Below are 491,127 nucleotides of genomic sequence, written 5' to 3'. Positions count from 1 at the left end.
GTGTTGAATAGCCGCCTTCATCAATAATTTTTTCGAACACTTCACAAAATTTCTCTGCAGCTACAGAACCGGCACTGGCGACTTCACCGCATACTTTAATGTTTCGGAAATCAGCGCGATGCTTGAACCTATTAAACAACCCGTTGCTTGCCATGAATTGGGTCGGGGTTCGCCGTACTTATCCTTAATATCTTTATAAATACTTGTTGCTTTTGCTTGATTGATCATTAGACTCAGGAACACTCGCTTTTGAATCAGATTTTCCATCCATATTATTAACAGCTGTTCCACCTTCGATATAGCACATGAACGCTGTTTTGTGCTCACTATTGATTTTAAGTGCGTTGATCCTTTGACATCTTTTATACGTGCACTGTCCTTTAAAATAGTATTCACTGTTGAAGCAGCGAGACCTAATTCAGTGCAATAGATGACAAACTTTGTCCTGCTTCGTACTTCTTAACCATTTCCATCTTCATTTCTAAATTAATATTGTTTCGTTTCCTAGCACTACCACAACTTGCATTTTTTGTTGGTTGCTTTCCCTTTATCATTGTAATACGTAAATAGGAATGAAGATAAGTTTCTGAAGATTTGTTTTTTATATGATTGAAGATTTCGGTGAAGGAGAACACATTTCACCATAATACTGTGTCGTAAAAACCCACAGAATTCCAGTTATCGGTATTATCACGAATGCAATAAGATCGAGTTTCCTACCCGTTTATAATTAGATGCACTAACAGAAAAGTCTAGACCAGAAAGAGCAAATGTTTTTGTTTTATGGTCGTGACCTCCAGAAATGTCCTTTAGAAAAATATCACGAATGCAATACGATCGAGTATACTACCCGTTGGTAATTGGATGCACTAACAAAAAAGTCTAATAAACCAGAAAGTGCACAATGTTTTTATTGTTTTATGGTCGTGACTTCCAGAAATGTGCTTTAGAAAAATATTATTATTATTATCATTAGCCATATGGTGCAAGGAAGCCTGAAGCTTATGCTGCACCAGCCAAAAAAATTCCCGCATTACCCTGAGAGAGAGAGAGAGAGAGAGAGAGAGAGAGAGAGAGAGAATCAGAAGTAGGGAATCATCAAGAAAGCAATAAAGAGAAGAATGATGATATCCAGCTCAGGACCCTGGGTCACAAAGGCGTTCAAAATTGATTCGTTTTAACGAGAACATACGATAACGATGAAAATGTAGTGCAATTTCCATTATAAAAATGACCTTTTAGAGAGATAAATAGCTTAGCTATATAGCGAAATTTTCAACTTCCAAGGACTTGGAACGAATTACAAAGAAAACACAGTATTTTTGGGTTCACATTACGATATTTCACGATTTGTTCATTTATTCCTACGGGATGCAAAATAGGTTTTCACGATTTTTTTAAGTTTGCACAGGCCGGCTAAAATTTACCTAAAATCGATTTTCCGTAAATTGAGTATTACGTAAGTCGGGGAGTTCCTGTATATTAAAACAATGTTAATATCAGTGCTTCAACCTTATATCCCAAATCAATCCTAAATTTGGTAGATCTGTTGTTCCTTCTATGCTAACCTTCCAACGCCACCAGTCTTGATCTGACCAAGTATTGTATGGGGGACATTGTTGCCAATGGGGACCAACAAGACAGCAGTGCCAAGTTCACCATTTAGCTTCTGACAACCTGATTTTACCCATCAGCTGTTCATAATGTTGTACATGTTAATCCTCAAATGGTGCTTTGCTCACCATTTTAGCATATTACTACCAATAGCAGTGTGATGCAATGAAGTAATCTTATACAGCATTAGTGGTTTGTGTGGTAGCACAGTAGCATTGTAAGTCTTTCCCACACCAGGTGGAAAAGGCCGGAGTTCGAATCCCGTCAATGATTCAAAGAACTTTATGGGCTTTTTTTCACTCTGTGGCTGAGTTAGTCTGACTCAGGTGTAGATGGAAAAGTTTTTTCCGTGGGGAAGACCTTTCTATCTACACCTGAGACCAACTTGTACCTTTTTGCCTGTTTCATCTAGCAAAACAGACAAATGGACCAGAGGTAGATGACTTTCATCAACCGGTGAAATACCACCACTTTGCTTATTGGAGGCTTGAAGTGGTGAAACCCATGTTCAGTCTCTAGAGCAAAGTTTCCGGCACCCCCCCTCCCCCCATACTTCTCCTTCAACCCATGCATGGTACTAAGTACTATAGGTTTTGATACCTTTCGTGTTTGGGATTTTCATAAAAAAAAAAAAAAAGAAAAGACTAATGCAATTCACAAACATAATACACATGGGTACTTGAATTAATATTCTGGGTGATCTTAGTGTAAAATTTTTTATACAGCATTAGTAATAAAAAAAAAAAAAAAAAAAAAAAAAGGAATACCCACCCCATCTGTTCATACCATCTAATTTCCCTAATACTTCCTTCCATTTATTACCCTTATAATGTCAGATGGACGTTTTTTCTCTGGATTAAAGCAAATTTTCACACATCTATCCTGCAGGCATCTTGTTTCAATTTAATTAATTTGTCCCCTTATTTGTTTGTTCAAAAAAATTTAGTAAGGATACCACCACTGTTTAGTTCATTCAATATCCATTCAAGTCAAATACTTCAATCAAGTCTCCTCGCATGTGCATAATTTTTGAGCATTGCAATTTGAAGAAAGGAACTCTTTCGTGGTAAGAGTAACCTTTTGTGTGCTTCTCTAATTTTGCTGTTTTTCTTTGCATGTTCCAACAGATCCACACCCTTTTTAAAAAAGCTTCCCGACTTGTATGAAGTAATCAAGATGTGCCCTGATCATTGCCTCATACAACTGAATAATGATTTCCTTGACCCTGCTTTAAAATTCCGTGTATCTTTTACAGAGGCCCATATGCTATCCTAGCAGCCTCTGTTCCTCTCGATCTTTGTCGGACTGTACAATTACACCTATGTTTTTTGTGCTCTCCAACAGAAAACTGGGATGACTGCTGCCCAAAATTGTTAGCTTGAAGTTAATAATGTTAAACATCAACTACCAATACTGACTCTATCTGCCTAATTTTTCTAGGCTTGTTTCATTAATACACCTTGATTCCCATCATTAGCCACCTTGTGAACTTTTGTATCATCTGTAAAACAATAAACTTGATATCCCCTCATCATCACAGTTAATAAATATGAAAAACATTATGGGCCCAACACTGAATTCTTACCTTATGGATGCTGTTGTCTAGTGGTAAAGCACGACGGTCTATAAGTAAATGCACTTGAGTGACTACCAAAGGCGGCAGGGTTCTCTTATTTTATCTTATGAACTGCTCTGATCTCATGTAATCGTCATGGAGTATAAAAAGTGCAGCACCTATTTACAACCTAATTGCCTTCTGCTTCCCAACCATCATTTTAACCGTAGCAACAATTTTCCACCAATGCCACACTGCTCCAATTTGCAAAGCAGTGTTTAATGTGTCAAAATCTTTAAAGAAATCGAAATATGTGATATCAAAATTATTTTTTGAACTGCACATTATTTTTTGTCAAATATATTTTGTTTCTTAAAGTTAAGTTCAGCTATTAATTTGAACATCAACCTGTTTTCTTACATTTCCATAGTCTTTCTATAAACAGAACTCATTAACTGGTAGAAATCTTTCTAAAATGCATTATTAGCTTTAGTTTTTTTTCTGTATAAAAACTCATGTATGATTTTAACCAGTTATATTGCATGAATTCTGATACTATATGTATTTTTAGTTTTAGCCAAATTCTAAATACTTCAAGTTTCTGTAATGTAATACATACTTTTATTTATTGTATAACTCATTACTTTTGGATATTTTTTATCAATACAGGTACTTCCCGACTTTATGAGTTAATTCGTTTGTACTGCACGTTCGTAAAGAGGGAATTTATTTCCCATAGACATAATGTTAAAAATAGGGATTACGTTCTCAACAATGAAATTAGTTTATGTTTAAATAATGATTGATTTATCCAAAGAAATGAAAATAGCCTGTAAAATCAAAGCATATTATAATAATAAAGAAATTATTTAAGACTTACAAATGTTAAAGAATGTTTATTCTTCATCATAATCAACTAAATACACACTCGTTGATCACTCATTATTGGCTCGACACTTGTTGGTTTGTTGTACAAGGAGTCGTCTTTATAAATTTCAATAGCATGTATAAGCATGTTTTAACGGCACGCACAAATTGCTACTAACACGATTTGTATGGAGTAACAAGTTTACGAAGCTTAAAAAAAAAGGAATGAAGAGAAGATTCTGAAAATTTATGTATGTTTTTTATATGACTGAAGATTTCAGTGAAGGAGAAACACATTTCAACATAATAATGTAAAACTCACACAATTCCAGTTATTGGGATTACCGCAAATGCGATAAGATCGAGTATACTACCTGTTTATAATAGATTGTGCTAACAGAAAAGCCCAATAAACCAGAAAGTTCAAATTGTTTTTATTTTGTTTTATAATGAGTATAATGAGGCAGGAAACTCGTCGTGAAGGAATTCACAATATAAGCTTTTATGTAATGATGCCACTGTACAACTTCAGTTGGTTTACTGTCTACAGAAATGCTGCCAAATGCACTAACTTATATGACAGTAAACGATTCCTACAGTCTGAGGCTTTTTAGCCCTAAATCCTAGATGCAAATTTATCCGTTAACTTAATTTGATATTTAAAAAATTAACTCATTAAATTAAATTAACTCATTAATATCATTCATGGATATTAATGAGTTATATCTATTACTGGTTGAGACTTTCCAAATGATATAAATTTGTAGATGCATAACTGTAATATCAGACTAAACTTTTATTCTTTTAATGTATAATACTGCTTTAGAGAAGATTATAATAAAGTACTAAGTACTTAAAACAATTTACAATTACCAATTTAATTTAATTTAAAAAGAAAAAAAAAAAGAATTGGTAGTGTTGTGTAAATTTTAAACCTGGTCACAATCTGCCACCTAAACAGACAACTTTTTAGCATCAACAGTTGAGAAAGGGAGGGAGGGAGATAATATTCTGGTTTAACAAACAAGCTATAACAGAGGTTGCAACATTTTTTGTTCTCTTGTTTTCCACTTTTTATCAAAATTTCAATTTGGACCCTTTGCATTTAAAAAATAAACAAATATTTGCTTAAAACATTTTTATTGCATAATTACTAATAATTACAATAATTGTTATTATGTTGTACTAAAAATAAAAAAGACATATTTCATCTGACATAAACCACTCTTATTAATGGCATTTAAACATAAATTACATAAATTCAAAAATATTAACTGTTTTTACAGTTTCAAGGAAGGATAAGAGTGATATGGAATGGTTATACACGTTCTTCATCACCTGCTAATAAAGCAAAACAGCTCATTGTCAGGGCAACACTCATTATATCTTTCATATCTGAGGTAGGCTAGAGTCGATTCACCGAAAATCTCTCTCTCTCTCTCATTTTTTTTGTGTAGTCACGCCCCCCCCCATGATGGTGGTGGGGGGTTGAATTTTCTTTTAATAATTTAAAGCAAAATATAAAAAAAAAATATAACATTATTTTGCAAGATTTTTGTTGCGATTAATAAAAACAGACTGAAAATCATGACAAATATAAAACTGGTCACTGTAAACCTGAAGTTTTACTGTATGATTTTGCAATTTTAAAAATTTTGTCCCAATCAAAATTTTCCAATTTAATAAGTGATCACTGGAATTTTTATAGAAAATCAATTTGGTTGATTTTCAATCACACTGCCTTACAGAGAAAAAAAATTTCAGACATTAGCAGGTAGCTAAGAGAACATGTAGAATAACAATGTTAATAATTTTTGGGAGCAAAGTATTTGCAAAGAATCTGTTATATACAGAAGATAAACATAAAAGGGACATAATCATAAGCACACAATGATCATAAATTTATAAATGAATCATAATTACATTTCATCTACAGGGTGATTCACTACCAGTGCGACAAACTTGCAGGAGGTGTATGGGGCACAAAGACGAATCGGAATCACATAGCATTGCAGGGTCTGAAATGCCTTCATCGTGCGGTAGAGGACATTGAACAGGAGGTTGGGTGAACAGCGATCCCGCTGGAAGTCAGCATTTGCGAACCGTTTCTGTTGAAGAAACCAAGTAGCAAATGTCCTCCGTAGTGGATAATCCGCAGGCTCCAATGATTGGACGCATTGCAGATGGTATGAACTCATTTGGTTTGTTGACAGTATCCTCCATACAGTGGATTGGGAAATACCCAATTGTTGGCCTATCGCTCGAGTACTCATACTCGGATTGTCTTCTGCAAGACGTAGGACATTCTCCTCATTGTCTGGCGTCCTCGTCATTTGCTCTCGATTCATGGTACCTCTCGTGAAACAACCAGTCTCACGTAACCTTCTGTGCACACGTGTGAAAATCGTATGATGAGGAGCACGCCTGTGCGGGAAACATTCCTGGTACAAGCGCAGAGCGGCGCGCCCGTTACAGTCCACAGCTCCATACGCGAGATGCATGTCGGCCAGTTCAACATTTGAATACCCGTCCATCCTACTGCCTCGGGAACCGGTTCACAAATGCTGACTTCCAGCGGGATCGCTGTTCACGCGACCTCCTGTTCAACGTCCTCTACTGCATGACGAAGGCATTTCGGACCCTGCAATGCTATGTGATTCCGATTCGTCTTTGTGCCCCCTACAGCTTCTGCAAGTTTGTCGCTGGTAGTGAATCACCCTGTATAAAACAACTAAAAAATCCAACTTGATATGCAGGCACTTTTATTCCCTGAAATAGGGTCATGAATTAAAGAGAGCATGTGGCTGGCCAAATGAATAACACATTTTAGTTATTTCTTTTTATAGCTATGTTGTGGTACTGGATTACTGAAATACAATTATAATATTCAGAAATAAACAAAATAATATTGAGAAATAATTAATATTTAATAGATATTAATAACATAATTAAAACCTTATGTTAATCATTCTCTTGATCTGTTTCAGTTTTGCTATTACTTTCATTTATACTACACTAAAGACTCAGTAAATTCTTCAATAATGCAATAATTTTCCAAATACAGTAGAGTCTAAAATCCAAATGTGAATAATTCGAAACGTCAAAAATCCGAATGAGCCAGCATTTATTTATTTATTTTTTATGCTGGTGCCATAAAATAATTACAGTAAATGATGGTTATTGTGATAAAGTTTCCGAATTGAATTTTGATTCTATTAAACGATAATTCTAATAAGCAAAATTCGGAAGAATATTATCCACAGGCTATAAAAATAAGGATATAAAATACAAATTTACATCTTTTTTCCCCTTAATAATTGACAAAATTAAATGATACTTGAAAATTGAAAGAATATTATCCACTGGTTAGCAAAATAAAAATAAATTTACATTTACGTACATAGCTTAATTAATAATTAATAATACATTTGTAATTTGTTATTCAACACATTTTGTAATCTGATATTTCTGTTCACTTCACTGACTTTTTTTTTTTTTTTTTTTTTTTTTTTGGTTTGTAAAATCTAAAGCAGTAAAAAAAAAATAAAAAATAAGCATCAATCAATCAATAACAAAGAACACAGTATGCAGAAATTGCAACTAACATGATACACATGAGTGCAATACATAGTAAAAAGATCCTGAACAGAGTTTTTAGCTTAATTTTACTTTACTATCATTTTCTTTGTCTTTTATAAAAGGAAGCAGAAATTTTTAATAAGTGAACTGAAGATTGAGATTTTAAACAGGCTTTCAAAGGGAGAAAGTGGGTCAGCAAAATTTTTCAAAAACAAGGAAAAAATTTTAAAGTTCACATCAAAACTTGATTCAGGTGGTGCGGAAAAAAAAAAAAAAAAAGAAAAAAGAAAAAGAAAAATGATAAAAACAGCTAATGACCCATATCCCTCAAAGATGCCATTTATTTGTGGTTCACCATTTATTTGTGGTTCACACAGGGATGATTTGATTTTGGTTTACTTACCACACAAAGATGAACTTTAGAAACCATATCTGGACCTGTGTGTGAAAAGGCACTGGATTTTAAAAAAATTAGGCAGTCTCTCAGATTTAAAGCCAGCGTTTTTATTTCTAAACTTATTAAACTTTTATTATTATTATTTTTTTTTTATGGTTCCAAAACAGTATTTTTGATAAGTCGAAAGTCCAAACAAATCGGGAAGTCTGAACTACCCCGGTCCCAATAGTTCAGATTATCGAAGCTCTACTGTACTTCCATTCTATCTTGCAAACATGGTTATAGCAATTTTTCCATCTTTCTTTGAGTTATGGTAGCTATCCCTTGTTTTGTGTAATTTCATTAGATATGTCATATTCAAGATCTTGAATATTTTTATTTCAAATAAATTTTTCAGTTGGGCCCATATTAATTCAATATAGTTTAAATTGCAATGGTACAGCAGCAATCTCAAAGCAATATGCCATAGTGTCATGTTCATGGAGTATTTCTATACACTATGTAATGTTTTTTGGAATGTTTAAATGGCTAATAATTTCTAATTTTTTAAGCTCAGAGGCTTGTTTTGTTGAATGCTATGACACAGTGCATTATCAAAAACAGAAACTGCCTGAATATTTGCCAGTAGTTGCTGCTTTAGCCAAATTTCAAAATTATTTTGATTCATTTGACCATGTAGTCACCAGAGTTATATTTTCAGCTTTATATATAAGCATAGAGTTTGGAATAAAGCCATTTATATTTCCTGCACTTAATGTATAATTTCTTAACAGCGTGTCCATGACTCCAGATAATTCATCGATCCTGCCAACACTTCCAAAAAGTTAAATACTGTCCATTAGGTTTCATCTAAAAAACTAGGTTCTTCCCAGAATCACTGTAATACGTAATTGCTCATAAATATTTTGTTCTCCATTGAATAATATCATTTTTCCGTTAAGACTTTCTGTCTGGCTTCTGTTTTCTTCTATTTAAGCCCCAGTTGTTTCAAAATTGCATGCAGTGTTTTGCCAAATAGGAAATAAAATTTCTGCCTTATAACTGACAAAATTTTATTTAAAGTGGGTACCTTTCTATTGACACTCCATAAAATTCTTGAACAGTGTGATGAATACTGCATCTATCAAAATCATCTACATGATCAACTGTTTTCTCCACTCATTGATTTTTCCTTCTTATGTGGAGATTTTAATTTATCTTATGGGTGTGGCAACAACAAATGTTCTTTTCCAATCCGTTTAATTATTATTTCTGATAAACCTGTAGCTAGAGCAGCTCTTCTTTTAAGTTGACTTTTGGGTACAATTAAACTAGTACATCTTGCTTCATCTTCAAAAAACTTAAGCACATTATTAACTATATTTCTCCCTTCACTGTGAAGAATATTTTGACCCTGGTGTACAGACATTTTTGTCACTTATGCAGGTGTCCTCTTACCTACCCTTTTGAAAAATGGTTTGGTCCAGTTGCCAAGGAAAAGAAGCATCTTCCACTTGCTAACAGACAGTAAGCATATAATCCGCCAAATAGCCATGTGTGTGTGTGTGGGGGGAGAAATGGAAGAAATCATTACAAAATTATTACTTAAATGAATGAAATTATGCACAAATGATAAATTGAGAGGTGAGTCATGCCAATGAGCAGACATCTTTTCTGATATCTGCTCAGTGTAAAACTCAACTTACTACCTACTGGCATAGCATGTTTGGTTTTCTAATAATAATAAAGACTATCTGATGCAACAATAAATAACTTTTTATACACAAAAAACTGAGTATATCATTATGATGGCAGTTATCACTGAATATTCAATCTATCATCATAAGACAGTTTATTCAGCTCCATAATACTGACTTTAGTGCAGCTAAGTAAATTCTACTGAAAAGGAGTAGCTTAAAGGCATTTTCAGAAAGATTCTTTAAACTACTACTTCTCAGTAAATTTGTTGAGCAAGAGGCTACTTTCTCAGTAAATTTTGTTGAGCAAGAGGTAATTTCATTATCACAAGCTTCAAAAATCATCATTATAGCAGAGTCTAATTAAAACTAGTTAATGTATGCATATATTACGTTTTAGGTGAATCCAACTTTTTTTAAAAATTAAATGAATTTTTTTTCTTTTTTGTGATTAACAGAAGTCAAAAGTAAATATAGTTATCTGCTCATCAATTAATTTTAAGATTACAACTTTAAAGAATGCTTAATAAAACTCTCTAAATTTAGCCGCTTAGTTTAATTACAATTGCATAATATTTATTATACTCCTCCTGTATTATATATATATATTTTTTAAAACGACTTTCTCTCTATGACACAGTACAGGTAACCCTCATATAACACGGTAGTTAGGTTCCTATAAAATCTCGTGTAGTGTGAAACGAGGTGTATAAGGCCTTGAATGGTTGAGCACGCTGAATTCTGATGGGATCCTTCCTCTTGTTCAGATTACGAACCTAAGGGGGCATAAATTCAAATTAAGAAAAGTCAGATGTAGATTAGATGTGCGGAAATTTGCCTTTAGCCAGCGGGTGGTTAATTGCTGGAACAAACTTCCATCTGTCATTGTGGAAGTTGATAGGTTGAATAAATTTAAGGAGGAACTGGACAGGCATTTGGAGGGAATGGTGTGATTTTTTTTTTGGCTGATGCTGCATAAGCTCATACACTTGCTTTCTTGCATCAAATGCCACTGCTACTACTACTACTACCATGTTATACAGGACTAAGAACCAGTACAAAAAGGGGGTTACGTTCTAAGAGCTAACAAAAATACACCATTTCGTTAACAAAATCTTAACAAATCTGACAAAAATACACCATTTTATATTTCGGTGTATCTTCTGCTCTCTTTAAAAAATCATTAATTTGGGTTTGTTTGCTTTTGCTTGATAGATCTTTGTAATTTCATTGTATGGAACTATGCATTTTTGAAACTCCCTTTTGAACTTTGGGCTCCTTTCAGTTGAAGAATCTGAATTAAAAAAATAAGATTCTAATTGCTTGGCTAACTTTATGCCTTTCCGTATACTTTTTAGTGTAAAATTTGGAAGTTCAAAATTTTCATCTGTGCTATCGTCCTCTGAATTGATTTGATTTGCCTCCAATGCCATTTCACCAAATCCGCTTGGCCAGCCTCTTTTTCTACCAGTAATTCTTGAACGTCTTCAGTAACCATATTTTATTTATTTATTATTATTTTTTTTATTAAGGAGCATCAGCGACTAAGGCTATATTGCTCTGTGTGTTCAAATTGTATGTGTTCTGAGGTCGATTTTCTATTTTGCTGGACAAAAAACCCAACTTTCTGGAGAGAAAAACCATGCTACCCTCACCTGAGACCGACTAACTCAGCCACATTGTACAAAGTACCCATAAAAACTCCTCTTGTCATTGACGGGATTCGAAATTTGGTCTTTTCCACCTGGGTGGGGTGGGGTGATGGCGATTTTACCAACTGTGCTACCTACGAGGGCTTCAGTAGTCATATCATCAAACCTTCCCTCCTACCGATTTAGCAAGTTCTATTACTGCATGGATTCCGTTTTCTGTCGGTTCGACCATATTTCCTGAATGAACTGACTCTGGTCATACATTTTTTCCAACAAGCATTTAATGTTGACAGTTTTACTTCTTTGAGCGATAAACTATGATTCCGATACAATCCACAATTGAAAAATCTTTCCATGCCTCCATCATTTCAGTTTTCCAACAATTCAATTCGAAATCAATGTTTTTCAAAATTCATTGTAACGATTTTCTGATGTAATGAAAATCTAATTAAAGAAGTTGTACTAGGTGGTAGGAACTTTACTTCAACATTTGGATGATTTAAATATTTTGGATGGCCTAGCATGTTATCCAATAGTAATAACACTTTGAAATCTAGATTTTTCCACAAGTTCAATAGCACAGAACCTAACATGGGAATTTCCCAATAATTTTTTTTTTTTTTTTTTGCATAGCGATTAGCGAGCCAAAAGCAGGGATTCACAAAAAAGGGAATGAAAATGTTGAAAATTTACATCCAACATAATAACAGAGTTCCCCTCCCCCCCGCACAAAAGCTCAAAAATAGCGTGTTATATGAGGATTTCCGCATTTTATCAATCGTGTTAGAGCAAAACCGTGTTGTAGAAGTACTGTGTTATACGGAGGTTGCCTGTACATGCATCTCTTCACAAGTGATACCAACTCATAAATCTTACATAACTTCTCTCTCTCTCTCTCTCTCTCTCTCTCTCTCTCTCTCTCTCTCTCTCTCTCTCTCTCTCTCTCTCTCTCTCTCTCTCTCTCAGGGTAACTTGGAATTTTTTTTTTTTTGTGCTGGTGCAGCATAAGCCTTAGGCTTCCTTGCACCATATGGCTAATAATAATAATAATAATAATATAATAATAATATATTCAAAGCACTGATTGTTATTGCACAATATTGCACAGACTGTCTATAGCTAACATTATCATACTACATTAAAAGTGCATTTTATCTATGAATTCTGTTTTTATATAAAAATTGTCAGAAAAAAGAAATAATGCCAGATATTTACTTGTTTGATTTTGATGAAATTTGGAATGGCTTAGCAAATATTTTTAAAAGGGGCAAATAAAATTTCATGAAGTTTGTCCACTGGGGAGTCAAGTTGTTACCTGAAGAAGGATGAACATGGCAAAGACAACAGGTCCATATGTACACACACACACACACACACACACACACACACACACACACACACACACACACACACACACACACACACACACACACACACACACACACACACACACACACACACACACATGCAAATACACCTAAAAACACATGGGCATATTTGAAAATAAATAATATACTGCAATTAGGAAATTAAAGGAAGTGAGAGCTATTTAAATTATTTCAGGAGTTTTATCATTCATTTGTTTTCCCTCAATACCTCAAAGAATGAGAACCCCAGTATTGTAGTTATAACTCCACTGCCATTGCATATAGGATGGAACAAAGGGTTTTTTTTACCAAGAAAGACTTAAGTTCTGTAAATTGAGCACCTGGAGACTAGGCACCTGCAAGGTGATCTAATTGAACTGTAATGGTTTGAGCAAGCTCAATGCCGATGGATTCTTCCTCTTGCTCAGATTATTCACCTGAGGGACATAAATTCAAATTGAGGAAAAATTGTGGACTAGATGTGCAGAAATTTGCCTTTAGCCAGCAGGTGGTTGGCAGTTGGAACAGGCTCCCATCTGTCGTAGTAGAGGTTGAAAACATAAATAAGTTCAAGGCAGAACTAGACAAGCATTTGGAATCAATGGATGGGTGAAATGGGAAAGTTTTTTTTTCTTTGGCTGACGCTATATAAGCTTGCTTTCTTGCATCATATGGCTCTACTAATGCTAATGCTAAGATGACTAGTCCCCAGATGTTGCAATTTGCAAAACTGAAGCCTTTCTTGGTAAAAGCACCCCTTTTGTTCTATTCACCAATCCCACTGCTCTTCTCTGTACCCATTCCAGCAGCTCTACGTCCTTCTAAAATTAGGTTTCCAGTACTGTATGCAGTACTCAAGGTGTGCTCACCACTGCCTTATACAATAAGACAATTACCTCCTTATCCCTGCTAGAAAAATTCCTGTATATTATTTACATAACCCCATGAGCTATCCTGACAGCCTGTCTGCACGGCTCAGAGAACTTCATACCTGACTGCGCAATTACCTCAGGTCTTTTTCATTTTCACTACCCTGATTATAGCCACAGCTGGTATGTTATTCCAGGATTACTGCTATCCACATGCAGTACCTTACATTTATTAATTTAAAACTTCAATTCCCATTTGTCAGCCCATCTGACTAAATTTTTTAGATCTTGTTATAGCAGCACACCTTCACTACTGTCATTAACCACCCTGCCAATCTTTCAATAAGCCTGATATACCTTCAACAATGACAAAAATAAATACAGAAAACACAATGGGCCCAGCACTGAACCCTGTGACACTAATAACACTAATCCACAAAGAGCAGTATCCATTGATAACCACTCTCTGTCTTCTCCCACTCAACCATGCTTTCATCCATATCAGTAGCTTGACTTTAGTGCCACAATGCTCCAATTTGTACAGCAGTCTCAGATAACGTGCAACAGTATCAAAAGCTTTTCTGACATCCAAGTATATGATTTCAAAATTATTTTTTTGCATCCACTTCCTTTGTTACTGCATCATAGTATCCAATCATACTGGTTAGATAAGATCTCCCCTTAACGAACCCATGCTTCACAGCATGGGTTCGTTAAGTATTGTGAAGTCTAACTGCACTTCTGTCTAGATGGTACTCTATTAATTCTTTAACTAGTAACTCCATTATTTTTTGTGGAACAGAAGTTAAGCTAACGGTCTGTAATAACTCATGTCAATCTTTGATCCCCCTTTGTGAATTGGGGGTGCATTCATACATCTCCAGACCACAGGGCCCTGCCCTGAAAAAGATGCCCTCATAATAATGGCTAAAGCTTTGTTTGCTGACTTTGCTGCTTCCGTTAATATAATTGGATAGATCCCATCCGCCCCAGGTGCCTTTTTTATGTTTAATTTCAATAATTTCTCTTCTACTTTCGTCTCTTAAAAAAAAAAATAAAAATCATACTGGTCTACTTGATATCGATGATTCAACTATTGATGATCCTGCTCAGGTTGCTAAGAAGCTGAATAAGTATTTTGCATCTACCTTCACGCATGAGGAACCCTTTAGGGAGTGAATACCATAAGTTTATCACACTCTACCAGGAAGCTAAATGATTATCTAATAACTGAGCGAAAGTGGAAGAGAAATGCTGAAGCTCCTGGGGTGAATGGGATCTATCCAATTATATTAAGAAAGGCAGAAGGTAAAGAAGGTAAGCAAACCTTTAGTCATAATTATGAGAGCATCCTTGAATTCAGGGGAAGTTTCTATGGATTGAGATGTGTGAATGTATCCCCAATTCACAAAGGGGATCAAAGAGTGATATGAGTAACTACTGACCTAATAGCTTAACTTCTGTTCCATGGAAAATAATGGAGGCACTGGTTAAAGAAGTAATGCCAGATCTGGATAGGAGTGCAGTTATAATTTAGTCACAGCATGGTTTGTCAGGGGGCAATCTTGTCTGACAAACCTAATTGGATACTACGATGCAGTAACAAAGGAACTGGATGCAAACAATAATTTTGATACTATATACTTGGGTTTCAGGAAAGCTTTTGATACTGTTGCACATAATAGACTGCTGTACCAATTGGAGCACTGTGGCAATAAGGGCCAATTACAGCTATGGATAAAGGGATGGTTGAGTGGGAGAAGATAGAGAGTTGTTATCAATAAACACTCCTCTTCATGACTACTGTTATCAGTATAGTCTCCGGGTTTTGATGCTTGGCTCTGCTGTTTTCTGTATTTATTAATGATACTGATGAAAGTATATCAGGCTTAATGTTTAAGTTTGCAGATAATATCCTTGTAACATCTAACAAACTCATCAGGGTGGGACAGGTTAATGACAGTATGCTACTGCAACTAGATCTAGAAAAATTAGGCAGTTGGGCTGAGAATGGGAATTGAGGTTTAACACTGACAAATGCAAACTACTGCATATGGGTAGCAGTAATCCCAGATTAATGTACCAACTGTGTGGTACTCAGGGTAGCCGAAAATAAAAAGACCTGGGTAACTGTGCAGTCAATTCTGTTAGCAGGGATAAGGATGTTATTATTCCATTGTATAAGGCAATGGTCAGGCCACATATTCAGTTCTGCATACACATACAGGTCTGGAGGCCTCATTTTAGTAAGGTTGTAGAGTTGCTAGAATGAGTACAGAGAATGGCAGCAAGATTGGTGAGAGGAACAATGGGGTGCTCGTGGAGTGGATACAGAGAAAGGTAAAAAGTGAGGGAAACAAAGAGGTGCTCTTACCAAGAAGGCTTCATTTCTATAAATTGCTGTGTTTGGGGACTAGACACCTGCAAGGAGATCTGATTTAGGTATTTAATGCTTTGAATGGATTGAGCAAGCAAAATGGATGATGGAATTCTTAATCTTGCTCAGACTATGCACACGAAGCATAAATTCAAATTGAGGAAGGATGGTTGCAGAATAGATGTTCAGAAGTTTGCCATTAGTCAATGGGTGGTTGATTACTGAAACAAACTTCCATCTGAAGTTGTGGAAGTGGATATCTTGATTAAATTCAAGGAAGAACTAAACAAATTGTTGGAGGGGAATAGATAAGTGAAATGAGAAGGTTTTTTTTTCCAGGTTGATACTGCATAAGCTTGCTTTCTTTCATTATTTGCCACTATTACTACTAATACTATTAGGTGATTATACTGCATGCCTGTCTTGATAGTCACAGCATGGATTTATTAAGGGGCAGTCTTGTCTGACAAATTTGATTGGATACTATGATGCAATAAGAAAGGAACTGAATACAAAAAATAATTTTGATATTATTTATTTGGATTTCAGGATAGCTTTGGATTCTGTTGTACATAAAAGAATGCTATACAAATTGGAGCAATATGACATTAAGGGCAATTTACTGCTATGGACAGAGGAATGGTTGAGTGGGACAAGACAGAGTGGTTATTAATGGACACTTCATGAATTAATTTTCAAATCTGCAGATGACAGAAAGGTTGGCAGGGTGGTTAACAACAGTAAACAAGTTAAGCTACTGACTGCTGTTAAGTTAACTACTACTGTTAAGTTAAGTTAAGTTACATCAAGATTTATAAAACTTAGGCAGATGGGCTGAAAAATAGCAGTTGAAGTTTAACACTGACAAATGCAAGTTACTGTGCATGGGTAGCAATGATCTCAAGTTAACATACCAACTCTGTGGTACTACACTCAAGGTACTGGAAAGTGAAAGAGACCTGGTAATTGTGCAGTCAGATATGAAGTCCTCTGAGCAGTGCAGACAGGATGCCAGGACAGCTCATGGAGTTTTGTCTATGGTATGCAGGAACTTTGTTAGTAGAGATAAAGAGGTTTGATTGATTTGATTTGATTTGATTTGGTAGTTGTTGGCGCATCGGCTTCTGTGGCCATATTGCACCTCCCAAGGTTTTTGCAGTACTTTGATCCAAGCCCGAGGCGGGAATCGAACCCGCGACCTTTGGGTTGCCGGGCAGGTACTTTACCCACTCGGCTAGCCCGGTCGGCGGATAAAGAGGTGATTATTGCATTGTACAAGTCAGTGGCTACGCTGCATGCTGAGTACTGCATACAGGTCTGGAGGCCTCATTTTAGGAAGGAGGTAGAGCTGTTGTAATGGGTTCAGAGAACGACACAGAGATTGGTGAAGGAAACAAAGGGCGATTTTACCAAGAAAGCTTCAGTTGTGCAAACTGCAGGGTCTGGAGACTAGACACTTGTTAAGTGATCTGATTAAGATGTTTAAGGCTTTGGGCATGGATTAAGCATGCCCAATGCTGATGGCATTCTTCCTTCTGCTCAGCCTACACACATTAGCAGAGAAATTAAAATTGAAGAAGGATAGATGTGTGGAAGTTTGCTTTCAACCAGTGGGTGGTTGATTGTTGAAACAAACTTCTATCTATTGTTGTGGATTTGGGTAGTTAGAATAAAATTCAAATTATTGGAGAGGATGCTTAATGGAGAGGTTGCAGGTAACATAGATATTTTTTTTTTTTTTTTTGGCTGATGCTTTATAGATTTGCTTTTCTGCCTCATTTCCTAATACTAATACTAAATTAACTAAATTCTAAAGATGTATTATTTATTCTTGACATAAAAATGTTGCAGTGCAATTTGATCATTTTGACTAATAATGATATTCTATCTGTACTTTTGTCAACTAAAAATATACACTTTTGTGAATTTCAATTATTAACATTTCATATCACATTTCTTACTTTGTTACCAAAAACAAATCGCATGTTCTTATTTTCTAAGTCTGGAAAGGTTTTATCTTATCATACCAATTTGCTGTTTTCCTATTTTGTACAAAGATAAACAAAATCATCTTCATTCTAACTTTTAAGAATCCTTGTTTATTAACATTAACTGACTTTTTTTTTTTATAAAGCTTAAAATATCTACATTTTATAAATGGCACACATGTACCAAAACATCTATAAATAACAGATATATTAGGAGAGCTTGTTTCACATAATAAATACTTGTAAGTAACTAAATAATATTTTATTTTATCAAGTGCAGGAACAGACAAAGCATTTTCTTTTAGTCTGAGTAGATTTGCAAAACAAAAATATCTAATAGTTTCTTCAGATGTTAATTTATCAAGAAACATGGAATCAGAAACTATACCCATCCCTTTACTTCCTAATGATAAAACTGAGTGAAGTTGCTGGTCACTAGCATGAAACACATCTACTGTAGAGTCATTATTCTCCTTTTTTTCATTTAGTAATAGTTTTGAGGTTGATTTTTCTTTCTCTGTTTGCAAGGTTTCTAGATGTTTTACCTAATTAAAAAAAAACAAAAAAAAAACAACAGTTTTTTTTTTTTTTAAATCAGGAAATTACCTTCATATATGTGGGTAATATTTGTTTAACTACCGATAATTAAATTTATTATATGTATTGTACAAGGTGGTTACAAATGATGCTCCTGATTTTAAAATTTTATTATGGAAAAAACACAGATAATTTTAATAAATAATGAACATAGAGGGGGAAAAAAACCAAGTTTTTCTTTATACTAATAAAAATAAAATGTTTCTTTTTAATTACTGAAAATTAATCTTCATTTTTTTTTAATTACTGACAATTAATGTAACTTCAGCCCTTTTGTAAGAAAGAGCTTACAGTTTTCAAAATGGCACTTAATCATCCACTATCAGAACAACTTCTGTGCATTTTCTTTTAAATGCTCCATTCAATGTAAGCAAATTTTGATAATCATAGATTTTACTGTGTTGTGATAGTACAAAAACATACAGCTCATTTTCTTTTGCTGTCATTGTTAGTTTTTTAATAAAAGTTAAAATTAGGAATATCATGTCTAATTACCCATTATGTACTAGTATTAAATGCTATTCAACTATTTGTGGTTATGATAATTTGTCTCTGCTTCTACACATCTGCTAACATGACAGTTGGTATTTATGATTATGCCCTCCACTTTCCCAGTACAACTCAATAATCTTCTTACCTGTTCTGGTAAAACATCTGTTCATTTAAGCATATGTTTTATTGTAATGATAGATACTCACGAATTAGTATTTTTACAGAAAAAAAAAAAAAAAATGGCCAAGAAAATCCCTTAAATAAGAAAATTCCTTTTGTATACTTCTCTCTATTGAGCAGTTCTTAACAAAATGGTTTTCAATGGATAACATGACACGTTAATTAACATCTACTTGCAAGTAAAGGAGGCATTTTCAAGGCCAGTTTGGTATTTCTTTACTAAACAGTTTAGGAATTATTTATGTTCAATCTATTTTTATTAATTAATATGCACAAAAATTTACCTTTCTATCTATAGAACGAAACTGCCATACCCACTTAGCATTATACAAGAACTGTCTATGGTCAAAACGATTATCATCAGGGCTGTAGCATTCTGCATGATAAGCTGGGGTTATGACAGTCATCTTATGCCTATTAATTGCATAGTGTCGAAAGAAATGTCTTACTTTTTCTGCTACCTAAACATGGAGAGGGATAACAACATCTATAAAGAAAGGTTTATGATTTGAGGATAAACATTTGTAATATTTGAAATTTTTAACTACAAATAAACAAACAATTTAACAGAGAATGTCCCATGCTCAGTAAATACTTGTTGACTGAGGAAAACACTGAGCCACAAATTATTCAGATTTTATTAATGATGCATAAAACATGAGTTATCTCTTGTCTCTGATAACCCTCTGGAAGGAGTCATTGCCAGGAGTGATCCATAACAAGCACTGTTTTCAGCAAATTCAGCTGCAACATGTATTTGAATATGAAAAAAGGGAAAAAGAGAGGTGATAGGAAGAAGAAAGCTGACCTGTCTGTAGGGGTCAATTAAGTATAGCAGTAATAACATAGCAACCACAGCCATGTGGCTAAAATTTTGTACAGGGCAGGCTGATATAACTGATGAAGTTATATATACTAAATATAACATTATGACAAGGTTTGTTGGTTTTTCAATTACAGCATATTAAATGCAGCTGGTCAGAGATGATTCAGAAATAATCATCATTAATTTCAACAAGATGCTTATTATGATAACCACATCAGCAATGCGGCCAGAATAAAAGACTCACAAATATCTATCTTTCTGGTGGACAACTTATGCAGAGTATACATAAATGAAAGTGTTTTGAATGTTCAAGCATCACTCATGAAAGAAAAGTCAGATCAACACTATAATGTTTCTATATACATAGAAAGTCTGCTCAAAAATATCTAGATTATACTCACTATTGAACAATAGTGCACTGTGACAATGCATTTAGGCATGTTTCATCTTCAATTGGATGCAGTTAAGTTGTTTGCTGACTTATGGCGATCAATTATTGTCAGCCAATAAAGAAGATGTGTTTTCACATCTCGTTTTCTCAAAATGTTGGAGTCAACTGAAAAATGTGTGTGTGTGTGTGTGGGGGTTAAATCTTGCTTTAAAACTGGAAAAACAACAAGTGAACCTGATCTTAAACCAGCATGTGGGAACTCTGCAATGGGTCATACATGAGTTTTCAACTGGCAAGTCATTTTAGGGAGGGCAGGGAGTCTGCTGAAGTGACCCATGATTTGGATGGCTTTCAACTTCAACAAATGATGAAATCATGTTTCAAAAGTGAAATTTGGTACTAAAGGACCACAGATTAACTGTGATGCCAAAGAAACTTGCATCTCTGTTAACAACATGAACACTGCAAGTCACTTCCCATTTGACATCAATGATTGATGTCAAATGCAATGTATGGGGGGTAATGTCACCACAGGGGCTGTGGTGACATGCCCCCTCATACTTCAAAAGCTGCAGCAATTCAAGCTCAATTTATTCACAATTTTTAATCTAGAATGAAAGAGAAAAGGAATTAGCATTGAACTCAGTAGCATAAATTCTCTATGAAATGCACAATTAATGATTGCTCTGCCTTACAAACCAATTAAGTAATACAAGTTTAAAAGTAGGATATGAATTAACTATGACAAATATAATAAAAAATAACTATGACAAATATAATAAAAAATAACTATGACAAAACACTATATGTGTTATGTTATAGTTAATTTTTTATTTAGATGGGTATTTGGAAAGCTACTGTTTAATATTTGGACAGCCTTTGTCATCGATATTCTGGCGGGAACTTTCTAACTTTTGTTGGGTAGGTTAAAAATTTAATTTCACTAGTGGTTAAAAGTTTTGTCAGCAGTATAATTCCTATAATACTTTGTTAATTTAAATTCTGTGGTATATTGTAAGTTTAAATTTTTAAAGTATTTGGAAAGATACAGCTTAATATTCAGATAGCTTTTGTTATTGATACTTCATACCGTGGGAACTTCGTGACTTTCGTTCAGTAGCTCAAATTTCACTTCTTTAGTGGTTAAAGTTTTGACAACAGTTTAATTTATGCAATATTTTGTTAACATAAATTCTGTAATATACTGTAAATTTAAATTTCATAATCTTTCTAAAGTTCAAATTTTACTTAAGTAATGGTTGCTACAAGATCCACTCACAATACAAAGTCCAAGAATATCATGGCTCAAATGGAAATTGCTGCGGGCATTTCCAGTGGGAGCCATAACTGTAGTTTGTATAGCCTGTGGCATGTATCTAAGGCTGGTCTAGTAGACAGACCTAGCTCAATTGACTATTCTTTTTCTTTGCAACCAATGTTAAGGAGTGTAACAATCTCAAATTAGAACTTGGTGCATTACGAGAAGAATTTGAGTCACTGAAGAAACGAGTGCTTTCCCTAGACACAAATGTAACTGGGAGCATGTCAGAGACTTAAGTATTTTGTGACTTGCCAAGTGATGCACCCCTGATTCGGATCCCAGAAAAAAAACAGTCAAGTGCAGACTACTCTGGTGGAAGGTGATCTGGTTTTATTGGGAGACTTTATTGTCAGGGAAATGGGCAACATTTTTTGTAATAAAGATAGGTGGTCCAGAAAAAAAAGTGTGTTTGCCAGGAGCAACAATTGATGATGTTACCAACAGATTGTCAGATTTTAAGGAAGGTAGAGCAGTATTATTTACATGGGAAGTAACGATATTAAATGTACACGACCTGATCTACTGTTGGATAAATATAGGAGTATGCGGGAAAAAATTCCGTGAGTCAGGTCAGAATGTGTGTCTGCAATTCTTCCCAAACACGATACAAGGGAATTATATGCTGAAAGCCTTGTGAATTAACTCAAGATTTGAGGGAATCTGCAAGGCTATAGGGGAAGAATTTTTATCAGCATGGCCCATTTTGTAGGTAGAAGGACTCTATTTTGTAGAGACGGTATTCATTTGGACAATGGTGGTGCAAGGACTTTTGCCAGTGTTATTGAGGATACCCTAACGGTTTCATGGAAACGGCTAGTTAGGGGGAGAGGGTGAAGGGTAATTTATATCTGCATTTATCTGATGATATTATCATTATTATTGCTATTATATTATTTCTCCCTGATTGGGGATTCCACCTCGTGACGGGTATTGCTACCAAGTACACAGGGTGGTTGTTATGTCTGGTGTTACTGTTGGTCGAGGAACTCTCTGACTATCCTACAGGTGTTCAGGATTGCGACTTTCTGGAGTTCCTTGTAGGTGTTCGCTGGGAGACCTATTGCTGCTAGGCTGTTATGTAGGGTCTTTGGCACCATACCTGTGGTTGACACGATGATTGGGATGGTCATTACTTGTTGCATATGCCACATCTCTTTGATCTCCTGTCTTAGGTGCGTGTATTTCCTGATTTTTTCCCCATGGGTTTTCTGCAGGTTGCCAGTGTTGAGTACCGCTATGGCAATCAGATAAGTAGCCTTTTCCTTCTTGTCCACAAGGGTTATGTCCGGTCTGTTGTGCGGGATTGTCCTATCTGTTATTATGGCGCAGTCCCGGTATACAGCTTGTGGGTTGGGGTCTCTAGTACTGCCTGGGGTTCGTACTTGTAGTACAGTACACTTTCTTCGATCAACTGGTATTTCCGTGCTAGCTTCTGATATATTATCCTGGCTACCTGGTCGTGTCTATGAGTGTACTCAGTCTGGGTGATCACTTTGCATCCCGCAGTGATGTGTTGGATCGTTTTTGAGGCCAGGTGGCATCGTCGACATCGTTGAACACTCCGGGCTCCTTGGTGATGTATTTTCTATAGTTCCAGGTGTTGATTACCCGGTCTTAGATGGCAAGCATGAATCCTCAGTCTCGGGGAAGAGAGTCCCGCTTGTGAGCCATGCATTGGAAGCAATTTTATCTGTGATCTTGATGGAGATCATTGTAGTGTCTGCCATGGAGTGTCTTCTCTGCCCATCTTTCTAGCTTCGTTTGTACTTCCTGGCTGGGCGAGGACTCCTCGCTTAAGTTGAGTGGGATATACCGCTTGTCTATCTTCCTTTTGGCCTGGTGGAGTGCTGCTGTGTGTTTCTGGAAGTAACCCTTCAGGTTAATTATCACTGTCTTCTGTTGCTCAATGAGGTCTATCAGGCCCCTTCCTCCTTCTTCCCGGGCAATTGTCAGTCTCTCCACGGCAGATTTCGGGTGGTGTTGGTGGCTCTTGGTCATCATTGTCCTTGTCTTTCTCATGATATCCTCCAGCTCGGTGTTAGTCCAATCTATGACCCCGAAGGAGTATGTTAGCACTGGGACTGCATAGGTGTTTATGGCTTTAACTGTGTTCCCTCTGTTCAGCTTTGCTTTCAGCAGGCTTCTGAGTCTCTGATGGTATTTTTCGTTCAGGCAAGCCTTAATTTTCCTTGTGCTGTAACTGCTAAGCCTGCATCATCCCCAAGTATTTGTAGGCCTCTCCCTCTGCCATGCCTTCGATCTCTTTACCACACTGCAGCTGGTAGTTTCGGTTGACTAATTTTCCCTGGTGCAATCCGTGGGTCTTGCATTTGTCTAGACCAAATTCCATCCTAATATCATTGTTGAATTCTTCGGTGATCTGGAGTAGTTGCTGGAGGTGCTTCTCCAGAACTACTCCAGGTTCCTGCATAGAGCTTGATGTCATCCATGTACATCAGGTGGGTGAGGGGGTACAGGTTCTTCCTTCCTTCTTTGAGGTTATATCCGTACTTGCTAAGGTTGAGTATGGTGGATAGCGGGTTAAGTGATAGACAGAACCACAATGGGCTCAGGGCATCTCCCTGAAAGATTCCTCTCCTGATCGGGATTGGCCTGGTTGTGATGTTTTCGACCTTAATGGTGGTACTCCATTTCGCCATCGTTTCTCCTAGGAAATTTGTCACTATTGGATTGACTTTGTAGATGTTCAGCACCTCTATTAGCCAGCTATGAGGCACAGAGTCGAAGGCCTTGCGGTAATCGAGGTAGGCTGTGTACACGTTGTGGTGCTTCTTGTAGGCTTGCTCCATAACCACGGCATCTATAGTTAATTGCACCTTGCATCCTTTCTGTTGTTCAGCCATTATGTTCTGGCTCTCCAAGTGGTCCAATATCTTCTTGGTTATGCAGCCGGTCAGTATCGTGTACATTGTTTGCAGGCAGGTGATTGGCCTATATTTTGCCAGGTTTCTTGTATCTTAGTCTTTAGGCTTCAGATATGTGATTCCTTGAGTGAGGAACTTTGGGATTGTCTCCGGGTGCCTTATAATTTGTGTGAACTGCTCTGCCAGGTGCTGATGTGTGCAAGTGAGCTTCTTATACCAGTAGTTGTGGCCGTTATCTATTTCTGGAGTTCACCAGTTGTGAGAGTTCTTGATCATCTGTTTTACTTCTTCTTTCTTGTACGTCCTTGGTTCTCTTGCGTTCTAGTTCTATCCAGGTGACTCGGCTGTTATGTCTTACTTCTCTGCTCCATATGTTTCCCCAGAACTCCTCAATCGTCTTCTCCTCGGGTGGTTCGTTCCCTTCTTTCCCATCTTCTCTGAGATTCCTGTAGAAGCCTCTTTAGTCATTGAAGATTCGGTTATTTTCCTCTGGGAGCTCTCTTTGTATCGGCATAGTCTCTTGCTTAGTGCAAGGAGGTTCTGCTTCAATGTGTCCAAGTACTCTCCTATTCTCTGATTTTTTGTCTCATATCTGCTGTGGACTCTGTCTCTCTTGAGGATGCTTTTCATTTTTCCAACTAATTTCTTACTCCTATTGCCCCGTCGGTACTGGGTCAATTGGCCTATCTTGACTCTTAATTCTTCTATCTTTTGCTGAAGTCTTCTTTCCCAAGCTGGTGGTTCCTTCTGTTTCTGGTTCTTCTGCTGCTGGACTCTCGCTTCTCTTCCATTAATCCTTGCAGCAAAATACACGGCTGTGTGGATGGCCTCCAGTGTTGCACCACTGCTGTCGAGGTAATGCGGTATTATGTGCCGATTCAGGTGGTCTGTGACTCTCCACAAGGTTCTATTCGGCCCCTGCTTCGGTATCACGTGAGTCTTTGTGGGGTCCATTCCTTCTTTCACTCGTCCTCTATTCTGGATATCACGACCTCGTCTCTTTCCACTTCAGCTACTGTGGGTTGTATTTCTTCTTGCTCTTCTTCCTCTGGTTCGATGGTGATATGTTCTTCCTCCTCTGGTTCCGTATTCTTTATCCTTTGTAGTTGATTGTTCACGTCCTGCTTGATTTTTTTCCAAGATTGCAGAAGCTATCAGGTTGTTCGTGACGACGGTCCTTCTCTGATCCACTATTCGCTGACCTGAATATCCGGGAATCGTTCCAGTCACTTGGTATGTAGTCTCGCCCTGTAAGTTGTCATATCGGTCTCCAGCTTCGTTATTTCGTAGTATGCTTGCATGATGTATGTATTCATTTCGATGCTCCACTTCATGCGTTGGTGTTTTCTCCCTTCCTGGGTGGTCAGTAGCGCAGTTGCACAGGAAGCACTTCCAGTTGGTGGGGCTGGATGGTCTTGCCTTTCTCTTGTGGTAGTCATACGGGGGGGGGACAGCACCACTCGCTCCACTGTCTTCCTTGGGAGACCGTCTCTGATTTTTTGAACTGACTCCTCTGCCTAAGGCCCGAATGTGAGTGACTTTATCCTGTGCCACACTTGATGCAGTACGATTAATATTTCTTTGCGACATCATCCATCTATGGAGGTGGACCTGTTTAGCTTCGGCTTATGTCCAGTGGTAGTTCTCTGGAGTGATGTCAGATGGCGCCACGATCTGTCTTAGCAGCTACTCTGACCTTGGGGTAGGTAGGTCCCTTGGGGCAACTTTCCCGATGTTTATTTATTTATTAATTTTTTATTACTATTAATTTATTTATTATTATTATTCTAATTTATTACTATTATTATACCGATCTCCCAGCGTGATGGAGCCGCGTTCCCTTCTGCCAAGGCGATACTCGAACCCGGGTCCATCAGGCTGGTAGTCCAGTGTCATAACCACTGGGCCATGATGCCCCCATTATTATTATTTAGTCATATGGTTCAAGGAAGCCTAAAGCTTATGCTGCACCAGCCAAAAAAAAAAAATTTCTGAATTACCCTGTTAGAGAGAGAACAAGAGTCAGAAGTAGAACGGAATCACCAAGAAAGAGAAGAATGATGATATCCAACTCAGAACCCTGGGTGTGCCAAACCCATACTCACCAAATGTGAGTCCCTCATGGGTCAAAGCATTGCTTGCACTCACTTCAAGAATTCATGTTAGTTGCCACAACAGCCAATGTTGATAATAACTACTAAATAACTTCAACGGGTGAGTTAGGGTAATAAATTATAGAAATTATTTAGTCTTAACTGTGCTTACAGTAATGTTAAGAGTGCTGATTAATAAAATGGCTGAATTTAAACTCCTGGTTAGGACAAATAATCCCCTTTTCAATAGTTGGTTAGTGTTGATCTTCACTATAGATGACTTGACCAATTTCTTTCATTCTTTCTTGCAATCAATTCTGATTTTTGCTCTCAGTAACCAATGGTTGCTTCCAACATTAAAATGGTTCAAGACTGAGCAGTCAGTGAATATCATTTTCCTGTTTGTCGGTATGAAGTCAATTCATCATTATTTAAATATTTGATGAATGTATTTAATCTAATGTTTGTTTGGAAACAATCTCATTTCTTTGATAAGAAGATATTAATAATAACATAGGTATAGAAGAAATAATAACTTATATAGTTATTATTTCTTTTTTGATATGTATCAAAAAAAATTTGCTGGATTTTTCTAACTAGGCATTCAGTCTAGTTTTAATGATATTTAGAAAGGCTTATTAACAAATCCTTTCTAAATATCATGATAGATATAAGCTGGTCTGTAGCCAAATCACAAAGGAGATTAGGCAGGCAAAGGCAGATTATGAGAAATCCTTGGCAAAGGATGCAAAGAAAAACAGAAAAGAGTTCTTTACCTATGTAAACTCTAGAAAGAGAGGGATGAATCAGATTGGTCCACTGGATATTGATGGTTCAACAGTTGAGGATCCTGCTCAGGTGGCTAACAAACTAAATGAGTATTTTGCATCTACATTCACACATGAGGAGTTATTCAGGAAGGGGAATGCCAGAGGTGAAGTAAACTGTACCAGTGAGCTAGCCGATTTTGTAATAACTGAAAGGAAAGTGGAGGAGAAATTGTTGGAGGATAAACATAAAAAAGGTACCTGGGGTGGATGGGATCTATCCAGTTATATTAAAGGAGGCAACAAAGGAAGTAAGCAAACCCATAATTATGAGAGCTTCTTTGGACTCAGAGGAGGTACAAAGATGGGTAACTCGCCTGGTGAGATCGGCAAAAGGGTGTCCTTATGAAGAAAGACTTCGAATATGTGGGGTTGCAGAGTTTGGAAACTAGACACCTTAGAGGAGATTTGATTGAGGTGTTTAAGGCTCTGAGAGGCATCAGTAAAATGAATGAGGACGAAATTTTCAAGATTATAAATGATGCTAGAACTAGGCGACATAAATTCAAGTTACGGGGGGAAATGTTTAGATTAGCATTAGTAGAGGCATTTGATGCAAGAAAGCAAGCTTATGCAGCATCAGCCAAAAAAAAAAAAAAAAAAAAAAAAAAAGAAACCACTTCACCTCTCTGTTCGTTCAAAATATCTGTCCAGCTGAGCCTTAAACTTATTTAGGCTATCAACTTCCACAACAAGGGATGGAAGTCTGTTCCACCAACCAACCACACACTGGCTAAAGGCAAATTTCCGCACGTCTATCCTACATCTGTCTTTCCTCAATTTGAATTTATGCCCTCTCAGGTGATTATTCTGAGCGAGAGGAAGAATCCCATCAGCATTGAGCATGCTCAAACCATTCAAGGCTTTATACACCTCTATCAGATCACCTCGCTGGTGCCTAGTCTCCAGACACTGTAATTTGCAAAACTTAAGCCTTTCTTCGTAAGAGCACCCCTTTGTTCCATTCACTAATCTTGTTGCCCTTCTCTGTACTCGTTCCAGCAGCTCTACATCCTTCTTGAAATGAGGCCTCCAGACCTGTATACAGTACTCTAGGTGTGGCCTGACCATTGTCTTATACAAGGGAATAATCACCTCCTTATCCCTGCTAGAAAAATTCCTATATATAATTGACAATACACCATGAGCTACTCTTGCAGCCCGTCTGCACTGCTCAGAGAACTTCATATCTGCCTGCACAACCACCCCCAGGTCCCTTTCATTCTCTACCACTGTCAGTGTAGTACCAAAGAGTTGATACATTGCTCTGGGGTTGCTGTTTCCCATGTGTAGTCTTTACATTTGTCAATGTTAAACTTCATTTGCCACCTCTTGGCCCATCTGCTCAACCTTTCCAGATCCTGTTGCAGCAGCATAGTGTCAGTAGTGTCCTTGACAACCCTGCCTACCTTTGTATCGTCTGCAAACTTGGACATTAAGCGTGATATACCATCATCAATATCATTTATGAATACAGAAAACAATAATGGACCCAACACTGAGCCCTGAGGGACTCCACTAATAACATTAGTCCACGACGAGCAGTGTCCATTGATTACCACTCTCTGTCTTCTCCCCCTCAGCCACCTCTTTATCCACAGCAGCAATTTGCCTCCAATGTCACACTGCTCCAATTTGTGCAGCAGTCTTCCATGTGCAACAGTATCAAAAGCCTTTCTAAGATCCAAGTATATAATATCAAAGTTATTCCTTGCATCCAGTTCCTTGTGACTGCATCATAGTATCCAATCAAATTGGTCAGGCAAGACTTCCCCTTAACAAAACCATGCTGTGTCCGAGCTATAACTGAAGTCTTGTCTAAATGATCCTGCAGTGCTTCTTTAACTAGTGCCTCCATTAATTTTCCTGGAACAGAAGTTAAACTCACAGGTCTATAATTACTTGTGTCTGCCTTTGATCCTCCTTTGTGAATTGGGGTCACATTTGCACATCTCCAGTCTGTGGATACCTCCCCTGAGTCCAAGGAAGCTCTCATAATTATGGCTAAGGGTTTGCTTACTTCCTCTGCTGCCTCCTTTAATATAACTGGATAGATCCCAACTACCCCGGGTGCCTTTCTTGTGTTTATCTTCAACAATTTCTCCTCCACTTTACTCTCAGTTATTACAAGATTCTCTAGCTTACTGCTAGAGTTGAATATACCTCTGGCTTTCCCCTCGCTAAATAACTCCTCATGTGTGAATGTCGATGCAAAATATTCATTTAGTTTGTTAGCTACCTGAGCAGGATCATCAACAGTTGACCCATCGATATCAAGTGGTCCAATCTGATTCATCCCGTTCCTTCTAGAGTTTACATAAGTAAAGAACTCTTTGCTGTTTTTCTTTGCATCCCTTGCCAAAGATTTCTCGTAATCTGCCTTCACCTGCCTAACCTCCTTTGTAACTTGGTTACAGATCAACTTGTATCTATCATAGGCTTCTGTGTCATGTGTTAATTTGTATGTATGTATCCCATGCATGTTTCTTCTCTGCCATATGCCTCATCAGTTCATCTGACATCCATTTGGGCCTAAACTTTGAACAATATTTCTTGGTTGGTATGTAAAGCCTAGTAGCTTCCAAGATAAGTTATTTGAATGCTTCCCATTTTGCATTTGCTGTTGGTAACATCATCAGTTGGTCCCACTGTATAGAATTTAAATACTGTCTCAGTCCATCGTAGTCGCCTTTACGAAAGCAATAACCCTTCCCTTTACCCCTAATGGTAGTTACCTCTTTGAGTAAATCCCACTTCAGCACACTGTGATCACTGCCACCTAGTGGTTCATTTATCTGCAGATTCTTAATGCACGATAAAATAAAACTTCCATGCAGATTGGACTGCAGGAAGTTTTATTTTAGCCAGCGAGTTATAAATTACTGGAATAAGTTGTCTACATGGGTGGTAGAGGCTGACAGTTTGAGGAAATTGAAAGGTCATCTGGATAGTACCTTCGGGTCAAGGAAGCGCATAGGATGATAGGTTTAATTTCCTTTTCTTTTATTAATTATTATTATTTATTTATTTTTGTTATCATTGTTTTATTCGGTTTTTTTTTGGCTGGTGCAGCATAAGCCATAAGCTTTCTTGCACCATGCAGCCATTACTAATATTAATACTAAATGTGACCCCAATTCACAAAGGAGGATCAAAGGCTGACACAAGTAATTATAGACAAGTGAGTTTAACTTCTGTTCCAGGAAAATTAATGGAGGCACTGGTTAAAGAAGCACTGCAGGATCATCTAGACAAGACTTCAGTTATAGCTCGGACACAGCATGGTTTTGTTAAGGGAAAGTCTTGCCTGACCAATTTGATTGGATACTATGATGCAGTCACAAAAGAACTGGATGCAGGGAATAACTTTGATATTATATACTTGGATTTTAGAAAGGCTTTTGATACTGTTGCACATGGAAGACTGCTGCACAAATTGGAGCAGTATGGCATTGGAGGCAAATTGCTGCTATGGATAAAGGGGTGGTTGAGGGGGAGAAGACAGAGAGTGGTAATCAATGGCTGCTCATCATGGACTAATATTATTAGTGGAGTCCCTCGGGGTTCAGTATTGGGTCCATTATTGTTTTCTGTATTTATAAATGATATTGATGATGGCATATCAAGCTTAATGTCCAAGTTTGCAGATGATACAAAGGTTGGCAGGGTTGTTAAGGACACTACTGACGCTATGCTGCTGCAACAGGATCTGGAAAGGTTGAGCAGATGGGCTGAGAGATGGCAAATGAAGTTTAACATTGACAAATGTAAAGTACTACATATGGGAAACAACCCCAGAGCAACGTATCAACTCTGTGGTACTACACTGACAGTGGTAGAGAATGAAAAGGACCTGGGGTAATTGTGCAGGTAGATATGAAGTTCTCTGAGCAGTGCAGACGGTCTGCAAGAGTAGCTCATGGTGTCTTGTCAATGATATACAGGAATTTTTCTAGCAGGGATAAGGAGGTGATTATTCCCTTGTATAAGGCAATGGTTAGGCCACACCTTGAGTACTGTATACAGGTCTGGAGGCCTCATTTCAAGAAGGATGTAGAGCTGCTGGAACGAGTACAGAGAAGGACAACAAGATTAGTGAATGGAACAAATGGTTGCTCTTACGAAGAAAGGCTTAAGTTTTGAAAATTACAGTGTCTGGAGACTAGGCACCGGCGAGGTGATCTGATAGGGTGTATAAAGCCTTGAATGGTTTGGGCATGCTGAATGCCAATGGGATTCTTCCTCTTGCTCAGAATAATCACCTGAGAGGGCATACATTCAAAATGAGGAAAGACAGATGTAGGATAGATATGCAGAAATTTGCCTTTAGCCAGCGGGTAGTTGGTTGGTGGAACACACTTCCAACCCTTGTTGTGGAAGTTGATAGCAAAACAATGTTGAGATACTGTGTTTAGAGGATATGATATTAATTCAGATCATTTTTTAGTGGCTTCAAAAATAGAGTTATGGGCTAAATGGAAGAAGAGAAAAGCTATTAAAGCTTTTCTCTTCAGAAAAAGGAGGAGTTAGGTTACAAAGTATATCTACTTCAAGAAGAAAGTATACAAAATTTATATGAAAAAAAGGCTTAAAGACGAAATAAATAAAACATCGGAGAGAGAGAGAGTAAATAGAAGAAGAATGGAATAATATATTAAATATAATTCAAAAGATAGCAAAAGAGAGACTAGGACAATTCAGGAAAAACTATAAGAAGAGGGGGGTAGAGATATGGAATGAAGAAATAGCTAAAGCAGTACAAGACAAACAAGATAAATATCTTAAATATATACAAAACAGGACAAGTGAGAATGAAGAAATATATAAACAAGAACGTAATAAAACTAAAGATATAATAAGGAAGGCTAAAGCAGAGTCATGGGATAGATTTATAAGAACAATATAACATGATGTTCATGGAAGACAAAATTTGGTATATAAAATGATGAAACACTTGAATAGCACAGAGAAAGACACTTCAAGAATAAATATAATAAAGGAAGAACAATGGAAAAAACATTATGAAGAATTGTGGAAAGATCCAACATATCAAACAGAAGAGATACAGTGAGACCCAGTTATTGACATAGATCCGATAATGAAGGAAAAACTGGAAAAGGCATTAAAAGCTACAAAAAATAGGAAAGCAGTGGGAATGGATGGTATAAATGCAGAACTGATCAAGTATGGAGGAAGTTTTTTAAAAGACAGGATACTAAATTTATTTAATAAATGTTGGGAACAATATAAAATACCAGAGAAATGGAAGATAGCAAAAATTATTTCAATATTTAAAAAAAGGAAATAGAAATTGTACAAAGAATTATAGAGGGATTAGCATATTAAATACAGTATCTAAAAGTATAGAAAAATAATTAATAATAGAATTAAAATTATCTCTGATGAAATATTAATAGAAGAACAGGCAGGATTCGGAAAAGGAAGATCATGTACAGATAATATACAGTAAACCCCCGCTATTCGCGGTATCTGTATTCGCAGTCGCTGATTTAATATAAAATGAAACCTAAAAAAATGTGAATTTTAAAGCACCGTGAACATTTTCCGCCATAAAAAAACATGGGCGTGGCTAAAATTATCTTCATCGGTCAAAACAGCTTCTCGGTGGGTGGGGGGGAGAGGGGTCACAAAATCGCGAGCGTGGATGTTTCTCGCTAATCCTTGTTCAATATGTGTTATGCTCTTGTCATGGAAGGTTTCGTCATTTGCTTTTAATTTATATGCTTATAAAATTGAATAAATTTATCAATTTATATGCTACAAAAGTGATAAATCTACCGTTTTGCAATGTAAAACAGACTTTTTCGAGTGTGTTAATGGCAGAAAGTGACTTTATTGTGGACAAGTTCTTTCTAACCCATACAAAAATATGGCTACGAATAACAAGGGAAATGTGAAAAGATCAAAGAAGGTGATGACATTAGCGAATAAAATTGAGTTATTAGATAAAATTCTAATGGTGAAAGTGTCTCCTCAGTGGCAAAACAAAACATTATAAAATCAATGAGTCAACGATACGATCAATCAAGAAATCGGAAGAAAAAATCCGACATAGTGTCCATGAAAACGCGCTAAATGCTTCAAAAATTTGCTCTGTAACTCGTGATGTTAAATTAGAAAAAATGGAAAAAGCTTTAAATCTGTGGATAGAAGACTGAACTCAAAATAAAATTCTGTTCACTCATCATTCGTGAAAAGGCAAAACTCCTTTATCAACATTTTAGTGAAACTGGTGATAGCACTGGCGGGATAAGTTTTTTAGCTAGCAAAGGCACTGGTTTGAAAGATTTGAAATTTCTAATAAATATTACATTTAATATTAAATTGTTTCTTATTTTCATTTCGATGCCATATGCTTGCATTTCACTATGTACTGTCTATGTACATAGTCATATTATGAAGGTACATATAATACATACATAGACAAAATTTTAGACTAGTTTTTCTTATATATTTCATACTTTGGAACGGAACCCCTTTATTACTATGGGAGCCATAACTCAGTATTCGCAGCATTTCTCAGGAACATAACCCCCGCGAATAGCAGGAGTTTACTGTATTTATATTAAAACAAATATAGAAAAATGAAAAGAATTTAATTTAGAAACGCATTTAGCATTTATAGATTACGAAAAAGCATTTGATTGAGTAAACAGACGAAAACTATGGGACATATTGAGTAATAAAGGATACTCAAAGCATCTTACGAAAATAATACAGAGTTTATATCAAGGAACAAAAATAGTAACAGATACAGGTAAAAAATTAACAGAAGAAAGTATAATAAATCAAGGAGTTAGACAGGGATGCAGCTTGTCACCAACATTGTTTAACCTATATATCGAGGATATGATATGTAAATGGAAAGAGGAAATTAATACAGGAATATATTTAAATATAAAGAATAGGATTAATACACTGTTATTTGCAGATGATCAAGTAATTATTCAAGAGAGTGAAGATAATTTACAAAGAGCAGTATTTAAATTAAACCAAATAACAGAAGAATATAAAGTTAAAATATCAACAATGAAAACTAGAACAATGGCTTTTAAAGGAAAAAATACGGTGAGAACAAAAATAGTTATAGACAGTGAAATATTAGAATAAGTAAAACATTTTAAATACCTAGGATGTTTAAATACCTAACATATGATGTCGAAGAAGATATGAACCAGAAATTGGCAAAATTTCAAAATATATGTGGAACAATAAAAAGAACTGTGGCTAAGAAAACAAGGAAAGAAACACAACTGAAATTTTACAAAGTAATGGCAATACCAACACTTTACGATTCTGAAACATGGATACCGAAACAAAGAGACATTAATAGAATACAAGCTGCAGAAATAAAATTTTTAAGATATGTTAAAGGATGTATAAAATTAGATAAAATACCAAACGTAAATATTAGAAAGGAATTAAAGATTTACTCAATTAATTAAAAAATTATAGAATATAGACAAAGATGGAAAGAACATGTAGAAAGAATGGAAGATAATAGATTCCCTAAATTAGCTTACACATATAGAGCAAAAGGAAAAAGAGACAGAGGAAGACCGAAGAAAAGATGGGCAGACCTTTTTGAGATCAGAACAGGCGGATTGCCTAATCCATGAAGGAAGACAAGCAAAGCAAAATATAAAATTTTATGACAGACATGAAGACAATAAGGTGCTTTATATGTATACTAATGTGCCTTAAAAAACAAAAAATTTATATTTAATTTGTATGAAAAAACTATCTTACCTCAAATGGTGTGCAATGGTCTTGCCATAAAGATACTAATTTACAAAACATAGAAAATGGTCCACATCCACCAGGCTTACGCAGCTTGCCATAGGTACTTAATTCATCATATGTCATTCCCATGTCATCCTTAATGAAGAGAGAGAAAAAAAAAAAATTAAAGAACTCAAATATCCTAACCTTCACAGAAATAAACTGGTAGCTTCCCCCCCCCCCCATTAATTTTAAGAAAATGCAAATAGACATGTGAGAAATAACCACTCATATAATGTTGTTAACTTTTTCAGGAATCAGCATTCTGCTAGCCTTGTGGAGTGAGTTCTTTCATGGAATTTGAAAAAAAACTTTGAAAAAATGTTTTTAAATATTTATTTATGCATCACCTGATTCAATTTTGCCAACTTACAGATCTGAATTCTAGAGAATTTCAGCTTTTGTAAGTCAAATCAGACAAAATTAACCCCAGGGGGTCATATCTGGTCAGTATGGACTTGACACACCCAGGGTTCTGAGCTGGATATCATCATTCTTCTCTTTCTTGGTGATTCCTTTCTACTTCTGATTCTCTCTCTCTCTCTCAGGGTAACTCTGGAATTTTTTTTTTTTTGACTAGTGCAGCATAAGCCTCAGGCTTCCTTGCACCATATGGCTAATAATAATAATAATAATACTCTCTTGCCATGTGGACTGCAACCCAACACCCTCTTTTCTAGATTGCTTTCTTCACCCATTCTTTCTACATGCGTTTTTGCTTCATTTCATATGCTCTAATATGATCAAGCAGAGGGAATTTTTTCATTTATATCCTGATTTCATTATATCCTGATTTATTTTTTCTTTACCCAGAAGAGTAGATTCCGCAGTCCTTTCCACATCTCATTTTTTTATAGTCCATGTCTCACTTTCATATGATAATATAGGTCTTGCTAAAGTATTATATACTATTATTTGTAAAAAAATAAGAGAAGTTTACCTCAATATGATACTCTCCAGAAATTAAAACAAAAACAATTAAAAAATTGAAAAGCTTACATTACAGTAAGAAATAATTAAAAATTAATTGAACACATTTAAAAATCAATTTAATGCAATTAAAAATTAAGTAAAAAATTAACTTAACAAAAAAAATTGCAAAACAATTTTCCTTCCTTCCTGAAGCATAAAAGACCACGAATCGGAGATTATATATGGCCGGCAAACATTAACAGAATTCTCATGTAATTTAATTTTGACGGTTTTTGCAATGAATAGTCTTGTATAATTATGTTGGACACTAAGTATTTTGGCCTCGTTAAATAAAAAAGTGTTTTTCATTAATGGCATGAAAGGCTAATTCTGACGCTGATGAACGAGAAGCCCGAAATGAGGCCACATGTTGATTAACACGAAATTTCAGAGTAAACAGCGTAGAACCTTGGTAAGACGAGTCACAATCACTGCAAGAAATGTTGTATACTAGGTCATTTATTTGTGTTGTGAATGAGGAAAGGACTGAGCGATTGTTCAGTATAGTGTGTAATTTCCGTATTGGCTTGGCTACAATTGTAAATTCAGTATCTTTAATGAATCTTAAGTTGTTTGTGCCACCATTCAACATATGGGACAGAAATAAAGTATTTTTTGATATTTGATATTAATTCGGTTTATTGTAGCAAGGGGGTTACCCTTGTTTAAGAATCAGTTGGTTAATATTTGAATTTCTGAGCCCAAAGCAGATTCTATCGTTGAATATTTATAAGCATTGAGAAATTGATCTTTTGTAGGTGAACGGGTGATAGCTGTTATAATGCAGAAGCATAACGGTGTTTGTAGGTTTACGATAGATGTTAAATTGGATTCTATTCGAGTCTCGAGTAAGTGTGAAATTTAGAAAATTTAATGACTTAGTATTCGTATTCTCCCTTTCCAATGTAAAGAATGTCTAGAATGAAAATTATTAAATGAATGTAAAATGTCTTGGATAATGCTACTATCAGTAAAAACTAGAACATCGTCTAAATACCTCCCATAGTACGTGATATGGGGTAGAAAAGGCGTCAAATGTATATGTTCAATCGTTGAGAGATACAAAGGGTACTAGGAAAGTTTTGCAATATGACGCAACAATGAATCACAGGAAGCTGTTTGTTGCTGCATGTTGAGACATGTTCATACGTGCATAGTAGCCGCCGCGCCAAGTCGATGGGCTCAGTTATTCATTAGTAGTGAGAGTGTAAAGTGCTTGCGATGGCATCGTGGTCACGAAATGAGATAAGGACAGTTTTGCGGTATAATTTCGTGCGTGGTTTAACCATAGACCAGTGCTTAGAAGAAATGACTCTTGCACTAGATGATGATTGTTCACATTGTACAACGATATTCAGGTGGTATAGAGAATTCCAAAGGGGAAATTTCACTCTGGAGGATTCTGAGAGGCCGGGAAGGCCACGAACGTCAGTTACGGAGGAAAACGTTACTGCTGTGAGGAAAATGCTTGATGAAAACAGGCGAGTGACCTACCAACAGATAGAGGATACTTTGGGCCTAAATGCACCAGCAATTCGTTCGATTCTGCAAGATCATTTGCACGTGAAGAAACTTTGTTCTCTCTGGGTGCCACATCAACTGACTGAAGAGCAGATGACACGACGTGTGACTTGGTGCCGGGAGATGTTAAAAAAGTTTGATAAGGGACAATCTCGGTATGTGAACAACATCGTGACAGGTGACGAGACTTGGCTGTACTATTACGATCTGTCGACCAAGGCTCAAAACAAAGTTTGGGTCTTTGATGATGACGACACACCCGTAATTGTCAGAAAATCCCGATCTGTAAAGAAGAAAATGATAGCTGTATTTTTCAAATCGAGTGGAATTGTGGAACGTGTCGTTTTGGACACGCAGAAGACAGTCACAGCTAAGTGGTATACTGAACAATGCCTGCCTAAAGTCATTGGATCTATGAAGAACCTGCGGCCAAAGTCAAGAATGGACACCTGGTACCTCCATCACGAAAATGCTCCAGCTCACCGCGCCAAAGCCTGCACCGAATATTTGACCACGACAGGACTGAAACTTCTCGAGCACCCTCCCTACAGGCCAGACCTTGCTCCCTGCGACTTTGCACTGTTCCCGCATGTGAAAATGAAGCTAAAAGGGAGGCGGTTTTCCAGTGATGAGGACCTTCTACGGGCTTGGGACAACGAGTGTGCTTTACTCCCTAGTGAAACTTGGCAGAACTGGTTTAAAGATTGGTTTCGGAGGATGGAGAGGTGTATTGAATGTAGAGGAAATTACTTTGAAAAAATTAAATAAACAAAGCTGTATTGCAAAACTTTCCTAGTACCCTTTGTAGATCTCTGATATTAAGCCACTCAGGCTTAATCCCATTGAAAAACCAAAAATATTGCCCTTAAAGCAACATAATTCCAAAGTTTGCCAGGGTCAATGTAAATCATAAAATTTTGGGTGTTAACACGTTTACTGCCGACTACGAGGTAATTTGTATTTGGCGATCTGCCCAGGATGCCACATAAGAATTAACTCAGACTGGTATGACTTGCCTTTCAGGCACAGCGACGAGTATATTCGTAGTAAATACGTGCAATTGATGGATAGTGGGCTTCTGGGATAAGAATAAAAAATCAACCACGCCGTCAGAAAACAGAATTTATTCACAAAAAAAAAAAAAAAAAAACAGGTAACAAAGTACTAAATACAATGTACATGACAAAGTCTGTGTCACTGCAGCGGATTTACGCACAGCACTAACTGATATACAGAGAATTCTGCAAGTTACAACCCGTCTGATTTAATCGAGTTAACTCGTAGCTGGCTGCCACAAAGAATTTTCTATTGAATACGCCAGAGATAATTCGTGAGACTTTTTTTTTTACAACAATAAGCTCTTTTTTAAGAGTCTTGGTGATGAATATATATTATAATTTGGGTTTTGAATAATTTAACATGCCTAATTCAAATTGCTGTTGGAGACCAGTTTACACAAATAAGCATTGGCAGTCAACGTGTTAAGAAACTAGCACTTGACACATCACGTAATATAGTTAAACTTGCCTTAAGATCTTGGTATTCTAATAAATAAAAATAGCATTCTCAAGTTCGCGACGAATTAAAAAATTATCTGCATCCTAACGATTGGTCTGTATTGAAGGCCTCCATAGATTTGCGCATTATAGCCTTAGTTGCTAATGCGCCAATAAAAACCCATAGATTTACGACGTGAAGCACAGGCCTCAGAAATAAAAAACAGACACGTTAACAAATTGAATCAGGAGTGTCAAGACATGTTCATACGAGTTCAAACACATTGTCGCAAGCTTTAAACCAAATGCATACGAGTTGGGTGAAGACCCCCCCCTCGCATACATACAACACGCTACGGCAGAATACTTCAGCTAGTTCGTGAACACCCCCTCACCCAACATTCAATGAACCGACATATCAATAGGTTACAAATCTTTCCTCGTATATGTTATCGCAGGACCAGATTTCACTTTTATCCAAAGGATTAAATTATAATTTATCACCTTGAAAAAACTACCTAAAAAAACAGTGCGTAATTGATATTGAATTTGGACTTTGTAATGTTCCAAAAAAAGATTTATTTATTCAACAAGTTAACCAAGGGGTAAATAACATAAAAGAAATGCGACTTCCTAAATTGAATACACATGACAGTTCAGCCTTATGTGAACTTCGGGAAAATAAAGACATTATTATTCAGAGAGCTGATAAATGAGATGCAGTGGTAATACTCGATAAAGTCAGTTGTATCAGATACCTCCACTTATCTTGAAGTAGACCCGGAACTATTTATCAATTTGGTTTAATCAATACAATAAAACGTTAACCACGTATCGAAAAAAAAATTTACTACATTACTATGGCTCAGTTAAAGGAATTGAAGGCCAGAATATCCTGCACTTTTCAGTCAGGTAAAATTACTTAAGACAGGGTTTCCTATTCGGCCTATTGTTTCCTACAGCAACTCGGCATTTTCATTCTTGGCCACACATATATAACATTATAAAACCGTTTAGGCGATACAATTTGGGATTAAGAACTACAATACATTATTTAAAGACAGTAGACCTGGCGATAATGATAATTTATTCTCACTAGATGTTACCTCGTTATATACAAATGTAAACGTTGAATACACATTAGATATTCTTTGGGATATGTTGAATAATAACTTGATACCGATTAATTATACGACGCTTCCTAGTAAGGAAATTTTTCACTCAATTAAACTCTTAGTTGAAGCCAACTATATCACGTTTCAAGACAAAGTATACAAACAAATTTTTGGTTTGCCAATGGGATTAAGCCTGAGTGGCTTAATATCCGAGATCTATCTCTCAACAATTGAGCGTATACATTTGACGCCTTTTCTACCCCATATCGCATACTATGGAAGGTATTTAGACGATGTTCTAGTTATTATTGATAGTAGCACTATCCAAGACATTTTACATTCGTTTAATAATATTCATTCTAGACTGAAATTTACATTGGAAAGGAAGAATAGAGATACTAAATCATTAAATTTTCAAAATTTCACACTTACTCGAGACTCGAATAGAATCCAATTTAACATCTATCGTAAACCTACAAACACTGGTATGCTTCTGCATTATAACAGCTATCACCTGTTCACCTACAAACTATCGATTATTTTTAATCAATTTCTCAATGCTTATAAATATTCAATGATGGAATTTGCTTTGGGCTCAGAAATACAAATATTAACCAACAGATTTTTAAACAAGGGTTTTCCCTTGCTACAATAAACCAAATTAGGGCACAAGCTAAGGATAGGATACAAAAAACCACATGAACCAGCAATTGTAATATCAAAAAATACTTTATTTCTGTCCCATATGTTGAACAGTGGCACAAACAACTTAACAGATGCTTTAAAGATAAATGGCTATAAAATCGTAGCCAGGCCAATACGGAAATTACACACTATACTGAACAATCGCTCATTCCTTTCCTCATTCGCAACACAAATAAATGACCTGGACAACATTTCTTGCGGTGATTGCAACTTGTCTTACCAAGGTTCTACGCGGTTTCCTCTGAATTTTCGTGTTAATCAACACGTGGCCTCAGTTTGGGCTTCTCGTTCAGCAGCATCAGAATTAGCCTTTCATGCCATTAATGAAACACATACTTTTTTATTTAATGAGGCCAAAATACTTAAGTGTTCAACGTAATTATACGAGACTATTAATTGCAGAAACTGTGTTGATCAGGAGAATTCTGTTGATGTTCGCTGGACATATTTAATCTCTGATCCTTGGTCTTTTATGCGCATACTCAAAGATGAATAATCCCCATTTAAGTTTCATGCTCACCCCTATTCGGTAATTTTCATTCCTGTGATCACGACATAAGGTCAAAAAGTGTTGTCAGCTTCAGGATGGAAAATCATTTTGCAATTTTTTTCGTTAAATTAATTTTTAATTGCATTAAATTGATTTTTAATTATTTTTTACTGTAATAATTAAAAATCATCAGCCAAAAAAAAAAAAAAAACCACCCTTCCCATTTCACTCATCCAGTCACTCCAAATGTTTGTCTAGTTCAGCCTAAATTTATTTAACTTGTCAACTTCCACAACAGCAGACTGAACTCTGTTCCAGCAATCAACTACCCGCTGGCTAAAGGCAAACTTCCCCAAATATATTCTACAACCGTCTTTCCTCAATTTGAATCTATGCCTCCTCAGGTTCTTAATCTGAGCAAGCAGAAGAATCCCATCAGCATTGAGCCTGCTCAAACCATTCAAGGCCTTATACACCTCAATCAAATCACCTCGCAGGGCCTAGTCTCCAAACGCTGCATTTTGCAGAACTTAAGCCTTTCTTCATAAGGTCACCCCCCCTTTGTTCCTCCCACCAATCTTGTTGCTCTTTTCTGTACTTGTTCTAAAATGAGGCCTCCAGACCTGTATTCAGTACTCAAGGTGTGGCCCGACAATTGCCTTATACAAGGGGATAATCACCTCCTTATCCCTGCTAGCAAAATTCCTAAATATCATTGACAAGACTCCATGACTTGCTCTGGGAGCCCGTCTGTACTGCTCAGAGAACTTCATATCTGACTGCACGATTACTCCCAGGTCTTTTTCATTCTCCACCTCCTTGAGTGTAGTGCCACACAGTTGGTACGTTTCTCTTGGGTTACTGCTACTCATATGGAGTACTTTGCATTTGTCAATGTTAAACTTCAGTTGCCACTTCTCAGTCCATCTGCCTAACTTTTCTAGATCCTGTTGCAGTAGATACTGTCATTAACAACCCTGCCAACCTTTGTATCATCATCTGTAAACTTGGACATTAAGCCTGATATACCTTCATCGATATCACTGATAAATACACAAAACAATAATGGGCCCAGCACCAAACCCTGGGGGACTCCGCTAATAACACTAGTCCACAATTAAAGAGCAGTGTCCATTTATTACCACTCTCTGATATCTCCCACTCAACCATCCCTTTATCCATTGTAGCAATTTGCCCTTAATGCCATACAGCTCCAATTTGTACAGCAGTCTTCCATGTGAAACAGTCTCAAAAGCTTTCCTGAAATCCAAGTATATGATATCAAAATTATTTTTTGCATCCAGTTCCTTTGTGAACCACATCGTAGTATCCAATCAAATTGGTCAGACAAGACTTCCCTTTAACAACCCCATGCTGTGTCTGAACTATTACTGCAGTCTTGTCTAGATGATCCTGCAATGCTTCTTTAACCAGTGACTCCATTATTTTCCCTTGAATAGAAGTTAAACTAACAGGTCTATAATTATTTGTGTCACCCTTTGAACCCCCTTTGTGAATTGGGGATAGAAATTGCACATCTCCAGTCCACGAGGACCTCCCTAGAATCTACGGATGCTTTCATAATTAGGGCTAAAGGTTTGCTTACTTTCCTCACTGCCTCCTTCAAAATAACTAGATAGATTCCATCCACCCCAGGTGTCTTTTTTATGTTTAACATCAACAATTTCTCCTCCACTTGCTCTCCATTATTACAAAATCATTTAGCTCCCTGTTAAAGTTTAGTATACTTCTGTCCTCCCCATCTTTACAGAATTCCTCTTGTGTGAATTTAGTTGCAAAATACTCATTCAGTTCGTCAGCTATCTGAGCAGGATAATCAACAGTCAAACCATTAATATCAAGTGGACCAATCAGATTCATCAATCTGATTAATCCCCTTCCTTCTAGAGTTTACATAAGTAAAGGAATCTTTGTTGTCTTTGCATCCTTTGCCAAAGATCAGCCTTTGCTTGCCTAACCTCCTTTGTGACTTGGTTACAGACCAGCTTATATTTATCACAGGCTTCTCTGTCACCTGATAATTTATATGCTTCCCATGCATTTTTCTTCTCTGCCACAAGCCTCATTAGTTCATCTGACATCCATTTAGGTCTAAATCTTGAACAGTATTTCTTAGTTGGTATGAAAAGTCTGGTAGTTTCCAAGATTAATTTCTTGAAGGCTTTAACATCATCAGTTGATCCCACTGTATTGAATTTAAAAACTGACAGAGACTTAGTCACCTTTATGAAAGCAAAAACCCTTTACCTTTGATGGTAGTTAGATCTTTAAGTAAATCCCACATCAGCACACTTTGATCACTGTCACGTAGTGGTTCCATTATTGGCAAATTCTTAATGCATGAATAATCACTGCTGATAATCAGATCAAGAGGATTACTCCCTCTGGTTGCCCTCAAACATGTGCTGTAGAAAACAATTCTCCAATAAATCGACAAAAGTCTTGCTAGCATGCAAGTGACCAACTCACAAGTTCCAGTCAATATTTGAAAAGTTAAAATCCCTCATTACAAGACATTCTGATGTACTGGCCCACTATTTCTCTGCACAACTGTTCATTGTACTCATCAGAGTCATTAGGCCTATAACAAACTACTACTCTCATTTTTGCTTTCTCATTGCTTATGTCACACCAAACAGACTCAACATTGCACTGTCCACCCATGTCAACTGGATGCACTTCCTTAGATTTTATGTTTCTTAACCAACATCATAACCATTCCTCCCTTCCTACCCTATCTATCATTTATGTACACATAGTACTCCTCAAATTTCATTTCTGCACTGTTTATATCTGTGTGACACCATTTCTCTGATATCCCTATAATATCTGCCTTTGATGTCTTGACCAGAATTTCAAATTCATCAATTTTATTTACTATACTTCTAGCATTGGTGTACATACAAGTATACATGCAAGTGTTCCCATCACACACATTACTGATGTATGTGATATGAGCATCCCATTTTGTAAAATTGTCTATTTCAACCACTGAATTATGGAGAACACGAACTATTGCCAGTAACAAAGTAATAATGTGCAACAACCATTAGTAATTTTTGATATTCTAAATGTGATTTCATAGTCTAGAAAAAGAATGTCATGTGCTGTTTAAAACATTTACTCTCAAACTGTACAGCAATTGATATATTTAATGCTGTTTCCCCTTTGAGAAGTAACTTGTGTGAATTTTCAAACTTTTCTTCATTTGTAATTTAGGTTCCAGTGATATATTTTTTATTGCATCTTTAGTTGAGGTGAGGAAAATTGAGATAGGGAGAAATTTAAATTCCATGGTAATTAGTCTCAGATAATTCCTAAAAAAAGTTAACCTATAAGCTAAATAAAATGCAGAATGGAAGTGGTGTCCCCTTAGCTTAGTTTCATTGTGCTGTCTCCCTCCTAACTTTTAGTAAATGAATATAACATAAACATTCCCTTCCCCGAGGGTCTCTCCATGCTTTTCAATTACACTGTTGTAGAGTTCCCATTTGAAAGGTGTTGTATAAATGTTTACTTATGCAAGTTTCTGTAATGAAATTTGTTTTGTTATAAACTGTATTTTTTTTTTGTCTTGAGGGAACAAGTATACCTATAGAGTATAATTTGATGAAATACATGGGTTGCGACGTATGTCCATTTTCTTAAAATAGACACAGAGAAATTGAGGCATTAGTGTCACTGTTATGACATACTGTAGAATAGATATTCTACTATTCACGGTATAGTATTAAATGTCTGTGTTTGTTGATCAAACACCAAATACAGATAGCATATTTTCTATGTGTACAGATGTCTTCTTAATCACTTAGAGAAAAGTTTGGCATATCTGTAATTGGTATCACAGAATTACTTATAAAAATTTCTTAATATTGTTTAAACCAAAATTTAATTAATTTTATTAATTTTCATTACTCTAACTTTATTACCTCATCAGTCTGTACAAGTTTTCCTTCACTCAATGGTTCTAACTCAGCAGTGGGGGGAGCTTGTAAAATACTACAGATTATAAAGTATAAAGTACAGAGGGAAACAATATAAGTATATAAAATATAAATTTATGTCAACTTTAAAAAGATATATAAAAGTCAATTAAATGAATACTGAATAGCAATGAAAACGATTTGCTATGCAAATCGTTTTCATTGCTATCAGTTTTCATTGTTATCATGCCCTTCATATATTAATTGATATATGAAGGGCATGATACCTGTTACACAACAAATAACAAACAAGAGAAAGAACAATACTGCAAAAATTCACTAGAAAATATTTCACTGGAGAATGTAAAGGTTATAATACAGGCAGTCCTTGGACTTATGAAAGGTTATGTTCTGGGAATAGTGCCCTAAGTCTGAAACAAAATTTCAGGTCAGGAACATAATTAGGAATGGCATCTATAAAGGCATTTTTGGACTAAGGATCACTTGATTGAGAGTCACTTGATGCTTCTTTTTTTTTTTTTTTTTTCAAGAATGTATCCAGAGGCGTTCATTTGGCTTTTTTTCATTATAAGTTATTCTGAAACAAATGTAGGTACTGATTATCTTACTACATTCGGAAACTTAGGATTCACTTCTTTGAAAATTGTCACAGCAGCTTCTAAATGTTTAAAGGCATCTCCTGATCCATCTTCATGCTGATTTCACTGTCACAAAAAGACTCAAAGCCTTAGCCTGAATGGTGGCAAGGTTTAAAAGCACACAGTGTTTTGTTTGGTCTGGAATCCAAAAATAAAAAGTGTTTCCATCTTAGTACAAGTCCTATGTGTTAACTTATAATTTTTAAACTTAATGGTGGGGAGGGGGGAAGGTGTTTCTAATTTCAGCACTGATTCTGACCATTTCTTTAAGCATTGTTTGCATAGTTATGAGGGCAGGGTCACTTGTCTTCCAATTGATAACAAAAGTGATAACATTTAGTGAGAGTGGACTGATGAATTCAGTCCACTATGGCTAAATGTTATCACTTTTGTCTTTACTTCTAATATTATGGTCTTTCTTTTTATCCACATTTTTAATGATGAAATATTATATGAAAAAAAAAAAGGAAAAAAAAAGAATCCATCAGCACCAGAGATCACCGAGAACCAGAATAACTAAATAGCATATAATATTACAGATACATCAATAAGTTATGTATTGGCAAATAATGTTCTCACAGGAACAAATTTTCCAGTAAGAAATTTGCACTTTCTCATGTATTACAGTAAAAAATGAAAACAATTTGCTATGCAGTATTTCAAATACAGCTAATGTCACTAATTTTATTTATCCAATTGCCCTTTCAAGGGATAATTTGTAATTTTAAACTATAGTATATAGATAAAAGAGAATAAAATTGCACTTTGCATTTGGGGTTTTTCAACTGATAATTCTCAATGAGAAGGTCCAGAATTCTGAATCATTGAAACAGGACAATTATTAAAAAAAATATGCACATCGAACTGCTTTTGAATGTGAGTCAGATTGCTTTAAGTAATAACATAGGTGGTGATTTGCTAGTGATGTAAGTTTAGATTGTAAAGGTCAAGGGCTGCTGTAAATAAATAAACATTTTTAGTTCTAGGGTACATGTTAAAGAACAATGCTTAATGCATACCCTACATCAGTTACTGCCAGGGCTTAAATATTAATTTAAATATTAATTAAACATAAGAATATAATCTGCACATACACCAAAGATTATGAATACAGTACTCCTTTTTACAGCATAATGGCAATTATATATTGTAACAAAAAAATAATTATATACTGGTAAACTCATATATCAGTAAGAAAAATATATATAATAATTTGAGTTTTATATTTTTAATCAGGAAAAACATATTATACTAATATTGTTTCTTTTTTAACCAGCAGCAAAAAGAAGAGGAAAAAACCTGCCAAATATGAAGATTCCATTATTATGAGGATGGGGGGGAAAGCACAATGAATCAAGTATTGTTGAATCATCCACAAAAGTAAAAACTTGGCTATATCAGCTATATCTGTGAATAAAAAATCTTCGAAATCACACTACATAATCTGTAGTGAATTATGACAACACGTTCAATAACTCATCTATACAGTAAACATCATATAAAAAAGATTATGGGAATCCTATTGTCTCAAAACTTGATACTACAACATGTTAGAGAGACAACTTGTGTAGTTGAGACCCGCTAATATTTGTAAAATTGGATTAATGCTAACTTATTGTGATTTTCTCTTGTAGATGATCTGTGTTCTCATTTTGAATTTAATTTTTAAATCAATGATTTGATTTTAAATCAAATAAAAATAAAATATTAAATATAATATATAGGATATTAAGAAATATTATAGATATTTTAGAAATTTTAAGTCAGGAATTCTCTTACCTGGGATTTTTAGGAAATAACTGCATCCAGGTAAGGTATAATTAGAATAGATGGAGATAGTATTGAAAGCCCTGCCTAAAGATAGATAAAACTTGTAACAGGACAGAGGAATGAAAGCAAGCTATGACCCTAAATCCATGCATGGTGAATAATTGGAAGTATAAAGGGAGATAAATACCCGAAGCTTGATGGCGACTTTTCGCTTATACCATCTTCAAAGGGACTTTAATGATTCCTCAAGGATGGCATTTGTTTCTAAAGATGGAACTTAGAAACTGTGGAATACGAATATTGAATATCAGAAAGGCCAAGAACCATACTTGATGATGACTGGAACTTAAAACAAACAAAGACCTAATTTCAAGCTCCTTTCTGGTGTTTCCGTGCATAAGTATTACCATATCATCTGCACAGCTTACTAGCTCTATCACCAAATGGCGAAAAGTCCCCTTCAAGCTTCGGGTATTTATCTGCCTTTATACTTCCAATTATTTGCCATGCATGGATTTAGGATCAAAGCTTGCTTTCATTCCTCTGTCCTGTTACAAGGTTCATCTATCTTTAGGCAAGTCCTTCAATACTATTTCCATCTATTCTAATTATACCTTACCTGGATGAAGTTATTCCCAAAAAATTCCCAGGTGAGAGAATTCCTGACTTAAAATATCTATATTTCTTAATGTCCTATATATTCTATTCAATATTTTATTTTTATTTGATTTAAAATCAAACCATTGATTTAAAAATTAAATTTAAAATGAGGACACAGATTCTCTACAAGAGAAAATCACAATAAGTGATTTTCTCTTGTAGAGAATCACTCTACAAGTGATTAAAATCAAACCATTGATTTAAAAATTAAATTTAAAATGAGGACACAGATTCTCTACAAGAGAAAATCACAATAAGTTGGCATTTGTCCGATTTTATGAATATTAGCAGATCTCGATTACACAAGTTATCTGTCCAATGTGTCACTATACAGCAAAAATGAGGCAATCTGAATCAGCACATACTGAATAGCTGTTTTATGTGTTTTGTATTTAAAATGAGTGATTTTACTGAGCAGCAAATTTACAGCAAATTTTGTTTAAAATTAGAGAAAAGTGCAACAGAAAATCCATAAAATGTTAAAAACAGACCTTGATCACTGCAAAAAATTGTAGGGCAAGCTGCTTATGAGACTGGTATCAGAAGAGCTAATGTGCATTACATTCTTAAAACAGCTGATATTGCTAAATGATATGAATTGCTCCGGGATATGCAGTGGTCATTCCCTGACCTTTCCGCATCCTCTGTATTTGGTGGTGACGGGCTCGAACCCGGGTCTAATCAAGAAGCGTGTGCTACGCACTGCTGCTCCTTCCCACCTGGCTATGGATGCGCTTGAAGATGGACAAAGATGCAAGAATTTTTGAGAATTATTTTCTTGAAGAACAATGTTTAATGCATACCCTAGATCATTTAATGCATAGTTGGATGGGCAATGTTCAAGCTCAAAGGTACATTCCCGCCCCCCCCCCATTTATTGAGTAAAGCGGCCCTTAGCCAAAAAAAATCTGGCAAATCCACCATACATACAGAAATAGTATAGTACAGTATACAATTATTAACAACACAAATTTCACATTCACATTACAAATCAACTGTACTGTGCAATGGTCATCCCCTCAGCTACAGCACAACAACCTAGAAAGTAGGCTACAGTAGAAACCGATGAAGAGACACTGTCCACAGATGAGCACAAGCATCACATCCTAGAGACTGATCATCACAATGAGCTGGACAAGTAGGCTACAAGAGAAACCGATGAAGAGACACTTTCACAGTGAGCCGATATTCTCCAAAAGACAAAGAGTTCAATGAACAGCCATCTACCAGCAGCCAAAGAGCTCAACAAAAGTTACTCATATTAACCAGCAAAACCAAGCTGGAAGAAGGTGTTATTGCAGGATAAAATCCAAGAAAAACAACTAAGGCTTCTTGCCAACTGTGTTGGCAGGAGCAGAAGTGGACACCCACCCATTAAGGAAACAGAATACCAACATCCTGTCCACCTCTGCAAAGAATTTTCTCTGTTCCTATATAAAAATAATATACTGTTCCATGTAAAGAAGAGGGTACAGTCCACCAATTCATCCATTATTCAACCTTAACTCTTCCAATTGCAAAAGTATATTCCTTCTCATGAAAACTGAATTTGCAAAATTTTGAAAGGCAATACAATTTTCCCTTGTTTTAATAATGGCTCAATGCCATCCACCAGATGAGTTACATTATCAAAATTATTCAGTAAATCCAAACACAAATCAGCATATTCCAAACAATTAAACACAACATGTTTCCATGTTTCCAGATCACCACACGTACAATTGCATCTTGCTATGATTCCAAGACTATTCAGTTTAGCAAAAAATGATCCGTAACCTGTTAGTAAGAATGTACAATGTAGATTAGGTACTAACCAGATTGGTTTAATATAATTCACACCATTAACATATGGGAAAAATTTGAATGTTATTCTACCTTTTTCCGAACAATTCCATCTGTTTTGCCATTTTTGTAAATGGCATAACCATTTAAAGTGTTAATTTCGATGTACAGCAACTCGGATTTTATACCTCTTCTCAAATAAAAGGATGGGCTTCTAAACACTAACTACAAATAAAGTGGGATTTTGCCAGCTAACACTTGCAAAGCTTCTGTGGAAACCTTTTTTTTTTTTTTTTTGTTAGTACATCAGCTTCTGTGGCCGTAATGCACCTCCCAAAGTTTTTGCATTTTACTCTGATCCAAGCCCGAGGTGGGATTCAAACCCACAACCTTTGGGTTGCCTGGCAGGCACTTTGCCCACCTGGCTAGCCGGTCGGCCTGTGGAAACCGTTCTGCAGGCCATAACCATTTTGAGTAACATAACTCGATGTATAGAATAGAGCTTTCTGGTGTTGCTCACTTTGATTGCATGGCTAACCCAGATTGATGCACCATACGTAACAATCGGCAGAAAAATGCAATCATAAAGCAAATGGAGTGCTTTCCCCTTTATCCCCCATTCCACCCACGTTATTCTTGAGATCATTGCAATAAATTTCTTCACTTTCTCTGATATATAATTAATATGTGGGATAAAGTTCAAGCCACATATTCCCAAGTATTTAATCATTAACACCTGCTGTAAGGAAATACCATTCAACCTTATGAGTGGAGGTCTACTAAGAGCCAATTTACCCTTCAACATCATGATTTTAGTTTGGGATATAGAGATTGTCAACCTATGTAAATTATGCTATTTGCATGATTCTTTCAATATGCAATCAGATCTCATTTCAAACTCCTTTCTGGTGTTTCCGTGCATAAGCATTACCATATCATCTGCATAAGCTATTGTGTGGTGTGTGTGTGAGTGGTCAAATTCTCTCTTGAGCCAATCTTCCAAAACCAAGTTCCACATTAAAGGACCAAAGACAGTTCCCTGCGGACAGCCTCGAGTCACATGATGCGTAATTGATCCAAAATTCGACTTAACTGTTACTGTGTGATCCCTAAAGTAATCTTTAATTATAGAGAAAATATTAAAAGAACATTTAGCCATGTGCAATCTCATCAGTACACTGTCCCAGCTAATGGAATCAAAGGCACCAGCAAAGTCTACAAAAATTCCAAAGGTATATTTATAATTCAATTCCCGAACATTGCGAACTAAAGAGTGAAGCGCATCCTCAGTACCTAAACCAGGAGTAAAACTATATTGTTTGTTAGAAACGTCAATATTACTTCTTTGGTAGATAGCAATCCGCATGGCTAAAAATTTCTCATAAACTTTACCAAGACCAGAAAGCAATGCAATAGGTCTATATGAAGCAGGTGAACTGGTTGGAGATTTTAGGATAATCTTGAGCAGTGCATCCTTCCAAGGAGACAGGAATACACCATCTCTTAGATAGTTATTAAAAACTTGTAATTCGTTCAAATAAAGATTAGAGAACTTTTTGATTACCTCTCCCTCCAGTAGGTCCATACCTGGACATTTGTTATTTTTAATGGACTTAACGGTGAGAAGTTCATCATGGGTATTCATTCAAGATACCGTTAAGACACCCACCACCCAAGCTGAAGCTTATATGTGGTTTAGAACTTAACTTGTTTAAACTCATGCCATATAATAAAACTCAATAATTAATTAATTAATTTAACACAACTCAAAATAACACAAGTAACTAAGATTGAGAGCTCATTATGCTGCTTGGCCCAAGTGAGATAAACTTTGGACATTCATCGTAAGTCCCGCCTATATCAGTGGACTTGGTTTCCATCTCTGCCACTGGGAGGTGGGCTCTACTATCTTACTTTTATTTGCTGTCTCTCTCCTTTTAAATACAGCATAAACAAAATCATTAAAATAAGCAAACTTATATTTTTCACACAAACAAAGTCCATAAGGATCTTTGCTCAAGCCTTCCCATCAATATCCCCAATCTACTTCTTATATCGACATAACAGCTGCAATAGAACATTATATGTTCAGATGTTTTCTCATGGTCTCCACATGGGCAATTCTGATCTTGTGCCAACCCTAACTCATAGAGTCGTTTAGTAAGACCATGCCCGGTAATAAAGAAGGCTGCATTCACATCAAACTGCTGCCAGACTTTCTTCCTTACATCAACAATATTAACTTTTTTTTGGCAAGAACATGTAGGTAACCCTACCTTTATCTGAGGTGTCCCACCTCCTTTGCCATTCTAACATTAACTCTGACAGTATCCTTCTTTTCTCAGATTGTACATCTTGTCTTGTATACAGCCTTCCATCATCCAGGCACGAACTCACATTTAATATGGTCTTTCTTATATTCCTCCTTGTGCAATATATCAAAGCGGACAGAATAATCAACAAATCCACTGGCAGCCTACCTGAAACAACTTGAAGAGCATCTGTTGAAACAGTTCGACATACTCTAGTGATCGACAAAAGAGCGAACCTTTGAGCCTGCAATATACACTTTTTAATTAATGAATTTGCCATTCTATGAAGCCAAGCTGCTGAGGCATAAGTTATTATTGGGACGAAGAGGCAGTCATACAATAGATTAAGTGCTCTGCCCTTTATGCCCTAGTCCACCCTTATAACTCTCTTTAGCTTGGCGTATAATGTTCTTATCTTCTTTTTCAAATACTTAGCATATGGGACAAAACTGATCTGCTCTCCTATCAACACACCCAAGTACTTAACTGTTGTGACATATTGAACAGGCACTCCATATGCATGAACCAAAGGTCGCCTATTCTTGCTCAATTGTCCTTTTAACAATAGTTTCAGTTTCAGAAATTTGTAAGCCATACAATGTGGACCATTCCATTAAATCTCCCAAAACTCTTACAGTTCTTCTATATGAGTTCGAGCATTACCATACACCAAAAAGAGAAGTCATCGGCAAAAGCTATCGCATCAACACCCACATAATTTCGTTTCAGAAATTCATCTATTACCATGCACTAGGTCTGAGGACAACCTCTCATTACATCTTTTACAATTTCTGTGTAAGCTGTTCTTATGACAACTTTCCTATCTTCAAAATATTGTTGAAACATAGAAAACAATTTTTCAGAACATTTTGTTGCTCTTAACCTAGTTAAGATCCTTTCCCACCACAGCCTATCAAACGCACCATGAAAATCCACAAAAACACCAAGTACATACTGCCCCTCAATACTCCTGTGTATAATTCACCATCTGACCCTCAGCATCTTCTGTTGATCTTCCCTTCCTATAACCAAACTGATTACAAGAGGACAACAGGTTTTGTTCGTATCATAATGATTATTAATCATAATTCTACTAATACATAGTCATTCATATGTAAATAATAAGTCATTCATAGTAAAGCAATCGGGCGGTATGCACCAGGCTATCTTATCTGGACTTTTTATAATTAACCTTAATAGTGCAGTTCTCCAGGTAGGGGGAAAGGAACCTTTATCTAAACATTTATTATACATATCCACAAAGACAACAGGTCTCGAATGGAATGCTCTTTTCATTACTTTTGCCTCTATCAAATCAAGGTCTGGCGATCGGTCGTCCTTAGCCTGTGCAATAGCCTCTGAAACGTCATCTTGAGACAACACTTCATCCTTATCAGATTGATATGAAACATTACCTCTGATCAGAGGTAATGTTTCATATCAATTTTGGTCTGTTTGTTCTATTTCTAATGCCGGAAACAAATGATCCAAGATTATGTTTGTGGAATCGTACCAATCAATAGCACTAAAATTTCCACTATTAACTGCATAACTCATTTCATTAAAACATACTTTTACAGTTACAATCTTAAAAACTGATCCCCATGGGTCTCTCGATCCTTTCTCATTCGCAAACTTCATCCAAGAAGTTTCTTTTACAACCTTTATACTCCTAACATATTCTTTCCTTAACCTCCTATATTCTAATTTATATATATCAGCCATATTAACGTCGCCAACACGACGATAAAATTTAAATTGTTTTCTAACAGTCCTTAACTCCTTTCTCTGTAAATCCAATAATCCACTCCAACAATTTACAGGATGCCTTCTAAATTTCTTTTTACGCATACACTTTGATGATACATATAAAGCCTTTTGTAACTCTTGTACAAGCTCAATATCGGACAATTCATTCCATTTGACATTATTTATTTGAGTACAGAAAGCCAGGTCGAATTTGGTCCAATTTACAGTATGCATCGCAGATCTTGCTAACTCCTCCTCTTCTCTGGCAACTACAACACTACTTATTTCAAAGAGAATTGCATTATGGTCACTAGTCGAAAAGTCTTCAAGGACCAGCCAATTTTTTATCTTACTATAAACAGAAATTGTACTCACGGTTAAATCTATTGTGTTACCAAGAAGATTTCACAGAATTTATATGCCATCCATAGGGCATATAATCTTTTATGCTTTCCAATAACTTTCCAGACCTTCGGCCTGACCTCCAGCACCCAATTAACCTTATCACTATTCCTAGATTTATTTACAGAAACAAGCTCAACATTCTCATTGAATGCCTTCTTGGACACTCCGTAGACTTTACAGTTCCTTAGCCACAACTGATCCAGGAGCTCTTCTTGGTCTACATCCTTACCTATGTCAAAAATCACAATCCTTGGATGAATTGTCCTTGGTACACTCAGTCTTAAACCCACTTCCTGTATCTTGGAACAGCCTTTGATTTTGCATATATCATCATCAGAGGCGGATTTAACGGCGGGCACACCGGGCGCGCACCCTGGGCCCCGACTTCTGAAGGGCCCACGCAAAATCCCAACTTTATACGCAAAACCCCAACAAATTAGTTGAACTAATATGTTCAACTATTAGTTCAAAACTTTGTGATTATTATTATGCTATTATTAATTATATTACACATATATTATATTCAAATTTTATTGGAAATAAAACATTAATAGTACATAATATTTTATATTTATTTTAAAAAAAATGGTTAACATGTATTTTTATTTTCCCTGTCTCTCTCTTTTTTTTAAGGGGCCCAATATTTTCTTCTGCGCCCGGGGCCTCAACCGACCTTAATCCGCTACTGATCATCATCTCCCTCGGCCTCCACTAGCAACATCACAATCTCGTACTATTCTAATGTTTTTTACTTTCACATTTTTCAATAAGGGTTTTACTTCTTTTAATAATTTCGTTTTCACCTCTTCATTGGTTTTGAATCTTCCATTATCACCTTTTATCAACAATACTTTGGGACTGTCTTTTCTTTTGGACTTTCTTATATTACTCCAGCATAAGTTTAGCATTAGCATTAGTAGAGGCATTTGATGCAAGAAAGCAAGCTTATGCAGCATCAGCCAAAAAAAAAAATAAATAAATAAAAAATAACCACTTCCACTTCACCCCTCTGTTCGTTCGAAATACCTGTCCAGCTGAGCCTTAAACTTATTTAGGCTATCAACTTCCACGACAAGGGATGGAAGTCTGTTCCACCAACCAACTACCCGCTGGCTAAAGGCAAATTTCCTCACGTCTATCCTACATCTGTCTTTCCTCAATTTGAATTTATGCCCTCTCAGGTGATTATTCTGAGCAAGAGGAAGAATCCCATTAGCATTGAGCATGTTCAAACCATTCAAGGGTTTATACACCTCTATCAGATCACCTCGCTGGTGCCTAGTCTCCAGACACTGTAATTTGCAAAACTTAAGCCTTTCTTCGTAAGAGCACCCCTTTGTTCCATTCACTAATCTTGTTGCCCTTCTCTGTACTCGTTCCAGCATCTCTACATCCTTCTTGAAATGAGGCCTCCAGACCTGTATACAGTACTCTAGGTGTGGCCTGACCATTGCCTTATACAAGGGAATAATCACCTCCTTATCCCTGCTAGAAAAATTCCTATATATCATTGACAATACACCATGAGCTACTCTTGCAGCCCATCTGCACTGCTCAGAGAACATATCTGCCTGCACAACCACCCCCAGGTCCCTTTCATTCTCTACCACTGTCAGTGTAGTACCACAGATTTGATACATTGCTCTGGGGTTGCTGTTTCCCATATGTAGTACTTTACATTTGTCAATGTTAAACTTCATTTGCCACCTCTCAGCCCATCTGCTCAACCTTTCCAGATCCTGTTGCAGTAGCATAGTGTCAGTATTGTCCTTGACAACCCTGCCAACCTTCGTATCGTCTGCAAACTTGGACATTAAGCTTGATATACCATCATCAATATCATTTATAAATACAGAAAACAATAATGGACCTAATACTGAACCATGAGGGACTCCACTAATAATATTAGTCCACGATGAGCAGTGTCCATTGATTACCACTTCTCCACTCTGTCTTCTCCCCCTCAACCACCCCTTTATCCATAGCAGCAATTTGCCTCCAATGCCACACTGCTCCAATTTGTGCAGCAGTCTTCTATGTGCAACAGTATCAAAAGCCTTTCTAAGATCCAAGTATATAATATCAAAGTTATTCCATGCATCCAGTTCTTTTGTGACTGCATCATAGTATCCAATCAAATTGGTCAGGCAAGACTTCCCCTTAACAAAACCATGCTGTGTCCGAGCTATAATTGAAGTCTTGTCTAGATGATCCTGCAGTGCTTCTTTAACCAGTGCCTCCATTAATTTTCTGGGAACAGAAGTTAAACTAACAGGTCTATAATTACTTGTGTCGCTCTTTGATCCTCCTTTGTGAATTGGGGTCACATTTTCACATCTCCAGTCCATGGGTACTTCCCCTGAGTCCAAGGAAGCTCTCATAATTATGGCTAAGGGTTTGCTTACTTCCTTTGCTGCCTCCTTTAATATAACTGGATAGATCCCATCCACCCCAGGTGCCTTTCTTGTGTTTATCTTCAACAATTTCTCCTCCACTTTACTCTCAGTTATTACAAGATTCTCTAGCTTACTGCCAGAGTTGAATACACCTCTGGCATTCCCCTCACTGAATAGCTCAAGAAGTTTTCACTTCTTGAGCTTTTTTATCTAATCATTCCCTCAATAGCAAGTTCTCCATATATACATCCATTGCCTTTGTTTCCAACACATCCCACATCTCCAAGATTATTCTCATGGCCGCTGTAGGAACTTGACTATATTTATTGAACAAATAGACTTTCAATCTTCCTCTTATTTCTTTAACATGTTCAAACTCTTTAAATTAAATCTTTCCTTACTATGATCATCTCGCTTTCTTTTATATATCCCTCCTATATCTATATTTTGAGACTGTTCCTTCTTGGCACTGTTGCTTGTCTTTGATTTTAACGCACTATCACTTTTAGATTGTGAGGTCTGAGGCAGGCCTGAGAAAGATAATGAAGCAGAACCCTTAGGCGGCGGAGTTCTTGGAATAGTTTTTCCAGAGAATATCTTAATTTCTGCTAAGTCCTGTACTTGTGATGGAATCTCCTTATCTATCTCTTCTCTTTCATTGTCGGTGACTGCTGATGTTACTTCTAACAATTCCTCTTCACTAATCATTTCTGTAGGCTATCAGAATCTTCTTCCATAATTATATATTATAAAATTTAAATATATTTACAATAAAAGCTGAATCCCAAAAATGGGAAACAGGCAACTATTTAAAAAATATACAAACTCACAATACCGGATCGAGAGCCCAATATGGTGTACCCTGAATGACTAAAATGCTCATAAAAATCTATTCACAAGCAAAATAAAAGCCACCCCACTCGAGTTCAATGAGTAAGGGTATCAGGGAAAAATCCTTTAATTTGTGAAGGCTTATTTTACCTCAGGAGAGGTAAAATAAGTACGCTCCTGAGTTTTGAAATTTCGAAAAGTTTAAACATCAAAACAAAACTCCTTGCCTCTACTATACCAACTGCTCAATTCAGCCAAGCAAGGGGTTACCCCCAAGTCTGCTCACCCCAGACCACATGGAGGTATGAGCAGTGGTGCAAAGCTCACCAGCCTCTAGGCAAAAGGAAGAACAAACAATCCTGTGATTCACATAAGAAATATATAGAGCGCTCTCACAAACAGCGAGAAAAAGCCTTCCGATTGCCACAGAATTGCCCCCGGGCGTTCATCATGGGTAAAGAGTAATTCTTCAATGTTGTTACCATACCACTCATTCAACGCCTGCATATGACGATGTTCTAGATTATCACATGGGTTATCAGCCATATTATCATTACTTATAAGGTGATCCAAGATTGCACTCATGGAATCTTCCCAATTACATGTTTCAGTGGTGCCCTTGCCAATAGAATATATAACATTAGCAGCTGCTCTGAATTTGCCAGTACAAATTTTATAAACCAATCTCCAAGGGTCATTATTTCCTGCTGTTTTCATCAACGTTTTCCAGTAGTCATATTTCTGTTTAGTGATAGCATGGACATATTTATTACGAAGACTTTGATAGTCTTTCTTTAAATTGTGACATGCACAATGAATGTACTTTGCATTTGATTGGATCCTTTTAATGCGTGACTGCACACCATTATAAACCCACTCATGGCATTAGCCCCATCATATCTCTGACCATAACATTTTTTAATGGGAATATTTAGTTTGTGTAATATTTTCATTATATTATCTATCATCATTTCTGCCGAATGATCATTCATGTCATAGAATCCTAATAAATGTTTCACAAATTTCAAAATCTCTGGATTTTTCATTTTCGTCGTGAATTAAGTGAACATGTTGTACAATAACACTTAATTGATCTTTTTTTTTGTGAGATCTTGAGTAGTATCTATTGATGAATAGAATGGTGCTGAATCTCGTGCACCCCACTTTGGAGATTACTGGTCTGATACAATGGGATAATCACCTCCTTATCCCTTGCTAGCAGAATTTCTGTATATTACTAACAAAACCCCAAGCTGTTCTGGTAGCCTGTCTACACTGCTCAGAGAACTTCATATCTGACTGCACAATTATCCCAGATTCTTTTCATTTTCCACTACCCTGAGTGTAGTACCACACAGTTGGTACGTTACTCTGGGATTACTACTACCCATATGCAGTACCTATAATTTGTCAATGTTAAACTGCTACTGCCATTTCTCAGCACATCTGCTTAATTTTTCTAAATCTTGTTGCAGAAGCATACCTTCATTACTGTGATTAACCACCCTGCCAACCTTTGTATCAACCTTCACACAGTCATTAAGTTTGATATAACTTCAATATCATTAATAATACAGAAAACAACAATTGGCCCAGCAATGAACCCTGTGGAACTCCACTAATAACATTATCCACGAAGAACAGTGTCCATTGATAACCACTCTCTTTCTTGTCCCACCAAACCATCCCTTTATCCATAGCAGTAGCTTGCCTTTAATGTCACACTGTTCCAATTTTTACAGCAGTATTTTAAGTGCAACTGTATCAAAAGCTTTCATGAAATCCAAGTATATGATATCAAAATTATTTTCTGTATCCATTTCCTTTCTCACTGCATCATATTATCCAATCAAATTGGTTGTTTGTTTGTTTGTTATTTGGTTTTTAGGAGCATCAGCAACTAAGGCCATATTGCTCCGGGAATATGCGGTGGTCATTCCCTGACCTTTCCGCATCCTCTGTATTTGGTGGTGACGGGCTCGAACCCTGGTCTAATCAAGAAGCATGTGCTACGCACTGCTGCTCCTTCCCACCTGGCTACGGAGGTGCCAATCATCAAATTGGTTACACACGACCTCCCCTTAGCAAACCCATGCTGTATCTGAATCATTACTGCATTTCCTGTCTAGTGGCTACATCACTTCTTTAACCAGGATTCCTTATTTAACCTGGAATAGAAGTTGAGCTAACAGATCTGTAATTACTCATGTCATCCTTAGATCTATCTTTGTGAATTGGGGATACATTTGTATATCTCCACTTCACAGGGGCCTCCCATGAATCCAAAGATGCTTTCATAAATATATAAATATTGCTAAGGGTTAGTTTACCTCCTTTGCTGCTTCCCTTAATATAATTGCATAGATCCCATCCATCCCAGGTGTCTTTTTTTTATGTTTTAACTTCAACAATTATTACAAAATCATTTGTTCCCTGTTAGATTCTGATAACCTTCTGGCATCCATTTCCCTAAAAAAATTGTCATGTGTGAATATAAATGCAAAATACCTATTCAGTTTGTCAGCAACCTGAGTAAGGTCATCAACAGTTAAATCATCAAAATAAAGTAGACCAATGTGATTCATCCCATTCCTTCTAGTGTTTACATAAGTAAAGAAGCGTTTGTTGTTTCTCTTTGAGTACTTGCTAAAGATTTCTCATAATCTGCCTTGGCTTTCCTAACCTTTTTAGTGACTTGATTTCCTACTAGTTCAAGAAATCCCATGCATATATCTCACCTAATAATTTATATGCATCCCATGCATTCTTCTTCTCTTCCATGTGTCTCATTAGATCATCTGACATCCATTTAGGTCTAACCCTTGAACAGTATTTCTTAGTTGGTATGAAAAACCTAGTAGCTTCCAAAATTACTTCCTTGAATGCTTCCCATTTAGAATTTGTTGTTGGTGACATCCTTAGTTGGTACCACTGTATAAAATTTAAACACTGTCTGAGACACCACTGCAGTCTTATTTGTGAAAGCAAAAACCTTTTCCTTTACCCTTAAGGATAGTTATATGTTTAAGTAAATCCCACATCAATACATTGTTATCACTGCCACCCAGTGGTTCTTTTATCTACTAATTTTTAATACATGAAGAATCACTGTGGATAATCAGATCAAGAGTACAGCTGTCTACCTTGCTGCCTCTCTAACATGCTGCTGTAGAAAACAGTCATCCAATAAATCCTCAAAAAAACTTGCTAGTGTTTGAGTGACTAACACACAAGTTTCAGTCAATATATGGAAAGTTAAAATTCCCCATTATAAACATTATATGATCATAAATTGATTGGTACTCAGAGACTTGCAAACTGGATGACCAAAAATGGTTCTACCTGAGCAGATCAACTTAATATGGTCTGCATGTAAGATGGGATATAAAGTGGGGATGGATTAAAAAAAAAAAACAAAAAAAAAAAAAAAACAACCACAGAATTAATGTTTTTTTTTTTTCAAAACCACCTGCCAATCTTTTACTTTCAAATAGCTCAAGATCAGGCATCTGTAATGTAGGAGGGAAAACAGGAGATTCATGAGCCAAAACTGGCTAAAAACATGAGAATAGGAGATTTTTCAGAAAAAGCAAACTTTTTAAGGTTCAGACTACACAAAAAAAATTAAATTTTATGGCAAAATACACATTTCATTTTAAAATACAGCCACAGGATTCTTTACCAGTGCAGCATGTTTTTAATGTCTTTACAAGTTTTTAATATTAGTCCTCCTAACATTTTCTGTGGATTTCTGTTTAGATATTCTATCAGACACTGACTGATTTTGACTTTAGATATATTGCAGACTTTACCCTCTTCAAAAAGTTTAAGTTTTGTTCACAACAATGGCCCTGCTCTCTAGGTGTTGCTATTAGGAGCATTTTCAAAAGCATCACGAGAAAGAGAAGATCTGAACTCAATTTTCCTTTTTTTAACATGGCTGAATTTTCTCTCATACACAGCACTGCTATGAGGAATTGTTTAAATATATTTTGTTACATTTATAGCTTCCTAGTGCATTTCTTAGTTCCCCAACCAAGGACAACTGTACATCAATTCTTTCAAAATTGCATCTGGTAGGTTCTCACACTGAAACTGACAGAACCGCTGCTCAAAATATTTACTGCTTCATCTATTTTTTTATCTTTACTGACACACACAAGAAGTACTGGAAACTTGACCACAAAAAATTTCAAATTTCAAACCGATGAACTGCCAACTGATGAAATGTTGTGCTACCTCAGTATTTATAAGAATACAATTTTTTAATGGGAACTTATACATCATGTATTCACATGTAGCAATAAAGTATTTCTTCATTGAAGAAGTACATTGTACTTCATTGCTCTTGTTATCTTTACTACATCATGTTCTCTTGTTTTTGATTCTCCACAACCTTTTGCAGAAGAAATGCATATGACTAAGTCAGTCTCATCCTTCTGGTTTAGTCTACTATGTAATCAACTTCAAAATGGAAGCGGAAAATTTAAAATTTGTCAGTATAATAAAACTCAGTATATGGTAGTGAGATATACTGGATTGAAGAGCCATGTTTAGATTTTCAAATGTTGCCATAACATTTAAAAGAAACAAGTAAAATTGCTTTGTTCAAGGCAGCAAAGATAAACTACATGAGTAGGATAACATGCCTAGAATTATCAGCTTGCTGGGCCTGTTCAGGATTTGCTTTTACCAGATGTTTGCAATTCAGAAGCTCTTTTTCTCAAGTTTTGAATTTGTTGTCTTTCAAAGCTTTTTGATCATGAACTGGATATGAATATGATTCAGTGCCATGGCACTTGGCGCCTCCATAGCCAGGTTGGCAGGAGCAGCAGTGCGTAGCACACGCTTCTTGATTAGACCGGGGTTCAAGACTGTGACCACCAAATACGGAGGATGTGAGAGGTCAAGAAGTGACCACCACATATCCCCAGAGCAATATGGCCTTAGTTGTTAGTGCTGCTAAAAACCAAATAACAACAACAACCATGCCACTTGATCTCATTGCATTTTTTTTTTTAATTTGTAATGCTTTTCTCACCACTTCTAGCCTCTTATTTAAATAAAGTTGGCAAAGGTTGGCACTTTTCTACCAGTCTAGTTACACATTTAACCAAAGACAGCCAACTTGTACTCACATGTTTCAAAATCTTTTTTTACTTCAGTGGCATGCATGAATTGAATTTTTTTAAAATCTATCTTTTCTTTTACCACTTCTCTCCAGATAGTAATAAATGCTAAGTATTCATTCACTTTCACAAGAGGGCATGCAGTCCCCTTTTTCAAGGCACAATTTAATAACATGACAAGTATAGCTTATACTCACAAAGTGCTCAATCTCCTCTTTTAATAATCTTGCTACTCCAGTTTTTAAGTCTACTAAATCAGAAGCATTATCAACACTAATTGTCAGTTTTTTAAAGGAATTCCACATGCTTTTAGGAAAATAAAAAGTGTTTTCAGAAAAAGATGTCCAATGTTTTATTCTGTGGAGTTATCTTCCAATGCTGGCACTGCAAGCTGCTTTCGATTTGATATATATATATTTTTTATACAAAAAGTCGCCACAGTGGCACCACATATATCCTGCAATCACTTTGATTACTGTCATCCATAGAAAATGAAGATGGCCTGTTTTTCAGAGCCATCGCCACTGCTTCTTTTTCATTCTGGGCAATTTAACTATTGTCTGCGGTTTTCCTTCTTCCACAATCATATTCAAATCATATTCTTCTGCTATCATGATAAACATTTCTGAACACAACAATGCACCTACACAATAGGCACAAATTCAGAGGAAGACTATGTTCTCTGACAAAAGATGCAAATAACCATTTGGTGCGTATGACATCATTATTATGATGAAATGTTACATATATTTCTGCATTTCTTTCTATGTTGTTATGCTTATTTGTTAGCAAATGCTTGATTACATCAGTTTCCTGCTGCTTGCAATTGAAAATTCATGTCTATATACAGTACACAAGGAAAATGTCTCTTTTTTTTTCCAGATTTTACAATACATACAGAAAATTTTGAATACATATCTTTTGAAATTTTATGTTGTATTCTTTTCGCATATTACTGAAAGATATTGTTAATTAGTTTAGCACCACAAAAGTTTGATGAAATATCACACAGGAAACAACAGACTTGGAACAAACATTATGATGGCCAATTAATTCATTAATGAAAATAAGGAGAAATTCACAAAATTAAAATCCAATTTTAACATAGTTTTATTTTATTTATTTTTTGTGAAAATAAAATAAAAAACTGAGTTTTTTTCAATAAGACAGGGACAATCTTCATCACCAATTATATATTGTGATAGTGAGAAAGAGAAAGGGTCAAATTGAGTAAAAAAGATGGATTCATAAATCCAGAGAATTGACAACTATATCTGTTGTTTGGGATTTGAGAATTTGCTGTCATACGCATAGTCTGTTTTAATAAAAATCTGAAAGTGTTTACTTCTTTTTGAATCATCCTGTATTTATGACAACAGATTATATTATATGATTGGACCTGAAAATATTATAAAAACAATTTTTAATACCCACAGAGTGTGTATTACAAATTGTTTTTGAACAGTTTTTAATTGTTCACAATCTGTGGGTGCAGATAGCAATACTAATTGTCCAAAATGAGGGGTCTTTTCACTTACTGAGAAAAGATACCATATTTGTATAAGCTTTTATAATTATCATATCTAAAATCTAGGGTCTCTGAGGTTTAAGATGATAAGAGCTTACTATACTTCTGTTATCATCTTTGATACATGTATAACGAATCTTTAAACAGATTCCTAATTTTACTTTGAAAATGTAGTGAGTACATTCTGATGCTTGTTTGTTTGTTTTGTTATTTGGTTTTTAGGAGCATTAGCAACTAAGACCATATTGCTCCGGGGATATGCGGTGGTCATTCCCTGACCTTTCCACATCCTCCGTATTTGGTGGTCACAGGCTTGAACCCCGGTCTGATCAAGAAGTGTGTGCTACGCACTGCTGCTCATTCCCCTGGCTACGGAGGCACCACATTCTGATGCACTTACATTAATAATCAACAGGAATAAGGTGGTTCCATTTGTTGGGGTAATAAATGTGACTTTTCTGTAAATCCATAAGTTTCACAATAGAGTGTTTAAAAAGTTCTGTAAACTCTCTCAAATAAATGTTATTTACATTATTTTACTTATTTCAATAAATTAACATTTAATAAAATCAGACAAATCAGCACACTTAAATATTAGTTCTCAATAGCTGGTAAGAAGCAACATTTAAGTGTGCTGATATTAATTTTATTAGGATAATTTTGAAATACTCACTTATCAAGAACTGGCAAATTAAATTTTTTCTTAGCATAATGCAAGAACTGTTTCAAATCTGTCTTGCTGATGCCACCAATTGGATTAACATCTGCACTCGAACAGTCATATTTCGTTAAATAACCTCGGAGTCTATATTAAAAAAAAAAAAAAAAAAAACACTGTTGAAACAGATTTTTGAAATTACACATATCTGTATAATTTACATTTAGGAAGCATCTTATTGGCAATAAAGTATAACTATAAACAGTTCAATTAAGATGACATAATCCCTTAGCAGCAAAAAAGATAAGCAAATTATATATAAATTGAGAATCAACTCAATTCATGTATAACAAGCAACAAAAATTAATGAAATATGAAAGTAAAATAAATAAATAAATAAATTTTCTGTTTATACTCCGGGATGACCAAACGGTCAGAGGAGTTCGCATGATAGATTGAATACAAGAAACAGCACCGTATTCAGTAGTCACGGGCTTGAACCCCTGTCACTCAAGGCACGTGTACTTAGGCACTTATAAATGCCAATTAAATTTTAAAAATGTTTGTTATACTATGTTAACTACATAGTATTCATATACAAAATGGGATATATATATATATATATATATATATATATATATATATATTGTTCAATAAATATACATTGTAAATATTATATTTTAAATAAATATATTTATAAATAATTATGCAATGAATTTTTAAAAATAATAACTATGGCTACTTACATAATTTTATTAACTGCATAAATAAAAAGACTAAAAAAAAAAAAAAAAAACAGCACAGACATCAGATGGAGCAATTAAAGATTAATTACAGATAAATTACTATAATTATTCATCACAAATTAAAGACAAACACAGCTGAAAAACTGAATATATTTATAAGTTTACTGAAGAAGGAAGCATGCAATAATTACAGATTACTGTGTGACACTGCTATATGTGTGAACTGCAAGGTCACTCTAAAAGGTATTCTACTTCAGTTCAATATGTGACCTCCATTTTGAGAGAAAAGAGGAAATATCTGGAAATTTATCAATTGAAAATCAATATCTATGCAGATGTTTCTTCAGATTTCCAAAGAAGAAATAATCACTAGGGGCTAGGTCTGGATTGTAGGACAGGTGGCTTAACTCCTGAAATTCAAAATTTCTCTGAGATTGTATATTTCAGGAGCAGAAATTGCATTAAGGAACTTGTGTACAAGAGCATTGTCATGAAGAAAGAGGGCACCTTGTGTGAATTTCTTTTTCTGTTCCTTTATAGCTTTGTTCACATTTTTAAAATAACAGCAGCATAGGCACCTACAAATAAATGTTTTCTTAAGTGATACATAACATATCAAAAGAATTCCTTCCATATCACAAAAAATTATGGTCGTGATCTTCCCAGTGGAGAGCTATGACCTGAATTAATTGAGTGGTGGTAATCTGTGGTGTTTCTATTGCATAGACTCCTGTTCTGTTTCCAGATCTGTGTGACAAAACCATGTTTCATATCAGTGGCATAATTAGAGCAAAATTGGCCCCAATGCAAACACAGATTATGAGCCCTGCTCCTATTAGCAGTACCCTGTTAACCCAACCCCAAAAAGTGAAGAGAGAAAAAAAAAAAAAGAAAAGAAAAAAAAAAAAAGCTCAACTACCAACAACTGTCTAATTAATTTTTATTTTATTATTATTATTATCATCGTTTTTTATTAATGGGTATTAATGAAGTGAGAATAAAATATTGAAATTGGTATATTTATAATAATTATATATTTAGCATTAGTAGAGGCATATGATCCAAGAAAGCAAGCTTATATAGCATCAGCCAAACAAACAAAAAAAAAAAAAAACACTTCCCATTTCACCCATCCATCACTCCAAATGTCTGTCTAGTTAGTTGCTGATCTCCACGACAACAGATGGAAGTTTGTTCCAACTATCAACCACCTGTTGGCTAAAGGCGAATTTCCACACATCTATTCTACAATTGTTTTTCCTTAATTTGAATTTATGTCCACTCAGGTGAGTAATCTGAGCAAGAGGTAGAATCCCGTTAGCATTGAGCTTGCTCAATCCACTCAAGGCCTTATACACCTCAATTAGATCACCTCGCAGGTGCCTAGTCTCCAGAAGCTGCAATTTGCAGAACTTAAAGCTTTCTTGGTAACACCAACCCTTTGTTCCACTCACAAATCTCGTTGCCCTTCTCTGTACTCGTTCCAGCAGCTCTACATCTTTCCTAAAATGAAGCCTCCAGACCTGTATACAGTACTCAAGGTGTGGCTTGACTATTGCCTTATAAAAGGGGACAATCATCCCCTTATCCCTGCTAGCAAAATTGCTGTATATCATTGACAAGACACCATGAGCTACTCTTGCAGCCTTTTTGCACTGCTCAGGAAACTTCATATCTGACTGCACAATTACCCCCAGGTCCTTTTCATTCTCTGTTACCCTGAGTGCAGTACCACATAGTTAATATGTTAATCTGGGGTTACTGCTACTCATATGCAGTACTTTATATTTGTCAATTTTAAACTTCAGTTGCCACCTCTCAGCCCATCTGCCCAACTTTTCCAGATCCTGTTGTAGTAGCATACTATCATTATTGTCATTAACAATCCTACCAACCTTGGTATCATCTGCAAACTTAGACATTAACCCTGATATACTTTCATCAATATCATTGATAAATATGTAAACAACAATGGGCCCAACACCGAACCCCGGGGGGGATTCCACTAATAACATTAGTCCATTGTTGTTGTTGTTATTTGGTTTTCAGGAGCATTAGCAACTAAGGCCATATTGCTCCGGGAATATGCGGTGATCATTCCCTGACCCTTCCACATCCTCCGTATTTGGTGGTGATGGACTCGAACCCCAGTCTAATCAAGAAGTGTGTGCTATGCACTGCTGCTCCTTCCCACCTGGCTACGGAGGCGCCCATTAGTCCATGAAGAGCAGTGTCCATTGATAACAAATCTGTCTTCTTCCACTCAACCATGCTTTTATCCATTGTAGCAACTTGCCCTTAATGTCATACTACTCCAATCTGTACAGTAGTCTTCCATGTGCCACAGTATCAAAAGCTTTCCTAAAATCCAAGTATATGATATCAAAATTATTCTTTGCATCCAGTTTCTTTGTAACTACATCATAGTATAAAATCAAATTTGTCAGACAAGACTTCTCCCTAACAAACCCATGCTGTGTCTGAAATATACGTGAAGTATTGTCTAGATGATCCTGCATCGCTTCCTTAAACAGTGACTCCATTATTTTCCCTGGAACAGAAGTTAGATTCAGGATTGTAATTAATCGTGTTATCCTTTGTTCCCCCTTTGTGAATTGGGGACACATTTGCACATCTCCAGTCCATGAGGGCCTCCTGAGTCAAAGGAAGCTGTTATAATTATGGCTAAGGGTTTGCTTACTTCCTTTGCTGACTCCTTTACTATAACTGGATAAATCCCATCCACCTCAGGTGCCTTCCTTATATTTAACTTCAACAATTTTTCCTTCGCTTTGCTCTCAGTTATTACAAAATACTTTAGTTCCGTTATAGTTTGATAAACTTCTGGCATTTTCCTCTCTTAACTCCTCATGTGTGAATGCAGATGCAAAATACTCATTCAGTTTATCAGCTACTTCAGCATGATCATCAATAGACAAACCATCGATGTTAATTGGACCAATCTGATTCATCCTTTTCCTTCTAGAGTTTACATAAGTAAAGAACTCTTTGCTGTTTTTCTTTACATCCTTTGCTAAAGTTTTCTCGTATATCTGCCTTTGCCTAACCTCCTTTGTGACTTGATTACAGACTAGCTTATATCTGCCATGGGCTTCTGTGTCACCTGATAATTTATATGCATCCCATTCATTTTTCTTCTCTGCCATGAGCCTCATAAATTCATCTGACATCCATTTAGGCCTAAACCTTGAACAGTATTTTTTAGTAATGAAAAGTCTAGTACCCTCCAAGATTAAGTCCCCGAAGGCTTTAGAATTTACTGTTGGTAACATCATCAGTTGCTACCACTGTCTAGAATTTAAAAACTCTCCGAGACCAGTTTAGTCACCTTTATGAAAGCAAAAAACCCTTCCCCTTACCCATGATGGCAGTTACATCTTTAGCCGACCGGGCTAGCCGAGTGGGTAAAGTACCTGCCCGGCAACCCAAAGGTCGCGGGTTCGATTCCCGCCTCGGGCTTGGATCAAAGTACTGCAAAAACCTTGGGAGGTGCAATATGGCCACAGAAGCCGATGCGCCAACAACTACCAAATCAAAAAAAAAAAAAAAAAAAAAAAAGTTACATCTTTAAGTAAATCCCACATCAGTACACTGTGATCACTGCCACCTAGTGGTTCCTTTATCTGCAGATTCTTAATGCATGAAGAATCACTACTGATAATCAGATCAAGAGTATTACTCCCTCTGGTTGCATCACGAACATGGAACATTTTGCTGTAGAAAACAGTCATCCAATAAATCCATAAAAGTCTTGCTAGTGTGCAAGTGACCAACCCACAAGTTCCAGTCAATATTTAGAAATTTAAAATCTCCCATTATAAGACATTCTGATTTACTGGCCCACTATTTCTTTCCATAATTGCTCATTATACTCATCAGATTCATTAGGCCTATAACACACCTACTCTGATTTTCCCTTTCCCAGTGCTTATGTCACACCACACTGACTCAACATTGCATTGTCCACCGATGTCAATTGAATGCACATAAAACACATAAAACTTCCTTAGTTTTATGTGTTTCTTAACTAACAGCATAACCCTTTCTCCCTTCCTGTCCTCTACCTCCTTTCTGTACACATTGTACTGCCCAAATTAGAATTCTGCACTGCTTATATCCATGTTGCACCATGTCTTTGATATCTCAACAATATCTGCATTTGATGTCTTGACCAGCACTTCAAATTCATCAAATTTATTTACTATACTCCTAGCATTGGTGTACATGCAAGTATACATACACCTATTCTTACTCTTAGTTACCCTAACACAACATATGTAGTTTCTTGTTCCATGATGACTCCCAGCAGCTCTTGAAATCCCCAGTATCTCGCTTTCCAGGCTGCTGCTCATTCCAATAGAAGCAGTGCAAAAATCACTTTCACCTCTGCCTTCCGTTCTATTAGTCTGTGAATCCCCCCGACCTAGCAGTTTTCCGACCCAAGTAACATTGCCTCGATAGCATCAACAAATATTCCTGCACCCTTTCTATTTAAGTGAATTCCATCCCTGTAGAAACAATCTCTCCTGTTAACAAGAGATTAAAAATTTAATAACAATCACAAGATTAATACAATACACTAAGTGCTTCTAAATGAATTGGTATGTATTTGCAAATATATCGCATATATTTTGACATATAAGTTGAATTCTATTTTTTGCTCTTTGAAAATTTGAGTTTAGAACTTCTTTTGACAAGCTTTCATATTAGTCGATTCTTCAATTAGCCGAGACACATCCATATTTTCTGCTTCTTTGTTTAAAAGGGCTAAGCCAGACAGTCGTTCTTGACTCATAATATTTCTTAAATAATTTTTGATATGAAAACATCTATGGCAGCACTTGAGTAAAATCGATTGGTAAAAAAATTTTCTTGTAATGGAAATGACGCAATTGATGTAACAGAAATGACACACTTGATGTAACGAAAATGACGCAATTGATTGTTAACGAAATTTTTTATGTGAAAACATCTATGACAGCACTAGAGTAAAGTCGATTGGTAATGATTTTACTCTAGTTATTTACTCTAACGTTGATTTGGGAGAGTAAGCAGCTGGCAGTAATATTATGCAAGAATAAAAGCAGAATATTATTAAAGAAAGCAGGTAGTAATATTATGGAACAATAAAAGCAGAATATTATGCAAGAAAGAGGGTAGTAATATTATGCGAGAATAAAATGCAGACTTTAATAAAATCTGCTTCTCAAGATTTTGATCAACGTCAACTTTCTAAGTAGCATAAAGTGAGTGAGTAAGTAAGTTTCAATCAAAATGTTCAATAATTTGAACTGTTTTACAATTGCAATTAGATTTCGAGATAATATTAGGCAAGAATAAAAGCAGAATATTAAAGACAAGAAAGCGGGTAGTAATATTATGCAAGAATAAAATGCAAGATTTTTATCAACATCAACCTTCTAATTACCATAAGTAAATAAGTAAGTTTCAATCAAATTGTTAATAATTTAAACGGTTTTAATCTAGTGCTGCCGAATCCCAGAAAAAATATCTCCGGTAAAAATATCCCCAGAAAAAAGATCCAATTTTCTTGTTATTATTATAATAAGATTATTTAAGTAGGTAAAACTCCAGATCTTGGGTACAAGTCATATTTTGACTAATGGTTACTTAAAATATTAAAATATTTTAAGTAACCATTAGTCAAAATATCACTAAGTATTAAAATATTATCACTATGTAATATTTTAAGTATCACTATTAAAATATTAAATAGTGAAAAAATCGCAAAATTTGATACTGTGATGTGGAAATCAATAAAAACTATTGTTTCCCTACAATAGCTGTTGGTACTTATGGAAGCGATGGTGATTCGAACATTTTTAAAAATTCAAATGTTGGAAGACACTGTCCTCCCAGTAACCTAATGCTTACTTCTAATGTTAAATAGTGAAAAATCGCAAAATTTGATACTGCTTTCCCCGCCCACTGTCCACCTAGGTTGATATGCCTAGGGTGTTTATCCGCCCACTTGATGCTGTTTTTAAACCACGAACTCATTTACTGATTTTAAAACAGGGTGATAGGGGGAAAACACCCTATCTCAGCTAAGCACCCCCTCCTCAACACAAAACAACCAGAAAGAAAACACCTTCGCAATAATCACCCAATCACAGAATTCGCCCGTGCAATCATCCGTTCTACGATAACGCACACTATAGAGACAAGTGTTAACCAAATAATGGATTTAGCCTTTAAGTATTATTATTAAGATTGCTGCTTTCCCCACCCACTGTCCCTCTTAGGTTGATATGCCTAGGGTGTTTATCAGCCCATTTGATGCTGTTTTTAAACCGCAAACTCATTTACCGATTTTAAAACAGTGTGATAGGGGGAAAAACACCCTATCTCAGCTAAACACCCCCCCCCCCCTCTTCAACACAAAACAATCAGAAAGAAAACACCTTCACAATAATCACGCAATCACAGAATTCACCTGTACAATCATCCATTCTATGATAATGCACACTGTACAGAGACAAGTGTTAACCAAATAATGGATTCAGCCTTTAAGTATTATTATTTAAGTATATTAGGTTAATTATAATACTTAAACATTTGATTATAATTTGTATGATTTTTTGCAAATTTTAATCTGTGATTTTGATATAATTAAACTGTGATTATTGTCAATAATGTGTGTTAAGTATTATAATAATAATTACAAAATGGCATATTTTTACCGGGGATATTTATACCTGTTACGATTGCCACTATAGATGTTTTCACATAAAATAAAACATTTTTCATGCATACAGGGTACACACGCTGCTTTTTTTTTTTTTTTTTAACTTCAGCTTTGAAAATGATTGTTCCATTGTTGCTGTGAATTGTCAAAAAATGAATTAGTAATGAACACCCTTCAGTGTAACTCATGCTCATATCATAATACTGCACCAACACCAGTTCAGCAAATTCTTTTATTGTGTTAATTTTCTCTATTTTCTTTCGGAGAGTTTTAACGAAAAGTAATAACTCAGGAGATAATCGGATAAATCATTGGAATACTGATTCTGTATGCAAGATGTGTTTTTCATGATTTCTTTGTCTGTCGTATTCAGTAATATTTTCGGTGTTAAAAATTAAAATAAGTCAGCATCATCATCCTTTCAAGGATTTAGGCCAGATGGCCCGTTCCAGTCTCAGTCCATCTTTTTTAAGGCATCCTGGATCTCTTCTTCCAATTGGCTTATATTTCACATAATCTTCTTTGGCAATCTTGCTGGATGCATCCTATCCAAATGATTAATCCATTTTCCTCCATATTTGTAGATTCTATCTATTATTGGATCAATACCTAATTCTTCATGAATCTCAGATGTCCAATAATCTATAGCCACTGGTTCGACGAATAAATTTCATTTCAGCACTTTCAATCCTTTTCTCATCTTTTGATTTAATTGTCCAAGTTTCACTTCCATAAAGTAAAGTAGATCTTGCTATCACCTTATAAGCTTTTATCCATGTATGCTTTTTTATTCGGTTGTAGGATATTGTCAATTAAACCTATAACTTTTAGAAAATTGGAAAGTTTAATTCTATATCTTTTTCTTCGACATAAGAAAGATAACATCCAAGATACCTGAATGAATTTACTTGTTCCAGGATGGTATTTTCTATGACTATTTTACTTCTGATTGGATAATTACCTTTAAATGCCACAACTTTAGTCTTTTCATTTGAAATTTCCATTCCAAATGTTTTAGCAATATTGTTTAAGGTAAAAATATATTTTTGAAGTTCATCTTCATTCTGAGCTATTATTATTTGATTGTCTGCAAATAATAAAATATTTAATTTAGTTACTCGATCAATTTTAAAACCACAATCGATAATATTCTTCCATTCTTTGACTATTTCATTTAAAAAATATTAAATAGAGATGGACATTTAGCATCCTTGACGAACTCCTTGATTGATTGATTTCCATTCAGTTATACCAGAGTTAGACTTTATTGCAATTCTGTTATTATGATAGACGTCCATTATAGCATTAAGTAATTGATTAGGGATATTTAATTGTTTTTAAAATTTCTCATAGTCTTCCTCTAGAAACCATATTGAAAGCTTTCAGGAAATCAATAAATGCGAAATGTGTTTCAATATTATATTCTCTGTTTTTCTGTATTAAAATTTTTAATGAAAAAGCTGGGTCAATACAGGATCTTTCTAAATCCATTTTGCTCTTCATATAAAGCAGGATCAATATATATCCATAATTTTGCTGACATGATTGTGCATATAATTTATATCCAATGTTTAGAAGATTTATTCCTGTGTAATTCTCACAAGATTTGCCACCTTTTTTAAATATAGGGATGACAAGGGCATTTTTCCAGCTTGATGGACTTGTTCCTTGGTTCAAACTAAATTATAGAATCTTAACAACAGACATCTAAGGAAATTATTACCAGCATATCTTATTAATTCCATGTTTATATTGTCTCCACCTGAAGACTTGACAGATTTACTGTCATTTAAAGCATCTTTAAATTTAAAGCGTCTTTAAATTGGTGATATATTATACAAGTTAGTATCAATTTCTGTCCATAGATTTTCGTAGTACTCTAACCAAGTTTCTTTTTTAATTATTTGGAGTTCGGTATTTTCTTTAATGTCCTTATTCATATTTTTTATGATTTTACAAAAAGTGGTCCACATTTCTCTATTTTTTTTTCTACATCCCTTTCTAGCTATTGCTCTTTTTCTTTTATATTCAATTTCTGCTCCTATTGTTTTGCTGTTTAACCATTTTTTATAGGCTTCTTTCTTTTCCTGTATAATGGTTTTAATATCATTATCCCAGTTCCTGATTCCTTTTTTCTTTTCCATTTGCCTTTAGTTCCCAAACATTGTAATGAGAATATTTTAAAAATTATCCCATTCTATTTCTGTATCATCACTTTCTTTGATATTTTCTGACATTTGTTCTATTCTCTGTTTATAAAGGGTTCGAATACTTTCTGAAACTCTGAAAGTTCTAGTAAAATTTGATTCATTTTTCTGATTTGATTTTTTCCGTCTTGGTGGCAACCTTAGCTTTCCTATTAGCAGATAATGATCCGATTCAATTTCATAGCTTCTATATAACCTGGCATCAGTAATCATATTTGTTATTTTCCCATTGCCAATAATATAATCTATTACACTTATAAGATTTCTAGCTTCCCATGTAAACTTGTGATATTCTTTATGTTTAAAAATTGTATTTATAATTTTTAATTCATTACTAATAACAAAATTTCTTAATCTATTCCATTTTTATTACAAAGTGATTCTCCATTTTCTCTGTATTAGCTCCATATGGCATATTACCCACTCAGGCATTCATATCACCCTTTATAAGAAGATAGTCAATTAGGATTAACTTTATCTTTTATCCTTTGTATCCATAAATAAAACTTATAATTTTCTTCTTCTCTGCCTTCCTCAGGGCCATAGCAGCTAATAATTGTGAGATAGCCTCTACTTATTTTCAGCCTTACTTCTAGGATTCTGTCATTCCAATATTTATAGTAAGAAATATTACTTTGAAGTGATTTATAGATAAATATCATGATTCCTGACTTTGCATGTTCTTCTTTATTCACTCCACTGTAAATATATGTATAATGCTCAGTGTCATCTATGCCCTTCTGTTTCTTCTCAGTTTCTGTTATTACAACTATTTTGATATTTCTTTCATGTAAAATGGAGTCTAATTCCTGGTATTTATGATGTATACTTCTCACATTCCAAGTGGCTATATTACAATAATTAAATTTTAATTGCATTTTCCATCTTGATTCCTTTTCCAGGTCAAATCATAATCCATGTAAAGATCTGGTTTCTTTTTTCTTGAGACTTTTGAGTAATTATTTCAGCTGGGTTGGTTACAAACCATCCACAGCCTAGACCAGCGGTTCCCAAAGTGTGTTCTGCAGAACCCCAGGGTTCCATGATAAAATTCAGGGGTTCTGCAAGACAAGGTGCCCTTTATATCTTTCTTGTTTCATAAAAATGGGTAGGTATTTTAAAAAAATGAAAGAATTTAAGTTATGTAAAAAGTTACTCAAGAAAAATACAAAAAAATTACGTTATTCATTATTTAAATGCATGAAATACATTTCGTTATGGAATCTGAAATATGTACTGCAAAATAAGTAAGATCAATTTTAATCAATTGAGAGGTAATGGAGAAAAATTTGACAAGGCAGCTGAGGAAATGTGCGTAAATACATTAAAAATTATTGTAGGCAGCCCATCGTCTACTGACTGTGACGTCACTGTACCAGTAGCACGGCCTGTATATTATAGTGTGGCCTTGGCCTCACACGATCCAGCCAATCAGGACGTATTATCTTATCATCAGAATATCCTAAAAAACCTAAAACAAAACATCACCTCATTACTTGTTATGATTTCGTTAGAACTAGAACAAATCATTCACTATTGCACTGTGGATTGCCGAATCAGTTTATTATTTATGATTATTGTATTTTATGTTCATTTTCTACTCATTAAGATTGCAATTTGTGACTTTATAAATCAAGTAAAACTCTATCACTAACTTTTTATAATCTTTTCTTTAAAAAAAAAATTTGGATATAGGGATTCCAATTTAACAATGGATCGATGGTTAAAATATGGATCATTCAAAGAAACGGGAGATACCATTATCAATAAAACAGTAGAAACCATGGAATCTGCAGATGTAGAGATTTCAAAACTCGCCCAACCATCAACTTCCAGTTCCGTTAAACTACAAGAAAAGGTTTTACCATCTAATTTTGTGAAAACATCAGTGAAAAAACGCAAATTTGATAAAAGTTATTTGTCATTAGGATTTGCTAGTGCTGGTGACGAAGCTCCAGATGCTGTGTGTTTATTTTGCAATAAATTATTAGCAAACAGTTCATTAGTACCAGCAAAACTAAGAAGACATTTTGAAACAAATCGTCCGAACTATAAAGACAAGGACATTTCTTTTTTTAAAAGAAATTGGAAAGTCATGATAACTCCAAAAGTTTTATGCTAAAAAAATTTAAAACAGACAATGGGAATGCAACATTAGCATCATATAAAGTATGTTATCGCATGGTCTTGCCGGTGAGGCACATGTAATAGGTGAGTCACTTATTAAAGGTTGTGTAAAAGATATTGTTTTGTGTATGTTCGATGAAGAGTTTGCTAGAATGGTTGATGTTGTGTCTCTTTCTAATAATACTGTATCAAGGTGTATTAAGCATATCGCTAATCATATTGAAAATGAACTTACATCATGATTGAAGGTTTGTGACGTTTATGCTTTACAATTAGATGAATCCATAGACATTGCAGGGGTTGGCAATTTTACTTGTGTTTGTTTGGTACGACTTTAAGAAAAAAATTGAAGATTTGCTGTTGTGTGAAAGTCTGGAACTAAACACCACAGGGGAGAATATATTTAACCACATTGATAATTTTATGAAAACACATGAAATAAGCTGGGAAAAATGTATTGCCGTGTGCAGTGACAGAGCTAAATCAATGGTAGGAACAATAGCTAGTGCTGTTACACGAATTAAGAATGTTGCAATAAATTGTATCTCTAATCACTGCATTCTTCACAGATATACATTAGTTACAAAACAAATTCCAGCCATATTGAAATCAGTTTTAGAAGAAGCAGTTCAAATTATTAATTTTATAAAAAGTCGGGTGTTGCAATCACGGATTTTTAAAGCTTTGTGTGAAGATATGGGTAGTCTTCACACCAGTTTACTTCTACATACGGAAGTAAGGTGGTTATCACGATGTAGAATTCTTGGCAGATTTTTTGAATTGCGGAAAGAACTCTTAATGTACTTCACTGACGATAAACTTAAATTTAAGTTATCTGACAGATTATCAAACACATCATGGTTATTAAGATCTGCTTATTTAGCTGATATATTTGCAAAATTGAATGGTTCATGTGCGACTTTACAAGAAAAAGAAATTAATACTTTTCAAGTCAAAGATAGGTTGTTGTCGTTGTCACGTAAATTAGAATATTGGATATCAGCTGTGAAACAAAATATTCGACTGTTTACCAACTTTAAGTGAATTTCTCCAAGAATCTGAACTAGGCATAGATAACGAAATCCATAATGACATTAGAAGTCATCTTCACAGCTTACTTGAATCCCTAATTAAATATTTTCCAGATATTAAGAATGAAGATACGAATAATTGTTGGATACAAAACCCATTCAGAGTAAAAGAAAAACCAGAAGGATTTCTGCCAGAATAATATGAAAGTTTAATTGAAATTAGCTCAGATTCTAAATTAAAAGCTAAATTTGAAGCAGTTCCGATAACAACTTTCTGGTCTGATATATATGACGAATATACTTATTTATCAAAAAGGGCTATTTGGTTTTTGTTACCATTTACAACTACGTACATGTGTGAATCTGCCTTTTCGAAATTGATACAAAAACTAAATACCGCAGCAAACTAAATGCTGCACCAGATATGCAAATTTTATTATCCAATATTGAACTAAATTTTGAAAGGATATTAGAATCCAAAAAGCAAAAGCATACTTCTCATTAAACCTAGCTAAAGTTTTATCAAAGATTCTCACATTATGTGAAAAATATAAATATGAAACAAAGACAATTCATAAAAGGTAGTTTACTTATTACAGGAATTTTTTTTTTTTAATTTTTACTACATGTTAATGTTTTCTAGTTTTTAGGAATGAAATAAAATTGAATGTTAACTTTTAAAACTCTTACTTTTCAGTCACATTTATATAAATAAAAGTTTGTGAAAATGTATTGCATTTATTTCAGTTTTTTTTGTATTAAAACTTGTATCAAACGTGTTTTCAATAAATGCCACTGCCATAATTTTGTAAAACATTTTTATCCAAATATATATTTTTTAATATAATAACTATATATATAGTTAGGGTTCCATAATTTTTGAAACAGCGCATAGGGGCACCACGACAAAAAAAGTTTGGGAACCGCTGGCCTAGACTGATGATGGGACTACCATCTTAAGGCCTTCAGTCCTGCCTTGGCCTTGGACACACTTTGTCTGATCTCTCTGCATTGACCTGTCTGGCTAGGGAGGCCCTGCCAGTAGCTTAGCTGCTGCAGGTATAGCTTGCAGCTTCATTGAGGGTACTCAATCCCTTCCACCATGAAAAGGTGATCTGCTTGCTAAAGGCAAATTTACGCATACCTATTCTACAATTGTCTTTCCTCAATTTGAATTTATTCCCCACAGGTGAGTAATCTGAGCAAGAAGTATCCCATTAGCATTCAGTCTGCTCAATCTATTCAAGGCCTTATACACCTCAATTAGATCACCTCGCAGGTGCCTAGTCTCCAGAAGCTGCAATCTGCAGAACTTAAGGCTTTCTAATCCTTTGTTTCACTCACCAATTTTGGTGCCCTTCTTTGTATTCATTTCAGCAGCTCTACATCTTTCCTAAAATGAGGCGTCCAGACATGTATACAGTACTCAAGGTGTGGCTTAACCATTACCACTGTAGGGTCACCGTAGTCACCTTTATGAAAGCAAAAACCCTTCCTCTGACGGTTGTTACATCTTTAAGTAAATCCCACATCAGTACACTGTGATCACTGCCACCTAGTGGTTCCTTTAACTGCAGATTCTTAATGCGAATCACTGCTGATAATCAGATCAAGAGTATTACTCCCTCTGGTTGCCTCTCGAACGTGGAACATGTTGCTGTAGAAAACAGTCATCCAATAAATCCACAAAAGTCTAGCTAGTGTGTGAGTGATCAACCCAATATGTTATTATTATTTTTTTTTTTTTTTAGGAGCATTAGCAACTAAGGCCATATTGCTCCGGGGATATGCAGTGGTCATTCTCTGACCTTTCCGCATCCTCCGTATTTGGTGGTCACGGGCTTGAACCCCGGTCTAATCAAGAAGCGTGTGCTATGCACTGCTTCTGCTGCCCACCTGGCTACGGAGGCGCCTCCAGTCAATATCTGCGAAGTTAAAATCCCCCATTATAAGACATTCTGATTTACTGGCCCATTATTTTTCTGCACAATTGCTCATTATACTCATCAGATCCATTAGGCCAATAACACACACCTGCTCTTATTTTCCCTTCCCTAGTTCTAGTGATAGTAACAGTTTTAGATTTTTTTTGAAGTCACAAAGAACTTTGTCGGAAGCATATTTCATTTTAATCATAAAACATTGTTTATGTAAGATTATCAAGGAAAATTATCCTAATAAAAAAAAAAAAAAAAAAAGAGAAAGGGAATTAAAGTGGTCAAATAACTGCACATATAGGGTTGTTTCTTTAGAAAGATAAATAAGGTAAAAAGTTTAACAAACAGAACATAAACTTGGCACAAGCATTAACAGAGTGTAAAGTTGATTTTTCTCTTTTAAGTTTGTTCTGCTAAGTAAAATAAAATTTTTAAAAAGCTAGTACCTTTATTAACAATTCACTGCTGCTAAAAACCATAAACCTTAGTAAGTTTTAAAAGATTGCCTGTCTTACTGAAGAATTTTCAAAAAAGCTTAGAGTAACCCTTGCATTTTGAAAAATTGATATATTATCTTGTGTACAAAAGTCAAGTGAAAGCAAAGAGTAGTGTTGACTCTGAAAGCCAGATTAATCTTTTTATATTGCTTATTTCATATCTTGGTTAATTCCTTTAACAAACTGATAAAATAGAGGCCTATCCATAAATTGTCTGTGTAATTCATCTATAATAGGCTAGTTAACATGGACCAGTTTTGATATAGATTTTTGAGACAACTGAGCTGCATTGTGAAAAAAGCTAAAAATCCTTGTTTCACTGATGGGATTCAAACTTGGGCCTTTTCAATTGATGTGAGGGTCAACAGTAATCATATCCATTGTGCTACTCATGAGGGGAAATTACTCCAATTACTGATAATAATCACATGGGTGAACCCTGTGAACTGTTTAGTGCAATCTTCAAATGATTATAACTTGGGAGAATTCCAGATCCCAAACTTTTTATGCAACAAGTTTTATTTATATTTCACATTAGTAACTTAATGACTTGCCTGAAGGCTAGTATTAACAGCATCCTCTTTTTAAATACTGGGACACAAAGATCATTAGTTTCAAGTCAGCTGTTATGAGAGATGTACTCTGATTATAAAAGTATCTCATCTAAATTGCCCATGCCAATCAAGGTTAAATTCAATGTGGACTGCAATAAATCACCCATAAAGTTTCATTGGTTTTATAACCAGAATTTAGTTTTGGAATATCTTATTTTGCAGCGAACTTTGTTGTGGAAGAATCTCTTGACATCAATACTCATCTAATTCTTAGACAAGACTCTTGAAAGTGGTGCTAAGTTTAATTTCAAGAGAAAGACAATTAATTGTCTTGCATGAAATTCCACGTGGAAAAAAGATGAAGCAATTCAACAATTTGATTTGACTTGCTGAACTGCTTCAGGTTGATCTTGTGGATCTCAAGATGACTGACTTATCCTGTGCCATTTAAACTACTAAAGAAAATTCAAAGCTTGTTGTTACTGAACATTTTAAAGTTGTTGTTGAGATCACCACAAAAAATATGAATCCATGGCTTGATAAGCATGAAATAATGGATTTCCCATATCAGACATAACAAACTATGCTAGAAATCTTCTCAGAAAAGATCCTGGCTTTAAAGAAAGCAACTGGTGTAGAATGTTCTATATATATATTGTGAACTAACAAGCCAGTTCACAATGTGGATATTATTTAATGTCTAATACATTAGAAATACTCTTGTTTATTCAAAATGTCTACTAGAAGTTTTTAAAAGACTAGCAGAGACAAATGGCAGATTTAAATGCTCAAAATGTAATTTATTACTCCCTCAAGTCACTTGGCTTGGTCATCTAATTTTTGACTTGGCACCTCCTAAGAACATTAAGTAGATACGATGCTCCTCAGGCATGATTACTGTATATACTTGTGCATATAGTGTGAGTTTTTATGACCAAACTTTTATGCAAAAAGTAAGAGACTACACTATACATGCATAATATTTTTGAGAGTTTGTGCATTTTCATGGAACATTTTCGGTGAACGCAAACTATACCACATGCATGCATGCTCATGGTAGGCTAACCTTAACAGTAAGGTCCTTTATCATCATTTTTGTTGCTATATGAAAAGCAGAGCATAACATTTTTCATAAATACCAATTTAAATTCACAAATAATTGATACAAATGAAGATCACCAAGTTCCGACTTCCGACCCACCAGTACTGTTTAGTGTTTACATAATTCATGTGTTGCTTTTCCGATGGCTTTTTTGTTTTCTATAATTTCATATTCTTCATCTGCGTTCCTTTATTCTGTTTCTGTAAACCCATATTTTCTATCAAATGGATTCAAGAAGAAACAAATATACAGCCAGGCCTCGCATAATGCGAGGCCTGGTTCGATTAACGTGTTTTTCAGTTACCGCTATTTGAAAAAATTATACCACTTTTCACTTTACACGATGCAAATTTCCAGTTAACGCGATCTTTTTTTTTTTTTTTTATGCGCTAGTTGAAAAAGATTTGAATTGCGTGTTAAGCTTACCGCGCGTAGGACGGACAATAAACAAATGTTTGTCTGCTGCCTGCCTCAGTGTGTTCCATCAACCATTGGAAGAAGACGTGTTACTTGTTTGTCTCCCGCTAATAAAGTCAATGCAGACTTGCATTTAAAAATTTAAATTTTTAAATGAGCCAGATGAAAATGTTACTGTGAAGGAGATAACAGTAAAAGAACTAGATGAAATCTTTCGTATCGCAGAGAACCTCAAACAAAAGGTTTGAGGTTCTCTGCGATGTTTATTTCGCCAGGGCCCAAAGAAGATTGTTGTCAGCTATCGGAAATTGATTGATGAAAAGAGAAAGTCAACACTGTTCAAATATTTCCACAATAGTCATTTCTTCATTGTGTATTTTATGTCAGAGGTTACCAAACTTTCTCAGTTCATGGCGCCCTTAGTGTCTCAGTAATTTTTTCATGGCGCACCTAGACCAAAAGAAATACCTAACAGTTCCATTTATTAAGTAGTTAGGTCCAAACAACTTAATAAGAAATGCTGAAACTGTGAACTACCTCGAGCTAATAGTTCACGTGGTGTGTCCGACAGATGTCGAGTATCGCTCTGTTTCCCTCGAAAATTTAAAATATTCTGTGGCGCAGTTTGGGAACCGCTGTTTTATGCAATAAACATTTAATTCCATAATTATTTTCATTATCTTTTACGTTGTATACAGTTAAAAAGTTATTTAAAAGGTATTTTTAAAATTCTTTATAGACATTTCAGAAGGTCAAGGACCAACTATAATTTTTCCTATTGATTATTATATTTGATTAACGTGTTTCTGTTTTGCGCGATGCGCTCGTGGTACGAATTAATCGTGTTAATCGAGGCCAGCCTGTACTGCTAAGTTCGAGTTTAAAGTGATTGAGTATGCAGAAAAGATAAAACAATTGTGCAGCTGCAAGACAATTTAATACCACGAGGCATAATGTTAAGAACTAGAGGAAGCTGTCTACACAGCTTAGGCAAATGCCTAAGAACAAATGTGCAATTAGATGTAAAACTAATAGGTAGTCATAGTTGAAGATGAAGTAAATAAATTTGTCACTGAAGCTCAGCAGAATGGAAACAGTGTTTCTCATAGACAAATTTGGATCTTTGTCCTAAAAGTCTTTTTGTAGTCTGCAAAGAAAAAAGTATTTGTAGTCTAAAAGTCTTTTTGTAGTCAGCAAATGAACATTGCTGGTGTTCATTTTGAAGGCCAGTGTTGGTTGGTGATTTATGAAAGGATATGATCCTAGATTTATGAAAAGATGTGATCATAGATTTATAAAAAGATATGATCTCATCCTGTGATAGAAGACTAAGATTTCACAGTACCTCCACACAGAATTAGATGATAAAATAATTTCATTTCAGAAATTTATAATCCACAAGAAAGAAGAACTACTGACTGACATGTATTGGAAACGTGGATGAAACTCCAATGAATTTTTACATTCCAGTTGGCAAAACAGTGGACAAAATGGAAGGGGGGGGGAAGAATCAGCATTAGTGAGAACTGATCAAGAAAAATTAACTGATGAAGAATGGTAATTTTCTGGAGAAAGACATTACCAAAACAGAAATTCCCTAAAGGAGTAACCGTGCGTGCTCATGAGAAAGGTTGGATGGATGAACAACGCTTGAAAATGTGGCTGAAACAAGTGTGGTGTTCCTAACCAGGGGCACTGAGGAAAGAAAAAAAATCTGCTGGTTTGGGATATGTTTAAATGGCATCTGATGAATGGCATTGTTGCTCAAGTTAGATCCCAGAACACAGATATAGCAGTGATTTCTGGAGGTCTAACCAGCATTACGCAACCATTTAAACAAATCATCCAGTTGTTCCGATTTCCCATAGCAACCTTTTAAGGTTGCTATGGGAAATCGAAACAACTGGATGATTAAAAGTGAAGCGACATTTACAAAGAGGGGAAGCATTTGGGCTCTGACTCTAGTTTGTGAATGGGCTTTTGGACGTGGAGAAATATCAGACCAGAAACTGCAGCGTGTTCATTTTAAGAAATGTCGTATCTCCAATGCACTTGATGGGATAGAGGATGATTTCTTGTGGAATAATAATGACAGCGATGAAGTTGCTGATGATCCTATAACTAAAAATGCTCATGACCTGTATGATGATCAAGTTCAAGCAGAAAATTGGGACATGTTATTTGGTAATGAAGACAATGATGATCAAGTTTTTGTGAGAGGAATAAGACAGACTGTGTGTGTGTGTGTGTGTGTGTGTGTGTGTGTGTGTGTGTGTGCGCGCGTGTGTGTGTGCGTGCGTGCATGTGTTTTAAGTGTTTTTCTTACTATCAGATATTTTGGAGTGGCTTTGTAAAAAATCAGAAAATCTCTTACAACCTTTTATGCATTTGTTACAAAATATGTCCATGACCATACCCAATACTGAAATTTCCCACTACAGTAGGTTTATCAGTACTGCTCAAAAGCTGGTGTCAACATTATACATCAGCTATATGAATAAATCAGGATATATTTTTTTTTTTTTACCAAAAAATCAGGGGTTGCACTATATATGGAGTTGGCTTATACATGAATACATAAGATTTTTTTTATCACCATTTCATTCCCAATTGTTTTAAGATAATGCTTCACATAGATCTAAAAAAGGTGTAGAGTTTGTTTGGGAGCATCACATTCATTCTACTACTCAAACAAAAGTGCACAACTGCTCCTGTCCTAACTCATCCCCAGCTAGATAAACACCTTTTTTTTCCTTTCCTCCTATTTTAACTGATGCTTCTGGAAATGCAAAAACTGACATAATCCATAAAAATTTGGATGAGTAATTAAAACCAATAGCATCTATCAGCAAAAGATTGAATTCTGCTGAACAGAACTATTGGACACCAGCCCATACTGTAATATTTCCTTTAAGGAAAATAAAATATATATTTGTAAGTCAGCCCATCTATATCTGTTCTAATTCTAATTCTCAACCCATATCTACCCTGAACCAAATGAAGGATAAAAACCTTTTTTTTCCTTTCCTCCTATTTTAACTGATGCTTCTGGAAATGCAAAAACTGACATAATCCATAAAAATTTGGATGAGTAATTAAAACCAATAGCATCTATCAGCAAAAGATTGAATTCTGCTGAACAGAACTATTGGACACCAGCCCATACTGTAATATTTCCTTTAAGGAAAATAAAATATATATTTGTAAGTCAGCCCATCTATATCTGTTCTAATTCTCAACCCATATCTACCCTGAACCAAATGAAGGATAAAAACCAAAAGATGCTTAAGTGGACATTGAAATTCAGGAATAGAACAACATTCATTTTATGTTCCTGGTAAACAAAATATTGTGGCAGACTATTTATCAAGAAGTGACACAAAACTGGTAAATCAAGACATTCAGTTTATTGAATCTGTAAATAGTTTACCAGTTGAACAAACACATGTGCTACTAAATAGCAGGAGAATAGTTCAAAAACAGAGAACCACATTATATGATATGAGAGAAACTGATAATTCTACTCTAACACAAGCTGAAATTCAGTCTAATTCAATTTATTTAAGTCCCATAATCTGACAAATCTAAGTAGTATTATGTTTTATTTTGTTATTAATATATTTTATTAATAGACCCAAATGTATCTGTTGCAATAACTAAAATACATAAAGTATTTGTATTTTGTATATAGTGATATGGCAGATAAGTCAAGGTATATAAAAAAAAAATATTGAAGATGAAATTATGTATTTTTTTTTTTTTAAAAGGAGGGAGATCTGTAGAATGTCAATGCTTGAAGCATATAATTTTAAAATTCATTCCTTAAACTTTATTTCAGAGTTTGGATGAACTCTTATACTAGAGCATTAATGTTTAGAATTTTTGTCTAATCTGTACTTGGTACTTATATAACAATATATCTAATAAGTTTTAATAATGTGATGTTTATCACTTACATTCAATTTATAGCCAAAGCTTTACTCATGCTGCAGTTTGGTTAACACTAGGTAGAGGTACTCTAGACCATATGAAGAGAAGAGGAAAAACAGAAATGTAACATATGAAAAAGAAATAAATGGCAAATTTTAACAATTTTGTTAAGTGTCCAATAAAATAGCGAATGATCAAAGAGCATTGTATTTTGTCAGTGTTGAAGCTAAGAAGCCAAAATTGAGATACTGGTGAATTTTCAAAGTCAGTCTCTTTCAGCAGTTTTTGTAGGGCTGCTGATGAGGCTACAATAAAGAAACAGAGCACAATATAATAGCGAGTTTATCCAAAAGAAGACTGGGGCACCTGCCATGGCACACAAGTTACAGGTTTTCCCTGTCTCACAGATACACTCTGGAGTAGTGAAATTTTTTTAATCTGTTAAATCGACTCTGTAAAATCAAGCATTTACTTTACTTTAGCTTTTTTTTTTTTTTTTTTTTTTTTTAAAGCAGAGTTCTGCACTTATTTTATAAGGTAAAAGTAATAATAAGACAAAAGCAGAAAAGTCATTTAAAGGAAATACCATAATGGTTAAAAAAAATATAATTAGTAAAGAAATTCTTTTATTTAAAATAAAATTAAAAGGGATGCAGGGAAAATTATCCTAACTAAAAAAAAAATTAAAAGTTTTAATGTGATTGCAGACAATATTTTTTTAGAAAAATAAAGGTAAAGGAAAAAGGATAATCTGCATGACAATAACATTTGATAACTTACATTAGAGGTACTCATAAATAGCTTACTTCAGAAATAGCAACTGGAGTAAGCTATTTATGAATCTTAATGGAAGAAAAATAGCATTTCTAAGGATAGACTTTAGCCATGACACAAATGTAGAGGGCCAAAAACTGGATGTAAGTTACCATCACTGGACTTGTGTTAACAGCTACTTGCCATTTTTTATGGCATTATGAATAAAACAGATATCAATTCAAATGCTATTTTGAGATACAATGGAAGACTGGAAAAAGTAACATGCCTTTCTCAGGATTTCAATTTTTGTACATTGGTGATACGGCTTTCACGTGTTCACGGCAAAAGCTTCAAGCTAAGAAAGCTATAAACAGTCATTGTACATGGTTGGTATAGTCTCTTTCTGTATGTAGCTGGAAACATGATTGTAATTTTTGGAAAAATATAATTAAAAAGAAAAAAAATCTCTAAAATTTGTAATGACTACAAAATTCAGAAGATTAATACTGTCTTGCTCTTTTTCTTAAAAACAAAATTTGAAAGAAATGCAAAGAACTGCTCATATTTTAACCAAAAAATTACATACCCTTCATCCACATTTGCTGATCCCAAGACTAATAACCCACTAGAACGGCCCCGGACCCAAAGCATTAACTGGGCAAATAAATAAGCAATTACCATTCGAACTCGAGCCTGTAAAAACATGAAATATATTTGCATTATGTGAGAATAAATAATCACATATTTTATACAGAAACAAAGAAATTACCATATCATAAGTCAGAAAAAGATTTCTCACTCTTTTCTGTATATTTGTCTTTTTTTCTTTTTTTTTTTTGAAGCCAATCCTTTTGCTTCAATCTTTCAGGGTAACTAAAGCTGATGGGATGGCATGAAAGATGAAGGCGCATATGTGTAATGTCTGTGTGTTTTCACTGTGAAGAACATAAGAAGATTCGGTGAAAATTCAGTGTTCTGCTGGCAGATGAGAGCTTGAAGAACACTGGATGCACTTGAACAAATTAAAAACAAGAGGCCATCAATCATTCAGCTAACAACCAAATGCTAAGGCCTACATTGATGCATTAGACATCACAGCGCCCAAAGGCAGAAAACATCCCTGATATTTTTCTCATGCAGAAACAGCAATTATCAATGTGATTATGCCGTTCTTGCCAAACAATAGGAATAGAAACAGAAACAGCATAGTTTAAATTTTTGCAGTTAAATCCATATCCTCAGATTTGTGGTGCAGGTAATGCAGCACATATGTGGGGTTGAAGTTTTGTCCTGATCATCACTCTTACAACCACAGTATAAAGAACATGCACATTTAGAAATACTGTACATTTTCTTTCTCTGAGTTTTTGTTGTGAATCACACACACACGGCAGAAATTGTTATGGTGGCTCAGACACTTCCTTTGCTTCTGTTTAAACATTTCAACAATACAATGCAAAGCAAAACACATAGGAAACAAACATTATGCAACAGATATGCAGATAAACTGTACATATACTGTACAAAACTGCCTTTATGTTACCAAGAGAGAGAGAGAGAGAGAGAGAGAGAGAGAGAGAGAGAGAGAGAGAGAGAGAGAGAGAGAGGTGGGGGGAATGACAGAGAGGGTTGAAGAATATTTTAATCCTCTCAACATTACTGCCATCTATGAGCACAAACAAACAATATTATCTGTGAGTAATAACAACATATGTCATATGTACTTCCTTAAATTGTAGTAAGGTATACATACATATTATGGGTAAACCTAAAACTTGTATGTAAAAATTGAGATGTGATTTAAAATTTTAAGTTATTTTCTAAATATATGCATAAAAATTGATGCAAACAACTGATATATCAGATACTATGATGCAGTGACAAAGGAACTGGAATGCAAAAAATGATTTTGATATCATATACAGGTAGCCCTCGTTTTATTATTATTATTATTAGCCATATGGTGCAAGGAAGCCTGAGGCTTATGCTGCACCAGCCAAAAAAAAACATTTCCCTATTATCCTGAGAGAGAGAGAGAGAGAGAGAGAGAAAAGTAGAAAGGAATCACCAAGAAAGAGAAGACTGATGATATCCAGCTCAGGACCCTGGGTGTGCCAAGCCCATACTCACCAGATGTGAGCCCTTTTGCGCTGGTCCGATTTGTGCCGATTCACAATAGCGTAGATCACTAACCACAATGCCATTTTTATTTTTATTTATTTATTTTTGCAATTTTTTATAAATTGAAAGTTTCAAATTATAAGACAAATTTTATCAGCATCATACTGTGCTATGTATCGTGCATTGTTCATGTGATTTAGGACAATCTGAGCCAATCAGCAATTAGTGCATTCGTATCAGAGACTAGAAAGATTCCCGCCCTCAAAGTAACCACTTGTGGATGCGGGTAGTAAAGGTCCATGCAGTGAAGCATTCAGTTGGTTGCTGTTTACATTATTTACACGTGTTGGAAATTTATTACGCTAACATTTTTTTATTAATTGTGCTATTAATAAATTAAATAATAATAATAGTGATAGCCATGTGCAGTTTTTCCAATCATGTCATAAAGTTTTTAATTTAATAGAATAAAGACACGCCATGTCTGGTAAAAGTAGTTAACTGAATCCTAAAGCTCCTAATCCTAAATCCTACACTCAGGAAATAGAAAATGAAAAGGACCTGGGGTTGTGCACTCTGATATGAAGTTTTTTTAGCATGTCTCTGCATGTTTCTTCTGATTTCAAATACTTATTGAGTAAAATTTGTGAATGCCTTAAATAGAATTTCATCTATAATAAATTGATGTTCCTGTTCCCTTGGAAGGGGGCCAATTTCGGCTATTAACTCTGTTCTCTGGATTTCGTAGATTGTACAATTATAAAGAATGTGTGCCCAGTCTTCATTCTCACCACAGGTACAATCTGGGTCATCAGTCAACCATAAGGAAGTTAGTTTTGCCTTTAGGGAGCTGTGACCTGTCAACATGAAGGCTGAAAGAAAAAAAATTCTTTCAGCCTGCTGTTATTGGCTGTGTCAAGGGCTATCCCCAGAAATTCTGTGGATTTTCCCTTCCTGAGTCTATAATATAAGCCTCTTTTGGCTATTTCCAAATAAAGTGGGAGAATGCCAGCACCTGCAGTGCCGGTGTGCTCACAGTGAAACCTGCCCTGGTGATAGAAGTATCGTTCTCTGAATTGTCTCTAATTTGTTCCTGTTTCTGACTATGGCCGTGCAGGTAAGCCATGCGCTGGCACCATAGGTGATGACAGGCAAGAACACCACTCAGTATATTGATTGCCAGGGTCTTTCTTTTGAGTCCCTGGTCAGCCCTACTGATCCTGGCAATCATGCCTGCATAGTTTCTCACTTTTTTGCTAAGTAAGCCAAATGGGGATAAAAAGTTAATTTTAAGTCAAAAACAACCCCTAGGTATTTTAGTTCTGATACCATTTTTATGTTTATTCCATTAATTTTAATTTCAGGGAGTCTCCTTAGGTTTCCTTTCAAAAGTACAGATTTAGTTTTTTTCAGTGATATCCTGAGCATCTGCATTTGTGCCCACTTCTGCAGTTGCATGAGGGTGGCATTTGTTCTTTGCTCTACAATCACTCTTCTCTACAGAGAACGGCAGTGTATAGTGTTAATTGTAATATGGCTCCGGGGCCAACTTCACATCAAGCAATGTGATGAATACAAAACATTGCAAAGGCCAGATTTTGTGTAGTGAGTGTTTGTGTAGTGTTAGTGTTAGTGTAGGGTTGTGTTGTTCATCCAGCCTCTTAGTCTAACGATCTGTGTTTTCACACAAAACCTCTGGTTTACCATCCAGTGCCATGAGGATGGTGGGCCGGGCAGTAGGGAGTGTAAAGCACTGGCGGGGCGAACCCTGTGGTAGCTAAGGATACAGACAGGAAGAGCCTAGTAAAAAAACAGAAAAGGGGGAAGTGGAAGTTTGAAGTGGGGGACAGGAAGTGGAGAGAGTTTGTTATTTGGTTTTTAGGAGCATCAGCAACTAAGGCCATATTGCTCCGGAGATATGCGGTGGTCATTCCCTGACCTTTCCGCATCCTCCGTATTTGGTGGTCACGGGCTCGAACCCCGGTCTAATCAAGAAGCATGTGCTACGCACTGCTGCTCCTGCCCACCTGGCTATGGAGGTGCCTGGGAAAGTTAAAGTTTTAGAGAGCAAGAGGGGCAGTAGTGAAGGCACCCACCTGTTTGAAAGAACACAGGGTAAGAATTCCTATGTAGGAGCCTGCATTGGTACTATATGCCACACTGGCTGGGGGGGGGGGGTAGGCCATGCTGGCCAGTGTCAGTGTCTTACACCACACTGGCTAAGTATCCAAGGCATGGTGTGTACTGGGATGAGCAGGGGGGGGCTGGACATTTGCTCATCATCTTATCTGTGGGGGATAGACACATTTACTTCACTCATAATCCACTTTCACACTCTAGTTTCTTTCTATTTTGTGCTTTTTTCTTACATGTTCTGTTTAGTTGTATATGTTTTTTTTTTTTTTTTCACTCATTCATCCTCTTTCTCACACACTGAGGGAGGGGATGCAATGGTGTGTAATGTAAATTAATATACTAGTACATAATAATCAGGGTTAGATAAGTAAGAAATAAGGTTGTTAGAAGTTTAAAACTAGGGTTAGCGTGTACTAAACTGTAATATTTTATGGTCTGTGTTCTTTCTCTCACACATTTATACTCTTATTCATTCTTCTGGTTTTCATTTTATTTATTCAACTCTTTCTTTCTGTACTGCACTCACTAGGCATCTCAACTTACTGTTATTATTCAGTTGAGGTGCAAGCCCAGTTGCAGGGGAGAATGCAATGAGTGTGTTTAAGTTGTTAGTATTAGAATAATTTTTTTCGTTACTATATATAAACTAATGCATTCATTCCCTTTTACCATAATGTCTTTTTCACTCTGTCATTCAGTGCCGAGCCCTTTCACTCAGCCTTTCATACTCTTTCATTCTACACTGCATTCCCTTGCAACTAGCTTACTACTATCTTTTGACTTAGCTGCTTCCCTGGCTCTGCCCCCTCCCCATTACATTTTTGGTTTGGGAACACAAGGTCCCCTACACATGGCAGAGTAGTGCTGTGCTACCCCTGGTCAATTTGATTTAGTCTTATCAGGTTACTGTCAGGGTGCTGAATACAGGTATCATGACAGTTTTTTAAATTTTTGGCTAATGATTACTGTTTAACTTCTGGGGGATGAATTGCCCTTCTTTGGCTAGATCTATGCATTTTGAATACTTTCTGCTTGAAGGTTGTGAATTCTTTGTAATTTTCTTTTCCATTATGAATAGATGTTCTTCTCCTCTGGGAAGAGGGCCAATCTGTGCTATTAACTGGGTTCTGGGGATGGCATAAATTATACATTAATATAGAATGTGTGCCCAGTCGTTACTCTTGCCACAGGTACAGTTTGGGTCATCAGTCAGCCCTGTGGAGGTTTATTTTGCCTTTAGGGAGCCATGTCCTGTCAATATAAAGGTAGTAAAGAGTCCAGGGACACACCACTTTGGTGGCCTAGGGCTAATCATTGCCACCTGTGGTAGAAACCTTTTGGTAACCAGACTTCTGGTTTCCTGTTCCCAATTTGTTTGCCATAGCTCATGGAGCTTTATGGCTATTCTTTTCCTTTCAACCTTGATGGTTTTGGCTGCATTAAGGGCAATCCCAGAAATTCTATGGGTATGCCTTTTTAATGCAATATAAGCTACTTTTTAGCTATTTCCAAGTAAAGTGGGAGAGCACTAGCCAGCACCTGCAGTGCCAGTGTGCTCACAGCGCAACATGCTCTGGTGATAGTGAGAAGTATTATTCTCTGAATTGTCTCTAATTTGCTTCTGTTTCTCACTATGGCCATGTGGGTAAACCACACACTGGCTCCATAGGTGATGACAGGCATGAACACTGTTCAGTATATGATTGCCAGGGTCCTTCTGTTGAGCCTTCTTTTTTTTTTTTTTTTGCCAAATATACCAAATGGGGATAAAAAGTTAATTTTGAGTCAAAAACGATCTCTAGGTATTTTAGTTCTGATACCATTTTTATGGTTTTTTCATTAATTTTAATTTGAGGACATCTCATTAAGTTTCCTTTCAAAAATATGGATTTAGTGTTTTCAGATGATATTCCGAGCATGTGTATTTGTGCCCACTCCCGCAGTTGCATAAGGGCAGCACATGATTTTTGCTCTACAACCACTCTCATTTCCTTTTACAAGGAGAATCAAATTGTCTGTAAAGGCTAGGCTTTCCACAGGGCCCAGATCCAACGCCAGAAATTCATGTAGAACAATTATCCAGAAGAAATGGCCAAGTATTGAGCCCGAAAGCAACTTTTGTTCAGAGGGTGTGTCAATTCCAGGAACCTTGTGTGAACTGAGACACTTCTGTAGCTGTTTATTACCTCATACAGGTTTTGTGGGACATTTGTCTGGAGGAATCTCCCGAGGACACTATGCCACCAGAGTGAATCAAATGCCCAGCAAAGTCTACAGAAATTGGCAACATGTACTTTTCCTCTGTATTTTTTATTGTTGTCAGTAGGTGGTGCATGGCATTCTCCGTAGAGTTGCCCTGCTTAAAACTATACTGATTATTTGAGTAAAAGCCTGCTTCTGTATAGTTTTTTTTTTTTTTTTGAAAACCCCAAACACGAGAGGTATTAGAACCTATAGTACTTAGTACCGTGCTTGGGTTGGAGGCTGAGAAGACGAAAGAAGATATTTGTTGACATTAGACTTGAACTTCTGTAGACTGTAATTTTCAGAAAATATGTATGAAGGAAGGTTGTTCCAGAAAACGGCAGCTGAATAAATAAAAGAGGAAGATGAAAAGTTGGTTCTGTGAGTTTGAAGTTGGACGGTAAATGAATGTTGGTAGCACGTGTTCGGACTGTTTTGAAAGAGAGAGTGCAAATTATAGAAGCCAATTCAGAACAGTGCCAGCTGAAGTATCTGTAGAAAAAGCATGCAACAGAAACAGTAGGTCTATGAGACAGCAAGTGGAGAAACTCTGTTAGAGAGGAGTCATTAATTAACCTAACTGCCCTCTTCTGAATGGAATCTAGAAGCTTGAGAGAGAGAGAGAGGTTTTGGGGACACCTCCCCAGATGTGGGAACAATATTCCATGATAGGGCGGATTTGCAATTTGTACAAAGTCAGCAGCTGTTTGGAAGAAAAGTAACACCGAGAGCAAAAGAGAAAACCAAGTTTTTTAGATGCAGAAGAAGCAATATTTGTAATGTGCTTGTGCCAAGAGAGAGAGATTAGAAGTCAGGGTAATCCCCAAAAGAGATATATCATTTTGCCTAGAAATTGGAGTGTCACTAAAGATAAGCATAGGAGCAGAATAATCATTTTTGTGAGACATCAGACAAGACTGAGTTTTAGAACGACTGAAATCAAATAAGTTGTCTTTGCCCCAATGGAGAATTACCTAGAGATCAGCATTTAAGGAATTGGTAGCGGATGTTTGAGAAGTTGAAGTTGATTGAGCAAGGCAAGGTTTCTCAAAACGGAAAGTGGAATTCAACATGCTATCATCAGCAAAACTATGGATAGGATTTCCAGTCAATGGGAGAAGGTCATTAATATACAAGAGGAAAAGAGTGGGGGAAAGAACTGAACCTTGGGGGACACCGGCATTAGTGGAGAAGTTAGAAGACAGAGAGCCATCTACCATCACCCTCAGTGAGCAATCAGAGAGAAAACTGGATAACCAATTACAAAAAACAGTTCGCAAACCATAAGATTGGAGCTTGTTTAGGAGACCTTTATGCCAAACACGTTCGAAAGCCACTGAGATGTCAAGAGCAACTTCTTGTGTTTCACCATATTTTTCCATTGAATTAGTCCATAAATGGGTAACATAAGCCAGAATATCACCAGTGGATCGACACTGACGGAATCCATACTGGCGATCGTTGATCACACTGAAGGTTTCTAGGTAGTTTAAGAGTTGGCGGTTAATTGATTTCTCCATTACTTTAGAAAGAGTAGAAGTAATTGCAATGGGACAATAATTGGATGGGAGGGATTTGTCACCCTTTTTAGGAACTGGCTGGATATGAGCAAATTTCCAAGCAGAAGGAAAAACATTTGGAATAAGAAAGTAAAAAAAGGTGGCGAAGAATAGGAGTAAGTTCAGGAGCACAGGTTTCGAGAACAAGTGGAGAAATACCATCAGGACCTGGAGCTTTCTTAGCATCAAGATTCGTCAAAATCCTTCTGACATCCTTTTGACAGAAGACCGCAGGAGGCATTGAATCGAGTGTGTTGGGAATGGTGGGAGGGGTTTTACTAAGATCACTGATACAGGAGTTGGAAGAAAAACGGGATGCTAGCAGGTCAACTTTACCATTGGCTGAAGTGAAAACAGAACCATCTGGTTTTGACAGAGGTGGGAGCAGAGATGGAAAAAGTTGCGGTCAATAGCTTTGGCAAGAGACCAGAATGCTCGGCTACCATTAGGGCAAGAAGCAAGTTTTCTACTCTTAGCCTGTTCAAAATCTAGTTTGGACTGATTAATAACTGCTTTACAATTGTTGCGAACTTTGGTGTAGCAGAAAATGAAACTGAAGAATTGGAAACAAGTCAATTATGATATGCAATGTTCTTCTCTTGAACAGCCTTACCACATTTATTGGAAAAACCAAGGTTTAGATAAAGGACGAGATTTTTAAGTGGAGTGTAGAATAAAGGATTCCATTCCTACAAGAATAATTTCACTGACACGATCTGAGCAAACGTTGACATCAGAAGTTTTGAAACAGTAATCCGACCAGGGAAAAGAAGAAAATAAATCTCGCAGGTCATCCCATTTTGCATTCTTATAATGTCAAAAAACATGAGGTTGGGAATAGCCATGAGATAAAGGTTCCATTGGAGAAGAGACGATCACCAAGTTGTGATCTGAGGTGCCTAAAGGACTACTCACTTGGACCGTGTACTTAGAAGGGTTGTTTGTGAGAAAAAGATCAAGCGTGTTGGCTGTATAGTTAGGATTGTCTGGTATTCTTGTAGGCAAATGAACAATCTGCGCAAGGTCATTAGTAATTGCAAAAGCCTCAGAATCTCAACCAGCTGGGTTGGTGTGACTAGAAAACAGAAGCCGATGGAGTTGTGAACATTAAAATCACCAAGGAAAATTACCTCACTATTAGGAAAGTTGGATTAGAGAAAGACAAGTTGCAAGGAGAAGAAGTCAAAGAGCTCCAAGTGATTAGTGGAGTTGGGAGAATGGTAGAGACAACAGATGAATTTGGCACAATGAGGTGGAGAGATTTTAAGCCAGAGAACATCGAAGAGAGGAGATTCCAAATTACCAAGTCTCTGACAGGGAATATTAGAACGGGCATATGCACAAGTACCACCTTTGAGGCGAAAGGAATCATACAGCGAATAATTTGGGCAACTGAGATGAACAGTAGTTGAATCGACCAAAAAATGAGATTCTGTCAGAAAAAGTAGGTAGGGTTTGGCAGACTGCAAGTGGAAATGGACATTGTTGGATTAGAATTGAGACCACGTATATTTCTGAAATGAACTAGGAAGTGTATGGGAGGTTTAGATTTTTTGCACATAAGCTTAATCTATTAGTTTGAAAATTCATGGTGTATTCAATAGTAAAAAAAGTGTGGGGGGGATATGCTGTATGAAGTAATGAAATTTTTGGATATGGTAAGAATATACCCAGATCCTTGACATAATGTGGCCTTGACAATGGCCCCCCACATATACAGTCACTATCTGGCAGAATAGAGGTAGCAAGATTATACGCTAGCTGATCTGGAAGCCTCCTAAAGAGTTACCAATAGGTTCGGTTTACTAACTAGCGGCTGGCCTTGTGAACACCGTTTTAGAGTTGCACCCTCGAAATGTAAGGAAGATTGGATCTCGCCATGATGTTCATCATAACCTCAAAAGTCATCAGTCATACTGCATGATGGAAGAGATGGGGAAGGGTTGACCGGAACTTAGTTCTGGAGACTAAACATGGATTCCACCAGTTCAAGCCTCCAATAAGCAAAGTGGTGGTATTGCACCGGTTGATGAGAGATGCTTGTGCACGGGTTATACGCAGGATTACTAACAGTCCCACCATCGTGAAGGTGCATGCAGAGGATTTGGCTGTCACAAACCATCCGGACTTCGCCGAAATTGGGTCTACTTGACTTGAATGTCACCCAAATATCAGTTCCATCAGTGTTTTAGACTCCCAGGTAGCAAGTACAGCTTGTCTGGCTTATCTGAGAGAATGTCTGTGACAACCTCAAGGATATTATATATGTATACGTTAGCAAAATAGCTGACCTGGTCTCATGTAACAGTGCTTATACAAATTGGAACATACTGGGATTATGTGCACAATTTGGAGTTCCACGGTTATAAGTGGAGTGTCTCAAGGTTAATTTCTGGGGACACACTTGTCTTGATTTCTTGAATGGTATAAATGATGGAATAAATGAGGAAACTTTGCAGAAGATATTTAAATTGAGAGCGAGAGAGAGAGAGTGATGATTCATATCATACTGAGCACTTTCAGAATGATCTGGATGGGCTTGATACATGATAGAGATAGATAGAAATAGTACAGCCACTCCCCGACTTAGGTAAGGGTTGCGTTTCGCAGAACTCTATGTAAGTTGGAATTTCCCTAAATGCTTATACAGCACTCGCAACTATGCATGCTGAATTTGATTGAAGCAAAAAAGAAATATTCGATGAACATGTAAATAGAAAATCGATGAACATGTAAAAAAAATAGAATTATTTATTCAATTTTTTTATCTCATGAGTAAGAAAAATTACAAAAGTGTACAAAATTACAAAAATTACAAAAAGGGAGAAGAGAAAGGCATAACGTCAACAAGTTTTGCCTTTCGAGCATTGTTGCAAGAATTAACTCTCCAGCTGATAAGTAAGCCACTGCGGAAGTTGAGATTTAGAAGGGGTTGTTTCCAACACATCACGAATTTCTCTGCAGTTGCAAATCGACACTGGCGACTTCACCACATACTTTAATGTTTTGGAAACCAGTACGATGCTTGAACCTATTAAACCACAAACCATTGCTTAGCACAAACTTGGCTTGGGGTTCGCCATACTTATCCTTAACCTCTTCATAAATACATCTTGCTTTTGCTTGAATGGCCATTAGACTTGCTTCTGAATCTGATTTTCCATCCATTTTATTAATAGCTTTTCCATCTTCGATATAGCATCTGAACACTATTGATCTTAAATGCATTGATACTTTAACACGTTCTTTTATATGCGCACTGTCCTTTAAGATAGTATTCACTATTGAAGCAGCAAGACCTAATTCCTGTGCAATAGATGACAAACTTTGTCCTGCTTCGTATTTCTTAATCATCTTCATTTCTAAATGAATTTTGTTTTGTTTCCTAGCCATGCCACCACTTGCCCTTTTCGTTGGTTGCTTCCCCTTTACCATTGTACAGTAATAAGTAAATAGGAATGAAGAGAAGATTCTGAAAATTTATTTATGTTTTTTATATGATTGAAGATTTCAGTGAAGGGGAACTCATTTCACCATAATACCGTAATGTAAAAGCCCACAGAATTCCAGTTATCAGTATTATGGCAAATGCAATAAGATCAAGTTTACTACCCATTTATAATAGATTGTGCTAACAGAAAAGCATAATAAACCCGAAAGTGCAAATTGTTTTATGACCTCCAGTAATCCTGTTTTAGAAAAATATCACAAAGGCATTCAAAATTGATTCTTATAACAGAACATATGACAACGATGAAAGTGTAGTGCAATTTCCCTTAAAAAATGACCTTTTAGAGAGATAAATAGCTTAGTTGTATTGAAAATTTCAACTTCCGAGATCTTGGAACGAATTACCAAAAAAAAAAAACACCAAAGTGTTATTAGGTTCACATTACAATATTTTCACAATACCTCCATTTATTTCTATGGGATGCAAAATACGTTTCCGTGATTTTTTAAAATTTGCACTGGCCAGCAAAAACTTATGTAAAGCCGAATTTCCGTAAGTCGAGTATTAAGTAAGCTGGGGAGTGCCTGTAGTTACATTTAACACTCTCAAATATAAGTTTATATATTTGAGGAGGAGGGATACAAGGAGGGATAGAACTAAATGACAGTGTTCTAAACTTAATATGGTAAGTAATACTTTAATTTTTTGCTTTCCATTCACAATATCTCCAAGCCAATCCTCAATTCAGTTGCACAAGAAGATCTTAAATATTTGGCAAAGTAGAAAAATAGATTAATTAATTAACTAACATAGAATTTCTATGCAGCTAATGCACTGAATTGTTTGTCCACTGAAATACCTTGATTCCAAACTATGGCCACAATCAGGCTTCTTGAAAAGATTGTATGTTCAATAGTTTGTGTCTATAAGTGTAAGTGTGTATGTGTGTTCTTAAATATCAAATGTAAAGGGGCACTAAAGACTGCCTTATCATATATATTACATAAACTGTATTAAAAATAACACAAATAATAATGGAAGCTTATGGAAAGACACCCAACTACTCAACTTTTAGGAGTGAAAGACAGGTTTCTTTCAGTCCCCGAAGCAGCAGTCACATTCCAATGTATTTGACTTGAACACAATTGCCAAAAGGGTATTGAAATGTTGCCATAAGCAGGTAGAGAGTCAGGTAGCTGGGTGTCTTGTCATAAATTGACATTATTTATTATTCTTGGCATAATTTATGTAATATATGATTAAACCTAATAAACACTCACACAATTTTTCTCAAATTCATATGGTGCTTGAGTGTAGGATCTTTTATGCTTATTAAGAATTAATTTATGCCACGTTTTTTCACAATTATATATATATATATATAGTTATTATGGTAAAAGTATAATATATACTATATAGTTACTGAATATGTATATAAACATAACAGTATACAGTGGGCGGTAAGGCCAAAATAACTTATAAAGACTAAGATAGCCTGTGTAGGTCTACATAGCCATACCCTGGGAATAAACATATAATCAGTAATAATATATAATATAGAATACAATAATGATTATGTAGCCAATTATTGATCTGTAGATACATTGAAAGGAACTTTTTCAAGGGCTAACCCCTTTCAATATATCCCACCAATAATTAGAAGAGCTATCTGTTTCTGATTGCCATCTGCCTGTTTAACTAGGTACAATTAATAATCATAAACATAATGGCTGTTTGGTTAAGATTTAAATTTAACAGCAAACTATCAACTGCAACTATCAACTAGTAAATCTTAGATCCAATATCACTTTCACTTTGTTCACATCCTTTTAAAAGAAGACAATAAAAGCAAGAGAAGGAGGCAAGATAACAGATAACTACGAAATGAATATATAGAATATTATATAGAAAATAGAAGGCCAACATAATTTTCAATTTCAGTTGTGGTAATATTATTTGATTTATATTTATGTAAAAGAAAGCTACTGCTGAAATAAGGATAAAGGAAGTAGGGATAAGTATAGTAATAATATATATATATATATATATATATATAGAAAATTATTTTAATGTTATGTGCAAATCTTTAATTTAACTTATGCTAATAATGAAAATACCGTGTACCCTGGGAGCGATGTATGTTGAATAAAGGGGGGGAAGAACGGAAAAGAGTAACGTTATAAACAAAGTGCGAATTTTGAAAAATGTAAAATTTGAAAAGAACGAAAATAGAAATAGCAGATTATTGAAAAGAACGACCAAAGTAGAAATAGCATTGCAGTATCTTTCATAATTTCTGTGTCATCTTCAGAGGTCATCCACCTAAATTATGAAAAAGAACAGCAATACTCTTACTTCTGTTTCTGACATGTTCTGTATGTCAAAAAAAAAAAAAAAAAAACACGTGTACGCGGACACGTTGTAAAAAATAATTTAGAATATAAATTTTGAAAAAATAAAATTAAAATTTTATTTTAATTTTATTTTTTTTTTATTTTTTTTTTTTTTTAATTTTTAATTTTATTTTTTAAAAAATAAAAAATAAAATTTTATTTTTTCAAAATTTATATTCTAAATTATTTTTTACAACGTGTCCGCGTACACGTGTTTTTTTTTTTTTTTTTTTTTTTTGACATACAGAACATGTCAGAAACAGAAGTAAGAGTATTGCTGTTCTTTTTCATAATTTAGGTGGATGACCTCTGAAGATGACACAGAAATTATGAAAGATACTGCAATGCTATTTCTACTTTGGTCGTTCTTTTCAATAATCTGCTATTTCTATTTTCGTTCTTTTCAAATTTTACATTTTTCAAAATTCGCACTTTGTTTATAACGTTACTCTTTTCCGTTCTTCCCCCCCTTTATTCAACATACATCGCTCCCAGGGTACACGGTATTTTCATTATTAGCATAAGTTAAATTAAAGATTTGCACATAACATTAAAATAATTTTCTATATATACATTATGGTTGTAGGGTACCTTTGCTCTTGCAGTGTCCCTGATCCATAATTCATATTATTGATATTCCATTTTATCTCTATTCAAATTCAAATCCATTTTCTTTCTTTACTTAATTTTAATTTTTATTCATAATTATATATATATATATATTTTTTTTAAATATTTTTATATCTAAATTCTTAATTACTGTATTTCCTTTACTTAGAGAACCATAATTTTACAAAAACGATGACAAAAGAACACAAAGAGCAGCACCTGACCTGTCCTCAGATCATTTTAAGTGAATTCTGGGGAAACAATAATGTGCCACTTTGAAAATTCTCAAGTATGATTCTGCCATGAACCCTGAAGCAATGACGAACATATAATAAATAGGTATTTCACTGAGAGGGGACTGTCAGACCAGGTGCCAATTTACACAAAGCTGAAAACAAAAATTGTAACACATGAAAAAAATATGGTATCACTTAATTTCCAAAATTACTCAGGTAAGACTATACATATATTAAAGAATATAAACAGAGTAATAACCAGTAATCTTGATCCAGTGATTAACATGCAATAAACATTTCTGAGGCATCTGTCAGACAAAGTGCCAGTAATGCTAGGATAACAAACGATTGTCATAAGTTATTTCACAGTTTTTCAATTGTTCTACTAGAAAGAACACAAAATAATCCTGTAAAGTAATCTTTTCTGGAATTGTTCAAAGGAATCCTCATCTGTCCAAAACAAAGGATCAGGATAGGCATTAGTGTGAAGTAACATAGTGCAATTCTTTTTGTTATACAATATTATGCAATTCTGACCCATTAGTATGTTAATTTAGTAGTCTATTATTTCTACAGCTAATGAAATTAGGCTTGTAATTTATAGCTCTATAAATAATTGTTAATTTTTCCCAACTTCTAATATTTCATTAGCCCAGATCACAGTGCTACATTTATATACTTCATAAGCCCATCTTCCTTTAACAAAACAGTACAATGATGGACAGTTAATTCCAACAGATGCACCACATTTCAGGCTGGCATAAATAAGAAAAACTGTGTTACATTCTCCATGTAATATTCTTATGCAAGGTATTATACTGAAAGTTGTGTTAATGCATGGGCATCCAATCTTTTTTTAGCTAGAGGTAAAAATAGATAAAATGCTGAAAGTTTTGGGTCACAAGTTTTTGCAGGAAGCAGAACAAGGACTACATGGACAGTTCCTTACCACTGTTTTTTTGTTTATTTGGTTTTTTAGGAGCATTAGCAACTAAGGCCATACTGCTCCGGGGTATGTGGTGGTCGTTCCCTGACCTTTCCGCATCCTCCGTATTTGGTGGTGATGGGCTCGAACCCCAGTCTAATCAAGAAGCGTGTGCTATGCACTGCTGCTCCTTCCCACCTGGCTACGGAGGCTCCCTCCTTACCACTAATTATATGCATTTTTCAAAATAGAATTGTTATCAATACATGTATATTTACAATTTAATTTTCTATATTTAATAATTAAATACAAAAATCCAACGATTATTATATAACACTACAATATTTTTATTATATGGCTATGATAACATCAATAAATACTGAGGAAGATACACAAAAAATAATGAGAAGGCAAAATGGAAAATAAAAAACAGCGTTACTAAAAATGAATATTTTCAAGAGTTAATGGTGTCACTGATTATTATACACAATTATTATACACAAATATGAGGAATAATAAAATATAAAAGTTAACTCAAAACAAAGCTAACCTGCACATTCTGTAATGCTAAACTCTCTCTTGGACTTCCACCATGAACTTTGAATTTGGGTACAAATCCAGTAACTAAAATAAATACTGCTATTATTGCTTCAACTGCTTTGTCAATAGTGATATTCAGATGATAACTAGAAAATAATGAAAGTCTGTCAATCAACTTTGAACAAATAAACAACTGTGTTTTGTAGAAAACCAAGTTTATAACCTTTAGTATTACATTATAAATATGAAAAAACTGCAACTATCAACTAGTAAATCTTAGATCCAATATCACTTTCACTTTGTTCACATCCTTTTAAAAGAAGCCAATAAAAGCAAGAGAAGGAGGAACATTGTGTGAGCTAGCACTAACAAGTATTGTGTCTAATATCAATGTGAACTCTCATAAGTATGCTCATATTCTTTATTTTCTCGCAACTTACTCTTAAATCATAACTGAGAAGAAAATACATACATTAGATGGAATCCATTGGTTTATTTCCCATTATTCAGGTTCTGATGTATGCAAATAAATATGCTTCTAAGAGACTATTTACCAAAAATAAATAACAATTTATTTATTCTAAGATAAAAGAATTTTTACAAATGATTTTAATGTTCCTCCAGGTTTTGTCTATCTACAAAAATACTGTTAGAGTGGCAACACTACAAAGACTCCACACATATGGTAAACCAGCACAACAATGTGCATCAAACATATGCTCAAGGAAGTAGGCTCGCAACAAGGATTAATTTTGCAAGCAAAGGAATTTTCATCAGTTATTAACAAGAAGAATGATTTTCCACAAATTGATCTTAACCAAACTCAGCTCCTTTTTCTTACTTATTATTAGCAACAACTTTGCTGAACTGTCTTACAGGTTGAATTCTTCTGTAGAACAGCCGAATACTAGTGAAGTAAAGTTTACATTCATTACTTAGTCTACATTAATCAATGTAATTACAATATGCAAATAAATATGCTTCTGAAAGACTACTGTATTTACCAAATATAAATAACAATTTATTTATTCTAAGATAAAAGAATTTTTACACGATTTTAATGTTCTTCTAGGTTTGTCTATCCAGTGGCGGCTCATGACTCTGATATATGGGGATGCTGCTTCTTAAAGTTACATTAAATTGCCTTGGTTATAAGACACAATTATTATACACAAATATGAGGAATAATAAAATATAAAAGTTAACTCAAAACAAGACATAGATGGTAATAATAACTCAATGTTAACTCAAGACATAGATGGTAATAATAATAAGCAAGTTAAAAATAGTACAAAACATTAACTGAACACTTACCATTAACAGACATGGGTAATCTCAAAATTTTATTTAAAAATAAAATCCATTCTTCAGTTTTTATTTGTTGAAAATAGATTAATAACTTTTTCATTCAAGTTTGGTGCACCGTTCAAATTGGCATTGCTCACTCCACAGTTCCTTTGACAAAACTGTCACCACAGTTGCCAAAATGCGTATTGGCAACCTGCCAACTAGGCATTGACTCAACCACTGGGGCCAAAATGTGAAACTGTCTAATCTAGATCTTATCATGGTATGGTAGATGTGCAGCAGTGAATAACGGAGTGTGTGTTCCATGTCATGGCATATATTGCTCTGAGAGTACTTGATCTCTTTAAGCAGAGAGTATGTAGACATTTTACATGCTCACAGAAATTTAGCTTATTATTTTATTATCCAAATTCTTAATTTGGATAATACATTTTGGTGGGATTGGTTGATTACTTGTAATTCAGGATAAGGATGCAACTTTTGTTTTCTGCATTAGTGTATTACTGCTACTGTTTCTTTATCAAGATTTGATGTCACTTACAGATGGTCCATAACTCTATGTTATTTATAGCGCTTCTCTGTTGTGTGTATATCCTATGAGTGATATAAAATGGTATGGTTACTTGCTTGTTTAAGTAGTTCCAGATTATATTGCATAATAAGATTAATTTTGATTACAGAGCACCAAAGACTGCCCTTTGGGAATCATACTTTAGAGATACAATATGATTATAATAGAATCAGAAAGTTCTTTTACATGAGAAGTTACGGGTTACTTTTGGTAAATGGTCTCACATTCCTGGGTTAACTCATGCAGATACCACATTTCCAGGTTGGATCAAAAGTCTCATAAAGTTGAGGCATATTATGACCAGGTGTTTATTTCTCAGAAAGGCATTGTGTTGTTTGTTTGCTTCTTCTTTTGTTATGAGACTATATTTCCGAAAACCATATTAGCTTGGACTGAGAAGATTATATATCTTAAGAAACCATGTGAATCAATTATTCAGCATTCTCTCTAATATTTTAAAAAGATGCTAGCAAGGACTATAGGTTGACAGAGATTAGAGGTTGTGCAGTTTGTGTGTGATCCTTTCAAGGTTTCAGGAAACTAGTACAATCAAGTGTCTGTATAGCTGTCCTCTATGTAGATTCTATTATATAGAAATAAAAGAATACGTAAGGAATTTGCACCGGATCATTTGATAATAGATTTCATTTGGATCAGCAGCCCCTTGTTTCAGCTTAGGCTACATGCAACTCTGTAAAAATGAAAGGTTGATTGTATGGCTTCTGTTGGGTTGTGTGAAAATTAAGTTTGCATCTTTCATTTAAAAATTTATGTTTAAAAGACTGTGTCATATGGAGGGGACATTGCTGACAATTTTGCAATGGTGTCCATTAATGCAATTGCAGCTTCTTCTGGCTTTGTTATATCTTTCACTTTCCAACTGGTTAGGTATAGGTGTTGTTGGAGATTTATCTGATTTTATTCCAGACAACTGCAATCTGTGTTCCCAGTTTCCAACATCCTTTCTAGCTTTTCTGCCTATAAAAGGCCTTGGCTCATTTTATTGTATATTATGAGATTGTCAGTGGGGGAAGACCCTTCAGAAATGATTCCAAGGCTTATTCTTTTCCTTTTTTCCATGTTGTTCAACCAATGTTCATAATGCTTATGATGTTTACTGGATGACTGTGAAATTAAAAACTCCGTTGCAGATATCATTCAATTTGTATGACTGTATTTTCAATATCAGAGGTGGCATGACTTCATGATCTAAAGTACCAAGAATAGTATCATGTCCAGTTCATTTTAGGGAAATTCCATTTTCTTCCCTGTGTGGAGTAGTGTCACTCATCAGTATTTTGAAAATTACAGGCTAGTGATCACTCTTATGCAAGTCATTTGAAATAATTAAAAAGTGGAAACAGGGTTGGTGAGGAGATGGTGGGATCAACTGCCAAGCTTACTCCCATTGGTAGCTGCAAATGTGTATGAACACCTATGCTCACTGCTAGCAACTTTTGACTTTCAAAAAATGAGAGATCAGACCATTGTAAGGAGAAAAAAAAACAGGTTTTCGGACCAAAAAAAAAAAAAAAAAATGTGAAAAACTGGAAATTTTGCAAAAAGCAGGCAAGAATAATAATAAAAATAGGAAAGAACAATAAAAATATAAATGTAAAAATCTCTTATAATTTACAATTATATAGAGAGTTAAGGCTAATCCTGTTTGGGTCAAGTTTTAATGCTCCAAAAATGTGCACTTATTGCAAAAAGGAAATAAGCTCTCACTGCAGTGAAAGTTCACTGTGGAACTATTTTCTGGTTCTCTTAAGTAAGGGAGAGAGAGAACATGTGATTGTCACTAGAACAGTGTAGTTTGTGTGCTAAAAAAAAAAAAAGTAAAGAAAAAAGAATACGAGGTAAAGCAACTCTATGGGTTTCGTAGCAAAGTGTAAATAAAAAAGTAGTACAGTACAGAAAATACCTGTAGGTGTGGTGAATTGTTTGTTGAAGTTCAATTTGCAATTTATGATAACACACACACACACACACGCACGCACTATTGCTTTGTACTTAAGGAAACAAGGGAAGAAGAAAAGGTATGCAAGCTTTTATTAGTTATGTCTCGCTTATCTATAGAATTTGGTGAGAGGCAGTTAAGCAATGCAAGGCTTACATTTGATTGAAGTTGTTTTCTTATGGGGGAAACCTATATTCATTTTGAACTTGAGATGCATGTTGCCAATAGTTGTTTGCAATTCCTTTCTTTGTAGAAAATTCTCTGATGATATTGAGTTCTTTATTATTTATTAAAAAAAAAGATCACTTGAGTAAAGAAAACAATAGTTAATAAAAATTTGTTTTCAGATATAATAGTCTGTCTGTCTATTTGAATTGTCTCTAAGTGCCTCAATCTGGCTAATTCAAGAATCTGAATAATAGGGAATGAACCAATGGGTTTTTTAGTGTTTTTTTTTTTTTTTTATGTGAACCCCAAACACGAGAGGTATTAGAACCTATAGTACTTAGTACCGTGCTTGGGTTGGAGGTTGAGAAGACGAAAGAAGATATTTGTTGACATTGGACTTGAACTTCTGTAGATTGTCATTTTCAGGAAATACGTATGAAGGAAGGTTGTTCCAGAAAATGGCAGTTGAATGAATAAATGAGGAAGATGAAAAGTTGGTTCTGTCAGTTTGAAGTTGGACAGTAAATGGATGTTGGCTGGTGGCGGCATGTGTTCGGACTGTTTTGAAAGAGAGAGCGCAAATTATAGAAGCCAATTCAGAAGAACAGTGCCCATGGAAGAATCTGTAGAAGAGGCATGCAGCAGAAACAGAACGTCTATGAGACAGTGAGTGGAGAGACTTTGTTAGAGATGAATCATTAATTAACTTAACTGCCCTTTTCTGAACGGAATCAAGAAGCCCGAGAGGGAGGATTTGGGGGCACCACCCAAGATGTGGGAACAATATTCCATGGTAGGGCGGATTTGCAATTTATAGAGTGAGTGGCTGTTTGAAAGAAAAGTAACGCCGAGAGCGAAAGACAAAACCAAGTTTTTTAGATGCAGAAGAAGCAATATTTGTAATGTGCTTGTGCCAAGATAGATTAGAAGTCAGAGTAATCCCCAAAAGAGATATATCATTTTGCCTAGAAATTGGAATGTCACCAAAGAAAAGCATAGGAGCAGAAGAATCCCTTTTGCAAGATATAAGACAAGACTGAGTTTTAGAAGGATGGAAATCAACTAAGTTGTCTTTGCCACACTGGAGAATTACCTGGAGATCGGCATTTAAGGAATCGGTAGCAGATTTTCGAGAAGTTGAAGCTGATTGAGCAGGACAAGGTTTCTCAAAATGGGAAGTGGAATGCAATGTGCTATCATCGGCAAAGCTATGGATAGGATTTCCAGTCAATGGAAGAAGGTCATTAATATACAAGAGGAAAAGAGTGGGGGAAAGAACTGAACCTTGGGGGAGACCAGCATTAGTGGAGAAGTTAAAAGACTAGAGAGCCATCTACCATCACCCTCAGGGAGCAAACAGAGAGAAAACTGGATAACCAATTACAAAAAACAGTTCGCAAACCATAAGATTGGAGCTTGTTTAGGAGACCTTTATGCTAAACACGTTCGAAAGCCATTGAGATGTCGAGCAACTTCTTGTGTTTCACCATATTTTTCCACTGAATTAGTCCATAAATGGGTAACATAAGCCAGAATATCACCAGTGGATTGACACTGACGGAATCCATACTGGCAATCGTTGATCACACTGAAGGTTTCTAGGTAGTTTAAGAGTTGGCGGTTAATTGATTTCTCCATTACTTTAGAAAGAGTAGAAGTAATTGCAATGGGACAATAATTGGATGGGAGGGATTTGTCACCCTTTTTAGGAACTGGCTGGATATGAGCAAATTTCAAGCAGAAGGAAAAACATTTGGAATAAGAAAGTGAAAAAAGGTGGCGAAGAATAGGAGTAAGTTCAGGAGCACAGGTTTCGAGAGCAAGTGGAGAAATACCATCAGGACCTGGAGCTTTCTTAGCATCAAGATTCGTCAAAATCCTTCTGACATCCTTTTGACAGAAGACCGCAGGAGGCATTGAATGGAGTGTGTTGGGAATGGTGGAAGGTGTTTTTCCAAGATCATTAATACATGAGCTGGAAGAAAAATGGGATGCTAGCAGGTCAGCTTTATCCTTGGCTGAAGTGACAACAGAACCATCTGGTTTGAACAGAGGTGGGAGCAGAGATGGGCAAAAGTTGCGGCCAATAGCTTTGGCAGGAGACCAGAATTCTCGGCTACCATTAGGGCAAGAAGCAAGTTTTCTACTCTTAGCCTGTTCAAACTCTAGTTTGGACTGATTAATAACTGCTTTACAATTGTTGCGAGCTTTAGTGTAGGCAGAAAATGAAATTGAAGAATTAGAAACAAGCCAATTATGATATGCAACATTCTTCTCTTGAACAGCCTTAGCATAGTTATTGGAAAACCAAGGTTTAGATAAAGGACGGTTTAGATAAAGATAAATTAATGGAATCCTTTATTTGAGATAAAGGATTCCATTCCTGCAAGAATAATTTCACTGACACGATCTGAGCAAACGTTGACATCAGAAGTTTTGAAACTGTAATCCGACCAAGGAAAAGAAGAAAAGAAGTCTCGTAGGTCATCCCATTTTGCATTCTTGTAATGCCAAACAACACGAGGTTGGGAATAGCCATCATGAGATAAAGGTTCCATTGGAGAAGAAGAGACAATCACTAAGTTGTGATCTGAAGTGCCTAAAGGACCTCTCACTTCAACCGTGTACTTAGAAGGGTTGTTTGTGAGAAAAAGATCAAGCGTATTGGCTGTATGATTAGGATTGTCCGGTATTCTTGTAGGTAAATGAACAATCTGTGCTAGGTCATTAGTAATTGCAAAAGCCTCAGCATCTCGACCTGCTGGGTCCGTGTGACTAGAAAACAAAAGACAGCTGGAGTTGTGAACATTAAAATCACCAAGGAAAATTACCTCACTGTTAGGAAAGTTGGACTGGAGAAAGTCAAGTTGCAAAGAGAGGAAGTCAAAGAGCTCCAAGTGATTAGTGGAGTTGGGAGAACGGTAGAGACAACAGATGAATTTGACACAATGAGGTAGAGAGATTTTAAGCCAGAGAAGATCAAAGAGAGGAGATTCCAAATTGCCAAGTCTCTGACAGGTAATATCAGAACGGACATATGCACAAGTACCACCTTTGAGGCGAAAGGAATCATACAGCGAATAATTTGGGCATCTGAGATGAGCAGTAGTTGAATCAACCGATAACTGAGATTCTGTCAGAAAAAGTACATGGAGTTTGGCAGACTGAAAGTGGACATCGTTGAGATTAGAATTGAGACCACGTATATTTGTGAAATGAATTAGGAAGTGCTTGTGAGGTTTAGATCTTTTTGCAGATAAACTTGCTCTATTAGTTTGACAATTCATGGTGTATTCAATAGTAAGAAAAAGTAGATGGGACATACTGTATGAAGTAATGAAATTTTTGGGTATGGCGTACACGTGGTAAGAATATACCCAGATCCTTGACATACCATGGCCTCGACAATGCTCCCTGCATACACACTACTCGGACTCCCTCCAGTCACTATCTGGCAGAGTAGAGGTAGCAAGATTATACACTAGCTGATCCAGAAGCCTCCTAGAGAGTTACCAATAGGTTCGGTCCGGTGTACTAACTAGCGGCCGGCCTGCGAACACCGTTTTAGAGCTGTACCCTCAAAATGTAAGGAATATTGGATCTCAACACGACGTTCATCATAACCTCAAAAGTCATCAATCATACTGCATGATAGAAGAGACAGGGAAGGGTTGACCGGAACTTAGCTCTAGAGACTAAACATGGGTTCCACCATTTCAAGCCTCCAATAAGCAAAGTGGTGGTATTTCATCGGTTGATGAGAGTCATCTACCACCTAGTACTGCCTGGTAACATAGAGGGGCGGCGTTCCTCCATGTGGTGTGGGCACCACACCTCGACCCCTGCTTAAGTTGGTTCACACCTGGCTGGTCACCCACCATGTACTTGTGCATGGAGGTTATACCCAGGATTACTAACAGTGCCACCATCGTGAAGATGCAAGCAGAGGATTTGGCTGTCACAGACCGTCCGGACTTTGCTGAAATTGGGTCCACTTGACTTGAGTGTCACCCGAATATTAGTTCCATCAGCGTTTCAGATTCCCAGGTAGCAAGTACAGCTTGTCTGGCATATCTGAGAGAATGTCTGTGACAACCTCAAGGACCATGTTCTCAGTGTGTGCATGTTCTCAATTTGTCACAGTGGTTTAACATTAAACAGAAACTAGACCATGTACATTTCACTGGCAAATTGTCTACATTAAAATTCCACTTTAAACCACATATTTTTTATTTTTATTATTATATTTATCCCAAACATGCAAATACAGCATCAAGGGAGAAAAAAAAAGAAAAAGAATAAAATTTACATATACAAAATCTGAACTTCATAACAGTCTACTGGTTAACATATATACATACATTGACCACAAAAAGTTATGTCTCTACACTTTTGTGGTCAATTCTGGTAAATCAAAAAAAATGTCAAATGACTTTTTCTTGGTCAAAGCTGGCGCAAGGGTTTCATGTGCCCTAGGCGAGACTTAAAATATGCGCCCCAGTTGTATTCTGTACCATCCATCCGCCCATCACCCTGCCTACCAACAAGCTTACTACCCATTCATCTATAATATTTATCTGCTTGCTGTATATTATTATGATTTATTGTATGATCTGATAACAATACAGTGCACGAATACAACATGGAACATTATCACAAAATAAACTTTATCGCCCTCCTTTCTTCCCCTTCCGCCCTCTTTTCCCCTGGTCATCAAATTCATGGCATAAATCTCGATAATGTTATAGTTGAGTTTTCGGCGTTGGACTTTTGGCGTGGAGGTTTGTACTTTTGCACTGTGTTGTAGTGGCTGCGTGAAAAACGGAGAGGCATCTGACTTAAAATATTATCTCTTCTTCCCTACTTTTTCTATTAATATTTTCGGAAGCTTTTAATTAAATATCAAAGTGATGCACCGACAAAGCGACTCTGAATGTCATAAAATCATAAAGAGGATTATGTTGTAAATCAAATCTTTTTTTTAGAATATATTCTTATTTGATAAAATATTTAGATAATGTTATTTCTTTATTTAGAAATAATTATTACCTTATTTAATTTAAATAATTCTTTTTTTAACCACTAAAAAAAATTACATTTTGTTGGAATGAGCCCCTAGGACTTTTGCGTCCAGGGCATCCGCCTAGGTTTTTTTCACGTCCATCACAGGCAAACAGACCGGGGCTGCACACAATTTATGGACATTATACCCATGGGTGGATGACGTTGTTGGATAACTCTGATATCAAAATTCCCCCCCCCCCCCCTCCAAAACCGGAATAATGAATGGGAGAACCCTACCCCCTTCTTCTGAGATCAAGACTGCAATTTAAACTGTACGGGATTCAAAAGCAATAATTGCTTTGTCCTTTTGTTTTACGAGACTGACCTCAACACGTACAGCAATACTCCGCATAGCACTGATAATTGGTACCGAAACTGTTCCGTGTTATGTGAAACCGTACTGATTGAGGTATAATTATTATTTTTTTTTTTTGTCCTTGCTTTTTCCCATTATATATGGGGTCAGCAGTTTTTTTTTTTTTTTTTTAGGTATAATTATAATGGGTTTTAATTGAATGCATGCCAGAGAAACAGTCTATAAACAAATTATAATAAATCTAAACAATTTGCACTTGATAGCCAAGGATTTGAGATAAAAAATATTGCAAAAATTTTATGAATGAAAAGGTAACATGAGAGATGAGAAAAAAAGCTTTGTTTATTTAGGTATTTCAATAATAAAGTCTGGTGAAGTAGTCTCTTCTTTTTCTTGGCGTACAAGTCTTTGTGGCTTCGAATTCCATCTTGTAAAATTTGCCGTATTTTGATGCTGCATTCATCATCCGGATCTCCATTCATAATCAGCCCAGGGGCTCACATCTGGTGAGTACGGGCTCAGGGTAACTCGGGAATTTTTTTGGCTAGTGTAGCATAAGCCTCAGGCTTCCTTGCACCATATAGCTAAATAATAATAATAATAACAGTCTACTGGTGAACCACTCTATCTATGCTAAACATCTGATTTTAAAGAATCTTTGCTTATTCACATCCTGATATGAATAAGCAAAGCATTTGCTATTCATTTTTTATTCACATCCTTAAGAATGGCTAATAGAGGGAATTTAGCAAATCAATTTTGTTGCTGTTGTAAAGAAATAAAGCAGAAAGGCCATTACTTGCACACTTTCTCCTAACAGGATTTAAACTAGCTTCAAATCCTGTTGTAATCCAAGCACCCCCAAAATCCAAAGGAATTAATCAACCATTTGACCAATGGGTGTCATGTATACATCATACTATGTATTCACCTTGTTTATCAATGTAGTTTTTTAATTATTCTATGCAATTCATATATGCACTATGATAAAAGTACGGTCCCTGCTATTGAAGACTCCTGAGAAAGACTCCAAGGTTGTGGGTTATGTGGCAATATTCTTTTCTAGAGTATTTGCATCATTATTTATTGTTTTTTATATATGCTTTTGTATTTATAATTTTTTAAAAATTTTACTTTGATTTATTTTATTTCTTTACCCCTTTATTCCTTTTCTATTTCTCTTTTCTCCCATTATCTTTATCTTTAAACTAATATTCATCATGGTCACTGGGATTTTCTCTGATCAGTTGCCCTAATCCATGAATCTTTTCCTTATTTTCTTATTCCTTTCCTTTATATATATACACTGGTGTTCAAAGAAAGTGCATCACCCAGGAATTTCACATTTCTAACCCTTTTTCGTGATGGTATGTTACATTAATGACTAGCATCACAAATAGAAATATAAACAAAAGATATTTATTAATAGTTAAGGCAAAGCTAAGTAATATTTGACAGGTGCTCTCAAAATATTCCAAAATGAGCATTTGCAACCTTTATACAACATCTGGCAAACATGACAATTATGGCTAAAATGTTATCAGAAGCCCTCAATTTGCTTCAGTTTATCATTTTAAATGGAAAACAAAATGAAAAGTTCACAAGTGCAAACTAATATTTAGTTGAACTGCCTTTAGTTGAAGTGCCCTGATGACAGCAGCACATCATCGAAGCATTGACAAGATCAATTTCTGAATATAATCAACAGATAGTTTGTGGTTCCAAACACAAATTATGGCTTTCTGAAGTTCACGAAGGGTAGTAGTAGTAGTGGCATGTGATGCAAGAAAGCATGTGTATGAGCTTATGCAGCATCAGCCAAAAAAAAAAAAAAAAAAAAAAAATCACACCATTCCCTCCAAATGCCTGTCCAGTTCCTCCTTAAATTTATTCAACCTATCAACTTCCACAACGACAGATGGAAGTTTGTTCCAGCAATTAACCACCCACTGGCTAAAGGAAAATTTCCGCACATCTATTCTACATCTGTCTTTTCTTAATTTGAATTTATGCCCCCTTAGGTTCGTAATCTGAACAAGTGGAAGGATCCCATCAGAATTCAGCGTGCTCAACCCATTCAAGGCCTTATACACCTCAATCAGATCACCGTGCAGGTGCCTAGTCTCCAGTCACTGCAATTTGCAGAACTTAAGCCTCTCTTAGTAAGAGGATCCCTTCATTCCCCTCACCAATCTTGTTGCCCTTCTCTGTATACGCTCAAGTAAATCTACATCCTTCCGAAAGTGAGGACTCCAGACCTGTATGCAGTACTCAAGGCGTGGCCTGACCATAGCCTTATACAGAGGGATAATCACCTCCTTTTCCCTGCTGGCAAAATTCCTATATATCATTGATAAAACCCCATGACCTACCCTGGCAGCCTGTCTGCATTGCTCAGAAAACTTCATATCTGCTTGCACAATTACTCCCAGGTCTTTTTCATTTTATACCACCTTAAGTGTAGTACCACACAGTTGGTACGTTTCTCTGGGGTTACTTCTACCCATATGCAGTACTTTGAATTTGTCAAGGTTAACCTTCAGTTGCCACTTCTTAGCCCATCTGCCCAAATTATCTAGATCCTGTTGCAGTAGCACACTGCCATTACTGTCATTAACAACCCTGCCAACCTTTGTATCATCTGCAAACTTCGACATTAAGCCTGATATACCTTCATCAATATCATTGATAAATATACAAAACAACAGTGGACCCAACACCGAACCCTGTGGGAATCCACTAATAACATTAGTCCACGAAGAGTAGCACCCATTGATTACCACCCTTTGTCTTCTCCCACTTAACCATCCTTTTATCCATTGTAGCAACTTACCCTTAATACCATTCTGCTCCAATTTGTACAATAGTCTTCCATGCGCAACAGTGTCAAAAGCTTTCCTGAAATCCAAATATATGATATCAAAATTATTTTTTGCATCCAGTTCCTTTGTAACCACATCATAATATCCTATCAAATTTGTCAGACAGGACTTTCCCTTAACAAACCCATGCTGTGTCTGAATTATTGCTGCGGCCTTGTCTAGATGATCTTGCAATGCATCTTTAACCAGTGACTCCATTATTTTACCAGGAACAGAAGTTAAACTAACTGGTCTGTAATTACCACCCTTTGTCTTCTCCCACTTAACCATCCTTTTATCCATTGTAGCAACTTACCCTTAATACTTTTCGCTTTGTGAGTTGGGGATACATTTGCACATCTCCAGTCTGTGGGAACCTCCCCTGAGTCCAAGGATGCTCTCATAATTATGGCTAAGGGTTTGCTTATTTGCTTTGCCGCCTCCTTTAAAATAACTGGATTGATCCCATCCACCTCAGGTGCTTTTCTTATGTTTAACTTCAACAATTTCTCCTCCACTTTGCTCTCAGTTATTACAAAATCATTAAGCACCCTGCTACAATTTGATAACCTTCTGCCATTTTCAAACCTTAATAATTCCTCCTGTGTGAATGTAGATGCAAAATACTCATTCAGTTTGTTTGCTATCTGAGCAGAATCATCAACAGTCGAACCATCGATGTCAAGTGGACCAATCAGATTCATCCCCTTCCTTTTAGAGTTTATATAAGTAAAGAAATCCTTTCTGTTTTTCTTAGCATCTTTTGCCAAGGATTTCTCGTAATCAGCCTTCGCCTGCCTAACCTCCTTTGTGACCTGATTACAGACTAGCTTATATCTGCCATAGGCTTCTGAGTAGCTTGATAATTTATATGCATTCCATACATTTTAATTAGTTCATTAGATAAATGGTTATCTAATGAACTAATGAACTCATTAGTTCATTAGATAACCATTTAGGCCTAAACGTTGAACAATATTTCTTAATAGGTATGAAACTTTTAGTAGCATCCACGATTAATTCCTTGAATGCTTCCCACTTAGAATTTTCTATTGGTAACATCGTCAGTTTATCCCACTGTACTCTCCTTTACGGAAGCAAAAACCCTTTCCTTTACCCCTGATGGTAATTATATCTTTAAGTAAATCCCACATCAGATCACTGTGATCTGATGTGTGATCACTTCCACCTAGTGGTTCCTTTATCTGCAAATTCTTAATACACGAATGATCACTGCTGATAACCAGATCAAGAGTATTACTCTCTCTCTGGTTGCCTCTCGAACATGCTGCTGCAGAAAACAATCATCCAATAAATCCACAAAAGTCTGACTAGTGTGTGAGTGACCAACCCACAAGTTCCAGTCAATATCTGGGAAGTTAAAATCCCCCATTATAAGACATTCTGATTTACTGGCCCACTCTATTTCTCTTAACAATTGTTCATTGTACTCATTTGAGTCATTAGGCCTATAACGCACTCCTACTTTTATTTTTGCTTTCGCAGTGCTTATGTCACACCAAACTGACTCAACAGTGCACTGTTCATCTATATCAACTGGGTGCACTTCTTTTCATTTTATGTTTTTCTTAATTAACAGCATAACAGCTCCTCCCTTTCTATCCTGTCTATCGGGTCTTCGGTTTCTTTCTGGCAACTGCAGATTCCACACAATGCCAACAGTTTTCTATAGGATTCAGGTCTGGGCTGTTTCCTGGCCAGCTAACAGTTGTAATGGACCATTCTTCCAACCATCTTTTTACGCTGAAAAAATGCAGTTACTTGGCAGGTTGAAATGGTCTCTAATGGTTGGCAGCAATTTGCCTTCGAATATAGCCAGGTATCCATTGGCATTTACAGAACCTTTTATAAAATGCAAGTGACCTACTCCACGATGCGAAATGTCCCATATCACCTGGCTGGTAGGGAATTTCACTGTAGACACCATTATAGTCTGGATGGTATTCTTCACCATGTCTACAGTGAATCGTTTGTCTCCCATCAGAGCCATGCAGGTTTAATTTCTTCTCAAACAAGAAAATAACTGACTTCCATTGCATGTGGGTCCATTTGACATGCTCCTTACACTAAATTAATCGGGCCCTTTTCATTTTTTGTGTGAATAGGGGCTTCTTCTTCGGACGATGGATTACAAGTCTATTTTTGAAGAGGCATCTACTGACTATTACTGCACTTGCTATCATCCTGTATATTCTTCCCATTCTCTTTTCAGCTCAAACAAAGAAGCTTTAAGGTTTTTAAGGCATAAGCACTTCAAAACACGGTCCTATTTTGGTATAGAGACTCGTTTTCATCGAGTTACAATGGATAAAAGGATGGTTGAGTGGGAAAAGACAGAGGGTGGTAATTAATGGGTGCTGCTCTTCGTGGACTAATGTTATTAGTGGAGTCCACAGGGTTCGATGTTGGGTCCTCTGTCGTTTTGTATATTTATCAATGATATTGATGAAGGTATATCAGGCTTAGTGTCGAAGTTTGCAGATGATACAAAGGTTGGCAGGGTTGTTAATGACAGTAATGGCCTGTTACTGCAACAGGATCTAGATAATTTGGGCAGATGGGCTAAGAAGTGGCAACTGAAGTTTAACCTTGACAAATGCAAAGTACTGCATATGGGTAGAGGTAACCCCAGAGAAACGTACCAACTGTGTGGTACTACACTTAAGGTGGTAGAAAATGAAAAAGACCTGGGAATAATTGTGCAGGCAGATATGAAGTTTTCTGAGCAATGCAGACAGGCTGCCAGGGCAGGTCATGGGGTTTTGTCAATGATATATAGGAATTTTGCTAGTAGGGAAAAGGAGGTGATTGTCCCTCTGTATAAGGCAATGGTCAGGCCACGCCTTGAGTACTGCGTACAGGTCTGGAGGCCTCATTTTAGGAAGGATGTAGATTTGCTTGAGCGTGTACAGAGAAGGGCAACAAGATTGGTGAGGGGAATGAAGGGATCCTCTTACCAAGAGAGGCTTAAGTTCTGCAAATTGCAGCGGCTGGAGACTAGGCACCTGCGCGGTGATCTGATTGAGGTGTATAAAGCCTTGAATGGGTTAAGCATGCTGAATTCTGATGGGATCCTTCCACTTGTTCAGATTACGAACCTAAGGGGGCATAAATTCAAATTAAGAAAAGACAGATGTAGAATAGATGTGCGGAAATTTGCCTTTAGCCAGCGGGTGGTTAATTTCAGGAACAAACTTCCATCTGTTGTGGAAGTTGATAACTTAAATTTAAGGAGGAACTGGACAGGCATTTGGAGGGAATGGTGTGATTTTTTTTTTTTTTTTTTTTTTGGCTGATGCTGCATAAGCTCATGCGCTTGCATCACATGCCACTACTACTACTACTACCACTAGTTCCTTTTGCATCAGCAGAACCAGTATTCTTGAGTTTTGAAAGAAATTTACTCACTGTTGATTGATTACAAGACACTCTGTAAGCAATATGACAGGAAGAGAACATCCTTCCCCACGTAAAGCAACAATAGCTATCCTGACACAAGCAAGGAATGACTGCAACTCTTGCAGAGTGCACTTATATAGCTGAAAGTAACAGCTGATGCAATATTACGTCATCACCTACGAGTGTTAATCTTATCTGATGCAATCTGTAAGAAATATTGTCACATAGTTACGTTATTTGGACGACAATTACAATTTTAAGGGGTGATGCACTTTCTTTGAACATCAGTGTATATTCCCCTCCTCCCACCTGTGGACAACGATAGGGTTGTAAGTTTTATGGCAATGTCTCTTCTTGATTAAATGTATTATTTGGCTATATTTTTCCTTATTTAAATTTATATGTATTATATTAAATCTACTTTTTTTCCTTCTTCCATCTGCTAGCTCTTTATACTCTTTTTTATTGTTCTTTTCTCTCCCTTTATTATTTCTGTAATATATAATTTTATTTTCCTTGCACTGCTGAGGTTTAAGTTTTGCTTCCTTAGATTGCATTTGCCTACTTTCACCCCACTTTTGTTGTGAAAACATCTTTGTGGCACTTACTACTACATTTTTAGACTGAAGCAAAACCAATTGGTAATGAAATTTTCTTACAGAAATGACGTTACTTTCTAAATGACGCTAACAATGCTAACTCAGTCATTAACGTTGATTCAGTAGAGTAAGTAGTGGGTGTGAGAATAAAATGTTACATTGTTCATACTAAGAGACGGAAATGATGCCAACTCGATCACTAATGTTGATTCTAAGTTGAGTAAGTAGTGGGTAGTAATATTATTCAAGAATAAAAGCTTCAAAGCCACCAAAGAAGCCTCCTATGTCGATAAAAGAATGAGTTCAAAGACATAGAGGACGAAAAAAATGCAGAGTATAATAAAATCTGCTTCTCAAGATTTAGATCTACATCAACCTTCTACATTGTCTTCTCATCAAGAAGCTGGACTGTCAATGTCACAATATTACATTCAAGAGCCTCCTGAAGATTTCGATCAAATGAGTTCAAATGAATTACCTGAGGATTTTCAATTAATTTCTGAACCGGCAAGACAAGGTATACTGCAACATCCAGCTTCGAATGCTCATCCAAAAAGAAACAAAATCATATTTCAGCTCAACTGCCTGTTGTAGACCCCCACACATTTCAACAGTAGTCGAGTATAAAATAATTTACAAGAACATCGAACATGACAGTAACTCCTATAAAAAATTTGAACCACAATTTCTAAAAAAATACATTTGGAGCTGTTTGCAATATCTGTGATCATTTATGTTATGAAAATGATGTAAAATTGTGCACTCCAGAAAGTTATCTGTTACTTCTCTTAGGTAGCTCTAATGTAAAATTATATAGCGTAATACGCATCACTGCATTTAGGATTCTATTAGATAGTGTATTAGTAAATTAGTGAGAGGAGTCTACCTCAATATAGTACGTGGAACACTTCCGTATGATACCCTCCAGAAATTAAAACGGAAAAAACGAAAAAAATCGACAACTTACCGGTACATTAAAGTAAAATATAAATAATAAATAATTAAAGTAAGATATAAATAATTAAATATGGCATTATTTAATTAAATAAATAATTAAATGAGGCAGGAATATTTTCGTTAGATTCTTTTAATTGCGTTAATTTGAATTTTAATTGTTTTGAATTGATTTTGAATTGTGTTAAATTGATTATTTAATTATTTATATCTTACTTTAATTATTTATTATTTATATTTTACTTTAATGTACCGGTAAGTTGTCGATTTTTTCGTTTTTTCCGTTTTAATTTCTGGAGGGTATCATACGGAAGTGTTCCACGTACTATATTGAAGTAGACTCCTCTCACTAATTTACTAATATTATTATCAACGTAGAACATATTGAGTATTACAGCTCTGATTCATACTATCTAATTAGATAGTGTAGTATTGACAATTAATTAATTAAATTTATTGATCTTATTAATTTAAAATATTATGCCCCAGACTAGAGCAGCAAAGCAATGGGCACAAAGTGGCAGGAGTGTTGTGACTCGGGGGAGAACTAAGGAGGTCAATTCTCGAAACGCATTACAGCCTAAAAAAATGCGCAACTTGTGAAATATTTGCCGAACTCTCTGGAACAGAACATGATCTAGCCAAGAAGGATATCTTTGTGTGTGCCAGGTGCAGAGAGTGTCTAGAAATTAGGTGCCAACTCAGTGTTCTAATGGGCATCTATGAGAGCTTGAGGTGTAGGGTAGATGTCATAGAAGAAATTAATATGAGGGGTCCATCGAGCTCTCAGCTGCCCAACTCAATGCCAGAGCTCACTCCTGGGCATCAGGCAACACAGCGGCAACCTCCAAGGTAGAATGCGTTGATCCCACAGGAGTTAGTTATTGTTGGTGACTCTATTGTCAGGGAGACGGGGAATATATTGTGTAAAAAGGATGGATGGAATAGGATCAGGGTACGTCTGCCAGGGGCAAAAGTTGATGACGTTGTGAAGCATATATCTTTTAAGGGCACAAAAGGTGATATTGTTGTACATGTTGGCACCAATGACATTAAGAGTAGGAGATCAGCAGATTTCTTAACAAGTACAGGTCACTGTTGAAAAAAAGCTGTGAATTAGGGTTAAATTTGAAAGTGTCTGCAATTCTGCCCAGACTGGTTGATTATTTGGTTTTTTTTTTTTTTAGGAGCATTAGCAACTAAGGCCATATTGCTCCGGGATATGGGGTGGTCATTCCCTGACCTTTCCACATCCTCCGTATTTGGTGGTGAAGGGCACAAACCCCGGTCTAATCAAGAAGCGTGTGCTACGCACTGCTGCTCCTTCCCACATGACTACGGAGGCGCCGTTCTGCAAAGACACGATAGGAGGGAGTATATGATGAGAGCCTTGTCGATCAATTCGGCCCTGGAAAGATTGAGCAAGGCTCAAGGGGGAGAATTTTTTTTGGCCTGGTCTGTACTTGTTAACAGGAGAGACTGCTTCTACAGGGATGGGACACACTTAAATAGAAAGGGTGCAAGAATATTTGCTGATGCTATCAAGGCAGTGTTAGGTGGGTTGGAAAACTGCTAGCTTGGGGGGGTGGATTCACAGATTAGAAGATTAAAAGTAGCTGCAGGCAGAGGTGAAGGTGATTCTTGCACTACTTCTATTAGAATAAGCAGTGGCCTGGAGCGAGGGGTGCTAGAGGTTTCAGGAACTGATGGCAGCCATCGTGAAACAGGTGGGTATATGGGATGTGTTAGGGTAACTAAGAATAAGAATAGGTGCATGTATACCAATGCTAGAAGTATAGTAAATAAATTTGATGAATTTATTGTTGGGATATCAGAGATGTAGTGTCACACAGATATTAGGAATTCAGAATTGGAATTTAGGGAGTACAATGTGTACAGAAAGGAAGGGAGGAGGCGTTATGCTGGTAATTAAGAAAAACATAAAATCAAACGAAGTGCATCCAGTTGATATAGATGAACAGTGCACTGTTGAGTGAGTTTGATGTGACATAAGCACTGCGAAATCAAATATAAGAGTAGGAGTGTGTTATAGGCCTAATGACTCGAATGAGTACAATGAACAATTGTTAAGAGAAATAGAGTCTAATAGTAAATCAGAATGTCTTATAATGGGGGATTTTAACTTCCCAGATATTGACTGGAACTTGTGCGTTGGTCAATCGCACACTAGCAAGACTTTTGTGGATTTATTGGATGATTGTTTTCTGCAGCAGCATGTTCGAGAGGCAACCAGAGAGGGTAATACTCTTGATCTGGTTATCAACAGTGATCATTTGTGTATTAAGAATTTGCAGATAAAGGAACCACTAGGTGGCAGTGATCACAGTGTACTGATGTGGGATTTACTTAAAGATATAATTACCATCAGGGGTAAAGGAAAGGTTTTTGCTTCTGTAAAGGTGAGTACAGTGGTCTCAGACAGTTTTTAAATTCTGTACAGTGGGATCAACTGATGATGTTACCAACAGCAAATTCTAAGTGAGAAGCATTCAAGGAATTAATAGTGGAAGCTACTAAAAGTTTCATACCTATTAAGAAATATTGTTCAAGGTTTAGGCCTTGGAACCACTGGGTGGCACTGATCACAGTGTACTGATGTGGGATTTACTTAAAGATATAATTGCCATCAGGGGTGCAAAGGAAAGGGTTTTTGCTTCCGTAAAGGTGAGTAGAGTTGGTCATCAAATGAACAAATGAGACTCGTGACAGAGAAGAAAAATGCATGGGATGCATATAAATTATCAGGCAACACAGAAGCCTATGGCAGATATAAGCTAGTCTGTAATCAAGTCACAAAGGAGGTTAGGCAGGCGAAAGCAGATTACGAGAAATCTTTGGCAAAGGACGTTAAGAAAAACAGCAAGCATTTCTTTACTTATATAAACCCTAAAAGGAAGGGGATGAATCCGATTGGTCCACTTGATATCGATGGTTCGACTGTTGGTGATCCTGCTCAGAGAGCAAACAAACTGAATGAGTATTTTGGAACTACATTCACACATGAGGAGTTATTAAGGATTGAAAATGCCAGAAGGTTATGAAATTGTAGCAGTGTGCTTAATGATTTTGTAATAACTGAGAGCAAAGTGGAGGAGAAATTTTGAAGTTATACATAAGCAAGGCACTTGGAGTGGATGGGATCTATCCAGTTATATTAAAGAAGGCAGCAAAGGAAGTAAGCAAACCCTTAGTCAAAATAATGAGAGCATCCTTGGACTCAGGGGAGGTCCTCACAGACTGGAGATGTGCAAATGTATCCCCAACTCACAAAGCGGGATCAAAGGGTGACACGAGTAATTACAGACCAGTTAGTTTAACTTCTGTTCCGGGTAAAACAATGGAGTCACTGGTTAACGATGCATTGCAGGATCATCTAGACAAGACTGCAGACAATAATTCAGACACAGCATGGGTTTTTTAAGGGAAAGTCTTGTCTGATAAATATGATTGGATATTATGATGTGGTTACAAAGGAACTGGATGCAAAAAATAATTTTGATATAGTAGTAGTAGTGGAATGTGATGCAAGAAAGCAAGTGTATGAGCTTATGCAGCATCAGCCAAAAAAAAAAAAAAAAAAAAACACACCATTCCCTCCAAATGCCTGTCTAGTTCCTCCTTAAATTTATTAACCTATCAACTTCCACAATGACAGATGGAAGTTTGTTCCAGCAATTAACCACCCGCTGGCTAAAAGCAAATTTCTGCACATATATTCTAGATCTTTCTTTTCTTAATTTGAATTTATGCCCCCTTAGGTACGTAATCTGAATAAGTGGAAGGATCCCATCAGAATTCAGCATGCTCAACCCATTCAAGGCGATACACCTCAATCAGATCACCGCACAGGTGCCTAATCTTCAGCCACTGCAATTTGCAGAACTTAAGCCTCTCTCTCTTGGTAAGAGGATCCCTTCGTTCTCCTCACCAATCTTGTTGCCCTTCTCTGTACACGCTCAAGCAAATCTACATCCTTCCTAAAATGAGGCTTCCACACCTGTACGCAGTACTTAAGGCACGGCCTGACCATTGCCTTATACAGAGTGATAATCACCTCCTTCCCCCTGCTTGCAAAATTCCTATATATCATTGACAAAACCCCATGACCTGCCGTGGCAGCCTGTCTGCATTGCTCAGAAAATTTCATATCTGACTGCATAATTACTCCCAGGTCTTTTTCATTTTCTACCATCTTAAGTGTAGTGCCACACAGTTGGTACATTTCTTTGGGGTTACTTCTATCCATATGCAGTACAAGTATACAATATACTTGGATTCAGGAAAGCTTTTGACACTGTTGCACATGGAAGACTAAGGTACAAATTGGAGCAGAATGGTATTAAGGGTAAGCTGCTACAATGGATAAAAGGATGGTTGAGTGGGAGAAGACAGAGGCTGGTAATCAATGGGCACTGTTCTTTGTGGACTAATGTTATTAGTGGAGTCCCACAGGGTTCGGTGTTGGGTCCACTGTTGTTTTGTATATTTATCAATGATATTGATAACGGTATATCAGGCTTAGTGTCGAAGTTTGCAGATGATACAAAGGATGGCAGGGTTGTTAATGACAGTAATGGTAGTGTTATACTGTAACAGGATCTAGAAAATTTGGGAAGATGGGCTGAGAAGTGGCAACTAAAGTTTAACATTGACAAAAGCAAAGTACTGCATATGGGTAGAAGTAACTCCAGAGGAATGTACCAACTGTGTGCTACTACACTTATGGTGGTAGAAAATGAAAAAAACCTGGGAGTAATTGTGCAGTCGGATATGAAGTTTTCTGAGCAATGCAGACAGGCTGCCAGAGCAGGCTATGGGGTTTTGTCAAAGATATACAGGAATTTTACTAACAGGGAAAAGGATTGTTATTTGTTATTTTTGGTTTTTCCGAGCATTAGCAACTAAGACCATATTGCTCCGGGGATATGCGGTGGTCATTTCCTGACCTTTCCGCAACCTCTGTATTTGGTGGTCATGGGCTTGAACCCCGGTCTAATCAAGAAGCGTGTCTATGCACTGCTGCTCCTGCCCACCTGGTTACAGTGGCGCACAAGGAAAAGGAAGTGATTGTCCCTCTGTATAAGGCAATCGTCAGACCACGCCTTGAGTATTGTGTACAGGTCTGGAGGCCTCATTTTAGGAAGGATGTAGATTTACTTGAGCGTGTACAGAGAAGGGCAACATGATTGGTGAGGGGAATGAAGGAATCTCTTACCAAGAGAGGCTTAATATCTGCAAATTGCAGCAGCTGGAGGCTAGGCGAGGTGATCTGATTGAGGAGTACATGGCCTTGAATGGGGATGAGAATCCTGAATTCTGATGGGATTTTTCCACTTGTTTAGATTATGAACTTAAGGCGGCATAAATTCAAATTGAGGAAAGACAGCTGTAGAATAGATGTGCGGTAATTTGCCTTTAGCCAGCGGGTGGTTAATTGCTGGAACAAACTTCCATCTGTCATTGTGGAAGTTGATAGGTTAAATAAATATTTTAGGAGGAACTGGACAAACAATTAGAGGAAATGGTTGTGTGAATTTTTTTTTTTTTTTGGCTGATGCTGCATAAGCTCATGCGCTTGCTTTCTTGCATCACATGCCAAGATTACTATTCCTTGCTCTCATGATCTTTAGCAACACGGCGTGCACAGGCAGAGGACCCCCGACAAGCTGTTTGAGAGTGACCATACTTTTGGCATTTAAAACACTTCAGTGTTCAGGATGTGTAGATTGTAACTGGGCAGTTTAAGCAGCCTGCCTTTATGGAAGTTGGAGGCCATAGGGTGCTGAACGTTAGTATGAGAACTTGAGAACAGACAAGATGATTTCCATTCGTTTAGCATCGATATTCTCTTCACAGCTGTGACTCCTTGGTCTCTCAATTCAGAGACATGAAGAAGATCCCACTCTGATTTGACACCATGTGAAGAGTTCAGAGTTTTATGGGGGTAACGACGATGGATATTTTCCATAACGATGTGGCTTTCAGAAGTTGCTGTGCATGTTTTAGGTTTGCAGCCTCAACTAAAATGTCTCCAGAATGCAGCCTTTTGATAGATTTTGGAGACCCTGCCAGCTGTTCTAATCCTTTCTAGATGAAGAAGGATGACTTTTTCCCAAGTGACTTTCTCCAGTGGAATGGAGAATGAGGAAAAGCAGTGTTGGTCTATCCTCAGTTCTGGGTCTTTTTTGAGTTGGTATTATCGGTGTCATCAAATCGGTTAAGTAGGGGGCCTTATTGGGGCCCCAGAAGAAAAAGAGAGATTTAAATTACTCATGAGGATAAGATAAAAATTTCAGATGCCCTAAGTACTTCACCCACCACAACGGTGCCCTACGAGGGGACGCCCATTTGGGAACTAACAGGTACTGCATACACAGATGGGATGCCAAGTTTGCTTAGGAGCATCATACCCACATTTCCAATAAGTCTTGATTCTCATGCCAGGACAAAAGGGAGGGAGACTTATTGGCATGCAATTGACCCTAGCAGTAAGAACCACCTGCCGATTGAGCTCAGTCAGGCTGTCTTGTTGAAGGATGGGCCAAAGTGGTGTAATAGGGCTGGGCCTCTCAACCACCAGATCCCCCTTTCTGAGTTTCCATGGGTTGCAGTGCATAGCTGCACACGCCAGATTCCAATGACGTTATCCTGGAACCAAACTTTGGGAGTTAGATCCCAGTAATGATAATCTGGAAGGCCAGCAGTATCACTGGTAAGCCCCCTCACCATGTAGAAAGTGCCCATGTCGAGGGGGTGATGAAAGAGGCCAATGACACTGACAACTTGTGGAGGGTAAATGAAAGGCTAGAGTCTATCAAATAACAAGCCAATACAACAGTGGTAACCAAAGAGGCATTTCAGAACCCACAATTCAATGAATTTTGTCACTGATGATGCATCGCAGCTGATGGCTGAACTGGTCCCACAGAAAAAATGGAGGACTGGAAAAAAACATCACCTGGTCTGACAAATCCCAGTTCTTGCGCTTCACACTGGTGGAAGGACCAGAATATGGCAAAAACAGTGCTAGTCCACAGACCCATCTGCTAGATGGGTGGTGTAATGGTATACTTTTAGTGCACACTGGATCCCTTAATAAAAGGCACAAGTTTTATATGGAAATTGTTTCCAATCAGGCACATCCTTTCAGGGCTGTAGTTTACCCATTTGCAATAAAACTAGCATTGTACAGTATTGGGTTACAGAACTGGTTACATGAAGTCACATCTGTGGGGTGAAGCGGAATGAACTTTTTGGAGCAGAGATATGTAACCAACACAGGCCAGAATTCCCGTGACATGGGGGGGGGAGAGAATCTTTATTGCAAATTATTATTATTATTATTATTATTATTATTATTAGCCATATGGTGCAAGGAAGCCTGAGGCTTATACTGCACCAGCGAAAAAAAAAATTCCCAAGTTACCCTGAGAGAGAGAGAGAGAGAGAGAGAGAGAGAGAGAGAGAGAGAGAGAGAGAGAGAGAGAGAGAGAGAGAGAGAGAGAGAAGTAGAAAGGAATCACCAAGAAAGAGAAGAATGATGATATCCAGCTCAGGACCCTGGGTGTGCCAAGCCCATACTCACCAGATGTGAGTCCCCGGGGGTAAATATAGATGTGTATTAATGCAAGTGAAGTTGCAAATGTCCCATCATGGCCAAACGCTCACATCAGTATTATATAATTAGTGACTTCTCAGTGTATACTGTTAAGATATTTGTATTTCCCATATGAGTGGTCAATTGCAGGGAAAAAAATGATTGAAAATTAATTTAAAATTTTATGTAATTAAAACAAACCTGCCAATCTGATTAGCTAATTCGCTAGCATTTCTTTGTGTCACATCTGAAGAATTTTTAGTACCCATATAGCAAGTAATAAAAATTTGATTACAGAACTCCTGGGGATCTGTAGGAATGTATGCACTGTTGCCAATGATTCTCCTAGAATCCTCTAATGCAGTTGTATCTGTAAATTAAAACATTTAATTTATGTATTTCTGATATTCAGTGACAAATCAAACTACAAAAAATATAATAAAATTAAAATAATATAATACAGGTCGACCATCACTAATCCGGCAGCATTAGGACCTGTGGGGTGCCAGATTTTTGTGAGTTTGCCGGATCACCGGTGGTTATTTTAGAACATACATTTTACCCAACAGCTAACCACCTGCTTCTACCTTTAACACATTGACTGCCAAGCTAGTAGAAAAAAAATTCTCCAGGGGCCAAAAAATATTTAGCAAATAATTTGATTAGTAATTCTAAAATAAATATTGTAATGTCAGTGTTGTCGTTTTTTTCACTTAAAATATAAAAAAAAAAAAAAAAAAAGAGTTTTTTATGTCACATATATGTGGCCACATATGTTGGTTACTTTATTTATTGAGAAGCCATGTCGGCCACATGTGTGATGCTATTATGCATACATATAAAGGTCGTTTGTGATTAGTTTATTGCACGCATGGCGAGCACTGCAATAAAACTAATTACGATAAAATAAACTCTCAAACATCCCAATAAGTTTGTCCGTATTGTTAAGAGATTTTGTGAAAACAAGTTCGTTAGCATGCTGTATTATCCATCATATTGTGTTGTTTTTTTCTGCAAGTTTGTATAAGTGTGTTGTAAAAAAAAAAAAATCTGAAAAGGAATGGCTAAAAGAAAATTATGAAGATAAGCAGAACTGAGAGAAATTGCTGGAATTTGCAATTAAGCAGAGTTAAACGTCTCACAGATACACCGCTGCCGAGTTTTTCAGAAGTTCAACTTTATCTGTTATGGATAATGTACGGTGTTTACACTTTACACCACGAGAGGCACTTCCTTTATGTAATGGAACCATGGCTGGGGCTAAATGTGAGCAGGTTATAATAATAAATGCAGAAAAACAAGTGGGAATGGCTTGCCAGTGTTTACGAGTTCGTGCCAACAGCTGATGCTGCAACCAATGCCACCAAAACAGTAGCGGCAGGTCGGTGTGCTGACCCGGGAAATTTGAAATTACGTTTGCGGAAATTATGTCCGAATTAGCGGTGGAACCAGATTACCGGTGGCCGGATTAGTGATGGTCGACCTGTATAATAAAATTAAAATATCAGTTTCTCTCAGTCACTTCATAAATCGATTTTATTAATCACTCAAAATTGATCTTAGCCACAAAAATATGTAATGATGATTCCAGTGCAATGAATTAATGGTAATGAAAAAACCATGCAAAAACCCTGAAATGCTGATTCATTCAGCCCCTATCATAAAGCTTCAACATGTGGAGACATTATAAGAGTACAATTGGTTGAGACACAAGGTGTTTCAGCTAATTATACTCTATAACAAAAGGTCTGGAAACATTTGGTCATGTTTTTAAAGAAACATTTGGTTATTTTATGCAGTTATCTATCTCTCTGTATAAAATGAACAGATGCTGGCAAACAGTGACATCCACATTTACTGCATTAAGGAAGAATTTCTCAAATTTTGGTATGTGCTACAAATAGGTTAAGCAATTAGTAAAAAAAAAAAAATCCTTGTACAGTCTCCCTTTTGCTGATCTCACCATGTGATCTTCTTTAGACCCTTCAGTATTCCAAAAAAAAAATCTTACTGATTGCCTTGTACAGTGGAACTATGATCTCTCTCTCTCTCTCTCTCTCTACAGGATATTGTTCGATAAATCATCAACAGGACACCAGGGTCTTTCCCAGCTGCCTGTTTACACTGCTCAGAAAACTACGTACCTACCCATATGGTAACTCCCAGCAACCTTTCCTCCTCGTCTACAGTTTTTATTTCAAACCCACTAAGGGTATAATTTATTTGGGGGGGAAGGGTTGCTTTTCCCCAAGTGTAAGACCTTGCATTTAGCAGTATTAAAACATCTCTGCCATTTCTCTGACCATATCTGAAGTCTGTTCATATCATCTGGAAGGAGCACTGCTTGGCAATGATCACTAACACCTCTCCTAACCTTTACATTGTCTGCACATTTTGACATAACACCCTTTATCCCTTCAATAATGTTATTAATGAAAATCAGGAACAGCAGTCCAAGAACTGATCCTTGTGGTAACCCACTTCTGACATTACACCAATCTGAAGAATATCCATTAATCACAATCCCTTGCCTTCTGCCCTGTGGCCACTGCGCAATCCATCTTAGAATCTTTCCAGTAATCCCAACATGTTCCAGCTTAAACAGTATCATCTCATGAGGGACTGAGTCAAATGCCTTCCTAAAATACAAATAAACTATATGGAAATTGTTCCCTATGTCAAGCTCATGAGTGATTGTGTCAAAATAGCTTACCAGGTTAGTAAAACATAATTTTCACTTAATAAAACCATGTTGTGTGTCCACCAGTTGTTGTTATTTGGTTTTTTTTAGGAGCATTAGCAACTAAGGCCATATTGCTCCGGGTATATGCGGTGGTCATTCCCTGACCTTTCCGCATCCGCCGTATTTGGTGGCTCACGGGCTCGAACCCGGTCTAATCCAGAAGCGTGTGCTACATACTGCTGCTCCTGCCCACCTGGCTATGGAGGCACCTGTGTCCACCAGAATGCTATTTCTATCTATATGTCCCTGAATTGCACTCTTGATCATTGAGTCTAAGATTTTCCCTATCGCTGAAGTCAAACTAACCAGTCTATAGTTACTGACTTCACTCTTGACACACCTTTACATACTGGCAATATGATGGCTTCTCCAATCAAAGGAATCTCCCCCCCGAGTCTAAAGATGCCCTCATAATTAACCTCAATGGTTCTATACATTTTCTGGATGTCTCCCTCAAAACTATCAGGCATATGCCATCAACTCCGGGAGCCTTACTTGTCTTTAGGCTTGAAAGTTTTTCTAATAAACAGTCATCTTAAATTCGAAATCTCTAATTTCAGATGGCTCAGCCTCATTTGCACAGCCTCTCCTCAGCATAAAGAGTCTCATCAGTAAAGACTGATGCAAAGTACCTTTATACAGGAGGTAATCATTTAATTTGGGGATTGATGCAAGATTTTATCTTTACCACACGAGCTTTCCATAACAAATGGTACAAGCGCTCTCCCTGATCGCTACTGAGCAGACTCTTTGTGTGCATGCCAGTACTTGTCGAGCTAGTGTTACATGAAGAGAGTTTTTTTTGCCCACATGATACTGACGATTGTTTTGAAGCAAGTATCATATCGGACATACAGATCGAACAGCAATATGTGATTCGTTATCGTGTCGGGCTTAAATGCATCAAAACAGTTAAAGAGATGAATGAAGTGTATGGTAATGAGTGTCTTGGTAGGGCGGCCACATTACAGTGTGACCAAACTTTCCGGTGTGAAGTGGTTTCTCCATCGAGACAATGCCAGGCCCCATACAGCTAATATTGTGCAGGCAGTGATCACTGCCACAGGTACCAAGGTTCTACCCCATTCCCCCTTATTCCTGAACTTAGCCCAGTGTGATTTATTCCTGTTTCCACAACTGAAGAAAGCTTTGAAAGGCAAGCATTTCATATCCAACACAATGATACTCTCGGGGCCACAATGGAATCAATTTGCAGTCTTTCAAAAAATAGCTTGCAAGAAGTATTTAATGGGTGGGTAACGATGGCAAAAGTGTGTAAAGTTCAAGGAAGAGTATTCCGAGAAGGAGAAATCCACAGATGATGACAATTAAGATAAGATCTTGCAACAGTCCACAAATTAAATGTCACTCCTAGTACCTGTTTAATTCAAAATTAAATCGGTAAATTTATATTTACCTTTCTAAATATGCTCTTGAATACAATATTCAAGATTACAATAACACAGTTAATCTAATTCAAGGCCAGAAAAATTGTAATACTTGTTATACTGGCAAATCAGTAAAACACAGATTCACCACAATATGAAATACCAGAGCTTTGCATCACCAAGTTAGATTTTGCATAAATTATTGCAGCACTGAACTCACTCAGAATGCACATTTATTTCTCCATAAAACCTCCAGTGACAAAGTGAGGATCGTAATAAAACTTCATTCGAATTACAAATTACCTACATAAAAAGTCTTTGCTACTGAATTGTTTTGTCAGAATTCACAATTTAATATACTAATTTTCAAGCTGCCTGTCAATTTTTCCCAAATACAGTGGACTCTCGATTTTCCGGGATAGATGGTAAAAAAATATTCCTGGATAATCGACTTCCCGGTTAATCCAAAAGTACAGTAAGTCACCGACATACGTAAGAGATACGTTCCAGGACTTCTTACGCAATTCGAGATTTGCGAAACTCGGAATAACTAATAAAATATTGCTACTCTATCCCTGATATGCCTAAATTACAAAAACCACATAATATCCTCAGGAGAATGAAGAAAAATAGTTATATATTTTTAATAAGTTCAATTAAAAACTTTATCTGGGCACAGGGGTTAAGTAGCCGGAGTGCCACATAAGAAAAGAAAACATAAAAGGAAGAAAAAACGCATGTACAGTACTGTAAAAACTGGTATGTATTTCGTAGCCTTGGTTATTGTTATAGTTTACCTTCGTTGGTGCTGACTGCTTCCCATATTCTGTCTTTCTCCTTTATTGTGTTTGCCATTGTTACTGGCAAATCTGAATTCCGTGCGATACTTGTTAATGTTTGGCCATTTTCATACATCCTTATTATTTTAATTTTCTGATCCAAATCGATCACTTTCCTTTTCTTGATAGACTTACTAGTACCACTGTCACTTATTCTCTTAGTCGGCAATGATAATGCTCGAAACGAAATTTTCTGAAAAGAACTTCACAGGGTTAAGGCTCACTATTATCACTCCACGCGAGTTCACATTTTACTAAAGCACATTTCTGGAGGTCACTGCCATAAAACAATAAAAACAATTTGCACTTTCTGGGTTACTGAGTTTTTCTGTTAGTGCAATTAATTATAAACGGGTAGTAAACTCGATCTTATTGTATTTACATTAATACCAATAGTTGGAATTCTGTGAGTTGTTACATTATGGCGAAATATGTGTCCCCTTCACTTGAAATCTTCAGTCATATAAAAAAATTATAAATAACGTAATGTAAGTCCGAAGCTACGTAAGTTGGGGACTTGCTGTATTGAAAAATGTTCAGCAACCTATGTAAAAAGTATGGCGATAGATAAAGAACTTACCATGCACTACTCGCATGTCCAATATGATGCTTCCCTTTATTTTTTACAATGTGCGTATGGTTTGGTCACCAACATTATAATGGTTCTTTAAAGATTTAATGGATGCACCATTTTCAAACTTTTGAATAATTTCAAGTTTTTGTTTAAATGAAAGCACAACTCTTGCATTTGCATTTCATTTTCGCGATTTCTAAGCAAAAAAAAAAAGTTACTATAAAAAAAAAAATTTCCGACATCCCTGACATGCATAACGAAACAAAATTTGTCCTTTTGTGGTGCGATAGAACATAACAATCGACACGACACGCTAAAACAAACTAAACACTGGTCTCTCTTTTTTTTTGAGTGGTGGGATGAAGACAGCGGGGGTTGCAAGATAATAACACTAATCTCCTAATGATGACTTATAATGCCGCTTCTTGACGACTTGCAAAACATCTGTTTATACCTATTCTATTTATTACTTGAATTTTATGATTGTCTCAGTTAATCTGATCCCAGTAAATCGAAAGTCTGCTGTATATGAATAATATTAAATTTCTGACTCATGGACCTCATTTGCATTATGTGAACTAGATTCACTTTTATAACACACACACACACACACACACACACACACACACACACACACACACACACACACACACACACACACACACACACACATATATTCAAACCATATGGAAATCACTAGCATTAATTAATTTACAGTTGGGAGGTAAGTTTTAGAAAATAAGCTATGCTAATTCATATAATTGTCATAAAATCCTGAAACTAAAAGTTAATGCTATAAATTAGTTCTTACAGATCTAAATTAAATCTTAACTTAATTCATTTTTGGACCAGTTGTAGTGAATATTCATTACTGAAACAGAGGACCTGCATATTGTTGCTTTTCCATTCAGTCTTAATGGTTGGCCCCATGAAAAAGTCATTTGGGCTGTAGGTAAATAACATTATTTTTTATTTATTTATTTATTTATTTTTGTTAGTTGTTAGCGCATCGGCTTCTGTGGCCATAATGCACCTCCCAAGGTTTTTGCACTACTCTGATCCAAGCCCGAGACCTTTGGGTTGCCAGGCAGGCACTTTACCCACCCGGCTAGCCCGGTGAGCAAAAACAACATTATATCTCCAAGTCATGGTTCAAGAAGCAATAAAGGAGTAACAACAAACTAAAGAAAATGAAAACTGCCTGAACCAATAAAGAAAACAACAAAATGCATGTCCACTGGGGTTCCTACTAAACATATACAAGTTCCAGGTTTCTAATTTCTTCTGCTATTATGCTGTCAATATTAAAAAAGCAGCAATTGAAATCATTAGAAAAAAAAAAAAAAAAGACACCACAAAACTGTCAGAGTTACTTTATATATTATCTTTAAAATTAAATAAATGAGTTGCTTGCCTTCAAAACAGATTTTTTTTTTTTCGAACAATAATTACATTCATTGCATTTCAACTTTAAACTTTAACATGGTGTAATATCACATAGCTTGGTTGGGGGGTTAGCAATTGTCACTTTTTATACCTTCTGAATAGTGTCTTGAGTGTTATATGTGTTGCTTTTTTTTTGTCCATTTTATATTATTGTTCACTTTGTGTAAGCTGAGTGGGCCTGCAAGGCAATGTGATATCACTTACCTTACTTTGAATTTTTTTGGTAAAAAAACAATAAGGTTATAGTGCGCCATGAAAAAGTCAAAATTAAAGATAGATGAGATTGGTAACCTTTAAAAAGGTTACCTCGTTAAAAGTGCAAATATATATAGATACCTGTCAATAAACAAAAATCAGTATAAGAGTAAAAATAAATAGCATATTTCATATGAGTGTATACATATTAATTGATTTTACAAATTTAAAAACGGCTGACACATTGTCATTGTCCTTTAAAATCTGACCGAGTGTATATGACTCAGTCAGCTGAGCAAAGTGGTAAAATGAGCATTTTTAAAAGTGCTACAATTAGGTAAAATATATTGAACGGATAAAATAGTGTTGCATTGCTCACACAGAGAAGGGTCATTAGCCCTCAGCAAAAAGGAGTGTGTCAGATGACAGTGACCTATGCAGAGCCGAGCAAGAACAACTTCCTCTTTACGATCCCTGTGTAGACTCGACTGCCAAAGATGGATCACGGGCTTAATCCGATATAGTTTGTTTGTAACCAGGCAATGCCACAATTCTTGCCACTGAGAATGTAAGTTACTACGGATTACTTGCCTGTAGTCTGTAGGGGGTACTAACAGGTCAAGATTATTCGTCAGGGCTGCCGATTTGGCTGCAATGTCAGCCAAATCGTTTCCTCTAATCCCAGTGTGACTGGGGATCCAGCAGAAACAGATATCGAGTTCATCTGCATAGAGGGTGTATATTATCTGCTGAATTCGAGATAGTGTGTGACAATCGCTAAATGTGCCATATATAATACACCACTGGTATCGGTGATTTCTTATGTGATCTAAAGCTAACTCTATAGCATGCAGTTCTGCAGTATATATGCTACATTCAAGGAGTATCTGCTCTGATATAGTATTAGCTGGCAAAACAGCAGCAGATCTCATATATAATTCTGACTTCAAACTGTCTGTGTCAACTGGCAAGAAGTCAGAATGTTCTGCACGGTGTTGTGAATAGAGCTGAAGGTAGACAGAAGGACGGAGTATTAGACTTCATCACACCCTTGAGTGAGAAGTCACATGATGGTATCTGAGCATACCAGGGCGGAAGGGACTGCCTTGGTGATTGAGCAACTTTGTCTACCGTGATGCTAAGCTCATTGAGTAGCTCTTGAACATGAATGCCAAATGGACGATTGGCAGTCTGACGTGTGTTATAAAGATTTTCCCATCGTGGCTCAAAAACTGATGTCCATGTGGGATGATCTGCCAGGGATTTCAACTTGAAGGCATATTGTATAGAAAACTGCATTTGTCGAAGTGACAAGGATGGTTCATTTGCTTTGATATATAGACTTTGGACAGGTGATGTTCTAAATGAACCAATAGCAATATGAATAGCCAGACGGTGGATGGGGTCAATCCACAATGAAGTGCACTATTTCTGGCGGACACATATACCTGAGACCCATAATCTAATTTTGAGCATACTAGTACATGGTACAGACAGATTACAGTGCATCTGTCTGCACCCCAAGATGTAGAAGAGAAAGAGAGCGAAGCTGAGTGCGTAGCTGACGAATGTCAGCTTTTTTGTCAAATATGAGTCCTAAGAATTTCGTCTCTGCTACTATTGGAATGGTGCTTTGTCCAAGTTACAATTCAGGCTCAGTTTTTACAACTCAGTTTTTTTAACTGTTATGAGATCCTGGCTAACACTATATATATATATATTGATCTATATATATATTCATCCAGTCTGAAAACCAGTCTGATATAAGTAATGTCTGTCTTGTTGAAAATAGTTTACAAACAAAGCAATATATGCAACCTTGGAATAGGCTAGCCAGGATCTCATAACAGTTTGACCATTTTTTAATTTTTATTCAAAATATCTGTTTCAGAAGCTTTTCTTTTGTCCATTGCATGTTCCGTTTGATTCTCTGTAAAGATTACTGGGATCAAGATTTTTAAAAAACAAACTTTCTTTCATTAAACAGTGCTGAATATTGCTCATCATAAACTGGCTATAATGAATGATCATGGTACTTATTCAAGTTAACGAATTCATCAAAGTGAAGCTGCTGCTGATCTTCATGCATGCTCTGTTGACAGCACAAATTGTGTTTTTCTTTACTATTACTTTCATCTTCCTTCTGCTTTTTTGATTTCTGTTTGGGAGTGTCCTGATTCCCATACTCTTCTTTATCTCTTCTGTTGTCATTCTCATTATTTATATTTTCTTGGCTATCACAGTTTTTTTCTTATCTTCATGATTTTGACCATCAGAGTTTTTAGTTTTCATTGTGATATAATAAGAGAGTTTTTGATATTTTGAAGCTTTCAGTTTATGTAAAGGCTTCCACTAGAATACTTCCTTCCCATCTTATTTGAATTTTGGTATGATCAATAATTCAGAAAAAAATATAAAAAATTAATCTGAAATTAAGGCATACACAGGGGCAATTCAAATGCATTTTAAAATTGCCACTACATTGTATTAAGCTACATAATTGTGTAATCAAATTACTCTTATACTACATACATTAAATTGTTGATGAATATGTGTAGGAATTTTATCACTGGAACAAGTTTCTTCAAGCTGTTTCGCTGAGTCGGTGGAAATTTTGAGTGCCATTTCATCTGGAACTGCCAGATGAAATGGCACTCAAACTCAACTGTCAGGACAAGATGCGTCAGATATGCTAATATGCAATCTGATGCATAAAACATGCGGCTTCATACACAGACATACCTGCAGTTTGTAGTAATGCTACAGGTTTATGCCCTATAAACACAGGAATTCTGTTAAATTCTATTTCATATGATTCCCATCAAAAAAGAAAATTAAAATGTATGGTCCATTTATAATTGTATACTCTGCATTATCAAGTATATTTCGGACAGGAGAGAAATTCCATTTTGACTAGGTATCGATGAGAACCGAATCTTCCACTTAACAATTTTACACATCTGATGACTGGAAGAATTTTCCACAGACTAGCTTCCGGCTCCATGCATTTCAAACCTTGTTTCTCCTCCACTATTCACAAACTTCCAGTGCTGAGCACAATAGGATAGGTTCATATTGTGATATGACCACTAGCCTGCACTTTCGTATCACAACGCCAAGTGAGTTGCCATAGTGGGTTGTTGTTATTATTTTTGGCGCAAGGGCTGCTTAGACCATATTGCGCATATCAGTGATATGAAAGTTATCAATGGTGACTGTTATGGAAACAGTCAGAGACGATTATATAATAATTTTATTCGTTTAAGAAAACAGAATAACTCTAAGGGATTAGCATCGTTGCCTATGATATGAGAGAGTTTTAGAGGTTCTTTTAGATTTGGAAGGAAGCTGAATGAGCATTGCCAAGCATGTTTGTACAGAGTGCATTCAACAAGAATGTGCTTCATTGTGAGCTGACAGCTGCTTTGATTTGATTTGATTTTGATTTTTGTGGCGCAAAAACAGCAAGGTTATAGTGCGCCATGGAAAGATTAAAATTCAAAAAAAGATTAGACTGGTTTCTTTTAAAAAGGTTACTTCGTCTAAAGTTGCATATATATATATATACAGACATATCAATACATAAAATCAGTACAATGATAAAAGCAAATTGTATATTTCATATGAGTATATACATATTGATCGATTTTAAAAATTTAAAAACTGCTGACACATTGTCGTTGTCATTTAAAATCTGACTGAGTGTATATGGCTCAGTCAGATGGGTAAAAGCAGTAAAACGAGAATTTATAAAACTGGTACAATCACATAAAATGTGTTGGACGGATAAAACGGTGTCGCATTGCTCGCACATAGGAGGGTCATCAGCCCTCAGCAAAAAGGAGTGTGTCAAATGACAGTGTCCTATGCGGAGCCGAGTAAGAACAACTTCCTCTTTGCGATCCCTGCGTAAGCCGGACCGCCAAGGATGGATCACAGGCTTAATTCGACATAGTTTGTTTGTAGTAATCAGTCGATGCCACGAATCTTGCCACTGAGATTGTAGGTTACTACGGATCACTTGCCTGTAGTCTGTATAGGGGACTAACAGGTCAAGATTATCCGTCAGGGCTGCCGATTTGGCTGCAATGTCAGCCAAATCATTTCCTCTAATCCCGATGTGACTGGGGATCCAGCAGAAGCGGATATCGAATCCACTTGTATATTATCTGCTGAATTCGGGACAGGGTTGGATGATTAGTGTGTGACATCGCTGATAAAGCCTGTAGTGCACTCACTGAATCGGCATATATAATACACCGTTGGTAACGATGTTTTCTTATGTGATCTAGAGCTAACTCTATAGCATGCAGCTCTGCAGTGTAAATGCTGCAGTCAAGGGGCCAAATAATACCATATCTGCCATAGCAGCCAAATAATACCATATCTGCTCTGATATGGTATTATTTGGAAAGACAGCAGCAGATCCCACATACGATTCTGACTTCGAGCCGTCTGTGTAAACTGGCAAGAAGTCAGAATGTTCTGCACGGTGTTGTGAATAGAGCTGAAGGTAGACAGAAGACGGAGTATTAGACTTCGTCGCAGCCTTGAGCGAGAAGTCACATGCTGGTGTGTGTGCATTCCACCCTGGCATGCACACACACATGCTGGTGTGTGTGCATGCCAGGGTGGAAGGGGCTCCTTTGGTGATCGAGCAACCTTGTCTACTGAGATGTTAAGCTCATTGAGTAGCTCTTGAACACGAATGCCGAAAGGGCGATTGGCGGTCCGTCGTGTGTTATAGAGATTTTCCCATCGTGGCTCGAAGACGGATGTCCACGTGGGATGGTCCGGCAGGGACTTCAGCTTGAAAGCATATTGTAGAGACAACTGCATTCGTCGAAGCGACAAGGATGGTTCATTTGCTTCGACATACAGACTTTGGACAGGTGATGTTCTGAATACACCAGTAGCAATACGAATGGCTTGATGATGGATGGGGTCAAGCCAACGAACAGCGCTATTTCTGGCAGATGCATATACCTGAGACCCATAATCTAATTTTGAGCATACAAGTGCACGGCATAGACGAAGGAGAGTGCATCGGTCTGCATCCCAAGAGGTAGAAGAGAGAGAGCGGAGAATGTTAAGCCCTCTCGTGCACTTTGTGCGTAGCTGACGAATGTGTTGGACAAATGTCAGCTTTTTGTCAAAAATGAGTCCCAGGAATTTCGCCTCTGATACAACTGGAATGGTGCTTTGTCCAAGTCGTAATTCAGGCTCAAGGTGGAGGTTACGTTTGCGACAAAAATGTACACAAACGGTCTTCTCCGGTGAGAACTTGAAACCATTGGCCGTGGCCCAGGAGTTAAGACGGTCAATAGCTTGTTGCAGTTGTCTCTCAATAACCCTCATATTGCACGATTGAGAGAATATGCTGAAGTCATCGACGTAGAGTGCACTGTTTATAGTTGGAGGAAGTTGTTCAGAAATAGAATTTATTTTAATGGCAAAAAGCGTGACACTTAAGACAGATCCTTGTGGTACCCCCTCCTCTTGGCAAAAGGGCCGCAAAAGGGAGGATCCTACACGAACTTGGAAATAACGGCAGGATAAAAAATTTTTAATAAAAATGGGAAGGTGGCCTCTTAGACCGAGGTTGTAAAGGTCTTTTAAAATACCAAATCTCCAAGTTGTGTCGTACGCTTTTTCCATGTCAAAGAAGATGGACACCAAATGTTCTCTTTTTAGGAAAGCATCTCGGATAGATGTTTCCAGTCTAATTAAGTGGTCCAGTGTGGACCTGTTTCTTTGGAAGCCGCACTGAAAGCGGGAGAGAAGGTCGTTCGATTCTAAATACCATAAGAGACGAGCATTGACCATTCTCTCCAATATTTTGCACAGACAGCTGGTCAGAGCAATGGGACGATAGTTTTTTGGACATATAGGATCCTTTCCTGGCTTAGCAAAAGCAAGAATAGTTGCCTTGCGGCAGGTATCCGAAAAATGCTCTTCAAGGAAGATTCTGTTGTACAGGAAGAGCACACGGTCCATGGATTCTGGTGAAAGATGTTTGATCATTTCATAATGGATGTTGTCTGGTCCAGCAGCTGTAGCCTTTGTACGGGCGAGTGCTGTTTTCAGCTCATTGATATTAAATGGCCCATTGTATGGGTGGGAACCCTTCGATGTGAATTTAAGGGCCTGTTTTTCAATGTTGCGCTTTAAGACCAGAAACTCTGGGGAGTAAGATGATGTTGAAGAGATGTTAGAAAATGTTTCCCCAAGAGCATTGGCTATTGCAGTAGAGTCTGCAATAGTACATCCATTATATTCAAGGACCGATGAGGCGTGTGCTGTGTATTTTCCCTTCATTTTCCGGATTTTTTCCCAGACCACCTTAGTGCTGGTCGTCTGGGTAATGGATGATGTGAAACGGATCCACGATTCCATTTGACTCTGACGGCAGATGTGGCGTGCTTTGGCTCGTGCACGTTTAAAGGCTAATAGGTTGACTGTGGTAGGATATCGTCGAAATATCCCCCCAAGCTTTGTTTTGAGCCTTTTTAGCTGCTGTACATTCTGGATTCCACCATGGTTTTGGAAAGGGAGGAAACCGTGTGGATGTTTTTGGAATCGCAGTTGCAGCTGCATGGACAATATTTTCTGCTATGTACGTAACTGCATCATTGATCGGCTTCTGACTGACTACAGAGTTGTCAAATTTTGCCAGGTGTTGAAAGGCACTCCAGTCGGCTTGATCAAACTTCCACCACGGTAACCTGACAGGAAGACAAGGTCTCCCAGTAATTAATGGTTATCACGGGGAAGTGATCACTTCCATACAGGTTCCCTTCTACCTCCCAGGTAAGTGACGAGAGAAGAGAAGGCGAGCTGATAGAAAGATCAATGGCAGAAAACGTATGGGTAGGCATGTGGAAAAAGGTGTTTGTTCCCACATTAAGAAGGCAGAGGTCATTGTCAATGAGCATACGGTCTATGACTCGTCCCCTTCTATTAATGCTAGCACTACCCCACAGGGTGTTATGTCCATTAAAGTCCACAAGAAGTAAGAAAGGGGGAGGCAACTGCATTACGAGATCATCAAGGTCTTTCTGGCAGATGTCAGTACCAGGTGGCAAATATATAGAGCAAACGGTTAGTAAAAACCCCACTGTTATTCGAATTGCTACTGCCTCTATGCTGGCGACTCCTCCATGAGCGGGGCCATCCCCAGTTCTATCCTTGCAAATGACAGTAACGTTGTGCATCCTGGGGTCATCATTTGCCCTTAGGTAAGTCTCCTGTATGCAAAAGCAAGATGGTTTGTGCTTTTGCAGGAGTGCCTTGATGTCTTCTGCATTTTGCCGGAATCCACGACAATTCCATTGTAGGAATTTAGCCATTATTTTGGCTTGGTGGTTCCTTCAGGCGGCTTCCGAGGTGCTGAGGGCTTATTTTTGTCAGTCTTAGATTTATCCTTCCTGGGGAAGTATGGACGCTGCCCCGTGTCCATATCCTCCTCAGTAAAGAGTTCCAAGACTGCTTCTTCTTGTACCTCCTTCTCCTCAACATCCATTTTTTCCTGAGAACTAGGATGTATGTCTGATTTTTTATTCTTTTGTTCAGAAACTGATTTTCTAACTGGTGGGGCTCTAGGAGGTACAGATATTGGAGTGGCAGCTGATTGGTCCTTTTGTGAGGGTTTTATTGAACTTAACAGGTAGCGAGCAATAGGAGTGAATGACTCTCTTGGTGGTATGGTCATTTCGGTCTGAGTTCCGATGGAACATCTCCCTGCTACCTTCTGAGTGTAGGTTGGTTTATTTATATTTATAGGTTTCACCGTTTTCCTTGCCTCTTGATAAGATATGTTCAGCTCTGCCTTAAGTCGCTGAATTTCTTTTTCTTGTTTCCACCTCTGGCATGCCCTTGAGTAGGCCGGGTGTTCTTCTTGGCAGTTAATGCAGGTTGGTTTTGCAGCTGAACATGATGTTGTTTCGTGGTCCTTTGCGCCACACCGAGCGCATACAAGGGTTCCACGACAAGCCATCTGTGAGTGTCCGTATTTCTGGCACTTGAAGCACCGTAACGTATTTGGGACATACAGACGCACTGGGCAGTTAATATAGCCAGCTTTGATTTCATGAGGAAAAGTTGGTGAATTGAATGTTAATATGATATTTCTAGTGGGAACTAATTTTCCATCCCTACGCATGGATATACGTTTAACAGCTGTCACTCCCTGTGGTTTTAACTCTGAACAGATTTCCTCTTCAGTTACATCCGTCAGATCCCATTCCGCGATGACACCACGGGATGAGTTCAGTGTCTTGTGGGGGGTTATAGTGACAGGCATTCCCCCGATATATGTAGCACGGAGGAGCTGTTCTGAGTGTATATCACTTCTGGTTTCTACAAGTATGTCACCCGAACGAAGCCGTTTGATAGACTTAGGAGAGCCTGCCAACCCTTCCAAACCCTTCTGGATAAAGAAGGGTGACATTTTTCCTATAGGCTTCTCACTAGTTGAGTGAATTATCAGGACCCGAGGTGTAGGACCTGATATAACCTCCTTTTTCTGTCTTTTTGCAGAAGTGAAGCTTGGTCTACGGTAAAATTTTCAGTTAGGGATCGGGTTGGGGCCCCAGAAGAAATTAATTTATCAGGATTCATGCAGTTTTTTAAGTGGTTCAGTGCCCGGGCTCCCCACCCACCATGGAGCCCAAAGGGACGCCCACTACCCGGCATGCAATAAATGCGCTCGGGAGTGGAACGCCAGGGCTACCCAGACACCATACCTGCACCGCCGCCAGCCTGAATCCTGTCCCTCGGACCATGAGGGTAGGGGCATGGCATTGACACGGTTGACCCTCGCAGGCGAGCCTACTAGCCGATTGATCCTAGCCGGGCCTTCCAGGACCTCCCGTCTTGTCGAAGCAGGGGCCAAAGTAGTGTATTGAAGCTGGGCTCCTCAACCACCAGGATCCCCCTTTCCGAATTTACACGGGTCGCAGCGCACGGCAAACACGCCGGATTCCATTGATGTTAGCCTGGAACCTAGGCTGTGGGCGTTAGATCCCAGTGATGCTAGTCTGGAAGTCCAGTAGCGTCACTGGGAGGTCCCCTCACCACGTACAGGTGCCCACGTCGAGGGGCTGACAGCTGCATTGAAAACACTGTGCAGGATCATTTCCTGTGAGGAGAAATAGGTGAGTAAACTGGCTGTGGCCGATTCGTGCTCTGGTTAAGATTACTTCTTCCTTTCTGTTAGTACGAAAACTAGAGGTCCAGGTTTTATTTGCAATAACTTATTATCTGTTTGAGCTTGCCATAGAAGTGTCCATTGTTCCTTACATATCCTTCATATCATATGTCTGTAATCAACATATGGAACGCAAAAGCCTGAAGATGATGAGTTAGATGGATGTTTTGCGGCATAGTCTGCGCATTCGTTTCCTGGGATCCCAGTGTGGCCTGGGATCCAGCAGAAGATGACTGCTTGCTGGCGTTCCTGAATAAGAATCATCTTACTTCTTATGGTTTTTATTAAAGGACTGGTTGGTGAGGAAGTGTTTTGTAGGGCTACTAGTGAACTCTGTGAGTCCATATATATTATAATTTTTTTAATGGAGCGATGGACAATATTTTCTAGGGCAAGCTTGATGGCGAATAACTCAGCTGTAGTGGGTGACAGGGGTATTCCTGTAATCCATTCCTACACCAGGAGGGTAGCAATCACTTAACTATACATACAGAAGTGACAGCGAACTAGCATTAGTAGAGGCATTTCATGCAAGAAAGCAAGCTTAGGCAGTATCAGCCAAAAAAAAAAAAAAAAAAACCACTCCCATTTCACCCCTCTGTTCATTCGAAATACCTGTCCAGTTGAGCCTTAAATTTATTTAGGCTATTAACTTCCACAACAAGGGATGGAAGTCTGTTCCACCAACCAACTACCTGCTGGCTAAAGGCAAATTTCCGCAGATCTATCCTACATCCGTCTTTCCTCAATTTGAATTTATGCCCTCTCAGGTGATTATTCTGAGCAAGAGGGAGAATCCCATCAGCATTGAGCATGCTCAAACCATTCAAGGTTTTATACACCTCTATCAGATCACCTCGCCAATGCCTAGTCTCCAGACACTGTAATTTGCAAAACTTAAGCCTTTCTTCATAAGACCAACCCTTTGTTCCATTCACTAATCTTGTTTCCCTTCTCTGTAGCGTTCCAGCAGCTCTACATCCTTTTTGAAATGAGAACACCAGACCTGTATACAGTACTCAAGGTGTTGCTTGACCATTGCCTTATACAAGGGAATAATCACCCTCCTTATCCCTGCTAGAAAAATTCCTGTATATCATTGACAAGACACCATGAGGTACTCTTGCAGCCCGTCTGCACTGCTCAGAAAACTTCATATCTGCCTGCACAATTATCCCCAGGTCCTTTTCATTCTCTACCACTGTCAGTGTAGTACCACAGAGTTGATACGTTACTCTGAGGTTACTGTTTCCCATATGTAGTACTTTACATTTGTCAATGTTAAACTTCATTTGCCACCTCTCAGCCCATCTGCTCAACCTTTCCAGATCTTGTTGCAGCAGCATAGTGTCAGTAGTGTCCTTAACAACCTTGCCAACCTTTGTATCGTCTGCAAACTTGGACATTAAGCTTGATATACCATCTTCAATATCATTTATAAATACAGAAAACAACAATGGACCAACACTGAACCCTGAGGGATTCCACTAATAACATTAGTCCACGATGAGCAGTGTCCATTGATTACCACTCTCTGTCTTCTCCTATTCAACCATCCCTTTATCCATAGCAGCAATTTGCCTCCAATGACACACTGCTCCAATTTGTGCAGCAGTCTTCCATGTGCAACAGTATCAAAAGCCTTTCTAAGATCCAAATATATATATCAAAGTTATTTCCTGCATCCAGTTCTTTTGTGACTGCATCATAGTATCCAATCAAATTGGTCAGGCAAGACTTTCCCTTAACAAAACCATGCTGTGTCCGAGCTATAACTGAAGTCTTGTCTAGATGATCCTGCAGTGCTTCTTTAACCAGTGCCTCCATTATTTTCCTTGAACAGAAGTTAAACTAACAGGTCTATAATTACTTTTGTCAGTCTTTGATTCTCCTTTGTGAATTGGGGTTACATTTGCACATCTCCAGTCTATGGGTACCTCCCCTGAGTCCAAAGAAGCTCTCATAATTATGGCTAAGGGTTTGCTTATTTCCTTTGCTGCCTCCTTTAATATAACTGGATAGATCCCATCTACCCCAGGTGCCTTTTTTATGTTTATCCTCAACAATTTCTCCTCCACTTTCCTCTAGTTATTACAAAATCATCTAGCTCACTGCCAGAGTTTACTTCACCTCTGGCATTCTCCTTCCTGAATAACTCCTCATTTGTGAATGTAGATAAAAAATATTCATAAATATATCCCACTAAACCCAAACTAAATGTATCTCCAACTTTCTCTTAGATGGATCCCAAAATTGCCCACAGCCACTCTAAAGCCACCCGACACAGGGGGAAGTGTGATGGAGAGGAAATTGGAGTGCAAAGAGACAGCGGTCTTAACCGATTGTGGTTAAAATATCTTACTTTTGCAAATTTTACAAAAACATATGACCAAGTCAACACATTGGTAGGGCCCCTCCCAAGGCCTTGGAAGAAGCCTATACAAGTTAGGGGCCCTCTTAAGCTTCATTAGCTTCACAATAAATCTGCATCTGAACATAAGTAATATTTATATAGTCATTACAAGTAAGTGTATCTTCGGCAGTAATCAGGTACAGTTCATATTTTGGAAAAGTCCTCTAATAAAAAAAAAAGAAAGCTAGTTTTTGCATTAGTACATGGATTAACAAATGAAGTTGAATGTGTTCTTCATTCTACATAATAACATTTTATCAAAAAATCTAAAAATAATCACATATTACTCATATCCCATCTATCTTGTACTTTCCTTAGCTTAATAATGTACAAGTGTTTATAGCTGATGAAACAAAACTAACAATCTTTGAAGATTAAAAAAAGTAGCCACTTAATTTTTTAAAATATATTTTTAAATTTTAATTATATTGTATGAAGATTTAGTTGATCAAATTTCTTTCAGTGCAAGGATTTTATAATGACATGTGAAAAAGTATAGTCATTCAAAAGTTATTTTAAATGACTGTACTTTAAAAAAATATTCACTAGACTTATACATTAAACTTAAACGTTGATGAAAACGATCCTTTTTTTTTTTTTTGTTTCTTATTCTACAATGCATTGCTACCTTTATATCAATAAACATAATATACTTTCCTCCACTGCGTACTGCTTCACAAACCAGGTTGCACATAGAGTACACAATTGTAGCTGTGCTAGAACTGTCCACACCTCCACTGAGTGGAAGAAAGTAGCCGCCTTGATTACTTCTTCTTAAGTAATCCCATAGCCAACAAGCTGGTCCTAAACTAAAGAGAGTATTAATTTTGTGCATAAGTTTATATCAAGGCTTATTTTTTGTTAATAAATTATCTAATCAAAGCAGTTCTTTAAAAATGCATTAATATTAGCATTACTACAAGCCAAAAGATGCAAGAAAGCTAGAGGCTTCTGCTATATTAAAAAATAAATATATACAATAAAATAAGTTAAAAAACAAACTTTTGCTTATTTATTTCTTTAGATTCATGGTGATGTAAAGGCAAACCTTATTCACCAGAACAATTTCCAATATACAAATATACATATATAACTATTTGCAGTATGAAGCACATGAAGGAAAATTAAGCAATTATATCATATTGATAAACATGCAATGTGCAAGAATATTTGCTAATGCTATTGAGGCAGCGTTAGGTGGGTCGGACACCTGTTAGAATTGAGGGATTAACAGACTAAAAGATTAATGGTAGCCGCAGGCAGAGGTGAAAGTGATTCTTGCACTGCTTCTATTGTAATGAGCAGTAGCCTAGAGAGCAAGTTGCTGGGAGTCATCACGGAACAAGTAAATACATGGGCTGTGTTAGGGTAACTAAGAATAAGAACCAGTGCATGTATACTTGCATGTACACTAATTCTAGAAGTATAGTAAATAAAATGGATGAATTTGAAGTGCTGATTAAGGCATCAAAGGCAGATATTGTTGGGATATCAGAGATATAGTGTCACACAGATATAAGCAGTGCAGAATTGGAATTTGGGGAGTACAATGTGTACAGAAAGGACAGACAGGGTAGGAAGCAGGGCTTACAATACCGGTCAAAATCTAAATACCGGTATTTCGGTATTTTTAATTTATGAAACCGGGATGCCAGTATTCCAAAAACAAACGTTTTTCTCAATAAATTTTGATAACAATTAGGCGCAATAAAGTAAAGAAAAAAACAAGTACTGTAATTACTTGAATTCATGTTTTAAATAAACTTTTATTGCAATAATAAATATTCTGAAAAAAATCATTAAAATACAGTTATTCTAAAAACAAAAAAATACATATTGTTACTGCAAAGTTTAGTTATGTTTAAGCATCCACACTGCCTGTCTGAATAAAGTGAGCTCTTAAGAAACATAAGCAATCAATAGTATGATTGTTTAAAATGGATCTAATTTTGGTAGATACAGTATTTGATTAGTGGCAGAAAACGCCCTTTCGGATTCCATTCTGGTACTATTGTACCTGAGATAATTGTGGACGATCTCAGCCCATATTTTCTAGGCTTTGAACTTTTTTAGCAAAAATAGTTAAAAGTATTTCATTAATTCTGACTAAAGTTCATCTTTTAAAATCTCATTGGATTCAGGCAATTTCTTATTTTGGAAAGAATTTGTGGAACCCTGAAGTTCTGTTCCACGTTCATCTTCCCTGGTTGAATTATTTTCATCATTTTCTGAAAGAGAAATACGTTTTATTCAGCGAAGTATAATTTTCACTATAGTATCTTTACTGAGTCTGAGAGAGAGAGAAAAAAGTGGATTAGCAGAGGGTAATGGACGAGCCGCTCAATGAATTTATGGAGAATGCTTCCCAGACAGACATGTACCGGACCACAGTTTTTTTGCCCGTGTGCATCAAAATTTGTGCGATTATGGGTCATTTAGAGGTAACAGGAGTAGTGTGGGCAGACCACAATCGATGAGAACTCCCGCCAGGGAAGAAAGTGTGTTGAATGCCGTCCAGAATAATCCTACGACCAGCACACGTGCCATTGCCTCTGCCTTAGGAGTCTCGTTGCAGTGTACAGCGTGTCTGGCACAACGATTCCGTACACCCCTTTCATCTTCAAAGGGTTCAGTTACTGCTCCTCCAAGATCATCCTGCACGTGTGGCTTTTGCGCAGTGGTTTCTTCAAGAAAGGGTTCAAGACTTGAATTTTCCAGCCTATGTTTTGTTCACGGATGAGGCTTATTTCACTCGGGAAGGCTTAATCAATCAGCACAGTGCTCATGTGTGGGCTCACGACAACCCACACGGTATGCGCCCCCATGCGGCACAACATCGCTTCGCAATAAATGTGTGGGTAGATATGGTCGGTGACTGCTTAGTCGGCCCATACCTGTTACCATCCCGCATGAACTCCGCTAAATATCGGATCTTTCTTGAACAAGTTCTACCAGGGTTACTTGACGATGTTAGAGCAAATGTGAGACGCAACATTTGGTTTCAACATGACGGGGTGCCTGCACATTATGGAAGGTGTGTTCGTGCCCATTTGAACAGGCGTTTTGGGCGTTGATGGATTGGCTGTGGTGGATCCGTTGCCTGGCCCGATGCTCACCTGATTTATCGAGCCTTGATTTCTTTCTATGGGGGCCCCTCAAATCTAGCATTAGCATTAGTAGAGGCATATGATGCAAGGAAGCAAGCTTATGCACCATCAGCCAAAAAAAAAAAAAACACTTCCATTTCACCCCTCCATTTGTTCGAAATACCTGTCCAGCTGAGCCTTAAATTTATTTAGGCTATCAACTTCCACAAAAAGGGACGGAAGTCTGTTCCACCAACCAACCAACTACCCACTGGCTAAAGGAAAATTTCCGCACATCTATCCTACATCTGTCTTTCCTCAATCTGAATTTATGCCCTCTCAGGTGATTATTCTGAGCAAGAGGGAGAATCCCATCGGAATTGAGCATGCTCAAACCATTCAAGGCTTTATACACCTCTATCAGATCACCTCGCCAGTGCCTAGTCTCCAGACACTATAATTTGCAAAACTTAAGCCTTTCTTCGTAAGAGCAACCCTTTGTTCCATTCACTAATCTTGTTGTCCTTCTCTGTACTCGTTCCAGCAGCCCTACATCCTTCTTGAAATGAGGCCTCCAGACCTGTATACAGTACTCAAGGTGTGGCCTGACCATTGCCTTATACAAGGCAATGGTCAGGAATAATCACCTCCTTATCCCTGCTAGAAAAATTCCTGTATATCATTCACAAGACACCATGAGGTACTCTTGCAGCCCGTCTGCACTGCTCAGAAAACTTCATATCTGCCTGCACAATTATCCCCAGGTCCTTTTCATTCTCTACCACTGTCAGTGTAGTACCACAGAGGTGATACGTTGCTCTGGGGTTGCTGTTTCCCATATGTAGTACTTTACATTTGTCAATGTTAAACTTCATTTGCCACCTCTCAGCCCATCTGCTCAACCTTTCCAGATCCTGTTGCAGCAGCATAGCGTCAGTAGTGTCCTTAACAACCCTGCCAACTTTTGTATCGTCTGCAAACTTGGACATTAAGCTTGATATACCATCATCAGTATCATTTATAAATACAGAAAACAACAATGGACCAACACTAAACCCTGAGGGACTTCACTAATAACATTAGTCCACGATGAGCAGTGTCCATTGATTACCACTCTCTGTCTTCTCCCCCTCCACCACCCCTTTATCCATAGCAGCAATTTGCCGCCAATGCCACACTGCTCCAATTTGTTCATCAGTTTTCAAACAGAATCAAAAGCCTTTCTAAGATCCAAGTATATAATATCAAAATTATTGCCTGCATCCAGCTCTTTTGTGCATCATAGTATCCAATCAAATTGGTCAGGCAAGACTTCCCCTTAACAAAACCACGCTGTGTCCGAGCTATAACTGAAGTCTTGTCTAGATGATCTTGCAGTGCTTCTTTAACCAGTGCCTCCATTAATTTTCCTGGAACAGAAGTTAAACTCACAGGTCTATAATTACTTGTGTCAGCCTTTGACCCTCCTTTGTGAATTGGGGTCACATTTGCACATCTCCAGTCTATGGGTACCTCCCCTGAGTCCAAGGAAGCTCTCATAATTATGGCTAAGGGTTTGCTTACTTCCTTTGCTGCCTCCTTTAATATAACTGGATGGATCCCATCCACCCCAGGTGCCTTTCTTGTGTTTATCTTCAACAATTTCTCCTCCACTATACTCGCAGTTATTACAAGATTATCTAGCTTACTGCCAGAGTTGAATACACCTCTGGCATTCCCCTTGCTGAATAACTCCTCATGTGTGAACGTCGATGCAAAATATTCATTTAGTTTGTTAGCCACCTGAGCAGGATCATCAACAGTTGAACCATCGATATCAAGTGGACCAATCTGATTCATCCCCTTCCTTTTAGAGTTTACATAACTAAAGAACTCTTTGCTGTTTTTCTTTGCATCATTTGCCAAAGATTTCTCATAATCTGCCTTTGCCTGCCTAACCTCCTTTGTGACTTGGTTACAGACCAGCTTATATCTATCATAGACTTCTGTGTCACGTGTTAATTTATATGTATCCCATGCATTTTTCTTCTCTGCCATGTGTCTCATTAGTTCATCTGACATCCATTTAGGCCAAACCTTCAACAATATTTCTTAGTTGGTATGTTTTTTTTTTTTTTTTTTTTTATGTGAACCCCAAACACGAGAGGTATTAGAACCTATAGTACTTAGTACCGTGCTTGGGTTTGAGGTTAAGAAGACGAAAGAAGATATTTGTTGACATTGGACTTGAACTTCTGTAGATTGTAATTTTCAGGAAATACGTATGAAGGAAGGTTGTTCCAGAAAACGGCAGCTGAATGAATAAATGAGGAAGATGAAAAGTTGGTTCTGTGGGTTTGAAGTTGGACAGTAAATGGATATTGGCTGGTGGCGGCACGTGTTCGGACTGTTTTGAAAGAGAGAGCAGGAATTATAGAAGCCAATTCAGAAGAACAGTGCCCATGGAAGTATCTGTAGAAGAGGCATGCAGCAGAAACAGTGCGTCTATGAGAAAGCGAGTGGAGAGACTCTGTTAGAGATGAATCATTAATTAACCTAACTGCCCTCTTCTGAATGGAATCAAGAAGACGGAGAGAGGTTTTGGGGGCACCACCCCAGATATGGGAACAATATTCCATGGCAGGGCGAATTTGCGATTTATACAGAGTGAGCAGCTTTTTTGGAAGAAAAGTAACGCCGAGAGTGAAAGAGAAAACCAAGTTTTTTAGATGCAGAGGAAGCAAGCAATATTTGTAATGTGCTTGTGCCAAGAGAGATTAGAAGTCAGGGTAATCCCCAAAAGAGATATCATTTTGCCTAGAAATCAGAGTGTCACCAAAGATAAGCATAGGAGCAGAAGAATCCTTTTTGCAAGATATAAGACAAGACTGAGTTTTTAGAAGGATTAAAATCAACTAAGTTGTCTTTGCCCCACTGGAGAATTACCTGTAGATCTGCATTTAAGGAATTGATAGCAGATTTTCGAGAAGTTGAAGCTGATTGAGCAGGACAAGGTTTCTCAAAATGGAAAGTGGAATGCAATGTGCTATCATCGGCAAAACTATGGATAGGATTTCCAGTTAATGGAAGAAGGTCATTAATGTACAAGAGGAAAAGAGTGGGGGAAAGAACTGAACCTTGGGGGACACCGGCATTAGTGGAGAAGTTAAAAGACTAGAGAGCCATCTACCATCACCCTCAGGGAGCAAACAGAGAGAAAACTGGATAACCAATTACTAAAAACAGTTGGCAGACCATAAGATGGAAGCTTGTTTAGAAGACCTTTATGCCAAACACGATCAAAAGCCTTTGAGATGTCAAGAGCAACTACTTGTGTTTCACCGAACCTTTCCATTGAATTAGTCCATAAATGAGTAACATAAGCCAGAATATCACCAGTGGATCGACACTGATGGAATCCATACTGGCGATCGTTGATCAGACGGAAGGTTTCTAGGTAGTTTAACAGTTGGCGGTTAATTGATTTCTCCATTACTTTAGAAAGAGTAGAAGTAATTGCAATGGGACGATAATTGGATGGGCCGGATTTGTCACCCTTTTTAGGAACTGGCTGGATATGAGCAAATTTCCAAGCAGAAGAAAAAACACCTTTGGAATAAGAAAGTGAAAAAAGGCGGCAAAGAATAGGAGTAAGTTCAGGAGCACAGGTTTTGAGAACAAGTGGAGAAATACCATCAGGACCTGGAGCTTTCTTAGCATCAAGATTCATCAAAATCCTTCGGACATCCTTTTGACGGAAGACCACAGGAGGCATTGAATGGAGCGTGTTGGGAATGGTGGGAGGTGTTTTACCAAGATCATTAATACATGAGCTGGAAGAAAAATGGGATGCTAGCAGGTCAGCTTTATCCTTGGCTGAAGTGGCAACAGAACCATCTGGTTTGGACAGAGGTGGGAGCAAAGATGGGCAAAAGTTGCGGCCAATAGCTTTGGCAAGAGACCAGAATGCTCGGCTACCATTAGGGCAAGAAGCAAGTTTTCTACTCTTAGCCTGTTCAAACTCTAGTTTGGACTGGTTAATAACTGCTTTACAACTGTTGCGAGCTTTGGTGTAGGCAGAAAGTGAAACTGAAGAATTAGAAACAAGCCAATTACGATATGCAACATTCTTCTCTTGGACAGCCTTAGCACATTTATTGGAAAACCAAGGTTTAGATAAAGGACGAGATTTTAAAGTGGAGTGGGGGATAAAGGATTCCATTCCTGCAAGAATAATTTCACTGACACGATCTGAACAAACGTTGACATCAGAAGTTTTGAAACAGTAATCCGACCAAGGAAAAGAAGTCTCACAGGTCATCCCATTTTGCATTCTTGTAATGCCAAACAACACGAGGTTGGGAATAGCCATGAGATAAAGGTTCCTTTGTAGAAGAGACAATCACCAAGTTGTGATCTGAAGTGCCTAAAGGACCTCTCACTTCAACTGTGTACTTATAAGGGTTGTTTGTGAGAAAAAGATCAAGCGTATTGGCTGTATGATTAGGATTGTCCGGAATTCTTGTAGGTAAATGAACAATCTGTGCTAGGTCATTAGTAATTGCAAAAGCCTCAGCATCTCGACCTGCTGGGTCGGTGTGACTAGAAAATGGAAGCCAGCTGGAGTTGTGAACATTAAAATCCCCAAGGAAAATTACCTCACTGTTAGGAAAGTTGGACTGGAGAAAGTCAAGTTGCAAAGAGAGGAAGTCAAAGAGCTCCAAGTGATTAGTGGAATTGGGAGAACGGTAGAGACAACAGATGAATTTGACACAATGAGGTAGAGAGATTTTAAGCCAGAGAAGATCAAAGAGAGGAGATTCCAAATTGCCAAGTCTCTGACAGGTAATATCAGAACGGACATATGCACAAGTACCACCTTTGAGGCGAAAGGAATCATACAGCGAATAATATGGGCATCTGAGATGAGCAGTAGTTGAATCAACGGATAACTGAGATTCTGTCAGAAAAAGTACATGGGGTTTGGCAGACTGCAAGTGGAAATGGACATCGTTGAGATCAGAATTGAGACCACGTATATTTGTGAAATGAATTAGGAAGTCCTTGGGAGGTTTAGATCTTTTCGCAGATAAGCTTGCTCTATTATTTTGACAATTCATGGTGTATTCAATAGTAAGAAAAAGCAGGTGGGACATGCTGTATGAAGTAATGAAATTTTTGGATATGGCGTACATGTGGTAAGAATATACCCAGATCCTAGACATAACGTGGCCTCGACAATGCTCCCCGCATACACACTACTCGGACTCCCTCCAGTCACTATCTGGCAGAGTAGAGGTAGCAAGATTATACACTAGCTGATCCGGAAGCCTCCTAGAGAGTTACCAATAGGTTCGGTCCAGTGTACTAACTAGCGGCCGGCCTGCGAACACCGTTTTAGAGCTGTACCCTCGAAATGTAAGAATATTGGATCTCGCCACGACGTTCATCATAACCTCAAAAGTCATCAATCATACTGCATGATGGAAGAGATAGGGAAGGGTTGACCGGAACTTAGCTCTAGAGACTAAACATGGGTTCCACCACTTCAAGCCTCCAATAAGCAAAGTGGTGGAATTTCACCGGTCGATGAGAGTCATCTACCACCTAGTACTGCCTGGTAACATAGAGGGGCGGCGTTCCTCCATGTGGTGTGAGCGCCACACCTCGACCCCTGCTTACGTTGGTTCACACCTGGGTGGTCACCCACCATGTACTTGTGCATGGAGGTTATACCCAGGATTACTAACAGTCCCACCATCGTGAAGGTGCAAGCAGAGGATTTGGCTGTCACAGACCGTCCGGACTTCGCCGAAATTGGGTCCACTTGACTTGAGTGCCACCCGAATATCAGTTCCATCAGCGTTTTAGACTCCCAGGTAGCAAGTACAGCTTGTCTGGCATATCTGAGAGAATGTCTGTGACAACCTCAAGGACCTAAGTAGTTGAAGTAGCTCAAGGACCTAAGTAGTTGAAGTTAACCTCGTACTTAATTTGTAATTTACCAGACAAAACCTGAATTGCCAAAGTGGATATTGTCTGCCATGTTCTAGACGTAGCTATAAGAAAGAAACTTTGTGCCTGTGTTAAGTACCTATTTACCAAAGGTTATGCTGGGGGAGCCCCATGCACCCACAGCATAACATATTATAGGAACAAAAATACTCTTATAATATTGTTTAAGCATGGAACTTTATACCCTATAGAACTTCTTCCTATGTATTTTTATTTTAAAGGTTACTATATTTTTGGCTATCTTTCTTTTTTGGCCTGTGGCTTTCCAGGCATTGCATACTACCATCATCTTTATTTTTATAATATTCATATATTTACATCCATTGCTGCTGCTGCTTTGCACGCTTCGGTGCATTTGCCGTATCCTATCCTTTTTATTTAACCTTCAAATGTCTTATCTGTTTTTACTCTTTAATACAATCTCTTAAATATTATATATATATATATATATATATATATATATAATATTAAAAAATATAAGTTATATGATAGTTATTATAATAATATAATTATAAACAAAATTACAATTCATAATACAAATTATATACTGTATACTTATATAATAATTTTATTCTTTATATAGAGGTTTTACTCTTTATATAATAATCATCAATTATAGATCACTACAAGGTTAAAAAGATATGGTACAATGGATACCATACACCTTTTTATAATGAAATAACTATATAAATTTCAAAAAAAAAAAATAAGTTTAAGTAACTTAAACAAAAATTACACGGCACCCCTGGAATATTGTTGCAGCACTCTAGTATGTCGCGGCACCCCGGTTGAAAACCACTGCCTTAGACATTTTGTGCTTGGATTTCATGCACTGGATGCTTCTTACGACAACTGCAGAGGCAGCAGAATTGCTATATATAGACAAGTTTTCCATCGTACACTCTGTCTCAAGCAGCTCTTAAGACATTGAGGCCTTAATGGTAATTCTAAAACATAACGGTACCACTATACACATTGCATCCCTGTACCTACCTCCAACACCATCTATGAAAAAACCACTCACTAATTAATTAATAATCTACATCCAATGGCTGCTCACATCATATTGGAGATTTCAATGTTCCACTGCCTATCCAAACACCTCATCTAAATCTTCTAAATTAACTACCAGCAAAAGAGAGACAAAACCTGCTAGACATGGTCCACTCTTTGGTAACATGTCAACTCAAAGAAATCACAGGTAACATATTTCTTTCAATCAGACAACCAACCAATCATACAGTTCTCCTACACATAGAATACTTCAATATTCCCAACACCAAATTGCAAACGGTCACTGTCCCACAATTTATGAATCTAGTGCACTGCACTGAAGCTGCATCTACTATCCCATGGACCATCATAGATGGATGCAAACTGGACTAATGACCAAATGGAACAGCACTGCCACTCTTCACACTGCTATGGACTCTCCATCTCAACCAAAGTTTCCTCTCCAAACAATCACTGCATGCCAAACAGAAAGCTTCTGGCAACGTGCAAGACCCATTGCATTTGCCAGAACTAAGGCCAAATTCAACAGAAACAAATTGGCAGCAATTAAAGGTGCACCTCAAAAGAACCTTAAAAGAGGGTAACTATTCTACAAAACAAGGGCTATTCTTCCTGAAACACTGCCTGGATGAGTGGCTCAATTATGTTGCCAGATTTTCTAAGCAGCCCCTCCACCCCTACCTAGCCTGCCAGTCTCCAGCCACTCTCATCCCACTGATGGTCTCACTACAATCCATATTTCCAAGTGACAACTGATATGGACATTAATGCTCTCCTTCTCACAGCAACCACTGGTGATGATGGCAACCCCCAATTCATCATCAAATGCTTAAATGTCTTTATCATTGATCCACTCCTCAACCTATATAACAGATGTCTTAGAAATCATTATTTTCCACCACGGTGGAACAAGTACTTTGTCTGCTGCCTTCCTAAGCACCAACAATCAACTCTCCCAAGGCAACACAGCCCATCATTTGCACCATTGATAAATATACAAAACAACAGTGGACCTAACACAGAACCCTATTAGTGGAGTCCCACAGGGTTCGGTGTTAGGTCCACTGTTGTTTTGTATATTTATCAATGATATTGATTTAGGTATATCAGGCCTAATGTCGAAGTTTGCAGATGATACAAAGGTTGGCAGGGTTGTTAATGACAGTAATGGCAGTGTGCTACTGCAACAGGATCTAGATAATTTGGCCAGATGGGCTAAGAAGTGGCAACTGAAGTTTAACCTTGACAAATGAAAAGTACTGTATATGGGTAGAAGTAACCCCAGAGAAACGTACCAACTGTGTGGTACTACACTTAAGGTGGTAGAAAATGAAAAAGACCTGGGAGTAATTGTGCAGGCAGATATGAAGTTTTCTGAGCAATGCAGACAGGCTGCCAGGGCAGGTCATGGGGTTTTGTCAATGATATATAGGAATTTTGCTAGCAGGGAGAAGGAGGTGATTGTCCCTCTGTATAAGGCAATGGTCAGGCCACACCTTGAGTACTGCGTACAGGTCTGGAGGCCTCATTTTATGAAGGATGTAGATTTACTTGAGCGTGTACAGAGAAGGGCAACAAGATTGGTGAGGGGAATGAAGGGATCATCTTACCAAGAGAGGCTTAAGTTCTGCAAATTGCAGTGGCTGGAGACTAGGCACCTGAGCGGTGATCTGATTGAGGTATATAAGGCCTTGAATGGGTTAGCATTAGCATTAGCATTAGTAGAGGCATTTGATGCAAGAAAGCAAGCTTATGCAGCATCAGCCAAAAAAAAAAAAAAAAAACCCCACTTCCACTTCACCCCTCTGTTCGTTCAAAATACCTGTCCAGCTGAGCCTTAAACTTATTTAGGCTATCAACCTCCACCACAAGGGATGGCAGTCTGTTCCACCAACCAACCACCCGCTGGCTAAAGGCAAATTTCCGCACGTCTATCCTACATCTGTCTTTCCTCAATTTGAATTTATGCCCTCTCAGGTGATTTGTCTGAGCTAGAGGAAGAATCCCATCACCATTGAGCATGCTTAAACCATTCAAGGCTTTATACACCTCTATCAGATCACCTCGCTGGTGCCTAGTCTCCAGACACTGTAATTTGCAAAACTTAAGCCTTTCTTCGTAAGAGCACCCCTTTGTTCCATTCACTAATCTTGTTGCCCTTCTCTGTACTCGTTCCAGCAGCTCTACATCCTTCTTGAAATGAGGCCTCCAGACCTGTATACAGTACTCTAGGTGTGGCCTGACCATTGCCTTATACAATGGAATAATCACCTCCTTATCCCTGCTGGAAAAATTCCTGTATATCATTGACAATACTCCATGAGCTACTCTTGCAGCCCGTCTGCACTGCTCAGAGAACTTCATATCTGCCTGCACAATCCCCCCAAGTCCCTTTCATTCTCTACCACTGTCAGTGTAGTACCACAGATTTGATACGTTGCTCTGGGGTTGCTGTTTCCCATGTGTAGTACTTTACATTTGTCAATGTTAAACTTCATTTGCCACCTCTCAGCCCATCTGCTCAACCTTTCCAGATCCTGTTGCAGCAGCATAGTGTCAGTAGTGTCCTTGACAACCCTGCCAACCTTTGTATCATCTGCAAACTTGGACATTAAGCTTGATATACCATCATCAATATCATTTATAAATACAGAAAACAATAATGGACCCAACACTGAGCCCTGAGGGACTCCACTAATAACATTAGTCCACGATGAGCAGTGTCCATTGATTACCACTCTCTGTCTTCTCCCCCTCAACCACCCCTTTATCCATAGCAGCAATTTGCCTCCAATGTCACACTGCTCCAATTTGTGTAGCAGTCTTCCATGTGCAACAGTATCAAAAGCCTTTCTAAGATCCAAGTATATAATATCAAAGTTATTCCCTGCATCCAGTTCTTTTGTGACTGCATCATAGTATCCAATCAAGTTGGTCAGGCAAGACTTCCCCTTAACAAAACCATGCTGTGTCTGAGCTATAGCTGAAGTCTTGTCTAAATGATCCTGCAGCGCTTCTTTAACCAGTGCCTCCATTAATTTTCCTGGAACAGAAGTTAAGCTCACAGGTCTATAATTACTTGTGTCAGCCTTTGATCCTCCTTTGTGAATTGGGGTCACATTTGCACATTTCCAGTCTATGGGTACCTCCCCTGAGTCCAAGGAAGCTCTCATAATTATGGCTAAGGGTTTGCTTACTTCCTTTGCTGCCTCCTTTAATATAACTGGATAGATCCCATCCACCCCGGGTGCCTTTCTTGTGTTTATCTTCAACAGTTTCTCCTCCACTTTACTCCCAGTTATTTCAAGATTCTGTAGCTTACTGCTAGAGTTGAATACACCTCTGGCATTCCCCTTGCTGAGTAACTCCTCATGTGTGAATGTCGATGCAAAATATTCATTTAGTTTGTTAGCTACCTGGGCAGGATCATCAACAGTTGACCCATCAATATCAAGTGGACCAATCTGATTCATCCCCTTCCTTCTAGAGTTTACATAAGTAAAGAACTCTGCTGTTTTTCTTTGCATCCCTTGCCAAGGATTTCTCGTAAACTGCCTTCGCCTGCCTAACCTCCTTTGTAACTTGGTTGCATATCAACTTGTATCTATCATAGGCGTCTGTGTCATGTGTTAATTTGTAATTTGGAAAATTAAATGCACTAGGCATAATCCTTATGGGTTTTGATAATTAACTATATAATATCGGTGTAAATACACCATAGTTAACCCATATATTTGAGCTACGATTGTAGCGTAGAAGGCATCGTTTTAAATGTATCTCATAATGTGGTTGCCTTCACAACAAGATAGCTACTATTGAATTACTTCAAATAAATAACGCTTCTCTAGTAGAGAAGGCTACTGTTATTTATTTTCAGCGGTACCACCACCCAGACGATCGTTTCGAAGCTTTTTGGCTTCGTCATCAGTGAGCGGGTAGGTACCCAGGTAATAGAACAAGCCATCTCAGTTGCGAAGTTATATCCACATTATGAGAGATGCCAGAAGGGTGTGGTGGTAATGTATTTGGAAAATTAAATGCACTAGGCATAATCCTTATGGGTTTTGATAATTAACTATATAATATCGGTGTAAATACACCATAGTTAACCCATATATTTGAGCTACGATTGTAGCGTAGAAGGCATCGTTTTAAATGTATCTCATAATGTGGTTGCCTTCACAACAAGATAGCTACTATTGAATTACTTCAAATAAATAACGCTTCTCTAGTAGAGAAGGCTACTGTTATTTATTTTCAGCGGTACCACCACCCAGACGATCGTTTCGAAGCTTTTTGGCTTCGTCATCAGTGAGCGGGTAGGTACCCAGGTAATACAACAAGCCATCTCAGTTGCGAAGTTATATCCACATTATGAGAGATGCCAGAAGGGTGTGGTGGTAATGTATTTGGAAAATTAAATGCACTAGGCATAATCCTTATGGGTTTTGATAATTAACTATATAATATCGGTGTAAATACACCATAGTTAACCCATATATTTGAGCTACGATTGTAGCGTAGAAGGCATCGTTTTAAATGTATCTCATAATGTGGTTGCCTTCACAACACTGTTGTATTACCTGGGTACCTACCCGCTCACTGATGACGAAGCCAAAAAGCTTCGAAACGATCGTCTGGGTGGTGGTACCGCTGAAAATAAATAACAGTAGCCTTCTCTACTAGAGAAGCGTTATTTATTTGAAGTAATTCAATAGTAGCTATCTTGTTGTGAAGGCAACCACATTATGAGATACATTTAAAACGATGCCTTCTACGCTACAATCGTAGCTCAAATATATGGGTTAACTATGGTGTATTTACACCGATATTATATAGTTAATTTGTAAGTATCCCATGCATTTTTCTTCTCTGCCATATGCCTCATTAGTTCATCTGACATCCATTTTGGCCTAAACCTTGAACAATATTTCTTAGTTGGTATGTAAAGCCTAGTAGCTTCCAAGATAAGTTCTTTGAATGCTTCCCATTTTGAATTTGCTGTTGGTAACATCATCAGTTGGTCCCACTGTATAGAATTTAAATACTGTCTCAGTCCATCGTAGTCGCCTTTACGAAAGCAATAACCCTTCCTTTTACCCCTAATGGTAGTTACCTCTTTCAGTAACTCCCACTTCAGCACACTGTGATCACTGCCACCTAGCGGTTCATTTATCTGCAGATTCTTAATGCATGAAGAATCACTGCTGATAATCAAATCAAGAGTATTACTCCCTCTAGTTGCCTCCCGAACATGCTGATGTAGAAAACAATCATCCAATAAATCCACAAAAGCCCTGCTAGTGTGTGAGTAACCAGCCCCCAAATTCCAGTCAATATCTGGGAAATTAAAATCTCCCATTATAAGACTCTCTGATTTACTGGCCCACTCTATTTCCCTGTACAGTTCCTTATTATACTCATCAGAGTCATTAGGCCTATAGCACACTCCTACTCTCAATTTTGATCCCCCAATGCTTATGTCACACCAAACTGACTCAACACTGCACTGTCCAGCGATGTCGACTGGCTTCACTTCATGGGTTTTTATGTGCTTCTTAACTAATAGCATAACCCCTCCCCCCTTCCTATCCTGTCTATCCTTTCTGTAGACGTTGTACTCCCCAAATTGCAGTTCTGCATCCCTTATATCTGTGTGACACCACGTCTCTGATATCCCAACAATATCTGCCTTTGATGTTTTGAGCAATACCTCAAATTCATCAAATTTATTTACTAAACTCCTAGCATTGGTGTACACGCAAGTATACCTGCACCTGTTTCTATTCTTAGCTACCCTAACACAACCCATGTGTTTACTTGTACCGCAATGGCTCCCAGCAGTCTCTGAAATACCATGCATCTTGTTTTTCAGGCTTCTGCTCATTCTAATAGAAGCAGTGCAAGAATCTCTTTCACCTCTGCCAGTGGCTACTGTCAATCTATTGGTCTTTGTCTCCCCCCAAGCTAAGGGTTGAGCACGCTGAATTCTGATGGGATCCTTCCACTTTTTCAGATTATGAATCTAAGGGAGCATAAATTCAAATTAAGAAAAGACAGATGTAGAATAGATGTGCGGAAATTTGCCTTTAGCCAGCGGGTGGTTAATTCCTGGAACAAACTTCCATCTGTCGTTGTGGAAGTTGACAGGTTAAATAAATTTAAGGAGGAACTGGACAGGCATTTGGGGGGAATGGTGTGATTTTTTTTTTTTTTTTGGCTGATGCTGCATAAACTCATACACTTGCTTTCTTGTATCACATGCCACTACTTCTACTACTACCTCTGTATTGCTAAACATTTTGGAGAAAGAACTGTATATCATCCATCACCCACCAAATTTTCTGTGACAGTCCTCGGAAAATAAACTATGGAATCTCAGGAAGTGTCAACAATAAATAATCTTGCAACAATGACACTGCACATCTTAGGAGCCTTAGGACAGAGACAAGAGTTGTCAGTTATATATCTTGACATCCACTCTGCATTTGATGCCCATCTATATATCCCAACTCCTACACCTATTAGAAAGCTACTTCAATTTCCACAGTGATGGTGTCTGGTACCTAGAATTTATCCTATCTTCCGACCTTTAGGATCCTTGTGCTAAAGGTGGAAGCAAAGACCTTCATGCTGCCCTTACAGAATTGAAGCAAGATTCATCCATCGTCATCCTTCCAGCAGACAAAGGGCATCGAACAGTTGTATTGAATTGTACAGATGAGACGAAAGCCCTGTTGCTCCTACAGGACACTTCTGTCTACCAACCCTTAACTGTTCCTCCCATCAAAGCCTTGGAACGATGGGAGTCGAAAGTAGACATCCTCATCAATAATTGGTTTAAGCAAGAGAAAATAACAGAATCCACATGTACTTGCCTCTGTGCCTCTGGCTGCCAGATTTTGCAATTCTACGGGCTACCAAATGTCCACAAAAAAGGTGTACCATTAAGACCCATTATTTCCTGTTGTGGCTCACCGAGTTTGTCTCGGGACTTCTTTCTCCCCTAGTAGGAAAAACCGCCAACACTGTTTCCAACAGTGGTGAATTTATAGAACGGATCCGAGCCCTAACCATCTCAGAAGATCAAATCATGGCATCATTTGATGTAGTGTCCCTTTTTACTTCCATCCCAGTCAAGCTTGCCATCACATGTGCCAAGAAATTCTTGGATAATGACCAGACCCTTGACAACATGACCAAACTAACATTGGATGATATTTCCACCGCCCTCAGACTGTGCTTAACTGGTGGCACAAATACGTTCAACGACTCCATTTACCAACAGGTGCACGGCACAGCCATGGGTTCCCCAGTTAGTTCAATCATGGCAAACATCGCGATGGAAGAATTGGATGGTCATGCATTTATGAGTATGCCAGATCCCATTAGCTTTTGGTGTCACTACGTGGATGATGTGTTTGTAGTTATCCCCAGAGATTTGGGCAACCAACTCTCTGTCGCCTTTCATAAAATTCACCACTGAACTAGAGTCAGATAATACCCTACCATACTTAGACACCCTTGTCCGACGTGAGGGCATACGCTTGAAGACAATAGTCTATTGCAAGCCAATATGTGCTGGCCAATTTATCAACTACCGGTCAGCTCACGCATGCAGCCATCTTCTTGGCAATGTGCTGACCTTGTTAACTCACGCCTGGACCCACTCTAGTTCTACAGATGACAGGTGCACTGAGATTGCTAGGTGTAGCTATCCCACCAGTACCCTAGATAGGTGCGTGACCGCATAGCAACCAACAGGAACATTCAAGGTAATGACTCCGCTGCGAGTGCCTTTATCCCATACTACCTGAACCTATCACAGCTGGTTTCTAGGGTACTGAAATCTCATGGGATAAAGTGCATACAGCTCCTGGGCAGGAAATTGCAATCCCACATCTCTAGAGTGAAAATACCAGTTCCCACCTTACTACAAAGTGGACTAGTCTACCGCATTTCTTGCCATGACTGCACTGGTTGCTATGTCGGAAAAACTGGCAGAAGCCTTGGCAAATGTATCTCAGAACACGAAAGAGCCATCCACTTAGTGGACCAAGAACACTTGGCCATTGCCGAGTAGTTATGGTCAACCCGACATGATATTGACCCACGCCACGATGTCATGGTTGTCGTTCGGTCCCTCCATTACCGACGCAGCACCTGGTTGGACTCATTGAACATCATGTGCTCTAATACTTCAGTCAACAGAAGCAGTGGATGTCGTGTCCACCCTAATATTGAGGCAACTATTCTCGAGACTGACAAACATTGGCAACGTTCACATATGTCACAACCACAGGCTTCAACTTTAAACAGTTAGTTGTTACATCACACAGTTTACTGTGCATGACTGTCACTACATGCTCTTAAGTTCTACGTTCCTAAACTTTCAGTTCAACTGATGAAGGTTACCATAATAACCGAAAGCTTTTTGTACTGTATGTATTTAACATATTCTGTTTTACTATTTTACATTAAACCTATCATTTATTTTATTTTACTTTCTGTTTCGCTCTGTGCTACATAACAGATTATACAGAATGAATCCAGAGTGCACAGGCCTCTTTACCTATGTAAACCTTCTGTTTAACATTACATCTATGAGAAATAAATTCCCGCTTTACGAGTGCATGCTAGGAATGAATTAACTCGTAAAGTCAGGGCCTACCTGTATTTAAAAAGAATCAAATATATAAAATTCTAGTCTGGGACTCAACCTCCATCCTTCACAATATTCATGGAGAAATTACATTCTCTTATCTCATTTTATCTTTGCAGCACTATTTGAACAAGTAATGCATTTCAGAAATGTTTCTCTTTGTTCACTTTTTAAATATTTCTTCCTATACTCTGTTTTACAACAGGAACCTTTAACCTTTTGCAATGTTTTACAACAGGAACCTTTTGGAATGATTCTTATATAATTATAAACAATAAAGAAATACTGCAGAGTATTTTTATAATATAAAAAATAATGATTTGAAAAAAGAAATAAAAAGTTAATTCCAGATAATTAAAAAATATATCAAATTTATACCTAATTTCTTCTTGTGGACTGTGATAATTCAAACTATATACATCTGCTGTTGGCAAAAATATATCATCATGTGAAAGAGTAATATCAGCTTTTATCTGGGGATAGCAGTCTGATGTGGCAGCCTAAAAAGAGACAAATCAATTTGAAAAATTAGAAAAAAAAATACTACTAAAACTAAATTTTAAGGCTTTAAATGGGTTGAGTAAACTAAATTGATGAAGGCATCCTTACTCTTTCTTGGATATAACACACAAGAAGACACAAATTTTGACTAGAAAAGTATAGTTGCAGGTTAATGTATGGTTATTTACTTTCAGGTTGCTGGATGTACCTAAAATAAACTTTCACCTGATGGTTGCAGAAGGGATGGGCAAATGATGTTGGCAGTTTTCTTTCTTTCTTATTTTATTTTTAAGCTTTCTAGAATCATTTTTTCTACTACTAATACTGCACTCATCCCTTACTTTGTCTATTCTGCTTCAACCTATTACTATACAGTTTATGGTTAACTTTTTTCCTCTGTTATGTTCACATCCTTCAATTTTCTTTCATCCATTTCATCATCATTTCTACCATAATCCATCTTTCTATTATAGTTCTAGTGCCTTTGTTATACTTGATGGTCTTTCTTGAGTGTACTGTCCTATGACAACACTTACCATCTCAGAAATCACCAAAGTCACACCAATATCTCTTTTCACACTCTGCTGTTGTTGTTATTTGGCTTTTAGGAGCATTAGCAACTAAGGCCATATTGCTCAGGGGATATGCGGTTGTCATTCCCTGACCTTTCCGCATCCTCCGTATTTGGTGGCTCACGGGCTCGAACCCCGGTCTAATCAAGAAGCGTGTGCTATGCACTGCTGCTCCTGCCCACCTCACACTCTGCATTGCTTTCCAATTTAAGCTAAGCAAGAAATATACAAATTCTTGGGAAGCAGGGCAATATGTCTGCAGTAATCAGCTTTAAAAAAAAAACAGGTTCAAAGCAGTTGACTACCTTTACTTGCACAAATAATATTTAAAATCATTTGTGTAGGATGTACCTAACTGTTGTGATTTCTTTGGGTGTCACAAGCATATACAGGCCTAAGACTCAATGACTGTGACTTTGTGATCTCTTGGATTAGATTTCAGACAACACTGCACAGGCCACGGTAGGAAGTGTAACGTTGAGCCAGTCTGGTGTAACATAAGCACTAGGAAAACAAAAACGACAGTAGGAATGTGCTAAGGATAAAGGGATGGTTCAGTGGAAAAAGACAGAGGGTGGTTATTATTGGACACTGCTCTTCACAGATTTGTGTTATTAGTGGAGTCTCTCAGGGTTTGGTGCTGGGCCCATTGTTATTTTCTATATTTATTAATGATACCGTCGAAGGTAATCAGGCTTAAATTCCAATCTGCGGATTATACAATGGTTGGTAGGGTGGTTAATGACATTAATCAAGGTATGCCACTGCAACAAGATCTAGAAAAATTAAGCAGAGAAAAATTTGGGCTGAGGAATGGCAATTGGAGTTTAACATTGACAAATGCAAGGTACTGTATATGGACTGCAGTAATCCCAGATTAATGTATCAACTGTGTGGTGCTACAATTAAGGTAGTGGAATATGAAAAAGACCTGGGGGGGACACTTGTGCAGTCAATTATGATGTTCTCTGAGGAGGTGGTTTTGTCAGTAATATACAGGAATTGGCTAGAAGGAATAAGGAAGTGATTATCCCATTGTACATGGAAATGGGAATAAAAGGGGTGCAATTACAAAGATAAGCATCAGTTCTGAAAATTACAGAATCTTTAGATAGATATGGCATTCTGAATAACAAAACATGGTTTTGTTAAGCGAAAATCATGTTGAACTAACTTATTAGGCTTGTTTTACATAGTTACTTATGAGTTGGAAGTAGGGAACAATTTCAACATAATTTATTTGGATTTTAGCAAGGCACTTGACTCAATCCCTCATGAGAGGTTACTGTATAAGCTGGAACATGTTGGGATTACTGGAAAAATTCTAAGATGGATTTCTGGGTGGCTGCAGGGCAGAAGACAAGGGTTGTGATTAATTAATATTCTTCAGATTAGCGTAATGTCAGAAGCAGGGTCCCAAAAGGATCGGTTCTTGGACCACTGCTGTTTCTGATTTTCATAAACAACATCAACGATGGGATAGAAGGCTTGATGTTAAAATTTGCTGATGATATAAAGATTGATAGAGTAGTTAATAATCAGTACCAAGCATCACTCCTTCAGGATGACTTCAACAGGTTGCAAGAATGGTCAGAAAAGTGGCAGCTATGTTTTAATGCAGCAAATGTAAGGTCTTACACTTGGGAAATAGCAACCTCAAAATAAATTATACACTTGGTGGGATTGAATTAAAAACATTAGAGGAAGAAAGGGATCTGGGAGATATGAAGTTTTCTGAACAGTGTAAACAGTCAGCCAGGAAAGCCCATGGAGTCCTATTGATGATTATCCTGTAGAGATTTTATTTCCACCACATCAGATTTCCTCAAAAATCACGAAATAAAATTTGATTTTTCACAAATTTTTATTAATTTTTTCAGTGACAGGATTTGTGCACTGAAATTAATAAAAAAAGATACTCTTACCAGACTTTTATATTTAAATACACGCTAAAAACATTATTAAAAAGGGCACTAAACACTCACCTCTCATTTTAAAAACTGATCAACTATGGGTCAAATTTTCATTCCACTGATTTTCTTGCAGATCCTTCTACTTTACACAGTCACCTCTTCAGCATCCAGCAATAGTCAGAAATCACGTTGACATTTCACCACCCCTGGTACCTCATTTCTATGTCTTTAATATCCTGGTGAAATGCTGTTCTTACCCTGTTCTTCACTAACACTTCCTAGATTTTTCTGGGAAGTAGTCGATGTGGGAGGGTAAAAAATGTACCTCGACACTCATGTTGCAGCCCAGCTTCTTGAAGTTTGCCGAGATATTTCAACTATATTCTTGTAGAATGTAGCCTTGTTTTTGTCTGAGAATTTCTAAATAACAGACATGAAGCTAATCCATGCCTGTTTTTCTCTTACATTCATAGTTCCCTCAAAATCTCGTTTCCTCACCAGTTTGAGAATTTGAGGTCCAACAAAAATACCTAATGTTTTGATTTAGTTTTAGTTACCCTTGGGTGATTATGGGAATTTTAGTACAAAGGTAGTCAAAGCAGGGACCTTTCTAGGGTAAACCTTTGATAACCATTTCATCAAACCCAGTTTGATGTGCAAGGGTGGAAGGAGGACAGTTTTGGGGTCTACCAGTGGCTTATGAACTATATTCTTTGACCAAGAAAAAAAAAATTGCCCCTCTTTGGATTATATCCTTCTACATTAACTAAGCAAAAGTAACAGTCATCACAGTGGTTTGCAGGGTCCAGCCAAATCATGGGAATTGAAAATAGCAAAGTGTACTTTTTACCATTTTTCTGCAATCTCAATGCTTCAACACAAGGTTGGAAAACTTTATGTGGAGCCCATTGTTTATCTTGGTCACCGAGTTTCACTCCAAAATAAGGACAATACACATTTTTTACAAATTTTGTAATATCTTGTCTTTGCTTGAGGACTGCATAACTTCCACAAATATAACAAAATAAGTTTGTATTGTTCAAACACTTGAGTGAAGACATTTTATTCACTTTTTAGCACAAGTCTGACATGATAACCTCAAAAAAAAATTAAGCTCACATTGATAAACAGTGCTGCATGGAGCTCTTAAGGTCAAAAAACAAATGACTGAAAGCAGCATTGCCAACATGTGAAGATTTAGCATACAAATTCCCAGCTTTTACTCCTAACTTAAAAAATTCAATAATACAACTCATTACATCAACTTAAGTGATTTGTGAAAATATGGTATGTGACAGAAAAAAAATTAATAATATCTCTGAAATCAATGTAAAAAAACTGAGTTAAAAACAGCTATTAGTTTACAAACATCAAAAACCATGCAGAGTAATGTTATCTATCCAACTTATTCCTTCTCTCTTGTCTATATTCTCCATATATCTAACAGACATACATATCAGTGGAGCAGTTGCAAAATCTTCACTCATTTAGCACCTAGATACAGTAGCTCAAGGATAACTCAAGCCTAGTTGCAAATGTGATGAAAAGCATATTATTTTCAGATGAAAGATCAATACAAGATAAACAACAGTGTTAACCAATCATAACACAAATATGCTTAAAAATACCTAGAATATTTGTGAGGCAAGTAACCCAAACACTGTCTTCACTTTCTATTAATGATTGGAGAGCTCATTAGTTCAGCATGTAATAATAATAATAATAACAAAATGAGAATTGTAACAGTTCAAAGTGTATTTCAATAATATGACTTTAGACTAATTAACAACTCACTTAATAATACAGAATAAGGAAATGGCTATTTTGTCAACAGAGTAAATATTTAGAATGTAATATTCTACACTATTACTTTCTTGGTGAACTCAATAACCCTATTCCATATTCCAATTCAGTTCTGTTTTGATTTCTTTGCATTCAAACATAGCTAATACCTCTTTTCCAATCGATGACATTGTTATTTTATTTTTATTTTTTTGCTCTTTCAAATAGCTTAAACTTTACTCTTACATCCATAATCACTACATTTGTGATCACCATTAATATCAAATTCCAAATATGCATGCAAATTTCTTAACACAATTCCTGTATTCATTGTTTTACCTATGTAATCTATTATTTATCTTTTATTATTTCTTTTGAAATTATGTAATCTTTTACCATTTGGTTATGTTTGTTTATTATTTGGTTTTTAGGAGCATCAGCAACTAAGGCCATATTGCTCCGGGGATATGGCGGTGGTCATTCCATGACCTCTCCGCATCCTCCGTATTTGGTGGTCATGGGCTCGAACCTGGTCTAATCAAGAAGCGTGTGCTACGCACTGCTGCTCCTGCCCACCTGGCTACGGAGGCGCCTTTACCATTTGGCATCATCCCACGCTCCCTGGCATTTTCCAAGAATAACAACTCTCTCTTATGACTTCAACTTAAACCATGCACCGATAATCTCTCCTCCCAAATTCAACCAGTTTCTCCCTCCTAATCCAATCTCTAATTCACAATCTCTAATCCACATACGCCAAGTTCAAACATGATATCCTTTTTATTCCAACACAGAATTTTTGCAAAACAATGCACTATTTCTTTATATTTTTGAATAAGAATTCAAAAATGAAATTGCATTTTTTTAAAATTATTATTATAAGGATTCAAAAGTGATAAAAATGCATAGCTCAAGATGTCATTAATATATAAGTAGACAGTGGGACTACTATGAAATATTTTCCCTACTATTTTAGTTTGTACAGAACAATCATACATTTTGTTTCATTTGTAGTGGCTTTGATTAGAGTAATTTCTAAAGTCTGGTCGTAATAAGATGAAACTGTAGTTAGATGTCTAGTGAGGTTTCTCTGTGAGTTATTCTGGGTATTTTAGCCTGCACATCATGCAAACTGGCCCACAAATACATTCTTCTACAGACAAATATACAAAATGGATATGGGCAACAAGCTCCACAGTGTTCTTAAAATAATAATTTAAATTTATTCAAATTCATATTATTATTTTAATGACAACAATAGAATATACTGTGTTCACACTCAATAAGCTAACCCCCCCCCCCTCTCTTACTTAGATCAATTCATACTGTCTGGGGATATCAACTTTTTTTTTTAGTATTCTTGGTACAGGCACCATGAGGAGTCTGTTCTACACTTTTCTTTGGAAGATTCCCATATCTACTACATAAATATTTCTAAATTAAACTGCCTTGGAAGTTCAAACATAAACCAAGTGAAGTGGAATGTTAACAATTTTCCTTACAAAATTAGACTAAAAGGAATTCTCCACATACTTTTATTCCAAATGAACATCAGGATGGATGTTAATGGCACAGCAGCATCATCTAAAGACACAGTGCACCCAGCCCATGTTCTCATATACATAGCTGCCAACTTTTGAAGTTAAAAATATGTACTTCACTATAAATAATTCTAAATATTGTAGTCTACCATTATTGCAATTCAAATAAAATAAATAATTCACTTTGCTGTATTTTTTTATTAGACAGTGTAATCTTCCCCATCATTACTACAGATAAGGATTTTACTAAATATAGCTAAAGACTGTGTAATATGACCACAACTGATTTTTGGTTTTAAATGGATTATGATATGCAAAAAATGTCCTGCCTATTTATTAAAGGTGGGTGGTTGGTTGGTTGGCGACAAACCAAAGGTTTCCAACCCACTCTTCATATTACATAATTGCCTTTATGCAAAGCACACACCATTTGATTGGCACATAACTGTACTAGAGACAATTGCTATATGATTAAAGATAAGTAACTTCTAGAAACAGTCTATCATAACAGGCTCTCATATTTCAACCTGAGCAGCTTCTGTTATGACTACCATTGCAGGAAGTTGAAGTCTGCAAATCATTAATCAAAAGAGTCACTGCGATAGGTCTTGTGCTTAACATATAACATTAGTTATATGTTTTTTAAATGGTTGTTATATGTTGTTATATTTTTAAATTATTGTTATATGTTGTTATATTTTTAAATTATTGTTATATGTTTTAAATGATTGTTGTTGTTTTTTTTTTTTTTTTTTTGGTAGTTGTTGACACATCGGCTTCTGTGGCCATAATGCACGTTTTTGCAGTACTTTGATCCAAGCCCGAGGCGGGATTCGAACCCGCGAAAATGATTGTTATATGTTGTTATATGTTTTAAATGATAATTATGTTTTTTAAGATGTTGTTTGCTTGAAAGGAGTTTTTATTTATTTATTTTTTGCCTTTGTCCACTTCTTCATAAAACATTTTCTCGATCAGTTGTCTAAGAATGCAATTCCAATTTATAACACTGTATGAAAAAATCCATTTCAGGTAATCAGCATTTACCAGAACACATCCATGATGTTAGGTGAAACTGATCAGCAATTACAGGTCTGATCTTTACAAGTAACACTATTCTTTATGAGAGAATTTGAAAAATTAATCAAAAATGAAATATTTTAATAGTAGAATTTCATGTTTGTAACTAGTACAGTATCTGCGCGCGTCACAGAAATAGAACACAAAATGGGTAAATCGAGCTTTCATTTTCAAATTTTGACTTTATTTATTTGTTTGAAATTAGCTGTGACAATTTAAAGTTTAATATAAAAAAAAAAAAAAACACCACACACACTACAAAGTATTTTATTTTTTTATTTATTTTTTTTGCATTTAAAAATTTACAGCAAAAAATATTGAAATTATTAAAAATTAAAAACAAGTACACTGATTTTTCATCAAAATATCCTCTATGAGATTTTATCACTGCCTTACACAGATGTGGGATTCTGGCAATTAATTTTATAATAATATATTGACTAACATTATTCCAAGCAATCTGCAAGGTTCCCCATAAATTTTGCAAAAATGGGCTGACCATGGATTTGGCAGTCTAGATTAGCCTTTCTCAACCTATTTACCCTGGAGGAACCTGTGAAATAATTTTTAGGTCTCAGTGAACCCCTGCATAAAAATTATTATATCTACAGCTCACGGTACGTTAGTGTGATCAGTAAGTTGTAGATATAATAATCCAATAATAATTGCAAATGCTCTTTTGAGTAGAGAATGATATTTTTCTGTGGATCTGTTTATGTTGGCCAACTTATTAGCCTACTCTTTTTATGGTTCCTCCTCCCTACAAAAGATATCAACTCTAATGCAAGTCAGTAGTGCAGGTAGAGGAAACTTCAGTTTTTGCCTTTTTTTAATTTTCTAATTGAAAAGCTCCAAAACCATAAGCCAAAGCAATATGAATAAAAATACAGCCTATGACATAATTTTATACGAGACTTTGAAAAAACACATTTTCTTCTGAGTGACATGATCAGGCTCAAATATGGGCCTAGCAGTTACAAAATTATTATACACATGTGTTGGTTTCTTGATCTCTTTTATAGGCATATTTTATAATAACACTATATATGCCTAAAGTGTTATTTTTGAAACTAAAAATAAAGAACGAAAATTACCTCTTTAATGTGAAATCTGTGCTTGTTTTTGCTGCACAAATACTCAATTCGGGTTGAACTTGAGATAAGCACGCACTAATTTCATCTTAAACTGAAATGAGATGATTTCTGACCTTGCTCTTGATGCTTGTTAAACATGAAAAAAAACTTGCTCCCACAGCAAGAAGTTGAAAACTGCAGAAAAATGTTCATTGCTTTCCTATGAATGGCAGGATACACTTTTTTCAAAGAAATCCAGAACTTGTCTAGGGGAAGATCAGTAAATCTCATCTTGAGTGTATGATCAGACTACAGCTCACAAAGTTCTTCCTCTTCTCGCAAATTCAACTTCTCAGGCTGAGCAGAAGATTCAGAGAAAGGGTCGCTCACCCTGTCACACTTGTGTTGAAAGGGAAAATATTGTTCAATTTTGTTCTGCAGTTCTTCCAGGTGGTTTTTGATAAGGCTTGAGACTTGCTGATATCCTTCCTCACTCTAAAGCAGCGGAGAAATTTCAAGATTTCCTTTTGCAACATAATTCTATGTTCACACAGATATAAGGAATGCAGAACTGGAATTTTGGGAGTACAATGTGTACAGGAAGGATAGACAGGATAGGAAGGGTGGAGGGGTTATGCTATTAGTTAAAAAACACATAAAATACTATGATTTTTAGTGTTTCTCACCAACCATTGAAGTAAAAAAAAAAAAGAAAAAAACTGTTGAGGAAAAAGGCAGAAGCCTTTGAAAGCTTCAGTTATTTTAGCGCTTTTAAAAAAAAAAAACTGTTGAGGAAGAAGGCAGAAGCCTTTGAAAGCTTCAGTTATTTTAGTGCTTTTAATCTAGTATATTTTATTGCATTTTAATTCAGTATATTTTATTGCATTTTAATTCAGTATTTTATTATCATTTTATTTGTACATTCTATCTTAATTCAGTATTTTATTATCATTTTATTTGTACATTCTATCTTAATTCAGTATTTTATTATCATTTTATTTGTACATTCCATCTTAATTCAGTATTTTATTATCATTTTATTTGTACATTCCATCTTAATTCAGTATTTTATTATCATTTTATTTGTACATTCTATCTTAATTCAGTATTTTATTATCATTTTATTTGTACATTCTATCTTAATTCAGTATTTTATTATCATTTTATTTGTACATTCTATCTTAATTCAGTATTTTATTATCATTTTATTTGTACATTCTATCTTAATTCAGTATTTTATTATCATTTTATTTGTACATTCTATCTGAATTCAGTATTTTATTATCATTTTATTTGTACATTCTATCTTAATTCAGTATTTTATTATCAGTAATATTTTATTTGTATAATCACATTTATTTTGTTTGATCTACTGTAAATTTAAATATAAAGCTTTTTAAGATTTTGGTTTTCGTTTTTACTTCAATGGTTGGTGAGAAACGCTAAAAATCATAGTATGAATATACCCAACCCCAGAGGCCTATTTGAAGAACACATAAAATCCAAGGAAGTGAAGCCAGTCGACATCACTGGACAGTGCAGTGTCGAGTCAGTTTGGTGTGACATAAGCATTGGGGAGATCAAAATTGAGAGTAGGAGTGTGTTATAGACTTAATGACTCTGATGAGTATAATAAGAAACTGTACAGGGAAATAGAGTGGGCCAGTAAATCAGAGAGTCTTATAATGGGGGACTTTAATTTCCCAGATATTGACTGGAATTTGTGGGTTGGTCACTCACACACTAGCAAGGCTTTTGTGGATTTATTGGATGATTGTTTTCTACATGAGCATGTTCTGGAGGCAACTAGAGGGAGTAATACTCTTGATCTGATTATCAGCAGTGATTCTTCATGCATTAAGAATTTGCAGATAAAGGAACCACTAGGTGGCGGTGATCGCAGTGTGCTGAAGTGGGATTTACTCAAAGGGGTAACTACCATCAAGGGTAAAGGGAAGGGTTTTTGCTTTCGTAAAGGCGACTATGGTGGTCTGAGATAGTATTTAAATTCTATACGGTGGGACCAACTGATGATGTTACCAACAGAAAATTCAAAATGGGAAGCATTCAAAGAATTTATCTTGGAAGTTACTAGGCTTTACACACCAACTAAGAAATATTGTTCAAGGTTCAGGCCTAAATGGATGTCAGATGAACTAAAGAGACATGTGGCAGAGAAGAAAAATGCATGGGGTACATATAAATTAATGGGTGACATGGAAGTCTATGATAGATATAAGCTGGTCTGTAACCAAGTCACAAAGGAGATTAGGCAGGCAAAGGCAGATTATGAGAAATCTTGGCAAAGGATGCAAAGAAAAATAACAAAGAGTTCTTTACCTATGTAAACTCTAGAAGGAGAGGGATGAATCAGATTGGTCCATTGGATATTGATGGTTCAATTGTTGATGATCCTGCTCAGGTGGCTAACAAACAATGAGTATTTTGCATCTACATTCACCCATGAGGAGTTATTCAGGGAGGGGAATGCCAGAGGTGAGTTAAACTCTGGCAGTGAGCTATATGATTTTGTTGTAGTAGTAGTAGTAGTAGTAGTAGTGGCATGTGATGCAAGAAAGCAAGTGTATGAACTTATGCAGCATCAGCCAAAAAAAAAAAAAAAAAAAAAAAATCACACATTCCCTCCAAATGCCTGTCCAGTTCCTCCTTAAATTTATTCAACCTATCAACTTCCACAACGACAGATGGAAGTTTGTTCCAGCAATTAACCACCCGCTGGCTAAAGGAAAATTTCCGCACATCTATTCTACATCTGTCTTTTCTTAATTTGAATTTATGCCCCCTTAGGTTCGTAATCTGAAAAAGTGGAAGAATCCCATCAGAATTCAGCGTGCTCAACCCATTCATTGCTTTATACACCTCAATCAGATCACCGCACAGGTGCCTAGTCTCCAGCCACTGCAATTTGCAGAACTTAAGCCTCTCTTGGTAAGAGGATCCCTTCATTCCCCTTACCAATCTTGTTGCCCTTCTCTGTACACGCTCAAGTAAATCTACATCCTTCCTAAAATGAGGCATCCAGACCTGTACGCAGTACTCAAGGCGTGGCCTGACCATTGCCTTATACAGAGGGACAATCACTTCCTTCTCCCTGCTAGCAAAATTCCTATATATCATTGACAAAACCCCATGACCTGCCCTGGCAGCCTATCTGCATTGCTCAGAAAACTTCATATCTGACTGCACAATTACTCCCAGGTCTTTTTCATTTTCTACCACCTTAAGTGTAGTACCACACAGTTGGTACGTTTCTCTGGGGTTACTTCTACCCATATGCAGTACTTTTCATTTGTCAAGGTTAAACTTCAGTTGCCACTTCTTAGCCCATCTGCCCAAATTATCTGGATCCTGTTGCAGTAGCACACTGCCATTACTGTCATTAACAACCCTGCCAACCTTTGTATCATCTGCAAACTTCGACATTAAGCCTGATATACCTTCATCAATATCATTGATAAATATACAAAACAACAGTGGACCTAACACCGAACCCTGTGGGCCTCCACTAATAACATTAGTCCAAGAAGAGCAGCACCCATTGATTACCACCCTCTGTCTTCACCCACTTAACCATCCTTTTATCCATTGTAGCAACTTACCCTTAATACCATTCTGCTCCAATTTGTACAATAGTCTTCCATGCGCAACAGTGTCAAAAGCTTTCCTGAAATCCAAATATATGATATCAAAATTATTTTTTGCATCCTGTTCCTTTGTAACCACATCATAATATCCTATCAAATATTTCAGACAAGACTTTGCCTTAACAAACCCATGCTGTGTCTGAATTATTGCTGCAGTCTTGTCTAGATGATCCTGCAATAACTGAGAGGAAAGCAGAGGAGAAATTGTTGAAGATAATTACAAGAAAGGCACCTGGGGTGGATGGGATCTATCCAGTTATATTAAAGGAGGCAGCAAAGGAAGTAAGCAAACCCTTAGCCATAATTATGAGAACTTCCTTGGACTCAGGGGAGGTACCTATAGACTGGAGATGTGCAAATGTGACCCCAATTCACAAAGGAGGATCAAAGACTGACACAAGTAATTATAGACCTGTGAGTTTAACTTCTGTTCCAAGAAAATTAATGGATGCACTGGTTAAAGAAGCACTGCAGGATCATCTAGACAAGACTTCAGTTATAGCTCGGACACAGCATGGTTTTGTTAAGGTAAAGTCTTGCCTTACCAATTTCATTGGATACTATGATGTGGTCACACAGGAACTGGATGCAGGGAATAACTTTAATATCACATATTTGAATCTTAGAAAGGCTTTTGATACTGTTGCACATGGAAAACTGATGAACAAATTGGAGCAGTGTGGCACTGGAGGCAAATTGCTGCTATGGATAAAGGTTATCCATAGCAGCAATTTGTGGGAGAAGACAGAGAGTGGTAATCAATGGACACTGCTCATCGTGGACTAATGTTATTAGTGGAGTCCCTCAGGGTTCAGTGTTGGGTCCATTGTTGTTTTCTGTATTTATAAATGATATTGATGATGATATATCAAGCTTAATGTCCTAGTTTGAAGACGATACGTACAAAGGTTGGAAGGGTTGTTAAAGACACTAATGACAGTACACTGCTGCAACAGAATCTAGAAAAGTTGAGCAGATGGGCTGAGAGGTGGCAAATGAAGTTTAACATTGACAAATGTAAAGTACTACATATGAGAAGCAGTAACCCCAGAGTGACGTATCAACTCTGTGGTACTACACTGACAGTGTTAGAGAACGAAAAAGACCTGGAGGTAATTGTGCAGGCAGATATGAAGTTTTCTGAGCAGTGTAGATGGTCTGCAAGAGTAGCTCATAGTGTCTTGTCAATGATCAGGAATTTTTCTAGCAGGGATAAGGAGGTGGTTATCCCCTTCTATAAGGCAATGGTCAAGCCACACTCTGAGTACTGTATACAGGTCTGGAGGCCTCATTTTAAGAAGGATGTAGAGCTGTTGGAACGAGTACAGAGAAGGGCAACAAGATTAGTGGATGGAACAAAGGGTTGCTCTTACGAAGAAAGGCTTAAATATTGCAAATTACAGTGTCTGGAGACTAGGCACCTGCGAGGTGATCTGATTGAGGTGTATAAAGCCTTGAATGGTTTGAGCATGCTCAATGCTGATTTGATTCTTTCTCTTGCTCAGAATAATCACCTGAGAGGGCATAAATTCAAATTGAGGAAAGACAGATGTAGGATAGATGTGCAGAAGTTTGCCTTTAGCCAGCAGGTAGTTGGTTGGTGGAACAGACTTCCATCCTTTGTTGTGGAAGTTGATAACTTAAATAAATTTAAGGCTGAGCTGGACAGATATTTGGAACAAACAGAGGGGTGAAATGGGAGCAGTTTTTTTTTTTTTTTGGCTGATGCTGCATAAGCTTGCTTTCTTGCATCATATGTCTGTACTAATGCTAATTTTTTCAAAGATTCAGTTTTATTTTAAATACAAGAATTTTATCGCTTGAAGTCAAAACATTTTCACCAGGGCCTTGCAGAGACTTGTTCAAATGGTCCATGTGATGAAAATGTCTGCTAATTAGGCTAGTTTCTGTAGCCATTCTTCATCTTCAAAGCACTCGGCAAAATCTGGCCTACTATTTTCTTGAAAGTACTCCTGGTACGCCTGAAATTCACCTTTCATCTCAAACACCCTGTTGAGAACTCTTCGTCTGCTAAGCCACCGGATTTCTGTATGTAGCAGGACATTTATGTGTGCTTTGTCCAGGTTGTCACAGTTTTTTAAACATTCTCGAGTGAACTGGTCTTTGTTTAATAAAGTTAACCATTTTTGTAGCATTGCCAGAACTTTTTTCATTTCATCTGCAAGAGTTTTTGACACCAGCAACCTCTCTGTGAAGAAAGCAGTGTGTTGTGACAAAGTCAGGATTTTCATTTTTACAAGAGAAGCGAAACCTCTCATGGAGTCAACCATTGATGGGGCATCATCAGTACAGATGCCAACAGTTTCTCCAAGACAGAGCTTTTATTTCCAGCTATGAAGACAAAACATTAAATATATCTTGGCCTTTGCTTTTTTTGGTCAGCTCTTTGCAGCAGAAAAGTTTTCTTGAATTTCACCATCATTTACAAATCTTACAAATGCTACAGCATGACATTTATTGGTGAAATCTGTTGACTCATCAACCTGGATAGAGAAGCTGTTGTTTTTCAATTTATCACACAACACCTCTTCACCATCATGTGGTATGTCATCAATACGTCAACTTATCATACTGTTTGAGAGTGGAACCTTTTCAATTTTTCATACTGCATCTTATCCTAGCATTTTACTAACTATAATTTTACATGTTGGCATTATTAGGTTCTCACCAACTGTGTGACTTTTTCTTTTCTCGTGCGGCAATAATTTCTGCTACTAAATAACTTGCTTCCTGAGCCTTTTCACTGAATGTGACTTTTTTAACAAAGGCTTTACTCTGTTTTGCAATTCCAATAGCTGTTTAAAATAATCAGAACCTTTACGTGTCAAATGGCTGTGAGTTGTAGTTAAGCATCTTTTCAATTTTGTTGGAACCATTGCTGCATTTGTACGTTGTTTGCCACAATGGATGATGCACAATGGAATAGGGCAACTGTGTCATTGTTGCACAAGTGCAGTGAAATGACTCAGAAGATTGCAATTCTTCATCACTGACCTTATCAGAATTGTCTGTAGGCCTAGGGCTAGAATACTCCTCTTCCATCTCACACCTTGTCTTCAAAATTCGCCACATTGGACCATCAGACATGTTTGTAAAACGCAAACACTAATAAAATATAAAACGGAAGAGCAGAATAAATAACTAAAAAAAAAAAAAAAAAAAAAATTGCAAAAATATGAAAACGTCACATTACAATTCCTTTCTAACACAATCCACGTTATGCAATGTTTATAACAACAGCAGTTGGGGAGGTAATTCGGGAGTGAGAGGCTGATATCATCAGCCTACTGTTTTCCCCTCTGTACAATACAGTGCTCGTCAATTATCGATGGCCTCCCCTATCTCGTGTCAAAAACTTAGAATGGACTCAACCAAATGAAGTCTTACTGCACACTGCTATACGGGGTAATGAAGAACCCTCCTAGCAAAGCCAGACTCGAACAAGATGCTCCATAACAGCGAGTTATACCCACTTGACCACGACACCCACCAGTGGTAATAGAACTATATGTAGAACGATTCCTGACCATCTCTAGGCAGATCTGCTGAAACCGACAACCACCAATTCAGACATTACCAATTGGATTGACAATACCTGATTGGAATCTATCAGTAGAATACTGCAGCCAAGAGTTCTTGGCGAACTTGCACTAGGCTCCCTTGCCGAATGCCTTTAATCACCCTACCCTTACCCCTTTTTTGCCTGGTGGAATTCAATTTCACCTTGGGGATTCCTTCACCTAATTCCCCATATTTCTGTCCCCCCTTTTTCTTCTCTAAACTCCACACTACTTTTTTTTATGGTCTCTGTCAGGATGCTCAGGTGACCCTGCAGAGACCAGCCAGAGAATATGGGACTGCCTGGCTTACCTCCCAGTGGTAGTGGCAGGCAATGTGGGGTCCCACTAGGGGGCTCTGCTGCAGAAAGCCAGATGAACAACACAACCCAACACTACACTTACACAAACAACACAACTCACACCTCATTTTTACAGAGTTCTGTCTACCAAGAGAAACAATGCAGCAGTTGTGGGAAACCACAACTGCTGCATTGTTTCTCTAGTGCCCCAACCCAAACTCTATGCCATATGGGGTTGTTTGATCCCTGTCCTTTACTGCGAGCACTAGCATCATGCAAAGTTCAATAAATGATGTTTATTTATTTATTTTTTTCAATCACGATCTCTCGCGAAACCCCCTAGCGACATCTTGCAGAACCCCAGTTGAGTCTAGATTAGCCCATAAAAACTCCAGTAGGTTTAAGTCAAGTGACAGATGTTTGTACCATAATTTGCAATATCCCCTCATGTTGTTTAGTTGCTAGAAAGTCCCTGCACGTATTAGAGCTGTGCTTTGGATCATTGTCTTGTTGTAATAAAAAATTTGTTCCACAAAGTCAAAGTCCAGACGATATGGACTCTGACTTTGCTTTTATAGTCTTTATTTCTTAAAAATACCTTCAATTCTGATGATGTCACCCACTCTAGAAAAACAGATGCAACCCCAGATTATGATGGAATGACCACCGTGTTTCATAATAGGCACTAAACAATGTGGCACCATTTTTTCTTGCAAAACACTCTAGAATCAACTACAATGTTCTATATTATTGAAACAATACTCCCACTTTCTAGAATATTCTAGGATTATCTACAACATTCAACAACATTCAGGTATCTTCTAGAAATTTCTTGAATATTATTTCAGTTTTTTGATTTTTATACATAATAGAAAATATTTTAATAAAAAAATTTGAAAATTAAGAAAAATTAAACATGATACCAAACTTTTAGGCAGGCATGATATATACACTGAGTGATCATTGAATTATGACCACCTACCTAATACTTCGTAGGTCCTCCTTTTGCCCTCAGTACAGCAGCTATCCAACGTGGAATTGATTCAAAAATATGTCAGAAGCGTTCGGGAGGTATGGCCAACCAAGCTGTGTGTAATGCGGTCAACAATGCAGGTATGGAGGTGATTGGTGTATCCAGATGCCTGATATGTCTTTCCATAGTGTTCCACAAGTGCTCTATGGTATTGATATCGGGGGAAGTTCGGAGGCCAATCGATATACTGGAAGTCAGAACTGTGTTCCTGCACAACAAGTGCCCGATGGCTCAGCACATTGTCATCTTGGAAGACACCATCACCATTGGGGAAAAAGTGTAATATAGTGGGGTGTACACAGTCAGTAAGCAGTTCACGATAGCGGAGACCACTGATACGTTGTTCCACATGCACCAGGAGTCCAAGTTCCTGTCAGTGAAACATGTTCTACACCATACAACCATCTCCACCAGCCTGCACTTTTGATACCATGCATGATTGGTCGAGAGCCTCATGTTGTTGATGCCAAATCCGTACACGACTATCCATGGTGTGGAGTAAATAATGTAACTCATCCGACCAGCACACCTTCTTCCAGTCTTCTAAAGTCCAACTTGCATGCTCTTTGCACCAGGCAAGCCTTTTACGCCGATGAACCTTGGTTGGGAGAGGATGCTGTAGGGGTTATCTGCTGGTATAGCCCATATGTGTGAGAGTGCGACGCATGGTCATGCCTTTTCGCCTGTATGAGTCGTCGGACCCAGCACTCACCTCTAACATCAACTTTTCGCTGACCTTTGCCGTTTTGTCAATGGGTCGTTGTTTGACCATTTTGATGGCAGTCCTAGTACACTTTAACTATGGCGGCTCTCGAACACCCCACCAGTTCAGCTGTTTGGGGAATCGAGGCACCAGCTCGTCGAGCACCCACAATCAGTCTTTTATGAAAGTCTGACAAATCCTTCCTCTTACCCATCACGCTGGGAATTTTACTACCTATTGAACCACTGACACCTTATCTATGCTACTTAGGTCGACTAACTCCGCACTCTCGTACCTCACGTGGTCAACGGGTCACATTCAGTTTTCATAGGGGCGGCCAAAATTCAGTGATCACTCAGTGTATATATGGGGAAGAGAGAGAGAGAGAGAATATAGTACGTTTGTTTGTTATTTGGTTTTTAGGAGCATTAGCAACTAAGACCATATTGCTCCGAGGATATGCAGTGGTCATTCCCTGACCTTTCCACATCCTCCGTATTTGGTGGTCACGGGCTCGAACCCCAGTCTAATCAAGAAGCATGTGCTACGCACTGCTGCTCCTGCCCACCTAGCTGTGGAAAAACTATCAAGCTTTTTCTTCTTACTATCTGCATGTTTCTCTATGCGTTAATTTAATTATTTATTTTTACCGTATCCATCACATAGGGGGCACCACATATTATTTTGACGACTATTACATTATGTCCTAGATACGGTCAATATGTAGTATGTATTATATATTTAATCTTATTTTAATCATTAAATTACGTTCTCTGTTGGGTCAACGATGATTAATATATGCTTACATTTATATTTTACTTATATTTCTTACCTTTGATTCTAATATTTCTAAATTTTCTTAACTTTTATTATCATCTTTCGATTTATTTATATTCGATTTACATTCGGCCTATACTGGTTTATATTTGGTTTAGATTTAAATTACTTAGCATATATTGATCATCACAGAAACAGAGAACCTCTTGTCGTTTTTTGCCTTCATTCTGGGTGGTTGGCCCCAGTTGAAGTCATCTAGATTGTCGGTAAAAAGCGATAATAATTTTTTTTTTCTTTTTTTTTTTTTTTTGCGTTTTCTTAGGTCCTTGATGGTATTATTATTGGATTGATTTGCTTATTCTAATGGTTCTTTATATCATCCTTAATATTCTATAGACATTATGGGTGTATTGCATGATTGCTTGCAACTGCATTGACTCATAAATATTATTTACATATTAGTTACAGTTATTGTCGTTTTAACTTTCTTTACTTTTTTATCAATAATTATAAATATATATATAAATATATATATATATATAAATTTTTTTATAAAATTTATTTACTTATTTTAAATTTGATGAAGAATCTATATATAAATAAAGAATTTATTAAATATATATAATAAATATAAAGAATTTATTAAATATATGTAATAAATATAAAGAATTTATATAAATAAATATTTTTATAAAATTTATATATAAAAATATATATATATATATAGGTTTCGTTAATAAAAAGCTCTGAACTGGAAGCCATGAAGAGACTGTAGCATCTGTTGAGGTAGCTCTTCAGCAAAGCACACAAAAATCACTAAGATGGGCATCTGGAAGTTTAGCTGAAACAGTAGTTGAAAGACTTCATTTTTTCAAAATATCTATATTACTTGAAAAAAAACTTGTGGCATACATAGTATCTGGACACTTACTATCCAAAGTTAGTCTCATATTTCAAATAAACATATAGATTGCACTTTTGTAACTGCTTTTATGACAATGAATGGCACAAAATTCCAAACTAATAAAATTAAGAAAATTTATTATAGTTGCACACAGAGCGTATAAATAAAAGAAGAATTATATAAGCTTTCGGCTATATGGTGCGTTTACACACGCACCAGATCACATCGCCTTTTGGTGTCGCTATGTTGACGATGTGTTCGTGGTCATCCCTAGAGACTCAGGTCAGCGACTTCTATCCTACCTCAACTCACTATCGCCCTTCATAAAATTCACGATTGAGCTGGAGTCGAACAACTCTATACCATACCTGGATACACTTGTCCGACGTGAAGGCACATACCTGAGGACGACAGTTTATCGAAAGCCCATGTGTGCTGGCCAGTTTACCAACTTCCGATCAGCACACGCGCGAGGCCACCTCCTCTCCACTGCCCGAACCTTGCTTACTCGCGCCTGGACACACTCCAGCTCCGCAGATGAAAGACGTAAAGAGATCACCAGGGTCAAAGTGGACCTTACGAGGTGTGGCTACCCCATTGACGTCCTCAATAGGTGTGATCTACAGACACGTGACTACGTGACGACGAGCTGCAACTCCAACAGTGACGAGCCATCCACGAGGGCATTTATCCCATTCTACCCCAACCTGTCACAACAGATCGGTAGAATACTAAGAACACACGGGATAAAGTGCATCCAACTCCCTGGCAAGAAACTGCGTACTTTCATTTCCAACGTGAAAACACCTGTCCCCACCCTTCTGCAGAGCGGTTTGGTCTACCGTATTTCTTGCCGTGACTGCACTAGCTGCTACTTTGGAGAGACTGGACGTCGACTCGAGAAACGTCTCTCGGAGCACAAAAGAGCGATCCGTTTAGCGGATGTGGAACACTCAGCTATCGCCGAGCATGTCTGGACAACCCACCACGACATCGACCCACACCGCGATGTCGTGGTGGTAGACAGATCCCACCATTACCTAAAGCGTACCTGGTTGGAATCGTTAAATATAAAATCTTCGGATAAATCCTTGAACAGGAACAGTGGTTGCCAAGTCAACCCGATCACAGAGTCAGTAGTTCTATCATTGGACAAACGCTGGCCACGTCATCATGCGTCACAGCCACAAACGTCAACAAACAATTAAATCTCGCGTCTCACGCACCTGGCAGTGTACATCTCTATTCCAACTGCCATTCATGTATTTTTAATTCTGAGGAAGGCTACCATATAGCCGAAAGCTTATATAATTCTTCTTTTATTTATACGCTCTGTGTGCAACTATAATAAATTTTCTTAATGAATCCAGAGCGCGCAGGCCTGTTTCATTATAAACTAATAAAATATTGAACATATGAAATAAATCTAAGTAATTATATTCTACAACAATTATGTCCAAGTGACAAGATAAAAAGAATCATTATAAAGTTAGGATCCATGTGAGTTTATAAAAATTTTAAGACAAATATAATTCAGTAATTGAAATCATTATGTTAGAGCTATATCTTACCATTAAATTCCGACTTCGAATGCGATTACGATATACTCGAACATCATCAAGTTCTAAAACTGATGTAATTACTTCCTAAAAAAATAAATTCAATAATAACGTTATCTACTAATATATTATTTTTTTATTATTATGTTTTAGGAGGGGAAGAAGCTAAATTTTAAGAAAGACTAATTAATCTACTTTAAATTCAATGGAACCTTTGCTTCCATAGAGAAAAAATGATAAATGAACTTTAAAATTCATTATAACTTACGATAAATGATTACAACAATTAAAAAAATGATAAATTCACAAATAACAACAAACACTTTTAGGTGGCTACAGCAAATTGCCACTCTCCCATGTCTAACAGTAATTTCAGTAAATTATACAGTTATAGCCAAGCGTAACAATTTTAAAATCACTTCAGATTAATGGTGTACAGGATTAGATTTTTTGGATTATGGCCGGCAGATGTAGAGCCAACAACGGAAGCATGCAAATCATGTAAGGGATACCACAACCTGTAATAATACCTTTAGGTTTATTACTTCATTATCTTCCTGCAGTTGCAAAATTATATCACCTGTAGCTATCCATTATTTTGTCATCTAATATTGTGTTGGAATACCATTGTGTTGCTAAGTGCTTTTATTGGTAGACTACAAAATAGATTAATGTTTTTGCATCATCCTATATGTGTAGAGGATCTTTTGTCAAGAGTCATCCTTTTCTATTCAGCAGCAATATGGCATAACTACAATTAATTCTGTGGAAGAAAAGTGTCATTATTCTATTTTTTTTTAATGTAAACCCCAACAAGAGAGGTATTAGGACCTATAGTAGCAATAGTAGTAGAGGCGTGTGATGCAAGAAAGCAAGCATATGAGCTTATGTAGCATCAGCCAAAAAACAATTTCACACATCCATTCCCTCTAAAAGTTTGTCCAGTTCCTCCTTGAATTTATTTATTTATTTAAGCTCCAACTTCCACAATGACAGACGGAACTTTGTTCAGCAATCAACTACCCACTGGCTAAAGGCAAATTTCTGCACATCTATTCTAGAACTGTCTTTCCTCAATTTGAATTTATGCCTCCTCTGGTTTGTAATCTGTGTAAGAGGAAGAATCCCATCAGAATCGAGCCTGCTCAATTCATTCAAGGCCTTATACACCTCAATCAGATCACCTCGCAGATGCCTAGTCAACAGATGCTGCAATTTGCAGAACTTAAGCCTTTCTTGGTAAGAGGACCCCTCAACAATCTTGTTGCTCTTCTCTGTACTCGGTTAAGCAATTTCCTAAAGCAATCCTTCCTAAAATAAGGCACCCATACCTGAAATAGGCATCCGTACCATAGTACTTAGTACCATGCATGGGTTGAAGTTTGAGAATATATAAGAAGACACTTGACATTAGACTTGAATGTCTGTAGATTGTAATTTTCAAGAAATACGTATGAAAGAAGGCTATTCCAGAAAACAGAAGAATAAATGAGGAAGAAGAAAAGTTGGTTCTGTGAGTTTGAAGTTTAACAGTAAAAGGATGTTGACTGGTTACGACACAAGTTCAGACTGGTTTTGAAGAGAGAGAAGAAATTATAAAAGCCAATTAAGAAGAACAGTGCCCATGGAAGTATTTACAGAAAAGACATGCAGCAAAAACAGAACATCCAGGAGGAAGGGAGGGAGAAAGAGAGAGAGAGAGAGAGAGAGAGAGAGAGAGACTTTGATGAAGAATATGAGTCATTAATTAACCTAACTGTCCCTTCTGAATGGAATCTAGAAGCCTGATGAAAGAGATTTTGGAGGCACTGTCCCAGATGTAGGAACAACATTCCACAGTAGGGTGGATTTGTGATTCGTACAGAGTGAAGAGCTGTTTGGAAGAAAAGTAATTCCAAGAGTGAAAGAGAAAACCCAGTTTTTTAGATGCAGAGGGAGCAATATTTGTAATGTGCTTATGCCAAAAGAGAGATACGAAGTCAGGGTAATCCCCAATAGATATATACGATCTTGCCTTGAAGTCTTGAAGTTTGAATGGCTTCCTTGTTGTTTATAAAAAAAAAAAAAATTCTAGTAGTTTTGTGGCCAGTGGGGTTTAAACTGCCTAATAAATGATGTGGCTTAATGCTCACAATAGAATGAACTTTGTGTAACCATGAGCTGGCTTGGTATTGCAGCTCTTAAAAAATAATAATATTTGCAAAAGACTAATTTGTAATTTTACTTAAAAGATGAGATGCTAAAATAATAGCCTATTTCAAAATGTATGTCCTCCTTCAGATAGCAATTAGTCTTTAGTAATGAACTTAGAACTTAACCTTAAACTGTAAAACAGTTAATGTTATTAGGTCTTTTCAAATGTAGGAAAAGTATTGCTTCCACATTCTGTCTAGTATTTGTGGGTAGCAATGTTTAAGTTGCCTAGTAAATGTATGATCTTAATTCTCATAGCAGAATTAATTCTCAATTAGTAACATAAAGGTGCATTCTGCTGTGAGAATTAAGATTATTGCAATAAGTAGTATATTTAAATCCTGGCAGGTATTAAAATGTAAGATAGGAGGAAGCCACTTTTATTTCAAGTGGTGGAGAATAAAAAAAAAAAAAATAAATAAATAAAACAATATGATATATGGTGATCTAGACAGTGCAACAACTGTAGATATTTACTAGTATTATCTTAAATTGTTTTATATACTTATAATTGTGGTTTAATAACATCAGCAGTGAAATTTTATATAGCAATAGTGCATCGAGCACAAATAACAAGCAGTAAGGAAAATATATTATCTTAATGTAACATATTATTGCTAGTAGATAAAACAACCTTACTATTTCTTCAATGCCAAACTGTTTGCCTCTTGCTACAAGTTCTCCATTTATTGATATCTGAGAGCATCCATTATAATACAGACGTTCACCATCACAGCCTCTTAGATTGGAAAATAAATAAATTCCACCATTCTAAAATTCACAAGAAATAAAGCAATTTTGAAAAATATTTTGAAAGATATTGTGAATCTTTATATTAAAAAAACAAACAAAACATATATAAAAAAGGTTGCTGAGTGCCTGATTGCATTCCACTTCTATTCTGAATAAATTAGTTCATTATAAAATTCTTGACCATTTGAGTTACTACTTAAGTAAAGTTAGTAGAAGTATTTGCAAATGTTTTTATAATGACAGACAATAACTTATAAATATTTTTGGATAACCTTAAGTTACGAAAGTAAACTGACATGAAGAAATTGGATTACCTTATATAAAGGAACTTACCTCCTTACTGCTTTTATATGATTAAGGTGAATTAAAAGAATATAAGCATTAAAAAAGTTATTAAAATGAAATCCCATACAGCAAAGTGCACCTTTCTGTAATGTCTGTTATGGAAAATTGCTCCATGTTTAAATTAACTTGCAAAACCAAGAGTTTGAATAGCAAATTTTCAAATAAACATCATCACATCATCAGTTGGTTCATGAATGATAAGAAGGAGTGTTATGAATATATAAGTTAGTTCCTGTGGTGCAACTTGACATGCACGGTGAGAGTTTTATATTATATTAGTTCCATATTGATGAAGAGGTTTTATATAGTTTAGTGCTCAGGACTGAAAACTGTGCATTATATATGAACTGATCTATTGCTAATGCTTCACAGGTGGTTAATTTATAACTAGAAGATAATTTAACTAATATTATATTATATTATATTAGTTAAATATAACTAATAAAATATTTTATTTTATATTAACTAATATAATAATAATTTAACTAAAAATTATATTTATTTCAGTCATACCAGAGGGATGGAAGAAAAACAAAGTTTGAGTAAAAAATCCTTTAATACTAGCTAAAGGCAAGTTAAGCAAACAAAACAAAATAAATCTACCAAAAGCTTTTGGACTTGCGTAGTCCTTCTTCAGTTGGAGAATGAGCGTTATTATAAAATAAAGAATACCAGGTGCCCAGCCAGGTTGGTCATGCGAGGTGGAACATGTGACACGGGTGCAGGCAACAATCAGTTGTTGGGAGTAGAGGCTTGTGACTGTAACTTTAGTGTCTGAGTATTAAGCATGCGCCAACGTTTATCATTCTGGAGGATAACTGCTTCAATGATGGGGTGGATCCTTTATTTTGGTTAAAGGCACCTCGACAACAGGAAATGTGGAGTGATTCCAACCAGATGCCATGATGGTAGTGTCTTGATTGGCCAATAATTTCAACGTCGCGGCACGAGGTTGTGCTGGCAAGACCAGAAGTGTTCCGCGATCGCCAAGTGATCTGAATCTGCAGAATGGATTGCTCTTTCACACAGACAGATTCTTGGCACCGCATGAGCTCTACCAACTTGTGCCTGGACTCATTCCAGTTCATTGGATGAAAGGCACGATGAGATTGTTAAAATAAAAGCAGATCTGGCTAGATGTGGCTACCCTGTCAGTGCCCTAGATAAGTATGACCTGCAGACCCGTGACCGCGATGACACCACCTTGACTGCCTTTATCCCATACTACACGGGTGTCACAACAGCTCTCTAAAATCTTACGAGCCCATGGGATAAAGTGCTTGCAGCTACCAGGCAGGAAGTTGTAGTTCCTCCACTCGAGGGTAAAATGCCGATTGGTGTACCGCATTTCCTGCCATGACTGCACTGGCTGCTATGTCGGGGAGTCTGCAGGAGGCTCCAAGATCAAATCTCCAAACATGAGAAAGTAATCCGTTCTGCAGATTCATATCACTCGGTGATCACAGAGCACTTCTGGACTTGCCAGCACAACCTTGATCTGTGCCAAGATGTTGAAATTATCAGCCAATACCGACACTGCCGTCATTGCATCTGGCTGGAATCGCTCCACATTTCATGTTGTTGAGGTGCCTTTAACCGAAATAAAGAAAGACGCATCCATCCCATCACTGAAGCAGTTATCCTCCAAAATGAGCAACAATGGCACATGTTTAATACTCAAACACTACAGTTACAGTCACAAGCCTCTACACCCAACAACTGATTGTTGCCTGCACCCATGTCACGCATTTCACCTTGCATGATCACCATGGCTGGGCATCTGGTATTCTTTATTTTATAATAATGATCATTCTCCAACTGAAAAGGACTATGCAAGTCCGAAAGCTTTTGGTAGATTTATTTTGTTTCATTTGCTTAACTTGTCTTTAACTAGTATTAAAGGATTTTTTACTCAAACCTTGTTTTTGTATCCATCTCCCTCAGTACGACTAAAGTTTTTTTTTTTTTTTTTTATGAAAACCCCAAACACGAGAGGTATTAGAACCTATAGTACTTAGTACCATGTTGGGTTGGAGGTTGAGAGGATGAAACAAAATATTTGTTGACATTAGACTTGAACTTCTGTAAAGTGTAATTTTCAGGAAATACGTATGAAGGAAGGTTGTTCTAGAAAACGGCTGTTGAATGAATAAATAAGGAAGATGAAAAGCAGGTTCTGTGAGTTTGAAGTTGAACAGTAAATGGATGTTGACATGTGGCTGCACTTGTTTGGACTGTTTTGAAAGAGAGAGAGCAGGAATTATAGTAGCCAATTCAGAAGAACAGTACCCACGGAAGCATCTGTAGAAAAGGCATGAGAGAGACTCAGTGGAGAGCCTCTGTTCGAGATGAGTCATTAATTAACCTAACTGCCCTCTTCTGAATGGAATCTAGAAGCCTGAGAGTGGTTTGGGGGCACCGCTCCAGATGTAGGAACAATATTCCATGGTAGGGCAGATTTGCAATGTGTATAGAGTGAACAGCTGTTTGGAAGAAAAGTAATGCCAAGAGCAAAAGAGAAAACCAGGTTTTTTAGATGCAGAGGAAGCAATATTTGTAATGTGCTTGTGCCAAGAGAGAGATTAGAAGTCGGGGTAATTCCCAAAATCTCTTTTGAGATATATCATCTTGCCTAGGAGTGTCACCAAAGATAAGCATAGGAGTAGAAGAATCCTTTTTTTGCGAGATATAAGACAAGACTGAGTTTTAGAAGGATTGAAATCAACTAAGTTGTCTTTGCCCCACTGGACAATTACCTGGAGATCGACACTTAAGGAATTGATAGCGGATATTCGAGAAGTTGAAGCTGATTGAGCGGGGCAAGGTTTCTCAAAAAGGAAAGTGGAATGCAATCTTATCCATAGCAAAACTATGGATAAGATTTCTGGTCAATGGCAGAAGGTCATTAATATACAAGAGGAAAAGAGTGGGGGAAAGAACTGAATTTTGGGGGGACATCAGCATTAGTGGAGAAGTTAGAAGACAGAGAGCCATCTACCATTACGCTCAGTGAGCGTAATGGTAGATGGCTCTCTGTCTACCATTACACTCAGTGAGCGATCAGAGAGAAAACTTGATAACCAATTACAAAAAACAGTTTGCAAACCATAAGATGGAAGCTTGTTTAGAAGACCTTTATGCCAAACACGATCGAAAGCCTTTAAGATGTCAAGTGTAACTGCTTGTGTTTCACTGAACTTTTCCATTGAATTTATCCATAAATGGGTAACATAAGCCAGAATATGACCAGTGGATCGACACTAACAGAATCCGTACTGGTGTTCGTTGATCAGACAGTTTCTAGGTAGATTAAGAGTTGGTGGTTAATTGATTTCTCCATTACTTTAGAAAGAGTAGAAGTAATTGCAATGGGACGCCAATTGGATGGAAGGGATTTGTCACCCTTTTTAGGAACTGGCTGGATATGAGCAAATTTTTAAGCAGAAGGAAAAACACGTTTGGAATAAGAAAGTGAAAAAATGTGGCAAAGAACAGGAGTAAGTTCAGGAGCACAGATTTTGAGAACAAGTGCAGAAATACCATCAGGATCTGGAGCTTTCTTTGCATCTAGATTCATCAAAATCCTTCTGACATCATTTTGATGGAGGGCCACAGGAGGCATTGAATGGAGCATGTTGGGAATGGAGGGAGGTGTTTTACCAAGATTATTGATACATGAGTTGGAAGAAAAATGGGATGCTAGCAGGTCAGCTTTATCCTTGGCTGAAGTGACAACAGAACCATCTGGTTTTGACAGGTGGGAGCAGAGATGGGCAAAAGTGGCCAATAGCTTTGGCAAGAGAACAGAATGCTAGGCTACCATTACGGAAAGAAGCAAGTTTTCTACTCTTAGCCTGTTCAAAATCTAGTTTGGACTGATTAATAACTGCTTTACAATTGTTCCAAGCTTTGGTGTAGGCAGAAAATGAAACTGAAGAATTGAAAACAGTGATCTGAGGCGCCTAAAGGACCACTCACTTCGAACGTGTTCTTAGAAGGGTTGTTTGTGAGAAAAAGATCAAATGTGTTGGCTGTATCGTTAGGATTGTCTGGTATTCTGGTAGGTAAATGAACAATCTGTGCAACGTCATTAGTAATTGCAAAAACCTCAGAATCTCAACCACTGGGTCGGCGTGTTTTGTTTGTTTGTTTGTTTGGATTTTTTTGGCGCATTAGCAACTACGGCTATAATGCGCCAAGACTAGTGGGTCGGTGTGACTAGAAAACAGAAGCCAGATGGAGTTGTGAACATTAAAATCACCAAGGAAAATTACCTCACTGTTAGGAAAGTTGGAGTGGAGAAAGTCAAGTTGCAAAGAGAGGAAGTCAAAGAGCTCCTAGTGATTAGTGGAGTTGGGAGAATCGTAGAGACAACAGTTGAATTTGACACAAAAGTCAAGTCACAGGTAGGTTTTGTATCCTAGTGTCTCAAAAACCTGTTGGGTGAAGAGAGAGAGAAAAAGCCATATATTTGTGCTCCTGAGAAATGAGGAGGTTCTCACCACCACATAGAAGTGGTCTATTTTTGTCCTAAGTATGCTTCTGTGGCTGTAGTAATTGGGTTAATCATAAAGAATCAAAAGAATATGTGCACAATCCTCAGCAGCACCACAGGTGCATCTGGGATCTTATGTGAGTCCTAACTGGCATTAAAGGAGCCATGCCCTACACACTCACATACAGTCCTCCAATTATGACAACAGTCATAACTGGAGGACTCTTAAGCAGTTAAGAATTTATTGCTCAAGCCATGAAAAGTTTTTATCAAAAGTGTCCATGTAGCTTGCTTGCATGTGTGTCGACCACATATGGCTGGCTGTTGATGCAGCTGCATCCAGGCATCTCAACATGGCTGGATGCTGCATATAAATTATTAAAAAATAAATAAATATGCACAACATCAATGTTTCAAAACTTGTTGTAAGTAAAATGTGGTATGATCCAAAATTTTAAATTCTACTGCTTCGTACACAGTACAGTAATTTAGAGAGAAAGAGAAGTGTAACAAGAATAAATATCTCTAAAAAGCATCATCAGTTAAATTAGAAAGAGACTATTTCTTTTTTAAGGTTAACTAATTATAACCCCATTTGGTGAAAACATCTGATGTTTTCTCCTTTCTTTGCCTTCCAAATATAACTGCAAATGATATTTATCATTATTGTAACTGATATTCATGCATATTCAGCATGTTAATAAAGGGAACTATTAAAAATTATTAAAATATATTACGAATAACTAGTACATAATGAAGGCATTCCCAGCAGTCACTCTGTAAAAAACAGACAACATTCTGTAGTAACTAATAGTTTAATAAAGTACAAATATAACTTTAATTGTGTGTGTGTGTGCATGAGTGCGGACATACAAAGGGTACTAGGAAAGTTTTGCAATACAGCTTTGTTTATTTAATTTTTTCAAAGTAATTTCCTCTACATTCAATACACCTCTCCATCCTCCGAAACCAATCTTTAAACCAGTTCTGCCAAGTTTCACTAGGGAGTAAAGCACACTCGTTGTCCCAAGCCCGTAGAAGGTCCTCATCACTGGAAAACCGCCTCCCTTTTAGCTTCATTTTCACATGCGGGAACAGTGCAAAGTCGCAGAGAGCAAGGTCTGGACTGTAGGGAGGGTGCTCGAGAAGTTTCAGTCCTGTCGTGGTCAAATATTCGGTGCAGGCTTTGGCGCGGTGAGCTGGAGCATTTTCGTGATGGAGGTACCAGGTGTCCATTCTTGACTTTGGCCGCAGGTTCTTCATAGATCCAATGACTTTAGGCAGGCATTGTTCAATATACCACTTAGCTGTGACTGTCTTCTGCGTGTCCAAAACGACACGTTCCACAATTCCACTCGATTTGAAAAATACTACAGCTATCATTTTCTTCTTTACAGATCGGGATTTTCTGACAATTACGGGTGTGTCGTCATCATCAAAGACCCAAACTTTGTTTTGAGCCTTGGTCGGCAGATCGTAATAGTACAGCCAAGTCTCGTCACCTGTCACGATGTTGTTCACATACCGAGATTGTCCCTTATCAAACTTTTTTAACATCTCCCGGCACCAAGTCACACGTCGTGTCATCTGCTCTTCAGTCAGTTGATGCGGCACCCAGAGAGAACAAAGTTTCTTCACGTGCAAATGATCTTGCAGAATCGAACGAATTGCTGGTGCATTTAGGCCCAAAGTATCCTCTATCTGTTGGTAGGTCACTCGCCTGTTTTCGTCAAGCATTTTCCTCACAGCAGTAACGTTTTCCTCCGTAACTGACGTTTGTGGCCTTCCCGGCCTCTCAGAATCCTCCAGAGTGAAATTTCCCGTTTGGAATTCTCTATACCACCTGAATATCGTTGTACGATGTGGACAATCATCATCCAGTGCAAGAGTCATTTCTTCTAAGCACTGGTCTATGGTTAAACCACGCACGAAATTATACCGCAAAACTGTCCTTATCTCATTTCGTGACCACGATGCCATCGCAAGCACTTTACACTCTCACTACTAATGAATAACTGAGCCCATCGACTTGGCGCGGCGGCTACTATGCACGTATGAACATGTCTCAACATGCAGCAACAAGCAGCTTCCTGTGATTCATTGTTGCGTCATATTGCAAAACTTTCCTAGTACCCTTTGTACTTTTGGGATCAATTCAAACTCAACAACAATAAAGAAAATTCATGTTAAATGGCTGATTCTCAGTGGTCACAGAGTTATGGTTTTTTTTTAAATTTTAAACAATCACAACAGCGTGTTCAATAGCGAAAAATAATAAATAAGAATATATAGATATGTACCTATTAGTATTTTTTCATACTAGATACATGTTTGCTTATATTTTACTGTTTTTATTTTTTACCATTGAATTATCCAGTATTACTAGTCATCATAACTATGACAATTACTGGCATATTTATGATGACTAGAAGTACTAGAGATAGTAGTAGTAGTAGTAGAGGCATATGATGCAGGAAAGCAAGCTTATGTAGCATTAGCCAAAAAAAAAAAAAAAACCATTTCACCCATCCATTCCCAGTTTGTCCAGTTCCTCCTTGAATTTATTTAAGCTGCCAACTTCACAACGACAGATGGAAGTTTGTTGCAGCAATCAACTACGTGCTGGCTAAAGGCAAATTTCCACACATCTATTCTACAATTGTCTTTCCTCAATTTGAATTTATGCCCCTCAGGTTTGTAATCTGAGAAAGCGGAAGAATCCCATCAGAATTCAGCTTATTCCTTATACACCTCAATCAGATCACCTCGCATGTGCCTAGTCTCCAGCCGATGCAATTTGTAGGAATTAAGCCTTTCCTGGTAAGAGAATCCCTTCATTCCCCTCACAAATCTTATTGCCCTTCTCTGTACATGCTCAAACAACTCTATACCCTTCCTAAAATGAGGCCTCCAGACCTGTAAGCGTACTTAAAAATGTGGCCTGACCATTGTCTTATACAAAGGGATAATCACCTCCTTTTCCCTACTAGCAAAATTCCTGTCTATCATTGACAATACCCCATTACCTGCTTTGAGAGAGGTGCCTCCGCAGCCAGGTGGGCAGGAGCAGCAGTGAGAAGCACACACTTCTTGATTAGACCGGGGTTCGAGTCCGTGACCACCAAATATGGAGGATGTGGAAAAGTCAGGGAATGACCACCGCATATCCCTGGAGCAATATGGCCTTAGTTGCTAATGCTCCTAAAAACCAAATAACAAACAACAACAGCTTTGGCAGCCTGCCTGCACTGTTCAGAAAACTTCATATCTGACTGCACAATTACTCCCAGGTCTTTTTCATTTTCTACCACCCTAAGTGTAGTACCACACAGTTGGTACATTTCTCTGGAGTTACTTCTATCCATATGGATTATTTGCATTTGTCAATGTTAAACTTCAGATGCCATTTCTCAGCCCATCTGCCCAAATTTTCTAGATCCTGTTGCAGTAGCAGTGCCATTACTGTCATTAACAACCCTACCAACCTTTGTATCATCTGCAAACTTCGACATTAAGCCTGATATACCTTCATCAATATCATTGATAAACATACAAACCAACACCAGGCCCTACACTGAACCCTGGGGGACACCACTAATAACATTAGTCTACGAATAGCAGCGTCCACTGGTTACCACTCTCTGTCCTCTCCAACTCAACCAACCTTTTATCCATTGTAGCAAATTGCCCTTAATGCTCCAATTTATACCGTAGGCTTCCAGGTGTAACAGTATCAAAAGCTTTCCTGAAATCCAAGTACATGATATCAAAATTATTTTTTTGCATCCAGTTCCTTTGTATCCACATCATAGTATCCAATCAAATTTGTCAGAGAAGGCTTTCCCTTAACAAACTCTGCTGTGTCTGAATTATTACTGCAGTCTTGTCTAAATGATCCTGCAATGCTTCTTTAACCAGTGACTCCATTATTTTCCCTGGAATAGAAGTTAAACTAACAGGTCTGTAATTACTTGTGTCACCATTTGATCTCCCTTTGTGGATTGGGGATACATTTGCACATCTCCAGTCTGTGGGACTTCCCCTGACTTCCCCAAGGATGCTCTCATGATTATGGCTAAGGGATTGCTTACTTCCTATGCTGCCTCCTTTAATATAACTGGAAAGATCTCATCCTCCCCAGGTGCCTTTTTTATGTTTAAATTCAACAATTTCTCCTCCACTTTGCTCTCTCGGTTATTACAAAATCATTAAGCTCCCTGAGTTTAATAAGATTCTTTCCTTCACTTCCCTACAGAATTCCTCATGTATGAATGTAGTTGCAAAATACTCATTCAGTTTGTCAGCTATCTGTGCAGGATCATCAACAGTCAAACCATTGATATCAGGTGAACCAACCTGATTCATCCCATTCCTTCTAGAGTTTATATAAGTAAAGAAATCCTTGCTGTTTTTCTTAGCATCCTTTGCCAAAGATTTCTTGTAATCTGCCTTTGCTTCCTTAACTTCCTTCTTGACTTGATTACAGACTAGCTTATATCTACCATAGGCTTCTGCGTCGTCTGATAATTTATATACATCCCATGCAGTTCTCTTCTCTGCCACAAGTCTCATTAGTTCATCTGACATCCAGTTAGGCCTAAACCTTGAACAGTATTTCTTAATCGGATTGAAAAATCTAGTAACTTCCAAGATTAATTCCTTCAATGCTTCTCATTTAGAATTTGCTGTTGGTAACATCATCATGAATTGGCCCATTGTATAGAATTTAAAAACTGTCTGAGATCACTGTAGTCACCTTTACGAAAGCAAAAATCCTTCCCTTTACCCCTGATATTAGTTACATCTTTCAGTAAATCTCGCTTCGATACACTGCGATCAATGCTATCTATGCTATCTAGTGCTTTCTTTATCTGCAAATTCTGAATGCACAAATATGTGCATTAAGAATTTACTGCAGTCTTGTCTTAATTTAATAATCTTGTCTTAAATTAACCAGATCAAGAGTATTACTCTCTGTGGTTGCCTCTCAAACATGTTTTATAATGATGCTGAATGATGCATGCAATTTTACTAAAAGAATTCAATTAAACTACAAATGTATATGTATTTTTAAATAGCTCAGCAATCGTAATCACATTCACTCTTACAAGCATATGTATGTATATACAATAAATACAATAAAATATACAATAAATCTGTATAATTTGTATTACATTCTTTTTACGTGTTTATTTTCTTTATGCAGAATGTATATTTTTTCGTGAAAAAGAATTTAAATTCTAAAATTTAAATTCAAGAATTATTCTGAAATTTCTTTCTTAAGAATGATTTCACAAATTTTGTAAAAGTGCAATAATTCAAAAGGAAAAATGAAATGCAAATGAAAACAGTGAGACATTTTTTTGTTTGCATCATATCTTTTGATGATTCTGATAACCTTCACCTCTTCCATCATACAGTATGATTAATTTCTTTTGAGATTATGACGGGCATCGTGATAAGTTCAAATTTCACTTACCTGGAGGGTATAGATCTATTAACAGTTTTTGAAACCCAGTTGCTGGATTAGTAATTCTCTAGGAGGCATTCAGATCAGCCAGTGTAAAATCTCAGTTCCTTTACTCTGCTATATAATAAACTGGTGGTAATCCGAGTAGTGCGTATGCAGGGGCATTTCCGAGGCCACATTATGTCAAGGAGCTGCGTATATTCTTACTGCGTGAACATCATATCCAAAATGGTGTTCACACAGTAAGTGGATATGTGTATGAATTTCATTAATTTATACACATATCCATGACAATTTCATTTTGACTAATGAAAGAATCATGAGTGGCCAAACTAACAGAACAAACTTACCTGCAAGGTATTACTCCTTACATAGAAATAATAGCACTAGAAAGGTGAACCTTCACAGGAATTTTAATCCTTTTCTATGTACTCTCCATGTATAGTAACCCATTTCTTCTATCTATGGATCAGTTATTTAATGCCTTGATCATAGAAGTCCACCATTTTTGCCTGAAACCACGATTTCACTTCATTAATGGTGTTCTGTGGAGGTGTGCTTCCACTGCTTTGACATGTCTTTAGTCTCCTGATCATATTGGTACATCCAGCAATTGTCACCAACTGATCAAAAGAGTTATTAACATCCACATTACACAAATCCAACAGTTGGCGAAAACATTGCATTCAACATTGCTTCTGCAAACGCATCACCAATCTTGGAACCCATCGTGCAGAGATCTTAGACATGTGCAGATGGTCATGTAAAATGCTGTGGGCAGACCCATAACTAATTCCCACTGCATATGTGAAGAAATGAATTGTCACACATCTGTCACTCAGCACCAGCTGCTCAACCTTTGCAACCATTTCACTGTCTGTGGATGTTGATGAGCTCTTGGCTCATGAAAGACACTTGTACGATCGCACTGGAACTCCCATTTCCACTTTTTTAGTGTCATAGGATGGATAATTCTGCCCATACACAGCTTTCATTTCTTCGTCAATTTCCTGAGCTATCTTGCCCTGCAAATTCAGGAACTTGATCACTGCTTGATACTCCACTTTGTCAACCATAGCACCCTTCCTCAGATTCCGGGCTCCACCTCTGGTGTACAATCACCTACAGAAATGAAATTTCACATGTTAGTTATTGAATATGTAGGCAACATATTAAAAATGGCAACTTCCTAATGTTGTTTTATCTAGGTCATGGTACAAACCTTTTGATACCCCCTCAATCATGGTGTCTGAGTTCTAATTTCAAAATTGTCTATTTCCATCTACAATCTATCAACCTCAATCTGTCAAAGTTACATTTTCTGACAGAGTATCCAGTTACACTACTTTGCATGGTTTTTGACGTTTGTAAACTAGTAGCTGTTTTCAACTCAGTTTTCTATGCTGATTTCATGTTATTCATTTTTTTTTTATCATACTGTTTTTTCACAAATTACTTATATCATGAAATGCATTATTAAATGTATTAAATTATGAGTAAATGCTTGGAATTTGTAAATTAAATCTTCACATGTCGGCAGTCATTTGTTTCTTGACTTTGAGAGCTCCATATATGAGCTCAGTTTATTTTTGAGGTGATTGTGTCAAACGTGCTGAAAAGAGTAAAATGTGTTCACACAAGTGTTTGAACAATCCTAACTTATTTTGCTATATTTGTGGAAGTTATGAAATTTTTAAGCGAAGGCAAGATATTACAAAATTTGTAAAAAATGTGTATTATGCTTATATTGGAAATTAAAAATAATTTTGGAATATTCTTTGAAAAAAATGTGTATTATTTTGGAGTGAAACTTGGCGACCGAGATAAACAATGGCTCCACATAAAGTTTGCCGAACCTGTGTTGAAGCATTGAGATTGTGGAAAAGTCATACAAAGAAAGCTATGCCATTTGCAATTCCCATCATTTGGCAGGAATCTACAAACTGTCAACGAAAAGAAAAGCCTATGTCTGCTTCTATTAGAATGAAATGAGCAGCAGCCTAGAAAGGAAGGTGCTGGGGATTTCAAGGACTGGTGAGAGTCATCATGGAACAAGTAAATACATGGGATGTGTTAGGGTAACTAAGAGTAAGAAAAGGTGCATGTACCCCAATGCTAGAAGTATAGTAAATAAATTTGATGAATTTGAAGTGCTGATCAAGGCATCAAAGACAGATATTGCTGGGATATCAGAGACATGGTGTCATACAGATATAAGAAGTGCAGAATTGGAATTTGATGATTACAATGTGTACAGAAAAGATAGACAGAATAGGAAGACAGGAGGGGTTATGCTGTTAGTTAAGAAGCACTTAAAATCTAGGGAAGTGTATTCAGTTGACATAGATGGACAGTGCAATGTTGAGTCAGTTTGGTGTGACATAAGCACCGGAAAAGCAAAAATGAGGGTAGGAGTGTGTTGTAGGCCTAATGATTCTGAGTACAAGGAACAATTGTATAGAGAAACAGAGTTGGCCAATAAATCAAAATGTCTTATAATGGGGGATTTTAACTTCCCAGGTATCAACTGGAACGTGCACACTTGCAAGAATTTTCTGGATGATTATTTTCTGCAGTAGCATGTTCAAGAGGCAACCATTGGGAGTAATACCCTTGATCTGATTATCAGCAGTGATTATTCGTGCAGTAAGAATTTGCAGATAAAGGAGTCACTAGGTGGCAGTGTTCAGTATATTGATGTGGGATTTATTTAAAGATATCACTTCTTCTTTGTCCTTGCCTTCTTCCCACGTTCATATGGGGTCGGCATGCTCTTTCCATTCATCGTCCCAATGTTCCTATTCTAACACTTTTCAACTTCTTTTTCATCTCTAGCTGAACTAACTTCTTTAACCGGACCCGTCCTTTGTTCGGTAGCACTGACATATCTACTTTCCATCAATCACCTTTTGTTTTGGCATAGTTTTTACGACCGGATGACCTTCTTGACGTCAACCCTCACCATTTATCCGGGCTAGGGATTTAAGCTGCCGATCTGCCAAGCCTTACGCAGCTATATAGAAGTGGTAGCTCTTATACGATGGTGATGTCGCAATTTAATAATTTTACGCAATTTATGCCAAATTTCTAATCCCACTGAACAAGCAGGTGGCACTGCTGTAGTTATTTTATCTCATGAAAATGGCTGACTCAGTAGAATGACTGTTACCTTGAAAATAACAGTAATAAATAACTCAGCAACACGTGAGTATTTTTACATACAATTTGGTATCTTGAAAACTTCTACTGTAAAGCTATCAGATAGCACAACTATTCCGCTAATAATTCCCAGTGACTGATTATAGTTCCTTAAAAATTTAATGACCTTGAAATTTCCTATGTTTTCCTATATCCAAGAATAGTAATGATAGCCATTTTAAAAAAAGTTCACAGTCGGAAAATGAAACCACCTTTAGGTCCCAGATCTTAGCCTATCACTCACCAACACTTATTTTTTCTAAAATATAACTTCTTTTTGAGCAACACTTCCTAAAACCTTCTTTATTTCAATTCCTACTATTAGTTCACACTCTCCCTATATATATTTATATATCTTGTTCAAATTTTCAATCGTTAATAAAATACTTTTTATTCATCCACTCAAGTTCAAATAAATTTTTTTAAACTTGTAGTGGATGACACTTGATGTTAATAGTTTTTTCAAATATTAATTCATTAATTAAATTTAATTAATTAATTTTAGTTTTATATGGGAGAAAAAAATTTCTCTTATATAAGATATTTAGCAGGATATAAATTTAGGAATAAAATTGAAATCAACAGGCAGTAGCTCAATCGGTAAAATGCAAGGATTTCAGTATTTTTCACGTGAAGGTGAAGAATGCGAGTTCAATTCTTGCGAAAATCAATAATTTTTTGATAAATTTTTGTTATTCATCCACTCAAGTTCAAATACATTTTTTTAAACTTGTAGTGGATGACACTTGATGTTAATACAGTTTTTTCAAATATTAATTCATTAATTAATTTTAGTTTTATATGGGAGAAAAAAATTTCTCTTATATAAGATATTTAGCAGGATATAAATTTAGGAATAAATACCGTCAGTGGCGAAGCGTATAGATCGCTGGAAAAAAATTTCTTTTTCAGATTCTTTTTTCATTCTGGGTTCTAGTCTGAGTCAAGGAGGGAACAAAATGGAAAATGAAACATGTGAATAAAAATAATAGTCCAACACCATATATAGAAAGGAAAATGGAAAATTGCAAGGAAATTCGCTTTCTATTTTGCCACTTAATATTGTGATTCTGTCATATGTATATACATATTTATATTAATTGTAATTATTTAATAAAAAGTAACTAAAATAAAATTTTTCTTTGTTGCCCTAAGTAGGAATTTACTTTAAAAATTTTTTTTTTATATTACTTGTTAACTAATTTTAATAGCGCACTAATTTAGAAAGCATACAGCTGGTGCCACCAGCGCCACCAGATACCTAAAGATATCACTATCATCAGTTAAAGGGAAGGGTTTTTGCTTTCGTAAAGATGACTACAGTGGTCTCAAACAGTTTTTAAATTCTATACACTGGGACCAACTGTTGATGTTACCAACAGCAAATTCTAAATGGGAAGCATTCAATGAATTAATCTTGGAATTTTCTCGTAATCTGCTTTTCATACCAATTAAGAAATACTGTTCAAGGATTAGGCCTAATTGCATGTCGGATGAAATGATGAGTCGTGTGGCAGAGAAGAATGCATGGGACACATGGGTGCTGGCAGGATATTTTGCATGGTGGTGCATGTGGGAATAAATTTTTGTTCACCAATTCTAATTATTTAATTAACATTTTACTTTTTTTTTGTAGAATTTGTATTGTTTTATGTTTCAATAAATTAATGAATATATTAAAAATTGTGTATTAATTCGAAATCCAAAGGTGGAGCACTTGCACCACCTGGAGTTCGTGGCTTGGGATGCATAAAAATTATCAGTTGACACAGAAGCCTATGGTAGATATATAAGCTAGTCTGTAAGCGAGTCACAAAGGAGGTTAGGAAGCCGAAGGCAGATTACGAGAAATCTTTGGCAAAGGACGCCAAGAAAAACAGCAAAGACTTTTTTACTTATATAAACTCTAGAAGGAAGGGGATGAATCAGGTTGGTCCACTTGATATCGATGGTTCGATTACTGATGATCCTGCTCAGATAGCTGACAAACAATGGGTATTTTGCATCTACATTCACGCATGAGCAATTCTATAGGGAAGTGGAAGACAGAAGCATATTATACTCTATTCAGAAAGGGGAAAATGCCAGAGGTGAAGTAAACTCTGGCAGTGAGCTAGAGGATTTTGTAATAACTGAAAGGAAAGTGGAGGTTTAATTTCCCAGATACTGACTGGAATTTTTGGGTTGGTCACTCACACACTAGCAAGGCTTTTGTGGATTTATTGGAGGATTGTTTTCTACATCAGCATGTTCGAGAGGCAACTAGAGAGTAATACTCTTGGTCTGATTATCAGCAGTGATTCTTCATGCATTAAGAATCTGCAGATAAAGTAACCACTAGGTGGCAGTGATCACAGTGTGCTGAAGTGGGATTTACTCAAGGAGGTAACTACCATCAAGGGTAAAGGGAAGGGTTTTTGCTTTCGTAAAGGCGACTATGATGGTCTGAAACAGTATTTAAATTCTATACAGTGAGACCAACTGATGATGTTACCAACAGCAAATTCAAAATGGGAAGCATTCAAAGAACTTATCTTGGAAGCTACTAGGCTTTACATACCAACTAAAAAATACTGTTCAAGGTTTAGGCCTAAATGGATGTCAGATGAACTAATGAGACATTTCATTCTTTTTTTTTTTTTTTTTTGGTAGTTGTTGGCGCATAGGCTTCTGTGGCCATAATGCACCTCCCAAGGTTTTTGCAGTACTTTGATCCAAGCCCGAGGCGGGAATCGAACCCGCGACCTTTGGGTTGCCAGGCAGGCACTTTACCCACCTGGCTAGCCCGGTCGGCCAATGAGACATACGGCAGAAAAGAAAAATGCATGGGATACATATAAATTAATGGGTGACATGGAAGCCTATGATAGATACAAGCTGGTCTGTAACCAAGTCACAAAGGAGATTAGGCAGGCAAGGGCAGATTATGATAAATCTTTGGCAAAGGATGAAAAGAAAAACAGAAAAGAGTTCTTTACCTATGTAAACTCAAACTCTAGAAGGAAAGGGAAGAATCAGATTGGTCCACTGGATATTGATGGTTCAACAGTTGATGATCCTGCTCAGGTGGCTAACAAACTAAATCAGTATTTTGCATCTACATTCACCCATGAGGAGCTATTCAGGAAGGGAATGCCAGAGGTGAAGTAAACTCTGGCAGTGAGCTAGATTTTGTAATAACTGATTTTGTAATAACTGAGATGAAAGTGGAGGAGAAATTTTTGAGGATGAACATAAAAAAGGCACCCGGGTGGATGGATCTATCCAGTTATATTAAAGGGGGCAGCAAAGGAAGTAAGCAAACCCTTAGCCATAATTATGAGAGCTTCTTGGACTCAGGGAAGGTACACATAGACTGGAGATGTGCAAATGTGACCCGAATTCACTAAGGAGCATCAAGGCTGCCACAAGTAATTATAGACCTGTGAGTTTAACTTCTGTTCCAGGAAAATTAATGGAGGCACTGGTTAAAGAAGCACTGCAGGATCATCTAGACAACACTTCCATTATAGCTCGGACACAGCATGGTTTTGTTAAGGTAAGTCTTGCCTGACCAATTTGATTGGATACTATGATGCAGTCACAAAAGAACTGGATGTAGGGAATAACTTTGATATTATATATTTGGATCTTAGAAAGGCTTTTGATACTGTTGCACATGGAAGACTGCTGCACAAATTGGAGCAGTGTGGCATTGGAGGCAAATTGCTGCGATGGATAAAGGGGTGGTTGAGGGGGAGAAGACAGAGAGTGGTAATCAATGGACACTGCTCATCGTGGACTAATGTTATTAGTGGAGTCCCTCAGGGTTCAGTATTGGGTCCATTATTGTTTTCTGTATTTATAAATGATATTGATGATGCTATATCAAGCTTAATGTCCAAGTTTGCAGACGATACAAAGGTTGGCAGAGTTGTTAAGGACACTACTGATGCTATGCTGCTGCAACAGGATCTGGAAAGGTTGAGCAGATGGGCTGAGAGGTGGCAAATGAAGTTTAACATTGACAAATGTAAAGTACTACATATGGGAAACAGCAACCCCAGAGCAACATATCAACTCTGTGGTACTACACTGACAGTGGTAGAGAATGAAAGGGACCTGGTGGTGGTTGTGCAGGCAGATATGCAGTTCTCTGAGCAGTGCAGATGGGCTGCAAGAGTAGCTCATGGTGTATTGTCAATGATATATAGGATTTTTCTAGCAGGGATAAGGAGGTGATGGTCAGGCCACACCTAGAGTACTGTATACAGGCCTGGAGGCCTCATTTCAAGGATGTAGAGCTACTGGGACGAGTACAAAGAAGGGCAACAAGATTAGTGAATGGAACAAAGGGTTGCTCTTACGAAGAAAGACTTAAGTTTTGCAAATTACAGTGTCTGGAGACTAGGCACCTGCGAGGTGATCTGACTGAGGTGTATAAAGCCTTGAATGGTTTGAGCATGCCCAATGCTGATGGAATTCTTCCTCTTGTTCAGAATAATCATTTGAGAAGGCATAAATTCAAATTGAGGAAAGACAGATGAAGGATAGATATGCGGAAGTTTGCCTTTAGCCAGCGGTGGTTGGTTGGTGGAACAGACTTCCATCCTTTGTTGCGGAAGTTGATAGCCTAAATAAATTTAAGGTTCAGCTGGACAGGTATTTTGAACGAACAGAGGGGTGAAGTGGAAGTTTTTTTTTTTTTTTTTTTGGCTGATGCTGCATAAGCTTGCTTTCTTGCATCATATGCCTCTACTAATGCTAATGCTATCCATTAGCAGTTTTTACTATGATAAGTAAGTGTAACTTCTAGTTGAAGAAATGGCTATGAGTAGAAAACTTGCTTCTTGCTTAATGGTAGCTGAGCATTCTGGTTTCTTGCCAAAGCTATTTGCCGCAACTTTTACCCATCGCTGCTTCCACCTCTGTCAAAACCAGATGGTTCTGTTGTCACTTCAGCCAAGGATAAAGCTGACCTGCTAGCAACCCATTTTTCTTCCAGCTCATGTATTAATGATCTTGGTAAAACACCTCCCACCATTCCCAACACGCTCCATTCAATGCCTTCAATCAAAAAGATGTTAAAAGGATTTTGACAAATCTTGATGCTAAGAAAGCTCCAGATCCTGATGGTATTTCTGCACTTATTCTCAAAACCTGTGCTCCTGAACTTACTCCTTTTCTTTGCTGCCTTTTTTCACTTTCTTATTCCAAACGTGTTTTTCCTTCTGCTTGAAAATTTGCTCATATCCAGCCAGTTCCTAAAAAGTGTGACAAATCTCTCCCATCCAATTATCATCCCACTGCAATTACTTCTACTCTTTCTAAAGTAATAGAGAAATCAATTAACTAAAACTACCTAGAAACGTTCCATCTGATCAACGATCACATCCATCAGTGGATTCCATCAGTGTCAATGCACTGGTGATCTGCTGGCCTATGTTACCCATTTATGGACATATTCAATGGAAAAGTTTGGTGAAACACAAGCAGTTGCTCTTGACATCTCAAAGGCTTTCGATCATGTTTGGCATAAAGGTCTTCTAAACAAGCTTCCATCTTATGGTTTACCAACTGTTTTTTGTAATTGGTTATCGAGTTTTCTCTTTGATCACTCACTGAGGGTGATGGTAGATGGCTCTCTGTCTTCTAACTTCTCAACTAATGCTGGTGCCCCCCAAGGTTCAGTGCTTTCCTCCCTCACTATTTTCCTCTTGTATATTAATGACCTTCTTCCGCTGAATGGAAATCCTATCCATAGTTTTGCCGATGATAGCACATTGCATTCCACTTTCCATTTTGAGAAACCTTGCCCTGCACAATCACCTTCAACTTCTCGAATATCCACTACCAATTCCTTAAAAGCCGATCTCCAGGTAATCCTCAGTGGGGCAAAGACAACTTAATTGATTTCAATCCTCCTAAAACTCAGTCTTATCTTATATCTCGCAAAAAGGATTCTCTTGCTCCTTTGCTTATCTTTGGCAACACTCCGATTTCTAGGCAAAATGATATATCTCTTTTGGGGATTACCCTGACTTTTAATATCTCTTGGCACAAGCACATTACAAATATTGCTTCCTCTGCATCTAAAAAAACTTGGTCTTCTCTTTCTCTCTTGGCATTACTTTTCTTCCAAACAGCTGTTCACTCTGTACAAATCGCAAATCCGCCCTCATGCAATATTGTTCCCACATCTGGGGCGGTGCCCCCAAAACCTCTCTCAGGCTTCTAGATTCCATTCAGAAGAGGGCAGTTAGTTAATTAATGACTCCTCTCTAACAGAATCTCTCCACTTGCTGTCTCATAGATGTACTGTTTCTGCTGCATGTCTTTTCTACAGATACTTCCATGGGCACTGTTCTTCTGAATTGGCTTCTATAATGCCCGCTCTCTCTTTCAGAACAGTCCGAACACGTGCCACCACCAGCCAACATCCATTTACTGTCAACTTCAAACTCACAGAACCAACTTTTCATCTTCCTCGTTTATTCATTCAATAGCCGTTTTCTGGAACAACCTTCCTTCGTATGTATTTCCTGAAAATTACAGTCTACAGAAGTTGAAGTCTAATGTCAACAAATATCTTCTTTCATCTTCTCAACCTCCAACTCACGCACAGTACTAAGTACTATAGGTTCTAATAACTTTCGTGATTGGGGTTTTCATAAAAAAAAAAAAAAATTCCTGAAAATTACAATCCATAGAAATTCAATTCTAATGTCAACAATATCTTCTTTCACCTTCTCAATCTTGAACCCCTAGTACTAAATACACCCCAGGGGTTCACATCTGGTGAGTATGGGCTTGACACGCCCAGGGTCCTGAGCTGGATATCATCATTCTTCTCTTTCTTGGTGATTCCCTTCTCTCTCTCTCTCTCTCTCTCTCTCTCTCTCTCTCTCTCTCTCTCTCAAGGTAACTCAGGAATTTTTTTTGGCTGGTGCAGCATAAGCCTCAGGCTTCCTTGCACCATATGGCTAATAATAATGCTATAAGTTCTAAAACCTCTCATGCTGAGGAATTTCAAGTTTTCTAGTGATATAAGTGTAGTTTGGAGAAAGATATACAGAACAATTAACGCAATTTTCAGTATAATGCAACTGTTTCCAGGATCATTTAAATTGCTATCTTTCCTGGATGAAAATCTTATATGCGCCAGAGTTGCAACACCTCCACATGCAGAGGAGGACGTATTTCTATCTGTTCAATACAAAATATAGCTCTTGATTTTAGGAATCATCTGAGGAGTCATTAATTTCGTGTACGAAAATTGCTGTGAGATCATATTTGGAGATCAGATCGTAGATGCCATCAGTACTGCTGCATAATCCTCTGCAATTCTATAATACAATTTTTTGCTTTATTTTGTTTTTCAAGAAGGAAGATGAGTCAATCTGTTTATTATGAGTAATTTGCTTGTGGAAATAAGGTTTCTTTTCTCTTTTTTTTTTGTAAAATGAAGGCTTCCAGATTCCTTTTCTAAATCTTGATTAAATCTAGAGAATATTAAGTTTCCATTTCACTCTCTGCATGCAAGATCAAACAGTTTCATCTTGGTTGCTATTGTCTGTGTTCATACTGGTTTGGTGTACCTCAGCAGTACCTGGATTATGTGATGTTTCTGATTTGTGTTGGTACTGTGTTTGGAGTATAATTGCTTTGTGCTACTAGACATGGTGTGGAGAAGAAATAATGGGTCAAAAGCGCTGATTCTGCAACTGATATTTCTAGGGGAACTGTCACCTCTGTCGGAATTCTACTGACTTGTAGTTTTGGGTAGTTTGTCAGATTGCCTTGCCTTCCTTGCTTTCTTGCTTTTTGGTATGTCACTTTATTTTGATTTTATATTGGACAGACAGTGTGATGATGCAATGTTTGGATATGTGTTTTTGATCCACATGCCCAAACTGTGCATCACCTTGGCATATAGTTTGAGAGTGGCCAAATTTGACAATTGTAATATCTTATGGGCATTTGAATGCAAGGTCACATATGACAATTTACATAACTTGCTTTTACTGTTGGCAAATCTGGTGTACTGAAAGTTAATACAACATTACACACTGGTATTAGATTACAGTCTTTTCAAATCACAATTCTTCTGGCTTGTGTAACTTTTTGCTTGTACAATTCTTGGAATATCTCTTCTTCTTCTGCAATATTTAACAGGTCTTGTTCACTTATAACTCCTTTGGAGGAGTTAAGAAGGCATGTGATGTGACTGTGATTAGGATTCCACTTATGGAGTTCAGCTTTAATAACTGCTTGGAATGTTTAGGTTGTGTAGTTTATTATTAGATCTCCTGATTGCAATCATTTGGCCATTTTGGTTGATCCTGCTACGTTTTCAAGAGCACCTTTGAAAATAAATGGAGAGCTTGCTCACAGGCTCAGATGACAAGTGCAGGATCAAGAAGGCTGGCAATTCTTGATCGTTGTCTTTTTTTTTAAAATCTCTTCGGGTGAGAGAGGTCATGGACAATTTGGTGTACATTTGGTGAACAAAATGGTTTATATCACTTTGTTGAGAGCTCGATGACTCTAATGCTAGATAGTCTATTGTATGTCTTTTGGTCCTGGGGTTAGCTTTGCCAGGCTGATTTGTAGCCCCGGCATGTGGAAGCAGGAGCAGTTCCACTAGAGTGACCAAGTAGTATAAAGTTAATCAGTTAATAATAAAAGAAAAGGTTGCTCTCCTTTCTGAAATTAGCTTATAATTCTTAAGACTAAGTGTACCTTAATTAGGGTAAATGGAAGAATAAAGTTTTGGGAGAGACTATGAACTGTAGTTTTGAGAAATCACTTTTCAAATTTCACAGAGTTTCTTGATCACTATAACACTTGGCATCCAGGGTCATCATCAACAGTCATATATTTTTCATATACAGGGTGTCCGTAAATGATGTTTCTGATTTTGATATTTTTTTTATTCAGAATTACTTTAAGCTACAATCATGAAACATGTACCAGCTGAAAGATCAATTCAATAAGTTTTATGAAGGTACATAAAGTCATTGGTAAAGTTTAACGTGGGAACCATGAGTAACTCGAGCGATATCACAGCGATATTCAATCTCCTGCCACACACTGTGCTTCATTTCTTGATCAATTTTACCAAAGGCCTCTGTGATTCATGCCTTCTGCTCCTGCAGTGTCAATGGTGGAGTGATGTACACATTATACATCCCTCCACTACCTTAACTCCAAAAAAAGAAATTCATTGGCATCTGATCAGGAGACTTTGAAGGCCTGTGGCCTCCAGGCCCAATCCAATGCAGAGGAAGATGTTCATTCAGGTATGAATTCACTTTGTTATGAAAATGCAGAGGGGCACTGTCTTGTTGATAAATCACATCTGCAATATCCTTCTGCAGCTGTGGCATTAACTCACCACGTCCAGTACATAAAAAAAATATCAAAATCGGAATCATCATTTACAGACACCCTGTATATGAAAAATATGATTGTTGATGATAACTCTGTATGCAAAGTGTTATAGCGATCAAGAGATTCTGTAAAATGTAAAAGTGATTTCTCAAATTCTCAAGTTCATCATTTCTCAAATTCTCAAGTTCATCATTTCTCAAAATCACGGTTCATAGTTTTCTCAAATTCATCATTTCTCAAAACTATATACACCGGTGTTCAAAGAAAGTGCATCACCTAGGAATTTCACATTTCTAACCCTTTTTCGCAGTGGTATGTTACATTAATGACTAGCATCATAAATAGATATATAAACAAAAGATATTTATTAATAGTTAAGACAAAGCTAAGTAATATTTGATATAGTTAAGACAAAGCTAAGTAATATTTGACATAGTTAAGACAAAGCTAAGTAATATTTGACATAGTTAAGCCAAAGCTAAGTAATATCTGGCAAGGTGCTCTCAAATTATTCCAAAAAGAGCATTTGCAACCTTTATACAATGGTTTTGGTAAACACGACAATTATGGCTAAAATGTTATCAGAAGCCCTCAATTTGCTTCAGTTTATCATTTTAAATGGAAAACAAAATTAAAAGTTCACCAGGTGCAAACTAATATTTAGTTGAACCGCCTCTGGCCCTGATGACAGCAGCACACTGTCGATGCATTGACAAGATCAATTTCTGAAGATAAGCAACTGATAGTTCGTGGTTCCAAACATTAATTATGGCTTCCTGAAGTTCACGAAGGGTCTTTGGTTTCTTTCTGACAACTGCAGATTCCACACAATGCCAACAGTTCTCTATAGGATTCAGGTCCGGGCTGTTTCCTGGCCAGCTAAGAGTTGTAATGGACCAACCATTTTTTCACCTGTAACAAATGTAAACGCATTACTGTCGAACCTCTAATGCAGAAATGAAGCTAAAGTAACTACAGAAGTGCCTACTTATACTTTTCGCCTGATGACAAGGAGCAGAGTCATCCTGAAAGATGCAGTTACTTGGCAGGTTGAAATGGTCTCTAATGGTTGGCAGCAATTGTCCTTCCAATACAGCCAGGTATCCATTGGCATTTACAGAACCTTTTATAAACTGCAGGTGATCTACTCCGCAATATGAAATGCACCCCCATATCATTTGACTGGTAGGGAATTTCACTGTAGACACCATACAGTTTGGATGGTATTCTTCACCACGTCTACTGTGAATTGTTTGTCTCCCATCAGAGTCATACAGGTTGAATTTCTTCTCATCCGAGAAAATAACTGACTTCCACTGCTCGGGGGGGGGGGGGGTCCATTTGACATGCTCCTTACACCAAATTAATTGGGCCTTTTCCATTTTTTGTTTGAGGAGGGGCTTCTTCTTAGGACAACAGGCTACAAGTCCATTTCTGAAGAAGTGTCGTCTGGCTGTTACTACACTTGCTACCACTCCTGTATGTTCTTCCCATTCTCTTTTCAGCTCAGATGAAGAAGCGTTACCGTGTTTAAGGCATAAGAGCTTCAAAACGCGGTCCTGTTTTGGCATAGACTCATTTGCATATGGTTCCTTTTTTCCTATCAGCAGAACCAGTATTCTTGAGTTTGGAAAGAAATCTATTCGCTGTCGACTGATTATAAGACACTCTATAAGCAATATGGTGGGAAGAACATGCTTCCATGCTTCCTCATGTAAAGCAACAATAGCACTCTTTCTTCATGGCGTCAACTGCATGTAACTCGCCATCCTGACTCAAGCAAGGAATGACTGCAACTCTTGCAGAGCATGCTTATAGAGCTGAACATAACAGCTGATGCAATATTACGTCATCACCTACGCATGTCAATCTTATCTGATGCAATCTGTAAGAAATATTGCCATATACTTACGTTATTCGGATGACAATTACAATTTTAAGGGGTGATGTACTTTCTTTGACCACCAGTGTATATATATATATACAGGAAACCCTTGATTAGTGCGGTTAATGAATCCTTGAAATATACCGCACATATTAAAACCGCACTAATCAAACTTAAGAAACAATGGGAATAATTATAATGAATCCTTGAAAATTATGAAATTGTAAAAACATTTTTTCTTACTCAATACGTACCTATAATGCACTGCATAGTTCTTAAATTATTAAGGAATAAATTTAAAAAAAGATAGTATGATTTAAATTTTATTTTTTGCAAAAAAACTTATCTAACTTCAATTGAACAGTGGTAGCTTTCTTCCTTTCCTCTATGATTTTGCGATAACAATCAATTTGCTTATCTAACCCTCGACGAACGTTCATGCTTCTCTCTGCATCTGGATCAATCTCTAGTACGAGTTCTTTTGCTCTTTAAAGTGTATTAAATAGTTCAAATTTTTTGAATGAAATTTCTTTGGGAGCAAATTGCTTTTCTTCTGCTTCATTTTCGTCTTCTTCCTCGTATGCATGTTGATGCTCAATTTCAAGAAGATCGTCGTTACTTAAGTCTTTTGAATGCAATTCCAATAATTCTCCAACGTTTTCTGAATCTACTTCCTCAAAGCTGAGGTCTTTTCCAATTGTAGTAATTTCATCAATAACTTTGTAGACAGGATTAATGAAACCACAAAAATCATTTGCGCATTCAGGCAAAAGATTCTGCCAGACTGCTCTCATGCAGCTGTTCGTCATTTCTTCCCACGATTTGTCTATGTTCTCAACTGCTTCTTTAATATCATAATATTAAAGAAGTTTAATATTAATAATAAAAGAATAAAAGAATATGAGTTACCAGAGCAAATTTCAATTTCAGAGTGGTATGGGGTACTGCTGTCAAGCATTTCGGAGTCGATTCCCATGCATTTAAGTTAGAAGACCCTGGTGAGTGCGTGTCACGTATTTGCCGCTTCAAGCGCCGTTGTGAGTTGCCAAGCACCGCAAGAAAAAAACAGCGCACTAATCAAATTTGATAACGCATATATTAAGGGGATAGTATCAAAAAAATTTTGCGCACTAATTAAAATCGCATTGTTCAAAACCGCATTAATCAAGGGCTTCCTGTATATAAATTTTTTTTTTTTGCCATAAAAAAATATTACATAAATTATGTATAATCTAGACAAAATTCCAGTAGGGAGGATGGAAATAACAGTCTAACAGTCTACACACACACACGCACACACACACACACACACACACACACACACTCTACCACCTCACTGAAGATACTGCTTCAGTGAGATGGTAACATGTATAATTTGTCATATTTATACATATACTTTGTTATATTTTGAGTAAATTATTAAGTGAGTTTTTTATATATTGAGAATTTTTTTTTTTAACTTTTATTCACTTATAACCAGGCTCATCATATTTTGATCATCTTGTAAAAAATATTTAAATTTCAAACCTTCTTCAAATTTACATAACATAATGATATTAAATGGTTTTATATCCAGATAGTTTTGTTAATCAGATCGTTGAACATTTATTTCTGAAGACATTGTTTTACCTTTTCCATTACCTGCTGGAACAAATTTGTTTTACAACAGGGAACAAATTTTTCTTCAAAAATAATTTCAGTATTCAATCATCTTATTGCACGTAATTTATGACCTCTATTATGCAACTTTTCAAAAAAAAAATTTAATTTTTGCTATTGCTTACTGAATATGCCAAGCACACTCTGCATAATATGGAAGTAGGCTTCAATTAATAGTGATTCAAAAAAAATATACTTTAAAGTTGGGTAGTTTTCTTTTGCAAGAAAAACTTACTTCAGAAGAAAATTGGTCAATATTACAAAGTTTGATGAACTAGGAACGAAAATAACAGTGGATCACAAAAGCTAGATCAATGGAAACTGCAATGCAGATTGTCGCACTGCACAATGCAGGTTTTCCACTGTATTAAAGATTGTAAAACTAAAATTTTACCTGGATTCCAAATTATTTCTACAAATGCATGGCCAAGTAGTCAGCATAAGAGTGTTCTAATATTTGGGTTGACCATGGCTTGAGCTCATGTGACTGCTAAATTATGGTAATTGTCATATTCATTGCCAAAATAATTAGCTGTACATTTTTCTGACACGTGGTCATGCTACAGTATAAACAAAATTTTCAGGTGCACAGAATTACGTTTTTAGCCAACAGAGGACATTCTACAGGCTGGCACAGCAGGCACTCAAAATGTGCACCAATACAGATTACAGAGAGAAGAGAAGGAAAGGAGATATATAAACTAGTGTCATCCGTTGTTTTCTTAGAATTGGCTTTTAGTGAAGATGAGCTTTCCAGTCCTTGCAAGAACAATTAACATCTCCTGCTTCATCCTTGATTGAAGGAAACATATTGAGGCTCATACAAAAATGATCAGGCTATCCATGAAAAGTATTTTCTTCAAAATACTTTTTTATATACTCAGAATGCAGGAGTCATTCTAGCAACAGGTTCAATTCCCAAACAAAATTTTCCTTCTGTTTTCTTTTTATTCCACAATTTTTATTTAAATGCCAATTCCTGATCTCTGCTTACATTTTAAAATTATACAAGTTGAATTTTTCCATATCTGAGAATTTCTGCCAATATTTGTTCAAATATTCCTTTCTCACTTTCATTCATTTCATTCACTTGATCTTTGAAATAAGACAATTCTCTTCTTGCTGCATGACACTGTCTCAACTGACTTCACACAGTACTTGCTTAAAAGGAGTAAACATGCTTCTGATCATTGGTTGATAGGAGGGAGATATGAAATGTACTAACTTTATGTGTCTTAAGAATGGTTCCCAAAAAAACTGAATAGGGGGGGGGGAGTTACTGAATACAGTTTTAAAATGATATTTTTATTAGAATAGTACAAGTTTTTCAGTTAATCATGTTTGAACAATCTCTTTGAGGCAAATAAAAAGATTACCTTCGCAGTTGCAGATTTTATAAGGTCATCTAAAATATAAGCTTTTCGAAGTTCATGATAGCTACCACTTCCATTGACAAATACTTCAACACCATCCAAACCCATACCAATATGGGTGCTGATAAAATAAAGAAAACAAAAATCAAACTAAAATCAACGTATGTTTTAAGGAAACTAAATATAAATTCTGTAAGATAACCTTAAAACCAAATAAATTCTTTAATTATTTCTTTAAATATAGTCAGAAAATAGATATTAAAATGAATAATAACTCTACATTAAGAATAAAGGATACACTTTACCCAATGGAGCACATTTTGGACAGAATGTACTGGTGTAATTCACCAGTACGAAGTCTACTATCAGTTTATGTCACCTGATGAAATCTACTTAGGAATTAACTTGAATCCTTCTGCATTGCTTTAGTAGTAAAGGAAAGATATTCTTGGAAATTATCAAAAGGTGTTGCTACCACCACCAAGTAACCACACCTTTTGAATTAACACCATGAACTTCTTGTAAAACAGTTATTATTTTACAGGAAGAAGTATTATCAATTACCAAGTGCAAACTGTTCTGGTTCTAAAAGATTTAGTTTTACTGTAGAATGCTACTGCCAGGGAAGCAGATGACATTTTTTATAATATACACCGGTGTTCAAAGAAAGTGCATCACCTAGGAATTTCACATTTCTAACTCCCTTTTTCGCAATGGTATGTTACATTAATGACTAGCATCACAAATAGAAATATAAACAAAAGATATTTATTAATAGTTAAGGCAAAGATAAGTAATATTTGACAGGTGCTCTCAAAATATTCCAAAATGAGCATTTGCAACCTTTATACAACAGTTTTGGTAAACATGACAATTATGGCTGAAATGTTATCAGAAGCCCTCACAATTTGCTTCAGTTTATCATTTTAAATGGAAAACAAAATGAAAAGTTCACCAGGTGCAAACTAATATTTAGTTGAACAGCCTCTGGCCCTGATGACATCAGCACACCGTCAAGGCATTGACAAGATCAATTTCTGAAGATAATCAACAGATAGTTTGTGGTTCAAACACAAATTATGGCTTCCTGAAGTTCACGACGGGTCTTTGGTTTCTTTCTGGCAACTGCAGATTCCACACGATGCCAACAGTTCTCTATAGGATTCAGGTCCGGGCTGTTTCCTGGCCAGCTAAGAGTTGTAATGGACCATTCTTCCAATCATTTTTTCACCTGTAACAAATGTAAACACGTTACTCTCGAACCTCTAATGCAGAAATGAAGCTAAAGTAACTACAAAAGTGCCTACTTACACTTTTCGTCCGATGACAAGGAGCAGAGTCGTCCTGAAAGATGCAGTTACTTGGCAGGTTGAAATGGTTTCTAATGGTTAGCAGCAATTTGCCTTCCAATATAGCCATGTATCCATTGGCATTTACGGAACCTTTTATAAACTGCAGGTGACCTACTCCACGATATGAAATGTACCCCCATATCATTTTGCTAGTAGGGAATTTCACTGTAGACAACATCTTCGCAGTAGACGTTTTTCCAAACGTCTACTGCGAGTCATTTGGAATGGTTCTTTCGAAACCTGTACTGATTGCTATTTAGCAAGTTGTTAGTTTCCAGGAACCACGTTAGCCGCCTGTGAACCATTTTTTCCAGGACTTTGCCTAAACAGCTGGTCAGTAAATTTGGCATGTAGTTATGCGGAAAGCTGTGATCCTTTCCTGGCTTTGGAAAGGCTAGTATAATTGAGTGATGCCAGGAGTTTGGATAAGTATTTTCTAGAAATATTCGATTGTAATATTTTAACAATGTTCTTTAGATGGCTTATCATGACATAGTAGATCCCATCTGGACCAGCAGCACTACTGGATGTTTTATTGAGCATCCCTAAAAGTTCTGTTAATGTGAATGGCTGGTTGTATGGGTGTGAAACTCTAGTAGAGAAACTGGTCTTATGCTGCTCTGAAGATTCTTTAATTTGCTGAAAGATTGGGTTAGCATTAGCATTAGCATTAGTAGAGGCATTTGATGCAAGAAAGCAAGCTTATGCAGCATCAGCCAAAAAAAAAAAAAAAAAAACCCACTTCCACTTCACCCCTCAGTTCGTTCAAAATACCTGTCCAGCTGAGCCTTAAACTTATTTAGGCTATCAACCTCCACCACAAGGGATGGAAGTCTGTTCCACCAACCAACCACCCGCTGGCTAAAGGCAAATTTCCGCACGTCTATCCTACATCTGTCTTTCCTCAATTTGAATTTATGCCCTCGCAGGTGATTTTTCTGAGCTAGAGGAAGAATCCCATCAGCATTGAGCATGCTTAAACCATTCAAGGCTTTATACACCTCTATCAGATCACCTCGCTGGTGCCTAGTCTCCAGACACTGTAATTTGCAAAACTTAAGCCTTTCTTCGTAAGAGCACCCCTTTGTTCCATTCACTAATCTTGTTGCCCTTCTCTGTACTCGTTCCAGCAGCTCTACATCCTTCTTGAAATGAGGCCTCCAGACCTGTATACAGTACTCTAGGTGTGGCCTGACCATTGCCTTATACAATGGAACAATCACCTCCCTATCCCTGCTGGAAAAATTCCTGTATATCATTGACAATACTCCATGAGCTACTCTTGCAGCCCGTCTGCACTGCTCAGAGAACTTCATATCTGCCTGCACAACCACCCCCAAGTCCCTTTCATTCTCTACCACTGTCAGTGTAGTACCACAGAGTTGATACGTTGCTCTGGGGTTGCTGTTTCCCATGTGTAGTACTTTACATTTGTCAATGTTAAACTTCATTTGCCACCTCTCAGCCCATCTGCTCAACCTTTCCAGATCCTGTTGCAGCAGCATAGTGTCAGTAGTGTCCTTGACAACCCTGCCAACCTTTGTATCATCTGCAAACTTGGACATTAAGCTTGATATACCATCATCAATATCATTTATAAATACAGAAAACAATAATGGACCCAACACTGAGCCCTGAGGTACTCCACTAATAACATTAGTCCACGATGAGCAGTGTCCATTGATTACCACTCTCTGTCTCCTCCCCCTCAACCACCCCTTTATCCATAGCAGCAATTTGCCTCCAATGTCACACTGCTCCAATTTGTGTAGCAGTCTTCCATGGGCAACAGTATCAAAAGCCTTTCTAAGATCCAAGTATATAATATCAAAGTTATTCCCTGCATCCAGTTCTTTTGTGACTGCATCATAGTATCCAATCAAGTTGGTCAGGCAAGACTTCCCCTTAACAAAACCATGCTGTGTCTGAGCTATAACTGAAGTCTTGTCTAAATGATCCTGCAGTGCTTCTTTAACCAGTGCCTCCATTAATTTTCCTGGAACAGAAGTTAAGCTCACAGGTCTATAATTACTTGTGTCAGCCTTTGATCCTCCTTTGTGAATTGGGGTCACATTTGCACATTTCCAGTCTATGGGTACCTCCCCTGAGTCCAAGGAAGCTCTCATAATTATGGCTAAGGGTTTGCTTACTTCCTTTGCTGCCTCCTTTAATATAACTGGATAGATCCCATCCACCCCGGGTGCCTTTCTTGTGTTTATCTTCAACAATTTCTCCTCCACTTTACTCTCAGTTATTTCAAGATTCTGTAGCTTACTGCTAGAGTTGAATACACCTCTGGCATTACCCTCGCTGAATAACTCCTCATGTGTGAATGTCGATGCAAAATATTCATTTAGTTTGTTAGCTACCTGAGCAGGATCATCAACAGTTGACCCATCAATATCAAGTGGACCAATCTGATTCATCCCCTTCCTTCTAGAGTTTACATAAGTAAAGAATTCTTTGCTGTTTTTCTTTGCATCCCTTGCCAAGGATTTCTCGTAATCTGCCTTCGCCTGCCTAACCTCCTTTGTAACTTGGTTGCATATCAACTTGTATCTATCATAGGCTTCTGTGTCAAGTGTTAATTTGTAAGTATCCCATGCATTTTTCTTCTCTGCCATATGCCTCATTAGTTCATCTGACATCCATTTTGGCCTAAACCTTGAACAGTATTTCTTTGTTGGTATGTAAAGCCTAGTAGCTTCCAAGATAAGTTCTTTGAATGCTTCCCATTTTGAATTTGCTGTTGGTAACATCATCAGTTGGTCCCACTGTATAGAATTTAAATACTGTCTCAGTCCATCGTAGTCGCCTTTACAGAAGCAATAACCCTTCCCTTTACCCCTAATGGTAGTTACCTCTTTGAGTAAATCCCACTTCAGCACACTGTGATCACTGCCACCTAGTGGTTCATTTATCTGCAGATTCTTAATGCATGAAGAATCACTGCTGATAATCAAATCAAGAGTATTACTCCCTCTAGTTGCCTCCCGAACATGCTGATGTAGAAAACAATCATCCAATAAATCCACAAAAGCCCTGCTAGTGCGTGAGTAACCAGCCCCCAAATTCCAGTCAATATCTGGAAAATTAAAATCTCCCATTATAAGACTGTCTGATTTACTGGCCCACTCTATTTCCCTGTACAGTTCCTTATTATACTCATCAGAGTCATTAGGCCTATAGCACACTCCTACTCTCAATTTTGATCTCCCAATGCTTATGTCACACCAAACTGACTCAACACTGCACTGTCCGGCGATGTCGACTGGCTTCACTTCCTTGGTTTTTATGTGTTTCTTAACTAATAGCATAACCCCTCCCCCCTTCCTGTCCTGTCTATCCTTTCTGTAGACGTTGTACTCCCCGAATTGCAGTTCTGCATCCCTTATATCTGTGTGACACCACGTCTCTGATATCCCAACAATATCTGCCTTTGATGTTTTGAGCAATACCTCAAATTCATCAAATTTATTTACTAAACTCCTAGCATTGGTGTACACGCAAGTATACCTGCAGGGTTGCAGGTGGATATGCCCAATGTACTGGCAAATGATTCGGCTAAGGCATTTGCAATTTCTGCCGGAGAGGACAACTCCTTTCATTTCCAGTTTAATATTGAAGCCGGGGACTGCACATATTTGCCAGTAAGTGTTTGTATTTTCTTACAGATGAGTCTGATATCTGTGTCCTTGTTTATACTAGAGGGAAAACGAATCCATGCATCTTTTTTCGCTTTCCTTCTTATTTGGCAGAACTTGGCTTTCATTATTTTAAAACTAATTAGGTTACTGGTTGTGGGGAATTTGCAAAACAAATTCCAAGCCCTATTTTTTTCCTGTTTAGTGTATGTACAATCCGGATTCCACCAGTAATTACTGTGTTTGCATTTCCCAGCCAAGGATTTTGGTATTGTAGAGTTGGCAGTTTGTATTATTTGATTAGTTATATGTTGTATGACATAATCTATGGGCTGGAGTTGGATTATTTCATCATTTAACTGAACATTTGAAGAGTATTCATTTCAGTGTACACTACAAAATTTCCAATTGGAGCGACCGGGCAAAGGAGAGTTTACTTGTGTTTGCAGCTTGCAGAGAATTGGTAGATGATCACTATTTTGTGGATTTTCAAGAACAGACCACTCTGTATTGGTACATATGGAGGGAGAGCAGATTGAAAGGTCTATTGCACTCATGGATCCTGTAGAAAAATGAATATAGGTAGGCTCACCAGTGTTCAAAAGGGTAAGTTGACAAACATCAAGAAGAGTTTCTATTAGTTTAGCTCTTTTGTTGATTGTTGGAGATCCCCACAGCGAATGATGAGCATTGAAGTCTCCGAACAGATGGAAAGGAGGTGGTAGCTGGTCTATTAGATTTTCTAGATTATCTGATGAGAATGAGGAATTTGGAGGAATATATATATAGATGCTATTGTAATAGTCATGCCAATTTCTGCATGCACTGCCACTACCTCAAAAGCAGTCTCAAGAGCAACATGTTTTAATGGAGTATTATTTCTAACAAGAACCGCCATGCCTCCACAGGCTGGTGAGTCGATACTCCTATCTCTTCTGAAGATGGTATAATTTTTAATGATAGGACACACATGGATTTAAATAGGTTTCTTGTAGGGATATACCTGCTGGTTCATAGAGGCTGATGAGATCATGCAAGTCATCTTTTGCATTACAAAGGCCTCTACAACTGCACTGAAGGATTCTTTCCATTATGCGTTCTTGTTAGTTGTTTTTGTTTCTGACTGCTTTTTGGTTGTAGCTTGTTTATACCTCTCTGTTTTTCCTTTGTCATTCTTAGGGATGTGTCTAGTCCATCTCATCGGTTGCGTGAAGTTCTAAAATTCCATCATCCGAATTATTCTGCTGATCAATATCCATTTTGGGTGAAATCCGTGGTTGCACCAATTGGGTTTCTGTAACTTTTGGTTTCACTGTTGAAGGTGCATCGGCTGGAATGGAAATTGGAGTATTGCTGGCTTGTTCAGTTTTTTGTTGTGAAGGACACTGTTTGGGAGAAGTGAGCATGGATCATGCCCAATTGGCGATAGATGTATTAGGAGGAACTGTAATGCCTGTTTGAATACTTACTGACTGGACCTGTTTAGCAGCTGTGGCATATGTACGCTTTGGCTCCATTTTGATTACTTCTCTTCTCAACTCCGAATAAGTGACTTTGTTCTCCACTTTATATTTCTGAATTTTTTTCCCTTGCTTCCATAGTTCGCATATTTTGGAGAAAGCTGGGTGATTACCTTTACAATTTGGGAAATGAGGAGTGGTAGCATTGCAATCGGATTGGTTGTGCTCCTTTGAACTGCAATTAGGACATATTGCCTCACCTCTACATGCAGTCTGGGAGTGTCCATATTTTTGGCACTTATAGCACCTGATTGGGTTTGGGATGTAAGGTCAGACACGGCAATGGAGATAGCCTGCTTTGACAGATGTTGGTAAGATGGGAGAGCTAAAAGTAAGGATTATGCTCCTTGTTGAAACAAGAATACCATCTTTATGAGTTGTGATTCTCCTGGCTTGGATGACTCTTTGTTCTCATAGCTCTTTGACTATTTCTTCCTCTGATACAGTTAATGTCCCATTCTGCAATTACTCCCTTAGAGGAATTTAAGGTGGCATGGGGAGAGACTTTTATTGGATGTCTGCCGAAAGCAGTCAGATTTAATAACTTTGCAGAATGCTGGGATTTCATGGTCTCTACCAGAAGATGCCCCTGACTGGAGTCGCCTTACTGATTTTGGTGAACCTGCAGCAGCCTCTAAGCATTTCTGCACAAGGAATGGAGACAGTTTACTCAGAGGTTGGTCTGATGTAGAGTGCAGTATAAGGAATGCTAGTATCTCCTCTTGAGGATCTGTTTTCAACCTCTTGAGAAGAGAAAAGTCATCATCAGTGTGATTTGTTGGTAGTTTTGAGCTCAAGGGCTCTAAAGGTGGAAACATATTGTTATCCATTTTTGCTCCTTCAGCCCTAGGAGAGTGGATTTCTTTTCCCAGGTTACCGGCCCCGCCACGGGGAGGCTTTTTGATTTTTTTTTTTTGATTTGGTAGTTGTTGGCGCAGCGGCTTCTGTGGCCATATTGCACCTCCCAAGGTTTTTGCAGTACTTTGATCCAAGCCCGAGGCGGGAATCGAACCCGCGACCTTTGGGTTGCCGGGCAGGTACTTTACCCACTCGGCTAGCCCGGTCGGCCACGGGGAGGCAGGAGCAGTGCCGCTAGAGTGACCAAGCGGTGTAAAAGTTAGTATATTAGTTAAATGGAAAAAAGAAAGGTGATTTGCCTTTCTGAAACTTAGTTACAGTTCATAACACTAAGTTTACTATTACTTAATGAGAATGTAAGAAAAACTTTTTTAAATTACCGAAACTGTAGCTTCGAGAGAAACGCTCTAGAAATCACTGAGAATCGCTCGATCACTATAACGCTTGGCACCTGGGGTCAATCCTAGAGGCCCTGTGTACCTTATTTGATGCCCATACAACTTAACCTACATTAGAGAAATGTACAGAAGACTCGACAAAAGGATAAGAGAACATAAGAAAGTCACTCACAACACGGCAGAATCAAAAAGTCCAAAACAGCTGCAGATGCCCTTTTCTGAAGAGGCACGTAGAATTTCTCCAGCACCATAGTTCTAACAGCAGAATCACTGTACTCAATTCGAAGCCTATTTCATAAATTGTTTCAGAAGCTCTGCAATCAACAAGCAAGTAACTTGCAGGACACTTATTACAACATATTCCACACAGATATCCTGAAGAGGTTCTCAGCAAAAAAAAGATCTCAAACCTCTTAATAGGCAAAAGTAAATCCAAGGAGTCCCAGTCAAAATTAAAATTATAAATTTAATTTTTAAAGCCTTGACTTAAATTTAATAAGTAATTAATCAACAAAATAACAAAATAATTATCATTATCGTTAATGTAATAATCATAAAAATTTGTCAACTGTATGGCAATTTTATAGGGACATTGTATTTAATTTTATTTAATACTACAACAACACAATCAATAATTAAATACTTCATATGTCGAACTAACAAGCTGAAACAGACTAAAAAGTTCAGAAATATCCATAGTTATACTCTCAAGGGCAGGTCAGTCCCCCCCAACCTTGGAATCATCCTAATTTACCTGCATAATATATCCCTGTACCCAAAATCCCCCAGGTTTCCCATGCAACAACCTCCCATTGGCTACACCAAATCAACTCCAACCTATATAAACAGTTGGTCCACTCATGGATCACATTAATAGGTAGGCCCTCCCAACTAATTTAGAGAGTAACTCAGGGATTTTTCATATACTGTCTTAATTAATTAATCGATAAGTTGATTAAATTTATAAGAAAAAGTGTAATGATCATATGGCAATTGCACATGTAAAGGAGTATAGTAATAATCAGAATTACATTGTATTGTAAATAATCAAATATTATTATCAAATTGAAAACTTGTAGTACCACTCCTCAAACAATGTTCTATCCACCATAGGCAGCAGAAACATCGAGTTCCCAAAATGTAGCCATAAATAGTTTGAGTATTTGGCACTGAGGTAGTTCAATTCCTTTAAATTATATCATTTCAATAATAACTTAGTTATATAATTGTATAGCTAGATCTTAAAGTACAATGAGTGGACAGAAATCATAGGATACCTAGCTAGTAACGAGTAGGCCCACCTTTCGCCCAGATAATTACAGTGACATGGTGAGGCATTGAGTCCACCAGTTCACGAAGGTGTTCCACAGGTACTTCCATCCATGCTTGTTGCACCACTGTTCATAATTCTGTCGCATTCCTGAGTGGAGGATCCAAAGCTCGAATGGACCTTTCCACAGCATCCCAAAGATGCTCCACAGGGTTCATGTCCGATGAACGGGAGGTCATTCCATGGTGGTAAAATCTGTGGAATGCACTTTGAACCATGTTCTAGTCACCACAGCTCTGTGGGGAGGTGCATTTTCCTGCTAGAAGAGTTCATTGCCCTGTGGGTGCATGATGACCATGAAGGGATGCAGATGATCTGAAAGGATGGACACGTAACCTGGATCATTCAGAGATACATCTAGACTACAGTTTCCCAAACTGTGTTCTGTGGACCACTAGTGTTCCATGAAAAATTATAATTAATAATTAAAAAAATAAATAAAATAAATAAATTTTGCATATTTGTAGCATACACTACTTTTTTATCATTATAATTTTTAACATTCTTTTTTTTTCAGGTATTAATATACTGGCATAGACTAATAACCAAATAGACTGTGGAACACTATTTTTGTGGGCTTTCGCATAGAGAAGTATGCATAGAGGTAATGACATCTACAAAAAAAGTAGCAATGTAGGATCTATTATGCCATTCATATGCGATTTAGCCTGGAGTACACGGGTTGAAGGAGAGGAGGAAGAGAACTGATATCATAACTAAACTCACTTCCTTGCATAATTTTTTTTTGATAATTATCAGTATTTCAAAATATTATTATTAAAATAAATGACCATGGATTTGTGGTTGAAAAAAGGAACTTTAAAACGAGAAGCAAATACTTCTGGTATTGCAACTGTGGTTGATGAAAACGAACACAATATTGTCACACTTCAAAGTGAGAATGAACAATCGCAGCCTTTTGTTCCCCAAAAAATCAGAAGTGAAAAAACAGGAACCAACTAATAAAAAACCAAAACGAAAGTATGAAGACAGTTATTTGAATTTTGGCCTTACATGTGTTAGAAATAAAGATGCTCCTGATGCACAGTGCATTGTATGTAATAAAATATTAACAAACAGTTCTTTGGCTTCCACTAAACTTGTGTTCCGTAAATATATTGTGAGATGAAAAGTGTTCTGTGACTTTTATTGCTTTATATATATAAAGCAATAAAAGGTTTGGGAAATGCTGGTCTAGATCGGGGATTCTCAAAGGGGGGCAAAAATTCATGAGTATTACAATGGTTTGTGGCCTTTAAGTTCATCCCTACCCAACGATATCTTATTCCTTAATATTTAATTTCACTCATTGGGTTTTATTTTCCCCTGAGACAACTGCTTTTTAACATACAGGTATATTATATTAGGAGAGAGTGAGAAATTTTGATAAAAGGAAGGTAGTCACCACAGGTTCCACAGGTACTTCCATCCATGCTTGTTGCACCACTGTTCATAATTCTGTTCTTGCCTATGAATTCAACCACCTTTGGTTGAATTCATAGGCAATAAATACCTAAGTGCTTTCAGAGGTAATGTCTCTGAAATCCTTGCCATTTGCACCTTTCTGACAGCTGTGACCTTGGCAGCGGCATGGTGGGCGTGGTTTATTTATTTATTCTTGTTTTTCATTGGTCAATATATGAGGCATGAATGGGATGGGGAAATGCTTCAATCTATTGTTTCTAATTTCTAAGTGACAATTAGTGTTGATTTATTGTTTCCTTGTGGAAGTTGTTTATTTTTGATCCAGTGCTTTTGTGAGTGACATCAGCTATGAGAGTTAAATAAAAATAGTTTATATTTTATAATTTAATTCTTTGTAGTTATTTGACCCATCATCAATCATGTCAAGTGCAGGAAAGAAAAAGTGTCAACAGTATCTGGATAAATATCTAGCTTATGGTTTTACTGAAAGCCCATTTGACTCAAGACAGCCTATGCATCTTATGTGTAATAGTTCTTTTTCAAATGAGGCTATGAAACCATCAAGACTTTTAGATCACTTAAAAAGGAAACATCCTGATAAAGTTGGTAAACATACAGAATATTTTAAAAAATTAAAACAGAATTTTGAGTAATGTAACACTGTTACGTCCTTATTTAAGAAGAACACACAAATAAATGATGATGGAATGACTGCATCATATAAAATTGCAGAAATCACTTCAAAAACTGGTAGTGCTCATAAAGTTGCTGAGACCATTATACGACCCACTGTAGAGACTGTAATTTCAACAGTGATGCATCAAAATCCTTCCAGTATTTTAAAAACACTGCCACCGAGCAACGATCCAATTTGAAAACAAATCGACGATATGTCAGTTAACATTGAAGAGCAGCTAATTGACGAACTAAAAACAATAAAACTTTTCTATTCAGATTGATGAATTTGCAGTTACTGACAATAAGGCCCTTCTAATGGCATATGTTTGTTATTTTGATGATGATTGTAAATTGCAAGAAGATATGTTGTTTGTAAAATCTATAGAAACTGACTATACTGGAGCATCCATTTTTGCTGCTGTAAAAACATGGTTTAATGAAAAACAACTACCATTGAAAAATGTGGTATCCTGTTCCACTGATGGTGCTACTTCCATGGTTGGAAGACAAAGGTCATAAAACCTTTGTCTAAAGGTTACCCACCTAAAGGAAGTACCATATTTTCTGACTTATAAGACGCGGTTTTTTTCATGAAGAAATACTTGGAAAATCACCCTGCGTCTTATATGGTCAATGTCATATTAGGCCTAAAGACTACCGGCAATGCATTTTCGATGACACAGTGCCGGTAAACTGAGTTCTGAAAACTTCCCTTTGAAATTCACACCAATTTTACTTAAGATTTATCTGTTGAAATATATTTTTAACAATTATCAGTGGTTACAATCTATGGCAACAATACATACCAGTAATCTTTTTTTCGTGGAAAATTTGTTGAAATCTGCATGATATGAATCTCACAATCAGACGTAAGTAAAACTTGTTTAATTTTCCCATGTGTTTGCTTCCTCTATGATATGATCTCGCACTTTTATGGTATTATAACCTGGACGATGGTGACATTGAATATCTTGAATATTATGATGATTTCATTAAGAACAAATAAATATTTTTAAAAATTTCTTGTGTTTTATGAATTGAATAAAAACTCCATGTTGTAAGTCCATTTAATAAAAAAATTTAAAAAAATAAATGTAACTCCATTTAATTTATTTTTAATACCTACCCCCTGATTACGTCCCGTATCACGCCATGTCGCCATATTTGTTTAAATCAGTTGGTAAAAGATCGCTTCTTAGTTTCACTATAAACAGTATCAAAGAATAATAGAAGGGTTATTATTTTTTCTAAAATACGTGGCCAAAACTAGGGTGTGTCTTGTATGCCCATGTGTCTTATAAGCCGGAAAATACGGTATGTCCCCAAGTGAAGTCCTTGAAATACACTGCATTGTGCACTGATATCATCTGGTTGTAAAAAATATTAGTCCAGTTCTTTATCAATCTCTCAGTATATTTATTAAAACCATCAATAAAATAAAGTCACATAGGAAATATGATTGCCTTTTCTGAAAATTTTGTTTTGATAATGAAGAACAGTATGTGAGGCTTCTTTTATCTTTCATGGAGAAGTCAGGTGGCTTTCTAAAGGAAATTGTCTAAAAAGATTTGTAAACCTGTTTGATACGATAATTAATTTTTTAGAAAGCGAAGGAGACAGATTTAGCAAAGGAGATCAGCAAACACAAAAACAACATATCTATATGACTTGCATTTTTCAAAAACCTAATGAAGTATCACTTCAACTTCAAGGGAAATTAATTACGGTGATAGACCACAAATGTGTATTAAAAGCTTTCACTGAAAAACTGGAATTATTTGAAAGCAATTTAATGAGAAAACCATTTCATGGTATGCAAGATTTCATGGTTAGCTGAAATCAATGAATCTCTCACTGAGAATGATCTTAAGAATTATTCAGATCATGTGTTCTTTAAAAGGTGAAATGAAAAATAGATTTTCAGATTTATTTTCTTTTGAAGTGAAGCCATGGATGTTAGATCCAATTGGATGTGATTTTGGGTTTGCTAGTGAAGAAATTCAAAAACTCATTGAATTAAAATATAACAAAGAATGCAAATATAAATTCAAAAAAGGTGGAATGGCTGAGTTGTGGTGATCAAAAACAACTGAACTGCTTTACCCAACAATGTGGTCTGAAATGGCCAAAGTACTTTGTTTTCCAACATCTTATATGGTTGAAAGTGGTTTTAGTTCAGTAAATAAAATATTAACAAAGGAAAGAAACAGAATTAATATATGTTCAAGAGGAGACATTAAAATTAAACTTACTAACATCACAACAAACATTGAACTTTTAGCTAAGAAGCATCAGGCTCAAGTATCCCATTGAATAAAAGGAGTAAGTATAAAGTAAAAAAAAAAAAAGTTTAAAAAAGCCATTTAGGGGACGATAATTAAAAAAAGGTTGAGAAACACTGGTCTAGATGTACTAGAGGTCCCAACGTGTGCCAGCTGAACACAGCCCAGACCATTATCGACTGTCCACCTGCCTGAACAGTTTGATGTTAACATGATGAGTGCATAGCTTCCGCCAGATACACTCCCCCCTCCTGGCACTCAAAAGAACTGGAAACAGGACTCATCCAGACCAGGAGACCAGTCTCCAATCATCCAAGGTCCAGTGCTGATGTTCTTTTGCCCAGTTAAGGCATAGAATCCTGTGTCGTGGTGTTAGTAATGGGACTCTGCTGGGTCGGTGGCTCCCATAACCTATTGTGGCTAATGATCTCCTGATGGTCTTGGTGGAGATGTTTCTGGCACCTCCCTCGTTGAAGTCTGCAGTGATTTGTGGTTGGCTGAAACAATGCAAGGCAGAGGTTGATGGCAACGTTCATCCACTGCCTTTCTCTTCCCACAGTGCTGTCCATGATGAGATGTTATTCTGGAAATGGTGTATTCCCGATACACTCTTGATACTGTCAAACAGAGATAGTGCAATTTCTGTACAACCTCCACAACAGAGTGACCCATGCATCGAGCACCCACTATCATCACTCTTTCAAAGTCAGTTAACTCATGATGTTTATCCATACTGACATTGAATTACCATCTACATGAATGTAGTGCTGCAGTGTACCTATATACCTGAAGAGCGGTGGGTTCGTCCACTAGCGAGAGGTGTGACAGCGTCATGTTGCCCAGGAACCATATATCCCACGAATTCTGTCCTTTCAGTGTACTGTCAATTTACTCATTCATTTTTTTTTTTAGCAAAGGCTTATTTACCAGTACTCACTTCTGAGGTGAGTACTGGTAAATAAGTCTTTGCTAAAAAAATTTTAATGAATAACAACTTAATTTATCTTATTTACTTAGTAATAATTTAATTAGGCTATCAATTCATTAACATAATAATGAACAATGGAGTAGACCCCCCCCCCCCCCGTTACAAGTAATCAATTACTTTCATTGTTTCACCATGGAGTTGAGGTGCACCTGAACTGTTATCTTTCTGGAAATTTCAGATTCAGCAGCATTCAATTTGAGTATTTTTATGATCAAAACCTTCATCAAATGACCTAGTGGACACTTGAAATTTACTCAGGGTGTGAGTTCTCTGTATTTTTCCTAGCCGGTATTTTCAAAAATCTATTTGGATTTGGAATTTGAAATAATGGTAAATCAACATTCATTTGACAAACTATTGGACGATGGCTTTACATAATAAGTTTTCAAGAACAGATGAGTTAAGCAGACCTTTCCTTATCTTCACTATTTTTATACCAGTGAAGATAAGGAAAGCTCAGATACTCATTTTTACACCGGTAAATAAGTGGATATAGGTGGGTGAACCAGAATTTAGAAGTATAGTAGACTCTCGATTTTCTGGAATAGATGGTAAAAAAAATTTCCCAGTTAATCCAAAAATACGGTAAGTCACCAACATACGTAAGACACACGTTCCATGACTTCCTACGTAAATCGAGTTTTTTACATAACTCGGGAATGAATAATAAAATATTGCTACTATATCCCTGATGTGCCAAAATCACAAAAACCGCATAATATCCTCAGAAGAAAAATAGTTATATATTTTTAATTAGTTCAATTAAAAACTTTATCTGGGGACAGCGGTGAAGTAGCCAGAGTGGCAGATAAGAAAAGAAAACATAAAAGGAAGAAAAAACGCATGTTATTTTACTGTAAAATCTATAAAAACTTGGTTATTATAGTTGGCTTCATTGGTGCTGATCGCTTCACTGCTTCTGGTATTCTGTCTTTCTCCTTTATGATGGTGTTCATCGTTGCCACTGACAAATCTGAATTCCGCACGATACTTGTTAATGTTTGACCATTTTCATACATCCTTATTATTTTAATTTTCTGATCCAACTCGTTCACTTTCCTTTTCTTGATAGATTTACTAGTACCACTGTAACTTATTTTCTTAGTTGCACTATGATAACAGTCAAAATTAAATTTTCTGAAAAGAACTTCACAGGGTTAAGGCGAAAACTCACTATTATCACCCCACGTGAGCTCACATTTTACTAAAGCACATTTCTGGAGGTTACTACCAATAAAACAATTTGCACGTTCCAGGTTATTGGGCTTTTCTGTTAGTGCAATTCATTATAAATGGGTAGTAAACTCGATCCTATTGCATTTGCCATAATACCGATAGCTGGAATTCTGGTTGTTTTTATGTTATTATGGTGAAATGTGTGTACCCTTCACTGAAATCTTCAGTGATATAAAAAATATATTAATAAAGTAACCAGGGCCGCTGCAAGTAGGTAGGCATGGTAAGCGTTGCTTATGAGTGGCAGTTCAAGAGGGGGCGGAAATTTTTTCAATGTTGTTTTCTGATTGGTTAATGCTTATCAGTATTCAACATTTAGGGTGGCAATTTTTTTTTTTTTTGCTTACTGGCGGCACATAGGAACACAGCGTAAGTCGGGGACTTACTGTATTGAAAATTGTTCAGGAACAAAAGTAAAAAATATGGCAATAGATAAAAAACGAACAAACTTACCACGCACTACTCATGTGTCCAATACGATGCTTCCCTTTATTTTTTACGATGTTGATTTTAAATTTAATAGCTTTCCTTTATTTTTTACAATGTCGCATATGGTTTGGTCACCAACATTATAATGGTTCCTTAGAGATTTAACAGATGACCAGTTTTCAAACTTCTGAATAATTTCAAGTTTTTATTTAATTGAAAGCACAACTCTTACATTTGCCCATCATTTTCGCAATTTCTAAACAAAAAAAAAAAAAAAGAAAGAAAAAAAAGTTACTATAAAAAAAAAAATTCCGACATCCCCCACATAAATTAACAAAACAAAATTTGTCCTTTTGCAGTACAATGGAACACAACAATCGATGCAACGCACTAAAACAAACTAAACATTTGTCTCTCTTTTTTTCTTTTCTTTTTTTTGAGTGATGGTGTGAAGACAACGGAGGGGGTTGCAAGATAATAGGTACACTAATCTCCCAATAACTACTTATAACGCTGCTTCTTGCTTATTTATGACTTGCAAAACATCTGTTTATACCTATTCTAGTCATTACTTGAATTTTATGATTTCTGGTTTATTTTTTATTATTTTTTTATTTTTTTAATCTGGAGTCTTGAAGTGTCCTGGTTAATCTGATCCCGGTAAATCAAGAGTCTGCTGTATTAGATTTAGTTTGTCAAAAAACTTTTCTAAGCATTGTTTCTCGTCTCTCTTAGGTCTGATATCTGCATAAAGGATGATGGGAATTAAGGTCTTCCGTTTTTTAGATAGAATGAGATAATTAAGAGACTAGGTACTCAAGATAGGTACTCTAGTTATTCAAGATAGGAACTCTAGGTACTCTATTGGAATGAGCAGAAGCCTGGAAAATAAGATGCAGGATATTTCAGAGACTGCTGAGAGTCATTGCAGTACAAGTAAACACATGGGTTGTGTTAGGGTAGCTAAGAATAGGAACAGGTGCCTGTATACTTGCATGTACACCAATGCTAGGAGTTTGGTAAATAAATTTGATGAATGAGAGACATTGCTCAAAGCATCAAAGACGGATATTGTTGGGATATCAGAGACGTGGTGTCACACAGATATAAGAAATGCAGAACTGGAATTTGGGGAGTACAACGTCTACAGAAAGGATAGACAGGATAGGAAGGGAGGAGGGGTTATGCTATTAGTTAAGAAACACATAAAATTCAAGGAAGTGAAGCCAGTCGACATTGCTGGACAGTGCAGTGTAGAGTCAGTTTGGTGTGACATAAGCATTGGGAGATCAAAATTGAGGTAGGAGTGTGCTATAGGCCTAATGACTCTGATGAGTATAATAAGAAATTGTACAGGGAAATAGAGTGGGCCAGTAAATCAGAGAGAGTCTTATAATGGGAGATTTTAATTTCCCACATATTGACTGGAATTTGTGGGTTGGTCACTCACACACTAGCAAGGCTTTTGTGGATTTACTGGATGATTGTTTTCCACATCAGCATGTTCAGGAGGCAACTAGAGAGAGTAATACTCTTGATTTGATTATCAGTAGTGATTCATCATGCATTAAGAATCTGCAGATAAAGGAATTCTTCATGCATTAAGAATCTGCAGTGATCACGGTGTGCTAAAGTGGGATTTACTTAAAGAGGTAACTACCATCACGGGTAAAGGGAAGGGTTATTGCTTTCGTAAAGGCGACTACGATGGTCTGAAACAGTATTTAAATTCTATACAGTGGGACCAACTGATGATGTTACCAACAGCAAATTCAAAATGGGAAGCATTCAAAGAACTTATCTTGGAAGCTACTAGGCTTTACATACCAACTAAGAAATATTGTTCAAGATTTAGGCCTAAATGGATGTCAGATGATCTAATGAGACACATGGCAAAGAAGAAAAATGCATGGGATACATATAAATTAACACGTGACACAGAAGCCTATGACAGATATAAGTTGATCTGTAACCAAGTTACAAAGGAGGTTATGCAGGCAAAGGCAGATTATGAGAAATCTTTGGCAAGGAATGCAAAGAAAAACAGCAAAAGAGTTCTTTACTTATGTAAACTCTAGAAGGAAGGGGATGAATCAGATTGGTCCACTTGATATCAATGGTTCAATTGTTGATGATCCTGCTCAGGTAGCTAACAAACTAAATGAATATTTTTCATCGACGTTCACACATGAAGAGTTATTCAGCAAGGGGAATGCCAGAGGTGTAATCAACTCTGGCAGTAAGCTAGATAATCTTGTAATAACTTAGAGTAAAGTGGAGGAGAAATTGTTGAAGATAAACATAAAAAAGGCACCCCGGGTGGATGGGATCTATCCAGTTATATTAAAGGAGGCAGCAAAGGAAGTAAGCAAACCCTTAGCCATAATTATGAGAACTTCCTTGGACTCAGGTGAGGTACCTATAGACTGGAGATGTGCAAATGTGACCCCAATTCACAAAGGAGGATCAAAGGCTGACACAAGTAATTACAGACCTGTGAGTTTAACTTCTGTTCCAAGAAAATTAATGGATGCACTGGTTAAAGAAGCACTGCAGGATCATCTAGACAAGACTTCAGTTATAGCTCGGACACAACATGGTTTTGTTAAGGGGAAGTCTTGCCTGACCAATTTGATTGGATATTATGATGCAGTCACAAAAGAACTGGATGCAGGGAATAACTTTGATATTATATACTTGGATCTTAACAAAACCATGCTGTGTCCGAGGCAAATTGCCACGGATACAGCATTGGAGACAAATTGCTGCTTGAATAAAGGGGTGGTTGAGGGGGAGAAGACAGAGAGTGGTAATCAATGGACACTGCTCATCGTGGACTAATGTTATTAGTGGATTCCTTCAGGGTTCAGTGTTGGGTCCATTATTGTTTTCTGTATTTATAAATAATACTGATGATGGTATATTAAGCTTAATGTCCAAGTTTGCAGACGATACAAAGGTTGGCAGGGTTGTTAAGGACACTATTGACGCTATGCTGTTGCAACAGGATCTGGAAAGGTTGAGCAGATGGGCTGAGAGGTGGCAAATGAAGTTTAACATTGACAAATGTAAAGTACTACACATGGGAAACAGCAACCCCAGAGCAACGTATCAACTCTGTGGTACTACACTGACAGTGGTAGAGAATGAAAGGGACCTGGGGGTGGTTGTGCAGGCAGATATGAAGTTCTCTGAGCAGTACAGACGGGCTGCAAGAGTAGCTCATGGTGTCTTGTCAATGATATAGGAATTTTTCTAGCAGGGATAAGGAGGTGATTATTCCCTTATATAAGGCAATGGTCAGGCCACACCTTGAGTACTGTATACAGGTCTGGAGGCCTCATTTCAAGAAGGATGTAGAGCTGCTGGAACGAGTACAGAGAAGGGCAACAAGGTTAGTGAATGGAACAAAGGGTTGCTCTTACGAAGAAAGGCTTAAGTTTTGCAAATTACAGTGTCTGGAGACTAGGCACCGGCGAGGTGATCTGATAGGGTGTATAAAGCCTTGAATGGTTTGAGCATGCTGAATGCCAATGGGATTCTTCCTCATGCTCAGAATAATCACCTGAGAGGGCATACATTCAAAATGAGGAAAGACAGATGTAGGATAGATATGCGGAAATTTGCCTTTAGCCAGCGGGTAGTTGGTTGGTGGAACAGACTTCCATCCCTTGTTGTGGAAGTTGATAGCCTAAATAAATTTAAAGCTCAACTGGACAGGTATTTCGAATCAACGGAGGGGTGAAATGGAAGTTTTTTTTTTTTTTTTTTTGGCTGATGCTGTCTAAGCTTGCTTTCTTGCATCATATGCCTCTACTAATGCTAATGCTAAAGATCTACATAGGGCAAATTTCTTGATTGGGAAGTAAATACAGGGGAACCATTGTGAGAGTAATTCATGGATATGTGAGCAGCTACAGCTTCTAATATTGTCTAAAAATATACTGATGTGTAGGCAATGCAAAAATTTATCAATATGGTAACTCCTCCATTTGTACTTTGAAAAATCATCTTTCTTACAGATTACATGGTGTCTAGGTGATGGAGGAACAAGTGTCGTCAAGTTCATTTCCTGTAAACAAAGGGTAGCAGGATTATGCTGAAAAAGGAGATCGTGACTATCATCAAAATTGCTCTGATATCCTCTACACTTTCACTAAAGGGGGGGGGGGGTTATGCATTATTTAATTTTGGTATGGCCCTTAGATGGTGTTTGAAGGGATGAAATTTCCTGTCAGTTCTGCTGAAATTTTCATTTTGGGAAACATGGTTTTTCTGTGAACATCTCTTCTATAAAAATTTCAGTTACTGGACCTTCTTGTAAAGATACACTTTACAAGAAGGTCCAGTAATTCAGTGTGCTCTATTTCTAAGAGAGTTGTTTTATTAGGAGTCTGTGGTCAAGTGGTAATGGTAGGACTATAATTATTTTTATTATTATTAGCTATATGGTGCAAGGAAGGCTGAGGCTTATGCTGCACCATCCAAAAAAAAAAATCCCGAGTTACCCTGAGAGAGAGAGAGAGAGAGAGTCAAAAGTAGAAGGGAATCACCAAGAAAGAGAAGGATGATATCCAGCTCAGGACCCTGGATGTGCCAAGCCCATACTCACCAGATGTGAGCTCCTGGGGTTTGTTACTGTTTATGCTTTATCTGGTCTATGGTATAGTGCAGTGGTAAGCAACATTTTTGTAATGAGAGTCAATTCAGGAGAGAAAAATGTGTGCAGACCATATTATAAATCATACACACATATATATATATACAGGTCGACCATCACTAATCCGGTTCCATCACTAATTTGGACATAATTTCCACGAATGTAATTTCAAATTTCCCCAATCGGAGCACCGACCTGCCGCTACTGTTTTGGTGGCGTTGGTTCCATCAGCTGTTGGCGTAAACTCGTAAACACTGGCAAGCCATTCCCACTTGTTTTTCTGCATTCATTATTATAACCTGCTCACATTTAGCCTCAGCCACAGAGTAGTAACATATTTCTCTGTGGCCCCAGCCATGGTTCCAACGCATAAAGGAAGTGCCTCTCATGGTGTAAAGCACAAACACCGTACATTGTCCATAACAGATAAAGTTGAACTTCTGAAAAAACTCGACAGCGGGGTGTCTGTGAGAAGTTTAACTCTGCTTAATTGTAAATTCCAGCAATTTCTCTCAGTTCCTCTTATTTTAGTAATTTTTGGTTGAGATTCAGAAACGGGTACCCCTTCCAGACTGCTAGCGATACAGCCATGATTGACGGGTGCTGACTCTGCCCAGTGTCACGGGATCTCCTTAACAGACGGAAACAGCTGGCATAGGTTACACGCACTGTGTGCCAGCTGTGTCACCCGTGCCATGTTTATTTTATTTTTTTTTTTTTTTGGTAGTTGTTGGCGCATCGGCTTCTGTGGCCATAATGCACCTCTCAAGGTTTTTGCAGTACTTTTGATCCAAGCCAGAGGCGGGATTCGAACCCGCGACCTTTGGGTTGCCAGGCAGGCACTTTACCCACCCGGCTAGCCTGGTTGGCCATGTGCCATGTACCTACAGGCACTGGAAAGACGAAGCACGCTGAGGTTTTTCTGGGTTATGAAACCGAAAAATTAAAAAAAAAAAAAAAAAAAACTTGTGTTTATTGGTATTGTTTTCAGCTGAATAAATCTGGGGGTATGGGGAATGGAGCCCCCACAGAGATGGGGGTCTTAAAAAAATAATAAAAATTAAAATTTTAAAAAAAATAAAGTAACTTAGCTCTGTGATTGGCAGATTACGATATAGCGTGGATATATATTTATCCGCACTATATCGTAATTTACAATATTTATTTTAGAATTACTAACCAAATTATTTGCTAAATAGTTTTTGGCCCCTGGGGAATTTTTTTCTTAAACTAGCTTGGCAGTCAATGTGTTAAGAGTAGGATGAGGTGGTTAGCTGTTGGGTAAACTATATGTGCTAAAATAACCACTGGTGATCCGTCAAACTCACTAATCCGGCACCCCACAGGCCGTGGGGTGCCGGATTAGTGATGGTCGACCTGTATATATATATATATATAAAGCAATAAAAATAAATTAAGGAAAGTGAGGGAGATAGAGAGTGAAGATAGATAAATAATAAAATATGCATAATAAGAAATAAATAATTACAAAATTGTAAGGATTGTAAAGGCCAGGATTGTAAGCAAAATGTCTATTTTGCTTACAATTTGCTTTATTTACAATTTACATTTTGCTTTATTTCTAATGAAAACCATAAGCAAGGGCAAAAAGTAAACATAAATAAAAAATGAATTACATTAGAACAGTTACTTAAACCTGTCTTGGATATTTTACCTAAAAACAAAATTATTCTTAATAATTTACCTGTCTTATAAACATTAAAATCCAATAAAATACATGATATTCAAACTTTTGATTTCCATATTCTCCTTACTAGTATAGATCTAATTTGAAAACCATTCTTATAGAAATTTAACATAAATATAAACATGTTATTAACTGTAACATCACTTTTTGGAACAATCTGATTAATCTTTGTCTTTGATAATTATGTTTTTGATGGTTATCAGGTCTATCAACAGAACAAGGGTACTCCAATGAGGTAGAATTGCTTCTTATATTCTTGCAAACATATCTTTGTGGTCCAAAATTTCTCTTCCTCAAAATATACCTGTTTTGTTTTTGTTTTGTTTTTTTTTGTTAGTTTTTGGTGCATCGGCTTCTGTGGCCATATTGCACCTCCCAAGGTTTTTGCATTTTCTACTCTGATCCAAGCCCAAGGCGGGATTCGAACCCCTCGCGACCTTTGGGTTGCTAGGCAGGCACTTTACTCACCCAGCTAGCCCAGTCGGCATACCTGTAATTTAGGTATATTGATGACTTTTGTGTAATCAATTATCCAAATTTTATTAAGGGTTTGGGCCATTCGTATCCTTGTGTACTTACTTTAGAAAAAACTAATTCTTGTAATGACACTGATAATTATTTGGACCTAAACACACTAGTATTGTTAATGATCATCATTTAGTTGATTTTTATAATAAACAAGATTCTTTCAACTTTGAAGTTGTTAATTATCCCATTGGTTTTCCAATATTTCTAATAGTGTCCACTCTAATGCCATTCCTTCCCAGTGTGTTAGAATTTCTATCATATGTAATAACTACAATATTGCTATTTCCAACCTTAATTTTTTATTAAGCTTATTGCTATTGTTTTATCTTATTTAAATTATCATTTTCACACAGCTCTTAAAATAATCAACCAATAAATTTTTTTTTCGAAACCATTAACATACTACATATTTCTCTTCTTTTTTTTTTTTTGTGGTTGGCATTATATCTCATTGTGATATTTCACACATTTTTGGCCTCAGGATTACTGCCAGGCACTGGTTGAAATTACCCACTTTCTGGCTCAATCTGTTACTTCATTACAAAAAAAATTTCAGATACATAATACAGGTAGACCATCACTAATCCGGCAGCATTGCGACCTGTGGGGTGCTGGATTAGTGAGCTTGCCGGATCACCGGTGGTTATTTTAGCACATACAGTTTACCCAAGAGCTAACCACCTCATCCTACTCTTAACACATTGACTGCCACGCTAGTTTAAGAAAAAAATTCCTCAGGGGCCAAAAAATATTTAGCAAATAATTTGATTAGTAATTCTAAAATAAATATTGTAATGTCAGTGTTGTAGTTTTTTTGCTTAAAATATCAAAAAAAAAAGAAAAAAAAAGTGTTTTTTTTTTAATGTCGCATATATGTGGCCAACGTGGCCCAGTAGGTTAAATCTCGAGAAGCCATGTTGGCCACATACATGAGATACTATTACGGCATGCATATGAAGGTCGTTTGTGAATTAGTTTATTGCGATAAAATAAACTCTCAAATGTCGCAATACGTTTGTCAGTATTATTAGAGATTTTGTGAAAACAAGTTCGTCAGCACGCTATATCGTAATCAGCCAATAACAGAGCTAAGTTACTTTATTTTTTAAAAAAATTTTAATTTTTATTATTTTTTAAGACCCCTGTCTCTGTGGGGGCTCCAGCCCCCACACCCCCAGAATTATTCAGCTGAGAACAATATCAATAAACACAAGTTCTTTTTTAAAAATTTTTTGGTTTCGTATTGGGTTTCATAACCCAGAAAAACCTCAGCGTGCCTCATGTTTCCAGTGCTGTAGGTACATGGCATGGATGACACGGCTGGCACACAGTGCGGGTCACCTATGCCAGCTGTTTCCATCTGTTAAGGAGATCGCGTGACACTGGGCGGAGTCAGCACCCGTCAATCACGGCTGTATCGCTAGCAGTCTGGAAGGGGTGTGGGTGTTATTAATGAAAGTTGAAGAGAAAAGAAGAGAAATTGGGAAGACAAAAGGGAAAGATGAGACAAGCAAAAGGAAGAAACTTTCAGACAGAAAAAAACTTTCACACACATACACGTTAAATAGAATAACAAGAAAAATGGGGAAGTAGTGTAGTGCAATCAAAAACAGCAAATGCTAAACCTAAGCAGAGCATGGATATAATGCAATAAAATAAAAATTAAGGAAAGAAAGTGAGGAAGATAGAGAGTAAAGATAACTATTAAATAATAAAATATGCATAATAAAAAATAAATAATTACAAAATTGATAAAAGATATAGAAAAAGTAAAACGTATAGTTACTGAAAAAGGAAAAAAGCATAAAAAATACATTTTATGTACAAGATAAAAACATATAAATAGATATAAAAACATATTGTTGCATATTGCACAACCCTGGTATCTCCTCAAGCGTCATCCACCAGAATTGCACGAAAAGTTAATTAAGTTAAAAAAGTTAATTTTCATTGATATTTGGCTAATTTTATAATGGTAGTTACGAGATCTGCCTTAAACATGTCACAGGGTATCGTGACTCACACAGAAATAGCCGATGGTGATTTACGGGTGAGTCATGATTTAATCCGTTGTGGAACCTGTGGAATGTTTTCCAAGGTTGACCTGGTGACTAATCATAGCTCACCTGGGGATTCTTTTCTTTGTGATCGATGTAAGGAGTGCACCAATCTTAAATTACAATTTGGTGCACTGATGGAACAATTTGAGTCCCTGAAAAACGGGTACAGTCAGTATTCGTATAACACGTGTTTACACTACACGAATTCGATCATACACGATTTATAAATAGGGGAACGATATCTTATATAACACGAACCGAATTCGCTTATGCACGATTTGCCTTTGTGTTTACAAGAAATGGCAGTCGAACGCAGAATCACCCCCAACCGAACGCAACACGATAGGAATGAAGAGAAGATTCTGAAAATGTATTTATGTTTCTTATATCAGTGAAGGGGAAACACATTTCACCATAATAACGTAAAAACCAACACAATTCCAGCTATCGGTATAATTGCAAATGCAATTAGATCGAGTTTACTACCAGTTTATAACAGATTCCACTAGCAGAAACACAACTGGAAATTATTTTTATTGTTTTATGGTAGTAACTCCTAGAAATGTGCTTTAGTAAAATGTGAGGTGTTAATAGTGTATCTCTGCCTTTACGGTGTTGTTTATTCAGTTGCTACACGCGCGCAGCTTTGTTTATGTGTATCAAGCGTGCCTCCTCGTTTTGTAATTGTGCTTTATTCCCTAAAAATGAGTAAAATACTTAAAAGGTGTGAAAAGAAAGCGTCCTGGTGAAGATCATGCAGATTCAGAGAGAAAAAGAAAAGCAATATCGATAAACAGAGGAGGACTGGGTCAAAAATTCTTACCCGGGAAAATTTATAGTGGCCTCATACTATGGTTTATGTCCAAAATCACACCGGCCTCCGGCCCACCGGAGTTTCCCCGGTAAGGCTTATGGCCAGTCCGCCTCTGTCGATAGAGAAAAAATATGAAATTGTGAAACGCTTTGAGCGAAATGAAAGACCATGTGATATTGCACGTGCTACAGACCTAAATGAGGCAACGCCGAGAATTAGAAAGAACGCAGAGAAAATAAAAACAACTTTCACAGCAGGAACAACTCAAAGTGTAATTAAAATCCATTACACAAAGAATTGGAAGAGATGGAATGGCTGTCATCTGTTTGGATAGAAAATCAAACAAAAAACAAGTTTGCTTACGATAGAAGCAAAAGCATTAGCAATATTTTATTATTAGCATTAGTAGAGGCATTTGACGCAAGAAAGCAAGCTTATGCAGCATCAGCCAAAAAAAAAAAAAAAAAAACCACTTCCATTTCACCCCTCTGTTCGTTCAAAATACCTGTCCAGCTGAGCCTTAAACGTATTTAGGCTATCAACTTCCACGACAAGGGATGGAAGTCTGTTCCACCTACCAACCACCCGCTGGCTAAAGGCAAATTTCCGCACGTCTATCCTACATCTGTCTTTCCTCAATTTGAATTTATGCCCTCTCAGGTGATTATTCTGAGCGAGAGGAAGAATCCCATCAGCATTGAGCATGCTCAAACCATTCAAGGCTTTATACACCTCTATCAGATCACCTTGCTGGTGCCTAGTCTCCAGACACTGTAATTCGCAAAACTTAAGCCTTTCTTCGTAAGAGCACCCCTTTGTTCCATTCACTAATCTTGTTGCCCTTCTCTGTTCCAGCAGCTCTACATCCTTCTTGAAATGAGGTCTCCAGGCCTGTATACAGTACTCTAGGTGTGGCCTGACCATTGCCTTATACAAGGGAATAATCACCTCCTTATCCCTGCTAGAAAAATTCCTATATATCATTGACAATACACCATGAGCCACTCCTGCAGCCCGTCTGCACTGCTCAGAGAACTTCATATCTGCCTGCACAACCACCCCCAGGTCCCTTTCATTCTCTACCACTGTCAGTTGATACGTTGCTCTGGGGTTGCTTTTTCCCATATGTAGTACTTTACATTTGTCAATGTTAAACTTCATTTGCCACCTCTCAGCCCATCTGCTCAACCTTTCCAGATCCTGTTGCAGCAGCATAGTGTCAGTAGTGTCCTTGACAACCCTGCCAACCTTCGTATCGTCTGCAAACTTGGACATTAAGCTTGATATACCATCATCAATATCATTTATAAATACAGAAAACAATAAAGGACCCAACACTGAACCCTGAGGGACTCCACTAATAACATTAGTCCACGATGAGCAGTGTCCATTGATTACCACTCTCTGTCTTCTCCCCCTCAACCACCCCTTTATCCATAACAGCAATTTGCCTCCAATGCCACACTGCTCCAATTTGTGCAGCAGTCTTCCATGTGCAACAGTATCAAAAGCCTTTCTAAGATCCAAGTATATAATATCAAAGTTATTCCCTGCATCCAGTTCTTTTGTGACTGCATCATAGTATCCAATCAAATTGGTCAGGCAAGACTTCCCCTTAAAACCATGCTGTGTCCGAGCTATAACTGAAGTCTTGTCTAAATGATCCTGCAGTACTTCTTTAACCAGTGCCTCCATTAATTTTCCGGGAACAGAAGTTAAACTCACAGGTCTATAATTACTTGTGTCAGCCTTTGATCCTCCTTTGTGAATTGGGGTCACATTTGCACATCTCCAGTCCATGGGTACCTCCCCCGAGTCCAAGGAAGCTCTCATAATTATGGCTAAGGGTTTGCTTACTTCCATTGCTGCCTCCTTTAATACAACTGGATAGATTCCATCCACCCCAGGTGCCTTTCTTGTGTTTATCTTCAACAATTTCTCCTCCACTTTACTCTCAGTTATTACAAGATTCTCTAGCTTACTGCCAGAGATGGATGTATAAATTACACAAAATGCCATAACTAATAGGAGAAGAATAGCAGAAAAGGGAAGATTGTAGGCATGAAAAAGAGAAAGAATGTGAAAATCCTATTTGCTATAATGAATTAAGCAGAATTATAGGCTGAAATTGAAGAGCCAATCAGAGAGAAGAACTGTAAAGCAAAAAAATGATTAAATTAAAATAAGGAGCGATAGCCAGCATCAGATATGGGTGGGTAAATTTGGTTATAAGTCCAAAAATGGGGTAGAGAAAACATAAAAGTCAAATCTGATGTTAACTAAAAGTAAAAATTTGATACATGATCTCAGGTACTTCATCAGGGGACTACATCTATGGCTTACAATACCGGGATCCCGGTCATTTTTTTCCGGTATTGAAATACAGGTATCGATACAAAAAATACCAGTTTTTCAGTACTAATTTAAAAAAAATAATTGTTTATAATTTAATCACATAAAGATTATAAAATCACCTTTATGTGATTATGACGTCGTTATCTCTACTAGCAAATGTTGGATAAATCATCGATAGGACACCATGCAACATTGCAACCTGTCCACAATTCTCGGACAACTTGATTATGATGTCGTTATCTCTACTAGCAAATGTTCGATAAATCATCGATAGGACACCATGCAACATTGCAACCTGTCCACAATTCTCGGACAACTTCATGTCTGACCGTATCATAACTCCCAAATCCCGTTCCTCCACTACTGACTTTAGTTCAACTCCACCAAGTGTATAAGTTATTTTGGGGTTGCTGTTCCCCAGGTGTAAGACCTTGCATTTTGCTGAATTAAAGCATAGTTGCTACTTTTCTGACCATCCCGGAAGTCTATCTAAGTCACTCTGAAGAAGCTCTGCTTGGCAGTGATCATTAACTACTCTACTGATCTTTATATCATCTGCAAGTTTAGACCACACACCCTCCATAGATGTCATTTAAGATAATCAAAAACAACAGTGGTCACAATACTGATCCTTGGGGAACCCCACTACTTACATTAACTCAATCTGAGGAAAAACCAATTTATCACAACCCTCTGCCTGGTGCCCTCAAGCCATCATGCTATCCACCTAAGGATTTTCCCTATGATTCCAGCCTGCTCCAACTTATAAAGTAACCATTCATGTGGGACAGAGTCAAATGCTTTGCTGAAATCCAAATAAACAATGTCGAAATTATTCCCTAAATCCAGCTCACGAGTGACCTGTCAAAATGGCTAACCAGATTTGTTAAACATGATTTTCCCTTTACAAAACCATGCTGTGTATCCTACAGAATTCCATTTCCATCTAAATGATCCTGAATTCCACCCTTGATCATCGCCTTCATGATTTTCCCTACTACTGAAGTTAGACTGGCCAGTTGGTAATTTTCTGTTACACTCCTAGAACCACCTTTATGTTCCAATTTAGTGAGTGCATTGAACCATAACTAGCCTTAATGGTTCAATGCACTCACTTGCCGCCTCGTTTAAGATTATAGGTTATAAGCCATCAACCACAGGAGCCTTACTCGCCTGTAGGCGCAAAAGTTCTCATTAAATAATCATTTGAAATTTCAACATCATTAATTACATATTTTTCAACTTCACTTCCATAATATCTCATTGACACAAAGGGTTTTTTTTTATGTAAATATCGATGAAAAGTAACTGTTGAGTTCATCTGACACTTCAGCTATGTTATCTAATACTATCCCACATCCATTACATAAGGATCCAATCTGATTTGTCCTTCTGTTCTTTGCATTTATATATGTTAAGAATTCCTTAACTGCACCCTTTGCACTCTTCTTTATTCCTTATCCCCACTCTTTGCTCTCTCCTAGACTCAGTAAAGATACTATAGTGAAAATTATACTTCACTTAATAAAACATCTTTTTCCTTCAGAAGATGATGAACATAATTCAACCATGGAAGACCAACATGGAACAGAACATCAGTGTTCCGCAAATTCTTTCCAAAATAAGAAATTACCTGACTCCAATGAGATTTTAAAAGACGAGCTTCAGTCGGAAATTAATGAAATACTTTTAATAACTATTTTTGCTAAAAAAGTTCAAAGCCTAGAAAATATGGACTGAGATCGTCTACAATTATCTCAGTACAATAGTACCAGAATAGAATCCGAAAGGGCGTTTTCTGCCACTAATCAAATACTGTATGTACCAAAATTAGATCCATTTTAAACGATCATACTATTGATTGCTTATGTTTCTTAAGAGCTCACTTTTTTTAGACAGGTAGTGTGGATGCTTAAACATAACTAAACTTTGCAGTAAAAATATGTATTTTTTTGTTTTTAGAATAACTGTATTTTAATAATTTTTTTCACAATATTTATTATTGCAATAAAAGTTTATTTAAAACATGAATTCAAGTAATTGCATTACTTGTTTTTTTACTTACTTTATTGCAACCAATTGTCATCAAAATTTATTGAGAAAAATGTTTGTGTTTGGAATACCGGTATTAATACCAGTATCCCAGTTTCATAAATTAAAAATACCGAAATACCGGTATTAAGATTTTTACCGGTATTGTAAGCCCTACATCTGATCATGTATCAAGGACTGTGTTTCTATACTTGTCCATACCCGTGGAAGATAAGCAAATTTAAGAATAAAACTGAGTGAGATAAAAAAAGTGGTAAAGTAGTATAAAACTCACAAAATATGGACAAGGTAGTCCCAATGCAGTGTATGTTTTATAGCAAAATAAATTAAGAAGTATAGTGGTAATAAAATTAAAATAGAAAAATAAAAAATAAGTGTTTATAGTGAAAAAACTAGATGCAAAAATAAGTGGTTATAAGCAAATGATGCAAATTAGAATAAATTTAATGAGAATATGAATATATAATTTAAAGAGTAAATGTATATAAAATTTAATGCAAGCAAATGGTATAAGACAAGGGAGTGAACTGTGGATAGGGAAGGAATAAAAGTGTAAATAATAATAAAAATAAGATGGAGATAGCGAGAGAGTAAGATATAACATTCATATCACCCTCGTATTGTACTAATAGCTTTATGAATGGGAAAAAGTAGAAGTAGAAAGTATAAAGATAAAAAGTTAGGAAAAAGATATTAAAATTAATGTTTTAATATATACAGTGAAACTTCCCTTTAACGGACAGCCATGGGGAATGAGAATGTGTCCGTTAGAGAGAAGTGTCCGCTAACAAGAAGTCTGAGGGAGAAAACAAAAAGAAAGAAAGAAAAATCGTTAAACGTTTAATGTAAAATTAAATTAAAATATATAGAGATTTTGAACAATATTTTTGTAAATAATATACAATTACATACATAAGAGATAAAGAAAAATCGTTAAACGTTTAATGTAAAATTAAATTAAATTATATACAAATTTTGCACAATATTTTTGTAAATAATATACATACAATTGTGCTATGCATATTATGACTTTATCTTAAGAAAAATACATACAGTAATCACTTATTTTCTTCTGCACCTTCTTCCGGCTGATAATTTTGTTTTTAACATTTGTTTGGAGTGAAGAAACCATCGAAAGTCCTTCGGTATCTTCTTCAGCAGCGAAAAACATTTTTAAACGATTTATTTGTATGAGCGCTTCTTCTATTTTCATCGGCGGTTCGTCGTTAATATGTTCTTCAACAGAATGACCTCCTTCCATTTCTTCATCCTCATGAGGAACTTCTTGAAAAATATCAATGATAATGTCGTTGATATCTAGAGCACCATCTTCTGTAGTGAGGTTCGAGTCTATATCTTTGTAGGCAGGGTCACTTGTAGCGGAAGTATCGTACATTATCAATAGATGTTGAAGTTCTTTTTCTTCTTGGTGCTCCACATTGCTGTTCACAACTTCAATTTTTGCGTTTGAGAAGCCAGACATTACAAAACAGTTCATGACAGTTTGTTTTCTAATTGCATTTACTGAAGAAGAAATCCATTGAATTGCATCTAGGATGCTGAGTTTCTTTGCAAGGTCACTCGCACATGTTACATCGTTCATGTTTGCAATGAGATGTCTTAAAACACGTTTTCTGTAGTGAAGTTTAAAATTTTTTATTATCCCTTGATCCAAGGGCTTGACACTCTGCAGATGTGTTTGGTGGCAGAAAAACGATTTGAATGACACAATTCAATGTGTGGGTGAGATGCAGCATTATCCATGAAAAGAATAATTTTTCTGTTTTGACGAATCATGTTTTGGTTAAAGTGACTTATCCATTCGTTCATGATATCTTGTGTCATCCACGCTTTTTTATTAGACTTCCAGTCAACATTCAAAAGATTCAACTTTATGCCCTTGAAACAATGAGGATTTTGTGGTTTTCCTATAACAAGAGGTTGTTCAAAGTCTCCCAGCATATTTGTACACAATAGTACAGTCAAACGTTCCTTAGGAATTTTTCAGCCCTATTCGTTTTTTAGACTCATTGTTTTTTCAGGAAGAGCTTTAAAAAAACAACCCTGTTTCGACACAGTTGTAAATATCCTTAGCTTCAAAATCACGACATAAATCTTCCAATTTGACGGTCCACTCTGTTACAACCCCAGTATCAACAGATCCACCGTCACCACTTACAGTTTTCCAAGAAATTTTATGCCAAGTTTTGAACTTATCTAGCCATCCCACAGAAGCTTTGAACTCATTTACTCCCATAGATTTCGCAACCTCCAAAGCCTTTTCCCTAATAATAGGCCTATTAATGGGAATTTTTTTAGCACGTGCACGACAAAACCACTCATACGTAACATTGTCAATTTGAAGTCCAACAGTTTGCGGGAATGAATTTTGAACCTGATCATTTACGTGTTGCCAAAATTGTTTGAGCAGTTCATTTTTTTTCTTTAGGATGTCGCTTACCTGCATCTTCCCGATTTTGAATTTTGCAGCAAGATTGTGAACACAATTTTTTTCCGATCATACGCATTAATGAGTTCGACTTTATCTTTTAAAGTTAAATGTTTACGAGAAGACATTGTGCACTTCACACGACACTGAACAAAACTGAAAACTGAAACTCAAAAGACGAAAGGCCGAAAAAATCCCCCCCCCGTACACACCGAATTCATCAGAAGTTTTACACATGCCTTAAAATTCTTGAAAAAGGGTTTAGAACTGTGACGTAAACCTTGATAAAATTCAGAGAATCGGAAATAGAAAATAAACACACGATTGAGGCAATATGTGGAAGAAACGTTCCTAGAAAAAGGGCGGTGAGCTCGCCCGCTGTCCGTTATTGGGAGATCAAATTAAGTGCTAATCTAAACGAAACAGTGCAGATTGCCTGTCAGCATCCGTTACAGAGAATGTCCGCTAGACAGAAGCTGAAAACACGTCAAAACCAATAGAGGAGAGTTGGGGAATTTAAAAATGTCCGTTGTAGAGAGATGTCCGTTAAAGAGAGGTGTCCGTTAGGAGAAGTTTCACTGTATATATATATGAAGCACGAAAGGAAAAAGGAAGAAAGAGGGGAAGATTTATGGATAAGAGCCACTGATAGACAGAAAGCACCAAATGACCATAATAAATATGTGCTATTTATTAATGAAAGTTGAAGAGAAAAGAAAAGAAAAAAAAAAAGAGAAATGGGAGAAGACAAAGGGGAAAGATGAGACAAGCAAAAGGAGGAAGTATAGATATCGAAAAAGAAAAAAGCAAGCATAATAAAAAAAACGCATTTTATGCACAAGATAAAAAATATATTGTCACATATTACACAACAATTGATAGCTAAGGTATAACGTAAAACTATATAGCGAAATACTTATTACTGCATTAGCTTAGGATAGTAGTGTATGGTCAAAGTATAGTATACTAAATTAATCAATTAAATTAATTAACCTTATTAATTTTCATTGTTAATTAATTAAATCGTATTTAAACAGAAATCATGCCCCAGACTAGAGCAGCAAAGCAACGTGCACAAAGCAGCGGGAGTGCTCTGGCTCGGGGGAGAACCAAAGGAGGGCGATTCTCCAATGCTTCACAGCCTAAAGAAACATGCTTTTTTTTTTTTTTTTTTTGGTAGTTGTGCATCGGCTTCTGTGGCCATAATGCACCTCCCAAGGTTTTTTCAGTACTTTGATCCAAGCCCGAGGCGGGATTTGAACCCGCGACCTTTGGGTTGCCAGGCAGGCACTTTACCCACCTGGCCAGCCCGGTCGGCAAAGAAACATGCAACTTATGAAATGTTTGCAGACCTTTCTGGGATAGGACATGACATTGCCAAGGAGAATGTCTGTGTGTGCTCGATGTAAGCAGTGTGAAGAAGTTAGGTGCAAACTCAACGTTGTTTTGGGCCTTTATGAGAGCTTGAAGAACAGGATAGATGCCCTCGAAGGACTTAAATTGGGGAACCCATCAAGCTCTCAGCTACCTACATCAATACCAGAGCTTGCACTTGATCATCAGGTAACATAGGGGCAACCTTCAGGAGAGAATGCACTGGTCCCACAGGAGCTAATAGCATTGTTAAGATTTTTATACTCAATTGGAGTGTGCTTCAGAAAGTTTGTACTTCTTAATGATTTCCATCTTTAGGTTTGCCTCCCCTACTCTTTCTGCCTCTTCCAAGGAAGTTTAAGCAGCAGATCTACAGAGGTGAATTATATTTAAAAGAGGTTTCTGTTTTTAAACAATTTCAGCAAAAGTGTGTTTAAAAATGGTCTTATCTTTGATGATTTCTTTATCTCTTGATACATAACAAAATTGGTTATGTATCAAGAGACAAAGAAATGTCTGTGTTATTTTATGGTTATTTTATATTGCTGAATCTTCTTTTCAGTTTTCCAATAGGGCAATTCCTAGTGAACAGTGCATGCATTTCAGTTGGTCTGATGAACAGTCTGCATGATACTATTTATGTCAACTACATGCAGTGCAAATGGCAAAGTCACAATAGACATTTTCAGAATGGCCATACTTTTGGCATTAAAAACATAAGTTGGGTTAGGAATGTAAGGTCTTATAGGACAATTAAGGTATCTTGCTTTGATACATATTGGAGGGTTGAAGGAATCAAGAGTGATGATTATGTTCCAAGTAGGAACCAAAATGTTGTCTCACCTGGTTAAGCACATACTTTATATGTATTTTTCTGTGGTGTGCAGTTCTTCCTCTTACAGATTAAAGATATTCCACTTGGTTAATCACACATCAAGAAGTACTGAAGGTTGCACAAGAATAAACTCTGAGTATTTCTCCCATCATAGGCCTCCGTAGCCGAGTGGTCAGGAGCGGGAGTGCAGTAGCACACACTCTTTGAGTAGACCGGGGTTCAAGCCCCTGACTGCTGAATACAGTCGATCTGCCAACCCGCAATGGACCAGCGTGGCAGATTATGGTCCATTTTCCCTCAGCATGAATTGTTGAGGAGGCTTCCATCCCTGCAGTGGGTTGATAATGGCTGCACTTTACCTTTTTTTTATTTATTTCTCCCAAGCTCTTGGTTTTTTTAGCTGATCTGATTCTTGCTCATTTCATATATTGACTAATAAGTTTCTTGATCTTATGCTTTGCAGTGTTTTAGGAGGTCATATTAGATTCTCCAGGTAGGTTGTACTTTAAAGAGTAACAGCATACTTAAAGATTTGTCTTGAATTACAAGGTACATGGCAGGGTTTCATTTTTTTCAGTCCATTTTTTTTTTTTTTTTACTTATCCTTCTAGTTTACTGGCCCAATCAGGAGAAGGCCACTAGAGTGGTCAAGTAGTACAGAGGTTAGCTGGTTAGTAAAAAAGAGAAAAGAAAGGCAAGTTTCCTTTCCAGACCTTACTTACAGCTCATCAACCAAACTACTTGTATTGACATTAACTAAAAAAACTAAACAAGAACAGTCACTTGGAGAAAGCTTTATATAAAGTATAAAGAGCTGCTTGGTTACAAAAAATGTTTGGCATCTATCAGATGATGACAAGTGACATTTCTGTCATTAAAAGTAAGGCAGCAGTTTTAATCTCAGGAAAATGTGGAATAGGACAATCCAAGCTACTACATGATCTCTATTCAACTGGGAAGACAATGTGTAGAGGGAGAACATGGTTGAGATGAAGAATAACTTTAAAAATGCTGTAAGGAAAAATATATGTATGGGGAGGGGGGGGGAGATTCAAAAAAGATTTGTATTCACCCAGAAGTAGTTGTGATAAAAAGATGAAATTTTTTTTTCTGATACCTTGAAATCTCTATAGTAACCACACAAATTTTTGTTTCTATTTGATGATTCATTCTTTTTTTTTTTTGCAGCACTAAATTAAGTGATTTAGTTCCTCTTTCTGCAGGGGAAAATACCTAAACCAATCTACAAAGAAATGATCACTATATATGGAGAAGACTGCCCAGTGTTGTTGCACATTGGTATAAACAATTCAAATGTGAAAGGAACTTCATAAATGATGAAGAAATCCCAGGATGCACAGTAAATGCTGTAACAGAAGAGTGTTGCCAAAAATTGAGGCATTAATCTTGGAAGATCAACATATTAGCATCAGAGAACTAGCTGCAGATCTAAATCAGTGTAGGGTCTGTGGAGCACATCTCCCAGACTTCCTTCTGACTTCTTACCAGAAGAACGAAAAGGGCAGAAATGTGCCAGAAAAAACAAGAGGATTTTTTTTTAAACAAATGCCAAAACAATGCAGAATCACTACCCTCCAAAAAAGGGCAATGGTGCATGCAGAATCACTACCCTCCAAAAGAGGACAATGGTGCAAGCAAGTGCTGGCAAGGTGATGCTATCAGTTTTTTTGGATCAGCATGGTGTAATACTAACAGATTACCTTCAGATTAACTATTCCAACCTTCTCACAAAGCTACATGCTGCTATAAAAGAAAAAAGATGGGGAAAGCTTTCAAAAGGTGTGCACGTGCTCCACGATAATGCCCCTGCACATTTCTCGCATGCTGTTGTCAGGTGTGCCCTGCTTATTCCCCAACCTTGCACCTTCAGATTTTTTCCGCTTTTCTGCCTTGAAGTTCTTTCTACATAGAAAACACTTTGATGCTGATGAAGCGATTTCTGCTGCTGAGTTGTAGTTTGAAGGACAGTCAGAGGACATCTACAAAAGTGACCTCTGGAATTGAGAGGTGGCAAAAATGCATCATTTTGTCTGGTGATTATGTTGAAAAAGTGTAATACGTGGTGTTTGTTTCAACCTTCTATCACAACTGCTTCTGGGTGAATATAAATATTTTTTGAACTCCCTTTGTATATCATTAAACAATATAACATGGAATAGTTATAGAGCAATGAAACTGAAAAGTATATGACAATTATAAATGTAACAGTGCACCCGAAAACAGTGGCATTGTTACACTTTCTCTAACAGTACCACTTTCTTTCATGGCAGCTCAGTCAGCACAATCTGCCACTTGTTAGGAGAGGTCTGGGTTTGATTCCTATCAATGACTGGAGGAATTTAAATCCTCTTCAATCAAGAATATGCGGGGGTCATTCCCTGACCTTTCCGCATCCTCTGTATTTTGGTGGTGACGGGCTCGAAACCCCGGTCTAATCAAGAAGCGTGTGCTACGTACTGTTGCTCTTTCCCACCTGGCTACGGAGGTGCCCCAGCAGTAGAAGAATCAAGGCTGTAATTAGCCAATCTCAGACGGAAGCAGTAGGGTTTCCCTGTGAATTATTTAGCCCTCACAATATGCAAATTGCTTGTGAGCACACACTTCTAAAGAAAAATATACAATAAAAATATGATCTTGTGCTGGTAAAAAAAAAAAAAATGTAAGAACCACAGAAATGATTAAGCTGATGAAGGCTAAGTATGAAAAATGGCTGGTAAAAAGAGCAAGAAAAGCAGATCTAGTTTTAAGAATTTTAATATTTGTTTGTAAACTTACCTACATGAATTCCAAAGCTCTTCACATATTTCATAGCCAATACAAGTATCCAAAGTGCGTATTACGCCATCACCAAATGGTACAGTTTCCTGAAAATGCAATAAAATGAAAATTTTTTTATGGCTTACATACATGATGAATGTTCAGGTTTTAATGCAATAGATGTGCTTCATACTACTAATGCTATATTTGAGTGCTGATAATGCATAAAGGCAAACCTAATGTCTTGTAATCACATATCTCATGACAAGTCTCATGATGCACTCACAATCTGGCTGACTCCTCACAATATCATGTGGAAAAGAAGCAAGAAATCTGTCAGATAATGGGTCAAACATGCTGTCCACACAAAATTGCAAAAATTCTGCCACCATAGTTCTAGCCATCCCAAAGAATTATATTGTGGTGGAAAAACCCTGTACCTAGACATAACAAGAAGCTGTTTCATGCTGTAATGTTTCATAGCTCTCTGCACACAAGTGAAGAAACTGTTACTGCTATATCAACCTTCACATAACTTCAAGCTATGGTAACACAACATGAGGAGTCTTGTGTTGAGGTTTGAACTACATCTGTCGTTGTGGAAGTTGATAGGTTGAATAAATTTAAGGAGGAACTGGACAGGCATTTGGAGGCAATGGTGATTTTTTTTTTTTTTTTTTGGCTGATGCTGCATAAGCTCATACACTTGCTTTCTTGCATCACATGCCACTACTACTACTACTACATACTGCCTCTATCTAAGCAAGTTGTCTCTGAAATAAAGCTGGCACTGAATGTACACATGAGATCAATCAGCTGATGGCAAAAAGAGCATTCCTTTAAACTGATGTGCAAAGCAATTTGAAGTAGTAGTAGTAGTAGTAGAGGCATGTGATGAAGTAGTAGTAGTAGAGGCAAAAAGCAAGCAAGAAAGAAAGATGCTACATAAGCTACATATGAGCTTATGTAGCATCAGTCAAAAAAAAAAACAATTTCACACATCCATTCCCTCTAAAAGTTTGTCCAGTTTCACCTTGAATTTATTTAAGCTATCAACTTCCATAGTGACAGATGGAAGTTTGTTCCAGCAATCAATTACCCGCTGGCTAAAGGCAAATTTCCACACATCTATTCTGCAACTGTCTTTCCTCAATTTGAATTTATGCCCCCTCAGGTTTGTAATTTGAACAAGCAGAATCCCATCAGAATTGAAGCCTGCTCAACCCATTCAAGGCCTTATACACCTCAATCAAATCACCTCGAAGGTGCCTAGTCTCCAGATGCTGCAATTTGCAAAATCTAAGCCTTTTTTGGTAGGGGACCCCCTTTGTTCTATCACTGACAATACACCATGGCCTGCTCTGGCAGCCTGTCTCACTGCTCAGTAAACTTTGTATCTGACTACACAATTACTCCCAGGTCTTTTTCTCTTTTTCATTTTCTACCACCCTAAGTGCAATACTGCACCACTGGCATATTTCTCTGGGGTTACTTTTTTTTTGTTAATGAAAACCCCAAACACGAAAGGTATCAAAACCTATAGTACTTAGTACCGTGCATGGGTTGAAGGAGAAGTATGGGGGGAGGGGGATGCCGGAAACTTTGCTCTAGAGACTAAACATGGGTTTCACCACTTCAAGCCTCCAATAAGCAAAGTGGTGGTATTTCACCGGTTGATGAAAGTCATCTACCACACTTTGCATTTGCCAATGTTAAACTTCAGTTGCCACTTCTCAGCCCATCTGCCCAAAATTTCTAGATCCTGTTGCAGTAGCACACTGTCATTACTGCCATTAACAACCCTGCCAACCTTTGTATCATCTGCAAACTTCAATTATTAAGCCTGATATACTTTCATCAATACTATTGATAAATATACAAAACAACAGTGGGGCCAACACCAAACCATGGAGGATTCCACTAATAACATTAGTCCATGAAGAGCAGTATCCATTGATTAACACTCTCTGTCTTCTCCCACTCAACCACCCTTTTATCCATTGTAGCAACTTTCCCTTAATACTGTACTGCTCTAATTTGTACAGTAGTCAGATATCCTTCTGACTAACCTATAAGGAGTAATTATTTGTCCCTTTTACTAGTGGCCGAGTATTAAGTCATATCTTAATTACCCAAAACCAACTTTCCCTCTTTCAAATTCCGGCAGACTGAACATGACTTCAATATATGTGATAACCTCTATACAGCATCCTAATAAATTAGGATAACAGCTCTAACAGTCCTCAGTTAAAAGTCAACTCAGGTGTACTCTAACTAGTATTCCTTAAGTGGTCAATCATTCTTTTACATTAAATTGCCTTGGCTATAATACATGTAGACGTAGATGGTAATAATAATAATATTAAGCAAATACTACAAAACATTAACTGCACACTTGCCATTAACAGACTTGAGTAATCTCGAAATATTATTTAAAAATAAAATCCATTCTTTGGTTTTTATTTGTTGAAAATAGATTAATAACTTTTTCATTCAAGTTTTGTGCACTGTTCAAATGGGCACCGCTCATTCTGCAGTTCCTTTGACTTGTTTTATCACCTCTAACAAATGTGTATTGGCAACCTGCCAACTAAGCATTGACTCAATCACTGGGGCCTAAATGTGGAATTGCATAGCACACAGTTCCACCTACGGTTAAACTTCAAAGTTGAAAATAATCGTGTTCTTATTCATTTATTATTAAAATGATTATTGGAAATAGAGGATGAGTATACTATATGCGGGACCTGTTAATAAAAATATTCATTGCATTGCATTGTTCTTCACAAAATTTCATATAACTCTGTTGACTGCTGTATATTTAGATTTAAAAAGCTGGGGGTGCTGCAGTTCCGCAGTGCCTACCAATGAGCCACCCCTGGTCCCAAAACAGATGAAGTCCAAGTAATAAAATTAAAACAAACACACAAATCTTTCCACCTGGAAGTGTTGACATTCGCTGTGTCACTGTAAGGTGGCTGGAACCTGAACAGCAGAATACTACTGTTGCTTCTCCTGTAGGTTTTGGTGCAGCATTTACCTAGAAGAAAGATAAGCAAGGCAATGGAGTACATTTTTTAACAACTCCTTTAAATGAATCTAGTGAATCATCTCAATATTAGGTCCAAATGGCTCTATAATCAGAAAACATCTCTATAATGGATATCTTCACTGGCAACCTTCCATCACCAACCACATGTGAGATTATCAAAGAAATAGAAAATTGGATAATATAAATTATCTACACCCATAAGCTGTACAAATACTCATTGGAGATTTCAACCTCCCATCCCATTTTGCTCATCATAAACATTCTTTCACAATAAGCAAAACTGTTCACCTGCATACTAATCCATGCCAGTGAACAGACAGTATAATCAGCTAAATCTCCTCTTTGCCTCAATCCAATCACACATGGGATTGGATTGAGGCAAAGAGGTCATGGTTGAAATAAAATAGGCTTTTATTTCAACCATGATCATATATTAGCAGAAGTGATCCTCCCTACACATAATCCTTTCCATGATGATTGGTTGAGCTAAAATAATTAGCTCAAAATGTCTGAAAATTCAAAAATGTTTGGAAGCTGCCATATTGTATCAAGATATGTTCTAGACTCCTACAAACCCATCTTGCAATTACTCTAATCTCAGAGTGGATCAACACCATCACAGAATAATGCCAAAAAAAAAAAAAAAAAAAAACATAATAATAATCACAGCTCACTCTAAAGGAGAACTTTACTAAGCTGGTGTTGCAAGACCTTGGAATGTTGTGTCCCAAATAGTGTTGCCAAATTTTGGTATCATTCAGCATTGTTTTCACTCTGGCTTTTTCTTCTTTTCCCTACATATACTGTTTGATTACAGTACAATTATTAAGTAATACATTAAAAATTTCCAAAATGCTTCATGCTCTGTGGTTGGTGAGCTCTGGACATGTTCCATTTCTCTGAAGGCTAATAACTGATGTATAAATCTTGAATGGTCTTGGCTAAGCTTGTACTTAGTTTTCATATTTTTCCAACCCTCTTACTCTTGTCTACATATTTTTGGCTAGAAACAATGGGAGTCAATGAGAGTTGTGCACAACTGCATTTAACAACTTAATAAGAAGGAAAAGTAAGGATGGGATGTCAGATTATTTTTGGCACATACATAGTGTGTTGCCTTTCTACTCAGATAATAGAAGCAAAAATCATTAACATCTTAGGTTTAGAAAAAGACCCACGATGCTAATGACCATATACACTACTCTAGTGCTTGCATCCAGTTTAACAGTCAAAGTCCAAAACAATCAATAATTTTGTCAATTCCTACTTGACTGCCCTCTTTGGAAAAAACTTCAGGGAGGTTTTAGGGATACCATCCTGGATATGGGAACAATATTCAAAGAAGATAGATGTGTACAAAAGCAGAAGCTGTTTAGAATAAAAATTAAAATAATTACAAGAGTGAAAGAGAAAAACCTGGTGTTTTTTTTTTTTTGAAGAAATATTTGTGATATTTCTTCAAAAAAAAACCAAAAAAAAAAAAAAAAAAAAAACCCACTGCATGTGCTGAAGATGAGCATGGGTTCAGCAGACTCCTTTCAATGAGAAATAAATGAAAAATGCAGTTTTAAAAGGATTGAAATTAACTTTTCTTTTACCACTGGAGAACCAACTGTAGATCAGTATATAAGGAACTAGTGATGGATATTCGAGAAGTGACACTGGCTGTAAAGAGAAGGGTTTCTCAAGCTAGAAGGAAGAATGTAGTATACTATGATCACAAAACATGTTGGAGTCGGGGAACGAGACTTTAGGTGTGAAGACATGGACTTCTGGAGCTGCTGCTGCACGAGGATAAGTTTTCTTTGAAATTTTATCATAATTTTGATTAGTTAACATATTAATTTGTGTTTTACAAATAGATTAAATCGGTTTAGTAGTGTTCATTAGCTTATTTTTTAAATTTAGCATGCGATTTTTGTAATTTACAACTAGCTACATACAGCTATCATATCAGTGTTTTGCAGGGAATATCGTAGTGTAACTAGTAGATCAGAAGAATAGTAGGGTTTTAATTGTAATAAATAAGTATTTTAAAGGTTTTAATCACTTTTTGGCCATATATCTTTTGTATTTAGCTAAGGATATAACTAATTTAACACTCTAATCGCTATGGTAACGTAAAACTATAGAACTGAATATGTATTACTGCATTAGTATAGTATTGTATATCAAGTATATTATAGTATAAATAATATAGTATAATCAATTAAATTTTTTAACCTTATTAATTTTCATTGTTATTATAACTACTTAGATTTTACAAATGTAATGTTATAACTTAATACATACAACTTAAACTTGATAGGAGATACGAAATTCATATAACATTAACTCGGTAGGAGGAAAAACTCGATATTAAAAAATATATATATATATATAGTGTTATTACTGCACTGGGATATAAGTTTAGTGTAATATTTTTAATTGTATTGAAACTGAATCGAAATCATCATGCCTCAGTCCAGAGCAGCAAAGCAAAAGGCTCAAGGTAGTGGGAGTGCTGTGGCTCGGGGGGTGAACTCGGTGGGGGGGGTTGTGCTCTGAATCACTGCCTTTTAAAATGTACTGCTTGTTTGAGGTTTGTGGATCTATCAGGAATGAGATATGATATTGCCAAGAGGGATGTCCTTTTGTGTGATCGATGTAAGGAGCGTGAAGAAGTTAAGTGCCAACTCAGCATTGTTATGGTCCTTTATGAGAGCTTGAAGAACAGGGTAAATGCCCTCGAAGGATGTAAATTGGAGGAAACATCAAGCTCCCAGCTGCCCACATCAACGCCAGAGCTTCCACTTGATCATCAGGCAGCACAGTGGCAATCCTCAAGGCAGAATGTGCTGGTCCCACAGGAACTAGTTGTTGTCAGTGACTCTATTGTCAGGGAAACAGGAAAAATATTATGCAAAAAAGATAGGTGGAACAAGACCAGGGTATGTCTGCCCGGTGCAAAATTTAATGATGTTGTAGAGCAGATATTATCTTTCAAGGGCACAAAAGGTGATATTGTTGTACATGTTGGCACTAATGACATTGAGCAGGAAAACGACAGAATTACTTAATAAGTACAGGTCAGTGTTGAAAAAAAGCCACATGTTAGGGTTTAATTTGAAAGTGTCTGCAATTCTGCCAAGGCACGATAGGAATGAGTGTATGATAAGAGTCTTGTCAAACAATTCGGCCCTGAAGAGACTGTACAAGGCTCATGGGGTAGAATTTTTCTCAGCCTGGTCTGTGCTGTTAACAGGAGAGACTGCTTCTACAGGGGTGGGATACACTTAAATAGAAAGGGTGCAAGAATATTTGTAGATGCTATCGAGGCAGTGTTAGGTGGGTCAAAAAACTACTAGCTTTGGGGGATACATGGAGAGATAGGTTAACAGTAGCCACTGGCAAAGGTGAAAGTGATTCTTGCACTGCTTCTATTGGAATGAGCAATAGACTGAAAACCAAGTTTCTGGGGATTTCAGTGACTGTTGGGAGTCATCACGGGGCAAGTAAATACATGGGCCATGTTAGGGTAGCTAAGAATAAAGAACAGGTGCATTATACTTGTGTGTACACCAATGCTAGGAGTGTAGTAAATAAATTTGATGAATCTGAGGTGCTATTGAAAACATCAAAGACAGATATTGTTGAGATATCAGAGACATGGTGTCACACAGATATAAGAAATGCAGAATTGGAATTTGGGGAGTACAATGTGTACAGGAAGGAAAGACAGGACAGGAGAGGAGGAGGAGGAGGGGTTATGCTGTTAGTTAAGAAACACATAAAATCTAAGGAAGTGCATCCAGTTGACATGGGTGGACAGTGCAGTGTTGAGTCACTTTGGTGTGACCAGGGCTGTGGAGCCAGAAGAAAATTCTGTGACTACAACTCCAGCTCCTTTAATTTTTCAAATTCTTGATTTAGTTTTAAACTGTTGAAGTGAGCAATGATCATGCCCAAATGACAAATGAAAACACTGTTGGAATGATCTTTACATTACTGTATACAGGCAGTAATTTTTACAGTACTGTATATAGTAAACAGTACTGTATACAGTACTGTATACAGGCCTGGAGGCCTCATTTCAGGAAGGATGTAGAGCTGCTGGAACGAGTACAGAGAAGGGCAACTAGATTGGTGAATGGGACAAAGGGGTTCTCTTACGAAGAAAGGCTTAAGTTTTGCAAATTACAGTGTCTGGAAACTAGGCACCAGCGGGGTGATCTGATAGAGGTGTACAAAGCCTTGAATGGTTTGAGCATGCTCAATGCTGATGGGATTCTTCCTCTAGCTCAGAAAAATCACCTGAGAGGGCATAAATTCAAATTGAGGAAAGACAGATGTAGGATAGATGTGCGGAAATTTGCCTTTAGCCAGCGGGTGGTTGGTGGGTGGAACAGACTTCCATCCCTTGTCGTGGAAGTTGATAGCCTAAATAAGTTTAAGGCTCAGCTGGACAGGTATTTCGAACGAACAGAGGGGTGAAGTGGAAGTGGTTATTTTTATTTATTTATGTTACTTTTTTTTCTTTTTTTTTTTTGGCTGATGCTGCATAAGCTTGCTTTCTTGCATCAAATGCCTCTACTAATGCTAATGCTAATGCTAATTATAGGCTAAAAATACACAGTTAATTTGACCTTTAATTTAATGAACAAAAGGAACAAAAATGAATGAATTATGAATTGAAAACAACTTATTGCATTATAGGAAAAAACATTGACTTATATTTATCATATAAAAACATGCAAATTAACTTTAATTCCCTTAAAAACTGAATTTTCTAATTTTTAATTATGGATAGCAGTTTTTTCTTAAGAACAAGAATGCCTCAAGCAAATCCTCTTTAAATGATGGTTTCAAATCTGATTTAATGATTTTTACAGCTGAAAATAAATGCTCTACACTGGCTTGAGTAGGGGGCAATGCAAACACCAGTTGTGCAACATCTCATATGATTTTAGCATACTTTAATATTGCATATTTTACTGACATCTTTTATTGATGATCAATTTTTCCAACTTCAGTGAGGGACACATACTTCTAACTTGAATTTAGTCAATGTACTAATAGGAGTAACATGTGGTATGCCTTTTTCTAATTCCAGTATACAGTCTTTCGAGCTATGCTGTTTGTCAATAATCTTTTCAAATTCAAACTAATCTTCAGAATTAGTATTAGATGATGATGATGATGGCAGATTGCTTTGTATTTTATCTCCCGGGGCTGGGCATTCTTGAGGGTTTCTTATTCTGAGTGCTATATCACATAAAGCTTCCTTTGCTTTCCTTTGTTGTCCATCTGTTAATAAACATCTGTACTTGAGATCAACATAAACGCTAGCTAATATCACATCATTTTCCAATAAAAATTTTTCCTTAACTTCCATGGAGGTCATGACACCTTCAACTATGGTACCCTATATCACGGAGAGGCAGTAGATCAGAAGCTTCCATTCCTTTAGGAGCTGACCAGGAGTCAAGTCTTCACCTTGAATTTTCTTTGTAGTAGTATGTGGTTGGTAAAACAAGTTTCTGCACCTGGTCCCACATTACTTCTGTCAGGGCTGGCCATGTCAATAAGGATATGTATGTATGTATAAGGATACGTGGACATGTGTTGTGTCTTATGCAAGGCGGCCCCTAAAAGTTAGTTCATCTCAGCCATGGTTCTCTGTGATGATATACAAAACTCTGTACAATACAATTGCAGCCAGGTGGGAAGGAGCAGCAGTGCGTAGCACACGCTTCTTGATTAGACTGGGGTTCGAGCCCGTCACCACCAAATACAGAGGATGCGGAAAGGTCAGGGAATGACCACCGCACATCCCGGAGCAATATGGCCTTAGTTGCTAATGCTCCTAAAAACCAAATAACAAAAAAAAAAAAAAAACAACAACTGTACAATTGCCAGAAATGACTGTAGTGCTGTGTTTGCATAGTGAGTGTGTGTTGTTTAGTTGTTTCTGACCATTTAGCTACCAAGAAGCAGCGATCACCAGGAAGGCTGCTTCCAGGTACCTGTCCATGCCATGAGTTTCGGTTCCAGTAAGTGGTCCATCATCATATAGGTACTACCCTACCTAGTAGCTTTATGCAAAATTGCTACTTTTCCAGCATGTCATTTAATTATTACTTCTATTTTTGGCTTTTTTAGAAGCTAGTACAACCTGTCTCACCATACTTACAAAAGCAGTTGCATGTTTATTTCCTAAGCCATCATGAATTGCCAGCTGGAAAGTATGAACACCAACAATTTATGTGCTGGACTTTCGAGAGACTTGAAATTTCATTCAAGATGTCACTTAAATCTAGTTCTGCTTCTACGTCATCATCAGGTTCCAATTCTGGAGTCTCACCACTTGATTCATCTCTAACTTTCATCATCTGTTATTGAATCACCTCGCTCTTGGTCTTTATTTAACTTCTCAATGGTACTTGACATGTTGGAGGCATTATCAGTCACAACGCACAATACGTGCTATTTTCTTATTTCAAACTCTTGCAGAATGCCTTTCAGTAGTTGATAAAGGTACTCGCTTCTATGTTGGGCATATCTTGAAACACTGATTTTACTGGTCAAAGTTTTACTAATTTTTGCTCCACAAGTCAAAATCTTGTGATCAGTGTCTTCACTTGGCATGCGCAAATATATTATTTATCACCTTCAGTGACCATAAAATATTTGAATACATTAGACTTTGTTCTAGATCCTTTGTTCATTATAGAGAGCTTCTACACATTTCACATTTCTGAAAAAATAAAATGTGTATTATTCGAAAACCACTCACTGGTATAGACATTAAAAAAAAAAAAAATATATATATAGTAAACAAAAAGAACAGGAAAATGAAACTACACCATGAAGCAGCAAAGCATATAACATATGTGTCAACCTCATGATTATGACTGACCAAATTAGATGGAGTCGAGTAGCCAGTTTTTTTCTTACTGTCTCCTTCCTTTCTTAGAAAACTCTGGCTCCATGGCTCCAGCTTCAACTCCACAGCCCTGGGTGTGACATAAGCATTGGAAAAGCAAAATTGAGAGTAGGAGTGTGTTATAGGCCTAATGACTCTGATGAGTATAATGAACAACTGTACAGGAAACAGAGTGGGCCAGTAAATCATATTGTCTTATAATGGAGGATTTTAACTTCCCATATACTGACTGGGACCTCTGGGTTGGTCACTTGCACACTAGCAAAGCTTTTTTGGATTTATTGGATGATTGTTTTCTACAGCAGCAAATTCAAGAGGCAACCAGAGGGAGTAATACTCTTGATCTAATTATCAGCAGTGATTCTTCATGCATTAAGAATCTGCAGGTAAAGGAACAACAAGGTGGCAGTGATCACAGTGTGCTGAAGTGGGATTTACTCAAAGAGGTAACTACAATCAAGGGTAAAGGGAAGGGTTTTTGCTTTCGTAAAGGCAACTACGGAGGTCTGAGACAGTATTTAAAGTCTATACAGTTGGACCAACTGATGATGTTACCAACATCAAATTCTACATGGGAAGCATTCAATGAAGTAACCTTGGAAGCTACTAGGCTTTTTTCCCAACTAAGAAATACTGTTCATGGTTTAGGGCTAAATGGATGTCAGATGAACAAATGGGACTCGTAGCAGAGAAGAAAATGCATGAGATGTATATAAATCATCAGGTGACACAGAAGCCTATGGTCGATATAAGATGGTGTGTAAATCAAGTCACAAAGGAGGTTAGGCAGGCAAAGGCAGATTATGAGAAATCTTTGGCAAAGGATGCAAAGAAAAACAGCAAAGACTTCTTTACTGATGTAAACTCTAGAAGGAAGGGGATGAATTAGATTGGTCCACTTGATATCGATGGTTCAATTGTTGAGGACCTGGTTCAGGTAGCTGACAAACTGCATGAGTATTTTGCATCTACATTCACACATCAGAAGTTATTCAGGGAGGGGATTGCCAGAAGTTTATCAAACTCTGGCAAGGAGCTAAAAATGATTTTCTAATAACTGAGAGCAAAGTGGAGGAGAAATTGTTGAAGTTAAACATAAGAAAGGAACTGGAGTGTATGAGGTTGTTGTTGTTATTTGGTTTTTAGGAGCATTAGCAACTAAGGCCATATTGCTCCGGGATATGCGGTGGTCATTCCCTGAATGACCTTTCCGCATCCTCCGTATTTGGTGGTGACGGGCTCGAACCCCGGTCTAATCAAGAAGCGTGTGCTACGCACTGCTGCTCCTTCCCACCTGGCTACGGAGGCGCCCGGAGTGTATGAGATCCATCCAGTTAAATTAAAGGTTTGCTGTTTGTTTGTTATTTGGTTTTTTTAGGAGCATTAGCAACTAAGGCCACATTGCTCCGGTGATATGCGGTGGTCATTTCCTGACCTTTCCACATCCTCCATATTTGGTGGTCATGGGCTCGAACCCCGGTCTAATCAAGAAGTGTGTGCTACGCACTGCTGCGCCTGCTCACCTGGCTACGGAGGTGCCATATATATATTAAAGGAGGCAGAAAAGGAAGTAAGCAAACCCTTAGACAATTATGAGAGCTTCCTTGTACTCAGGGGAGGTTCCCATGGACTGGATATGTGCAAATGTATCTTCAAATTCACAAAGCAAGATGAAAGGGTGACACAAGTAATTACAGACCTGTTAGTTTAACTTCTTTTCTGGTGAAATTAATGGAGGCACTGGTTAAAGAAGAACTACAAGATCATCTAGACAAGACAGCAGTTATAATTCAGACACATCATGGGTTTGTTAAGAGGAAGTCTTGTCGGACCAATTTTATTGGATACTACAATGAGGTCACAAAGGAACTGGACGCAAAAAATAATTTTGATATCATATACACTGCACTCCCGCTAATCCGAACCCCGGTAATCCGAACATCCGCCTAATCCGAACACGTTTCGGTCAGCGGAGAGGAAATTTTTTAGTTCGCAAAATATATGTTAAATACGTTAAATTTAAATGGTATTAAATGGTACAAAGACATTTAGAATTCCACAAAAAAATTGTATTTTATTGTAGTACTGTACTAATACAAAATTAATAAATCAGTGTTTGACATGGCCTATTAAAACTACAGATCAATACTTATACACCAAAACAGGAACAAAAGCCATTTTTCAGAAGTAACAAACTCTGTTAATTTCTTTTGACGTAACGATGAAAATCGATTAGAAGATGCTATGTTTTGCCACCGGTTACACTCTCCCACAGCTCAGCAACCCAATATACAACATCTTTTAAGTTCACTTGTTTCATTTTCTCATGTAAAGAAAGTGAATTGGTGTTATCTTCTATCAAGGACCAAAGATATTTCTTTCTGTATGCAAGCTTGATAGACTGTAACACCCCCTGGTCCATGGGCTGTAATAACGGTGTTACATTAGGCGGTAAGAAAGCTGCCTTTATATCCCCTGATGTAAACTCGGAAACGTCTGGGTGGGATGGCGCATTGTCTATGAGGAGAATGGCGCGAGGTGGCAAATCATTTTCATTGCTGAAACGTTTCACTGCTGAGACAAATTGATTATGAAACCACTCAATGAAAAGCTGTCCGTTCATCCAAGCTTTTTTTTGACTTTTGTAATGAACTGGAAGATTGTTAATGTTCATATTTTTAAAAGCGCTCTCGGCTTCGCTGATTTAATGATCATCATCAAAGGTAGCTTGTGATTTCCTGAAGCATTACTTCAAGCTATCAACGTCACTCACTCCTTATTAATTTTAAAATCTGGGGTACGTTATTCGGCTAATCCGAAATTCTGCTAATCCGAACAGGGCTCGGTCCCAATTAGTTCGGACTAGCGGGAGTCCAGTGTACTTGGATTTCAGGAAAGCTTTTGATACTGTTGCACATGGAAAACTACTGTACCAGCTGGAGCAGTATGCATTAAGGGGAAGTTGCTGCTATGGATAAAGGGATGACTGAGTTGGAGAAGGCAGAGATTGGTAATCAATGGACACTGCTATTCGTAGACTAATATTATTAGTCTGGTCCCCCAAGGGTCCGTGTTGGACCCATTGTTGTTTTCTGTATTTATCGACGACATTGATGAAAGTATATCAGTGTTAATGTCTAAGTTTTCATATGATACGAAGGTTGGCAGGGTTGTTAATGATAGTACACTACTGCAACAGGATCCGGAAAAGTTGAGAGGTGGCAATTGAAGTTTAACATTGACAAATGTAAAGTACTGCATATGGATAGCAGTGTAAAGTACTGCATATGGATAGCAGAGTAATGTATCAACTGTGTGGTACTACACTCAGGGTGGTAGAGAATGAAAAAGACCTGGGGGTGCAGTCAGATATGAAGTTTTCTGAGCAGTGCAGACAGCCTGCAAGAATGGCTCATGGTGTCTTGTCAATGATATACAGGAATTTTTCTAGCAGGGATAAGGTGATTATCCCCTTGTATAAGGTCAGGCCACACCTTGAATACAGGTCTGGAGGCCTCATTTTAGGAAGGATGTAGAGCTGCTCGAATGATTACAGAGAAGGGTAATGAGATTGGTGAATGGAACAAAGGGTTGCCTTACAAAGAAAGACTTAAGTTCTGAAAATTGCAGTGTCTAGAGACTAGGCATTTGCGAGTTGATCTGATTGAGGTGTATAAGAACTTGAATGGTTTGAGCAAGCTCAATGCTGATGGGATTCTTCCTCTTGCCCAGATTAATCGCCTGAGGGGACATAAATTCAAATTGAGGAAAGACAGTTGTAGAATAGATGCGCGGAAATTTGCCTTTAGCCAGAGGGTGGTTGATTGCTGGAACAAACTTCCATCTGTATCTGTAGAAGTTGACAGCTTAAATAAATTCATGGCAGAACTAGAAAATCATTTGGAGTTAATGGATGGATGAAATTGGGAAGGATTTTTTTTTTTTTTTTTTTTTGGATGATGCTATATAAGCTTGGGTTCTTGCGTCATATGCTTCTACTAATGCTAAAACCATGGATAGATTTCCAGAAGAATATCAATAATATACAGGAGTAAAAGACTGGGTGAAAGCAAAGAATCTTGCAAGACACAAGCACTGGTTCAGGAGTTAGAAAGCCATTGACCATCTTCCAAAGTGAGTAGTCAAGAAGAAAACTGGTTAGTTGATACATTTGGTGACCATTAAATAGACTAATCAAGATTTAAAATATGAAGAATATTTAAAAATTATAAAGACTATGTTATAATTTTTGTTATAGTGATAATGGGATGGCAGCTTAATTCCCATTGAAATAGTGTTCCTTTTGAAGCAATGCATTTAGAACTTACTCAACAATTTTGCTACTCCTGGAAATGCAATTTTGAAATCCCTAATAAGCCATCATTCTTCATACATCATTAAATTGATATCCTTTTACGTTTTTTTTTTGGCAGTGTAGAAAAAAAAAAAAAAAAAAAGAGTCAAATGCAGCCATATCAGGCAAAGTACAGGATACTTTGCCTGATATGGCTGCTTTGCAATCCCTGTACTTTGCCTGATATCAGGCAAAGTACAGGGATTGCAAAACTTCGTCTGTGTTTGGTCAAAAATACTCTGTACAAGCATCCAGGAATACAATAGTGCAACATCATCATGATAAAGCAACCAGGCTTTGTAGTTTCCCTTTTCCAGACTAAAAGAAAATAGTAAGATGCTTTTAAGTCTATAAACATCCTATATTTTCTTAACTCGTCCATGATCTTGGTAAATAGCTACTAATCAGTACATCCCACTAAATGTCTCTTGATACCAAGAGATCTTCTGATGAATGGCATTTTTTTCAGCTATTCTTAATAGCCTTGTCACCTTTTGATTCTCTTGCACCCTGTAGTTTTTTTTCTTTCTGAATTTAAATTTTTCCATTACTAAAATGGGAACAAATCTTTGCCATGGCATTATGTCCTACTGTCCTTACTTGAATGATTCTTAAAGTGAAAAAAATCCACAAATTGCAAACTTTTGCAGAATATTAAAATCCTACTGGTTTTAGTATTGTGACTGTATATCACTTATGGATTCCATTAGTAATCCACAAGTAATATACAAGCTTATATGAGTCATCTATGGACTCATATAAGCAGTCCATGAGAAATGCAGCTCATCTTCAAGTCTTCTGATTGGGTTTGTCACAAAAAATGCATGTATACACCATCTTGCCAAACAACTACCAGATCGACATTGGCAAAAGAAGGTCCTAACCAATTGCTCATGTGACTATTTCCCTGTTTATATATTCATAATATGCATTTATATAATATTATCATATACTATGTCGTTGAATTGAGATTATTCTTTAAATGTCACTCTCCTGGTGTATTAGTCATGTGACTGTTAGACTAATTATATATATTCTTTGACTATTTATCTATTTATATTCACTCATATAACATTTATGTATTCTTAATGATTCATTCATGTAATATTGTAAAAAATTACTGTCTGTTGAACTGAGACAATCTCTTAAATGTTACTCTCCTTGTACATTAGCAAGAAACCCTCTGGCTTCGTATGCCATTTCCAGGGGGAGGTGTGCACCTTAATCTGATTTAAATTAAAAAAAATAATAATAAAAAAAAAAGATTTCAAAGCAAGCTACTATCCTGTGGTCTGCCTTCTGATTTTTGTAATTGCGCAGCCAGTTTCCTTTCTGACAACTCGCTATATGTGATAGTAGACAGCCCCTCTTGTTTTTAACTAATGCTGAACTACCCAATTGTTCTGTTCTTTTGCCTGTTTTTTTCTATCACAAACCAAAAATCAAATCCAAATCTTATATTTCAATCCACTGAAAAAACTATACTACATTTCATTTTCCATTGTGACAAACCAACCTCAGAATCTTTCCAATTCCTTAAAATGCTAATTTCCAAGCAAGTTCTCCCATATTAAATAAGTAATCCCCATCCTTACTCCAGTAAGAATGAGGATGAGAACTTATTTAACTTCAGTCCCACCTTGTCCTTTACAAGAAAGAATCAGCTGTTTCAGTAATCATTTTCAAAAAAATTCAGATTTCTAGACAAGTACATGTCTTTATTGAAATTAATTTTTTCTAACCATTAATGGCATGTGCATATAACAAATACTGTACTGCTCCCCTATAATAGACAATACTGGCCTATCTCTTTCACTCTCAGAATTTATTATTATTATGTGTGCATGTGTGCGTGCATTATTTTCAAAGATGCGTTCCTATGCAAAGAATTTTTCACTCTTGGAAATGAACAAGTTTTTTGAAAAATTTTGCCTTTTTTACTTAATTAACATATTAAATTCAATTCAATAAATAGTTTTAATAGTCCTAGTCAGTTCGTTAGCTTATTTTAAAATTTTCCATTGTGCCAAATCACCAATACAAAGAGCCTTTGTATTAGTGATTTGGTGCAATTATCGTATCTCGTAAATAGTAACTTGTAGTGTTGTGCATGGCAGTGAAATTATAGTATTTTTATTGTGGTAAACAGATAGCTTGAAAGTTCTAATTATGTTGGTTAGCATACTTTTTTGTTGTTAGCTAAGATGACACTGAACAAAACATTTTGGGTCATATCTTGTTACTGGCATGAAAGTAAGTTTACTTAATAGATTTTGGAGTGCTAAACATTGAAATAGTGCTTAAAATGGCATATTGGCTCTTGTTTTCAAAAAACGTTTTTTTATATTTATACAAGGTATTTTTTTATTTATATGGCAGTAAGATGTAGCTACGATCATACCTGTACCGAACATGGGATCTTTTCACCGTTCGCCTGTATCCAGCTTTGGGAGCATACCTTTTCACCATCTAAACTAATCGGCTAACGTGGCCTCCGTTTGCCTTTGTATCTTTGTTCCATTGCTGCGATGTCTTGGTGGAAGTGCTCACCATGTTCGTCACTGATGGCACAACAGTTTGGTGGGAAGAAATCCAGTTGTGAGTGCAAGAAGTGCATCTTCAATGGCATGTTGCACCCGAGTTTTTTGTCAGAAGTAATGAGATCTTGCCAGCCTTAACATTTCCTAGAAAGCCAGCTGAAACATTTCAAAAGGCTTTCCGTGCTGATTTCTTGCTATCATAAGGACAAACTTGACCTGTTTGTCTTTGAAAAGTTGCCCTATTTGTGAACCAATGTAAACGCCTGCATTAATCTTGTCTTGTCTTCGGAATTTCTGTTGCAAGTATGCGAATGCAGGACTGTTCACTTCCAAAGCCTCCGTGAAATTTTTCATAAGCCCCAGTTTGATGTGGCGTGACAGAAGCAAAGCTTTATTTGGATCTATCAGAGGTCTAAATGATTTTCGTCGAGGCCAACTCATCTTCTCGCATGCATATCCTTGGCACGACTCTCCCACTCGCAGAGAAAGCAACAATACTTAGTGTAACCCTTTTGTAGTCCTTATAAAATAGCAATTACCTTTAAATCACCACATACCTGCCACTTATAGTTCTGATAGTGTACGCCAAATAGGATGCTCTCCATGCTTGTGTATGTCTTTTTTGTAGATGGCATACATTAACATTGGCATTAATAGAGGCATACGATGCAAGAAAGCAAGCTTATGCAGCATCAGCCGAAAAAAAAGAAAAAGCTCCGATTTCACCCCTCCATTCGTTTCAAATACCTGTCCAGCTTAGCCTTAAATTTATTTAGGCTATCAACTTCTACAACAAAAGATGTAAGTCTGTTCCACCAATCAACTACCGCTGGCTAAAGGCAAACTTCCACACATCTATCCTACAACTGTCTTTCCTCAATTTGAATTTATCCGTCTCAGGTGATTATTCTAAGCAAGAGGAAGAATACCATACCATCAGCATTGAGCATGCTCAAACCATTCAAGGCTTTATACACCTCAATCAGATCACCTCACAGGTGCCTAGTCTTCAAACAATATAATTTGCAAAACTTAAGCCTTTCTTTGTAAGAGCAACCCCTTGTTCCATTCACTAATCTTGTTGCCCTTCTCTGTACTCGTTCCAACAGCTCTACATCCTTCTTAAAATGAGGCCTCCAGACCTATATACAGTACTCATGGTGTGGCCTGACCATTGCCTTATGCAAGGGAATAATCACCTCCTTATCCTTGTTAGAAAAATTCCTGTATATCATTGACCATGAGCTACATTTGCAGACTGTCTGCACTGCTCAGAAAACTTCATATCTGCATGCACTATTACCCCCAGGTCCTTTTCATTCTCTACCACTGTCACAGCATGGGTTCGTATAAACTCTGTAGTACCACAGAGTTTATACGTTACTCTGGGGTTACTGCTTTTTTTTTTTTTTTTTTTTTTTTGTAGTTGTTGGCGCATAGGCTTCTGTGGCCATAATGCACCTCCCAAGGTTTTTGCAGTACTTTGATCCAAGCCCGAGGCGGGAATCAAACCCGCGACCTTTGGGTTGCCAGGCAGGCACTTTACCCACCCGGCTAGCCCGGTCGGCTGGGGTTACTGCTTCCCATATGTAGTACTTTACATTTGTCAATGTTAAACTTCATTTGCCACCTCTCAGCCCATTTGCTCAACTTTTCTAGAGCCTGTTGCAGCAGCATACTGTCATTAGTGTCATTAACAACTCTGCCAAACTTCGTATCATCTGCAAATTTGGACATTAAGCTGATATACCATCATCAAAATCATTTATAAATAAAGAAAACAACAATGGGCCCAACACCGAACCCTGAGGGACTCCACTAATAACATTAGTCCACGAAGAGCAGTGTCCACTGATTACCACTTTCTGTCTTCTCCTATTCAACCATGCCTTTATCCATAGCAGCAATTTGCCTGCAATGCAGCACTGCTCCAATTTGTGCAGCAGTCTTCCATGTGCAACATATCAAAAGCCTTTCTAAGATCCAAATATATGATATCAACGTTATTCCCTGCATCCAGTTGCTTTGTGACCACATCATAGTATCAAATCAAATCAAATCAAACTGATCAGACAAGACTTCCCCTTAACAAACCCATGCTGTGTCCGAGCTATAACTGAAGTTTTGTCTAGATGATCCTACAGTGTTTCTTTAACCAGTGCCTTCATTAATTTCCCTGGAACAGAAGTTAAACTAACAGGTCTATAATTACTTGTGTCACCCTTTGATCCTCCTTTGTGAATTAGGGTCACATTTGCACATCTCCAGTCCATGGGTACCTCCCCTGATTCCAAGAAAGCTCTCATAATAATGGCTAAGGGTGTGCTTATTTCCTTTGCTGCCTCCTTTAATATAACTGGATAGATCCCATCCACCCCAGGTGCCCTTCCTATGTTTATCTTCAACAATTCGAATTATACGAAAAGGAACAAAAATACAAAGAGGTATTGAAGGTAGCATATTTCCATTGTGTAATAACACAGCCTTGAGGCTAACCTTAGAAGCATCTATTAATAGTAGTCATCCTTCGGGAAAGTGCCTTGTGTTCATTGCTACCATTAGACCATCAACATCCTTACAAACAGTGAGTTCACCTTCTGTTTGATAAAATTTATCATAGCCTTTATTTCAAGTACGAAATGTTGTCACTTTCACAGAATGATCTAGAAGATTCCACAGTTGCAGCCTCGAGGCCAAAAGTTCTGCCTTATTCTTCGGCATTTACAGATCTCTGATGAGGTCATTAAGTTCACTTTCTGTGATTTTAAGGGGTACAAAAGGATAAAGGTTTGGACAAAATGGTGGATCCCTTGATAGATGGCTGCTGTCATTGTCCACTTTGTCTTCATCATTATCTGCTTTCTAATAGTAGGCATCGTATAGCATTAGCAAAGGCACATGATGCAAGAAAGCAAGCTTATATAGCATCAGCCAAAAAAAAAAAAAAAACACCCATATTTCACCCATCCACTCGCTCCAAATGTTTATCAAGTTCTGCCTTGAATCTATTTAAGCTATCAACTTCTACAACGACAGATGGAAGTTTGTTCCAGCAATCAACCACCCGCTGGCTAAAGGCTAACTTCCGCACATCTATCCTACAACCGTCTTTCCTCAATTTTAATTTATGCCCTCTCAGGTGATTATTCTGAGCAAGAGAAAGAATCCCATTAGCATTGAGCATGCTCAAACTATTTAAGGCTTTATATACCTCAATCAGATAACCTTGCAGGTGCCTAGTCTCCAGACACTGTAATTTGGAAAACTTAAGCTTTCTTTGTAAGAGCAACCCTTTGTTCCATTCACTAATCTTGTTGCCCTTCTCTGTACTCGTTCCAACAGCTCTACATTCTTCTTAAAATGAGGCCTTCAGACCTGTATACAGTACTCAAGGTGTGCGCCTGACCATTGCCTTATACAAGGGGATAATCACCTCCTTATCCCTGGGGCCTCCATAGCCAGGTGGACAGGAGCAGCAGTGCATACCACACGCTTCTTGATTAGACTGGGGTTCAAGCTCGTCACCACCAAAAAAGGAGGATGCGGAAAGGTCAGGGAATGACCACCGCATATCCCAGAGCAATATGGCCTTAGTTGCTAATGATCCTTAAAACCAAATAACAAACAAACAAACATCCTTATCCATGCTAGAAATTCCTGTATATCATTGACAAGACACCATGAGCTACTCTTGCAGACAGTCTGCACTGCTCAGAAAACTTCATACCTGCATGCACAATTATCCCCAGGTCCTTTTCATTCTCTATCACTGTCAGTTGGTACCACAGAGTTAATACGTTATTCTGGGATTACTGCTTCCCATATGTAGTACTTTACATTTGTCAATGTTAAATTTCATTTGCCACCTCTCAGCCCATCTGCTCAACTTTTCTAGATCCTGTTGCAGCAGTGTACTGTCATTAGTGTCATTAACAACCCTGCCAACCTTCGTATCGTATGCAAACTTGGACATTAAGCCTGAGATACCATCATCAATATCATTTATAAATACAGAAAACAACAATGGACCTAACAATGAACCCTGAGGGACTCCACTAATAACATTAGTCCACGAAGAGCAGTGTCCATTGATTACCACTCTCTGTCTTCTCCCACTCAACCATCCCTTTATCCATAGCAGCAATTTGCCTCCAATGCCACACTGCTCCAATTTGTGCAGCAGTCTTCCATGTGCAACATTATCAAAGGCTTTTCTAAGATCCAAATATATGATATCAAAGTTATTCTTTGCATCCAGTTCCTTTGTGACTATATCATATTATTCAATCAAATTAGTCAGACAAGACTTCCCCTTAACAAACCCATGCTGTGTCCGAACTATAACTGAAGTCTTGTCTAGATGATCCTGCAATGCTTCTTTAACCAGTGCCTCCATTAATTTCCCTGGAACAGAAGTCAAACTAACAGGTCTGTAATTACCTGTGTCTCCCTTTGATCCTCCTTTGTGGATTGGGATCACATTTGCACATCTCCAGTCCATGGGTACCTCCCCTGAGTCCAGGGAAGCTCTCATAATTATGGCTAAGGGTTTGCTTATTTCCTTTGCCACCTCCTTTAATATAACTGGATAGATTCCATCCACCTCAGGTGCCTTTCTTGTGTTTATCATCAACAATTTCTCCTCCACTTTCCTCTCAGTTATTACAAAATCATCTAGCTCACTGCCAGAGTTTACTTCACCTCTGGCATTCCCCTCCCTGAATAGCTCCTCATGTGTGAATGTCGATGCAAAATATTCATTCAGTTTGTTAGCTACCTGAGCAGGATCATCAACAGTTGAACCATCGATATCAAGTGGACAAATCTGATTCATCCCCTTCCTTCTAGAGTTTACACGAGTAAAGAACTCTTTGCTGTTTTCTTTGCATCCTTTGCCAAAGATTTCTCGTAATCTGCCTTCGCCTGCTTAACTTGGTTACAAACTAGCTTATATCTATCATAGGCTTCTGTGTCACATGTTAATTTGTATGTATTCCGTGCATTTTTCTTCTCTGTCACATGTCTAATTAGTTCATCTGACATCCATTTAGGCCTAAATCTTGAACAATATTTCTTTGTTGGTATGAAAAGTCTAGTGGCTTCCAAGGTTACTTCATTGAATGCTTCCCATGTAGAATTTGCTGTTGGTAACATCATCAGTTGGTTCGACCATATAGAATTTAAATACTGTCTCAGACCACCGCAGTCACCTTTACGAAAGCAAAAAACCTTCCCTTTATTCTTGATGGTAGTTACCTCTTTGAGTAAATCCCACTTCAGCACACTGTGATCACTGCCACCTAGTGGTTCCTTTATCTGCAGATTCTTGATGCATGAAGAATCACTACTGATAATCAGATCAAGAGAATTACTCCCTCTAGTTGCCTCCCGAATGTGCTGCTGTAGAAAACATCCAATAAATCCACAAAAGCCTTGCTAGTGTGTGAGTGACCAACCCACAAATTCCAGTCAATATACCGGAAATTAAAATCCCCCCCCCCCCAATATAGAAGTAAGTCTGTGACATGATTTGTTGGCTCCCTCCATATCATGGGCACTGCAAAAGGCATAAAACGTCCCTTTCGATTCACTCATGCATTTTGATGAACAGGTAGTACAGCATATGTGTGGAGCCCAGTTCTTGTCCTGGTTGCCTAATTTACATACCCAAAGCATAAGAAGTAGGCCTTTTTTATGGCTTGTGTTAAGGGACTCTTTCTTGAAGCTAATGTGACTTCACATACATAACAGCAGTCATCCACACTATTCACACAATTACGGGGCATATTAATCTTATATGGCACAAATACTGCACGAAAACTAGGAATCTCATAGAGAACAACCATTAACTGAGAACAAATTGCCCACTACCTAGCTATATTCGAGGATTACTGCAACAGAGTTGAAGATGCATTTGAGGCGACAACAACTAATGTGTTGCAGAGTGGGGCAAAAATTGCCAATCACATGATAAGTGTGTAGTGGTACTGAAACTGTGTTGTTGCTGCCATGCGTTTTCCCAAGAGCCATAGTTCATAATGTAGAGTAACTCGGTAATATGAGAACCTCAACTGTAATTTGAAAATAAGAGCCAATCGACAAATTTTAATGTGATTTTCATGGTTAGCAGCATGAACTTAGTCAAGATTGCGTATTTTCGTTTTTTGACATCTTACGTGTTGACCAATGAAATTTAATTAATAAATAATTTTATTATCTATTATAGCTAATTTATAACTTTATGAACATTAATGAACATTATAGCCTATAGCCTAATACATATAACATAAATTTGATAGCAAAATACATAATAATAACAATGAATAATACATATTGTTGTTGCATAACCTGAATAGGATAGTGTCATTTAGGTATCTATTAACCTAGTATTCTCAAATTAAATTAAATTTAAATAGAAATCATGCCTCAGGCTACAGCAGCAAAAGCAATGGGCACAAAGTAGCGGGAGTGTTGTAGGTCAGGGAAAGAAATGAAGGGGTGGTTTTCCTAAAAATCACAGCCTGCCTTACAAAATGTGCTATTTGTTTGATGTTTACAGCCCTATCTGGAAGAGAACGTGATACAACAGGAGGGGTGGATTTAATGTGCATGCGTGTGATCGGCACAAGAGTGTGAGGAAATTAAGTGTGAACTCAGCATTCTGAAGGGGTTTTTAAGAGCTTAAAAAACAGGGTAGATGCCCTCAAAGAAATTAAACTGGGCTCTATCAAGCTCTCACTTCCCACCTCAATGCCAGAGATTATACTTAAGCACCAGGCATCAAGGCAGAACATGCTGGTCCAACAGGAGGTAATTGTTGGTAATTACTGTCAGGGAAACAGGAAATATATTATGAAAAAAGGACAGGTGGAATATGGCTAAGTTAGATGATGCAGAGCAGTTATCATTTAAAGGGCACAGAAGTTGATGCTATTGTTGGTATTAATGATATTAAGAGATATGAGGATTTAATTAACAGGCACAGAGCAATGTTAAGACAAAGTAATGAATTAGAAGTAAAATTGAAAGTGTCTACAATTCTGCCCAATACATGATAGGAGGGAGTATATGATGAGAGCTCTGTCAATAAATTCGGCTCTGGACAGACTGTGCAAGGATCGTGGGATAGAATTTTTCTCAATGCGGTCTGTATTTGTAAACAGGAGACTGTTTCTACAGGGATGGGAAATACTTAAATAGAAGCGGTGTAAGAATATTTTCTAACGCTATCAAGGCAGCGGTAAGTGGGTCAGAAAACTGCAAGCCTGGGGACATAAACAGAGCAATATATTAGCAACAGCTGCAGGCGGAGGCGAAAATGATTATTCTACTGCTTCCACTGGAACATTTAGCAGCCCAGAAAGCAAGATGTCGGAGATATCAAAGTCAGCTGGGGGTGCTCATAGATCAAGCAAATACACAGGCTATTTTAGAGTAACTAACAGTAAGGAGAGGTGAATGTATACTTGCATTTATGCCAATGCTAGGAGCATAGAAAATAAATTTGGCAAGGTTAAGTCATGAAATGTGGACACTGTATCAGGACACTGTTATCAGGACATGGTGTCACCTAGACATAACAGATGCAGAATTTGAATATTCCCCATATTCAAATTCTGCATCAATTCAGAATTTGAATGTGGGGAATTTGACAGTGTGTATACAGAAAGGACAAGTGTCATTTGTGTATGTGTGGCTGACCCAAGGTTCCCATTCACCACTAAGTCATCTGTGTTGGGATTTGCACCCAGCCGGTCATGTGTGTGTGTACTGTCAGATGACTGAGAGTTGTGTTGTGTTTGTGTTGGTATGTTGTGTGATCGGTGTCTGGCATCTTAGCAGGCAAGGAGCAGTTAACACCTGGTCAGCCACTCCCTACCTCACGTCCTTTGCCATATGGAGGTGTGCCAGGTTCTATACATCTAATCTGGGACACTTGGGACTTGTCTATCTCTTGGGACTATCTCAAGTGGCTCGGTTGTGGGAAAGGAGAGGGAAGACAGTGGGTGAAGATGGAGTTTGGGAGGGGAGGGGAGCATTGAGGATAGAAAGATTTAGATGAGAGGAAGAGGCATAGGTGAAATGAGAAGAGTTAGAAGGGTAGGAAAAGAATAGGGGACAGTGTGATCCCACCCTGGCATTGGCTGGGGTCAGCTGTATCCCATTCCTATGGAAGTGGGGGGTCAGCAGGTTTAAGCTGCCTTCTAGCTGGTTGTGTAGCTACTAGCAACCTGAGACAGGGTCAGCAATGAGTGTATCCTACCTTGTGTCAAGGCCAGCGCGATCCCATTCTGGATGTAGTCCAGGGTCGGCAGTGATGTCCCACTCTTGTTTGACCAAGGGTCAGCAGTCCAATTCAGCAGTCAAGTTTAGGTAGCTGTCATGTAGGTGGTTTGACACATCGGGTGGTTTCTCTTCATTGGAGGTTCTTCTGTGGGTCAGTTTCATGTAGATAGGTAGTTGCAGTAGGTACCACCACTTTGCTTATTGGAGGCTTCAAGTGGTGGAACCCATGTTTAGTCTCCAAAGCTAAGTTCCAGTCAACCCTTCCCCATCTTTTCCATTATGCAATACGACTGATGACTTTTGAGGTTATGATGAACATCATGGCAAGATCCAATCTTCTTTACATTTCGAGGGTACAGCTCTAAAACAGTGTTCACAGACCGGCTGCTAGTTAGTACACCAGACCGAACCTTGGTAATTCTTTAGGAGGCTTCTGGATCAGCTAGTGTATAATCTTGCTACCTCTACTCTGACAGATAGTGACTGGAGAGAGTCCGAGTAAAGTGTACGAAATCCCGCTCCAGTGGGTATTAGGTATGTTCGGGGTCTGACGGCACCTGGGATTTCTCCCATCTCCGCGTATGTTCTCTGTATCGGACAAGCCAGAGATTTAAAAGTGTGTGGGATATGTACTGTGTAGTTTGTTGTGCCCATTGTTCAACCGGCCTGTTAGCCGCCGGGCCCCTAGTGAGACCCGACGTTACCAATACCCACCACAGGGAGGCCGGCCGGGTGTTACCAATATTTGTACTCTGGCTGGTCTTGCCACTTACTTTCCTGGGATTTCAGTGGCTAGGACCAATAAAAAAAAAAAATAAAAATAAAATAATTATAATAAATAAATAAATCGAGGTTGATATTAGTGATACTTAGCAAGTTAGTATTAATAGTATGCGACGTGGGGCTGTGCGGTGAAAGTGAGTTTTAAAAACCAAATAGGTTCGGGCAAGAATTTTGATGTTCTCTTTTGATTTTGAAATGTAGGGCTAAACGCTGTGCAAGACAAAAGTTTGGGGGAAGGATGAAGACTGGGGGGAAGAAGTTGGAAATAAGGGGCCGACAGAGTAGATAGCCCCTGCAGGTAGTGAGGCATGCCCGTGCCCCACCAGAGTGAGAAAATTGGGGAGGCAAGGAGAGGCAAGCCTCTCCTCCCCAGGAGTTTGGAAAGAAAGATCTGTTCAAGAGAGTGCGGATTTGGGTTGCCAATAGGCTGTTCCGGCGGGAGAATGCCACCGTATGTCGTCTCCATCAGTTTGCAGGCCCTAAAAAGCTGGCCGTTGAGTCTCATCTAGGTGGGACACTAATAGGGGGTTAAATCTGGGATGTCATCCTTCCAGACTGCATGTGGTCTGGGTCCTATTTTCTGGTCATTATCTTGGGGTCATAATCAAGTCTACTGGCTGTCATTATGGGGTTTTATCCCTTCCGTGATGTTTGATAGTCCTCACACTACCTTTTGTCATTATGTAGTGGGTCTATGCTGCAAGGTCTGGGGGCAGTGTCCCTTTGTTCTGATGTCACGACTATTTAAAGGTGTTTTTTTTTTTTTTTTTGCTTCCATTGGCGGTAATCATGACTCTTGTGGTTAGACAATATATTGTCGCTTGTCTTTTCCCAGTTCATTTTGTACTCAGTCCAAGGTCTGTATAGTCGGCTCCTCTGTGTCATCTCGCTGCTATTTGCAGGTTTGTTTTGTCTCATTCCTTTAAGGTCTTCTGTATATGGCGGTTAGTGTTTGGTGCCTGATAAATAATCCCTGGGCAAAATCAGTTAAAGCTAAATATTCCTCTTGTGTATCTAGTACATGTGACTCAAGATCCCTCGGTAGATAGTGAACTCTAGTTATTAGTCTGCATCTAAGGTCTTCGTATTGGGCACACTCAAACATAATGTGCACCCAGCTTTCTTGTTCCCCGCAAGTACAACACGGATCCTCCACTATTCCCAATGCTGTAAACTTTGCATTGAAAGCCCCGTGACCAGTAAGGAGGTAGGTCGTGTAAAGTCCGGGTTGCAGCCAGGTTGGAAAAATGGGGTAAACTCTGTCTACGTCCGGGATGAACTTTTTGGTGATATTCCTTTTTGTTGTGTTTGTCCAGCGGTATTGCCAGGTTTCTTTTAGGTATTTCTGCAGCCTGTTCTTTTCAGCCTTGTGGGTTGCACTGTTATCCACTGTGTAGTGGGTGCAAGGCATTCCTTTGTTTATATAATAGGCTATTCCAGTACGTATGATGTCCAGGTCAAGGGGAAGGGCTCCGGCCAAGACTAGTGGTGCTGCAGGCTCTGGTAATGGTTAACAGGATAGTTCTATGGATTGAGTCAATTATGCGTCTATTTACGGCAGTTGATGCCTTGTGATACCAAACCGCAGAGGTGTATGTTATAGCTGGTAGGAATGTCGTTTTATAATATAAGGAGAGTACGCGACGTTTAAGTCCCCAGTCACGACGGACCACACGTGCTAACAGTGCAGAGTACTTCCTTATCTTTGTTCTTAGATGTGTGAGATGCTGCTTGAAGGAAAGATTACAATCTAATATCACCCCCAGGTACTTAAGCTGGCTTTGGAGTTTCATTGTGGTGTTGTTCACCTTTATTTGAGGCAGCCTGTGCAGGTCAAGGGTGCCTTTCAGTAAGATTGAGGATGTCTTAGTTGGTGAGATTTTTAGGCAGTGTAAAGTGGTCCAGTCCTGTAGTATCTTGATGGCATGGTTTGCTTTTACCTCAATTGGGTTCTACTGTTGGCAGCAATTTTCAAGATTAAGTCATCGGCAAAAGCTTGGGTTTGGACGTCACCAAGGTCCATGGCCAGGAACTCATCCAAGACAATGTTCCACAACAGCGGCCCCAGGACAGAACCCTGGGGGCAACCCCTGCAGACACGGCGGTTTACCCTACCATAGGGTGCCATGACACTAATACTCCTGTCGGTAAGGTAAGACTTGATAGTGAGATACAAATTGCAGGGAAGGTTGGCCCGCCTTAGCCTTGCCAGGACACTTGGCCACCAAATGGTGTCGAAAGCCCGGCAAAATCTATGGAGATGATTAGGTAGTATTTACTGTTGGAACTGGCCACACCGTACAGCAGATGTCTAAGTGCCTCTACTGTCGAAGACTCGGGCTTAAAGCCGAACTGGGTAGACATGTGCAGTTCAGCACTCTTGTAATGTGTGTCAATTCGGGCATATAGCATTCTCTCAAATAGTTTGCTGATCACTGGTAGCAAAGCTATCGGTCTGTAGGTGGTTGGCTGTTGTGGAGGCTTCGTGGGTGTTTTTGGGATCAGCTTCAGTCCCGCAGTCTTCCAGTTTCTTGGGAAGATGCCTTGATGCAAACAGTTATTAAACAGATTTAGGAGGAGTTTGGGGGTCAGATCCGTTACTTTTTTGATAATTTCCGGTTCGAGATAATCGAGGCCTGGGCACTTATTATTTCTTACGTGATTTGCCGCGGATTTGATGTCATCTAGCGTGAGAACCACTTTTATGTATTGGCGATACATTGGCACTTCTTCAATCCAAAGGAATCTCCCTTGAGGCCAAAGATGCCCTCGCAATTAACCTTAATCATTCAATACACTCCCTTGCACTCTCCTTCAAAACTACAAGGTATATGTCATCAACTCCAGGAGCCTTACTTGCCTTTATGCTCAAAAGTTTTTCTAATAAACAATCATCTGTAATTACAACATCACTAATTTTATATGGCCCAGCCTCACTTGCACACCTCTTCTCAACATGAAGGGTCTTTCGTCAGGAAAGACCGATGCAAAGTACCTATTCAATTCATCCGCAACATCAGCTGGGTTATCTAAGACTTTCCCACAACTAGTGCATAAGGGTCTGATCTGATTAGCTTTCTTCTTTGTTGTATTCACATACATGAAAAATTCCTTGTCCCCATTCTTTGCCCTCTTAGCCAATGCTTTCTTATATGCAGCCTTGGCCTCCCTCACCTTAGTTGTGGTACTATTACAGATCAACTTGTACCAGTTGTAGGCTTCAGTACTTTTCATTGCTCTGTAACTATCCCATACTATCTTTTTCTGCTCTATTCGACCAGCCAGCCTCAGCAGTCACCCATTTCGGTATTCTCCTCCAGCAAATATTTTCTTAATGGTATGTATGTGTTCATGGCATCTGTGATTTTTGCTTTAAAAATATTTCATAATTCAAATGTATTCACCATCCCTCAGTGATCAGCCCAGTTAACAGATGTCATATAGTGCCTTAAACTGTCAAAGTACCCTCTTCTGAAGTTAAAACCCATGTCTTTACCTTTAACTACTGCAATATCTTTCTTCATCTTCCAACTGACGATTGCATGATCACTTCCTGACAATGGTTCCTGTACTTTAAGCTCTGTAATGTCATCTGATTCGTTAATGATGAGGTCAAGAATATTCTCACTCCTAGTACTTTCTCTAACATGCTGGTACAAATCATAAACATCTAGTTTATTTTAAAAAATTTTTCCCACTGTGAGTTTCCCTCCCACTTATTCCAATTAATCTGGGGCAGATTACATCATCCATAATAAAATATTCACACTTGCTTGCCCATTACATCTGCATGTAAAGACTTGTCATATTCTCACAAGCTTCTGGTCTGTAGATTACTCTCACTCTGTTACTTTGCTTCCAATTAACTCACCTCACACAGATTCTATGCTCGCAGACGTAAATTCAGACTCAGCAAAAGCTCTTTTCATGCAAAGACTGATTTTAATAAGAAGCAGGACTCCTCCACCCCTTCTATTTTTTTATAGCATAGTGGAACTTGTCATCACCAATTTCCAGTTGGCACCACATTTCTGTTAGCTCTATTATATCAGCATTAGTTTTTCTGACCGGGAGTTCAAATTCAGTCATTTTACTGAAACTCTCCTGACATTACTGTAGACACAACTGAGACTAAGTAATCTTTTGTAGTTTACTAGTCTAACACACCTTTGAAGTTATTTAAGTTTCTATCTCAATCTTTATCTTATGCCTCATTTGAAATATTGCTACCCTCAGAACATCTTATCAACATCGGCTGTATTGGCAACAAACAAGAATTCATGAAGTGAATGCAAGCATTACTTTGACCCATATCATCTGATAAACACAGATCTAAATTACTATGCACTCTCCCCTAACTAGCAGTTTCCTTGAACCATTAGGGTATCCTCAATGATAATGGCAAAAATCCTTGCACCACCCTTGTTCAAATGAATACCATCTCTACGAAGTACATTCCTTCTACCTACAAATGCAGGCCAAACTGGTAAAAAATTTTGCCCCTAGAGAGATTCTCTCGAGTTAATCCCCAAGGCTTTCAGCATATAATCTCTCCTGTTGTGTCTCGGTAGAACTGCAGACACATATGCATTCTGACCTGACTTGTAGCATTTTTTCAGCATAGTTCTATATTTTCCCAACAGAGGGTCAGGTCATGTACATTTAAAATCATTAGTCCCCACACAAATAATAATTCTCTTTTTACCTCCCTTAAAATCTGACAATCTGTTGGTAACATCATCAATTGTTGCTCCTGGTAAACACACTCTGGTTATGGACCACCTTTCTTCATTACAAAAAAATCTTACCTGTTTCCCTGACAACAGAGTCTCCTAAAACAGAACAGTCTGCACTTGATTATTATTTTCTGGGACCCGAATTGGGGGGGGGGCATCACTTGGCAGATCAGGAGATACTTGAGTCCCTGATGAGCTTCCAGTTACCTTTGTTTTTAGGAAAAGCACTCATTTCTTCACTGACTCAAATCCTTCTCGTAACAGACCAAGTTGTAATTTGAGATCGGTACACTCCTTACATCGGTTGCAAAGAATTGCCAGACGAGCTAGGTCTGTCTACTAGACTATCCTTAGAATACATGCCACAGGCTATACAAACAATGAAGTTGCAACTCGCACCAGAAATGCCCACAGGCATTACCATTTGAGTCCCAATTTACCTGTACTTGTATTGTAAGTAGATCTTGTAGTAACCACAATTTAAGTAAAATTTGAACTTTGCAAAGATTAAAAATTTTAATTTACAATATATTATAGAATTTATGTTAACAAAATGCCACAGAAATTAAACTGCTGACAAAACAAATCACCAATATCAAGTGGATTCCCATGTGGATGGTAATCCACTTGATATTGGGAATCCAATTTCATGTGGATTCCCAATCATTCAGTACAGGTACACAGTACTACAGGTTCCTGTACCTTTTCATGTTTGGATTTACTACATATATTTTTTAAAAAATGTAGAAACAGTGAATACTGTGAATGACAAATGGTCCATATGTCTGTCCACAGCATTATTAATCATTATTTATACATATGAAAAAAAAAAAAAAAAAAAAAATTGCAAACATAATAGATTCATGGGAGAAAAAAATTAAAACCTTAACTGTCATATTAGAAGTCATCAATTGTTTTGACATATGTTAAAATAAATTTAAATTGTAGATATACCTGGGATGTAATCTCCTTAATAAAGGAAGGAAGAATAAACTCTTCTAAATGACGCTGTTTTTTCCATGCTGTAAACCATCTGGTTTCTCGATAATTGTCATCATCACATAATATCATCTTAGGACGAATAAGCAGCAGTTTTCTGAAAGTAATTATCATTAAAGAAATAATAATTATTAAATCCAGTTTGCAATTTGGATAGCAGTATTATATGAGCAGCAAATAACTATTATTCTACAGAACTTCATAAATCCAGCAACACCGTAACCTTTGCTTTAGTTATGAAAATTGCAGAATTTTCAAGCTAAATGGCATATGGTTCTGCTGGTAATAATGTGCACAGAATTTATGTGCATCAGTAAATACAGGCAGTTCCTGCTTTACAAGTTCTTTTTTTCAAGTATCAACAAAATCAAAAATATGAACATTAATTGCAATAACTAAATGCTAAACATTCACAAAAGCGGCATTTCAAACCACATGCATAGCTATACAATACAGTACTACTGGGTGTGCATGCATTGGTTTGTTCAGACAGAGATAATGAGGGAGGTCCAACTTTTAAAGAATTTTGGAAAGAATTCCATATTTCAGATGCAATCAAAATAACAAAACGAGAGGACAAAATTACAGAGAAGAATATGAAGTGTGTTTGGTAACTAGAACTCTGTTATCAGTTTATTGATAACTTTGAAGGATTTCAAGAACCAGCAGAGATCGTACAAAATGAAACAGAAGTGGCAGTAAATGTTGCTAACCAATTACAGCTTGAGATTTCTACAACTGACGTCACTAATCAGCATAAAGTACATAATGGAGAGCTCACAAATGAAGACTTCTTTGAAATAGCAAACTGTGAAGAAGCTGAGGAAGAAGGTTCAACAGCTGAAACTCCCATTCTTTCCTTCACTCTCAAGGGGCTTGTCGCAGCTTTTCAACTTGATATCGATGGTTCCACTGTTGATGATCCTGCTCAGATAGCAAACAAACTGAATGAGTATTTTGCATCTACATTCACACATGAGGAGTTATTAAGGTTTGAAAATGGCAGAAGGTTATCAAATTGTAGCAGGGTGCTTAATGATTTTGTAATAACTGAGGAAAAAGTGGAGGAGAAATTGTTGAAGTTAAACATAAGAAAGGCACCTGGGGTGGATGGGATCCATCCAGTTATATTAAAGGAGGTGGCAAAGCAACAAAGCAAATCCTTAGCCATAATTATGAGAGCATCTTTGGACTCAGGGGAGGTCCCCACGGACTGGAGATGTGCAAATGTATCCCCAATTCACAAAGGGGGATCGAAGGGTGACACAAGTAATTACAGACCAGTTAGTTTAACTTCTGTTCCGGGTAAAATAATGGAGTTACTGGTTAAAGATGCATTGCAGGATCATCTAGACAAGACTGCAGCAATAATTCAGACACAGCATGGATTTGTTAAGGGAAAGTCTTGTTAGATGTCTTGTCTGACAAATTTGATAGGATATTATAATGTGGTTACAAAGGAACTGGATGCAAAAAATAATTTTGATATCATATATTTGAATTTCAGGAAAGCTTTTGACACTGTTGCGCATGGAAGACTATTGTACAAATTAGAGCAGAATGGTATTAAAGGTAAGTTGCTACAATGGATAAAAGGATGGTTGAGTGGGAGAAGAAGAGGGTGGTAATTAATGGGTGCTGCTTTTCGTGGACTGTTATTAGTGCAGTCCCACAGGGTTCGGTGTTGGGTCCTCTGTTGTTTTGTATATTTATCAATGATATTGATGAAGGTATATCAGGCTTAGTGTCGAAGTTTGCAGATGATACAAAGGTTGGCAAAATGAAAAAGACCTGGGAGTAATTGTGCAGTCAGATATGAAGTTTTCTGAGCAATGCAGACAGGCTGCCAGGGCAGGTCATGGGGTTTTGTCAATGATATATAGGAATTTTGTTAGCAGGGAAAAGGAGGTGATTGTCCCTCTGTATAAGGCAATGGTCAGGCCACGCCTTGAGTACTGCGTACAGGTCTGGAGGCCTCATTTTATGAAGGATGTAGATTTACTTGAGCGTGTACAGAGAAGGGCAACAAGATTGGTGAGGGGAATGAAGGGATCCTCTTACCAAGAGAGGGGCTTAAGTTCTGCAAATTGCAGTGGCTGGAGACTAGGCACCTGAGCGGTGATCTGATTGAGGTATATAAGGCCTTGAATGGGTTGAGCACGATGAATTCTGATGGGATCCTTCCACTTGTTCAGATTACGAACCTAAGGGGGCATAAATTCAAATTAAGAAAAGACCGACGTAGAATAGATGTGCGGAAATTTGCCTTTTGCCAGCAGGTGGTTAATTGCTGGAACAAACTTCCATCTGTCGTTGTGGAAATAAATTTAAGGAGGAATTGGACAGGCATTTAGAGGGAATGGTGTGATTTTTTTTTTTTTTTTTTGGCTGATGCTGCATAAGCTCATACACTTGCTTTGTTGCATCACATACTACTACTACTACTAACACGGAAAAAGCAATTGAGATTTGAGCCAAAAGATTCAGATTGAACGCACTAGAAAAGGTTGTGCTCCAATTTTAAAAAATGGTTATACATATTATTGTGAAATTTATAAAGAAAAGAAAGGACTATCTTGGAAAAAAACGACTCGTGAAGCATTTCTGAAGAAGAAGATGACTCCTTGTACTTCCAACAAATCAAATGCCGAGTCAACAATGAGCGATGAATCATCAACAAGTGTGCATTTAGTCAATGATGATGAAGAATAAACATCCTTTAACATTTGTATGGCATAAATAATTTCTTTATTATTATAATTTGCTTGATTTTAAAGGCTATATTTTCATTTATTTGAATAAATAAATCATTGTTTAAGCATAAACTATTGTTTTGTTGACCTCTACTTAACATTACTATGGTAAAATTTCATCGTTGAGAATGTAACTCTTGTTTTTAACATTACATCTATGGGGAAAAATTCCCGCTTTACGAGCGTGCGCTAGGAACAAATTAACTTGCAAAGTCGGGAACTACCTGTATTCTGATTTCCAATAATTCTGGATTTATTAGATTTTACTGCATTACATACACTAAAACCCCAATGCACAGAACCTCTTTATACCATGGCTACAAAAATCTTGCCCCCCAAGGCAGATATAAAAAATACCATTCACAAAACCAGTAATTTCACACTCAAAACCGAAAGAAGTTCTCTATCTCTGGGAGGAAAACAAACTTTATTCTCTTCTACATAATATTCAGTTACAGAGTAAATTTTTATAATAAACAGGGTTTATCAGAGACTAATTGCAATCCAGATTGTAATTAGTTAGATTCACAATCACAGTTCTGGCAAGGAACCTTCAAGAGCATCATACCAAACCTCTCCACTCCTTGAAATTTCACATAGGGGTAGATACTGTAAACAGAAGATAAAATGCAAAAAATTAGCAGCTGATATAAACTGCAAGACAAAAAAATTTTAATTTCAGTGAAAAGACTATATACTTTGTCTTTGATTCAGCCTTTGTACTTTTTATTTGATAACCCCAGGGGCTCACATCTGGTGAGTATGGGCTTGGCAAACCCAGGGTCCTGAGCAGGATATCATCATCCTTCTCTTTCTTGGTGATCTCTCTCTCTCTCTCTCTCTCAAGATAGCTCGTAACTCGGGAAATTTATTTGGCTGGTGCAGCATAAGTCTCAGGCTTCCTTGTATCATATGGCTAATAATAATAACTCTGTATGCTTTTCCTTCTGTGATAAAACAATCATGCACAAAATCAAAGCAAGCAATAAGCAACTGTCAGCTCACTTGTACTTGTATCAGCAGAAATTTTTGATAAATTATCTTTTCAGTAAAATTTTGGAAAATATTGTCTTACAGTTTTGTATTGGCTGATAATTTTTTGCATATTATCTACTTTTAATAATGTATATAAATTCAGAATGGGGGGGGGGGGAATGATTCAACACACTACTGATGAAAGTTTCCTTAGGAAAGGAAACCTTCCCAAGGTTTCCCCATGGTTTTGAGACTGCATTTTTGTTTTTTGTGAACTTTGTAAAGGAGTAAAACAAATTTATTACATTTAACAGCTTTCTATGTAGGACTGGTAAAAATGCTGAAATGTAAATATAAATGTAAATATCAGAGGGGGTTTCTGAGTAGGACATTCCCTTCTGGGATGAAATGTAAAGTTAGAATGCTTGTTTATCTACAACATTTTCACAGTAATTCCCACTTCCTCCACTAGAAAAAGTCTGAATTCAAATCCCAGATTGTCCTTCATTCCACAGACTAATATCAGCATCCAGTACTGCAGTTCTATTTAGAACACAAATTTTTATTACTCATCTTTCACTAGATCATATGCTAAAAAATAGATAATCAGCATTAGCATTACTAGAGGCATATGATGCAAGAAAGCAAGCTTATACAGCATCAGCCAAAAAAAAAAAAAACCCTTCTCATTTCACCCATCCATTCACTCCAAACGTTTGTCTAGTTCTGCCTTGAATTTATTTAATCTGTCAACTTCTACAACAACAGATGGAAGTTTGTTCCAGCAATCAAACCACAAGCTGGTTAAAGGAAAATTTCTGCACATCTATTCTACAACAGTCTTTCCTTAATTTGAATTTACGTCCCCTCAGGTGATTAAACTGGGCAAGAGGAAGAATGCTGTCATCATTGAGCTTGCTCAAATCATTCAAGGCCTTAAACACATCAATCACATCACCTCACAGATGCGTAGTCACCAGACACTGTAATTTGCAAATCTTAGGCCTTTCTTCGTAAGAGCAACCCTTTGTTCCATTCACTAATCTTGCTGCCCTCCTCTGTACTTGTTCCAGCAGCTCTACATCCTTCCTAAAATGAGGCCTCCAGACCTGTATACAGTACTCAAGGTGTGGCCTGACCATTGCCTTATATAAGGGGATAATCACTTCCTTATCCCTGCTAGAAAAATTCCTGTATATTATTGACAAAACATCATGAGCTACTCTTGCAGACTATCTGCACTGCTCAGAAAACTTCATATCTGACTACACAATTACCCCCAGGTCCTTTTCATTCTCTACCACTCTGAGTGTAGTACCACACAGTTGATATATTACTCTGGGGTTACCGCTACCCTTATATGAGGTACTTTACATTTGTCAATGTAAAACTTCAGTTGCCACCTCTCAACCCATCTGCTCAACATTTCTAGATCCTGTTGCAGTACTGTACTGTACTGTCATTATTGTCAGTAAAAACCCTGCCAACCTTCATATCATCTGCAAACTTAGATATTAAGCCTGATATACCTTCATGAATATCATTAATAAATACAGAAAACAACAATGGACCCAACACTGAACCCTGGGGGACACTGCTCTTCATGGGCTAATAACATTAGACCAAGAAGAGCAGTCTTTCATTTGCAACAGTATCAAAAGCTTTCCCAAGATCCAAGTATAGGATATCAAAATTATTTTTTGCATCCAGTTCCTTTGTGAACACATCATAGTATCCAATCAAATTGGTCAGACAAGACTTTCCCTTAATAAACACATGCTGTGTCTGAACTATAACTGAAGTGTTGTCGAGATGATCCTGCAGTATTTATTTAACCATTGCATTCATTAATTTCCCCGGAACAGAAGTTAAACTAACAGGTCTGTAATTACTTGTGTCGCCCTTTGATCCTCCTTTGTGAATTGGAGTCACATTTTCACATCTCCAGTAAATGGGTACCTCCCCTGAGTCCAAGGAAGCTCTAATAATATGGTTAAGGGTTTGCTTACTTCCTTTGCTGCCTCCGTTAACATAACTGGAGAGATCCCATCCACCCCAGGTGCCTTTTTTATGTTTATCTTCAACAATCTGCTCTCAATTATTATAAAATCACTTAATGCACTACCACAGTTTATTATACCTCTGGTATTACCCTTCCTGAATAACTCTTCATGTGTAAATGTAGATTATAAATCAACAGGGATTACCTTTATTTTAGATATAGGAAGCTTCTTTTCCAACTCTCCTAGTGCAAGCTTTTCCAAGCTTCCTATATCTAAAATAAAGGTAATCCCTGTTGATTTATAATATAATAGAATATAGGAATTATTGAGCATTTAATAGCTCTCAATTATCAAATTTAGTAAATGTAGATGCAAAATACTCATTCAGTTTGTTAGCTATGTGAGCAGGATCATCAACAGTTGAATCATCGATATCAAGTAGACCAACCTGTTTCCCTTCCGTCTAGAGTTTACATAAGTAAAGAAAAACAGCAACGAAATCTTTGCTGTTTTTCTTAGCGAGAGATTTCTCATAATCTGTCTTTGCCTGCCTAACCTCCTTTTTGACTTGATTACAGACCAGCTTATATCTTCCATAGGTTTCTGTGTCACCTGTTAATTTATATGTATCCCATGCATTTTTCTTCTCTGCCACATGTCTTATTAGTTCATCAGATAACCATTTAGGCCTAACCTTGAACAATATTTCCTAGTTGGTATGAAAAGCTAGTAGCTTCCAAGATTAATTCTTTGAATGCTTCCCATTTAGAATTTGCTGTTAGTAACATCATCAGTTGATCCCACTGTATAGACTTTAAAAACTGTCTCAGACCTCCAAAGTCACCTTTACAAAAGCAAAACCCTTCGCTTTACCCCTGATGCTAGTTACCGCTTTGAGTAAATCCCACATCAGCACACTGTGGTCACTGCCATCTAGTGGTTCCTTTATCTGCAGATTCTTAATGTATAAAGAATCACTACTGATAATCAGACGAGAGTATTACTCCCTATGGTTGCCTCCCAAATATACGGCTGTAGAAAACAATCATCCAATAAATCCACAAAAGCCTTGCTAGTGTGTGACTGACCAACCCATAAGTTCCAGTCAATATCTGGGAAATTAAAATCCCCCATTATAAGACAATCTGATTTACTGGCCCACTCTCTCTGTACAGCTATTTTATACTCATCAGAGTCATTAGGGCTATAGCACCCTCCTACTCTCAATTTTGCCTTCCCAGTGCTTATGTCACACCAAACTGACTCAACACTGCACTATCTACCCATGTCAACTGGATGCACTTCCTTAGATTTTGTGTTTCTTAATTAATAGCATAACCCCTCGTCCATTGCCATGCTGTCTATCCTTCCTGTACACATTTTACGCCCCAACCAATTCTGCATTCCTTTTAAATGTGACACCACGTCTCTGATATCCCAACAATATCTGCCTTTGATGTTTTGATGAGCACCTCATATTCACCAAATTTATTTACTACACTCCTAGCATTTGTGTACACACAAGTATACATGCACCTGTTCTTATTCTTAGCTACCTTAACACAGCCAATGTATTTAATTTTTCCGCAATGACTCCCAGAAGTCTCTGAAATCCCAGGCACCTTGTTTTCCAGGCTGCTGCTCATTCCAATAGAAGTAGTGCAAGAATGATTTTTCACCAATGCCAGTGGCTACTATTAATCTATTAGTCCGTGTGTCCCCCAAGCTAGTAGTTTCTGACCCACCTAACACTGCCTCGATATCATCAGCAAATATTCTTGCACCCTTTCTATTTCTATCCCATCCCTGTAGAAGCAGTCTCTCCTGTTAACAAGCACAGACCAGGCTGAGAAAAATTCTACCCCATGAACATTGCACAATCTCTCTCAGGGCCGAATTGATTGACAAGGCTCTCATCATATACTCCCTCCTATCATGTCTGGGCAGAAATGTAGATACCTTCAAATTCAACCCTAAGCCGCAGCTTTTTTCCGACATTGACCTGTACTTGTTAAATAATTCTGCCATTCTCCTACTCTTAATATCATTGGTGCCAACGTGTACGACAATATCACCTTTTTTTACCCTTAAAAGATGATATCTGGTCTACAATGTCATCAACCTTTGTCCTTGGCAGAGATACCCTGGTCCTGTTCCACCTATCCTTTTTACACAATATATTTCCCGTTTCCCTGATAATAGAGTCATCAACAACAACTAGTTCCTGTGGGACCAGCACATTCTGCCTTGGAGATTACCACTGTGCTGCCTGATGTTCAAGTGCAAGCTGTGGTGTTGATGTGGGCAGCTGAGAGCTTGATGGGCCCCCTCAATTTAATTGATGGTGCTTTCTGAAATCCCTTTCAAAAGTAAGGAATATAGAGATGGGTAAAGTAGTTAACATTTGTAATGCAGTTTTAATTTCAAATAAAGCATAGAAATATATTCCCCATGCCATTACAAAAATCCTCCCCTTCCCCAATAGTTATTTGCAACATTTACGTAATAACACACTCTAGTAAAATAGTTGCTGTCCAACCTTTTTGCTGGCTTTTAGGAAGTTGGTGGGAGCCAACTTTTTTTTTTAATAAAAAAAAAAGGTATTGTGAACATATTACTTTATAACAAATTATAAAGTAATGCTACAAAAATTCTGGGAAAAAAATACAAATGTTCAAAAAAAGAATTATCTATAAAAATTGTTCAAAATAGACCCCATGTTGTGATTGATCTTGAGACACATTCTTTTGGATGTTTTGGAATTCATCTTCATTTTTACTATGGAATAAAAGTTAGCTGAATCAAATCTGGTGAATTTAAGGAGGGGGAAATCTTGATAACCTTCTTTTCCTGGAGTAAACCTTTGAACAATTAATTTCTTGTTTTCATAAAAGGCTGCTCTGGCCAGTCAAATTCTTTGTAAGGATCATTCCATCCCTTATAAATATGACAGTCAGGTTTTTTTAAGTAATTTGACTTTTATTATTTTCAGTAATAGAACTAATAATAAATCATTATTTTTGTAGCACAATACAAGTAAGAGGAAAGAGGGGAAATTTAAATGCTAAAAACAATTCTGGGATGGAATTGTCAAAAATACAATTCTGAAGAATGGTTAATTTCTGGCATTTACATCTTACTCAAAACAAAATTTCTCAGAAAAGGTGGTTGTTGCTGGTTCACATGCATCACTGATCTTATTGATGGAGCTGTGCCACTCATGAGCAATGTGTTGGACAGCCCCTGCCATTGATGAAACCTACATGTTGGAAATATATTTTCCAATAGAAACAAATGTAATAAGGCTGGATTACATTTTGGATTACATTGTTACACTTTTCTTTAATTTTATTTTTTTCACAGATATATTTCTTCACATTAAGAATGGGCATGAGCAAACTTTAGAGACACTAATTATAATAATGGAGATCTAACACTAATTGTGACCAGTAACAACTTGCAAGCTTTGTATCATTTAATGTCCACTTTATGTTAAGTCATTTGCAATTTTTGCTATTTATTTTGAATAGCATGTGATTTCATAGTCTAAGAAAGGATGTCAAATGCTGTTTATTTACAAAATTTTAGTTTGTAATTGAATTTATCACAATTCATGAATGTGGTAACTAGTTTCCCCTTTCCTCCCTAATAACATTAGTCCAAAAAAAGGAGTGCCCACTGATAAGCACTCTGTCTTTTCCCACTCAACTATCCCTTTATCCAACTTTCAACAACTTTGCTGAAAGTTGGATGTCAAGGGTAGGTCAATGGCATACACTTCAACAATCACTTCTCCATATCTTCCTACTCTCAGCCTTCCTCTTCCCCTCCCCATATCCAATGTCCCCTTTCATCTTATCTATTAGTTTTCCCACATACTCCCACTTCTTTCTCTCCATCACATTCTTCATCAATTCCTCACCTCACAATACATGTCCAATCCAATTTCTCTTCAGTCTTCTGACTATCTTGCCCACTTTTCTCAAAACCTCCCCATTTCTCACTTTATTAAGCCATCTTATCCTTTCTATTGTCCTCCTCAAGCCATACATCTCAAAACTTTCCTATCATCTAATATCTTCCATTCTCAATGTCCATTTCCCTGCTCCACAGAGGAGCACACTCCACTCAAGACATAGCAGCCTTTCTTTAAAAACCAATTACTAATCTCCCACACAGTTTTTTTTTTTTTTTTGCTTCTCAAAAGCTTTCGTTTATCCATTACCATTCATACCCTTTCAAAAATAAGGAATATAGAGCTGAGGGCTCTATATTCTCAGGACGCTTTGCTTTTCCACCAATAAAACTTCATAAAAACTGTACTCACTATTTTATTCTTGTTCCTCCTATTTAAATACCCTTTGTCTTCTCAGTATTCATTTTCAACCAAACCTATCACTCATTCCTTTAGCCTACTGATCACTTACTGCAATTCTTCCTCAGAATCGGTCACCAATGCCATATCATTCACAAACCTAAACTCTTAATAACCTTTCCCCCATCACAATCCCATACACTTCTCATTAATACTTATTTTTTTCATCAAATGTTCCCTTAATCATTTCCTCCACACATATTTCAATTAAAGTTAGAAATAGATAACATCTGTCTCATACTTCTTCCCATCTCTATAGCTTTAGTGTCATCTTGTCCTATCTATTTCTTTTGGTCATCAAGGTAATCTATTAATCAATCTTCTGTCTTTCCAACTTATTCCAATCCTTTCATATATCAGTAGTTTAACCCAATCCAAATGATCAAAAGTGTTTTCCAAATCTATAAAATATATACATACATCTTAGTTCCCTTCCAGTATCTTTCAACAATTTTACACCTATTGCATCCCTTGTTCCCTCCAACTCTTGAAACCACACTCTACTCTCACATTTTCCTCCATTTAATACTCTTAACATTATCTCTGCTGCATGCAATGCCAGACTTACACTTCTAAAATATTTATACAATTGAATTTTCATTCACTGTAATCTTAAAATTTTTGCTATTCTCTTGCTCATACCTATTTAATTCTATCACTTCCTATAAACCCACTTTTCACAGAAAGAAATTAAGGAAAATAAGGCCTGCTGCATTATTTCCCTTCATTTCTTTCTGTGCTAACCCTATGCTATCTTGGTCCATTATTTTTGCATTTCAAAATCATCCTCTTCCAGTCATTCATTCATATGACCCATACAACTTCCATGTATACTCCTCCCATCTTCTCTCTTCTGGTTTTCTTAGCAACTCCCTTTTTTCCCACTATAACACCAAAAACCTGTTCTCTTTTCTTCCATGTTCATATTTCTTACTTTTTCATACATTAAACTGTATCTTCCTAACCTTTCCAATAACTTTAATTCTTTACAATACCCTTTCCACCATTTCTCACTTGCTTTATCTGTTACCCATCAAAGCCTTTATACCTCTCCTACCATCTTCAGTATCAGTATTTTTCCAATTTCTTCTTTTCTCCAATTATCTTATCTTATCATATCTGCTGCCATTTTGATTTCTCAGCAATTTTATTTATATTTTTCCTGAACTTGTCCATTTATCATTAATATTTTCATTATCTATCTGATTACTCCCATTCAAAAGAATCTTTTTTCTTAATTTATCTTCCATAATATCCTTCCTTTCTGTTCTTACTCTCTCTCTCCATGTTCTTCCATCCTCTGTCTCTCTTTGTCTCTCTAATCCTTTTTACCTTTAATTCCATATCATATCCATTATTTATCACAATATTATGATCAGAATATATGTCTGGCCCTGGTATGCATGTGAGTTCTTCAGTCCATTTCTATATCTGCTCTGAACCAAGATAAAATCCAGCTGAGATCTCCTTCATCCCCAAGTATTTTCCAAGTACAGTAAACCCCCGCTACTCGCGGTATCTGTATTCGCTGTCGCTGATTTAATATAAAATGAAACCTAAAAAAAATGTGAATTTTAAAGCGCTGTGAACATTTTCCGCCATAAAAAACATGGGCGTGGCTAAAATTATCTTTCCCGGTCAAAACAGCGCTCAGTGGGTGGGGGGAGAGGGGTGACAAAATCCCGGCATGGATGTTTCCCGCTAATCCTTGTTCAGCGTGTGTTATGCGCTTGTCACGGAAGGTTCCGTCGTTTGCTTTTAATTTATATGCTTACAAAAGTGATAAATCTAGCATTTTGCAGTGTAAAACAGACTTTTTCGAGCGTGTTAATGGAAGAAAGTGACTTTATTGTGGACAAGTTCTTCCTAACCCGTACAAAAATATGGCTACGAATAACAAGGGAAACGTGAAAAGATCAAAGAAGTTGATGACATTAGCCAATAAAATTGAGTTATTAGATAAAATTTCTAATGGTGAAAGTGTCTCCTCAGTGGCAAAACATTATAAAATCAATGAGTCAACGGCACAATCAATCAAGAAATCAGAAGAAAAAATCTGCCGTAGTGTCCGTGAAAACGCACTAATTTCTTCAAAAATTTGCTCTGTAATTCGTGATGTTAAATTAGAAAAAATGGAAAAAGCTTTAAATCTGTGGATAGAAGACCGAACTCAAAATAAAATTCCGTTAAGTTCACTCATCATTCGTGAAAAGGCAAAACTCCTTTATCAACACTTTAGTGAAACTGTTGATAGCATGGCGGGATAAGTTAAGTTTTTTAGCTAGCAAAGGCGCTGGTTTGAAATTTCTAATAAATATTACATTTAATATTAAACTGTTTCTTATTTTCATTTCAATGCCATATGCTTGCATTTCACTATGTACTGTCTATGTACATTGTCATATTATGAAGGTACATACATATACAAAATTTTAGACTAGTTTTTCTTATATATTTCATACTTTGGAACGAAACCCCCTTTATTACTATGGGAGCCATAACTCAGTATTCGCGGCATTCCTCAGGAATGTAATCCCCGCGAATAGCGGGGGTTTACTGTATATCTTTCACACTGTCTACCCAAGTATTTCTTGTTGTCAAACCAATTATCATCATTCTGTTCACAAAACTCTGCCAGTCTCTTCTCTGGTAGAATTTTTTAATTCTGCCTACCCAAACAATATTTTCTACATAATTTCTCTCCTCTCCTTCTCCAACCGCTGCATTCAATCACCCATAATCACTAAAAACCTGCCTACCTGATCTCTCTCTCTCTCTCTCAATTACATTTTCTACTTGTTCATAAATCTCCTCTTCCTCATGCTCTCTTGTCATTCCTCTTGGTTTCACTTTCATTCTTAGAGCCATCAACCTATCGCTAATATATTCTTCTACATTTTCAGAGGTCCACTTATTCAAAACCACCCTTATGCCATTCTTTCGCTCATTACCTACAAAATATATAACTTTTACCCCATCACTTTTAATAACTTTTACCCTATCACTTTTAAAGTCTCCTTTCTCCTTCCATCTCATCTCACACAACTTCACAATATCTATTTTACCTTATTCCATTTCAAGCTTCTCAACTTTCTCATCCTATTCTGATAAAATTCCAGCTCCCTATTTTTTTCCCTTCTCATCATATCTCCTACACTTTCTCTTCACACCTTGGGGGCTTTCTCTGGTTAACAACCTGGGAGAACCCGTTTCTGTCTTAAAAAGGGGTTCTCCCAGGTTGTTAACCACAGAAAGCCCCCAAGATGTGAGGAGGAAGTATAGGAGATATTTCTTTATTTTCAGATACCCTGGGTTCTGAAAATATGGTCAGAAAGTAAGAACACGGAAGTTAGAAGCACACAAATAAAACGTTTGCTACTCTATTACATCAATAATTATAAAATACTTCTGCTTGATGTTCTTATTTTGGTCAAAATTGTCAATAAATAGTGAATCAGCAAGCACACATACAGTCATAACTTTGACAACAGTATACATAAACTGAACATATGGTGCTGTTTATTACAATAATGTTCACTGTTCTGCTAGATTAAAAAAACTATAATTTATTACTTTTTAACTATATATATATATTGTTCAGATAATAGTTTTATGGGAAGAACATTACAAAACTGCATTCCAAAAACTTTTTTTGTGGACACCGGGACATTATACCCAAAATCAGGACAACCCTGGAAAAATGGGACATCTGGTCACCTAGCTCTAATCATCAGCACAGTAAGAAACAGCACTATAGTTTCTCCACTCTATATTTTATAAAAGGAATGAGCATTTACGTATCAAAGAAGATCCTCTTCATGTTCCAGAAAAGTACTGCAAACACATCATCAACAAAATAATTTCACGCGAGGTGTTTCAAAATTATTGGCAAAAAATACTGGGACATAGTCTAGAGGTCAAAAAAAAAAAAAAAAAAAAAATCATATAAGCAAGTATCCAAAAAAAGGCTTGGAGGTATTACACATGAAAATGGTTGATTTACATCAATCATTTAAAGTTGTGTCCTTATAGGCGCCTCTGTAGCCAGGTGGGTAGGAGCAGCAGTGCGTAGCACACGCTTCTTGATGTAGACCGGGGTTCGAGCCCGTGACCACCAAATACAGAGGATGTGGAAGGTCAGGGAATGACCACCGCATATCCCCAGCCTGGATAAAGGGTGAGGGTTGGCATCAGGAAGGGCATCTGGCCGTAAAAATTGCATGCCAAAAACAATAAAAAAATGCTGACCCCATATATAATGGGAAAAAGCGAGGACAAAAAAAAAAAAAAAAAAAAATTTAAAGTTGTGTCCTTAAGAAAGGAAAGAGATGTGCCAAAACAGTAGTAAATATGAGTAAAATGCTGTTATGGTCTTTGGTCAAAAGAATATGATCTCAGAATGAAGGGATAGTGTTTGCCTGCATCCTTCCTTCCATTCCCATCTTTAGGAGCCAACATATTGTAGCATATCTGTGCTATATAATATAAGTCATTCACTGAGCTCATTGAGAGACAGGGTTTAGTTTCACAGCAATGACTTCATTTTCCAATATAGAATATGCAGACAATGCTTAAAGAAAAGCTTAAAGCAAGATAATTATACAACAAAAACTTTTTTTAATAGTAAGTTGCCATATTGCATCCATCAACAGTCATTTGAGGGAAAGAAGTAAATTTCATAGTGCTGCAAAGTTGTCAGGTAAACCACAACCTTACAATCAAGATATTAAAATTCCTGACAAGGTACGAGATCCACAGACAAGTACCTGAAAAAATTGTGCTGCTCTATGGGTTCCCCAATGACATACCCAGATTAACAGAAAAGGTGGGAGAGAAAATTTGGGAGGGCTAGAATCAGGAAGTCTTGAATCCTCTTGAAAAGCCAAGGACGTCCACATTCATTCAGTAAGTAATTGCTCTCTTACCTATCAGGTTAGCATTAGTAGAGGCATACAATGCAAGAAAGCAAGCTTATGCAGCATTAGCCAAAAAAAACCCTCCCATTTCACCCCTCCATTCATTTATTTAGAAGTTATGGGAAAATTTTATGTTAGCATTAACATAATAGGTGACCTGCATAAGGAAGCAAAAAGGCTCACACTTACTCTGTCACACATCATTCACTGCTGCTGAAACTGGCACCTGGGTGTAGCTGGAATACCAGCTATGCCTGGGCTCCCAAGGGTTAAAAATCATTTCATGATGACTAACTCCCAGAATCGAGCAATTGAGATCATCAGCACCTAATTCTCATATCGTATTGAGCAATTCTGAATAAGACTTATTGACTGACTGCTCTAGTTACTGCATTTGGGGAAGGAGAAGGCTTTCCATCATGGTTTATCAGAAGGAGTAAGTTGAGGAAGCTGAGTGACTTATAAATAGTGCACTATTGCAGAGAAGAGGGGGATTATAACAAGGAAGGAATCACACAGGCACAAACACTTGCAGAAGCAGGGGTCACCAGGGTACCAGCGATGACTTCACTGGGAAGAAGAGATATTCCATCTGAACCCCATACTAAAATGTTTCATTTCTTTCTTCCTACTAACTACTCCAACACTTGTTGAGTAATATCCTGATGTGACTGCACAATACTCCGGGTATAGTCATACCACTGACTGATATAATATATTCTCTTCCTTATGGAGTTATGAAAAAGTGTGATTGTCATTCCGTTGCAACTGGAATACCAGAAATATGTAAACTAAGTAAGAAACACAAATATGGTCTTTTAATGGATGGGAGAAGGAATGTCAGGGGTCACTTGTGCAAACCACAACAGAGTACATAAGAATTAAGGTTCTAATGTAGTTTGGGGGTATACATTCAATCATGCCACAGTCAGATTCATTCCAAGTAGAAAGGATCACAGAAAGCACAGCCAAGACAGGGAGGTGAAGTTATGCTACTGGTTAAATTTTTCTGAGTGCAAACATATACACACTTTGCATATATTTTTATACTGTATCTTTACAATAAAATATATAGTAGTATAATTTTTTTTATTAATTTACTGTGTGTGTACAGACAGACATGCACATGTAAACTCTAAATCCAGCACACTGCAATCTAGAAGCAATCCTTTAAAATTCAGTACATTAAAAAAAAAAAAAAAAAAAAAAAAAATCCAGAAAAATAAAGAAAGCAATCCAGCAATTGCATCTTTAAGAATCCATACAAAAAAGGATGATATTTCTTTCCTTATAAGATTCATTCAGTAAATAATTGCTGAATAAAATATTTGCAGGACTCCTTGCCTTCCAATCTGTTTTTGCGGCAAACAGGATTTAAAGTGCATAGATGATTCAATGTTCCCAATTTTCACAGCAGAACAAAATTACAAGAGTTAATGCGATATTGCACTATTTTCAAACAGATGGTCTCCCAAAAGATTAATTGGCCAGATGTTTAAAGGATGAGACTACTATGACAGCCTGTTTCAGGACTAACTGGTTCTTCATCAGGAACCAGTTAGTCCTGAAATACTACTGCAACTCAAGTTCATTTTAGTGTTGAGAATTACGATTACAGTATTATCCATTATTGTTATCTGCAAAAACAGATGAAAGGACAAGGTAATCATTATAACTCTCTTCAGGTGTTTGTGATTAATATTTATTGAAAAGTGTTCCTCTAAACCTGTTCAACTACTAAGTATGTATACTTCTCTAAAATCCAGAAAATTTTATTATCCAGCACCTCTTTAACCCTGAGGGTGCCAGAATTTAGAATTTATTGCATATGCGTTTTGAGGTCATTTCAAATAAAGCATGTTACAAATCTAGACCGCCATCTCTTCTCTGTATAAGTAACTGTAGTTTTATAATGCGTAGTTTATAAAGTCCTTTGAGATATTAATTCCTTCTTTTTTGAACCTTTTCTCTACAACTAAGTGACAATGTCAATGTGAATTCACAAATTTTCAAAGCAGAAAATATTTAGGAAATCCAAATCTACCTTCTTCCAGAGATAATTATTTTTTATTTTTTATTTTTTTTTAAATTTAATATCATGGAAGATATGCAGGAACCATTATGCACAGAGCCTAATGCTATCCTTCAAAATCTTTTGTGAGTTTTTGAAGGATAGCATTTTGTGAAGGAATTAATATCTCAAAGGACTTAAAACCTTCATAACTTTTGAATGAACTCATTTAAAAACTCATACTGTGAGAGACTTTATATATTAGTTTTCTATCATTTTGTTTCCTACACTTCTTCTATAAACCTAGGGCCTCACATTTGGTGAGTATGGGCTTGGCACACCCCAGATTCCTTAACTGGATGTCATCATTCTTCTCTTTCTTGGCGATTCTCTCTCTCTCTTTCAGGGTAACTCAGAATTTTTTTTTTTTTTTTTTGCTGGGGCAGCAAAAACCTCAGGCTTCCTTACACCATATGGCTAATAATAATAAAAAATAATAATATATTCTAGTTAAAAGAAAATATGGTTAGATTACTATTCACCTTGATCCTTTTAGAATGTACAATAGTGCTGATCAGAAATGATTTTTAATTACCCATTAAATTGACATTTGTCAATTTATGCAGCATGTTTACCTTCTTAATGAAATATTGTTTAAGCTTTGTTGGTTTGTTCAAGTTTCTAAAAGCAGGGATTACAGACATTTTTCTATTTTGATCACTTGATGGTTGCTAATATTGGGCAAATAAAATGAGAGAGAGGTGGGGGGATTAAATGGGTGTATAGCAGTGAAGCTATGCAAACAATTAAAGCCATTTCAGTCAAAATATTTGTTTTAGTAGAGCAGTGAGTAATATATTGTTCTTATTTAAGAAGTACATAAAATCTAAGGTGGTGCATCCAGTTGACATGGACTGCCAGTGCAATGTGGGATCGTAATCTGAACAAGTAGAAGAATCCCACCGAATTCAGCATGCTCAATCCATTCAAGGCCTCAATCCATACACCTCAATTAGATCACCTCACAGGTACCTAGTCTCCAGCCACTGCAATTTGCAGAACTTAAGCCTCTCTTGGTAAGAGGATTCCTTCATTCCCCTCCCCAATCTTGTTGCCCTTCTCTGTACGTGCTCAAGCAAATCTACATCCTTCCTAAAATGATGCCTCCGGACCTGTACGCAGTACTCAAGGCGTGGCCTGACCATTGCCTTATACAGAGGGGACAATCACCTCCTTTTCTTTGCTAGCAAAATTCCTATATATCATTGACAAAACCCCATGACCTGCCCTGGCAGCCTGTCTGCATTGCTCAGAAAACTTCATATCTGACTGCACAATTACTCCCAGGTCTTTTTCATTTTCTACCACATTAAGTGTAGTACCACACAGTTGGTACGTTTCTCTGGGGTTACTTCTACCCATATGCAGTATTTTGCATTTGTCAAGGTTAAACTTCAGTTGCCACTTCTCAGCCCATCTGCCCAAATTTTCTAGATCCTGTTGCACTAGCACACTGCCATTACTGTCATTAACAACCCTGCCAACATTTATATCATGTGCAAACTTCGACACTAAGCCTGATATACCTTCATCAATATCATTCATAAATACACAAAACAACAGTAGACCAAACACCAAACCCTGTGGGACTGCACTAATAACATTAGTCCACAAAGAGCAGCACCCATTGATTACCACCCTCTGTCTTCTCCCACTCATCCATCCTTTTATCCATTGTAGCAATTTATCCTTAATGCCATTCTGCTCCAATTTGTACAATATTCTTTCATGCTTAACAGTGTCAAAAGCTTTCCTGAAATCCAAATATATGATATCAAAATTATTTTTTGCATCCAGTTCCTTTGTAACCACATTATAATATCCTATCAAATTTGTCAGACAAGACTTTCCCTTAACAAACCCATGCTGTGTCTGAATTATTGCTGCAGTCTTGTCTAGATGATCCTGCAATGCATCTTTAACCAGTGACTCCATTATTTTACCCGGAACAGAAGTTAAACTAACTAGTCTGTAATTACTCGTGTCACCCTTCGATTCCCCCCCCCCTTTGTGAACTGGGGATACATTTGCACATCTCCAGTACATGGGGACCTCCCCTGAGTCCAAGGATACTCTCATAATTATGGCTAAGGGTTTGCTTACTTCCTTTGCCACCTCCTTTAATATAACTGGATAGATCCCATCCACTCCAGATGCCTTTCTTATGTTTAACTTCAACAATTTCTCCTCCACTTTGCTCACAGTTATTACAAAATCATTAAGCACCCTGCTACAATTTGATAACCTTCTGCCATTTTCAAACCTTAATAACTCCTCATGTGTGAATGTAGATGCAAAATACTCATTCAGTTTGTTTGCCATCTGAGCGGGATCAGCAACAGTCGAACCATTGATATCAAGTGGACCAATCAGATTTATCCCCTTCCTTTTAGAGTTTGTATAAGTAAAGAAATCTTTGCTGTTTTTCTCAGCATCCTTTGCCAAAGATTTCTTGTAATCTAACTTTGCCTGCGTAACTTCATTTGTGACTTGATTACAGGCTTATATCTGCCATAGGCTTTTGTGTTGCCTGATAATTTATATGCATCCCATGCACTTTTCTTCTCTGTCACGAGTCTCATTTGTTCATTTGATAACCAACTGTACTCACCTTTACGGAAGCAAAAACCCTTTCCTTTGTACCCCTGATGGCAATTATATCTTTAAGTAAATCCCACATCAGTACACTGTGATCAGTGCCACCCAGTGGTTCCAAGGCCTAAACCTTGAACAATATTTCTTAATAGGTATGAAACTTTTAGTAGCTTCCACAATTAATTTCTTGAATGCTTCCCACTTAGAATTTGCTGTTGGTAACATCATCAGTTGATCCCACTGTACAGAATTTAAAAACTGTCTGAGACCACTGTACTCACTTTTACGGAAGCAAAAACCCTTTCCTTTACACCCCTGATGGTAATTATATCTTTAAGTAAATCCCACATCAGTACACTGTGATCAGTGCCACCTAGTGGTTCCTTTATCTGCAAATTCTTAATACACGAATGATCACTGCTGATAACCAGATGAAGAGTATTATCCTCTCTGGTTGCCTCTCGATCATGCTGCTGCAAAAACAATCATCCAATAAATCCACAAAAGCCTTACTAGTGTGTGTGAGTGACCAACCCACAAGTTCCAGTCGATATCTGGGAAGTTAAAATCCCCCATTATAAGACATCCTGATTTACTAGCCCACTATTTCTCTGTATAATTGTTCATTGTACTCATTCGAGTCATTAGGCCTATAACACACTCCTACTCTTATTTTTGCTTTCACAGTGCTTATGTCACACCAAACTGACTCAACAGTGCACTATTCATCTATGTCAACTGGATGTACTTCTTTTGATTTTATGTTTTTCTTAATTAACAGCATAACACCTCCTCCCTTCCTATCTATCCTTTCTGTACACATTGTACTCCCCAAATTCCAATTCTGCATTCCTAATATCTGTGTGACACCATGTCTCTGATATCCCAACAATATCCGCCTTTGATGTCTTGACCAACACTTCAAATTCATCAAATTTATTTACTATACTTCTAGCATTGTATATATGCAGGTATTCATGCACCTATTCTTATTCTTAGTTACCCTAACACATCCCATATATCCACCTGTTTCACGATGACTGCCATCAGTCCCTGAAACCCCCCCCCCTCGCTCCAGGCCGCTGCTTATTCTAATAGAAGTAGTGCAAGAATCACCTTCACCTCTGCCAGTGTCTACTATTAATCTATTAGTCCGTGTGTCTCCCCCAAGCTAGTGGTTTCTGACCCACCTAACACTGCCTTGATATCATCAACAAATATTCTTGCACCCTTTCTATTTCTATCCCATCCCTATAGAAGCATTCTCTCTTTTAACAAGCACAGACCACGCTGAAAAAAATTCTACCCCTTGAGCCTTGCACATTCCCTCCTGGGCCAAATTGATTGACAAGGCTCTCATCATATACTCCCTCCTATTGTGTCTGGGAAGAATTGCAGACACTTTCAAATTTAACCCTAACTCACGACTTTTTTGTAACATTGACCTGTAATTGTTAAGTAAATCTGCAGATCTCCTACTCTTAATGTCATTGGTGCCAACGTATATAAAAGGTGATATATAACAATATCACCTTTTGTGCCCTTAAAAGATGATATAGGCTTTACAACATCATCAACTTTTGCCCCTGGTGGACATACCTGGTTCTATTCCATCTATCCTTTTTACACAATATATTCCCCGTCTCCCCGACAATAGAGTCACCAATAATAACTAACTCCTGTGGGACCAGCACATTCTGTCTTGCCGCTGTGTTGCCTGATGTCCAGGAGTGAGCTCTGGCATTGAGTTGGGCAGCTGAGAACTTGACGGGCCCCTCATATTAATTTCTTTGAGGGCATCTACACTACACCTCAAGCTCTCATAGACACACATTAGAACGCTGAGTTGACGCCTAATTTCTAGACACTCTCTGCATCTGGCACACACAATCCTTCTTGGCTAGATCATGTTCTGTTCCAGAGAGTTAGGCAAACATTTCACAAGATGCACATTTTTTTTAGGCTGTAATGCATTGGAGAATCGCCCCCCCCCCTCTGCTGCTTTCCCATGACTGATACTGCACTGCCATTTTGACGAATTTTGACCAACTACTGAACAGGATTACAGATTAAAAAAAAATAATAATAATAAATAAATAAACTAAATGAAATTAAAGGGAGAGTGAAAAGCAAGCAATCAAAAACACAAAAAAATGAGACTAATTTTATGACAAATAACATTCCTATTTAAATACCACACAACTTTGATATGTGTTGCTTCAATATACCACAGTTTTAGATATATTGTAATTCCAGTTTGATCATGCTTTTTTTTTTTTTTTTTTTTTTTTTTTTTTTACCTTCCCAGATATTGAGTGGAACTTGTAAGTTGGTCACTCGCACACTAGCAAGACATTTGTGGATTTATTGTATGATTTTTTTTTTTTTTTTGTACAGCAGCATGTTCAAGAGGCAACCAGAGGGAGTAATACTACTGATCTAATTATCAGCAGTAATTATCCATGAATTAAGAATCTGCAGATAAAGGAACCATTAGGTGGCAGTAATCACAGTGTACTGTTGTGGGATTTACTCAGAGGTGTAAATACCATCAGGGGTAAAAAGAAGGGTTTTTGCTTCTGTAAAAGTGACTACAGTGGGACCAACAGCAAATTCTAAATGGGAAGCATTCAAGAAATTAATCTTGGAAGCTACTAGGCTTTTCATACCAACAAAGAAATACTGTTCAATCAATGTCAGATGAACTAATGAGACTTGTGGCAGAGAAGAAAAGTGCATGGGATGCATATAAATAATCAAGAGACACAGAAGCCTATGGTAGATATAAGCTAGTCTGTAATCAAGTCACAAAGGAGGTCAGGCAAGTGAAGGCAGATTATGAGAAATCTTTGGCAAAAGATGCAAAGAGAAACAGCAAAGACCTCTTTACTTATGTAAGCTCTAAAAGGAAGGGAATGAATCTGATTGGTCCACTTGATATTGATGGTTCAACTGTTGATGATCCTGCTCAGGGAGCTGACAAACTGAATGTATATTTTGTATCTACATTTACACACGAGGAGTTATTTAGGGAGGAGAATGCCAGAAGTTTATCAAACTGTAACAGGGAACTAGATGATTTTGTAATAACAGAGCAAAATGGAGGAGAAATTGTTGAAGTGAAACATAAGAAAGACACATGGTGTGGATGGGGTCTATCCAGTTATATTAAAGGAGGCAGCAAAGGAAGTAAGCAAGAATGCTCTCATGATTATGAGAGCATTCTTGGATTCAAGGGAAATCCCCATGGACTGGAGATGCACTAATGTATCCCAATTTACAAAGGAGGGATCCAATGTGGCACGGGTACAGACCTGTCAGTTTAACTTCTGTTTGGGGGAAAATAATGGAGTCACTGGTTAAAGAAGCACTGCAGGATCATCTAGACAAGATGGAAGTTATAGATTGAACACAGCATGGGGAAGCCTTGTCTGATCAATCTGATTGGATACTATGATGTGGTCACAAAGGGGCGCCTCCGTAGCCAGGTGGGAAGGAGCAGCAGTGCGTAGCACACGCTTCTTGAGATAGACCGGGGTTCAAGCCCGTCACCACCAAATACGGAGAATGCGGAAAGGCCAGGGAATGACCACCGCATATCCCGGAGCAATATGGCCTTAGTTGCTAATTCTCCAAATAACAAACAAATAAACTGGTCACAAAGGAACTGGATGCAAAAAATAATTTTGATATCATATACTTGAATTTCAGGAAAGCTTTTGATACTGTTGCACATGGAAGACTACTGTACAAATTGGAGCAGTATGGCATTAAACGAAAGTTGCTACAATAGATAAAATGGTGGTTGAGTGGGAGACAGAGTGGTTATTAATGGACACTGCTCTCCGTCGACTAATGTTATTATTGGAGTTCCCCAAGGATCGGTGTTGGGCTCATTGTTGTTTTCTGTATTTATAAATGTTATTGATTAAGGTATATCAGGCTTAACATCCAAGTTTGCAGATGATACGAAGGTTAGCAGGGTTGTTAATGACAGTATGCAACAGCAACAGGAACCAGAAAAGTTGAGCAGATAGGCTAAGAGGTGGCAACTGAAGTTTAATAGTGAAAATTTCAAAGCATATGGGTAGCAGTAATCCAAGAGTAATGTACCAACTGTGCGGTACTACACTAAGGGAAGTGGAGAATGAAAAATACCTGGGGAGTAATTGTGCAGTCAGATATGAAGTTTTCTGAGCAGTGCAGACAGGCTGCAAGAGTAGCTCATGGGGTATTATTAATGATATACTGGAATTTTTCTAGCAGGGATAAGGAGGTGATTATCCCCTTGTATAAGGTAATGGTCAGGCCACACCTTGAGTACTGCATACAGGTCTGGAGACTTCATTTTAGGAAGGATGTAGGAAGGATGTGAGGTGGAATAGATTCAAATTGAGGAAAGACAGTTGTAGAATAGCTGTGTGGAAATTTGCCCTTAGCCAGCGGGTGGTTAATTGCCGGAACACACTTCCATCTGTTGTCATGGAAACTGATAGATTAAATAAATTCAAGGAGGAACTGGACAAAGTTTTAGAAGGGAATGGATGTGTGAAATTGTGTTTTTTTTTTTTTTTTTTTGGCTGATGCTACATAAGCTTATGCTTGCTTTCTTGCATCACATGCCTCAATTACTACTACTACTACTATTTAATTTTCTTCCTCTACATTGCTGCTAAGCGCAATCAAATGAGAAAGTTTTCTCTGTTGCAGAATTTCTTCACCTTCTGAACTTTCTTCTGCAGCATCTAGATGCCGTGTATCTTCTGTTCTCTTTAAAAAATCAGTAACGTGAGTTTGTTTGTGTTTTTTTAATGGATCTTTGTAAATTTTTAAGCTTAAGATTTTTTATTTGCTTTTCGATATATCTGTAACTCGTTTTTATTTACCCCTTTCATTGTATGATGTGTAGAGAATCTATAAACCAGCATAAGTTTTATCATGTAATCTCCTGATGCTTTATTGCACATAAGTAACATAACATGATCTTTTGATGCCTTAAAACCTGTTGCAGTTTTCTTTTTGAAATAAATGTTCTGTTGAGCTTTTTTGTCCACTAAAGACCTGTCTCATCCGCATTGAAAATTTGATGTGGTGTGTATCTGTGCTCTTCAATAATTTTTTGAAATCCCTCTGCATACTTCTTGGCAGCTTCATTATCAGCCAATGCATTTTCCCCTTGAATTCTTATGTTGTGTAATGAGAAGTGGTTTTTAAATCACTCAACCTTTACTGGCAACAAACTCTGGGTTAACAGATTCTCCATTTTCTTTTAAATGGTTATAAAGTTTTAGTGCCTTTTGTTTAATTACATTGTGATCTAATGGGATCTGTTTTTTACTGCTATCATCTATCTAAATACTGAGTGCTTTTCCATTTTCTCAATTATTGGCCCTCGTGGACAAGCAGTCATATTTGCAGAAATGAAAGATCCTACAAGATCCTCATTTTACTTTATGGTTCGGATTGTTGCTTCATTTAAATTTAAACTTTTTGCAATGTATGATACCTTTCCCCCTTTTTAAGATGACAGTTTCTTTTGAGCAGTGCTTTTTTACTTTCCTTAGGCATAATTTAGAGCTGGAATTTATTTAATTCACAACAAAGAAATCATTCCAATACAGTTCTTAAGAACAAAGTTTAGTAATACTTACCCGGAAAAATGTATAAACGATCAAATAAATTCGAAATAACCTTAAAAAAACCTTAAAAGTAAAGAACTGCAAGCTTCGAAGTCACAATTTTTTATAGTCTCAAACAAGCACAAGCACAATAGCACAGAACCTAACATGGGGAATTTCAGAGCAAAAAAAAAAAATACAAGGATTTCTCAATAATTTTTTTTGCATAATGACTAGTGAGTCAACAGTACACAAAATGTACATTCAAGTATCAATTTTCTAATTAGTCCTGAGAAAAACAATCAGGTGTTGACCTTGATTATAGAATGTATCACTGAATTTCTTTGAATTTCCTGCGTGTGTGGTCCACTGCTGGCTAAAGTGAATTAAGTTACACGGTGCAGCAAGTGACACAGAAGGCCCCGTCACTCATGAGAGTGATACAGGGAAAAAAAAATGCACGCAGCTGTTTCTTGTCATAAGAAACATAACCAAAATAATTGCAATGAACTGTTTTTGAAAAACTAAAAGATCATACTTCCTTTCTTCAATAACGTGTATTGCATCTACTTACACAAAATCAAGAAAATTCATTTATCGGACGCCACACTGGAAACGGAAGAAACTGGTATAAAACTGATAACACAGCAATGTGCATTTAATAAAAGAAAAGTTTGCTTTATTGTAATTGTTTTTAGGGAACAATAATGATACAGCATGTTTTCTGGACGTATATTTTTTCTTCTAACGAAATTTCCATTGATAGCTGCGAAAACTTCGAAAACTGGTGTCAAAGGAACTTCGCATGAACATTTGTAAAATCAAATAGTAGCAGTGGAGTGGCATAACAAAAATTTTAAATAAGAGGTGCCTGAATATTTGTATATGTCTGCATCACAAAAACATTATATTAAACGTGTAAATAATAACAACAAACTATTTTATAAATGATTATTTTATTAATATATTTAGTACGTTTTTTTATTGGTTACATATGATATATTGTATAAAACATAAGCAGTACCTATACAATTACAAAAATAAACATGTGAAACAAAATGAAGTTCAAAAATAATACATAAATGATGAATTACAGATATTAACTTTAAAAATATTAACTTTTATTAATTATAAAAGTTAATATTTTTAAAAACATTGAATAAATACTTAAGTTGTACAATGTACATTGCAGTATTACTTTTCTAAAAATGCGCCACAATACCAGATTTCAGTATCAGGAGGGTACAATGTACCTGCTGACTTTACACTGGCTATGCCACTGGACAGTAGTAATCCATTACAATGTGGGTAGTGGAGAATGTTTTCTGCTTCAAATGGATGGAAAGTACTTGTCAATATTCCATCTGGAAATAATGTCAAGTGGCGTGAAGACAGTAACAACAGGTGTTTTATTCTGAAAAGTCCCTTGTGGTAAAATCAAACAGGAAGTTACCCTTTACGTTACCAAAAGTCAGGGCTGGCGGTAAGGATGCACAAGTGAGGCACTTTCCTCAGGCACCGTTAATAAAATATGCTTTACATTTAACATTCAGTATCAAATTTCTACTTTCCCTCTACCCCGCCCCAGGGGCTAATCTTGGGGACTTGACTAAGTGACTTATCAGAAGTGTAATTAGTGAAGTTTGATTTAAATTTCTTTATTGATTTGTTACGTTTCAAGTTTTCTGTTGCACGAAGTGCATAGATTAGCTGCCCTACGTTCTCGACGTCTGGGGTGAGCGGTTAGGGGTTCATCCCCCTAACCGGCTAAACGGGTATTGAGTTGGTGGGGCAGAGTGAATTTGGTTAAAATTGTATTTTGTATTGTAAAGTTAAAGTTGTAAATAGTTGGCAATTACAGCCTTTTAATATGTTCGGTAAAAAGTCGAGCGCTGGCTCTCTTTCCAAGAGAAAAGCACATATTGAGAGGAAAGTGGATAGTGATTCAGAAGATTCAGAGAGTGGAAACTCTGAAGTTCAGGAAGAAGTGGAAGAAATAGTTCCTGAAGGGACACCACAGGATACAGCTTCTAAAAAGGGAAAGCAGGAGAATTGGACACCAGAAAAGAAATTAGAAATGATACACAATATGAAGAAGTTGTTGAACTCTATGATAAAAAGTTCAGGACAAGGACCAGTGGTAACTAGTTTAGAAAAAATAGTGGAGGCACGAGAGAGATTAAGGGCTCTCCTATTACAAAGAGAACATCGAGTATGGGATGATCTAGAAATGGTCATAGTAAAGTTGGAGATAGACCTACAAGTGAGTAGGGTTGAAAAGAAAGATACTCAAGAACAAAGTAAAAAGGAATATGCTACGGTGGTAAAAGAAAAGTGTGCTGCAAAACCTAGGGTAGCAATTATTACTACCAAGAACAATAAACATAAATGTAGTGAAGATATTAAAAAAGATCTAATTAGATATGTGAGACCTGAACTACAGAATGTTAAAGTCCAAAATCTAAGAACTGTTCTGGATAATAACATCGTCCTTGAAGTAGAGTCAGAAAAAGATATAGATATGCTCGCTAATTGTCCAAAGTTTAAAGAACTAAAATTGTGTGTAGAAAAGGTACCGAAGCGAAATCCTAAAGTTTTGATTTACGATGTGGAACTAGATGTGAATAAAGATGAATTGAAAGAACAATTATGGATTAAGAACTTAAAAGATTATGGAGTAAACCAAGAAGTATTCCAAGAAAGTTTCAACGTGATATCTGTGAACAAAGCAAAGAGCAAGAATTTGAATAACTGGATAGTGCAGATAGCAGGTCCTGTCCATAAACAGTTGATCAGAAAAGGAAAAGTGTTCGTCAATTGGTCTGCCTGTCGGGTCCGTGACATTGTCACGGTAACCCAGTGTTACAGATGCATGACTTTTGGCCATATTGCAAAGTCCTGTAAAATGAAAGCGTTCTGCGGACATTGTTCCACCGAAGGACATTCCTATAAAGATTGTGTGAACAAGGAAAAGCCACCTTGCTGTATAAATTGCAAACGTAGAAAACAGACAGCAGAACATAATGCTGTAGACCATACTTGTCCCGAGTATGAAAAGGCAATGGCCTTAAATCGAAGAAGAACAGATTATGATTAGAGATAGTGCTGTGCTTGGAGAGAGACTCAGTGTGAGACTACAATTTTATCATGAATAAAAAATTTTTTAACCGCCGTACGAGTAGAGGTCTTCCTCCACGAGGAAGGGGCGGTAACTATGGTCACACGGGATATTTGCTTATCTCTGTGTGACCACAGGCTAAAGACCGATATAATGAACTATTTAATCAACAGAAATGTTTAGAATAATTTTGGCCTAATAACTATTGCAGTGATAATAAATCACACAAATAAAATTGAATTAAACAAAAGATTAAGACTTTTGCGCAGATAGGCAAATTGCCTGGGTGGCGCACTGAAGGTTCTGTTGCTTAAATGGAATTTCCCTCTACCCCAAATACAAAATATCTTTTCTTATTTATTATATTGTTAGGTTTTCACTATCTATAATTATACAAATATACCACAGCGACAGGTTCAGTCAGTGCTTTTTTTTTTTTTGGGACGGTATGCAACGGTTCGGCATACAGGAACCTTTATTAATTGTGACATGTGACATTTGGATGCAGTACATTTAAAAATTTGTAATATTCAGTATATTTTTTTCACATGGTTACCTACTATTCATATACATTTATAGTTATTTAATTAAATTTGCATTTTTTGCTGTCTATTGTTAAGATATTTGCTATATAAAACTTTATAACCATTTTCAGAATTTTAAATTACTCAATTGGACCTGTTTCATCATCATCCATTTTCAATCCACTGCAGGATGAAGGCCTCTCCAGCAACTTTTCAGTTCCTTCTGTTTTGTACAATGGCCATCCATTTACTACCCACAAACTCATGAATTCCCAATAGAATTCGTTCCATTCTTCGCTGTGTAGTTCTCAGCTTCTCTTTCATTCTTTTGGTGAGTGCCCAAGTTTCACTTCCATAAGTCATGGTGGGGAGCATACATTGGTTCATTATTTTACATTTCAGACAAATTGGGATATTGCTCCTCAGTATGTGACTATATTTCCTGAATGCTATCCATCCAAAATTTATTCTTCTCTTGACTTCCAGCCATTTATCATTATTACAGCTAATGACTTGTCCCAGATAAGCATATGACTCCACCTTTTCAATTACTGCTCCTTCAATCATTATATCCCTTCCTGTGGCATACTTGTTCATCATTACTTTTAGCCATATTCATCTTTAGTCCAAAATCCTTACTAACTCTGCATAACTGATTAAGATTTTCCTCTAATTCTTTGGGATCATGGCTTATGACCACAATCTCATCTGCAAATCATAAATGGTTTAGGTACTCTACATTCACATTGACTCTTTCTGCAACCAGTTTAATCTTCTGAAAGCTTCCTCAAGGGCAGCAGTAAACAATTTCGGAGATATTGTGTCTCCATGTCGAACTCCTTGCTCGATTTTAAATTTACTACTGTCTTTGTCTAGTCTAATAAAGGGGTAGTATTCTCATATATTTCTTCAAAATCATAATATATGGGCTATGCTTTGTCTTTCCAGTGCCCGAAACATTGCCTTATGCTGTATGGTGTCAAATGCCTTTTCATGATCCACAAATGCCAGGCATAATGGTGTTTTATATTCATTTTCTTTCTCCATTAGTTGTGACATTACGTGAAGGTGATCCATAGTTGAGAATCCTATCCTAAAGCCAGCTTTGCTCTTTCGGTCGATTCTCATCAAGTATTCTTTCTAATCTGTTAGTAATGACCCTTGTGAACAACCCTTGTGACCCTTGTAGATGTGGGATAACAAGCTAACTGGTCTATAATTTCCAATTTCTGATTTATCTCCTTTCTTATGCAGCAAAATATGATTGTATTATTCCACTCCTTAGGCATCACACCTTTTCTAATTCATTTTGTGAAGAGTCTTGCCAGTTTTTGTGTCGTGTCTCTTCCTCCCAATTTTAACAACTGTACAATAATTTCATCTTCCCCCATGGCTTTCTCGTTCTTCATTTTCTTCAACGCATGTTCTACCTCATCAGGAAGGATATCAGGTATGTTGTATGTGTTACTAATTTTCGATCCATCTTCCCCACTGCTGGCATCATTCCCTCGATCCTTGTATAACTCTTTATAGTAGTCGTCTAGTATTTGAATTATGCCATCTCTGCTATTTATAAGTACACCATCGCTATTCTTCAGTTTCAGTATCATTTGTCTTTCTGTATTACTGCTCATGGCTTCTGATTTAAATACTTTGTTTTCCCTTAATGCTTGTTCTACTTTTCTTGTGTTAAATTTTCTTATGTCCTCTCTGAGTCTCTTTCTAATGGCTTTGCATAACTCAGTATACTCAATTTTCTCCTTGTCAGTGTTTTTCTTCCTCTTCATTTGTCGTCTTCGGTTCATCATGACAAGTGTTTCTTGACCAATTTTTTCTTCTTTGGATTTCTTTTTACGTATAGGTTTCTTGGGCTTTATCACTTTCAGAAAGTTGTAATAATTCAAGTTTGAGCTGTCTGCAGAAGCTCAAACTTGTTCTTAAGTTCCAGTACATACTGCTTTTCTCCTCTTCTGTTACTCAAAGACCTTTGTATTATTTACTCGAGTCAGTTTTTTCCTTTCTTTTCTTACATCTATATCAAGTGTGCATCTTACCATTCTGTGATCATTTCCAACATTTACCTTGTTCAGGACAGTAACATTGTTCATAATGTTATGGACTTCAGTTTAACGAACTAATTTATAGATAATTTTTCTATTTAGTGAATTTCTTTGAATTCCCCTTGGTATTTACATTTAAAATACAGTAGTTTCCATTGAGTGAAGAAAATTTTCATAGAACAAACAAATTAGGAAAGATTTAAAGGTACGCACTGTTCGCACATTTAGCTTTCAGGCAATTAGTGCTGCTGCTGCAAAGCGTGAATTAAGAGAGCTAAAGGGATTACCATTCTACAACTTAATGGTACTCATAAAACGCATATGACAACCTGTCCCACATACCAAGAAGTTTCACTGGTGAACAATGAGCAGATCAAGGGGTATTTCCAAATTCTCTAACAGGACGCTACTGTAAGTGCCCTGTTAGAGAATTAGGAAAGAGAAAGTATCCATTGAAAAAGGGTCATAAGTTTTACTAGAGGAGGTGTCCATCTTTAATGACATCACAATTACTTCAGTGCCAAGATGTGGAATTCAAAAATTTTTTCATATTGCAAACAAGTGATGAATACTTTCTCAAACAATACTTTTCACTATCTACAATTATACAAATATACCCCAGCGATAAGTACAGTCAGTGCTTTTTTTGGGATGGTTTGGAGTATGGGCACCTTTATTAAGAGAGCTAAAGGAATTACCATTCTACAACTTAGTTGTACTCATAAACCTTATCTGACCACCTATCCCAAATACCAAGAAGTCGCTAGTTAACAGTGAGCAGATCAAGGAGTATTTCCAAATTCTCTAACAGGATGCTACAGTAAGAGCCTTGTTAGAGAATTAGGAGAGAGAAAGTATCCATTGAAAAATGGTCGTAGGTTTTACTAGAGGAGGTGTCCATCTTTAATGACATCACAATTACTTCGGTGCTACGAGGTGAAATTCGAAAATTTTTCCATACTGCAAACAAGTGATGAATACTTTCTCGAACAACACTTGAAGACTTCATACGTAAAATGAAAAAAGAATGGACTTTCCTCAAAATGGTATGTTATTTGAATTGAAAACTTTATTATTAGTAAAGATCTGTGCACATTGATATTATCTCTTTAGTATTCAAATAAAATACTTTTATTCGTTAAAACTGTCTTTATTGAAGATTTTTGAATTTTAACGAGAATAATAAGAACGTTATAATTAAAGCTTGGAAATTACAATGTTTACCTTATAAGGTAAACATTGTAATTTCCTTTAATTTCATTTCACTTTTAATTTCTCCTTAGAATTTAAAAATTCATATCAATGAAATTAATTTCAAAACTTTATAATTTCCCATAATATTCCTGTTTAGGGTACCTGCCCATAGACCTCAGTTTTAATCCCACCAAATGAAATTATTTTTATGAAAATAACGTATACCGCAATCCAGCAGCAAAATTTAAAATAAAAAATAATAGTAATAATAATGGAGCCCGGCCTGCTCAAAGGATTATGGGAAGCAGCCATCGAAGCACAGAGCAGTCATGTGGTTGCACAAAGAATCATGGGAAGCAGCAGCGTCCCCACCCCCAGCGATGAAAACACACTGGGGTCCAGGACAGGCGAATCACATGACAGATGACATCATCCACACAAATGGATCATTGGAGACAGGTGGTGCTGCCTAGCAGCGGCGGCCGCAGTTAAAATCTGTTCAAATTACCAGTACCCTTACTTTCTTTTAGAGAGCCAGTTGTTAAAAATTTACCAGCACATCCCTGGTTACTGCTATGGATAAAGGGATGGTTGAGTGTGAGAAGACAGAGAGTGCTTATCAGTGGACTCTGCTACTCTTCATGGATTAATATTATTAGAGGAGAGTGTTCAGTGTTTGGCCCATTGTTGTTTTCTATATTTATTAATGATATTGATGAAGATATATTAGGCTTAATGTCTAAGTTTTCAGGCTATACAAAGGTAGGCAGGGCAGTTAGCGACAGTAATTAAGGTACAATACTGCAACAAGATGGAAAAAAATTAGACAGATGGGCTTAGAAATAGCTACTGGCGACTGAAGTTTAACACTGACAAATGCAAGCCACTGTATATGGGTAGCAGTAAGCCTAGATTAATACCAACTGTGTAGTATTACATTCAGTGTAGGAAAATGAAAATTCCTGGGAAGCTCATAGGGTTTGTCAATTCCTGTCAATACAGAATTTTGCTAGCAGGGATAAGGAGGTGGTTATTCCAGTGCACAATGCAATGGTTAGGCCACATCTCGAGAATGGTATACAGGTTTGTTGGCCTTATTTTAAGAAGGATGTAGATCTGCTGTATTAATGCTGAGAAGGGCAATGAGACTGGGGAATGGAACAAAACAGTGCTCTTACCAAGAAAGGTTTCTGTTCTCAAAATTGCAGCATCTGGAGAGTAGGCACCTGTTAGGTGATCTGATTGAGGTTTTTAAGGCTTTAAATGGATTGATCAAGCTTCCTCTTGATCAAACACACACACACACACACACACACACACACACACACACACACACACACACACACACACACACACACACACACACACACACACACACACACACACACGAGGGGGCATAAATAAATTCAAATTGAGGAAGGGTGCTGAGGATTGTAGAAAATGAAAGAATGAATTTTTTTAATGGGCCATAATCATAGATGCATGCTAAGGATGGTTGCAGGATAGATATGTGGAAGTTTGCCTTCAACTAGTGGGTTGTTGATAGTTGAAATAAACTTCTATTTGTTGTTGAGGTGGAGTAGGTAGTTTGAATAAATTCAAGGAAGAACTAGACAAACTATTGGAGGGGGATGGATAAGTGATGTGGAAAGTTGTTAAAGTTGTGCGTGTGTGTGCGTGCATGCACATGTTGCTTTTTTTGGCTGATGCACACATTAAATTACAGTGTTGCATATATTAGCATTAGTAGAGGCATATGATACAAGAAACCAAGATTATATAGCATCAGCCAAAAAAAAACACTTCTCATTTTCTCCAAACGTTTGTCCAGTTCTTCCTTGAATTTATTTAAGCTATCAACTACCAGAATGATAGATGGAAGTCTGTTCCAGCAATCAACTACCAACCGCTGGCTAAAGGCAGACTTCCATTGAGTTTATGCCCCCTCAGGTTTGTAATCTGAGCAAGAGGAAGAATTCCATCAGCATTGAGCCTGCTCAAGCCATTCAAGGCCTTATACACCTCAATCAGATCACCTAGCAAGTGCATAGTCTCCAGACGCTGCAATTTGCAGAACTTTAGCCTTTCTTGGTAAGATACCCCTTTGTTCCCCCTCACCAATCTTGTTGCCCTTCTCTGTATTCACTCTAGTCTAAACCTTAAAATGAGGCCTCCAGAGCTGTACACAGCACTCAAGGTGTGGCCTGACCATTGCTTTTACAAAGGGATAATCACCTCCTTATTCTTGCTAGCAAAATTCCTGTACATCATTGATAAGACCCATGTCCTATTCTGGCAGCCCATCTACACTGCTCAGAAAACTTCATATCTAACCGCACAATTACCCCCAGGTCCTTTTTATTCTCTACTACCCTGGGTGTAGTACCACACAGTTGGTATATCCCACTTAAACAGTGTCATCTTACTTCAGTGTTATTTTAAGAAATGCAATACATTTATTTCATTAAAATAACCCTGAAGTATAGATGCTGCATTCATAAAATTCATTTAAAATTTGAAAATTGCATGAAACACAGGACAGACTTCAAATAAATTGGAAATACAAGAGATATAGGATATGTTTCAAATATACATGAAATGATGGAATACACAAGTATAAGCACCGTGTAAACACAGTTCAGTTTGCATACTGCCATTTCATAAAACTCTCAATAAGGTAATTAGCAATAAAAAAAAAAGGAAAAGAAAAGAAAATTTTAAATTTAATGCCAGCACATTATTGTAGATCCACTACTACTCACTAGTCATCATTACCAGAAGAATAACCACAGCAAGGCCAGAATATTCAAATCTATACACCACAGCATATAAATGTCCAGTGCTTTTTTTGGGACAGTACACAATGGTACGGCGTACCGGCACCTTTATTAACAGTGACATGTGACATTTGGATGTAATGCACTTCGAAATTTGTAATATTCCGTAAATTTTTTTCACATGTTTATCTACTATTCAAATAAGCTTAAAGTTATTTAACTAAATTTACATTTTTCACTGTCTACTGTTAAGTTGTTTTCGACATAAAACTGTATGACCATTTTTATAATTCCAAATTACTCAGTCGGACCACTGTTTAACGAAGTCCTTTTATAGAGAATTATTTTGACTTCCCCTTGGAAGTTACATTTAAAATAGTTTCCGTTGAGAGAAAAGAAAATTTTCATATAGCGAACGGATAGGAGAGAATTAACTCGGTACGCACTGTTCGCATTTCTGGCCTTCAGGCAATTAGTGCTGCTGCGCTAATTAAGAGAGCTAAAACATTCTACAACTTAGTGGTACCTGATAAAACCTATCCGACCACCTGTCCCACATATGGAGGAGTCGCGCTAGTCAAGAGTGAGTGGATCAAGGTGTATTCCCAATGAGCTCTGGCCCACCTTCTACTGCAGGGGTGTCCAACCTGTTCCCGTACAGGGGTCATATTCAAAAAAATTCAAAGTTACATTTTCCATATCTTGTTGCATGTAAAAGTAAAATTGAAAATATTCGAAAATTTTATTAACACAATTACATTTATAAATACACAATTAAATTTAGTGAACAAAACATTTAACGATAATTTTTTTTGATAATTAACAAAATTTAAAATGCTGTTTTAGTTCACTTTCCTCGCGGGCCGTAGGTTGGATACCGCTGTGAATCAACTGTAAGCGCCCTGTTTGAGAATTAGGAGGGATGATTTTCTTTTACCCTGACAAATAATCATCTGTCGTTTCGCGGAAGTGTGTTATCCACATTTTTCCGTAAATTTTCCCTATCTCTGTTTACATGGTCATAGTACCTGAATATCTGAATGACACTGACAGTTTCAAAAAAAAAAAAAAAATCTAATTTAAGAACTAGTGACAATACCGATGATGAGAGACGGGAAAATGAGGACAACAAAGGTATTAATCATTCTAAACATGAATTGTTGGCATTTGGTGAAAGTGAAGTTAGAAAATTGTAAATTAGGTTACAGTTAAATGAAAGAGATGCAATTTGTGGATACCTAATTGATAAGGTTTCGGAAGAATTGAAGAATTTGATGAACGCTCTGAGTACGATACCAATTTCATCGAGTGAATGTGAACGAGGATTTTCACAAATGAATCTGATTGCCCGCGCTTCGTTGATGACAAAACAGTTTCTTCACTACTGTTTCTTAAAATTGTATGCCCACCGCTGACCCGCTTCGATCCAGCAAAATATGTCGAGTCATGGCTGCTTCCGAAACGTCATTCAGCATCTGACACATAAAGAGGAAGAAAAGAAGTCGGCATAGGATAGGGTTGGCAACCTGCGGCTCACGAGCCGCATAAAGCTCTTTTAACACATAACTGCGGTTCTTTAACTTTACAGCTCACATAAAGCACAATTTGAAATGGAGTTAGAGGACTTAAAAATCAAGGACATGTGGAGTGCAATGTGGAGTAAAATGCCTTAAAACTGAAATTGAGGATTTGGAAAGGCAAAAGGCTGCTCTTGCAATTCTACACAAATGGACAGCGATAGATGACTTTAAAATGCAGACCAAATTGTGTTCGATGCGTGGAGTAGCTTATTGGACCCGTATATAAATTTGAAAATACAGTATTTGCGTTTGGACTTCTCTCAGTTTTTGGTTCGAAATATTTCTGAGAGCAAATATTTTTAAACATGAACTATATTAAAAATAAATAAAGAAACCGTCATCTGAACAATGCGAGCATGTTTAATTATGACATACTCGCATGATATTGAGAGACTCGCTCAAGAAGTTCATCAGCAGCAAAAGTCACATTAATTTATACCTAATTGAATGTTTGTTATGTTTTTTTCAGTATTAATAAATAATATTTCAAAAAATATATATTTTTTAATAAACACCTTCCTACTCTATTCCATTTCTTAAAAAAACACTCGCCTTCCCCCCCTCCTCCTCCCAGCTTGAGCTGAGGTGTGCGACTCTTCGGATGCTCTCTCTTTTTTTTTTTAATTAGATCAAAAATGGCTCTTCACTTAAAAAAGGTTGCTGACCCCTGGCATAGATTGTTGGATGAGAACTTAATAAAAATTTGGAATATTCTACAAAAACTTTATTATAAAATTATTTTTACTTATGTTATTATTAATTTTTACTTATTTTACTCACGTTTTACTTATTTTTTTATATAATTAAATAATAAATGTATGCTTAATAAACTGTGTTAATATACTTAATTTGTTGTTCTTATTCTAAAAACATTACTACTAAAGTAAAAATATTTTTACTTTAGTAGTAATGTAAAAGGAAAAATATTTTTTAGAGTACTTTTCATATCCTTTTACTTTTCAATTTGTCCTGATAGCAAAGAATGAGTACCGGCACCTATTTTTTTTTACAAAAAAAGCACTGTAAATGTCTATGCATTATCTGCAGACACAATAACAAAGATTTATACATTTAAACTATAACTCACCTCTTTAGAAATGCAACTCTACAGTTGTATACCACGCCTTTATGCATGACAGGCCTGAAAACAAAAAAAAAAATTTGATAAATAACATGTTTTTCATGCCAAATTTATAAAAAAATAAATAAAAATTGAAATAAAAATAATTTTGAGAATTCATAAAACTGAAAAATGTCTGACAGTGAGATGAACTGTCTTAAAAAAAAAAAAAAAAAAAAAAAAAAAAAACCCTTTGGAATCGATTTTTGAAAAGTTTTTTTAATGCATTAATTCAATTAGACTAATGAGAGAAATAGCATAAAGGCTTAATTTTTGACAACAGTGTGTCTCTGACCAATACAGCTACAGTAAATGGGAAATACAGCTCTCACGCATTTGACATTTCTTAAACTTCGTAAACTTGTATGTATTGCTGCACAGGTCATTACGTTCAGCTTGGTGCTGGGTTTTGCATTCATTTATGATTAAATATTGATCTATCATGATTTCAAACTAATTTTTCTTATACAAATGTGGAACAAAATGTGATTCCATTTTAAATGCAGTTTAATAATGGCTATCAACAATTAAAGGCAATTTCACTTTAAAGCAGATGGCCCATCATTCAACAAACTCATGGAAACTTTAAGAGAAAGATAATTCAGTCATAGTGGCATAGCAGAAGATTTCAGTGATCCACAATTGCAGGGGCATATGCGCTGGTGGAGATGGAGGGTGAAGCCAAATGGTTCCATAATAATACAGAAAATAAAACATTAAAAAAGTCATAAAATTTATTGAAATAAAAAATCTAGTAGACTTTAAATAAATTTTTTTTCTCCAAAGGAAATCCCTGATTAAAAGAAGGGTTAAAGCACTTTTAACTTTTAACATTTAGAATGTCAATTCTAAATTATATGTTCATTTTCAGTTGGAAATTATATGTAGATGGAACTTTGGCCATCTACATATAATTTATATGTAGATGGCCAAATTAATGTAGATTTATATCTACATTAAATCAAAGGTTTGATTTAATAATCTTTGATTTCATATGATTTTTATCTGTATATAATTTTCAAATAAACAAATACTTAGATCTCCCATAGGTTAAAAGTGATTTTTTATTTACATTACTTCTGTACAATGCTGCTCAAGCAACACAAAAGTCCCTGACCAGTTTTCAAGGAGCTCCTCCTAATTAATTTTGTAGGAGCCCACACCTTTATTTTCTTATGCACCACGGGTTGCTCTGTTTATATTCTTAGGTCATTTCTTTGTGAAGAGTAATTAATCTTTAAAAAAATATGCATTATTATTATTATTATTATTAATAATAATAAAATGACAGAACAATGCAAGGAAGCAAAGCTTAAGTAGCATTTGATGTGAAAATCTACATATAAAAGAATATTTTGCTTTTTCATGTGCACATTTTTTACTTTCCGCAAGGCGGGGCTGACTTCTATTGCATCATACTACAAAGTGATTGATAGGTCTGTCTCAAAGACGTTTTTACGAACTCTTAATTTTTTACAGTCTTTAAATTTTTCTATATATAAAAGAATATTTATAGTGCTTTTAATTTTTAGTTTAGTATTTTCATTTTTAGAATTTTACATGTCTCAAGGAAACGATTCAATTTTTTAAAAAGTTTCTGCAGCTATTAGCAATGTTGTTAATAATGGCAGTAATAGAAAAGAGAAAGATTGTATCAGAAAGGCTGAGAAGAAAAGAAATGATCTTGAGCATGAAGCAGCAATTAAAAATCCTGATATCGAAGAAAACAAAGCAATTATTACAAAATATGAAAATAATAAGTTAAAGGCTTCACAGTTAAGAAAAGAAAGATACGAAAAATGAAAAACTACTTTTACATCACAAGACTAAGTGTGATGGAAATAAGGAAGAAATGTTTGGTTTGTGAAGACATCATAGGTGACAGAGCTGGATTGAAAGCATATATTCCATGGATTCATATGTATTCAAACGAAGGAGAATATAACTTCATTTTTCAACGAACACATTTCCTGTGAAATTGGGTTTTAGTATGACAATAAACAAAAGTCAAGGTCAAACATTATCTAAGGTTGGTGTTGACTTAACATCGATATGTTTTTCGTATGGACAATTGAAGGCATCTAAAAATCTCTTTATATTAACGGAAAATGAATCAAAAATGCTGAAGAATGGGGTGTAGGGGGTTCACCCCAATAAAAAAAATTTAAATATAAACACATATAATTCAGGTTCGTGTGACACAAGGCAAAAGGGAGCAAAGCGACCTTCTGACTTGTATAAATAAAAAATTTTGATAATAAAAATTTAATTTAATTTAAAAAGTTAATAATAATGAAATATAAAAAGATAAAATTTGTCAAGTCTAATATTTTATCTACTGCTTCCAAATATATTTCTAATCACCTTTTAAATCTACATAAGCTCTCTGCTGTACAAAGCTGAGTACTAACTTGTTCTGATAGAGAACAAAAGCAAGTTTTCTTACATCCAGTCTAAAATTATCTGTTGTTGATTTGAAACTATATCTCCTTGTTTGCATCCTACATAGAGGAAATATGTCAGAATAAGTTTGCTTCAATTCTTTTATGGCCTTAAACACCTCAGTCAAACCCGGATATATATGTCTACTTTCCAAACACTGCAATTACAGAATTAGTCTTGTTGCCCTTCTTTGTATTCTTTCAGGCAAATTAACATATTTTCATAAATTAGACCTACAGACCGAATATTTAGTATTGAGGATGTAGGATGTCTGACCACTGATCCGTCCAGCAGAATAATTACCTCTATATCTACTGGCAAAATGTACAATAGATGCTTATTAATTTGATACCGGATTATATGAAACATGATATACTTTAAAGTCACTCCATTCCCTAACCAAAAATGTAAGGTTTTTATGCATTAGTACAGATTATTCAAAATAACCTACAGTCAGTTCTGCTATAATGCACATTTTTGCAGTGTGAATTTGCTCCAACACGACTGATATATTAGGGAACAATGCGAGTATAACAGGATTTTTGCATTGGCTCATGAACGATTTGTAACCATGTGAACACAAAACCAGGCACCAAGCTGAATGTAGTGACCTGTGCAGCAATACATACAAGTTTACAAAGCTTAAAATATGTAAAATGTGTGAGACTGGATTTCCCATTTACTATAGCTGTATTGATCAGAGATACACTGTTGTCATTCGCTGTATTCACAAGATAGCACATGATATTGTAGGCCAACTCACGTTTTCAAGAGCTCACATTTTTTTCTTTGAATAGAAATTTCATGAGGCGAGATAGCATGAGCACAGGAGCACATTTCTGGAGGTCACTATGATAAAAATTATTGGCTTTTCTGGTAGTGCAATCTAATTATAAATGGGTAGTAAATTCTATCTAATTGCATTTGCGATGATACCGATAGCTGGAATCCTGGGTTTTTACGTTATTATGGTGAAATGTGTTTCCCCTTACATGAAATCTTCAATCATATAAAAAACAAATAAATTTTCAGAATCTTCTCTTCATTCCAATTTTATAGCTTCATAAACTTGTTACTCCTTATCAATTTATGTATGCCATGTTCGTCGTTATTGATTGCTTATCTTTTTTACTATTTTAATTTAATCAAAAAAAAAAAATGTCAGTGAACAGAAATATCAATAGTATGTGTATATTACAGTGCTATATTTACTGTAATATTTATTTATTTATTAGAAATTTAAAATGTTTAAACCTGTGTTAGCAATGTTATGGGGTTTCTAACTTTTTCTTAGTATTTTGCTTACCAGACTGAACATTTTTTTTGGGTGCTCTACAACTATACCTATTTTTCCCATAAGCCCTGTTGTTTTTAATGCGAGAAATACCAAATGAACTAATGTTTCGGATAAAATAATGGAGTCACTGGTTAAAGATGCATTGTAGAATCATCTAGACAAGACTGCAGCAATAATCCAGACAGCATGGGTTTGTTAAGGGAAAGTCTTGTCTGACAAATTTGATTGGATATTATGATGTGGTTACAAAGGAACTGGATGCAAAAAATAATTCTGATATCATATCCTTGGATTTCAGGAAAGCCCTTGAAGGTGTTGCGCATGGAAGACTACCGTACAAATTGGAGAATGGTATTAATGGTAAGTTGTTACAATGGATAAAAGGATGGTTGAGCGGGAGAAGCCAGAGGGTGATAATCAATCGGTACTACTCTTCGTAGACTAATGTTATTAGTGGAGTCCCACAGGGTTCGGTGTTGGGTCCACTGTTGTTTTGTATATTTATCAATGATATTGATGAAGGTATATCACACTTAGTGTCAAAGTTTGCAGATGATACAAAGGTTGGCAGGGATGCTAATGACAGTAATGGCAGTGTGCTACTACAACAGAATCTAGAAAATTTGGCCAGATGGGCTAAGAAGTAGCAACTGAAGTTTAACATTGACTAATACAAAGTACTGCATATGGGTAGAAGTAACCCCAGAGAAACGTACCAACTGTGTGGTACTACACTCAAGGTGGTAGAAATTGAAAAAGACCTGGGGGTAATTGTGCAGTGAGATATGAAGTTTTCTGAGCAATGCAGACAGGCTGCCAGGGCAAGGTCAAGGGGTGTTTTGTCAATGATATACAGGAATTTTGCTAGCAGGGAAAAGGAGGTGATTGTCCCTCTGTATAAAGCAATGGTCAGGCCACGCCTTGAGTACTGCATACAGGTCTGGAGGCCTCATTTTAGGAAGGATGTAGATTTGCTTGAGCGTGTACAGAGAAGGGCAACAAGACTGGTGAGGGGAATGAAGGGATCCTCTTACCAAGAGAGACTTAAGTTCTGCAAATTGCAGTGGCTGGAGACTAGGCACCTGCAAGGTAATTTGATTGAGGTGTATAAGGCCTTGAATGGGTTGAGCACACTGAGTTCAGATGGGATTCTTCCACTTCTTCAGATTAGGAACCTAAGGGGGCATAAATTCAAATTGAGGAAAGACAGATGTAGAATAGATGTGCGGAAATTTGGCTTTAGCAAGTGGGTGGTTAATTGCTGGAACAAATTTCCATCTGTCGTTGTGTAAGTTGATAGGTTAAATAAATTTAAGAAGGAACTGGACAAACATTTAGAGGGAATTGTTTTTAAAAAAATTTTTTTTTTTTTTTTTTGGCTGATGCTGCTTAAGCTCATACACTTGCTTTCTTGCATCACATGCCACTACTATTACCATTAGATTTTTAGGATCACATGTACCACATTATAGTAGAACTGAGTGTACAATGAAATTCAAACTACAGTTATAATGAAGCTGAATTGAGCTGAAAAAAAACTTTGCTAGCATACTGCATATTGTATTGTACATATTAGCATTAGCAGAGGCATATGATGCAAAAAAGCAAGCTTATGCAGCATCAGCCAAGAAAAAAATAAAACCATTCCCATTTCACTCCTCCATTCATTCAAAATACCTGTCCAGCTGAGCCTTAAATTTATTTAGGCTATCAACTTCCACAACAAGGGATGGAAGTCTGTTCCACCAACCAACTACGCGCTGGCTAAAGGCAAATTTTCATACATCTGTCTTTCCTCAATTTGAATTTATGCCCTCTCAGGTGATTCTGAGCAAGAGGAAGAATCCCATCAGCATTGAGCATGCTCAAACCATTCAAGGCATTATACACCTCTATTAGATCACCTCGCTGGTGCCTAGTCTCCAAACAATACAATTTGCAAAACTTAAGCCTTTCTTTGTAAGAGCAACCCCTTGTTCCATTCACTAATCTTGTTGCCCTTCTCTGTACTCGTTCCAGTAGCTCTACATCCTTCTTGAAATGAGACCTCCAGACCTGTATACAGTACTCAATGTGTGGCCTGACCATTGCCGTATACAAGGGAATAATCACCTCCTTATCCCTACTAGAAAAATTCCTGTATATCATTTACAAGACACCATGAGCTACTCTTATAGCCCGTCTGCACTACACAGAAAACTTCATATCTGCCTGCACAATTACTCCCAGGTCCTTTTCATTCTCTACCACTGTCAGTGTAGTACCACAGAGTTGATACTTTGCCTCCGTAGCCGAGTGGTCAGGAGCGGGAGTGCAGTAGCACACGCTCTTTGAGTAGACTGGGGTTCAAGCCCCTGACTGCTGAATACGGTCGAACTGCCAACCCGCACTGGACCAACGTGGCAGATTATGGTCCATTTCCTTCAGCATGAATTGTTGAGGAGGCTTTCATCATGCAGTGGGTTGATAATGGCTGCACTTTACCTTTTTTTTTTTCTCGGGTTACTGTTTCCCATATGTAGCACTTTAAATTTGTCAATTTTAAACTTCATTTGCCACTTCTCAACCCATCTGCTCAATCTTTTCAGATCCTGCTGCAACAGCATACTGTCATTAGTGTCATTAACAACCCGGTCATCCTTCATATCGTCTGCAAACTTGGACATTAAGCTTGATATACCATCATCAATATCATTTATAAATACAGAAAACAACAATGGACCCAACACTGAACCTGAGGAACTCCACTAATATCATTAGTCCACGATGAGCAGTGTCCATTTATTACCACTCTCTGTCTTCTCCCCCTCAACCACCCCTTTATGCATAGCAGCATTTTGCCTCCAAAGCCACACTGCTCCAATTTGTGCAGCAGTCTTCCATGTGCAACAGTATCAACAGCCTTACTAAGATCCAAATATATAATATCAAAGTTATTCCCTGCATCCAGTTCTTTTGTGACTGCATCATAGTATCCAATCAAGTTGGTCAGGCAAGACTTTCCCTTAACAAAACCATGCTGTGTCCGAGCTAAAACTGAAGTCTTGTCTAGATGATCCTGCAGTGCTTCTTTAACCAGTGCCTCCATTAATTTTCCTGGAACAGAAGTTAAACTCACAGGTCTATAATTACTTGTGTCAGCCTTTGATCCTCCTTTGTGAATTGGGGTCACATTTGCTCATCTCCAGTCCATGGGTACCTCCCCTGAATCCAAGGAAGCTCTACAAGGAAGTCCAAGGGTGCAAGAATATTTGCTGATGCTATCAAGCCATAGGTGGGTTGGAAAACTGCTAGATTTGGGGATGGGGTTGATGTGTATCAATGGGGTTGATAGACTAATTTATTCACTAGAGCTGAAGGCAAACATGAAAGTGATTCCTGCAACTGCTTCTATTGGAACATGCAACAGCCTGGAAAGCAAGGCGTTTGGGATTTCAGGCCCTGTTGTGGTTCATCATGGAGCAAGTAAAAATGTGGCCTGTGCTAGGATAACTAAGATTAAGAACATCTGCATGTATAATTGGATGTAAACTAATGCTAGGAGCATTGTAAATAAATTTATTTATTTACAATATTCCGGGCCGAATATGGGGAATACAATGTATTCCCCATAGTCGGCTCTGGAAAGATTGCGCAAGGCTCAAGGGGTAGAATTTTTTTCAGCCTGGTCTGTACTTGTTAACAGGAGAGACTGCTTCTACAGGGATGGGATACACTTAAATAGAAAGGGTACAAGAATATTTGCTGATGCTATCGAGGCAGTGTTAGGTGGGTCGGAAAACTGCTAGCTTGGGGGATACAAGGACTAATAGATTAACAGTAGCCACTGGCAGAGGTGAAAGGGATTCTTGCACTACTTCTATTGGAATAAGCAGCAGCCTGGAAAACAAGATGCAGGGTATTTCAGAGACTGCTGGGAGTCATTGCAATACAAGTAAACACATGGGTTGTGTTAGGGTAGCTAAGAATAGGAACAGGTGCATGTATACTTGCGTGTACACCAATGCTAGGAGTTTGGTAAATAAATTTGATGAATTTGGGGTATTGCTCAAAACATCAAAGGCAGTTACTGTTGGGATATCAGAGATGTGGTGTCACACAGATATAAGGAATACAGAACTGGAATTTGGGGAGTACAATGTTTACAGAAAGGATAGACAGGATAGGAAGAGAGGAGGGGTTATGCTATTAGTTAAGAAACACATAAAATCCAAGGAAGTGAAGCCAGTCGACATCGTTGGACAGTGCAGTGTCAAGTCAGTTTGGTGTGACATAAGCACTGGGAGAACAAAATTGAGAGTAGGAGTGTGCTATAGGGCTAATGACTTTGATGAGTATAATAAGAAACTGTATAGGGAAATAGAGTGGGCCAGTAAATCAGAGAGTCTTATAATAGAGGATTTTAATTTCCCAGATATTGACTGGAATTTGTGGGTTGGTTACTCATACACTAGCAAGGCTTTTGTGGATTTATTGGATGATTGTTTTCTACATCAGCGTGTTCAGAAGGCAACTAGACGGAGCAATACTCTTGATCTGATTATCAGTAGTGATTCTTCATGCATTAAGAATCTGCAGATAAAGGAACCACTAGGTGGCAGGGATCACACTGTGCTGAAGTGGGATTTACTCAAAGAAGTAACTACCATCAGGGGCAAAGGGAAGGGTTTTTGCTTTTGTAAAGGTGACTACAATGGTCTGAGACAGTATTTAAATTCTATACAGTGGGACCAACTGATGATGTTACCAACAGCAAATTCAAAATGGGAAGCATTCAAAGAATTTATCTTGGAAGCTACTAGGCTTTACATACCAACTAAGAAATACAGTAAACCTCCGATATTCGCGGTCGCTGATTTAATATAAAACAAAACCTAAAAAAAAGTGAATTTTAAAGCGCCGTGAACATTTTCCTCCATAAAAAAACATGGGCGTGGCTAAAATTATCTTTCCCGGTCAAAACAGCGCTCAGTGGGTGGGGGAAGAGGGGTTACAAAATCGCGAGCGTGGATGTTTCTCGCTAATCCTTGTTCAGTATGTGTTATGCACTTGTCATGGAAGGTTTCGTTGTTTAATTTATTTAATTTCTATGCTTACAAATTAAATAAATTTATCAATTTATAAATTGATATGCTTACAAAAGTGATAAATCTACAGTTTTGCAGTATAAAACAGACTTTTTCGAGTGTTTTAACGGAAGAAAGTGACTTTATTGTGGACAAGTTCTTTCTAACCATTACAAAAATATAGCTACAAATAACAAGGGAAATGTGAAAATATCAAAGAAGTTGATGATATTAGCGAATAAAATTGAGTTATTAGACAAAATTTCTAATGGTGAAAGTGTCTCCTCAGTGGCAAAACATTATAAAACCAATTAGTCAATGGTACGATCAATCAAAAAATCGGGAAAAAAAATCCACCGTAGTGTCAGTGAAAACGCGCTAATTGCTTCAAAAATTTGCTCTGTAACTCGTGATGTTAAATGAGAGAAAATGGAAAAGCTTTAAATCTATGGATAGAAGACCAAACTCAAAATAAAATTCCGTTAAGTTCACTCATCATTTGTGAAAAGGCAAAACTCCTTTATCAACACTTTAGCAAAACTGGTGATTGCACTGGCGGGATAAGTTTTTTAGCTAGCAAAGGCGCTGGTTTGAAATTTCTAATAAATATTACATTTAATATGAAATTGTTTCTTATTTTCATTTCGATGCCATATGCTTGCATTTCACTATGTACTGTCTATGTACATAATCATATCATGAAGGTACATATAATACATACATAGACAAAATTTTAGACTAGTTTTTCTTATATATTTCATACTTTGGAACGGAACCCCTTTATTACTATGGGAGCCATAACTCAGTATTCGCGGCATTTCTCAGGAACGTAACCCCCGCGAATAGCGGGGGTTTACTGTATTGTTCAAGGTTTAGGCCTAAATGAATGTCAGATGAACTAATGAGACATATGGCAAAGAAGAAAAATGCATAGGATACATATAAATTAATGGGTGACATGGAAGCCTATGATAGATATAAGTTAGTCTGTAACCAAGTCACAAAGGAGATTAGGCAGGCAAAGGCAGATTATCAGAAATCCTTGGCAAAGGATGCAAAGAAAAACAGAAAGAAGGAAAGGGATGAATCAGATTGGTCCACTGGATATTGATGGTTCAACTGTTGATGATCCTGCTCAAGTGGCTAACAAACTAAACGAGTATTTTGCATCTACATTCACACATGAGGAGTTATTCAGGAAGGGGAATGCCAGAGGTGAAGTAAACTCTCGCAGTGAGCTAGATGATTTGGTAATAACTGAGAGGAAAGTGGAGGAGAAATTGTTGAGGATAAACATAAAAAAAGGCAACTGGGGTAGATTGGATCTATCCAGTTATACTGAAGGAGGCAGCAAAGCAAGTAAGCAAACCCTCAGCCATAATCATGAGAGCTTCCTTGGACTCAGGGGAGGTACCCGTGGACTGGAGATGTGCAAATGTGACCCCAATTCACAAAGGAGGATCAAAGGCTGACACAAGTAATTATAGACCTGTGAGTTTAACTTCTGTTCCAGGAAAATTAATGGAGGCACTGGTTAAAGAAGCATTGCAGGATCATCTAGACAAAAATCTAGACAAAACAGTTATAGCTCGGACACAGCATGGTTTTGTTAAGGGAAAGTCTTGCCTGACGAATTTGATTGGATACTATGATGCAGTCACAAAAGAACTAGATGCAGGGAATAACTTTGATATTATATACTTGAAGCTTAGAGAGGCTTTTGATACTGTTGCACATGGAAGACTGCTGCACAAATTGGAGCAGTGTGGCATTGGAGGCAAATTGGTGATATGGATAAAGGGATGGTTGAGGGGGAGAAGACAGAGAGTGGTAATCAATGGATACTGCTCATCGTGGACTAATGCTATTAGTGGAGTTCCTCAGGGTTCAGTGTCGGGTCCATTGTTGTTTTCTGTATTTATAAATGACACTGATGATGGTATATCAAGCTTAATGTCCAAGTTTGTAGACGATACAAAGGTTGGCAAGGTTAAGGACACTACTGACGGTACGTTGCTACAACAGGATTTAGAAAAGTTGAGCAAATGGGCTGAAAGGTGGCAAATGAAGTTTAACATTGACAATAAAGTACTACATATGGGAAACAGCAACCCCAGAGCAAAGTATCAACTCTGTGGTACTACACTGACAGTGGTAGAGAATGAAAAGGATCTGGGGATAATTGTGCAGGCAGATATGAAGTTTTCTGAGCAGTGCAAACGGGCTGCAAGAGTAGCTCATGGTGTCTTGTCAATGATATACAGGAATTTTTCTAGCAGGGATAAGGAGGTGATTATTCCTGACCATTGCCTTGTATAAGGCAATGGTCAGGCCACACCTTGAGTACTGTATACAGGTCTGGAGGCCTCATTTCAAGAAGGATGTAGAGTTGTTGGAACGAGTACAGAGAAGGGCAACAAGATTAGTGAATAGAATAAAGGGTTGCTCTTACGAATAGAGGCTTTAGTTTTGCAAATTACAGTGTCTGGAGACTAGGCACCGGTGAGGCGATCTGATAGAGGTGTATAAAGCCTTGAATGGCTTGAGCATGCTCAATGCTGATGGGATTCTTCCTCTTGCTCAGAATAATCACCTGAGAGGGCATAAATTCAAATTGAGGAAAGACAGATGTAGGATAGATGTGCAGAAATTTGCCTTTAGCCAGCGGGTAGTTGGTTGGTGGAACAGACTTCCATCCCTTGTTGTGGAAGTTGATAGCCTAAAATAATTTGTTAAGGCTCAGCTGGACAGGTATTTAAAATGAACGGAGGGGTGAAGTGGGAGTGTTTTTTTTGTTTTTTTTGCTGATGCTGCATAAGCTTGCTTTCTTGCATCATATGCCTCTACTAATGCTAATGCTAATGTATACAGGAAGGACAGATAGGATGGGAGAGGTGGAGAAGTTATGCTGTTAGTTAAGAAGCAATTTAAATCTGAGGAAGTGCATCAAGTCAACACAGATGACCAATGCAACACAGTCAGTTTGGTTGTAAGTACCTGGAAAACAAAATTGAGAGAAAGGGTGTGTTATAGGATAGGCCTAATGAGTATACCAAACAGAGAGATAGAGTGATCCAATAAATTAAAATGTCTTATAATGGGAAATTTTAAATTTCCAAATGTTGACGGAAATTTGTGAGTTAGTCACTCACATACTAGCAAGACTTTTGTAGATTTCTTGGATGACAGATTACCACAGCAGCATGTTATGGAGGTAACAAGAGGAAGCAATACTCTTGATCTGGTAATTAACATTGATTCTTCACGCATTGAGAATCTACAGTTAAAGACCCATTGGGTACAGTGTACTAATATGAAATTTAATTAAAGACAACAAATGTCAAGGGTAAAGGGAAATGCTTTTGCTTTCTTAAGGGCAACTACAGTGGTCTTAGTTTTTAAATTTTGTGCAGTGAGACCAACTGATGATGTTACAAACATCAAATTCTAAATGTGCTACTAGGTTTTTCATTCCAACGAAAAAATACTGTTTGAGGCTTAGGCTTAAATGGATGTTAGATGAACTATTGAGACACATGGAAGAGAAGAAAAGTGCATGGAATGCATATAAATTATCAGATGATATAGAAGCCTATGGTATATATAAATTAGTCTGTAAACAGGTCACACAAAAAGTTATGCAACAGCAGCATGTTCGAGAGGCAACCAGAGAGGGTAATACTCTTGATCTGGTTATTAGAAGAGTGATCATTTGTGTATTAAGAATTTGCAGATAAAGGAACCACTAGGTAGCAGTGATCACAGTGTACTGATGTGGGATTTACCATCAGGGGTAAAGGAAAGGGTTTTTGCTTCCGTAAAGGCGAGTACAGTGGTCTCAGACAGTTTTTAAATTCTGTACAGTGGGATCAACAGCAAATTTTAAGTGGGAAACATTGAAGGAATTAAACGTGGAAGATACTAAAAGTTTCATACCTATTCAGAAATATTGTTACTAGGCCTAAATGGTTTTCAAATGAACTAATGAGACTCGTTTTTTTTTTTTTTTTTTTAGTTAGTTGTTGCCGCATCGGCTTCTGTGGCCATAATGCACCTCCCAAGGCTTTTGCAGTTCTCTGATCCAAGCCCGAGGTGGGATTCGAACCCGCGACCTTTGGGTTGCCAGGCAGGCACTTTACCGACCCGGCTAGCCCGGTCGGCAATGGGACTCGTGACAGAGAAGAAAAATGCATGGGATGCATATAAATTATCAGGCGACACAGAAGTCTATGGCAGATATAAGCTAGTATGTAATCAAGTCACAAAAGAAGGGGTGCCTTCGTAGCCAGGTGGGAAGGAGCAGCAGTGTGTAGCACACGCTTCTTGATTAGACCGGGGTCCGAGCCCATCACCACCAAATACAGAGGATGCGGAAAGGTCAGGGAATGACCACCGCATATCCCGGAGCAATATGGCCTTAGTTGCTAATGCTCCTAAAAACCAAATAACTAACTAACTAACAAAAGAAGGTTAGGCAGGCAAAGGCAGATTACGAGAAATCTTTGGCAAAGGATGCTAAGAAAAACAGCAAAGATTTCTTTACTTATATAAACTCTAAAAGGAAAGGGATGAATCTGATTGGTCCACTTGATATCGATGGTTCAATGGTTGATGATCCTGCTCAGATAGCAAACAAACTGAATGAGTATTTTGCATCTGCATTCACACATGAGGAGTTATTAAGGTTTTAAAATGCCAGAAGGTTATCAAATTGTAGCAGGGTGCTTAATGATTTTGTAATAACAGAGAGAAAAGTGGAGCAGAAATTGTTGAAGTTAAACATAAGAAAGGCACCTTGGGGGGAAGGAATCTATCCAGCTATATTAAAGGAGGCAGCAAAGGAAGAAAGCAAACCTTTAGCCATAATTATGGGAGCATCCTTGGTCTCAAGGGAGGTTCCCCACAGACTGGAGAGATGCAAATGTATCCCCAATCCACAAAGGGAGAACGAAGGCTTCTGTTCCACGTAAAATAATGGAGTCACTGGTTAAAGATGCATTGCAAAATCATCTAGACAAGACTGCAGCAATAATTCAGACACAGCATGGGTTTGTTAATGGAAAGTCTTGCCTGACAAATTTGATTGGTTATTATGATGTGGTTACAAAGGAAATGGATGAAAAAAATAATTTTGATATCATATACTTCAATTTTAGGAAAGCTTTTGACACTGTTGTGCATGGAAGGCTACTGTACAAATTGTAGCAGAATGGTATTAATATTAAGTTGCTACAATGGATAAAAGGATGGTTGAGTGGGAGAAGAGAGATGGTGGTAATGAAAGGGTGCTGCTCTTGTGGACTAATGTTATTAGTGGAACCCCACAGGGTTCGGTATTGGGTCCACTGTTGTTTTGTATATTTATCAATGATACTGATGAAGGTATATCAGGCTTTAGTGACGAAGTTTGCAGATGATACAAAGGTTGGCAGGGTTGTTAATGACAGTAATGGCAGTGTGCTACTGCAACAGGATCTAGAAAATTTGGGCAGATGGGCTGAGAAGTGGCAACAGAAGTTTAACCTTGACAAATGCAAAGTACTGCATATGGGTAGAAGTAACCCCAGAGAAACGTACCAACTGTGTGGTACTAGACTTAATGTGGTAGAAAATGAAAAAGACCTGGGAGTAATTGTGCAGTCAGATATGAAGTTTTCTTAGCAATGCAGACAGGCTGCCGGGGCAGGTCAATGATATATAGGAATTTTGCTGGCAGAGAAAAGGAGGTGATTGTCCCTCTGTATAAGGCAATGGTCAGGCCACGCCTTGAGTACAGCGTACAGGTCTGGAGGCCTCATTTTAGGAAGGATGTAGATTTGCTTGAGTGCATACAGAGAAGGGCAACAAGATTGGTGAGGGGAATGAAGGGATCCTCTTACCAAGAGAGGCTTAAGTTCTGCAAATTGCAGTGGCTGGAAACTAGGTACCTGCGAGGTGATCTAATTGACGTGTATGGATTGAGGCCTTGAATGGATTGCGCATGCTGAATTCTGGCGGGATTCTTCCACTTGTTCAGATTACGAACCTAAGGGGCCATAAATTCAAATTGAGGAAAGACAGATATAGAATAGATGTTCTGAAATTTGCCTTTTGCCAGCGGGTGATTAATTGCTGGAATAAACTTCCATCTGCCGTTGTGGAAGTTGAAAGGTTAAATAAATTTAAGGAAGAACTGAACAAACATTTAGCGGGATTTTTTTTGTAAATTTTTTTTTTTGCTGATGCTGCATAAGCTTGCTTTCTTGCATCACATGCCACTATTACTACTACTACTAAGGCAGATTATGAGAAGTCTGTGGCAAAGAATGTAAAGAAAATCAGGAAAGTATATGCTTCTATTAACAGTAGAAGGAAGGAACTGAATCACATTGAGCCACTTGATGTCAATTGGGTTAACTGCTGATGACCCTGCTCAGGTTGCTGACAAACCTGTATAAATCGCAAATCCGCCCTGCCATGGAATATTGTTCCCACATCTGGGGTGGTGCCCCCAAAACCTCTCTCAGGTTTCTTGATTCCATTCAGAAGAGGGCAGTTAGGTTAATTAATGATTCATCTCTAACAGAGTCTCTCCACTCGCTTTCTCATAGATGTACTGTTTCTGCTGCATGCCTCTTCTACAGATACTTCCATGGGCACTTTTCTTATGAATTGGCTTCTATAATTCCCGCTCTCTCTTTCAAATCAGCCCGAACACGTGCCGCTACCAGACAACATCCATTTACTCTCCAACTTCAAACCCACAGAACCAACTTTTCATCTTCCTCATTTATTCATTGAACTGCCGTTTTCTGGAACAACCTTCCTTCATACATATTTCCTGAAAATTACAATCTACAGAAGTTCAAGTCCAGTGTCAACAAATATCTTCTTTTGTCTTCTCAACCTCCAACCCAAGCACGGTACTAAGTACTATAGGTTCTAATACCTCTCGTGTTTGGGGTTCACATAAAAAAAAAAAAAAAAAAAAATTGAATAGGTATTGCGCATCTACATTTACACAACAGGAATTCTTATGTATGAATGTAGATGCACCATACCTATTCAATTTGTCAATATCTATTCAATAAATGACTTTGTAATTTATTGAATCATAACTGAATGGAAAGCAGAAGAGAAATCGTTGAAACTGAACATAAAAAAAAATCACATGTGTACCTTGTACGCACAAAAGATGTTTTATGTGTAAACACCGTTGACGACACCTACTAAATTTCAAGCAGCTAAAACCAAAAATTATTAACTAGAAATTATCAGTTAGAACCAAAATAATTAACTAGAAATTATCAGCTAGATCATGATTATTTATGCTCACGCCCACTACTAACTCTACCGAATCACTGTTAGTGATAAATAGTAGTAGCAGTAGTGGCACGTAATGCAAGAAAACAAGTGTATGAGCTTATGCAGCATCAGCCAAAAAAATAAAATTTTCACACAACCATTCCCTCTAAATGTTTGTCCAGTTCCTCCTTAAATTTATTTAACCTATCAACTTCCACGACAGATGGAAGTTTGTTCCAGCAATTAGCCACATGCTGGCTAAAGGCAAATTTCCGCACATCTATTCTATATCTGTTTTTCCTAAATTTGAATTTATGCCCCCTTAGGTTCATAATCTGAACAAGTGGAGAATTACATCAGATTCAGCATGCTCAACTCATTCAAATCCTTATACAAATCAATCAGATCACCGTGCAGGTGCCTAGTCTCCAGTCACTGCAATTTGCAGAACTTAAGCCTCTCTTGGTAAGAGGATCCCTTCATTCCCCTCACCAATCTTGTTGCCCTTCTCTGTACATGCTCAAGCAAATTTACATCCTTCCTAAAATGAGGCCTCTAGACCTGTACACAGTACTCAAAGCGTGGCCTAACCATTGCCTTATACAGAGGGACAATCACCTCCTTTTCCCTGGTAGCAAAATTCCTGTATATCATCGACAAAACCCCATGACCTGCCCTGGCAGCCTGTCTGCATTGCTCAGAAAACTTCATATCTGACTGCACAATTACTCCCAGGTCTTTTTCATTTTCTACCACCTTAAGTGTAGCACCACACAGTTGGTACGTTTCTCTGGGGTTACTTCTAGCCATATGCAGTACTTTGCATTTGTCAAGATTAAACTTCAGTTGCCACTTCTCAGCCCATCTGCCCAAATTTTCTAGATCCTGTTGCAGCAGCACACTGCCATTACTCTCATTAACAACCCTGCTAACCTTTGTATCATCTGCAAACTTCGACACTAAGCCTGATATACCTTCATCAATATCATTCATAAATATACAAAACAACAGTGGACCAAACACCGAACCCTGTGGAACTCCACTAATAACATTAGTCCACAAAGAGCAGCACCCATTGATTACCACCCTCTGTCTTTTCCCACTCAACCATGCTGTGTCTGAATCCTTTTATCCATTGTAGCAACTTACCCTTAATACCATTCTGCTCCAATTTGTACATTAGTCTTCCATATGCAACAGTGTCAAAAGCTTTCCTAAAATCGAAGTATATGATATCAAAATTATTTTTTGCATCCAGTTCCTTTGTAACCACATCATAATAACTAATCAAATTTGTCAGACTAGACTTTCCCTTAACAACCCATGCTGTGTCTGAATTATTTCGGCAGTCTTGTCTAGATGAATGTTTTTTCCAGCAATCAACTACCCACTAGCTAAAGGCAAATTTCTGCACATCTATTCTACTACTGTCTTTCCTCAGTTTGAATCTATGCCCTCTCAGGTTTGTAATCTTAAGAAGAGGAAGAATCCCATCAGTCTTGAGCCTGCTCAATGCCTTCAAGGCCTTATACACCTCAATCAGATCGCCTCGCAGGTGCGTAGTCTCCAGAAGTTGCAATTTCCAGAACTTAAGCCTTTCTTCGTAAGAGCACCCCTTTGTTCCCCTCACCAGTCTTGTTGCCCTTCTCTGTACTCTTTCTAGCAACTCTACATCCTTCCTATAATGAGGCTTCCAGACCTGTATGCAGTACTCAAGGTGTGGCCTCACCACTGTCTTATATAAGGGGATAATCACCTCCTTATCCCTGCTCGCAACATACTGACTGCTTATATACCTAAAATTGTAAGGCAATTCCACTTTCAAAAGATCACAATAATATTAGTGGGTGATTTCAACATTAACATTAAGAAATCTGAAAAATCCAGACTTGTAGGCAGTACTCAAGGTGTGGCCTTACCATTGGCTTATATAAGGGCATAATCAACTCCTTATCCCTGCTCGCAACATACTGACTGCTTACATACCTAAAATTGTAAGGCAATTCAACTTTCAAAAGATCCCAATAATTTTAGTGGGCGATTTCTTTAACCAGTGACTCCATTATTTTACCCGGAACAGAAGTTAAACTAACTGGTCAGTAATTACTCGTGTCACCCTTCAATCCCCCTTTGTGGATTGGGGATACATTTGCACATCTCCCGAGTCCAGGGATGCTCCCATAATTATAGCTAAGGGTTTGCTTAGTTCCTTTACCACCTCCTTTAATATAACTGGATAGATCCCATCGACCCCAGGTGCCTTTCTTATGTTTAACTTCAACAATTTCTCCTCCACTTTGCTCTCAGTTATTACAAAATCATTAAGCACCCTGCTACAATTTGATAACTTTCTGCCATTTTCTAACCTTAATAACTCCTCATTTGTGAATGTAGATGCAAAATACTCATTCAGTTTGTTTGCTATCTGAGCAGGATCATCAACAGTCAAACCATCAATATCAAGTGGACCAATCAGATTCATCCCCTTCCTTTTAGAGTTTATATAAGTAAAGAAATCCTTGCTTTTTTCTTAACATCCTTTACCAAAGATTTCTCGTAATCTGCCTTCGCCTGCCTAACCTCCTTTGTGACTTGATTACAGATTAGCTTATATCTGCCATAGGCTTCTGTGTTGCCTGATAATTTATATGCATCCCATGCATTTTTCATTTTGCAAGTGCATTTTTGCATGTGTGTATCCCATAGGATACACATGCCTACTGCTTACTCTAGCGAATCAACGTTTGGAAAAGTATAGGCCAATAGCCTAATTACCCATTTGATTGTAGCCATTCGTTGAATAGCATGATTGCAACAATACAAGTATTTGTATTGTTACAATCATACTATCATGTTGGATCATGTTACTCTCTCATGCTTTGTTGCAAATTACACATGTAGCGCTACGAGATCTGTACGAAACAACAGTATCCACACATAATACGCTATCGATACTATGAGTTGGCTCAGGATCTCAACAAGTACAAGTGCAAGATGGTAACGCTTCACATTCCATTTCGCAATGAGGAAAGAGAGATACTGTCAGGGATGAAATAAGTCAAGATCTACGACGACAATGAAGAGCTCATAGTAGATCGTAAATTGTATGAATCAGACTTGGGCATTCGCAAAAAGATTGAGACAATGTGTCACTATAAAAATGATGTTGACCCTGACAAAGCATTCGGTAATGACCTGCATGGCCTTGTAACGTGACTGCGAGAAGACGATCCCTTTTGAAACTTTTAAATCATCCAAAAAGCGAGATGAATGAGGATCTAAAGCTCACTACGCTCAACCAACTCAGTGCAATTGCAATGAAATGCGAAAACCTGATGACCAATGATGACTTCTGCAACTTAATGAGAATGGCCAATGACAAGCAAAAGATTCTACTCATACATGTAATTTGGAGTCTGTTATCTCCCACTCACAAACTGATTCAAATATTCTTGACTGACCCAGATGGTTGATAAAAAACGTTTATGATTCGCCTGTTGATGCAAATATACAACCGCTTCAGTAATACAGACAGGTACTGTCTGTATTACTGAAAGCAAATACTGTAATGCCTACATTACATGAGCTTCAACTGGTAAGGCTGAAGTGCATGTAATGTGATGATCTTGGATGTGCGCAGAGCTGGTTTATGCCAGCTCTGAGCCCATCCAAGATCACCTCCCAAGATCCTTTATGTGATCATAACAACAAAGGGTCATGGGAGATGATCTACAAGATCACTTCCCATGATCATTTGCATGATCACATCCAGGATCACCTCCCGACTCAGTGTTTCTTTGTTATGAAACGGAAATGACGTCAAATAATGTCATTTCCACATCGCAAAATCCTGACAAATTGATTTTACTATTGTTCATAATTTAGTAGGTGCCGCCAAAGATGTTTACACATCAAAAAGGGAACTAGGGTGGATTGGAATCGATCCTATTATATTAAGGGAGGCAGCAAAGGAGGTAAGCAAACCCTTAGACATAATTATAAAAGCATCGTTGGATTCAGAGGAGGGGCCCGATGGATTGGAGGTGTATGAATGCATCCCCAATTCATAAAGGGTGACCAAATGGTGACATGAGTAATAAGAGATCTGTTATCTTAATGTGTGATCCAAGGAAAACAATGGAGTCATTGGTTAAAGAAGTAATGCAGGACCAACTGGACCAGAATGCAATTATACTGCAGTCACAGCATAGATTTCTTAAGCCCTTGTCTAACCAATCTTCTTGGTCACTATGATGCAGTGACCAAGGAACTGAATGCAAAAAATAATTTTGATATCATATACCTGGATTTCAGGAAGGTTGTTGATACTGTTGCACATAAAATGACTGTTGTGCAAATTGAAAAGTAGTGTGGCATAAGGGCCTAATGGTATTAGTGGAGTTCCTCAGGGTTTGCTATTGGGCCCATTGTTGTTTTCAATATATATTAATGGTATTGATGAAGGTATATCAGGTTTTATGTCTAAGTTTGCAGATAATACAAATATTGGCAGGGTTATTAATGACAATAATGGTAGTCTGCTACAGGAACAACATTCAGAAAAATTAAGTCAATGCTGAGAAATGGCAGCTGTACTTTAACATTGATATTTATCAATGTTAAACTACAACTGTTATTGCTAACCATATGCAAGGTACTGCATATGGTTAGCAGTAATTCCAGAGTAACTTATAAACTGTGTGGTACTACACTCAGTGTAATGGAAAATGAAAAAGACCTGGAGGTAATTTCAGATATAAAATTCTCTCAACACTGCACACACACGCTGCCAGGAGAGCTTGTGGGGTTTTGCCAATACTTTACAGAAACTTTGCTAGCAGGGATAAGGAGGTGATTATCTCCTTGTACAAGGCCATGGTTAGGCTGCATCTTGAGTACAGGTGACCCCCCCCCCCGCTTAACGCTGATAATTCATTCTGGAAAAACAGAGCGCTAAGTGAATCCGCGCTAAGCAAGCGGCGCATTCCCATAAGGTAACATATGTATTTGTGAGTTGCGGTCGGTGCCATAGGATATTTCCTAATCAATAATAAATGTAGTGAAAAGATGCACAAATGTTGGTCAAAATATTTAATATTCAAATATTTGTACATATAAAATATTCTGCATTACATACATATATAATTATGTGGTAACTACTTACGTATCAAAATTAAACTTAAAATTCCAATTAAAATCATGAATTTAATTGATCTAAATTGACTTAATTTAAATGATGAATTTAATCAAGAAAAATGTGTCGATTTTGGGTTGAACTTTGGCCCTCTTCCAAATAAACTAAAAGGGGTATTAATTTTAAATCCCCAGCAGCGTTACCACTCAACAATGAAGTCAACCGATCCTTCGCCGCTTTGAAACCTGGCATGTTTTTTTCTTCTTTCAATATGAAACTTCTTTTAGGCATTCGTTTCCACAAAAGTCCTGCTTCATCTATGTTAAAAACTTGTTGAGAAGTATAACACATAATATCCCTCTTCAATAATTTTAAGTTCTTTTTTGAAAGTTTCGGCTCCTTAATCTGCACTTACAGCTTTTCCCTGGATTTTAAATCTATTCAACCAGCCCCTACTAGTTTTAAATGGTTCCACATTTTTTTTTTTAGGTGAGTTTTCTTTAGATCATCATATTGGCTAATCTATCTCTCTCTCTCTCTCTTTTTTTTTTTTTTATAATATTTAACTTAACTGAATTCTGCATTGGATATTATCTTCAATAAAATCCTAATAGCTGGCCTAGCCCTAGTTGTTTGCAATGGAACAGCTATCTTTCCCGCTGCTAAAATTAATTCTTTATTTTTTTATAATTGTTCTTACAATTAAACTTGCAAGTCCTAAATTATGGCACACATCTGCTGGTCGTTGACCGGAATCGATTCGCTTCAAAACATCTAATTTAATTTTCAAATTCAGTATTTTTCTTACATATATAGTCTTCGTACTGCGCCCAGACGTTGTTGCTTTTTCATTCTTATCGGCCATTATTAGCTCTTCGAAAATGTAACTGCATTGGTTGCATTAATTACGATACAATGTTCGAGTAAACTGTCCATTACGCACGATGTCTAATACTGTACTGAGTGATGACTAGACTTCGGATAAATGCATATAACGCAAGTATTACAAGCAATATACTTGATCATTTTTTTAAATGTTGATCTTGGAACTACATAACAAGTCACTGTACTACAATTAAATTAGCCTGCGAGAAAATATCACTGAGCGTGGGAAAATTTCCAGTCAGCGTGGGAAACGTTTTAATGCTGCTTTGATATTCATTTTCAAGCTATCGACTCCATTAAATGAAACGATTTCGTTAAATATGCCATTCATTTTCAAGCTATCGACTCCATTAAATGAAACGATTTCGTTAAATATGCCAAAAATGCAATCTGTAAAAGAGCATTATAGTGATCTGTGACAGTGTTATAGTCAGATATGGGTTATAATATAAGAACAGCGTTATAGCGAATCAGCGTAAAGCGAACCGCATTATAACGGGGGCCTGCTGTACTGTATACAGGTCTGGAGATCTCACTTTAATAAGCATGTAGAACTGCTGGAAAGGGTGCAGAGAAGGGCAACCAGACTGGTGAAAGGAAGAAAGAGTGTTCTCACCTAGAAAAGTTTCAGTTCTGCCAAGGATCCTTTCCACTTAATCGGAAGATAGCTTATCTTCGACTTCTTCTCAAGAATCCAAATAAATCGCCACAACAGCCAACATCTTATAGATCAATCGCCCTCCTAACTGTTCTCAGCAAACTCTTCAAGACATTCATTTTCTTCAGAATTGATAAGTATTATACAAATGCAAACCTAAAGGCCAACAACCAGTATGGATTCCGTGCAGAGCACTCGACAATAAATGCACTAAATAACCTGATAATATCTGCTCAATCCACACCTGAGAAATACTTCCTTGTAATCGCGGTCAACTTCACCGGGACGTTCAACTCACTTTAGTGGCTGAGTGTCCTTGGCAGGCTCAGGCTTGTCTTGGCGCATTATAGCCTTAGTAGCTAATGCGCCAAAAAAATCCAAACAAACAAACAAACAAGCAGGCTCAGGCAATCGCAGATTCCTCAAAATCTCTACTCATGCATTAAAAGTATCTATGTGACAGATCTGTCAGTGTAGAAATCCCTATTCTAGGGTGATCAGAAAGATCCACGGGGGATTCCCGCAGTGCTCTGTCCTAGGACCAACTTACTGTAACATGATCCTGGACAAGTTCCTAAACCAAGATCTCGGGCGTGTTAAGTCAAATCTATGCAGACAATTTGATCCTTTCTGTGCCTGCCAGCTCAAGGTCCCAGCATGAAATTTCTGCCAACCGAGCACTCTGGCTCCTCCAGGAGTTGGCCACCCAGCACAAACTAACAATCTCGGCTGAGAAAACCTCCAGCATCCTCCTGAAAGGGCACCAAAGCCCAGCCAAAACACCACAGATTAAGATCAATGCCACAACCATCAAGCACCGCATCCAGCTTAAGCACCTTGGTGTAATCCTGGACTCAAAATTGTCCTTCCTCACACACCTACAGTATATCCAAAAGAAGATAAGAAATTACATAGCATTGGTGGCAAGGGCCACTCACAGGGACTGACGTTTAAACCGAAGTACACTAGCCCTGTTTTACAAAGCATTATTTAATCCAGCCATCTCATATGCTGCAGGGATCTGGTATCACCGGGCAACTATTGTCACAAATCAGAAGAAATTAGCCACCATTCAAAGAGCAATTCTACTTACCATCAGCAGAGTCTGCTGCACGGTGACCACTCCTGCTCTCCAAGTCCTCACTGGAGGTTCTCCCTCTAGACCTTGAAATAATTAGATGTGGCATGTTATAACATCTGTTCAAAGGGATCTCCACTACCACCATTGGATTCACCATCAACTCAGCCTTCAATCAAGACAGAGAAAAAGGCACCTTCTTGCTCACTTGCAGCAGGTCTGGCAGAACAGATGGGCGACATCCAATAATGGAACAATTAAAAAGAAATTCATTCCTGAAGTAATGTTCAGGTTCCCAAAAGCCCTAACATGGTTTCCCCCTGGCCTGAATATAATGTACCTCCTTACAGGCCATGGGTCGATACAAGAAAAATCGATGCCCCTGGGCATCACAGGTGATCCATGCTGCCTGTGTGGCACTGACGAATCTTGGCACCACATAATGTATGACTGTCCTGACTAAGAAGACGATCTATTTTGATCACAAAGATTATTAATTTGCCAAAGGACCAAGAACATATACAGTGAAACTTCCCTTTAACGGACAGCCATGGGGAACGAAAATGTGTCCGTTAGAGAGAAGTGTCCGCTAACAAGAAGTCTGAGGGAGAAAAAAAAAAAAAAAAGAAAGAAAAATCGTTAAACGTTTAATGCAAAATTAAATTAAAATATATACAGATTTTGAACAATATTTTTGTAAATAATATACAATTACATATACAAGAGATAAAGAAAAATCGTTAAACGTTTAATGTAAAATTAAATTAAATTATATACAGATTTTGCACAATATTTTTGTAAATAATATACATACAATTGTGTTATGCATATTATGACTTTATCTTAAGAAAAATACATACAGTAATCACTTATTTTCTTCTGCACCTTCTTCCGGCTGATAATTTTGTTTTTAACATTTGTTTGGAGTGAAGAAACCATCGAAAGTCCTTCAGTATCTTCTTCAGCGGCGAAAAACATTTTTAAACGATTGATTTGTATGAGCGCTTCTTCTATTTTCATCGGTGGTTCGTCGTTAATATGTTCTTCGACAGAATGACCTCCTTCCATTTCTTCATCCTCATGAGGAACTTCTTGAACAATATCGATGATAATGTCGTTGATATCTAGAGCACCATCTTCTGTAGTGAGGTTCGAGTCTATATCTTTGTAGCCAGGGTCACTTGTAGCGGAAGTATCATACATTATCAATAGATGTTGAAGTTCTTGTTCTTCTTGGTACTCCACATTGCTGTTCACAACTTCAATTTTTGCGTTTGAGAAGCCAGACTTTACAAAACAGTTCATGACAGTTTGTTTTCTAATTGTGTTTACTGAAGAAGAAATCCATTGAATCGCATCTAGGATGCTGATTTTCTTTGCAAGGTCACTCGCACATGTTACATCGTTCATGTTTGCAATGAGATGTCTTAAAACTCGTTTTCTGTAGTGAAGTTTAAAATTTTTTATTATCCCTTTAATCCAAGGGCTGACACTCTGCAGATGTGTTTGGTGGCAGAAAAACGATTTGAATGTTAGACAATTCAATGTGCGGGTGAGATGCAGCATTATCCATGAAAAGAATAATTTTTCTGTTTTGACGAATCATGTTTTGGTTAAAGTGACTTATCCATTCGCTCATGATATCTCGTGTCATCCACGCTTTTTTATTAGACTTCCAGTCAACATTCAAAAGATTCAACTTTATGCCCTTGAAACAACGAGGATTTTGTGGTTTTCCTATAACAAGAGGTTGTTCAAAGTCTCCCAGCATATTTGTACACAATATTACAGTCAAGCGTTCCTTAGAAATTTTTCCGCCCTGGCACTTTTCGTTTTTTAGACTCATTGTTTTTTCAGGAAGAGCTTTAAAAAACAACCCTGTCTCGTCACAGTTGTAGATATCTTTAGCTTCAAAATCACGACATAAATCTTCCAATTGGACGGTCCACTCTGTTACAACCCCAGTATCAACAGATCCACCTTCACCACTTACGGTTTTCCAAGAAATTTTATGCCGAGTTTTGAACTTTTTTGTCTAGCCATCCCACAGAAACTTTGAACTCATTTACTCCTATAGATTTCGCAACCTCCAAAGCCTTTTCCCTAATAATAGGCCCATTAATGGGAATTTTTTTAGCACGTTCGCGACAAAACCACTCATACGTAACATTGTCAATTTGAAGTCCAACAGTTTTCGGGAATGATTTTTGAGCCTGATCATTTCCGTGTTGCCAAAATTGTTTGAGCAGTTCATTTTTTTTTCTTTAGGATGTCGCTTACCTGCGTCTTCCCGATTTTGAATTTTGCAGCGAGATTGCGAACACTATTTTTTTGCCGATCATACGCATTAATGAGTTCGACTTTATCTTTTAAAGTTAAATGTTTACGAGAAGACATTGTGCACTTCACACGACACTGAACAAAACTGAAAACTGAAACTGAAAAGACGAAAGGCCGACCATATTCCCGCCCCTGCACACACCGAATTCATCAGAAGTTTTACACGTGCCTTAAAATTCTTGAAAAAGGGTTTAGAACCGCGACGCAAACCTTGATAAAATTCAGAGAATCGGAAATAGAAAATAAACACACGATTGAGGCAATACGTGGAAGAAACGTTCCTAGAAAAAGGGCCGTGAGCTCGCCCGCTGTCCGTTATGGGGAGATCAAATTAAGTGCTAATCTAAATGAAACAGTGCAGATTGCCTGTCCGCGTCCGTTACAGAGAATGTCCGCTAGACAGAAGCTGCAAACATGTTAAAACCAATGGAGGTGAATTGGGGAATTTGAAAATGTCCGTTGTAGAGAGGTGTCCGTTAGGAGAAGTTTCACTGTACTAATTCATACCCATGAAAATTATAAATACTTCAACAGACGAAGAACAGTAAGGAGCCTCTTAAACCACCAAGAACAAAAACTTGAGAGAGAATATGGGCACCCTTCCCCAGTAGCATCGACCACCAACCTCAGTGAAGCTCAAATGTACTGCGATTCACTTCTTGCATCCAAGTTCCATTGGGCTGATATCTACAACTAAGTCTGCAGGCAAGATCAATCAATCGGCATGTGACATTACCTAATTTAGACTTTGAAACCGCAGGATTTGACTATCCCTTACTTACACGAGAAACAAGACATGGATTGACATCTAAAAACCAGTATCTGAGTTGAGAAGCGACAATTTGGATTATGACATCAATCAATTTGGACCTTGAAAACATCAAGACCTCAGCAACTCCCTTCAAGGGAAATCCTCAACTCACCACGACAGAGACCACTGGCCTCTTGATGATCTACACTGGGTCTCTATCGTAGTTTTATCCCTAATAGTTTTGTCCCTAATCTCTGGCCTAATGGATTCGTTTCCATTGTTTCTTTGAGGATGCCTCTATCTATATCCCCAAACTTTTGAGCCTTGACATTTGATATCCATCATCCAGTTGAGCCTTATTAATAATAAAAATAATAATTATTATTATTTTTATATTTTTTTATTATTTTAATTTATTTTTTTATTATTTTTAATTTATTTTTTTATATTTTATTTTGCTTATTTCTTTATTTATTTTTATCTCTCTATAACATTAAAAAAATTTTCCTCCTAGTGATATTTATTCAAGCCAATGGGAGAAGATTGAGGGGCAATTCCATCACTACAAATGCACAGGTAAATAATTACACTATTGTCTTCCATTGAAAGACAACTGCCTCCGTAATATTCACCAACCTTGTGCACGTGCTTCTCTGTCTAATACATGACCATGTCCGGCATCATTTTATGTTCCATTGTAATGTCAGCTGATGAAACGATCTGATATAGTTTATGTATTTGTAAATAGTTTAGCATTTTGTAAATATTTTAAATATTTGTATAGTTTGTAAATATTTTAGTCCTGCTCTTTCGGAGGCAACAATATTCCTCATGCATTATGGAACTCGATGCAAAAGATCTTTTCCTAAGTGACCTATGTAAATAATTACATAGTGTTATTTGTTTGACCTTGAGAATGCCACATGGTGGGATAGCCAATGGAAGAAGAGGGATGCGGGTCATGAGGTGCAAGTGGGCAAGGCAATTACATCACTACAAATGCACAGATAAATAATTATATAGATAATTTCCTGATTAGATATAAATCAGTGCATTTTTACAGGTGTGCCTTTTACATAAAAAAGCATGCACAGGGGTTGGCGAGCATGGCAAGCAAAGTTATCTATTATTATTGTTTTCTTTTGTCTCTATCCAGGAAGCTCAGGTGACCCTGGTGGAGACAAACCAGAGAATAATGGGCTGCCTGGCTACCTCATACTGGTGTGTGTGTGGGCAAAGTGGGGTCCCACCAGAGGCCCTGCAGCCAAATGCCAGGACATAACAGCAGAACCTAACATAATACTACACATTCAACACACAACACTTTCATGGCATTTACAGTAGTACTGTAAATTTCTTCACAGCGTACATACAGCACAGATGTAGTAGTAATGGAGGCATGTGATGCAAGAAAGCAAGTGTATGAGCTTATGTAGCATCAGCCAAAAAAAAAAAAAAAACTAATTTCACACATCCATTCCCTCTAAAATTTTGTCCAGTTCCTCCTTGAGTTTATTTAAGCTATCAACTTCCACAATGACAGTTGAAAGTTTGTTCCAGCAATCAACTACCTGCCGTCTAAAGGCAAATTTCTGCACATCTATCCTACAACTGTCTTTCCTCAATTTGATTTTATGCACCCTCAGGTTTGTAATCTAAGCAAGCAGAAGAATCTCATGAGAATTCAGGGTGCTCAACCCATTCAAGGCCTTACACACCTCAATCAGATCACCTTGCAGGTACCTAGTCTCCAGCCACTGCAATTTGCAGAACTTAAGCCTTTCTTGGTAAGATGACCCCTTCGTTCTCCTCACCAATCTTTTTGCCCTTCTCTGTACAAGCTCAAGCAACTCAACATCCTCCCTAAAATGAAGCCTCCAGCTCTGTAGGCAGTACTCAAGGCATGGCCTGACCATTGCCTTATACAAAAGAATAATCACCTCCTTTTCCCTACTAGCAAAATTCCTGTACATCACTGACAATACCCCATGACCTGCTCTTTCAGCCTGTCTCCATCACTCAGAAAACTTCATATCTGACTGCCCAATTACTTCCAGATCTTTTTCATTTTCTATCAGCGTAAGTGTAATACCACACAGTTGGTACGTTTCTCTGGGATTACTTCTACCCATATGCAGTACTTTGCATTTGTCAATGTTAAACTTCAGTTGCCATTTCTCAGTCCATCTGCCCAAATGTTCTAGATCCTGTTGCAGTAGCAGTGCCATTACTGTCATTAACAACCCTGCCAACCTTTGTATCATCTGCAAACTTCGACATTAAGCTGATATACTTTCATCAATATCATTGATAAATATACAAAACAGCAGTGGGCCTAACACCGAACCCTGGGGGACTTCACTAATAACATTAGTCCACGAAGAGCAGCATCCATTGATTACCCACTCTTTGTCTTCTCCAACTCAACCACCCTTTTATCCATTGTAGCAACTTACCCTTAATATCATACTGCTCCAATTTGTACAGTAGTCTTCCATGCACAATAGTGTCAAAAGTTTTCCTGAAATCCAAGTATACGATACCAAAATTATATTTTGCATCCAATTTCTTTGTAACCACATCATAATATAAAATCAAATTGGCCAGACAAGACTTTCCCTTAACAAACCCAAGCTGTGTCTGAATTATTACTGCAGTCTTATCTAGATGATCCTGCAATGCATCTTTAACCATTGACTTCATTATTTTTCCTGGAATAGATGTTAAACTAACTGGTCTGTAATTACTCATGTCACCCTTAGATCTCCCTTTGTGAATTGGGGATACAATTTGCACATCTCCAGTCCACAGGGCCTTCCCCTGAGTCCAAGGATGCTATCATAATTGTGGCTTTCCCAGAATTTTGGCTATTGTCATATAGGAAATGGAACTTAACTTAGAGAAGAGAGAAAAGGTGTGTTTGATCCGCGGTAAATGTGGTAGAACTCTCTGTACATGGTGTTCTCCAATGAAATGCAAGGTAAATAAAACTGATGTGACATGCTGGTTTGTCCAGCTTGTTCTCTTGTTACACAATCAAGTTCTTCTGATAATTCATGTGTAGATCAAGGTACTCCTACTGAATACCCAAGATCCTCACCATCAAATCTGTTTTGACCACTGACTGCAAAGAAGATGTTACAACTTAACCATTGAGAGCTTCCTAGCTTGTTTCCATGATGGATTATAGGAATGGCTAAATCTTATATGATCGGACTACTGGAGAAATTAAATAACGCTGAAGCATCATAGAATTAGCTTGAGAATGTTCTTAAACGTAATGAAGCCCTTAAAAACTTTCATGTGATGCAAAAATCTGAATCAGGTACATTGTAAAGAATATATACACTCCCACTTATATCATATGCATTTGAACAGAAATCTCAGTTGATACATCAGAACATGAAGCCATGCAAATTAGAAATTAATTTAACTGATCCAATGAACAGGAGGAAAATACACCCAATCAATCTGATCTGGAGTCAGCTTACAAAGACCTTTATTAATATGAATGGAGTTGTTGTTCAAATTCTTAAAGCAGAACCACCACATTTCAGAGAATGCCACAGTCATAGGAGATTCTCCCTCGACCCCATTTGCCTTATAGTGAATCTTAAATTACTGTCACAACTGCTCACCCCAACACTCAATGCAATCAAGCAGTTTACAAACCCAAATTATTTCCTGATTCCAGAGCATAATCAGGGAATTTGTCTTTGTAAACTGCTTAATTGCATTGAACACATTGAGATCTGACCAACAACCTGGGCTTGAAGGAAAGGAGAGGATCTCACAGCCGTGTAGATCTATTCCAGCCAACCCCGACAAATACAAATTTGTCTTGTTTATCTTCCACCTGATCATACACAAGACTCCAGTAGTAGTTCACAACCCATCTCACCCCTGATATAGCTACCTTTTTTAACAGAGACTTCAATATGGCCATTTCCCGACATTCTGAAGCTGGATGTGACTTCATTCTCTTCACTGAAAATTTAGGGTTTCATTACTTAAAAATGCAGCCTACAATGGACAACTAAGCTTTAGACCTCATATTTCACCATATTTCATATTTGACCCTATGGTCCTGACTTTTAATTCCAACCAAAAACAACTCATCTCTGCAGTTATGTTCAAGTCGATACTCTCTAAGGATGATGAAGCTGTAACCAAAACTTTTCGATTAACTTTATCAAACTAGATGTTATGATATCACTCACCTCAGACCAACTGGGATGTTTTTGCCACCCACCAGACTAAGAAGCCACTAATGGTCTTGCTTCCCATCTGGAGGCAATGGCAATTCTAGGAGCTTCAAAAACTACCAGAATCATAAATGGACAAAATCACAGAATCATCAGAGACGTTGTACTCCCCAAATTGCAGTTCTGCATCCCTTATATCTGTGTGACTCTGATGAGTATAATAAGGAACTGTACAGGGAAATAGAGTGGGCCAGTAAATCAGAGAGTCTTATAATGGGAGATTTTAATTTCCCAGATATTGACTGGAATTTGGGGGCTGGTTACTCACACACTAGCAGGGCTTTTGTGGATTTATTGCATGATTGTTTTCTACATCAGCATGTTCGGGAGGCAACTAGAGGGAGTAATACTCTTGATTTGATTATCAGCAGTGATTCTTCATGCATTAAGAATCTGCAGATAAATGAACCACTAGGTGGCAGTGATCACAGTGTGCTGAAGTGGGATTTACTGAAAGAGGTAACTACCATTAGGGGTAAAGGGAAGGGTTATTGCTTCCGTAAAGGCGACTACGATGGACTGAGACAGTATTTAAATTCTATACAGTGGGACCAACTGATGATGTTACCAACAGCAAATTCAAAATGGGAAGCATTCAAAGAACTTATCTTGGAAGCTACTAGGCTTTACATACCAACTAAGAAATATTGTTCAAGGTTTAGGCCAAAATGGATGTCAGATGAACTAATGAGGCATATGACAGAGAAGAAAAATGCATGGGATACTTACAAATTAACACATGACACAGAAGCCTATGATAGATACAAGTTGATATGCAACCAAGTTACAAAGGAGGTTAGGCAGGCGAAGGCAGATTACGAGAAATCCTTGGCAAGGGATGCAAAGAAAAACAGCAAAGAGTTCTTTACTTATGTAAACTCTAGAAGGAAGGGGATGAATCAGATTGGTCCACTTGATATTGATGGGTCAACTGTTGATGATCCTGCTCAGGTAGCTAACAAACTAAATGAATATTTTGCATCGACATTCACACATGAGGAGTTATTCAGCAAGGGGAATGCCAGAGGTGTATTCAACTCTAGCAGTAAGCTACAGAATCTTGAAATAACTGGGAGCAAAGTGGAGGAGAAACTGTTGAAGATAAACACAAGAAAGGCACCCGGGGTGGATGGGATCTATCCAGTTATATTAAAGGAGGCAGCAAAGGAAGTAAGCAAACCCTTAGCCATAATTATGTGAGCTTCCTTGGACTCAGGGGAGGTACCCATAGACTGGAAATGTGCAAATGTGACCCCAATTCACAAAGGAGGATCAAAGGCTGACACAAGTAATTATAGACCTGTGAGTTTAACTTCTGTTCCAGGAAAATTAATGGAGGCACTGGTTAAAGAAGCACTGCAGGATCATTTAGACAAGACTTCAGTTATAGCTCAGACACAGCATGGTTTTGTTAATGGGAAGTCTTGCCTGACCAACTTGATTGGATACTATGATGCAGTCACAAAAGAACTGGATGCAGGGAATAACTTTGATATTATATACTTGGATCTTAGAAAGGCTTTTGATACTGTTGCACATGGAAGACTGCTACACAAATTGGAGCAGTGTGACATTGGAGGCAAATTGCTGCTATGGATAAAGGGGTGGTTGAAGGGGAGAAGACAGAGAGTGGTAATCAATGGACACTGCTCATCGTGGACTAATGTTATTAGTGGAGTCCCTCAGGGCTCAGTGTTGGGTCCATTATTGTTTTCTGTATTTATAAATGATATTGATGATGGTATATCAAGCTTAATGTCCAAGTTTGCAGATGATACAAAGGTTGGCAGGGTTGTCAAGGACACTACTGACACTATGCTGCTGCAACAGGATCTGGAAAGGTTGAGCAGATGGGCTGAGAGGTGGCAAATGAAGTTTAACATTGACAAATGTAAAGTACTACACATGGGAAACAGCAACCCCAGAGCAACGTATCAACTCTGTGGTACTACATTGACAGTGGTAGAGAATGAAAGGGACTTGGGGGTGATTGTGCAGGCAGATATGAAGTTCTCTGAGCAGTGCAAACGGGCTGCAAGAGTAGCTCATGGAGTATTGTCAATGATATACAGAAATTTTTCCAGCAGGGATAAGGAGGTGATTATTCCATTGTATAAGGCAATGGTCAGGCCACACCTAGAGTACTGTATACAGGTCTGGAGGCCTCATTTCAAGAAGGATGTAGAGCTGCTGGAACGAGTACAGAGAAGGGCAACAAGATTAGTGAATGGAACAAAGGGGTGCTCTTACGAAGAAAGGCTTAAGTTTTGCAAATTACAGTGTCTGGAGACTAGGCACCAGCGAGGTGATCTGATAGAGGTGTATAAAGCCTTGAATGGTTTAAGCATGCTCAATGCTGATGGGATTCTTCCTCTAGCTCAGAAAAATCACCTGAGAGGGCATAAATTCAAATTGAGGAAAGACAGATGTAGGATAGACGTGCGGAAATTTGCCTTTAGCCAGCGGGTGGTTGGTTGGTGGAACAGACTGCCATCCCTTGTGGTGGAGGTTGATAGCCTAAATAAGTTTAAGGCTCAGCTGGACAGGTATTTTGAACGAACAGAGGGGTGAAGTGGAAGTGGGTTTTTTTTTTTTTTTTGGCTGATGCTGCATAAGCTTGCTTTCTTGCATCAAATGCCTCTACTAATGCTAATGCTAATTAAATGTACAAAACTATTGTTTTGTATATTTAGTGTACAAAACAACAGCTTTTGTAAAAGGAGATCTGAGACGGAATTTCTGAATAAACATTAAGCTTTCAGGAACTGGAAGGGTAATGGAATCTCATGTGATTTCAGACTTTAAAAAGAAACATATTTCTTTAAGCAAAAAAGCTTGCCAAAAATAGATACTTGGCTAACAGGAAACATCACAAAAGGATAAGCTGAAAGAAAACCTTTCTTACAACTTATCCTTTTTGTGATGCTTCCTCTTGTGATGATAGTACCTTCAGTGATTGTCATGTAAATTATTAATATCTATATAATATTGGTGTAGATACACCATAGATAACTCTTAAGAAACCACAATGGTAGTGTGGGAGGCATCATTTGCTCTGTATCTCATATTGTGCTCTTCCTTCACAACGAGTTGCCATGGTATTGCACTATCTCGAATAAGTAACGCTTCACTAATAGAAAAGATTACTTATTCACTATTGTTACTTATTCTCAGTTAGTACCACCACCCAGATGGCACAGTTTCAAAGCTATTGGCCTATCATCAGTGGATGGGTAGGTACCCTGCAATACCGGGTACCTGCCCACCGACCTAAGCAAAAAATTTGATACCAATATGTTCCTTCAATCAACTGGGTATGAACTAAATGCTGAAAAATTGGCCCAGATGATGTTCAAAATGAGAAGGATTAAACCCAACCAATCTCAATAAATGGATTCCAAATTAAGAATGTTAATTCCTACAAGGATATTTTTGGTCTGGAATACAAAACTGTCTTTATTTTCAACAGCACTTCAAGGAAGCAAGAATAAATTTTTCCTGTCCTTTGGTCAACCGAGTAGTGGGATTCAGCAATAAAAGACCTGTAACTAAATTTGTGTGGTACCGATGCCTCTCTAAGCATCACAAATTTGGTCATCTGCTTCACCAACATACTTGTAGATCTTGAGACTTGAGTATTGGCTTTTATGATCCCTCAAAAAAAAAAAAAAAAAACACATCAAAGCATCCCCTTACTATCTCTAGGGTTATACTAGAACCACTGCACAAAAGACCCCTTGGAAGCAAATCATCACTCCTCCCACATCAGGCAGACTAGATGCTGCTGGCATTGAGAGCTCGTCATTTAACTGCCAATCAACAAACATTGATGGTTCAGTCTTCCCTCAACCAAATCAGCTGCCTCAGTCATGTTCCCAACAAACACGATTTCAATGACTTAAACATTTACAATTTCAGGCTTTCCAGCTCATCATCATCCTCCATTGGGCATCTCTGATGGGACAGGGCATGACCTAGTTGGAACAATCCTGTTTCGGACAGCTTTTATTGCCTCTGATACCTCCCCAACATCTACAGAAAATTAAATGTATTTTATAAGTATTTATGTTGCAAATACATTGCTTGATAAAATTAACAGAACACATAGAAAATGTGATGTAACTTGTGCAGCTTGCAATGAAGCAGGACAAAATTTCGTATGGTGGTGTACTATAGAATAACAATGAAATGGGGAAACAGCGAGAAACTTCGGACAGGTATAAAGGACATTTACAGTGGTAGTATAAAAATTACCAAAAAGGTCACATAACAGAAATCGATAGAAGATGCTCGCAAATATAGTTGCATGACATCAGTACAGCACATGATCCCCTCCAACAGCTAAACAGGCCTGACATTGATGTATGATGCTCAATATAAGGGTGTCTATAAGATTCTGTGGCAACAAATCCCATTCTTCCATCAGTGTAGACCTTAGCTCATCAAGTGACTGAGGAGATGGCTGTCAGCATGCAATGCACACCCAAGGACATCCCACGCACGTTTGATCAGATTTAAGTCTGGCGAATGTGCTGGCCACAGCAGTTATTGGATATCTTCACTTTCAAGATATTCCTCCACCACTTGAACTCTATGTGCAGTGGCGTTGTCGTGCATGAAAAGAAAACCTGGGCCAACCACACATTTAGAAAGTCACCCATAGGGTTGGAGGATCTATTCTCGGTACCTCTGTGCAGTTAAAGTATCAAAAACATGAAGAGGGATAAGACCATTGATCATTATTTCACCCCACATTAGAACACCGTTTTCACCGTAAGTGATCTTTTCTCTGATGTTGGAGTGATGGTACCACATTCCTTGTTGTCTCCAGATAAAATAACATGTAGAATCTGTTTGTAGGCTAAAACATGACTCATCAGAGAACAGAACTGTACCCCATTTGTCAGGTCAGCAAGTCACATGTTCATGGCACCAATTTTGACAAGTTCTGCAGTGATTTGGCGTTAATGGGATACAAAACAATGGTTTCCTTGCATAGAGTCCACTTGATTTGATCCTTCTTAACACAGTCTTGGAAATGTTTTAACCTGTGGCTACAGCAACCTCAAGAGACAGAACATCATAGGTTCTGTCTTACTGTTAGAGTCGGATAGAAACCTGTTCTGGTTGACATAGCCCGCAGGCGACCTTGGCCAGCTCTTCTTGTAATGGTTTCTGTCTCCTGAAACTGTTTCCATAGCACTGAGATGACAGTGTGACATATTAAGCCAACATACCACATCAGCCTGCGACTGCCCGGCTTAAAGTCGTCCAACGGCCCACCATCTCAAAGAATCGTCTAAATGACGATGACTTGGCATCCTGTGTAATGGAGATGTGGCTATCCCACTGAGCAAGCCAAAAAACGGGAATTAAATGATGTGGTTGCAACCTGTGTTTTTACAGGCATGAATAATTTGCAAAATGTGTGGCTCTGTAAGGTGGTAGTTTGATTTCTATTGGATACTTGGAATTTGAATGTCAGGATGACTGTTATATCAAATATTCACCATTGGAGATACACTGTTCACAATAAAATATTCATGAAAAGCATTTTGTTCTGTTAATTTTGTGTATTTGAATTTGTTCATCACCTAATGTAGTTAATTTTAGTTATTTCTGTATACCTTTTATATTCTCCAATATATATTGTGTTATAAATTCTGATGGTTGTATTTACCCTTCTAGCATATGGATGCTATCTAGGGATGGATGTAACTTTCTCTTTACCTGAATAAATAATAATAATACAATTTAATTAAGTATTACAATTTAGATTTATGGATTTCTAAATTTGCTTAATCTGCTTAATCAAATATGCTTATGATTATTATTAAAGGGTACCCTTAAGAGTAATATATATATGCCTGATAATTCAGAATATATTAAATAAGGGCCAATATGACAATATTACAAGCCAATTATGAATATTTAGGTCAGTGTCCCTTGTGCAATGCTGAGACTAAACACCGTGAAACATCATCCATTAATGATACTAAAACCAATCACAACATAAGCAATTTATGGAAAAATAAAAAATAAAAATAAATAAAAACAGAACAACCACTGAGTCCAGTCCTCCCACTTTTGTCAGAAGGCCATAAAAACAACAATGTTTGCAGAATCACTGCATTTTAAATGTTAAGCAAATCAGTGCACCATGCTACAACTAAAAATAATGCAATCAGCACATTGACAAAATGAATTTGCATAATGGTAGTCTTCATTAAGTGAAAAATTAAACATTGTGAAATCTCTTAATATTTAAGAGATCTCACAATGTAAAGCCAAACTAACAAAAAAACAAAAAAAAAAATGTTAAATAAAGAATGAGAATAAAATTTTAGGTAGACAGTCTTAAACTATGTAAAATTCAAGCTATGCCATTGTTTAGTTCAATTGCATGATCAGCTATATACTTAATTTTAAGACAAAGCAAAGTATACATTAGGCGTCATTATTACAACATACCATATTGGAATATACATTTGAAAATTGAATTTTGATTCTGATAAGCAAAATATCGAGTTTACTACCCATTTATAACAGACTATACAAACAAAAACCCCAATAAACCAAAAACTGCAAATTGTTTTTATTGTTTTATGGTTGTGAACTCTAGAATTCTATGTGACCTTCAGAAATGTGCTGTAGAAAAATATCACAAAGACTACTGGGTTTTCTCGGAAACCATGAGTGAATTTGAGATTAGTTAGCTCCAGATTTGGTAAGAATAATTGGCCCAAAACTGTCAGATTTATTATTTTTCTCAGTTTTTTTACGATAAAATGTGAACGAAAAGAAAATGCGCAGCTTTAATTAACATTGCGACAAAAAAATATGAAATTATTAATAGAATTATAAAAGGTGAAAATTTAGGAAATCTCTCCAAAGAGTTTAATGTGGGGACTTCAACAATTTATGACATCAAGAAAAATTCCAATGATATAACAGAATTTGTCTGGATTATGGATAGTGAAGGAGGATCTAGCAGGAAAAACACGATGTTGAAATCCCTGAAAATGCTGCTTTAGAGAGTGCAATCACTTTATTTTTTTTTTTTGTTTTCTTCAGAGCAAAGTTTAGGTGAACCAGTGTCTGGCTCAATTTTGTGTGAAAATGCATTGGATTTTAATCGAAAATTAAGATATAATGAAGATTTTAAGACAAGTACAGGTTGGCGGAAAACCTTTAAACTGAGACATGGTATATATATGAACTAGACATTCAAGGCGAGAAAATTTCTGCAGACGAATCTGCAGCGGCATCCTTTAAAAGTAAGTTTGCTTCAGTTATAGCAAATTATGAGAAAGAAAACATTCATAATGTTATTTAAGATGGACTTATTATGGAAAGTGTTACCGAGAAAAACTCTAGCCACTAAAAGAAATGCCTGCACCAAGTTTTAAGATGAGAAAAGAGCAATTTACAATTGCTATGTGTGCAAATGCCACTGGGATGCACAGATTGTCCATGCTCGTTATCGGTAAGTCGGAAAAACCGAGAGCATTTAAAAATCTTTCTAATTTTCCTGTTTTGTATAAAAATCATAAAAATGCCTGGATGGATGCTTCTGTTTTCTGAGATTGGTTTATAATTTCTTTAAATTTAATTAATCTTATTTAATTTAATCGTAAGGTAAGATTAAATTTATTTAATCTTACTGGAAAAACTTTCAGATTCAATTATCCAGAAAATTTGGCTATCAATGTCTGACATTGATAGCCAAATCTGGAATAATCAATTACAGTAGAGCATCAGTTATTCCAGATAACTGATGCTCTACTGTAATTCACAAGTTGCCTTCCATTTATACTTCAATAGCTAGCATAGCATTTCAGCTCACTACTTCTGTATTACATAAAATGAAATTAAATTTAATTGCAGATAATGAATATAATGAAGAATAACAAATAAAGAAAAATAAAAAAAAAGATGCATCAGTGGTTGCAAAGCATAACCAACCACACACTGCTTAAACATAATGCAAGTAAATTGCAGATGTAAATTAAATTAAAAGTAAACTCTGCAAGACTATTTTAGTTTCCCCCCCATTGTCTCTTCATTATTTCTATACATTCAATTAGATAGTATGAATCAGAGCTGTAATGCTCAATATGTTCTACATTGATATTAATATTTGTAAAATAATAAGAGGAGTTTACCTCAATATAGTACGTAGAACACTTCCATATGATACTCTCCAGAAATTAAAACGAAAAAAATCGAAAAACTGACATTAGAGTAAAAAATAATTAAAAACCAATTTAACACAATAAAAATCAATTTAACACAACTAAAAATCAATTTAATGCAATTAAAAATATTGAAAAGAATCTAATGAAAATATTCAAAATGATTTTCCTTCCTTCCTTAAGGAAAATTTTTAAGGAAGGAAAATCGTTTTGAATATTTTCGTTAGATTCTTTTCAATATTTTTAATTGCATTAAATTGATTTTTAATTGTGTTAAATTAATTTTTAATTGTGTTAAATTGGTTTTTAATTATTTTTTACTCTAATGTAAGTTTTTCGATTTTTTCATTTTAATTTCTGGACAGTATCATACGGAAGGGTTCTACGTACTATATTGAGGTAAACTCCTCTTGTTATTTTGCAAATACATTCAATTAAGAATAAGACAGCATTAAAAAGGCACTCTACAACAAAAGTCCTTTTTCATTAATCTTTTAATTTCAGGAAAGGAAATTACGATGCCTTAAGGTGCTACATGACCTCTATTAACTGGGTCACAGAGAGCGAATACAATTGAATTATGGTATACCTTTAAAACATTAATCACAGAAGCCTTGAATGCTTATATACCATTAAAAAATACTCCACAAGGAGGAACCCAAGTTGGATGAATAATGAAGTTGCCAAATTACTTGAGCAGAAAAAGATGGCATGGAAAAGTTACAGAGCAATAAAAAGTATTGAAGCCTATAACAGCTACAAATTGATCTGTAATAATGTTATTACAGATTTGTTTGTTATTTATTTGTTATTCTTCATTATATTCATTGTCTTCAATTAAATTTAATTTCATTTTATGTAATACAGAAGTAGTGAGCCACTGAAAAGGTTAAGCCGGCAAAGGCAGATTATGAGAAATTGCTGGCAAAGAGGGGGATAAGGAATTATTCACTTATATAAATGCAAAGAAGAGAAGGACAAACCAGATCAGACCCTTAAGTAATGGACATGGGATAGTATAAGATACCCCAGCTGAAGTTGCAGATGAACTCATCAGTTACTTTGCATCGATATTTACAGAACAAAAACCCTTCACGTCAATGAGAAATTCTGGGAGTGCAGTTGAAAAAAATGTAATTAATGACATTGAAATTTGACACGTTTATTTAATGAAAAAACTTTCAAGCCTACAGGCTACTAAGGCTCCTGGGGTTGACAGCATTTACCCTATAATCTTAAGGGAGGCAGTAAGTGAGTGCATTGAACCACTGAGGCTAATTATGAGAGCATCACTGGACTCGGGAGTGATTCTGTTGGATTGGAAAAGTGCCAATGTATCTCCAATACATAATGGTCAGTCTAAGAGTGAAGTGGGAAATCACTGGCCGGTTAGTCTAACTTCAGTAGTAGGTGAAAATCATGGAGACTATGATCAAGGGTGGAATTCAGGATCACTTAGATAGAAATGGAATTCTGAAAGATACTCAGCATGGTTTTGTAAAGGGAAAATCATATTTAACTAATCTGGTTAGCTATTTTGACAGGGTCACTCAAGAGCTGGACTTAGGGAATAATTTTGACGTTGTTTATTTGGATTTCAGCAAAGCATTTGACTCAGTCCTACATGAGAGGTTACTTTATAAGCTGGAACAGGTTGGAATCACAGGGAAAATCCTTAGATAGATAGCAGGGTGGCTTCAGGGCAGGAGGCAGAGGGTTGTGATGAATGGTTATTCCTCAGATTGGGTTGATGTAAGAAGTGGGGTTTCCCGAAGGATAAGTATCAGACCATTGTTGTTTTTGATTTTCGTAAATGACATTGATGAAAGGATAGAGGGCGTGATGTCTAAATTTGCAGATGTAAAGATTGGTAGATTAGTTAATGATTGCCACCAAGCAGAGCTTCTTCAGAATGACCTAGATAGACTGCAGAGATGGTCAGAAAAATGGCAGCTATGCTTTAATCCAGCAAAGTGTAATGTATTCCACCTGGAAAACAGTAACCCCAAAATAACTTATACACTTGGCGGAGTTTAACTAAAGTTGGTAGAGGAGGAAAGGGACTTGGGTATTATGATATGGTCAGATATGCAGTTCTCCGAGTATTGCAGACTGGTTGCAAGGAGGGCCCACGGTGTCCTATCAATGATTTATTGAACAATCGCTAGTAGAGATAAGGACGTCATAATCCCATTATATAAAGCTATTGTTAGACCACACTTGGAATACTGTGTTCAAGTATGGAGACCGCCTAAAGAAAGACATTGTTCTTCTTGAAAGGGCCCAAAGACAGGTAACTCGAATGGTGAGATCGGCAAAAGGGCATCCATCTGAAGAAAGACTTTGAATATGTGGGCTAAGGAGCTTGGAAACTAGGCACCTTAGAGGAGACTTCATTGAGGTGTTTAAGGCTCTGAGAGGCATAAGCAAAATGAATAAGGATGAAATTTTCACGATTATAAATGATTCTAGATTGCAGGAAGTTTTATTTTAGCCTTAGCCAGCAAGTTATAAATTACTGAAATAAGTTACCTACATGGGTGGTAGAGACTGACAGTGTGGGGAAATTCAAAGGTCAGCTGGATTTACCTAAGGCAGGAGGGAAATGCATAGGTTATCCATTTCCTTTTCTCTTATTAATTTTTAATATATATTTTTTAATTTTCTTATTATTATTAATTTGTTTTTATTCTGATTATTTTATTTTATGTATTTTTTGTTATTTTATTTTATTATTATTTTTTTTTTTTTTTTTTTTTTGGCCAGTGCAGCATAAGCCATGGGCTTCCTTGCACCATGTGGCCATTACTAATACTAATTTTCTTAACTTCAGCATTCTAGAATTTATTTTGATTTATAGAACCACACCTGGCAAGATGGAAGTACTTCACTGATCTCTATGTATTCTATTTTATGCCAAATTGCTAATGATGACAGTATACAGAATACTTTGAAATGGACATCCATGTACTTATTTTTAATTCATTAAATTTAAAAATTTTATCAATGTTTCAATGAAGTGAAAGGTACTTTCTTTCTTAAAACATTTTAAAAATGTTTTACCACACAAACGTAGTTATTTTGCATATTCAACTGATTGTTGCTTACAAATTATAGTGTTGTGATTTATGGTTCACCCTGTAGTTTTTAGAAAATATAGTAATTAAATATATTTTTCTTTATACAAAACTTACATTCCAACATCAATTAGCATATCCTGACATGCTGGATGTTTTAGAAGTTCAGCAAGCACTTCCCAAGAATGCAGCAGAGTGTCCCTTTCCTGAAAGTGATCATTGCATCCATAGCCACTACAAAAAAAAGTGTAATGAAAAGTTAAAATCTAAAAAAATCAGTATTAAATAAAAAAATAATTAATTAATTATTTAATTAATACATACATACATATATATACACACAGGGTGTCCCAGAAGGTGAAAGGACAGGTCATTTTAAGCAAAAAATGACCATGTAAATGTGTGCCCTATCCCAAATGGTTTCCGAGATAGAGGCATTTGAATATTTATTTTTCAAGTGACAAATTTGGAAGAGTTTATAATAAATTTTCAAAGATGCCACCATCAACTTCAATACACTTTTCTACTCTCATGAGAACATGGCGCATTGCTTGTCTAAGTGTATCTTCACGTTCCTTTATAGGGGCAACAGCGTCCATTGTGCAAGCTAGAAGATCATCTCTTGTATCCACCTTTCTTCTGTACACGTCACTCTTCATCCAACCCAATAAACAAAAATCTAATGGGGTTAGGTCTGGAGATGTTGGTAGCCAATTAACGGCTACCAAGACACCACCACGACTAATCCACCGATTAGGGAAAATTTGGTCCAGATGTTGCTTCACACGTCTGGTAGAATGGGAAGGGGCCCCGTCATGCTGAAAGTACATAGCACACTGTGTGGCCAAAGGTTGATTTGATTTTGATTTGGTAGTTGTTGGCGCATCGGCTTCTGTGGCCATATTGCACCTCCCAAGGTTTTTGCAGTACTTTGATCCAAGCCCGAGGCGGGAATCGAACCCGCGACCTTTGGGTTGCTGGGTAGGTGCTTTACCCACTCGGCTAGCCCGGTCGTGTGGCCAAAGGAACATCCTCTAGTTGTTCACCAAATGTATTTTGCAAAAACTGAAGATAATTGTGTCCTGTCATTCGATGTTCTAAAATAATGGAACCTATCAACAGGTTATCGATCATACCACACCACACATTGATTGAGAAACGAACTTGGAAATTTGTTTCCACTGTACCATGTGAATTCTCGTGCGACCATCGATGATTGTTACGTGTGTTGTTGATTCCATTCCAGGTAAACGTGGCTTCATCAGTAAATAGTACTGATGGAAGCACTTCATGATTGGCATTTAACCAATGACAAAATTCAAGATGTGTGGCACTGTCCCTTATGTGAAGATTTTCCATATGCTGTGGGTGAAATGGGTACAAGCTCTTTTCATGTAGTGTTCACCATACAAGTGTTTGTGAAACACCAAGACATGCAAAAAGTCTTGCGTGCTAATTGTAGGACTATGCTGAACCATGTTCAGAATGTGTTCCCGTTCCTGCACATTTTCTTGGCATCCTCATTCAGATGAAACATGAGCACTGGGAAGCATACCACTTTCACGCAATGTAAACACTCTACGATATGGAATTCAACGTGTAGGAAAGCGCCGACAGTATTCTTCAACAGCAGCAGGGGCACTACTGTCGCAGAAGCAGTAAACATACATCACATTCACCATTAGTAAAAATGTGCTGCATTTTTAGCAAACACTTCTACAATTAGAACTGACAACTGACGCTACTCACTGATTCACTCGCAGTCTGATTCACTTCTACAGTCACAACAATCAACTGATAACTGACAATCAAATGGCACAGTCTGATGGGAGGGAAGGAAAATATTGCATGCCAATTTCAAAACAAATGTATGTTAAAGTAAATCTACCCCAGGGGCTCACATCTGGTGAGTATGAGCTTGGCACACCCAGGGTTCTGAGCTGGATATCATCATTCTTCTCTTTCTTGATGACCCCTTCTACTTTTGACTCTCTCTCTCTCTCAGGGTAACTCGGGACTTTTTTTTTTTTTTTTTTTTGGGTGATGCAGCATAAGCCTCAGGCTTCCTTGCACCATATAGCTACTACTAATACTAATAATAATACCTCGGAAACCATTCGGAATAGGGCACATGTTTATATGAACTTTTTTGCTTAAAATGACCTATCCTTTCACCTCCTGGAATATTGCCTTTCCTCCTGGGACACCCTGTATATGTATATATATAAATAAAAAATAATAAATTAGAATAAGAATTAAAAAATAAAAATAATGCCAGAAGCATGGCAAGACAGAAGAGCAAAAATAGTCAAAATTAAACATGTTTAATTTTGACTATTTTCGATCTTCTGTCTTGCCTTGCTGCTGGCATTATTTTTATTTTTTAATTCTTATTCTAATTTATTGTTTTTTATTTTTATATTTCAAGCATCATGTAGAGGAATATGCTTTTTGCTGCCTCTGATGTTTGCTTTAATCTTTTTATTTTATTTTTATTATGAAAGATTCAGTTTCCAACTATTTCAAACGTTATTCAAATATATGTATAATTATATATATATATGCACATGAAATGCTGTTGATGTGCCAGGAAAGGCAAGAGGAGTTTTTTTTCATAATATGGCTAGTCTCCATAGAAAGCTGGATCCATCACTATGATCCCAAAACTAAAAAAATGTCAAAACAATGGAAATGCACAGAATCACCCCACCCTCCAAAAAGGGCAAAGGTGCAACAAAGTGCTGGCAGGGTGATGCTGTGAGTTTTTTTGGGATCAGCATGGCATAATACCAACACATTACAGCCACTCCCCGACTTATGTAATGGTGGTTGCGTTCCGCGGAATTCTACATAAGTCAGAATTCCCCTAAATCTTATGCAGCACTCACAACTAATGCACGCACTGAATTTGATTGAAGCAAAAAAGAAATGTTTGACAAACATGTAAATAGAATTATTTACTCAATATTTTTTATCTCATGCACAGGAAAAATGACAAAAGTGTACAAAATTACAAGAAGAGAGAGGAGACAGGCATAACGCTAGCAAGTTTTAACTTTTGAGCATCGTTGCCAGAATTAACTCCCAGCTGATAAACATGCCACTGCAGAAGTTGAGGATCTGTAGAGATTTAGAAGGCATTTTTCCCAACACATCACAAAATTTCTCTGCAGCTGCAGAATCGGCGCTGGCGACTTCACCACATATTTTAATGTTTTGGAAACCAGTGCAATGCTTGAAAGTATTAAATCACCCATTGCTTGCCACAAACTTGGCTTGGGGTTCGCCATACTTATCCTTAATATCTTCATAAATACTTCTTGCTTTTGCTTGAATGGTCATTAGACTCAGGGGCACTTGCTTCTGAGTCTGATTTTCCAACCATATTATTAATAGCTTTTCCATCTTTGATATAGCACCTGAATGCTGTTTTGCGATCACTGTTGATCTTAAATCACTGTTAAATGCGTTGATTCTTTAACATGTTCTTTTATACGCGCACTGTCCCTTAAAATAGTATTCACTTTTGAAGCAGCGAGACCTAATTCTATGCAATATAATGTTCCATGCAGATGACGAACTTTGTCCTGCTTTGTACTTCTTAATTAATCATCTTCATTTCTAACTCAATTTTGTTTCGTTTCCTAGCACTGCCAGCACTTGCACTTTCCCTTCACCATTGTAATAAGTAAATAGGAATGAAGAGAATATTCTGAAAATTTATTTACGTTTTTTATATGATTGAAGATTTCAGTGAAGGGGAACTCATTTTACCATAATATCGTAACATAAAAACCCATAGAAATCCAGTTATCGGTATTATCGCAAATGCAATAAGACTGAGTTTACTACCAGTTTATAATTAGATGCACTAACAGAAAAGCCCAATAAACCAGAAAGTGCAAATTGTTTTTATTGTTTTATGGTAGTTTGTTTGTTTGTTTGTTATTTGGTTTTTAGCATTAGCAACTAAGGCTATATTGCACCGGGATATGCGGTGGTCATTCCCTGACCTTTCCGCACCCTCCGTATTTGGCGGTGACAGGCTCGAATCCTGGTCTAATCAAGAAGTGTGTGCTACGCACTGCTGCTCCTTCTCACCTGGCTACGGAGGTGCCGTTTTATGGTAGTGACCTCCAGAAATGTGTTTTAGAAAAATATCACAAAGGCATTCAAACTTGATTCTTATAACGGAACATATGATAATGATGAAAGTGTAGTGCAATATCCATTATAAAAATTACACCTTTTAGAGAGATAAATAGCTTAGTTATATAGCAAAAATTTCAATTTCCAAGGTCTTGGAACGGATTACCAAAAAAAAAAAAAAAAACAAGGTGTTATTGGGTTCACATTACGAATATTTTTTTCACGATACCTCCATTTATTCCTACAGGATACAAAATACGTTGCCACAATTTTTTTAAGATTGCAACGGCCCGCAAAAACTTACACAAAGTCAAATTTCCATAAGTCGAGTATTACGTAAGCTGGGGAGTGTCTGTACATTCAAAATGGCTTTACTGTGATAGCAAGGTATTATATTCAACCTCTTCATAAAGCTAGATGCTGCTATAAAATAAAAAAGATGGAAAAAGCTGTCAAGTGTGTGCCTACTCCAATAATGTCCCTGCTCATTCCTTGCATGCTGTGGTGAGGTTGCAATATTTCAAACCCTCGAATGTCGGTTTGAAATATTACCACATCCTGCTTATCTTTCTGACCTTGCACCCTTGGATTTCTTCCTCTTTCCTGCCCTTAAATCCTTTTTTTGTAGAAAATAATATGCTGCTGATTATGAGATGATTTCTGCTGCTGAAGTGTATTAAGAGGTGGCAAAAATGTGTCATTTTGTCTGGTGACTATGTTGAAGAAATGTTATACATGGTGTTTGTTTCTACCTTCCATCATAACTACTTCTGGGTGAATACAAATCTTTTTTGAATCCCACCCCCACCTGACCCTTGTATATCTGTTTTACATGCAGGACAGAACAGGACAGGCTAGGACAGAATAGTCTAGAAACTGCATAAACTGAATGCTGCAGCAAGTTCTATAAAAGTCCTGACTGCAGAACTTTTAAATTAGCAATCCAACTAACATGAATAAATAAACCAAAACTTAAGTATATAAAAACTTAAATATGAAATTTCTTGTGAACTGTGGGTAATAGGGAAAAAATGGGTTGCACATTTGAAATCAATGTTAAAAAATGCACAGAGTCCACCATATTTCTATTAAAAATATTTTTTGTTGTTGTTCAATATATATATATTTTTTTTGCCACCTGTCTTAAGATTTTATTTCTATTTGCTAAATATCCAAAATGTCACCATTTACATTCCTCTGTCATTTCTTTTACCTTCTTGTGCTTGTTAAAGTTTTCATGTGTTCTCTGTAAGTTTTCTCATTACATTTTTGGAAAGCACTGCTCTTTAGTCACCTTTCTGTGTATATCCTTATATTTGATTTGGTTTTTATTATTTTTTTCCTTTTCTTTTTCATCCAGAAGATAAAGACTTTCCCCTCTATCCAACCTTCTTTTTAATAAATTTTTGAAATTCCGATAGTTTCTATTTCTACCTTCTTTATTCCTTGGAAAACAGGCCTTGAGCATATCAGGTTGCATATCACAAAATTTTCTAGCGACAACCGACAAACTGAGTTTAAATAAATTTATTGAAATAAATAAATAATATATACATAAAATACTAAAACATAGATAAAATTAAAAAAATAAAATAAAAGCATTAAAATACAACAACATAAAATCGTTAAAATATACAATACCTTTCAAGTGCCTCTTCATTGTCGGTGAATGGTTTACCATTCACTAAATAAGCTGATTCCTTATTTCTTCTCTAGTTTCTGTCCACACGTGGCTGACTTTTTCTTATACCACCGTTTGTTGTTGAGAAGGGGTGGAACTGCAGTAATATTATTTAAATTACTGATCTAATTTCCCACTGGGAAGAAAACTAGTGGAGAGAAACTGTCTAGGCAGCTGAAGGTCATTTTATTAGCTGGTGCCATCTCATTCTGTATTCCTTTCACCCACACAATTTGTGATGCTAATTGCTTAGGTAAACAGTGAGTTTCTTATACCACCGTTTGTTGTTGAGAAGGGGTGGAACTGCAGTATGGATGCATCACAGAATAGCCAGTGAATGATTTTAAACAATTTATAGAAATTCATTCTACTATAGTTAATTTCAATCCTTCTAAACACAGTGTCTTAGTTGTCACAAAAAAAGTGTTACTCCCATGATTATCTCAACAACTCTTAGATTTATAACTGGGATCATGTATCTATACAATAAATAATCCTGAATTTTAATCTCTCTCAGCATTAACATATCCAACTACTACTTTTTCTACATAAAAAAAAAACTAGGCTTTCTGATCTTGGCTGTCTGGAAATTAAATGAAAATTTAGTTATTATTTTTATTTTGCTCTTGGCATCACTTTCTTCTCAACTGCTACTGACTATACAAATCATAAATCTATTTCATGCAAACGGACCCCACTGCCTATTACAGATGGAAATATTAGATTAGTAGAGGCATATGATGCAAGAAAGCAAGCTTATGCAGCATCAGCCAAAAAAAAAACTTCCACTTCACCCCTCCGTTCGTTCGAAATACCTGTCCAGCTGAGCCTTAAATTTATTTAGGCTATCAACTTCCACAACAAGGGATGGACGTCTGTTCCACCAGCCAACTACCCACTGGTGAAAGGCAAATTTCTGCACATCTATCCTACATCTGTCTTACCTAAATTTGAATTTATGCCCTCTCAGATGATTATTCTGAGCAAGGGGCAGTTCCATTAGCATTGTGCATGCTCAAACCATTCAAGGCTTTATACACCTCTATCAGATCACCCCGCCGATGCCCGTCTCCAGACACTGTAATTTGCAAAACTTAAGACTTTCTTCGTAAGAGCAACCCTTTGTTCCATTCACTAATCTTGTTGCCCTTCTCTGTACTCGTTCCAGCAGCTCTATATAATTCTTGAAATGAGGCCTCCAGACCTGTATACAGTACTCAAGGCGTGGCCTGAATATTGCCTTATACACGGGAATAATCACCTCCTTATCCCTGCTACAAAAATTCCTGTATATATCATTGATAAGACAACATGAGCTACTCTTGCAGCCCATCTGCAGTGCTCAGAGAACTTCAAATCTGCCTGCACAATTACCCCCAGGTCCTTTTCATTCTCTACCACTGTCAGTGTAGTACCACAGAGTTGATACGTTGTTCTGGGGTTGCTTTTTCCCATATGTAGTACTTTACATTTGTCAATGTTAAACTTCATTTGCCACCTCTCAGCCCATCTGCTTAACCTTTCCAGATCCTGTTGCAGCAGCATAGCGTCAGTAGTGTCCTTAAAAACCCTGCCAACCTTTGTATCGTCTGCAAACTTGGACATTAAGCTTGATATATACCATCATCAATATTATTTATAAATACAGAAAACAATAATGGACCCAACACTGAACCCTGACGACTCCACTAATAACATTAGTCCACGATGAGCAGTGTCCATTGATTACCACTCTCTGTCCTCTCCCCCTCAACCACCCCTTTATCCATAGCAGCAATTTGCCTCCAATGCCACACTGCTCCAATTTGTGCAGCAGTCTTCCATGTGCAACGGTATCAAAAGCCTTTCTAAGATCCAAGTATATAATATCAAAGTTATTCCCTGCATCCAGTTCTTTTGTGACTGCATCATAGTATCCAATCAAACTGGTCAGGCAAGACTTTCCCTTAACAAAACCATGCTCTGTCCGAGCTATAACTGAAGTCTTGTCTAGACCTGCAATGCTTCTTTAACCAGTGCCTCCATTAATTTTCCTGGAACAGCAGTTAAACTCACAGGTCTATAATTACTTGTGTCAGCCTTTGATCCTCCTTTGTGAATTGGGGTCACATTTGCACATCTCCAGTCTATGGGTACCTCCCCTGAGTCAAACGAAGCTCTCATAATTATGGCTAACAGATTGCTTACTTCCTTTGCTGCCTCCTTTAATATAACTGGATAGATCCCATCTACCCAAAGTGCCTTTTTTGTGTTTATCTTCAACAATTTCTCCTCCAATTTAATCTCAGTAATTACAAGATTATCTAGCTTACTGCCAGAGTTCAATACACATCTGGCATTCCCCTCCCTGAATAACTCCTCATGTGTGAATGTAGATGCAAAATATTCATTTAGTTTGTTAGCTACCTGAGCAGGATCATCAACAGTTGAACCATCGATATCAAGTGGACCAATCTGATTCATCCCCTTCCTTCTAGAGTTTACACAAGTAAACTCTAGAAGGATGCACTTTCTTTGCATCCCTTGCCAAAGATTTCTAGTAATCTGCCTTCCCCTGCCTAACCTCCTTTGTAACTTGGTTACAGATCAACTTATATCTATCATAGGCTTCTGTGTCATGTGTTAATTTATATGTATCCCATGCATTTTTCTTCTCTGCAATATGTCTCATTAGTTCATCTGACATCAATTTAAGCCTAAACCTTGAACAATATTTCTTAGTTGGTATGTAAAGTTTAGTAGCTTCCAAGATAAGTTCTTTGAATGCTTCCCATTTTGAATTTGCTGTTGGTAACATCATCAGTTGGTCCCACTGTATAGAATTTAAATACTGTCTCAGACCATCGTAGTTGCCTTTACAAAAGCAATAACCCTTCCCTTTACCCCTGATGGTAGTTACCTCTTTGAGTAAATTGCACTTCAGCACACTGTGAACACTGCCACCTAGTGGTTCCTCTATCTGCAGATTCTTAATGCATGAAGAATCACTACTGATAATCAAATCAAGAGTATTACTCCCTCTAGTTGCCTCCCGAACATGCTGTTGTAGAAAACAATCATCCAATAAATCCACAAAAGCCTTGCTAGTGTGTGAGTGACCAACACACAAATTGCAGTCAATATCTGGGAAATTAAAATCCCCCATTATAAGACTCTCTGATTTACTGGCCCACTCTATTTCCCTGTACAGTTTCTTATTATACTCATCAGAGTCATTAAGCCTATAGCACACTCCTACTCTCAATTTTGATCTCCCAATGCTTATGTCACACCAAACTGACTCGACACTGCACTGTGCAGCGATGTCGACTGGCTTCACTTCCATGAATTTTATGTGTTTCTTAAATACAGTAAACCCCCGCGAATAGCGGGGGTTACGTTCCTGAGAAATGTCGCGAATACCGAAAACGCAAATACTGAGTTATGGCTCCCATAGTAATAAAGGGGTTCCGTTCCAAAGTATGTAATATATAAGAAAAACTAGTCTAAATTTTTGTCTATGTATGTATTATATGTACCTTCATAATATGACTATGTACATAGACAGTACATAGTGAAATGCAACATATGGCATCGAAATGAAAATAAGAAACAATTTAATATTGAATGTAATATTTATTAGAAATTTCAAACAAATCTTTCAAACCAGTGCCTTTGCTATCTAAAAAACTTATCCCGCCAGTGCTATCACCAGTTTCGCTAAAGTGTTGATAAAGGAGTTTTGCCTTTTCACGAATGATGAGTGAACTTAACGGAATTTTATTTTGAGTTCGGTCTTCTATCCACAGATTTAAAGCTTTTCCTGCAATTCTTCTTCAGGATTAATGGAGACCTACTAGCTTTCCTCACCGCCTTATTGAAGAATAGAAGTGTCCACCTCACTTTGAAGAAAACCCACTTTACAAGAAAAATTAATGCAGGAGTCCCACAAAGTGGTGTCCTGTCTGGCCTTCTCTTCTCAGCGATTCTGATTCCTTTCATGAGTCCTCGTGATGATGCTCTAATATATGCCGACGATATAAAGTTTCTTACCTTAATCCCACCGTCTGCAAACCCAAATGGCAATTACGTCTTCCATCACAGAGAACTTGACCACTCTTTCAACTTACTTGAAGATGTTTGGATTAAACCTTAACCCGTCAAAATCTGCAATAATGACTTACTCATTGAAACAGCAACCAACAATAATTCAACCTTCAGTTTTAGGTACTCTAATTCCAGTGGTTACCTGCCATAAAGATCTCGGTGTCTATTTTGATCCGAAGCTGAAATTTAATGTTCACACAGAATACCTCCGGAAGCGTTTTAACACCCTACGCTGGAGAGCGAAACAACACTTACTTCATTCCAACGATGCCGCAACCACTACCAGATATCTTCAAGCCACTGTTTATCCGGCTATTTTATACGCTGCTGAAATTTGGGCATCTGCGTCGCCCTCACTTCAAAAACTGGTGTTCTCGTGTGAATAGTGGACCCTGAAATGGGCCACAAATAAGCATCGCCGACCCCCTCAATTGAGAACAACTGACATGGCTGAGCAGCTAAATGTACCCAGGCTCCCGAGGTTAATTGACAGCAGGCGTTTAATGACTTCAGTAAAAATGTACACAGGAGTGATAAATGCCCCAAACATCTGGGATTTCTGTCAGTGGCACAATCCTACGCCATCCTTGAGGTCAGAGCCCACACTAATCCTCAAATACAACCGGTTGAAACTGTGTAGTCGGTTCCTACCTGCCCAGGCACTCCCCAAAATTCAGGCACTGCTCCGTCTTGGAGTCGACCTTCAGAAATTAGCTACCCACTACAAATACTGTCACATGCTCCTCGAGTGGATTCCATCTGTGGAACTGGGATAATTTCCTCCATATGACGTTTAGTCCTCATTTTTCATTATTATAATTTACATGTTTGTAACTCATAATTTCCATGTAACGGTATTTTTTTCCTTTTTGCCAATTAATTTCATTTATAATGTAAAACTCCTGGCCATGTCGCCGTGTTGAGTATTATTGTCTCTAGTACATGTCCTGTACTTATTAGCAATAAAGAATTTATTTATTTATTTATTTTCTAATTTAACATCACGAGTTACAGACCAAATTTTTGAAGCAATTAGCGTGTTTTCACGGACAATACGGCGGATTTTTTCTTCCGATTTTTTGATTGATCGTACCGTTGGCTCATTGATTTTATAATGTTTTGCCACTGAAGAGACACTTTCACCATTAGAAATTTTGTCTAATAACTCAATTTTATTCGCTAATGTCATCACCTTCTTTGATATTTTCACATTTCTCTTGTTATTCATAGCCATATTTTTGTACGGGTCAGAAAGAACCTGTCCACAATAAAGTCACTTTCTTCCGTTAACACACTCGAAAAGTTATGTTTTACACTGCAAAATGGTAGATTTATCACTTTTGTAAGCATATCAATTTATAAATTGAAAATTTATTCAATTTATAAGCATATAAATTAAAAACAAACGAATCCTTCCATGACAACCGCATAACACATACTGAACAAGGATTAGCGAGAAACATCCACGCTCGCGATTTTGTCAATCCTCTCCCACTCACCCACCCACTAAGCGCTGTTTTGACCGGGAAAGATAATTTTAGCCACGCCCATGGTTTTTTATGACGGAATATATTCATGGCGCTTTAAAATTCACATTTTTTTAGGTTTCATTTTATATTAAATCAGCGATCGCGAATACGCAAAACCGCAAATACAGATACCGCGAATAGTGGGGGTTTACTGTAATAGCATAACCCCTCCTCCCTTCCTATCCTGTCTATCCTTTCTGTAGATGTTGTACTCCCCAAATTCCAGTTCTGCATTCCTTATATCTTTGTGACACCACGTCTCTGATATCCCAACAATATCCGCCTTTGATACTTTGAGCAATACCTCAAATTCATCAAATTTATTTATCAAACTCCTAGCATTGGTGTACACGCAAGTATACATGCACCTGTTCTTTTTCTTAGCTACCCTAACACAACCCATGTGTTTACTTGTACCGCAATGACTCCCAGCGGTCTCTGAAATATCCTGCATCTTGTTTTCCAGGCTTCTGCTCATTCCAATAGAAGCAGTGCAAGAATCACTTTCACCTCTGCCAGTGGCTACTGTTAATCTATTAGTCCTTGTATCCCCCCAAGCTAGCAGTTTTTCGACCCACCTAACACTGCCTCGACAGCATCAGCAAATATTCTTGCACCCTTTCTATTTAAGTGTATCCAATCCCTATAGAAGCAGTCCCTTCTGTTAACAATATCCATGTTACGATGTATAGATGTGTTACAGATGGAAACATCTGCATTATGAACTGTATTACAATGTATTACAAATGGAAATATTAGTATGGAAACAGATATTTCAATGGGCAATCTTCTCCTTCTGAACTAGCACTTAATTCCATCTCTTTAATCCAAACCATCCAACATTTACACAACTAGTTAACAACCATTCATAGTTCAACTCCAAACTTATTGAACTAACTTTTCTTCTTTGTTTATTAGATCACACAAAAAAAAAAAACACCACCTTTTGGATCTAGAAAAATGTTTGGCAAATATAATTCATAATCTGTCTTACTTGGAAATGGGCAATAAAAGATTTTATGTTCATATATTTTATATTCATGAGAAATGGAAGAAAATAAAACTTACGTAATTTCTAATTCTGGTCCAGTACGATACATTGCGCCCTTCACTTTTGCTTCCTCTATACCTACAACATAATGTGAATTTAAATACACTTCAGATAAAATTTGCAATTCTAATTGTTTAATAAAAAAAAATAAAAAAAGAAGCACACTGTAGTATTTCATACAACTTACTTTTTAAAATACGGTGGAAATTACCCTCAAAATCCATTGCCCACTGATTGAGGGTGCAAACTGCCAAAATTATTTTACGCCCCATATTATTCTCATATAGACTCTGAAAAATAAAAGATTTTATTATATGATTATATTTACAAATGCCATTTAAATTTATATTGTAATTAGCATTAGCAGAGGCATGCAATGCAAGAAAGCAAGCTTATGCAGCATCAGCCAAAAAAAAAAAAAATCTCGCTCCGATTTCATCCCTGTGTTCGTTCCAAATACCTGTACAGTTCAGCTTTACATTTATGTAGGCTATCAACTTCCACAACAAAAGATGGAAGCCTGTTCCACCAATCAACTACCTGCTAGCTTAAGGCAAACTTCCACACATCTATCCTATAACCGTCTTTCCTTAATTTGAATTTATGCACTCTCATGTGATTATTCTGAGCTACAGGAAGAATCCCATCAGCATTGAGAATGTTCAAACCATTCAAGGCTTTATACACCTCAATCAGATCACCTCACAGGTGCCTAGTCTCCAAATACTAATCTTCAAAACTTAAGCCTTTATTCGTAAGAGCAACCCTTCATTCCATTCACTAATTTTGTTGCCCTTCTCTGTACTTGTTCCAACAGCTTTACATCCTTCTTAAATTGAGGCCGCCAGACCTGAATACAGTACTGAAGGTGTGGCCTGACCATCGCCTTTTACAATGGGATCACCTCCTTATCCCTGCTAGAAAAATTCCAATATATCATTGACAAGACACCATAAGCTACTCTTGCAGACCATCTGCACTGCTCAGAAAACTTCATATCTCCCTGCACAATTATCCCCAGGTCCTTTTCATTCTCTACCACTGTCAGTGTGGTACCACATAGTTGATATGTTACTCTGGGATTACTGCTTCCCATATGTAGTACTTTACGTTTGTCAATGTTAAACTTCATTTGCCACCTCTCAGCCCATCTGCTCAACTTTTCTAGATCCTGCTGCAGCAGCGTATCCTCATTAGTGTAATTAACAACTCTGCCAACCTTCTTATCATCTGCAAACTTGGACAATAAGCTTGATATACCATCATCAATATCATTTATAAATACAGAAAACAACAATGGACCCAACTCTGAACCCTGAGGGACTCCATTAATAATATTAGTCCACGAAGAGCAGTGTCCATTGATTACCACTCTCTGTCTTCTCCCACTCAACCATCCCTTTATCCATAGCAGCAATTTGCCTCCAATGCCACACTGCACCAATTTGTGCAGCAGTCTTCCATGTGCAACAGAATCAAAAGCCTTTCTAAGATCCAAACATATGATATCAAAGTTATTCCCTGCATCCAGTTGCTTTGTGACCACATCATAGTATCCAATCAAACTGGTCAGACAAGACTTCCCCTTAACAAAACCATGCTGTGTCCGAGCTATAACTGAAGTCTTGTCTAGATGATCCTGCAGTGCTTCTGTAACCAGTGCCTCCATTAATTTCCCTGGAACAGAAGTTAAACTAACATGTTTATAATTACTCGAGAGGGCGCTGAATCTCTTTAAAAGTTACAGCTGTGAGTTACAGGCTCCGCAAAAACGATAAGTGTTTGCCTTTTATTTACGTGATTGTTGTTTTATATTGTACTTAATACGTAGTCATATAGTTATAGTTACGCTGGTTATTTTTTATTTTTAATTTAGATCAAGAGTTTTTGTGGATTTTACTTACGACAGGTAAAACCGTTATTTCGTTCCATTTTTGTAGCCATTGTTTTTGGATATAGTGGTAGGGAATTCAAATTTTTTAATTGAGGTAGCTAGGTAGCTCTAACGCATAATTATATAGTAATACGCTTCACTGTTTCTATTTAATAGTTTCTATTCAAATACTATTGACATTTAATTTATTGATTTTATTAATTTAAACTACCATGCCCCAAACTAGAGCAGCAAAGCAACGGGCACAAAGTGGCAGGAGTGCTGTGACTCGGGGGAGAACTGAGGGGGACAATTCTCCAACGCATCACAGCCTAAAAAAATGTGCAACTTGTGAAATGTTTGCCGAACTCTCTGAAACGGAACATGATATTGCCATGGGGGATGTCTTTGTGTGTGCGCGATGTAAGGAGTGTAAGGAAATCAGGCGACAACTCGGCGTTGTTATGGGCCTATATGAGAGTTTGAAGGACAGGGTGAATGCCCTCGAAAGATCTAAATTGAGGGGCCCATCAGGCTCTCAGCTGCCCACATCAACGCCAGAGCTTGCACTTGGTCATCACGCAACACAGCGGCAACCCCTAAGGCAGAATGCGCTGGTCCCACAGGAACTAGTTGTTGTTGGTGACTCTATTGTCAGGGAAACGGGGAACATCCTTTGTAAAAAGGATAGGTGGAACAGGACCAGGGTATGTCTGCCAGGGGCAAAGGTTGATGACGTTGTAGAGCGGATATCATCTTTCAAGGGCACAAAAGGTGATATAGTTGTACACGTTGGCACTAATGATATTAAGAGTAGGAGACCGGCGGAATTACTCAACAAGTACAGGTCACTGTTGAAAAAAAGCCGTGAAATAGGGTTGAACTTGAAAGTGTCTGCAATTCTGCCCAGACACGATAGGAGGGAGTATATGATGAGAGCCTTGTCGATCAATTCGGCCCTGGAAAGATTGTGCAAGGCTCAAGGGGTAGAATTTTTTTCAGCCTGGACTGTACTTGTTAACAGGAGAGATTGCTTCTACAGGGATGGGATACACTTAAATAGAAAGGGTGCAAGAATATTTGCTGATGCTATCGAGGCAGTGTTAGGTGGGTCGGAAAACTGCTAGTTTGGGGGGATACAAAGACAAATAGTTTAACAGTAACCGCAGGCAGAGGTGAAGGTGATTCTTGCACAACTTCTATTAGAATAAGAAGCGACCTGGAGCGAGGGGTGTTGGGGGTTTTCAGGGACGGATGACAGTCATCATGGAATAGTTGGGTATATGGGATGTGTTAGGGTAACAAGGAATAGGCATAGGAGCATGTATGCTTGCATGTATACCAATGCTAGAAGTATAGTAAATAAATTTGATGAATTTGAAGTGTTGGTCAAGACATCAAAGGCGGATATTGTTGGGATAGCAGAGACGTGGTGTCACAAAGATATAAGGAATGCAGAACTGGAATTTGGGGAGTACAATGTGTACAGAAAGGATAGACAGGACAGAAAGGGAGGGGGTGTTATGCTGTTAATTAAGAAAAACATAAAATCAAAGGAAGTGCACCCAGTTAATATAGATGAACAGTGCTCTGTTGAGTCAGTTTGGTGTGAGATAAGCACTGCGAAAGGAAAAATAAGGGTAGGAGTGTGTTATAGGCCTAATGACTTGAATGAATACAATGAACAATTGTACAGAGAAATAGAGTGGGCCAGTAAATCTGAATGTCTTATAATGGGGGATTTTAACTTCCCAGATATTGACTGGAACTTGTGGGTTGGTCACTCACACACTAGTCAGACTTTTGTGGATTTATTGGATGATTGTTTTCTGCAGCAGCATGTTCGAGAGGCAACCAGAGAAAGTAACACTCTTGATCTGGTTATCAGCAGTGATCATTCGTGTATTAAGAATTTGCAGATAAAGGAACCACTAGGTGGCAGTGATCACAGTCTGAAGTGGGATTTACTCAAAGAGGTAACTACCGTCAGGGGTAAAGGAAAGGGTTTTTGCTTCCGTAAAGGGGAGTACAGTGGTCTCAGACAGTTTTTAAATTCTGTACAGTGGGATCAACTGACGATGTTACCATCAGTAAATTCTAAGTGGGAAGCATTCAAGGAATTAATCGTGGAAGCTACTAGACTTTATATACCGATTAAGAAATATCGTTCAAGGTTTAGGCCTAAATGGTTATCAAATGAACTAATGAGACTCGTGACAGAGAAGAAAAATGCATGGGATGCATATAAATTATCAGGTGACGCAGAAGCCTGTAGCAGATATAAGCTAGTCTGTAATCAGGTCACAAAGGAGGTTCGGCAGGCGAAGGCGGATTACGAGAAATCTTTGGCAAAGGATGCTAAGAAAAACAGCAAGGATTTCTTTACTTATATAAACTCTAAAAGGAAGGGGATGAATATGATTGGTCCACTTGATATCGATGGTTCGACTGTTGATGATCCTGCTCAGATAGCAAACAAACTGAATGAGCATTTTGCATCTACATTCACACGTGAGGAATTATTACAGTTTGAAAATGGAAGAAGGTTATCAAATTGTAGCAGTGTGCTTAATGATTTTGTAATAACTGAGAGCAAAGTGGAGGAGAAATTGTTGAAGTTAAACATAAGAAAGGCACCTGGGGTGGATGGGATCTATCCAGTTATTTTAAAGGAGGCAGCAAAGCAACTAAGCAAACCCTTAGCCATAATTATGAGAGCATCCTTGGACTCAGGGGAGGTTCCCACGGACTGGAGATGTGCAAATGTGTCCCCAATTCACAAAGGTGGATCGAAGGGCGACACGAGTAATTACAGACCAGTTAGTTTAACTTCTGTTCCGGGTAAAATAATGGAGTCACTGGTTAAAGATGCATTGCAGGATCATCTAGACAAGACTGCAGCAATAATTCAAACACAGCATGGGTTTGTTAAGGGAAAGTCTTGTCTGACAAATTTGATTGGTTATTATGATGTGGTCACAAAGGAACTGGATGCAAAAAATAATTTTGATATCACATACTTGGATTTCAGGAAAGCTTTTGACACTGTTGCGCATGGAAGACTACAAATTGGAGCAGAATGGTATTAAGGGTAAGTTGCTACAATGGATAAAAGGATGGTTAAGTGGGAGAAGACAGAGGGTGGTAATCAATGGGTGCTGCTCTTCGTGGACTAATGTTATTAGTGGAGTCCCACAGGGTTCGGTGTTGGGTCCACTGTTGTTTTGTGTATTTATCAATGATATTGATGAAGGTATATCAGGCTTAATGTCGAAGTTTGCAGATGACACAAAGGTTGGCAGGGTTGTTAATGACAGTAATGGCAGTGTGCTACTGCAACAGGATCTAGATAATTTGGGCAGATGGGCTAAGAAGTGGCTACTGAAGTTCAACCTTGACAAATGCAAAGTACTGCATATGGGTAGAAGTAACCCCAGAGAAACGTACCAACTGTGTGGTACTACACTTAAGGTGGTAGAAAATGAAAAAGACCTGGGAGTAATTGTGCAGTCAGATATGAAGTTTTCTGAGCAATGCAGACAGGCTGCTAGGGCAGGTTATGGGGTTTTGTCAATGATATATAGGAATTTTGCTAGCAGGGAAAAGGAGGTGATTGTCCCTCTGTATAAGGCAATGGTCAGGCCACGCCTTGAGTACTGCGTACAGGTCTGGAGGCCTTATTTTAGGAAGGATGTAGATTTGCTTGAGCGTGTACAGAGAAGAGCAACACGATTGGTGAGGGGAATGAAGGGATTCTCTTACCAAGAGAGGCTTAAGTTCTGCAAATTGCAGTGGCTGGAGACTAGGCACCTGCGCGGTGATCTGATTGAGGTCTATAAGGCCTTGAATGGGTTGAGCACGCTGAATTCTGATGGGATCCTTCCACTTGTTCAGATTACGAACCTACGGGGACATAAGTTCAAATTAAGAAAGGACAGATGTAGAATAGATGTGTGGAAATTTGCCTTTAGCCAGCGGGTGGTTAATTGCTGGAACAAACTTCCATCTGTCGTTGTGGAAGTTGATAGGTTAAATAAATTTAAGGAGGAGCTGGACAGGCATTTGGAGGGAATGGTGTGATTTTTTTTTTTTTTTTTTTTTTTTTTTGGCTGATGCTGCATAAGCTCCTACACTTGCTTTCTTGCATCATGTGCCACTACTACTACTACAACTACTACTTGTGTCGCCCTTTGATCCTCCTTTGTGAATTGGGGTCACATTTGCACATCTCCAGTCCACGGGTACCTCCCCTGAGTCCAAGGAAGCTCTCATGATTATGGCTGAGGGTTTGCTTACTTGCTTTGCTGCCTTCTTTAATATAACTGGATAGATCCCATCCACCTCAGGTGCCTTTCTTATGTTTATCTTCAACAATTTCTCCTCCACTTTCCTCTCAGTTATTATAAAATCATCTAGCTCACTGCCAGAGTTTAGTTTGCTTCTGACATTCCCCTCCCTGAATAACTCCCCACGTGTGAATGTAGATTCAAAATACTCATTTAGTTTGTTAGCCACCTGAGCAGGATCATCAACAGTCGAACCATCAATATCCAGTGGACCAATCTCACTCATCCCTTTTCTTCTAGAGTTTACATAGGTAAAGAACTCTTTGCATCCTTTGCCAAAGATTTCTCATAATCTGCCTTTGCCTGCCTAACCTCCTTTGTGAATTGGTTATGGACCAGCTTATATCTATCATAGGCTTCCATGTCACCCATTAATTTATACATATCCCATGCATTTTTCTTCTCTGCCACATGTCTCATTAGTTCATCTGACATCCATTTAGGTCTAAACCTTGAAAAATATTTCTTAGTTGGTATGTAAAGTCTAGTAGCTTCCAAGATTAATTCTTTGAATGCTTCCCAATTTGAATTTGCTGTTGGTAACATCAACATGTAGACGTTGTACTCCCCAAATTGCAGTTCCGCATCCCTTATATCTGTGTGACACCACGTCTCTGATATCCCAACAATATCTGCCTTTGATGCTTTGAGCAATACCTCAAATTCATCAAATTTATTTACTAAACTCCTAGCATTGGTGTACACGCAAGTATACATGCACCTGTTCCTATTCTTAGCTACCCTAACACAATCCATGTGTTTACTTGTACTGCAATGACTCCCAGCAGTCTCTGAAATCCCCTGCATCTTGTTTTCCAGGCTGCTGCTCATTCCAATAAAAACAGTGCAAGAATCACTTTCACCTCTGCCAGTGGTTACTGTTAATCTATTAGTCCGTGTATCCTCCCCCAAGCTAGCAGTTTTCCGACCCACCTAACACTGCAAATATTCTTGCACTCTTTCTATTTAAGTGTATCCCATCCCTGTAGAAGCAGTCTCTCCTGTTAACAGGCACAGACTAGGCTGAGAAAAATAATTAATACAACCTCATACATATGACCTTCATACACACTCATCCTTACACCTACAAGGTTTGATCTGATAAGAAGTGAATAAAAAAGAAAAGTGAAACATTTACTTAAATGAAATTATACTCTTAATGAAATCATACTCTTAAAGAAATAATACTCTGGGTAAGTGCCTTTTCATTCTTAAAGTTAACAAAATTAACATTCCTGCCTGTGTTGGAAAATATTTATATTTGATTTCATAATATAACGTTTTAGATAACATTTTGTGGCATGATCCGCTACCACTTCTTCAATATCTTAATGCTGACTTTGCATTCTCTTTCAAACTAAGACTGAATAAAACTTTTTTGTTCAGTCTTTGCAAGTAATACAGAGGCAGTAGCGAATTCATTTTCAAGTGAGTAATGTAAGCAAATTTCCAGTTGCCAATACATGTCACTGAGCTTCCAATTTGTTGTGGTGGTTGGGGAGGGGGGGGGGTCTGACCATTAGATCAGGGCTTTTCAAACTTCTTTGTTACAGAACCCTTTTACAAATCTAAACCTTCTGTGGAAAATTGATTTGCTAACTCTAAATTTCCTGTAGAAACTTAATATCATTAAAAATAGTAGTAACTGATAAAAAATTAAAAACAGTAATGCATTTGCACAAATTAAATAAGAAAAGAACATTAATATTTCATACACAGGTGCACAGACCCAGTTCTGAATCTTCGATATTTCTTAATCCTTATTAAAATAGTGCAATATAATATATTTTTCAAAAACTTTTATAATACACATTTTTCTATGTTATCTGCCTCCTCTTTCATTAAAAAACAAAATCAAGGCTCTCACAGAACACCAACAAGCTCTCAAAGAGCCCAAGGAGTCTGTAGGAGGGCCAAAAGTCTTTTGGCCCTCCTACAGAACTCTAGGGCTTTTCAGCACAATATCCACACTAAACTACAAGCATAATACAGGTGACATTTCAGGATTCTTTCCAAATCCTATTATAAGGCCAAAGGGAGCTACAGAGTACAAAGGTAACTCTGATATTCTAACCATGCCATCACATTGTTTATGTTTTCAAGCACTTTGTTAATTTCTGGTGCTTTTTCCTTACACAGGTCATCCACATTACCTTCTAAATCACTCCCTATGTCATTGGCCTTCTGTTTGTCAATTTTCTTCCCACTGTTCAAAGAAACTGTGATTTCTTCCTCACTCAGGTAATGTGTAACTGGAGCTTGCCCATTCACCTCAATCCAAGCAGTCAGGTAAATTTCTCCAAGACTGTCACCAGGTATGTTACAAGCAGCCTTTGCTTCTTGTCCTGAAAATGCTCTTATTCAAAGTTATTATTAGTGATTTCATCTTTTCTAATACATTTTTCAGCAGTTTTCAATTGTCATTGAGCTTACTTTCTCCAATGCTAATCCAATATTGTATGCCATTTTTCAGAAATTGTAGAACTTGAATTTGAGTTCCCAACACCGGCAAGTAGCTCTCCACGATAGAGATTCATAATGATATTGATTGAGAGAAGATATTTTTCGGTGCCTTGGCAACCAGACCAAACCGTTTTGTAGAAGGGTAAAGTAAAGAGGCACCTGACTGAGCGATATATATGACATGTATTAGTATGTACCGCCAGACACCTGCATAAGTGACAAAAATGTCTGTGTGGCAGGGTCAAAAAGTTCTTCACAGTGAAGAGAAAAATATATAGAGAGAAATATATATAGAGAAAAAGTGAATAATGTGCTTAAGTTTTTTGAAGATGAAGCAGGCTGTTCTAGTTTAATTGTACCTAAAAGTCAACCTACAAGAAGAGCTGCTCTAGCTACAGGTTTATCAAAAATAATAATTAAATGAATTAGAAAAGAATGTTCATTGTTATCGCATCTGGAAGATTAATTAAAATCTCTACATAGGGGAAAAAAAAAAAAAAAATCTGGAAAACAGTTGATTAGGTACACGATTTTGATAGATGCATTATTTGTTGCACTATTCAAGAATTTTATAGTGTCAATAAAAAGATATCCACTTTAAATAAATTGTTGCCAGTTACAAGGCAGAAATTTGATTTTCCTTTTGGGAAAACAGCGCTATATGCAATTTTGAAACAAATGGGGTTTAAATGGAAGAAAACAGAAGCCAAATGGAAAGTCATAATGGAAAAAGATGAAACTATTCTATGGAGAACAAAATATTTATGAGAAATTACACCTTACTGCAATTCTGGGAAGAACCTAGTTTTTTTAGATGAAATCTGGGTGGACAGTAATTTAACTTTTTGGAAGTGCTGGAGGATCGATGAATTATCTGGAGTCATGGACTGTGGTCACACTGCTAAAAGAATTATTATAATAAGTGCAGGAAGTATAAACAGCTTCAATAAAAACTCTATGCTTATATATAAAGCTGAAAACATAACTAGGGACTACTATGGCCAAATGAATCAGCATAATTTTGAAACTTGGCTTAAGCAGCAACTACTGTTAAATATTCAGTCAGGTTCTGTTGTAGTTTTCGATAATGCACAGTATCATAGTATCAGAAAGTGATAGTGAAACTGAAAGAGCAATGGAAACAGATCAGGAGAATGATTAATGTAAGGTTTTAATTACATTATTAATATTTATTAAATATTAATTATTTTTTAATATTATTTATTTATTTTTCAACATTTATCTCTGAATATTATGATTGCAATCCAGTATTACAATATAGCTACAAAAAGAAATAACTACTAACTATTAAAATGTGTTATTCATTTGACTAGCTGCATATTCTCTTTACTTCCTGATGCCTATTTCATAAGAAGTGCCACTTAGCCACGTCCTCAAGTATATTCCAGTGGCAAACAGACATTCTCCCTTTGTTAGTTTTCTTGCCCATTTTTTTGGGTGCATTTTTAACATTCAGCAACTTGTCAGGGAGAAGTTAATAGTACAGTGCTATTTCATCATAATCATTATTATTATTATTATTATTAGCCATATAGTGCAAGAAAGCCTGAGGCTTATGCTGCACAGCCAAAAAAAAAAAAAAAATTTCTGAATTACCCTGATGGAGAGAGAGAGAGAGAGAGAATGAAAGTCAGAAATAGAAGGGAAGGGAATCAGCAAGAAAGAGAAGAATGATGATATCCAGCTCAGGATCCTGGGTGTGCCAAGCCCATACTCACCAGATGAGAGCCCCTAGAGTTAATCATGGTTGTACTACCATTCATCATCTTGAATCACAATACACAGAAATTCAGGAAACACTTAATGTCACCAAATGCAGATTCACCTACAAGACATTACGGGCCTTCCACCTCCAAAGCCACCCTACAGAACCTTTAAATGTGTCATCATCATCTCGACCAAGCAGAATATGAAATTTAAGTGCTTTCAAAATTACCCTATTATATTTAACCCCAGGGGCTCACATCTGGTGAGTATGGGTTTGGCACACCCAGGGTCCTGAGCTGAATATCATCATTCTTCTCTTTCTTGGTGATTTCCTTCTCTCTCTCTCTCTCTCTCTCTCTCTCTCTCTCTCTCTCTCTCTCTCTCTCTCTCTCAGGGTAATTCAGAATTTTTTTTTTTTTTTTTTTTTTGCCTGGTGTAGCATAAGCCTCAGGCTTCCTTGCACCATAAGGCTAATAATAATAAATAAATATCAGTACTCCTTCAATATGCTTCTGTAGAAACCACTTGTATAAGTGGTTTCTACAGAACAGTATAAGCACTAGTCCACATCACAAAGTCTAGTTTTCTAGTTTTCATTCTTTGGAGGCCTCATTTATTTTTCTATGGAGTCTACAAATGAATGCAACTTTTCTTCCTCTTTCATCCAACTGCAGACTGTTCCTTTTGGAATTTAACTCCAGGGGCTCACATCTGGTGAGTATAGGCCTGGCACACCCAGGGTCCTGAGCTGGATATCATCATTCACCTCTTTCTTGGTGATTCCCTTCTCTCTCTCTCTCTCTCTCTCTCTCTCTCTCTCTCGGTAACTCAGGATTTTTTTTTTTTTTTTTTTTTTTTTTGCTGGTGCAGCAAAAGCCTCAGGCTTCCTTGCACCACATAGCTAATGATCATAATAATAATTCCACACTTGCAAAATATACTGCATTTTGTTTTGCCACTCTCAACTCTTTCGAAAATAATATTTAACATTTCTTAAACTGTATCATTTTTCTTTTGGTGGCCATTACTTCCGTCCTACTGATTTACTAATTTTGCCATGTATTTATTTCTGATATTCTAGAATTTACTGTTTTCAGATAGCCAAATCAAAACCAAACTGTCCAACCTATCATACTGCCAAATCGAAGTCACGTGATTTCTCCATAAATCACTTGTCAGTTCATATATACTTCTGTCTATTTCGCCCTCAGCAGTTTTTGCTATCCTAAGTGTAACTTCTTGTTGAAGAAAGGATGTCATGTGCTGTTGTTTACAAAAATCTACTTTGTAACTAATGTAATGCACTTGACAAACAGTAGAATATTCCCCACCAAAGGTAGCTGTTTGTAAGCATTCCACTGATATACTCTTTTATCGTATCTCTAGCTGAGAGGAGAAACTGTGTCAATAGTAATTAGTCTCTGACGAGTCCTGTTTTTTCATAAAATTACTCTGCAACTGAATACATTGAAGCGAATATATAGCCAAAATTTAGTTAATTTCCCTCTTGGAAATATGATAGTAGGGTGTACAGTAAACACAAGTATATATAGTATTCACTTTTCCCGGTTTCCAATATGAAATTGCTAGTTATTTGAATATCAATTTTTTAATAATTCCTTTTTTTCATAATTCGTTTTGGATGACATGATCATACCCATGGTATATCCAAAACCATGGTATGTAGAGGTGCATTATATCGAGCTTGCACTGTATTAATGGTGGACTTGAACTGGGTTTACATATAAAGCTTTGAGCTAGGTAATTATGGGATTGGGAAGATAAGATATTAATACCTTACCTTAAGAAAGAAAGAGAAGGTTACAGCTAAGGCACCAGGCCATAATTAATTCCTACTGATCAAAGGAGAGCAAGCATGGTAAAATGAAATAGTAACAGAAAGCTATCCCTAAAATTATCCAAAACTGAAGGTTTAACTAAGTATTAGCTAATTGAAAGGCTATGTTTGTAGGTTTCTTAGGCAAGTCTTCCAGTACTGTTCTGTTCTTCTGTTGATGTGCTATCTGTGGATCAATTCAGGAATATCATTGTGGATTTGTAGATTGGTATCTTCAATTATGGGATTATGTTGGACACGTTGGACACTGGGTGGATTTCAATTCCTCGTGTCTTCTTCATTTCTTCCCTTGAAAACATAAAAATACTGGATGTCAAAATTTATATCTTGTTTTCTGTTGATGGTGAAGTCTCTGAAGAATTTAATAATAAAAGAAGGCTTCTTTGAAGGTTCTTTCTCATATAGTTCTGATGTTTCTTTAAAGTTTCATGAGTTCCTACATTGAAAGGAATGGAAAGCCATGTCAAATCTAACAGACCTGGCATACTGGACATCCTTGACATATTCCTTTAGTCTGGATTGTAGACAGCAAAAGATCTGCCTATGTAAGTTCCTCCACAATCAAAATGGATGGAGTATATATGCGCCTCTGGGGTTTCATCTGGCGGTAGTATGATTATGGAGGAACTTAGCATTAGCATTAGTAGAGGCATATGAAGCAAGCTTATGCAGCATCAGCCAAAAAAAAAAAAAAAAACCCCTTTCACTTCACCCCTCCGTTCGTTCGAAATACCTGTCCAGCTGAGCCTTAAATTTATTTAGGCTATCAACTTCCACAACAAGGGATGGAAGCCTGTTCCACCAACCAACTACCCGCTGGCTAAAGGCAAATTTCCGCACATCTATCCTACATCTGTCTTTCCTCAATTTGAATTTATGCCCTCTCAGGTGATTATTCTGAGCAAGAGGCAGTATCCCATCAGCATTGAGCATGCTCAAACCATTCAAGGCTTTGTACACCTCTATCAGATCACCTCGCCGGTGCCTAGTCTCCAGACACTGTAATTTGCAAAACTTAAGCCTTTCTTCGTAAGAGCAACCCTTCGTTCCGTTCACTAACCTTGTTGCCCTTCTCTGTACTTGTTCCAGCAGCTCTACATCATTCTTGAAATGAGGCCTCCAGACCTGTATACAGTACTCAAGGTGCGGCCTGACCATTGCTTTATACAAGGGAATAATCACCTCCCTATTCCTGCTAGAAAAATTCCTGTATATCATTGATAAGACACCATGAGCTACTCTTGCAGCCCGTCTGCACTGCTCAGAGAACTTCATATCTGCCTGCACAATTACCCCCAGGTCCTTTCCATTCTCTACCACTGTCAGTGTAGTACTACAGAGTTGATACGTTGCTCTGGGGTTGCTGTTTCCCATGTGTAGTACTTTACATTTGTCAATGTTAAACTTCATTTTCCACCTCTCAGCCCATCTGCTCAACCTTTCCAGATCCTGTTGCAGCAGCATAGTGTCAGTAGCGTCCTTAACAACCCTGCCAACCTTTGTATCGTCTGCAAACTTGGACATTAAGCTTGATATACCATCATCAATATTATTCATAAATACAGAAAACAACAATGGATCCAACACTGAACCCTGAGGGACTCCACTAATAACATTAGTCCACGATGAGCAGTGTCCATTGATTACCACTCTCTGTCCTCTCCCCCTCAACCACCCCTTTATCCATAGCAGCAATTTGCCTCCAATGCCACACTGCTCCAATTTGTGCAGCAGTCTTCCATGTGCAACAGTATCAAAAGCCTTTCTAAGATCTAAGTATATAATATCAAAGTTATTTCCTGCATCCAATTCTTTTGTGACTACATCACAGTATCCAATCAAACTGGTCAGGCAAGACCTTCCCTTAACAAAACCATGCTGTGTCTGAGCTATAACTGAATTCTTGTCAAGATGATCCTGCAGTGCTTCTTTAACCAGTGCTTCCATTAATTTTCCTGGAACAGAAGTTAAACTCACAGGTCTATAATTACTTGTCAGCCTTTGATCCTCCTTTGTGAATTGGGGTTACATTTGCACATCTCCAGTCTGTGGGTACCTCCCCTGAGTCCAAGGAAGCTCTCATAATTATGGCTAATGGATTGCTTACTTCCTTTGCTGCCTCCTTTAATATAACTGGATAGATCCCATCCACCCCAGGTGCCTTTCTTGTATTTATCTTCAACAATTTCTCCTCCACTTTACTCTCAATTATTACAAGATCATCTAGCTCACTGCCAGTGTTTACTTCATCTATGGCATTCCCCTTCCTGAATAACTCCTCATGTGTGAATGTAGATGCAAAATATTGATTTAATTTGTTAGCTACCTGAGCAGGATCATCAACAGTTGAACCATCGATATCAAGTGGACCAATCTGATTCATCCCCTTCCTTCTAGAGTTTACATAAGTAAAGAACTCCTTGCTATTTTTCTTTGCATCCCTTGCCAAAGATTTCTCATAATCTGCCTTTGCCTGCCTAACCTCCTTTGTAACTTGGTTACAGATCAACTTATATCTATCATAGGCTTCTGTGTCACATGTTAATTTATATGTGTTCCATGCATTTTTCTTCTCTGCCATATGTCTCATTAGTTCATCTGACATCCATTTAGGCCTGAACCTTGAACAATATTTCTTAGTTGGTGTGTAATATGTGGCCATTCCTTGTTTCCTGGGCTATTTTGCAATACTTTTGCTGATGCCTAAGGCATAATTTATGCAAATGTGTGGAAGGTTCTTCTGGCTTTTAGGTTTGTTGAATTCTGTAGTAGTTTGGTGTACAGTCTTCTTGATTATATGAAAGGGATATCCATTATTCAGCCAGTTGGATTATGGCACACAGTTCATTTTGGAGAAGGGGTCCTTTACATATTCTGAGAACATATGATTCCAGAACTTCATTTCCAAGACAGAATGATTTCCAAAGGAGGTGATTATTGAGGGTGACTCTATTGTCTGGGAAATGGGAAATATATTGTATGACAAGGATAGGTGGAATTGGGCCAATGTATGTCAGCCAGGGTCAAAAGTAGATGATGTTGTAGAGCAGATATCTTTTAAGGGCACAAAAAGTGATATTATATGTTGGTACTAATGATATTTAAGAGTAGATCTAAGGACTTACTTCACAAGTACAGGGCAAGGTTGGGAAAAAGGTGCGAGTTAGGACTGAATTTGAAAGTGTCTGTAATTCTGCCCAGACATGATGGGAGGGAGTACATGTTGAGGGGCTTCTTGTCAATCGATTTGGCTCTGGAGAGAATGTGCAATGCTCGCGGTGTTGAATTTTTCTCCACTTGGTCTGTGCTTGTTAACAGGAGAGAGTGTTTTTACAAGAATGGGATACACTTGAATAGATGGGGTGCAAGAATATTTGCATGAGTGTGGGTGTGTGTTGGGAAACTGCTAGCTTGTGGGGGGGATACACAGACTAACAGCTTAAATGGAGCAGCAGGAAGAGGTAAAAGTAATTCTTGCACTGCTACTATTGGTACATGCAGCAGCCTGGAGAGAAAGGTGTCGGGGACTTCGGGTGCTGCTGTGGGTTATCAATGAACAAATAAATATATGGGCTATATTAGGGTAACTAATAGTAAAAACATTTGAAGGTACAGTAATGCTAGGAGCACTGTAAATAATTTGATGAATTTGAAGTACTGATTAAATCATCAAATAAAGACATTGTAGGAATAGTTAGTTATTAGTTAGTTATTTGGTTTTTCAGGAGCATTAGCAACTAAGGCCATATTGCTCCGGGATATGCGGTGGTCATTCCCTGACCTTTCCGCAACCTCCGTATTTGGTGGTGACGGGCTCGAACCCCGGTCTAATCAAGAAGCGTGTGCTACGCACTGCTGCTCCTTCCCACCTGGCTACGGAGGCGCCTTGGTAGGAATAGTGGAAACATGGTGTCACTCAATCATAAGTGAGGCTGGATTTGAATATGGGGTGTATATAGGAAGCACAGACAATAGGAAGAGCAGACAGGACAGGAGAGGGGGGGGTTAGGCTCTTAGTTAAGAAGCATATTAAATCGAAGGCAGTGCATCCAGTTGACATGGGTGACGAGTGCAATGTTGAGTCAGTTTGGTGTGATATAAGCACTGAGAAAACAAAATTGAGAGTAGGGTTGTGTTTTTTTTATTATTATTATTATTATTAGCCATATGGTGCAAGGAAGCCGAGGCTTATGCTGCACCAGCCAAAAAAAATTTCCAAATTACCCTGAGAGAGAGCGAGGAATCACCAAGAAAGAGAAGAATGATGATATCCAGCTCAGGGCCCTGGGTATGCTAAGCCCATACTCACCAGATGTGAGCCCCTGGGGTTCATTTACAGACCTAATAACTGTTATGAGTATATCAAACAACTATATAGAGAAATAGTGTGACAGAAAATTAGAATGTCTCATAATGGGGGATTTTAACTTTCCAGATGTTGACTGGAATTTGTGGGTCCGTAGCCGAGTGGTCAGGAGCGGGAGTGCAGTAGCACACGCTCTTTGAGTAGACCGGGGTTTAAGCCCCTGACTGCTGAATACAGTCAATCTGCCAACCCGCAATGGACCAGCGTGGCAGATTATGGTCCATTTTCCCTCAGCATGAATTGTTGAGGAGGCTTCCATCCTGCAGTGGGTTGATAATGGCTGCACTTTACCTTTTTTTTTTTTTTTACCACTCACATACTAGAAAGACTTTTGTGGATTTCTTGGATGACTGTTTTCTACAAAAGCATGTTAGAGAGGCAACAAGAGGAAGCATTACTGTTGACCTGGTTATCGGCACTGATTCTTTGTGCATTAAGAATCTGCAGATAAAAGGACCACTGGGTGGCAGCGATCACAGTGCACTAATGAGGAATTTAATTAAAGACATAACTACTATCAAGCGTAAAGGGAAAGGCTGTTGCTTTCAAGGGGTGACTACAGTGGTCTCACACAGTTTTAAATTCTGTGCAGTGAGACCAACTCATGATGTTACCAACAGCAAATTCTAAATGGGATGTATTCATGGAAGTAATCAAAGAAGCTACTAGGCTTTTCTTACCAATAAAGAAATACTGTTCAGGGCTTAGACCTAAATGGATGTCAGAATGCCCTTCTTTGTACTCGGTCTAGCAACTCTACATCCTTCCTAAAATGAGACCTATACACAGTACTCTAGGTGTGGCCTGACCATTGCCGTGTACAACGGGATAATCACCTCCCTGTACCCTGCTAGCAAAATTCCTATATATCATTGAAAAGACTCCATGACCTGCCCTGGCAGGCCGTCTGCACTGCTCAGCAAACTTCATATTGACTGCACAATTAGCCCCAGGTCTTTTTCACTTTCCACTTCCCTGAGTGTAGTTCCATATGGTACAAGGAAGCCTGAGGCTTATGCTGCACCAGCCAAAAAAAATTCCCGAGTTAACCCCTGAGAGAGAGAAAGGAACCACCAAGAAAGATTAGAATGATGATATCCAGCTCAGGACCCTGGGTTTGCCAAGCCCATACTCACCAGATGTGAGCCCCCAAGGGTTCAATTGCTACCCATATGCAGTACTTTGCATTTGTCAATGTTAAACTTCAGTTGCCAAACTTGTCTAGATCCAGTTGAAGTAGCATACTGTCATTAACAACCCTGCCAACCTTTGTATCATCTGTAAACTTGGACGTTAATCCTGATATACCTTCAATATCATTGATGAATACACAAAACAACAATGGGCCCAGCACCATACAATGGGGAACTCCACTAATTACATTTGTCCATGAAGAGCAGTGTCCACTGATTACCACTTTCTGTTGTTTCCCACTCAACCATCCCTTTATCCATTGTAGCAACTTACCCTTAATGCCATACATCTCCAATTTGTACAGCAATCTTGCTATATGCAACAGTATCAAAAGCTTTCCTGAAATCCAAGTATATGATATCAAAATTATTTTTGACATTCAGTTCCTTTGTGATGTGGTCACACATCACAGTATCCAATCAAATTGGTCAGACAAGACTTCCCTTTAACAAACCCATGCTGTGTATTCACTATTACTGCAGTCTTGTCTAGATGATCCTGCAATGCTTCTTTCCCCAGTGACTCCATTAATTATTTTCCCCAGAACACAAGTTAAAATAACAGGTCTACAGTTATTTGTGTCACCTTTTGAACTCCCTTTGTGAATTGGTGATACATTTGCACACCTCCAGTCCATGGGGACGTCTCCACTGTGTCCAAGGACACACTCATAATTATGATTAAGGGTTTGCTAACTTCATTTGCTGCTTCCTTTAATATAACTGGATAGATCCCATCCACCACAGGTGCCTTCCTTGTGTTTAACTTCAACAATTTCTCTTCCACTTTGCTCTCAGGTATTACAAAATCACTTAGCTCCCTGTTACAGTTTGATAAACATCTGGCATTCCTCTCATTGAATAACTCCTCATGAAATACTGTTCAGGGCTTAGATGCAAATCTAAGCCCAAATGAATGTAGATGCAAAATACTCATTCAGTTTATCAGCTACCTGAGCATGATCAGCAATAGTCAAGCCATCTATGTTAAGTGGTCCAATCTGATTCATCCCTTTCCTTCTAGAATTTACATAAGTAAAGAAATCCTTGCCGTTTTTCTTTGCATCCTTTGCCAAAGATTTCTCGTAATCTGCCTTCGCCTGCCTAACCTCCTTTGTGACTTGATTACAGACAAGCTTATATCTGCCATAGGCTTCTGTGTCACCTGATAATTTATATGCATTGCATACTTTTTTTTTTTTCTCTGCCAAGAGCCTCATTAATTCATCTGACATCCACTTAGGCCTGAACCTTGAACAGTATTTCTTAGTTGGAATGAAAAGCCTAGTAGCCTCCAAGATTAAGTCCCTGAAGGCTTCTCATTTAGAATTCAACATTGGTAACATTATCAATTGATCCCACTGTACAGAATTTAAAAACTGTCCGAGACCCCTGTAGTCACCTTTACGAAAGCAAAAACCCTTCCCTTTAGCCTTGATGGTAAGTTACACCTTTAAGTAATTTCTATATCAGTACATTGTGATCACTGTCACCCGTGGTTCTTTTATCTGCATATTTTTAATGCATGAATAATCACTGCTGATAATCAGATCAAGAGTATTACTCCCTCTGGTTGCCTCTTGAACATGCTGCTGTAGAAAACAGTCATCCAATAAATCCAAAAAAGTCTTGCTAGTGTGCAAGTGACCAACCCACAAGTTCCAGTCAATATCTGGAAAGTTAAAATCCCCCATTATAAGAAATTGTGATATACTGGCCCACTCACACACCTACTGTCATTTTTCCTTTCCCAGTGCTTATGTCACACCAAACAGACTCAACATTGCACTGCTCATCTGTCAACAGCTTAACCCCTCCTCCCTTCCTGTACTATTTATGCTTTTTGTACACATTGTACTCCCCAAATTCCAATTCTGCACTGCTTATATCTGTGTGACACTACGTCTCTGATATCCCAAAAATATCTGCGTTTAATGTCTTGACTAGCACTTCAATTTCATCAAATTTAAAGGACAAGACAATCCTTTCGTTGCCTTCACCTATTCAAGCACTAAAAATCCAAATATTTAAAAATTTGAAACTTTAAATTCCCGAGAGTTGAATCTGGACATGATATCAGACACCTCAAAACTGAAAAATTATGTTTTGGCACATTATGGTGACAATATGATAATTGAGATGGACAAATTCTTCCAAAGGAGCGGTCAAAAGTAAATGCATTCCATAGGTCAGTTTTGTTATATCAAGCTCACAGGAAATGGTTTGGTTTCTTCCCAATTTATACACATCTTATTTAATTACAGAACATGAACTTAAATTGCAAAACTTTTGCAATTTAACCTTCCGGATCCAGAGACCTGTGTTTGTGGAGAAGTTTTTTAACACTGTCGTCTTTATGTTGACTTACGGTTTTTACTAGGTGGCTTCAGGAAACGAACGAAGATCAAATAACGATACAATACATACCTCGCCCGTCTACAAATTCACCAGGAAAACGTAAGATTTTTAATTCACGTTATCAACGTACCCACTCCTGTTCCTGCTGTTTCTAATCCGTCTAATTATTTTAAGTTTATTTTTTAAATTTAATTTTAATTTTTTTATTATTTTAAGTTTATTTTTTAAATTTAATTTTAATTTTTTTATTATTTCAAGTTATTATTTTCCTTTTAATTTTTAAGTTAAATATTATTTTTTTTTTCTCCTTGCTGGCCTTTTCACTATTGTGTGAGAGTTTTTGCTCGTAATGATACAGGATTGCTGACACCTATACATGTAGTACTCGCCCATATGTATTTCTATAGGTGCGGGATTTTAGCACTCTTAGGACCGCACGTAATTAATTAAAATTAATCAAATACAGCTACCATTTAGTAAAAGAAACTAAATATCTAGGAATTCTGCTAGACAATAAGTTAAGCTTTCTTCCTCATTTGATATATCTTGCGCAGAAAATTAAAAAGTTCTCAGGAATGATAATTAGAATTTCAAGTACAGACTGGGGTCTTTCTAGAAATACACTACTTATATTATAAAGCAGTGTTATTACCTATTGTCACATACGCAGCAAAAGCCTGGTTTTATAGAGCTAGTACAGTAAGATTTGCAAACAAGTTACAAACGATACAAAGATAAATATTAGTTGTTGTCAATCGTGCTTGTAGAACAGTATGAACTGCAGCATTGCACGTATTAGCTGGAACTATGCCACTGGATTTAAATGTTATTTTCCGAGGATTATGCTACAGAATTAAAAGGGAGATACCAACTATATATCTACATATACAACTCAATGTAGAGGCCAATCCAAAGATGGAGAAGAAAAAATGTTGGAATGAACTGATTAATCTATGGCAGGCCAGATGGGACAGTTCCTCAACGGGAGTCGTAAGAAGACGTTTTATACCACAAGTTACACATTTACTAAATAAGTTTACAACAAAAACATGGTTCTCTATGGGAATGGAAACTTCATATATGATAACAGGACAAGGGTCCCTCAATGAAAAACTATTCCAACAGCGACTACATGCAACAGTTTATGACAGTGGAGCTGTAGAAAACTGGAAGTGTGTACTTTATTCTGTCCCAATTACACTGATTTACGATTGCAAATGCAGGGCTGTAATAGTAATAGTAATCGTGGAATGTGTACAAGAAAGCAAACGTATGAGCTTATGTAGCATCAGCCAAAAAAAAAAAAAAAATATCACACAACCATTCCCTCTAAATGTTTGTCCAGTTCCTCCTTAAATTTATTTAACCTATCAACTTCCACAACGACAGAAGGAAGTCTGTTCCAGCAATTAACCACCCGCTGGCTAAAGGCAAATTTCCGCACATCTATTCTACATCTGTCTTTCCTTAATTTGAATTTATGCCCCCTTAGGTTCATAAGCTGAACAAATGGAAGGATCCCATTAGAATTCAGCGTGCTGAACCCATTCAAGGCCTTATACCCCTCAATCAGATCACCTCGCAGGTGCCTAGCCTTCAGCCGCTGCAATTTGCAGAACTTAAGTCTCTCTTGGTAAGAGGATCCCGTCATTCCCCTCACCAATCTTGTTGCCCTTCTCTGTACCGCTCAAGCTACATCCTTCCTTATTTCAAATTTTCATTCTGGGGAGAAAAAAATCTTCTCTCCAACCTAGCAACTTTTCAAAATTTGAAAGAATTTGCGAAGGAAGTATTCAAAAGAAGATGACAGGCGGTTTGCTGAGATTCTGAAACAATTAGTAGTGAAGTGGTAGTCGGCAGAAGATTTTTTTAAATTTAAATCTATATTTTTTTTTACTTTTCAATATATGTTTTTTATTATGTTTTTTATTTATTACTTTTTAATTTATTGTTATTTTTTATTTATTACTTTTTAATTTTTTTAATGTTTTATTATTATTTTTTAAAATTTTATTTTATTTTTTTTAACGCCACTGGAACAGTTATTCTTCCTTTTCTTTCCTTATTTTATTATTATTATTTTTTTTAAATATTTTATTTTTTAAATTTCTTTTGTCCTCTGGAGTGGGCTTCAGAGGAATCTGGCACACCTTTTGGCAACATCATGTAGTTCAGAATCTCAAATTGAGACAGTACAAGCACTATGGAACTGGCCTAACTTCCAGTGGTGTGGAGGAGTATACCCAGAATCATCTCTCCAGGTGATTGATGCTTCTGGGTGGCCAAGTTGACAGCAACAACAGAACACACACATAATACACACAAACCTAGGTTACTCACATATCTGGCCCATTTGTAGTGATACTGTTCTTCCCAAAGAGATACGAGGCGGAGTTCAACAGACGTTCTAGGAGCCACCCTTTACAAAAACACATGTCCACTACACAGACATAGCAGAGTTTTGGGTGGTACGTGCCCTCATGACATGTAAAATAATACCACGCAAATATAGTACAACATTAATTTCTGATCATTTCGCAGAGTTCTATATCAGCACATTGTACGAAGGCAATGTTGAAATAGAGGTCAAGAGCGCCCTACAAAAAAAAAACAACTTTTAAATGAATGACGCCATTACGAATCTTAAAGGAGGTCTAGCCAGGATATTTAGTTTTAATTTGTACGGTCTCTAGAGATATACGGTGCTCCAAATGGAAGTAGCCATGGGTATCTGTCGTCAGAGCCGTGCAGAGGGTGAGACAAACGAGGCTCTTGCCTTAGATTACAAGCTGAAAGGGGCGCCAAAATAAACACTAAATAATTGTCAACGTTGTCATGATTAACAGTATGGCACAATTTTTCATACTTGCCAAATGGCGGGGCGCGATGCTAAAATGGCGCGGCGCAGTCTGTCGTTGTGAAAATTTATTCAGCCTTCAGAAAGTAACATTCACGTCTTGCAGCCGCACTAAGCCTAAATTTAAATTTTTTAACCGATGAATTCATCCAGTGAGAAGACGTTTTGACATTTTTGCTTGCAATATCTGCACATTATTTTGGGATATGACGTTTTCTATATCAACCGACCACTTGTGGGTAGCACAGTTGGGAGAATCGCCATCCAGAATCGCCAGTTGTTTTTTTTTTCAGTAAAATCGGGTTTTTCGTTCAGAAAAGAAAAATTCGACCTCAGAACACGCGCAAATTCCAGACAATATAGTGGGAGCAATATAGCCTTAGACACTGATGCTCCTGAAATCCAACAACACAGAAACGGAGGGAAAAAAAGCCCGTAAAGTGTAAAAGTCGTTAGCCAAATTCGAACATGCGCCTTTTTAAACCAAGTTTCGGAAGGACTTTTATTATCACCACTGGGCTACTGCGTGGACACTGCAGCAGACAGGAATTTGTTTGTCGATTCATTTTCACTATTCTGTATGATGATTTTCCTAAAGTAGTGTTCCCAATCGATGCTGTCATATAACGGCCAACGGAGAATTAACACATCTACAAATGGGTCATACACTGATGTGCAAAACTTAACGACCGACACTATTTCTAAAGGTTAAAACCACAAAATCTTTACTTAAGGTACTCTGTACTGATGAGAGTAGATTTTATGAAAAACACACGGCTTGTAGCCGTGAAGGGAGTTGTATACAGCAATGTACCTTCTGTATATAATAAAGAGTTCTACTTATTATTATTCAGTCTCAGCAGCGATTCTGAACGTCAGCTGATCTGGCGAGAGATTGGCACATAGTACTACCCCGCAAACATCACTGAAAGGGATCGATATGGTGGTCGAGGTGTTCTCGTCTGGGAGGCGTTATCTTGATTGGGCGTACACAACTCCAGATACTGGAAGGCAGTACTGTAACCGGTACACGCTACTGTACTGAGGTAATCCTTCCTCATGTGCGTCTGTTCGGAGATGCCATTGGCCCCGAGTTCGTGTTTATGGATGGATGATAATCTCCATCGCACTGCAGCTGTTGATATGCGTTTGGAAAGTGAGGACATTGTACGTATGGATTGGCCTGCCCGTTTCTGCCGATCTAAATCCCATCGAACACATATCAGACGCTCTGGGGAGATGCCTTGAGGTACGTCCACACCCAACAGAAAATGTTCACCAGCTGAATATGGCACTGACAGAGGAATGTACGATATTACCACAAGAACTTATCAACAACATTGTTCTAAGTATGTACAGGCAGTGCAACGCCTGCATCGACATTAGGGGTGGCCATATCTCCTACTAGGACTATCTCTTACCTTTGTTCCATCTTTGGCAGTGCTGCATCTGTATCATTGCAGCCAGTGCTATGTTGCCATTTTTGAATAAAGTCCCTCGGTACCGTTTTGTTTCTATTGTTGTTTCCTTCATCATTTCTACACCTCACGAAGTTCATTTGGTATGCTTTTCCCCTATCCAGGCCACTCCTGTGAGAAGCTACAGGTGAAAACCTGACTGGTCCTTAAATTTTGCACACCAGTGTATATCTGTTTAATGCGTTTATTTTCTTCTTGGTCGGGGACGATACTTGAAAGAAAAGACGTCCTATCTCAGATGAGACCGACTGGAGCAGCAATGGACGGGCACAAAGCAGCAATGCAACGGGCACAAAGCAGCAGGAGTGCTGTGGCTTGGGGTAAAACCGAAGGGGCAATTCTGCAACGTATAGCAAGCTAAAAAAATGTACCACTTGTGAAACGTTTCCCGAACTCTCGAGAACAGGACATGATCTAACCAAGGAGGATGCGTTTGTTTGTGGTAGGTCCAGAGAGTGTCAAGAAATTAGACGCTAACTCAGCATTTTGATGGGCGTCTATAAGTGTTTGAAGAGTTAGGTAGATGCCCTCGCAGGAATTCAAATGGGGACACACAAGCTATAAAACGCCCAACTCCACGCCAGAGCTCACACTTCTGCATCAGGCAATATATCAACAATCTTTCGAATGCACAGGTCCCACAGAGAACCAATTTTTTTCGGTAACTCAATTGCTAGGGTAACTGGAAATATATTGTGCAAAAAGGTGCCAGGGTTGGTCTGTCTGTCTGTCAGAGGCAAATATTGACGTTGTAGAACAGATGTCATCTTTTAAGGGCACAAAAGGTGATATTGTTGTACACGTTGGCACTAATGACCTTAAGTGTAGGAGATCTGCGGATTTACTAAGCAAATACAGGGCAATGTTGAAGAAAATTCACGAGTTAGGGTTAAATTTGAAAGTGCCTTCAATTCTGCCCGGGCACAACAGGAGGGAGAATATCATAAGAGCCTTGACAATCATTTCGGCCCTGAAGAGATTGTACAAGACTCATGAGGTAGAATTTTTCTCAGCCTGGTTGTGCTTGTGAAAAGGACAGACTGCTTCTACAGGGATGGGATATACTTAAATAGAAATGGTGCAAGGATATTTGCTAATTTTCTCGAGACAGTGTTAGGTGGGTCGAAAAACTGCTAGCTCTGAGATATTCGATGACTAAAAGATTAACAGTAACCGCATGCAGAAGTGAAATTAATTCTTCTACTGCTTCCATTGGAGTGAGCAGCAGTTTGGAACGCAAGGTGCTGGGGATTTCAAAGACTTCTCGAAGTCATCATGGAATAAGTAAATACATGCGCTGTGTGAAGGTAAATAAGAGCCAGAAGAGGTGCCTGTACCCCCATGAACCAAAACATTTTGACCAGCGAGTCATTATGCAAACCGAATCAACTCCCGGCGAACTACGGCGCGTGCGCGGGTCGGGACAAGGTATAAAAATCACCTAATACGGAGCTCCGTTAATCTCAGTGTTAATACTGTTCATCACATGGGAAAGCAGGCGAGTTTGACAAACGCCAAATTGTAATTGCCATACGACTGGGTCAGTGCATATCCGAAACGGCTCGGCTGGTGAGATGCTCACGACTAGCCGTGTTTAGTACCTACTGAAAGTGGTCCGAGGAAGGAAAACCCACAAGCCGTCGGCGAGGTGTTGGACGACAAACGGCTCATCGATGCTCGAGGTGAGCGAAGGTTCTCCCGAATGGTACCTGGCAACAGAAGGGCGACTGTGGCGAAACTCGCCAGTAATTGGAATGCTGATGATGGCAGTAATGTGTTACAACACAGAATACATCGAACCCTGCTGGAAATGGGACTTTGTAGCTTCAGGCAGCTTCGAGTGCTCATGCTAACCACGGTTCACCGGCGACAGCGCCTACAATGGGCACCCGAGCATCGAAACTGGACCTTGAGTGATTGGAAGAATGGCGTCTGGTCCGAAGAATCACATTTCGTGTTGCACCTTTTGAGCGGATGGGTACGTGTGCATCATTTACCTGGGGAAGTTATGGCGCCTGGATGCACCGTTGGACGAACGCAAGCCGGTGCCGGCGGTGTCATGCTATGCGATGTTCTGCTGGGATACCCTGGGTCCAGTCATCCATTTTTCGGGCACTCTGACGTCTACCACCTGCCTAAACATCATTGCAATGCGTCAAATCCAACTACAGCAAAACTGTGCAGCGCACTCCTACCTTATAATGGACCCAAAACAAAATTCACCGAACACCCTCTGATTGGAATCAAAGAAAACACCAACAGGGTATTGATATTTATTCTGACATAACAGGAATTTCTTGACCTTCACAAAGGAAATTCTTTTACAAACCCACCAACCCAAAATGACTTTTCTGAATTAGATACAAGAACTCCAAGCAATCCTTGAGCTTCATGAATCCCTGTGCCTCCTCTCATCCCCTAACTTGAGAAGATGATTCAAATCTCCTGCCCAGCATGGGACACTGCTCATTGCCTACAAGTTTCCGTTGGCCGGGGAAGATTTAATTGCTGATGCTCGGATCATGCCCAGTTTGGGATCAGCTCACTTACTGGCACCTCTTCTCTTCGAGGTGTACGAAAATATCTGCTTTTCCTACTTGAGCAGGAACTCACATAAATACTATCCGGGAGTGGGACTGGCATTTGACTTGTCAAATGCAGAATCATGCCATTAGGCAACCAGACTTTGTGTGTCACTTAACCTCACAATCTTTTCTCCTTTTCGTGAGGTTGGGTGGGCTCCTCCCCCTTTGGGGGGAGTGATGGCGCCCTTTGTTTTGGGTGGGCTCCCCTTTTCGGGGTCTTTATCTGACATAACAGGAATTTCTCGACCTTCGCAAAGGAAATTCTCTTACAAACCCACCAACCCAAAATGATTTTTCTACATTAGATACAAGAACTCCAAACAATCCTTGAGCTTCATGAATCCTTGTGCCTCCTTCCATCCCCTAAATTAGAAGATGATCCAAATCTCCTGCCCAGCGTGGGACCCTGCTCATTGCCTACAAGTTACCGTTGGCCGAGGAAGAATTAATTGCTGATGGTGGGCCCATGCTCAGTATGGGATCAGCTCACTTACTGCACCTCTTCCCTCTTCTTTGGGTGGGCTCCCCCCAAAGAAGAGAGAAGAGGTGCCAGAGAGAAGTTGGGTTTGGGTGTGCTCCCCCCTTTGGGTTTGAGGTGGGCTCGAGGTGTGTTTTTGTAAAGGGAATTTACAAAAACAAAATGTGCAAGCCCCGAGAAGGTAATACTCCAGCTATGATTTGCAGGGCATCAGTTGATACAGTTCTGCAGGCACCGAGAATTGCAAGAATCACGGATGTTTGCAAGGAGAGTAGTTATGATTTCAGTTTGACGTTTTTAATTCTGTCATACCAAACCAGATCACCATAGGTTGCAGTAGGTATGAATACTGCCTTGTAATATAAGAGAAGAACTCTACGTCCAAGCCCCCAGTCAGTTCTCGTAATCCGTAGCCATAATAAATTTCTTGATTTTATCTCTTAGGTGGTTTACGCGGAGGGTATAATTGAATCTATCATAAATGATCACACCAAGATGTTTTAAGTGCTTGACATATGGTATTTGTTTGTTAGATATTTTCAAGATAGATGGACTATGAATATTTAGTTGACCTTTGAAGATCATGAACCGGATTTTGGATGGAGAAATTTTAAGTTTGTTGGCAGTTGCCCATTCTATGAGATCCTTTAAGACTGGAGAGGCTCTTTGTTGGATTTGTTGCCTGGAGTTTCCTGAGATGACAAACACAAGGTAATCGGCATATTCAAATGGAGTAACAAAATTAAAATGTCTGGTTAGCCATGTATTCAGTGTAATGTTCCTGAGGGCATTCTCTATTGACAGCTCGTACTATGCTGCAGGTTTTTGAAGTTACCTGCATAGATCTGTGAACAACGTAGGTTCGGATAGCTTGTTACAACTGAGAGGAGCATGAGATGTTCCGATGATTTGTGAAGGCTCTCTCCAACCAGAGGGAGTCAAAAGCACCCTCGAAGTCTATGAAGATCGCCCAGGAATCCGACGGAATTATGGAGAGCGGTGCAGCAAGCATGGATGGAAATACCTGCGGAGCACTTTCGAGAACTAGTGGACTCAATGCCTCGCTGTGCGACTTCCTTTATCCCGGCGAAAGGTCGGCCTGCCCTGTACTAGGTAAGTTTCCCATTATTTCTGTCCACTCAATTTATATCCACCTTATAGCAAAATGAAAAGCTGCATTTAGGGAAAAAATAGTTGAAGAAATTTGCCTGATCATGTTTTGCTTCTGCATATTAATGCACATCTGTGCAAATTTCGGTTTATACAGTCTAATATTCATGAATGTGAATTTGCCCAAATAAAACCTTCCCGCTCCATACAGGCTAGATATGTTTCCAAATGAAAACTATTCTTTGAGAAATCTGTAGTCTTATCTCTGTGGAACTCATTTAAGGACAATGACGAGGAAAAGCTGCTGGACGCTTGGTTTAATTTCCAACCTGAAGAAAATTTTAGAGGAATGAGCTCTCAGCAAATTAAATAGAATAATCGTATTGAGGTGAACCCATTGATAAAAAAAAAGAAAATACGTAAATAGAACTTTGTACCTATGTGTTTTTTACACTGTTCGCAGAGATTTCTGACCACCCCGCTGAATATCAGAACAAACTGACAAATGCTACCTCTAATTAGTTTCTAAAAAATCAGAAAACTACATTATGTCATTATCCTCTTATTTTAAATAACTATGAAGCCAGACATACCGTTGTCATAATTAATTAATTTTATTTTCTATTTTACGTTGAGAGAAATTTGCAATGAAACGTTGTTAAATTCGTGATTTTGAGTAGCCTAATTTTCAATTAAATATTTTGCTATGTTACCTCCTTAGTCTGATGGAAGCAGTAAATTATGTTTGGTTGGAATTTTTTTTCCCCTGCATTGTAAAGATTATATTAAGAAATGCACTACTGAGAAGTATTTTGTTTATCAACCCCAGGGGCTCTTATCTGGTGAGTATGGGCTTGGCATACCCACGGTTCTGAGCTGGATATAATCATTTTTCTCTTTCTTGGTGATCCCCTTCCACTCTCTCTCTCTCTCTCTCTCTCTCTCTCTCTCTCTCTCTCTCTCTCTCTCTCTCTCTCTTCTTTCTTTCTGACTTCATACACCATATAGCTAATGATAATAGTAATAAGTTTTCCTGTTTCGTGACAGCGTTTAGGATCCCGTTAATTTTGCATATATCATCATAGAGGTCCGGACCCTCCTATAAAACTGCTGTTGTTTGCTCGATTGTCTGTTGTTTCTTTCCAGCAAGGTATTGGTTCAACTGTTAATCTATAAAAAGTCCATTCTAACTCGGAAGCAATATAATGAGTGGTGGGAACATATTTTTCAATTTTCAAAATACAGAGGACGAGCGGTTATTATGATCACTTCTGGACCCAGCTTAATTGATAATAATAAGCGATTAATCATAAGGATAAGCGATGAAACAAAGAATGTAGCTATCCAGTTTTGTTTGTTGACGGAAAGCGTAATTGTTTAGATAAAACTGTGGAAGTAGAACGAAAGAAACCCAGGGTCCTGTTTTTTTTTTTTTTTTTTTGGCTGGCGCAGCATAAGCCTCAGGCTTCCTTGAATCATATAGCTAATAATAATAATAATAATAATAATAATAATAATAAAACATTAAAATTTAGCAATATCAAATACTTTATTTTGATTGTTCACTCTTTGTTACTTATAGTCATCAATAAAAGGGAAACTGTGAGAAAAGGGTTAATGCTCTACTGGAAAATAGTCAGATGGAAGGAGTACAGATACTGTACTTTCTTTGACGTAGGAACGCTGCCAACCATAAAAATTGTGCGAGGTAACAGCAATAATTGTATCCGCAACATGTCGGAGTTCAAGAAAACACGGAGATATGTGTTGTCGCTTTCGCTGCATTTGCGTAAACCGTTATACGGCAAAACAGTGATAAACTGAAAAGCTAATTACAATAAATGTCGTTTTTTTCTACGTATAATCGGCACTTCATAAAAGTGATAACCTTAAACGAAAAGTAATATTAACCGTGATCACTGTACTATTAAGATTCTAGCAAAGCTTAGAAAGCTTATTATCTGATGATGTTACCAACAGCAAATTCAAAATGGGAGGCATTCAAAGAACTTATCTTGGAAGCTACTAGGCCTTACATACCAACTAAGAAATATTGTTCAAGGTTTAGGCCTAAATGGATGTCAGATGAACTAATGAGACATATGGCAGAGAAGAAAAATGTATGGGATAGTATAAATTAACACGTGACACAGAAGCCTATGATAGATACAAGTTGATCTCTAACCAAGTTACAAAGGAGGTTAGGCAGCCGAAGGCAGATTACGAGAAATCTTTGGCAAGGGATGCAAAGAAAAACACCAAAGAGTTCTTTATTTATGTAAACTCTAGAAGGAAGGGGATGAATCAGATTGGTCCACTTGATATCGATGGGTCAACTGTTGATGATCCTGCTCAGGTAGCTAACAAACTAAATGAATATTTTGCATCGACATTCACACATGAGGAGTTATTCAGGGAGGGGAATGCCAGAGGTGTATTCAACTCTGGCAGTAAGCTAGAGAACCTTGGAATAACTGAGAGTAATGTGGAGGAGAAATTGTTGAAGATAAACACAAGAAAGGCACCTGGGGTGGATGGGACCTATCCAGTTATATTAAAGGAGGTAGCAAAGGAAGTAAGCAAACCCTTAGCCATAATTATGAGAGCTTCCTTGGACTCAGCGGAGGTACCCATGGACCGGAGATGTGCAAATGTGACCCCAATTCACAAAGGAGGATCAAAGGCTGACACAGTAATTATAGACCTGTGAGTTTAACTTCTGTTCCCGGAAAATTAATGGAGGCACTGGTTAAAGAATCACTGCAGGGTCATCCAGACAAGACTTCAGTTATAGCTCGGACACAGCATGGTTTTGTTAAGGGGAAGTCTTGCCTGAGCAATTTGATTGGGTACGATGATGCAGTCACAAAAGAACTGGAAGCAGGGAATAACTTTGATATTATATACTTGGATCTTAGAAAGGCTTTTGATACTGTTGCACATGGAAGACTGCTGCACAAATTGGAGCAGTGTGGCATTGGAGGTAAATTGCTGCTATGGATAAAGGGGTGGTATAGGGGAAGAAGACAGAGAGTGGTAATCAATGGACACTGCTCATCATGGACTAATGCTATTAGTGGAGTCACTCAGGGTTCAATATTGGGTCCATTATTGTTTTCTGTATTTATAAATGATATTGACGATGGTATATCAGCTTAATGTCCAAGTTTGAAGACGATACGAAGGTTGGCAGGGTTGTCAAGGAGACTACTGACACTGTGCTGCTGCAACAGGATCTGGAAAGGTTGAGCAGATGGGCTGAGAGGTGGCAAATGAAGTTTAACATTGACAAATGTAAAGTACTACATATGGGAAACAGCAACCCCAGAGCAACGTATCACCTCTGTGGTACTACACTGACAGTGGTATAGAATGAAAGGGACCTGGGGGTGGTTGTGCAGGCAGATATGAAGTTTTATGAGCAGTGCAGACGGGTGCAAGAGTAGCTCATGGTATATTGTCAATGATATATAGGAATTTTTCTAGCAGGGATAAGGAGGTGATGGTCAGGCCACACCTAGAGTACTGTATACAGGCCTGGAGGCCTCATTTCAAGAAGGATGTAGAGTTGCTGGAATGAGTACAAAGATGGGCAACAAGATTAGTGAATGGAACAAAGGGGTGCTATTACGAAGAAAGGCTTAAGTTTTGCAAATTACAGTGTCTGGAGACTAGGCACCAGTGAGGTGATCTGATAGAGGTATATAAAGCCTTGTATATTTTGAGCATGCTCAATGCTGATGGGATTCTGCCTCTCGCTCAGAATAATCACCTGAGAGGGCATAAATTCAAATTGAGGAAAGACAGATGTAGGATAGACGTGCAGAAATTTGCCTTTAGCCAGCGGGTGGTTGGTTGGTGGAACAGACTTCCATCCCTTGGCATGGAAGTTGATAGACGAAATAAGTTTAAGGCTCAGCTGGACAGGTATTTCGAACGAACAGAGGGGTGAAGTGGAAGTGGTTATTTTTTACTTATTTATTTTATTATTTTTTTTTATTTTTGGCTGATTCTGCATAAGCTTGCTTTCTTGCATCAAATGCCTGTACTAATGCTAATGCTATTATTCACCTCTAGATTCGTATTGGTGCCAATACGGGTCTAGAGGTGATATTGGTAATATTGGTGCTAATACAGATCTAGAGGTAAGTACTAAGATAATAAGCTTTGCTAAGAATCTTAATAGATAATCAACGGTACTTCAAGCTTTCATCTGAAATTAGTCATTATGTTCACTGTACTTTAATTTATACGAATTAAGCTTGCATCTTTGTGGTAATATACGTTTTAATGAATCTCTTTTGGATTGGCACCCAAGTTGGTTGCCCAATGCGACTATAATACAACCTCCACTATTGCCAGGATGAGGTTTGATAATTTTTTCATGTTTTTCTTTTATTTTTTTTCTTCCTGTCTTCTTTTCCAGAAGTTGTGGAAATTTTTTATTTTCAATCTATGTTCTGTTTTTACTTGAATAATGGACCTGAATAATTAGAATTGAATAATTTCACTTTAATAACTGTTTTTCATGTTTAACTATCCGGTACGAAACATGATTTATTTTTAAATGCGTGGAATAGTGAAAGAAAGCGCCATCTGTAATCCTCAGTTCGTCACTAATCGTGTGTATGTGTAGTATTGTTCCGTCTTTTTGAGTTTGGTTGAAAATGAGGTAGCTTAATTAATCCGTTTTACATAATTCTTGTTATTCATTATTTTATAATTTGTTGATAAAGGTTATTGCATTATTTATTTTTTGATAGTTATTTTTTTTATATTTCTTTCTCAAACATGATTTTTGTGAATTTTAGCTGAACATCTGAGTATCATAACACTGAAGGAATTAGCGCTATTTTTCTAAAATAAGCGGACTTCACTATTTATACGTAGTTAAATTGACTGAGTAAACTGTTAGTAGTTTGTGTAGTATTTATGCAGGTATAATAAGGAAACTACGGTTGGTGGGGATAGTCGCATATTCTGATCACATTGGGTGTTTCAGAAGGCAAGTGATGGACGAAATCTTTCATCACTTGCCTTCTGAAAGAATTTATACATATATATATATATATATATATATATATTTTTTTTTTTTTTTTTCCAATATTATTTTATTGGAAAATAACTTTGAAAATGTAATTTTATCCAGAGCTATGAAAATTCTCATCTTTATAGTCTTTACTGTCACCAAAAAAAAAAAGGTAACTTAGTTGCTGCTTCTATAATTTCTGGATGATCACCATACATATCAAATGGAGTCATCACTTTTTGAACTCATCTTCATTAATTGATTCCTCAAAATAAGTCTTCAGTATCATCCATAGCATTAGTAATGGCGCATTTTAAAAATGAATGTACAGCAATACCCTGCATAGCACTGATAATTGGATACGAAACTGTTCTGTGTTATGTGAAACCATGCTGATTGAGGTATAATTATAATGAGTTTTAATTGAATGCATACCAGATAAACAGCCTGTAAACAAAATACAAATCTATAAAGAATTTGTGCTTGATAGCCAATTAAAAGGATTTGAAATAAAAAAATATTGCAAATTTATTAATGAAAAGGTAACATGAGAGATAAGAAAAGAGCTTTATTGTTTATTTAGGTATTTCAGTAATAAAGTCTGTTGAAGTCATCTCTTCTTTTTCTCGGCGTACAAGTCTTTGTAGCGTCGAATCCCGTCTTGTAAAATTTGAAGTATCTTTATGCTACGTTAACATCCAGATCTCCATTTGTAATTGCCTTGCAGGCCATGTCAACCCCCCCCAGAAAAACTTTCTCCAATTCTTCTGTTGTAAAATCTTTTTGTGCTACTTCCGAATTGTTTTCCTCTTCTTGTGCAGTTTGCCATCAATTTCAAGGAGAGTTGTATCATCTAAGCCATATGCATGTGAGTCAATGCAGTCACGTACATAAGCAGTGTCCAAAGTTTCGAATCTCAAGTCTTTTTCGATCTTCACAATGTCCTCGGCAATTTGCGATTCAAAACCAGTGAAATCATTTGTGAAATAGGGCAAAACATGCTGCCAACAATGCATGTTGGTGGCAGTGATTTCTACCCAAGATGCATATATATTTTCGATCATATTTAATGGGATAAAAATAAATTATGAAATAACAAGTTTGAAAAGCTATCACGTCGTATCGTCAGGATTGAATTAAGAATACTGAATGCTGTTGCACGTTGCTGCTGACTACTTATGGGGAGCTATTGGTGCATGTGAGACAATAGAGTTGGCACTGCAGCATATATGTAGTGTCTAGGCTATTGAATGAGTCTTAATCTGTACAATAAATTTTTGACTTAAACTTAATTGAAAACCATGTTATAGCGAAACGTGCTACTATTTGAAACCATGCTAAGCGAGGTATTGCTGTATAATAATTTCAATACCTATTTAAAAATAACAGGTAAGTTGAGCTTCATTAAATTACCACATTTTGTAATTATTTAAAATTATTTCTTCTGAAATGGAATATTTTATTTGGTAAATTTTTTGATTATTATTTATTATTATATATATTTTTTCCTATTTCAGTTCCAAAGTCAGTCGAGATACTCTCTATGAATGTGTGAATGCTGCATTAGAAAATTCTCAGAAAAAGACTAGGAAATTTGTTGAGACTGTTGAACTGCAGATTGCCCTAAAAAATTATGATCCTCAGAAAGATAAGAGGTTTTCTGGCACAGTAAAGTAAGCAATAAGCTTTTTTCCTCCTTTTAGATCCCCTTGTGAAGTATATATACTTGATTAGTATATTCTAACTAATCAAGTATATAAAATATACTTGATTAGTTAGAAGTGTAGCCTGCATTCCAGTATTAAAGCATATGAACTCATGTTCAATGCCTCCCTCCACTTTTTAAAGATCAATAAGTAGATATTCCCACAAACGTTTCACCTTTGTAATATTTTTATTCTTCAAGAATAAATTTTTACATTATGCAAATGTTGGTTTTATTTCCTCGGGAATGTTTCTTCATCAATAAAAGGCAAACATTTTCATACAAATTAATAATGGTACCTGAGATGTGGAGCAATTTAAAGTGTTGATACATAACTTTAAATTGCCCTCATACCATAAACAGTGTGGTAACAAAATGTGTAGTTAGTGGGCACATGTGCACGTGAGTGTGTGTGTGTGTTTTTAACACACTCGTGTGCTGATTGAATGAATTTTCACAATACCCTGATATATATAAACTCATAGATATGTAAATAAATCATTGGTCTAGGCTTCCTGCCTTTGTGGAAGAATACATGCTTCCCATACAGTACTTAGTATGTTCATGTTTTTTTGTAGTTCTTCTCATGCACATGTGTAAATCATTTCTGTTACACTTTTTGTTAAAAATGCCCTTCAGCCATGATGTCAAAGCATAAGAATGATTTTAGCAAAGGTAGTGACAGTGAAGTTGAGGAAGAAGTCTGCAGGTATGAATAAAAAAAAGTTAAATTTGATTAGAAAACGTGTTGGTCAAACATCAACCATTACACTTGAAATGGGGCATCCTGCATTTACAATTGACACAAGATGCCCAAATGACCGCTTGTGGCGGGACTCGGCTGTAAAAAGTGGCCAGAGTGACTTAAAAGTAACCAGTGAAGCTACATGACTCAATCTTGAAGTGGTTGGCATGACTGCAAAATTAGCATTAGCAAAGGCACATGGTGCAAAAAAGCAAGCTTATATACCATCAGCCAAAAAAAAAAAAAAAAAAAAACACCCTTATTTCACCCATCCACTTGCTATGTTTGTCAAGTTCTGCCTTGAATCTGTTTAAGCTATCAATTTCTACAACTATAGGTGGAAGTTGTTCCAGCAATCAACCACCCGCTGGCTGAAGGCAAACTTCCACACATCTATCCTACAACTGTCTTTCCTCAATTTGAATTTATGCCCTCTCAGGTGATTATTCTGAGCAAGAGGAAGAATCTCATCAGCATTGAGCATGCTCAAACCATTCAAGGATTTATACACCTCAATCAGATCACCTCACAGGTGCCTAGTCTCCAGACACTAATTTGCAAAACTTAAGCCTTTCTTCGTAAGAGCAACCCTTTGTTCCATTCACTAATCTTGTTGCATTTCTCTGTACTCATTCCAACAGCTCTACATCCTTCTTGAAATGAGGCCTCCAGACCTGTATACAGTACTCACGGTGTGGCCTGACCATTGCCTTATAAAAGGGGATAATCACCTCCTTATGCCTGCTAGAAAAATTCCTGTATATCATTGACAAGATACCATGAGCTACTCTTGCAGACCATCTGCACTGCTCAGAAAACTTCATATCTGCCTGCACAATTATCCCCAGGTCCTTTTCATTCTCTACCACTGTCAGTGTAGTACCATAGAGTTGAAACGTTACTCTGGGATTACTGCTTCCCATATGTAGTACTTTACATTTGTCAATGTTAAACTTCATTTGCCACCTCTCAGCCCATCTGCTCAACTTTTCTAGATCCTGTTGCATTAGTGTCATTAACAACCCTGCCAACTTTCGTATTGTCTGCAAACTTGGACATTAAGCCTGATATACCATCATCAATATCATTTATAAATACAGAAAACAACAATGGACTCAACACTGAACCCTGAGGAACTCCACTAATAACATTAGTCCATGAAGAGCAGTGTCCATTGATTACCACTCTATCTTCTCTCTCTCAATGATCCCTTTATCCATAGCAGCAATTTGCCTCCAATGCCACACTGCTCCAATTTATGCAGCAGTCTTCCATGTGCAATAGTATCAAAGGACTTTCTAAGATCCAAATATATGATATCAAAGTTATTCTTTGCATCCAGTTCCTTTGTGACTACATCATAGTATCCAATCAAATTTGTCAGACAAGACTTCCCCTTAACAAACCCATGCTGTGTCCGAGCTATAACTGAAGTCTTGTCCAGATGATCCTGCAATGCTTCTTTAACCAGTGCCTCCATTAATTTCCCTGGAACAAGTTAAACTAACAGGTCTGTAATTACCTGTCATCCCCCTTTGATCCTCCTTTGTGGATTGGGGTCACATTTGCACATCTGCAGTCCATGGGTACCTCCCTTGAGTCCTGGGAAGCTCTCATAATTATGGCTAAGAGTTTACTTACTTCCTTTGCCAGGCGCCTCCGTAGCCAGGTGGGAAGGAGCAGCAGTGCGTAGCACACGCTTCTTGATTAGACCGGGGTTCAAGCCCGTCACCACCAAATACGGAGGATGCGGAAGGTCAGGGAATGACCACCGCATATTCGGAGCAATATGGCCTTAGTTGCTAATGCTCCTAAAAACCAAATAAACAAACAATAAACAAACTTCCTTTGCCGCCTCCTTTAATATAACTGGATAGATTTCATCCACCCCAGGTGCCTTTCTTATGTTTATCTTCAACAATTTCTCCTCCATTTTATTCAGTTATTACAAGATTATCTGGCATACTGCCAGAGTTGAATACACATCTGGCATTCCCCTCCTTGAATAACTCCTCATGTGTGAATGTAGATGCAAAATATTCATTTAGTTTGTTAGCTACCTGAGCAGGATCATCAACAGTTGAACCATCGATATCAAGTGGACCAATCTGATTCATCCCCTTCCTTCTAGAGTTTACATGAGTAAAGAACTCTTTGCTGTTTTTCTTTGCATCCCTTGCCAAAGATTTTTTGTAATCTGCTTTTGCCTGCCTAACCTCCTTTGTAACTTGGTTACAGACCAGCTTATATCTATCATAGGCTTCTGTATCAGATGTTAATTTATATGTATCCCATGCATTTTTCTTCTCTGTCACTGGTCTAATTAATTCATGTAACATCCATTTAGGCCTAAATCTTGAACAATATTTCTTTGTTGGTAAGAAAAGTCGAGTAGCTTCCAAGATTAATTCTTTGAATGCTTCCCATTTTGAATTTGCTGTTGGTAACATCATCAGTTGGTCCCACCGTATAGAATTTAAATACTGTCTCAGGCCACTGTAGTCACCTTTTGAGAAAGCAAAAACCCTTTCCTTTACCCTTGATGGTAGTTACCTCTTTGAGTAAATCCCTCTTCAGCACACTGTGATCACTGCCACCTAGTGGTTCCTTTATCTGCAGATTCTTGATGCATGAAGAATCACTACCGATAATCAGATCAAGAGTATTACTCCCTCTAATTGCCTCCCGATCATGCTACTGTAGAAAACAATCATCCAATAAATCCACAAAAGCCTTGCTAGTGTGTGGCTGATCAACCTACAAATTCCAGTCAATATCTGGGAAATTAAAATCCCCCATTATAAGACACTCTAATTTACTGGCCCACTCTATTTCTCTGCACAATTGCTCATTATACTCATCAGATTCATTAGGCCTATAACACACACCTCTCATTTTTCCTTTACCAGTGCTTATGTCACACCAAAGAGACTCAACATTGCATTGTCCACCCACATCAATTGGATGCACTTCCTTAGATTTTGTGTTTCTTAACTAACAGCATAACCCTTCCTCCCTTCCTGTCCTGTCTATCCTTTCTGTACAAATTGTACTCTCCAAATTCCAGTTCTGTACTGCTTATGTGTGTGTGTGACACCATGTCTCTGATATCCCAACAATGCCTTTGATGTCTTGACTAGCACTTCAAGCTCATCAAATTTATTAACCATACTCCTAGCATTGGTGTACATGCAAGTATACATGCACCTGTTTCTACTCTTAGTTGCCCTAACACAGCCCATGTATTTACTTGTTCCATTATGACTCCCAGCAGTCCTGGAAATTCCCATTGCCTTGCTTTCCAGGCTGCTGCCCAATTGCATATCAATAGAAGTAGTGCAAGAATCACTTTTATCTCTGCCAGCGGCTACTGTTAATCTATTAGTCCGTGTATCCACCCAAGCTAGCAGTTTTCCAACCCACCTAACTCTGCCTCGATAGCATCAGTAAATATTCTTACACCCTTTCTATTTAAGTGTATCCCATCCCTGTAGAAGCAGTCTCTCCTGTTAACAAGCACAGACCAGGCTGAGAAAAATTCTACCCCTTGAGCCTTGCACAATCTCTCCAGGGCCGAATTGATCGAGAAGGCTCTCATCATATACTCCCTCCTATCGTGTCTGGGCAGAATTACAGACACTTTCAAATTCAACCGTAACTCACAGCTTTTTTTTCAGCATTGTCTTGTACTTGTTAAGTAATTCTGCTGGTCTCCTACTCTTAATATCATTAGTGCCAACGTGTACAACAATATAACCCTTTGTGCCCTTAAAGGATGATATCTGCCCTACATCGTCATCAACCTGTCCTGTTCCAGCTATCCTTTCTGCACAATATGTTCCCCGTTTCCTTGAAAATAGAGTCATCTACAACAACTAATTCCTTTGGGACCAGCGCATTCTGCCTTGGGAGTTGCCGCTGTATTGCGTGATGTTCAAGTGCCAGCTCTGGCATTGATGTGGGTAGCTGAGAGCTTGATGGGCCCCTCAATTTAAATCCTTTGAGGGCATCCACCCTCCCCTTCAACCTCTCATATAAGCCCATAACAATGCTGAGGTAGCACCTGATTTCCTCGCACTCCTTACTTTCTTGCACACAGAAAGACATTCCCCTTGGCAATATCATGTCCCATTCCTGATTGCTCCACAAACATCAAAGAAGCAGTGCATTTCCATAGACTGTGATTCAGAGGACAACCGCCCCCCCTCAGTTCTACCCTGAGCCACAGCACTTCCACTAGTTTGAGCTTTTTGCTTTGCTGCTCTGGTCTGAGTCATGATTTCTATTCAAGTTCAATAAAATTTCAATATAAAATATAACCCTAAACCTATATTCCAATGCAGTTATAGCACTATATATATGTATTTCGGTATCGAATATTATCTCTGAGTTACCTTATGTGACTTTCTTATCCTCTGTCAACTTAGATGTATTAATTCATGATGTTACGTTTGTAATAACTAGGTCGCTATATTTATTTAGTTAAAAAAGTACAATTCAATTGACAATGAAATTTAATAAGATTAATAAATTTTACTGATTAATTGATACTACTATATTCGCTATCTAGTTTTCCGTTAAACCTTATGCTAGCACATGTATCTTATAACAATGGTGGCAATTTACGAACGGTTAATCTACGGACACAAGGTATTATTTACTTTCGAAATCGAGCTTTCTAAATTCAAAATAAACCACGGAGCTTGACTAGGTCTATAAGCTACTTATAGAAAATAATTTAATCTAACAATTAAGTCAATAAAGCGGCTTAGTATATTTAAAAACTTTTCGTTCGAGGGAGCTGCAAAACCTGTCCACACATGGATTTGATAATCTTACCGATACTAAGTAATAATCTACAAAAGCTCTATCTAAATTCAATTTAAACTAAAGTATTGTTACTAGGAATATAAAGCAACTCTAAAAAATAAATTAATATGCCAATTTAAGTCAATAAAAAAGCAAAAACTTCCTATTTCCTGGAGCCATAAAAGCTTCGCCTGTTCACATGTACTCTCACACCCACTCAAATGTTGCTCATCGGGTGATTTTCCATCTATCTCGCTATAATACTTTGCATTAATACTTTCAGTATTATTGCGAGATAGATGGAATGTTGTGGATTCTGACAAAAAAGCACTTCTTTGGTGAGGAAAAATTGGAAATATTGGGGAAAAAATAATTTAATAAAGAAAATTTATTAAATCAAATAAAAATCTATTATTTTTGAACCCCTAGAAAACGTTTGAATTTTTTTCTTATTCTAAAAATTTGTTATTCTGTTGATAAAAATAATTACTTACCTATTTCATTCTTCTCTTTATTATTCAGTTCCTTAAAATTGCAAAACACACTTTCTCCCAGTCTTTTTATTTTATTACTGCAAATTCAAGGATTCCTGGAACAGAGTTTCAGGAATTCTCAAATACGGCTAGGTACTGGGTGATTTGTTCTTTGTTAACGGATGTTCTCTGTGGTATTCCTACTTTTTGCACAGTATTTGTGTTGTGTAAGATTAACACATTCGCTGTCACCATACATTACATTTGTGTGACCTCAGAAGTCCAGATATGAAACTATCAGATTAATTAAGGTGTGTACATAAGTATGTAGATATAGCTATTTTGTATATTGTATGTAATGTTTTTTTTTTTTACTACGCATATGTGATGCCCAGACTTGTGAATACAAATTTACCCCTCCACGTCCATGAATCACGTATGATTCATTTAAAACTACCCGCCAATTTTATTACTTTTCAGGTTATATTGTTGACATTGAAGTGTTTCGGCCACGGTCTCAAGTTATTAGTTATTTTCTAGTGTGAAAATGGGTGGTCGTAACCTTAGTGACGAGGAGTTGCGAAGAATATTGGAGGAAAGTGACTGAGCCATTTTCTACTAGCGATAGCGACAACGATTACTTACCAGATACAGTTTCAGAGCCTGATATTGACAGTGGAAATGAAATGAAACAAATATTGACACAATTGACGGATATGGCAGGTTCATCAGCGCAACATGAAGAAGGTTCTGCTATTGTTAGTAAAAGTTATTGGACTTGCAACATTTCTCCACCTCAGAAGGAAACTTTCATAGGTTCATCTGGTATCCAAAATATTGACAGTGTAATGGAAAATGGTAAAGCTTCTCTAACCCGCATTTATTATAAATTTATAAATTAAGACGTCATAAATCTTATGATGAACCAGACAAATTTATATGCTCATCAGGTTATGATTAGTCAAGAAACAGTGAAAGGAAGAATGCAACGATGGAAAGATACTAGTGAAAGTGAAATGAAGAAGCTTTTGGGATTCATCCTATTCTAAGGTATTGTTTCATATCTGAGATAGGAGTATTATTGGAAAACAGACCCTATGTACTATCATCCATTGTTACCTAATTTTGGAATGACTTACAATCATTTTACTAGCATACTAAGATGCTGGCATTTTGCAGATAACACAGCAGAACATTCTAATCAATTGTATAAAATTCAATCCCTGATTGATCTGGTAATTACAAATTTGTGTAATTTATACTTTCCCGGGGATGTTGTTGTTATCGACCAATCTATGATACCGTTCAGAGGTCGGCTTCTATTCAGGCAATATAACCCTTCAAAAAGTAACAAATATGGATTGAAAGTATACAAGTTGTGTACAAAAGATGGTTACGTTTGATCTTTCGATGTTTATAATGGTCAAACCCTATCAGGTATTGATAAACCTGGATGTGTGGTTATAAAGCTATTAGACAGACTAATAAACGAAGGATGACTTCTAGTTGCAGGTAATTATTATATTAGCATACCTCTTGCGAATTACCTGAAATCAAATAATACAGATTTGTGTGGTACACTTCGTAGTGATTGGGAGTTCCTAAGAAAATAATCCAGAAGAAATTATGCAGGGGTTAAAAAATAACAATGCAAAAAGATAATATTGTGATCACTAAGTGGCATGATAAGAGAGATGTTTTGGTGATGAAGTGAAGAAATGTAGAAGAAATGAACAAGTAAAACCAGAAATGATAACTGAATACAATAAGGCAAAAAAGGGGATTGATGTATCAGACCAATTTTCAAGTTACCAGTCACCAACGAGAAAATCATTGATATGGTATAAAAAAATTGCAATTTAGTTTTTGGGACAGCAATTGTGAACACATTCCTAATTTTCAATGAATTGCAGCAAGAGAAGAAAGACAAAATGTCTCTTTTAGAAGTGAGAGAGGCAATCACTAAAGAATTGATGGGAACCAACCTCTAGTACATCCGCTTGTCAATCCTCATCTCAGCATTTTCTGTTAGAAATTCTGAAGCTTTCCCATGGTAAAATTCACATGAAAAGGTGTCACGGATGTTACGAAGAAGCAAAAATTGCTGGAAAAAATTCCAAATTGGCTGCCAAGCAAGTTCATACTGAATGTAAATCGTGTGAGAAGCCATATTGTATGAAATGTTTTGAAAATAAACATAAAAATTAGGCTTTTTTTTTTTTTTTTTTCAGTTTTTTGTACTTCTGAAATAAAATACACTTTCCTACCATTGCATGTAATTTGAAATATTTGATGTAGCTATGTTGTAAAACTAGGAAACTTTTATGCAGGTTCATTAACTTTTCTAAAAAAATATTTTCTTGTTAATAAGTCCACAAAAAATTAAAAACATAGGTCAGAAGTCTAATTTTTTAAAAAATGTTTAAGCTTGCAAGGTCCTTGAGAATCACATATGATGCCTGAATTTATTACAAAAAACTATTGTGCATCACATGTGATTTCCTGGACAGTGAACGTCCAGGGAGATACAGCAACTTTTCAAAGACAAACAGTTCAAGTGTGCCCTTAGTGATAATGAGAAAGCGTGGAAAGGCTTTCTAAATGTTTTGACTGGTTTTCTAGGAAACGTTAATTTTTAGAAAACCAGTTCAAATATTAAAGCCGGCAACTACAGGAAGGTTGTGGAAGATCTCATTACTTTTTACGAAAAACTGGGGTGCAACATGTCGTTGACGATGCATTTCTTGTATTCATACCTGGATTTTTTCCTGCCAAACTGTTGTGCCATCAGCGACGAACATGGTGAGTGCTTTCATCAAGACATCACAGCAATGGAACGACGATACAAAATGAAATGGAGTGCAGCTATGTTAGCCAGTTATTGTTGGATAGTGAAAAGAGATACTCCCAAAACTGAATACAAGTGAAAGATGAAAAGGTCCTGTGTTTGATAATACAGGTATGTTCATAGCTACATCTTACTGCCATGTAAATAAAAAATACCTTGTATAAATATAAAAAAACTACTGTTTTCAAAAACAAGAGCCAATCTGCCATTTTAAGCAATATTTCCGTAGTTAGCGCCCCAAAATCTATAAAGTAAACTTATTTTTGTGCCCATTACAAGATATGACCCAAAATTTGTTGTTCAGTGTTATTTGTGATGGATAAATTTGAGGCAACTTGATAACAACTAGCTGATAATTATTTGGCAATGGGATTTTCATATACTGGTATCCAAGATTGTTCTCTTGCCTTTATGTGTGGTATGTGGTTTAAAAAACAAGACAACAAAAAATATGTATTTTCGGAAAATTATGTGAGGAACTGGAGTCTCATGTTTTTTTAATAATACATACTGAAGTTTGGTTTCTATTGAAAGGTAAATGTACTTATGTGCATGTACAAGTTGTGTGAGGAAATGCTAATTTTTTTTTACTGGAGCAGTCAGAATTTTGTGATTATTTAGGTGATGAAATTTGGTGCTGTAAATTAGCTTTTCTAGCAGATTTAATTTATTAAGCTGCACGAATAAATGTTATGTTTGCCTTAAAAGAAAAGTTTGGGTATAGGGAAAAAATATGTAAATGAAAAAATTTAGAAATGTTTCTCTTGATTGCCAAAATGAATTACAGGTAGTTCTCGACTTAATGAGTTAATTCGTTCCTAACGTGTGCTCGTAAAGTGGGAATTTATTTCCCATAGACATAATGTTAAAAATAGGGGTTACTTTATCAACAATGAAATTAGTTAGCTAATTAGTTTGTTTAAACAATGATTGATTTATCCAAAGAAATGAAAACGTAGCCTGTAAAATCAAGCAAGTTATAATAATAGAGAAATTAATTATGACTTACAAATGTTAAAGAATGTTTATTCTTCATCATCAACTAAATGCACACTCATAGGCTCGGCACTCTTTGGTTTGTTGCACAAGGAGTCGTCTTCTTCAGAAATGCTACAAGAGGCGTTTGTTTCCAAGATAATCTTCTCTTTTAATTATAAATTTCACGATTTCATATTAGCAATTTTTAACAGCACACAAATTGCAACTGACATGATTCGCATGGAGTAACAAGTTTACGAAGCCTTTAAAAAAAAAGGAATGAAGAGAAGATTCTGAAAATTTATTTTTTTTATATACGATTGAAGATTTCAGTAAAGGGAAACATTTCGCCAAAATAACGTAAAAACCCACAGTATTCCAGCTATCAGTATTATATTGTTTTATGGTCTTGACCTCCAGAAACGTGCTTTAGATATGATAACGATGAAAGTGTAGTGCATTTTAATGATTTGAATTGGTAACTAATACAATTCACAAACCACACTCACGACCTTTTATATGGCCTTAAGGTCACGCTCGTGACCTTAAAAATGAAATTTTAGAGAGTAAATAGCTTAGCTATATAGCAAAATTTTCAACTTCCGAGATCTTGAAACAAATTACCAAAAAACAGATGTTATTGGGTTCATATTATGATATTTTCGTGATACGATGGTGTATCTGGAAGCGATTAATATCTTAAAGTGGGGTACACTGTAATGTATAGCTACATAGGTGGCTTGGATGTGGTATTTATGAATGTTTTAACATTCATTTTTTGCAATTAATGTTCATATTTTCGATTTTGTTCATACTTGATACTTGGGGAAAAAAAAAACTAGTCGAGCGAGAACTGCCTGTATACTAAAATAATTAATTTAATAAGCAAAACCTTAGAGCTGTTAAAGACAAAAATTGAGCATTACTTTCCATCCTTTGGTACCAAAAAATATTTGTGGGTAGGAGAACAATTTTCAACAAGAACTCTTCCAACCTTAGAACTCAATCTGCAAGAGGAAGAAGAATTGACTGAAATTTGTAGTGACAAGCCGTTGGAAATTCACTTCCCGGAACATTGTTTTCCGGAAAATGTGCCGTAACGGATTGCCTTTTTTTATTTTACAGTTTAAAAAGTATGCATCATGCGAATACTCATTGTATAGTTTTTTGTTTTTTATTAATTTTTTCGTAGAAAATACATGGGAGTAATTAACCCATTTGGGCTATCCCGAGTTATCTCGTATATGCCAAAAAGTGTGCAAGTTATACAGATTTTTTTAATAAATTAGCGCTTGAGCTAAAAGAAAGGTACAGAAAAAGTCTTCATTATTCATTATATAAATAAATTTAAAAAATCAATTGGAATGCACAAGCAGTAACCTCCAGCCACAAACAGTAATCGCGAACTAACTACCGTATTTCCCCATGCATAAGACGCACCTTAATTTTGGGGCCCGAAATTTGAAAAAAAATTGTATTACATAAAATTATTGAACTCAAGTTTTATTCATCATAAAATTCATACAACTCATCACTGTCGAAACTCCCATCCATTAGCTTGTCCTCATCTGTGTCTGATGACGAATCACTGTCTTCATATATTGCCTCGTCCTAAGTTCCATCTATGGCATTTGAAATGCCACACTTCTTAAATGACTTGACAACGATCTCAATCTTGATATTATCCCAGGATCTTTTCACCCAGGTACAAACTTCTCCTATAATTGGTTTCTTCACTCTTCCTGCTGGTGTCAAATTGTCCCCAGAAGATTTCATCCATTGGTTCCATTCGTCTCTCATGTCAGCAAGGGTTTGTTAATGCTGACATCAAGTGGTTGGAGCTGGGATGTCAAGGTATGACGGCAAGTTTTGTTTTTTGCTCTGCAGCAATCTTCTTTGTATTTTTTGTTATGTGTGCCCTGAACTGATCAAGCACCAATAGGGCAGGTTTGCGTAAGAGCCCACCTGGTCTCCTGCTCCAAACTTTCTCAAACCAGATCTTCATCCCATCCTGATCCATCCAACCCTTGTCATGAACGTGGACAATCACTCCTCAAAGAATGTCTTCTTTTGGCATTGTTTTGCGTTTGAAAATCAGCATAGGAGGCAGCTTGGTTCCGTCGGTACAACAAGCTAGAACATCTGTATAATGGCTCTTTTCATGTCCACTTGTCTTCACAGTTACAGTTTTCACCCCGTTCTTATCAACAGTTCTGTTACTTGGGACATCAAATTGAAGGGGAACTTTGTCCATATTTGCAATCTGTCCCAACTCAAACTGATGTGTCCTCCGACATTGAATGACAAAACGATGAAATTTAAGGACCTTCTGCTCATAGCTTTCAGGCATCTTTGGAGCATGTCTGGTGCGTATACGCATGCTTAGTCCATTCCGTTTCTTGAACCTGAAGCACCAATTGTGTCCTCCTTTGAAATCAGTAACTTCTTTTTCATCAGCAATTCTTGCCTCATGCTGAACCATCTTTGTGGACACAGGAATTCCAATTGCCCTTTGCTCCTCAATCCATATCTCAATTCCCTCTCTAAATCAGGCCATTTTGCTGACTTGCCTCTAATGGCCTTCTTCTGCCGTGGCATTTTCAGTAGGGTTTCTTCTTCCTGTAGCCAGTCTCGGATTGTTTTCTCAGTTGGAGGAGGACCAAACTTACGTTCAGCAGCACGATGTCCATTCACTTTTGCAAACTGGATCACTTTTAACTTGAATTCAGCACTGTACGAAAATCTTTTCTGAGCCATTTCTGGGCAGAATGTGGCAAAACGTAACCTAATATACCGGTAACAAGTGCGAAACAATGAGCGCAAAGACAACAAGCGGGAAATGCAAGTAAAAAAAATCTACAACCACTGTATAAGGCGCTCCCAGTTTTTAGACCCCAAATTTTTCGAAAAAAGGTGCATCTTATACATGGGGAAATACGGTACATTCTGATACACAGCCGCCACAAGTGGGGACAGGGGAGGTAAGCGTCTCTTACGGGCGGCAGTTCAAGAGGGTGCCGAAATATTTTTCAATATTGTTTTTGTGAATTATTTTTGTGGGTTCAGTATTCTGCATTTAGGACGGCAAATTATATTTTGCTTACTGGCGGCACAGGAATGAGTGCTACTGTTTTGACATTGCTGTACAATATAAGTAAAACGAAAGCCAGTTGTTTGCTGCCAGGCGTAAGAAAATCTTGAGAAAACTTGGGATTTACCTGCCTAATGCAAAACTAGCCAGATAAATGCCAGAGAAAATACATTTCAGTCCTAAATTTGGAGGTATTATTGTTTGTTTCGGGTATTATTGTATCCCGAGATATTTTGTGTAATTCCAAATAACTTTTAAAACTAAAAACGCGATATCTCGGGATAATCCATGAAGGGGTTAATAACACTAATATTGGCAAATTTTGGATCAAAATTCAAAACGAATTTCTATGAATTTCGGAAATAGCAATTAGAATTTTATTGCCGTTTTCACTTCCTACTTGTGTGAAACAGTTTTCCGCTTTAAATGAAATTAAACAAGAGAGAGAGAGAGAGAGAGAGAGAGACTAAAGTCGATAGAAGAGGAGCTGAGAGGTAAGCCTATCCATAATAAATAAAAAAGCTGTGCGCCTCCGATCAAACCCAACTGTCTCACTGATTAAAAGGTTATAATTGTATTTTGTTTGTTTTTATATAAATAACAACAAACAAAATACAATTATAACATAATTACATTCATTTTTTACATATTTTCTTTTAAATTTCATGTATGTTCAAAAAAAAAAGATAGTCAGTCCTTGTATAACACGTTTACACTACACGAATTCGATCATACACAATTTATAAATAGGGGAACATGACACGAACCGAATTCACTTATGTACGATTTGCCTTTGTGCTTACAAGAAATGGCAGTCCAATGTGGAATCACCCCAACTGAATGCAGTATGATAGGAATGAAGAGAAGATTCTGAAAATGTATTTTTGTTTTTTATATCAGTGAAGGGGAAACACATTTAACCATAATAATGTAAAAACCAACACAATTCCAGCTATCAGTATTATCGCAAATGCAATTAGATCGAGTTTACTATCAGTTTATAACAGATTCCACCATCAGAAATGCAGCTGGAAATTGTTTTTATTGTTTCATGGTAGTGACCTCCAGAAATGTGCTTTAGTAAAATGTGAGCTAGTGAGGTGTTAATACTGTGTCTCTGCCTTTACGGTGTTGTTTATTCAGTTGATACATTCACCAGCTTTGTTTATGTGTATCAAGCGTGCCTCCTCATTTTGTAATTGTGCTTTATTCCCTAAAAATGAGTAAAATACTTAAAAGGTGTGAAAAGGAAGCATCCTGGTGAAGACACTGCAGATTCAGAGAGAAAAAGAAAAGCAATATGGATAGACAGGTGGACTGGGTCAAAAATTCTTACCGGCCGCCATTGTCTTCTGGCCCACTGGGGTTTCCCAAGTAAGGCTTATGGCCAGCCACCTCTGTCCATAGAGAAAAAAATATGAAATTCTGAAACGCTTTGAGCAAAATGAAAGAAAATGTCATATTGCACGTGCTACAGGCCTAAATGAGGCAATGCCGAGAATTAGAAAAAATGCAGAGAAAGTGAAAACAACTTTCATAGCAGGAACAACTCAAAGTGTAATAAAATCCATTAGATCAAGACACAAAGAATTGGAAGAGATGGAACGGCTGTCATCTGTTTGGATGGAAAATCAAACAAAATACAAGTTTGCTTACGATAGAAGCAAAAGCATTAGCAATATTTTATTATGTAATAGTTGTAATAAAATACATAAATATTTTATTACAATTATTTATTGTGTTTGGTAAGGTTTTGGTTACAAATGTGGGTTCAATCTTGGGTGGTCGACACCTAACCCTATTTTTCCCATAGGGCCTGTTATTTATATTGCACGAGGGTTTCTAGGAACACAACTATCATGCTATATGAGGACTGACTGTATTTAAAACAAATAATAAGTATTATTAAATATACCCAGCAGAAATAATAATAAGCTTCCCATTTGCGGATATATGAGTATAGTAGTGTGTAGTGTGCCTCAGCAACGACAAGGTTGAGAAACCTGCCCTAGAGATCTGGGACACCTTTAAACATCTGTCATTCGGCATAAGGATTTCCACAGCTTGGCACATTTCTAGAGTGATTGCTGTCACAGGCAGGCCTTCCTGGATGTGGATCATCTTCGATGGACTCTACTCCACTTGAATTGTTTTGACCAGAATTTCACCTTGTACTGTGAAGGTGCACTGTTGCCATACACAGCCACCATCCTTTCATGAATGGCCTTTGGCTCATTTCCTTCGTTGGTGAGAAACTTGATGACTGAACTATGCTCCTATTTCAGCAAATCCATAATCTGATACAGGTGTCTTTCTGCTTTTTGTTACAGCAGCACAACCTAAAAACATAGTGGAATCAAAATTAGTATGATTCCTGTTGATATATGTAGGAACATGATAAATCATGAATCATTGAAATATAACTATGGGAAGTACATTAGGTAGCTAATTTATTGAATGCCCCTTGTATAATATTCTTGATGCAATAAAAAATGCTGCAGCTACATGATGAGACCATGTTATGTCAAGGAGCTGAGTGTATTCTTGCCCTGTCGAAAAATTCTTGCTTCACACAACATACCCTTCCTACCTTTTCTTGCTGCTGAGTACATTGTGAATAGCCAAACTAATACAACAAACTTATCTGCAAAAAGATCTAAACCTCCCAAACACTTGCTTGTTCGTTTCACAAATATATGTGGTCTCAATTCCAATCTGAATGATATCCATTACTACTTAGTCTGCAGACCCCATGTACTTCTGACAGAATCTTAATTATTGGTTGAACTCAAACACTGCTCATCTCAGTTCTCATTATTCGCTGTATGATTCCTTTCACTTCAAAGGTGGTGCATATGTTTGTTCTGATATTCTCTGGCTTAAAATTTCTGCCATATTCTGTTAAATTCATCTATTGCCTCTATCGTTCTCCCAACTCCACTAATTATGTTGAACTGTTTGACTTGCACTCATTGAAACTTGACTTTCTTTAGTCCAACTTTCCTAATCGTAAGGTAATTTTCCCTGGTGATTTTAATGTTCAACTCCAGATGGCTTTTAGTCACATGGACCCAGCTGGCTAAGGTGCTGAGGCTTTGCAATTACCAATGACCTTGCACAGATTGTTCATTTACCTTCCAGAATACCAGAAAAACCACGCAGCCAACATGCTTGATCTTTTTCAAACAACCCTCCTTCTAATTACACAGTCAGTGAGTGGCACCTCAAATCACAACTTGGTGATGGTCTCTTCTCCATTGGAGTCTTTTTCTTGTGGCCATTCTCAATCTCAGGTTGTTTGGCATTATAAGAATGCAAAATGGGATGAACTGTGAGATTTCCTTTCTTTTCCTTTCTGATGTCAACATTTGCTCAGATCGTGTGAGTGAAATTATTCTTGTAGTGGTTGAATTCTTTATTCCACACTCCACCTTAAAATCTCGTCCTTTATCTAAACCTTGGTTTTCCAATAAATGTGCTAAGGCTATTCACGATAAGAATTCCATATCGCAATTGGCCTATATTTAAATTTTCAGGTTTATTTTCTGCCTGCATCAAAGTCCGAAACAATTGTGAAGCAGTGATTATTCAGTGTAGATGGTAGTCAAGCATTCCCACTTCTTGCCAAAGCTATTTGCAACTTTTGCCCATCTCTCTTGCCATCTCTAGCGCCTCTGTAGCCAGGTGGGCAGGAGCAGCAGTGCGTAGCACATGCTTCTTGAATAGACCAGGGTTCGAGCCCGTGACCACCAAATACGGAGGGTGCGGTAAGGTCAGGGAATGACCACCGCATATCCCCGGAGCAATATGGCCTTAGTTGCTAATGCTCTTAAAAACCAAATAGCAAACAAACATCTTGCCACCTCTGTCAAATCCGGATGGTCCTCTTGCGCAACTCTTCAGCCAAATATGAAGCTGACCTGCTAGTATCCTACTTTTCTTCTGACTCGTGTATTGATGATCTTGGTAAAGCACCTCCTACCATTCCCAGTATACTTCATTCGATGCCTCCTGTTTTTCATCAAGAGGATGTCAGAAGAATTTCGAACAGTCTTGATGGCAAGAAAGTGCTGGGTACTAATGGTATTCCTTCACTTGTTCTATTGTTTCCCTGAGCTTACTTCTGTTCTGTATCACCTTTTTACAATGTCTTCTAACTTCTCCACTAATGCTGGTGTTTCCCAAGATGCAGTTCTTTCTCTCACTCTTTTCCTCTTGTATATTGATGACCTTCCATTGACCAGAAATCCTATCCATAGTTTTGCTGATGATAGCACATTCATTCCACCTTCGAGTTTGAGAAGCCTCTTCCTGCTCAAACTGCTTCAATTTCTTGAATATCCACTACCAATTCCTTAAATGCTGATTTCAAGGTAATTCAGAAAATGAAAGACTATGGACCACATTCCAATGAAGAATTGAAATAAAGTGCTGCTGAATTAAATCTAGCTTGTCATGCAGTAAAACATTCTTTTAGATTTGCATATTGCATTTAGTAAATGGTTTGACAAGCTGAAATTTCTCAAAATTTTTGTTAGAAGAGATGGAATCAGTGGTTTTAATTAGTAGTTTTAAATTTTTTTAAATTAAATTTTTATGGGGGGGGGTTACTGGTAAAATATGATTATATTCACTATGCACAAGAAATAAAAAAATTAAATAAAATTCTAACTAAATACAGTCGGACCTCTTTAACGAACTTTCATATAGCGAAATTTTATGTAGCGAACTTTTTTGATTTCCCCTTGGTCATTACATTGTAAATAGTTTCCCTATAATGAAGAAAATTTCCATATAACGAACTGATTTTAACACATTGTTTGCCCTTCTGGCCTTTAGGCAATAAAGCTGATGCTGCAGAAAGCATGAATTAAGAGCTAAAAGGATTAAGCATTATTAATTCCTTTAGCTTTTAATAGATAAAGACTTTAATTCTACAGATTAAGAGGTAAAACATTTTACAATTTAATGGTGCCTGCAAAACCCTGCAAGAGGAAACTGGCCAACCATGGTGTGGGATAGAAAAAGATGGAAGTTTGTGAGAGGCCTTTGCCCAGCAGTGGATCAGCAATGGCTAAAAAGAAGTAAAACCTATACAACTTATACACTACTATGTAGAGAAATCCCGCTGGTCAGCTGTCCACAGCCAGTGGCAAAGATTAAGGCATATTCTCAACGTGGGCATTGGCTCTGGTCAACCTATTTTATACCGAAAGCATCCTATTAGAGAATTAGGAGAGAGTGATTTTCCTTTATCTTGGAAATTCATCTATTGTTTCAAAGAAATGAGTCATCCACACTTTCACTAATTTTTACATGGTAACTACAAGTGGTCCCTAATTTCAGCTTTGTTTAACTGCTGTACAGGTAACCTTACAGTGTCTAAGAGGAACTCCTTGAGTGTAGTGCGAAAAGTGGAAATGTTGTTTAATAGTGTAGATCACGGCGTTAAAAAAAAAGAAGTCGCTTTAAAATTTGATGTCCCTGTCAGTAGTATGTTAACCATTCTGAAAAACCCTGTTTCGATTCCCAAGTTGTTTGAGGAAACAGGACCCATTCGGAAGTGTGCGAAATTATGCCTTTGTGAATATGTAAATGAAGCATTTTTTAAGTGGTTGAAGTTGATTCAAGACCAAAACATGCCGATATCAGAGCTATTAAGAAAAGAAAAGCTATGCCGTATGCATCTTTTCTGGGGCACAAAACATTCCATGCCAGTTCTGGTTGGCTGGACAAATTTAAGGAGTGTCATGGCTTGCTCTAAAAAATTATTTCTGATGAAAACGGAGTTGCAATCGAAGACTGTACCCATTGGAAAGAAAGTTTTTAAAAAAATTATGGAGGACTACTAGTTCAAAGACCTATTCAACGTTGATGAAACATGTCTATTTTTTAAATGTTTGCCGAACAAGACACTGACTTTTAAAGATGATAAATCTTTAGGTGGTAAAAATAGTAAGGAGAGAATTACACTCTTGGTTGCAAATATGGCTGGTAATGAAAAACTGAAGCTTTTGGTAATAGGCAAAAGTAAATAACCCCGATGTTTCAAAGGAGTAAAGTCATTAGAGTTGAACTACAACAAAAAAACCTTGAATGACAAGTGAAATTTTTGAACAGTGGATTTTAAATTTCGATAGAAAGATGACAAAAAGAAAACAGAAAAATCGTGTTGATTGTCGACAACTGGCTCTGCCCACCTTCACTCGGTAATTTCTAAACTTACAAGGGTGAAGTTTGTTTTCTTCCTTCTGAATAATTCATCTTAACTGCAGCTAGTGGACCAGGGCATTATCAAGAATTTGAAAATGCACTACTGAAAGCACATACTGAAAAAAAATTATGCTGAGAATAGAAACCAACCAACCTATAGATTCTGTTATAGATTTGTGGATGTGCATATCAGAGTTGGCGAAAGTGTGGAGTCAAGATGTGACAGAAACAATGATTAAGGATTGTTTCGCAAAAGCTGGTTTTGCTAAAATGCTAATTAACAGAGATGAGAGGGATGAACTACTAGAAGACATTGGGCAATCTTGGGAAGAGTTCCAAGCGAGGTTTGATCGGTGGAGTTCTTGACGAATTTTTAGGAGTTGATAATGATGTCATAGTAGCTGAATATCTGAATGACTCCAACGTTTTGGAGCATATTTAAAGAACTAATGACAGTATTGACGATGAGTTGGATGAAAGTGAGGACAATATTAAACCTTCTAAACAAATGTTGACACCATTTGAAACTTTGCATTGAGGCCTTCATTGGGAAGAAAATGCAACACAATATATCTGAGTGTTTAAAGTTTAAACAGATGTGAACATTTTTATGAATGGTGTACAGTAGAATCCAGTGTACAACATAATTCTTAGAAGTGTACTAATAAATTGTGGGCATCATATAAGTAGTCATTTCGTAATATGTATGTATTAATACATATTAATAGAAGATTAGACTGGTCGCAGAAAGGAGTCAATGTGAACGGAGAGTACCTAAACCATTTACGATTTGCAGATGACATTGTGGTCATAAGCCACGATCCCAAAGAATTAGAGGAAAATCTTAATCAGTTATGCAGTTAGTAAGGATTTTGGACTAAAGATGAATATGGCTAAAACAAAAGTAATGATGAACAAGTATGCCACGGAAAGGGAAATAATGATTGAAGGAGCAGTAATTGAAAAGGTGGAGTCATATACTTATCTGGGACAAGTTATCAGCTGTAATAATGATAAATGGCTGGAAGTCAAGAGAAGAATAAATTTTGGATGGATAGCATTCAGGAAATATAGTCACATACTGAAGAGCAATATCCCAGTTTGTCTGAAACGTAAAATAATGAATCAATGTATACTCCCCACCATGACTTATGGAAGTGAAACTTGGGCACTCACCAAAAGAATGGAAGAGAAGCTAAGAACTACACAGCGAAGAATGGAACGAATTATATTGGGAATCAGACTGTTAGATAAGAAGAGAAACACATGGATTAGGCAGCAAACTCAAGTAAAGGACATTCTTATCAAAACTAAAGAACTAAAATGGTCTTGGGCAGGACACATAGCTCGAAGACATGATGACAGATGGACTAAGAAAATAACAGAATGGTACCCAAGAGGAGCTAGAAGAAAACCTGGAAGACAAAGGCGGAGATGGATAGATGAAATTCATGAGTTTTTGAGTAGTAAATGGATGGCCAGTGCTCAAAACAGAAGGAACTGGAAAGTTGCTGGAGAGGCCTTCATCCTGCAGTGGATTGAAAATGGCTGATGATGATGATGATGATGATGATGATGTATTAATAAATTGTTTTAAAATGTTAGAAAATTTATTCTTTCCTATCTTTTACTATATTTATGAATTTACAGTATTTTTCATTGTTGAAAAGGTCATATTTCTTTATAACGAATTTTTTCAAGGGAATGATTGATTTCGTTATGTAGAAGTCTGACTGTATATTTTGTTCAATAACTAGACAAAAAAAAAAACAACTAAGATTTATGGGATTATTTAGTGTGTTTTTTAATGTGAAAAATCTCAACAATAACAATTATTTAAATGTATTTGTTGCATTGATTTACTGCATCTTTTGTGTTTTATTTAATGTTTTTTCTCTTTAGTAATTAATTTGAAAATACCATAATGTTATAATACGTGTATAAAAATTGAAATGCTTTTAGAGCGAAAAATGCAGCAGAATACTAGATTCAGTGATGACTTTTTATTGCTGATAAGCCATGAGGCTGTGAACTGAGACCTGAGAATCTTGTATTTGGCATTTATTTTGATATTTGTTTTATTTTCACTAAGAAATAAAATGATTTATGCTGAAAACTGATCTTTAGTTCTTGGAATTCACCTAATTACAGAGTTAGAGAGGTTTAGAGAGTTAGTAGGTCTCCATCCTACCATACCAAATACATTATATTCGCTTCCTCCTTAGGTCTTCTAATAGAAGAATCCTGAACAATTCTAATGCCACGACACCAAGGTTTGTTGATATTTTTCAATTTCTTTAGAAAAAACTTGACTTCAGTACTAAAATCCAGTCCTGTGTTATTTCTTACAAAAGATGTACAAATTTGCCCTGCCATGGAATATTGTTTCAATATCTGAGGTGGCACCTAGAATCTCCCTCTTAACATCTTAGATTCTATCCAAAAGAAGCCAGTTCTTCTGAATTGGCATTAGTAATTCTACCTCTTTTTTTTTTTTTTTTTTTTTTTTTCCCACACACTGTTCATGTTTAAACTGCAGACTTGACTTTCTTTCTCTTTTATCCATTCTATTTGTGTTCATCGGAGCAACCTTCTTTCTTGTGGTTTTCAGAAAATAACTTTCTACAGGAATTCAAGACCAATCTCAACTTATACCAAACTAAAGTACTCTAGTTTCCAGCCTGTACCTTTTGTTTGTGGCCACTATAAAAGCAAAATGATAAACGAATACTGTGCAAAATGGATTGTCTTCTCACTAATCTTCAGTAGAATTTATATTCTCTCTCTCTCTCTCTGTGTGTTGTAACAGCAGCATTCCTCCACTTTTTTGAATATTTGTAAAGAAGTAAGTTGCCACTGAAAATAAATTGCTTTTTTTTCTCTCATCTTAAAATGTTTCAGTTAAACTAAATACTTTAATTTGAATTTAGTCACCTATATATTTCTTCAGCTTTGAGTATTTAAGATAATTCTGTATAAATCAGGCTTTTTCTTAATTCATAGGCTAAAGAATATCCCACGGCCAAAGTTTACAGTTTGCATTCTTGGTGACCAACAGCACTGTGATGAAGCGAAAGCCAACAACTTGCAGTTCATGGATGCAGAGGCATTAAAAAAGTTAAACAAGAATAAAAAACTAGTAAAGAAGTTGGGTATGTATTTGTGTATTTCTTTAATTATGATAACATGCATGCCAGCTCTCTGCAGTTTTCCTTGTGAAACTTCACTTTTTGGAGAGAGAAAAATTTGAGAGGTAAAAAAATATATATATATTTGTATATTTATTTCCAATATCTGGTAAACCTACTATTTTATCATAGGTAACCATGATGAAACAAAATGGTAAATATTTATATTCCCTTAGAAATGTTTGCTCACTTTTCCTTATGTAATCTTAGTTCTGCTTTGCATTGTGGATATGCCCTGAACAGACTGCACCCTTGATCATTAGTATTGATCAAGGGAGCACTTTGATTATGATGCATTAAAGCAAGCTTATACAGCATCAGCCAAAAAAAAAAAAAAAAAAAAAATCCTTTCCTATTTCACCTATCCATTCCCTCCAAAATGTTTGTCCAGTTCTTCCTTGAATCTAAATAAATAAAATAAATTTTCTGTTTATACTCTGGCACGACAACCAAGTCAGTAGAGTTTACAATAAATCGTCAATACAAATATTTATCGTATTTAGTAGTCACGGGCTTGAACCCCGGTCCACTCAAGGAACGCGTGCTATGCACTCTCACTCCTGACCACTCGGCTATGTCAGGCCTCCTATTTAAGCTAACAACTTCCACAACAACAGATGGAAGTTGTTCTGTTCAACCAACCGCTGGCTAAAGGAAAATTTCCACACAAGATGTGGCCTGACCATTGCCTTATACAAAGGGATAATCACCTATCCCTGCATTGACGAGACCCTATGAGCTGTGCTGGCAGCCTGTCTGCACTGCTCTGAAAACTTCATATCTGACTGCACACTCATGGTAGTGAAGAATGAAAAAGACCCAGGTGTTTTTCATTCTCCACTACCCTGAGTGTAGTTGGTACGTTACTCTGGGGGTTACTGTTACCCATATGTAGTATTATACATTTGTCAGTGTTAAACTTCAGTTGCTACCTCTCAGCCCATCTACCCACCTTTTATGGATTCTGTTGCATCAGTGTACCATGATTACTCTCATTAACAACCCTGCCAACCTTTGTATCATCTGCAAACTTGGCCATTAAGCCTGATATACCTTCATCAATATCATTGATAAATATAGACAACAATGGTCCCAACACTGAACCATGGGAGACTCCACTAATAACATTAGTCCATGAAGAGCAGTGTCCATTGATTACCACTCTATCTTCTCTTACTCAACCATCCTTTATCCATAGCAGCAATTTGTCCTTAATGCCGTACTGCTCCAATTTGTGCAATAGTACCAAAAGCTTTCCTGAAATCCAAGTATATGATACCAACATTATTTTTCGCATCCAGTTCCTCTGTGACCACGTCATAGTATCCAGTCAAATTGGTCAGACAAGACTTCCCCTTGACAAACCCATGCTGTGTCTGAACTATAACTGCATTCATGTCTAGCTCAGCGGTGTCCAATCTATGTCCCGCAAATAATTTTTATACAGCCTGCGCAGAAAGTGAACTAAAACAGCATTTTAGAGAATAATGCCATTGCATGTACAGGCATGCAACTGTTAGCTTGACTGTATCAAACATGTAGTCCAGTGTAGTCAAATGTACGTATTAATCTTTTCATATTGTGAAATTCTACTATTTTGGTAACTTGTTCATTGTATTTAGTTATTATTAATTTGTATTGAATTGAAAAATCATTAAAAATGTTCTGAAAGAGGTAAGTTGATTTGGAGTGTTGTGTTTTTAATTAAAGTTGGACTGAAGCCTGTTTATTTGTTGAGTACGACGAAAAAAGCAGTGTGTTTGGTGTGTAAGGGGACTGTTAGTTTTTAAAGACTAATTTAAAACAACATTGATTCCAAGCATAAATCTTATGATCAATATAAAGGAGTGTTCAAAGTTGAAATGAATTAAGAAAACAAAACATGCTGAAAACACATCAGTGAAGAAATTTATCTACTGTAAGTGCAAATTATCAAATTGCACATTTGATTGCTTTTGAGAGTAAACGAGTCAGTGATGGTGAATTTTTTAAAAGTTGTAGGAGAAATTTGTCCGGAGAAATGGATGACGATACAAGGCATTAATTTGTCTCTACAAACAATTATGTGAAGAGTAGAAGATATTTGAAAGAATCTGTTCAAACAACTTTTGGAAAACATAAAACAAATGAAATATTTTAGTGTGGCACTGGATCACAGTACTGATGTAAATGGTACAGCCAAACTCCTTATGTTCATATGTGGAATTAATGATAATATTGTACGTTGAAGATTTAGCTGATCTACACAGTATGCATGAAACAATCTTTTTTGAAAACATTTGCCAATCTATTGAAAAGTTGGGATTAAATACATATTAAAATTCTGGTAGAAGTCACAACTGATGGCGAAAAAATTACGATTGGTAAAAATATTGGACAACCAAGAAAATGACAGATATTTGAGCTGAACTTCTGATTGGAATTCACTGCATTGTGCATCAAGAAACTCTGGCAAAATATGGAATCTCCAGCACATTATGAATGTGGTTATTTCAACTGTAAACTTTATAAGATCATATAGCAGTAATCACTATGTTTCAACAATTTCTTTCATAAATTGAAGCTGAATACGAAGATGTAATTGTACATAGTGCAGTGAGGTGACTTATACTGTTCCTTTAAGCTGTGTCATGAAATTGATATTTTTATGACAGAGAAGGGGAACCAATAAAACAACCATCGAATACAGAGTGGCTGTTTTATCTTGCGATTCTTACAGACATTTCTAGTCATTTAAATGCTCTTAATTTAAAACTACAAGAAAGATAGGAAAATTGGTCTCTGATTCGTATTGTGACATCAAATCATTTCAGAATAAGTTATTATTATTTAAATCCTAAATTGAGCAAAACAATTTAGTTCGTTTTGAATGTTGTACCGAACTAAAAGAAATGCATATTTCCAAAGAATCGTTGCCTCTTGTTATTACACTTTTTGACAAGTTTGGAAGTTGGTTTGCTGGTATGAGATCCCATGAAAAGACAAACTTGTTTTGAGAATCCATTTACTTTTATAGCTGAAAACTACAATCCTTGCTTGCAACTTAATTGATCTTCAAGCCAAAATATTGTTCAAAAATAAATATATGGACTGTGAAAATAAACTACTTGATTTCTGCAAGGCTCTCCTATCTGAAAATTTTCTGCTAATAAAGGAAAATGCCACGAAAATGGCTACTTTTTTCAGATCAACTTATGTTTGTGAGCAAATTTTTTCATGCATATCAAACAAATATTTAAAAAGAAACAGAATAACAGATGAGCATCTTAATTCCATATTGAGAATTGGTGTCACAAATTTTCAAACAAATTTTGAGCAATTATCTTAAAACATCCAGCCTCAGTCATCTCATTAAATGTTAAGTTTTGTTCAGTAAATGTTATTATGTATTGTACTTAATAATTTTCGATATTTTCAGTTTTAGGTGTATCATTATATTTATACCTCAATATTGAAAAAGCAGTGATCCTTTTCAGGTTGTAAATTTTCTAAAGTGGGCATTTAAAAGCAAAAGAAAGGTATTTTTTTAAAAAAAACTATATAATTTAATTTAATTAAATTATGAAGATAAAGATAAAGTAAGCGATATCTTTATAATTTTAATAAAATCTAAAAAAATCAATGCTGGCTCCATGGAGCCAAAGGTGGATCTGTGAATAACGTCATGTGAAATGAAAAAATGCAATTTAAGCTTAATAAAATCAGTTTTATTTTATTCGGTATTTTCATTTACAATCAACAATAAAGGTTTGTGGTAACTAAAGTAGGATACATAGTTGAAACAATTCAGACTATTAACATTGCAATTGAAGACCAAGTCAATACATGATTGACCCTGCGTAGTAGATTTTGTAGGATCTGATGCTAGTTTAAGATTGAGTGTTGATTTTACGAAGTCGAGGAATGAGGCATTTTCAGATTTCTTAATGTCATTGTTGAAATCACCCACTAAAATTATTGGGATCTTTTGATAGTTGAATTGCCTTACAATTTTAGGTATGTAAGCAGTCAGTATGTTGCGAGCAGGGATAAGGAGGTGATTATCCCCTTATATAAGCCAGTGGTCAAGCCACACCTTGAGTACTGCATACAGGTCTGGAAGCCTCATTTTAGGAAGGATGTAGAGTTGCTAGAACGAGTACAGAGAAGGGCAACAAGACTGGTGAGGGGGAACAAAGGGGTGCTCTTACGAAGAAAGGCTTAAGTTCTGCAAATTGCAGCTTCTGGAGACTACGCACCTGCGAGGCGATCTGATTGAGGTGTATAAGGGCTTGAATGCATTGAGCAGGCGCAAGACTGATGGGATTCTTCCTCCTCTTAAGATTACAAACCTGAGGGGGCATAGATTCAAGCTGAGGAAAGACAGTTGTAGAATATATGTGCAGAAATTTGTCTTTAGCCAGCGGGTAATTGATTGCTGGAACAAACTTTCATCTATTGTTGTGGAAGTTCATAGCTTAAATAAATTCAAGGAGGAACTGGACAAACATTTAGAGGGAATGAATATGTGAAATGGGCTTTTTTTTTTTTTTTTTTGGCTGATGCTACATGAGCTTGCTTTCTTGTATCATATGCCTCTACTAATGCTAATGTCTCCAAACTTTGGCATATAAATCGCTAGATTGGATATTAAGAAAACTTTAATCTGTTCTAGTGTTGAATTATGTGAGATGTAGAATGTTACAAGCAAAGTCTTCTGTCTATTTATTTCAACTTCAGCTGCACAAATGTTGCCACAATTATCTGTATCAGCGATTTGCTGTAGCGAGTCTGCATCCACGGTAATGAGAATATGTGGCACACATATTGTCAATTTGACTTTATTGTATATCACAACACCACCAGATCGCACAGGTCTTTTGAATTATGTGATACGTTTGTATCCTCGAACATCAACATTTTCAAGCCATGTTTCATTTAATGCCAAGATATTAGATTTTGTAAGAATTGGATCGGTTGCAATGTCTTCGGTATGAAGTTTCAAACTCTGTGTATTCAACAATACCATTCTGAAACTCAACGAAGCAACTTGATCCCAAAATTGTAATGCGGTTGTAGAGAGTTTCCAAACGATGGTTATTCAAACGTTTCAATTCAGTTCGAAGATCTTGCATCTTAGGTGCATTACAACCGCGAGCATGGTAGAATGTAAAGTCGGCTTTCTGATTTCTGATGTACAGGCCATCGATGCTTCTAACTCTCAACAATGCATTGTATATCAGTTGCTGTTTGAGACCTATCGTAATTGAATAAGATTTCTTTGAAAGCTCCACCCTGAGATTTATGAACCATCATGGCACGAGCTTCAACTAAAGGAAATTGGATTCTTTTGCATTTAAGCATTTTGCTTTTGAAAGATACTGTGGCGGAATGTCTTGTAATCGGAGTCCAGCCAGACTTTAATATGCGACAATATGTGTGGGCAAGACTTGAGAAGACTCTTAGTTCCAACATTCTTGCTTTTGAAATGTAATCACAATCGTTTGATTTCTGTTTCTTCCGTCTCAACGTGCTGTAAAGTTCCGATCATCCCATTGACCCAAACCATCTTCAACACTGATGTTTGTAGTGATCATGTAAGGTTTTCCAGTCGATAGATGCAATAAATGTATGACAAACCTCCGGTCTCTGCTACGCTCATTTGATGGAGTTTTGTTTGCATACAAGTCAACTGTTCATGACGCTTGTAACTGGTGAAGTGATCATCGGCTGTACAATCGATGGTGGTGTTTCCTTCCAGTGCTTGAGCGTTATATTGAACAGCATCGTTGTTACGATGAAACAAACGAACAGCATTTGGTACTGTTCCATGACAAAGTCTTGTGTTCTAAACCGACTTTCGATTAACTTCTTTTCTTCAACGTCTAACATTTTGCCGTTTCCAATTTTAGTTAATATGCCGGAGAATACAACATCACTCTGTCTCATCACTTGAAGAACCAGTGGAAAGAAACTGAGACTGCCACAAAATTGCACCACTGACGGAACTCTTATGAGGCTTGAATATTTGCCTTGCATTTACTGGTGGCAACCGACGCAAATCTCTGCAAAATATATCTAAACCACCAAACTCTCAATCGAAATCTCCGGTGATATTTTGCAGTCTGGCATTGATCGTATGCAAAATGCCAGCTCAGATCTTGCTAACTTCATCGATGAAAACTGCTTGAATTTTTGAAATGTGTTACAATAGAAGTGCAAATTTCTCAAGCAAGATTACCATGTATTCATGTCATACCAACTTTGGCTGCCTTCCCCGTCCAACTCACTTGACAACGCGAAGAATGCGTTGTCAAGTGAGTTGTGCGCCTGACTTAAGCGATTGTAAGTTTCCATCACACGTTTCACGGTGAATGTCTTGCCACAGCCTGCTGGACCAATAAAGAATATTTGAAGTGTTGTGTTAGATCGATCTGTTATTTGACGTATAGCGAGTTTGCTGAAATCATTTCAATATCATCATTGTTCTCTTGAAGTCTGTTACTAGCATCCTCGGTGATTCGACTTTGAACATATTCCTCGCATTTTGCTTGAGCATCCTCTTTATCGTCCATTTTGATGCCAAGTTTTCTGCAATACTCTAATGTTTTGTCAATATCGATGTCCGACTCATACCTTTTGCTGCAGTTCATAAAGTACTCTTCATTTTCATCATATATCTGAAGAAACTTGTTTGAATCTAAGTTATCAACCATTTCATTTTCGAAAGGCGAGTAAAGTAAAACCATCTAATGTTTATACTCTGTCAATTCAAACATTTCATAGTGGCGATACATTATGACTTGCAGCTGTTTTCTAGGTTTGAATTGTCCCTTCACAACATTGTATTTTGCTGCAAAATCAGCCAAGCCAAGCAAAGCTGACCAAGCTCTATCTTTTAGTCTTTTTCTCATATTTCTGTATAATATTTTCATTCCATATGTTGGAAGAATCATCATCGAGATTTTCTTCAGCCATCCGCTTCTTGCTCTTCTTACTTTTCTGACACTTGTGAGGTCAAGTAGTTGGAATGTACACAACTTCTCTACTAGCCTCAGACAAGACATTGGCTGGTGAAGCAAATACCAAGCTGCCTCTTGCAAGCTCATTTCAACGCTGTTCAACATTTTAATGCTAACGCATTTTAACAGGTCAGTGTAGTCTTGATCTGGATACTCTTCTTGCAATTTGATCAACTCTCTATACAAATGGCTTATGCCTCTGTTGGTTTTGTTAACATATTCTACAACGTATGATGCACTTGAATGTTCCTTGAGTATGAACTGTAAATCCCTGTTCAGATTTAATATACCAGCTATCCAAGGATTGAAGGTATTCATCCAAAGTTGTGTCATATTTCTTTTCATTAGAACGGTACGTCTCATCAATCCTGATCGAATAACATCCAAGTAAGTTTTCTTATCCAACTTGTGCTCTTCTAGAAACTTCTAGAGTGTATCGTAATGTTTCTCTTCAAGATCTTTCTTATATTGTTGAAAACACCGTTTGAAACGTGTACGTCAATTGTCTTGTTTGTTCATCTGTATTAAAACTAGAGTTTGATCCATAGGCCAATATGGAATATTGAATCTGCATCGATCATCATTCTTCTTGAAACAAGTAAATGTATGTGTGTGCACTTGATTTGAGTAAGATGTTGGACGATCCGAAGCATCGATGCTGCACAATTCATCTTATTATTTCTACAATCTTTGGCATATCTTCCGAAACCAGTTCTTTAGGATCGTTTTGTAGCCTCAGAAAAATGTGAGCATGTGGACTACCACGATGCTGGAACTCTATACGCTTGAAGAAATCGATTACTTTGAATTTCCCAAAAGGATTGTACCTTTTTGATTGCAGTATATGCATTATGTCAACTAGCTTATTGAAGTATATTACACACGTGACTGGATCCTTGTTGACTAGCTTTGTATGCTTTAATGCTGTCAATTCTTTCATTGGATCATCAACTTCTGTATCTTCGCTACTGTTTAGTCTGTGAAGTGTTTTCAAGTGATGTGGCCAACGAACCTCCGTCGCATTCAATGTCAGAAACGTGTTCAGTTTACCAAGTTGTCTGATCATAGCAAAGACACCTTTCTTGCATTGAGACCAGTAGTGTACAGAATTTGGAATGGATTTGAGAAACAACAAGTTATGTTTGACGCATTCTTCAACAATTCTTTGGTTTTCTATTATATGTTTTGTTATGTTGGAAGTTTCTCTGACGCATTTGAAAGTGGAATATAAACCTTTGGTTATTCTCAAGCATAAAATTTTCATCGCCATGTATAGAGTATGATGTGGTTACTCCTTGGTGATCTTTTCGTCTTATTTCGCTAGTTGCCATCATAAATGGAGTAACACGTAATCATCTTTAAATTTACGTGGATGGCCTAAGTATATCTTTGGAAATGACAGTTCCTCAGCATGTTCATTGTAAAATATCAACATCGGTTGATTGTGTTGTCCAGGAGCAATTGCAAGATATTTGTCTTCATTCCAAAGTAAAATGTGTTTCTATGCCATAAGTAATTCGATGTCACTTTCAGATGACACAATCTTTTCTACATTGTCTACTTGTTCGCTATTCGTAACTCTCAATGAAACTGTAGCAAGCAACTGATGATCGACTGTGATGTTATAACGTTTGTAGGCGCCTCCATAGCCAGGTGGGAAGGAGCAGCAGTGCGTAGCACACGCTTCTTGATTAGACCGGGGTTCCAGCCCATCACCACCAAATACGGAGGATGCGGAAAGGTCAGGGAATGACCACCGCATATCCCGGAGCAATATGGCCTTAGTTGCTAATGCTCCTAAAAAAAATAACAACAATAACAATAATAACATTTGTACAGGGGAGTATTGATTGAATACCTTAGCCACGATTTGACCCTTTCTTTTCTCACATATCCTTGCAAGTAAGTCAATTTATGAATCAAATGCTTCTTGATGTGAACGTTGAATGCATAATCGTTGTCTAAAGCACGAGGCAACTCTCTAACCATATTATTCACGTCAGCTGGAACATTTATGACTTGTCTGATGATACCATAACTGCCATTTTCATATCGCAAACATCGAATCTGCATGAATGGCAATTTAGTCGAAACCAACCGTTCGCTTATACAATCGTGCGGCAGTAAATTCAATGGAAACAGATGATATATGAAGCCATTGGACTTGGATAATGATGGTACATTTCCCAATTCTAAGCTTGTGAAGCTTGTTGTATTGCAAAACATAAATGGTGCCACGTTCTCTGCTTCTGGAAATTCATCTTCCAGAATTTGTATATGGTTTGGCTTTGGTAATCTCAAATCATAATTTTTTAATTTTTTTGAAAAAAAGTGATATTAAATATCAAAATTTCTAATTTTTTCGTGAAAGCCTGAGTGTCATATAGGGTACCCCCAGCATAGATGTTATTCCCATCAAAATAAATCACTGACATAGATTTGTTGCACATAAAAGTATTGGGAATTTGCATTTTTTATGCATAGCCTGAAAATAAAAAATAGTAACATGAAAGTAGAAACTTCCTTTTACATGTAACAAGATATGGAAAATGTAACACACAAATTTTTCTCAATTTCCTCAGTGCAGCCTGCAAAGCAAATCTAACTTTGAATATGGCCCCTGTGCAAGAAAAGGTTGGATACCACTGGTCTATATGATCCTGCATTACTGCTTTAACCAGTGGCTCCGTTATTTTCCCTGGAACAGAATTTAAACTAACAGGTCTGTAATTACTTGTGTCACCCTTTGATTTCCCCTCCCCCACACACACACTTGTTAATTTAGGATATATATGCACATCTCCAGTCTGTGGAACCTTCCCTGAATCCAAGGATGCTCGTAATTATACCTAAGGGTTTGCTTACTTCCTTTGCTGCTTCCCTTAATATAACTGGATAGGTCCCATCCACCCCAGGTGCCTTTCTTATGTTTGACTTCAACAATTTCTCCTCCACTTTCCTCTCAGTTATTACAAAATCATTTAACTCCCTGTTAAGAGTTTGATACACTTCTGGCCTCCACCTCCCTACAGAATTCTTCATGTACGAATGTGGATGCACAATACTCATTCAGTTTGTCAGCTGCCGGAGTAGGATCATCAACAATCGAACCATTGATATCAAGTGGACCAATCTGATTTATCCCCTTCCGTCTAGAGTCATAAGTAAAGATAAGTATACGCAAAGGAGGAAAAGAACCTTTTTTAGTTCAACCAGTGGAACACATTTTATACTGCTTCAAAGCAGTATAAAATATGTTGTGCAGCAAAAACTACTCCATACATACATAGGAGGTTTGAAAAGTTCATGGCCTGAGTATGAAAGGACAGTGGTACAGTGCTAAAAATTTCTACACTTAATAGTAACTGCCAAGTTTCATGCAGTTTCAGTAATCTTTTTTTTTTTTTTTTTATTACAAGCTCTGAAGTTAATAGAGTTGTGTGAATTGAGAAAGATGGACAAAATCAGTTGCCATACAGTCATCCAATATTTGGGGGAAAAGGGACTAATACCAAAAGCAGTTTGCGGGCTTAAGAAGTGGGCATAACCATGGAATAGGAAGGGTCATGATGTGGATCTATCCCTTTTGCCAGAGACAAAGGAGCAGTCCAAACAGTGGAAACACTGCTCTTCTCCCCCTCCAAAGAAAGCCAAGTCTGTTTGTTATGCTGGGAAGGTGACGGCCTTGGTTTTTTGGTATCTGATGGAGTGTTGCTAGTGGATTACCTTCAGAAAGACCAGACAATCACAGGGGCATATTATGCAGACCTTGTGAAGTGTTTCCTTGACAAATGTCAAGGAAAACTTAGTAAAGGAGTCTTCTTCCACTGCACAAGCCTATCACTGCCATGGGTGCATTGCATGAGTGCAGTTGTGAAATCTTGAGTTATCCCCCACATTCATGAGATCTATCACCATCAGACTTCCCCCCTATTTCCTAATTTGAAAATATACCTGGCTGACCTCCATTTTCCTTCTGACAGTGAAGTCATTGCTGCAGTGGACACATTCTCTTGAGGACCAAGAGAAAACTTCCTTTGCAATTGGAATTAGTGCATTGCAACACTGATGATATATTAAGGATTCCTTGTGTGCTGTGGTTCTTTGTTTTTTTTTTTTTTATATGAAAATCCCAAACAAGAGAGGTATTAGAACCTATAGTACTTAGTACCGTGCTTAGGCTGGAGGTTGAGCAGACGAAAGAAGATATTTGTTGACATGAGACTTGAACTTCTGTAGACTGTAATTTTCAGGAAATACATAAGAAGGAAGGTTTTTCCAGAAAACGGCAATTGAATGAATAAACGAGGAAGATGAAAAGTTGGTTCTGTGAGTTTGAAGTTAGGCAGTAAATGGATGTTGGTTGGTGGCGGCAATGTTCAGATTGTTTTGAAAGAGAGAGCGGGAATTATAGATGCCAATTCAGAAGAACAGTGCCCATGGAAGTATCTGTAGAAAAGGCATGCAGCAGAAACAATACGTCATGAGACAGCTAGTGGAGAATCTGTTAGAGATGAGTCATTAATTAACCTAATTGCCCTCTTCTGAATGGAATATAGAAGCCTGAGAGAGCTTTTGCGGGGGCAACACCCCAGATGTGGGAACAATATTCCATGGTAGGGCGGATTTGCGATTTGTACAGAGTGAACAGCTGTTTGGAAGAAAAGTAACACCAAGAACGAAAGAGAAAACCCAGTTTTTTAGATGCAGAGGAAGCAATGTTTGTAATGTGCTTGTGCCAAGAGAGATTAGAAGTCAGGGTAATTCCCAAAAGAGATATATCATTTTGACTAGAAATCGGAGTGTCACCAAAGAAATGTGTCATATAACAACTAGATCATAAGTATAGCGTAGCTTAATTTTCAGCACTCACCTCATAGTAATCCACTTGGTTTGATGAAACTTATGTACATAGTAGTTATAAAACTTTTAAATTCCAATTATTTGTAACTTAGTGTAATTATGAATTTTTAAAAAAAATCATGAGCTTTAAAATGTGCTAAAATTTTCCTAAGAAAGGAAAGTGTACATTCCATTCTATAGTTGTCTTATTAAATTTGTGTATTAAAAATTAAAACGAGATAAAAGCCAATAGCCACACATGAGCGACTTTCTAAACCATCCTCAGTTAGCTTTAGTGGAAAGAGAAGAACACGTGAAGTATGTTATATACTGGTTAAGTTCCCGAAATGCATTCCAGTGCATGTGGGAACTTTATACGTGCTAAATTCCAAATAGGGGAGAAGTTGATTGGAACCGAGATGTATGTGGTACATGTTGATTGTCTGTCATCTTGCAACCACTAGCTGATGGTGGCCGCTGCTGCCGAAAGCTCCTGTGTTAGTGATTTTAAACAACTTTTATCGCTTTTAATTTTATATATTTTATTGTATTTTATTCTTGTTATGCAACATTTATTTTATTTTAATATTTTAATGTACAGTTATACAAACAGTATGCATGTATTTTATTTTATATTATATTATCATAATAAAGGCGTTTTATAGATTCGAGTCAGTGTTATTTAGTAGCATTACAGATTAATTATTGGTTGGAACTTTCGTGTTTAATATGTTGAACGAGGTGTGGCACTTAAATCACTCAGTGACGAGAGCCTCATTTTGAAGAATTTTATAACTAGAATTCAGTTTAACTACTGTAATAGCCGAATCAACGTGTGGCTTATGATTACAAGATTGAACATGTGTTAATTCTGAACCCAATAAATTAGATTTGAAGCTATTAAAGTGGTAGTAGGCACATGTGTTAGAAATTTTTGAACTCCAAAATTTAGCATGTTGTACTACCAATATAACATGCTTGACAATCTGATTGACATCTAATCAAATATATAATGTATTCTAATCCTGTGTCGTATACTCATGTGTTGTCCTGTATGAATTAAATTTAGAACCTAATTTATTATAAGATGTAAATATTAACTTGATATCTGTATTCTTAAAAATCTGTCGAAGCCGTCTAGCATATTGTTGATGGTATGGAAGGATGATAAGGGGTCTGTGTATCTTATTCAAATGGTTATTAATGTTGTCAGGACTATTAATACTATTATGGACTTTAGTAATGGTTTCTTTTATTAGTTGTAATGGATATTTCCTATCGATAAATTTTTTTAGTGAGGTATTGCAATTTCTGTGGATAGATTTGCTTGTGTGTGACTATATTTAATATCATTATATATATGATTATAAAGAACTGCTTTTTTGATGTATAGTGGATGGTGTGAGTAGTAATGTAAGAACTTCCCTGTATGTGTGTTCTTCCTGTATATTTTGGTGCCTAAAGTTGTATTGATTTTATGTATAGTGAGATTTAGAAAATTAATTTTATTATCGGTTTCTACTTCGAGGGTAAATTTGAGTCTCTCATATGTTATATTAAATAAAGTGTCAATAGTTTTATCTATTAAAAGGACATCATATGCATATCTCATATACAATGTGATACCAAGAGGAAAAGGATGAAGTACTTTTTCTTCAATAGAAGCGAGGTAGATTTCGGTTAAAGGGGCTGAGATAAAGAGGTCCATAGGAAGGCCAAAAATTTGTTCATATATATTATTTTGAAATCTAAATTGCTTGGCTTTAAGTAACAGTGACGAGAGCTCTAAAATGTCATTAACATTTAAATCAGTACGTTTTGTCAAAGTGTTGTCTTTAGTTAATAGTTCTTTAAGAGTTAGTAGTGTGGTTTCGATGTGCACGTTTGTATATAGGGAGACGACGTCGAAAGACGCGAGAATATCATTTTCAGTTACGGTCACGGAAGTTATACGTTCGTGTGCCTGCTTAGTATTGTATACCCTGAACCGAGAAAATCTCATTAGATGTGAAATAATTTTAATAACCACCTGGATAAATATCGTATCATACATGAATCCAGTGCTGTTTTTAACTCCGAATTAACTAGTAAACTTAATATTCATCAACAACAATTAACCCACATATCGAGCCCAACATTATAATACAAAAGGCAGATAAAGGCGACACTATCCCAATCATGGACAAAAATACATTTAGAAAAAATGTTACACATTCTGTCAGACTCAATGACATACAGAGTTTACAACACGTTTAATATTAACAAACTTAAAAATAAACTTGATGGGATCTTAAGGAAGCTTAGAGCTTATAAACAAATTAATTTACACACCCTCCAACAGATAGGTATTTGCAGTAATATACTTTCACATATTTTTGGAATAGTTAAACTCCATAAACAAGATTACCCATTGAGACCTATTGTTTCCTTTAAACAGTCCGCTTATGCTAATCTATCCATATTCCTCGTTAAAATTATTTCACCTCCAATGAGATTTTTCGGTTTAGGGTATACAACACTAAGCAGGCACACGAACGTATAACTTCCGTGACCGTATCTGAAAATGATATTCTCGCATCTTTTGACGTCTTCTCCCTATATACAAACGTGCACATCGAAACCACGCTACTAACTCTTAAAGAACTATTAACTAAAGACAAAACGTACTGATTTAAATGTTAATGATATTTTAGAGCTTATGTCACTGTTACTTAATGCCAAGCAATTTAGATTTCAAAATAATATATATGAACAAATTTTTGCCCTTCCTATGAGCCTCGGTATCTCAGCCCCTTTATCTGAAATCTACCTTGCTTCTATTGAAGAAAAAGTACTTCAACCTCTCTTGGTATCAAATTGTATATGAGATACACAGACAACATACTTTTAATAGGTAATAAAACAACTATTGACACTTTATTTAATACATTTAGTACAACACATGAGAGACTCAAATTTACCCTCGAAGTAGATACCGATAATAAAATTAAATTTTCTAAATCTCACTATATATAAAATCGGTACAATTTTAGGCACCAAAATATATAGGAAGAACACACAAAAATACATAAAAAAAAGCAGTTCTTTATAATCAGATATATAATGCTATTAAATATAGTCACACAGAATTGCAATACCTCACTAAAAAAATTTATTGATAGGAAATATCCATTACAACTAATAAAAGAAACCATTACTAAAGTCCATAATAGTATTAATAGTCCTGACAGCATTAATAAGATACACAGATATACATGAATAATAAGATATACATGAATAAGATACACAGACCCCTTATCGTCCTTCCATACCATCAACAATATGCTAGGCGGCTTCGACAGATTTTTAAGAATACAGATATCAAGTTAATATTTACATCTTATTATAAATTAGGTTCTAAATTTAATTCATACAGGACAACATATGAGTATACGACACAGGATTATAATACATTATATATTTGATTAGATGTCAATCAGATTGTCAAGCAATGTTATATTGGTTGTAGAACAGCTAAATTTTGGACTTCAAAAATTTCTAACACACTTGCCTACTGCCACTTTAATAGCTTCAAATTTAATTTATTTGGTTCAGAATTAACACATGTTCAATCTTGTGCTCATAACCCAAGCGTTGATTCGGCTATTACAGTAGTTAAACTGAATTCTAGTTATAAAATTCTTCAAAATGAGGCTCTCATCATTGAGTGGTTTAAGCACCACACATTGTTCAACATATTAAACATGAAAGTTCCAATCAACTTCTCCCCTATTTGGAATTTAGCACATATAAAGTTTCCACGTGTTCTTCTCTTTCCACTAAAGCTAACTGAGAATGGTTTTGAAAGTCACTCATGCGTGGCTACTAGCTTTTATCTCATTTTAATTTTTAACACGTTTTAAAGCTCATAATTTTTTTTTTTAATTCATAATTACACTAAGTTATGAATAGCTAATTGGAATTTAAAAGTTTTATACCTACTATGTATCTGTTATAAGTTTCATCAAACCAAGTGGATTACTATGAGGTGAGTGCTGAAAATTAAGCTACGCTGTACTTGTGATCTAGTGCATTGCAGCATTGGTGGCAAAAGTGTATTGGCTCCAAAGGGGACTATAACGTTACCTCACTCCTCAAATAAACCCTTCATACTGAGACCACAAACTTTTCAAACCCCTTTTATTGCTGCACAATATGTTATTCTGTTTCATGATTGTCCCACAAACATAGAAAGAATTTTTGTGAAACTCCCCTGTAGACCAGTGAGTAATCCAATTACCTTAAGATCACCACAGACATTCCAAGAAAAGTCATGCTACTTTATTGCATTCAGAATCTTGGACATGCTGTCATGTTTATTCTTTGCCAACAGCATGAAGTAGAGATACTAATGGAAATGCATTTCTGTTGTGTAGAAAATTGCTTTTAAACTTAATTTTGAGGCATCAATAAATATATGCCATTCATTAGGATTGTGTTCAATGCCCAGTTCATTCATAAGACCACTAATATCTTTACAGAAACACAATGTCTTCCATAACAAAATATTTTAAAAACTTTCCGATGTTATCAATATACTGTAATAACATTTCCCAATACAAGTAAATTCTGCTTGCTCTTAAGATAAGTTTAAATCATGAACTAAGTCATTCAGCTCTTCTTGCTTTATTAATTAATTGCAATGCATTATAATTTTCTTGTTGGCAGTCTTGTCCAAATCTGTTGAAATGGATGGGCCAGCAAGGTCTGCAACACAAGAATCTTTATACTTTTTGTACAGCCACCTTCAGGTGGTAATTTTTTTTTACTTCAGACCATAATAATTGCAGAGCTGCATATAAAGCAAGTTATTTTAAAAGAAGAATAAATTTAAAAGAACACACAATAAAAGAAATCTTGAGTGACAACTGAAGATGTCTGAAATAAGTGAAAATTTGTATATGTACTAAAGAACCCTAAATAGCAACTTTTCCACAAATTCAGTTATACACAAAAATTAAATTAAAACAAATAATGCAGCTTTTGGCAAATATAATAGAAGAAAAATGCCCTATAGCAATTGAATATACTTCCTGATATAAAGAATTCATATAATTATATTTTAGGACACTTTGTTTCATGTTGGAAATTCAAAACACAAATTGCTCTTTAGATACAACCTAATATATAGTATAATGATTATGAGGTATATCTTATGCTGAAAAAAGATTTTCGATCAAATCCATGGCTCAAAAAAAAACACAATTTTCCTAATAAACTATTCATATATTTCATATACTGTTGTGAATATCCTGGCTCCTTTAATGACGGTAACATGATTTTTTACATATACCTTTGTACTTTTTTTTTTATCAATAATATTACTTCCACATACAACCCTTGCATCTAGCACAGTGGTTATGATCACTGTTTTTCTGTATTGTGAAAAAGGCCCTAATTTGATATCTAGGGTTTAAAACCAAATTGGCTAATCATCGAATTCTGCTTTAAACTTAGCTAGATTCACTGCCCATAGGCGAACTTCGTGACATCCAATCGTTTGTTATTCTCTGAGATTTTATATTTGTGTCCTGATTCATGTGTCACCCACAGGGAAATCTAGGGATGTGTGCATCTGGTTGCCCTTTTCGGAATCCCTCCCCAGAAGTTGTCTTTTTTTTTTTTTTTTTTTTTTTTTTAGACGCAGTCCCCAGACTGAAATAAAATATTCCAAATGTTATCTAACCATCATCTTGTATAGAGGGATAGTGACATCCTTCTTCCTACTAACATGGGTCCTGATAATTGTGGACAGGAATGTTGAATCATAACACCTGCCTTTTTCATCTTAAATCAATTTGAGATCCTCTACCCTAGGTGTGACTGGGATTTCTTTCCCCTAATGCATGACCTTACATTTAGTGCATTAAACATTAATTGAATTTTTCAGACGATGTATATACAGATAATCCAATTCCTTTTAAAGCAACAAGGCTCAGCTGCCATTGTTAATCTCCTTCAAATCATCAGCAAACTTTAGCACCGTATCTTGGATACCCACATCTGTGTCACTAGTGAAAATTAAAAGTAGGAGGGAAACCAACACCTATCCCTGTGAAAGACTACTTGTTATGTTGATCCACAATGAAGACTGACTATTTATGACAACCCTCTGTCTCCTCTTTTAGTTAGCCTGCAATTCTGGTGTAGGATTGCGGGCTGACTAAAAGAGGGTAACCAATATCCCCAACTTCTTCCAGTTTGCATAGCAACCTTCTTTGAAGGATAGCATCAGGAGCCTTTACTAACAGCTATGTATATAATGTCAAAATTGTTACCCACATCCAACTGCTTAATGACTATATCATGGTAATTTACCAAATTGGTCATGCATGACCTCCCATGCTGGCATCTATTCAAGCTACCATCTTTATTGAGATGGTTCTGAATGCATAGCTGCCAACTCCAATTCACCGTTGTAGTATAGTTGGTGATAATTTCTCTGTCCCTTTGCAAAAACTGTTTTTCTTATTCAAAAATAAAACATCTTTATTTACTAATTTCTGCTTATTTTTGTTAATGAATTGCCTATCAGATGTGCTACGGTAATGTGGGTTGCAGAAGTGAAACGTGCTACAATTGCATTGTTCAGTGTAGTGTGTGTTATTTCATTGGACTTTGTGGTGCAAATCTAATGAACAATACGTTTTAGTAAAGATGCCAGAGAAATATGACCTAATTTTTGCAGACATATCCATAAGATTTTCCATGTACTGTAAAATCTGATAAAAAGTAACACATTTGTTTGCCTTGTGTATCATATATAGATGTCTTATTTCACTTTCAGGCAGTGGGAGTTTCTGAAAAACAGTGTGTATTACACAGAAAGAAATGCAGAAATACTGCCCTCCCTCATGAAATTTGACACTGAATTCTTGTGTGCATGGCCAAGTTGGCATGATTAAAGGGTGATTAGGTTAAATGTGCAAATATTTTAAATGCTGTTCAAAGCTGGACTTATATGAAGGAATATATTAATGAGAGTATTAAGTAGGCTTTTTTTGTTACTGTTACTTATTTAACAAAACTTCAGTCTGCTTCTCAGGTTTACAACCTTGAATTTCTCACAAATAGAAATAACGGTATCTTCATCAGCATCAATAAATTGACTTCCATGTTTTCTATTCATCCATTTCGTCCTCAGAAGGACTAGTAAGTTAATAATTCATTGTTTCATCTGAACTATAACTTGTATTTTCATCACTGTCATCAATTGGTATTATTAGACGGCCACAACTTCCATCATGGTATCTTTTCTCCATTATTATTCTTCCAAATTTGATACATGAGCACCTATTTTTTTCCAAGTTTCTTCACCAATTGAAGTTAATCCGTGAATAGTTAATTCTTACAATCTATCCATAGACATCCCCAATAATGTTATAATTTCTAATGTATCTCATTAAATCTGCTCATACATATTCAGTGGCATTATCACAGTGGTATGACAGCAATCTTAAAACTAGGAATCCTTTTTGAGAATAGCATTTTGGCAAATATAAAAGTTCAACTTTTCTAAGATATCACTGAAAGCAATATTATTCTGGGAAAGCAAATCCATTATTTCCTGTTTTCTGAATGATAGGGTGTATTTGTCTATAATTATGACAGCCTTTTCAGTTATATAGGGTAAAAGTTTATCTGATGCCCTTTTATCAAAAATTGCCAAATTCATCTGACTGTGATAATCCCCCGCTGTTGCTGTTATGTTTGCTTAGTACACTGAATTAGGAATAAATCCGTTTTCTTCACCTCTACATAAAACAGTAGTTCATTTTGAAGTATTTCCTGATTATAGACTTTACAAACAGTGGCAGCTCATGACTGATGTATGGGGGGTGCTGCTTCTTAAAGTTACATTAAATTGCCTTGATTATAAACATGTAGACATAGATAGTAGTAATAATAAGCAAGTTAAAAATACTACAAAACTTTAACAGGCTTTGGTAATCTTGAAATTTTATTTAAAAATAAAATCCATTCTTTGGTTTTTAATTGTTGAAAATAGATTAATGACTTTTTCATTCAAGTTTGGTGCACTGATCAAGTCAGCACTGCTTGCTCTGCAGTTCCTTTGACTCATTTTGTCACCTCTAAAAAATGCATATTGGCAACAACTAGGCATTGACTCAACCACCGAGAGCAAAATGTGGAACTGTCTAACGCACAGTTCTGTATGGTTAAACTTCAAGGTTTAAAACAATTTCGTGTTTTTATTCGTTTATTATTGAAGTAATTATTGGAAATAGTTGTTTTTCCATGAACCAAAGGCCTTAAGCTATGGTTGGGCCTGGATGGCCTGGGCTCAGTTAAATACTTGTATTAAATAAAGCAATTATTTATTTTTTTCATTATTGGAAATAGAGAACATGTGGGACCTGTTAATAAAAATATTCATTGCATTGCATTGTTCTTCGCAAAACTTCATATAACTCCGTTTACTGTATATTTAGGTTTTAAAAGCTGGGGGTGCTGCAGTTCCTCAGTGCCTACCAACATGCTGCCCCTGGTTACAAACATTAAATTTTCCAGCATTTACTAAAATACCAAATTGCTATTGATCCAAGTTTCATCAATATAAACAGTATGACTACTTTCTCTTCTAAATCATGTAATTTGTCACAAATATCTTGTCCTTTCAATTTCGTATTTACCATTAAAAGCTTTCTTTTGCTTTGAGATTTTTTCCAACAAAATCAGAATTCGTGAAGAATTTTTTGAAGGGATTCTCTTTTAATAGTAAAATTTATTTTCTGTTTCAGAACTGAAATTAATTTAGGTTTGGAACTCGTTAGTCATTTATGTAAAGGTCTTGGGCAGTTCACCTTAACTTCTCAATTGAATTTGTCCACAGGAGATGCACCCTGTCTTGTTTTAGTTTGCATTTTTAGAGATTTAAAAGCGGGATTTTTGTTATCTTTCTCTTCCCTCCTAATTTTTTAAATGATTGTTTCCAAAAATCCTGTGGCAACATCTGCCCGCTTAGTTGCTTGTTTAATTGGCATGCTTTGAACTCCATTTAGTGCTTCCTTATCAAGATATTTAATGACGTAATGTTTACGTAGTCAAGTAATGTTTTACTTGACAATGTAAACTTTCCCTCTTGCATTCTTTACTTCCATTCTCTCTTTGCTAACAAAATTCATAAACTTGAATGAACTATTAAACTGTGCATCTGAGAGCAACTCTGATAGTGTTTATCAGTTCCTCATCTGAGTTGTACTGTGGCACTGCCTATACCTGAAATGGAATCGTACTGGCATTTTGCCAGGCACAGTCGCATTTTGCGTGGTCAGACAGTAGATGTTATATTTCATGGTGATGATGATGTCATACAAGCTGAATTTTTATTTGTCGTTTGTCGTGAAACAATCTTCCTCTGAACTGTAGTGATTGTGCAAGTGCATTGTTCAAAAATTAGTTTCCCGATATTGAAATAGCAAAAAGTAAGGTTGTGGAAGAATGAAAGCAACAGGTGTTGTTATTGAAATTACATTGATAGGGAAAGAAGAGATGGTGTGGCTCTTAAAAAAAATATGCTATTTTCATATGTCCCATTGTGGTGACCTTTTGTAATAATAATAAATAATAATATCATCAAATTGAAAGCAGCTTGCTTTCACTGCCAGCGCTAGAAAGTGACTGTACGGGGCATATATCCATTTCATTACCTAGTGGTAATGGCAGTTAACCTGACATATAACATCAAGTAATGTTTCTCTTGTTAACCATTAATCAGTGATTGATTGAAAATCAGATTTTTTTTTACTTTCCCAGATAGTCAGACTTTTATTGCTGTAGTTTCTGAAGTGATTTTATTAGTTTTCATACAAAAATTATATGCGAGAACCTGTCAGGTAACCCTCTACTGTCTGTGCAGCTATTTGTCTTTTTTGCTTTAAGAGTAGCATGATACTGAACAAGCACTGCTGCTGTGTGTTTAAAGGCTAAGGCTAAATGTGTTTCTTCTCCCACTAGTGCAGTAAGCATGTACTGTTTTACCCTAGTAATTTTTGAATGATGTATTATTGTTTTCACTGAGTAAAGATATCATTAAACCTGATATTCTGTCCAGATGGTTGCTACACTGTTGGAAGCAGGATACATATAAGGTGCTGCCCAAAAGTTCCCGTAATGTATTTATAAAATGAATTACTCACCCTTGGTCTTATTCGCCACTGCCACCTTCGAAGTAGTTCCCTTGAGTGCGTAAACACCGATCCCAGCACTTCTTCCATGATTTGAATGCACCCTGAAAGTCCTTCGTCATAGTGTTGAGCACCACATGCGATTCAGTTTGGATATCCTCTATGCTGTTTTTTCATTCTTGGGAAGAGGAAGAAGTCGCAGGGGGTTAAGCCTGCGAATAAGGGTGGGTGGGGTAATGATTGTCATGTTGTTGGATGCCAAAAACTGCTCCACAGCGAGAGGTGTGTGGGCTGGCGCTTCGTCATGACGGACTCTGTTCTTTATGCGCTACTTCTCTGGACATTTCCTCTTGAAGGCTTCCCTTAATCACCTCATGATGTCGCAGTAGAACTTTGCATTGACGTTCTGGCCAGGAGGGATGAATTCCTTACGGATAATCCTGTCAATTTCCAAAAAAGCAGATCAGCATGGACTTTACATTGCCCTTCACTTGTCAGGCTTTCTTTGGTCGGGGCAAAGATGGCTCTTCCACTGGGATGATTGTTGCTTGGTTTCTGGGTCATACCCATATATCCAACTCTCATCACCAGTGATGGCTGTAGAAAGGAAGTTTTGATCACTCCTGGCCCGTTCTTGAAGATCTCTGCTAACTTCCATGCGATGCTGATTTTGGTCTTCACTCAGTAACTGTGGCACGAACTTGGCTGCAGTCCTTCTCACGTACAACTCATCTGACAAAATCTGCTGGTATGTGTACAATAGTCTTACAATGCTACAAATGTCATGGATGGTCTGCCTTGCGGTCTTTACAGATTGCCACACGAACTTTTGCATTTTCTGGGGTGGTGCCTGATGATGGATGCCCAGAGCAATCGTCATCATCAACTGATATTTGGCCGTTTTTAAAATGGTTAAACCAGTAGTAGGTCTGCGTGTGGCCTAAAGCATTGTCACCAAAAGCTTGTTTCAAATTCTTATGGGTTTTTGCTGTTGTATCATTAAGAAGGAAACAAAACTTGATGCAATCACGTTGCTCTCTCACATAAGCCATTGCAACAATTGCAAACTATGCTTAACACACTGCCAAAGAACTGCGCATAAATATTCAATCTCTATCCAGCCCGATGCCATGCGGCACACTCATTCACAAAGGATGCATGCAGTGTTACTTAGCACCACAAGTCCTTACTAGACGTAGTTCCCGTTTAACATTCAAATTTCAGGAACATTTGGGTAGCACCTCATAGTTTGAAATGGAATGCACTGTGAGGGATGCTGCCAGATTGCATTGGTGCTCCCACACAGTGCATTAAGCATCTACTCTTTTACCATAGTAATTTTTGAATGGGTGTACAGTTGTTTGCTCGGAGTTAAGATGTGAAACCAGATACAGTGGATTGGTTAATCGGGGCAGCCGTTTATTTGGGGCAAATCTTAAAAAACACAAACCAATCGAGAAAATAGCCAGGGTTTACTTCTCTTAATTGGGACAGCATGCCGTTTAATCGGGGCAGAAGACCGCAGCACTGGAGATTACCCCACGATTGTTTCCGACGGTACCATGTGGTTCGGTCGAAATTCTGGAGGTCACAACCATAAAACAATAAAAACAATTAGCAGTCACCCGTTTATTGGGTTTTTCTGTTAGTGAAATCTATCATAAATGAATAGTAAACTCGATCTTACTGAATTTGCGATAATACCGACAGCTGGAATTCTGTGGGTTATTATGGTAAAATGTGTTTACACTTCTATGGAATCTTCAATCATATAAAAAAAATAAATTTTCAGATCTCTTTATTCGTATTTTTAAAACTTTGTAACTCGTTACTCGGTTCTCACTTGCGCGTATCGTATCGTGTTACTTGCAATTTGTGTGTGCCGTGTTCTTTGTTATTGATTGCTTATCTTTTTACTGTTTTTAAATTTTAATCCCTACCCACAAATGTCAGTGAACAGAAATGTCAACTAGTTCGTATGTACTTATTACGCCGACCGGGCTAGCCAGGTGGGTAAAGTGCCTGCCTGGCAACCCAGAGGTCGCGGGTTCGAATCCCGCCTCGGGCTTGGATCAAAGTACTGCAAAAACCTTGGGAGGTGCATTATGGCCACAGAAGCTGATGCGTCAACAACTACCAAAAAAAAAAAAAATGTACTTATTACAGTACGTATTAATTATTCCGATTATCACGTATATTCTTCCGATTTTCACATATCATTTAATTTTTTCAATTGGTAAGGTAATAAAGGGTAAATTTGTGCCTAATATATCTTTGCTTTTATAGCCTGTGGATAATATTCCTCCTATTTTCGCTAATTAGAATCGCTGTTTAATAAAATTTAAATTCAATTCACAAACATGATCACAATGACCGGTGCTTACTGTACATCGTATAGTGAATGGTACTTTACTATGTTGAGTTCGTCGTAACGTGATTTGATTGTACAAAGTGTAAAGTGTTCATTGTCTAACGGCCCCAGGGGTTTCCCCCATCTCCGTGTTGTGTACTCTGTTTGTGAGACACAGAACACTGTGAAGGCCAGAGATTTTAAAAAAAGTGTAAGGTTTATGTTGTGTAGTGTCATATTGTTCCTCTGACCTTTTAGCCGTTGGGCCCCTAGTGGGACCCCCGTTTTGCCCACACTTAGCCCCGAGGAGGCAGGTCAGGCATAGAGGGGATCGCATTAGAAGTAAGTACTCTGGCAGGCCCTACCACCTAATTTCCTAAGATTTCAGTGGCAAGGGCCTAAAAAAAAAAGAAAAAAAAAAAAAAATAATAAATAAATAATAAAAAAAAAATAAGATAAAAAAAATAAAAAAAATAGTAATTAATTGAATTTGATTGTACAGTGAACTAATTGTGAAAAAAAAAATGGGGGGGGGGGGGTACGTTGTATTTTTAACTATTTACGTGAAATTTCGGATAATTGGGGCAGCCGCATAATCGGGCCCAAAATGCACTAGTCCCGATGTGTCCCAAATAACCGGAATGGACTGTATTATTCTATCCAGACGGTTGCTACACTGTTGGAAGCAGGATACATAGTTTGAAATTTAATGCACTTTAAAGGGTGCTGCCAGATTTCAAATATGTTTTTTTTTTAATTCTTTCATTATTTATATACATAATAAGCAGAAATATGTTTTTATATTTTGTGTACTATTTTTATAAATGCAAAATTTAACACTTGTTAAATTTCTCACACATAATCATCTTTTAAACTGTAAAATGGGAGAGAATAAGAGATTGATGTTTCTGTTTTGTGTCTAGTGTGTAATTCCCCCCCCCCCCCCCCCCCCCCGTTTCCAGCACAATTTTAATATTTCTTTTATGTTTTTGAAAATAAAAGGCATAAAGCACATAGCATGTTTTAAAATTCTTAAATTTTTATTAAAACTAAAAAGTGCTGTAATCCATTGCATTAAGGAAAGTTGAAGTATTGGCTATTTAAGCAGGGGGAAAAAAAAAGCCAGAAACATTTTCCAAAAATTAAAAAAATTTTATACGTGTCAGTTGACCTGCCACTATTTTTGCTACATTTTGGGTGCAACCACCCTTGCATTAAAAGAGAGGATTGTTGTGCACTTGGTAGTAATTGGGTTGCCCTTGTCATCTTGTTAATTTGTACCCTTAAAAGGATGCTGCATGCCTTCCTGTGAAATTGGGTGAATACTTGATAAACATTTACTACTATCTAGACAAGTGCTAAAAAGGAAAGATTTAAACAATTTCAACTAGTGTATGCCATCAAAATAAACATTTTTAAGCATGTATGCACTTGTTGATTCTCTGGTTAAATGTATAATAAGGGCTGATAAAATAATAATTATATCTCAGAACTTTCAATCTTTTTAAAGAAGAGGTTCATAATTCAAAAGTTTCAAAAGAAGACAAGTTCATGAACTCCAGAAAAAGAAAAAGAATGCAGACTTCTGGTAAAAACAATCCTAAACAGACCAGGCAAACTGATAATTCTAGTCATATTTTGCTCACTCGTGCAAAAAGGTTTGTTCGTGTTTTTCTCTTTTTGAAATGTTAAACTTCTGTTTTGGAAATTGGTAGCCATAGCAGACTAAATCAGATTGATGATTCTGACTTAATCATAGGCATTTCTACTGCCAAGGTTGTGGAAAGTCTAAACAAAAGGAGGAGATTTGGTTAGTGAGGAAGTACTTTGTTTGCAACTACACGGTGCACAAGTTCCCATTAAAAAATTGTGGTCTTATAAATGTTGAGGTAATACAAATTTCAATTGTCAGTGCATCATTTTAACATGTGAAAATTTTTATGGACACATTTCCATTATTTCCAAGAAATAGATGAAACAATATATGCATTGCAGTATTAATTTTGTCAGGTTCAGTACCAGATGCTGTTATGAAAGAAGGAATTAATACATGGTGGTCCTTGCTATAACAAGTGCACAAAGAGGCTAGAAATGTGACTAATTATCTTGAGTCTTGTTTCTGTTTTTCTTATTATCCTTCTGCTTATAATGCCATTTCTAAGCATAGGAATCCAGTTTTTTGAAAGTAAAAAGTTGGCAGCCATGTCTAAGTTGAACATTGTGGGGTCAACCCAAATGTTCAATTTCAGGAGGGACATATTCTTAATAATTCTGAGAGTTGCTTAATATACCCTGATGGTGCAAAACTGATGCTGCTGTGTCTCCTTTACTGTCTTCATATGAATGTAGGACTTACATCAGCGCACTGTTTGCAATAAAATTAGCCTTGGACAGTGTTGACATTCATCTCAGTACACAAAGCCTGATATATGTAAAGATTCCATGAGTGCAGTCTTAGCAATAGAAAAATTAACTCTCATCTTCACATCTGATAGTAAAACAAATCAAGTCTTGCTTAAATCATTTATGCAACAACAACCATTCTGTTAGTTTTTGCTGAATTCCAGGATATGCCCTCGTCTCACAAAATGAAAGTGCAGACCAAGCAGCTAACCATCCAGTCACTGCAGGACCTGCATCCTACCAAATACTATATGTAGATTTTCTGACCCATATTCAGTGAGTTTGTAGAATTCAGTGGCAACAAATCTGGCTATTTCAAGTGAACAACAAACTAATGCAAATAAAACAGAAGCTGTAAGCACAGAGTTCCATCTTTAGACAAGATAATCAATGGGTGCTGCTCTTCTTGGACTAATGTTATTAGTTGAGTCCCACAGGGTTCGGTGTTGGGTCCACTGTTGTTTTGTATATTTATCAATGATATTGATGAAGGTATATCAGACTTAGTGTCGAAGTTTGCAGATGATACAAAGGTTGGCAGGGTTGTTAATGACAGTAATGGCAGTGTGCTACTGCAACAGGATCTAGATAATTTGGGCAGATGGGCTAAGAAGTGGCAACTGAAGTTTAATCTTGACAAATGCAAAGTACTGCATATGGGTAGAAGTAACCCCAGAGAAACGTACCAACTGTGTGGTACTACACTTAAGGTGGTAGAAAATGAAAAAGACCTGGGAGTAATTGTGCAGGCAGATATGAAGTTTTCTGAGCAATGCAGACAGGCTGCCAGGGCAGGTCATGGGGTTTTGTCAATGATATATAGGAATTTTGCTAGCAGGGAAAAGGAGGTGATTATCCCTCTGTATAAGGCAATGGTCAGGCCACGCCTTGAGTACTGCGTACAGGTCTGGAGGCCTCATTTTAGGAAGGATGTAGATTTACTTGAGCGTGTACAGAGAAGGGCAACAAGATTGGTGAGGGGAATGAAGGGATCATCTTATCAAGAGAGGCTTAAGTTCTGCAAATTGCAGTGGCTGGAGACTAGGCACCTGGCGGTGATCTGATTGAGGTGTATAAGGCCTTGAATGGGTTGAGCACGCTGAATTCTGATGGGATCCTTCCACTTGTTCAGATTACGAACCTAAGGGGGCATAAATTCAAATTAAGAAAGGACAGATGTGCGGAAATTTGCCTTTAGCCAGCGGGTGGTTAATTGCTGGAACAAACTTCCATCTGTCATTGTGGAAGTTGATAGGTTGAATAAATTTAAGGAGGAACTGGACAGGCATTTGGAGGGAATGGTGTGATTTTTTTTTTTTTTTTTTTGGCTGATGCTGCATAAGCTCATACATTTGCTTTCTTGCATAACATGCCACTACTACTACTACTACTACATAAGCAAGAAGAAATAGTTCTGGCAAGGGCAAATAGGATACACCCACCTCACTCACTTGTTTCTGTGTATAAGCGATGTGTATGCAGTGTTCTCATATAAAGACTACCTTTCACCCTCTGGCACAATTACAAGAATCTTTCTATCATTCTCCCATGTCATAGAAAATTATGCAGATTTGAATAAGTTTTTTTCTATCTTAAAAAAAAGGTTTATATGAACTGTTCTGATGGAAAATTTGTTACCCTTTTACATAAACAGTTTCATAATATATGAATAAGACCACTGGCTTCAGCAGACTATGTGCAGCCTATTCCTTCATATTATGTGACCAAAGTGTTTTGTGAGTCCCCCAGGTTTAAAATTGGAATTTCTCAAAATATAGTTTAACATCTACTTTTGAAAATCTTTTTAATATTCAGTTTTCTGCATTGCTTATGATGTTTTATGTCTCTTTCTCAGCATTTAAAAACACTATAAACATACAGTGTAAGAATGGTATTCATGTTATGTAATAACACTAATAACTTATGTAATAACTGGAAAAAATATAAGAATGGTACTTACATTTTTTCCAGGGAAATCATAAACTTAAGCACTAAACTAATTTTTTTTTATTTTCATATTTAATTATTAATGGTAAAATAAATTAAACTATAAATGTAGACGTCGGCCGTGGCCTTGTGGCCTGCGACATTCATGTTTTGGCCTTCTAACCAAAAAAGGGTTGCATGGCTCTGGTCTAAATCAAATAAGCAACCATTCTCATCATGAGTTATCTGTAAAAGTTTTGTTCTGTTAATATACAGAAAAAATATTGTTAAGATATTAACATACCTTGTGAACTGATGCACTGTGGCTAGAGTAGTATGCCAAAAATCTCTTTAAAAGGTAAAAAATACATCCATACACAGTCATGAGTCTGTGTATGAGTTTTCCATACTACTCCCAAGAGTTCTTTCAAACACTTTCTTTCAAAGTGTTTGAAAGTTTGGCTTCATTATTATTTTTGAAACTTTATAAAAGTACTATAATGGTTATAACAAATAACAGATTTAATGAATATTTTAATCAGTATCTTGAGTTTTGTATGACTTCAGCTCAATATATAAAAATGGTCAATTCCAAAGATTTTTTTTTTTTTTTGATAGAGGGAAGCTGAGGAAGCCTGAAAGGAATGATTTTTTTCCCCTTGTTGTTGGGATAAGGGGTGCAAATCTAAAAGATAGAATAAACAAACATGAATTTTTTTGCTTTTATTGAATACATGCAAACATAATTATATATATAGATATAAAATAATATTGAAATTGCCTTTGAAATATGCTAAATTTGTCTCTCCTAAGCAAAGAAGTATGATGCATTCTTGGCTTCTGAATCCCTGATCAAACAAATACCCAGGCTGCTTGGACCAGGTCTCAACAAGGCAGGCAAATTTCCGACTCTTCTTACTCACAATGAATCAATGATGTCTAAAATAGATGAAGTAAAGGCTACAATTAAGTTTCAAATGAAAAAGGTAAGTGACTAAAATTTCATAGTGATGTCCATTTGAATCTTTTGTAAATATATATTTGCAAAATTTTGTATGTAAGCTTTCCATCTGTTGTTAATTGGGTCCTTAAAAGTGCAGCAGATAGCACATGCAGGGTGATAGTTTGCTTTGCATGTTATATTTGTAATTATTTCCAGGAAAATCATAAACTTAAGCACTAAACTCATTTTTTGGGTAAATAAATAAAAAAAACAATAAAAACTGGTTTAACAATAATTTATTGATTTAAACATATAATGTGCATATCAGTTGACTCCTCGAAGAATGAATTATCCCCAGTCTGCATACCAGTAACTTAAAATCCAGAAGTAGAGAGTTGCAGATTCGTGTAGGTATCCTTAAAAAGGAAATCTAGAATTGATTACATCCTGGCCCTTTTCCTCTTATTTAGGATTTCCTTATTAGCAATAAAGATCAATAGAAATCAATCATCATTGGTGCAAAGAACATCTCTTTGCATAGTTATCTAAAAACTCCTTCACTGCCTCCCAGTGGTTAAATAAATCCATCGATGTTGAAGTTCTTAGTTTCTTATTAATTTCTTCATGAGGTAATTGCTGTTGGACCTTGAACATGTCACCAGCAGTTCTTCTGGGATATAATTTCAAATTAAACTGGCTATCAAGCTCTACAACCCTTTCTGCATTTTTGGACCATTTCCTCTTGGAATACAGGAAATCAGTAACATTATTCAGGCCATAATTTCAAATTACATTTGTACATAACAGCATTTGCATTCATAGGTATTGACTTCATGCAGCAGTGTTTGTATTGCAGGATGGTGTGGGCTCTTTTCTTTGTCAGTGCCTCCAAGAATTTAGTGAATGTGATCACTTGAAATTAGTATTTGATTTTGTATCAGGGAAAGGAGATGCACTTCATTCCCTCTCCATCCCATCATTAATTCATTTCATCCCATCAAGATTGTTGGTGACCTGAAGCATTGTTAATGATGGCAAAACTACTTTTGGAAAATGGTCCTGGTAATTGAAGCTCCTTTGATTTCCAAGCCATAGGAAGCTAAGGTATTTAAAGGTTCTTGGATTTACATAGTGTAAAGGAGTGTCAATTAACTTGAAATCCCAAGTGTCATTGTTTTCCAGAAGAAGTCAATTGATTCTTAGATGATTTGTGATGTGTAAGTTCTTCCCTTCCTTAGTGATGAAAATTCTGTAATTCCTTTTTCCAGAACAGCTGTTTTATCATTGCCGAAGACTTGTTGATTAGGGCTGTATCCAAGCTCCTCAGTAATTTGTCCAAACTGGTGTGATATTAGTGCTTGCTGACTAATAACTGTATTATTTGTTTAAAAAAAATTGTCCATACAACTATATCCACTGTTATCATACTCTTTACCACCTGCTTCTTAAATATTGTCCAACTGTCAGCCTCTGCAACATATTGGCCAAATATGAACTTACTCCTTATTTGTAAATCTCTTCTTCCATATTCATGTCTTGATGTCAGCCTCATTTTGAGGCTGGAAATTTGTGAATACAGCTTTTTTCTTTGACTGCAGACATAGGCATTGAGTTTATTGCTAAAATAAAATGAAATAAAGACTATCTGTATATAGTATATAGATAGTTTGATAACCTCTAAACTCGTAACTACTAAATACAATTAATGATTGTAAAACTTTTGAAAACTTTTTTTTTTTTTAACAATGCAAATGGAAGTTATATACTGGTTTCTCATATCCATCATCTATCCATGATGAATATGAGAAACAATGGACTAGGAAGCTGCTTTATATTGGAGGTCCACTGTGTTTAAGTTAATGCAAAGTTTTTAATTTAAAAAAATGCGTAGTCACAATTGGTGAATAAAATCATCTTGCTACAAGACATTTATAAATGTTTTGTAGAGTTGAATCTGGCATCCTGAATGTTATATTCAACATCTAGTTGTCATAGATGTGAAATAATAGGTTACAATGATCGTCCAACATCATGTTCAGATACAGGTGCCTTTTTATAGAGTGGGCTACAATTGTTGTTGATTCCTTTAATATCCAGAATGCACTGCATATGTGTGGTGATAGATGTAACAACAAAGTTGTACATTTCATCTTACAATATCATTCTTGCATTTTGTTATTATTCATGAACAGTTTCAGAACGTTCATAATTTCAGGTAGTCCCAAAGCTTAAAATCCACTAGTAGTAAGTGTTCTGGTGATTTGGGTAGATATTTCACTCTAATGTTTTGTTAGTTCAGTTTGTATTGCAAAGCACACACACACACACACGCGCGCGCGCGCGCGCGTGCGTGTGTACTGCCTACATGTGCGCGCGCGTGCGTGTGTACTGCCTACATGTGCGCGCGCTTGCATGTAGGCAGTACAAGTCCTTGCAGCTTTATGTGAAAGTGTGATGTCAATATTCTCTTCAGTGAGTAATGCACATTACCAGTGAAATATAGCAGCATACATTTGTAATCTTTGTGCTGGTTGTGAAGAATGGACAAAGGATTGATTACAAAACCACTAGCTTTATAATTGTTTCCTGACTGTTGTGTGGACTTGTTTCTACCAAGATGTCACGATATACTATGATTGAAATACTGTGTCAGCACCAGCAGTAATAATGAAATAGATTTGTCTGCTGCAAATATCACTTGATCTGACCATAGCTGACTTATTGATGCCACTAACTAGCACAGTGGGAATAGCACATCTTGGTTTCTGTAGTCACCAAGATGTGCCATTCCCAATGTATACCCATCAATTATTGATGGGTATACATTGGGATTGATTCCTTCTGTTTAAATTCCTGATGGTAGAGAATAGATGTCAGTTCTTTGCTTTTTTCTTAATATGATGATTTCTACTATAAAGCATTTAGGGCGTAAGCCTCAAGCTATGGAAAAGTCTAGACTATGTATAAGTATAGTGCAAAGGCATCAATAATACATAGCCAAATCTGAATGAACAGAATATTAGCAAAGCGGCATCGTTTTAAGTTATATCTCATATTGTGAATATCTTCACAATGATTCGCCATGATATTGCACTACTTCGAATAAGTAACGCTTCACCTGAGGAGAAGTCTAATGTTACTTATTCTCAGATGGATACCACCACCCAGACGGCACCGTTTCAGAGCTATTTGGCCCTTCTTCGGTGGGTACCTGAGAATAAGTAACATTAGTCTTCTCCTCAGGTGAAGCGTTACTTATTCGAAGTAGTGCAATATCATGGCAAATAGTTGTGGTATTCACAATATGAGATATAACTTAAAACGATGCCGCTTTGCTAATATTCTGTTCATTCAGATTTGGGAAATATTCGTATTTCCCAAATCTGAATGAATCAGTATTTGGGAAATATTCTAAGACTTTTATGATTATTTCTAGTTCTGAGAGATTTTGTCCCAGATGCTTCTTTTCCTGTCTGATTTGTTGCTGCATTCAATTCGTGTAATATGAATGGTTGTTTCTACTTGGTTAACAGTGTAGGTTTAGTTTTTCTCCCTTATTCTTTTCTGTTGGGTATTTCCTGTTGAGGATCGTCAGGAAACAGTTGTTGGACAGTCTGATCCTAGATGTAGGTGGCATTTACATCCTGGGCTATGATTGTGTTACTGTATTGTATTGGTTAAACTCTTTTGACCTTGTTACCTGAAATACACTTAGAAATAAGAAGACAGAATTGCATTAAGCTTCAGCCAAAAGTGTGCACATTTTCTGTTTTTAAAAACGCTTGAAATACTGCTTTCTACACCATCTCTGTAGAACAGAAACATTTATTTTGTAAGCAGTAATTTGTTTATTTTTTTTTAAATTAAATATATCTTTCATGTTTTATTTATTTATTTATTTTTTCCCCTTAGGTTCTGTGCCTTGCTGTAGCTGTGGGTCATGTAAAAATGTCACCAGATGAACTGGCCCAGAATATTAATTTGGCTATTAATTTCTTGGTTTCTCTTCTGAAAAAGAACTGGCAGAATATTCGATCACTTCACATCAAGAGTACAATGGGTTCTCCTCAACGTTTGTATTGAAATGCAGTAGTTATTGACTTTTCAATAAAGTATTGCCTCAATTGACGTTGCTTTTTATTCTTTGTTTTTTATTTTGTTATCCATTAAACTTTTAAAATTATTTGAGACTTTCTCTGTAGAAGTGGGATAGAGTAGAGTAGTTTTCGTGAATCAAATAAACAAATATCATTAAATCAACTTTATGATTTATTAGCATGTTTTTTTTAAGTGAAAATATGAAATTTTTACACTTCTGAAATTTCGGGGTATTTTTTGTTTCTTTTGGTAAAAGCTAAATGTTTACGTAAATTATGCATGAAACATACCTTATCACGAATAAAAGCAATGTAGTGGTAGATTAGTTTAGTGAAGGTGGATTCAGTATCCTTTGCTTTCCATGTACAAAAGATGGGGGGGAAAAATCACGCATAGATTAGCTGTCTATGGATGAATAAAATTTATTTTTTTAGTAATACAGAAGTACATGTTGCTTAGGCTGTTAAATTATTGGATATTCTGCTTTAACAACAACTTGCTCATTATCCAACTATCTCTTATTGGTTATGTATCCTCCTTTCATTTCAGCCATTAATTCTAAGCAGTCATATATGGCATTGTGATGTTGCATTCATCTTTCACCAAACATACTATAGTTTAGAGAATGAGAAATTTCATTCTGTAAGGTAGTGAAATTTAATTTTTTTTTTTTAGGGTCCGTTACTTTTAAATGCTTTGCGTGTCATTTTGGTTCTTTTTCCAAATTTGGAAGGAAAATATCATATAAACTGCAAAGTAAGGGCTGAAAACATTAAAACACTATAGAAATTAGGCAAATGGATGGAGAAATGCCATTCAGGTTTAACGTTGATAAGATATTTATGCTAGCAGGTGATTATTGCTTTGTGTATGGCAATGGTTAGACTAAATCTTGACTAATGTATACAACTCCAGAAGTCTCATTTTATGGGAGCGTGTTGCTCTGTTGCAACTAGATTAGCCAGGGGCACGAAAGGGTACACTTACCTCTGACAGCTCTGTAAGTTGCAGTGTCTGGAAACAACAGCTGTAAGGAGACCAGATTGAAGTGAAATGAATTGAGTAAAATAAAAGTTGATGGCATCCTTAATCATTCTTGCACAATGGACATTAGTGGCACACTTGTGGGTAGCACAGTTGGTAGAATCGCTGTCCTTCCCACACCATGTGGAAAAGACCAGAGTTCGAGTCCTATCGATGACAGGAATTTTTATGAGCCTTTTCAAAATGTGTGTGAGTTAGTCTCAGGTAAGGGTAGCATGTTTTTTTCTCAGAAAACTTGAATTTTTGTTCCAGCAAACAATCGACTGCATAACAATTCACAGACAGTATATATGGAGCAATATGGCCTGAGTCCCTGATGCTCCTAAAACCCCACTGCAAGAACAACATAAGGGACATAAATCTAATTTGAGGAATAGTTACAAAATACATGTGCAAAAATTTACTGTCAGCCAGAGTAATTGGTTAGAAACTAGTTTCCATCTGGTTTTATGAAAGTGGGCAGTTTGAATAAATTTTAGGGAGTATTAGAAAGGATGGACTAATGGCTTTTTTTTTTTTTTTTTTTTTTTTTGCTGCTGCTCCATAATATTTTCTTTGCATTATTTTCCCCTACTAACACTAATAGCAAGGCTACAAGCTTTAATTTCTGTTAGGTTAATTGTGAATACAATTCAATTCGTGCCTAACCAAATTGTATTCATTTGAACTGAAATTGAAGTCAGACTGACTTCAGCAATCGGCAAAATCGTGGAAGAGAATTAAAATGCAATACAGGGACATTTAAATAGAAATAGTATTCCGGAGGACTCTTGTGGGTACCACATTTGGTAGGATTGTAGTCCTCCCTACACCAGGTGGGTAACTCCTGAGTTTGAATCCTGTCAATGATGGGAGGAATTTTTATAGGCTTTTTTCACAATGCATCTGAGTTAGGCGAGGGTGGAATAGTTTTTTCTTTTCTTGGAAACTGGTTTTTCTGTCCAGCAGAACAAAATCAGCCTTGGAACGTGAAATTTACAGATAATATACATAGAGCAATATGGCCTTAGTCGCTGATGCTCCTAAAACTACTGGCGCCTCCGTAGCCAGGTGGGAAGGAGCAGCAGTGCGTAGCACACGCTTCTTGATTAGACCGGGGTTCGAGCCCGTCACCACCAAATACGGAGGATGCGGAAAGGTCACGGAATGACCACTGCATATCCCGGAGCAATATGGCCTTAGTTGCTAATGCTCCTAAAAACCAAAAAAACAAACAAACATCCTAAAACTACTGCTGTTCCAAAGGAAAAATGCATGGTTTCATAAGGGGGAAAATCTTGTTTACCTAATCTGGTTAGCTATTTTTGTTAATTTGGACTAAAATGCCAAAGCAGCGCATTTGACTATGGCATGAGAAGTTGCTTTTATAAGCTGTAACATGTATTGGGAAAGATCCTTAAATGTATTGTACACTGATGTGCAAAACTTAAGGACCAGTCAGGTTTTCACCTGTAGCTTCTCATAGGAGTGGCCTGGATATGGGAAAAGCATACCAAATGAACCTTGTTTGGTATGCCTTTTTTAACAGGTACAGAAATGATGGAAACAACAATGGTACAGAGAGACTTTATTGAAAAATGGCATAGCACTGGCTGCTATGATACAGATGCATCACTGCCAAAGATGGAACAAAGGGAAGAGGTGGTCCTCAGTAGGAGATATGTCCACCCCCTAATTGTCGATGCAGGCTTTGCACTGCCTGTCCATACTTAGAACAATGTTGTTGATAAGTTCTTGTGGTAACATTGTCCATTCCTCTGTCAGCACCATCTTCAGCTGGTGAACATTTTCTGGTAGGTGTGGACATGCCACTAGGTATCTCCCCAGAGCATCTCATATATGTTAGATTTTTTTGAAGATCATTAGCTTTGTTTTTGTGTTTGATATTTTTAATTTATTTGTGAGGGACCAGGTCATCCAGGAAAATCTTTGCTCGGTCCTCAAGGGTTTTGGATCTTCCTGCAATGCAAATAACCAAGCCGTCTGCATTGGTGCAGTTGTCAAAGCTTCTGGTGAGCCACTGGTCAAGTACGGTTTTCAAAGGAGTGATCCTAGCACTGATCTCTGTGGGCAACCTCTGTTTATAAATATTAAATATGACAGGTGTTGGGCAGTGACCTGAATTCATCCATTACTGAAGTAGGATCTTATGACTTTAAATATACTGATTGCAGTTTGCCCGTCTAAGGGACTTAAGAGAACTCCCATCAAAGGCACCCTCAAAATCTGCAAAGATGTCAATCTCATAGACTGCATTGGAATGTGTACAGTGTTTTACAAGGGCCACAATGGCATTTTTTGCGGAGAATCCTTTCTTGAAGCCATACTGCGAGTTGGATGAAAGGTTTTGTGAGTTTAGGATAGTTTGGATTCTGGGACCAATCATTCTTTCAAACAGCTTTCCCAGGTTGACTAACAGAGATTGGGTGGTATGCTCTTGGGTCGGTATTAAGTTTTCCTGGTTTTTCAATAATTTTAAGCAGTGCCTGCTTCCAGAAATTGGGGAATATGCCTTACAAGAGGCACTTGTAAAGATTTAACAAAATATTAGGGTAGAGCTCATGAAATCTGGTGGTGACTGCATTTTCTATCAGGTAAAGGCCTGGACACTTTAGGATTCAACTTGGCCACCACAGCACCAACAGCAGTGAAAAGATCAATGTCCAGGGTACCTTTGTAAACGGCATTGTCTGCTCGAATCTGAATTTGGTGCATATTGTCAAGGTTGGGATCATTTTCGGGAAAGATGTGTTCCATGATTTTGTCAACCGTTGAGTGCCAGTCTTGTTTCATTGTTTTGATATTGCACTGTGTTGTATATATTTGGACAGATAATTTTGTTCCTACAGAAATTGTATATGAGCCCACAGGGGTCAGTGTTCCCTGCTTGGGGAAACCAAATGTCTCCAAGACCTTAATTTGTTCTCTGCGATGGCCTTATGGTAAATTTTTCGCTTCTTGTACTCTTGCTTGAAAGCATTAAATTTAGGATCAGGCCAGTGCCTGTGTGTGTGGTAAAAATGATCTCCGTGCCACATGCATTTGTTTTCTGAGATTGTTAAGTTCCTGTGTCCACCAAGGAGCATGAGGAGTGTAGTTTATACATATAATTATTCATATAATTTCATTTTCAAAATACTTTATACATATAGTTTTAGGTGTTTATTTTAAATTCTTTTGTGAAACGAGTCTGCATGCATAGCACAGTGGTATCGTCACCATCCTCCCCACATCGAGTGGAAAAGATCCATGTTCGCATCCCTTCAATAACACAAGGAACTTTAATGGCCTTTTTTCACTCCATGGCTGAGTTAGTCAGTCTCGGGTGTAGATAGCAAGGTTTTTTCGTCCAGCAAAACAGGAAAATCGACCAGAGAACCCATGCAAATTTCAGACACAATTACAGGTTTGTGTAATGAATTATGGGTGACCCTAATTTTAAAAGTTGCCCCATAGTGTCATATACTGATGGATAACTAAGAGGCTGCCTGAATATATGATTGCCTTTATACATGCAAGCAATGAGCAGGTAATTGTTATTTTTATGTTGTAGCTTTACCGCCAAGTAGTTATCCAGTTACAAGACTAAAGATCATAAGAATGGTCTGATGTATACTGGCCAATCGCAGAGCACTAAACTAGCAAGTACTCACGGCACTGAGTAGGGTTAATACTCGAGGGGGATAAACCCTCCTGAAGCAAGTATTTAAGAACAAAGACAGAATTAAGTGTAGACTCCAAGTAGTATTTTTGTAAACTTCACAAACAGCGAAATTCTACTTTAAGTGAAATTTAACTGTAACATGGAGGTGTTGAAGTGCCTTAAAATTAAAGTATGCAATCTGAAAGGGATAGAGCTCTAAAATGACACAGGAATGTGTTATCTGTTACCAGAATCCTGAGGCCATCTTTAAATGCTGTACATGTAGCCCTAATTTTTGTACAACCTACCTAGGTCCATCATTTAAAAAGTTAAAGAAAGTGACTAAAATTGTCTTGTGATTTTTGTCGTGACAGCGCAAGGACTAACACAAAACCAGATCTGACAACTAAAGAAATAACATCTGGAGAAGAGACAAAGTTCAGTTACTCAGGAAAATCATGACTAGGAATGATACTCATACTCTCTCCTAAAGTCAATGGCGATAAGAGTAGCCAAGTGATCTATGGAGAGTTGATAAATGTGCTTATGGAAGCCCTCACTAATCACATTACTCAACTGACAGCGGTATTTACCTCCTTTGGCTCAGGATGGAGTTCAACCTACCTCCACTTAAGTTTGGAGTCAGGAGACAACGATATCGAAACTGAAGGTACGACTTTTGTGTAAATATTGTACAAAGTGATTCTTATTTTTAACAAGTCTTCTCAGGTTAATTCGGCTGTTATTGTGGATAAGGACATAAAAGACAAAGAATGTTCGGATAAAGTGAATACTGATAAGTCTAAGATACCCAGTTTTTATGATTGCAGGTGGTTTTGTGAAAAATAAAGAAAACCTTGATTGATTTCATGGCTGCTGAAACCAATAAAGTAACTAAGGCCTCAAACATAATCCATAGTTTTTGGGCAGAGATGGAAAGAATTACCACGTCATTGATAATTCAAAATGAGAAGATAAAAGTCAGAGGAGTTACAAGTAAGAGCTACACTGGTGCAAAACTTAAGGACCAACACTATTTCTAAAGGTTACAATCACAATCAACTGAAACAGCCTGTGGTGTTATGCATAACTCGCCATTCAGTAGAAAGCTGGTGCACATGCAAAAATTTGAATCATGATGAGAGGGCTCCCATAAACAGATAAAAGCAGCAGTTATGTGCAAATTACCGAATGGTGAGCACGATTGTTACAGACGTTCGATTGGTTTCATACAGTGCTACAGACAATGAAATGGCCAGTAAATAGCATCTGGATGACTTTACCCAGGATCGAATAATTGGGAAGGTCGAAGTGTGGCTGCAGATTGCGGTATTGCCCATAGCATCGTCTCACGTGAGTGGTTGGCCTACAGAACGACAGGTACGGCTTTTCGAAGGACCAGTGGAGGTCGTCCATGAAAAACGCCCAATGATGACCGCTCAGGGGCTCACATCTGGTATGAGCTAGGCACACCTAGGGTCCTGAGCTGGATATCACCATTCTTCTCTTTCTTGGTGATTCCCTTCTACTTCTCTCTCTCTCGGTAACTCGGGGAATTTTTTTTTTTTTTTTTTGGCTGGTGCAGCATAAGCCTTAAGCTTCCTTGCACCAGGTAGCTAATAATAAAAATATACTCCTACAGGCCAAGAGGAACCGACACCAGACAGAGATCCATTGCAAACCAGTTGCACAGGATGCAGTACATTGCGGTTTACTGTGGCCAAGCAACTCCACAAAGGTGGACAAAGGTCGTCTGGGGAGGCGTTATCTTGGATGGACGTAACCAACTCCAGATACTGGAAGGTGGTACTGTAACTGGTGCGTGCTGCTGTAATGAGGTAATTATTCCCCATGTGAATCTGTTCCGAGGTGCCACTGGCCCCGGAGTTCATGTTTAGGGATGATAACGCCACCCTCATCGCACTGCTGCGGTTGATATGCTTTTGGAAAGTGAGGACATTGTATGTATGGATTGGCCTGCCCGGTTCTGTTGGTCTAAATCCCATCGAACAGGTGCCTCCATAGCCAGGTGGGCAGGAGCTGTTGTGCGTAGCACACGTTTCTTGATTATATCGGGGTTCGAGCCCGTGACTACCAAATACGGAGGATGCAGAAAGGTCAGGGAATGACCACCGCATATCCCAGGAGCAATATGGCCTTAGTTGCTAATGCTACTAAAAAGCAAATAACGACAACCCATCGAACACATATGAGACGCTCTGGGGAGATGCCTAGAGGTATGTCCACACCCACCAGCAAATGTTCACCAGCTGAAGGTGGTGCTGACAGAGGAATGGACAATGTTACCGTAAAAACTTATCAACAACATTGTTCTAAGTATGGACAGGCAGAGCAAAGCCTGCATCGACATTAGGGGTGGCCATATCTCCTACTGAGGACCACCTCTTCCCTTTGTTCCATCTTTGGCAGTGATGCATCTGTATCATGGCAGCCAGTGCTATGTTGCCATTTTTGAATAAAGTCCCTCGGTACCGTTTTGTTTCTGTTGTGTCGGTGTTGTTTCCTTCATCATTTCTGTGCCTCACGAGGTGCCTTTGGTATGCTTTTCCCATATCCAGGCTACTCCTACAAGAAGCTACAGGTAAAACCTGACTGGTCCTTAAGTTTTGCACACCAGTATAATACGTTTGACCAAATCATGAGTGGCAAGGCTAGTTTGATGCCACCTGTATATCCATCTTACGCCGATAAAGTCAGGATCAGCTCGATACAAACGAAGCAGATGTATTCTGGAGGGGACAGAGTGGAACGAGGGCAGCATTATAATATAACTGACTCTAGAGATAGGATACTTATTGAAGCTAAAACTGTTACGACACAAATCAGTGCCCCTCAACATGCAATTTTTAGACAGGTGGACGATCCAAGCTGGCCTCAGGTACCGAGGTTAAAGAAGTAATAGCCAAGTCTCTGCATTCTAAACATAAAAATTTAAAAACGTCAGAATTGTGAGAAATAATGGTGTTAGTTGAAACAACTGACAAGTAGGATTTAGTGTTGCTTAGACAATCCTCGTGTTTAAAGATGTTGGACTATAATTGGACAAACCAAAAATGACAATTCCTACACTTTTAGTTTATGAAGTTTCAAGAGATTTAATAAGGAAGAAATAGTAGGAAACATCTTTGTGAAAAATCTTAAAGATTATGGCTTTACTTCTGAAGAGAATCAGGTAGAGGTGATGTTATGTTTTAGCTCCGGTACAAAGACAAATGAGATAAATTGGGTGATAGGTTTCTCATCGAGATTATTTAGACATATTTTTGAAAACAATCGAATTTTCTTGGGATTCTCAGCCCATAAATACAGAAAATTTACAATAGTGACAAAATGCTTCCGTTGCTTGGGATTTAGCCACCTTAAACAGTTTTGCACCCATAAGACCGTATCATTGTGGTCATTGTGTGGCTGGGGGATATGTAGTAGTGGCATGTGATGCAAGAAAGCAAGTGTATGTATGAGCTTGTGCAGCATCAGCCAAAAAAAATCACACCATTCCCTCCAAATGCTTGTCCAGTTCCTCCTTAAATATATTTAACCTATCAACTTCCACAATGACAGATGGAAGTTTGTTCCAACAATTAACCACCCACTGGCTAAAGTCAAATTTCCGCACATCTATTCTACATCTGTCTTTTCTTAATTTGAATTAATGCCCCCTTAGGTTCGTAATCTGAACAAGTGGAAGGATCCCATCAGAATTCAGCGTGCTCAATCCATTCAAGGCCTTATACACCTCAATCAGATAACTGCGCAGGTGCCTAGTCTCCACCCACTGCAATTTGCAGAACTTAAGCCTCTCTTGGTAAGAGGATCCCCTCATTCCCCTCACCAATCTTGTTGCCCTTCTCTGTACACGCTCAAGCAAATCTACATCCTTCCTAAAATGAGGCCTCCAGACCTGTACGCAGTACTCAAGGCGTAGCCTGACCATTGCCTTATACAGAGGGACAATCACCTCCTTTTCTCTGCTAGCAAAATTCCTATATATCATTGACAAAACCCCATGACCTGCCCTGGCAGCCTGTCTGCATTGCTCAGAAAACTTCATATCTGCCTGCACAATTACTCCCAGGTCTTTTTCATTTTCTACCACCTTAAGTGTAGTACTACAAAGTTGGTACGTTTCTCTGGGGTTTACTTCTACCCATATGCAGTACTTTGCATTTGTCAAGGTTAAACTTCAGTTGCCACTTCTTAGCCCATCTGCCCAAATTATCTAGATCCTGTTGCAGTAGCACACTGCCATTACTGTCATTAACAACCCTGCCAACCTTTGCATCATCTGCAAACTTCGACACTAAGCCTGATATACCTTCATCAATATCATTGATCAATATACAAAACAACAGAAGACCCAACACCGAACCCTGTGGGACTCCACTAATAACATTAGTCCACGAAGTGCAGCACCCATTAATTACCACTCTCTGTCTGCTCCCACTCAACCATCCTTTTCTTCATTGTAGCAACTTACCCTTAATACCATTCTGCTCCAATTTGTACAATAGTCTTCCATGCGCAACAGTGTCAAAAGCTTTCCTGAAATTCAAATATATGATATCAAAATTATTTTTTTGCATCCAGTTCCTTTGTAACCACATCATAATGTCCTATCAAATTTGTCAGACAAGACTTTCCCTTAACAAACCCATGCTGTGTCTGAATTATTGCTGCAGTCTTGTCTAGATGATCCTGCAATACATCTTTAATCAGTGACACCATTATTTTACCCGGAACAGAAGTTAAACTAACTGGACTGTAATTGCTCGTGTCACCCTTCGTTCTCCCTTTGTGGATTGGGGATACATTTGCATCTCTCCAGTCCGTGGGGCCCCCCCCGAGTCCAAGGATGCTCTCAAAATTATGGCTAAGGGTTTGCTTAGTTGCTTTTCCGCCTCCTTTAATATAACTAGATAGATCCCATCCAACCCAGGTGCCTTTCTTATGTTTAATAACAAATTCTCCTCCACTTTGCTCTCAGTTATTACAAAATCATTAAGCACCCTGCTACAATTTGATAACCTTCTGCCATTTTCAAACCTTAATAACTCCTCGTGTGAATGTAGATGCAAAATACTCATTCAGTTTGTTTGCTATCTGAGCAGGATCATCAACAGTCGAACCATCAATATCAAGTGGAACAATGAGATTCATCCCCTTCCTTTTAGAGTTTATATAAGTAAAGAAATCCTTGCTGTTTTTCTTAGTATCTTTTGCCAAAGATTTCTCGTAATCTGCCTTCGCCTGCCTAACCTCCTTTGTGACCTGATTACAGACTAGCTTATATCTGCCATAGGCCTCTAGTCACTTGATAATTTATATGCCTCCCGTGCATTTTTCTTCTCTGTCACGAGTCTCATTAGTTCATTTGATAACCATTTAGGCCTAAACCTTGAAGAATATTTCTTAATAGGTATGAAACTTTTAGTAGCATCCACGATTAATTCCTTGAATTCTTCCCACTTAGAATTTACTGTTTGTAACATCGTCAGTTGATCCCACTGTACAGAATTTAAAAACTGTCTGAGACCACTGTATATGCAGATTCCCCCAAAAATAGCATCCCTCCGAGATGTATAAACTATAAGAGAAGGTATAAGCGCATAATGAGCATACCTCCGAGATGTATAAACTGCAAGAGGAGCAATAGGGACAACTCACTAAGGGACCCACTCTGTCTAGAATATATCAGAAGGCAGCTGAACTTGCAAGACTGAAAATTGTTAATGAATAATACACAAATAAACCATTTAAATTACAATAGATCTACCAACAAGTACTGTACTTCCTAAAAATAATGCAGGTGAACGCGCAACGTTCACGTTGCGTTGCAGATGAACTAAGAGCTTCATATTTGCAGGATAAAGTAGATATTTTGGCTATTCAGGAGCCCTACTCGACGTATAGACAAACGGAGAAGTTATATCATGTTGTTGGATACCCTTTAGTAGCTAGAGTCGTTGCATGTGAATCCAAGCAGCCACAAACTGCCATTGTTTTATTTAATGGAGCTCTAACTGTAACAGTCACATTTCGTTTTTGAACATCCTTTTCTATCTGCATCCATCTTTGTACCCAATTTTTAGACTTCAAATGGTTTCTGTCCAAATGATAATATTGAGGTACCAATGTATCTTTTGGAAGAAATTTTAAGCACTTGTCATAGTGCAAAATATATTGGTTTCAACTGACTCCAACGCAAAATCTCATTTTTTGGTTCAGCGAACGTAACGCCTCTAGAGGTTCTGTGTTTGAAGAATTTATATCGACTAACCATTGGAATATACATAATCTTCCCAACATGCCAACAACCTTTTGGAACGTTCACGGAAGGTCTAACATAGAACTTACCCTTTCCTCTCTATGCTTGTCTCAGCATGTAGAAAACTTAATGGACTGCTTGGATGTATGTAATAGCGATCACCTTGCTATTACTTCTGATTTAGTATTAAATGTTATGGATGGAGGTTCTTCAGGACTTAAACCGCTTCTCTATCAGAACCACGAACTGGACCAAATTTAAGCAAGTTATGCAACAAGAATTTTCAGATGATAAAATTGTACAATTGAACAGTTTATGTGCAGTGCAATATGCTTACTTTGTGCAAAACACTCTTTATAGAACTTTGACTGAATCCACTAAAAGGAAAGTTAGGAGACCTGGCTCCACCCCATGGTGGAATCCCCAGTTATCTGTTTTTTTTTATTTATTTATGAAAACCTCAAACACGAGAGGTATTAGAACCCGTAGTACTTAGTGCCGTGCTTAAGTTGGAGGTTGAGAAGACGAAAGAAGATATTTGTTGACATTAGACTTGAACGTTTGTAGACTAATTTTCAGGAAATACGTATGAAGGAAGGTTCTTCCAGAAAACGGCAGTTGAACGAATAAACGAGGAAGATGAAAAGTTGGTCCTGTGAGTTTGAAGTTGGTCAGTAAATGGATGTTGGTTGGTGGCACGTGTTCGGACTGTTTTGAAAGAGAGAGAGGGAATTATAGAAGCCAATTCAGAAGAACAGTGCCCATGGAAGTATCTGTAGAAAAGGCATGCAGCAGAAACTACGTTTATGAGTCAGCGAGTGGAGAGGCTGTTAGAGATGAGCCATTAATTAACCTAACTGCCCTCTTCTGAATGGAATCTAGAAGCCTGAGAGAGGTGTTGAAGGAACCGTCCCAGATGTGGGAACAATATTGCATGGTAGGGCGGTTTTCCGATTTGTACAGAGTGAACAGTTGTTTGGACGAAAAGTAACGCCGAGAGCGGAAGAGAAAACCAAGTTTTTAGATGCAGAAGAAGCAATATTTGTAACGTGCTTGTGTCAAGAGAGATTAGAAGTCAGGGTATTCCCTAAAAGAGATATATCATTTTTCCTAAAAATCGGAGTGTCACCAAAGATAAGCATAGGAGCAGAAGAATTCTTTTTGCGAGATATAAGACAAGACTGAGTTTTAGAAGGATTGAAATCAACTAAGTTGTCTTTGCCCCACTGGAGGATTACCTGGAGATCGGCATTTAAGGAATTGGTAGCGGATATTTGAGAAGTTGAAGCTGATTGAGCAATGCAAGGTTTCTCAAAATGGAAAGTGGAATACAATGTGCAATCATCGGCAAAACTATGGATAGGATTTCCAGTCAATGGAAGAAGGTCATTAATATACAAGAGGAATTTCAGAGTGGGGGAAAGAACTGAACCTCGAGGGGACATCAGCATTATTGGAGAAGTTAGAAGACAGAGAGCCATCTACTATCATCCTCAGTGAGCGATCAGAGAGAAAACTTGATAACCAAGCCTGACGTAGCCGAGTGTTCAGGAGCGAGGGTGCATAGCACGCGATCCTTGAGTGGACCGGGGTTCAATCCCGTGACTACTAAATACAATAAATATTTGTATTGACGATTTATTGTAAACTCTACTGAATTGGTTGTCGTACCGGAGTAGAGACAGAAAATTTAATTTAATTGCAAAAAACAGTTGGCAAACCATAAGATGGAAGCTTGTTTGGAAGACATAGGCCAAACACGATCGAAAGCCTTTGAGATGTCAAGAGCAACTGCTTGTGTTTCCTCAAACTTTTCCATTGAATTTAACCACAAATGGGTAACATAAGCCGGAATATCACCAGTGGATCGACATAGACGAAATCCATACTGGCGATAGTTGATCAGACGGAAGGTTTCTAGGCAGTTTAAGAGTTGGCGGTTAATTGATTTCTCCATTACTTTAGAAAGAGTAGAACTAAATGCAATGGGACAATAATTGGGTTGGGGGGGGGTATGTCACTCTTTTTAGAAACTGCCTGGATATGAGTAAATTTCCAAGCAGAAGGAAAAAACAACTTTGGAATAGGAAAGTGAAAAAAGGCAGCAAAGAACAGGAGTAAGTGCAAGAGCACAAGTTTTGGGAACAAGTGGAGAAATACCATCAAGACTTGGGGCTATCTTAGCAAAGATTCGTCAAAATCCTTCTGACATCCTTTTGACGGAAGACCACAGGAGGCATTGAATGGAGCGTGTTGGGAATGGAGGGAGGTGTTTTACCAAGATCATTAATACATGAGTTGGAAGAAAAATGGGATGCTAGTCGGTCAGCTTTATCATTGGCCGAAGTGACAACAGAACCATCTGGTTTTGACAGAGGTGGGGGGCAGAGATGGGCAAAAGTTGCGGCGAATAGCTTCGGCAAGAGACCAGAATGTTCGGTTGCGATTAGGGCAAGAAGCAAGTTTTCTACTCTTAGCCTGTTCAAAATCTAGTTTGGACTGATAAATAACTGCTTTACAATTGTTCCGAGCTTTAGTGAAGGCAAAAAATTACACTGAAGAATTGGAAACAAGCTATTTCCGAATGCAACGTTCTTCTCTTGAACAGCCTTAGCACATTTATTGGAAAACCAAGGTATAAAAGACAAGATTTTAAAGTGGAGTGTGGAATAAAGGATTCCATTCCTACAAGAATAATTTCACTGACACGATCTGAGCAAACGTTGACATCAGAAGTTTTGAAACAGTAATCCGACCAAGGAAAAGAAGAAAAGAAATCTTGCAGGTCATCCCATTTTGGATTCTTGTAATGCCATACAATACGAGGTTGGGAATAGCCATGAAATAAAGGCTCCATTGGAGAAGATACAATCACCAAGTTGTGATCTGAGGTGCCTAAAGGACTACTCACTTCGACCGTGTACTTAGAAGGGTTGTTTGTGAGAAAAAGATCAAGCATGTTGGCTGTATGATTAGGATTGTCCGGTATTCTTCTAGGTAAATGAACAAACTGTGCAAGGTCATTAGTAATTGCAAAAGCCTCAGCATCTCCACCAGCTGGGTCGGTGTGACTAGAAAACGGAAGCCAGCTGGAGTTGTGAACGTTTAAATCACCAAGGAAAATTACCTCACTATTGGGAAAGTTGGACTGGAGAGAGTCAAGTTGCAAAGAGAGGAAATCAAAGAGCTCCAAGTGATTAGTGGAGTTGGTAGAATGGTAGAGAGAACAGATGAATTTAGTACAATGAGGTAGAGGAATTTTAAGCCAGAGAAGATCGAAGAGAGGAGATTCCAAATTACCAAGTCTCTGACGGGGAATATCGGAAAGGGAATATTCACAAGTACCACCCTCCAGGCGAAATGAATCATACAGCGAATAATTTGGACAACTGAGATGAGCAGTAGTTGAATCAACCGATAACTGAGATTTTGTCAGAATAATTGCATGGGGTTTGGCAGACTGAAAGGGGAAATGCACATCGTTGAGATTACAATTGAGACCACGTATATTTGTCTGAATTGTTGAGGAGGCTTCCATCCTTTAGTGGGTTGATAATGGCTGCAATTTACCTTTTTTTACCTTTATATTTGAGAAATGAACTAGGAAGTGTTCGGTAGGTTTAGTTCTTTTCGTGGATAAGCTTACTCTATTAGTTTGGCAATTCATAGTGTATTCAACAGTAATAAAAAGTCGAGGGGACATGCTGTATGAAGTAATGAAATTTTTGGATATGGCGTACACATGGTAAGAATATATACCTAGATCCTTGACATAATGTGGCCTTGACAATGCCACCGCATACACAATACTCGGACTCCCTCCAGTCATTATCTGGCAGAGTAGAAGTAGCAAGATTATACATTTGCTGATCCGGAAGCCGCCTAAAGAGTTACCAAAAGGTTCGGTCGGGTGTGTACAGACTAGCAGGCCGGCCTGCGAATACTGTTTTAGAGATGTACCCCCAGAATGTAAGGAAGATTGGATCTCGCCATGATGTTCATCATAACCTTAAAAGTCATCAGTCATACTGCATGATGGAAGAGATAGGGAAAGCTTGACCGGAACTTAGCTCTAGAGACTAAATATGGGTTCCACCACTTCAAGCCTCCAATAAGCAAAGTGGTGGTATTGCACCGGTTGATGAGAGTGATCTACCACCTAGTATTGCCTGGTAACACAGAGGGGCGGCATTCTTCCATGTGGTATAGGCGCTACACCTCGACTCCTGCTTACGTTGGTTTGCACCGTGGTGGTCACCCACAGTGTGCTTGTGCATTGAGGTTATACCCCGGATAACTAACAGTCCCACCATGCTGAAGGTGGAAGCAGAGGTTTTGGCTGTCACAGACCCTCCGGACTTCGTCGTAATTGGGTCTACTTGGCTTGAATGTCACCGGAATATTTCCCTCAGCGTTTTAAACTTCCAGGTAGCAAGTCCAGTTTGTCTGGCATATCAGAGAGAATGTCTGAGAGAATCTGATGAGATCCTCAAGGATCAAGATGGGTTATAGCTGAAAGGAAGAGTTTCCAGAAGCACAGATTCTTAACAGAAACAGCTGTTAGACGACTAAAAGAAGTCTACTGTCAATTACATAAGGAATATTTCAAAGCTATTGCGGAAGCCAAAAAATCCTCATGGCAGAAGTTAGTTTCCCATACAGGTAATTCTGATCCATGGTGATTAATACATAAAATTTGTCGTGACAAACTTGTAACTCCTGATTGGCTCTCCACGGTTGAAGCTATTATAGAGAGACTTTTCCCTGATGATCACCTACAGCAGGACACAACTGAACAAGCTCAGATAAGGTTCGATAATGGATCATACAAGAGATCAAATGACACGGAACTATTCAGTCTTGATGGACTTGCACTTGTAATTTCTAAAATCAATCTGTCAAAATGTCCTGCAATGGAGTTAGTTGAAAATGTGGCAATCAAAAGATTTCACCAACATTTTCCACATAGGTATATTGTGGAATGTTTTCAACAATTCTCTATTAGAGGGGACTTTTCCAAATTTGGTCTGTTAAACTGGATTATAACAGACCTCCTAAACTTAATATCAACAACTCCCAAATTCCTTATGTTTCTCAAAAATAAATATCTTGGTCTCTTAATTGATGATAAATTTTCTTTTAAGAACTTAGCTGAAACGATTAAGAAGTTTACTGCCAATGTGATTAGGCTCACCAGAGCTAAATGGGGTAAAATGTAAAGTGCAGCCATTATCAACCCACTGCAGGATGGAAGCCTCCTCAACAATTCATGCTGAGGGAAATGGACCATAATCTGCCACGCTGATCCAGTGCGGGTTGGCAGATCGACCGTATTCAGCAGTCAGGGGCTTGAACCCCGGTCTACTCAAAGACCGGGGTTCAAGCCCCTGACCTCCTGACCACTCGGCTACGGAGGTGGTGTATAAAGTACAAAACTCTGGCATTAAATTATAAGGCTATATTTTTGCGAATTGTAGTATATGCGGCTGCCATATTGTTCCCTAAGGTTACTCACGTCACACTGAAGGCCAAACGTTTATCACTACAGAGAAATATGATATTGGTAACACACAGATGCTGCAGAACAACATCAACCAATGCATTACAAGTGATCTCAGGTTGTATTCCGATTGACCTTTGTGTGGCATACCGGGGCATGATTTCTAACTTAAAGAAAAGTTTGGCAACTCAAGTCTTCGACATTGTAAGTAATCCGGCCACGGACATTCGGCAGGAGAAAATTAATCTTTGGACAACATTCACTGAGAAGTGGAAACACAGATGGCAATCCACTGAAACAGGACTCACTACCAGGGAGTTCATTGAAGATGCAACATTTGCTGTAAATAAAAAAGTTATGGATTGGTGACACGTCATATTTAATAACTGGACATGGTTCACTGCGGAATAAATTGTGTAAATTTGGACTTGAACCTGCCACTTTGTGTTTCTGTGGGGCAGTAGAAGATTGGAGGCATGTTCTGCTTTATTGCCCGGCTTATGACGACTTCTGACAAGAACTATTTAAAAGCACTTAACCTGGACTGATAACCTCAATATTTTGATTCAAGATGCCAAGAACTTTGTGGCACTCCAATCTTTTTTCTGGCAAGGTATATAAAAGAAGACCCACATTGTTTACTAATTCTAGAAGTGGACAGTAGACTGATGTATTCATGAACTTATATTTCTACCTTACTAGGCCAAACAGCTTTTAACTTAGAAACTAAATTTTGTTTTCTTAAATTAGTAATAATTTGGAATGTATATAATGGTATTAACAATACATACACTGTGCTGCCACTTTATTAGGTACACTTACACTAGTAGCGTGTTGAGCCTCATTAAGACTTCAAAACAGCCTGAATTCATCTAGGCATGGATTGAACAAGATGCTGAAAACGTTGTGCAGGAATGGAGTACCATGCAGACATGAGTGTGTCACGCAGTTCCTTGAGATTCGATGGAGGTGTAGGCCTGCAGCAAACAGCCCTTTCCAGCTCATCCCAAAGATGTTCAATAGGATTGAGATCCGTGGACTGAGCGGGCCACTGCAGCAAAGAAAAGTCATTGTCATGTTCCTGGAACCATTCCATAGTGATTCGGGCTTTGTGCACAGGCGCATTATCCTGCTGAAAGTAGCCATCTATCTGAGGATAAACTGTCAACATGATCGGATGACTTGGTCAGCAACGGTGTTTAGGTACGATGTGGCATTCAGACGTGAATCTATGGGTACCAATGGACCCAACATGTGCCAAGAAAACATTCCCCACACCATGACACTGCCCCCACCACCTTGCACAGTAGTTGTCAGACATGACAGGTCCATGGATTCATCTGGTTTTCTCCAAATTCTGAGCCTTCCATCAACATAATGCATCAGGAACTTCGACTCGCTACACCAAGCAACTATTTTACAATCCTCGATAGTCCAATGCTGGTGTTGCTGTGCCCACAGGAGGCGTGCTCTCTTGTTCTTCATTAATAAAAGGGGTATGCGATGCAGCCGTCATCTGTTGTAGCCCATTCGCGACAAAGTGCGAATAGTGGTCCGCTGCGATATTTTGTTCTGCGCACCAAAGTTGTATTCTGATGTGATGTGCGACTTTGTGGCCCGTCTGTTTGCTTGCCCAATTCTAGCGGCGCCTCCATAGCCAGGCGGACAGGAGCAGGAGTGCGTAGCACACGCTTCTTGATTAGACTTGGATTCGAGGCCGTGTCCACCAAATACGGAGAATGTGGAAAGATCAGGGAATGACTGCCGCATATCCCCGGAGCAATATGGCCTTAGTTGCTGATGCTTCTAAAAACCAAAATAACAACAACAACAATTTTAGCCATCCTCCTCTGACCTCTGACGAGAGGATGTTTTCTGTTCGTTGCACCATTCCCGATACACCCTTGAAACTGTGTTGCGTGAAAAGTTCAGGAGAATTTCCGTTTCAGAGATGCTTTTTTCCAGCACGTCTTGCACCTACTACCATGCGACGTTCGAAGTCCGTTAGATCACTCCTTTTCCCCATTCTTGCTACGGTTTGTACGCTTAACTGATACTGAAACGTTGTTCTGCTGCATTTATATCCGCAACTGTGGTCATGTGACTTGCAACGTTGTGGGACAAACTATTTGTGTGCACAGCAGGGGCGTACCTAATGAAGTGGCAGCACAGTGTAGTAGGATTTATTTGTTCTCTGGGATTAAGAATTTTTGGGTCAATTGTTTTAAGGGGCTAACAACCTGTAGCCTCTGTTGCCCCGGTTCATATCTAGTTTTAACACAAGACTACACAAGCTGTGTAGTCTTTTCTTGGGTTATAAATATTAGCCTATTATATAAAATTATATTTTAATATGCATTCAACTTTATACTAGACAGTAAATTTTTCCCCTCGGGTTGGGCTCCTGTCCTTTGGTATTGCACTCCTTCCACTGGACGGAGTAGAAGGGGTACAATACCAAAGGTTCTAATACCTATTGTGTTTGGGGTTTTCTTAAAAAAAAATAAATATATATTTTAGCATTTTGTAAATATTTTAAATATTTGTATAGTTTATAAAGATTTTAGTCCTGCACTTGGATGTAACAATATTCCTCATGCATTATGGAACCTGAAGCAAAAGGCCTTTTCCTAAGTGACCTATGACACAGGTAAATAATTGTGATATTTATTCAAACTTGAGAATGCCGCGTCATAGGCGTGGGGTAGCCAATGGGAGAAGAGGGTTTCGGGTCACATGGTACAAGTGAGTGAGGCAATTACGTCACTACAAACAGGTAAATAATGACATAGGTCATTTCCTGATTAGCTATCGATCAGCGCGCTTAGACAGGTGTGTATTTACGTAGAAAATATTTGGTTTACTCCGTCATACTTCTAAATTTACGTAGAAAAGAGTGCGCGGGGGTTAGCGAGCATGGCGAGCATTGGGCGAAGCCCCCTAGTTATTAGTATTATTATTGCTCTTATATTATTTCTCCCTGACTGGGGGGTTCCACCTTGTGATGGGTATTACTGCCAAGTACACAGGGTGGTTGTTATTTTGTCTGGTGTTACTGTTGGTCGAGGAACTCTGTGACTCCTTTCAGGTGTTCAGGATTGCGACTTGCTGGAGTTCCTTGTAGGTGTTCACTGGGAGACCTATTGCTGCTAGGCTGTTATGTAGGGTCTTTGGCACCATACCTGTGGTTGACATGATGATCGG

General features: G+C 37.3%; 2 protein-coding genes across 2 annotated transcripts; one reads left to right on the top strand and one right to left on the bottom strand.

Moving 5' to 3' along the window:
- Positions 1–17,949: 17,949 nt before the first annotated feature.
- Positions 17,950–388,681, bottom strand: Nadsyn (NAD synthetase). Its single transcript, XM_090382985.1, has 21 exons — positions 388,581–388,681; positions 380,116–380,218; positions 379,946–380,006; positions 367,550–367,666; positions 324,928–324,981; positions 287,237–287,378; positions 255,625–255,713; positions 217,857–217,974; positions 189,943–190,074; positions 187,123–187,197; positions 166,506–166,627; positions 148,035–148,180; positions 143,252–143,257; positions 128,767–128,935; positions 103,737–103,872; positions 88,099–88,205; positions 65,494–65,625; positions 45,606–45,675; positions 35,324–35,452; positions 19,495–19,671; positions 17,950–18,486 (listed from the first exon to the last, which is right to left on the bottom strand). The coding sequence occupies exons 1-21, from the start codon at positions 388,611–388,613 to the stop codon at positions 17,950–17,952; spliced, it is 2,655 nt and encodes an 884-aa protein (XP_090239111.1). The 5' UTR covers positions 388,614–388,681.
- Positions 388,682–413,200: 24,519 nt separating this feature from the next.
- LOC150079183 (large ribosomal subunit protein uL1) lies at positions 413,201–471,480 on the top strand. The gene is made up of 5 exons (XM_090383630.1): positions 413,201–413,293; positions 415,168–415,323; positions 437,516–437,664; positions 467,223–467,395; positions 471,265–471,480. Exons 1-5 carry the CDS (start codon positions 413,289–413,291, stop codon positions 471,433–471,435), a joined length of 654 nt encoding a protein of 217 aa, XP_090239756.1. The 5' UTR covers positions 413,201–413,288; the 3' UTR covers positions 471,436–471,480.
- The last annotated feature ends 19,647 nt before the right edge of the window (positions 471,481–491,127 follow it).

Source organism: Mastigoproctus giganteus, chromosome 10, assembly GCF_048544385.1.
Source record: "Mastigoproctus giganteus isolate SK-2022 chromosome 10, ASM4854438v1, whole genome shotgun sequence".
In the NCBI taxonomy this organism is placed as follows: Eukaryota; Metazoa; Arthropoda; class Arachnida; order Uropygi; family Thelyphonidae; genus Mastigoproctus; species Mastigoproctus giganteus.
Note: the sequence above shows the minus strand (reverse complement) of the source record. Positions and strands in the feature narration are given on the sequence as shown.

What these genes read in the sequence shown, in the direction of transcription:
- LOC150079183 (XM_090383630.1), top strand. An exon ending in AAAACTAGTAAAGAAGTTGG is followed by an intron (nt 437,665 to 467,222) that starts GTATGTATTTGT and finishes GTCTCTCCTAAG; the next exon opens with CAAAGAAGTATGATGCATTC. An exon ending in TTAAGTTTCAAATGAAAAAG is followed by an intron (nt 467,396 to 471,264) that starts GTAAGTGACTAA and finishes TTTTCCCCTTAG; the next exon opens with GTTCTGTGCCTTGCTGTAGC.
- Nadsyn (XM_090382985.1), bottom strand. Translation starts at nt 388,613, where the DNA reads ATGGCATACAATATTGGATTAGCATTGGAGAAA. An exon ending in ATGCTAATTGATGTTGGAAT is followed by an intron (nt 324,982 to 367,549) that starts GTAAGTTTTGTA and finishes TTTTGTTTTCAG; the next exon opens with GCCTGTCATGCATAAAGGCG. An exon ending in AATTTGCCAGTTCTTGATAA is followed by an intron (nt 45,676 to 65,493) that starts GTGAGTATTTCA and finishes TATAATCTGTAG; the next exon opens with TATTTTACAAGCTCCCCCCA.